Source organism: Neofelis nebulosa, chromosome 5 (assembly GCF_028018385.1).
Source record: "Neofelis nebulosa isolate mNeoNeb1 chromosome 5, mNeoNeb1.pri, whole genome shotgun sequence".
Classification (NCBI taxonomy): Eukaryota; Metazoa; Chordata; class Mammalia; order Carnivora; family Felidae; genus Neofelis; species Neofelis nebulosa.
Genome location: NC_080786.1, coordinates 76,446,646 through 76,982,886, shown reverse-complemented (window position 1 = coordinate 76,982,886; position 536,241 = coordinate 76,446,646). Strand labels below are relative to the sequence as shown.

The 536,241-nt window shown below is 41.1% G+C and overlaps 3 protein-coding genes and 4 long non-coding RNA genes across 15 annotated transcripts; 3 read left to right on the top strand and 4 right to left on the bottom strand.

Annotated features, from left to right (window-relative positions):
- Nucleotides 1–6,486: 6,486 nt before the first annotated feature.
- On the bottom strand, nucleotides 6,487–12,648 carry LOC131512278 (uncharacterized). 2 transcript variants are annotated; one of them, XR_009262065.1, is made up of 4 exons: nucleotides 12,368–12,635; nucleotides 10,880–11,058; nucleotides 7,749–7,886; nucleotides 6,487–6,795 (listed from the first exon to the last, which is right to left on the bottom strand). It is a non-coding gene; the product is annotated as an uncharacterized LOC131512278 (long non-coding RNA). The 2 variants fall into 2 exon arrangements; XR_009262064.1 differs by lacking the exons at nucleotides 6,487–6,795; nucleotides 7,749–7,886 and having other exon boundaries at nucleotides 9,823–11,058; nucleotides 12,368–12,648.
- A 20,545-nt stretch (nucleotides 12,649–33,193) lies between these two features.
- Nucleotides 33,194–126,867, top strand: C5H3orf70 (chromosome 5 C3orf70 homolog). Its single transcript, XM_058730718.1, has 2 exons — nucleotides 33,194–33,520; nucleotides 122,935–126,867. The coding sequence occupies exons 1-2, from the start codon at nucleotides 33,325–33,327 to the stop codon at nucleotides 123,489–123,491; spliced, it is 753 nt and encodes a 250-aa protein (XP_058586701.1). The 5' UTR covers nucleotides 33,194–33,324; the 3' UTR covers nucleotides 123,492–126,867.
- A 1,121-nt stretch (nucleotides 126,868–127,988) lies between these two features.
- On the bottom strand, nucleotides 127,989–129,996 carry LOC131512276 (uncharacterized). The gene is made up of 3 exons (XR_009262063.1): nucleotides 129,652–129,996; nucleotides 128,971–129,419; nucleotides 127,989–128,376 (listed from the first exon to the last, which is right to left on the bottom strand). It is a non-coding gene; the product is annotated as an uncharacterized LOC131512276 (long non-coding RNA).
- Nucleotides 129,997–144,028: 14,032 nt separating this feature from the next.
- Nucleotides 144,029–396,021, bottom strand: VPS8 (VPS8 subunit of CORVET complex). 8 transcript variants are annotated; one of them, XR_009262061.1, is made up of 49 exons: nucleotides 395,936–396,021; nucleotides 385,634–385,887; nucleotides 384,743–384,811; nucleotides 377,491–377,621; nucleotides 372,064–372,157; nucleotides 368,247–368,279; nucleotides 367,251–367,305; nucleotides 358,849–358,973; nucleotides 358,192–358,278; nucleotides 355,608–355,675; nucleotides 353,966–354,119; nucleotides 353,809–353,868; nucleotides 352,425–352,532; nucleotides 348,734–348,814; nucleotides 345,135–345,305; nucleotides 336,480–336,554; nucleotides 335,580–335,615; nucleotides 334,353–334,443; nucleotides 333,914–333,960; nucleotides 331,931–332,020; nucleotides 316,436–316,482; nucleotides 309,356–309,578; nucleotides 305,287–305,376; nucleotides 302,289–302,340; nucleotides 292,795–292,837; nucleotides 291,262–291,334; nucleotides 290,805–290,924; nucleotides 277,150–277,221; nucleotides 271,360–271,479; nucleotides 270,202–270,258; nucleotides 266,241–266,323; nucleotides 265,169–265,253; nucleotides 264,284–264,382; nucleotides 253,913–254,002; nucleotides 250,352–250,398; nucleotides 234,630–234,777; nucleotides 230,158–230,247; nucleotides 226,720–226,762; nucleotides 221,892–221,995; nucleotides 216,671–216,752; nucleotides 216,266–216,348; nucleotides 206,005–206,085; nucleotides 204,004–204,173; nucleotides 201,795–201,960; nucleotides 182,341–182,394; nucleotides 158,889–158,969; nucleotides 147,592–147,672; nucleotides 146,288–146,422; nucleotides 144,646–144,742 (listed from the first exon to the last, which is right to left on the bottom strand). XR_009262061.1 is itself a non-coding variant. In XM_058730711.1 (48 exons), exons 2-48 carry the CDS (start codon nucleotides 385,784–385,786, stop codon nucleotides 144,593–144,595), a joined length of 4,362 nt encoding a protein of 1,453 aa, XP_058586694.1. In that variant the 5' UTR covers nucleotides 385,787–385,887; nucleotides 395,936–396,021; the 3' UTR covers nucleotides 144,029–144,592. The 8 variants fall into 8 exon arrangements, 6 of the variants coding, with proteins under 6 accessions (XP_058586694.1, XP_058586695.1, XP_058586698.1 ...); XM_058730711.1 differs by lacking the exon at nucleotides 146,288–146,422 and having other exon boundaries at nucleotides 144,029–144,742; XM_058730712.1 differs by lacking the exons at nucleotides 146,288–146,422; nucleotides 158,889–158,969 and having other exon boundaries at nucleotides 144,029–144,742.
- A 51,465-nt stretch (nucleotides 396,022–447,486) lies between these two features.
- LOC131511389 (uncharacterized) lies at nucleotides 447,487–453,310 on the top strand. Its single transcript, XR_009261499.1, has 2 exons — nucleotides 447,487–447,814; nucleotides 451,824–453,310. It is a non-coding gene; the product is annotated as an uncharacterized LOC131511389 (long non-coding RNA).
- Nucleotides 453,311–454,343: 1,033 nt separating this feature from the next.
- Nucleotides 454,344–477,447, bottom strand: LOC131511387 (uncharacterized). Its single transcript, XR_009261498.1, has 5 exons — nucleotides 477,396–477,447; nucleotides 457,242–457,693; nucleotides 455,625–455,743; nucleotides 454,666–454,783; nucleotides 454,344–454,584 (listed from the first exon to the last, which is right to left on the bottom strand). It is a non-coding gene; the product is annotated as an uncharacterized LOC131511387 (long non-coding RNA).
- A 3,450-nt stretch (nucleotides 477,448–480,897) lies between these two features.
- Nucleotides 480,898–482,612, top strand: MAGEF1 (MAGE family member F1). The gene has a single exon (XM_058730710.1). The coding sequence runs from the start codon at nucleotides 481,167–481,169 to the stop codon at nucleotides 482,112–482,114; it is 948 nt and encodes a 315-aa protein (XP_058586693.1). The 5' UTR covers nucleotides 480,898–481,166; the 3' UTR covers nucleotides 482,115–482,612.
- Nucleotides 482,613–536,241: the final 53,629 nt, after the last annotated feature.

Here is a 536,241-nt window from a genome sequence, read left to right as displayed (position 1 = left end):
AACCTGTCCAGGATATTCTATTTCATCCTTGAAAATGCACTTGCTTAAAAGGCTTATTTTGTTGTTGTTGTTGTTGTTGTTAACTTTAAAACTGCCTATCTTAAAAAAAAAAAAAAAACAGCTTCTGAATGACATTTTAAAAATGTGTCCTAATGGCAATTGACTCTGAAAAGAACTATATATTAGAAGCACCCTTGAAGCTTTGCCATAATACTCCAGCTTTAAAGATGAGACTAATGATGTTCCTTAAATCAGTAAAGCCACTGTGCAGCTGCAGTTGCTATCTACTTATTCATTTCTAGCAAGAACAGGTGTGTGTGAGAGATAAGGTGTGGAATCCTAAACTCCCTTGATTAATGATGTTTCGGAAGTGTGTATGCAAATCATACTCCACAGCACGGTAGGAACCTGAAATTCCTAGGGTCTAACATTTGTCTTTCAAATAGACACCTAGTTGGGGCACCTGGGTGGCTCAGTCGGTTAAGCATCTGACTTTGGCTCAGGTCGTGATCTCACGGTTGCAGAGTTCAAACTCCACGTTGGGCTCTGTGCTGACAGCTCAGAGCTTGGAGCCTGCTTCGGATTCTGTGTCTCCTTCTCTCTCTGCCCCTCCCCCACTCATGCTCTCTCTCCCTCTCTCTCAAAAATAAATAAACATTAATATTTAAAAATAAAAATAAAGGGGCGCCTGAGTGGCTCAGTCGGTTGAGCGTCTGACTTCAGCTCAGGTCATGATCTTGCGTCCGTGAGTTCGAGCCCCGCGTCGGGCTCTGTGCTGACAGCTCAGAGCCTGGAGCCTGTTTCAGGTTCTGTGTCTCCCTCTCTTTGACCCTCCCCCGTTCATGCTCTGTCTCTCTCTGTCTCAAAAATAAATAAAAAACGTTGAAAAAAAAATTAAAAAAAAAATTCACATGATGTGCTTCCTTTGCTCATTTCTTTTTTGTCCCCTCTTCCATTTTGCTGCCTGGAACACAGGTTTGACAGCTGGAGTCCAACCACTATGCTAGGCCAGGAGGACAAAGGTCATGCCTTAGGGATAGCAGAATGGAGGGCTGTGAAGAGGTTGGTCCCCAAAGACCTCATGGAGCAGAGCTGCTACTTCGCCTTCCAACAGTCATTTATGTAAGAGAGAAATCAATTCCTATCATGTGTAAATAAGCCAGTGTTATTGCAGGTCTTTCGTTATCACTGGTAGGGCCAAGAATCAGTGGGTCTTTGTTTTTGTTTGTTTGTTTGTTCTTGTTTTTCGCAGTGCCATAGGTAATTCGGATGCACAGGCAGGATTGAGAATCCAGTCTCATTAAACCGGATGTCTTGTTTTAAGGAAAAAAAAAATTTCCCAGTGTGATATGATTTTCAACCTGATATTGAATTGTTCATAAATGTTTATGTTATGTTTCACTTAGAATTGTTGTAGGCAGTTCATGGAGATGCCCAATAAGAAACTGAGAATAGGGTTTTAAATCAACATTTAGTAGGAAACAGCCTCACAAGCCTACTTGAACTTCAAATGGACTCTACTTAGAGACAAAAACACTCAAAGAAAGTTTGCATTATCAGAAAGAAAGGAGATCAACAATGGCACAAAGGAAAAGAAGAGTAAGTTAAGAAGCAGTATCTCTGTGCACTGACCACAAGGGAGGTGCTAAAACTGGAGAACACAAACCTTCTGCTCAGTAGGTCAGAGACCTCCAAATGGAGTGCCCCTACCCAAGGAAGTGTAACAGATGACTCGTAGAGGTACAGGCAGAAAGTACTAGAAATAGGATTGTCTAAAAACAAATTAATCGTTATTAATATTTCATGCACATGTAGACACCGTCAGCCTGCCCAGGTTGCATCTCAGACAGCCCTATGTCAGGAGTGAAGTATCCTGCAGGGAGAGGGTGAGTTCTAACACATATAAAAGGTTCACAGTGGCTTCCTCCTCTTTCATTCGCTGCCAGCATATTAAGAAATACTGCAGAATATGTATGCTGGGGTAAGTGGATATTTAGACTTAATTATTTAATCTAACTACACGAAGCCTCACAAAGGATTCCTTGAAAGAAAGCACAATTAAAGATAATGCAACTAATGCAAACAAAGGTAAACAAGAAAACTCCAGAGCTGTTAGGTCTGATACCAGCTTTTTGTCAGGTACATTACAAGGTAGAATTATTTAGTCAGATCTGGCAAGACGTTGATCAAAGAGCTTTGAAACGATCAAAATAATTATTAGGAATGTTGATTTATAACCTACTATTCATGATGAAGCTTGGCCTAAGTGTGTGTTGTGTCCTATGGTATTAGTTAATAATAGTATGAAACCATCACCTATTAAAACAGGTTTTAACATTATTTCATCATTATCTTATCACTTATAAATTTCTATCTTATCATGTTTTATAATGTGTGTACACATCAATATAGTAACAAAAATATCCAATTTACAAACATCCTACATATTAGAGATGTATGCTAAGATGTAAGTGATCCTTTACTCAGATCCTCCTTTAGAATGAAAGATTTATTGGGGCGCCTGGGTGGCTCAGTCAGTTAAGCGTCTGACTTCGGCTCAGGTCACGATCTCACGGTCTGTGAGTTCGAGCCCCGCGTCGGGCTCTATGCTGACAGCTCAGAGCCTGGAGCCTGTTTCAGATTCTGTGTCTCCCTCTCTCTGACCTTCCCCCGTTCATGCTTTGTCTCTCTCTGTCTCAAAAATAAATAAACATTAAATTAAAAAAAAATTTTTTTTAAAAGAATGAGAGATTTATTTTCGTAGCTGCCAGCAGTGCAGCCAGAAAATGGCCTTCTTTGGGGATTGCCTTGCTCAAAGTCACATCTTCTTCCAAAGGGGTCTTGCATCCAATGAGTGCTCAGTGCAGGAGTATAAGTGCCGGGTCCTCTTGTCCTAATTCTGAAGGTCTGACAGCTCTAGAGCTCCCAGTGGCATTGGTCTGAGGCCTTCATCCATACGGCATTGAAGCTCAAGTTCTCCCTCTCCTCATTCCTGCTTCCTCCTCTCTCCTTCACAGGTATGAATCCCAAGAACACTCCCTAAACATTCTGCACACTAATCTCCATGACAGAGTCAGCTTCCCAGGGAATCTAAACTACGACAATGAAGGGGTGTGATCCAAAATGTTTGGAAACCATTGATCCACATGCTACTTGGTACTCATTTAATAGGTTTCTTTTGATCTCACATGTCATCATTTTTTATAAATATTCTGGGTGTGCTAGAAAAGAATGTGCATTCTTTGATAAATACGGGATTCTATTGTAAGCTCAAGGTTGTTAATTAAATTATGTTTGTCAGATTTTCTATTTAACCTTGATGATGTTTTATCTGCAGTGTGCCCCCTCCTGTGATCAGGGTCAATTACCCATGCCACAGTGGTGACTCCTTTACTTGGCACAAAGAACCAACAGTGACTGAGTGCACATACAGTGTAAAAAGGCTCTTACTCTGTCCCTGGTGGAAGCATTTCCTCTCTAGGAACCAGGACTTCTAGATCTCAGTGTTAGTTGCTGATACAGTAAGCAAAATTCTCCAAGTGGGTCACTGGCAGTGACGGTAGATGGGGCCATATCGGTTTCCACTCTTTGTTTCCTATAACCTTGTATTCTACCTATTAGGAACATAGCACCACATTAATGGTTATTGATTTAGGGTGTGAACTGCATCCGGAGGACCATACCCCATCCTCACAGATTATCGTCTCTGAGCTGCTACCTCAACAGTAACTTCAAAGAGATGTTATTCTATTAGGAAGGCTAATAGCTTCTGGGTGTTGTGGTATGTAACCAAAGTAGGGAACCCATGGTCAAATCGCCACTTCCATATCACCTTTGTTTTAAAGTGTGTCCTTTGATGCAATATTATGTGGGCTCTTGTGTCACTGGTTCAGACCCTCTCTAAGTCCTCGGAAAATGAAGCCCTGTAATCAGGAAAGGAAAACACACACGTGGGTGTGTCAGTTTCAGTCAAGATAAATCACTGATCTGCTGACTGAAGAGTTCCAATGTAATCGGGTTAGCACCAAGTGGTTGGTTGGTCTCAAAGGACAGTAGAATGTCTGGTGCTAGTTGTACGTTCAGCAGCTAGATTAGCGTTGGTGAGTGGGAGCCCATTCTGATGGGCTCACGAATACCTTCCATCCTGATGGCCAAGCCCACTCTGTTTACAGGCTATTTCTGCCTGAAATAAGGTGGGCAAGGACTGGATCATTAATGACAGCAGGCCTGGCCACTCTACCTACTTGTTTGTTTGATTACTTTTTTGTGGTAGAAGTTTTCTGAATGATATTAACACACAGCTCTTCACGCCTTGTACCCATTCCCAGAGGTCCATCCCTCAGTTCCCCAGTTTTTGCTGTCTCTTATATTCCAATATTTTTCCTTCTAGGCCCTGACCAACCATCTGACCATTTGGCAATTTGCCATTGCCCATACATATTTTTACCTGAAGCCACTTCTCTTGAGTCTTTTGATTCCTTCTTCTTCCACCATCTGCCATGACGGTTCTGGGATTTCTACTTCGCTGAGTATGTGCCATCACGTTCTCCAAGCCTCCAAGAGCCTACTTAGCAGTCTATTAGTAATGTGTCCCAGAGCCTTTGCCTAGGCATTAAATTCTCTATCACGGAGAATGCTTCCATATTGATAAGCTCTCTTTACCAACGCTTATGTCTGCCTTCACCTTGATCCGGCACACTCAGGGCCCACTCCCAAACATACTCTCCTGGTTTCTGCTGATACATGTTGGCTAGTCCTATAGATCCTTGGGGTTATAAAACCTTCCCTTAGTCTCAGCACTGCCCTGAATGGGTTATTTTGTGACTTAACTCTAATTATTTTTCTGGTGGCCAGGAAGGAAGATATTTCCTGAGCTGGGCTTGTGTCTGGCAGAACACAAGCCTCTGAATTGTCTTGGAGCAAAGTGTGGGGGTTGCGGAATCACAAGTCTTTAGAAAGGATGGCAGCTCTCTTCCACAGAATTTTATGTTTTCAAATTCATTGATCCAGATGTCCCCATTCCAAGTCACAGGGTCCCTTTTCTTCCCAATGAAGCCCTAACTTTGGCAAAGCAGAATTGCCATGAGAATCCAGCCCTCTCTGGAACTCCATTTCCATTGTAATGTAGTCCTCGGCTAGATCCTGTTTTTCCTGCACTGCGACTACAGGAGGTGAGTCTCTTACATGCTGCCAGGGGAGGCCTCTGACACTCACTGTTCATCTTACATTGGTAATTAATGACCTTCACACCTTTTATTGTATTTCTCTAGAGCAGCAGTAGCCCCCAGCAACAGCCATCTGACTCCATGTAATTACAACTTCCTATAAACCTCTCAAATGCCTGAGGTATTGCTCTCATTACCTTCTGTGGATATCCCACCTCAACTTCTCCACTGATGAAAATTTTAACTTTTGCATGGCTACAGCATGCTAGAAGCTTTTGATATTCTACTTACCACCAGTGATGACGTTTTCATTGTCAGTTGCCTGGTTTGTAACGCAGCTCCAAAATCCCATTTTAGAGTTTGCTTCCTGGGACCAGTTCTGTTAGCATCTGTCATAGGCCATGATCCCCAGGAAAGAGACTCTGGTGATGAGATTTCCATGCAGAAGGTCTGCTGCTGAGTGCTCTGGGTAACAACATATGTAAAGGAATGAAGAAAGCAAGACTCAGCTGAAGGAGGAGTTGAACTGCAAGGCAGGTATAGCAAAGCTTCAGCGGGCCTCCTGAATTTGTATGCCTTTACTTGCTTTCAAATGTGGGTTGTCCCCAGTGAGGCATGGCCTTGAACAAGGTATCTATCTACCTTCAGGTCCTCGGCCTCTCCCAGCAGCCAACACCCCTGGGGGCTAAAGGAGTAAGTGCCTTGGTACTAAAAGGAGGGATGTGGGCAGTGTACCACAGCATTCAATACACAGCTTTGCCGTGTATGCATATTACTCTCATTGTACCTTATCCCTGTTTTGGTCATTTACTGCAGAAAGCCCAAACCCCCAGCCACCTCTCACTTCATCCCTGAACTCTCGGCCCTACGCAGCTCTGTGTATCTCTCTATCTGATGCCTTGTCTTCCTCAACTTTCCAAATCCTTCCCTTGAATCCTCAAGGAACTCAATTCCCAATCAGCAGAATCTTCTCTAGTCTCAAAATATTTTCTGAATATCCCGACATCTCCTTGGCCTAAATTCTTAGGGTCTTCAAGGGGGTCTCCAATGAATGGCTTCACCAGCAAGCTTCCGAATAAATTAAGGAATAAATCAGAAAGTAACTATGGGGGCCTAATATCACCTTTATTAGTGGTACAGTCCAGGTGGAAGGATGTGGGTTTCGGTATGTTAACTCTGCAGATTGGATAGCACTGTACTTGAGAATTAGATCTCCCCAAACAGTGGCTGCAGTACTGGACCACACGTATAGCTTTTTTTTTTTTTTCTGAAGCCCTCAGTTACATAGTTTTAAATAATTCTCTATGGCATGTGAGTTGTCTCAGACCCTTTTGCAAACAGGTGAGGAATAATTGGGAAAAAAAAAAAAAGAGATAGGACTCTCAAAATCAGATAAACAGTAATAGAATGAAATGTGTCATGGGGAAATGAATAATGTAGAACATTAGTATTGGAATTCAGAGAAGGAGGTGGTCACTAAAAAATTAATGCCACTAACCTCAAGGAAGCTATCCTATTACATTTCCTCATCCATTCATTTCCCCAGTCCTCTGGCTGACTGTTCATACCTCCTATTCTGAATTCCATCACTGCCTTCTCCATCCTCCTTCTCAGTTGATGTCTTTGTTTCCTTCCCAGAGAAAATAGAAGCAATCAGAAGAGAACTTCCACAGGCAGCCATCAACACATATACCCACCTCCCTGCATCTGTGCTCATGTATCCTGTCTTCCCTCCTATTTCTGTGTGAACGAACTATTTGTCAAAACCCAACTCCTCCACTCGGCTCTGGATCCCATCCCCTTTCACCTACTCAGATCCGTTCTCCCAGCAACCCTTCCCTCTTTCTTCTGCCCCAACTTCCCTTTCTCTGTGGCTTCTTACCAATCAGTCTACAAACAAGCTGTAATATTTTCCATTAAAAAATATTTTAAAAAACCTTCTTCCTGTCTTAAAAAATCTTGATCCTGTCTCCCCTTCTAGCTCCCAACACTTTTCTTTCATTCATAGTAAAACTTCCATACTGATTATTCTCCTTGCTTCCCATTGCCTTCCTCTTATTCTCTCTTGAACCTATTCTAATCAGCCTTATATCCCCACCACTCTTCCAATACTGCCTGGTCAAGGTCACCAATGCTCTTCTATTGCTGAGTCCAATGGTCAATCATAGTTTTTATCCTACTTGACTCATCGATCATTCCCTCTTCCTTACAAAGCTTGCTTCACCCCGTTCCAGGATCTGACCCCTCTCTTAATTTCCTCCACCTCACTAGCCTCCTTCTTGGTTTCCACTGCTGGTTCTTTATTTCTCTCACCTCCAAATGTTGGAAGGCCTTGGGGCCCAATCTTTAAAGCTCTTCTTTTGTTTATGTACATCTACTCTTTTGATGATCTCAGCTGCATGACTTTAAATATCATCAACACACTGAAAACTCCTAATTTCACACCTTCAGCCTGGACAACTCCCATTTGTCTTGTCTACTTGAAATATACATTTGGATGTTTAACAGATATCTAAAACTTAGAATTTTCAAAACTGAGCTCTTTGATATCTGTCAGCCCCCACTCCCCCATACAGGCTTTACCTAAAGCTTGTCTCATTCTCAGTAAGTAGCAGTCCCATCCGGCCATTTACTCAGATTATAAACCTTAGTGTCATCTTTGACTCTTCTCTCTATCTCACTCTCCATATCAAATCCACCAGCAAATCTTAGTGGCTGTACCTGCAAATATATTCAGAATATAAGTATTTACCACTGGTTCCTCTGTGGTCACCTGGATCCAAGCTATAATTCCTCACCTAGGGTAAGCGCATCCTCACTGGACTCCTTCCTTCAGCCTTTGTTTTACTATGCCCTTACTGGCACAACAGCCAGAGCAACTCTTCTATTCAAAATCCTCCAGTGGTTTCCCATCTCCTTTAGAATAAAAATGAGATTATCTGCAATGCCTCAAGGCCCCATAACTTCCTCGTCTCCTTGGTGTTCTCAGAATATGTCAAGCAAACTCCCACCCCAGGGCCTTTGCACTTCCTATTCTGTCTACCGGAAACTCACTCCCCTCAGCTATCTGCATAGGTTGCTCTCTCTCTCTTCTTTTGCTGTTTCAATGTCACCTTGTGAGATCTTTCTCTGCCTATACCACATACAATAACAACAATTCCCTTCCCCTATTCTTCCTATTTCTTCAATATTGCATTTTTTCCATAGCACAATTACCATCTGAAATATTATATATTTCTTTGCTTATTTTCTCTGCTCCCTCACCAAATGTAAGCTCCTAGAAGGCAGGCATTTTGGATAGAAACATTGATGATCAATTGTCTGTTTAAATTTTTTTTTTTTTTCAACGTTTTTTATTTATTTTTGGGACAGAGAGAGACAGACCATGAACGGGGGAGGGGCAGAGAGAGAGGGAGACACAGAATCGGAAACAGGCTCCAGGCTCCGAGCCATCAGCCCAGAGCCTGACGCGGGGCTCGAACTCACGGCCCGCGAGATCGTGACCTGGCTGAAGTCGGACGCTTAACCGACTGCGCCACCCAGGCGCCCCTCAATTGTCTGTTTAAAAAGTGTCTAGCACGGCTTAACATAATGTTGTGTAAAAACTAAATTTCCATTGGGCACCTAACTTTTGCCTTGTTTACCCACCCCTGACTTTAGAACACATGATCCAATAAAATGTTTCCTAATTTGTGACTTAAATTTAAGAATGCTCACAAAGAGGGGCACCTGGGTGGCTCAGTTGGTTAAGCGTCCGACATCGGCTCAGGTCATGATCTCACGGTTGGTGAGTTCAAGCCCCACGTTGGGCTTTCTGCTGACAGCTCAGAGCCTGGAGCCTGCCACAGATTCTGTGTGTCCCTCTCTCTCTGCCCTTCCCCCATTCACACCCTGTGTCTCTCAAAAATGAATAAATATTAAAAAAATTTTAAGAATGCTTACAAAGAACTAAAAACCAAATTACATTTTGTGGTGTAACTAACAAATTCTCTTTATTTAAGACCATAACATTACATAAAAAGAAATACAAAATTCAAGAATATTTATTAGAATATATGGAAATTTGAAATCTGAAGTGTTGGAGAAAATCTAAGTTTTGCTATACTACTATTTTTTCTATTACCCAAGTAGTCCTTAAGACTATCTCATAATTTAGGCTCTGTGTCAGAAAATGGAACAAGCTTCATTAAGTAAAATTTAAATCATTCCAAGAACTGGCTGTATTCAGACTGGGTTTTTTTCTGCACTCCCCACTAGATGGCGCTGCTAAGAAGTTTTCTAAGAAATTTCAATTTAGGGGTTCTGTTTTAACTAAGCAATAGTATATAATTCATATGTTTAAGGATGGTTCTCTAATAACATTTGTTTTTATAACTTTAGACAAAGTATTCTGTGGGCTCCTAGGGCTTGTGTGTGGACGTGATGAGGGTCAGTTTCATAAATAATAGACAATCTGAGTAGGTGGAAATTGGAGATAGAATTTCAGCTGCAACAGCATTTGAAATTATTAAATTCTCAGCGGTCAGCATGTGCTTGGCTTCCAATAACCTTTCCCAGAAGTTTTAGCAGGACTCCTGAATCATAGATTTTGTTAAGTCTATAAGAGTGAGCATTATAATATCATGTCAATTTAAAAACATGGTTACTTATTCTTACATGGTTCATGAAAAGCCAGCTTTATTAACTGTTTAAAATAGGGCAAGAATTTTTAAAATAGAAATTGAACAGTTGGACCTATGTTTTTTTATATGAAGATATTTTGTCTATTAGGCAGAAGATTCAGGATTTTTTTCAGTGTATAATACACCAATGTAACAGTATGAGGTCCTGATAAAATACAGAAATTAGTCCCCTTGACCATTTCCTAAGAATCACTAATTTCAGTGGGAAAACGCAATGGGTATAGGGAGCCAGATTCTATAATTTGCTACAGATGTGAGGCTTTCATGGAAACTTAAGGATCAAAGACCTCCTTTATTTTATCCTCTGTGGAAATAAATTTTTGCTGTGAAATAGCCATTATGTTTTATTTTCTAGATTAAAATTAGAGCTTCTTTGCCGTTTACACATTGATTCTAGTTCCCATCTTTCAATCCTTTTTTTTTTTCCAGCTTTATTGAGGTAATAACTGACATATAACATCATATAAGCTTACAACACGATAATCTGATATATGCATATATTACAAATTATTGCCACAATAATGTTAGTTAACATCCATCGCTTCACCTAATTACCTTTGGTTCACGTGTGGTGAGAACATCTAAGATCCACTCTCTTAGCAACTTTCAAATATACAGTACAGTATTGTTAACTATAGTCACCTTGCGGTACATTAGATCCCCAGAAGCTATTCAGCTTATAACTGGAAGTTTGTAACCTTGATCACCTTTGCCCTCCAGCCCCTGACAACCACCAATCAATCTACTCTCTGTTTCTGTGCGTTTGGTTTTTTAAAAAAATTTCACATGTGTAAGTGAAATCATGCAGTATTCGTCTTTCTGTGTCTGACTTATTTCATTTAGCATAATGCCCTCAGGGTTTATCCATGTTTGTCTCGAATGTCAGGACTTAATCACTATTGTTCCTTTCTCCCAGTGTTACCAGAATTGGGATGGAGAAAAGGAAAGGCGTCATTTGCATAATCATTTGCCTAGTCATCTACATGTATTTGCATAAGTTATAAATCTATCTGGAGTAAATGAGAGGCAGACCCAATGAGAGAGAGGAGCCTGGAGTGGGGGTTGGGACTTAGCAAGGGTCTTCAGGGATTTTCCTTCAGTAGGAAGGGAATCTGGATGATAGCATCTGGGAAGTGAAGAAAGCCAGACCAGCTGACCTCTTGGCTTGAGGGCGTTGAGGCTTCAGGAGGATACAGACTGTGAAATTGTCCCTGGAAAGAGCAAAAGAGGAAAGAAAAGTCAACAGCATCAGCAAAACTCAATGTACTTCTTTCTCTTTTTCTCTAAAGCTGATGTTGCCACTTCCCGGTGCCTCAGCCTGGAGATGAGGCAAGAGGGATCTCAGGGCAGGGGATCAGCAGCTGTTCTGCCAGGCTGCTGGCAGGGGAGGGGCCCCCGGCACACAGACCCCTTTCTTCTTCCAGGAGGGAGTGGGAAGCTGCAGTAAGTGAAGCCTTGTTATTTGGTCTCTCCACCCCCAGTTTTCAGAGGGAAGCTCTCTGTAGCAGTCTGTTTCCCATTCCTGGGCAGGAGAACAACACAAAGAGAAATAATTCCAGCCTATCAGTGCCTCTTTTAACTCTTGTGTAGTTAGGCAGTTTGGCAGTGCTAGCCCAGATCCCAAAGCTAGAATCTGGCTTAAGCAGGAGGAGGCACCTTGGGGGGGGGGGGGCGGGGGGGGGAGCGTGTCTTGATCTGCTGCCCCAGATTCATTTGTTTCTCTGCTTCTACAATAGTTAGTTGAATTGTTAGAGCTGTAATTGCCAAACTTTTAAGATCACACCTTTTTTGGTTGAGAGAGACAGAATGTATCCTTAATATATGCATAATAATCATTGTTTTAATTACAGAAAAAAAAAACTTCCACAGCACTTACTCTATTGCAGGACACTATTCTTAATATCCTGCATGCGTTAACTCAGTTTTCACAACTCTATGCAGTAGGTATTATTATCTCCATTTTATAGGTGAGGACACTGAAGCACAGAAAATATTCTTTTCCAAGGACATACAAACGCACACCCAACATTTTAACCCAGACAGTTTGACCCCAGAGTCTGTGCTCTTAACTTTTATGTCATGCAATATGCACTTATTTATAATTACAAACGTGTATATACCTTATGAAACATAAACATACATGGATATTTTTAAAGGTAAGGGTAAGAATAAACATAGATAGAATTTCTGATATAGTCTTCCTTTACCCTAACAGACTGTTTTGTGATGTCTCATTTTAGAGACCACTATTTGAGAAGAGTCCCTCCAAACCTTTCCAGCACCAGGATCCCTTTTAAAATAAAAAAGTTCTGCAAGTGCTCATGTAAGAGTTGTACTTTTCATATCTCTTGATTGAGAAAGGAGACTGCGATTTAGGCTATTAAGTAACACTTGTGCTTTTAAATGATTTCTAACTACAACAGCATCTATATAATGTAGAAAACATTCCATATATATATGCAAGCCACCTTAATTTTTCAACCTGCATACAATACTTGGTATGCTTATAGATTTGCCTACCTCTTATGATGATCCCAGGCCCCAGGGCATACACCACCTCTGTAGATATTGAGATCTGCTGGTGTGACGGAGTCTGGGTCCAGAAACCAGCCAGAACTAGATCAAATTCGAGTTCCACATATGTGACTTCCACATATGTGACTTCCACATAAGGAACAAACACTTTTGAACCAGGGGTTCCTCCTTTGTAAGATTAGGATAACCCATCCTTGCTTGTTTGTTGTAAAGAGAGCCATAAATGAAAAGTCTCTGGTACAGACTGACACAGTAAATCATAGCTACTAGTCTCAGAAGCAGGTCTGCTCTGAACCTGCTGAAGCTTAAAATTCAGGTTGCGGCACTTGCGCTGACCCTTCCCCAAACTTTGGGAGGGCCCTAGCAATTTTGTGACTTGTAAATTTGTATTCTTTTTCTTAAAAAGGTCCCTAAAATTATATATATTTCAGGCTCACATTGGACCCTCCTCATTACTACCATACAACCCTTCTGCTCCAGAGGGAAGGCCCCAAGGGATGACGTACCGTAATGCCAAATGAAGGGCCGCATCCCCCTCATTAGGAGTAAAGGCAAACCTGTGAATGAGTGAGGCAGCATTCAAAGCCAGCTCCAGGAGACAGGGCTTAAACAGCTAGCCTTCAAGAACATGTGAAAGTGATAACTATAAGCATTCAGCCTCACGGCGGGGGGGGGGGGGGGGGTGTTAAGAGGGGGAGGCCCTGACTGGGAGCTGAGATGCTTCCTGACTTTCCTAATCCCTGCATAGCAACCCTATCAGCAGGGTGCCCTTCCCCATCTGCCCAGTCAGACTCAGAATTGCGATCATCTCTTAGTTTGGCCCTGAAGCTCTGAATTATGTCCTAAATTGATGGCTCTCAATCCTGGCAGCATGGGCAAATCCATCTGGGGAACTTTGAAAAAGTATGGATACTTGGGCCCACCCCCAGAGATTCTGATTTAATTGGCTTTGGGTGGGAACCTGGCCCTGGTATTTTTATAAGCTCTCCAGGAGATTCCCATGTGCATCAGGGCTAAGAACTACTGTCTAAATCGTATGAGCAGCTTCAGTAGGACAAACAGTGATGTCAGACTAGTGGCCAGCAGTGAAATAGACAGCAGCAGATGGCACAAAACCTTCCCCAGGACGAGCGTGGGCCTGCACCGTGCTAGGAACAAGGACGGCCAAGAGCTATGACTGTCTCTGGCCCACAAGAAATTTGCAACCTAGTCAGGGAGAAATGCACAGGTGGGTTGCTATGATGCTTGGAAGAGGGCTTTTGGTTCAGCTAGGATGTGTCAAGGAAGCCTGCCTGGAGGAGTTACCTGAGTCATAAAGATAAAGTAACTATCCAGATGAAGAAGAGAAAGGGAATAGTCCTAGACAAAGGCTTTGAGGTATGAACTGTGCAGCGAGTCTGTGACGGCTAATTTTTTTGTGTGAACTTGACTGGACCACCTGGGGTGCCCAGAGATTTGGTTGAGTATTATTTCTGGGTATGTCTGGGAGGGTGTTTTTTGGATAAGATTAGCATTTGAATTGATACACTTAGTAAAGCAGAATGCCCTTCCCACTGTGGGTGGGCTTCCCCCATGAAGGCCCAAATAGAAGAAAAAAGCAAGTGCACAGAGAATTCTCCCTCTGCCTTATGTCTCAGAACTGGGCTATCGGTCTTCTGCATTCAGGCTTTCCTTGCTTTGAAACTGCACCATTGGTTCTCTTGGGTCTGGGCTCCTCAGCCTTCATAATTGTGTGAGCCAATTCCTTACAAAAAATCTCAGGGCACCTGAGTGGCTCAGTCAGTTGAATGTCTGACTCTTGATTTCGGCTCAGGTCATGACCTCATGGTTCATGCGTTCGCATTGGGCTCTGGGCTGATAGCATGGGGCCTGCTTGAGATTCTCTGTCTCCCTCTCTCTCTCTGCCCCTCTGCCGCTCGCTCAATCACTCTCTCAAAATAAATAAACATTTTAAGAAAAATCTCTTCATGTATTGAAGAACCCTGAGTAATACAGAAGGTGTATTGGTCAGGGTGGGGATGTGGGAATGACATACAATTTGGGATTACTAGAACAAAAAAAAAAAAAAAAAAGGTGAGGCAATGACATTAATTAGGTGGGTGGAGGGGTAAACAGGACACGGATGGGACCATTGAGCAGGCTGGAGGAGGCTGGCAGAGGCAGCTGGACTGTCTGGAGCTGGGCCAGATGAGCAGCCTCTGTGGAGAGAGAGAGGGGCTCAGCTGGCAGTGCGAACTGGGAGAACCAGGAACCTGTCCTGCCCACACGAAGCCCCTCTGGACCGCAAGCTGGAGGAGAAGGGACCACAGGGCTCTGGATAAACCTAGCCGAAGGAGGTGTTAGAACAGGGAGGGGGCCACCTTTGCTGGGTTTGAGTTCCTTTGGGTTCATGTAAAGAAAGCCCTGGGCACACCCCTCCCCTAGGATAGGGCTTTTTGACAAACAGAGACTTCAGACCATCCTCAAATTTAGTCCAGCACCAACCCCCACACTCCCACCTACCCCCACTACCCTCCCCCCATTACCTTGGCTGGCAACACTCTTTCCAAAGCCACCTCACTTAGGAGCTCAATAATATGTATTTATTCTCAATAATACATTCTGTTTGAAAGTTGTTTTTTTTTAAGTTTTTGTTTGTCTGTCTTGTCTCTGATAATGTTCTTCATGCTTCTATGATCAGAAATTTGTTTCTTCTCCACCACTGGGATAAATGTTTTCCTGTTTACATTTCTGGATCATTTAGCCAGTTTGTTCTAGTTTGTATTTAACGCTCTGATTCAGGATAATATTACTCACTATGTTCCTGGCACTGTGCTAAGTGCTTTACATACATTATTAAGTTACTCCTCAAAACTATCTTCAAACATAGGTGTTATAAGTCCTACCATACCAAGAGTAAAAGGAGTCTTAGGAATTTTAAAGACTTGCCATAGTCTGGCAAATGAACGGATTCCAATTTGGTTCTTAAGTACTGCATAAGTAAATGATTTTTATACCAATTTCTGGTTGTCTCAGTAGCATTTATTACTGATTCCTTTCCTCACTGTATTACTTTTGATTTGTCATACTCAAACTCTTTGAATGAATCTATTACATCTGTTTTTTCTGATTTAATTATGTTTTCAATGTCGTGCCCTATTGCCTTCATGATTATCACTTTATGTTTTAAAATGTATTAACACAAAATATAAAGTAGGATAAGTCTATAATCATTATATTTCTTAAAATAACCCTTCTTTGGATTTTTTCTTGTTATTATACCAGAGGAATTGTACTCTTTGTTTGTTAGGTAAGTTAACCTGCTGAGGCTTTGATAAATCTACAGACTAACCTTGAAAATACTATTATATTTACTTTCCTAATTAGGAGCAGGCATAGCACTCAATATGTTACGCTCTCTATAATTTCTCTGAATAACCCTTGCCACAAATTAAGTCAATCCCCATGCATTTAATCTGTTTTTGTTGTAATAGCAACAATAGAAATCCATTTTTATTGTATTCCCTGGTTTTATATCAGCATATATATTGACGTGAACATATAATTCAATGCAACCTATACATAAATATTATATATACATATATACAAAATTTTTAGTGTCAGTTCTATAGCTAAACTCATTACTTTCAGTAATTTTTGGTTGATTTCCTTAGATTTCTAGGTCTGCAATCATGCCATCTGTAAAATAGACACTCTTGTTTCTTCCTTTCCAACATTTATACATAATATTTTCTTCTTGATAGTTACTGACAGCATTTCTAGAACAACAAATCCTGACTGAGAAAACCAATGTGTGTTTCTTTAAGAATAAAATAGACTCTTTCTTTTCCGTGCATACTCCATCATGTTTAGACTCGCAATCCAACATTGCTAACATTGCCTTCATTTCCTGTTTGGAATGGCTGAAGATAAAAATAGTTTGGAGGCAGCTGAAAGAAAAATAAGCAAAAAGGAAAAAAAGTATATCATTAGGGCATTTGGAAGCAATTGTTCCTATTCCCTTTTCCTGGGCATTGCTAAGTTATTTCCTCCATGTGAGCCTCTTGAATTCATCTCTCCTTGGATCCTGGATCCCTAGTGCCACAGTCTGTAAATATGAGAGTCCCTGCCCTGAGGTGCTAATATTTTTCTTGTTACCAGTCCTCCTTCCTGCACATGCTTTCTCCAGAGTAAAGGATATATTCTCATATAAGAGAAATGGTTTTAAACAATGCTGACCAGAAATCCACCTTTCTGATGAATTACTAAACTAAATTCCATATGACAAAAAAGCAATCTCTAAATTATTAACACTTGATTTTAAAATTTTTCATCAGGAAGAGATGAGAATTATAGCCAACAGCTTATTAAAATCTCTTTGGATAAAACTTATATATCCAACATCATGTGCTATATTGTTTTTACTTCTTTGTACAAGTTTTGCATTTCTGGAATTAAGCATAGTGACTAGCACATGTAAAATATTTTTCTCTCCTTTTGTTAACATACGATCTTAATGTTTTTGTTTATTAATGAGATTTACCTATAATTTGATTTCAGTTTCCTATTCAAATTTTGAAATCAATCATTTTCACTTTATAAAATAAGTTGGTTAAGCTACAACATACACATGCAAACACTCACACATTTAAAGTTTATGTGACATAGGAATTTTTTTGTTCTTTGAAAGTTTGGAAAATTTTCATGTCCACCAGGATCAGGCATCTTTGTGGGCTAACCGCTTATGTTTCTTTTTGATGCTTTATATTTTTGTAAGCAAGCACACAATCAGAAATATAGTTTGTTCTTATTTCTAATCTTATTAATTCATATTTATCCCCTTGTTTTGATTGAGATAATAATCATTCACACACACACACACACACACACACACACAAACCACTTTTTACTATTTTTTTGTTTGCTATTTAAATTTATGTATTTATGTATTTATTTATTTATTTATTTTAAATTTACATCCAAGTTAGTTAGCAGATAGTGCAATAATGATTTCAGGAGTAGATTCTAGTGATTCATCCTCTACATATAACACCCAGGGCTCATCCCAACAAGTGTCTTCCTTAATGCCACTATCCACTTAGCCCATCCCTGTACCCACAGCCCCTCCAGCAACCCTCAGTTTGTTCTCTGTATTTAAGAGTCTCTTATGTTTTGTCCCCCTCCCTGTTTTTATATTATTTTTGCTTCCCTTCCCTTATGTTCATCTGTTTTGTATCTTAAATTCCACATATGAGTGAAGTCAGATGATACTTGTCTTTTTCTGACTTATTTTGCTTAGCGTAACACTCTCTAGTTCTATCCATGTTGTTGCAAATGGAAATATTTCATTCTTTTTGATTGCCAAGTAATACTCCATTGTGTATGTATACTACATCTTCTTTATCCATTCATCCATCAATGGATATTTGGGTTCTTCCCATACTTTGGCTATTGTCAATAGTGCTGCTATAAACATTTGTGTGCACATGCCCCATTGAAACAGCACACCTGTATCCCTTGGATAAATACCTAGTAGTGCAATTGCTGGGTCATAGAGTAGTTCTATTTTTCACTTTTTGAGGAACCTCCATACTGTTTTCCAGAGTGGCTGTACCAGTTTGCATTCCCACCAATAGTGCAAAAGAGATCCTCTTTCTCTGCATTCTTGCCAACATTGGTTGTTGCCTAAGTTGTTAATTTTAGCCATTCTGACTGGTGTGAGGTGGTAGTATACTAATTTGTTTTTGTTTTTTTATTTTATTTATATATATTCTTGTTTAATTAAAAAATTTTTTTGAATGTTTTACTTTATTTTTGAGAGAGAGAGAGACTGAGCACAAGCAGGGGAGGGGCAGAGAGAGAGGGAGACACAGAATCAGAGAAGCAGGCTCCAGGCCCTGAGCCGTCAGCACAGAGTCCTACGTGGGGCTAGAACTTGTGAACTATGAGATCATGACCTGAGCCTAAGTCAGATGCTTAACCGACTGAGCCACCCAGGGACCCCTTGTTTCATTTTTTTTCCTACTCCTGACTTGCTACTTTTTCCCCTCACTAAATACTTTATGTAGGGTTTTAGTTTATTGTGTTCATCTTTACTATTAATAAAGGTCTTCTTTATTAATGATCTTTCCTCCTGATAACTGGGTTGTATGAAGTTTCCCTATATCATAATGCAATAGTTAAGAGCATGGACTCCGGAGTTAGACTGCCTGTGTTCAAACCTCAGCTTTAGGCCTTATCAGCTGGGCTGCTTTGGGCAAGTTACTGAACATCTCTGTGCTTCCAGCATTCTCATCTGTAAAGGTGGGGTGGTTCCCAGCACCTAGCTCAGAGATTATTTTTGTAAAGATTATTTGAAGATACTGTGGTCATTTAAAATAGTATGTGGCACATAGTAAGCTCTTGATCAATGTTAGTATGATAGTTATTGTTTTTAATTTAAAAATATGAATTACCTAGTCCCTTCTGTAGGAGTACTCAGAGGAAAGAGGCATTTCTTGTGAGGGGTAGGATGAAGGGGAAGACTGGCCTCCAGGGTTGGTCTCTGGGTGAGAGGTAGAGGAGGATCTATGGTCCCCAAGCCAATACTGTGGGTTTACAGCTGGAAAACCATGTAAAATGTTTTCCAGAACTGGGCCGTGGTGAAATGTAACACAGCAATTTCCAGGTAACTATAGCTTCCACTCCTTCTGCTTTTCCTTTCTCCTCTGCCTTATCCTTACCAGCTTCTCAATCCATTGCTTTTCCCCTTTTCCCCCAGTTCAAACCCAAATGAACTTCCATTAAGGTATACATGATTAATAAGATAGAACTTCTATTGTATTTGAATTTAACACTTGGTACAATATCAAGATAAATTAACTTTCCCATGGATTTCTCAGACAGTATGGTATAGTGTTAGGTTTTATTTTGTTTTGTTTGGAGGAGGGTTGACGGGGCAAGGGTCCTTCTTGAATATCCACATATCCTCTTACCTATCAACCCAGTGCTATGCATAAGTCAAAACTGGACAGTTTGTTTGAATTTGTTTTCTGGCCAAGGTAAGGGAGTTATGAAGAGATTGAAATAGGAGTCTCTAAATTAATATCTGTAGGAATACGGTGGTGTTTCTGTGAGAAATAAAATTCTAAGCCCTCTTCCCATCTGGGCTTATCTCAGATCACCCTTCTTCCAACTCCCCACTCAGTAAGGAAGAAGTTTTGTTTTTGTTTTTAAGGTTTTATTTTTAAGTAATCTCTACATCCAACGTGGGGCTCAAACTTACAACGCCGAGATCGAGCTGCATGCTCCACTGACTGAGCCAGCCAGATGCTCCAGTAAGGAAGTTTCTAATTTGAATGGTCAGAGCCCAAGACATTGATTGGACCATGTGGCAGATTGTATTTTCCTAAAATGTCTCCTCTCTCATGGTCTTCATACAATGTAACATTAACATGCTTCATCATGAGGCAGAGTCTGTGGAGAACAGGGGGAGCCCTCTGGGTGTAGGCAGAACTCCGTAACTGCCACAACTACACCAATGTCACAGAAATGATGTTGCATGACTTTTGAGGCTGCATCGTAACCGTTAATATGACTTCCTGGTAGCTCTCTCTCAGGACACTTAGCATGTTTGGGGGAAGACGCATAGGCCACATGTGAGTGTCCTGACAGACAGCTAACTACCAGACACGTGGGTAGGCAAATGTTTCTCAGATAGGTCCAGTCCTCAGTCTTTGAGTCTTCCAGTGGAGACTCCAGAAATTGTGCAGCAGAGAAAAGTCGTCCTTGCAATGCCTCGTCTGAATTCCCAGCCCACAGAAGTTGTCGGAGATAATAATGATCATTACTGTAAGTCACCAAGTTTTGATTTGTTACACAGCGTCAGGTTACTAACATGGGCTGTATTCACTCAACGGTGTGAACTCCTGTGTTCCTCTCTTGTGTTTCCTGTATCACTTCTAGATGGATCAGGCTTAGCCAGTTTCTTCTCATCTCCTACTTTTCTCCTAATGTGCATTTGGGTGAGCAAATAAGCCAAAGCCTGTTGTGCAAACCTGGCCATACAGTTCCCCTATTTCTTAGGCTTCCTCCTCTTTGCGTATGGTCAGAGGGCAGTGATATCCCAAAAAGAAGAAAGCCGCACTTAATATTTTACCAGAGAGCTATACATTGGAGTATGTGTGCCTGGGCCATGTTAATAAAGAGGTATTTTGCTTCACAATCTATGATTATTTATTGTGCTTAGCTTCCTTGGAGCCTGGTGGGAAGAGGAGAGGGAAGTAGGAGGCAAGGCAGGGTTGGGGCATTGCTGGGTCCTTGCCTATAATAACACAGAATCAAAACATCACTCTAATAACGAATAGTGGGTGGAGAACAAACAGGAGTCATCAAAATTTAAATTTTTTTGTGTTTTTATTTTCTTTTTGAGAGAGAGAGAGACAGAGTGCGAGTAGGGGAGAGGCAGATAGAGAGGGAGACACAGAATCTGAAGAAGGCTTCAGACTCTGAGCTGTCAGCACACAGCCCGACACGGGGCTCGAACCCACAAACCGCAAGATCATGAACTGAGCTGAAGTCGGACGCTTAACCGACTGAACCACCCAGGCACCCCAGGAGTAATCAAAATGTAAAATGCGTGAAAGCAGAAACCAGTTCCTCTTCAAACCTCTAAGGTAGAAGGAAGAGCAGTAGCCTTGGAAACATGAAATACGGTTTCTATTTCTTCTCCACCAGGAATAAATTGCAGAATGAGGAGTTTTATGACCTTGGGCAAGTCACCTCATCACTTTTCTGTGCCTCCACTTCCTGAGTAATAAAAGGGGTGTTTTACTAAACTAATTCTGTCAATCTATGAATCTACACGTTTCTCCTTTCAGTCACTTTCAAAGCTACTCACACCTTCAGCTTCCAAACAGGAACATGTGCGTTTGGATGGACACCCATGGGAGATGCAGGGAGGGCAGGGAAGCCCCAGTTCTGTGCTTTCTGGAAATCACAACAGCTGCCACTGGGGCTTGGCCCTCTCTGTGGGAAGTAGAGGATGAAAATCCTGGGGGACAACAGCTGCCTGGGGAAAGCCAGCTGCCATGAGGACAAAGACTTGCTCCTACCCTTATTTCACCCTAGATGAGCTCTGCTGAGGACTGGAGTGACAGTAATGTCCCAGATTCCACACCCAGCCAAGTAGGAATGAGGAGCAGAGAAAGAAAACAAGTCTTATCCTTGCCCTTGACGTTGGAGCAGAGCAGAGGTTCATTTTCCAAATGTCTATATAAAGAACCTAAATGCAGCCACCACAGACATTACACTTGGAGCCAACTGCATTGGTAATTCTTTGCACCTGATGCATTGGCCAAGGGCAAAAAAGCAGGGCTCCTGGAAGAAGCTAACAGTGCTGTCATATTGCATGTCACCTTCTTGTAACTAATTTCCTACTGACTATTTTTGAGATATAATTGACATATAACATTATATTAGTTCCAGATGTATAACCGAATGATTTGTTATTTGTATAAATTGTGAAATGATCACAGTAAGCCTAGTTTACACCTATCACCACACGTAGTTACCAATTTTTTTTTTACGATGAGAATTTTTAAGATTTTCTATCTTAGCAGCTTTCAAATATACAATACCATATTATTTACTGTAGTCACCATGTTGTACCTTACATCTCCAGGACTTATCCCATACCTGGAAGTTTGTACCTTCGACCACCTTCACCCATTTCCCCTACCCCCCACCCCTTCCTGCCTTTGGCAACCACCACTATGTTCTCTCTGTGAGTTCAGGAGTTTTTGTTTGTTTGTTTTAGATGCCATGTATAAGTAAGATCATATAGTATTTGTCTTTCTCTGTTTGGTTTATTTCACTTAGCACAATGCTGTCAAGGTCCATCCATGTTGTTGCAAATGGCAGGATTTCCCTTATTTTTATGGCTGAATAATATTTTCATACTGACTTCTAAAATTAGAGTATCCTCCATATGGTTTCACTCTTATGTGGATCCTGAGATACTTAACAGAAACCCATGGGGGAGGGGAAGGAAAAAAAAAAGAGGTTAGAGTGGAAGAGAGCCAAAGCATAAGAGACTCTTAAAAACTGAGAACAAACTGAGGGTTGATGGGGGGTGGGAGGGAGGGCAGGGTGGGTGATGGGTATTGAGGAGGGCACCTTTTGGGATGAGCACTGGGTGTTGCATGGAAACCAATTTGACAATAAACTTCATATATTGAAAAATAAATAAAATAAAATTAGAGTATCCTATTTTTTATCTGCCCTGTCATCCAGCCTCCTGGCCTGTGCTAGACACATGCTCACATATGCATTATAGTAGGGATGTCAGTCATGGTGCCTCCATGCCCACAGTCCCTTCTACAGGAAACTGTCCACTCACAGCTCTTGCTAAAGCTTAGGTGGCTTAAAAAAAATTTTTTTTTCTTTTTACCATTTATTCATTTTTGAGAGAGAGATAGAGTACAAGCAGGGCAGGGACAGAGAGAGAGGGAGACACAAGATCTGAAGCACTCCAGGCTCTGAGCTGTCAGCACAGAGCCCAAAGTGGGGCTTGAACCACAAGCTATGAGATCATGACCTGAGCCCAAGTTGGCTGCTTAACCGACTGAGCCACCCAGGCGCCCCTAGGTGGCTTTTATATCACATGACTTCCCCTTCTCTTTCTTCAGCTGTAGATGACTGTGGTTGAAAAAGATTCTTGTGGGGCGCCTGGGTGGCTCAGTCGGTTGAGTGTCCGACTTCGGCCCGGGTCACGATCTCGCGGTCCGTGAGTTCGAGCCCCGCGTCAGGCTCTGGGCTGATGGCTCAGAGCCTGGAGCCTGCTTTGATTCTGTGTCTCCCTCTCTCTCTGCCCCTCCCCCGTTCATGCTCTGTCTCTCTCTGTCTCAAAAATAAATAAACATTAAAAAAAAGGTTCTGGTTCTCAAACTGCAAGGGAAGAGGAAAAGGTAGGTCTATCAAGAACTGAATTAGAAAGGATTTACAATGGAAATGAATAGGTGGGGCTGGGACTATATAGGTCAAAGTTAGGAGGAAACAGACACTATGAGGGAAGAGAAACTATAAGGTGGAACAAACAAAAAGTAGAAAAAATAAATGTGCCGGCAATGTGAGCACCAGCACATGGAGAATAGCAAAGTCCTATTTCCAGAGCACAAGTATGAAGCTCTGTCAACCCCTGTTGCTGTCAGTCCCAGGGCTGCTTTGGTTGCAACCCCAGTTCCTGGGGGCCTGGATGTACCATGGCTTCTGTTTTCGGTTTCTATTATTGTACCATGTACCTCCTGACCTTGAACTTTCCATTACTTAAAGTACTTGCAACACACACACACACTCACTCACACTCCCTTTCCGTCTCCGTCTCCGTCTCCCTCTCTTTCTTTCTCTCTCTCTCTCTCACTCACCATTCTGGACACACTGAGTACTAAGAGTTCTAGCGTGGGTGCTCTGTGGTGACTCTTGTGCTCTCTGAACAGCATGGTGGGGACATTCAATATGTTGGAGTGTCCTTCAGTGAGAGAGAATGGCTACTAATATATCACAATCATAATGGCAGCTACCACTTCTGAAGTACCTATTTTGTGCCAGGAACTGTCCTTAGCATTCAAAATCATTATCTCACTTAATCACAACAATTCCATTAAAATTGGTATTCCTCACCCTGTATATAGCTAAGGAAACGCTGGCTCGGAGAGTATAAGCGACCTGCCCAGTGACACCAATTAGTGAGTGGTAGAGGCAAGATTTGAACTTAGTGCTGCCTGACTCATGCCAAAGCTCGTGCCCTTTTCACTCTGTTGTGATATCTTCATCAGGAATTCTGTTAAAACCAGCTTCTCTTGAAGCTGAATTCAGCCTCCCAGAGAGCAGTGGTTCAAGCGTGTTTGGCTTTGATACCTTTAAAAAAGGCAGGCACCTTGCAGTTCAACACAGTCTCCACTGTTCCCTATTACTTTATACCCAGAAGTCTTTCCTCCTTTATGTTATTTTCTTAACCCGCAAGGGCACTGGAGTTTGCAGCCTCTGTGAGTAAGTACAATTTCTTACGTAGAGTACCCGATTTCAGACTTCTTTGTACCATGCCTCCAAGTAACTATTAGTGTTCCCCATAAGGATGACTCTCAGCCACTTTGATCTCCACACATGCCAAAATTAAACTTTTTTTCTTTCTCTATAAACATGTTCCTCCTCCTTCATTCCTTAGCTAATGACTGGCATTGTCCCTGAAACTCCTTTACTCCCCAGAACCAATTGTCAAGTTTTATTAATTTTACCTCTTCAGTATTTATACCACTTCTCCTTTCCACTGCCACTACTCAGGCCCTCTTCATCTTCTTCCTTGGCTAGCAAATGCTTCATCTTGGTCTTGTCCCAATAAATTTCTCCTGCAGGCTCATTCCTGAGTTCACATTTAAAATTCACATTTGATCTTATCACTCTGTGCTCAGAATTCTGCAGTGGTGTCTGTATTAGTTATCTCTTGCTGCATAACAAGTGGCCCCAAAATTTAGAGACTTAAACAGCAAAGCATTTATTATCTCATAATTTCTTTGTGTCAGGAATCTGAATGTAGCTTAGCTGGCTTGAGGTCTCTTACAAGTCTCCAATCAAGGTGTTGGCTAGAACTGTGGTTTCATCTCAGGATTCAACTGGGAGGATTTCCTTCCAACATCACTCCTGTGATAGTTGGCAGTCTTCGTGTCCTTATTGGCTATTGGCCAGAGATGTCAGTTCCTTCCCATGTGGGCTTTTCCATAGGACCACTCACAATATGACAGTTGGCTCCCTCAGAATGAGATCTCTGAGAGAGACGGGGAGAGAGATGAAAGCAGCATAAGTCACAGTCTTTGCAACCTTCTCTCAGAAGTGACTTCGTGACTACTTCTGGAGTTGCTAGATCCAGCCCATACTGGAGGGAAGGAATTATGCAGGGTGTGAATACCAGGAGGTGGTGACCATTGGGAGCCATGGTAGAGGCTGCCTACCACAACCTCCCCCTCTTGAAGCAATGGTTTGGCTTTGGTGTTGTGGAGGTTACAAACACATAGGTTTCCTCACCAACATATATCATGCCTCAACAGGAGCAGCTGGGCTTCCCAAATCTGTTTTTTTATGCTTTCCGATAAGTGTTTCCAATGAACAAAGTGCCTCTAGCTTAGAGCTGTTCAAAAACTACTGGTTTAGAGGACTAAATCGAAACTTTGTTGGGCTTCACATGATTTGACCCCTATCTACCAATTCTGCCTCTTATCTGACCGCTCCTTTAGCCCACATTACTTCCAAGCAAGACAGACTTCCAGAACAGCCCTTTGCCTTTCTTGCTAGCATGCATGCTGTTCCCTCTCCCATAATACATCACTCCCAGCTTGTCTGCATTGCCGGTGTTACTAAGTCACCCTTTTCATGAAGTACTTTTTGATGGCTCCAGGCAGACTTAGCTGTTTCTTTCTTATTCTTCTAGTTTGCTTTGTTTAAACCCCTTAATCAAAGCAATTACCTTTTATACTCTTTTATGATCGGTTTATGTCTCCCCTTTAAGTTATCTCCAGCATCCAACCCAGAGCCTGGCATGTAGGAGACACTCAATAGCTATCTGTGGAGATCAATGAGCCCAGCATTGCCCAAGTGCTTGGGGCCCTGGGTGTGGATGGAGTGCTGACCATAGCCTGGCATCTTCATGGGATGCATGCGGTATCTCAGCTGCCTCATTTATAAACCATGAGCCAGTCATTGTATTCCAGATTGCTCTTCACTGTCATTTTAGCCTTTAGCTACTGACTGAAGTGAGCTAATTAAAGCTGAACTATTTTAATTGCTAATCATCAAGAAATCAGATTTTTTTTTTAATGGAAATGGCAGAATGTGTGTGTTTTCCTACCATTAAAACAAGCCGGAGTGTTCTTGTTTCAAAATTATGATAGGTCCATTGCATCCAGAAGTAAGTGTGAACTGTCAGAGCGTAAGGAATGGGTTGTGTTGTGTGGAGCACAAAATTGACCCAGTTCCTACTTCTATTAGTGTCACATCACATCACTCAGGAAAAGTCCAGTGGTTATTGGGCTTGAACACGGAGGATGTTTACTGATGCCCACGGGAGGCTGATTGCTTGGCACGTTAAGGACTGGCCTTTTGCCCTCCCTCTTTATATTCAAAACCTACTCTGGAAGTTTATTTTTTCACTAAGATGTTTTTTATCTATAAAAAGATTTCTCTAGTTGATAAAAAAAAAAGTGGCACAAAAGTGGTGTGTCCCTTTCAAATGAAAGTTGAAGAATAAAATGGTGAATTTTGAAAATCATATTAAGACAATCCACATATAATAACCACTCCCACCACTATAAAAACAAGAGAAATGTTACTTTGGACCAGTTTGGGGTCCATCTGTTTTTCTATTTTGCCTCTGATGGTGGCACAATGGGATACTTTGGGGGAAACCTGCCCTTCATGGTTCCATATCAGAATGTTACAGAGGGACCATGAATATTTCTCAATTATGTGTCTGTCATTATTGCGATGTCTAAAATACTTCTTTGGGTCTACAGTTGTTACAGCCTGGGTCACCTATAGAAGTGAGACATTCAATAAGATTATAAGCAAGTTTATTTAAGTTAGGCTTCTTTTTAATTTCAAAGGTTTCAAAGGAATCTCTTAGTTTGGGGGCTTAAGCTTTGAAAACATGTTTTGCTTTTCTACACTATGAATTTTTAGTCATAAATCTTTTAATGAATCCATTCAAAAATATTTGTTGAGAATCTCCTAGTACCCAAAACAATGACAGGCACTGGAAATACACAGTACCTGCTTTACTATTTGAGGTACCAAGTGGTAGGCACAGCATGTCGTTGAGTATGGAAAAAGGAGTGAACTAAGAAAGGGATTCAAGCAGCATTTGAGCTAGAACTTGAAGGAAGGGTAGGAATTGCATGCATAAAAAAGATTAGGCACTTCAAGACAAAGGAAAGGATGACGGAAGAATGAGGGACGACACAGGCAAGCAGGAGGGGATATTACATGTGTAGAAACAAAACAACAATCCCGTGAGGGTACAGATTTGGCGGCATGGGGAAGAGCCATCAGGAGGGCTGTGTATGGCCTACAAAGAAGTATGAATTCTTTTTCACTAGGCAGTGAGAAGTGTTAAGGGTGTTTAAGGCCAGATATGATATCAGATTTTAGAGAGTTCTCTTCTCAGCATTCTGAAGGAAGGATTGGAGCATGGAGAGTCTGTTGACGGGGAAGGTATTTGGAATGCTTGGAAGTGGGAAACTAATACTTATTGAGGATCTGCAATCTGCCAGATCCAATGCTAGGCTCTTCACATATGTTATCATATTTAGTGTTCACTGCAAGTGTATGAGGTATGAATTCTAATTCTCATTTAAGAAATGAGGCTACGTAACTTGCCCAAGATCACCCAGCTAGAGGTGGTGGTGGAGCTGAGCTTTGATTGATTCCACCTGCCTGATTCCAAAGCCGCCCTTCTTTCCTTTATGCTGAAGGGGATGGTGAGGGTCTGAATTATGCCAGCGGCAATGCTAGAGAGGTGTCCTCCCTCCCCACAGAAGACTCCTCATTTAATTGTACCTCATTTGGAAGCTTCTCCAACTACTTCATCATTCGAATTGCTTTAATATGACAAATTGACCAATTACTAGCAGGTTATTTATAACCATAGTGAAATTAGTTACTTGGTTCAATCAAGCAACCAAAAAGTAACTGATTTGTAATGACTTGATTTATCAAAGTGTTCAGAACGGTTGGTGTAAATAGATGTAACTTACATTAGCATTAGACAAATATGTGCAATAGAATAGGAAGGCAATATCTGATTATTCACAAATGACATCTGAACCAAAAGGATTTTAACCCTAGCTCGATCTGTAACCAACTGGACAAGTCATAGCTTTGAGTGCAAAAAGATGTTCTGGGAAACCTTCTGTTTTATTTTGCTGATAAAGAAACGGAAGCCCAGAAAGCATAAGGGATTTGCCAAGGTCTCCCAGCCAGAAAACAACAGAGCTGAGAGCTGAAAATACAGACTTGGACCATCTGTATTTTTCTGATGCCAGGTCCTGGAGAACTTTTCCCACTATGCCTGCTGCACTGTGACAATGACCAGTCACTTAGCCTCTTGAATCCTCAATTTTCCCACAACAAGAGAGAGTTGGTTGGTGGGTGTATCAGTTAGCTTTTACTATGTAAGAGACAGCCCAAAACAACAGGTTTTACAACACCTGTTTTATGTAGCTCCTGATTCTATAATGTGTCCTGGTGGCTGTTCAGGTCAGGACTGGCTCGGCCGATTTCTACTGGACTTGCTCATGCTTCTGTCGTTAACTAGTGGGTCTTGGATGATCTAGTATAGCCTCACTGATAGGGGTTGGTAGACCATTGGCTAGAGATCAGCTGTTCATCAAGTGGGGCACCTTCATTTTCCTCCACAAAGCATTTCATCCTCCAGCAGACTTGATCAAGTTTGTATACCTGGTGCCCTCAGGGTTCTAAGCACAAAAAGAGAGAAACCCCACTGAGCATGCTCTTTGGAAATCTTTGTGATGCCAAGTTTGGTATTCTCTCATTGGCTAAAGTCAGTCACATGATGTGGCAGGCAGCTTGTGAAGTGGTTCCCAATAATTCCTACCTCCTGATATTCATGTCCTTGTGTAATCTCCTCCTGTGTGAGGACTGGACCTCAAGATTGGCTTCTAATGAATAGATTCATTAGACCTCAAGTCAATAGACTGGACCTCAAGATTGGCTTCTGTGAAAGTGATGGGGTATAGCTTCTAAGATTAGGTTAGTGACACTCTCTTTGACTCTTTCTATGTGCTTGCTCTGGTAAAGCAAGCTGCCATGTGTGTACTGCCTTATGGAGTGGTCCATGTGGCAAGGAACAGAGAGAGCCCTCTAGCCAATAACCGGTGACGAACTGAGACCCTCAGTCAAACAGTTCCTTGAAGAACTGAATCCTGTCAACAACCGGTGAGTGAGTGAACTTGGAAGCGGACCCAACCCCCATTGAACTCTAGATGACACCACAGCCCTGCCCCATAGCTTCATTGCAGTCTTGTGAGAAACTTTCAAACAGAAGACCTAGCTAAGTTATGCCTGACTCACAGAAACTGAGTTGTTTTAACCTTGTAGTGATTGGTTATATAGCAATAGGTAACTAATACACATAGCTAAGTTCAGAGTCAGTAGGGAGGGTGAGTATCCAACAGTGTGGTTATAGGAAGAGTAATTATATAAACTATTCACACATATTTGCAAACAATTTACTACAGTTTTCCAGCCTTTGGGAGTCTGAGGTGGAATGATTTTCACTACTTCAACATTTATTCTCTGTGCAAAGAACTGGGAACAAGATGGTGAACAAGACAGATTTCCTGCCCTTAAGGAGCTTACAGTTTGTGGCAGGGGAGGGGAAGAATGGGGAAAGACATTAGTTCAATAATTCCTTCTTTAATTATTTGTTTAAAGTGATATTAAGGGAGAATGTGTATAACAGTCTAGGTTGGTCAGAGTAAAGCTTCTTTGAGAAAGTGGCACATAAGCTGAAGAGGCAGGCAGAAGAGAAAGAGAGGGAAAGAGGAAAATTCCAGGTAGAACGGTGACATTCTTAAAGAGGAGGCAGAGAGGTGGTCAGCAGATATGGGACAAGTTCCTATTTATGATCAAATTGTATCTTATTATGTAATAATGATGTTATGGGTTATGGTTTTAGAGATAAATGCAAAAATATTTATGGATGAAATTATTTGATGTCTGGGATTTGCTTCAAAACAATCCAGTGGCAGGATAGGGGTCAGGAGTGGGTGGAGCTATAAATGAAACAAGAATGAGTTAATACATTTTTGTGTATTTTTCGTTTTCCATAATAATACTTTAAAAACTTGTATCTGGGGGTGCCTGCGTGGCTCAGTCGGTTGAGCATCCAACTCTTGATTTTGGCTAGGTCATGATCTCATGTTTTGTGGGATCGAGCTCCGTTTTGGGTTTTGTGCTGACAGTGTGGAGCCTGCTTGGGATTCTCTCTCTGTCTCTCCCTGTCCCTCTCCCCCTTTCAAAATAAATAAATATAAAAAAAAAAACTTGTATCGTGACAACACATCCTGAATGCTGTACGTATATATGTTTGAGAGGTCACAGGACACTTATTTCCTCCTGCTCCACTGCAGAGTAGAGGTTAATAGCATCTTTAGGACAAGGGGATGGAATGAGTTTTGTGTTACAGAAAATGTAAAGGCTTCTCAGCTTCAAATCTTGTGGCTAAACATAAAGAAGGATATTTGGGTAATTTACCTTGCCTCCTGGTTATAAGGTGCTCTATTGCATTATTTCTCATCCTCATTTGTCACTAAGATGGTATGGTTTCATATGTAATAGAATCTTATAACGTGGTTTTTACCCTAGAGTAAAAGGCAGCGGGAGGATGCTGTTTAAATATTAGTAAAATGCTGAAAAGATTCTGTTATAAGGCCTTATATAATCTAGGAAGTATTAAAGAGCTTATGGGTGGGGAAGGAGAAAAATAGGGTAGAAGAGATGGAAATCCCCCTTTGTTAAAAAAAATTCTGGGTTGGCTTGCTACAGCAATACTGGATTAAGGATTTATTTGATTAAGTTTCCTTTTACTCATGTTATTCTGAGGTGGGTCAGACTGAAATTAATAGCCAGCATAGATAGATTTTATGAGTCAGGGATGTATTTCATTAGGATTTTTTTCAGGACAGGGGCACCTGGGGCTGAAGCTGAAGAGCTGATGCTTCATATTTATAACTGTTTCAATGTTATTGGGGGAACCGTATTTCGTGATTTTGATTTATATCTTTCTTGAAAATTCCTTTGCCACCAAATTGAGTCTCTCCCTAACCCCTAATAAATGAAGACTTCACTAGAGTCAGATATATGCAAATTACATTTCCCTTCTCAAGCTAAGGTTAAATAAAAGGGAAAATTATCAAAGATTGCTTATGGCAGCAAGGATTTTCAGTGCTTGAAGATGAATTTCGTTATTTCAAAACCATGATGAGTCTCCTCAGTCAGTGCAAAGCAGGAAAGGAATAAAGTAACGGAGAAAGCGGACCTGGGCATAAACATGTTCCCACACAACATTTGTGCTGAAAGGCTTTGTTGGTGTTCCCTGAACCTTGGCAATTACAGGCATTTTCCTTTGCTCGCAAAAACGTCTGGCAAATACCAAGAGTAGGTTCCCTCCTATTCTGTGTTCAAGGCTAGGTTCTGGCCTTGTTGCAGGGAAACACTAATTCCTAACCATGCTATGCTCCCTGGGAGCAAATGGTTTGTTTTCTCTTCACTGAATCCAGCCTGGGGTGGGTTCTCAGCAGCTGAGCCTGGCATGGAAAATCTATTTGGAGCAACTTGTCCCCAGGAGGGAAGAAGGCAAGCTGATTGTGCGGAGGAGTCGCAGCCACCATCCGGGTCAGCCACACTCGCTGGCCAGTGCAGGCATCAACACACAGAGGCACACACGAGAGTCCACAGCAAACAGGAGTCCTGTTTGTGTGCCCACACCCGCATGTATCACGCATACCCAGCCCTACCCATATATGCACTGTGCACCCACACTTGACATACCAGTCACATGTACCACAATGACACACAGACACCATACACACATACACAGCACGTATATAACCACATCCACCCGCACATCGTGTACAAATACACACACATACACAGCTGCACATACTACACAGACCACATATACTCCACTCCACACACACACCACCCACAATCCACCCTGGTCATATACATCCATACCACATACTCCTGTATACACACACCTCATCACACACCATGTAATGTCACATGCATCACGCACACCACATACATTCCGTACATACCATGTACACACTTGAACACATCCAACTACACACACATACCCACCACACATACTCCGCATAGCAACCATACACACCTACATACCACACACACACACACACACACGCAACACATTCCACACACCAGTCCTGTGCACCACAAATGCATCTCTGTGTCTGAGACACCCACACACCCACCCCGGTTACTTTCCCGCTCAGCAAGGGGGGGCTGCAGTCCCCTGCGGGACTGGGCGGGCGGGCGCGCTCAGGGTCGGCGGGCCTTGGTTACCGCGGGCGGCGAGGCGGCAGGGCTGGGGTCTCGGGGCCGGTGGCTAGAGCTCCGGAGGCGTGGCTGAGCGGCCACACCTGGAGCTGGTGGCTTGCCCTGGGGTAGTGCGCGCGAGCGTGAACGTGCGCGCGCCTCTGAGGGGCCTCTGTGCCCCCTCCGGGAGGTGTGTACTGGGGGAAACGTGAGCCGCTCGAGGGGAGACGCTGTGTGTGCGAGAAAACCACGCTGGCGGATGCGCAGGGACCGGCCCCCCGAGCGGTTAGGATGGGCGTGTCCTCGGTGCGCCCGGCCCTCGGTGGAGTTCTCCAGACGACCCAGCTCGGCTGGAAGTGTGTGTGGGAAGCGCGCGCGCAAGCCGCTGTGCGTGTGAACACCAAGCCGCCAAGGCGTGTGTGTGTTCATAATGGCCGTCCGTCGGTTGGGGTCGGTCTCGGAGGAATGAATGAGTGTGTGTCAGAGACTCGCTGTGACAGGAGGGGACGCCGCTAGTGTGTGCGAAGAGGCCAGGCTAGCTGAGGGACGCCTGGCATCGGCCGGCGCCGGTCGGCGCGCGCGTGTGTGCGCGTGCGTGTGCACGTGGGGACGCGGCGCGCGCCGCGGCGGAGGGAGGAGGGCGGCGGCAGGCCCAGCCCCCGGTCGCAGCGCCCGGGGCGGCTCCTCTGCGAGCCTGGGACCGCCTTGCTCCCGCCGCCACCACCACCACCGCCGCCGCCGCCACGCGCTGGCGTGACTCCCGGCCCGCGCCCTCCCACGTCTGCAGCCTGCTCGGCTTTTTGCCCGCCCAGACGCCGCTTCTCCCGGCTCCCGGCCTCGGCTCCGCGGAGGGAGCGGAAATGAGTGCGGCGTCGGCGTCGGCGTCCGAGCGGGGTTGGAAGAGCGAGAAAGTGGACGAGGCTCAGGCCCTGGCGCGGAGTTGCGCTGCCCGAAGACCCGACTTCCAGCCGTGCGACGGGCTCTCCATCTGTGCCACGCACAGCCATGGCAAGTGCTTCAAGCTGCACTGGTGCTGTCACCTAGGATGGTGTCACTGTAAGTCGAGTCGCGTCTCCCCTCCTTCCGCCGCCGTCCCAGGGCGCTCGGTGTCCCGGGTCGCGGTTGCCACTCTGCGGTCGCGGGTCTCGGCTCGGCGGGGGCTATCCAGCTGCTAGCTGGAGCCACCCTGGGCTCCCGGCGGGCCAGGCGGGAGCTGCCCGAGGCGCCGGACGCCTCGGTTGGCGCTGCCTTGGCAACGAGATGAAATCCCGTGGGGAGCTTAGCTTTAGCCACTTCTACAAAAGGGGATCTCCCCGTCCCAGGAAAACTGGAGTTTTTTTTCCCCCTTGCTTTTTTATCTGAAATGACCAGGCGCTGTGTTGAGAAATGGTAGAGCGCCGTCAGAGTTGACAGCCAGAGGGGAAGCCTTTTTTCAGGGCTAGTGGAAATGCTCCCCTTTCTCACTTTTGTTTTTTCAGGCTGCTCGTTAAAAGAAAGAGCCCTTGGAAATCGAATTGTGGCCCATTTATTGTATCCAAATTGAGAAAACACTGAAGTGTAAGAGAAAGCTTTCGAGAAGTTAATATTAACAGTTTGGAAGGGTGAACTCCTTCAATACTCAGTTGTAGCATATAGAGCCAATATATTTGACTGTTTTAAAATTACGAAATAAAATAAAGGAAAGTAAGCTTTAATAATCTCAAACCAATTTACAAAAGCCAGAGCTAACTGGTCTAGACCTTTTCTCTATGTTTATCCTGCCTGTGATTTTTAAAACGTATTAAACTTAAGTAGCCATTTAATCAGAATTCCACAATTTGATTAGTTCACGATATTAGGCCTGCTGTATCCAATAAATCATCATTTAAAGAAATATGTTATAAACTTAAGTTTCAGCATACTCTAATAATAGAGGTTTTTGGAGTGTTTATTCAGGACACACATTCTGGAAGTGATCTTAAGTTAAAATTGTTTCTTCCTTGTTGGCTAGGAAAAAATGGCTCCCAACAAGAGATGCAGTACATTGACAAGTCCTTGTTTACGTTAATTGAACACAGGGGGATATTTTAAATTGAATTTATGATTTGAAGAATAGGAGAATTCCTGCCTTTTGTTTACATTGAACAGTATTGATTTTTTTGTGTTGTCTGCTGAAGGGTCAGGTTCTTCCTATATTTCATTATTCCTATTGCTCTCAGATCCATTCCTCATTATAAAGCATCATTTCAGTGGGGGACAGGATACAAAGTTGGAAGTAGCAACTGTAAGAAACCTGTGATGCTGAAGTGCACAAGTACGATGAATCTGGTGAGAGTCCATTTTCTAGGGACGTATAGAATCATAGTACAGAATATGAGGAACATTAAAGACGGTCAGGTCAGTGCCTGTCTCATTTCAGCAGTCTCTCCACTAAGTACCAACATTCCTGATAGGAACCTTGCAGTCTTCTCAGGTAGCTTTGATTCTTAAAAATAGTCTCATATGGAGCTAAAATCAGCTACTTTCTAACTTCTTTCCACGGGTCTTATTTCTACCTTATGAAATCATGTAGAACAGTCTAATCCTTTTTTAGATCATGTTTGTTTTTTTTTTCCAGCCCTTCAGATATACATATGAATATTCCACGGACATAGACTGTCTTCTCTCTGTATTCCCAGCCATTGTCACAATGTCTGGCCTGAAATAGATTTGAAATTCATGTTCATTGAGTGACTGAATGAAAGTAGCCATCGTTTTCCTCTGGGGCGTTGTTTTGTCCTGTTTTTAAAAACAGTCTCTAGTCCCTTCTGCCTCTCCTTGTGTGGAAGTGCTTTCCAGAGCATCCTGGTTGTTCTTTTCTGAATTTGTGCCAGTATGGTTATGATCCTTTGAAGACTGTGACCCTTAGAAGGGTACGTAATATCCCAATTGTGGTTTGAGTCGAGCAGGACTGCTGTCTCCCATGTGTGAGATACTGCTACTGCTGCATCTAGCAGCACATTAGCTTTTCTCATATCCTCATCATATTGAGCTTGCTGCTGTCAGATTGAACTAAGATTGCTGTCGACTAAAGACATTAAGCCCCTTTTTTTGTTTGTTTTACGTACATGGCAGTTAAGTCATGATGCTTGCCCATTGCACAGTTATATATGGATTTCTTTGGACTCTGATACCTTAGATGTTTTTCCCCATTAAATTTCATCTTCATTAGAATTATCCATTTATCTGGCTTATCGTTGTTTTTTCAGATCCCAGCTCTTTCTTAGTCCATATTTGAGCCCCCTAGTTTCGTGTGAGTCCTATATGGGATGCCAACAGTAGTGTGGTAACCTTTTGCATTTTCATTCAATTTATCGATAAAATTGTTGACTAGGAGAAGGCCACATATAAGAATCCTGAAGCTCACAGGTAGGACTGACCTTTAAGTTGATGGCAGTTCATTAAGAAGCACTCATTGTTATGGTCATTCAAATAATTAGCTAGCCACTTAGTATTGTATTTATCTTATCCATGTGGTATAATGAGAGCCTGGTCATATACCTTGTTGAAATCGTACCTTGTTGATATCTGACACTATTTATATTGCTTCTTTTTAATACATGATCTATCTATAAACACACTCTCCAAAGAAGAAAGGAAATTTGATTAGTCTGGTTATTTAGTTTGGCTCCACAAATGCTTACCATTTTCTTTTCTTAGGGATTAGAAGCTATTTTTTAAATAAAATATCTGAATTAGGAAAGGATTGATGTCGAGTCTACTGGACTATCGTCAGTTCTTTTCTTTAAAAATCAGATCTACATTTATTTGCTTGTTTCCAGTCTTTGGCAACCCTCCGGGTATCCATGCTTCCTCCACTGGCAGCAATTCAGTGATCACATTCACAAGAAGCTTCATTTCATTGAGAGCAGCAGCAAGGTGCTTTGTTACAGTCTTCTGTCCTATACTGGGAATCAATTCTTTCTATCCCTTTTTTAGTCCAAATATCATTTTTCTTGAAAAGATGCAGAGCTCACACATTTGAGAAGTTCTACTTTCTTTTTGGCACTCACAAACATTACAGCATCAGTCCTAAGCCGAATTTTTAAATTCTGTTTAATGTATATTGAGCACTTTTTTCTTTGTGAGACATTATTATGGAAGTTAGGGATATAAATATGAATACAGCTGGACCGTGCCATTTAAGCAGAGTATAAGGACATGATTAATACTATATTTATTTTTGTATTCCTTTAAAATCACAAATGAGGGACATCTGGGTGGCTCAGTCGGTTAAGTGTCCGACTTCAGCTCAGGTTATGATCTCATGGTTCATGGGTTCGGGCCTGCGTCAGGCTCTGAGCTGACAGCTCAGGATTCTGTGTCTCCCTCTCTCTCTGCCCCTTCCGTGCTTGCACTCTGTGTCTCAAAAATAAATAAACATAAAAAAATTTTTTAAATAAAATCATAAATGGTAAGGGTGAGAAAACTATCAACTTGTTCACCAAATCAGAAAATGGTAAAATGAGAGGACCACTTTGATATTTCAGAGAGGAATTTCAGAACAAATGAAGAAAGTTCAGTTATATATGGTTCGTGTTAAACTTGTGAAATTCATAACCTTAGGAAATAGAAAAGACTGAAAATATATACATGTTCATAAAAGACATATAAAACATGTATATATTCATAGATGTGGTACTTGATGTATTATTAAAGGAAATAGTGTTTGGATAATGGCAGAGTTTGAGAATCATGTCTGGGAGGAAAACTATGATACATACTGTAGGTGTCACTATCAAAAATAGGTTATTTAGTTGAAGAAACTATGGCCCTGAATGTGTAACTTTTTTTCTTCCCTCAGTAAAGAGCGATATTGGATGGAATTACTGAGTGAAGGATTCCAAGAGGAGTTTTGAGAGGAAAAAAAAGACATAGCTTGGCTAGGGAAGAGGATTGGGAAAGAATAAATCACACGCAGAGACAAAGTAGATTTTGTGGCGAGAATAGGTAGAACATGTACAAGGCATAACAAATTAGATTGTTGAAATGAACAGGGAAGGTGGGAAGTCTGAGGTTTCAGTTGATAGAGACCTTAACATGATAGCAGTGATATGGGCAGTAGAGGAATGAAACTACCAAGGGAGATTATTTTGTTATTAGTGTAAAATAGAAATTCATTCAATAATATCCATAAATGGAAATTGGAATAGATTATTAATTTGGAGATAGAGGAAGAGAAAAGTTACAAAGGATAACTTCTAGACTTCCGCCTCATGCATATAGGATGGATGGTAGTGCCATTCATTCACTAACAAAAAGAAAATATTAAAGAAGAGCTAGGGTTTGGCTGAGCATGGATTGTGAATCCAGTTTTGAATCGTGAATCCTGGGAGACCAGGAATTCAGTTTTGGATCTATTGAGTTTAAGCTGCCTTGTCATCACATAGTAATAATGTGAGTAGGCAATTGGATGCAGGGATCTAGAACTTAGAGGAGAGGTCTTCACTAGAGATAAAATAGAAGCCATTTACTTATTTTTAGATTACAGTTGTGGCCATGGTGAAGCCAGAAGATCACCAAGGGAGGGACTATGGTATGAGAAATGAAAATCTTTAGGCTTTCCCTTTAGAATGCTAATATTTAGAACACTAATATCTGGGTACAGGAGGATCAGCTTGCAGCAGAGTCCGGGAGGGAAGAAAAATATGGAAAGTTATTTTTTTGCATATTTTATTGCAGAAGCAGAGGGAAATGAGTGTTTTAAGAAACAGTATGAAAATTAGGGGTGCCTGGCTGGCTTAGTTGGAGTGTGTGGCTCTTGATCTCGGGGTGGTGAGTTTGAGCCCCATATTGGGTATAGAGATTACTTAAAAATAAAATCTTTAAAAAAAGAAGTATGAAGATTAAATCAGTTTTCGGCAGCTTATTTCTTAGAAATTGGCAAAATATACAAATAGTGATTTTCTTTATTGCTGAAAAAGAGGGTAAAAGGTTTAGTCTCACAACAGTAACTTCAAAAATATATTTAATTGCAGGGGCACCTGGGTGGCTCAGTTAGGCATCTGACTTCAGCTCAGGTCATGATCTCACAGCTCCTGGGTTCGAGCCCTGTGTCAGGCTTCTGTGCTGACATGACAGCTCAGAGCCTGGAGCCTGCTTTGGATTCTGTGTCTCCCTCTCTCTCTGCCCCTTCCCTGCTCACACTCTGTCTCTCTCTCCTTCAAAAATAAATAAACATTGAAAAAAAAAAAGAATATTTTTAATTGCAGTATTAGTCAAAGCTATTTGAGACAGTAAATTCTTCAAACTAGAGAGAAAAGAATAGAATGACAGGAGCTGAGAATTAGGACACAGAAATTACAGTTAATATTTATTGAGTGATTACTGTGTACCAGAGTATGCTTATTATGCTAAGCACTAAATAGACAATTATGTCATTATGTCCATTCTACAATTGAGGAAGGAGGCTTAGGGAAGTTAAGCTAGTAAAAGTAGAGCCTGGATTTGGGTCCAGGCCTGTCTGATTCTAGGACCGAGACTCTTAACCACCATAGGTTCTACAGAGTAATTTAAAATTAATGCACAAAATCAACAGTTTTTGGCTCCACCAAAGCCAGTGATGGGAAAAATTGTTAAGAAATGAGTGGAAAATTGTAACACTTGCAAAAATGAAATACAGAAGAATGAGAACTGTAAAGAGGTCATGAGATGTGATGGGGAATGACATCTAAGTTAAGAGTTAAGGAAGAAAAAGTGATTAGAAGGTGACAGGGGTGGGTGGGTAGTGTACGTGGTATGATGTTGGTGCCACCAGCAGAACTCAGAGTTGGCTTAATAAAATCACATAATAGATTAGTTCAGTTTTTTGCAGAAGACATCTTAAAAGATGTCTGTCTTTTTCAGATTGAAAGCAGGAAGAGTGGGACTTGATGTAGTCTAATAGATGGTATTAACATATCTAAAGAAAGACTGTCGCAGCAGAAGGTGGATGGGCAGCATGGAAATATAGAAAAATGGGTATTGGAGAGGCAGAATTTGGAAGTGTTTTTTTCAGAACTGTTCAGAGAAGGTGATAGCACTGCCTAGAACTTAAATATCTGGTCTGTATGATTGGACTGTCCTACAAATATTTGGCTATAAGTTGGTTTCCTATTTATAGATTTTCTATAGAGAGAGGAGCTGATTAGAGAATTTAACTCTTAGGACCTTTTAGCAAATATACTTGTCTCCACTAGGTAGTGTATTAGCATTGTGGTTTTTGTGTCATTGTATTTGTTTTGGTTTCCTGCTTCTACACAACTTAGGGTAAATCCACAAAATCAAGTTCTGACTTAGCCAGGGTAATGCCTGCTGGTTTTCCTAAGGGGCATCTCAATCATATCAATAGCAGTTGCTACAGAAAAAGATATTTAAGAAGTTTGATGGTGAAAACTATCAAAAAAAAATGGAGTGGTAGTTTTATTGGATGAAGGAGTCAACGGAAGCTTTTTTTTCCCCCTAAGAATGAGGCTTCTTATCATGTCTAGTGGCTGAAGGAAGAGGATATGGATGTTAAGAAGACAAGTGTGGCGTGAAGTTCTGAGTGAGATTCCTCAAAGCCTTTCAAAGAAAGAGAAAACTGATGGGTGTTTTTCCATCCACATGGTGCTTCAATCATAACACACATCAACTTCAACAATAACAATAACGGTGCTTATTGCAGGCATCTCTTTTTGCATGCAATCTTTATATATGCAGGCATCATCTTTTTGCATGTGTCACCTCACTTAAACCTTAGAGCAACCCTGTGAGGTAGGTATTGCTACTACCCTCATTTTTAGATTAGGAAACTTGCTGAAGGGTTACCAGTAGTCGCTTTGGCTGTCTATGGCAAATGTACATCAGAATCTTACAAACCAAGTGCCAACCAGGGCTCTGGGGCACTTGGTTCCACTCAGGGTACAGTGAGGATGACCTTCAGCTGTTTTAAATTCTTTCTGGAAAAAGCAGGAATTCAGTAAATAAAGTAAAATAAGAACGGTTTCTGATTTTAAAAGAAGGGCAATTGTATGCAGTATGAGCATTTTCAGAGTGGTTGCAAACACTATAAAAACTGTGCTTTTAAAAACTACTTAACAGGGGCGCCTGGGTGGCGCAGTCGGTTAAGCGTCCGACTTCAGCCAGGTCACGATCTCACGGTCCGTGAGTTCGAGCCCCGCGTCAGGCTCTGGGCTGATGGCTCGGAGCCTGGAGCCTGTTTCCGTTCTGTGTCTCCCTCTCTCTCTGTCCCTCCCCCCTTCATGCTCTGTCTCTCTCTGTCCCAAAAATAAAAAAAAAAAAAAAAAAAAAAAAAAAAAAAAAAAAAAAAAACTACTTAACAGTGTATTGTATAATATGAATCTTCAGTCACCTCATATCCTCAGCTGATCCCTAACTGGTGCAAACCCTTTTGGTTGTTGTTAGATTTGCATGCATACCATTAATTATTGCTGGCTTCCAAGACTGTTGCATTTAGGGATTTGAACTGGATAGCTTTTGAGGATGTTTCTGTGGTAATTTCCTACATTCCAAGACCCCCATTTTGTTTAGGTTTATTCTCTCATACTGTAGAATTTCATTTATTAAAAGAATATTAAAGAGAAATGTTATTAATTCCAAACAATAATAGTAACACATGTTTAACAATCAAAAGTTGTCTAGTAGAAGATTTGCTTTCTTGAAAAATAAAGAATGGTTTATACATAAAACGAGGAAGGCACAGTGTAATCCTAGAAGGGACAAGGGCCATGGAGTCTGATACACCTTAATTGGAATCATGGTTCCTCCATTTATTGGCAGTGTGACCTTGGACAGGTTAGTCAGCCTCTCTCAGTCAGTCTTAATGTTCCCTCTGGAAAACAGGAATAGAGGTTCCTATTTCACAGGGTGGTTGTGAGGATTAAGTGACACACGCAAAGTACTTAGTGCAAGTATTTAGTAAAAGTGGCTTGAGCCCCACCTCAAGAAAACCAAACAAACAATATATAGAAATACCAGCTAGTATAATCATCCTGAGGGCAGGCTCTGGCTTGGACTTGGTGTTTGAATGCTGGATCTGCCCACTTGACCAGTTATATGGTTTGAGGGAAGTTAACCTCTTTCAGTTTCCTCACTTTTAATACAGAGATAATAATAGCACCAGTTTCATGGTGTAATGACTGCCAGTCTCCAGCTCCTTCTCCCTTCCACAAATGTTTAATGTTTAATCTGAAATTCACTTTGTGACCATACTCATTTGTTCAGTTAAACACTCAAAACAGCAAAGGTAGTATATACATTGTGAAAAATATATTTAGAAATTAATCAGTTTTTTGTTATCCTCCATTGGAAGGTCTGTTTGGTAATAGTTACTATGTGATGATTATCTACTTCTTGTCATGAAATCTGACAATGTCCTCCAACTCCCATGCCCCTCCTGCATCCTGTTTTCCACCATTGTTAGGCAATGGATAGTTCTGGTTTATTAGATATACCAGTTAATAGCTTTCATATATAGCAAATAAGGGTCAGAAGGTTTCAAAGGATCAGAGTATAAAAGTTACATTGTATTAAAGTGAAATGAACATGTTTAATTTTAATGATTTAGAAGCTTTGTTAGGATCCTGTGGTCATACTTGGCCATCATTTGGAATGCTGATTTTATATGGAAAAATGGCAAAAGTACTAGTTGATACAGTAGTCCTGGCTGCTAGAATGTTGGACAAAGGACACTTAATTGTAGTCTTTGCAAATTACTTTACTTAGGTTGACAGAATTTTCATTCTGTGTTTCTCCTGTTATAATTGTTGGTTCTTCAATTTTCTGATAGTTAACAATATTCTGTCAGCACACTGCCAAAAACGTTCAGTACCGGAGTGCCAACAATATATAATAAATCCCTCCAGCTGTGTCTGCACAATGCCCTAAAACAGTCCTTTCAGGACAAATTCTTTAAACTTGCCTAGTGCTTATAAAACTAGATTATTTTGGTGTGATACAGATGTGTATTTCTTCCTCTGTATCTCATTACAACAGACTTTAGTGAAATAAAAACACTAAGAGTGTAATGATTTGGTATTTTCAGCATGCCTTTCTTAAGAATGAGGACATTTTCCTATATAATTACAATACTAGTCACATCTAAGATAATTAACACGAACTCAGCAGTGCTATCTGATATACAGTTTCCTTAATTGTCAAAAAATGACTTTTATAGCTGACTTTTTAAAAAATTCAGGGTCCAATCAAGATTCATACATCGGATTTCATTATTATATCGTTTTAGTTTCTTTTAATCATTCTAGAATAATCACACTTCTGGGGGGATGACATTGAAATTTTTGAACAATCCAAGTTAACTGCCTGTAGCATTTCCCATATTTTAAGTTTGCCTAATTGTTTAATCATGATTAGATTTAGGTTAACATTTTCATTGAGTTATTACAGAGGTGATATTGTATCCTATCACGTGAGGAGACATAGACTGTTGAGGTGTTCCACTACTGCTAATGCTAAGGTGGTAACTGACAAGTCTTTTATAAAGATACATTTCCCCTTTATTGTTTTTCTTTTTAGAAACCTTTTTTATTCCTTTTGTTTTTAACATACTATCTGTGGGATACTTTGACAATGAATATTCTGTTCTCTAACAGACTTTATCCTAGTCATTTTAGTATTGACTGAGGAGTCTTAAGTGGATCACTTATTACATTGGTGGTTGCATGACAGTGATTTTCTAATTCTGCCATTCTTTCTACCATTGATGGAATTGTTTTATAAAAAAGAGGTTGGGGGGGGCACCTGGGTGGCTCAGTTGGTTAAGTGTCCGACTCTTAATTTTTCGCTCGGGTCATGATCTCACAGTTTGTGATATCAAGCCCTCATGTGGTACTCTGCCCTGACAGCACTGAGCCTGCTTGAGATTCTCCATTCATTCATTCATTCATTCATTCCCTCTCCCTCCCCCTCTCCCCTCTTTGTGCGCATGCCCTGTTCTGTCTCTCAAAATACATAAATACACTTTTTTTTTTAAAAAGAGGGTTTTCTTTTCTACCTGCATACCATCTTTTTTAAGTATTACTATAGATTACTTGGTTCTTTTTTATTCGTTATAAGTAAACATCATAACTCTTTTTGATGCTCAAACTGTCTTAAATTTGGTCAGTGAGAGCCCCTTCAAGCTGGCTTCTGTGTCCTTTTGACAAGTTCCTGTCAGTTTTTTGAGTACTTCCCTATTTTCTGGAACAAATTGTTCCAGGCTTACCTAGTAATTTCTGTGCCTCAGACCAGAAATGCATTGTTTTTCTAAGGATCCCAGATTCCGTTTAGTGATGAATGGCATGGAAACCATTATCTGGGCTTTTGGTGTGCTTATTTCTCCTGAGATGTTACTGCATTTAGGCCCTTTCAGTGGATAGGGTGTGTGTGTGTGTGTCCGTCCGTCCGTGTGTGTCCGCCCGTGTGTGTCCGCCCATGCCCATTCCCATCACCTTTCCCCAATACATATTTGTACCTTGCTTCTCTCTGGGTAAAAATCCTGGTTTCCAATACATCATAATATTTACTCATTTCCTTTATTCTCAGCTACACACAGGATAGTTTAGGGATTAGTACATTAGTACCACTACCAACAACAAACTGATGAATAAAGTTCAAGAATCTTTGCATGTTTTGGTCTTTAGGCTATATCCTAGGTACAATGTATAGTCAGAGCACTCTGTTCAAAAGTTTCTTGAGTTAATTTTTTTTCTGTGTTATCAAGTTCATAGATTTCTGATTCTAATCAATTTCATGTTCACATTTTAATTTTTTTTAATTGAACTTTTTATTTAGAAATAATTTAGCTTTACATGCAGTTGTGAGAAATAATACAGAGATCTGGTATATCCTTATCCAGTTTCCCAGTGGTAGCATCTTGCAAAACTGTACTATGGTGTCACAACCAGGAAATTGACATTGATACAGCCAAAATATTATTTCCATCATTGCAAGGCACCTCGTGCTGCCCTTTAATTAGTGTTTATTTTCAAGAGAGAGAGAGACAGAGGGTGATCAGGGGAGGGTTAGAGAGAGGGGGAGACACAAAATCTGAAGCAGGCTCCAGGCTTCGAGCTGTCAGCACAGAGCCCGATGATGCAGGGCTCAAACTCACAAACTATGAGATCATGGCCTGCGCCGAAGTCGGATGCTTAATTGACTGAGCCACCCAGGCGCCCCTGGTGTTGCCCTTTTATAGACATACTTTCCCTCTTGCTCCAGCCCCTCATTAATCTCTGGCAATCACTAATCTGTTCTCCGTTTCTATAATTTTGTCATTTCCAGAAGGTTTTATAAATGAAATCATACAGTATGTAACCTTTTGGGATTGGCTTTTCTTCACTCAGCATTATCTCTGAAGATTCATCCACGCTATTGAGTGTATCAATAATTTGTTCCTTTGTACTGCTGAGTAGTATTCCATGGTGTACATGTACCATAGTTTAATCATTCACACATTGAAAGGCATTTTGTGTTGCTAGTTTGTAGTTATAAATAAACCTGACATAAACAAATGTGTACAATTTTCTGTTTGAGGAGAAGTCTTCATTTCTCTGGGATAAATGCCCAGGAGTGCAACTGCTAGGTTGTATGGTAGTTGCATGTTTAGTTTTTTAAGAAGCTGCTACACCATTTTCCATAGAGATTGCCCCATTTTATATTCCCATCCACAATGTATGAGTGATCCAGTTTCTTCGCCACATTCTTGTCAGCATTTGGTGTTGTTGCTCTTTTTATTTCACTTTTATTTCAGCCATTCTGATAGGTGTGTACTGATAGTTCATTTTGATTTTAATCTGTATTTACCTATTAACATTCATGTGCTTATTTGCCTTTTGTGTATCCTCTTTGGTGAAATACATTTTATCTTTTTTTTTTTTTTTTTTTTAGGACTTTACTTTCTTAGAGCAGTTTTAGGTTTACAGAAAAATTGAGATGGAGGTACAGAGATTGCTCACATATTTTGCTGCCACACATGTGCAGCCTCCCCTACTCTACTATCAATATCATTCATCAGAGCAGTACATTTTTTACCAAAAGTGAACCTCCGTTGACACATCATAATCACCTTGACTATAGTTTACCTTATGGCTCAATCTTGGTATTGTACATCCTATTTGGACAAATGTATAAAGACCTATATCCATCATAATATCACTGCCCTAAAAATCCCTTCTGCTCTGCCTCTTTATTTCTTCCCACATGTCCCTGGCAATCACTGATCTTTTTATTATCTCCATAGTTTTGCCTTTACCATAATGTCATATAGTTGGAATCCTATAGTAGCCTTTTTAGATTGGTCTTTTTCACTTAGTCATATGCATTTTAAGGTTCCTTCATGTCTTTTCATGGCTTGATAGCTCGTTTTTTTTTTTTTTTTTTTTTTAGTGCTGAATAATATTCCATTGTATGGATGTATTCCATTTTATTTATTCACCTACTGAAGGATATCTTGGTTCCTTCTAAGTTTTGGCAGTTACAAATAAATCTGTTGAAAATACTCATATGTGGGTTTTTGTGTGGATGTTTTTTCACCTCCTTTGGGTAAATACCAAGGAGGGAGCACTATTGCCAGATTCTATGGTAAGAGTATGTTTAGTTTTCTAAGAAACTGACAAGCTGTCTTCCCACCAGCAATGTATGAGATTTCTTATTGCTCTGCATCTTTGCCAGCATTTTACGTTGTCAGGGTTCCATATTTTGGTCATTCTAATGAATGTGTAGTGGCATCTCACATTGTTTTAATTTGTGTTTCTATGATGACATATGATGTGGGTGGACATATGATGTGGGATACTCTATGTGGAGTATCTTTGACATGCTTATTTGCCATCTGCATATCATCTTTGGTGAGTTGTCTGTTAAGATCTTTGGCCCACTTTTAAATCAGAGTTTTAAGAGTTCTTTGTGTATTTTGGGGGCACCTGGGTGGCTTAGTCAGTTGGGTGTCTGACTTCGGCTTAGGTCATGATCTCACAGTCCGTGAGTTCAAGCCCCGCGTCGGGCTCTGTGCTGACAGCTCAGAGCCTGGAGCCTGCTTTGGATTCTGTGTCTCCCTCTTTCTCTGCGCCTCTCCTGCTTGCTCTCTGTGTCTCTCACTCTCAAAAATTAATAAACATAAATTTTTTAAAAATTTAAAAAAGTTCTTTGTACATTTTGGATAATAATCCTTTATCAGATATGTGTAATTCTTTTTATTATGTATTACTGAATTTTATTTGCTAATAGCTTTGTAAGGATTTTTATGTCTATATTTATGATGGGTGTTGGTCTGTAGTTTTCTTTTTTGTATTCTCTTTGGTTTTGGTATCAGGGCAATAAAGGTTCATACAATGAATTGAAAAGTTTTCCTCTCTTTTTTCTGAAATAAAGTGTTTAGAAATGATGTGAATTTTTCTTTTAACATTTGGTGAATTCTCTAGTGCAACCATCTAGGTCTAGAGATTTTCTTCTTGGGAGTTTTAAATTACTAATTCAATTTCCTTAATAGTTAAGAGGTTCTTCAAATTATTACTAATGAGTAAATTGGGGTAGTTCATTTTTTAAAGGAATTGGTTCATTTCATTCTAAGTTGTCAAATTTATATGTGTAGAGTTTTTGTAGTATTTCCTAATTATACTCTTGATGTTTGCATGGTCTGTAGCGATACCCCTTACTTCATTCCTAACATTGCTAATTTGTATCTTGTTTATTCTTTGTCAGTCTGCTAAAGGTCTGTCAATTGTATTGATCTTTTCAAAGAAACAGTTCTTTGTTTCCTTAATTTTTTCTGTTGTTTTTGTTTTCAATGTCTGATTTCTGCTGTTGTGTTTATTATGTCCTTCTGCTTGCTTTGGGTTTGTTTTATGCTGCTTGTTTTAGCTTCTTGAGGATGAGAATTTAAAATTGTTGGTTTGAGATTTTTCCTCTTTTCTAATATATGCATTAAATTTTTTTTTAATGTTTATTTATTATATAGAGAGATTGACAGAGTGTGAGCAGGGGAGGGGCAGAGAGAGAGGGAGACATAGAATCCAAAGCAGGCTCCAGGCTCTGAGCTGTCAGCACAGAGCCTGACATGGGGCTCGAATTCACAAACCACGACATGATGACCTGAGCGGAAGTTGGTAGCCAACAATTTGAGCCACCGAGGCGCCCCTAATATATGTATTTGTTGCTGTAAAATCCCTCCCACAGCACTGCATTAGCTGTGTACCACAGATTTTGAGATGTTTTATTTCCATTTTCATTCAGTTCAGTGTATATTTTGATTTCTTTTGAGACATCTTTCCGACTCATGGATTCCTTAGTGTTGGGAGACTTTTCTGTTATTTTTATGTCAATTGATTTATAGCTTGATTCTATGTGGTCAGAGAATATACTGTGTACGATTTTAATTCTTTTAAACTTGTTGAATTTTGTTTTATGGCCCAGTATATGGCCCAGGTGTCATGGGCAATTGAAAAGAATGGGAATTCTGCTTTTGTTGGGTGAAACTCTCTCTATAAATGTCTGTTAGATCCTGTTGGTTATTATGTTGTTGCTTATTTTATGTCTATGTATTATGTCAGTTGTCAAAAGAAGAGTGTTGATGACTCCAACAAAATTATGAATTTGTGTATTCTCCTTTCAACTCTGTCAGTGTTTGCTTCAGCTCTGTTGTTTGGTGCATATACATTTAGAATTGTCATTATCAAATGTTCCTCTCTGCTCTGGTAATGTTCTTTGCTCTTAATTCTACTTTATCTGATATAGGTATAACATAACTGCTTTCCTTTGACGTATGCCTCCATAATATATCTTTCCCCCACCTGTTGCAATACCACTGACTAGATTTCTTTTTTTTTTTTTTTAATTTTTTTTAAACGTTTATTTATTTTTGAGACAGAGAGAGACAGAGCATGAATGGGGGAGGGTCAGAGAGAGAGGGAGACACAGAATCGGAAGCAGGCTCCAGGCTCTGAGCCATCAGCACAGAGCCCGACGCGGGGCTTGAACTCACGGACTGTGAGATCGCGACCTGAGCCGAAGTCGGCCGCTTAACCGACTGAGCCACCCAGGCGCCCCACCACTGACTAGATTTCTTACGCTGTACCTCTTATTCTCATGACTTACTCATTCTGTAACTGGAAGCCTGTACTTGCCACTCCCCTTTGCCCATCTAGCCTATTCTCCCACTGGCAGCCATCAATTCTCTAGGTTTCTAAGTCTAATTTTTAATTTCTAGGTGTGATTCTGCTTTTTGTATATTTACATGGTTTGTGTTTTAGATTCCACATGTAAGTTAAATCATAAAGTATTTGTCTTTCTGTGACTGACTTATTACCTTAGCATAATACTCTCATGTTCCACCCCACATGGCAAGATCTCATCCTTTTTTTATGGCTGAGTAATATGCTATTGTACATATATACCACTTTTTCTTTATCCATTCATCTATTGATGGACATTTGGGCTGCTTCCATAATTTTGCTGCTGTAAATAATACTTCAGTAAACATAGGGATGTGTATGTCTTTTTGAATTAGTGTTTTTATTTTCTTTGGTTAATACTGAGTGATAGAATTATTGGGTCATACGGTATTTCTGTTTTTAATATTTTGAGACCTCCATACTGTTTTCCACAGTGGCTGTACCAATTTACATTCCCAGCAGTGCACAAGGGTTCCTTTTCTTCCACATCCTTGTCAGCACTTATTATTGTCTTTTTGATTCTAGACATTCTACCAGGTGTGAGGTAATATCTCAATGTGGTTTTGATTTGCATTTCTCTGATGATTAGAGCATCGTTCCATGTGACTGTTTGATATCTGTATGTCTTTTCTGGAAAAATGTCTATTTAGGTCCTCTGACCATTTTTTAATCAGATGCTGATGCTGATGGTTTGGTGTTGACTTGTATAAGTTCTTTATATATTCTGGATATTAACTCCTTATTGGGTATGTCATTTGCAAATATCTTCTTCCATTCAGTAGGTTGCCTTGCCATTTTGTTGATGGTTTCCTTTGCTCTGCAGAATCTTTTTATTTTAATGTAGTCCCAATAATTTATTTTTGATTTTGTTTCCCTTGCCTTAGGAGACATATTTAGAAAAATATTGCTACCGCCAATGTCAAAGAAATTACTGCCTGTGTTTTCCTCTAGGAGTTTTATAGTTTTAGGCCTCACATTTAGGCCTTTAATCCATTTTGAGTTTATTTTCGTTTATAAGAAAGTGGTCCATTTTAATTCTTTTGTGTATAGAATCCAGCACCATTTGTTGGAGAGGCTGTCTTTTCTCCATTGTGTATTCTTACCTACCTAGTCATAGATTAGTTGATCATTTGTGTCACACTCACACATTTGAGTGTGAGTTTATTTCTGGGCTTTTTATATTCTGTTCTATTGATCTTTGTGTCTGTTTTTGTGCCAGTACCATACTGTTTTGATTACTGCAGCTTTGTATCGTAGTATATCTTGAAATCTGAGATTGTGGTACTTCCAGTTTTATTCTTATTTTTCAAGGTTGCTTTGTCTCTTTGTGGGTCTTTTGTGGTTCCATACAAATAATAGGATTGTTTGTTCTGGTTCTGTGAAAAATGCTGTTGATATTTTGATAGAGATTGCACTGAATCTGTAGATTGCTTTGGGCAGTATGAACATTTTAACAATATTTTTCCAGTCTGTGAGCATGGGATATCTTTCTATTTATTTGTGTCATCTTCAGTTTCTTTCATCAGTGTTTCATAGTTTTCAGAGTATAGGTCTTTAACCTCCCTTGGTTAAGTTTTTTTGGCATTTTATTCTTTTTGGTGCAACTATAAATGGATTTGTTTTCTTAATTTCTCCGTCTGCTACTTCATTATTAATGTATAGAAATGCAACCAATTTCTTGGTATTAATTTTGTATCCTGCAGCTTTACTGAATTGATTTATTACTTCCAGTAGTTTTTTGGTGGAGTTTTTAGGGTTTTATGTAATAGTATTATGTCATCTGCAGATAGTGATGGTTTAACTTCTTTCTTTCTAATATGAATGCCTTTTATTTTTTTCTTGTCTGACTGCCATGGGTAAGACTTCTGTACTGTGCTGAGTAAAAGTGGTGAAGTGGACATCCTTGTCTTGTTCCTCGTCTTAGAGGAAAAGCTGTCAGTTTTCCACCATCAAATATGATGTGAACTGCTGTTTTTTCTTATATGGCCTTTATGTTGAGGCACGTTTCCTCTAAACTCATTTTGCTGAGAGTTTTTATCATCAGTGGATATTTAATTTTGTCAAAGGCTTTTTTGTATCTATTGAGATGATCATACGATTTTTATTCTTTGTCAATGTAGTGTATCACGTTTGTGAATGTTAAATCATCTTTGTGTCCTTGGATTTAATCCCACTTGATTGTGGTGAATTATCCTTTTAATGTATTGTTGAATGCAACTTGCTAATATTTTGTTGAGGATTTTTGCATCTATGTTCATCTGTGATATCGGCCTGTAGAGTGTGTGTGTGTGTGTGTGTGTGTGTGTGTGTGTGTGTGTGTGTGGTGTCTTTGTCTGGTTTTGGTATCAATGTAATGCTGGTCTTGTAAAATGTGTTTGGAAGCCTTTGTTCCTTTTCTACTTCTTGGAATATTTTGAGGAGAATAGGTATTAGCTCTTCTTTAAATGGTAGAATTCACCTGTGAATCCATCTGGTCCTGTACTTTTATTTTTTTGGTAGTTTTTTGATTACCAGTTCAATTTTATTACCAGTGGTTGATCTGTTTAGATTTTCTGTTTCTTCCTGATTCACTTTTGGAAGACTGTATATTTCTGGGAATTTACTTATTTCTTCTAGGTTGTCTAATTTCCTGGCATAATTTTTTTTTTTTTTTTGTGGTAGTCTCTTATAATTCACTGTATTTCTGTGGTGTCTCTTGTTACTTCTCTTTTGTTTTTGATTTTCTTTATTTGGGTTCTTTCTCTTTTTTTCTTCATGAATCTGGCTAAAAGTTTATCAGTTTTTTTTTCTTTTCAAAGAACCAGCTCTTGGTTTAATTAATCTTTTTTTGTTTGTTTAGTTTCTATGTCATTTATTTCTGCTTTGGTCTTTATTATTGTTTCACTTCTCACCTTATGCATTATTCTTTTTCTGGTTTGTTTAGGTGTAAGGTTAGATTGTTTATCTGAGCTTTTATTTGTTCTCAAGTTAGGCCTGTGTCACTCTGTATTTCCTTCTTAGAACTGCTTTTGCCATATCCTAAAGAATTTAGATCATAGTGTTTTCATTTAAATTAATTTTTTTAACATTTATTTATTTTTGAGAGAGAGAGAAACAGAACATGAAAGGGGGAAGAGAAGAGAGAGAGGTAGACACAGAATCTGAAGAGGCTTCAGGCTATGAGCTGTCAGCACAGAGCCCAATGCAGGGCTCAAACCCACAACCTGTGAGATCATGACCTGAGCTGAAGTTAGACACTTAATTGACTGAGTCACCCAGGTGCTGCTCATTTAAATTTAAAGTGGCTGTCTTATATATAGCATATATTATGTCTTTTTTAATAATTAAATTTTTTTTCTTAATGTTTATGTATTTTTGAAAGATAGAGACAGAGACAGGACATAAGAGGGAGAGAGGCAGAGAGAAAGGGAGATACAGAATCCAAAGCATGGTCCAGGCCCTGAGCTGTCAGCACAGAGCCTAACTTGGAGCTCAAAGCCATGAACTGTGAGATCATGACCTGAGCCAAAGGTGGATGCTCAATCCACTGAGCCACACATATGCCCCATATTAGTCATGTTTTCTAAGCCACTCTGCCAGTCTTTCTATTTTAATTGCTGTGTTTAGACCATTTATATTTAATGTAATTATTGGTAAGTTAGGGATTAGGTCTGCCACTTAATTTTTTGCTTTATTTGGTCTTCCTGTTTTTTGTTTCTCGTTATTTTCCCTGTTTTGCCATGAGCTACTTGGCCATTTATTTAGAATTTCATCTTGATTTATCTGTAATATTTCTGAATATTCTCTTTATGTAGCTTTTTAAGGTTTGCTGTAGTTACTACATTATATATCTGTAGATTATCGTAGTGTATTAGTGTCCATTTTGAGTGAAGTATAAAAACCTTCCCTTTTTGTCATTGTTTCCTACACTCATTTATAATATAACTATTGTAATATAACTATATCTCTATATACTTAGAACCATGTCACACAGGGTTATAATTTGTGTATTAATTGTCAAATATAATTTAGAAAATTCGGGGTAGAGCAGGAAAGTATTTTTCTACATTTCGCTTATTGTTTTTTATTTTTTCCTTTCAAAAGTTTCTTCTTTTATTTTTCCCTTTCTGTTTATAGAACTTCCTTTAGCCATTCTTTTACAATAAGCCTGTTGGTGACAAATTCTCTTAGTTTTTTTTCACATGAGAATGTCTTGATTTCTCCTTCATTTTTGAAGGATATTATTATTATTATTGGGTATAGGATTCAGGATTGATGTTCTTTCCTTTTTGGCACTTGAAAAAATTGTGCTACTTCCTTCTGGCCTCCATGATTTCTTCTTCGTTTTTTTTTTTTTTTCAATGTTTATTTTTGAGAGACAGAGACACAGGGTAAGCAGGGAAGGTTCAGAGAGAGACACACACACAGAATCTGAAGCAGGCTCTAGGCTCTGAGCTGTCAGCACGGAGCCCAACATGGGACTCAAACTCACAAACCATGGGATCATGACCTGAACTGAAGTTGGCCACCCAGACACCCCATGGCCTCTATGATTTCTGATGAGAAATCCACAGACATTTGTATTTTTTCACCTTATAGGTAAGGAATTTTTTTCCCCTGGCTGCTTTTAAGATTTTTTTTCTTTTTCTTTAGTTTTCAGAAGTTTGAATATGATGTGTCCTGGCCTGGATTTGTGGGGGCTTACCCTGTTTGTGGTTTGCTCAGCTTCTTGAGTTGGTATAATATGTCTCTAGCCAAATCTGGAAGGTTTTCAGCCATTATTTCTTCAAATAGTTTCTCAGCTCTGCTTTTTTTTTTTCTTCTGGCAGCTTCATTAATGCAAAACATTAGACTTTGTTGTTATAATCTCATGGCTTCTGAGGCTTTATCCCTTTTTTAAGTCTATATTCTCACTGTTGTTCAAATTGGGTAATTTCTATTGTATCTTCTAGTCCATTGAAACTTTCCTTTTCCATTCTTCTGTTGAGCCCATCCACTGAGCTTTTTGTTTTAGTTGTGTTTTTCAGTTTTCATATTGGTTTGGTTCTTATTTTTCTATTTTTTTGCTGAGACTGTTTCTTTTCTGGGGCTTGCTTTATTTGCCACCGCTTCAAGCATATTTATAATGGCTCACTGAAGTGTTTTTTTGAAATAATGGCTGCTATAAATTCCTTGTCAGATAATTCTAACATCTCTGCCATCTCAGTGTTGGCATCTATTGTCATTTTTCATTCAGTTTGCATTCTCCCTGGGTTTTTGGTGCAACAAGTGATTTTTAGTTGAAACCTGGACTTTTATAAGACTCTTGATTCTTTTTTTAAAGTTTTTTTATTTTGAGAGAGAGCACACGCACAGGAGGGGCAGAGAGAGAGAGAGAGAGAGAGGGAGAGGGGAACTCAAGCGTCTCCACACTGTCAGCATTGGAGTCCAGTGTGGAAATTGAACTCATGAAACATGAGATCATGACCTGAACCAGTCAAGAGTCAGTCACTTAACTGACTGAGCCACCCAGGTGCCCTGTAAGACTCTTGATCTTAAACCCTCAGTTTTTACTGGATATATATATATTTTTTTTTTTTTTTGACAGTGCACTATGAAGGGAAAGGGACACTGCCTCATTACTGATGGGAAGAGGTAGAAGTCCAGGCACCACGTTCAGCCTTTACTGACACCTAGTGAAGAGGAGTGTTCCTTGTCTCCTTGTTTCTGGTGGATGGGAGTGGGTTCTGGCTCTCCATGTGGTCTCCACTGGCACCACAGTAGAGATGACCTCATTACCAGACTTTCCACTGGGTCTCTGACACCACCAGGCTGGAGTGTTGAGAAACCTTTATTAGAGCCTCTCCAGATTAGAAGTGCAGATTCTTTCTCTCCTCTTGGTCTTTGCTGTCATGGATTGGGTGGAGTACACAGTTTTTTCCCCTGATGTTTGGTTGGAATAGAGTGATAATTGTCTTAAAGTTTTCTGCTCCTTGTCCTTTGGCCAGAGAGAGCAGACATTTGTTGGGGTATCTTTTGTCTGGTTCCATTGGCTTTTTGTGGTTGACATTTTCTCCAACCCTGGCATATAAACCCACACAAAGAAACTGGGAACTAACTGTCATGTTAGTCCCTGAGGACGCTTGGGCCCTGAGGTCACTAACTGGTCAGCCTTCTTTTCTCCCTTGTTAGAGTCATATTCTTTTATATTTAATGTCTAGGGTTTTTAGTTGTACTTATTAGGAAGAATAGGAAAAAGTATGTTTACTTAATTTTGCTGGAAGTATTTGTTTCTGTTTTCTTGATTTGATTTTAATTTTTGGATACATATTCAAAAATCAAAACTATATAAAAGAATACTGAGAAAAATCTCATTTGTATTTCTGTGCCTTCAACCCTATTCCAATTCACCTCCTCCTATTCATTTTTTATTAATTTTCTGTTGTATTCTGTGTTTCTTTTTGCAGAAGTATGTGTATTATATGAGTGCACACATACATTTGTGTATTTATGTATGCATACATATTCTTATTTTTCCTTCTTAAACAAAGGCTTATCATACTGTATTACTTGTGTATTTATATACACATATATATTTTTTTCTCCTTCTTAAAAGCCTATATATACTCTTATTATTTACTGCATTGTGCTTTTTAATTTTGCTATTTATTCCTAAAAACCATTTCATAGCCAGATCCTTCTCATTTCTTTATGCCTGTATAGTGCTCTGTTGTGTCTATATGTGCAATAGGTTTTAACTTATTTTTTATTGCTGGATATTTTTTTGTCATATTTTGTTACAAATAATGTTGCAGTGCATAACTGGCACATATACTGTTATATTTTTGTGGTGGTGTTTCTTTAAAGTTTTAGAAGTGACGTTGCTGGACCAATTATAAACGCATGCATATATTTATTTATTTTGGTATTGCCAGATTTTGCTCCATGTGGGTTGTACCATTTGCCTTCTTGCTAGCAGCATATAAGCATACTTATTTTGGGGGCACCTGAATGGTTCAGTTTTTTTGAGCATCCACTCTTGATTTCAGCTCAGGTCATGATCCCAGGGTTGTGGGATTGAGCCCTGCCTTGGGCTCTGAGCTGAATATGGATCCTGCTTGAGATCCTGCTTGCCTGTTCTCTCACAGCCTTTCCAGTAGAGTGTATTGTCAAGCTTTTGAGTTTTGGCTGGTGTGATTGGTTAGAAATGGTATTTCATTTTAATAGCTTTAGCTTTCATTTCTTATGTTATGAGTGAGGTTGAGAATATTTGTTTTCACCCCCATTTTTCAAAGATATTTCCATTGAGTAGAGACTTCCAGTGTATTGAATATATCATTCCACTTTCTTCTCATATCATTGGTACTGTGGAGAAGTCAGCTGTCAGTTTGTTCACTTGAAAGTTATTTCTTCACTCTTAAGGTAGTCTCTTTGTCTTTGGTGTTCTATATTTCTTTGTGTGTCTATATGTGGAATTCTTTTTCTTTATTCTGTTTGGGATTTGTTTAGAGTCTTCAGTCTGTAGATTGATGTCTTTCATCAGTTTCAGAAAATGCTTGAGCACTCTTCAAATTTTATGATTTCCCTATTCTCACTATTTTCTTCTGAAACTCTAATTATTGAATTTTATATTTTCACTTTATCCATGTCTTTTAACTTTGGTTTCATGTTGTGAATCTGTTTGTCACTCTCTCTTGCATTCTCAATGATTTCTTTTTTTTTTTTTTAATTTTTTTTAACATTTATTTATTTTTGCGACAGAGAGAGACAGAGCATGAACGGGGGAGGGTCAGAGAGAGGGAGACACAGAATCTGAAACAGGCTCCAGGCTCTGAGCTGTCAGCACAGAGCCCGACGCGGGGCTCGAACCCATGGACCGTGAGATCATGACCTGAGCCGAAGTCGGCCGCTTAACCAACTGAGCCACCCAGGCGCCCCTTCAATGATTTCTTTAGATATGCCTCTGACTAGCTCTTCAAGTGGGTTTAAGCTGTTACTAGTTTAATCCATTGAGTTTTTTACTTGATTATGTTATAGACATTCTATTTGATAGTTTATGGAATAATCATTTTGAAAAGACTTGCTCATTTAATAGTTAACTTGTTTTTACTCATCTTTTCAGTTCCTTTTATTTCTATAAATATAACAAGTATACTTACTTTATATTGTTTCTGATTGGTCCAGTAGTTGAAACTTTATAGATCTGATTCTACTGGATTTCCTAAGAGTCTTGTTCATTTGTATATTTTGTGATTTTTTTTTTTTAACTGTGAGTGCCTCCTTCTTGGGATGTTACCCATAGGAATCCCTCCAGACAGGATTTGTGTTTATTTTTGCCTGATGTCATATGGGTACTATTAGTACAGGATTGCTTTAAACTAAACAAATAGCTTGATGTATTTGGACGACTTAGGAGGATGAAGTTTGGTTAAACCTGTTGAAGGACAGCTTTTGCTTATGAGATATTATTTTGCTTCCTTCTCTCCTCATATGTCTTAAGTTTCAGATTTGTAAAACCCCTGCAGGAATATGTTTATTTCTAATTTTTGTTACTACACTGATACCAACTTTATGGGGAGTTTTTTCTTAGACTATTTATGGCAAGAATTAAGCTTTGTCTCTTGGACCCTGAGCTCCCAAAAGGTCATAAACCAAAGCTCAAGTTCACCTGTTTCTGCAAATGTCTGCAAAGTAAAAATCATGTTCATTCATACACTTATTTTTCTGAATTTCTACTTTTAATTAGATTTTGGCTTGATAATTCCATACTTTTTTAAGTTCATCAGCGTAGTGGGAATATTAAAATTTTTTTTGGCTTTTAAAAATTGTTTTTGTCAGGATTAGTTTGGTTGCCTAGTAAACCATACAGTCAGAAACAAGTCTATTTTTAAAATTCCTAACATATGGTATGTCTTTTTAAAAGCTGCTTCAAAGCTTTTTTGGAACAGCATAGAATATAAATACATTCACATATGAATTCATTATAGTAAAAGGTAGTAAGTATAATAATGATCTGGTTAACAGACATTAGACTGTAGGCAAGCTCTAACTATAACAAAATATCATCACTTGGTTTTTTGTGGAGTAGTAAGTGCTTCCATTCAAACATTGAAGAAATTATCACCTGATCATAGACTTAACTGTGGTTAATTTTTGGGTCAAATGATCACTTCTGTAAAATTATTTTGATTTGGGTAAGGCAATAGTCATTTGATTGCTTATAATTTTAGGCCAGCAGGTCATTTAAGAATTACTTTTTAAAGCCACAGTGCGATACCACTTCACACCCACTATGAGGCAATAACAAAAGGGAAGATAATAACAAATGTTGGCAAGGATGTAGAGAGGTTAGAACCTTCGTGCACTTTACATTGGGAATGTAAAGTGGTATCCATTTTGGAAAACAGCTTGGCCATTACCAAAAATGCTAAACATGGAGTTATCATATGACTTAACAGTTTCACTCCTAGATATATACCCAAGAGAAGTGAAACATGTCCACACAAAAACTTGTCCAAAAATGTTATAGAAGCATTATCCATCATGTCCAAAAAGTAGAAACAACCTAAATGTCCGTTAGTTGATGAATGAATAAACAATATGTGGTATATCCACACATGGACTGTTATTTGGCAGCAAAAATGAATGCATTACTACTGGTACATGACTACAATATGGATGAACCTTGAAAACATTATGCTAAGTACAATAAGCAAGCCACAAAATCCACATATGGTATGAGTCTTTTTATATGAACTACCCAGAATAGGGAAATCCATAGAGACGGAGAATAGATTAGTGATTGACACTAGCTGGAGGAGGGAAGAGTTGAGAATGTTTTAGTGTTCTCCAGAGAAGCAATCTGTAAAAGATGTGCATGCACACACACACACAACACAACACAACACACAACACACACACACACACACACACACACACAAAAGATTTATGATGGTGAATTGGCTCATGTGATTGTGGAGGCTAAGTCCTACAGTCTGCCATCTGCAAGCTAGAGACCCAGGAAAGCTAGTAGTGTAATTCATTTTGAGTCTGAAGGTTTGAGAACCAGGGTAGCTGATGGTTTGAATCCCAGTCTGAAGTTTGGAGAAGATGAGGTGTCCTGACTTAAGCAGGCAGGCAGGAAGTAAAAAGGAAAGAGTTCTTTTTTCCTTTTCTTTTGTTCATTTTAGGCCCTAAAGAATTGGATGATGCTTACCCACATGGGTGCAGGGGGCAGATCTTCTTTACTAATTCCATCTAGTCAAATGCTAACCTTATCTGGAAACACTTCTACAGACACACCCTGAAATACTGTTTAACTTAGGCACAATGTGATAAGTCAGGTTGACATAAAATTCATCACAGAGAGTGACTGCTAAGGGGTATGGGGTTTCTTTTCAGGCTGATGAACATGTTATGGAATTAGATAATGGTGATGTTTGCACAACTTTGTGAATATACTAAAAACTGCTGGCTGATACACTTTAAAAGAATGAATTTTATAGTGTGTGAATTATATGAATAAAAATTGTATGAAAAAATTTTAATTTTATGTCTTATATTGAGAAACAGATTTCCTTCATTATATTTATTTTTAGCCCAAACCTCAGGAAAATATTTTTACAGGGTTATTTTGTTGTATAATTTATATAACATGAAATGACTTCATAAGAAGAAATCAGCAGGAAGAATGTGTTTTGTGTATGTGGGTGTGTTTTGTTTCTTGTGGTTGTTTTTTTAAGTAGTGTCAATTTACCTTAGTTAAAAGATTATGTGTGTGTGTGTGTATATACATATATATATATATATATATATATATTTTTTTTTTTTTTTTTTTTTTTTGAGAGAGAGAGAGAGTGAGTGCACATGGGGAAGGAGCAGAGAGAGAGAGAAAATCCCAAGCAGGCTCTGTGCTGTCAGTATGGAGCCTGCTGTGGGGCTCCAACTCAAACCATGAGATCATGGCCTGAGTCAAAGTCAAGAGTCATACGCTTAACCTACTGAGCCACTCAGTTGCCCCACTTAAAAGGTTATATTTTAAGAGGTGCATGGAAGGATAAGCCAGCTCTTATTTTAGTTGCTCACTTTGAGAATGTCTGTAAACCAAATTATCAGTGGATATTTAGCTTTCATTGTATAACTAAGGTAGAAATATTACTTTTGTTTTAATCTGTTTATTCTTAATATAGACTTTACTTTTTGGGTGTCATATCTTTTATTACTCTTAAGGCTTCTCTTAACTCAGAATATGAACAAGTGTGTTATAATTTTTTGTTTGGATATTTATATATTTTGGTAATAGAAAAGGTCTAAAATTGCCTTCTTAATAGTAAGAAGATTAATATTATCAGATTTGTTGTTAAAATAACTGCCTTTTTTATATTTACCTTTAATAAGTTTATACATTCATTATATTTCCACCTCACCTTTTTGCCCTGGTAAATTGTTAACCTTGCTCTTGTTATTAATTTTGTTGGATGGCACAGTGTTTGTCTTGTTAGCCATGTTGCTCTGCCTATGTTATATAGTGGCTATTTTTTTTAAGTTTATTTATTTATTTTGAGAGAGAGAGAGAGGGAGGAAGGGCAGGAGGGAATATGAGTGGGGGAGGGGCAGAGAGAGAGGAAGAGAAAGAGAATCCCAGGCAGGCTTCAGTGCAGAGCCCAATGCAGGGGTTGAACTCAAAAAAAGCAAGATCATGACCTGAGCTGAAGTTTGATGCTTAACCGACCGAGCCACTCAAGTTCCCCTATACTGGCTGTTTTTATAAAATAATTTTATTTTATTAAAAAAAAATTTTTTTTTAACATTTTATTTATTTTTGAGACAGAGAAAGACAGAGCATGAACGGGGGAGGGGCAGAGAGAGAGGGGGAGACACAGAATCGGAAGCAGGCTCCAGGCTCTGAGCCATCAGCCCAGAGCCCGATGCGGGGCTCGAACTCACGGACCGCGAGATTGTGACCTGAGCTGAAGTCGGACGTTTAACCGACTGAGCCACCCAGGTGCCCCTAAAATAATTTTAGATTTATAGTCATAATTCTGTTAATTCATCATTTAGTATATAACATATGAGAGCCCTAATTATTTATGAATAATATTGACAAGAATGTAAAATTGGAGAAACTTTGAGTTTAACTTGTTACTTTGAATATTTTCTATAATCCTTTTTCAAAATGGTCATCAGCCTCTACAGAGGCTTAGGATGCTATGGATTCTATCTTTGGCAGTATAATTATTAGCAAGATGTTTCTTAAATTGAGAAGTCCTACTTCTTAGTCCACCTCTGATTTCTGCTCTTTGTCCTACCTGTCCCTACTATCCATCCACTATTTACTTAGCACCACCTGTGTGTAAAGCCCTGAGCTAAGTGCTGGGAATATTGCCTTGAATAAGATACCCATGATTACTACGTCGTGGTGCTTGCATTCTAGCAGGAGAGGCAGGCATTAAACAACTTATTACACAATTAAGTGTTTAATTACAAGTGCCATTTTTATTATGAAGGAAAGAGAGCTTAGAGTGTGATACCAATGGGTGGGGTGACAAGGGGAAAGGCTTGTTTGAGAAAGTGATGCTTGAGTTGAGAGCTGAAGTACAGGTAGGAACTATATAAAGGACTCTGGGGGAGTGGAAGGAAAAGAGAGAGCCATCATAAAGGGGTGGTAGGGAGGGAAATTCATGGAGATCCCTTGGGAGGAAAGGAGCTTGGTTTCAAGGAGTCAAAAAAAGGCCAATATCAGTCTTCATTGTTGTCATTTATTTGCTTGTTGGACATGGAAGTGATCTAATCAAGATTTGTATTTTATTTACTTTTATTTAACTCTTCATTTTGAATAATTTTAGACTGAGGAAAATACTATAAAATCAGTATACATTCTTTACCCAGATTTCCCCAAATATTAATATTAATCTTATATATCTATGGTATAACTATCAAAATCAGGCCTACCGCATGTTTTGTAAGACCTGTAAGTTAAGATTGATTGTACATTTTTAAAGAGTTATTAAAAAAGAAAAGGACTGTGTGATGGAGACCTTATGTGGCCTACACATCCTAAGATATTTATTATCTGGCCCTTTACACAAAGGTTTGCTGATGCCTGATCTAATCCATAGACTATTCAAATTTCACCAGTTGTCCTACCAACATCCTTTTTCTGCTCCAGGATCAAATCCACGATGCCATGTTGCCTTTAGTTGGTATGTCTCTTTTACTATGGAACAACTCCTCAGTCTTTCATGACCTTGATACTTGAATGACTACTGGCCAGTTATTTTATTGGATATCCCTCAGCTTGGGTTTGTCTTGTATTTCCTCATGATTAATTTCAGGGAATATACAATTTGGTAAACTAGCTTTTTAAAAAAATGAACATTTTATATAGATTGCAATCACATTGTTACAGAATTATATCTCTAGGTTTTCAATATGAGAGCAATACAGTCATACCTCATTTTATCATTCTGTTATACTTCACTTTACAGTAGTACTTTGCAGATACTGCATTTTTTACAAATTGAAGGTTGGTGGCTACTGTGGAGCAAGTTTATTGGTGCCATTTTCCAACAATTTTGCTCACTTCGTATTTCTGTGTCACATTTTGGTATTTCATTACATATTTCAAACTTTATCTTTCTAATGGTGATCTGTGCTCAGTGATCTTTGATGTTACTATTGTAATTGTTTTGGGGTGCCACAGACTGCCCATATAAGATGGCAAACTTAATAAATGTTGTGTGTTCTGGCTGCTCTACCCATTGGCCTTTCCCCCCATCTCTTTCCCTCTCCTCAGGCCTCCCTATTCCCTGATATACAACAATATTGAAGTTAAGCCAACTAATAACCCTCCAGTAGTCTGTAAGTGTCAAATTAAAGGAATAGTCAATTGATATGGCAAACTTCATTGTTTTCTTATTTTAAGAAATTGTTGGAACTCCTGGGTGGCTCAGTTGGTTGGGCATCTGACTTCGGCTCAGGTCATGATATCACGGTCTGTGCGTTTGAGCCCCGCGTTGGGCTCTGTGCTAACAGCTCAGAGCCTGGAGCCTGCTTCGGATTCTGTGTCTCCCTGTGTCTCTGACCCTCCCCCGTTCATTCTCTGTCTTTCTCTGTCTCAAAAATAAATAAACATTAACAAAAAAAATGTTTTTAAAAGAAATTGTCACAGCCACCACTTTGGTCAGCAGCCATCAACATTGAGGCAGGACCCTCCACCAGCAAAAAGATAATGACTTGCTGAAAGCTCAGATGATGGGTAGTATTTTTAGTAACATATTAAAAAAATTTGTTTAATGTTTATTTTTGAGAGACAGAGAGTGCAAGCGGGGGAGAAGCATAGAGAGGGAGAGACAAAATCGAAGAAGGCTTCCGGCTCTGAGCTGTCAGCACAGAGCCTGATGTGGGGCTCGAACTCGTGAATCACAAGATCATGATCTGAGCTGAAGTCTGACGTTTAACCAACTGAGCCACCCAGGTGCCCTAATAAAATATTAAAAAAATTTTTTTTGTTTTAATATTTGTTTATTTTTGAGAGAGACAGAGCGTGAGTGGGGGAGGGGCAGAGAGAGAGAGGGAGACACAGAATCTGAAGCAGGCTCCAGGCTCTGAGCTGTGAGCACAGACAAGGGGCTCGAGCTCACGAGCTGTGAGATCATGACCTGAGCCGAAGTCAGATGCTTAACTGACTGAGCCACCCAGTCACCCCTCCAATAAAATATTTTTAAGTTAAGATGTGTACATTGCTTTTTTTTTAGACATAATGCTATTTCACACTTAATATAGTATCATATAAACATAACTCTTTTATATGCACCAGGATACCCCAGAATTAATTTGATTTGCTTTATTGTGATACTTTATTGCAGTGTTCTGGAATGTAATCTGTGATATCTCTAAGGTATGATTGTACAAACCATAGATGACTTCTCTTCTGTCCCAGTGTTAGAATGATTATTTTTCTATAGATTCTGAATGGTGCTAGTCTTTTGTTTTGTTTTCACAATAACAGGAGATAGTCTCTGATGTTATTTATAATGGCTTTTTGTTCAAGAACTACTGAGTACATTAGCACTGTTACCAAAAATGAAGTTTTGTTTTAGTTTTGTTGGTTGCTTTTTGAGATAATATTATTATATTTAGATTAAAGAGCTAATAAGGGTTTTATTATAATTTGGTTTAATTTGATATTGACTGATGCTACCTGTAAAGTGCTTTTATTATTTTATCATTTAGCAATATCAAGCCTCATTTAAATAACAAAGACTTATTAACAGTTTCTAGCAGCTTGAGAAGCTGTTTTAGAATTGATATGCATTTCATATCATGCATGTGAATTTAAGTTGTGCAAATTTGCTAAAGTGGTGATACTAATATTTTATATTCAGGCTATGATCAGTGTTAATTTCTGTATTTAAATTTGGATTTACTTTAAACAGAATTATGGATTCATAGGAACCTCCATGAAAAGTACAACTGTTTTATGTACAACTATCTACTTTATGTACAACTATCATTTTGGTAGACCTTTATTTTGAGAAGTGTGTAAAAATGGTAACTTAATCACTAATCTCAATCATTACATTTCTCGAAAATGTAATAATTTAAAAATCAAGCTTATATACTTAGAAACTTTCTGTTTAGGAAAAACAGGTAATTGAATTTAAAAATGTAATCAATGTGGAAGACCCTCAGTGAATATTTGTGGAATGATTTAACACAGATAACATTATTTTAAATTACTTGATTAAATACCATGCATTCATAGTGTGATAGAACTTATCTCTTAAATTCTGTAGAATGTAGAAAAGAAAGTACCAGAGATCATATGTTTCAGAGTTTTTCAAATTATGCTACAAAGTAGGGTCACCCTTCCAACATGTGAAAGTAACCTATTTATTTATTTATTTTAAAAATATTTATTTTTGAGAGAGAAAGAGAGGAGCACAAGTGAGGGAGGGGCAGAGAGACAGGAGACACAGAATCCAAAGCAGGCTCCAGGCTCTGAGCTGTCAGCACAGAGCCCCGTGTGGGGCTCGAACCCATGAACAGTGAGGTCATGACCTAAGCCAAAGTTGGACGCTTAACTGACTGAGCCACCCAGGCGCCCCAATTTATTTATTTTTTAAATATTTATTTGTTTTTGAGAGAGAGAAAGTGAGAGCTCGTGTGCTTGTGCACAAAAGTGGGGTGGAGCAGAGAAAGGAGACACAGAATCTGAAGCACATTTCAGGCTCTGCGCTGTTAGTGCAGAGCCTGATGTGGAGCTCGAACTCACGAACCACGAGATCATGACCTGCACCAAAGTTGGATGCTTAACTGACTGAGCCACCCAGATGCCCTGAAAGTAAACTTTTTATATCAAGTTCTAAGCATACTGGCTTCTTATTTTAGAAACAAAGTACAATAATAATAGCATCACCACTAACATTTCTTTTACATCTTTTTTTTTTTTTTTTCTGTTCCTCTCTCTTCTTCTTTTTAACTTGTAACCAGGAATACTGTTTGATTTTTTAAAAAAGCTGGTTATTTTGGGCTTTTTTTTTTTTTTTTTTTTTTTTTTTTTTACTACTGGGCTCTTTTGAAAGGAATTTCTACCAAAAGTTTGCTACCAGATTTGAGTACAGTGATTGCTGAAGTAATTGACTTTACTGCCTCTTGGATTTTTGTTTCCCTTACCATACTCAGTATTCTAAAATGTACAACCATTATTGTTTCTTACAAAGTCCCTTTATTTGTTAGTTAACTCTTCAAAGACGTTTTAACTTACATGTTTAATGCCTTTTGGCTCTAAGAGCTCTTTTTTTAAATTAAGTTTTATTTAATTCCAGTGTAGTCAACATACATTGTTTTATTAGTTTCAGGTGTACCATATAGTGATTCAACACTTCCATACATCACCCAGTGTTTATCATGACAGGTGCCTTCCTTATTCCCCATCACCAATCTCACCTATTCCTCCACCGCTCTCCCCTCTGATAACCATCAGTTTGTTCTCTGTGGTTAAGAGTCTGTTTCTTGGTTTCTCTCTCTTTCTTTCTTTTTTCCTTATCTCATTTGTTTTGTTTCTTTTTTCTTTTATTTATTTATTTTGAGAGTAAGCGTGAATGTGGAGGGACAGAGAGAGAAAGGGAGAGAGAGAATCCCAAGCAGGCTCTACACTCATAGTGATGAGGGCTTCAATCCCATGAACAGAACCATGAGATCATGCCCTGAGCTGAAATCAAGGCAGACACTTAACTGACTAAGCCACCCAGGTGTTCCTCATTTGTTTCTTAAATTTCACATATAAATGAAATCATATGGTTATTTGTTTTTCTCTGATTTATTTCACTTGGCATTGTACTCTGTAGCTCCATCCACATCATTGCAAATGGCAAGATTTTATTCTTTTTTATAGCTGAATAATATTCCATTATAAATATATATGTATATATTATACAGATATATGTATATATATGTATATATATATATATTTAATTTTTTTACGTTTATTTATTTTTGATAGAGAAAGAGCACAAGTGGGGGAGGGGCAGAGAGAGGAGGAGACACAGAATCCAAAGCAGGCTCCAGGCTCTGAGCTGTCAGCACAGAGCCCGATGCGGGGCTCGAACTTACAAACTGCAAGATCATGACCTGAGCTGAAGTCGGATGCTTAACTGACTGAGCCACCCAGGTGTCCCTATGTATATATTATACACATATATACCACATCTTTTTTATCCATTCATCTATCAGTGGACACTTGGACTGCTTCTATAATTTGAGTATTGTAAATAATGCTGCTATAGACATAGGGGTACATGTACTCTTCTGAATTGGTGTTTTTGTATTTTGGGGGTACCCAGTAGTGTGATTACTTGATTGTAGGGTGGTTCTATTCTTAACTTTTTGAGGAATCTCCATCCTGTTTTCCACAGTGGCTGCACCAGTTTGCATTCCCACTAACATGCAAGAGTGTTCCTCTTTTTCCATGTCCTCGCCAACACCTGTTGTTTCTTGTATTGTTGAGTTTAGCCATTGTGACAGGTGTGAGGTGATACCTCATTTTAGTTTTGCTTTGCATTTCTCTGATGATGAGTGATGTTGAACGTCTTTTCATGTGTCTGTTGGCCATCTGAATGTCTTAGGAGAAGTGTCTGTTCATGTCTTTTGCACATTTTAAAATTGAATTATTTTGCAGTGTTGAGTTTTACAAGTTCTTTATATATTGTGGGTACTAACCCTTTATCAGGTATATAATTTGCAAATATCTCCTCCCACTCAGTAGGTTGTCTTTTAGTTTTGTTGATTGTTTCCTTTGCTGTGCAGAAGCTTTTTATTTTGGTGTAGTCCTAATAGTTTATGCTTGCTTTTATTTCCCTTGCCTCAGGAGACATATCTAGAAAATTGTTGCTATGGCCTATATCAGAGAAATTACTGCCTGTGCTCTCTTCTAGGATTTTTACAGTTTCAAGTTCTTAAATTTAGGTCTTTAATCCCTTTTGAATTTATTTTTGTGTATGGTGTAAGAAAGTGGTCCAGTTTCATTCTTTTGCATGTAGCTGTCCAGTTTTTTCAAGAGCATTTATTGAAAAGACTTTTTTCCCACTGGATATTCTTTCCTACTTTGTTGAAGATTAATTGATCATCTAATTGTGGGTTTATTTCTGGGCTTTCTATTCTGTCTTATTGATATGTGTGTCTATTTTGGTATCAGTACTGTACTGTTTTGATTATTACAGCTTTGTAATATAACTTGAAGTCTGGAATTGCGATGCCTCCAGCTTTGCTTTTCTTTTTCAAAATTGCTTTGGCTGTTTGGGGTCTTTTGTAGTCCCATACAAATTTTAGGATTGTTTGTTCTAGTTCTGTGAAAAATGTTGTTAGTATTTTAATAGGGATTGTATTAAATCTGTAGATTGCTTTGGATAGTATGGACATTTTAACAATATTTGTTCTTCCAATCCATGAGCATGGAATACCTTTCCATTTATTTGTGTCATCTTCAATTTCTTTCATCAGTGTTTTCATTTTAGAGTATAGGTCTCTCACCTTTTGGGTTAAGTTTTTTCCTAGGTACTTTATTATTTTTGATGTAATTGAAATGGGATTGTTTTATTTATTTCCTTTTCTGCTGCTTTATTAGTATATAGAAATGGAATCAGATTTCTGTACATTTATTTTGTACCCTGAGACTTTACTGAATTCATTTATCAGTCCTAATAGCTTTTGGTGGAGTCTTTTGGATTTTTCTATGTGTAGCATCATGTCATCTGCAAATACTGAAAGTTTTATTTCTTCCTTACCAATTTGGATGCCTTTTATTTCTTTTTTTTCTTTTTTTTTTTTTTATTTATTTTTGAGACAGGGAGAGACAGAGCATGAACAGGGGAGGGTCAGAGAGAGGGAGACACGGAATCTGAAACAGGCTCCAGGCTCTGAGCTGTCAGCACAGAGCCCGACGTGGGGCTCGAACTCACAGACTGCAAGATCATGACCCGAGCTGAAGTCGGCCGCCCAACTGACTGAGCCACCCAGGTGCCCCTGATGCCTTTTATTTCTTTTTGTTGTCTGATTGCTGTGGTTGGGACTCCCAGTACTATGTTGAATAAAAGTGGCAAGAGCGGACATCCTTGTCTTGTTCCTGACCTTAGGGGAAAGGCTCTCAATTTTTCCTCTTTGAGTATGTTTGCTGTGGGTTTTTCATATAAGGCCTTTAATATGTTGAGGTATTTTCCCTCTAAACTTACTTTGTTGAGGGTTTTTATCATGAATGGATGTTGTACTTTGTCAAATGCTTTTTCTGCATATATTCAAATGATCATATGGTTGGGTTTTTTTTTATTATTATTTTAGACAAAGAGTGCAAGCAGGGGAGAGGGGTAGGAAGCAGAGGAAGAGAAAGAATCCCAAGCAGGCCCCATGTCCAGTGCATAGCTAGAAGCAAGGCTCAATCCCACAACCCTGGGATCATCTGAGCTGAAATCAAAAGTCAGATGCTCAACTGATTGAGCCACCCAGGCATCCCAATCATATGTTTTTTAGCCTTTCTCTTATTGATGTGTCACATTTGATTTGCTAATATTAAGCCACACTTGCATCCCAGGAATAAATCCCACTTGATCATGGTGAATGATTCTTTTAATGTATTATTGGATTTGGTTTGCTGTTGAGGGTTTTTGTATCTGTGTTCATCAGAGATATTGGCCTGTAGTTCTCTTTTTTTGGTGGTGTCTATCTGGTTTGGGTATCAGGGTAATGCTGGCCTCATAAAATGAGTTTAGAAGTTTTCTGTCCTCTTCTATTTTTTGGGAAAAGTTTGGGAAGAATAGATATTAACTCTTCTTTGAACATTTGGTAGGATTTGCCTGAGGATCCATCTGGTCCTGGACTTTGTCTGTTGGGAGTCTTATGATAACTGATTCAGTTTCTTTGCTAGTAATTGATCTGTTCAAATTTTCTATTTTTTCCTGCTTCAGTTTTGATAAATTATATGTTTCTAGGAATTTTTCCCTTTCTTCTAAGTTGTCCAATTTGTTAGCATATAATTTTTCATAATATAGGCATATTTTTTATTGTATTCTCTTTTAATTGTTTGTATTTCTGTGGTATTGGTTATTTCCCCTCTCTCATTTGTGATTTTGTTTGAACCCTTTCTCCTCCTCCTTTTGCTTTTTTAAAATTAATTTATTTTTTTTTTTTTTTTTTTTTTTTTTTTGGGACAGAGAGAGACAGAGCATGAACGGGGGAGGGGCAGAGAGAGAGGGAGACACAGAATCGGAAACAGGCTCCAGGCTCTGAGCCATCAGCCCAGAGCCTGACGCGGGGCTCGAACTCACGGACCGCGAGATCGTGACCTGGCTGAAGTCGGACGCTTAACCGACTGCGCCACCCAGGCGCCCCAAAATTAATTTATTTTTTGAGAGAGAGAGAGAGGGAGGGAAGGAGGGAGGGAGAGGCAGAGAGAGAGAGAAAATCCCAAGCAGGCTCCTCACTATAAGTGTAGAGCCCGATGCAGGGCTTGAACTCCTGAACCGTGAGATCATGACTTGAGCCAAAGTCAGATGCTTATCTGACTGAACCACCCAAGTGCCCCCTTTCTCGTTTTTTCTTGATTAGTCTAGCTAGAGGTTTATCAATTTTGTTGATTTTTTTTTTCAGAGAACCATCTCCTAGTTCCACTGATCTATTCTTTATTAAGTTTCTATATCATTCATTTCTGGTCTAATTTTTATTATTTCCTTTCTTCTGCTGATTTTGGGTTTTGTTTGTTCATTTTCTAGCTCCTGTAGGTGTAAGCTTGGTTGTTTATTTGAGATTTTTCTTGCTTTTTTTTTTAAGTTTATTTATTTTTGAGAGAGAGAGAAAGAGAGGAGCTTGCATAAGTGGGGTGGGGAGAGAGAGAGAGGGAGAGAGAGAATCCCAAGCAGGTTCTTCACTGTCCATGCAGAGCCTGATGTGGGGCTCAAATCCACAAAACCATGAGATCATGACCTGAGCCAAAACCAGGAGTTGGACCCTTAACTGACTGAGCCACCCAGGTACCCTGAGATTTTTCTTCCTTCTTGAGGTAGGCATGTATTGCTATAAACTTCCCTCTTAGTACCACTTTTGCTGCATCCCAAAGGTTTTGGACCATTGTATTTTATTTTCATTTGTTTTCATGTAATTTTTGATTTCTTCTTTCATTTCTTTTTTTTTTGGGACAGAGAGAGACAGAGCATGAACGGGGGAGGGGCAGAGAGAGAGGGAGACACAGAATCGGAAACAGGCTCCAGGCTCCGAGCCATCAGCCCAGAGCCTGACGCGGGGCTCGAACTCACGGACCGCGAGATCGTGACCTGGCTGAAGTCGGACGCTTAACCGACTGTGCCACCCAGGCGCCCCTCTTCTTTCATTTCTTAATTGACTCATCTATTGCTCAGTAGCATGTTATTTAACCTCCATGTATTTGTGGTCTTTCCAGGTTTTTTCTTGTGATTTCTAGCTTCATAGTGTCAGGAAAAAATGCGTGGCATGGCTTCAACCTTTTTGAATTTGTTGACTTGCCTAATGTGTAATCAGTTCTAGAGAATGTTCCATGTGTGCTGGAAAAGAATATGTATTCTGCTCTTTTAGGATGGAATGTTCTGAATATGTGTTAAATCCATTTGGTCCAGTGTGTCATTCAATGCCACTGTTTCCTTGTTGATTTTCTGTTTAGATGGTCTGTCCATTGATGTAAGCTGGGTGTTAAAGTCCCCTATTATTATTGTATTACTGTCTATCAGTACCTTCATATTTTTTATTGACTTTTATATACTTGGGTGCTTCTATACTTGGGTGCATAAGTATTTACATTTTTTATATCTTCGTATTGAATTGTTTCCTTTATTATTATATAGTATTTTTTTGTCTCTTGTTACCATCTTTGTTTTAAAGTCAATCTTGTCTTATATAAATATTGATACCCTGGATTTTCTCAGAGTTCTTTTGGAGAGTCTCTGCTCTATGACAGTGAACACATGGGCTGTGTCCCTTATGATCTTCCTTGAACTTTAATGTCATATTTGTACAACCTCTCAACAAGGCAGACAATATGTATTTGCAGTATTTTATTAATTTTAATACAAAGCTAAAGTATTTTTTTTCTATTTCAGTTTTCCTAAAATATGAACTATGGAGATATTGTAAAGTTTATATTACTTACCTTTGTGAATTTGTTCTTTCTTTAATTACTTCAAGAACTATTCTTTGATTTGTTGATTCTTGTGTATATTCCACTTTTAGTAGCATTCTGACTTGGAAAAGACTTACAGAATGTGTGTTGTAGAAGGCATGGTGCTTTTTATTATTAAAAAAAAAAGACATTTTTGTTATTCAACAGATTGCTCTTGAATACCTAATGGTGCCAAGTACTGTTCTAGAAGTTGAGGCTTTAGCAGTGAACAAAACACAAAAATGCCTATTATTCTAGACTTTCTAGTGGTCATTAACAATGAGGTATACTTTTGATTATGAGATTATGAGATCATAGTCATTTAGAAAATACTCGTCTTTGGGTATTATCTTAGGTACTAGGAAGATAATTTTTGTGTGTGTACATTTTCTTTTTTTTAGTTAATGTTTGGATAACATGATCACAGAGATACTATACAAAGCACAGAGTTTGGGAAAATCATAGTCTTTATTGTCAGATACACCTGACTTTGAATTCTAGCTTTACCACTTATATTCATTTGGCTGGGCAGTGTTGGATAAATAACTTACATGAGCTTTAGTTTACTAATTTGTCAACTGGAGATAATAGTTATATTGTAGAGTTATTGTGAGAATTAGAAATAATGTAATATTTTGTAGCATCAGCAGCTACCATTTTCTTGTCATTATATTCTTTATAATCCAGGTTCATAGCCAACAATGACAGCAACAATAGGAAGGCAAGGGCCTAGGCCCCAAGATTCAAAGGCTTCTGGATATCCATCTAAGTATTCAATTCATTGGGATTGGGACTAGGTACTGACAATAAAGGGACATTGGGGGAGGCTGGTCAGGCCTTTTAGATTCAGAAAGATTGGTCAGGTTAATGTCAACAGCATTGTCTTAGAAACATTGTTCTAACTTGCATTTAGGGTCCTAAAAAGCTATTACATTTTACTCAACACTTAAAAATTTTTTGAATGTTGATTTTATTGTGCTAATACTGGATACCTAAACTTGGGGTTCTTTGGGCAAGAAGAACAGATAACCAGGCACTGTAGAGCAATAGCTATGTATTTGCTCCTGAAAGAATCTCTTTATATAAGCCTGAACCAAGGACATGGGTGCCTTGACAAGGCTTTTACTTCAGCAATTTTCTAAACTGATACTGTTTATTTTGTTCAACATTTATTTATGGGGAGTGAAGAGAACTAAAAAGTTGTATATCTGTGTTCATAAGTAGAGTTTATTGTAGATTACTAAATGGAATATAACATTTTATTCTCACCTGCAAGTTGGAAAATACAGTAAAACCTAGGTTCGTGAGCATAATTCGTTTCGGAAACATGCTTGTAATCCAAAGCACTTGTATATCAAAGCAAATTTCTCCATAAGAAATAATGGAAATTCAAATTATTTGTTCCACAACCCAAAAATATTCATATAAAAATGATTACAACGGGAACCCTCTTGCACTGTTGGTGGGAATGCAAATTGGTGCAGCCGCTCTGGAAAGCAGTGTGGAGGTTCCTCAGAAAATTAAAAATAGACCTACCCTATGACCCAGCAATAGCACTGCTAGGAATTTACCCAAGGGATACAGGAGTACTGATGCATAGGGGCACTTGTACCCCAACGTTTATAGCAGCACTCTCAACAATAGCCAAATTATGGAAAGAGCCTAAATGTCCATCAACTGATGAATGGATAAATTGTGGTTTATATACACAATGGAATACTACGTGGCAATGAGAAAGAATGAAATATGGCCTTTTGTAGCAACGTGGATGGAACTGGAGAGTGTGATGCTAAGTGAAATAAGCCATACAGAGAAAGACAGATACCATATGGTTTCACTCTTATGTGGATCCTGAGAAACTTAACAGAAACCCATGGGGGAGGGGAAGGGAAAAAAGAGGTTAGAGTGGGAGAGAGCCAAAGCATAAGAGACTGTTAAAAACTGAGAACAAACTGAGGGTTGATGGGGGGTGGGAGGGAGGGGAGGGTGGGTGATGGGTATTGAGGAGGGCACCTTTTGGGATGAGCACTGGGTGTTGTATGGAAACCAATTTGACAATAAATTTCATATATTGGAAAAATAAATAAATAAAATGCAAAAAAAAAATAAAAATGATTACAGTACTGTAATATAGTACAAAACAATAAAGAAAATACAAAATATGAAGAAAAATAAGTTAATCTGCACTTTACCTTTGAAAACCTTCATGGCTGGTGTGAGGGAGACAAGAGAGGAGAGGGTTATTGTGTAGGACAGCTTTCACTATCACTAACAGAATCACTGCTGTATATTGGCTCAATGGAATCTTTTTCTGCACGGGGTCATTGTATACATTTGCAAGGTTGTTGACTATAGTATTGATAAACTCTTGTCATATTTTGTATTTAATGTAACTGGCGATAAGGCAGCAGAAGAAAGGGTCTATTATCTGCAGGCAGTCTGACCCAGAATGAAGCAAAGCATTCCTAAGCTTACTCTTGTATGGAAAGCAAAGGACTGTCTGTAGGCGCTTTGAAGTGACAAAAAATACACTAGGGCCAGTTGTGGGCACCTTCCAATGTTCTGAAAAATCACTGGTTTCTGCCAGACACTGGCCTGACACTGAGCATCTGAGCATGGGAGACAATCACCCACAATCCCACAGAGAGAGAGACAGAGACAGAGAGAGAGGAACCATTGGCTCAGTTGTGATCATGTGACATTTGGCGTCATGTACTATTCTTATTGCAAGACATCGCAGGTTTATCAAGTTAAAATTTATTAGAAATGTTTGCTTGTCTTGCAGAACACTCACGGAGCAAGTTACTCGCAATCCAAGGTTTTACTGTAACAGAAATAGGTGACCTCAGCACTTTCCATATAAAAAGCTGGGGTACCTGGGTGGCTTAGTTAGGCATCTGACTCTGGGTTTTGCTCATGTCATGATCTCATGATCTCATGAATTGGAGCTCTGCACTGACAACACAGAGCCTGCTTGGGATTCTCTTTCTCTCTCTTCCTCCTCTTCCCTCCCTCCCTCTCCCTTTCCCTCTCTCTCTCTCTCTCTGCCCTTCCCCACCTTGTGCGCTCTCTCTCTCTCTCTCTCAAAATAAATAAATAAACTTTTAAAAAAAAGCTATCTACTTAGTATAACACATTCTAGCCCCATCCATGTCATTGCAAATGGCAAGATTTCATTCTATGTTAAGTGAAATAAGTCAGAGAAAGACAAATACCATATGATTTCACTCATGTGGAATTTAGGAAACAAAATAGGTGAACATGTGGGAAGCAGAGAGGTGGGAAGAGAAGAGAGGGAAATAAACCATAAGAAACTCTTAATGATAGAGACAAATAGGATTAATGGAGGGAGGTGGGTAGGAGATGGTCTATATAGGTAATGGGTGTTAAGGAGGGCGCTTGTGATGAGCACTGGATGTTGTATATAAGTGATGAGTCACTGAATTCTACTCCTGAAGCCAATATTGCACCTTATATTAACTAATTAAAATTTTTAAAAAGCTATCTCTTCAGCCACAACAGTTCTGGTTTGTACTTCTGTTTTTACTATATCTTCATAGGAAAAGAACCTTGTTAGGCCAGTAGTACCTTAAATTAGAAATAAAAGAGCATTGTTTCTATGCCCATGTGGAAGATGGGCTCTATGAGCCCTATGGACATGGGCTCCTATGTCTCTGGAAGAGACAGACCATTCTGCTATCCATTTATATGGACAGTTTGTCCCTATGTGTCAAGTGCATGCACACTAGACTTACTTTTTGAGCACCTTTTATCTACCAAGCTCAGTATTAGATTTGTTAGAAAATAAAAATATGAGTAAGAAACAGCTGCTTCTCTTAGGAATTTAGAGTCTCTTAGAGATGGAAGAAAACTAACATTTAATGAGCACCTACAGTGAAAAGCTATTTCACCTACAGTGAAAGCTGTTTACATGCATTGTCATATGCATTGTCTTATGTGAGTCTCTGTAAATGGGTAGATAGTATAGGGGTTCAGAATATGGAATCCACAGTCAGACTACTTGGGTTCAAATTTAGACTCCCAACACTACTTTTTCCAGCCTATCTTCTATCTTCTCTGGACTTCAATTTCCTCATCTGTAAGATGTAATAATACAACTAACCTCATAAAGCTATTGGGAGGATTGAATAAATTAATATGAACAAAGAGGTTAGAAAATTATGTGGTATGGGGCGCCTGGGTGGCGCAGTCGGTTAAGCGTCCGACTTCAGCCAGGTCACCATCTCGCGGTCCGTGAGTTCGAGCCCTGCGTCGGGCTCTGGGCTGATGGCTCAGAGCCTGGAGCCTGTTTCCGATTCTGTGTCTCCCTCTCTCTCTGCCCCTCTCCCGTTCATGCTCTGTCTCTCTCTGTCCCAAAAATAAATAAAAAACGTTGAAAAAAAATTAAAAAAAAAAAAAGAAAATTATGTGGTATGTAATAAGCACTAAGTAATTATTTATTTAAAAGTTAAATAGCTATTCATCAATTGATGGAACTGGAATTCAACTATCTCTTTCCCTTTCCCTTTTAGTGGACATTGATATAAGACAATGGGACAATTTACTTCTTTTGTTAGAAGAAATAAAAAAAAGTTAATAGCAATTCAGAGGAGAGAGTACTTGGTTCTGCACTGGGGATTAGAAGGAGTCCTTAATCTGGGTCTAGATGGATGAGGGAAATTCCATTTGGGAAAGGGATATTCTAGAAGGCAAATTCCTATAAAGCAGATACTATGTTTTTTTTGATTGTTTATTTTTTAATTTTTTTTTAACGTTTATTTATTTTTGACACAGAGAGAGACAGAGCATGAACGGGGGAGGGGCAGAGAGAGAGGGAGACACAGAATTGGAAGCAGGCTCCAGGCTCTGAGCCATCAGCCCAGAGCCCGATGCGGGGCTCGAACTCACGGACCGCGAGATTGTGACCTGAGCCGAAGTCGGCCGCTTAACCGACTGAGCCACCCAGGCGCCCGATACTATCTTTTTATAATCTTGTAGCTCTCATACCCCAAGTAGGAAGATAGTAGGCACTCAATAGCTAGTTATCAAACTGAATTGAACTTAATAAGTGGAGAATGGAGAATGTATTGAAGGAGAATAGCTGAATGGGTCAAGCTGTGAGCGTGCTAGATCCTTGGTTACCTCCTTCTCTGTCTGTCCTGGAGTTTTACTTTTTGTTTTCATTTATCACAATCAGGAATGACCTCAATTATCCATATCCTATATCAATGTAAGTAAAAATCAGTGTAGGAAAAATTTCACAGTACTTTGTTATTCTGGTTTGACAGAGACTTGAAGAGAAGATCTGATAAAAAACAGTTGCTTCCCTTTCTTTGAAAATGTGTAAACATTATTTACTACTCTGGCCCATCAATGAAGTGAATCAGCAGATTTCTCTGGCTGGATACTTTGTATCTGGGTCTGAAATGATATAATTTGTTACTCCTAAAAATGGGAAGTGGAATAAATTAATTTAGAGAGACTAGCAGGGTGGAGGAAGTTACCTAGTGTCTAGATATATTTTGAGCCATTTTTATTGTTTTGATGTCATGGCATAGGATTTTTTTCTATTCTCACATTTTATATCCTAATTTCAAAGATGTGACAGGTTACATGTTATTTCTGCTTGCTTGTTTTAAAGTTATTGAACATGGGGATTTATTTGCAAGTTGTTTATTTGTTTTAAAGCATTTTTAGGATACGGTAGGGATAAATTATTAAATAATTTCTGAGATTAAAGACCTTTCTTTCCACATGGATGTAGACTATTGTTTCATGACCTTATTTTAAAAATGTAAAATGTAATGTTTTTAGAAGTATTGTTTCTACAACTACAGTTGTTGCTTAGTATCTGAGAAATGAAGGGTGTAAGTGTTGTGAATAACTTATTCACAACAGAATATAATTTAAAACTAACTTCTGATTAGGTTTTAAAAATAAGAATTTGAGGGGGAGGGGCCAACATGGTGGAGAAGTAGGGGGAATCCATATTTCCCACGTCTCTCAAACAAAGAAGTGTAGAAGCCAAAGGACTTTGAACACCAGAGCCTGGGAGGAAAAGAGACTGAATCTACTAGGAAGAAAATGGGAAAGCGGAGATAAAAAAGGCCACGTGGGCATGGAGGGGAGGGACCCCCTTCTGTGGAGAGACAAAAGGAAGAGAAAGAGTGGCTAGGGAAGTGTAGGACCGTATCTGGACAGGAGAAAGACCTGGGACTGAGACTGAGAGGGATCCAATCTCTAACTGGGGGGCCTTCTTCGGACTGGAGCTGCTCCCTGTTTGTGCACCTGGGGAGGAGGGCTTGGGTACAGTGGTAGGTCAGGGGCTCAGTCCACAGCTGGAAAAAGTGATTCCCTCCCTGGAAGGCTGCGTGATAGTACAGAACCTGCCTGCGTCCACCACTCCCCGGCACAGTGGCTGGATTGAGGACGCAGTCTGCAGGAGGAAAAGGAGGCCATCTCCCTGTAGTGCTGTGGGAAAAGACAAAGCCTGCCTGCGTCCGCCATCCCAGGGGCTCGTGGCGAGGGCAGCGGCTCAGTCCACAGTAGGAGAAGGCTGTCCTCCCTGAAGTGCGGCGACACAGACAAAGCCAGCCCGGACCACATATTGTCGCTCAGAGGCGCTTCCCTGGTGCCAGAGCACATGAAGCGGGACTTTGAATCCTAGCCAAGCGCAGGGTTAGGGGAGCTGGTGGAGAGAGAAAGACCACCCCGTCTGCGCCCACAGCACAGTGAGGACGACTCAAACAGTCCACTGGGTCCGGATCCATGGAGAAGAGACTGGGGAACCACCGTTTCTAACCCCCTGCCCCCATTACCACCACCAAGGTGGGGCCTCAGGGATCACTCCCAGGGCCAATAGTAGAGATGGGTTCGGATTACGCCAAGCCACGCCCCTTTGCACTGGGTAACTGCGTTTCCATTGGAGCGGCACAGACCCTCCGGACAGCTACTACCTACAAGCGATGCAGCATTTCCTGGATTAACTCTAGGTCAATTCTGGATATATAGATATATGCTACCTTACCCTGCCATTTCTCCTCCTCCTATCTTCCCTCCCCTAGGCTGGTTACTCTGGTTATTGGTCTGTCTAAACAGGCATATTTAATCCATTGTCTTGATATATGTTCTATACCTCCTTCTTTACACTCCTTTCTCTCTCTCTCAAATAATCAAGCTATATAGTTTGGGTAACTTTATCTTCATTTCATTTTCCTTGCCTCCTTTATTTTCCTTTCTCTCTCTATTAAGCCTTTTAGTCTCTCTGCCTAATCAGTGTTTATTCCCCCTGCCCCCGTTCCTATCATTTCTCTCTTTGTATGTGCTTTTCCATCAGCACCGCCTCCACCCTCTTCTTTACTTGTAGTCAGTGTCTTTGGGTTTTTGTTTTTAGTCTTTAGTTTTTCGTTTTTGTTTGTTTATTTGTTTGTGTGTTTGCATGTTTTTGTCTCCTGTTTGTTTTCCTTTACAGGGCTACTCCAAGGAACAAATCAAAGCACACCTAGTGGAGGGTCCAAAATATCACTACGAGTAGGGTAATAAAATAACCAGTCACGACAACGAGAGCAAGTAATAGTCTTGGAAAAGACACCTCCTGAAGAGCCGGGCCCTGGACAGTGTATGACCCTCCTTTAATACAGTGGTGCTCGCAGGTGCAGAGCACACAACAAGCTTTTAAAATGCATAAAGGACAGAAAACTAGCCAAAATGACAAAATGGAAGAATTCTCCTCAAAAGAAATACCGGAAGTAGCGACAGCTAATGGATTGATCAAAACCGATTTAAGCAATATAATGGAACAAGAATTTAGAATAATAGTCATAAAATTAATTGCTAGGCTTGAAAAAAGCATAGAGGACAGCAGAGAATCTATTGCTACAGAGATCAAGGGACTAAAAAATAGTCATGATGAATTAAAAAATGCTATAAGTGAGGTGCAAAATAAAATGGAGGTGGCCACAGTGCGGATTGAAGAGGCAGAGGGGAGAATAGGTGAATTAGAAGATAAAATTATGGAAAAAGAGGAAGCTGAGAAAAAGAAAAATCCAGGAGTATGAGGGGAGAATTAGAGAACTAAGTGATGTAATCAAATGGAACAATATCCATATCATAGGAATTCCAGAAGAAGAGAGTGAGAAAGGGGCTGAAGGTGTACTTGAACAAATCATAGCTGAGAACTTCCCTGATCTGGGGAAAGAAACTGGCATTGAAATCCAAGAGGCACAGAGAACTCCCTTTAGATGTAACTTGAATCGATCTTCTGCACAACATATCATAGGTGAAACTGGCAAAATACAAGGATAAACAGAGAATTCTGAAAGCAGCTAGGGATAAACAGGCCCTGACTTACAAAGGTGGACACATAAGGGTAGTAGCAGACCTATCTACCGAAACTTGGCAGGCCAGAAAGGAATGGCAGGAAATCTTCAATGTTATGAACAGAAAAAAATATGCAGCCAAGAATCCTTTACCCAGCAAGTCTGTCATTCAGAATAGAAGGAGAGATAAAGGTTTTCCCAAACAAACAAAAACTGAAGGAATTCATTACCACTAAACCAGCCTTATAAGAGATCCTAAGGGGGACTCTGTGAGTGAAATGTTGCAAGGACCACAAAGTACCAGAGATCACACTACAAGCATGAAACCTACAGATATTACAATGACTCTAAACACATATCTTTCAATAAGACTGAATGTAAATGGACTAAATGGCTCCAACCAAAAGACATAGGGTATCAGAATGGATAAAAAAAACCCACAAGACCCATCTATTTGCTGTCTATAAGAGACTCATTTTAGACCTGAGGACACCTTCGGATTGAAAGTGAGGGGATGGAGAACTATCTATCATGCTACTGGAAGTCAAAAGAAAGCTGGAGTAGCCATTAGTAGCCAGTAGTAGACAAACTAGACTTTAAAGGTTGTAACAAGAGACGAAGAAGGGCATTATATAATAATTACAGGGTCTATCCATCAGGAAGAGCTAACAATTATAAATGTCTATGCACCAAATACAGAAGCCCCCAAATATATAAAACAATCACAAACATAAGCAACCTTATTGATAAGAAAGTGGTAATTGCAGGGGACTTTAATACTCCACTTACAACAATGGATAGATCATCTAGACACAGAATCAATAAAGAAACAAGGGCCCTGAATGATACATTGGATCAGATGGACTTGACATATATTTAGAACTCTGCATCCCAAAGCAACAGAATATACTTTCTTCTCGAGTACACATGGAACATTCTCCAAGATAGATCACATACTGGGTCACAAAACAGCCCTTCATAAGTATGAAAGAATTGAGATCATACCATGCACACTTTCAGACCACAATGCTATGAAGCTTGAAATCAACCACAGGAAAAAGTCTGAAAAACCTCCAAAAGCATAGAGGCTAAAGAACACCCTACGAAAGAATGAATGGGTCAACCAGGCAATTAGAAAAGAAATTAAAAAATATATGGAAACAGATGAAAATGAAAATACACCAATCCAAATGCTTTGGGATGCAGCACAGGCGGTCCTGAGAGGAAAATACATTGCAATCCAGGCCTATCTCAAGAAACAAGAAGAATCCCAAATACAAAATCTAACAGCATACCTAAAGGAAATAGAAACAGAACAGCAAAGACACCCCAAACCCAGCAGAAGAAGAGAAATAATGAAGATCAGAGCAGAAATAAACAATATAGAATCTAAAAAAACAGTAGAGCTGATCAGTGAAACCAAGAGTTGGTTTTTTGAAAAAAAAATTGATAAACCTCTAGCGAGGCTTCTCAAAAAGAAAAGGGAGAGGACTCAGATAAAATCGTGAATGAAAATGGAATTATTACAACTAGTCCCTCAGAAATACAAGCAATTATGTATGCTTTATGAATTATGAATACTATGAAAAATTATATGCCCACAAACTGGACAACCTGGAAGAAATGGACAAATTCCTAAGCACCTACACACTTCCAAAACTCAAACAGGAAGAAATAGAAAATTTGAACAGACCCATAACCAGTGAAGAAATTGAATCAGTTACCAAAAATCTCCCAACAAATAAGAGTCCAGGACGAGATGGCTTCCTTGGGGAATTCTACCAGACATTTAAAGCAAAGATAATACCTGTCCTTCTCAAGCTGTTCCAAAACATAGAAAGGGAAGAAAACTTCCAGACTCATTCTATGAAGCCAGCATTACTTTGATTCCCAAACCAGACAGAAACCCAGAAAAAAAAAACCAAAAAAAACAAAACAAAACAAAACAAAAAAAACTACAGGCCAATATCCCTGATGAATATGGATGCAGAAATTCCCAACAAGATACTAGCAAGTTGAATTCAACAGCATATGAAAAGAATTATTCACCATGACCAAGTGGGATTCATTCCTGGGATGCAGGGCTGGTTCAATATTCGCAAATCAATCAATGTGATACGTCACATTAATAAAAGATAACCATATGATCCTGTCAATCGATGCAGGAAAAGCATTTGACAAAATTCAGCATCCTTTCTTAATAAAAACCCTCAAGAAAGTTGGGATAGAAGGAACATAAACATCATAAAAGCCATTTATGAAAAGCCCACAGCTAATATCATCCTCAGTGGGGAAAAACTGAGCTTCCCCCCTGAGATCAGGAACACGACAGGGATGTCCACTCTCACTGTTGTTGTTTAACATAGTATTGGAAGTTCTAGCATCAGCAATCAGACAGCAAAATGAAATCAAAAGCATCAAAATTGGCAAATATGAAGTCAAGTTTTCACTTTTTGCAGATGACATGGCACTATACATGGAAAACCCGATAGACTCCACCAGAAGTCTGCTAGAACTGATACATGAATTCAGCAAAGTTGCAGGGTACAAAATCAATGTACAGAAATCAGTTGCATTTTTATACACTAATAAGCAACAGAAAGACAAACTGTTCCCATTCACAATTGCACCAAGAATCCTAAAATAACTAGGGATAAACCTAACCAAAGATGTAAAAGATCTGTATGCTGAAAACTATAGAAAGCTTATGAAGGAAATTGAAGAAGATACAAGGAAATGGAAAAATATTCCGCACTCATGGATTGGAAGAATAAATATTGTTAAAATGTCAATACTACCCAAAGCAATCTATACATTCAGTGCAATCCTAATCAAAATTGCACCAGCATTCTTCTTGAAGCTAGAACAAGAAACCCTAAAATTTGTATGGAACCACAAAAGACCCTGAATAGCCAAAGTAAAATTGAAGAAGAAGACCAAAGCAGGAGACATCACAATCCCAGACTTTAGCCTCTACTACAAAGCTGTAATCATTAAGACACCATGGTATTGGCACAAAAACAGACACATAGGCCAATGAAATAGAATAGAGACTCCAGAATTGGACCCACAAACGTATGGCCAACTAATCTTTGACAAAGCAGGAAAGAATATCCAATGGAAAAAAGACAGTCTCTTTAACAAATGGTGCTGGGAGAACTGGACAGCAACATGCAGAAGGATGAAACTAGACCACTTTCTTACACCATGCACAAAAATAAAGTGGATGAAGGACCTGAATGTGAGACAGGAAACCATCAAAACCCTAGAGGAGAAAGCAGGTCAAAAACCTTTCTGACCTCAGCCGCAGCTATTTCTTGCTTGACACATCTCCAAAGGCAAGGGAATTAAAAGCAAAAATGAACTACTGGGACCTCATCAAGATAAAAATCTTCTTCCTGCAAAGGAAACAATCAACAAAACTAAAAGGCAACCTATGGAATGGGAAAAGATATTTGCAAATGACATACTGGATAAGGGCTAGTATCCAAAATCTATAAAGAACTCACCGAACTCCACACCCAAAAAACAAATAATCCAGTGAAGAAATGGGCAGAAGACATGAATAGACACTTTTCTAAAGAAGATATCCAGATGGCCAACAGGCACATGAAAAGATGCTCAACATCACTCCTCATCAGGGTAATACAAATCAAAACCACACTGAGATACCACCTCACACCAGTCAGAGTGGCTAAAATGAACAAATCAGGAGACTATAGATGCTGGAGAGGATGTGGAGAAACAGAAACCCTCTTGCACTGTTGGTGGAAATGCAAACTCTGGAAAACAGTGTGGAGGTTCCTCAAAAAATTAAAAATAGATCTACCCTATGTCCCAGCAATAGCACTGCTAGGAATTTACCCAAGGGATACAGGAGTACTGATGCATAGGGGCACTTGTACCTCAATGTTTATAGCAGCACTTTCAACAATAGCCAAATTATGGAAAGAGTCTAAATGTCCATCAACTGATGAATGGGTAAAGAAGGTGTAGTTTGTATATACAATGGAATACTTCTTGGCAATGAGAAAGAATGAAATCTGGCCATTTGTAGCAACATGGGTGGAACTGGAGTGTGTTATGCTAAGTGAAATAAGTCAGAGAAAGACAGATACCATATATTTTCAGTCATATGTGGATCTTGAGAAACTCAGTAGAAGACCAGGGGGGAGGGGAAGGGGGAAAAAAAAGTTACAGAAAGGGAAGGAGGCAAACCATAAGAGACTCTTAAATACTGAGAACAAACAGGGTTGATGGAGGGTGGGAGGGAGGAGAAAGTGGGTGATGGGCATTGAGGAGGGCACCTGTTGGGATGAGCACTGGGTGTTGTATGGAAAACAATGTGACAATAAATTTCATATAAAAAAAGAAACCAATTTGACAATAAATTACATTAAAAAAATAAAATGCTAAAATAAATAAATTAAAACAAAAATGAATTTTACATTCTTAACTGTATTTCATAGATTTGTTGATCATAAAGGTATAACATCTGGTTTGATGAAAAATTTCACTTTTTAGAGCTGACACACTCAAAGAACATGTGCTGTGGCAGGAGTACCATGGTCAGGTTTTAAGCAGTAATTAACTGTCTAAAACTCAGTATTATTTGTCACATTAAGTTAATTTAATTAGTTATACGATTATTGGTTTTGTTGCTTATATATTTCATTTGGAAATTAGTTTCTGCTTTGAAGTTGTATAAGAGCTATAAGCATAAGAGGTTTATATTTAATTTTGTGTTTCGGTGTTAGCATACTAATAAAATAATTGAAGCTTGAGCAGAAAATCTGGGCAAATTATCATGTGACTTAACTCATTAAAATCTCAGTCTCTCAGTTTTTTGCTTGTGTTGATCTGCTCTCCTTGTTTGCCACGTGTCGGTTATATGGATTTTCTGAGGGGGTTCAGTTTACTTGTACATTAAAACAAGTGTTTTTATAAGGAATAATTTGTAGATCTTCTTAGATCCTTTCTGTAAGTTAATCTTACATATCTTTTCAAGGAGTTGGAGGTTAATTAGAGTTTTTCTTAAAAATTGAGATAAAAATGATAAAAACCTTACAGTTCTACCATACTTTTAGCTTTTCAGTAGTACTTTCATGTTTATTATATCATTTTTAGATCCACTGTTTAAACTGATTAATTTCTTTCCAGAAGAGTTAGCTTGTTTTAGGCTTAAGGACAGAATGCATTGGTGTTTTACGTTTATTATCACATCCTGTGGTTCTGGATAGACAGCCCCTAATGCTTTTCAGGCATAGAAAGGGACATCATATAGGCAGTGATGGAAAGATGTTTTCTGTTTTTCCTGGGTATGAGATAAAAGAGATGGGGAATTTCAATAGAAAAGATAAAAGATACCTGGAGAACTTTTCTGACACAGTAAAATGAATTTTTAAAAAGCTGTGGAATCTCCTCTGGAGATTTGAATGTGAAGATTTAAAATAATATTTTAATGGTATAGTTATCAGTGCAGTAAGGGAATGGACAAGAGATCTCTTGCATGTTTGTGAATTTGTGCACTGTACCTTCTCCCTGCAGCTGGTTTTGTGGCCATGTGACAGGGCAGTTGGACAGGCCCTACTCTTAGAAGGGCTTTGTGCTCAGTTTAATTATTTGCTGTTATCATCTTGAAATTCTGAAAGTTTGAGGAAGTCTGGATTTTCATTTTGCATTAGGAACTGTAAATGATGTAGCCTGTTTCCCAGCATTGTTTGAAGATGAGTTAAACATGTGAAAGTCCATTCTGAGCCTCCCCCAGTGCACTGTGAGTTCTCTTTCCTATATTATTTCCTGGGTCTCTCTTGTCAGCTGCATGTACCTTGAGGCACCCAGAGAAGTTATTTGGGACTCCTTGCTCTAACAGTAGTGACTCTTTTCTATAGCTATTTTGTCACTTATCCCTGAATTTCACTTATCTGAAAATACAGTTCCTTTAATGTGGGACTCAACGTATCCTTTCTATCATCTTGCAACAAGTTCTCTAAGCTGTCTTACCTACAAAAACAACCCAGAGCTTTCAGCTGTCAGATTTTGTTAGCTATGTTAAGACACTGGCAGCCTGAACTCAGACTACTATATTATGTAATTTGGTATTTTTTAAAATCAAGAAATTAATTAAGTTAAAGATGGTGTTACAATGATAAAAATATATAAGAAACTGCTTAGTGAAGTTGAGCATTATAGAATTGTAAGATACTTCTCATTTTTACCTTTATTTTTTCAATGGTGCCCTTTTTGTACTTTCATGAGCTTTGTTTTCTTTTTTTTAGAAAGTAAGGCTTGTTGACACATCTCACATACAGTAAAATTCATACATTTTAAGGTGTACAGTTCTGTGCATTTTCTACAGACATATGCTGTTGTAAAACCACCCCCACATCAAGGTGTAGACTATTTCTGTCACCCCAAAAGATTCCCTCAGGCCCCTTTGTGGGCAGTCCCCCATTCCTGGTCCCAACCCTAGCAACCTTTAATCTGTTTTTGTTCCCTGTAGTTTTGTCTTTTCCAAAATGTTTTATAAATGGAATCATACAATATGCAACCTTTTTAGTGTGCTTTTTATAATATTCTAGACTGTTATATAAATGGAATTATATAATATGTAGCTTCTTCCACTTGACATAATGCTCTTGATATTCCCATGCTGTTTACTAATGCAGTAGTTTGTTCCCATATATTGCAGTTTAGTATTCCATTGCATTAATATACTACAGTTTCTTTATCCATTCATTAATTAGTTGTTGGACATTTAGGTTGTTTATAGTTTTTGCTGATTAATAACAAAGCAGATATAGACATTTGCATGCATGTTTTTATGGGGACATAAATCTTCATTTCTGTCGAGTACATATCTAGGAATGGGATTGCTGGATTGTATATGTTTAGTTTTTTCCAGAACTGCTAAGTGTCTTCCAAAGTGGCTGCACTATTTTGCCTTCCCACCAGTAATGAATGGGTGTGCCTTTTGCTCTGCATCCTTGTCAGCACTTGGTGTTGTCAATTTAAAAAAATTATCCATTTAAATATGGGAGTACTATTATCTCATGGTGGTTTTAATATGATTTCTCTAATGAATAATGATATCGAGCGTCTTTTCATGCATTTATTTGCCATCTGTTATAATCTTTGGTGAAATGGTTAAATTATTTGCTTAATGATTTGTTTGAATAATTTATTTTTTACTGTTGAGTTATGAGAGTTCTTTATGTATGTCAGTTATCAGTCCTTTGTCAGATATTTGTTTGCAAATGTTTTCTCCCAGTCTGTGGATTGTCTTTTCATTTTCTTGCATTGTCTAGAAAGGGGTTTTAAAATTTCATGACACCCATTTTAACAATATTTTCTTTTATGATATGCTTTTTTTTTAATGTTTATTTTTGTGTGAGAGACTGTGAGCGGGGGAGGTGCAGAGAGAGGGAGACAGAGGATCCGAAGCAGGCTCTGCACTGACAGCTGAGAGCCTGATGCAGGGTTCAAAATCACAAACCCTGAGATCATGACCTGAGCCAAAGTTGGATGCTTAATTGACTGAGCCACCCAGGTGCCCCTCTTTTATAGTTTATGCTTTTTGTGTTCTCTTTTATAGTTCTTTGCCTACTCTAAAGTCACAAAGACTTCTTCCCATGTGTTCTTCTAGAAGTTTTATAGTAGAAATTTCATATTTAGTTAATGTGATTCTTCCATTTCAAGTTAGTTTGTACCTTGTGTATGGTGCTAGATATTGGTTGAGGTTTTTTTTTTAAACACATGGATATTCAATTGTATCAGCACCCTTGTTGAAGATTCCTTTCTCCATTGAATTGCCTTAGTCTCTTTGCTGAAAATCTATTGGCCATAAATGTGCTGGAGCCATCTATTCTGTTCCACCAATATCAAAGTGTCTTAATTACTGTGGTTTTGTTATAGGCCTGAAAGCAGGCAGTGTGAGTCCTCCAGCTTTACTGTTCTTTTTCAAAATTGTTTGGGCTATTGTAGTTCCTTTTTCTTTCCATATATGTTTTGGAATCAGCGATTTTAAAACAAATCTCCTGGGATTTGAATTGGATTTGCATTGAATTTGCAGATCAATTTGGAGAGATTTGATTTCCCTTCATGTATTTTGAAGCTCTGTTGTCAGGTCTATACATATTTAGGATTGTTATGTCTTTTTGGTCAGTTGGTCCTTTTATGTAAGGGACTTTATGTAGCATCCCTCTTTATCCTTGGTAATTTAACCCTTGTTCTGAAGTCTGCTTTGATATTAATATAGTCATTGCAGCTTTCTTTTGATTAATGTTTGTATGGCATATTTTTTTATCCTTTTACTTTTAATAAGTTTATATCTTTAAAAAAATTTTTAATGTTTATTTATTTTTGAGAGAGACAGAGACAGAGTGTGAGCCGGGGAGGGGCAGAGCTAGAGGGAGACACAGAATCCAAAGCAGACTCCAAAGAGCTGTCAGCACAGAGCCTGTTATGGGGCTTGAACCTGTGAACTGCTGGAACATGGCCTGAACTGAAGTCAGATGCTTAACCAACTGAGCCACCCAGGTGCCCCTTAACCAGTTTATATCTTAATCTTTAAAGTGGGTCTCTTGTAAATAGCATATTGTTGGGCCTTGCATTTTTTATGCAGTTTGGCATCACGACTTTCTTTGGTTGTCCTGCATGATCTGGCTTTGTCGTTTCTCCAGTCTCACCTATCTCATTGCACTGTCTCTCCTCACTGCTGTCTATCAGACTATCATTAATTTAGTTTCTGGAACTCCTAACATGCTTTCTTGCTATAAACCATTGTTCTTGCTGTTGTCTCTGCCCTGAATATTCTTATCCTACCACTCTTTTGCCCTGCAGCCCCCGCCCCATGCCATGCTGTAAACTTCTAGTAAATACCCTTCTTGTCCTTTAAGTCTCTTCTTCATAGACACCTTTTCTGATTTTCCTATCTAGAGCAGGCCCTTTATATCTGTAACAGAGTCATGCTTATTTCCTTCTAGCTATACTCCTAATAGTGCATGTCAGTTTGTTTACCGTACGGGAGATACGTGGGAGATACTGTAAGTTTAGTTCCAGACCACCGCAGTAAAGTGAATATTGCAGTAGAGCAAGTCAAATGATTTTTTTTTGGTTTTCTAGTACATAAAAAGTTATGTTTACACTGTACTGCACTCTGTTAAATGTGTAATAGCATTATGTCTAAAAAAAGTACATACCTTAATTAAAAATACTTGTAGCTAAACAAATGGTAGCCATCAGCTGAGCTCTCAGTAAATTATAATCTTTTTGCTGGTGGAGGGTCTTGCCTGGATGTTGATGGCTGCTGACTGCTCATAGTGGTGGTGGTTGAAGGCTGGGGTGGCTGTGGCAATTTCGCAAAATAAGACAATAATGAAGTTTGCTGCATTGATTTACTCTCCCTTTCATAAACAATTTCTCTGTAGCATGTGAGGCTGTTTGAAAGCATTTTACCAACAGAACTTCTTTCAAAATTGGAGTCCGACTTCTAAAACCCTGCTGCTGTTTTGTCAACCAAGTTGATGTAATATTCTAAATTCTTTGTTGTCATTTCAACAGTCTTCACAGCCTGTTAATCAGAAATAGATTTCATTTCAATACACCACTTTCTTTTCTCATCCATGAGAAGCAACTCCTCATCCATTAAAGTTTTATCATGAGACTACAGCGATTTGGGCTCAACTTCTACTTCTCTTGCTGTTTCTACCACATCTGCAGTTACTTCCTCCATGGAAGTCTTGAGCCCCTCAGAGTCATTCATGAGGGTTGGAATCCACTTCTTCCAAACTCCTGTTAATGTTGATATTTTGACTTCTTTCCATAAATCACAAGTTTTCTTAATGGCATCTAGAATGGTGAATGGTGAATCCTTTCCAGAAGGTTTTCAATTTACTTTGCACAGACCCATAAGAGGAATCACTGTCTATGGCAGCCATAGTATTATGAAATGTATTTCTTAAATAATAAGACTTAAAACTAAAAAATTATTCCTTGATCTATGGGCTGCAGAATGAATGTCGTATTATCAAGAATGAAAACAACATTCATCTCATTGTTTGCCTCCATCAGAGTTCTTGAGTAACCAGGTGCATTGTCAGTGAACAACACCACTTTGAAAATCATCTTTTTTTTCCTGAACAGTAGGTCTCAATAGCAGGCTTAAAATACTCAGTAAACCATGTGTAGACAGTTGTGCTCTCATCCAGGCTTTGTTGTTTCACTTCTAGAGCACAGACAGAATAGGTTTAGCATAAGTTTTGGGTCCTAGGATTTTGGGGATGGTAAATGGACAGTGGCTTCAACTTCAAGTCACCAACTACATTAGCCCCTTACAAGAGAGTCAGCCTGTCCTTTGAAGCTTTGAAGCCAGGTATTGATTTTTCCTCTCTAGCTATGAAAGTCCTAGATGGAATCTTCTTCCAATAGAAGGCTGTTTCACTGAAAATCTGAAAATCTGTTGTTTGGTATAGCTACCTTCATTAATTATCTTAGCTAGATCTTCTGGGTAACTTGCTTGCAGCTTCTATATTAGCACTTGCTGCTTCACCTCATACTTTTATGTTACAGAGATGGCTTATTCTCCCCTAAACCTCATGAACCAACCTGAGCTAGCTTCAGACTTTCCTTCTGCAGCTTTCTCACTGCTCTCAGTCTTCATAGAATTGAATGGAGTTAGAGCCTTGCTCTGGATTAAGCTTTGGCTTAAGGGAATGTTGTGGCTGGCTTGATCTTCTATCGAGAACATTCAGACTTTCTCTATATCAGCAATAAAGCTGTTTTTGCTTTCTTATCATTCATGTGTTCACTGGAGTAGCACTTTTCATTTCTTTTAGGAACTTTTTCTTTGCATTCACCATTTTGATCGCTGTTTGGTGCAAGAGGCCCAGCTTTTGACCAGTCTCAGCTTTTGACGTGCATTCCTCACTAAGCTTAATCATCTCTAGTGTTTTGTTTAGAGAGAGAGCTGATTAGGAGAGATGGGCAGAGGGAGAGAGAATCTCAAGCAGGCTCCACGCTCAGCACAGAGCCCGATGTGGGGCTTGATGCCATGACCTTGGGATCATGACTTGAGCTGAAATCAAGAGTCAGGTGTTCAACCAACTCAGCCACCCAGGTGCCCCAGTCATCTCTAGTTTTTTATTTAAAGTGAAAGACCTACAACTCTTCCTTTCACTTGAACACTTAGAGGCCATTGTAGGGTTATTAATTGGCCTAATTTCAATAGTTTTGTGTCTCAGGGAATAAGGAGTCCTAAAGAGAGGGAGAGAGCAGGGAAACGGCTGGTCAGTGGAGCAGTCAGAACACACACAATATTTATTGATTAAGTTTGCTACCTTACATGGATGTGGTTTGTGGCATCCCAAAGCAATTATAATAATAATATCAAAGATCACTGATCATAGATCAGTATAATAAATATAATAAATAAAAGGTCTGTTGCCACAGACCTTCAATTTGTACAAAATGCGATATCAGTGAATTTCAATAAATCCAAATGCAATAAAATAAGGTATGCCTGTATTGTCTACCATCTCCAATTGGAATGCCAATATTATGAAGGTAAAGGGATCTTAATCTGTTCTCCATTGAATGGTTGGCATTCACTAATAAAATGTCTAGCATATAGTATATACTTAATGAACAAATTTCTAAAATATGGCTCTTTCTAGCAGTTATATAATATATGTATATTTGTATGTGTATGATATATGTGCATATATATGGTGTATGTTTATATGTGTATACATTCATATATATGGTGTGTGTGTATGTGTGTGTGGTTCATTGTATATATCCTCCATTAGGCAGAACTGTGTTTATACTTGCTAAATTACTCTTTGCATATTAGCTGTCCCACATCTCAAGTAATCTGTAGTGGTGCTATTATATGACCAAGTATAGGATCTTTGTAAGACACTTTATAAAACTTAGCTTCATTTTTCTAAAAGTACCTGAAATTCTAAAAACTGCAGATATAACCAAGAGACACAAAACTAAAGATAGAGAAGTGATATACTTTTATGACAAATTCAGAATTAGATTAATTGAAAACCTAACTCAAAACTTCATAATCAGACATGCTTTTCAGTTCATTTTCCCATTTGAATATGTAATGAGATGTGGTACAGTGTTTAAATTTGACATTTGATAACTAACATAAAGTGGTAGTAAACTAGTAGTAAGATGTTAGAGCTAATTTATCGTTAGTCCATTAGGATCAACAAACATTGGTGGTGGGAAGAGGGACAAAGTCTGCTTAGAAAGTAATTAGTACTTCTAGGGGCGCCTGGGTGGCGCAGTCGGTTAAGCGTCCGACTTCAGCCAGGTCACGATCTCACGGTCCGTGAGTTTGAGCCCCGCGTCAGGCTCTGGGCTGATGGCTCAGAGCCTGGAGCCTGTTTCCAATTCTGTGTCTCCCTCTCTCTCTGTCCCTCCCCCGTTCATGCTCTGTCTCTCTCTGTCCCCAAAAATAAAATAAACGTTGAAAAAAAAAATTAAAAAAAAAAAAAAAAAAAAGAAAGTAATTAGTACTTCTATTTTTAAGGGACATTAATGAAGACTTTAATGTTATGGGTGACATATTAAAGAGCAACTGATGGTAGTAAGGAATTTTCTGGTGAGATAATGGAATTTAAAGATAAAGGAATGTCCTTTTCCTGCTGCAAACCCAGATACATTTTGGATTAAATATAGCAACAACAAAAAAATCTTTTCACGTATAGCCACGTTTGAAGTCTGGGGAGGCAAATATCCTTGTGCCAGAGGGAACTCAGAGATTGGAAGTTAAAGTCTAGAGGCCTATGAGACAGTAATTGGACTGGAGATTGGCCTCTGGGGTTTTAACCCAGGCTGGGGATAAGAGTGGAGGTTATGGGCTGCATATATAAGTAGAAACTAGACAAAGACAGCTTATTAAAGATTTTTTTTAATGTTAGAGTGCATGTATGAGTTGGGGAGAGGGGCAGAGGGAAAGAGAATGAGAGTGAGAGTGCGAGAGAGGCGGGGGGGGGGGAGACAGACAGACAGAGAGAGAGAGAGAGAGAGAGAGAGAGAGAGAGAATTTAAGCAGTCTCCACGCTCAGCATAGAGCCAAATGCAGGGCTCCATCCCCTGACCCTGGGATCATGACCTGAGCTGAAATCAAGAGTCAGACTCTCAACTGACTGAGCCATCCAGGGGCCCCTAAAGAGTATTTTTATCTCATGAATCAAATCAGATACAAGAAAGAAACTCAAAAAATTTTAGATTCGTGTAATCCATTTGTTGCTCTTGTTCAGTAAAATAGAGTGATTGGGCAATGGATTATCTATTCAAATTTGAATGAAACTCAGTTTTTTGCCATTATTCTTCTTTTAGGTCTTATCTCTGCCTTCATTGAGTTTTCATTTTATTGTATTTTGATTAAGTTGTAAGGTACAGAAAAGGGTAGTGTTTTGGCCATTAGCCTTTTATTTATTTCTTGAAAGCGTCACATGTTCTTGGTTAAGGAGAAACTAGCTCATAAGCATGGCAAATGTGTAGTCATTTATGAGCTGTGACAGAAGCAGCCAAATAATATAAACTTCTATCCTTGTATTGTTTTAAAGATTGTCTATTAAGGAATCATTGGTGGGACACCTGGATGGCCCAGTTGGTTAAGCGTTCAGCTTCGACTCAGGCTCAGGCATGATCTCATGGCTCATGGCTCTGTGCTGACAGCTCGGAGCCTGGAACCTGCTACCAATTCTGTGTCTCCATCTCTCTCTGCCTCTCCCCTGCTCGTGCTCTGTTTCTCTCTCTTTTAAAAATAAATAAACAGGGGCGCCTGGGTGGCGCAGTCGGTTAAGCGTCCGACTTCAGCCAGGTCACGATCTCGCGGTCCGTGAGTTCGAGCCCCGCGTCAGGCTCTGGGCTGACCGCTCAGAGCCTGGAGCCTGTTTCCTATTCTGCGTCTCTCTCTCTCTCTGCCCCTCCCCCGTTCATGCTCTGTCTCTCTCTGTCCCAAAAATAAAAAAAATAAAAAAAAAAAAAAATAAATAAATAAATAAACATAAAAAAAAAAGAATCACTGGCAAAACATTTAATGTTTCAAAAGTCTGGAGGGATAGAAAATGTGTTAAGAAAAATGAAGTTGCATTAGCAACCAACTCTTCTCTCAACATAAGGATGTAGGAGAAATTTACAGATATCATTATGTTGCCCATAAAGGGTTAACATCATTTAGAGTGGAATCCTTAAAGTATCCTTTCAATAATGGAATAACATGGTAGAGTGCTTCTTGAGATATCAGTATTTTAAAATGAATCAGCTTGTACTGAGTGCAACCTTCAACTTTCTTATTTTCCTAGAACTGATTTATTATTTAAATTATTTTTAAATTTTTATTTAGTGTTCTGTTTCTGCTTTTAAGGTTTTTTTTATTTTTTAGTTTTTTTAATATTTAATTTTGAGAGAGAGAGGGGGAGGGAAGGGGTAGAGAGAGAAGGAGACACAGAATCTGAAGCAGGCTCCAGGCTCTGAGCTGTCAGCACAGAGCCCAGTGCAGGGCTTGAATCCACAAACTGTGAGGTCATGACCTGAGCCGAAGTTGGAAACTCAACCTGCTGAGCCACCCAGGCGCCCCAAAGTTTTGTTATTCTTAAAGCACACCAAGGAGAATATTGGTAAAAATGTTTTAAAGGCAATTTTGTAAGGTCACAGCCCTTTCTGGATAAGCTTTAATGTAATTTAAATGTTGGGGTTTTATTTCAGGCTTTATTTTTATCTTTGTAGTGTTTTCACTCAGTAGGAGTTTCTGCAGACAGGTGTGGACCTGTGTAATAAAATGCAGCATATGTACCTCTGTACTCATTCAAACATTAACTGAATGCCCCCTCTGTGTTAGGCACTGTGCTACCTGAAGAGCATATACAGATGACTGACACAGTGGGAGAGACAGGGAGAGATAAGTACAAAGAAAACTACAGTCAAGTGTGTATGCTGTATAAAAATATATTCGGGATGCTGTGAGAACACAGATGTGGAGTATCTAACTTGGCCTTAGAGATCAGGTTAGTTTTCCAGAGTAAATGATGCCGAGCTGCATTTTAAAGGAAAACAAGAACTGGCCAGATAAAGAAAGAAGAGAAAGTTGTTCCAGATAGAAAATAGCACCCTGAAAAGACTTGTAGATATAAAAGAACACTCATTTACTTACTTGACAAATCTTCATTGAGCATCTACTGTATGCCCAGCTTATGTGAAACCTGCACTGGGGACATATTGGAGAGTAGAAAATACTTCCTGCCCTGTTGGAGTGTACAGTCTGTAGGAAAAAGAGATAAGTAATCACACAAATAATTTATAGAAACTATAGTTATGATAAATTCAATGAAGGAGAAGTCCAAGGTGTTGTGAAAACATGTAATAGAGTTGGAGTTGGGGCAGTGTTCCTTGAAAAAGTAACACTAGACCAGACAGCTAAAGGATAGGTTTGTAAACGAGCATTACACGCGGTTGTGTTGATCTCATTTTTCCTGTGGTTATTAAACATAGGTTCTTGGGTATCTGTAAAGATCTTCAAGGAGTACAGAATGGTTGGAATTTAGGGTACATATGGGAGAAGGAAAGGAGATGAGGCTGGAGAGGTGCACAGGAGCAAGATCATGGAAAGCCTTGCATACCAGTCTGGGAAGTTCAGTTTTTATCTTCAAGATGATGGATTGAAGGAACCATTGAAGGACTAAAAGCAAGGCTGGGAGAAACATAATCAGATTTGTGTTTTAGAAGGATCTTTTTGAGAAAGGTTACTGTGGAGGATAGGTTAGAGAAGGCAAAACTACATTAATACCCACTTCATTCTTTGTCAAGTAATACATCATATTTTTTATTAATATTTTAGTTCCTTTATTTCTGTCACATTAGTGGCTATTCTTCTGTCTTTATTTGTGATATACACACATATGGTGAGAACGATGGTTTTTACCTTTAGTAGTAGGCATGGCTTTTAAAGATTTCTCACAGGTCTTATAAGAGCAAGATTTGGAGAAAATGCATTTCATATATTTAAAAGTGATATGGCACAGCTCTAGAAATAATACTAATATTTTTAGGAGGAAAAACAAGTAGGGAATACCTAGTTATGCTTCTGTTTGCATTTTTATTGACATGGTTGCTGATTTTAAACGTAAGAGGTTCTGCTTCAATGAATGACTTACAATAATTATTAATATTTCCTTAACTGTAATTTCTCTTCTATAAAGTGCTGGACTAGTTGAGCTGTAAAGACCTTTCTGGCCATTGTAATCTGTGATTCCGTGTTTGGTTTTTCAACAGGTAGTCACACTTTTGCTTTCCTGTACTGACACACCAAATTGAGGCAGTGATTCCAAACAGTGGGTGATTCTCGTACCTAGGGGACATTTGGCATGTCTGGAGACATTTTTGGGTGTTAGAACTAGGGGAATTGCTACTCCTATCTAATGATGTAGTAAGGGCCCTGGATGCAACTAAACTTAGTAGAATGTAGAGAACAGCCCTCCCCAACAAGCATTAGCCCATTCTTTCGGAGGTGGTGGATATAGTTATGGAATACATTATGGTGATGGTTTCCGTGGGTATATTCTTCTCTCTGAACTCATCAAGTTGTGTACATCAAACATGAACAGCTTTTTGTATGTCAGTCATACTTCAACAAAGTGGTTTTGGGGGAAAAAAAAGAAACTGTTCAGCTCAAAATGACATAATGACAAGGTTGAGAAACCCTAAATTAAGGCAAGATTGTTAAGACTACCTTTGGTTAAAATATAGTCTTTGAATAGATCTCTTCTGTTGTCTTAGTCACCTTGGGCTGCTGTAACAAATAGACCATAGTGGTTTAAACAATAAATCCTTATTTCTCATAGTTCTGGAAGCTAGAAGTTCAGGATCAGGGTGCCAGCACAGTTGTGTTCCTGGTTTATAGATGGCCACTTTCTTGATGTAACCTCAGTTGGTAGAGAGACCTTTTCTTCTGGGTCTTTTCTTATAAGGGCACCAGTCCCATTTATTAGGGCTTCACCCTCATTACCTAATTACTTCCCAAAGGCCCCACCTCCTATTACCATCACAGATGGGGTTAGGATTTCAATGTGAATTTTGGGAGGACACATTCAGTTTGTAAAACGATATTTATTCACTCACTCTGAACATTGTCAAATGATAAGCACATTATCTTTGTATTCCTGTGGAATTGTCAAATACAGAGTAGGCCTTGTTGAGGTATCTGGGAGGACCCAATAAAACAGCATTGCTCTTCATTTACTGAATTCTAAAACAGTTGCGAAGTAGAAGAAGAGTAAATATTTGGGAACCAAAATATTATCCTCTTTCTAATAAAATGTGAATTAGAGGATGCAGCTTATATTTGTTGCCAGGTGGGCTTCTAAATTCTGAAACTCAGAAGCCTTATCAACATAGTCATAGCAGCACTGGACTGGGAGGAGTAACGGAGACTGTCCTTAGAGAACGAGGTCAGAATTTGTGTTCTCTGTGCTTGGCTCATTCCCAGGAGGCACAAGGAAGGAGCTGAGCCAAGCATATACAGTTTATTCCTCCAAATTTGCCAACTAATAAACCATTCTGTCTCCTTGGATAGAGGGAGGAAAGACATAGAGAGGGCCAAGACTTTGATACTAATTGAGCTCCCTCCATAAAGAAAGGTACACTAGGGAAGAGGAAGGTTTCTTCATCACAGGACTCAAGTGGTATAGAATCTACACATACCATGAATTTCTGCAGAGTCTAAAAGGGACTTTTTTCTGGATTTGTGTGCATATATGGTGTCTACCCATTAGTTAACCTACAACCAAAACAAGGAAAAAGAAATTTAAATTTTATATGATAAAAGGGACCTTCAAATATTAGTCAGTGGGCCTTAGTCTTGGTTGTACATTAGAATCACTTGGAAACTTTAAAAAATACTGATGCCAGCGGACAATCCCAGAACATTTAAAATAGAATCTGTGTGGGATAGGACCTGGGTGTTGCTGTTTTTAAAAGACCACTCAAGAGGATTCTGCTGTATAGGCAAGATTGAGTGTCACTAATCCAGTCTAACCTTCTCATTTTATAGATAAAAACTGAATCCCAGAGTTTTGGTGACTTAACTAAGGCTATGGTTAGTGAGAGCTGGAGTAAGAATCTGGTCTTTTTCTACCTCAGAGTCTATGGCTTGTTATTGAAAACAAAGCTTTTGGTGGGTCCTTTTTTTTTTTTTTTTTTTCCCTCCCCAAATTTTAGCTCAGCAAAAGAATTTACAAAAGCACTAGTCTTATGTTGGGAGACTTGGGCTTTAATCCTGGCTCTGGCACTAGTTGGCTGAAACATTTGGCCTCAGTTTCTTTATCTTTTAAAATTAAGGGGTTAGACAAGATCATTTCCAAAGGTTTTTTAGTCAGTGAAACTCTGTGCTTCTTCTGTAGTTTCACAGACTTATTGCTTCTTAGATGGTGTTAATTGCTATTGTGGTTTCAACTTTTACTAAGAATCCATTGTCTCAGGGAAGGAAAAATAACATAAAATAGAGAGGAAGACAAACCATAAGAGACTCTTAAATACAGAGAACAAACAGGGTTGCTAGAGGAAGGTGGGTGGGGGAATGGACTAAATGGGTGAGGGGCATTAAGAAGGACACTTGTTGAGATGAGCCCTGGGTGTTATATGTAAATTATGCATCACTAAATTCTACTCCTGAAACCATTGTTACACTCCGTTTTAGCTAACTTGGATTAAATTTAAAAAAAGAATCCAGTGTCTAGCAAGTGTGATGCTAGCTGCTTTCATATACATGAACTCATCGTAATTGAAATATTTTAGGATAGGGCTAATGGGGAATCTTCAAAATAATTATTAAAATCTAGATATTACAACCAGTTAAAATTACGTGTTGAAAATCTGAGCTGCTTTAATTTGTTTCATTAGTTTACTGTAGAGGTAGCCTCTAGGGATATGTTAACGTGGTAAAGAATATCAGGAAAAATGCTTCTAATTTTTCTTGGTATTTCCAAGTCTGGGTATATTCAAATATCTGAATAATTATTTCAGTCATTTTAATGTAATCCTAATATTTCTCAATATATAAGTAAAACCTGAAACAAAATTATTTAATCCAGTTATGTTCTTTTAGTTATTTTTGTGTTCATTTCATCATTTTATATATAAGTAATCAACTTAGTATTGTTAGAAATTTAAATTGTTAATTGTTTCAGCTTGTATTTCTAAGGGCAGGGCCTGTTCTATTCCAGGGATTAAGTTATGTACCTTTCCCTTCTGTACCCTACATAGCTCTGTCCCTGCCACTTAAGAAGTGGTTGGCTTAATTACTGTTTTATACTCTGGTATTAACAGTCCACTGTGTCTTGTTTTTCCATATATATCACAAACTGGAATTTCCTTTTGGCACTATTTGATAATGAATTGTAATAGAAGGTCACTATGACTAATGAATAGAATTATTTCATTAAATGTTTCTACTAGTGTTATTTATAGTCACTTATATGCTTATCCATTATTTTATGACTTGATAAGGTTTTCCTAACTTCTTTCTACATAAATCTCAGGTGAGTCAGGAATGAAGATCTTACTGTTTTCAGCCATGTTTGAGAAAAAGGAATACTCTCTTTAGGTGATCATATTTCTTTCAACTCCTATTCCTATAATTCTATCAAAAAAAAGTATTGCACAGTTCATTCTTTAGGAGTCTCATTTGTCTTTCATTTTAACTTTCTACATATTGTGTACCTTTTTTTCTAGTCTAGATAAAAGCTTCCATGGGAAGCCAAATATTAGATATGCTACTTTACTTTTGCTACAGTTCTCTATAGGACTTGTGTGCATGTCAAATGGCAATTATCAGTTTGGAGTAAAAATATTAAAAATTTAACTCCTGTTCAGTGACTCGGGTTTTGAAACAATGCCATAGGAGTTTTTTCCTGAATTTGCAGATTCTGGAATTTTTCTTAAGTACCATGATCATTATTAAGTATTATTTATTACATAGTGTTGGTTTATTACATAGAGTTGGTTGTATGTACTATACAAAAGGTAAAATATTTTAATTACTGTAGACATATGGGGTCTAGAGATACAATGAAAAATATATTAGATAAAAATTTAAGCAAGGGGTACCTCTTGCAGTGATGGAGTTGGGAGAGGGCGGAATGAAATTGAGAATGAATAAACAGAGACGACTTCAACTATATTGCTAGTTTTATCTTTTAAACTGGATGGTGGGTACATGGGAGTCCTTTATATTTTTCTTTATACTTTTGTGCAAGACAAATATTTTCCAATGATTATTTTTAAAATGCTCAAAGTAAACTGGATGAAAATAGGTTGAATATGCAAACACCATAAGTGTAAATTTTTTTAGCCTATTGGGGATACTAATATGAATTATATATTGAAAAACTTTACAGAAATAAGTTTTCTAGTGAAATTTGAAAATACTGGAATTAGTTGGCAGTATAAGCAGAGTGTTTCCAGTCTAACAGGCAGGATGAAAGAAAGCAAGAATAGAGAAAAGGGATGCTTGCTGGGAAGTAAGGGAATGAGAGCCAGGTGGCAAATGACCATTGACTCAACCAGTTTCTTTTGTGAGTCCGAATATTGTCACAAAATGAGCCATAAGGGACGACTGTGTGCTTGACACAAAAGTTATCAGTGACACCTGCTGAAGTCTTGGGACTGGGAGGAATTTGAGAGTAAGGGAAACCAAAGACCTAACTTTTCTAAAGGAAGACCTACATAAATTTCACTTACGTCTTTGAATTTTTTGTTAATAAAAGCTTAACTTCTACTTGAGCATGTTGCTTTCCATAAAGGCTTAAATCAATACTTTTCACTACATGTGAAATTACACATCTTTTTGGAGTAAGACTGAGTCAGAATCCAAGCTGTAAATTTCAGGCTGTCTGTGCTGGCAAATGAAGACTACCAGGCTCTTGAGAAGTCATCCAGACTATCTCTTGGCCGGGTTCCAGGGATATCCCAATTAAAACATCTCTTGGGAACTGAATTCCCTTTTGAGAAATTTGAGTTTAAAATACTTAACCATTTCACAAATCACAGAAAGCAAATATGCTTGTAAATTGCATAATGAAATATTTTTGTACGGTTTCTAGATATCTCAAGTTTGATCTTTGACAAAGTTGTGAAGCCTTTTTCTTTCTTTCTTTCTTTCTTTCTTTCTTTCTTTCTTTCTTTCTTTCTTTCTTTCTTTCTTTCTTTCTTTCTTCTCTCTCTCTCTCTCTCTCTCTCTCTCTCTCTCTTTCTTTCTTTCTTTCTTTCTTTCTTCCTTTCTTTCTTTCTTTCTTTCTTCCTGTTTATTTTTGAGAGAAACAGAACATGAGCAGGGGAGGGGCAGAGAGAGAGGGAGACACAGAATCGGAAGCAAGCTCCAGGCTCCAAGGTGTCAGCACAGAGCCCGATGCAGGGCTCGAACCCATGAACCACTAGATGAGGACCTGGGAAAGTCAGACGCTTATCTGACTGAGCCACCTAGGTACCCCAAGCCTTTTTAAGCTGTCTTCTCGGTCTGTAGCCTCTCCTTGTTTCCCTTCTTCCTTTCAGTGTTTACCACTGTCTCTACTTTTATTGTCCAGTTACACTTTGTTTTTTCACTCCTTCTCTGTCACAGAGAAAGTATCTGATATTACTTACTGCTAATTGATTGATTATTCTTTAGTCTCTAAAAAGTTGAATGGTAGCTCCCAAAAGATACTGTCCAAATCCTAACCCCTGGAACCTTGAATATGACCTTATTTGGAAAAAGAGTCTTTGAAGGTGTAATGGATTTAAGGTGGTGAGATCATCCTGGATTATCTAGATGGGCCCTAAATCCAATGACGGATGTCTTATAAGAGACATAAGAGGAGAAGACATCAAAAGAAGGCCTTGTGAAGACAGAGGCAGAGATTAGAATTATGTAGCCATGGGCAGGGAAGCCTGGAGCCATCAGAAACTGTAAGAAGCAAGGAAAGATTCTTCCCTAGAGCTTCTGGAGGGAGGATGGCCCTGTTGACCCCTTGATTTTAGACTTCTGGCCTCCAGAGCTGTGAGAGAATAAATTTCCATTGTTTTAAGTCACGAGATTTGTGGTCATTTGTTATGGCAGCTACAGGAAGCTAATACAGATTTCATGAGATTTCTTGTTGGTGTCAAGAAAAGTGGGTATTGATCTACTTTTCTGGACCCTGACTTTTTAATCTGTAAGTTAAGATAGATTATATCTAAGGCCTTTTATTTCTATGAATGCTTTAGAAACAAATAATCTCAAACCAATTAAATGCTACAAATTCAAATTAGGGAGAGGGAGTGCCAGAGAAGCTGGCATTAGCCAGAAGAGGCAGTTTTTTAATAAAATTACATGATTGTTTCTTCATCAGTGTAAGCGAAGAATACAGTTCTTCGTGTATTTGTCAAAACAAAATAAACTCTTCAAATGAAAAGAAAGTTTTAAAACCACCATACTAGAAAACAAAACAAAAATTTAAATATTTATTTATTTGGGAGGGCAGAGTGAGGTAATTCTACTATATGGTAATTCTGTTTTTAAACTTTTAAGGAACATATTCTCTTCCACAGTGGCCATAAGAATTTGCATTCCCACCAACATTCCACAAGGATTCTTTTTCTCCATATCCTCTCCAACACTTGTTGTTTCTTCTGTTTTTGATTTTAGCCATTTCAGCAGATGTGAGGTGACACCTCATTGTGGTTTTGGTTTGCATTTCCCTGATGATGAGTGATGTTGAGCATCTTGTCATGTGACTATTGGCCATCTGTAGGTCTTTGAACAAATGTCCATCCATGTTTTCTGCCCATTTTTAATCAGATTATTTGTTTTTTGAGTGTTGAGTTGTGTAAATTCTATCCAAATATCCAAAATATATTTTAGATATTAACCCTTAATTGGATATGTCATTTGCAGATATCTTCCCCCACTCACTAAGTTACCTTTTAGTTCTGTTGATTCTTTCTTTTGCTGTACAGAAGCTTTTTATTTTGATGTAGTCCCAATAGCTTGTTTTTGGTCTTCCTTCCCTTGCCTCAAGAGACATATCTAAGAAAATGTTGCTGTGGCTGATATCAGAGAAATTACTGCCTGTGCTGTCTTCTAGGGTATTTATGGTTTCAGGTCTCACATTTAGGTCCCTGATCCATTTTGAGTTTATTTTTGTGTATGGTGTAAGAAAGTGGTCCAGTTTCATACTTTTGCATGTAGCTGCCCAGTTTTGCCAACACCATTTGTTGAAGAGACTCTTTTCCCATTGCATATTCTTGCCTCCTTTGTTGAGGATTAATTGACCATATAATCGTAGATTTATTTCTGGGTTTCTTACTCTGTTCTATTGATCTGTATGTTATCTGATCTGGTACCATACTGTTTTGGTTACTACAGCTTTGAAGTATATCTTGAAATCTGGAATTATGATACTTACAGTTTTGTTCCTCTTTTTAAAGATTGCTTTTGCTATGCAGGGTCTTCTGAGATTCCATACAAATTTTAGGGTTGTTTATTCTAGTTCTGTGAAAAATGCCATTGGTATTTTGATAGGGATTGCATTAAATCTGTAGATCATTTTGGATAGTATGGACATTTTAACAGTTCTTCCAATCCATGAGCACAGAATATCTTTCCATTTATTTGTGTCATCATTAGTTTCTTTCATCAGTGTTTTATAGTTTTCAGAGTCCATGTCTTTCACCTCCATGGCTAAATTTATTCCTAGGTATTTTTTTTTGTGCAATTGTAAATGAGATTATTTTCTTAATATCTCATTCTGCTTCATTACTATTATATAGAAATGCAACAGATTTTTTATATTGATTTTTTAATATTGATTTTGTATCCTGAGACTCCACTGACACTGAGCATCTTTTCATGTGTTGGCCATCTGTATGTCGTCTTTGGAAAAATGTCTATTCATGTCTTGTGCCCATTTTTTAATTGGATTATTCATCTTTTGGGATGTTGAGTTTTCTACATTCTTTATATATTTTGGATACTAATCCTTTATCATATATGTCATTTGCAAATATCTTCTCCCATTCACTAGGTTGTCTTTTAGCTTTGCTGATTGTGCTTTGCTGTGCAAAGCTTTTTATTTTTGTATAGTCCTAGTAGTTTATTTTTGCTTTTGTTTCCCTTGCCTCAGGAGACATATCTAGAAAGAAGTTTCTATGGTCGATGTAAGAGAGGTTTCTGCCTGTGTTCTCTTCTAGGATTTTTATGGTTTCAGGTCTCACATTTGGGTCTTTAGCCCATTTTGAATTTATTTCTGTGTATGGTATAAGAAAGTGGTCTGGTTTCATTCTTTTGTATGTAGCTGTTCAGTTTTCCCAGCACCATTTGCATTTCTGTAAATATTCTTGAGCTTAGTTCTGGAAGCTAAGTCAGTTAATTAGAAATAATTTTATCCTATCAGCAATAGCCAAACTATGGAGAGAGCCCAAATGTCCATCAGCTGATGAATGGATAAAGATGTGGTATATATACATACTTGGGGTGCCTGGGTGGCTCAGTTGGTTAAGCATCCAACTTTGGCTCAGGTCATGATCTCACAGTTTGTGGGTTTGATCCCCACATCGACCTCTTTGCTGACAGCTTGGAGCCTGGAGCCTGCTTCAGATTCTGTGCCTCCCTCTCTCTCTGCCCCTCCTCTGCTCACACTCTTTCTCAAAAATAAATAAATGTTTAAAAAAACTTAAGATGTAGTGTGTGTGTATACACACACACACACACACACACACACACACACACACACACACACACACAAAATGGAATATTACTCAGCCATCAAAAAGAATGAAATTTTGCCATTTGCAACGACGTGAATGGAGCTAGAATGTATTATGCTAAGTGAAATAAGTCAATCAGAGAAAGATAAATACCATATGATTTTGCTCATATGTGGAATTTAAGAAACAAAACAGATGAACATGTTGGAGGAGAAGAAGAGAAGAGAGGGAAACAAACCACAAGAGACTCTTAACTATAAAGAAAAAACTGAGAGTTGATGGAGGGAGGTAGATGGGAGATGGACTAGATGAGTGATAGATATTAAGGAGGGCACTTGCTGTGATGAACACTGGGTGTTGTATGTAAGTGATGAATCACTGAATTCTCCTGAAATCAATATTACACTGTATGTTAACTAAAATTAAAAAAAAATAGTTTTATCCTTTCTGGTTTTGCTTTTATGATTTGTTTAGTAGGTTATAAGCAGTGCTCACTCAGGGCTAATTTTTCTCTAGTACGAGGCAAGACCTTCCTTAATACTGTCCTCAATACCCTGAAAATTATGAATTTTTCTAATCTACCTGGTGGGGCCAGCTCTTTACAAGTGAGTAGTAGACCCTGTTCCCTCTGATCCTTTTCAGTCTTTTTTTGGCTGTGGTAGTTTCCTCATCTGTATGCTATTGAATACTCAAGGGGACCCTCTACAGGTCTCTGGGCTTATCTCTCTATGTAGCTCTCTCCTCCATGGTAGTCTAGCTTTCTTAGTTTACCGAGACTTTTAAGCTTTGTTTTTTTTTACATTAATGAGAAATATTTTGAGGTTTTTACTATTTTCTCCTTCCCTGTGCTGTGGCCAGGAAATTATCTCAGGGCAGTAAGTTTGGGGACTTGTAAGGCTTACCTTTTTTTTTTTTTTTTTGTCTCTTGGCATAATTGTCTTTTGTTCTCTGATGTTCATTGTCTTGAAAATAATTGTTTCATGTATTTTGTCTGTTGGGTTTTTTTGTTATCTTGTTGTGAAAACTAATAACGTGGGACTCACCTTTGTCTCTTCATTTTCCCTTCCTTTACACATCAAATTAGCATGTCTCACAGAATTTATCCCTTTCTAACCTACTCCTTTGCCATTGCCTTAATTCAGTCTCTTTCTTTCTCTCCTGCAACCTAAGTTGTCTTCCTGACCCTTTAGTCTGTCTTCATACTGTTGACAGAATGGTCTGTCTAAAACATAAATATTATCTGGCCCCATTCTTCTTTATTTAGAATCCTTCAGTGATTCCACATTATCTTCTGGATAAAATCTCTATACCCAGTCTCTATAGCATGCTCTAACACAGACTTTTGTGATCAGGGCGTTGCTCATCTATTTGGACTCTTTTCCTTCTTAACACCTACGACTTTAAAGTGGTACTAAAGTGCTTTAATTCTTTGAAAACCTTTGCTTTTGTGCATCTTTGTGCTTTTACACACCACACTGTCTGCTTGGAATGTCTGACCTTTCCTAGCCCCACTAAGCCTCCAACCACCATACTCTGCTCAGACATCACCCCTTACGAGTGTTTCCTGAACCACCTGCCCTCCTGTGGTTGATTCCTCTCCTCTTTCTTTGTTCTTCCTCTGTGCTCTATATATCATCCTATTAAAACACTTGCCACATTGTAGTGCAGTTGATATTTCTGGACTGTTATCCAAGATAGAAATGACAGCCATTTAATAATAATCCTGAGTTATATAGGCATTTTGTAACTAGAAAAAGGATAAAGTATGCAAAATTTGAACTAGAATCCTATGAACAGTATCAAAACTCAAAATTCTTTAACATAATAATTGAAAATAAGTAAAATAACTGAAAGTATTTTAGGTACTTTTAACATACTTTTAATTTGATTTTACAGCGTTGGATTGGAACATAATACTCAGAATGCAGTTTGTCCTTATTCACTGTCACACCAGAATGAAAATGCATAAAAAATAATGTCAGGAAAAAAATTGGTATTTAAAAATACTTAAGAATCTACACTGTTGGTAGCCAAAGTAAGTGGGGAAAAATCATGCTGACAAGCAATATTAGAACACGTGATGGAAAAATCTGAAAATAACCCATCAGTGTATATGAATTCTGTCATTTTGTTATATGTGAATGAGACTAGATCTAGGTATATAATTTAATCTATTTAAAAATATGTTACACATGTATGTATGCCCTTAAAAGAGGGAAATTGGGACTTCTCAGTGCTACTTCTCACCAGCTGGAAGAGAGACAATGATGAGGTAGAAGATCCCCTTTCGGGGTGGTATCAAGAAACAAGGGCACTGGAATAAGGAGTTGGGTATGTATTTTTCCTTATTAGTGGAAATTCACGTTGAACATATTTGATTATATTGCCATGCCAGTATCTTACAATCTCTTATTATCATTGCAGGTAAGTTGAGTCCTACTACATTAGAGGTTTCTCTAGAGAACAGAGCAAATAGGATATGTGTGTATATAGAAAGGTTTATTATAAGGAATTGGCTCATACCATTATGGAGTCTGGTGAGTCTAAAATCTGTAGTGTGAGTTGGCCGGCTGCAGTCTCAGGAGGGCCAATGGTGCGGATGAAGTCCAAAGACAGTCTACTAGAGAAATCCCTTTTGTTCAGGAAAGCTGGTCTTTTTGTTTTAATCAGGACTTCAACTGATTGGATGAGGCCTACACCCACATTATGAAGGACAGTAAGCTTTACCCAGAGTTCACTGATTTAAATGTTAATCTCATACAAAAATACCCTCCAAATTGACACATGAAATTAGCCATCGCACCCACTGAGTGGCAAAATGAGTAGTTTTGTAATCAGTTTCCTCGGGCATTATATTAATGCATCTTTTTTTTTTCTTTGCGGGTTCATAAAAATGTTTACTGTAAAGGAAAATTCTATTTGCTTTTATCACATCATTTTGTAATCATTTGACATTTTGTGGGAAAACTATAGATCTTCTGAATTATCATTAATGAACTCTTGGGATATTTGTTTTGGTTAGAATGTGGCCTGCTTGTATTCTAGACAGAAGCAGTAATAGCCTCATTATTCTGTTTGACACCATCAGGAAGATCCCACCTAACATTTTAGGTTCATGGTCTGCAAAGGATTCACAGAAATAATATTTGGTTCTTCATTAGCAACATATTTTTTTAAATCCATAATTAGTATGCCTCTATCAAGAACATTTGGGGATCTCTGAGCCAGCCAAATGCACAGTTAGATAATTCCCAGGATGGTTTTATCTGCTTAGATTATCCTAGGCACGTCAGAACCACTGCATCTGGACATGCTTCATCCTTGCTGTGGGGCTGGTGACCCTGGAAGTGTTTTTAACCACAGCCTGTCTGTGAAAAGCCTGTGGCTTTGTTTTTCTGCAGGAGACCTATTTGTATTAGTGATATCTTTGTTCCCTTATATTTTCAAGTGATAATTTAAAAAGTTCATCAAACCCATAGAAATCTTATTTGCCCTTGAAAATCTGCATTATCATATTATCAGATCTCATAGATGTATCACTAGGCTAAAATCATACAGACATGTGCTGTGGTCATAAGTTACCATACACACAATGTGGGCAAACAGCTCCCACAGTGCCCATCATGGTGCTGAATGTCTTAGGCTTCTTTTGTATGCTGCTCCAGTTTGTCTGTTACTTTACCTGTAATCAGAATTTCTTTTCTTAAGTGGTTGATTCTGCCTTACTTTACAGGTATGGGTGATTCCTCCTTGTCCGTCTCCATTGTTCTCTTCCTAGGCAGTTGTATCCCAGGCTGTAGGGAAAAGAGCTGTATTACTATACTTTGCCAGCCACAGTGATGATCTGTTCTCATTCATAAAACTACTGAAAACCTACCCATTGATTTTTTTCAGTCTGGAATTAAGATTAACATATGTTGGTCTATTATGAAGCCTGGTTCAGAATATTCTTTCCTGTTATTTTTTTCAGGGAAAGCACTTTTACTTCATAAGTTTTATATGTCATTCCTATGGAGGAGCATACTCAAGGATATTCAATAAGCTCTCTTTGTTTTATTGTTTTTTGACATTATTGATATAGAAATATTAAGCAAATATAGCAAAAACAGTGCTTCTTTAAAAAAATAGGTTTTAGAATGCATTCTTCCAAAATCCCCTTCTGTTATATTAAAGTTAATTGTTTATCAGTTTTCTAATTTTCAACATCTAAAGAATTATTAGTATATTAATACATAACAGTACCTATTAATAGTCTAGGTTCCAAATCTATACACAACTTAATTTCTTAATATCGTGCTTATATTTTCTCAGTAGACAAATCAGGAAAGTGCCACCTACCAGAAATCCCACACCTTAACCTTGATCACTGAATCAGTTTGAGTCCAATCAGGAAAATGGAAACCACACAATAGATTACTCGGGAAGTTTAATATAAAGAATTATTAAACTCTAAGAAATAAGTTAGTATAAGATGTAAGGAAAGTCTGTGTGGTTCCCATGGGCTGAAGGAAAATACCCACGAAGGATAAAGGTAGAAGGCAGTACCCTCCCCAAGGTTGGGGTTCAGCCCTCTGTTGGAAAAAATGTCATTCTCCCACAGGACAGCAGAGAAGCTTGCTGCTTTACCAGGCTTTACTGGTATGCAGTTACTTGGCAAGCAGGAAGCAACCCTCTGGAGTGCAGGGAAGGCACAGGCAATCAGCAGTTAAGGGTGTGGGTGTGTTGAGGGAGTAGAGGCTTGGGTGGGCAGGAGGGCTTTGGAATGCTGGTTTCAATGTGGAGAGAGCCATGGGAAGCCTATCACCAGGCCAGGCCAAGACTGCAAATTTGCTAAGGCACTGCATGTTCTGAGTGCCTGGCTGGGGCAGAGCTCCAACAGATTTCTTCATGTCTGACCCCTCACATGTGCGGCAAACAGTAGAAGAGCCCCTTACTTCTGCAGTGTCCCTCCAGTACCCTCTCCTGAGGAAATTTACCATCATGCCGACTGTAGTGGAAAATGCATTAAAAGCCGTGGGGGTGCCTGGGTGGCTCAGTTGGTTAAGCATCCAGTTCTTTATCTTGGCTCAACTCATGGTTCCTGGGATTGAGCCCCAGATCAGATTCTACGTGGACAGTGCAGAGCCTGCTTGGGATTCTCTCTCTTGAGCTTTCCTCTGTCTCTGCCCTTCTCCTGCTCATGAGCGCAGGTATTCTCTGTCTCTCAGAATAAACTTTTAAAACAATTCTGTGCATTATAGCAGAGTGTATATTGAAGGGAATGTTTGGAATCGAGAGGCAGTTAATTGATATGTAGCACATTACTTAAAATATTTTTGAGAGAGAGGGAGACAGAGTATGAGCAGGAGAGGGGCAGAGAGAGAGGGAGACACAGAATCTGAGGCAGGCTCCAGGCTCCGAGCCATCAGCACAGAGCTGGAAATGGAGCTTGAACTCATGAACCACGAGATCATGACCTGAGCTGAAGTCACACACTCAACCAACTGAGCCACACAGGTGCCCCGACATGGTAGCATATTTATAATCTCATTGTAATCTGGACCCCTTTTTCCCTCTTTACTATTAGTGTGAAGTGGGGAGTGACTCCCTCCATATATTTACAACCCAACTATTGTCATGAAGAAGTAGTCCACAACACAGCTCCAAGTTGGGTTTTGGTGCCATCATCTGAGCCCCCTTGTCCCCATTCAGGAGGACAGGCATATCTCTATTTTGCTTCCCTTATTGTACTGTTTTACAAATTGAAAGTTTGTGGCAACCCTGTGTCCAGCAAGTCCATCAGTGCCATTTTTCCAACAGCATTTGTTCATTTTGTGTGTCTATGTCACATTTTGGTAAGTCTAACAGTATTTCAAAGTTTTTTTATTATTGTATTTGTTCTGCTGATCTGTGATTAGTGATTACAGCTCACTGAAAGTTCAGATGATGGTTAGCATTTTTTAACAATAAAGTATTTTTAATTAAGGTATGTACATTAGCATAATGTACATAGACATAAAGCTACTACATATTTGATAGAGCACAGAATAGTGTAAACATAATTTTTATATATGCTGGGGAACCAAAAAATTCTTTTGAGTCACTTTCTTTCTTTTTTAAGTTTATTTTGAGAGAGATAACACAAGCAGGATCTGTGCTGTCTGCACCTGACCCAGAGTCAATCGCATGAACCACCGTGAGATCATGACCTGAGCTGAAATCAAGAGTCGGACACTTAGGGGCGCCTGGGTGGCTCAGTGGGTTGAGCGGCCGACTTCGGCTCAGGTCATGATCTCGCGGTCAGTGAGTTCGAGCCCCGCGTCGGGCTCTGTGCTGACAGCTCAGAGCCTGGAGCCTGTTTCAGATTCTGTGTCTCCCTCTCTCTGACCCTCCCCCGTTCATGCTCTGTCTCTCTCTGTCTCAAAAATAAATAAAAACGTTAAAAAAAAATTAAAAAAAGAGTCGGACACTTAAATGCTTAATTGACTGACTCACCCAGGTGCCCCGTCTCACTTTATTTCAGTATTCACGTTATTGCAGTAGTCTGGAACCGAACTCACAATATCTCCACGATATGCCTGTAGTTAAGTGGATAGTTAAGTAGAGACCTATTTAGTTGTGAATACCAAATTTGTTACTTCTTACTCCTTAACTCTTTGGATTCCGTGATTGGCACTGATTTTAAAATTGGCTGGCTTAGAGGCACCTGGGTGGCTCAGTTGGTTGAGTGTCCGACTGTTAATTTCAGCTCAGGTCATGATCCCAGGGTCAGATCCCGTGTCGCACTCTTCAGGAGCATGGAGCCTACTTGGGATTTGCTATCTCCCTCTGTCCCTCTTCCCTGTTCATGTGCGTGCTCGCTCTCTCTCAAATTAAAAAGAAAATAATAGTAAAATTACCTGGCCTAACCACAGGTCCAAGAGAAATGAAAGGTAATTATTACAACTGATTAAAGAAAAAACATACTTTTATATATCAAGAAATATAAATTCTTGTATATAATTAGTAATAATTTGATTTGAAATTACATCTCATTGATAATTTAGAATATTTCATTGTGATTAATAAGAAAGTTCTAGAATGCCATATTGGTTTGTATAAATTTGAAAATTAAGTTTTTGAGTATGTACATACATGTTCCCTACAAAAATAACCTACAACAAAGATACATTTTCAAAAATTCAGTAAAAATCTGCTGAATCCCTGCTGAGGCCCTGTGCTAAGCAGATACTTCAGATGTTTCAAGATGTTATTTTTCTTAAATCAGGTTAACTGGTTAGCATCCTTTTCTTGTGAATTTCTGAACTTTTCATCCCCAGATCAATAGATAAATGTGACAGATGTCTTATTCCATTTCCCTTAGCATTAGTCTGTCAAGAATATCTGTCCAAGGGCGCCTGGGTGGCTCAGTCGGTTAAGCGTCCGACTTCGGCTCAGGTCATGATCTCGTGGTCCGCGTGTTCCAGCCCCGCGTCAGGCTCTGGGCTGATGGCTCAGAGCCTGGAGCCTGCTTCCGATTCTGTGTTTCCCTCTCTCTCTGCCCCTCCCCCGTTCATGCTGTGTTTCTCTCTGTCTGAAAAATAAATAAACGTTAAAAAAAAATTAAAAAAAAAAAAATATCTGTCCGTTGAATTAATGGCTGCTAATAACTTATTTGGGACCTGTAGAACTATATAGCTGTATGCTAGTAGAATGGTAGAAGCCCCACCAGGGTCATCATGTTCTAGCTCTCCAGTTTTGCTGCCTTCCTTAGGGAATTTCTTCTCAAATTTTTCTAACTGCAGTTTTAGAAATCTGTTGCCTAGTTTATGGACTGGGTAACTCAGCCCATATACTAGTGGTTTTTGCAGAAAAAGGTAGGAGGCTGAGATGGTCACATAAAATGCCCATAAGGTCAAGGCTTGTTATAAAGAAATCAAAGGTAATGACTATTATTATTATTATGATCATGCATCTTTAGATTAAAAAGGGTAGCACTCATAAAGCTTTTCTTACCTTGTAATGATCCGTAATTAGCCATTTTCTCATTAATTCCTCTTTCTCTCCATCAGGCTTATTAGTGTTTTCGTGCACTGTGATGTACAGACCCTTAATACATACTGGTTGAGTCTCTGTGTGCCCTGTCAGCTGCCATCTTTTTCTTTTTGAACATACTGTTTTCATCATGTCACTGTCAGTGGCTGACCCATCCTTGGGAGAAGACTCCCTCAGCTGTCCCTTTTTCTAAACAATTTACTATGTTTACAAACGCTCTACAGAGCAGCTCTAGTGAATAAGTAGGACTTACAAATTAAGTGAAAAGAGGTAGACCTTATACGCTCCTACATGTGAAATAATGTTTGGCCACCTAAAAGGAAGTGGTCCCTTGTTTGTGGCCTTATTTGGTCACCTAAGAGGAAATGGAAGCCTGAGAGTTCTCCTTCTCTGCCCGTTTTGTTTTGTTTAACTGTGGATTGTTTTAGCCAGACTTATCTGTTAGGATGTTTCTGAACTCTGGCCTTAGAAGAGGCTCTTTCCCAACTGGAATCATCTGTGTCTACAAGTCCAGGGAATTCCATTGTGCCAGCTTACTTAGCAGAGTATCTCCTATTGTATATAGTCTTCTAAGGCAAGGGAAGGGTGTTGCTCTCTTTCCAGATTATCTCAGTGGTGAGACTGGTCTTGGTCATAGGAGAGCCTTGTGTTCCAGTCAGGCTGGTCACCCCACCATCCCTCCAATATCCCATACTTTTTCCACCCCTGGATTTTTGGAATGCCACTTTCTTTGGTCCAAGTCCCAGCTTCTCTTCAGTTTACATTCCATATTTTCTCTCTCTTTTTTAAAAAATGTTATTTTGAGAGAGAGAGAGAACACGCACATGCGCACACAAGTGGGGGAGGGGCAGAGAGGGAGAGAAAGGATCCCAAGCAGGCTCTGTGTTGTCAGCACAGAGCCCAGTACCAGGCTCCATCTCACGAACCGTGAGCTATTGGCCTGAGCTGAAATCCAGAGTTGGATGCCTAACCAGCTGAGCCACCCAGGTGCCCCCAGTCCATATTTTCTAAGCCCTTCCAGCCCTCACTTTTCTCTGCGGTCCTACACTGTGTATAGTACATGCCTTCACAACTTAATACTTACCTTTCCTCTTGTGCTGTTTTGGATGTTTTGTATGACCCAACTAGATTGTAAGAGGGATGAATTTTATACTTCTCCTCTTTCCCCCTTGTTGTTTACTGGCAGGTATTTGTAGAGTTTTTATTTCTTTTTCTTTTTTTTTTTTGTTTTGGTATTTCTTAAAATACACAAGAGAGTGTGTTGTATGGAAACCAATTTGACAATAAATTTCATATATTAAAAAAATAAATAAAATAAAATAAAATACACAAGAGTGTGTTACTTTTATCTGTCCTTAACTGTCCCTTAAACCAGAAGAATTGGCTTCAGGTAGAACCAAACATGGTTTAAAAAAGTATAGAGCCTTCACTATACCTCTGTTCAGACTGGTTGCTTTATAAAATGATAAATGTGGCAAACAGCTTCTCTTTCTGTTGTTGGTTTATGGCACTTTCAGAAATGATATTTTTAGGGAAGGTCTCACTATAACACCTGCCCATACCTCAAGGTGTCAGAAGTGTGGCTCAGAGCACTGTGGATTGTAGAAGTCTGTTGGTAAAGGGCCCTGCGCAGTACCAGCTGCTAAGTGGTATTTCTTCTACCTCCTCCAGTTCTTCTCCCACTTATTTGACTGAAGTCCAGATCTGAGTGTGAAACTGGGAGAGAAGATGGTAGCTTAATTGTTAAGTCTGTTGAGTGCTTTGGATTAGCTTTGTGCCAAACTGTGAGAGGAGCAGATAGAAATGGAAGTGAGTAGAAAGGCAAAGCTGGTCACATTACTCTCTCCTTAAAGCTGTGCGGTGTCTTTCTAGCGTGCAGGATAAAATCCCCAATCTTTAACATGGTCTCTAGGGCCTTACATGGTCTGGCCCCCTCTTATTCATCATGCTTCAGCCACTCTGGCTCTTCTCCTTCTTTGCCTGGTAACCCCCACTCAGTCCTGAGGGGGCATTACTATGTATGGTCATCTCAAGGATGGCTTGCCTGACACCACCCTCCCCTCCTCCCTCCCCTGGTCCAAATCATGCATCCCACATGTAATTGCTAATCACTAATTTTGCTTTTTCTATCGCTTTTGTCTATCACTTTCTATGGTTTGTAATTGTATGTTCAAATATACATATTCCTTCCATAAGGGCAGGGATGTGGTCCCTCTTCTTGCTATTTTAACCCCCTGACCCCTAATTTAAGGCCTGGCACACAAGTGAGGCTCAATAAATACTAGTTTGAGGGAGAAGTGAAAGCATATGTAAAAGTGGATTGTAGGGTTTGTAGGGTAGGTGATGAAGGTAGGGTGGCAGACAGCTGTGGTCAGAGAGAAGTTTACAGGCTAAACTGAATCAGGAAACTGGGTGCATTCAGAGAGTTGTAGAAACTGAGGACTAGGGGTGGTTATGGGCTTTGCAGGGCTTGGCCACATAGCAATCTGAAAAGCCAGTAGAGTGGCTTAGAGACTGGTAGGCAGCCCCTGCCTTCTGTAAGTAACACCAGTAATAGAATGTTTACAGTGTGCCAGACACTGAGTTAAAGCTTTTAAAAGGTAGACTCTGTGAACCTCCAGTGCCAACTGATCCTTCCAGCTCTGCAACTGGTCTGGAGCAGTTCTATGTGCTACTCCACAGGTCCGTATCTTTTACTAGCCGTATAAATTCCTTCAGTGAAGCCTGCAATCCTATTCTGGTGCTCGGTGAATGCCCTTGTATATTCTTACAGTTTTACTCAGTTACTGATTTCATTTTACTTTTTATCTTCTACCCTAGTTTGGAAACTTCTTGAAGCATCACTACATGTTGTATTTCTTTTTATTTCCCTGTAGCACCTGATTTAGCGGTATGAACTTGGTAGATATTCAATAAATGTTTGTTAAATGAATAAATAATTCATGCCTCTGGTATTCCGTCTCACTAGGGTTTTGTTTCACATTAATAAGTTCCATTGCACTAAAGGTTATGTAGTTTGAAGAATGAAGAAACTGCGATCTTGCATAAAGTTCTCATTGGGGACTTTAACATATTGGGCAGTATATGAACTTCAGTGTTCTCCTCGATTGAAGTACAAATACATGGTAGGGGCACCTGGTGGCTCACTTGGTTAAACGTCTGACTTTTTTTAAAATTTTTTTGATGTTTATTTTTGAGAGAGAGACAGTGCGTGAGGGGACAGGGTCAGAGAGAGAGGGAGACACAAAATTGGAAGCAGGCTCCAGGCTCTGAGCTATTAGTGCAGAGCCTGACGTGGGGCTTGAACTGATGAACCACAAGATCATGACCTGAGCTGAAGTCAGACACTTAACTGACTGAGCCACCCAGGTGCCCCTTGACTCCTTTTTTTTTTTTTTTTTTAAAGTTTATTTATTTGGTAGGGGAGGGTCAGAGAGGAAGAGAGAGAATCCCAAGCAGGCTCTGCACTGTCAGTGCAGAGTCCGACACAGGGCTCAAATTCACAAACTGTGAGATCATGACCTGAGCTGAAATCAAGAGTCGGACACTTAACAGATTGAGCCACCCAACACCTTAAGCATCTGATTCTCGATCTTAGCTCAGGTCTTGATCTCAGGCTTGAGTGTAAGCCCTGCAGTAGGCTCTGTGCTGGGCGTGATGCCTACTTAAGAAAAATAAAGTAAAACAAAAATATGATACATTGACTGCCAATGGAGCAAGGTACAAGGTAAGGCCACAAAAAATGTTGGTTATAATAAATATGTTCCTTTGTTTTTAGTTTGTGATATGCTGCTCAACTTAGTAAATGTATATTGCAGAAATAGCTGAATAAGGATATTTAACATTACTTTCAGTGTAATGAATGCCCTTGGGAATAAAATAAACATAATTGTGATTCACTATATAAAATCAAAGAACTGAACTGTGGATGCAATTTCCCTTAGGCCACTCAATTTTTTTTTCACTAGATTTACCTTTCTAATTATGTTTTGCTTAGGCTAATTTTAAAATTACTTTGCATTCCCTGAGAGCAGTGTACTTCATGTGTCAAGGGGACACACATTTAATAGTCATAAAACTATCTGTAAAAGCAAAAAGCTCATTTCCCTCCCAAAGGATCTTTTTTAAGAATCAAAATGCACAACTGTTCTTTAAAACATAGTTTAACAAAGTGCATACAGTAGCTTAACAGGGCATATAAATTATTTTTTACATTTACTGGGGTTTTATTTTTCTCTTCCCTTTGCGCTCTAGAACCAAATGAAAGAAACTCCTTCAAGGAAATAGATCTGCTGTTTATTTATTTTTAAAAATTTTTTTAATGTTTATTTTTGAGATAGAGACAGAGCGTGAGCAAGGCAGTGGCAGAGAGAGAGGGAGACACAGAATCTGAAGCAGGCTCCAGACTCTGAGCTGTCAGCACAGAGCCTGATGTGGGGCTCGAACTCACAGACTTGAGATCATGACCTGAGCCAAAGTCGGACACTTAACCGACTGAACCACCCAGGCGCCCCAATCTGCTGTTACAAATTGGAATATTAGCTGTTGTTAATGGTAGAAAACAACAGTATAAGCTAATAAGAGCATTATCTAAACCTTATTAATGAAGTAATGAGTGCCCTCATAAAGAACACAGATGTCACAAGGCTTGGGTCTTAGAACTGACTTCTGTTGTGTTACGTGATGTTGAAAAAGTAATTAAGTCTTCCGTTTCTTCTTCCATTTTTTTTTTTAAACCGAAGAACTAGGATGAGAACATAAATCTTTTTTAGTGTCTCATCGAGGCATTGTTTAAAAAGTATGTATTGGGGCGCCTGGGTGGCTCAGTTGGTTGGGCGTCCGACTTTGGCTCAGGTCATGATCTCATGGTCCGTGAGTTTGAGCCCCGCGTCGGGCTCTGTGCTGACAGCTTAGAGCCTGGAGCCTGTTTCAGATTCTGTGTCTCCCTCTCTCTCTGACCTTCCCCCATTCATGCTCTGTCTCTCTCTGTCTCAAAAATGAATAAACATTAAAAAAATTTTTTTTAAGTATGTACTATATATTATTGCTAAACACCAAAGGGGAAGAATGATAAGGAAAGTTATGAACTCAGACTCCTAAAGAATACTAGAAGTTACTTATGTAGTGGTTTTGATCAGTCCTTGGTTGAGAAATAGCTGAAGGTGTTGGGCCAGGTTCCCAAAAAGAAACGAGATGTATGAAATTTATTTTTCACTTACAGATCACAACTGTTTTTTTTTTTTTAATCTTGCTGTTGTATAGTCTATTTCATTATTAAGAAAGTGATTTCAGCTCCCTTGAAAAATATTCCAGATAAATTAATGGGTTTGTGACATTAATTTTTTATATTATTTTTAATGGGAATTAAGTACTGTAATGAGATTTAGTATTCACTTTCCTCTGGATGAGTTTAGTGAGTGATGGAATTAGTCATTAGCAAGCAAAGACTCTGCTTCATGGGAATATTTTGAGAACAAACTTAAGAATGTGTTTAAGTTCGTAAGTGAAGGACTAGGGCTCCTTGGAGAAATGACTGATTCCTGGACTGGGTCAGGGGAGTACCAGATAAGCCAGTAACATCTATGGTGCCAGAAAGCATGGAAGTCTTCAAAAAAGGATGATGGGGGCACGTTGAAAGGACTCAGGTGCTAACTTGAAGGAGCTGCCAGCAGTTAAATATGGGACAATTTGAGGAGCAAAGTAAATATGATAGTAATCGATTACAATCCATAGAACAAAATAAATAGCTGTGAATCATATTTAATTTAAATAATTGAAAAAATAAAGGGGAATTGCTTACATGGAATTCTATTAATAAATATAGGAGTAATGATGGAAATAGGAAATAACTGTTGGGAAAAATACTAACTCTTCAGTGGAGAAACCTGGACAGATACCACATTAAACAAGTGTTCAAAGTTAATATGAGATGGAGCCACAGCATGTTACCTCCTGATAAATAATGCACCAGAAAGGGTACAACATCACTTCTATAGTGATTTTTCCCTGTTGTTTTGAATTATATTTTTTAGTTTGAAAAAATTGAGATTCAGATGTAGTTTTACAAATAATACAGAGATTCCATGTATCCTTTACCTACTTTCCCCTAGTGACAACTGTAGTTGCAAAACAGTAGTTCATTGTCCTAACCAAGATACTGATAGTGATGTAGTCAAATTACAGAGCATTTCCATCACGACAAGGATTCCTGGTGTTGCTCTTGCATAGCTTCACTGCTTTTTAAAATTGGGCTGCTCGGGGCGCCTGGGTGGCGCAGTCGGTTAAGCGTCCGACTTCAGCCAGGTCACGATCTCGCGGTCCGTGAGTTCGAGCCCCGCGTCAGGCTCTGGGCTGATGGCTCGGAGCCTGGAGCCTGTTTCCGATTCTGTGTCTCCCTCTCTCTCTGCCCCTCCCCCGTTCATGCTCTGTCTCTGTCTGTCCCAAAAATAAATTAAAAACGTTGAAAAAAGAAAATTAAAAAATAAATAAATAAATAAAATAAAATTGGGCTGCTTGTTTTTTGTTACTGAGTTGTAAGAATTCTTTACATATTCTGGATCATATGGAGTTTCCCCTCCATATAATGAATTATACTAATTATACTATTAAAAATTATGTTAAAATATACATAAAATATACCATCATAACTGTTTTAAAGTGTTCAGGTCCGTGGTATCAACTACATTCATATTGTTGTACAACCATCACCACTATCCATCTCCAGAACTCTCTTCATCCTGCAAAACTGAAACTCTGTACCCATTAAACAGCTTCCTGTTTCTTTTATCTACTGGCCCGTGACAATCACTACTCTGTGTTCTGCCTATATGATTTGATTAAATTAGGTGGCTTATATAAGTGATACCATACAGTATTTGTCTTTTTGTGACTGGCTTATTTCACTTAGCGTAATAGCTTCAAGGTTCATCCATGTTGTACCCTGGATTTCCTTACTCTCTAAGGCTGGATAGTATTCCGTTGTATGTATATCCCACATCTTGTTTTTCCGTTCATTGATCTGTCAATAGACAGTTGGGTTGCTTTCTCCTTTTGGCTACTGTAAATAATGCTGCTATGAACATGGTTATGCAACTGCTGTCTCTTTGAGACCTTGCTTTCATTTGAGTATATGCGCAGAAGTAGGATTGCTGGATTATATTATATCTAGATTTTTCTTTTATTCTCCCTCTACTTTCTACTTCAAGCCCTGTCTATCTCTGAGTATCTTTTCCTTTTAGAGATTTAACTTTTAAAAGTTCTCATCTACTTCTTTCTTTTTTTGTTTTTAAAAGTTTATTTATTTTTGAGAGAGAGGGAGAGATAGAGTGTGAGCAGGGGAGGGGCAGAGAGAGAGGGAGACACAGAATCTGAAGCAGGTTCCAGGCTCTGAGCTGTCAGCACAGAGCCTGATGTGGGGACTGGACTTACGAGCCATGAGATCATGACCTGAGCTAAAGTTGGACATTTAACCAACTGAGCCATCAAGGTACCTGCCACTACTTATTTCTTTAAATAACATAGTAAACTCTTAATTAAAAGGACTGTTCAGAGAATAAAGTATAGTGGTTGTGGAGTTTTGGCCAGGACCCCCCCCCCCCTTTGTCCATGGTATTGTAGTGTGTTAGTTCATTTTATTCCCTTAGTAAGTACAGTGTAGCAGACATAATTGAATTTCTCTGATAATTCAGGATCTTGTGATGCTTTGGGGCTATCATTACAAACATAGATTCACAGTATAGTAAGCCACAGGGCAGAAGTTACTGGGGAATGGTGCAAAGTACAAACCCCTCTGGACTCTTTACAAAACTAAATCCTTGATTTCTCCTGTTAGTTATGTATTTATAGGAAAATTAAACAATATAGTTTTATATAATTAATTGATGTTTGAAAGATGTTTACTAAACTTAGTTTCTCATCTGGCTGCCTCTGCTATTTTTCTTCTCTGCCTTCCTCTTTGCATCTGTGTCCCCATATCACCAGATAAATGGGCTGTCACCTAACTCAGAGTAAGCATATTTAACAAGTACAACTTATAGAAGCAAATGAAGTGTAGAATACAGTATTCTGCATACTTTGTCTCCCAGCTGCATTTCCCTTTCTTTTACTACACTTCAAGGAAGAAAAACAGTTTTCGAGAAGACAGGGTTAGAGAAAGGAAGAGGTGGAAGAACTGAGATGAAGAGAAAGAGCAAAGAAATTATGAAGAAGCAGAAAGGAGAAGAGAAAGGAGGGTGGGTTGAGGGCAAATGAGAGTAGGACAGGGTGGTTACAAAAGTTCCACAGTCAGTCTTCATGGAGTTCCTCCTTCTTTGAACTAAATAAAACCCTGATCCCTGTGAGTCTGAGAAAGAATTTTCAGGAACTTCTACAGTTGTGACAAGTGGATAACTAAACCAGAGGTCACTTGGGCCAGAAACTTAATCAGCATTTTGCAAAAGGCATTTCTTGAGTGCCTGTCATCCATAGCCTCCTGAACTCAGTAACCACCAGTCCACTAACTAAGAATAGAAAAGACCAATGTCCATTCCAGATGATTAATTCACCACTGTGAATATAAGGGACTGGAAGATTAGAGGGGAGGTTTGAAGTTCTGCCTTCTTTGCCCCTTCAGCTGATAACACCAGTGATGCTTGGATGCAGAGGTCCTACTATACCAAACTCTAGTGATTTGAACTTTTCTTGAAAGAAATAATACTGTACTTCCTTACAGATAACTGAGAAATAAAGATACTGGCATATTTGAAACCTACTCCCCCAGGCAGGTGTGACGGATTCCTCTCACCTCTGTTTTTATCAGACCATTTAGGGTTTACATGATACATGTCCATGCTTTGAAGCAGACCTAGGAACCCAAAGGACTAACAGTTTTAAATGTACCTTTTCCATGTGTTACTCCAGAATGAAACTGAATATATTTTTGAGTAATTTAGTTACAATGAAATTATAGCATCTAAGCCTACACTTTTGTACAAGAGTCAGGAACCAGAAATAAAAAAATATAGGCAAGTTGATTGATCTTAATAGATTGCTGATGTTGTACTATTTATGGCCTAGTTTGCTTTTCTGATCTTAAATTGCTTTTCTTCCATGGCCTAAATAAATTGTTAAAAAATCTAAGGTAATTTTCCATACAAATGTGATTTCTGTCCTAGAATTTCCAGTCTGACCGAGAAATAAACAGGAGCCAGGTGCATGCACAATGAGTGAATTGCTTGCAAAGAGATGCTCATGACGGGATCATAAATCAGTAGTTCTCAGCCGGGGTGATTCTGACCCTTAGGGGTCTATGATAATGTCTGGGAACAGTTTTGTCATACCTGTGGAGGAGGTGCTCCTGGCTTCTAGTGGGTAGAGGCCACAGATGCTGCTAAACATCATACGGTGCATAGGACAGCCCCCTACAACAAAGAATCGTCTGGTCCAAAATGGCAATAGTGCCATTAGGTTAAAAAGCCCTGTCATAATTATGTGCTGAAGATACAGTATGGACTGGTTGATACTCAACTACATTAGGAGAAACCCAAGATGGTGCCTACAGTTGTGGCCACTGTTTCTGAGTTTTTCAGGATTTTTTTTTTTTTACTTCCAGATTTCTATATTGAAATCATTTTAGATTTACAGACTGGATAATTTCCATCTCTATCTCTGTTTCCTTAGCACTTGGTACACAGGATCCTGGCTTTGCAAATGTTGAGTGAAGTGAAAGAACAAAGAAAGACACACATTAGGACAAGATCTGTTTAGGTTGCACTTCTAGGTGTGCTGTGTGAAGCCCTGCTCAGAGCAGAGGGGAAGGTGTGGAGATAAGCTTCTTGGTTTCCTAGAAACACTTGGTAGGTTACCCTCTACACCACCTGTGCCTTTGTTTCTGCTTGGCCTGGGCTGCTTAGTACCAGGGGAGCTGGTGTCAGGGAAAACATCTCCTAATTAGGCCATTGATGCACTTGGGCCTTGAACGAGATCATTTCCCACCTTATACCTTACCCCAGCCCTTGCCAGTGGCTGGGACAGTCCTGTAGGCCATTACCTGTTAAATACGCATGTGTATATGTATTCCGATTAAAACAGAAACCTAAAATGTGAAAGTCTTCTGTAATCCTGATAATAAATTGGTATATATTTCTCCAGTTTTTAAATGTATGTATTAGTATATATATTAGCATATAACTATTAAAAATAAAATGGAATTATAATTTTATAGTATGCTATTTTACAGTGTGTTTTTACCATACATACTTACAATACATATATTGTGGGCTTTCTTTATTCTAGTGTAAGGGATAAATCATTTAAGACTGTTGTTAAAATAAGAATTTTAGTATATACCCACTTCAGAAGTACTAGAAAGACATCAATATAAATTAAAATGTGTAGTGTGTGAGTTTTCTTAGATGGAAATACCATGATGTTATTATGTATCATGCTGTATTTTTCATTGATTATAACAATGTAGAATGATTCTATTACTGGTTTCTTTTGATGGTGAAATATTTTTAAAAACATTCTGAATCCTCAGAAGGAAACCATTATAACTGTGTTAATGTACTTTGTGTAATACTCTTAGATTTCAACCACTTTTTTTTGTGTTCCTCACAGGCAAGTATGTGTATCAGCCTATGACCCCTGTGGAGCAGCTTCCAAGCACTGAGATTCCTGCAAAGCCTCGGGAACCCACAAACACCATTCAGATCTCAGTCTCACTCACTGAACACTTTTTGAAATTTGCATCTGTCTTCCAACCACCCCTCCCCCCTGATTCACCAAGGTACTGTATGATCTCAGACCTCTTTATCGACAACTATCAGGTTAAATGTATTAATGGGAAGATGTGTTACGTGCAGAAGCAGCCGGCACCACATTCCCACAAGATGAGCCCTGAGGAGGTCTCTGCACATGATGCCTTAATTTCAAGAGAGAGCAGTACACCAAAAATAGATCACTGCTCTTCTCCCTCAAGTTCTGAGGACTCTGGGATCAATGCCATTGGGGCTCACTATGTGGAATCATGTGATGAGGACACAGAAGAAGGAGCAGAACTGAGTTCAGAGGAAGATTACAGTCCGGAGAGCAGCTGGGAACCGGATGAGTGCACCCTTCTCTCCCCTTCACAGTCAGATCTGGAAGTGATTGAAACAATAGAAACCACCGTGTGAGAGTCCAAGCAGGAAGCCACGGCCTCTGATCCATGCTGAGCTTTTGTACTTTGGTCTGATGGATCCTTTTTCCACTGCAGTTGGTATTTTCTACCCCTCTCTGACAACCATAGTGGTTCAGTGGTCTGCTGATTAGCTTCACTCTTAAATTAGTCTTAGAACTAAGACCTTCTTTTTCTTATAAATGGTTTTCTTTTGTATCTTGACTTATTTTCTATGTAGCATCTGGTGTCATGAATTGTGACCCAGCCTTAATTTCACTGGGAACTCTGAAAGCAGTGAAGTGATGATTATCATGGATCAGGTTGAGGAGCTACCCATAGCGAAGGAGACAGTATTTTCTACATAGCCAGTTCTTGACACACACACACACACACACACACACACACCCCTCTTGGCATTCCTTTTGGTGTGCCCACAGGCACCCCTACCCTGCTAGTCTCCTATGGGAATCAGCTCAGGAGCGGGGAACAGAGTGTGCACTGTAGATGCCATTCTGTCTCTTTTCTCTTCTCACCACCTGCATCGGTCTGGGCCCCTGTTGCCTCAGTTTATTTCTGGGAGGTTACTGGAGGTTAGCTCGGCCCCTAGTTATGGCTAGTGTCTGCATACCCTGCATGATCTGGGGCAGAGCCAGACCTTCATTTAAGAAGAGATGACGCCTTCAGTTTCATGTTCAATCCACCTTTAGCTGCGTGCCTACGCTCTGCAGGGTGCACAGTGGGATGCAGACTGAGTAACACCTGACTCCTACAGGAAGGGGCCCACAGTCCAGCAGAGGGCTGTGCTAACACATGCGGGTAATGGTACCCAGAATGCTCTGGAAACCCAGGGGAAGGAGAATACTAGGCATGCAGCTGGAGAACATGTTGCCACGTTTGAGCTGGCCTCTTGGGTGGATTCCTCAACATTTCCCCATTTTTCTTAATTGTTCTTCACATCTGGGGAAAACTTTTAGGAAGTTATATAGGTATTATATTTAGGAGGCAGCCACATCTGACGTCTTAAGAAAAAAATCAATAGTTTTAGTTAGCATGGAAATGCTAAACACAGCAGTCCTTTAGGGATTAGGAATGAATCTAATAGGTTTGATTAATTCTGCTTCATTTGGTTGTATGAAGCATTAGAATGGCTTAGGTGAGAAATGGATTAGAATTCAGTATGATGCATGGATTTTTTATGCAAATGCAAAAGCAGTTGAAATAGTTTGCTGCTAAGTCAGAAGATATTTTGTGTAATATTCATTCACTTTACTACAGTAATATTCATTGTCTGTTGTACATGTTCTCTTTTCTCACACACACAAAATAGAGAATAATTCTCTTACTTAGCTCTCTTCTGAATTCTCCTAATTTCCATTTATACAAGGTGTTATTGTGTAAGTTGCTTATCTGCCATTTCTCCACGTCTCCTCTCTGTGAGGCGTAGTTAAGAGTTCAGGAAGTTTAAAATACAGCCTGATACACCTGCCAAAGTTTGGAGGTTGAGAAATACTTCTTATGCCCTCACTTTCTGTAAGCGTGCTCTCGTGGCACTATCTCGTGCTCTGCCCGGATTTTGGCACATCTCTTCTGTGTCACATTAGTTTGTATTTTAAGAAATAAGACGAGGCCTGTTGTGTTCCACCCTGAAGCCTCCATTTGGCATCCTTCACAAATCACTCTAGGCAGAGTCTGCTGTCTTGGTTGTACATGTAGTTCAAGTGATTGGCTAGAACACTTTGTTAGGTCTAGGTGCCCAAAACAGCGCTAGGGTTTAGAAAACAGAGTACACATATTCCTTTGAAAGCAGTGGCAGTTAAAGCTTCCTGTGCTAGATGAGAATGCAGGATAAAGTTCCCACTGACTGAAATGTAAAGACTCAACAAGTCAGACCTGTAAGGTGGTGAGAGGAGCTCCAGGAACAGCAGGCTCCAGGAAAGGGCAGGTGGAGGAGGGGTGCAAAGAGGGCCTTCCCCGGCCTGATGGCTTAGGGACAGACATCTGATGAGCCTGTCTGAGGTTCTCAGTGCCTCCCATGATTTACTAGCCAGCTGAAGGCAGGCATGGAAGCCCAAATCCCGTGAGCCGAGCAGTGTAGCCAGCCACTGTGTACTCAGGATCCAAGCAGCGACCCCAGGGTCCTGTCTGCACCTACCCTGTGGTTGAAGCCCCTGGGTGGGCATATGGAGGGTCTCCTTTCTCTGCACCATTTTATCAGTTCTGTACTCTGGGCTCACATTCCTGTTCATTAAACTGATCAGAGTCAACCACCAGGTCTCCAAAGCTGTGGAAATACGTGGTCACAGGGCCATGTTTCTGAAGCTGGCTGTGTCAGGGTTGGGGCCTTCATCTGTAATATCTATGACTTTTGCCTAGGTTCCTGTTTTTTAAACTCCTGAACTGCCATTCAGGTTACCCATGATTTTAATGAAATTTTTGGATTTAATAATGGTTGATAATCACTTTAAATATTTGCACAATCTCTTTATAATTAAAAATTCACTAAGCTTCACTTACTACTCTTTTATAGAATTGAAGATGTTCCATTGGATTCTAAATATCAGATGCTCCTGGATCTCAAAATAGCCTTTTCTAAACAAGCACAAGCAAGGGTTTCTTTGTCATAGCACTGTTAATAATTCTCTGAAAATCATACATGATTGAACCAGAATTGTTTCTTAATGCTTGCATTCCAAAAACAACTGATAAGGATATGAAAATGGGTATTTACAACTTAAATTCTAGGCCTATCTGTTATATATTATATAAAAGAATTTCTCTGTAAATCTGATATTATATTGCTCATTTGTATAAGCATATTTATAGGCACTTTAGAAAATGTTTAGACTGCAATGTGTATTATAGACATCGAACACAGTCATGTTAAATAGTCTTTGGGTTAATACTTGTACGTTGACAGGTACTAAAACTTAAAAATTTGAACCTGGTAGTTCACTTGGAGTGAAGGGGTGGGCTGTGTGGATGGAGAAAGTGCTTTGGGGGCTTTTATGGAAGGCTGGCACCATTCCCACTTCCTGAAAGTTGATGTAAGAGCTGTTAGGGTGGAAGATGCAAAAGAAGTGCTGTATGGAATTCAGCTTTATTACCTAACCAAGACTTATTTTGGAATTTTCCAGTTTCAGATACTCTAACTCTTCTGAGAAATGACAAGGCAATTAAAATGCTTTTGTGGTTATAACGATTTGGTACATTAACAAATGAGGCTTTTACAATCAAACCTAGGTATTTTTTACCTTGTAATTTTTAAGATTTGAAGTAAGAATCTGAGGAAACCCATGAAGAAAAACGGTTGCTTTCCTGGGAAAGGAAGACTTGTATTTCAAGGTAATACAATACAAAATAAAACCAAATAAACCACCCAGACTAAAACAAAACGGTGAAGTCGTTGTCCTCAAGTACCTTTTGGATTTGATCTCAGATTCGATACTGTTGTGGGGCTGGTGCTTTTATTTTTTAACCTCTACTTCCTGGCCTATTTGAAGCAGTTCTTTTGAGACTAATCAGAACAAACTCATTTTATACAAATTTCTCTATTTGGGTATAGGACACAACCTATTTTAGAAAACTGCCAAAATACCCAGATAGGTTTTGGCGGTATAAATACTATTAGGCAGGGGGTCAGGGGAAAGCACAAGTTAAACTAATATTTATGTGTCAGCTCTTGATTATTCCATCTTGTTTGCAAAATTGTATTGACATGTTTTGGCCTTTCACATGAGGGAAACAACATTTTAACAGTTTTCTTTCCTATCCCCTCTCCACAGGAGGTGAGGGCCAGAATTGAGGAGGACAGTTGCATTTTAGGTTTGTCTGAATAGTCTGGGATTGTGTCTGTTCCCACAGGGGAGGAGAGGGGAAGGAGGTGGGAGTCCTCACTGTCTCAGTGCCGTGAACTCCAGGGATGTCGGTATTTCTCACATCCAAACATAATTACGAGGGCACGTCTCAAAATTAATTTTGGGATTACCTTTTAAAAATGTTACGTCACTGCTCCCTTTCATTACTCTAGAGACTGGAGAGTTGACTACTGTGAAAGGGCCATGCTTCTGTTACTGCTTTGAGTTCCTTCTTCTGTTAAGATTGAAGCAGTGCTCTCTTCATAGTATGAACAATTCTGAAAGCAGATCATCACTAGAGGCTTTAATATTGAGCTTCTGTATCGTTGTGTCCACATACACTTTTTAAGGCTGTTCATACCTTGCAGTATTCACTTACTGTGCTAATTTTTTCACCTATTTCAAAGTTTTAAGCACAATGTTGACCCCTCTGTAATTTCCTAAAATTATATTCTGTTTTCCTAAAGATAGCTCAAGTTTCCTCTATGTATAATACTTTAGGAAAATACTTACCTTGTAAAATAAATGTAATTTTTTCTTTTGTACCAGCACAAATCTGCTATTTTGGAGTCTGGAATATTCTCTCCCCCTCACTTTCTCCTTTGGAGAGGTTCTGTCTGATTCAGATAACATTGTGAACTAAAGAAAACAACCCGCATTTATAAAACATGAAACTTGTATACTGAGTGCTTAGTTTTTGCTAAGAAATAAGCAGTTTACATCATTATCACACTTAGACTTTATAAAAACTATGAAGTGCAGGTAAGTGTTATTATCCATAATAGGCACTCATGGTCAACTGCTCACAACGACTCCCAGAACACTTTGTAATAGGAACTTTGTTATCAGCCACATGAGGTTTATGCAAATAAAACTTACATTCCCCCATGGTCTTTATTTCACACACAGCTACAGGCTTGCATGTCGTTTATATGTGCCGTGTGAGACACTTCTACCCACAGGTCCCAGGCGGTGCACTTTGTCACCCAGGCTCAGGGTCCAGACCTCAGAGTGGCAAATCCAGAAGCTCAGTTCTTTAATTCACACCTGGAAAAGAGCAGCTTGTGGGCTGGATTTCATTAAGTAACTTCACTAGGGACCGCTAAGTAAATTCATTTATCAGTAATAGTAATAATGCCATTGTTAATATTATTAATAGTTATAGCCCAACCTTACTGCTTTCCACAAGTAATCCTTAAAGCAGCCCTCTGAGGGACATTTCAGTACTGCATTTCACAAATCAGGAACAGTGCTCAAGGAGGAAATATTTTTGTCCCAAATGGCGCAGCTTGTAGGTAGTAGGAGTCAGAATTGAACCCAGTTACTTTGGCTCCAGAGCTCACGTTCTTGGCCCTCTGCCTGAGTTGCTCACTCTTATAGCACCTCTTCCCACCCTCACGGTAGTTGGAGGCTGAGTCAGGAGGCTGCTAGTGAACCTGGGAGCAGAGTGGAGGGTGTTCCATCCCTGTCCCTAACCCAGTGAACACCTTCCCACGGGCTGGTGGCTCATTCCTCACCCAGTGTGGCTGCTCTCCAGGCGGTGTTGGAGAAACACCAACAAGATTCCTTCCTCCCTCCCCCTTTTCTGTGCTCCACACAGACCTCCTCCCAGCGCGCGTGTGTGTGCACACGCCAACTTACTGCAAATATCTCCATGCTTTGATGAGGCTATTGTTTCTTCCATGTTTAATCACATCTTGACGAGCATTCTAGCTCTTTCTGCCTTCCCAAAAGATGACTTGTCTCAAAATGACTTTTGCCGACAGCTAATCTCATCTGTGTGTGCATTTTACTCACTTAACTCTACATAATTGTATTGCCAAGTTCTAGAAGGCATCTCATTGTAGCCTCTTAAACAACTGCTGACTACATACACTTTTATTCTGCAATAAACTTTAATTTAGCATCTCGTCCTCATTACAATTCAGTCATTGAGAACTGCTAATGCCTTTAACCTGTGCTGTGCTGCCTCAGTTCTGCATTGAATGCAAGCAGTGAGGCAGGACCTAGGGACTCAGGCTTGTTGCAGTAGAGTTCAGGGAGGTGTAATCAGAGGTCAGATGGAATTCTGCAGGAATCAGATACAGGAACTGTTGGAAATAGAAGCAAAAACAAGGCAAAGCAAGTATGCCGGATGTTAGTGGTGTTTTTGTTTGCTTTTTTGAATTTCCCTGGTTCTCTAAAATGAGTTGATACTACTTTTATAATCAGAATCCCAGTAAATTATTTTGAGGACGATGAGTCCTAGGACAGTGAGTACAGGTGGAGCATTTGCTGGGTATGTGGGGTGGAAATGGAGAGCGTGCAGGTCTGAACAGTGACTCACCTACTCAGGCACCTGCTGGACAAGACTAAAGGCTGGACTGGGGAGTGTGTGTCCTTGAACTAACTGGCCTCCACGGGGAAGTGACCCCATTCCAGCCCTCCAACCATAGATGGAAAGTTCTCGCACTGGTGGGTTGGAGAAAGAGGAGAGGATTTGCTTCTCATTGTCTTTCTCAGTCCACAGCCTGAAGCTCTGCGTGTGAATTTGGAGATGGCAGATCAGAAGGCTTGGCTTTGGTGGGAAGCCTCAGCCCACTTTATCATCTAGTGTAAGACCCCAGATAATTTATCCCAAGAAAGAGATCTGGAGCGTCATTGTGAGATGATGACCGCACAGCACCATGAATCAGCAAAGCACTGCGACATCAGAATGGGATGTGACCAAGCATTTCCCGAGAGGTCAGCTTATCAGCCACACCCAGTAACTCTGTGTGGTCGGAGGGACAGGATAATTTTGTGAGTTTATGGCTGAAGCAACCAATAGTTAAGTCAGCTCTAAAGGTGGGTAAGTTAGTCATACGTGGCTGGTAAGTGGCAGGGCTAGAGCTCCAAATGTCTGCTGAGATTCCAAATCCAACTGGGGTGACTTCCTCATTTGTTGAGCCTGTGCAGTCAAACCCTCCTCAGGCCTACTCCATCTGCTCTCCCTCACCTGTCTGTCTCTTCCTCACTGCACGCCCAGGCCTACCACAGTCTGGACCAGCCCTGGCTCTAGGTGGAGGCATCAGCGAGCCACAGCTCAGCCCTCTGGGCATCGCCCGGTGTTGCCGTTGTTGCCAAGTCACTCTGGCTTGACCTGGGCCTGGGTCTGGCCTTGGACCCCAGATACTGACGTGTGCTCAGGGGTGGTCCTGGATCTAAGAGCTCTGTTGGGGATTGCCCTCAGATTGTAGCACTTTTTAATCAGCTGCTTCTGCCTTCTCCCCTTCCTAGCCCAGTTAGGGTGGGGCCTTTGATACCAACTGCTCTCTTAGATATTGCATGTCCTCAGTCATCACCTGTTTTGGATTTGCCTCTTGGGGCCAGTTTGCTTCAGAGGACTGTGTAGACACTGACTCCGATTCCCAGTGACGAGTATCTGATGTCTGCTTAAACAGGGCCCCGTGCAGTAGACAAAGTTTCTGCCTTCATGTTTAGAATCTGTATGAACTGTGATGCCAAAATTCACAGAGCAAATGTAGACACATCCACATATCTGTAGAAGGACCTGGAAATGCCATTGCAGTATGTCCACAATGCCTAAGAGGCCACACAGGCCAGGAGCTTTTGGGAAGACCCTGGGTGGGAAACTGCTCTGTGTCTGTAGGGAGTGCTCGCTGAGGCTAGGATGAGATTTTCACAGGGATCTACACAGCCTGTCCAACCTTAGAGCCTTGAATAATGAGAGGTGACCACAAAGATGCACAGAGTGTATGGAGAGGACACCAGGGATTTGGGTTTCCCAAGGAACCCAAGGCCCTAGGTAAATGTGGGAGCCACAGTGGGCATCTCTGGATAGGTCATTGAGAGGGCAGTGTAAGATCATTGGGTGCAACTAGAATTCACTGAACATCCTTTTAGATTACTGGGGGTCTCAAAGGTGTCAGTTCTACCCCAAAGGATTTATTCTCACCCCATAATCAACATATCCAAGAGTCAGGCTATGAATTCCTGGAGCTGTAGTATGTTCCTGGAGTCAAACAGGAAATAACGTGGGCCCGATGTTATGTCTGATAAAGCCATTCAGAAAGGCTGTATGGGGTTACAGAGAGGTCAGCAAAGGGGAGGGTGAAGGGAGAAATCACCTTCTCAGGTGGAGGTGAGGGTGAGTGTGGGAGTGTTGAAGGGTGATGGCCTAACAATGTCCTTCTAGAGAGAAGAGGCTGGGTTCGCAAACCATGAGGTACTGGGGCATGGCACGCCCCCCAGACCATTAGGAACAAATCCTGATCTTTGAGATGGATGTGGTACAGAGTTCTGAGGGAACAGATGTCAAGCAGGAATGGGGGCTACCGGGCTATTCAGTTAGGGAGAAGTGCCCCAGTGTGAAGCCGAGGCCCAGCCCTACCAGCAGCTTAACAAGCGGATCCTGCCAGGCTCCTGAGCCAACTACCTACCCCCTGGTTGGGGCAGGAGGCAGATGTCAGGGCCTGTGCACCAAAAGCCAAACTTAGGAAAGGACTGTGCAAGGGTGGTGTGCACATCTCCTGTCTTACTATCCCATGGTCCCCCAAAGCTGTAGACATTCGTTAGTTCACGCAGGCAGGCTATACCCTTTGACCCTGAAAACTCATTCCTAAACTTATACCCAACAGAAATGTGTACATATATTCAGCAAAAGACAGGAAGAAGAATGGTAATATCTGGAAATAATCCTAATGCCCACGAACAACAGAATGGATAAATTATGGTAGATTCATATAATAGACTACTATACAGCAATGAGAATGAATAACAATTCTCACAAACATAATTGGAGTGAAAGAAGTCATTTCCAGAAGAGTACATAATGTATTTTTATAAAGTTCAAAATAAGCAAAACTATTTATGCCAATGGAAGTCAGGATAGTGGTTAACTTGGGGGACATAAACAGAGAATTCAGGGGACATCTGTGGTGCTGGTCATTTCTTTTTGCTTGATCTGGGTGCTGGTTATACAGGTGTGTTCACTGAATTAATCCAGCTGTACACATAGGGTTTCTGAACGTTTTTGGACCATAAAAAAGTGACTTGAAAGAAAATGTGACATATTACATTTTAAGCACTGTGCTGTGGAAGACATGGGAGTGTACAGAACACAGTTCTGCTCTCAGGAGTGATGGAGACAGGCAGGAAGCCACCCAGGTGTGGACAAAAGGTAAGTCAAACTGCCATTTTCCTCACGGAGTTGTGGAAGGCTTCATAGAGTATCAACGTGTGAAGGAGGCTCGTGGCAGAAAGAGGGACCCCTGGGATGTAACCTGATGAGCCAGGGCTGCCCTTTGGGAGCTCAGGGGTGCTCAGACTCCCCAGGGCCTGGAGTTGGCTGTGGGCTGCCCAGAGGACAACACACACAGGCCTGCCCTGCATCTTTGGGTACATCACAGGCTTGTGATTCTGGAGATGCACCTTTGGAAAAACATTTTCAGTGGGCAGAGCTAAGTGGAAACATACTGTTTCTAAAAGGATCCCCAAAGCTCTGAATTATTTATTCACTAAAGCATTCATCATTGATGAGGCCCCTGTTGGCTCTCCTCTTCCACAAATGCCTTCCCTCCTCCTCACCACAGAAGGTTCTAGTTGGCAATGTTATCCTTGTAAAGCATCTTCCCACCCATCACTTGGACCTTTGCTATAGATGGAGCAGATTGCTTTTATTTTTATTTTTCAGAAGAGCAAACAGCCTTCCTCAGCTGACAAGTGCGCCCATGGTGGGGCTGTGCCTGCAACCCCAGGCTCCTGATTGGCAGCCCAGGGCTCTTTCTAGTAGTCCATTCTGGCTCTTGTGGAGAACTGAGTGAGACCCTGTCCCCCTGATGGCAAGAGCGAGGGGCAAGTATGGTGGGAAGGGGAGCATTCAGTGGAAGCTGGGAGTTGAAAGTAACCGTTTTCAGGAGGGCCAGAGTAATATTCAAATACTTACCATTTACCAGGTACAAGGAAGAAAGAAAACTGTGATGGACACTGCTGTATTATTGGCCAACGAGAATCCACTAACCTCTCCCATCAGGGCCTTAATGTCCTTTCAGAGGATCATCTCTCCCTCCCCCACAGGGAGCAGCATGAGAAGAGACTGTTTAGACCAGGTACCTGCCCTCCCCAAATGGTAGCTGAAGGGTTTATGGAACCTTCTCTCCTAGATCCTTCCTTTACCGCCTGTCACAGCCAAGGGGTGAGCATGGGACCTAGCAAAGCAGCTGGGGCTCGGCACTAGGGCTGGAGTGGGGGTACTTAGAGCTGTCTGCTCTTCGTCTGCTCCTTGATCTTGTGAGTTCCTCCATTCCTCTCTGTGAGCTCCATGGAGATGTCAGCAGAACCACTGCTGTTGTTGACTGGAGTCTAGAAAGATTTCCAGACAGATCTTTGCCCCCGAGGAACTGCTATGAAGCAGGACCTGACATCACTGCAAGGTAGAACATCTGCTCAGTGCCATGGGAGAGGTCAGGGACAGTGGCTTCCAGATGGCAGGGATTGGGGCTCAGCTCAGGCCTGCCACACCCCCAGTGCCCAGTGCTGCCCAGCACTCAGAGTCCGTTTCTCATCTACTCTGAGGTGAGACCAGAGGGCTCTTCAAATCCAATCCAGAGTATACTCTTAGGAAGGCATGACCTGAATATAAAGATGCTGTAATGTATCCATTGATGCTGTGACTTGAATGAGAAGGTGAAGAACTAAGGACTGATAGAACAGGACAGGGGCTAAAGAAGAGTGATTTGCTGTTTACTGGCCCTGATTTGAACAGAGGTTCTGATATTCCAACTGCTTTTGCTCTTTAGACTATATAATGAAGAAGGGCAATCACCAAATTTTGCTTTGAGAATATCAAGTGCCTTTGTCCTTAATTTTAGACTCATCAAGAAACCTTCTGATAGGTAATTTGGGCAGGGAGCATCACTAGCTCTGGAATCACAGTTGAGTTCAAATCCCTGATTTGTTCCTTGAAATATATACATATATGTTTCATGTGTGCAGCTTTATAATTCAACATCTGTATGCACTACAGAGTGATCACCGCACATCACCAAACAGCTGGCCCCTTCACACATTTTGCTCACCCTCCAACTCCCCTCCCCTCTGCTGGTAACCACGAGTCTTTTCTCTGTATCTATGAGTTTGTTTTGTTTTATCTTGTTTGTTCATTTGCTTTTTTTTTTTAGATTCCACAAAGGAGTGAAATCACACAGTATTTGTCTTTTGCTGTCTGACCTATCTCACTTAGCATAAGTGAATAAGAATATCAAGGTCCATCCATGTTGTTGTAAATGGCCAGGTCTCATTCTTTTTTATGGCTAATATTACATTAAAAAAATATTTAGTTTTGAGAGACAGAGAGCTAATGGGGGGAGGGCAGAGACAGAGAAAGAGAGAGAAAGGATCCAAAGCAGACTCTGTGCACTGACAGAGTGTGTCTGTTTTTGTACCAAAACCATACTATTTTGATTATTCTAGTTTTGTGGTATGACATCAGAGAGTACAGAATCTCTGGCTGTTATTTTTTTCTCAAGATTGCTGTGGCTTTTGGGGATCTTTTGTGGTTCCATGCACATTTTAGAATTATTTGTTCTAGTTCTGTGGAATATTCCATTGGTATTTTGAATCTGTAGATTCCTTTGGGTAGTATGGACATTTTAACTGTATTAATTCTTCCAATTCATGAGCATAGAATACCTTTCCATTAGTGTCTTCTTCAGTTTCTTTCATCAGTGTCTTACAGTTTTCAATGTACAGGTCTTTCACCTCCTCACTTTATTTCTGGGTGTTTTTAGATGCAATTATAACTGGGAATGTTTTCTTAATTTCTATGTTTTGTTGTAAGTGTGTAGAAATGCCACAGATTTCTGTGTGTTGATTTTGTATCCTGTAACTTCACTGAATTAATTCATTTATCAGTTCTAGCAGTTTTTTGGTTTTTGTTTTTTTTGGTGTTTTTTTTTTGTAGAGTCCTTAGGGTATTCCACATAGAGCATCATGTCATCTGCAAATACTGGCAGTTTTACCTCTTCCTTTCTGTTTGGATGCTTGTTTTTTCTTCTTTTTGCCTAACTGCCTTGGCTTAACTGCTTTTGGCCTAACTTCTTTTTGCCTAACTGCTTCCAAGGTACTTTGGATTGGACTTGAAGTATTTGACTTCCAATACTATGTTGAATAAAAATGGTAAGAGTGGGCACACTTATCTTGTTCCTGTTCTTAAAGGAAAGCTTTCAGCTTTTCACCATTGAGTGTGATGTTAGGTTGTAAGATTGTCATATGTGACTTATTATGTTGAGGTACCCACTTGGGTACTTGATACCCACTTTGTTGACAGATTTTAAAAAAATGTTTTATTATTTATTTTTGAGAGAGAGTGTGTGTGAGCGAGGCAGGGTCAGAGAGAGGGAGACACAGGAACCAAAGAAGGCTCAGTGCTGAGTGCAGAGCCTGACGCAGGACTCCTACTCATGAACCATGAGATCATGACCTGAGCTGAAGTCAGACACTTAACAAACTGAGACACCCAGGCGCCCCTATTGAGAGATTTTTTTTAAACCATAATTGGATGTTGCATTTTGTCGAGTGTTTTTTCTGTATCTATTGAGATGAACGTATGATTTTTATCTTTCATTTTGTTAACGTGGCATATGTTGATTGATTTGCAGACACTGAACCATCCTTGGATGGTATACCAGGAATAAATCTTACTTGACCGTGGTGTATGATCCTTTTGATATACTGTTGGATTTTATCTGCTAATATTTTGTTAGGAATTTTTGCATCTATGTTCATCAAAGATACTGGCCTGCAATTTTCTTTTTTTGTGGTGTCCTTATTTGGTTTTGGTATCAGGGTAATGCTGGCCTCATAAAATGTGTTTGGAATCTTTCATTCCTCTTCAGTTTTTTGAAATAGTTGGAGAAGAATAGGTAGTAAATCTTTGAGTGTTTGGTAGAATTTGCCAGTGAAACCATCCAATCCCTGACTTTTATTTTTATTGCGAGGTCTCTGATTACTCTTTCATTCTGCTTACTAGTAGTTGGACTATTCACATTTTCTGTTTCTTCATAATTCAGTCTTAGAAGAATGTATGTTTCTAGGAATTTATCCATTTCCTCTATGTTGTCAAGTTTGTTGGCATATAATTATTCATAGTAGTCTCTTATGATCCTTTGTATTTCTGTGGTATCAATTACAACTTCTCTCTCAGTCGATTTTTAAAGTTTATTCATTTATTTTGAGAGAGTGAGAGCAGGTGTGAGCTGGGGGGGGGGCAGAGAGAGAAGAATGAGAGGGAGAGAGAGAGAATCCCAGGCAGGCTCCACACTAGCAACATGGAGCCTGAAGCAGGCCTTAAACCCACAAACCATGACATCATGACCTAAGCTGAAGCCAAGAGTCGGACACTTAACCGACTGAGCCACCCAGGAGCCTACTTCTTCTTCATTGTTGATTTTATTTATTTGAGTCCTTTTTTTCTTGTGCTGTCTGGCTAAGGGTTTGTGGATTTTATCTTTTCAAAGAACCAGCTCTTAATTTCATTGATGTTTTCTATTGTCCTTTTAGTCTTTATTTCATTTATTTCCATTCTGATCTTTATTATTACCTTTCTTTCACTCCTTAGGTGTGAAGTTAAATTGAGATTTTTCTTGTTTCCATAGCAATATAGGCTATGAACTCCCCTCTTAGAACTGCTTTTGCTGCATGCGATAAATTTTGGTATGTTCTGTTTCAGTTTCCATTTGTCTCTAGGTAATTTTTTATTTCTCCTTTGGTTTCTTTGATGACCCATTGGATGGTTAGTAGCATGTTATTTCCACTTTTTTGTGGTTTTCCCCATTTTCTTCTTGTAATTTCTAATTTCATACCATTATGATCAGAAAAGGTACTTGATGTGATTTAAATTTTCTTGAATTCAGCGAGACTTGTTTTGTGGCCCAACCCACGACTGTCCTGGAGAATGTTCCATGTATATTACATCTGTTTTTGGATGGAATGTTCTGTATATATCTACTAAATCCATCTGGCCTAATGTGTTTTTTAAGGCCAATGTTTTCTAATTGGTTTTTTGTTTGGATGATCTATCCATTGATGAAAGTAGGGTATTAAAGTCTCTTACTATTATTGTATTGCTTTCAATTTATCTCTTTAGATCTGTTAATATTTGCTGTATATACTTTTATGCTCCTATGTTGTGTGTATATACATTTACAAATGTTACATTGTCTTGCTGGATTGACCCCTTTATCATTATGTAATGCCTTTTTGTTCTATTAGTCTTTGTTTTAAAGTCCATTTTATCTGATGAGTATAGTTACTCCAGCTTTCCTTTCATTTCCATTTTCATGGAATATCTTTTTCTATTGCTCCACTTTCAGTCTGTGCATGTCTTTAGATCTGAAGAGAGACTTTTGTAGACACCGTATAGATAGTTCTTGCTTTTAAAAAAATCTATTCACGGGGCACCTGAGTGACTCAGTTGGTTAAGCCTCTGTCTCTTGGTTTGGGTTCAGGTCATGATCTTGCAGTTCGTGGATTTGAGCTCTGTGTCGGGCTCTGTGCTGAGAGCTCAGAGCCTGGAGCCTGCTTTGGGTTCTGTCTCCCTCTCTTTCTATCCCTCTCCCTTCTCAAAAATAAATAAACATTAAAAAAATCTATTCAGCCACCCTATATTTTTTGACTGGTGAACATAGTCCACTGACATTGAATGTAATTATTGGTAAGTATAAATGTATTGCCATTTTATTGTTTTCTGGCTGTTTGGGTAGATTCTCCCTGTTCCTTCTTTTCTTGGTCTCTTCCTTGCAGTTTGATGTCTTCCTTCCTCCCTTCCCTTCCCTTTCTCCCTTCTCTTTTTTGTGTATCTATTGCAGATTTTTGTTGTAGTTACCATGGGGTTCATATATATTGACACAAAGAAACACAGAGCAGTCTATTTTAAACTGATAGTTGCTTAAATCTGAACACATTCTAAAAGCACTACACTTTTACTGCCCTTCCCCAGTTTTTTAAAAAATTTATTTGGTGGGGGAGGCGCAGAGATGGAGAGAGAGAGAGAAATCCATGCTGAGCATGAAGCCCGATGTGGGACTCGAATTCACGAACTGTGAGATCATGACCTGAGCTGAAGTTGGATGCTTAACTGACTAAGCCACTCAGGCACCCCCAGTTTTGTTTCCTATGTCCTATCTTACATCTTTTATTTTGTGTATCTACTTATCATAGGTGCAGTTGATTTTATTATTTTTGTCATTTGACCTTCATACTAACTTTGTAAGTGACTGATCCACTGCCTTTATCATGTGTTTGCCTTTACCAGTGATAATTTTTCTTATGTTTTATTTCTGGTTATAGCTTTTTCTTTTCCAATTAAAAAAATTCTTTAACGTTTATTTTTTTATTTATTTATTTTTTTAAATTTTTTTTTTCAACGTTTTTTATTTATTTTTGGGACAGAGAGAGACAGAGCATGAACGGGGGAGGGGCAGAGAGAGAGGGAGACACAGAATCGGAAACAGGCTCCAGGCTCCGAGCCATCGGCCCAGAGCCCGACGCGGGGCTCGAACTCACGGACCGCGAGATCGTGACCTGGCTGAAGTCGGACGCTTAACCGACTGCGCCACCCAGGCGCCCCTTTTAACGTTTATTTTTGAGACAGAGAGAGACAGAGCATGAACGGGGGGTGGGGGGTGGCGGGGGGAGGGTCAGAGAGAGAGAGAGGGAGACACAGCATCTGAAATAGGCTCCAGGCTCTGAGCTGTCAGCCCAGAGCCCGATGCGGGGCTCGAACTCACAGGCCGCGAGATCATGACCTCAGCTGAAGTCAGATGCTTAACCAACTGAGCCACCCAGGTGCCCCTCCACTTAAAGAAGACCCTTTAACATTTCTTGGAAGGTTGTTTAAGTGATTAACTCCTTTAGGTTTTTTGCTTGTATGGGAACCTTCTATTCTAAATGATAATCTTGCTGAGTATCCTTGGTTGGAATACTCCCAGTGCTTTAAATACATCCTTTCAGTCCCTTTGGGCCTGCAAAATTTCTGAAAAATCAGCTGATAGTCTTATGGGATTTCCTTTGTATGTGACTTTTTTTTCTTCCTTGCTTTTAAGGTTCTCTCTTTAACTTTTGCAATTTTAATTATGTCTTCATGTGGCTCTCTTTGGGTTCATCTTATTTGGAATTTTCTGCTTCCTGTACCTGAATGTCCATTTCTTTTGCCATGTTAGTGAAGTTTTAGTTATTATTTCTTCAAGTTTTCTGCCCCCCCCCCCCCCTTCTCTCTCTTTTCTCTTTCTGGGACCTCTATAATGTGAATTTAGTATACTTGATATTTTCCTAGAGGTTCCTTAAATACTGTTTTTACAAAATTCTTTTTTCTTTTTCCTGTTCTGGTGATTTCCACTATTCTATCTTCAAGATTGCTGATCCATTCTTCTGCATCATCTTATCTGCTGCTGATTCCATGTAGTGTATTTTTCATTTTAATTATTCTTCAGCTCTGGTTATGTCTTACATTTTCTTTGTTGAAGTTTTCATTGTGTTCCTCTATTCTCCCAATTTCAGTGAGCATTTTTATGACTATTACTTTGAGCTCTTTATCAGATAAATTACCTCCATTTCTTTAGGGTTTTTTTTCCCTGGGATATTTATCTTGTTTGGAACATACTTCACTGTCTCCTTATTTTAGTTTTATTTTCTTTGTTTTTATAAATTAGGTGGAATAGCTACCTGTCCTGGTCTTGAAGGAGTGGCCCTGTACAGGACCATATCCTGTGTAGACTGGGACTGGAAGCTTTGGCAGGCTGGTTGGACCTAAGCAAGTGGGCTGGGTTTGGGGTGGGTGCGGTGTCCCAGGGCACTCACTTGGTATGGTGGTTGAAGCTGGAGTGGGCATAGGCCAGGGAGTCCTGGATGCACTGTGCTAGGGCCACCTTGATACCAGAGTGGCATGGACTGGGGGATCTAGGGTGTGCCTTGTCAAGGCCATCTTGTGGGTAGTCCCTGGGTACCCTGCCTAGAGCTGCCCTGGCAGGATGGCTGGAGCTGGAGCAAGCTGGCGGTTCTGGGGTGAATCACGCCAGGGCCACCCTGGTGAGATGGGCACAGGCCAGAGGCATCCTGGGGCACACCATGTCAAAGCTGCCCTTGCAAGACAGCAGGCATGGGCTGAGGGGAATCCTCAGATGCACTGAACTGGGGCTGTATGGCTGGTGGGATGACTGGGTTCGGTGTGTGCTGGGGGTGGAGGGAGGAGTCCCAGAGTGCACTGTGCCAGAGCTATCTTGGGGGGATGGCTGGAGCTGGTGTGGGCCAGGGGTTCAGGGTCCACTGGGGCAGCCCTAACAGGCTGGCTTAAGCACCTGGTCCCTGCTCTTGCTTGTGCTGTCAAGGTGGAGGAAGAGTGTAAAAAATGGCATTCACCGTGCCTCTTATCCTGGAGAGTTCCAGCAGTCCCTGCCAGTTTGGTGGATGCCCTAAGGTTAGTAAACGGATTTCCTTTGCTCATAGTTTAATTAACCTGTTTTTCACTGTGCCTCAGGGTAGATGAATCTGGACTGGGCCCCTCAAGTGACATCTCTCCCTATTGCAGGTTGCTGCTTTGATGGTGGGGTTCTCATGGTATCGTGTCTCCTGTTCTCTGTGTGGTCCCTCTATTGTTTGTTGGGCAGAGACTGTTCAATCAGCTCTCACTTCTTCCTTAGGAGGAACTGCTCTATTATATGTGTGTCAGTGGGAAGAGATGAGTTTAGGGTCTTTCTATGCTGCCATCTTGGGCCACCTCCCTTAATTTTACTACTTTGGTCTTTTAACCTTCATGCTGGCTTTATAAGTGATTGATTCACTGGCTTTGTTATTTTTCCAGTGAGATTTTTACTTTCCTATACTTTATTGGTGCCATTTCTTCTCAGCTTAACGAAGTCCCTTTAAAACATTTATTGTAGGGCTGGTTTAGTGGTGATGAACTCCTTTAGCTTTTACTTATCTGGAAAGCTGTTAATCCCTCCAATTTGGAATAATCTTGCTGGGCAGAGGATTCTTGGTTGGAAGTTTTTTCCTTTCTGCACTTTGAATATGTCATGCCATTTCCTCCTGGTCTGTAAAGTTTCTGCTGAAAAATCTGATAGCTTTATGGAGTTTTCCTTATATGTAATAAGTTGTTTTTCTCCTGCTGCTCCTGATTTTGTCTTTATTCTTAATTTCTACCATTTTAATTATAATGTGTGTTGGTGTGGATCTCTTTGTGTTTATCATGGATGTCTGATTCCTTTCCCAGAGAAGTTTTCAGCCAGGATTTCTTCAAATTATTTTTCTGGGGGCGCCTGGGTGGCGCAGTCGGTTAAGCGTCCGACTTCAGCCAGGTCACGATCTCGCGGTCCGTGAGTTCGAGCCCCGCGTCAGGCTCTGGGCTGATGGCTCGGAGCCTGGAGCCTGTTTCCGATTCTGTGTCTCCCTCTCTCTCTGCCCCTCCCCCGTTCATGCTCTGTCTCTCTCTGTCCCAAAAAAAAAAAAAAAAAAAAAAAAAAAAAAAAAAAAAAGTTGAAGAAAAAAAAAAAAAAAAATTATTTTTCTGGCCCTTTCTGTCTTCCCCTGGGATCTATATAAATGTGATTGTTATTCTGCTTGATGTCTGTTAAGGTATCTTCATTTTTCTTAATGCTTTTTTCATTTTGCTGCTTTGTCTGGGTGAGTTCCATAGCTCCTCCTCCAGCTCACCTGATCTATTCTACTTCATCCAGTCTGCTTTGGAACCCCTCTAGTGTATTTTTTAGTTGTTATAACTTCTGTTTGGTACTGTCTTATATACTCTCCTTGTTGAAGTTCACACTGCGTTCATCTGTTCTTCTCCTGAGTTTGGTGAGCATCTTGATGACCATTCCTTGGAACTCTTTATGAAGTAGTTTATGTATCTCTGTTTCCCTTTTTTCCTGAGGTTTTGTCTTGTTCTTTTGTTTGGAGATATTCTTCTGTCCCCCTCATTTTGTCTGTGTTTCTATTTATAGGTAGGTCAGTGACCTCTCTCAGTCTTGAAGGAGTGGCCTTATGTAGGAGATGTCCTGTGGGGCCCAGAAGGGCAATCTCCTTTTGTCACCAGGCCAGGTGCCTAAGGGTGTCCTCTATGTGAGCTGTGTACTCCCTTCTATTGTGGTGGGCTGTGACTGTGGTGCATTGGTAGGCAGGGCTGGCCCATCTGTGGGGTGTATCTAGGACTACTGAGGTGTGTTGGGTGGGGCTGTCAGTGGAGTATACCCTTTCTGGGGCTAGCAGATTAGAGGGAGAATTCCAAGATGGCCCACGAGTACTGGTATTATTGAGGTAGACTGAGGTTGTAGAAGTGGCTCATACCAGTGTCTCCGTCCTCAGGGGGAGTTTCTGCTGTTTCCCGCTGCTGTGACGGATGCTTTAAGGTTAGTAAATGGATCTCCTTTACTTATGGTCTGCTTTTTAAAATGGTGTTTTTGCACTGGTCTCTGGGTACAATGAGTCTGCAACTCAGCCCTTTAAGAGTGGGTTTTCCATTCTCTACAGTTTTAGAGTTTTCCTGAACATAATCCTCATTGAGTTTTCAAAACCTGGTGTTTTGGGAGCTCATCTCTCCTGTGGAGGATCTAAGGTTTGGGGTGCCTGATGTAGAGCTCAAATCCATCACTCCTCAGGGAAAAGTTCCATACCTTTGAGATCCCTCCTAGTTGTGCTTCCCCATGGCTGATGTGTTTTCCCCCCTGGCAAGTCCCCATCTCTGTGTCTCCTCCTTCCCATCCTGATGTTACCCTTTCAGCCTTTGTCGTGGAGGCTTTGGTCATCCAATTTTCAGGTTCCTTTCAGAGGGCATTATTCCATATGTAGTTGTAGATTTGCTGGTCTGTGGAAGGAGGTGAATTCAGGGTCTTGTTACACTGCCATCTTGAGACCAACTCTGTTCTGCCATTTCTTGAGTGTGTTGCCTTGTAATAACAATTGTTTATCGTGTGGGTCTCAGCTTTTTTATCTGTAAAATAGGGTTGAGACTATGTCCTGTAACTGTAACCAGCATCCAATTGGTGATCACTTAATGCTCAACCATCTCCCCCAATTTGACCTCCTTTCACATCCCCATTACGAGGCAGCTAGCTGCCTGTGCAGCCAGGTCTTGGGAGGAGTTCCATAATGAAAGCTAAACTCACATTTTGGGGGCATCTGCCATGTGCCCACACAGTGCTAAATGTTAACATGGATTGTCTCATTCGGTCTTCACAATGGCTTTGTTAAAGTCGAAGCTTAGAGAAGTGATCTGCTCAGGATCACAGCACATGGCAGGATCGATTTTCTATTCAAAGTCAACATATTTGCTTCTAGTTTATGTATCTATTTCCTGTGGGCTTGGTTAGTGTAAGCCAGTGTTGATCCCTGAGTGAACAGATGAAAGGAGCACCTCGACCTGTGAGGTGGAAACCTGGTCTCTGCAGTTGTGACCTCCTGTGGCTGTTGGTTTAAGGATGTCCAGAGTCCCAGGGCCAAGGAATGGAAAAATACTGCTCTGGCTCACCTACTCGCTGCCATAGGAGCACTTGGGTGGCTGGGCCACTCTGAATGGAGCCTGTGATGGAGCTGATCATGTGAATAAAGGCAGGGTTGCCACAATCAGGGTCCCTGACTTTGGATTAATAAAACCAATTGTGGCAACAAGGGTTCTGAATGTCCTTCGTGACTTAGACTGAGAGCTAGACAGCCAGCCAGAAGGCCTGCAGAACTTAAACACAGAGGCATTTATTGTCAGGGCAAATCTTACACTCAAATTGGGTTTTGCCATATACGCATCAAAAGGGAGATGCCCCCACCTCCCCCCACAGTGCAGGTTCCAGTTATCCTGTGGCCTTGCAACCCCTGTTCTCTTTTCCCAACAGCAGCAGAAGTTGAAGTCCTTCCAGGTTACCCAGCAGCTAGAGGGGATGAGGCAGGACAGACTCCTGAATGCCATCTGCCTGAGTCCCACCTATTCTCTAAGCTTCAGGGAAACTGGAAAACGTCCCAACTGGCAAAACGTACTTTCTTAAAAAGCTGGACAAAAGTATGGGACATTCCTTTGCTTAAGAAAACAAAATCAACTGGTCTGGTGACCTGATGCTGCAGCAACATCTTGGAAGAGACAGGGAGTCTCCCTGGGGAATGAGGGGCAGGAAGAAAGGCCCAGGCATAGATGTCCCCCTCGGAACCTCTGCTCAGAAGGGGGCAGACGGAGGGGCCAAGCCAGTTAGAGAGGGGGTCCCTCCCTGGCTGCATTAGGATGGTCTCTGGTCTTCAGTGCCAGGCCTCAGTCCTCAGTCACAGGTGGGGGAATGAGCTGCAGCTGGAAGTTCTCATTCTGGAAGATGCTGTTGAAAGCAGGGCCACTCTGGGAGCCACTGAACGGCCTGTAGCTGTCGCTGCTGCGATTCTGGGAGAGTTCTGTAAGGAGGGCCAGCTGCAAAGGAGGGGACACACATCAACCAAGGTGAGTAGGGGAAGACAACGTGGGTGGGTTTGGCAGGGGGTGTGGAACAGAGTGGAGGGTCCTCAGTTCCCTGGCCTCGAATACACAAGGGACAGCACTGTGCTGCAGGGTATAGACCCCAGGGCTGCATCTCACAAACAAGTAATGTGACTTCGGGCAAGTTCATTTCACTTTCAGGGCCCAAATTTCCTCCTTTAGTAATGATGAGACTGCACTGGGGACGTCTCATTCCGAACTTCCCTTGCTCTGAGCACTCCTACCCTGGCTAGCACAGGACCCTGCCGCCCCCTCCGCACACACGCCCTGAGCTGAGGTTCTCAGCAGAGCTTGTTCCACACTCTGCCTCTGACCTCTCCTTTGCAACCTGTATAGCTCCAAGTGTCCAGCTGCCACTTTAAATTCAGGGACTCTACCTGTCCTCTTAGAGTCCTGCTTCCACCAATGACACCAGCAAAACCCTCTGTTAGTGGCTCTGTTCCGAAAGATTAGGTAAGGTTAATACCAACCCACTGGGAAGCCAGACTGTCACTCTGAGGGCCATCCCTTTTACCTCAAAGGCTTTCTGCAAAAGTAGGGAGCAGAGAGCCTGGCCCTCATGGTCACAGAAGAGACAAATTTTACACCCAAAGTCCTTCACCTGGACAGGGCAGCTGTGAGGAGTGAACCATCAAAGTCTGTCAGGCTCTGGACCCAAAGTCCACAGGTACTTCTGATAGTCCAAGGTAACTGTAATGAGTGCCTTCTAGGTGCCAGGCACTGTGCCAGGTCCTTTACATATGTACTATTTTTTAAAAACTTATATAAACATTAAAAAATATGGTATTTTGAGAGACAACGAGCATGTGCGTGAGTGGTGGAGGGGAAGAGAAAGACTCCCGAGCAGGCTCTGGACAGTCAGGGCAGAGCCCAACATGGGGCTCGATCCCACAAACCATGAGATCATGACCTGAGCAAGAATGAAGAATTAACCAACTGAGCCACCTAGGCACCCCCACATGTGTACTATTTCTAATCTTCCACAACCCTCTGGGTAAAAAACCCAGAGCCCCAAGAGTTAAATTCACTTGCCCCAAGTTACTCTGTGGTGAGTGGCAAATGGTAGTGTGGGATTCAAACTCAGGTCCATGTGGCAAGTTCTGCTCAGGTGAGCCACTGACAGTTGTGCCTTCCCTAGAGGTAACTCGTCTATCACCTGCTCCCTACTCACCTACCCTGCCAGGAACCCGGTCTTCTGGCTGACCCAGCAGCTGTTCTCTGATCCTGGCAAGGGGTTCTCTCTCCATCCAAGCACTAATGGCACAAGACTCGCCTGTCTCCTTTGTCACTTTTGTTGAAAACTTACTACCAGGATTATGGTAACTGGAGAGACACCCAAAGGACCTCTAAGTTCAAAGTGCCAATTCATCTAAAGCAATCCAGTGACACGTGTGGGGCCCAATTCACAGCACTGGCTCAGAAGCTCCAAGTCGCTCAGCTAAGGACACACAGGAGGTACACTTGCTCAAGTGTATGCACTGCTGGTCAGGCAGGTTGCAGAGAGATGTCCCTTGCTCTGCTCGAGCCCCATCTCGTGCCACTTCTTATCCTCTACAACCCTCTCAGCTGCCCATCGGCCTGTGAAATTCTCCGCAAGAACAATTCTGTACAGTGCTGGGAACAGAACAGGCGACAGATGTTACATAAACTCAAAGTTCTTTCACATTCAGACACTGTGAGGTAGAAAGATCAACCACAAAGATATTTTCTATTTCCTAAGAGAAGACATTTCTGTGTTCTACTTCTGTAACTTTGTGATCTGGAATCAAGGAGTCCTGAAAAATGGCTCAACAGTTTGAAGCCGTGGACCTTGCTGAGAAGGCCCAGAAAACCAACTCCTGGGGCAGAGCTTGGCTGAGGCTGAGAAGGGACACAGGTGATGCCAGTTCAATAAAGCTGCTGGACCACATTCAGGAGACCCCTGGAGAAGTCCCCTGGGATAAAAACCAACTCTCAAAGAAGGAACACAAGTTTTCCTCTGGGCTACCAAGCCACCCAGCAGGCATCTGCATAAGAACAGGGTGGGAGAAGGGAGTCCAGGCCTAAAAGACACACGGTCTGTGCAAGCTCAGGATAAGCTCAGAGAACAAATCTGGCCGAACAGGAATTTAGGTATGACTTGGGGAATGGAGAAGGTGGTAATCTGGACTCCACCTTCAGGTTACAGAGGTCCAGGAAAGTGTTTAAACAAGAGGGTAACAAGACATTGGGGTCTGGAGTGAGCACCCAGACAGAGGCATGGAGCAAGGACAGAAGGTCTGCAGCGGCCTCTGTGAGTGACAGTTTGGAGGGGAGGGGAAGGGAAGAAATACAGAGGAGGAAAAAAAAAGATGCCTACCCGATCTCTGGGGGAAAGGGCTGTTGTGGGGTTTCTGCTCTGGGTGACTGGACAGGCCACCTGGAGATAGGCAGTGGGCAAGGAAGGACAGGCTGAGAAAGTTACTGAGCACACCTGGGACGGGCCTGTGGGGCACCCAGACAGACGCTGGGGCATGACTGCTAGCAGCTCTTCCAGTCTGTTCTCTTCTACAGTTCTACACAGGTACTCAGAGTTTGAGCCCAGGGCCTTTGGAATGAAGACCAATCTTCCTAGTCTCCACTGCAGTTCCCACTGCCTCTGTATCCTCTGCTAAATCCAGAATGCTCCCTGGGGCTGGGGCTCCACATGGCCTTAACCAGGGTTCCAAACTGAAGAGGCAGCGGGAGGACCTGAGGACACTGCATTTCCCAAACAGTATCTATAAATAGGGAAATACAAATCTAAACCACTACATAAACATTACCCGGGAACTTCCTCGGTAGAGACGGCAAAGTTGATCAAACGCTTGGATTTGCTGTGGGTCCAGAACAGGTTCTGAGGCTGCCTGTAAATTAGAAAAGATAAGGTAAACAAAACCCATGGGCGGCCTCTGCACGTGGCCAATGCTGAAACAGAATACGGTCTTCCTCTGTGCTTTTCAGAGGAAACCCACGCCACCAGCAAACAGATTTTACTGAACATTGATTAGAATTGGGCGCATCTTTTCCTCCTCAATATTTTTACTATCTTTGGGGGGGAAACGTACTAAGAGCTCAGAGAGAATGGAAGCAAGAGTACCCTTGAAATCACTCATGCCGGCCTAGGGTGGAACTATGTTACTGCTTCAGCCCCTATCTGGGTGAAAAGGATCTCGTTTTCGGTCCAGAGAGCAGCTGTCAGTGAGGAGGCTCACACCTCATGCGCTTCTGGAATCCCACAGTTGTGGCCCCAAAGTAACACTTAGTTCTTGTGATGCTGTCAGTGGTGTGGGGATGGCTGAGGACAAGGTGGCTCAGTGGAAATCCTGGGAGGGGCGGTATGATCCAAAACAGCCTGAAAGAAAACAGTGGACCCATGGAGGCTCTGTTTTTCATTCTGTTCCATGTCTCTGAGTCTGCCAGACACATGGAGAGATCATTCTCTAATGAGAACGTTTAAACTTGCCTTGACACTTTTTATTTATTTTTAAAGGGGTACCTGGGTGGCTCAGTTGGTTAAGCAACCGACTTTGGTTCAGGTCATGATCTCATGGTTTGTGGGTTCGAGCCCCCACATAGGGCTCTGTGCTGACAGCTCAGAGCCTGTCTCCATCTCTCTCTGTGCTTTGCCTGCTTGTGCTCTTTCTCTCTCTCAAAAATAAACAGAAAAAAAAAAATGAGAGAGAGAAAGCGTACCTTCAAGTGGGGGAGAGGTAGAGAGAGAGGGAGAGAAACAATCCCAAGCAGGCTTAGCACCGAGCACAGAGCCTGACACAGAGCTCCATCTCATGACAGTCAGATTATGACCTGAGTTGATATCAATAGTCGGATGCTCTTGTAGGAAAAATATCGTATTTTTGGAGATAAAGTGTGTGGAGTGTTACACTTCTGACAAACACTAGGTAAAATACGCAGGGGAGATCCAAGCTAAAGACGATCTGTAAGTCTAAGAAAGACTATACACCTAGCTCCAACAAAGCAAAACAAGAAAAAAATATAATTATCTTTGAGACACTTAACAACGAAAAACATGGTTTTGCCACCTGGTTTCCTGAGTCCCTTTAGTATTACTGGCATAAACTGGGGAGCAGGGTGGGTTAAGGACAAGGGTGATACGTGCCTTTTATTAGCCATTCAAAACCTCAGCTGTGGGCTTGCCACTGCCACAGTCCATATGACAAGGGACCAGCCACCCCCATTTCACCTGTGCTTATTCCCTGGTTATTCTGTAATAAGGTTTAACTAGGAAGGCCCACCCAGAAACAAGTCAGCAGGAGACTGAGGAGGGTGTTGGGAGGTGGGGGTGATGGTGAGGGGCAAGGCAAGTTAATTAAAAAGAAGATTTAAATGTCAAGTTTGCATATGATCAAGCGGCAAGAGCCAGAAAAGGTCTCCCCTTATAGAAGTATTTTTATAAAACAGTCCTTTGCCTTGAAGGGATATTGTAAGAAAAAAATCTCATGAAATGTACTATTGTACTTGCTACAAAAGTGTGGATGGTACAGGCCACTTACAGCGATCCACTGAAAAAAGTCCCATCGGACTCTGCACTGAGAAGAGCTGTACTGGACCCAGACTTGCTAATAATTGTATTTTCTTTTCTGCTTTTATCACTAGGGAACGCAGGACTAAAGAGTCAGCTGCATAGACTAGCAACTGCTGAGGACTTGGTGGCACACATTTATGTATGCAATTACAACCCAGTTTTATATTATTCTTCAATCACATAGTTTTTGTTTTTTTTTTTTTTAATCTAATTTCCTCATTTATTTACTTCATTTATGGATGTATTTTGGAACCAACTCAAATCATTGAGGCCGGAAAGTGAAGGCCGGGTCAAGTCATAAGTAGAAAATGCCACTGCTAAAAACAGAATCATGCTTTCACCACCCCCGCTGCCCCCCAGGAAATACTATGTGGCAGAAGAGTCTATTCCAGGCACAGAATAAATGGCTCCAGCCTCTGGGAGTTTGCTCACCGAGGCAGAAAGTGCAAAAGTCAAAAATGATGGTCCAGCTCATGTGTTATGAGCCAGTACCTCTCAGATTTTAAGATGCATAATAATCACTGAGAGGTCTGGTTAGCAGGTTTGGGGTGGGGTCTGCGATTCTGGGTTTCTAGCATATCTCCTCCCCCCCACCCCACCCCCCGGAGTGCTGAGACTGCTAGCTAGTCTAGCTAGTGTCAGTCTGCACTTCTGGGCCCAGGTGCTAATCTGTACTCCAAAAACAGTTCAGGGCAGCCAGAGACATCCCGTCCTGAGTCCTGTGGTAACAGGAGGCTCTCGGGTTACGAGTATTTTGCCCCCCATTGATTCAACTGTACCAAATCAACCACTCAATTAGCATTTCTTTTTTTCTAATGCACTCAGACTAGGGATGTTGGTTTTCAACACTTACTAGGTTCACACACGCACTTTACCAACCCTTGGATATTATAAGAAAATTATTTAATAAGGATGTTCCTGCCACATGCTTTATTTTGAATCTTATGGAACTGCAAGCCCTACACCTATTTTACTAAATAAGTGCTCACGACTGTGTAAACTGAGGAAGAGAAGGCTAGGAGACTTGCCTAATATGAATAAAAATTTCAGAACCAATTAAGGGTCCATAAACAGGGCCTTTACCTTATTAACCCTAGTTCTCCCCTTGTCTGAGGAAATCCTCAGCATCCTAGAGCCTGGAAAGCAAGTGGTTTTTGGTGAATGTACTGACTTCTTCCCAGCCTGCTGTTGTGGACCTGAGCTGCGGCCTCCAGCCCTGCCATCCCTCCTGCACACTGGCTCCCCCCACAGCCATTTCTCTGTTCTCATGGAGTGTTTGCACAGCCTTTCGTCCATGGGAAATCTTGGGAAACCAAGGACCGGTTTTCCCTCTGACATCTGTGAATGCCTTAACCTCCTTTGATTCTACATTAAGTCCTAGTTCAGGTTCTTTTGAGAAAGGGTGGGGGGGAAGGGGCAGAGAATCCCGAGCGGGCACTGCTCTGGTAGGTTAGCTCAATGCAGAGGGTCACCTGAGCTGAAACCAAGAGTCCACATGCTTAACTGACTCAGCCACCCAGGCACCCCAGTCCTATTTTAGCCTTAGAACTCCAAATGGTGAAACACTTCAATAAAATAACCATGATTTTGAAAACAAAAACAAAAACAAAACTCTAGTTCTCCTTTGCTAGGAGAACACATAAACACTCAGAATTTCCAACAATATGACATGCCCAGATCAGTGTGCAGTGGTGGCTTGTCAGGGCCTTCTCCTCGAGGCCCTTAAACTCCTTGGAAATACCAAAAGAAGGAGTTTCCAACAATGGCATCTTTCAGAAACTGAAAAATGCAGTTGTTCCACGGGTGTGAAATAACTGAGGATTACAGGTTCTATCTTACAATGCAAGCCATCATCCTGGACAACCAGAGACTGAACTAAGGAGTGACTGCTGGGGCTTCCCCGGAACCCCCTGGAAGCAAAGTCACTGCAGGTTGGAGATGCCCTGTTCTCGCCTGGGCCATAACGCTGTCACTGCGGTAAAGTGAAGGCAAGTCATTTGAGGCAAAATGGGAGAACTGGTTGTAGACGTGCCCGGGACCTAGTAAGACGTTCACCTGATTTAAAGGCCTTCTTAGAATAAGACAGTATTTTTAAAAAGGAAGCATTCAGGAAATGACTAGTCAATCACTGAGGCAAGCATTTCTGTACTCTTTTTTCCTGGTGCAGGCTTGAAGAGTGGGATGGGGAGACGATGAGAAGAGGGACAGGGCCTCTGGGATGGCAGCTTGTGCGCTGAAGACCCGTTTAGCTGATTTGTGCCCTGGCTATGCAGGCTCCTGCCCTATCACCTCCAGGCCTCGTGAGCGGAAGACCCATTTCTACGGTTTAACAAGTATCTCTGGAGTCCCTGCTATTATCAGGCCTGAGGCACAAAGATGAACAAGAAGAGCCTAACGTCCCAGCATCTGTGGGGCATGAAAACCCCGCGAAAAGATTTCACCTTCTCCAGTGCCGATAAAATAATATATGGTTGTTATTGTGCCTCAGCAGCCTCTCAAGCTCTGCTTATTCGCCAGGGCAGGCCTCGTTTGCAACATGCTCTCACATCGTCTACATAAACCAACAGGACGTCCCTGCTATTGCAACATTTTTGGGCCCAGATTACACCCTTGCACATGAGACATGGAAGTGTCAGGTCGGCACGCTCTCCGGAACGCCTCCTCCATGCGCCCCAGTCGTGTCGACCGATCAGCTTCCGCGTGAACCCTGCAGAACCGGTATGTCACACTCACTGTGGTATGATTCTGTTAGACCGTGAGCTACGTGAACACCAGCGCGGTGTCTTGGTCACTCTTCTGTCCCCCATGCTCCATATCCAGCAAACGCTCAAGAAACCGCTGCTGAACAACCACATACCCTGGTCTATTTGGAACTGTCCAGTTTAGGCGTCTGAACCCACAGTCGCTTGGCTCTCCTGGTCCAGTGTGAAATCACTGACCCTCGTCTTCCTGTTTCAAGAACTCGGGACCTGTAAAGATTTTTTGTGATTTCTGGCATATCTGCCCTGTATCTCAGAGAAGACGTCAATTTCATTTTATTTAATTTGCTTTTGGAGCAAGGATTATTTTTAAAATATCAAAAATATAGGTATCAACCCTTTTAAGAGGTAGGAAAATTTACCAAGCAAGTGGGGACTTGTAGTTAAAATAAAAGCCTCTTTCTGTTGTTGCCTTAGTACTTCCGAGGGCAGACCTTCCACTTGGTGTGACTGTGGCCTGTGGAGGGGAGACCGGGCCTGCTCCCCATGTGTGGCTGGTGGTTAAGAGCCTACACACTGAAGCCATCTGCCTAAGCCCAAACCTGACATCGCCAGCCACCAGACTACACTCGTAGGCAGGTTACCTGTTCTGAACTGGTTGGTTTTTTCGTTTTTCTTTTGTAATGTGGGATAAGCTAATAGCTGTGCCACAGAAGGTGGCTGGGATTGGGAAGTGATGCATCCAGCACTTGGGAAATGCCCAGGGAGCTGTAAGTTCACATTTGGGGTTATTTATTGGACGAGGCACACAAGGGCCCTGCATGCACCACCACGCCCAGAGTCAGTCTAACACGGGAGTCTGGTCGTGCACACCTCCTCCTAATGTGGCCAATGAAAGGGAAAGAAAGCAGACATAGAGCGCAGTGCAGTCCAAAGTGGCAAAGGTGGCAAAGGAAGGGGTGTCAAAGAGAGGGAGTGGGGGGAAAGCTTTACAAAAAGGAGAGCTCCCCAAGGACGGGGCCTCTGTCTTCTCCTGCCTACCGGCACCCGCACTGGATTTGGCACAGAGCACGTGTGAAATAATTGCCTGCAGGTGAGATGCAGGAAGGGACAGGAAGGGCAAGCAAGCATTTCTCTCGGTCACGTGCTCACAGGAGCTTTCTCAAGCCCTCTGCAGTGCAGCAGGAACACAGGCACGGACTCTGGCAGACCTGGGCTCCATCAGGATTCTGCAACAACTAGCCGAGGGCCTCTGGCCAACTTATTTAGCTTTTCTCAGTCTCTGTCATTATCTGTAAACTCTACATTGCAGAACTGTTGTGAGGACCGGAGGTAACATGTGGGCCTGGTGCCTATTTGATGTTCAGTAAACGGCAGCGATTACTGCAACTGTGTCATCTATACGCCCAGGAGAAGAGCCTGGGGGAAAGAACAATGGGCTGGGACTCAGGACCCCTGAGCTCTAATTCTGTCACAGCCCCTTACATAACTTGGGCAGGTCATGGCACTCCCCCCGGGTCTATATTCTGATCAAGAGGCAAGGTCACCAGGGGCCACTCTCTACCACCAGGGAGAGATTACCATGAGATAATAAGCATTTAGGGCACAAAGGTTTCAAGTAAGTAAGTAAGTAAGTAAGTAAGTAAGTAACATTTACTGAAATTACTCATGGCAAAGGAGGAGTTAAGATGGTGGAGAAACACGGGGACCCTGGGCTTTCCTTGTCCTTCAAACAGAGCTGTTTTGAGGTCAGACCACTTGAACACCCAGGAAACTGATCTGCAGAGTGGCAGAAGGATCTCTACGGTTGGAGGGAGACAGGTGGCAGGTGCACGGTGTGTGGATACAAATGGGGGAGAAAAAACAGTGTTGCCGCAGAGCAGAGGGAACTCTTCCGTGGAGAGACAAAAGGGAAAGAAAAAAGAAAAGGGTTGAGAAAGTGCAGCATTGGATTCACACAGGAGGAAAACCTCTCTGAACCACAGACTGGGCAGCGAGAAGTACTGAGTGTCCCGGATCTTTTTTGCAAACAGCGTTTGGAGCTCAAAATCCAAGGTTTTGGAAGTGCGTGACTTTTTCCAGAATGGAGCCTTGGCATGTGCTCCTGGGCAGGAGGGAGCTGGCCTAGAGAGCATAGCATAGGGTGGTGTAGAGCTCTCTGGGGCACACTGGGAAAAAACATTCCCCTTCCTAGAGTACTTCTGGAAGAGGGTTTTTTGTCTCCCCTAGGATAAAAGACCCTGTAGGTGCCAGCCAAAGGCCTTTCATCAGTAGGGGGGAGAGCCTCTACTCTGGAGGATGGGGGAGGATCCATGTGGTGCCGGCTCCTTTAAGGCTGGGTTTTGAATCCCAGCCACACGTCAAAGAAAAAACACAGGAGATCTGTGGCACAGGGCAAGCTAAGTGCCCTTGCTACTCTGTGAGGGGGGCCTAACAGCAGGGGTTGAGATCCTCGGTCGGTCCAGGATGAGAGACTGGGGTGGTGCCATTTTCCCCCAATACCAACATGGTGGGACCTCAGAGAACACCATAGTGGCCCCAGTGAAGGTGGGACCTACTTACACCAAACACCCTCCCCCGAACCTGTGCCTGACAACTGTTCATTTACTGGGGCAAGAAGGACTCTGAGCCAGCACAGGGGACCTCTCCTCCAAAGACCAGCATGGGCAGCATTCCCTATACCCTAAGTGCACTGAAAATCGTGCCTCAAAATGACACTGACAGTTCTTTTTTTCTTTTGTTCTTCCTTCTTCTTTTCTTTTGGAATCAAGCTCAGAGTTTCTTGTTTGTTTTTTTCAATTCCTTTTCTTTTCTTTTCTTTTTTTTTTGATCAGGCTTTTTTTCCTTTTTCTTTTCTTTTTTTTCCTTGTCTTTGTCTTTGGAATCAGCCTTATGGTTTTTGATTCTGTTTTGTTTTTGTTCTCTTCCCTTTTCTCCTTTTTTGGGATCTGGCTCCCCTGCTTTTTTCCAGGATTGTTTTAACAAACAAATCAAAGCACACCTAGTAAAAGGTCCAAACACTCCTCATGGCAAGCAAGGAGGAGGTCTGCAGAGGACTGAGCAGTGGGAAAGGGCAGCCAAAACCCAACAGCAGAGTGCACACAGCATACACCAGAAACACTTCCTGAAGTGCCAGGCAGGCCCCGGACAGTGTACGACCCCTTTTTGATACAGCAGTACGCTCAGGTGCAGGAAACAGGCAAGCTTTTAAAACACACACAAGATAGAAACTTAGTCAAAATGACAAGACGGAGGAATTCTCCCCCAAAAGAAAGGTCAAGAAGAAATCACAGCCAGGGACGCACTCAAAACAGATGTAAACAATATATCTGAACAAGGATTTAGAACAACAGTCGTGAGACAAGTGGCTAGGTTTGAAAACAGCATAAAAGACACCAGAGAGACCCTTGCTGCAAGAGACGAAAGGCCTAAGAACTAGTCAGGATGAAACAAAAAATGCTATAACTGAGATGCAAAATAAACTGGATACAGTGAGAATGAGGAGGAAGCAGAGGAGAGAATAGGTGAAACAGAAGATAAAATTATGGAAAATAAGAAAGCTGAAAAAAAGAGCGAAGAGAAATAACTAGAGCACGAGGAGAGACTTAGAGCAACTAAGTGATTCCATGAAATGAAACCGTATCTGTTATCAAAGGAGTCCTGAAGACGAGCAAGTAAAAGGGGCAGAAGTTTTATTTGAACAAATCATAGCTGAGAACTTCCCTAATCTGGAGAAAGAAACTGGGCACAGAGACCCCCCCTCAAAATCAACAAAAACAGGCCAGCACCATGACATATCATAGCAAAACACAAAGATAAGGAGAGAATTCTGAAAGCAGCTAGGGACAGAAGGTCCTGAACCTACACGGGTAGACACGTAAGGTCAGCAGCACACCTGTCCACTGAAACTTGGCAGGCCAGGAAGAGTGGCAGGAAATATTCAATGTGCTGAATGGGGAAAACTATGCAGCCAAGAATTCTTATCCAGCAAGGCTGTCATTCGGAACAGGAGAGATAAAGAGTTTCCCAGACAAAACGAAAGGAGTTCGTGACAACTAAACCAGACCTGCAAGTAATTTTAAGGGGGACTCTGAGTGGAGGAAAAAAAAAAAAAAAGAAGAAGACCAAAGCAGCAAAGACTATAAGGGACCAGAGGACATCACCAGAAACACCAACTCCAACACGATGGCACTAAATTCATATCTTTCAATCATGGAAATGGACTAAATGCTTCAATCAAAAGACATAGGGTATCAGAATAAAACAAAAACAAAAAACCCCAAGATCCATCTAGATGCTGCCGACAAGAGACTCATTTTAGACCTAAAAACACCTGCAGATTCAAAGTGAAGGGATGGAGAGCCATCTATCATGCCAAGGGACAGCAAAAGAGAGCCGGAGTAACTATACTTATATCAGACAACCAGATTTGAAAATAAAGACTGTAACAAGAGATGAAGAAGGGCGTTACATCATAATTAAGGGGTCTATCCATCAAGAAGATCTAACAATTGTAAATATCTATGCCAACTTAGGAGCACCCAAATATATAAATCAATTAGTAACAAACATAAAGAAACTTACTGATAATAATACAATAACAGGAGACTTTAATACCCCACTTATAGCAATGGACAGATCATCTAAGCAGAAAACCAACAAGGAATCTAGGCTTTGAATGACACACTGGACCAGATGGACTTAACAGATACATTCAGAATATTTCATTCTAAAGCAGCAGAATACACATTCTTCTTGAAATTACTCGTGGCTTTTACTGCACAATTATATACAAACTAGGGAAACCAACTACAGGCATTAGAGACACTGTCACAAAGACCCAAGATAGCCTTGAAGAGGAATAACAGATTTAGTCTAAGATGCTGTACAGAGAATGTGATTTGCCAAATCACTGTCATGCACAAAGTGGGAGCAAGCAGATTTGAATTCGATCCCAGTATGGCAAATCTATAAACACAAAGCACCCTTCCCAGTGTTCCCAGACCATCTAACCCCCCAGCAGAGGACTGATTATGAGTGGTTTTCCAATTGGAAGAGAAAGAAAAACACATTTGATGCTATCTGCCAGAGCACATTTCTTTCTTCCCATGTAATATAGTGACAAAAGCTGAAAATTAAACTGCAGCTAAACATGAGAGGGATAAACGGCGACAGCCCTGGAAATGACCTTGTAACACTCAGTGTTAAAGTACATCTGGTGGAAAATGAGGTCCCGATGATGGAGGAAAGCCCTGGGCAGAAGGACACTGGGCTAAGATAGTGTGCCAGCACACGTCAGAGGCTCAGTGACTCACATGGGGTAGAAATGAGAGCTGTTAATTACCTCAGCTGGAAGGAAGGAAAACAACCCAAGACTTTCAGGAATCCACAGACTTAACTAGAGCATCAAGCTTCACTATAGGAAAGCCGCCATGATCCACTGTCGCCCTGAAGGCTGGATTCCTAGGAATGGGGATAACATAATACTAGGGATCCTGGATACAAAGGCTTTCAAATCACACATGAAGCCAGGGCAGTCACAGAATCTCTACAATAATTAAGGTCATGAAATCAAAACCCCAACATTTCTTCTCCTAAGCATCTTCCCACACTAGCACACAAGCAGGCCAAACCTAGTTTACCAGAGATGTGGGATGCTGGATATGATTCTGGAACAAATTATTTGTCTTTCCTGCATTCCAGGAAACTTCTGGCATTTTTGTAACGTGCTGGTAGGGGTGGAGCTGGAGGTGGAGTAGGACGAGTGGAATGAGAATCGTATTTTCTCACTTCTCCCCCTCCGTGCCTGCTATTGGCCTCGCTTTTAAATCTTTCTATCTGTTACAGGCTTCAGTCAGACTTTTGCTACAACCTAAGCTGTTTCAAACTAGAGGTCCTTAATATTTTGCCTGCAATGAAACCCTGGCCTCAGAGATACATATGAGTGAAGCCACATTTCCTTTCTCCCTGCAAACAGGAAAGGAAACACCCGTAAAATTCCCATCCCCAGCACAGTTTGTTCCAGACAGAACCCTCACCTCTCACTCATCTTCATTTCCTAATGTCACAACACTCTCAATAGGTCACAATTAATAATGAACTAGGTAACGAAATAATAAAATAAGCACGTGTGTTGCTGAGCTGAATGGAGAGAGGAGGGAAACACCTGGCAGAATCTCTCTTAAGGAGATTTCACATAGAGTAGTAACCATACCTTGCTCTAGAATGAGCAGCTCTCGGGCAGAGAGTGCGTCAGGTGGGAGATGGAAATTATGAATATCTGACTAGAAAATACCCATAAAAACCCAAAACCTTTAATACTACAGTTAAAGAGAAACAACACAGGGGCGCCTGGGTGGCTCATTTGGTTGAGTACCCAACTCTTGATTTTGGCTCAAGTCACAATCCCAAGGTCATGGATTAAGCCCTGTGTTTAGGCTCTGTGCTGAGCATGGAGGCTGCTTAGGATTCTCGCTCTCACACCCTCTGCCCCTCTCCTGGTGGTATGCTGGATCTCAGCATGACAATAAAAAAAAATAATAATAAAACAATAAAAAAAAGAAACAACATAGTGACTTCTCAGCAGTACGAAAAAATGCTGGATTAAGTCAGCTAGGATATGAAAGGAGGAACAATAACCACTACTACAGCAGCTAAGTTATGGAGCAATCACTACTGTCTGCCACTGTTCCAAATACTGTGCATGTATTATCTCACTTAATCACCACAAAAACCCTATGAGGCCAGTACTTTATCCTTATTTTACAGGTAAAGCAAGTAAGGTCCTGGGGTGCAGCGCTGTGCCTGAGGTCACTGTGGTTGGTGGTGGAACTCACACCTGAATTTGGGCAGTCCAATTCCAGAAGTTTCTTTCATTTGCCTTGCTCTTGGCATCAGTCTGGAAGAGGTGGGACAGTCCCTTTCAAGGGACACAAAAGGTGATGTCAGGAGCCGAGTAGGACCAACTGGGGATCAATATGCCAATGCCATGCTCTTAAAACACTGATGGCCTCTGACCTCTTTCTGGGATTTTTCATGATTCTGCTTTCTAGTTAAGGAAACTGGGCCTACAAAGTCTTAATAAAAGAACCAGGATGGAGAGCAGCTGATGAAATGAGCTACAATGATTAGCGTCACGCTTAAAAATACATTTTGGAGAAGTAAGCTGCAGAAGACCAGTGAAAGCTGACAATATTAAGAACTAAGCTAAGTTTTTAGAACAAATTATCCTAAAATTTGTATGGAACCAGAAAAGATCCCCCACCCCCAGAGCAATCTTTAAAAAGGAGAACAAAACTGGAGGCATCACAATCCCAGATTTTTTGTAGTATATCTACAAAGCTGTAGTAATCAAAACAATATGGTATTGGCACAAAAACAGATACAGGGATCAGTAAAACAGAATAGAGAGCCAAGAAATAAACCCATGATTATATGGTCTGTTAATCTCTGACAAAGGAGGCAGGGATATGCAGTGGGAAAAATACACTCTCTTCAAGAAATTGTGTTTACAAAACTGGACAGCAACATGCAAAAGAATGAAACTGGACCACTTTCTTACACCATACACGACAACAAAATCAAAATGGATGAAAGACCTAAATGTGAGCCTGAAACCATAAAATTCCTAGAAGAAAGGACAGACAGTAATTTCTCTGATATTGGCCATAGCAATGTTTTTCTAGATAGGTCTTCTCAGGGAAGGGAAACCAACAAACAAACAAAAAGCTATTGGGACTACATCAAATAATTTCCTTCTGCACAGCAAAGGAAATAATCAACAAAACTAAAACACAACTTACAGAGTGGGAGAAGACTCTGCAAATGACATATCTGATAAAGGGTTAGTATCCAAAATACATAAAGAATTTATACAACTCAACACAAAACCTCAAATAATTAAAAAATGGACAGAAGACACGAACAAACATTTTTCCAAAGAAGACATCCAGAGAGCCAACAGACATGAAAAGATGCTTAACACTCCTCATCAGGGAAATGCAAATCAAAACCACAATGAGAGATCACCTCACACCTATTAGAATCACTGAAGTAAACAACTCATGAAACAAATATTGGTGAGGATGTGAAAAAAAGGGAACCCTTGAGCACTGCTGGTGGGAATGCAAACTGGTGCAGCCACTGTGGAAAAAAGTATGGAGGTTCCTCAAAATATTAAAAATAGAATTACCATATGATCCACTGCTGGGTATTTACCCAAAGAATATAAAAACACTAACTGAAAAAGATACATGCACCCCTATGTTTACCACAGTATTATTTACAATAGCCAAATTATGGAAGCAACCCAAGTGCCCACTGATAGATGAATGGATAAAGATATGGTGTGTATATATAACAGAATAATATCCAGTCATAAAAAAAGAATGAAATCTTGCCATTTGCAACACTGATGGATCTAGTGGGTACAGTGCTAAGTGAAGTAAGTCAGAGAAAGACAAATAACATCTGATTTCACTCATATATGAAATTTAAGAAACAAAACAAATGGACAAAGAAAAAGAGAGACAAACCAAAAAACAGACTCTTAACTATAGAGAGCAAACTGATGGTTACCAGAGGGGAAGTGATTGGGGAGCAGGGGGTGAAATAGGTGAGGGGATTAAGAGTACACTTATCACGATGAATGCTATGTATAGAACTGTTCACTTGAAACTAATACAACACTGTATGTTAATTATAGTGGAATTTAAAAAAACAATCTAAATTCTTCAGTGACAGATCTCACACACAACACACAATGAGAAGGCAGTTTTGTACACACACTAGGTGCTCATGAACATTTTCTGCAATTACAGAAGAAATTCTGAACTTGGCTCTGACACTAACTAGTTGTGTTGATATCCCTGATGTTAGAATGTCTTGTTTATAAAACAGAGAAAATATCTGCATAGCCTACCTCATGAGGCTCTTGTAGGGATCAAAGTGGGGAGGGGGAAATGGAGAAAATACATTTTCTGTCATCTCTTTAGTCTCTGGCCTTACTCTAGCTGCTTTCATGTTTAATGCACACATTAGCCCAATGAGGTAGACCTTACTGTCTCTAATTTACATGTGAGGAAACTGAGGTTCAGACATGTCAAAAATTACAGCTTGTAAGGCACATGTTAAATTACCTCCTGAGGACCTATAACCCACTATACACATGTTGGTGACAAATGTAAGGTGCTATGTATGTATGAGGTGTTATGGACTTCCCATGGACCATCTCAGCTGCTCGGTGTGCTGGGAGTGCATTTACCTGAATACCCATCAGGATCCTTGGTGGAATGACTCATAACACAAGCACCATGTCATGCTGCGTCATTAAATAAAGGAACGTGATAAGTTTTGTTTGGCTTGTCTATCCTTTTTGCTTCCTCACAAAAATTATTGTCCCCACTTGGCTTTAAAGTCTCCGATACCTGAACATTCTACCTGTTCATGCTTGCCTACTCCTTGCCTAACGTGCTTTAAAAGGCAACAACCTGGGGAAATCTGCCGTGGCGAAAACTGAAAATCTCATTATACGTAAAAAAAAATGGACTTTTAAAAAGTTTTAGACAACTGCAGAATGTAGTTTTAAACTTTAAATAACTAGTATCACTCCTGGGTCAAATTCATTAAAATCTGTCAATTATCTTGACAGGGATTATTATAATTATTACAATTATTACAAAAGTTTGGTCATTTTAGTTTAAATGCCTCACGGGCATGGGAAACTCAAATTCCCAAACACATTAAAGAAGAACTGCTTGGGTGTTGCTGCCCCCGGTGTGAGGCAGCATTATAAGCAGAAATAAAAAAAGGCAATACTGGGAAATAAAATGGTTGACAACTGGGCTAGGACCCCCACCTCCTTCCTTCCTGAGAGAACTGTCCTGTGCAAACTCAGGTTCTTGCTTCATGGTGTACTGTGGTCTTTCCCTTTTGTCAGCAGAGGAAGATCTAAAAAAAGTCCAGTAAGGGCTTTATTGTTGCTTAATTTCATTTCACCATTGGCTTCAAATATACTGAAGGTGGTGTCAGGATTCTCTTGTCTGGAGAGCTTAGTATCTGAATATTGGCAAGTTTTCAGACATCTCTCAGAAGCTGAGTCCCCAGCTTTCTGAAATGCAGAAGATTTCTCTCTGTTTCATTGCCTGTCAAATGTTTTTGGCTTATCCTTCCTGTGTTTATTCTTTAAAAAAATTTGCATATACATGCATATTTTTATTTCCTCTTTCTTACAGAAAAGGTAGCATAGTATACTACTCTTTTGCGTTTTGCTTTTTTTTACTTAACAATAAACCTTGAAAATAATTTTATGTTACAGAGATGTTATTTCCTTTTTTTTTTTTTTTAAGTTGTATATAGTACTTCATTGTGTATATGGGCCATGATTTATTTATTTGATCTCCTATATTTGGATATTTACCTAGTTTCCAGTATGTGGCAATAAAAAATTGATAAATTTTTTAATGATAAATAAAAAATTAAAAAAAATTAAAAAAATTAAAAAATAAAGTCTAGTAAGATTTGTTTTTATGGTAAGTAGAGTTAAAAGAAAGATTCTTAGTGGAGTGGGATTTTTCTTTTCCTTTTTTTTTTTAATATGAAATTTATTGTCAAATTGGTTTCCATACAACACCCAGTGCTCATCCCAACAGGTGCCCTCCTCAATACCCATCACCCACCCTCCCCTCCCTCCCATCCCCCATCAACCCTCAGTTTGTTCTCAGTTTTTAAGAGTCTCTTATGGTTTGCCTCCCTCCCTCTCTTTTTTTTTTCTTCCCCTCCCCCATGGTCTTCTGTTAAGTTTCTCAGGATCCACATAAGAGTGAAAACACTTTCTCTATATGACTTATTTCACTTAGCATAACGCTCTCCAGTTCCATCCACATTGCTACAAAAGGTCATATTTCATTTGGAGTGGCATTTTTCTAATGCTAATCAGAAATCCTCCTTTGTCTTATCATTGACCTTTTTTTAAAAAAAAAAAAGAGAAACAGGGAAATCATTCACTTCATATATGTAATTAAAGCCTGCTACCCTTTGATTATCTAACTGTTGCCTACTTAAGAAGAAAGGTGAACAATTATCTTGATGGATGTCACTGTGGGATAGCAATTATGACAAAGAGCTCTTCTGAGGGCAGGGTCCTTAATGATTTTCTATCAGAGCCATGATTGCTGGAACATTTTCAGTTCTAGTATTCCTGCCCATCTTAACTAGATAGACCTAAAAAATGATTACCTAACAAGAGGAATATAGAATCATATGGAAAAGCACATTTAACCCTGAAATTAGCAAAACCCAATAAAAGTTCACAATGTAATTGCAAATCAAAAAAAAAAAAAAAAAAAAAAGAGCACTGATGCACTGTGGTTGTACTCTACCTAGTTTAGATGTCAATTCACTGGTGAAAAGAGAGAAAAGCTTTTGGACCATTTCTCTCTGTAGAACTTGGTTGTTGGGAGGAAAAGGGCAGGAAGTGGAGTGATAATATGGAAACTGAGTGAAATTAATAAATTAAGTTATTGTTTACTGTACCTTAAAAATCTCCCCCCAAACTGCAGAGATTTCCAAATCTTGCCATTATAAAGTAACGGTACTGAACTAGCCTAGCTCTCCCATAATAATATAAAACCAGCCAAAATACATATACCTGTTGTTTTCGAACTTTGGACAAAAGGCGGAAAAGGACTATAATCATTGACAGAAGAGAAACATTCAAAGTGAGTCCCATGATTTCCCTGGAATTCTATCTGGAGACACTTTCTGGATTGTGGCACAGGGAGGGAGAACCTAAGGAGACCATGGAAGTCTTGCTGAGCTGAGGAAATAGGAGTTTGGGGATAGGAATTAGGTAAATTTGAAGAGGAGGAAGCTGAGTTGAAATTGAGCTGAGCTAAAAATCTATATAGGAGTCCTCTAAAGTTTATGGCCTGATACTCAACTGCACATATATGGGCAAGACTCCAGAAGCCTTGCAGAGAATAGGTGCTAGAGAGCTATGAGTTAAATGGAGATTCTAGAGGTTGCAAAGTCCTAGAAGATACGGGAATACTAACCAGGCAGAGTGCAAGGACCTTGAAAAACACTCTGGGTATCCAATGAGACCATCAAGATGCAGGGGTATTCTAGACCTGCCTGAACACAACTCAGAAGTCTCTGAAGGAAGACAACAAAATCCAGATGCTCAACAACACTGCATTCACAATGCCAACCACACAATCAAAAGTTTCTAGATACGTGTAGTAGGAAAACATGATTTATAGCCAGGAAAGCAATTGATAAAAACAGACTCAGAGAGGACAGAGGTACTGAATTAGCAAACAAGGAATTTAAAATATCTGTTTTATAGGGGTGCCTGGGTGGCTCAGTTGGTTAAGTGTCTGACTTTTGATTTTGGCTCAGGTCATGTTGTCACAGAGACTGAGCCCTGCATTGGGCTCCACGTTAGGCATGAAGCCTGCTTGAGATTCTCTCTCTTTTCCTCTCCCTCTGCCCCTCCCCTGTTCATACTCTCTCTTGCTTTCTCTCTCTCTCTCAAAAAATAAAAAAAAAAAAAAGCAAGACCCAATTATATACTGTTTTCAAGAGATGCACTTTAATCCAAAACAAAAATAAACAGCTAAAGGATGGAAAAAGATATATAATCAAAACATGAATCACATGAAAGCTTGAATGGCTTATGTATAGAGAATAGATTTTGATACAAGGAGTACTACTAGAGGTAAGGAAGAACTAAAGACAGACAAATCAATAGTCATAGTTGGAGATTTTTAACATTCTCAGTCAGTAGTTAATAAGATAACTAGATAAAAAAAAAAACAATAAGCATACAGAAGATCTGAGTAATACTAACAACTGCCTTCACTTAACATTTACAGGAATTATACCCAACAGCTGCATATTACAGTTTGTTTCAAGTGCACAAATAATGTTCAGTTAGGTAGAATGTATGCTTGCCCATAAAAAAGTCTCAGTGACTTTCCAAAGAATTATATCATACAGGGCACGCTCTCTGACCGCAACAGAATTAAAGTAGAAATTCTTAACAAGATATCCAAAGATGCCTCAAATATTAGAAATTAAGTAACCAATAAGTGAGAGAAATAAATCACAAAGTAAATTAGAAAATACTTCAAGGTGAGTTCTAATGAAAATACAACATTAGCAAAATTTGTTGGATGGAGCTAAAGTAGTGCTTACACAGAAATTTATAGCTTAAAAATTTCATATTGGGTAACAAGAAAGGCTTAATATTAATGACCTAAGTCTCCACCTTAGGAGGCTAGAAAAAAAAAGTAAGTTAAACCATAAGTGAAGGAAGACAAAATAATAAAATGGAAATTGTAGAAAGACAAGTGTAATATGTAATATGAAAAACTGAGCGGATGATCTAGACAGCAGATTTGATAATGCAGAAGAGAAGATCTGTGAATTTGAAGACAACAGAAACTATTCAATTTAAGCAGACAAAAAATAAGGTAAAAATAATGAAAAAAGTGTCAGTGACCTGTGGAACATTACACTAACATACATGTAATTACAGGTTGAGAAAAAGAGATCTTGGGGCAGAAAATATATTCAAAGAAATAGCAGCCAACTGTTTTCCAAATCTGATGAAAATCATAAACATACAGATCCAATATATTTAATGAACACCAAGAAAGAACACAAAACCACACCTAGTCATACCACTGATGAAAACAAAAGATAAAGCAAAAAATACAAAAGATACAAAAGATGGGGAAAAAGATGCATTATAAACACACAAGGTGTTATTGGTTGGCTTCCCTGGAAAAAAGACTCTGAAGTGGAGATCTGTGTGCCAGAACTTACTGGTGGGTAAGTTCTTACTTACTTGGAATGGAAACCTACGGAGAAGTAAAGGAAGCAGAACTAGGCATACGGAGAAGTTCTATTGCGATGCGATTACCACAGAGGCCCTCAGGTGATCCCAAGGAGAGCCCTGGAGCTAAGATGGCCTTGAAGAACTATCCTGCATTAATTAATTAAGGGGGTTCTGCCCTTTTTAAGTCTTCAGTGACTAGTCATCAGATGCTGGCTGCTCTCAGGCAGAGAGGCTGTCATTGTTGGCAAGGTAGATCTCTTTAGCTGAGGACAATTCCTAGAGAAGGAAGAGCTGATAGCTATCAGTTGCTAAAACTCCCAGCAGCGAAGGGAAGGAGAACTTCTCATTCTCCTGAAAGATGGGAAAAGAAGGTGTCATTGCAACCAAAAGAAGATAACAGTAAGAATTACCGCCAATGACTTAATAGAAACAATGCAAATCATGAGACAGTGGAACAGCATTTTAACATGAGCTGAAAGAAAAAAATATACAATGTGATCATCATGGACATTTTTCAAGTAACAATCAATAAAAACTTCTCGAGGAGGAAAGTCCTTACAGATCCCTTTGTGGGATGAACTTGCACTTTGGCTCAGGAGATTCTTGGGTCTTATAGTGCCTGTCCAGGACTCCTAGCGGCCTGTGAGTAAACTGTGCCAGACATTTACTCCCAGCACACAGGCCTCTGCACATGCTCTTCTCAGTAAGTTTCATGGCAACCACTGTAGTCCTTACCAAATATTTCTGACACGACAGTGTAAATTGTAAGGAATCACTATCCTGAGTACATATAAAACATTTTCCCTGGGAATCAAGGTGAATGTGAGGGGCAAAAATTGAGGCAATGCAAATGTGGGTTTCACTGTAATGTTACAGGAATGCTGTGAAGATTTTCCAATTTCAATAAAATGTGTTTTAGGTATTGGATATTTCACAAAGTTTCATTCAAGATTCCTCCTCCCCAAATACATTAAGCTATTACTGAATTCTACTCAGATATATTTTCATTATTTTTTTGACACCTTCAACTGTTCATTTTTGTCCTTTTCTGCTGTGTGCATATTGAAAGCTGCCTAAAGCAGCAGAGGAGCCAGGTGAGGTATAACATTTACGAAAAACAACAAATCACAAGTTAGAAACTTAGTCCAGACACCAAACCTGTAATAGAAGAAAGTGCACGCCAAGTGCCAAATGAAGAACGGGCAATGACTGCTGCAAGAATTCAGAGTAGGAGGGGATCGGTTCAAAGCCATTTAATTCACGACTCTGAAATGCAAGTGGCCTGAGACTTCCCTAGTTTACGCACTCCACCACTATGCCAGGTGCTTAGTTCATATCTTGACCTCTCTCTTCAAACCTCCAACATTTCTCACCCCCCCTCTACATTCTCAATTATTTCCACAGATTTCTATTCTCTCAGTGAACTAGAAAACAAGGATGAAGAGAACCTCCAAGAGTGTTCACCACCACCCCACCAGGCTGCGTGCCCATGCACAGTGGCCCATTATTCCTGGGACACACCAGGAATTCTCCTGCTTCAAGACCTCTGCATTTGCTGTTCCTTCTGCTTGGAATGCTCTTTCCTCTCATGTTCACATCGACTGTAACTTCACAGTTTTTAGACAGAAAATATGACCTATCAACATTCCATGACCACTCTGTATAAAACAGCAATATCCTTTTCATCTCCCTCATCATGCTTTTCTTCCATAGCCTTATCAAAATCTGAGATACCTTCATATCTTCATATCATATCATATCATATCATATCATATCATATCATATCATATCTTCATTTGTTTAATATCTACCCCCTGCCACCAGAATGGGAGCTCTGTGAAGGCAGAGACTGGTCTTGTTTCCTACAGGATCCCTGGCACTTAGACCCATGCTTGCTACATAGTAAGTGCCCGATACATATTTTTTGGTTTTTTGTTTTGCTTTTTTAGAGAGAGAGGGAGAGAGCTGGAGCATGAGCAGGAGCAGGGGAGAGGGGCAGAGGGGGAGAGAGAAAGAATCTTAAGCAGGCTCCATGCTCAGCAAAGAGCCCAACACAGGGCTCGAACCCACAACCCTGGGATCATGACCTAAGTTGAAATGAAGAGTCGGGTGCTCAACTGATTGGGCACCCCCAATACATATTTTTTGAATGAATGAAGCAGAACTTGAACTGGAGGCTAAAAACAAAGTATTACCTAAGAGGGGAGAGAAGGAAGGACATACCAGATTATGAAAAGGCAAGGAAGAGTAGATATATGGACATGGTACTGGTTATGTTTAGGAAACCATGAGAAATTTCCTTTGATTAAAGAAGAAAGAAAAGAAGATTAAGATATGTGGGCTGGTGTTGCATCAAAAGCTGACGCTGTCAATCTAAACCAATTTAGACTTAACTTTGTTAGCGATGGGGCACCACTGAAGTTTTCCAAGCATTAAAAGAGGCGGAGAATGAACTGGAGCCCCAGAAGACAGAGACTGTGGGGTCGATGAAGACTTTTGGAACAGTGGAGGTACACACTGACTGGGGATGAAGACACTGTGGAGGTAACTGGGAAGCACAGAAAGCCTCTGGGAGCTCAGTGAATGCAGATAGAGGGCACTGTAACTGGAGAATTTCTTCCTTCCAAGGAATGCAAAGACATTTCTGTATAATTTTATTTTATATTGCTATGAAGTTGCCAGAGACAGACATGGACTGTCCCATTTAGTGCCATATAAACTGAGTCAATATATGAAAAAGTGATGTGACTTAAGCATATAGAGAGGAGACTCTCCTTTTAAAAATATGCTGTATCTGAAATAATATCTACCATTAGTAGATATTTCACTACAAAACAGGGAGCTACGGCTTATTTATGGCACAGGGGAAGAGCCAATGTAAATTGCAACTAGAATGCCCCTAGAATAAATGCAGAAAACAACAAAACACAAAAGACCCAGGGCAGTGGCTTTTGATAGAACAGACTGTAGTAAGGACCAGCTTACATTTCATCTGCATCTTTTCCTTTCCTTCTACTTTAACCAACGATTTCTCACTGTTTCTTGAACATACTCAACCCGTGTTCTGATATTACATGAAAGGAGTATAAGCTCTCAGGGATGGCACATTCATTGATTCGGAACAGCAGTCCAGACAGAAAGCTATATTCTATGGTAACAGTCTATCGGACACTCAAGAGCAACACATACATCAGAGCAGCTCAAACTCTGCAAAGCTCTGCTGTCTGGATTCTATGACCTTTACAAATGGATGATCATTCAGCACAGTGCAATTAAGAATGGCCTACTGAGTTGTTTTAATGCAAGATAATAGGCTGTTAGTTGCTCTGTCAAATATACTGAAGAGAAAAAAAGACACCTGCCACGTATTGTAGGAAATTCCTAAAAGCTTCCTCTGGAAACACCGTTGGAAGAGAAAGGCCCATTTGTAACTCGATCAATACTCTTAACTTCAGTAGGGTCCAAAATTCCAAGGAGATGGTGGACATGATGACATTATTTCTTTTGATAAGGGAGTTCACTTCCATACACTGAGAGGGTACAAAGATGGAGTAAAGAACCACAACTGGACCTGACACAGTCTCAAATACAATCCCATTGGGAGAAAAGAAACTCTTATGATCTGACTCCATTCAGTGAAAACAATCTTGTCAACTGTTCATGATGGAGTGTCATATTAGAAGCAGAAAAATCACACCCATTAACTCTTAATTAACATAGCATGGTGACTAATAAATAATACTATCTAGGTCTCTACCCTTGGCTTTGTTTTATACAAATATTTTATCAGTGACATGGAATGAAAACACGTGATCCCCAAAGGGATAAACTGAAACAATAAGAGTCTTGCACTTGGCTCTACAAACCAACAGGAGTTACATAGGATGGGATCAGTACCATGTGTGAACAGATTCAGGAGTTTGCGATCAATATAATGGCTGCTAAAAAAGCTAATATGCTTCCAGGGGCGCCTGGGTGGCGCAGTCGGTTAAGCGTCCGACTTCAGCCAGGTCACGATCTCGCGGTCTGTGAGTTCGAGCCCCGCGTCAGGCTCTGGGCTGATGGCTCGGAGCCTGGAGCCTGTTTCAGATTCTGTGTCTCCCTCTCTCTCTGCCCCTCCCCCGTTCATGCTCTGTCTCTCTCTGTCCCAAAAATAAATAGAAAACATTGAAAAAAAAAAATTTAAAAGAAAAAAAAAAAAAAGCTAATATGCTTCTGGTTTCATTCATAGAGCCTAGAATGAGGAAAGTGATGATCTCATTCTGCTCTAAATTGACCTCCTGAAGCACCTTGGTGATGGCTGGAGATGAGGTATGACAGGGTAGAGGTGAGTAAGGAACAGAACTATGAATGTTGTGCCTTGACAGGAGAAGACTAGGGGCTGGGGAGTCATGATTTCAATTACATAAAGCACTGGGATGGTTGCTATCTAAAAAAGGACTTAGACATCTTTTTGATGGCTTCTAGAGGCAGGGCCAGGATCAAAGGGTAGCAAGGTGTCACCCAGAATAAGGAAGAACTTTCAAAGATGGAACGTCCTGCCTTAGGACGTGGTTTTCTTTTCTTCTTTTTTTTTTCAAGTTTGTTTGTTTGTTTATTTAGAGCAGAGGAGGAGCAGAGAGAGAGAGGGAGAGAGAGAACCCAAGCAGGCTCCATTCTGGCAGAGCCAGACATGGGGCTCATTCTTATAAACGGCGTGATCATGACCTGAGCTGCAATCAAGAGTCTAATGCTTAACTGACTGAGCCACCCAGGTGGCCCAGGAGGTGGTTTTCAATCAGATGCAGGACACTGCTTGTTAGAAATGGATGAAGAAAGAGATCAACTCCTACTAGCATGGCAGTATGAGATACTCTGATGACCTTTTCAGCACTGACGCTAGCTAGCTAGCTACTGTCTGCCTGTCTGTCTGTCTGTCTATCTATCTATGTATCTATCCATCCACCCATCCGTCCATCCATCCCAAATCAACCATTTATAGACCTTGGAAATTGTCCTAAGGGCAAATAGCAAATGAAGAAATAACTCCTTCAAAAAAAAAATCTATGTAAATTCAGTAAGAAAGTGGAGTGTGTGGTTTCTGAAACAAGACCTCTCCCTCCTCCCACCTCAGCTTAATGAGGTAGAGACTCTACTGCAGAGTGTTGCAGTCAAGAACACAGGCTCCTTCTCTCCCAAGCTCCTAGCTGGATGGCTTTGGACTCTAGCACTTCTCATCCTGCCTTTAGCTACATGCTGCTGAGGCCAATTAGGCAAGCATAGTCAAGGAGTGTTGGGGCTCCATTTTCCCACCCACACTCCACTCACAGAATACAGGCTTTATCCTGGGTGCTGTCCACTGAAAATACTGGCTCTCTGATCAGCCCTGCTCCAGTCTGTGAGGCAGTGGTTCCATGACAGGAAAGGCAAGCCAAGCAGACCTCAGGCTTTTCCCCCTTGCAACAAGAATATAAATCCCACAGTGGGCATGCCATTCAGAGAGAATCTTGCCATTGTACCTACTTCCAGAAACAGAGTCCTGGTTCACAGATTATTCCTTGGGGAAGAAGCACACAGTACAACAGGTCCTAAACTCTTCTCAAAGGAACTGACTTGGTTTTCAACTGTGTGGAGAAGTTCAAACCTAAGTGTATCATAAGAACAGTGGAGGGTGTGGTGAAAGGCAACTGGGAGGAGATTCATGGATTTAATGTAGACACAACCTAGATTAGACGAGTTACTCTGTAGAAGAGAATTGACAGAAATGATAGCTGGGAGGAGCCCTAACAAGGTCAAAACAAGTATCAAAAACAGACCTCAGAAACTATTCCTTTTCTTTTTTTAAAAATTTTTTTTCAACGTTTTTTATTTATTTTTGGGACAGAGAGAGACAGAGCATGAACAGGGGAGGTGCAGAGAGAGGGAGACACAGAATCGGAAACAGGCTCCAGGCTCCGAGCCATCAGCCCAGAGCCTGACGCGGGGCTCAAACTCACGGACCGCGAGATCGTGACCTGGCTGAAGTCGGACGCTTAACCGACTGCGCCACCCAGGCGCCCCAGAAACTATTCCTTTTCAAAGGAGTCACAATTTCACTGGATGACTGTGTAGAGCAATTTTTGCAGCCAGGACATTGTTGAAAACAACACAGCAATCAGTGGAATTTAATGGCTGGGTGTGGTCAAGGAAAAAGAGAATGAGAGCCCTACCAATACCACTGCCATTCCCCCCAGCAACTTTGGGTAAACCCAAGGCCATACCTCCTAAGGAGCAATATGAGAGGCTTAACACTTGGGGATGAGTAGAGGCACAGACTTCACTAAAATAACCTAGCCAGTCACTAAAAGTAATAGTTTGGGCTGCAGCAGTCTGGAGTGGAGTGGAGCAAATAAGAATAATTCCATGAGTGGGGGAATCAATGCAGAGTTTCTAAAATTTTTTTTTCAACGTTTTTTATTTATTTTTGGGACAGAGAGAGACACAGCATGAACGGGGGAGGGGCAGAGAGAGAGGGAGACACAGAATCGGAAACAGGCTCCAGGCTCCGAGCCATCAGCCCAGAGCCTGACGCGGGGCTGGAACTCACGGACCGCGAGATCGTGACCTGGCTGAAGTCGGACGCTTAACCGACTGCGCCACCCAGGCGTCCCTCAATGCAGAGTTTCTAACCAGATATTACAGTTTCTAACCAGAAATTACAACGCATGTAAAGAAATAGGAAAGTACGATCACATACTAGGGGAAAAAAGGCAAACAAACACAACCTGCCTGAGAGAGTAGCCGGATGTTACATTTAACAGAAAGACTTCAAACCAACCATTATAAATATACTTGCAGAACCAAAGGAAAGCATGATTTTAAACGTAAAGTATGATGCCAATGTTGCACCAAATACTGAGTGCCAATAAAGTAACAAACTACAAAAAAGGATCAAATGAAACTTCTGGAGCTGAAAAATAACTAAAATAAATTCAGGAGAGGGGCTCAACAGTAGATCTGAACTGGCAGAAGAAATAATTAATGAACTTGAAGATAAATCAATAGAGTGTATGCAAGGGGCACCTGGGTGGCTCAGTTGGTTAAGTGTCCGACTCTTGATTTTGGCTCAGATCTCATACTTTGTGAGTTCAAGCCCCATATCGGGCTCTGAGATAATGGTGCAGAGCCTGCTTGGGATTCTCTCTCTCTCTCTCTCTCTCTCTCTCTCTCTCTCTCTCTCCCAGTTCCTCCCCCGCTTGTGCTCTCTCTCTCAAAATAAATAAATAAACTTCAAAAAAAAACCCACAAAAAAACAGAGTATGCAAGCTAAAGAACACAATGAAACAATGAAACTGGACGGAGAAATTCAGGACACCATCAGTACAACAACAAATATGTAATGGAAGAACAAAATGAGAGGACAGAAAAGGGAGAAGAAAAAATATTTGAAGAAACTGTGGTTGAAGAGTCCCAAATTTGCTGAAAAACAGTAACCTACCCACCCAGGAAGCTTAACAAACTCCAAGCAGGATAAGGGCAAAGAGATCCATAAATACCTCACAGTAAAAATGCCACGAGTCCAAGTCCTGGAAAAAAGCTTGAAGAGAAAAAAGACTAGTCGTTTACAAGGGAACCCCAGTAAGATTAATAGCTGAATTCTCAGCAGAAACAATAGAGGCCAGAAGACAATGGGATAACACAAAGTGCTGTGAAAAGAAAAAACCTGTCTATCAATAATCCTATATCCAGTAAAGCTATCTTTCAAATATGAAGATGAAATAAACACTTAACCAAGTGAACAAAAACTGAGAGAATTTGTTGCTAACAGACTCACCTTATAAAATATACTAATGTAAATTCACCAGTCACTGTTCACAGGGTCACTAGTGGAAAGCAACTCAAATCCACATGAGAAAATACAAAAGAGAACTGGTGAATGTAATTATGTAATTGTAATATACAGTACAAATAAGTGTATTTCTTCCTTCTCAAAACTGATTTTATATGGCAATTATATAATAATACAATTGCATACATTGTACAATGTAATGTTGGCCTATAACATGCAGAAATGCAATACATGTGACGCATAATATATTTGCACAAAGGAGATGAGTAGGGGCAAATGCTTTACTGGGTTAAGAAAATGGCTACAGACTATAAAGCAGTAATTATCACAATGTGTTATTTGGTTTGTAACATTAATACATGTATTACGTATAAAAAATATCACAGAATGCAGGAAAAGGCAATAGAGCTAAATAGGAGTAACAATTCTCTCTATATAACTGGAATTAAGCTAGTTTAGACCAGAAGCTGAATCAGAAGAGTTAAGCTGTATAGGGTAAACCCTAGAGCACCACTATAACAAATAAGCAAAAACCAGAAAAAAAAACCCCTCAAAAACATTTAAAGATCTCACCAAAGAAGATATAGAGATGGCAAATAAGTGTATGAAAAAATACTCAACATCATATGTCATTAGGTAAATGCAGATTCAAACGAGACACTGCTTCACACCAATAGGAATGGCTAAAATCCAAAACACTGACAACACCAAACACTCGCAAGGATGTAGGGTAATAGAAACTCACATTCACTGTGTGGGAATGCAAAAATAGTGCAGCCACTTTGGAAGATGGTTTGGCAGCTTCTCAGAAAACTGAACATTCTTAACCATACAATCTAGCAGTTGCTCCTTGGTATCTACCCAAATGGGCTGAAAACTTATGTGCACACAAACCCCTGTACACATGGATGTTTATAGTAGCTTTTTGACAACTGCTAAAACCTGGAAGCAACCAAGATGTCCTTGAGGAGGTGAATGGATGAATGACAAACTGTGGTATATCCAGACGATGGAATATTATTCAATGCTAAAAAGAAATGAGACATCAAGACACAAGAAGACATGGAGGAACCTTAAATGGGTATCACTGAAGTAAGAGAACCAATGTGAAAAGGCTACATACTATGCAACTATATGGCACTCTGGAAAAGGCAATACTAGGGAGACAGTATAAAAAAGATTAGCAGGGGCGCCTGGGTGGCGCAGTCGGTTAAGCGTCCGACTTCAGCCAGGTCACGATCTCGCGGCCCGTGAGTTCGAGCCCCGCGTCAGGCTCTGGGCTGATGGCTCGGAGCCTGGAGCCTGTTTCCGATTCTGTGTCTCCCTCTCTCTCTGACCCTCCCCGGTTCATGCTCTGTCTCTCTCTGTCCCAAAAATAAATAAAAAACGTTGAAAAAGATTAGCAGTTGCTGGGAAGTCTGGGTGGTGGGAGGGAAGGATGAATAAGTGGAGCACGGGATTTCTGGGGTAGTCTATCCTGCAAGATGCTGTAATGGTGGCTACGTTTCATTCTACAGTTGTCAGAACCCACAGAATGTACAACACAAGGGGTGAACTCTAATACAGACCATGGACTTTCATTAATAATAATGTAGCTATGTTAGCTCATCAATTATAATAAATGTACCAGGGGAATGCAAGATGTTAATGACAGGGTAAAGTGGAGGGGAAATTTATGGGAACTCTGTTCTCTTCTCAATTTTTCTATAAATCTAAAATTGCTCTGAAAAATAGCCCATTAATTTAGGAAATCGTTAAAGAAATCCAAATGCTACATTAGAAAATATTCACCTAATACAAAAGAAATGGGTGAGGCATTGATTTGCATACTGGGTAAGATCTCTGAGATCCTTTGAAACCCTCAGCTAGTCTTACTTTTTAGGCCAGAAGATGTGCATAATTATCAGCAAGACAGTACCAGAAACAAATCGTCCCCAGTGTCCCTCTCTGTAACTATTTACAGCTGACATTCTCTCCCTCTATAGGAGGACTCGTGAGCAGGTTTCAGAAAGGCCCAGGCCATGGACGTGCAGATCATAACCATGGAGAAGAACAAGAAAAGAACATGGCAGCAGCAGGAAGGCCCAGGACTGTGTTAAACTTCACGTGAGCCCACAGTTCCTGGAAAACAGCTACAGTTAAGGAAATCATCATACCCTGTTCTGGGAAAGAGCTTACTGCAAAGAGCCCTCCTTTGCCCTAAGTCTGAGACAAAATCCACCATGCTACCAAGTTCATCTATGACAAAGCCAGACACAGACCCACCAAATTTCCATTCTTTACCTCCTAAAAGACTAATGGAACTGTTTGTCCCGATGCAGGGAACAAAATGTTAACTGATGACCAAGCTTTAGTTAAGCTTCTTTCCTTCCCCAAGCCTTTGACACACCCTCAACCCGAGCCAGCCTACAACCCCTCAATGGTTCCTTCTGAGAATAGGCTGACCGTAAGGAAACATTTCTAGTTAACTATCTGATTCTACCACCGACTCCCTCATATCTGATTCTTTCTAGCCCTGTTTACTAGCCCCTGTAAATAAATTCCTTTCTGCCTTTCTTTCTTTCTTTTTTTTCTTTAAGTAATCTCTATGCCCAACGTGGGGTGGGGCTCAAACTCACGACCTCAAGATCAAGAGTCACATGCTCTACCAAATGAGCCAGCCAGGCACCCCTGCCTGATTTTTTGACACGCTTGTAATCTTAAGGTCGGACTAGTCTCCTAATGGCAAAAGCCCCTCCTTTTACTGCAATGATTCTTTTGAATAAAGTCTCCCCTGACTAAAGTCGACATTTTTGTTTTTGTTATTTTTTTTATAGACAATATACTCTATTAGCTCAGGCTAGATGTTAGGGTCCAGCTGAAATCACCCAGCACATCAATGAAAATGTCACTTGAGTTTTACGCAACTGTAGGCTCAGAAAAACAGCCCAACTTCTCACCCATGGCAGGAAAAGCTCTGCAGGAGTTCTGAGTGGCAGACATCCTGCCAAGGATCAAACACCTCCACTAACAGATAACGAATGTGCCATCTCAGAAGGTAACTTCGTCCCCTATTAGAAAATTCTCATAATTAAGCTGACATTTCCATCTCCGTGGCTGTGACCCACAGGCACCAGTTCTGTCCTCTGAACTACACAACATTCCTATGTTTCCTTTTAAATCTTTCCGCTGTCTGAAGGCAGCTGCACCTCATCTACTTCACATCGGCATAACAAGGCACCTGGCCCGTAGAGACCGTCCACCCTGTCTACGCCAAAAAAAAAAAAAAAAAAAAAAAAAAAAAAAAAGACCAAATCTTGTCCTCAGTTTGCTTATTTTAAAGAAATTTTTAAAATGTTTTTTAAAGCTTATGTATTTATTTTGAGTGAGTGAGAGAGAGAGAGAGGCAGAGAGAAAAGGAGAGAGACAATCCCACGTAGGCTCTGCGCTGTCAGTGTTGACCCTGACGTGGTGCTCGAACCCATGAACCATGAGATCGTGACCTGAGCCCAAATCAAGATTTGGATGGTCAACCAACTGAGCCACCCAGGCACCCCCTTTTAAAAATCAGCAGAGGCATGGAAGTCACATTTGGATATTAAGTTCTACTAAGAAAAATTAGGAAAGAGGCAGCACACATCCAGCAAGGGCTATCTATCACTATTTGTTCAGGAGGGTCCAGTCAGCTGAGACATTGCAGCCAGCTTTTCCTGTTGTTATGGAAACAGTGGCTCTGTGAGAGGCTTTTTCCCTTAAAAATAATCTCTCAGTCTCCCCCCTCCAATGATTCAATAAAAATCATGAGTGAGTATAGTCGTCCACATTCCTGACATGAGTGGCAAGACTGGGAACAGACTATAAAAATTTTAACCCACCAGAACACTTGGACAAAACAAACAAAACAAAACAAAAAAAACTGCTCCAAATCCTTATAATACACTTGAATACTTGAGATACTGCTAATCAATTTCTAGGAGGCTTGGCTATTAAATCCAACAGTTTAGCACTATTAACTTGTAAATGTGTTGACAGAAAGAACTACATTTCACTGACTTTTGTCCTTCCAAGACCAGGCATCTTGAGGCATGTTGAATACTGACTAAATTTACCCAGGCCTATCAGAAAGGCCTTCCACTCTGCCACTCCCAGTACCTTGTTCCTAACTGGAGTAAGTCACTCTGGAGACACCATCAACTGTGGACTCTTCCAGTGGGTTCCACCAGCCTGAGGATACTCTTTAGCCAGAGCTCCTGGTCCCTCAGACTTCTGCAAACACACCAGCAGAGACAGCTCATCTCAAACAGGAGATGGCTCAGGGAATATAACCATGCTTTTGTGATTGAGATGTAAGACAAAATTGCTTTCTCTGGTTATTGCGCATGTAATAATCCCAACCTTGCTACACAAATTCCTAGTTGGTGTTTCTTTAATACTCAAGAAAAGATCCATCAAAGCTGAGCGGTTTTTGATGCTGTCTTCAACTAACTCTCTAAACTCATTTATCACCTCAAACATTCTCAACACCTCCAATTTTAATCTCTTCTAGTGAGTTAATTGCAAGGGACTTTTACAGTAATTTTTATCTTAGGAAAATGCTGCCTGGTCTTTAAATTTCTGGCCATCCATGATCAAACACTGAAAAAGTCCTAGGGAAGCATGTGTATCCAACTTCATTGAGGTTATCAGACCTTCTTAGGAAGAAATTTTATATACATAAGATAGATATTACACACAAATCTTATATGCCATATACATATGCATTTCTAAAAAATATCTAAAATGCAAAACGCTCATGTTGCAAACAGATGTTATGTACATATATGCATGGAATTTGCAGATTCTGACATGTGGCAGCAGAGTGAAGAGCGACTCCTACATGAGACACCGACCTCAGGAAGTTCAGCAGAACCCTACAGAACATCCCTCTATTTCCTCAGCACTTGAATCCAGCTCTTGACAGAGCCAATATTGACAACACAGTCACAAACACTCTCTTCAGTTATTGGTCAACAGAGGCTCTTTGGCTCAAATCAAGAATATTATTGCTCCTTTGTGTTTCTTACACATGTCACTTTTGGCAGTCAACTGCTCAACAGACACTGCTGGTGCCTCCATCTGCCAATGCCACTTTGACAATGTAGCTCCAGGATGATAACCAGAATATACATGTAGGTGTACATATATATGCACACACAAACAAAAATACATACACAACTAGGGAAGTACCGATTAGATATTCAGTTGCACAGTGTGCTCACTCAAATGCTGCCGATACAGCTCAAACAGTAAGGGACTGACCATGCTGGGAATATAAGCCTGGCACAGCAGTGATGATTCATTTGTTCGTTCTCTATTTATTCAGGCCCAGAAACTTCTTTTCCCCTCACTTCCCGTATATGGAATCTCTTTCATGTACCTCTCATTCACTCAACAACTACTGATTGACGACTTCATTCTACACTAAGGGATTCAACAGCAAGCAAGACCGACGTAGTTCCTGCCCTCATGAGGCATACAGTCTCCAATGGGGGATACATATAGATAAGGAGGCAATTTCAACATAGCCAGGTAAACATGTTGGTAGGTGGGGACCAGTTCAGGCGCTATGAGAGAGAGCTCAATAAAGGAAAGACACCTAGCTCACACTTAAGGTGTCAGAAAGAGTTTTGGGGGGAAAAATACCTAAGACCTGAATCTATTTCGTCTCCTCATTCCATTAATACAGCACAGACTGAGGACCTTCTTTCTTGCCTGGACACGGTCTATTCTTCTGATCCATCTTTCTGCCTTTAATCTCACCTTTGACAGAAACCTTTATCTTCAAGATGAAAAGCGAGCTTCACACACTAGGGCTCTTTGTGATCTGGACTCCCACTTATTTCACCAGGCTTTTGCACGCTCCCATATTTAAGGCATACAGAACCGTTTCTGAAGTGTCCTGTACTCACCCATGTCTACCCGAAATATCTCTTCCCTTGTGTTTCAAGGCTGATCAAGCTTTATCTTCTTTGGGAAACCTTCCCTGACCACTTATTCTGAGAGAGGCAACTGTTCTGATATGTATTTTAGTATTAATTCAGACATCATAAACAGTGTGATATTAAGTATGTGCTATTTTGTTTAGGGTTCAACTTAGGGACACTCAGTGGCCCCAACCTAGAATCCGTACTTCAGAGATTGCTAGCTAACATGAATTCCCAAAAGCATCTATTAAAAGTCCTTTAGCTGTCCATGGCTGTTCACCAACACCTAAGACTTTGCTCATTACCTACAAACAAACAAACAAACAAACAAACAAACAAACAAAAAAACCCAGAAATTTTTCTGTTGGTGAGATTAATGTCTTAGTAATCAGAATGATAACTATGAGAGATAGACTCTCATTGCTAAAATAAAAGGTATTCATATATATTTTTATGCACTGAATAAAATGTTTTAGAAATAGTCCCAATTCTTGAATGGAGAGTGAGTCTGTACCTGATCACTTAGGAATGCCACCGGGGGCCACCTGTGTCCAGTCATTCTAGGCTTTGGAAGTTTCTGTTTGTCTGATGCTGATTACAAGAGGATGAGAATCCTACTTCTGTAACATTGCTACACCTCTGACAGTGGTTAGACAGATAGCTAGGACATTCCCAAGTTTAAAATATAGGTTACAGGAACCAATTTCTAAATGAATATTTAATAAACATCTTTAAGTATGGCAGAATTTGCTTTCATTATAATCTAGTAATAAAGCTCTAAGGGAGCAGCTAAGTATTTCTCAAACTTTTTCATTGGGATTTTTACATAAAGAGCATAAGAGCTGTAGTAAGTCCACCTAGTCATCCCCAACCAGCCTCTCCTCTCTGCTCTTTGTACCCTGCGCACCTTCCATGGCATGTGTCAAACCATATGGTAATGTCTACCTTCCCCACTAAATGCTGAGGTCCTTAAGAACAAAGGCTATTTTTCATCTCTGTTGCCCCTTGCTTATTTATTAGCTCAGCATCTACATAAAGAAACACCTGTTGGATGGACAATAATACAAAGTAGCATAACAGAGTGACAGGACATCTAACTAGGATTGGGGAATTTGTGTTTTAACACTAGTTTTAGCAATAGCTGAGTCCTTATGTCAATAATTTACCAGGTTAGGCACTTAAATAGTATCTCATTTAATCTTCAGGATCCTTCTGAGAGGTAGCACCATCATTTACAGCAAAAGAAGCAGAGAGATTGGCTAAGAAAGTTATTCAGATAAGTAAGAGGAAGAGTCAATATTTGAACCCAAATCATTTTTAACCTCTACTTTAGAAGTGTGTTCCATAGCTCACACTTGAAAACTTAGGTGAAAAAAATCTCCCTCTGGATTCCAATTTCCTCATCTGTTTACTGAATGACACCAAGCGTCTCCAGCCCTTTCCACTCCTCAGGTTACAGTGTGGCGGTTCCAGGCAGCAACAACCAAAGCCTCAATCTTGCCTGCCTTTGCTGTCCTGACAAAAATGGAAGAGATTTTCCTGTGCAGCATGTGACAGGGCTTTTCACCTAACATATCTTCTTTTCATTCTTTTTTTCTTTTAAAAACGTCTCAGGGGATTCTGCAGGCAGAGAAGAGGGATCCGTTTTTGGTACATTGCTTTGAAGCTAGAACCTGCTGTTAGTTAACAGAGCCAGCAAGTTGTTATTTTTGTTCTACAATTCTTCACTGACATGGATGCTGGCTGAAATTATAAAAAAGGGCAAGGAAAGAAAACCTACATCCAGGGACATTTCAATTGTCAGAAAAATAAAAGTGGTAAAAGAAAACAGTAAAAATGTCAGCTTGTTTACCACATTTCAACTGCACTCTTGCAGCTGTACACAGAAAAAGATTTTAAGTGGTTCTCTTGACATCATCTGAGAATTGCTCAACTGAAAGACTCACACCCTATCTGTGCTACAAATTTTATAGTCAGGGATTGAAGTGGCATACGTAAATACCACAAATATTTACTGAGCACCTTCTTATGTAGTACGTGCTGAAATGTTAACATCTCGGGCCAGTTTTCTATAGGCACAGCTATCTGGAGGGAAAGCACATCAGTAAGGAAAGAGTATCTTGAACCATCCTCCTTAGAATATCTTTCATATGCACCATTCAATGATCAGAATACTTGCCTGGTAAAGCAAATGGTAATTCTAGAACAATTAAAGTTCTTAGTTGCCAGGAGACTGATGCCAGGCCCAAATCCCCACTTGGCTTCTCTGGAAAAGCCAAGGAATTCTGGTGAAATGTCATTGAGGTATTTAATCAGAAAAAACTTTTGACAGCATTAAGATGATTAAAAATCAGTGTCATTTTGAGAAAACTGTTCAACAGAGAATAAACACACAGAAGGAGGAAGGTGGGTTTGTGCCTTTAAAACTCACTGTCTACAAATGAGCAAAGGAAAAAAAAAGACCAAGAAACAGACTCAACTATAGGGAACAAACTGATGGTTACCAGAGGGGAGGTGGGGGGGGTACGATGGGTGAAATGAGTGATGAGGGTTAAGGAGGGCACTTGTGATGAGCACTGGGTAAGGTATGGAATTGTTGAATCACTATATTGTACACCTGAAACTAATATAACACTGTATGTTAATTATACCGGAATCAAAATAAAAATTTAATAAATTAAAAAAAACCCTCACTTACCTTCTTAACAGCAGGATCCCCTTTGGATGGAGGACAAGGAGGAGACATTTTTACCTGGAAAAAAAAGGCAAACATTTTATTTTATTTAATGCTTATTTTTATTTTTGAGAGAGAGAGACAGAGAACGGGGGGTGGGATGGGGGCAGTGAGAGAAGGAGACACAGAATTCGAAGCAGGCTCCAGGCTCTGAGCTGTCAGCACAGAGCCTGATGTGGGGCTCGAACTCATGAACCATGAGATCGCGACCTGAGCCGAAGTTGGATGCTTAACTGACTGAGCCACCCAGGCGCCCCAAAGGCAAATATTTTAATATGCTTTTGGTTATAATCTAGTTTTATTTGACCCACACTCAAAACAACTCAACTAGAATTGGTATAACCGAGATAAAATAGAACTTTTCAGAGGAACAATGAAGAGATTTTTTTAAGCCCCTATGAAACTTTTCCAGAGATCAAAAGTCAGTAGTTAGCCAAGATTAAAATATGATTAGTGTAAGAAAAGTAGAACAGATGGTCCAGACTGGTTTTAACCAAATAGTGGGGAACCAAATAGACACAGATCTTTGTTGACAATGTTAACCAAGTGACACACTACGCAATAGTCAGCATTTCTTGCAGAGGCCAACTCAAAGTATTCTTTGTGATATAATAGCCCTTTTTAAGTAAAACAGGCACAAAAGAGTTTGATAAAATAGTGAAAGATTTAGAAGAAGTATCAGCCAAACCATAATAAAACAATGTTTAGCTCAAGGAAGAGAAGATTGATGGTATAGGGATATCTTGAAATATTTGAGGGTTGAAAGAGATTGTCAGATTAGAAAAATGAGCAAGACTCAACTATACGTTGCCTGCAAAACCCGTATTTTAAATATAAAGGCACAAATAGGTTACAAGCAAAGGGATTGCAAAGACAGCACTAGATTTCAGAGCAAAGACTATTACCATGGATAAAGAAGATCATTTCACGATAATAAAGGGGTCCAATTCATCAGGAAGACGTAACAATCCTAAATGTCCATGCATCTAATAGCTTAAAAATACATAAAATAAAAATTGATAGACTTGAAAGGAGAAAAAGATTTTATAGTTATAGATTTCCATACCCTTCTCTCTCAATATTATTAGAGAACAAATAGGCAGGTAATTAGCAAGGATTTAGAAGATTTACATGATACAATCAACTAACTCGATCAGTTGGACATCAACAGAATACTCCACCTAGCAAAAGCAGAATATACATTCTTTTCAAGTGCATGCGGACCACTTACAAGCCACATAGACTATTTTATACCAATAAAACAATTCTCAGCAAACGTAAACAGATCCAAGTGATACTAAAAAGTTTCTCTGATAACAATTTATCATGGAAATAATTTAGAAATCAGTAACAGAAAGATCTCTAATAAAAATTCCCAAATATTTAGGAACTATTAACCAAATAACCAATGGGTCAAAGAAGAAATCAAAAGGAAATTAGATCCTAGAAACACCCAACCTAGCAAGAATGAATCATGAAGAAACAGAAAATCTGAACAGCCAATAACGAGTAAGGACACTGAATCCATAATCAAAACCTCCCAACAAAGAAAAGCCCAGGTCCAGATAACTTCATTGATGAACTCTAACAAACATTCAAAGAATTAACACCAATCCTTCTAAAACTCTCCCAAAAAATTAAGGAGAAGGGAACACTTCCAACCTCATTTTAGGAGGTCAGCATTACCCTGATATTAAAGCCAGAAAAGGACACTACAAGAAAATTACAGGCCAATATCCCTGATAAACAAGGATGGAAAATCCTCAACAAAATACTAGCAAACTGAATTCAACAGTACATTAAAAGGACCATATACCACGATTAAGTGGGTTATATCCCTGAGCTGCAAAGATGTTTTAACATATACAAATTAATAAAGGTGATATGTCACATTAACAGAATGAAGGGGAAAAAAACTCTGATCATCTCAACTGATGCAGAAAAATTCTTTGCCTTTTCATGATAAAAACACTCAATAAACTAGGATTAGAAGGAAACTACCTTCTTACATAATACCTACCTTCTTACATAATAAAGGCCATGTATAAAAAAACCTCCACAACTAACATCACACTCAATGATGAAACATTAAAAGCTTTTCCTCTAAAATTACCAACAATGCCTGCTTTCACCACTTCTACTGAATATAGTATTGGAAATTCTTGCCAGAGCAATTGGGCAAGAAAAAGAAATAAAGGCCATTCACATTGGAAAGGGGAAAAGTAAAACTATTTCTATTTGCCGATGACATATTGTATATATAAAACTACAGAATCCACAAAAATATCAGTTAGAATAAACAAATAAAGGACACAAATCAGCATATAAAAATCAGTGTGTTTTTGATGAACAATCTGAAAATGAAATTAAGAAAACAATTTCACTTACCACAGCATCAAAAAGAATAAAATACTTAGGAATAAACTTAGCCAAGGAGGCAAAAGACTGGTACACTGAAAACTTTTTATAAACTGTTGCTGAAAAAAATTAAAGGAGACAAAGATAAAAAGAAAACATCCTGTATCCATGGGCTGGAAGACTGAATTGTTAAGATGCCCATACTACTGAAAGCAATCTATAAATTCAAGGCAATTCTTATCAAAATCTCAGTGACATTATTGTAGCAGGAATCTTGCACAGAGTCATGACACTGAAGCTTTTCTTCCCAGGAAGCAGCTTTATTCGTGCCGTCACTGCTCAGTTTGGTTCCTACCGAAGAACTGAGCCCCAAGCGCCACGTGGTGTAGTTTTTGTACACATTTTTTACTTCTTTGTCTCCCATATACGGTAACAGACAAACACGCAGTCTGATTAAGTGGTCTCATGTTACAAGGTCATGAGGGATGTTGTCACGTATGCTTATAGCCAGGTTGCCTTGAGGTTTTCTTTTCTTTTCTTTTTTTTTCTTAGTGAGGGGACCCTACCACATCATAACAGAAATAGAAAAATGCATCCTAAAATTCACATGGAATCTCATGGGACTCTAAATAGCCAAAACAATCTTGAAAAGAACCCAAAGTTGGAGGTCTCATATTTCCTAGTTTCTAAATTTCTATAAAACTATAGAAATCAGAACTGTGCTACTGGGCTAAAGACATACAGACCAATGGAATAATGAGACCAGAAATAAGTCTTCACAGATAAGGTCAAATGGTTTTTGACAAGGGTGCCAAGACCCACTCAAAAGGGGAAAACAACAGTCTTCTCAATAAATGGTACTGGAAAACCAGATATCCATATGCAAGAGAATCAAGTTAGACTTTTACCTTACACCACATATAAAAACTAACTCAAAGTGGATCAAAAAGACCTAAATACAAAAGCTAAAACTATAAAACTCTTATAAGAAAACACAGGGAAAATTTCATAACACTGGATTTAGCAATGATTTCTTAAAGATGACACCAAAGGTACAAACAACAATTAACAAAAAAGTAGACGACTGAACTGCATCAAAATTAAAAATTTTTGCATACCAAAGGACACTTATAGAGTAAAAAGGCAAGTCACTGAATGGAAGAAAATATTTGCAAATGCCACATGACAAATATCCAGAATAAGGGATTAATATCTTAAATGTACAGAGAATGCTTAAAATTCAATAACAAACCAAAATACCAGATCAAAAATGAGCAAAGCACTTGGACATTTCTCTAAAGACATACAGATAGCCAATAAGCACACGAAAAGATGCACAACATCATTAGTCATTCACAACATGCAAATTAAAAATACAATGAGATATCATCACACACATACCGGAGCAGCTGAAACTAAAAAGACTGACTACACCAAGGATGTGGAAGAACTGGAACCCTCACGTAATGCTGGTAGGAGAGTTAGATGGTACAACCACTTTGGAAAGCAGTTTGGTAGCTTCTTAAGATGATCAACACACATTTGCCATATGGGTCAGTCATTCCATTCCAAATGTATTTACCCAAGAGAAATGAAAGTATATGTCCACACAAAGACTTGTACACAAGTTTTCAAAACAGCTTCATCTGTAACAGCCAGAAACTGGACAAATGCAAATATCAACAGGCGAAATCATCAATAAGTAATGGTATATCCTTAGAACAAATCACTACTCAGCAGTAAGAAGAAATGAACTCTTATAAAAATATGGATGAATCTTAATTATGCTAATTGAAAAAAGACCAAAAAAGTATACTTCCTTGATGGTTCCACTGATCTAAAATTCTAGAAAATGCAAAATAATCTACTGTAACAAAGCCAGTCGGTGCCTTCTAGGGAAGAGAATGGAAGAACTGAGTAAGCTTTTAGTAGTGACAGGGTCACTCTCACTTTAGTAATGAGAGTAGTAACAGGTCTGCAAAATGACCTTGATTGTAGTGATGGATTCAAGGATATATATACATGCCATATTTGTACAATCTGTATGCGTGTATTTTATGTTAGTTATACTTTAATAAAGCATTTAAAGAAATTTATAGGATAAAGCTAAAACAGTGCTTAGAGGAAGAAATTTATAGCTTTTTATACTATCCTGGAGAATAAGAAAGGTTTAAAACGAAGGACCTATGCAAGCGAGAAAAAGAAAATCAAAGTAAAACCAAACTAAGTTGAGGGAAGGAAATAAGGAACAGAAATCAACGCAATTGAAATCAAACAAAATAACAGAGAAAATTAACAAAGCCAAAAGTTGGTTCTTTGAACGTATCAACAAGACTGATAAACTCTCAGATTGATCAAGAGAATATAAATCAACAATATCAGTAATGAAAGATATACTACTACATACTACAATACTTACACACATTTAAAAGAGGCTATTATGAAAAATTTTATGCCAATAAATTTGACAAATTAGAACGACACTTTCCTTGAAAAGCAGCTCAATAAAATGGACCCAAGATGAAACAGGAAATATGAATAACCCTATATTTATTAAAGAATTAAATGTTATCTAATCTTCTCATAAGGAAAACTCCCAAGTCCACATGCTTTTAGCAGTGAATTCTAGCAAATATGAAGTACACAGAGACTAATCTGTACTGATATAAAATTAGAACATCAACTCGTTAGTTTACAGGGAAAAATATAATCCTTATTGCAAGTAGTTCAACAGACAGTAGATACGATCTGTCTAGGGTGATGCCACAGAGGTAGAAGTATTAGACAAGCAACTGGATTCAAGTTCTCCAGCCCCTTCAATTCTGATGGTCTACTTCTAAGAGTATACATGCTAAAGATACTTCCTATCACTGTGCCATCAGGCTATTCAAATAGGACCATACTGCAGCCTTTTTTTTCCTTTTTCTTTTCTTTTCTTTCTTTCTTTTCTTTTTTCTTTTTTCTTTTTTTTTTTTGCCTTTCCCCTTTGACTTTCAGAATAAGTTTAGAAAACATAACCTCAGCTCAGGGGTCAAAACGGCTGGCTGTTCAGACTTTCCTTTCAGTCTGGTCGTTCAGCAGGTCTGCAAAAATTAGACTTGACAGTCTTTGCTTTAACATACCAGGACATTAATACTCTGGAATTCACTACAGATGTATGATATAGCTTGCTAAACGTTATCCAATTTTAACTACGGGTATGCTCTTTTTGAAAAGAGAGAAAATAGATTTTCAAAGCAAAGTAGGTATTTAAGCTTAAAAAAATGACCTCATGAAAGAATCTGCAGATTTTTAAAAACAAGCCAAGAACTAGATGTGATGCTGGACAATTTATCTGTGAAAGCTGTTCTCTGGAGATTAAGTTAGAGAGTGTTTGAAGTGGCAACAGAAATGGTTCAGCATTGCTCATGAAAGGTCTTATTTTTCATTTAACAGGATTCCTTCTGGAAATGCCTCAGGCAATGCAGCTTCAAAGAGACACTTTAAATCCAGGTGTGCAGACACCAGATCTGGGGATATGGACGATGTATTAAACTATGGCCTTAGTAATGCTGAACTGTGGGGCACCTGGGTGGCTTAGTCAGTTGGGCATCCAACTTTGGCTCAGGTCACGATCTCACAGCTCGTGAGTTTGAGCCCCGCGTCGGGCTCTAGGCTGACAGCTCAGAGCCCGGAGACTGCTTGGGATTCTGTGTCTCCCTCTCTCTGCCTCTCCCCTGCTAGCGCGCTCTCTCTCTCTCTCTCTCTCAAAAATAAATAAACATTTAAAAAAATTTTTTTAAATGAACTTTTTTGATTTTTGTTAAAATGATTTCTGACTTAGACAAGCAATCTGATCTGAAGTTTAATAGCAACATGAATACCTTCTTTATCACTTTGTTAAACAAGCCTTGGTTTTTCTGATTACTAAAGGAATACATGTTCACTAATAGAAGTTTAGAAAATAATAAAGAGCAAAACAAAGGAAATAAAAATCACAATCTAACCACATAGCAGCAACCACTATTAACATTTGGAATCACGCTGTTTTGTGATCTTTTCATGTTACATGTTGAAAGTGTCTATTTCACCATATCAGTATTCTTCTATGATTTTTCTATGAAGCAGTCCATTCACTGTATAGATATGCTGTGACTAACTTCACCGACTATTTGGAGGTTACTAGGACATGTGTTTTCAAAAATTTTTAATTAAGAAAATGTTGTCATAAACATCTTGACACATACTCCTGATGTGTTATTTCCATTGCATATATATTTACTAAGTCCCTGCTACAAAGGGCATAGATGTTCAAAAACACATACTGCCGGTTTTTCTCCTGACAAGGAAGATGGATCCACAAACCTGCTTCCTAGAATTCTGAAATCCAAAGACTCTGAAACAAAAAAGATTTTTTTTTTTAAACTTTTGGCACTGACAGCAAAATTCAACCAGAAGTGAAGTAAGGCTATTTATAGTCTTTATTTTTCCCACATAAGTGTTTGATTATGGGATGCTGTCCTAGACTCTACTGGGAATATTACATAATATACAATATATATACTGTATTACTTTTCTTTTAGCACTTCAAGGATGGCATTTTATTGTTTCTTTGTTTCTTGAGAAGTCAGCCATCAGAAACTTCTGCTTGCTCTCTAAACAACATTTTTTCCTATTTTGTTTAGAGCTAGGGCTGTTTGGCAGAAAGGCTGTTCAATATAGGTAACCCTTACCATTACTACAATTGGACCTTGTATTACATTTCTTTAAATACTCTTCCTGTATGATTCCTGCCTCTACTTTCTCCAGGACTTTAATTACAGGTGTTGTCTTTTGGTACCTGAAGTTGTTCCACAGTTCACTGCTGCTTTATTCATTTTTTCTCTTTGATTTGGGATATTTTCTGTTGCTATGTATTCAAGTTCACTAATCATTTCTTCTGCTATGTCCATTATGCTGTTAATCCCAATCAGTGTGCTCTGCAGCTCAGACACTGTAGTTTTAATCTCTAGATGTTCTATTGCCTCTTTATAATTTCCATAACTCTATTGAACAGGTCTAGTCTCTCCTCTAGCTTCCTGAACATATGGAATACAATTATAATAACTGTTTTAATGTTCTTATTTACCAATTCTATCATTTGTGCCATTTCTGGGTCTGTTTCAATGGACTGCCTTTTTTTTTTTTTTTTTTTTTTTTAATTTTAGAGAGAGCTCACTCGCATCAGGAGGGGGAGAAGGGCAGGTGGAGAGACAGATCATCTTAAGCACGCACCACACTCAGCATGGAGCCCGATGCAGGACTTGATCCCATGACGCTGGGATCATGACCTGAGCAAAAATCAAGAGTAGGACACTCAACCGACTAAGCCATCCACGCACCCTAAGGATTGCTTCCCCCCCCCCCCATATATGAAATTTATTGTCAAATTGGTTTCCATACAACACCCAGTGCTCATCCCAAAAGGTGCCCTCCTCAATACCCATCACCCACTCTCCCCTCCCTCTCACCCCCCATCAACCCTCAGTTTGTTCTCAGTTTTTAAGAGTCTCTTATGCTTTGGCTGTCTCCCACTCTAACCTCTTTTTTTTTTCCTTCCTCTCCCCCATGGGTTTCTGTTAAGTTTCTTAGGATCCACATAAGAGTGAACACATATGGTATCTGTCTTTCTCTGTATGGCTTATTTCACTTAGCATCACACTCTCCAGTTCCATCCACGTTGCTACAAAGGGCCATATTTCATTCTTTCTCATTGCCACGTAGTACTCCATTGTGTATATAAACCACAATTTCTTTATCCGTTCATCAGTTGATGGACATTTAGACTCTTTCCATAATTTGGCTATTGTTGAGAGTGCTGCTAGAAACATTGGGGTACAAGTGCCCCTATGCATCAGTACTCCCGTATCCCTTGGGTAAATTCCTAGCAGTGCTATTGCTGGGTCATAGGGTAGGTCTATTTTTAATTTTTTGAGGAACCTCCACACTGTTTTCCAGAGTGGCTGCACCAGTTTGCATTCCCACCAACAGTGCAAGAGGGTTCCCGTTTCTCCACATCCTCTCCAGCATCTATGTCTCCTGATGTGTTCATTTTGGCCACTCTGACTGGCGTGAGGTGATATCTGAGTGTGGTTTTGATTTGTATTTCCCTGATGAGGAGCGACGTTGAGCATCTTTTCATGTGCCTGTTGGCCATTTGGATGTCTTGTTTAGAGAAGTGTCTATTTGTGTTTTCTGCCCATTTCTTCACTGGGTTATTTGTTTTTCGGGTGTGGAGTTTGGTGAGCTCTTTATAGATTTTGGATACTAGCCCTTTGTCCAATATGTCATTTGCAAATATCTTTTCCCATTCCGTTGGTTGCCTTTTAGTTTTGTTGGTTGTTTCCTTTGCTGTGCAGAAGATTTTTATCTTCATAAGGTCCCAGTAATTCATTTTTGCTTTTAATTCCCTTGCTTTGGGGATGTGTCAAGTAAGAAATTGCTATGACTGAGGTCAGAGAGGTCTCTTCCTGCTTTCTCCTCCAGGGTTTTGATGGTTTCCTGTCTCACATTCAGGTCCTTTATCCATTTTGTGTTTATTTTTGTGAATGGTGTGAGAAAGTGGTCTAGTTTCATCCTTCTGCATGTTGCTGTCCAGTTCTCCCAGCACCATTTGTTAAAGAGACTGTCTTTTTTCCATTGGATGTTCTTTCCTGCTTTGTCAAAGATTAGTTGGCTATATGTTTGTGGGTCTAGTTCTGGGGTTTCTATTCTATTCCATTGGTCTATGTGTCTGTTTTTGTGCCAATACCATGCTGTCTTAATGATGACAGCTTTGTAGTAGAGGCTAAAGTCTGGGATTGTGATGCCTCCTGCTTTGGTCTTCTTCTTCAAAATCACTTTGGCTATTCGGGGCCTTTTGTGGTTCCATATGAATTTTAGGATTGCTTGTTCTAGCTTTGAGAAGAATGCTGGTGCAATTTTGATTGGGATTGCATTGAATGTGTAGACAGCTTTGGGTAGTATTGACATTAAGGATTGCTTTTTTTAAAGAAAAATTTTGAGCAGTTTCGGGTTTGCATCAAAATTGAGAGGAAGGTACAGAATAGCGGATACATCCCATGCTCCCACACCTGCACAGCCTTCCCCCTTATCAACATCCTCCACCACAGCAGTTCATCTGTTACAACTGATGACACATTACACTGACACATCATTATCACCCAGAGTGATATAAACCCAGTTTATATTAGGGTTCACATTTGGTGTTGTTGCCTTCTATGGGTTTAGACAAACGTGTAATGACATATGTCCACTACTGTAATATTACACAGAGTATCTTCACTGCCCTAAAGTCTTCTGTGTTCCATTTATTCATCCCCCCTCCCCACTGGCCCCTGGCAGCCACTGATGTTTTTACTGCCTCCACAGCTTTGCCTTCTTCAGAATGTCATACAGTTGATTTTTTCCCTCCTCTTTATGACTTGCATTTTTCCTGCTTTCTTGCATACCTGGTAACTTTTGATCAAATGTCAGACATTGTGAATTTTACCTTGTTGGGTGAAATATTTTTGTAATCCCTACCATACTCTTGAACTTTGTTCTGGGATGTGGTTAAAATACTTGGAAATAATTTGGGGCACCTGTCTAGCCCAGCCAGAAGAGGATGTGACTTCACCTCGGGGTCGTGAGTTCGAGTCCCATGTTGGGTATACAGATTACTAAAAAAAACAAACCTAAAAAAAAAATAAATAAATACTTGGAAATAATTTGATCTTTTTTAGGTTTTAAGTTTTGTGAGGTGGGATCAAAGCAGCCGTTAGTCTAGGGTTAACTTTTCCCTCAATATGATGGTCAAGACATGACTTAGTACTCAGTGCTGCCCTGTGAAGGATGCAGTGTTCCAGGCTGGCATTATTCCTGGCTGTATGTCAATCTGGGGGCACTGCTACCTCTAATCCTTTTGTGTGGTTCTTCTTCAGGCCTTGAGTGTTCTGCTTCCTCACACATGAGTGGACAATATTCAACTTAATACTGAAGGTTGTCTTATGCAGGTCTCTGGGGCTTTTTCCCTGTGCAGCTCTTTCCTGTTCATACTCTGTTCGGCAACCTCAAGCCACCTCGCCTTCTCTGGAATCCAGCTCTGCCTCCTCAACTCGGAGAGACCGGTGAGCTCTGCCTCAGTTTCCTCCTCCCTGTGCCATGGCTAACCTTTCTGCTAGCAGTATAGTAAGGATGATCCTAGGGCTTACGTTATTTGTTTCTCATCTCTCAGGGGCCACACTTCTTCACTGCTCAATGTCCAATGTCTTGAGAACCACTGTTTATAGATGTTGTCTATTTCCGCCCAAGAACTCCAAATGCATCCTGTCAGAAATTGAAGTCCCTATATTACCTTTTAAATAAAAAAACTTCTCAATTCTGAAACCTATCTTGTCAAAGGGATCTGGATAAGGGATTGTGCACTTGTACAAACATACCTTCCCACTACTAATGATTAAAAAGTGTCTGCCTCTTCACATCCTTAACAATATAAATGCATATCTATTTTGAAATGTGTGCCAGTTTATTGTGTATTTTTAAAAATTAGCCAGTTTAATAATTTAAAAAAACGGCATCATATTGTTGTTTTAATTTGTATTTCTTTGATCACTGGTAATGAAGTTGAACGTTTTTTCACATTTCATTGAACACTATTATTTTTAAATGTCACTTGCCCACATTCCCATCAAAGCTTTAGTTCTACATAAATACTGGAAACACTTTTTGGGTACTATTGTTATCCTCTGGTCTTTTGGACATAAGCCTTTTCTGGATCAAAGTGAAGTGTGCAAACTTTCAGGGCTTTAAGCATCTGTTAAACCACTCTGGCAGTGGTGACAAGGGAGGTGCTCACAGAGACGTGACTGTCTATCCATTTTCCACAATCACAGTCAATACATTACATGTGTCCTCTGTTTCAAACCCTTCAATGTTTCCTACTACTTTAAGAATAAAAAGTAAACTCTTCACCAGATCTTCCAGGCTATTCAGGACATGGCCCTGCCTACCTCTTCAACCTCATTCCTTGCCACACTCACTCTTTAGTTTCTATGTTTCACCCACTGATCTTTTCTCAGTTCCTTGAACAAGTCAACCCTCTCCTCAGTTCCTCTGTGCTTGCTCTTCTCTTGCTTGGAATATTCTTCACATGGATGGTACTTTCCTGTCCTTCAGATCTTAGCTTAAATATCACCTCTGCAGATGGATATTCCTGGACCACCCTCCAGAGTAGGTTTCCCTCATGCTATTCTTCCCATAACATTCTATTCTTTCCCGATAGCACTTACAACCTATCACAATTTGGAGTTACACATGCAATTACAGTTTGCTTACAATTTAATTATCGTCTAGCTCTCTTCCTATATGGTAAGCTACGTAATGGTAGGAAATACGTTTTCAGGTTTTTTATTGTTGTTGTTGTTCAGTAATGTATACTCAGTCCCGAAAATATAGCATTTGGCCCAAAGTAGGCATATGTTAAATACTGGCTGAAATAATGAATCACTTAATACTAGGGTATAATAACAAGATTACTGGAAAATGGGCAAAAGTCTCCTCAAAGAGATTCATTTAAATTAGAATCATTTATCACCTCTCTGCACATCTAAGATACATTAACCCTCATTTCGCTTGTAAATTTAAGTTACAGGATATTCTTTTGAGAAATGCTGCTATCACCAGATACTGAAATTTCATTGTTTAGCATTTAATTGGAATCTAATGTTTATAATAGGGAATTCACACTCTTTAAAAACGACAGATGAACACAGGGCATTAATACCAGTGTTCTGATTTCATTAAGCAGCTGGTAAAACAAATCTTCAATTTATAGTGGGAATCCAAATTAAATAAGAATTGGACAATGGTTAATAGAAAATTATGACCAGTGAGCCCAAATAAATGTCATGTACTGAGTAATTTCTTTGAAGTTGTAAATACTCTCCTCTGACATTATTTATAAATTTACCCCAAAAGACAAAACATTTTCTTAGACAACTCTCTAAAAATCAAAATATAAAACCAACCCCCAAGTACCAAGAAAAGTATCAGCTTATTTCATTTAATTCTTTTCTGTTCTGATGATTAAAGAATAAATAGGCAGTTATAGGTTTATTTTGAGTCTTCTTCTCATGTATTTACCTCTTATAAAAAAAAAATAAACAAAAAAACCCACCTCTGATATTTGACTAATGTACCTGCCTCTCTACCAGTAAGAGATGATTTATCCAACTCTGAAAAGTTATCAAGCAATACATTATAAAACTTTCTGATAAGTCTTTAAATGTTGCTGGCACATAAAATGTGTTAGCTTACTACCAGCTCTCAAGAATTCTAAGCATGCAATCTAGTAAATCTTCAATTATGTTTCTTTGAATTTGCAGCATGTTGTCTGTTGATCAACAATTATTTTAAAAATGAATACCAAGTTCATTTCTTCTATTGCTCATCAGTGCCAATGAAGATGGTTTTCTGCTACTATAAATTTGATAAAGGAATAGGAAAAGAAAATTTAATAACCCAAGAAAACTATTACATTATATTATATAGCAATACCATTTGTTGAGAAAATATAGTAGAATGATAAGTACTTCAGTTGAAACTAATTCTCCAATGTATGTCATCTGTGGGTAATACACACAGAAAACAAAACGGCGAATCAGAGAGACTTACAAGGTTTATTTGTGGACCTCAACACTTCAGACTAAGCTTTGTAAACCTGAGGCAATGATGGAGATAAGGAAGAAAAGACGGAGTCATTTTTCTGGCTTGTAAAGAGTAAAAGTAGTTATTCCATAGGAGAGCAGGCTTCCTGGGGGAATAACTCCCCTCATGTCTGTGCCAACCCGTTTGGAGGCAACCAATCTGTCAGAGTTATTGCTTATATATACTGACCAGTTGTGCAAAAAAGACATGAGGTAAGGAGCAGAAGAAGACAGGCCTTCTCCACCAAAAATACAGTTCTCGGGGTAACTGTTCCATCTTGTTGAGCCAGAGTTAGAAAATGACCATGGAAAAAATTATCCTAGGTCTTGGAAAAGAATGAAACAAAAAGGGATTTGACTGAAGGATCATAGAGGCAGTGAGAAGGTTCAAATGCATTCGGTATCTCCTGGGAGTAGAGAGCAACATGTGGAAACTGACTGGCAATCTCAACCTGATTTTGGAGTCACTGGGCCCTCACCTCTGTGATCCTCCCTGTACTGGCTAGGAACTTAATGACCAGGGTTGACATTTTTCAAAGGAAATTGAGAGCACAAACTACAACTTTCATAAAATACAATTTAATAAAAACCATCATAGACAGAATTAGTATTTTCATTTAAAATTTTCTTATAATTAAAAATGGAATGGCTCACACGTGGTAAGAAATCTTAATTAGCACAGCCAATATGGTATGGATGTATTTTAAAAATCAGCTTTACCAGGTTTCAATCAAGTCAGAATGCTAAAAATAGGAACAGGCTGGAGGTAGGAAAATTGGGGGTGATAATGGTCCTATAAAACCTTGAGTTCAAATATTGGCCTCCCTTCTCTGAGCTACATCCAGTTCCTATAAAATAGGGAATATATCACTCCCATAAAATTGTGGAAACTAGCATAAACACATCTTCAGCATATATTTGATAAATTTAATTTTCTCTTTCCTTCTTGTGTTACCAATCCACTAGATCTTTTTACAGTATCCTAGTAACACAGACAGCTAGAAGAAAATTTAAGAAATCCCAAATAGTTCTTACTCTAGAACTACTGCTTCATATGATTTGAGAATCATTGCTTCATTATTAGCAAGTATCAAAGATTTAAAAAAAATTTTTTTAAAGTTTATTTATTTTCAGAGAGACAGACAACGGGAGTTGGGGAGGAACAGAGAGAGAGAAAGAATCCCAAGTAGGCCCTGCACTGTCAGCAGAGCCTGATATGGGGCTCAAACTCACAAAACCATGAGATCATGACCTGAGCCAAAACCAAGAGTCAGATGCTTAACTAACTGAGCCACCCAGGAGCCCCAACGAAAGATTTTCAAGAGGATCTGACTAGTAATCTTACTGGAGTTTCCTGAACAATGAAAAAATTGAGTCATCTCTCTTCCCTTCCAGAATGGGATTGCCTCATACAGCCTCAGAAGTAAAGCTGCCTTTGACATGTAGGTACAACTTCAAGATAATTTACCTTTTCTAGATGTTGTGAGAGAAGGCAGGAGGAAAGTCAATGAAATAGATTACTATCTTTCTTCACTGTATGAGGTGTGGGGATGCTGGTACAAGGCAACCAATGTACTATAAATGGCTTCAGGATTCGACACCTATTTAGGAAAAATTTCTCAGCAAAACATGGAATAAAAAATAACTTCCTAAAACATGATATAAAGGTTACACACTAAATGTCTGTGGTTAACATTAAACTTAATGATGAAAAATTGAACACTTTCCCTCTAAGATCAGTAACAAGGCAAACAGGTCTATTCTTATCATTCCTATTCAACACTGTACTGGAGGCCAATGTAATAAGGAAAGGAAAAGAAATAAAAGGCATAAGATTGGAAACAAAGAAATAAAAGTCTTCATTTGCATATGATCTGATTATCTATGTAGGAAATACCAAAGAACCTATAAGAAAAATATTAGTACTAACAAGTAAGCTTTGTAAGGTCACTGGTCACTGGACACAAGATCAATATATGAAAAGAAGTTGTATTTCTGTATCCTAGCAATGAACAATTAGAAAATTGAAATATAAAACTGTAAAATATATATCAAAAGAAACTACATACTTAGAAATAAATCTTAGAAACAAAACATGCAAGATTTACATGCCAAAAACTATAAAGCATTGGTGAAATAAGTCAAAGAAGATTGAAATAAATTGATAGATATACCATGTTAATGGATTGGAAGACTCAATATTGTTAAGCTATCAACTCTCCCCAAATTGATTGATCAACAGATCCAACACAATCCCAATAAAATTCCAGCATGACTTTTTTTGTAGAAATTGACAAGCTGATTTTAAAATTTATATGGAAAAGCAAAGGGATTAGAACAGCCAAATGTTAGTAAGAACAAAAACTTGGAGGACTCACAATACCTGATAGATTTACTATAAAACTACCATATTGGAGAAAGGATAAATAGGTCAATGGAAGAATAGAAAGTCAAAAAACAGGCCTGCACATACATAGTCAATTGATTTTTGACTAAGATACCAAGGCAATTCAATGCAAAAGAATGAACTTCAATCCTATCTTGTACCCTAGTAAAAATTAACTCAAAGTGCATCAGTGGTTGCCAGGGATAGAGAGTAGGGGGAAATACTGACTACAAAGAGATATGGGGGACTTTTGAGAGTCAGTTATAACACTGCTCTATATCTTGATTGTAAAGGTGGCTGTCAACACTCTCAACAATAGCCAAATTGTGGAAAAAGCCTAAATGTCCATCAACTGATGAATGGATAAAGAAATTGTGGTTTATATACACAATGGAGTACTACGTGGCAATGGGAAAGAATGAAATATGGCCCATTGTAGCAACGTGGATGGAACTGGAGAGTGTGATGCTAAGTGAAATAAGCCATACAGAGAAAGACAGATACCATATGGTTTCACTCTTACGTGGATCCTGAGAAACTTAACAGAAACCCATGGGGGAGGGGAAGGAAAAAAAAAAAAAAAGAGGTTAGAGTGGGAGAGAGCTAAAGCATAAGAGACTCTTAAAAACTGAGAACAAACTGAGGGTTGATGTGGGGTGGGAAGGAGTAGGTGATGGGCATTGAAGAGGGCACCTTTGGGGTGAGCACTGGGTGTTGTATGGAAACCAATTTGACAATAAATTTCATATATTAAAAAAAATACAAAAAAATAGCTAAAGATAAAAAAAAGATGGCTGTCAAAACTCACAAAAGGTAAATTTACTGCTTGTAAATTATGCATTAAAATACGTAATAACATGCATAAAACATAACTATTTTTTAAAAAAGGAAAAAAAGGTCTATTTTAGCTGAGGACTATCTAGAAAGAAAAACATTAGTTGGTAATATCCAAGCAGTTATATGCATATAATCACAAGTTGGTTTATGAGCAGGATAAAACTGAAAGAGGAAAAAAACTGAAGTGCCCCAAGATGTGACTTAAGTATTTGCATAAAAAAGGTTCCCTCATCTGCATTTGGATGCAGCTTGGAAACAGGGTGGAAATCATAAGATCTGTCTTTCCTTCCCTAAATGCAAACAAGGAAGCATTTTAGATGACCAGTTAATGAAATTTTCAATCTGGAAACCATACTGAACATCTTTACTTGTAATGTCCTGCCAAAGTCTCTAAATTCAACAATGACTTCTCTTATTCCCAAGTATGTTCTTTGTTTATTGCTTTCTACCTCAGTAAATGGTACCATCATCCACCGGTTGTTCAAGTAAGAAATCTGGGTACTAATTTTGACTCCTCCCTCTGTCTTACCTGCCCCATCCGTTTTATTACCAACTCCTGATAATTCTATCCCTCAAATATAGCATCTCTGCTATAAACCAGAAAATAACATGGAACTGGAAGTTGAACGTGACTGGATGACAGGGTGAAAGAGAGTGGTCTGAGATGCAGCTGGTGAGGTAAGCAAGGACCATGTTAACTGTTCTGATGTCTCTGCGCATCTCAAACACATCTCAAATAGGTACTAGTTTCTCCATCCCAACTTCTATCATTCTAGTATAAGTTACCACTTCTTTCCTCCAAATTACTTCAGTGTTCTTGGGTCTCCCTACATCTGTTCTTATTTCCCTTTCATTTTCTACACTGCAGTTAGAGTGCTCTAAAAATATCGCTCTGAAAAAAAAATGCTATTCTGATCAGATATTATTCCTTCCTTAAAACCCCTTAATACACTTTCTTTAGCACAAACATCAAAGTAATTAATATGGTCCCTGTTTACTACAGCAGCCTCACCTCATACCACTCATTTTTTCATATTCTTGATCCAGTCATGCTCAATGTCTAGCTTCACAGCAGAGAGGTTATGTCTGTTCTATATATATGGTTCCCTCAGTCTACAGTATCCCTCTTTCTACCCACCATTGAACCTAAACTTGTCTAGCTTGTCTCTTTTCCTTCAGGGGAAGCTAACATGGCACTTCCAGGAAGCCTTCCATGATTTTTCATGTCTACTAAGTCCACTCACTGCCTGCTCTTACAGCATAGTTCATCTCCAAGTACTTGTGGCACAATAAAAAGATAAATATTTGGTCTTTGTCCCTGGTTTCTGGTACATAGCTCCTTAAACTCCTGGAATCTCCTGAGTGATAAGAGTGCCTTCTGTATACTAATGAGATGACTGGTAGCTGTGGATGCCTAGATTGCTTCAAGTTGGGGGCTCGTCATTACAAAGATCAGGTCATGCTTAGAGGCTCTACCCTCCCCTGCTTGCCCTTCATCCCCAACTTCTAGGGAGGGGAGAAGGGCTAGAGATGGAGTATAATCACCAATGGCCAATGATTTAATCAATCATGGTTACATAATGAGACTGCCACAGAAGCCCTGAAGCAGCCAGGTTCAAGGAGCTTCTGAGTTGGTGAACACACTGAGGTACTGGGAAGGTAGTGTGCTGGGAGAGGACAAGGAAGCACCCTTCTCCCTCCATACCTTGCCCTGCTCATTTTTTCCGATGTCTGTTCCTGAGTTGGATCCTCTTCTAAACAGGCAAATATAAAGTTCCAGGAGTTGCTCCTGGTGCATTGTCAAACTGCTGGGGGATTGGTCACGGGAACCTCTGACTCTGCCAAGTCAGACAGAAGGGTAGGTAACTGGACATTCCACTTGCAACTGATGTTTGAAGTAAGGGTAGGCTCATGTGAACGAGCCCTTGAACCTGTGGAATCTGACGCTAACTCCTGATAGTCAGTGTCAGAATTGAATTACTGGACACCCAGCTGGTGTCAGAGTACTGACAGAATTAGTGTCAGACCTGGTGTTGGAAAAGATACCACGCATTTGGCGCCAGAAAGAACTTGAGAATACTTATTCAAAGTCTGTTTGTAACTTCATTGGTTGTGTACTCCATGAGACAAATTCGTGTCTACTACTATACTCCCAGCATTTAGCACAGTGCCTGGCATGCTGTTTTGTACATACTTGACAAATATAAATGAACGTCTACCACCAGAGTATAAAAATTCTGAACCGTTATCTGGGAGAAACTAGGTCAAAGTTTTTTTCTGGGTCTACCTCTGACGCAGCACTGAAAGCTGACAGAACAAGGACAGAAGATCAACAGGTTCCACTTTTCACTAAGTGAAATGTTAAGGCCAACTACAAGGTGGGGGCACAGAGGAAGGAGCAAGAAATGGCAACCGTGACACCTCTTCTCACTCCGAAGAGGAAATAAATTGAGAATAGAATAATGATCAAGTGCTGGTCCTAGCAGCGGCTCCTCCTCCACACTGGGCCCCTCGTGTTGCCAAGTTCTGTTCTCCCAAAAGTTATTAAGCAACAGAGTTCAAATGCACCACTGCCTGCTTAAGAAGGAAAAAAGAAAGGCTGTCAAATGAACAACAGTTGTATCTAGTCCATGAGTCGAACTCCAAAGGCAATGACAAATTCTCAAATGAACACTACTGCATCAAGTTCTTTGAAGAAAGTTACCCAGCTGAGAGAGCCACGCACAGAGCACATGTGCACTTAGCTTGTCCACTGGTCCCACTGAAGAGGGACAGCTCTGCTCTCGAGCACACAGGTAGCCGTCAGTACTTGCTGACCTCTTACTTTGTCAAAGGCTTAAGGAGGCTCATGTATGTACATCCCCCCCCCCCCCCCCACACCCCACCTTCAAGTAGATCTTAAACTTTTTCAGAGAAGAAAATGTCTTCTGCCTTTAAAATGTCTTAAATCCCTATTTTCAGCGTAGGGCAAGGAGGAGAAGTTCTTCAAATACTAAATAGAACTGAACAGAAGGTGTCATGCACTAGATACCAACGAGGTAAAGTTGCTGAGGTCTACAAGAAAAACGAGGCCAGGCCCGAAAGACCCTGGTAAGAAAAGACTATCTCCATCTTGCCGTGAAAACAAGTCTTACCTGTGACGGGGCTGTCTTCCCCTTTTTAATTTCAGATGAATTTTCACTTAATTTCCCTGCTTTGTTACTTGAGCTGCATTTGTAGCATGTCCATCTTGTCTGCCCCTCAGTTTCTATGGTGCACTCTTTGTTTTGCAGACAGAATGAGTGATACAAATGGCCACAGCTGCAAAATAAAGGCAACCAATTTGCACTTTTCCTTAACATAAAATCTCCAAACATAAGCTATGCTAGAGTGTATTTATAAGTGGCAAAGACTTCCGGTAAGTTGTAATACACTGACTGTTGTATAGTTAAGAAGAAAGGAAATTTACTTGTTGCCGTCCTCTCTTTTTTAAAACCCAGACTCACGTATTTGCACACCTATGTTGGGAGCAGGAACAGAATCACAATTCTCTTGACTACAAACCACGTGGGAGATGACTTGAACTTCTGTTCGTTTCTCAAACTATGAAATGTTTTTAGCAAGTATGAAAAAAATGCAATTGGGGAAAGCCCTAATGATTTAAGTAGCTTGGTAACAACATGAGTGGTCTGCCTCATCAAATCCAAGGCAACAGTTGTGATTTGATTAATACAAAACTGTCAGGGCTGCAGTAATTCTTACACTATTCCTAAGAAGAAACTCCCTGCTGATTGCTAAGTGAGCCTCCCTAAAGTGAGTGTTGAATATAATTCTCTGTCATCTTTACTGATTGCTCCTCAACTCTCCAGCCTGAAATGTTGGACTACCTCAGAAGTCAATTCTTTTCTACAGTCTTTACAGTCTTTCTCTACTTTTTTTCTTCTAGAGCTACGCTTGCTCTTTCAGTGATTACTCCAGTTCCACAGCTTTAAAATGCCACCTATGTGTGGATGGGATATCTTACAGGCATCTCAACTCTAACATGTGTCAAACCAAATTCTTGACTTCACTCTGCTCTACCCCAACTGCATTGCTCTCATCCAACCTTTCCCACCTCAACAACTACATTCTTCCAGTTTCTCAGGCCAAAAAGTTTGGCATCATCCTTCACTATTCTCTTTCTTTCACACCTCACATGCAATCTATAAACAAATCTTACCAGCTCTACCTTTAAAATATGTCCAGAATCCTACCACTTCTTACTTCATTACTATCACCTTGGGCCATCTCTCACTTGGATTACTGCAATAACCTAAATGGTTTCCCTGCTTTCACCCTTGAACTTCTGTAGTCCATTCTCAACATAGCAAAGAGATCCTTAAGACACAGGCCAGACGTCAAACCTATCCTCAAAACCATCCAATGGCTTCTCATCTCAGAGTAAAAGTTTAACCCTTTATAATGACCCAGTTGCTATATAATTTGGCCTCTGTTCTTCTGAAGTCAACTGTTATCATCTTCCCTTTCCTTCACTCTGCTTCGCCAGCACAAGCCTACTCACTCATTACTCTCCAAGTATGTGACCAAGCTCTAGCCTCAAGGTGTCTGCCCTTGCTGATCCTCTGCCTGGGGCACCCCCCTGATACTGCACGGCCACTTCCCTTAGGTCTCTACTCAAATGTCACTAAACCAGTGAGACTTTCCCTAGTTACTCTTTAGAAATTAGTAGCTCCCAACATTCCTTTACACCATATTTTATTTTATTCATGGTAATTATTACATTTTTAAAATTTTTAAATTGTTATTAAGTCACCTTAACAGTGATGCCTTCCAAGACTACTCTGTATAAAATATCTCCCCCCACCAAACACTCTTTCGTGGGCTTTTTGTGTGATGAGAGCTTCTTCCCCTTCCAACTACCAAATCTGCTAATCTTCCTGTGTCTATACTAATAGAAGTTATAACACTTATATAGCTCTTGCTATGTCAACACGATTACAAGTATCTTATGTAATTTATCTCATTTAATATTCGCAATAAGCTAAGAAAAAGGTACCATTATTATCCCAATTTACAGATAAGGAAACTAAGATGTAAAGAGATTAAATAACATGTTCAAAGTCTCACAGCTAGCAAGTGGCAGAAACAGGATGGGAACTCAAAAAGTGTGGTATCTTTTATTGCCTTTACCCCATATATTCTCCCAAACCCTAAGCAGAATGTAAGGTCTATGAGGGCAGAACTTTGCCCTGTTTTGTTCACTGCTAGAAAGACTGACTAGAGCTGTGTATCCACATGTATACCTGCCTGGTAATACCATACATGTCGCACACTGTACGTGTAACATTTCCTTCCCTTGATTACCTAAAGACAATGATTTCATCCACCATTTCTTGGCGTCTCTTGTACTGCTGCAAACAAATAGAGCAGTAATCCTGCTTGGGATTCAGTCCTCTGGTGACTGAAGCTCTCAGGTTACACAATGACCAATGGAGATCTTGGTTTAGAAGGCTAGTAGTTGTTTCCAGCAGAGTCTAGGAAAGACCAAAACAGAAACCAAACACACAAAAATGGTTCTTTAAGTGAAAGAGATGGGAGGAGGTGAATGAGGAGAGACACTTGTTTGGTTTTTTACCACAAACAACTGAAATTAGAATATACTATCTGGGGCACCTGGGTGGCTCAGTCGGTTAAGCGGTCGACTTTGGCTCAGGTCATGATCTCGTGGTTTGTGAGTTCGAGCCCCGCGTCGGGCTCTGTGCTGACAGCTCAGAGCCTGGAGCCTGTTTCAGATTCTGTGTCCCCCTCTCTCTGACCCTCCCCCGTTCATGCTCTGTCTCTCTCTGTCTCAAAAATAAATAACTGTTTAAAAAAAAAAAGAATATACTATGAAGGCATAGCATTAATAAAAACAAACCCCAAATACTCCCAAATTTAAGTGGTTAACTTTAATGTGCAAGAAATGACAAGGGCATACATCGAGAGTCTCAAAATATTTATTAAAAGGCTATCATTAGTTTCTACTGAGAAATGTGTGCTCTGCCATTCTGTGGCTTAACTCAGCACTGATGGCTTTCGAATGACTAGATAAATACAAACCTATTTTTTAATTACATTTTTCTAATAAGTTCCCTCTGAATGGCTCAAAGTGTTACAACAAACAACCAAAAACTCCGATTTTTTTTTTTTTTTTATAGAAACTGCATCCATGGCAATATTTCAAATAACCTTTCACTGAAAAAGCTAATGGCTGTTCCTCAGTTTTCATCTCCCTTGGGCAGAAAGATCACATTTTCCTGATCAGCACTTACAAGTCATTTGAATCTACTTAAGACTGTGACATCTGTCAGTAAGTCACATAAAGACATTTTCATAGCTATCACATTAAGTCTTTTTAATACTTTGTGTGCTTATGTTGCTTACATACTCTAATTCTCAACATTCATATCTATCATTCAGATGTGCAGCTGGGCTCTTTTTTGTCAGTCCCAAAGGGGAAGACATACTGCCCATCCTCCTTGCTATAAGCCTAGTCCTTTAATTTTACCTGTAATGGAGAATTTTTAGGTCTAACAGTCTTACCACTGTAATTCTTTCCAATCAACCCTATCTTTTCCTGCTCTTCCAAAGTTTGCAAACATTTTCTGCCTTGTTCTCAGCCTCCCTTCTGCCAACACGGAGTGCATGCCTGCAGGGATATCTGTTTCACTGGGCTATGCTTGGCAAAACTGTAGTTCTTCATCACCCTAAGAAAAGCTCTGTCACCCCAATTTTTCTTTTTTTCTCTCAGATTATTAAGGAAGCAGATACTGTATCTACCATACCTAAATGGTGCTTTTCTTAGGTGGCTTCATGAGTCACTTTGAAGTATACTAAGAAAAAAATCTGTATACCATGTTGGCTCCTACTGAGAATCAATGCTATAGGCAGTTTTGAGTTAAACAAAGACTAATGACCACTTTTGGTTAGTGGCAATCATCTGCTTCAGAACGTTTGAAAGAAAATTCATTTAATTTTATTTTGCAATTTCTATACTCATGCTGACTCTTCCTTTTCATGGTTACATTCTTCCATTCAATTATTTTCCAGAATATTTCTCACACTTTTCACTTAGAAAAAAAGAACTGTTCCATTCCCAATGAATAAAATGAGTCCAAATTTGATACATTTCCACATTCTACAATATCTCTGTGTGTGTATACACATATTAATTAAGGCCAAGAGATTTATAAGCTTTTAAAAAACATACACTTCAATCTACCAAACTTCCATTAAATAGGAATTTTTAAAGAAAAAGTATGGGTGCAAAAAAAAAAGAAATAGCTTCTTTTTACCTTAGGACAGCCTCAGAAATAGAAAGCTTACTTGTTCATAGTTAAAGGTATCCAACATTCCCAGAATGAGTCCCTGGATTTCTCCAAGTTTTCCTTTTCCGTAAACTGGATCCTAATGAGAAAAAAGTTGCAAACGTGTAATTTTGTTCTTGATATTTTAAAATCACTTTAATATATAAGTTATCAGAAAGAGCCAAATACTCAAGTACTTTTCTACAGTCACAAAATATTTATTCTTTCATGAACCTTCCACTAGAAATGTGTATCAGTCTCCCTCTGTCCATCATAAATATTTTGAAAAAAAAGATAAAATAAAATTTAAGTGATATGAGCCCCTTACCTAATAATCTTTTTGCAAGTGTAATTAAAGTTCACCCTGGTTTTGTTTCTGCAAGAAGCTTCCTCTCCTTCTTTATATTAAACATCACCCATGCCTCTCTGAGCTCTTATTTATCTGCTACATTAAAACTATGTCCACCTGAATGCCAGAATCTGTCCAACAACCCCTTCTATGACCCACACCTGGCCCCCTCCTGGCTCCCACCAACTAAATCGTTTCAGTTTAGGAGATTAATTTTTGGATCCAAGGAGCAACTTTCAGTTTTTTAAAGCTTTTTTCAATAAAGTCACTACTGATCAACAACACATACTCAGACAACCAATCTCCCCTTCACTGCTTTTCCTATGGGGTATGCCAAGTAACCTGTTTAGTAGGTACAATCTGGAAAAAAACCTGAAATGTATAAAAACAATTCAAAAAATAGACACAAAAAACTGAAATCCAGCCACACAGAGATAAACACTGTTGATATTTTGATGCACATTTTTCCAGTCTTGTTTCTGGGAAAGGAGACAAAGGGCAAGAGGGAGAGATGTATTTCTTAGTGTACAAAATTTGAGCATTTTACATACTTTTATAACAGTATATTGTGAGAAGTTTGCCATATCAAATATTTCATAACAGCTACAGAATATGAATCATGTAAAAATATCACTTGTCATTCAACCCTTCTCTACTGCTGGACATGTAAGTTTGCCTCCCCCTTCCTAACTCCCACTCACAATTGTCAAATGCTGGTGGCTGTAAATTTTAGTCTAAATCTCTCATTCTTTCTTTAGAGATTTCTAGAAAGGGAATTACAGATTCAAAGAAGGTTTTTATGGGTATCGATATATACTGCCAAATTGCTCTACCGCTAAGTTGTATTATGCAACTTTTATCTCCATTGGCCTATTTGATCATTTTACCGCACCTTTGGCTAGGCCCAGAATTATAATTAAAACATTGCTAATAAATGATTATGTCAAATCTATTACTTTACTCTAATATGGGATTATGTCTGACATAAATGATTCTCCCATGCCAAACAGGGGAGCCCAACCATACAGTAATGACGAATATAGCTATTTATTTAAGTGGGTAGCACATGCCAAGCACGGTACTCCGTACTTCTTATATGTACCATATCATTACACTCCTTCCAGAACATTTATAAATGAAGAAATTCAAGCTCAGAAAGGTTAAGTAAAATTCTCTAAGATCACAAAACTATTACACAGATAAACTGGGATTTGAACCTAGGTACTTCAGAAACCATGTTTTTAATTAATATGTTATACTGGTCTCCCAAGTTAGATACATAGACTGATAAACTAAATAATAAGCTAATGTTTGCTGGAAAATGTAGGTAACCTTTCTGGCTACTTCTTAGAGAGTGGCAGTTATTAAAATCTTGGTGCATTAAAAAAAAAAAAAAAAAGAGGTTAGAGTGGGAGAGAGCCAAAGCATAAGAGACTGTTAAAAACTGAGAACAAACTGAGGGTTGATGGGGGGTGGGAGGGAGGGGAGGGTGGGGGATGGGTATTGAGGAGGGCACCTTTTGGGATGAGCACTGGGTGTTGTATGGAAACCAATGTGACAATAAATTTCATATATTAATAAAAAAAATAAAATAAAATTTGACTGTAATAAAAAAAAAGAGTAATTCGGAGTTTAGATGTTAAGAAAAGACTGTAAAACAGGAAAAACATTGGAGAGAGGTTCAGGAATGTGAGAAGAAACTGTTTTTCTGCTCTTATGCCACATAGTCTGAGTATTTGCTTCCTTTTCTCTTCTAGGCTCTGATGATGGCTCCTGAAGACTGGGTGGGCACAGTTTCTAACCGAGATTGTTTTTCAGTACTTTCAGTTGGGTGAGAGCAGCACAAGATACTAATCTTTTATTAGAAAAACAACTCAGGCCATATACTCACCAGATAATTTTTTGTTTTCTTTTTTTTGCATAAAAATAGATACATGTTAATGCTTCTAAGCTTATACTCAATTATGCTTTTGGTCAAGCTCTTAATAAGTACACCTATTTGTCAAAGTATCAAGAGACAGTGTAATACTTTATTACAAAAAATATGTATTACAGTATCTACCATACTATATACATCCGATACACTAATAAGCTCTAGCCCAGAAAAGCTCTGTCATTTGTTTATGACAAGGGTGGTTTGGAGAATAAAAAGGTCTTTAAAAGGTTAAATTCTGGGGAAAGGAAAAAATCTTTATAGGTCATGTCTATATTTGTATCAGTACATTTCACTTTAATATGCATAATTTAAAAGCAAAATCATGAAAATTACCTCATGCTGTGGCAACATATAAATTATAGAATGCAAAAGGGAGCTCAAGGCTTCTAGCACAGCATGTACACAATCCACTAGCTTTTCCAATTATTTCCCAAAGATGTCAGTTAGATTCTTTAGCAATGAATAACTACTGAGGTTTCTCTTCAACTCATTTTTTAAAAAGTTCTTTGGCAAAAGACGTGATGACCACTTTCCCCCATCTTGCTTTTTCTGGAACCTACTGTAGCATGTGTGAGGTTTGTTTTATAATTAAAATCGTTACTAATCAAGCATTACTTTAAAATATGAATAATGCCCTCAGCAGGTTAGCATATAAATCATTTGTTTGCTTTAATTTCCTCAGTAAGACAGTCATAAACAGCTTCCCAGAACACAAGAATTACTTTTTGCCATAGAGTAAAGATCAATAAAACCAAGGGGAAGACAAAATATATGTAACATATACATGTTCCCTTAAAAACACTAACTTACCATCTAATGTTCATGGAAGAAGCCTGCACAATTCAGGTGCCAGGCATCAGTTTGAATAAACATTTAGAGGTCAAGAAGATCTTTGAGAACCTCTTATCATGAGAACATCTCCTCTGGAAAAACTAATTATGTGAGCAACTGCTCGTCTAAATAACTGTCACTCCCTCTCTTCTCTCCAAGGGGCCTGATAAAGGGAGGTGGATCTGAAGTACACCAGGGCTGGTGTGGGCTGGTGTTAGGTATGGGAGGCCTAAAATTTGGAGTTCAGTTAATGTTCTAGCTATGCCCACCTAATAAGTGAGTAAACTAAGGAAAGTTAGTGTATACAGAGATCAAAGGAGATAAAGAACACAAAAGTGCTTTATAAACTGCTTAGAACTACCCCAAAACATGAGGTGATTGAGCCAACTAATATTTGTTGAGTATGGACTATGAACATAGGAAATGTTCTAGAAAATATTCTACTGGAGAAAACTTACAGTGCATTAAAAACTGGGGCAGACAAAAAAATGATAAGGGACAAGATTTCAAAAAAAAACAAAAAACGGGGATGCCTGGGTGGCTCAATCAGTTAAGTTTCCAACTTTGGCTAAGGTCATGATCTCAGGGTTCGTGAGTTCCAGCCCCGCATCGGTCTCTGTGCTGATAGCTCAGAGCGTGGAGCCTGCTTCAGATTCTGTGTCTCCCTCTCTCTTTGCCCCTTCCCTGTTCATGCTCTGTGTCTCTCAAAAATAAACAAACATTAGAAAAAAAAAATGCCCCAAATCCTAAGAACATAAAAATTCCGGTTAGAGTTCTTGATAACTTAAATGTAAAGGATCAGTACCTTGAAAGACACTATCTACCAAAACTCATACAAGGGGAAATAAACAAGGCCTGTGTCTCTTAACCAAACCGAATCCTTAATTAAGAACATTTCAAAACAGAAGGCACCAGGCCCACATGGTTTTTCATTGGTTTATTCTACCAAATATTTAAGAAGAAATTATATCAATATTCTACAATGTTTCAGAAAACAGAAGAAAAGAAAACATTTTCTACTTATTTGATGAGGCCAGCATTACCCAGACAAAACCAGACAATCTCTATCAAAATGCTAGCAAGTTATTTTAAGCATAGAGACAAAATTATTCTATAGTTTATATGGAAAGGCAAAAAACCCAAAATAGCTAACACAATACTGAAGAAGGACAAGATCAGAGGACTGACACTACCTGACTTTTGGATTTACTATGAAGCTACAATAATCAAGACAATGTCACAATGGCAAATGACTAAACAAATAGATCACTGGAAAAGAATAGAGGACTCTGAAATCATGCCCCATAAATACAGTCAACTGACCAAAGGCTATTCAGTGAAGAAATGGACAGTCCTTTCAACAAGTGGTGCTGGAAGAACTGGACATCCACATGGAGAAAAAGAACTCCAGACACTGACCTTCTATCTTTCACAAAAATTAACTCAAAATGGATCATAGACCTAAAATGTAAAATGCCAAACTTTATAACTTCTAGAACACGGAGAAACAAATCTAGGTGATCCTGGGTTTGAGGATGAGTTTTTAGATACAACACTAAAAGCACAATCCATTAGGGTGCCTGGGTTGCTCAGCTGGTTAGGCTTCCAACTCTTGATTTAGGCTCTAGTCACAATCTCATGGTTCGTTAGGTTGAACCCTGCATTGGGCTCTGTGCTGTGCGGAGCCGGTTTGGGATTCTCTCTCTGCCCCTTCCCTGCTCGTGTGCACACATGTGCATGCTCTCTCTCTCAAAATAAACATTAAAAAATAAATAAATAAAACACAATCCATGAAAAAAAAACCCTGAAAAGTTGGACCTCATTAAAATTAAAAAACTTCTGGGGCGCCTGGGTGGCTCAGTCGGTTGAGTGTCCAGCTTCGGCCCAGATCATGATCTCACAGTTCGTGAGTTCAAGCCCCACATCGGGCTCTGTGCTGACAGCTCGGAGCCTGGAGCCTGCTTCAGATTCTGTGTCTCCCTCTCTCTCTCTGCCCCTCCCCAGCTTGCGATCTGTCTCTGTCTCTCTCAAAAATAAATAAACATTAAAAAATTTATCAATCAATCAATCAATCAAATTAAAAAACTGCTTCATGAAAAGATCTGTTGAGAGCATGAAAAGACAAGCTACCAACTGGGAGAAACAAGGGCAAAACATATCTGACAAAACACTTGTATAAAAAATATACAAAGAACTCTTAAAACTCAACAATAAAAAGAACCTCCAAACCCAACTAAAAAGCGGGCCAAAGATCTGAACAGACACCTTACCAACGGGGACACAGATGGCAAATGAGCAACATGAAAAGGTGTTCAATGTCATGGTTCATTAGGGGACTGCACATTAAAACAACGAGAGACCACTACACATCTATTAGAATGATTAAAATCCAAAACACTGGATTTATGGACACTTGCTTTATAGCCCAGAGTATGGTCTTGGTAGATATTGCATGTACAGCTTGAGAAGAATGTGTTGTAATTGATATGTAAATGTCAACTAGGTCAAAGCAGTTAAAATTGTTCAGCAGAAAGGTGTTGTCATCTTTATGTTTGGTCCTCTGCCTTTTTTCTCTGGCTGCTTTTAAGCTTCTCTGTTAATCTCTGATTCTGAGCAATCATGATGCGCCTGGTAGTTTTCCTCATACTGCTCGGGTTTGGGGTTATGGATCTGTGTGCTAACAGTTCTCCATAAATCTGGAAAATATGCAGCCAGTATTTCTTCAAGTAGTTTTTCTGTTCTGACTCCCTGTTTTCAGGATTCCATTTTAATTTGGGCTGTTTGAAATTGTCCCACAGCTGATAACACTGGTTCATTTTTTTTTTCCAATTCATTCTACTTACTTTTATTTTGGATTGTCTATATTGTTATGTCTTCAAATTCACTTATCTTTTTTCTGTTTTGGTGTCCTTGTCTGCTAATTCTAACATCCAATGTCATATCTGGGTTTCATTTTCCAACTTTTTTGCACACCTTGTAATTTTTGATTCAGTGTCATATGCTATTGGGACCTAGATATTTTTTTATTCCTAAAAGCATTTTTAACCTTTGTTTTGGGATGCAATTAAATTACTCGGAAAGTTTGATCCTTTCAGGTCTTGCTTTTAAGATTTGCAAGGCATGGCTGGAGCTATGTGTAGTTTAGGGCTGTTTCCTATTACTGAGTACTTCCGAGTACTTTACCCAATGTTCGGTGAATTATGAGGTCTTCTTCCTTCTAGTCTTGTTGTTGGTCTTGTGTGAGTACAAGTATAATTCCCTCTGATCCTTTCATGTGTTTCTTTCCCTGGCCTCCCTAGTTTCCTGAGATTGTGTACGTTTTGAGGAGGGCCTTTGGTCTATCTCCAGAGTTCTTTTGCCTGGTACTTGCCTGAAAACTCTGGGCATCTTGGACTCCTGACTCTCAGCGCCATCTCCTCAAAGCAATGAATATACTGGAAACTGGCTGTGATACCCCTTCCTGCACTGTTGCCTAGAAAGTCTCTCAAGACATTAAGCTGGGGCAAACACAGGGCTTACTCTGTTTCCTGTCCCTCAGGTATCACCGACCTTCATTGCCTGATACTCAGTGTTTTTTAAAACTATTTCATATACTTTGTCCATTTTTTGGGTTGTTTCAGGCAAAGGAGATAAATCGGGCCTCTGTTACTCCATCTTGGCCAGAAGTGGAATTCTTCCATCCTTGACCTTTTATCCACTCTAAAAATATTAAGTACCTACTGTATGCCAGGTGCCTCTGAGCTAGGTGATGGTGACAGAGTACTAGCAAAGTATAGTCTTATTCCCAAGCCCTTCTGTTCTAATGGTAAATAAAAATCAGTAAATAGGGGCGCCTGACTGGCTTAGTCGGTTAGGATTCCAACTCTTGATATTGGCTCAGATCATGAATTCACTGTCATAAGAGTGAGCCCCCCCCCCCCCAATCAGGCTCTGTGCTGAGCGTGGAGCCTACTTGGGATTCTCGCTCTCCCTCTCTCTCTGCCCCTCCCCTGCTCTCTCTCTCTCTCTCTCTCTCTCTCTCAAAATAAATAAACAAACTTAAAAAAATCGGTAAATAGACCTGATTCTTAGATGTTCTGTAACTCCAATTTTGGCCTTCTGCTTTCTTTGCTAATTTACTTCCTCCTAAAGTTCACTTAGTTTCAAGTATTGAACTACTACTTCTGTGTTGATGACTTCCAAGTCTATGTCTCCACTTTTATCTTTTTCTATAAACTCCAGTCTTGTATTCTCCCATGGCTCATTGTTAGTCAATCACACTAACAAGTTCTTCTTAAATTTCCCTACCTCTAAACATCAAAAAGTCAAGTGGATTCTACTAATTTCCAAATTCATCTTCTCTTAGCCATTCTATGCAACTCAATTAACAAACTTTGAGTACCTAATACATTCTAGGTATTTCTATGCCTTCAGTCTTGATCCCTTTCAATTTATCCTATATAACATACAGGGTGAATGATCTTTCTAAAGAGAAACCTCATTCCATCATTCCTCTGCTTAAAATCCTTTGATGAGAATCTACAAATTTTAAAATTAAATCCAAAGTCCAACCTTATGGTTCACAAAGCAATTAAAGGCACAATCCCTGCAAGTCTCAAATTTCAGCTCCGTGACTCACCTTTATTCTTGTCTTATGTTCCAAGCATACTTAAACATTTGCAACTCCCCCAAATGTACCATGTTTTACCTCACATTCTTTGTATATATAGTTCACTCCGCTTAGAATAGTGCTATCTCCTTTTTTCCCCCTGATTCCTTTAGGCTATTTAAGATTCAGTTCAGACATCTCCTCCTCCAGGAAATCTTCTCAAATTACCCAATCTGTTTCAGAGATAAACTTTCTTTCTTTCTTTTTTTTTTTAAGTTTATTTATTTTGAGAGAGAGTGAGCATGGGAGGGGCAGAGAGAGAGGGAGGGAAGGAGGGAGGGAGGGAGAGAGAGAGAATCCCAAGCAGGCTCCACACTGGCAGCACAGAGCTCAATGTGGGACTCTAACTCATGAACTGTTGAGATCATGACCTGAGCTGAAACCAGGAGTTGGCTGCTCAACCGACTGAGTGACCCGGCGCCCCCAGAGATGTACTTTCATTGGTACTCCTCTGCTAAAGTTATGTAGAAACTCAACTCATTCTAATTTATTCAAAAAACAAAACTATTATGAAGATACTGGGCTCTTCTAGGGCAGGAGCTAAGTCTTTCATCTACATAGGAAATGACCAAACAGGGAAACATATAATAAACGAATAATTAATTAAACTCCTCAAAAGACCAGGCAGTGAAACAACTGAAAAGCTTATATGACATAATAGGAAAGAGAATAAATTAGGAGGTGAGAGACTTCGGTGGTAGCCTGGGTTTTGCCACTAACGGCAGGCCACGTACTAACTTTTCCATACTTCAGTTTCTTCCTTCATCAAGAAATTTCTGTAGTAGCCCTCTCTACCTCAAGAGGTTGTTGTGAGTTTCAAAGGAGATACTATTTGTGAAAACACCTTGAAAAAATAAAAATCTCCATACAAATATAAGGTAGAGTTACTATTACAGTAATCACAGCATGCAAATAAGGAGAACGAACTGAGGTTTGATGGGGGGTGGCCGGGAGGGGAGGGTGGGTGAGGGGTATTGAGGAGGGCACCTTTTGGGATGAGCACTAGGTATTGCATGGAAACCAATTTGACAATAAATTTCATATTTAAAAAAAAACTGCAACAAATTAAAAAAAAACCTGCAACAAATTTAAAAGGAAAAAAAAAAATAAAATAAAAAATAGCATACACTCCTTATTAATGGGAGTAGAAGGTGGCAGGTACTTTTTCTACTACTGATGGTAGAAACATGATAAGAACGCAGTTAAAATGAATGCCAAAAAAAAAACCAAAAACCCAAAATGACTGCCAATATAGCTCAAAATAAAGGGAAGGTTTTCTAATATCAAAAGCCTTCAAAGTCAGGAAGCTTGAAAAACAAAATTTTTAAAATCACCAAGAGAAAAATTGATTTTTATTTATTATAAATTCATGTATCATCAAGCGTGGTTACAGCTCGACATAAAGCAAAATGCATACACTGAGAGAGGAGCCGCTTTCGGCTTTAAGATTTCAGTTTTTCTGATTTACTTGGTAAAGTATTCCTGCCTTATGAAAATATTACTTTATATATGATGAAAAACATTATGACTAAGGTATTCCAAAATGGATATAAGAGAAGCAGTCTATATCAAAGACTTATCCAACACATGATAAGGACCGAATGAGATAATGCATGTAAAGATACATAAGCTGTGATGAGAGACCACGGACGCAGCAGTCTGTATCCGCAGAGGCCCAGACACTTAATACCAGATTGAAGTAGAGCTTGGCGAGCCTTAAAAGAGAGCTGACAGGGACATTCTTTATGGGAGAAAAATCATCTGAAAATTAGAAAGACCAATGGTATCACAGTGCTGTTGGATTTTTTCTTTCTCTTTTTCTTTTTCTTGGCGTGTCTCATGCTGCATAAGATGAAAGAAGACAAAATGGATTCCAAGGATAATTCCCACTGTTTCCCCAAAAATGTTCACAGGTTTTTCACAAAATATACCATAGGGTATTTTTAGTGTTCTTTTGATGATGTTGGGAGTGTTCAGGCCTTTTTGCTGAGGAAAACAGGGTAAAATAATGTTTCCTGCAAAGGCTTTGGACACAAAGTCGGCTAGAATCTAGAACAGGGGATGAAATCTTGAACATAACAACATTTTTTATGATGAGTTAGAAAATTTAAGTTACAACCAATAATTAGGAAATGCCGATATTAACTTCATTTGTAAGTTATCTTTTTTTTTTTAATCTAAAAAGCATATTTAGCTGGAAATAAATCGTGATTCTCTCCCAGTTAGCATATGAATAGGAAGCTTGTACATCTGAATCCCACGATAACAGTGAACATCTGAAGGCTGCACACCCTAACTGAAGCTCATGGGTGTGTGCCAGGCAAACCTAGCCTCCTGGAGCACCAGGAAAGGTTCAAGGACGTCTGTCCTAAGTTAGATATTTAGCAATGCCAAAAATCAACTGCATTACTCTAGAGACCCATGTAAGCATTAGCTTCATTTGCCTGTTATTTAAGCATAACTAAAATATTCATTGAAGTTGATCAACACTGAATCCCGACCCCCTTTTAACTCACCTGTAAGATTCTTTGCAAGATGGATGGAAGGGCAATAAAAGCTGCCATGCTGTTTAGAACTTGCATGGTCAGAGATCTCAGAGCTGTTACAATAACAAAATGTTGACATTAAGGTTAGTTTAAAATAAGAGGTTTTGGTTTTCCCTATAAGTTAGTGAAAAATAGTGCATTTACCTAGCTTCCTAGAAACTTAGCTAACTGGGGCCAGCTGGATATTTTAAAGTTACTGTTGATAACTAACAAAGCTACTATTATTCAAGACAAATGACAGAATTGGTGCCATAGAAAAAACTGAATATAAAAGGGGAGATTAACACTACACTATGATTTCATTAAGAAAAACAGTAATGATAATTTTTAGCAGATAATAATTGGCGATGGTGTAGGTGGACTCAATAAACCTACCTTCAGGGTGTAGATGAGGTGCAGCTGAACCAGACAGCTTCTGAGGGGCCATCATTGCCTCCAATAATGGAAACCAGAGTGCCTATAATGTCAGAGGAAACCACAGCGCTCTGTTATTTTTAAGATTAACATCAGCATAGTGTTTTACAGGTTGAAATGTGCCTCTGACATACATTTGTTTGCAAAAAAAAATTTTTTTTTAAAGAAAAGATGGAACACTTGACTGGGAAGAGAAAAGACAGTAAGAAACAATGACCATAGCTCAAACAGATGTCTTTACCATGCACCCTGGGAAAATAAAGAAACTGAAGTCAGTAAGTCTAGACATTGGAACTATAATGTCCTGTGTCTCGGGAGAAGGTAGGTTCAAAGCAGAACGGCAGAGCCTCCAGTCAGGTTCTTGTATACTATGCTATAAAACCATCACTGACCAAGTCTAAATAACCCTATATACTGCAGGAGAGAACAGAGAACAGCCCCCTCCACTACCTCATCCCCACCCCCTCCCCCATTTCTCTTTAGTGATGTCAAGCAAGATCAATGAATGAAGGTTATCCAAAATTTGTTCCCTCTCTCAAGCATTATTTTGTATTTCCTTAGTCATCACAGACCAAGAAGTAGAAGTTAACATTTCAATTAACATTTCCAACCACGTCAGTAGATAAACAGATCATCATTTATTCCTATTATGTTGGGTGCTCTATTAAATGATTTACACAAATTTTTTCATTTCAATCTTGTAACAGCCTTACACCATAAGCATGACCTTCACTTGAGATAAGAACTGAAATTTAGAAAAGTAATTTGCCAAAGATCACACCGTCAGTAAACTGGTGCTGTGACTCCAAAATCTGTGTTTCCCTAAGCCTTGGGAAAAATCTTTATCATCAAAAATCAAACTAATACATTTCAAAACTTCGACTACGGTTTCTTGTTGGGTAATCATTTACAAAAGCTTTATTTAACTCTATGTCTTCGGAGGAACCTATTCCTGCAAACATCTGGGAATCATGAAGAAAGGTCAGAGCAGAACAAGAGTGGTTCTAGGAAGCTCTGTAAATACAGAAGGGAAATGTGTCGCCCATTACCTGACACTGTACAAGTCCTATGGCAGTGGAGATACGGGAGCCCCTTAAGGCAAAGGAGACTTTCCCACTAGGTGACCTCCCAACTGAAGAGCTCTATTGAAGAGCTAAGATTTTATACTGATGACTTTTCATGCATTCCAGTTCATAAGATACTGGTTTTAACTTGGTTTTTATTTTATTGAAATTTTAATTTATTTTATCTAGTACTCATGAACTTTTAATCTTGTATTTTATTCTGAGATAGCTTTACTTAGCTTACCTTTTAGTTGCCTATTTTAGCTTGTTTTTATAACCACATCATTTATTTCTGTGTATTTTAATTGTGTAATTTAATTGTATATGGCAAAATTTTTACCTTGTTTTTTATATTTATTATGTTTATAAATTTGGTTTTTAAATTTTCTTATTTAATCCAGCCAATTTAGAAGAAATACCTTTGTAAAGATTAGTTGTTTAATGAGTATAAATGGCAGCCTGGGGGGAAGCATGGTTGTAAGAGGTAATAGCCATGAAATGTGTTCACACCCTACTTCCAGGAGTTATTCTTCTTTAACTAAATCTCCACATGAACCATCCCCTGAAAGCAACACAACTAAACTTGAATTCCTTTGTTATGTTATGTAATAAACAGCTTTCTTCTTAGGGAATTATATGCACAACAAAGCCAGATTCTTTATTATATGTGTATCAGGAAAGCCTTGTAAACAGATAAAGGTAGGACAGGTAGAGATTCAACTTGAGAAAGGACAAACAGCCCAACTTCCTGCAGTCTGACTTTTACGTAGATACTCGTAACATTAAATCTTGTGAAGACAACTTTTAGAAAAAGATACTACAAACAGTTCATCATTAAACTTTCGAGTACTTCAAATATCCTAGTTAGTTTAGTGTCTGTGGCAACAGCTTTTGCTCTTCCTCTCCAAAACAAAACAAAAACAAAGCAAAGAGAATCAAGGCAAACAACCATGAAAATCCCCCAAACTTAATGTTTTGGTATCACACAAAATCAGTCTAGCATTTTTCAGACAATAAAGAAATTAACATTCAAATATTTTTGTTGTTGTCATAAAACTTGTTCAGAAATGAAGCAGAAACCAGTTGTTGGAGAGTGGGGTCACAAAGAGAGTAGTGAGCATGTGTGTGTCCGCACGCGTGTGTGTGTGTGTCTAAGACAAGGATAGACAGACAGACTTTTCTTACAGGCAGCCAGTGAATGGTATAATAATAGTCTTACAGAATGAAAATTTCAAAGGATAGGAAGAAGTCTAACATCTAATACCTTTATTAAAACAAATTCCAACTCAGACCAAAAAAAAAAAAAAAGAATAAATTTTCCTTTGGCCACATCAAAGGAAGCATTGTTCCCATCTGATTAAGAGATATGGAGTTCAAATACAGTCAGAATAATCCCTAGAGTTCTGGAGGCATGGATTTTTATAACTAATTCTACCATTAATGCATGTGAATCTGGACATATTTTCAGCTTATGTGAACCTAAACAGCCTTTCTTAAAAGACATAATCATCGTTTTTTGCTTAAACTGTCCACGAGAAGTTGCGAGAGTCTCAAATAAGATACCGGAGAGGAGATGGGAGGGTTGAAAAGTGAAAAAAGACTTAGAATTAAGTATATATGAACACAGCTTTAAGAATTCTACCCTATTATGTTCTCTACCAAAATATAACCATGTCCAAATACAGCCAGCTAACCAAAAGATAAATGAAAATAAAAACTTTAGGAATGGAAAAATCATGGCAAAAAGGACTGGTGTAAAGCTTATCATCCATTTAAAAAAGGTTGAACAATTTGTGGGAATTTTGGATACAGAAAAGAATGTGTTACTAGCCTTAATGAGGTAAAATAACATAACCTATTAAAATTAAGAGGGATGGAGAAGAGAGGTTGGAGCAAGCATGAGTTCGTACAAATTTCCTTACTGGCTTCGCATCACAGATATTATAAAAACTGAAATGTAATTATAAACATAGTAATTCCAATCTATTGCAGTCATTCAGATTTTTTTTAAGCTGTAGTGATATTTATTAAGAGATAGTATGGTGCAGAAATATTGTTTGAAATTCAGAAAGTCCTCAGTTTTACCTAAGCTTCCTAATTGAGTTGGACACTATATTTATTTATAAAAGCAAGTATTACGTGATCCAGTTTTTGTACGATCATGTTAACCTAGGCAGATAAAAAATATCTAGACTGATGGTCACCAAATGATAATGATGGTTATTTCTGGGTGATAGGATTTTATAGGGTAATTTTTTGTCAAAGTTTATTTATTTTGAGAGAATGAGAGCAGGAACAAAGGAGGAGGAGCGGGAGGGGCAGAGACAGGGAGAGAAAGAGAATCCCAAGCACACTCAGCACTATCAGCACAGAGGCTGACACAGGGCTCGAACCCACGAACCGTGAGATCATGACCAGAGCCCAAACCAAGAGTCAGACACTGAACCAATGGAGCCACTGAGGTACCCTTATAGGGTAATTAAAAAAAAAAAAAAAAAAAAACATTCTTCTATGTAACTTTCTGGATTGCAGGATTTTTAAAAATGGTAACTACTGGGGCTCCTGGGTGGCTCAGTTGGTTGAGTGTCCAATTGCTGTTTTGGCTCAGGTCATGATCTCAGTTTGTGAGTTTGAGCTCCACATTGGGCTCTATGTTGACAGTGTGGAACCTGCTTGGAATTCTCTCTCTCCTCTCTCTCTGTCTCTCCCCTGCTTGCACACAAGCACTCTCTTGCTCTCTCTCAAAATAAATAAACCCTAAAAAAAATGATGAATATGTATCATATCACATAAAAAAATTTTTAATAAAGAAACAAAAATCACATCTATTATGTAAATGTGCTTGCTGTACACATTTATCTTCTAAAAGGTTTTCAAAATTTATGGCCTAATTAAAAAATCCTCGACAAAAATATAAAGCAGAAATTTACCCAACTGATAAGAACAGAAAACAAAAATAAGTTTATTACTTTCGTTGTAACATGTATGGCTAAACATACATAAAAAAATTTCTCCTACTTCCCATTTCGGAAAGCTAGTAAGAGAAAGGGGCTAGGTGGTGTCAAGACAGAGGCTGCAGCCTAGAGAGGCAGGCACAGAGGAGTCACGATGCCGTATCACACTGTAACTTAACTTCCTTTTTAAATTTATCTTTAATGTTTTTATTTATTTTTGAGACAGAGAGAGACAGAGCATGAGCAGGGGAGGGGCAGAGAGGGAGGGAGGCACAGAATCCGAAGCAGGCTCCAGGCTCTGAGCTGTCAGCCCAGGGCCCAAGGTGGGGCTCCAACTCCTGGACCGTGAGATCATGACCTGAGCTGAAGTCGGACGCTTAACCGACTGAGCCACCCAGGCGCCCCAACACTGTAACTTAACTTCTTAAAACTGAAGCAGAATTTGGCTGTCAAGTCACATCTCGCCCCCTTAGTTTCTGCTTCGCTGCTCTAACTCCCACCTGCACCAGGTGCTCAACTCTACCTCCTTCCATTTTGTGCTCTTCCTTGTGGCAGTCTGAATCTGTTACAGCAATGGTTCCAGTCTTGGCTATACAGTGCAATCATGTGGGAAGCTTTAAAACACACTGACAACAGGGTCCCAATCCAGAGACTTTAATTTACTTGATCTGGGGTGCAGCCTCAGTGCTGGGATTTTTCAAAGCTCCCCAAGTCACTGTAATGTGCAGCCAAGGCTGAGAAACCATATCGCAGCCTTCTCTGACCTTTTCCAGCTCTGTGTCCCTGGAGGGGTTCCCTCCAGTTCCTCATGCTCACTTTCCTCCACAGGGGATAGAAGAGATGATAAATGAGGACACGTCCAACAGTATCACTACACAGAATACACAAAATCTCAGTCCAAAGAGAACAAGGACATCTCGTATTCATGCACCTAAATTCTGCAGCACAGCCAGATCTAGGAATATAAAGCTTTTTGTGAGAACAAAGAGGACAGACACTCCTCATAATAACTTTAGGAGGCTTGTACTCCTGGGAGCACTAAACAGTGATTAAAATCCAGCTGAATTAAACTCAGGTGGCTCAGAGGGCAGGGAAAAGAGAATTAATTCCGGGTTTCAGACCAAAACAGACTTTTTAAATATGCCTAAGTAGTCATTCTCCTACCTCTCTTTGCTGCTGGTTCAAATTATGTGAATTCCTCTGGCAAAGGGCAATTGTCTCTACCATGGTATCTTCAACATCCTTCAATGAAAGGTCCTCTTTGGCCTCTAGATTCAGAAAAATTGTTAACAATACTTAAGGATACATTACTGATAATCTCAGAGCTTCTGGAAAAAATTAAACTATTTTTTCTTTGCAGAGCCCTAGTTTTCCATTATATAATTCTTATATAATACCATTCTTCCATAAGAATGATACCAAGGCTTAGATTAAAAAACAGACAATTTAGCATAAGAGGAGTTTTCCATGTAAATGTCTGACATTCACAGCACATATAAAGCACATCATACTTAACATTTTAATATGTTTTGGCTATGTTAAAGTCCCAATCCTCTGTTTGTGGGTTAGTGGAAAGGTTACTTTTCACCTTTCTTGCCCTACCATTTCTTTTTCCATTTGTTTGTTTGTTTGTTTGTTTATTTCTTCATTCTGAGAGAGAGAGCATGTGTGTGTGAGCGGGGAAGGGGTATTGGGTGAGGGAGAAAGAGAATCCCAAGCAGGCTCTGTGCTGGTGGCATGTGACATGCCAACGTGGGGCTCGAACGCACGAACCATGAGATCATGACCTGAGCAGAAGTCAAGAGTCTGACGCTTAACCGACTGAGCCAGTCAGGCGCCCCTTCCATTTCTTAAGTGTAGGTTTAATATCTTAGGCCCTTTCCTTTTCATTTTTCAATAATTCCTCCCCTCCTATGGTTTCAACTCTTAGGTCCTTGCTAATAAATAAGTTTATTTATTCATTTTGAGAGAGAGAGAGAGAGAGAGAGAGAGAGAGAGAGAGAGAGCGTGCATGCGCGCATGAGCAAAGGAGGGGCAAAGAGAGAGGGAAGAGAGAGGGGAGAGAGAGAATCCTAAGAGGCTCTGCACTGATGTGCAGAGCCCCAAACGGGGCTTGAACTCACAAACTTTGAGATCATGACTTGAGCCGAAATCCAGAGTCAAACGCTTAACTGACTGAGCCACCTAGATGCCCCACTAATAACTTTTGAACATACACCTCCAGCCCTTATTCTTTTCATAATCTGCAGGGTGAATTTTTGACAGACTCTGTCAGACTCTGCTTAATCGATGACTACAAGCACCTTGAACTTGTATGTGCAAAACCCAACCCATTTTTCCCACCTCAAATCTTCTCCTCCCCCTTCCCAAACTAAGTTAATGAAACCATCACCTCTAAGTCAGTTTATAAATCTCCGTCATCTTTGATGCCCCACTCCCCTTCACCCACATGTCCAACTAAATTGCCACTTTTGCTGATTTTACTTTTGTGCCCTCACATGCCATGACTTCTGCCTTGTGGCTCTCTTTACCTCACGTTCACAACTGCAACAGCTTCTTAATTAAACTTCTGACTTCCAAATCTTGCTTCCCTCATTCTCCTTTATACTGTCACAAACACATCAGTTCTATCCACAAAAATCATTAAAGACTTCCAAGTTTTAAAAACAGAACATAAATAAACCTCTGACCCTAACTAAACATAGTAACGGTCTGGCTCAGGTTCTCGCCCTCTGTGCTCTTAGGTCACTGCAACAGGTCTTACTCCTGAGGTTCCTGACCAGGCACTTTCATAATGATGTGCTCCTTAGCCCAGATGCTTTTTCCTTGCTTTTCCCTATCAAACTTCTATTCACTATTCCAGTCTTACTTGACAGGTCATGTCTTTCACAAACTATCTTTGATTCATCAGTTTCAAACCATTCCCTAAGTTTCCACAATCCTTTGCCACTCTCACTGTACCTCTTTTATAATACTTGATTCTTCTAGCATTTGATGTTTTCATTTACCTGTCTCCTTCACAAGATGCTAATTCTTTGGATGACGGCTATGTTAGCCATCTGTGTATAATCCACAGGAACTAGCACAATGTCTTGCAATTAGCAGAACCTCCCAAATTCTTAAGTATCTAGAAAAATATTAAATCTGAAAGTAAATAGTGGACATGAGACCATTACTGAGAAATTTATTTTCACTAAAATTCAAAGAACTAGCTTCTCTATACATATCACTTGCAAATCATTGCAGTGATTTTAGGGAAACATTCTTCTTACTTTTCCCTCAATCTTTTATGTAATGTCTGCAAAAATTATTAACAAGGAAAATATCATAAATGCAATAAATCTCACATAGTATGACTGAACAGAGACTGACAGTACAAAAATAATTATTAAATGTTTAGCTGAACTAAATATGGAAAAATCACTCAATTGTATGCTGAGGTTCCAAAAAGATTCAGTATAATAGCAAATGACCCCAGTACAACACAGACCCTAACACCTAGGATCTAACCAAAAAGAATATAGATAAATAAGTAATTTATAAAGAATTAGGGTAAACGTGTTTAAGGAAATGTGTGGGCCACGGGCTCCAAGAGAAGTGCTGATTGTTAAATACATAGGACGATCTAAAAATTGCCTATCAAATGAACTTTGGAAGAGTTATTTTGAAAATTTCAAGTGATGTGAAAACATATAATCCAATTCAAAAGTGGGCAAAGAACTTGAGTAAACATTTCTCTGAAGATACACAAATAACCAATATGCACATGAAAAGGTGAAAGGGTGGACCTATGCCGGCCTACTCCATCTTGCTCTGTGTCCTCCACCTTGAGTGACTATGTCCCCTATGTGCCCCCTTTCCGGGCAAATCGCAGAAACCTCAGGCCATGCCTCCTCCCTTTGAGTAACCTCCGCTCACCCGTTCAAACTTCCCAATCAAAACATGCCCGGTGACCTGCGTAACAGGACTCCGACCCTTCCCCAGCCAATCGGCCGAGGCCACGACCCTTCCCCAGCCAATCGGCTGAGGCCACAGCCATTACCTCACCAACTGCCCCTAGACTCCTATAAAACCTTTGTGCTTTTGAAACTCTCTCTCTCTCTCCCTGGTATCTCACCGCTGCCTCGGTGCAGGTAGGGGATTGAGCTCGAGCTAGCTCAAATAAAGGCTCTTTGCTTTTGCATCGGACTCGGCTCCCTGTTGGTCTTTGGGGATCACGAATTCTGGGCATAACAAAGGCACTCTACTACTCAACAGGGAAATACGAATGAAAACCACAATAAGCTACTACTTCACACACGAGGATAGCTACTATTAAAGAAAACAGAGGGGCGCCTGGGTGACTCAGTCGGTTAAGCATCCAACTCTTGATACAGGCTGAGGTCATGATCTCATGGTTTTGCAACTGAGCCCATATGTGGCTCTGTGCTGACAGCATGGAGCCTGTTTGGGATTCTCTCTCTGCCCCTCCCCCGCTTGCATTTTCTCTCAGAATAAACTTAAAAAAAAAAAAAAAAGAAAACAGCAAGTGTTGGTGGGGACTTAAATAAACTGGAACCCTGTGTATTGCTGATGGGAATGTAAAAATGATGCAGCCACTGTAGAAAAAAGCAACCCAACTGTTGCTCAAAAATTAGAATCACCATTTAATCCAGCAATTCCACTTCTGGGTGTATACCCGGAAGAAATGAAAGCAGTGTTTCAAAAAGATACTTGTACACCCATGTTCACCGAAGTATTATTCACAATGGCCAAAAGGTGGAAGCAACTGAAATGTCCACTGACAGACAAAAGGATACAAAATGCAGTTGGTATATACCTGAAACGAAATATCATTCAGCCTTAAAAAGGAATGAAATTCTGACACGTGCTACAACATGGGTAAATTGTGAAGACATTATGCTAGGCCAGTAAGCCAGACTTAGAAAAGGATAAATGTTGTATAATTCTACTTTTATAAGATACCTCATCAAACTCACAGAATGAGAAAGTAGAATGGTAGGTGCCAGAGACTGACTGGGGGGGGTGGGGGGTGCAGGGAACGGGAGTAATTGTCTAACGGATACAAAATTTCAGTTTGGGAAGTTGAAAAACTTCTGGAGATTGATGGTGAGGATGGCTGCACAACACTGTGAATGTACTTAATGCCACTGAACTGTACATTTACAAATGATGAAGATGGTAAATTTTGTGCTATGAATTTTACCACAATTAAAAAAAAATAAATCTAGTTTCTAAAATGTCTAGGAATATAGGGGCTCCCGGGTGGCTCAGTTGGCTAAGCATCGAACTTTTGATTTTGGCTCAGGTCATGATCTCACAGTTCGTTGAGTTCAAGCCCTGCATCAGACTCTGCTGAGGCTACTTGGGATTCTCTCCCTCCCTCCCTCTCTACCCCTCCCCCAATTGCACACTCTCGCTTTCTCTCTCAAAAGAAATAAACATTTTTTAAAAACCCACTCAAGTGTCTAGGAAAATGATGGGAATTTTGTATCTATCTGTGACAAGGCCATTTAACATTCCATACTGTCAAGTTTTACTGCTTTGTGCTAAAAATTACATAAATGCAGTGCAGAAAACACTGGCTATTCCTCATTAGAAGCTCTGATTTGCTATTGCTTAGCATATTACAGTAATATTTAGGTATATTAGTAATATTTAGTAATATTTGGGTATTACAGTAATATTTAGTTATGCACCTTATTTATATATAACTAAAAATTGGCAGAGAAATATAATCAAAAAAATAATACCAGTGAAAAGTGCCTACTTTTCTGTACCCTGAACTCCACTGATGGCACCACAAAGCCACAATGGTTTACATGATTTCCTATTAGGAGCTCTTGAAAACAAGCTAAAATTGGGATCAATGTTCAAGTATTTATGCGGATCGACGTAATTATTAGTCAATAAATGCAGTTTGTTAGACAAAATCTTTTAAAACATGGGGTCCATGGGAAGAAATAATTGTAAATTATACTCAGGAACTTACTTTCATCTTGATGTGTTATCTCCTGAAGTTTGCTTTGTAGTCTCTAGGAGGTAAAAACACAAAACAAAAACACAGGAGGTAAGAGGAACATTGTTACCTAATCCACAAATATTTGAACTACATATTTTACAAGAAAAAACCTAAAGAAACAACAAGGTTATAAAGAATGACCCTTACTGTCATTCAGAAGAGAATTCTTGTGTATATAGAAAGCAGAGCTAGCAGTACCGAAGGGGACCCAAAATATCAAGTGTCACTTAATCTGCCCCACTCTGCTTCTGTTGTACCACCATATAGTCATCAATGACATTCTCTAGCAGGGTAATTAGGAGTAGGATTTATCCAAGCTTTGTATAAGGGAATAAAATTCACACTGGGCTATGAGAAAAAGGGGTGAGAGGGAATAAGAAAGAACATACAAGACTGTCTCCACAGCAGAGGGCACAGCCTTGAGTGTGGCACCTCTAAATATGCAATTGCAGTGTCCACTGCTCTAACCGAATACTAGGATCCTTAGAAAGCATTAACTGATAGTCCAGCATTACTGATATTCCAGATATTACTATACGCTGAGAGTGGCCTTTAATATATCCCTTCTACTCCAAATTTGCTCTTTTTCTTGAGGTCCCTTATAGGCTAAAAATCATACAACTGTCATCAACCACTTCCTCTTACTTCCTCCATACTATACTCAAAGATCAAAAGTTCTCAAATCCAATCCTCTTCCCACTCCACCACCACCACTGCCTCCAGCTCAAGCCTCACAGATTCACACCCACACTACACAGCTTCGCAAGTGCTCTCTGCTTCCTCCCTAAGATGAACCTCCCCCTTTTCTACCTGCCCCTCAGTCTCCTACCTAACCAGAGCAGTCTTAATGAAAGAACATTGTATCAGTTCCTTCGCTTATAAACTTTTAGTTGATCTTGTGTGAACAACAGAGTCTGTCCTAATTCTTTAGGGTGTCCTACAAAATCTTCCCAGATCTGCAACCAGCCTTTGCTTCTGGCCTGCCAACACATGGATAGTGGAGCCCTAGTAAAATGCTGGCTGCTCTCCTAGTCTTTCGTATTTCTTTGTACTCCTATGCTTTTGTAAATGATGGTGTTATTCCCTTCAAGGATATACTGCCTCTCTTTCCCCCATCCGTGCCAGGAATACTTTTAACTATCCTTTAAAACTAGATTCACAATATCTTCAACAAATAGACGACAAGGAAAAAAGAGATGTAGGGATAACTTCTACATTAAAAGAGGTTGAGAGCTTACACAAAACCTCTGTGGAATATTCTTCCTGGCCTGTTTTATGATTACACAGCTAGAGAAAAACTAGAAGCCAATAAAGAAATTCTTTTTTTTTTTTTTCCTTGCTCTAAACATCTTTTTTAACTTAAATTCAAGTTAGTTAACATGTAGTGTAGTACTGGTTTTAGGACTAGAATTTAGTGATTCATCACTTCCATATAATCTGACCTGTCAGATGCCGTTTAGTTTTGTTGATTGCTTCCTTCACTGTGCAGAAGCTTTTTATCTTGATGGGGTCCCAATAGTTCATTTTTGCTTTTGTTTCCCTTGCCTCCTGAAATATGTCTAGTAAGAAGTATAGTCACATTTTTGCTGCAGCTAAGGTCAAAGAGGCTGCTGCCTGTATTCTTCTCTAGGATTTTGATGGTTTCCTGTCTCACATTTAGGTCTTTCACTCATTTTGAATTTGCTTTTGTGTATGGTGTAAGAAAGTGGTCCAGTTCCATTCCTCTGCATGTTGCTGCATGTGTGCTGGATACACATACATACATATATAGGAAGAGAGGATATCCCTAATCTATTCCTTAGCTAGATAACAGTATTTAAAAAACTGATACAATACTTCACACTTATTAGAATGGCTACCAACAAGAAAACAGAGAAAAGCAAGTGTTGGAGAAAATGTAAAGAAATTAAAAGCCTTTGTGCGTTTCTGATGAGAATGTAAAATGGTGTAGCCACTATGGAAAGCAGTATGGCAATTCTTTAAAGATTAAAAATAGTATTTTCATTTAATTCAGTAATTCCATTCTGGTTGTATGCCCAGAATAAATGAAAGCAGAGTCTTGAAAAGATGTTTGTACACCCATGTTCATGGCAGAATTATTCACAAAGTTTGAAAGGCAGAAGCAACCCAAGTGTCTACCAACAGATGAATGAATAAATAAAATTTGGTATACACATAAAATGGAGTACTATCTAGCCTTAAAACTGAATGAAATTCTGGCACATGCTACAACATGGGTAACTCTTTAAGACTTTATGATTAATGTATACAAAAAGGCAAATACTGTGTGATTCCATGTATGTGAGGTAGAGTAGTCAAATTCATGGAGTCATAAAGAATGGGGGCTGCCAGGGGATGTGGGGTGGGAGGAATGGGAGATTACCATTTAATGGGTATAGAGTTTCAGTTTGGGAAGTTGAAAAAGTTCTGGAGAGGGATAGTGGTGACGATTGCACAAAAATGTGACTATACTTAATACCACCAAAATGATAAGTTTTTATTGTAGGCATAACAATTTTAAAAATGGATAAAAATTTTTGTGAAAAACTGATAGAACATCAACTGTTGGTGGGAATTAGCAACCCAAACTCTTATACATTATTGGAGAGGATGTAAAATGGAATAACCACTTTGGAAAGAGGTCTGGTAACATCTTATAGACCTAAAACCTACACCTATCCTATGACCTAGGGATTCCAGTCCTTGGTACTGACATTTTCCTGTGAAAATGAAAATATTTGTGTACAAAAGTGATCGTAGTAGCTTTACTCTTAATAGCCAAAAACTAGAAATAGCCCAGGTGTCAATCATCAAGAGACTGAATGAATAGTAGTATATTTGTACAATACCATTCAGCAATAAAAGAAACGGACTACTGATACATTTCAAAAATATGGTGAAAGGAGAATTATACAAGACTACTAAGGGAGGAACCCATGAATGCATGAATGCATAAAATAGGTAAAACTAATTCACAGTGAAAAAAAAAAATCAGAAAAATGATGATCTGTGGGGGGACAAAAGTGGGAATGCATATGAAGAGGCATGAAGGAACTTTCTCTGATGAAGCTAATGTTCTCTATCTTGTTAGGGACTAGGGACATAGGTGTATGCATTTGTCACAACTCAGTACATGACACATTTAAGACTTGTGCACTTTATTGTATATAAATTTCACCTTAAAAGTATACCAGAAAGAAATGTTCTACCCAATGACTAAACTCTAGTCATGATAAAAATAGTGGTAAGATGCAATACTGTCTGCAACTTACTTTGACACACAAGAAATGAAGATGGACTGATGAAAACTTACACAATGCTACAGGTCAATTATATCTCAATAAAAAGACAGATTGATGAATGGAGGCGTGGACAGAAAATGACAAAGCAAATATAGTAAAATATTACCTTTAGCATTATTAAGAAGGCCCCATGAATATCTCCTTTTTTTTCTAATAGATAGGCAGTGACTTCATGAAGTTGATACTTCTGGGTAATCTAGGAAAGAAGAAATGATAAGGATTTTTGTTCACAAATCTTGATTGTGGAGAGGATCCTACTAAAGATGAAAACAATATGACAGTAAATAATGAATTCATACCTCAGTAGTACATTACTTTCCAGTGTAATATGAAATATTGGACTTTCTAGTGTTAGAAGTTGCCCATCTTGGCAGTTCTAACTAAACTATGTTCATTCACTTTTTTCTTCACTATTGTTTAATTTAAAGTTTTCATTTACCTGACTGAGTATATCCACTGGAAAAAAGGTAACACATATGTATAAGTGAGATCTTAATAAGAATCAATAAACTAAAAGTTTCTAATTAGTAAAAAAAAAATACCAAGTAAACTAAGAAGATAAATGAAAGATATTAAGTGCAGAAAATAATGCTATGGGAAAGAAACAACAAAGAAACAGTACAGAGTTTCAGCAAACCCCAAAATAGTCTTTGAAAAGACTAATAAAGTAGAATAAAACTTTCTTAGCAGCAAGAAAAAAGAGAGGCACAAATAACATTATTAGCATATAAATAGGTTCAAAGGAGAAAAGTGTGATCATCTCAATAAATGCAGGAAAAAGTATTTGATAAAATGCAGTACCCATTCTTAGCAAAAACAAAACACTCTTACCTAAACTGAGAATTGAACTCTTAATTTATTAAAAATTATCTATCAAAATCCTGAAATAAACACCATATTTAATGTAAAATGTTAGACCCATTCCCTTTAAAATCAGAAACAAGGTAAGATTGCATACAATCACTGTTTCTAAATAATATCCTGGAGCTCTTAGACATCTGGTAAGAGAGAAAACAGTGTAAATGTAAACAAAAAAAAAAAATTAAAAAAGAAAAGAAAGAAAAGCTAAAGACAAGAAAAACTACCATTATTCTTGAAAAATAGTATTGTCATTAAAAAATCTAGAAACTATTTAAATGAAGAAAGAATTCAGATTCTTTTTGATACAAAACAATGTATAAAAATTAGTAACCTACAGCAGCAGCAATCAACAAAGATGTCATTTCAAAAACTTTCCTTCCACATTGTTAACAAAAAGTGTAAGTATCTAGGAACAAATTTAAGATAACATTTGCAAGAACCTCGTATATCATATAAAAGTTGTTGAAACCTCACTAAAGAACATAAAAGGCTTTTAAAAAGACAACCATGTTCCTGAATGTGAAGACTCTACATTGTAAGACGTCAATCTCCCCTGAATTAACCTATAAATTCATTGTATATATTTCATCAAAATGCCAGAAGTTTGTTGGTTTTTAAATTTTTTTTTAATGTTTATTTATTTTTGAGAGACAGAGACAGAGCAAAAGTGGGGGAGGGGCAGAGAGAGAGGGAGACACAGAATCAGCAGCAGGCTCTAGGCTCTGAGCTGTCAGCACTGAGCCCAACATGGGGCTCAAACTCACGAAACGTGACATCATGACCTGAGCCCAAGTCAGCCGCTTAACCTACTGAGCTCTCCAGGTGCCCCTGTTTTTTGTTTTTTTTAAAGGAAGATGACAACATGATTCCTAATTTGATGTAGAATAGTAAGAGTCTAAGAGTACACATAAATTTTAAAGAAAAACAATGAGGAGGCAAGACTCTTCTTTCAAATAATAAGCCTTATTGTGAAGCTATATTATTTAAAATATGTGGTAACAGTAAAAGGAAAGACATGACCAAATGAACAGAAGAGATTCCACAAAAAGATGCATGTATATCTGAGAGTTCAGTATACAGCAGAATAGCATTATGAATCAGTGAGGAAAGGATGCCAGAAATACCACATACACCACCGGTTACACACAGGGGAAAAAAAAATACAGAAATCCCTCCCTTGATCTGTTTACAAAAATTAATTCCAGATAGATTAAAAGCCTAAATGTAAAAAGCTAAGCTATAAAACTCGTGTAAGAGGATATCTTTTATACCATCAAGGTAGAAAAGGAAGACTCACACACAAAAATTTAAACCTTAAAGGAAAAGAATGATAAATTAAAACAGAAGTCACTAGAAACCAAATTAAAAAAAAACGTGCCACAATACACTGGAAGAAGGCATCCCCAACATATAAAATCAGTGAAGGATTAGAGATGCAGAAATTAGAATTTCTACAAATCAGTAAGGGCAAAAACTCAGTAGAAAATTGGGCAAATGATATGAACAGATAATTCAGAGAAAAAAACCCTGAAAGTCATTAAACATATGGAAAGATGTTCAATGTCATGAATAATCAATGATACCCATCATGCTGGCAAAAATTAAAAGTCTAAAAGTGTAGGGCTCCTGGGTGGCTCAGTTGGTTAAGTGTCTGACTCTTGATTTCTGCTCAGATCATGATCTCACAGTTTATAAGTTTGAGCCCTGAGTCAGGCTCTGTGTTGAGGGTGTGGATCCTGCTTGGGGTTCTCATTCATTTTCCCTCTCTCTCTCTCTCTCTCACTCACACTCTCACTCTCATTTTCCCTCTCTCTGTGCCCCTCCCCAGCTCTCTCTCTCTTTCTCTCAAAAATAAATAAACTTTAAAAAAAAAAAAAGCCAAAAAATGTTAGGAATCAACTAGAATGTGGAAAAATAACAAATACCAAACATTGATGGTGAGAATAGAAACAAACAGGAGATCAACTTGGCAGTAACAATAGAATAAGCTAGTCTACTGTCTAAGAATTCCACTTCCAGGTAATTACTTAGAGAAAGCTCACATGGGCACATAAGAAGGTTCATACAAAGATGTATAAGGTAGCATTGTTTAGGATGTGAAGGACTGGAAACAATTTGAATGTCTATCCATAGGGAAATAAACTGTGGCATACTCATTCAATTAATATTATATGATCATTAAAATGAATGAGCTAATTCTACATGTATAAAAATTGATAAATTTAAAAAATTTAATAAAAAAGCAATTTGCAATAGGGTATGTTCTATATGATACCATTATTACAAATTCTATAAACATGGAAGACTGTGTCAGGCATTTTATTTATTTTTTTATTATTTTTTTAACATGAAATTTATTGTCAAATTGGTTTCCATATAACACCCAGTGCTCATCCCAACAGGTGCCCTCCTCAATGTCCATCACCCAACTTCCCCTCCCTCCCACCCCCCATCAACCCTCAGTTTGTTCTCAGTTTTTAAGAGTCTCTTATGCTTTGGCTCTCTTCCACTCTAACCTCATTTTTTTTTTCCTTCCCCTCCCCCATGGGTTTCTGTTAAGTTTCTCAGAATCCACATAAGAGTGAACACATATGGTATCTGTCTTTCTCTGTATGGCTTATTTCACTTAGCATCACACTCTCCAGTTCCATCCACGTTGCTACAAAAGGCCATATTTCATTCTTTCTCATTGCCACGTAGTATTCCATTGTGTATATAAACCACAATTTCTTTATCCATTCATCAGTTGATGGACATTTAGGCTCTTTCCATAATTTGGCTATTGTTGAGAGTGCTGCTATAAACATTGGGGTACAAGTGCCCCTATGCATCAGCACTCCTGTATCCCTTGAATAAATTCCTAGCAGTGCTATTGCTGTATCATGCATTTTATAGGAAAAATAAACACAGATGGGAAGAATATGCTTCCCATCTTCAGGTTGGTGGTAACCTCGGTGGGGGGGGAGGGGAAAGAGGATGATTTCTAAAACAAACAACAAAGATTTAAAGCCAGTATGTCAAACATGAACATCTATAAAACTGGGTTGGTGGGTACACTGATATTTGAAATTCTGTACAATTCTATATAAATATTTTACACTTAAAAAATTTTTAAAGTGTGTGAGTAGTTCAGAAGGTGGCACAGGGAATACAGATTACTGTTTCATAAGTATTGATAATAAAGGAAAGGATATATAACAGTAGTTTAAAAATAAATTTTAAATACTAGCCTCTTATTGATTAGAATATGTATGTGTGTATACGTACACGCATGCACACACACACATGCACATAGTCATGTTCATGTGGAAACAGGAGAAAACAAGGGAAGGGACCCAAGGCAATGAGCGTGTTGAGACTACTGACTGCCACTGAGTCTGTCTTATGCACAGCAAGCTATCTAACCATCAGAGCCTACAAACAAGAGCTTGGTTTCTCCTTTTAATATATTTATTGTATTCCTTTGTCTTGGCTTGTGTGTTGGCTAGAACGTCTGTGAAACTTGATTAGTAACAGCGATGGACATGCGCTGTTTCTGACTTTACTGGAATAAAGGGACAGCAGTTTACCACAGCAATGTAGAGCAGGCACTGTGGAGGCAGACTATTTGGGTTCGATCCCAGGGGCTATGTTATGTTAGTCTCCTTTCGCTCATGTTTAAACTGGTGAATGGTTAGGATGAGTTTACTCACATCCGCTCTGCATTCCAGGTCTTACCTGGATGGTTTCTTCCAGGCGGTAGCACTCAAGGACCTGCAGCGTCTCTATAACCTGGTTTGGGTCGAACTGACACAACAGCTCAATGAACTGCTCTGTAACAGAGGGAGGCATCTGCAGCGATTCCTGATTTACATGAATACCTTCCCTGAAAACATAAATAGAAAGAGAACGGCATTAATTCATCACATCTGTCATTAAGTATGTAATGGCATGTAAAAAGTATGTCAACCTTGAAAGCAAAACTCCCTTCTGGTGATACAAAATCGTGAATTGCAAGTCTCACTTTTACTTAGGGTGTTAGGGTGAGCTGTGTATTATATCAGACACAGTCTAAATCACAACAGTTCTCAGTTTATAGTGAATAATTAAGGAAATAATATTCAGTGAAAGCTCCTCTAAATAAATACCAAAGTTGTACTGTTGCTCTAGAAGAAACAAAAATTAACCAACGATCCACGAGTAACTATATATAGTAAACCATCTTCCACTTTTAACAACTGGCCCTACCATACTTCGTTGGTAGCACCAATCACACCATGTTGTAACTACTTCTTTAATTATCTTTCTTATCTAAAGACTATAAACTCTTTGAGGATAGGTACCACGTATCTTCTCACTAATGAATTCTTAAACCCTGCAACAGTACCCTGCATGTTGTAAGGGCTAGTTATTTACACGCTACTAAAACAAATTTATAAAGTGGATCAATAGTAGGACACACAATATTCATGTGTTCACTTATTTTGTATGTCAGCTAGTCACCAAAGCCCACTATTCAGAATACCTATAACAAAAGCTAGAGATACTGGGGTGCCGGGGTAGCTCAATCGGTAGAGCATGTGACTCGAGCTCAAAGTTATGAGTTCAACCCCTACGTTGGATGCAGAGCTTTCTTTAAAAAAAAAAAAAGAAAGAAAAAAAAAAAAAGCTAGAGAAACACAGAGTTAGTTTTATCACAGTGGACACTCAACTACTGGTGGCCAAAAGAAATTACTTAGAAAATCAACTCCTGCTCATTACAGACATACAAGCCATCTTTAAAAGAAGTCAGTTCCTTTTGACAGCCCTATCTTTTCTTCACCTCAACTAAAGCTCCTTATGTAAAGAACTGGAATAGGGTTAATAAGATACAAAACTGCTTGGGAAACTAGCTTTGTGAAGAAACGTTAAGGCAGATGGTTTAAAGCAACATCTCCCAGCTTTTCTCACATCACGCATACAGAGAAGGACAGCATTTGCATGGCCCATCAGAACAAAGTAAGACTGATCACAGGGGACTATGGGTACCCCAAGACCCACCCCAAGAGCTGAGGGGATCCGTCTCTAGGCACACCTGTGACCCATGTGCACCACACCAACAGTCATAGGCGGGAATCTCTGACTCCGCAGAGAACAATTTGAGGTTATAAAGGTCCTATAAATAATGGTAAATAGCCCTCCTATTTTTACCAGTAAGAGCCTTCAGCTACAGAAAGAGGAATTATATTTAGACATAGGAAATCTTTCCTAAACTAAGAGTTTTGTGACACTCAGTCCCTACCAGAGGTTGACTGATGAACTCATTAATTAAGCTCTGCTGCTTGGAGCTGTCAATACTTGCTGATGGGCTAATTCGGTATGTCCTCAAATTGGCTGTAAATCTCTAAGTTCGAGTTTCATTTCGTTAGTTCACAGCTGCCTTTAAAGCAGGATTTAGGTAAGTAACTGGTTATTCCTTAAGTACAGCATCACCTTAGTTCTTCCTATGTAACATGAAAATTATCTTTTTAAGTGTCTAGGTCCCAACTACACTATAAACTCGGAGAGCAAAGACTGCTGCATTCAATGTCTCCCAGCACTCACACAGTCTTGGCACATAATAAATAAGCACTCGGTAAATGTACACTGAATTGAACTGGACAGGCAATAATGTGCTGGATGGCCTTCAAAAAAGGGGAACCAAATACAGGATAGAGGGGTGCAAATGACAAGGACTAGGGCTATGAAACCAGATTCAGCTGTGAATGAATGCTGTCAGAAAGCTCTACACGGACCAAATAGAAAATGCACATGATAATCACAGGGGAACGATGGGTCTTCATGTAAGATCAACGTTTTGTCCCAACAGAATATGCCCACATAAAAGAAAAAGGGAATGCTAATCGATGATCGTTAACATTAAGGTGAGCTGGTGTACTTCTCAGATGTTTATGTCATATTGTAGGTAGTGTTAATATTTTATCTACGCCACACTTCTGTTACTATGTCTTATAAATGCAAGACTATGGAGCAAATTAAGACTAGACATAAGCATCTGCCAATAAATCCCAGTATTTAATTCTTTCCAGAACACTTATTGACAAAACTCTTTACAAGTACTAAGGATGTGAATATGTATCAAACCAAGCAAATCACTCAGATGAATAGATTCTGATGCATTCATCTGTGAGGGAAATAATATGTCTGCTGGGAAATGATCAGGCAACATCAACATAATGAAAACTTTAATAAACTAATACGTATGCACTTACACCCGTTTCAGACTGCTGCTTCACAGTCTTGCACATAAATACAAATTGTTATATTCCCTTCTCAAAGCTACTTCTGTTACTCTTCTATTAGCTATCTGCTTTGCCACTGTTAACTTTAGTGTATCAAAACTATGTTTTAAACCTAAACGTTATCTATTCTTTTGGGAATTTCTATTTTAATCATAGCAATGACATATAAGATATAAACACTTAAGTATATGTAAAAGGTAGATTTTTATAAGGCATACACTAGACTTTCTCTTGTCATTTTTTTAAATTTCAATTTTATTTATTTTTTTTTTTAATTTTTTTTTTCAACGTTTTTTATTTATTTTTGGGACAGAGAGAGACATAGCATGAACGGGGGAGGGGCAGAGAGAGAGGGAGACACAGAATCGGAAACAGGCTCCAGGCTCCGAGCCATCAGCCCAGAGCCCGACGCGGGGCTCGAACTCACGGACCGCGAGATCGTGACCTGGCTGAAGTCGGACGCTTAACCGACTGCGCCACCCAGGCGCCCCATTAAATTTCAATTTTATTTAAGTTCTAGTTAACATATATTGTAATATTGATTTCAGGAGTAGAATTAGGGATTCATCACTTACATATAACACTCAGTGCTTATCCCAACAAGAGGCCTACTTTATACCCATCACCCACTTAGCGCATCCCCTGCCATTTCCCTCCATCAACCTTCAGTTTGTTCTCTATAGTTAAGAGTCTCTTACGGCTTGCTTCCATCTCTCTCTTTTTCCCTCCCTTCCCTATGTTCATCTGTTCTGTTTCTTAAATTCCACATATGAGTGAAATCATACGGTATTTGTCTTTCTCTGACTTATTTTGCTTAGCATAATACACTCTAGCTCCATCTACATCATTGCAAATGGCAAGATTTCATTCTTTTTGATGGCTGAGTAATATTCCATTGTGTATATATACCATATCTTCTTTATCCATTCATCAATCAGTGGACATTTGGGCTCTTCCCATAGTTTGGCTATTGTTGATAATGCTGCTATAAATATCCGGGTGCATGTGGCTCTTCAAATCAGTATTTTTGTAGCCTATGAGTAAATACCTAGTAGTGTAATTGCTGGGTTATAGGGTAGTTCCATTTTTAACTTTTTGAGGAAACTCCATACTGTTCTGCACAGTGACTACACCAGTTTGTATTCCCACCAATAGTACAAGAGGATTCCCCTTTCTCCACATACTCACCAATACCTGTTGTTTCCTGTGTTGTTTTAAAGCAGAGTACTTATATGCCTTGTGAAATACATGCACACCAACCATACCCAAAAATTCAGGTTGGGGAAAACATTCACACTTACTCAGGTTGTGATAAATAATTTAAAATTATGATCTTGTACATTTGGCTGTTACTGGGAAGGATAAACTATGCTTCAGTTTTGAATAAATGATGTCATTAAAATGACTCTAAAATTCTGATAAAAATATTTGACAAAGAAAATAAATGTTGCAAGGAGATGAAAAAAAGTCTGGTCTGGTCTCTCCCCTTCACTCTAAATATTGCACAAAAATAGGTCAGTCTAGACTACTCTACATTTCTGAGGGAGAGAATTTCACAATCTCCCGGTAACTTGTGCTGACAACTTAGGGCCACCTCAGCTTAGCCTAAATCCTGACTGCTTGAATTCTCTGCTCATCCCCATATAACCAGTCCTTAGAGGTAATGGCGTACTGATGACTGCTTGGTACCTTTTAGACTGAAAACTCAAACACATCATTCACAACACACGAGAGTGAAGACAATTATTGTCCATGGAGTTATCATTCTAATCAAGTTGTTTTACAAGGTTGTTAACCTGAGCTTCCAGTTTTCCATTTTACATTCCATGTTAAAAATGCCACAATGTAATCCCATGTCCTTTGAACAAAACATAAGTGAATGTGCCAATCTGCCTGAAAAACACTTTAAGAGGCATTATTATAGGCAGCAAAGACAATAACCCACAAAATGCTCATGGAATTGTAACAACAGTAACGCCTCACAAACCAGACAGGAGACTGGTTTAGGTGGAAACCCATCCGTTGCAAGAAAGAACACAGTAGGTGTGGCTCTCCATTATGGCTCTCTAAGTCAGGCAGAGATGACAGTATCCCTCATACAGAACAGCCACACTTCCTTATCAACTTTTATGAGGCGCAGACCAAAGCAGACAAGGGCACCGTTCTGTCTAATGGCAAAGATTCTGCCACATCAAATCAATGTAACAGCAGATGTAATTCAGGTCTTCAGGGGACTTGTTCACTTTCCATTTCCCTAGTCTGATACTAGTGTCAAAGATGTCCTTCCCAAAACTTAATAGAATTTTTGTTCTCTTTCTGATATTCACAAAAGAGAAAGTGTATTGTTTTCAATGTTCTCCTGCATAAAGAGGAAAAATGGCTTTTATAAGCTAACAGAAATAAGAGCCTAATGATTTTCATAGAAAAATAATTTAGTTCCATAACCTCATCAGGTATAAAGAGTACCTGGGGATGCCTGGGTGGCTCAGTCAGTTGAGCGCCCAACTCTTGATTTTGGTTCTGGCCATGATCTCACAGATTGTGGGGTCGAGCTCCACGTCAGGCTCTGCACTGATTGTGTGGAGCCTGCTTGGCAGTCTTCGCCCTCTCTCTATGCCTCCCCCACTTACACACTCTCTTTCCCAAAATAAACATTAAAAAAAAAGTGTATCTGGATCATTCCAATGTTGTACAGATTTCAATTAAATCTCACAGGGTAAGCTAAAACAACTTTTCCAAAATACTACTATTAAAAATGGTAATAAGAAGAATGCTGAGGTTATTTGTAATGTGTACTTTCTTCCTACTGCAAAGCTCTCCCTAACACTGAAATATGCCAGTGATCCCACTAGCAAGAATTGTCTTAACGTGGCCTAATTCAAAGAAATACTGGGAAGGTGCAGGTCCTGCCACCTCGGCATAATACCTCAATTGGGGCATTTGTAGGTCTGGATGAGACGCCTGATGCCATTCTCTCCCCAAAGTGATAGATGGAACTAGAGAGACAAAAGAGATGCAGTTCCGTGACCCCACTGCAGAGACATTCTTTCAACAGTTTTCAGAAGTACGGTTTGAACTGATGCTGGGTCAGACTACATAAATCTGATATCCACGTATAATTCTGAACATATAGAGAACAAAGACATTTAGTTTCTGGTCTGGCATGTAAAGAGCTTGAAAGTTAACACCTCCATCCTCTCAGGAAAAGTGCTGAGCAAACGGAAAATCAACAACTCTTGTTCCATCTACCTGAGAGCTGAAGCGGTGGGGCCAGCTGCCACCCCTGAGTTAGAGAGCAACAGACAGGTGGGTATAAACGATCACAGCCTACTGGAGCAGAAAGCCACCACTGCTGGAGCTGGTACACTGGGGTAGGAAAACTTCAGCCGTCAATGACAAAATGCCAGAGATTCGGTGTGGACAGACTGCAGAATTAAATATCCTAGGGGGCCGAGTCTTGGGGGAGTTTCCCTACTTTCATGGATTTTATCTTGAGGAGCTACCAGGTTCTCATTGTGAAGACCGGAGAAAAATCCAGTCATGCTTCCAGTACCAGAGAGGAGAAAAGTGGCCATTTAAAAATATATCCAGAGCATTTTGTTCTTCTTAACAAGGCCTGCTATGGACTGAATTATGTCCCCTGCAAATTCATACGTTGAAGTCCCAACTCCCGATATCTCACAATGTGACCTTATTTGGAAACAGGACTTTGTAGATGTAATTAGTTAGGATGAGGTTATACTGGAGTAAGGTGGACTCATAATCCAACATAACCAGTGTCCTTAAAAGAAGAGAAAATTCTGACATAAACATACATACAGGGAGAATGCATGTGAAAATGAAGGTTGAAATCAGGGTGATGCTTTCACAAGCTAAGGAATGACAAAGATTGCCAGCAAAGCACCAGAAAGTAGAGGAGGAACATGGAACTCTTTCTCACAACCCTCCCAACATTTATCTTGGACCTCCAGTCTCCACAACTGAGACAATAAGTTTCTGTTGTTTAGCCACACAGTTGTGGTACTTTGTGAAGGCAGGCCTTGCAAAGTAATACAACTGCCCTCAAGGGAAACTATTTTAGCAGAGACTAACCAAGCTGAGGGAAGAGAAATAACCACATCCAGCCCTCTCTAGCCTTCCTGTCTCACTTAAAGGGGTACAAGGGGGTTACTGAGAAGTACTTGGGAGGGTCATTGCCAGAGACACAACTCACCAAGAGTGAACACTAATCACAGGACTAAAGAATGCTTCTCCTCCACCACACCTCACCACTACATCAATAGGGCATGCCTATATAATAACAGGGGAAAAGAACCGAAAGAACTACACAGCTCAGACTTTACGAAAAGTCTCTAGGGAAATCTAAAGACAACCAGGGAGAGAAAAACATGGACACCGAAGTAATTTTCAGGATCAGACAACTACCGCTACGGCAAACAGTAAGCAAAGCCTCACACTTAACCAGATAAACATAAAACTTCACACCAAAGGCCTATTTGCCATAGTTCCTTTCATGCAGTACATCATCTCCAGCTTTCAATAAAAAGTTACAAGACAACATAAAAAACAACAACAACAAATACAGTTTGAAGAGATTTAGCAAGCCTCAGAACCAAACTCAAATATGCCGGAGATGTTGGATTTATTACATGGGATCTTAAAACTTATGATCAATATGCTGAGGGCTCTTACTGGAAAAAGTGACAACATGTAAGTACAGATGGGTAAAGTAAGCAGAGAAATGGAAACTCTAAGGAAGGATCAAAAGAAAATGCTAGAAATGAAAAAAACACTAAATAAAATTAAGAATGCCTTTGATGGCCTCATCAACAGCCTGGATACCGCTGAGGAAAGAATCAGTGAGTTTAAAGGTGTGTCAATAACATGTCAATAGAAATTCCCAAACTGAAGCACAAAGAGAAAAGAAACTTGAGGGCAGAAAGACCCAGAACAGAATATCCAAAGACTGTGGCACAAATATAAAAGGTAACGCCATAAGAAGAAAGAGAAAATGGGAAAGAAATATTTGCACAGCAATAATGACTGAGAATTTCCCCAAATTAATGATAGATATCAAACTACTGATTCAGGAACCTCAGAGAACACCAAAGAGGACAAACAGCAAAAATCTATACCTAGGCATATTATATTCAAACTGCAGAAAATCAAAGGCAAAGAGAAAATCTTAAAAGAAGTCGGAGGGAAGGAAAACACTACCTACAGAGAAGCAAGGCTAAGAATTACACTACACTTCTCTCCATAAACCATGCAAGCAAAAGACAGCAGAATGAAATATTTAAAGTCTTGGAAGAAAAAACCCACCAACGTACAATTGTGTATCCAGGAAAATTATCTCTCAAAAGTGAAGGGGAAATACTTTCTGAGACAAACAAAAATTGTGAGAATATGTCATCAGTAGACTTGCCTTTCAAGAAATGGTAGTTCTTCAGAAGGAAGAAAAATGATATAGGTCATAAATCTGCATCTACATAAAGAGCATTAGAGAGGGAATAAATTAAGGTAAAATAAATGTTTTATTTTTCTTATTCTTAACTGATCTAACAGAAAACAATTTGTCCTGTGCTCGCTTCAGCAGCACATATACAGAAGAAAATTTGTCCAAAAGAATAATAGTTACAATGTATTCAGTGATTATGGTTTATGGTTAAGTGAATGACAGCAAATATTATAAGGGATAAGAGGGAGGAATTAGGAATCCTTTATCATAAGGTACTGATACTACGCATGAAGCACTATAGTGTTATCTGTTACTGGACTTGGATTAGTTATAAATGTGCACTGCCAACTGAAGGGCAACCACTGAAAGAAGTAAAAAAAGAAATATAATCGATATACTAAGAGAAGAGAAAAAATGGAATCATATAAAATGCTCAATTAAAACCAAAGGCAGAAAAGTAGAATACCAAAAAAAAAAAACCACAAAAAACAAACAAAAAAAAGAAACAAAAAAACAAGGTAATGAAAGCAACAAATAAAAAATAGCAACATAAATAGAAAAGAAAGGGTAGGATTACAAAAATCACGCAGAACCTTAAAATGTGTCCTTTTCACTGTAAATAGAAAACAAAAACAGTTGTTTGGAAAGACTTCTTTAAATACACATGAAGCAATTAAAAAAAAACTTTAATACGTGGCACTTATATCTTAGTTTTGTTTCAAAAAATTTAAAAGCAAAGAGCAGACCCTTCCAAACTACTTATAATTGCTCTCATATTTATTATTAACATAAGCAAATCTATGGGGGCAAAGAATATAGTGAACATTAAGCTACCAGTCTACAGATCGGTCTACATCTGTACATGTCCTCTTATCATTCAATCATATACACATACAGTACGTATGCAAACTATTTCTTGTTAACGTATTTTTCCAGTTTAGCATTATTTTTACATTCACATTGCCATGTTTGCCAATTTGGTATTCAATTTTGCTCATATACCTTAGTATTTACTTAGTCACCTCCCCATCCTCTTTTATAAATAGCTTTTTCACTATGTAAATGTGAATACAGTTAATTTAATATCAGCCACATTTTTTTCACAGTATTTCCTTAAAATACTTTCCAAAATTGAAACACTGGATCAAAGCACATATATAACTTTTAGAGCTCTTAATAGCTAATTATATATACATATATGTGTACACACACACACACACACACATATATATATATACACACATACATAAAGTGCATACATTAAATTGCTCTCAAGAAAACAAAGTGGACTAAGGGAGAAACACATATGCAAAGGAAGGAATGACAGCACATAGTGCCTCCTCTAATCAAACAGGTCAGTACTGGGGAGGAATAAAGGGGCAAAGAGAAATGGGAGAAAGGAAGCAAATGAAGCCAGACAGAAAGACCATGAGGAGTTTGTATTTGGCCTTGGATAATGGGAATGGAAAGAACTTTGAGAAGGAGAGCTTTGAAGGGTGGTTAGGAGGCCAGCAGGAGGGATCAGGAGAGAGATACTGTGTGCCTGAACCAGGGCAGTGGGCAACAGAACAGAGGAGGACTCCCGTATGTACGGAGCTATCCAAGAGTTTGATGTCATGACTGGTTCTGTGTGGTATGGCTAAGGTAGAATGGAGTAGGTAAAGCAAAGTGAAGAATCCATCATCACTCTCAAAATTTTATTGAAGACACTTAAACGTAATTGCCTGCTTGCTTGTCTATTTCCTACATCAGAATGTAAATTCTGTCAAGGCAGGGCATCTTATTCACTCTTTTACTTTCCATGCCTGTCAGTGTGCTTTAGCATGCTGTAGTTACTCAGTCAATTGTTAAGTGAAATAAATGGGTGGAGAATACCATTTGCTAGGAGAGAAAATAAAAAAGAAGAAACAGGTCTGGATTGAGAACATGTGAGTATAATTTTGAGCCATTTCAACCTCTAGCACAGTACTTAGCAGACAGCAATTTCATTACAAAGAAGTACTGATTATAGGAATAAAGAAATAAATGCAGGCAGGCTATTTTCTTTCTCTTCCTTCCTTCCTTCCTTCCTTCCTTCCTTCCTTCCTTCCTTCCTTCCTCCCTCCCTCCCTCCCTCCCTCCCTCCCTCCCTCCCTCCCTTCCTTCTCTGTTTCCTTCTCCTTTCTTTCCTCCCTACCTCCCTCTATATCTAGCTAGCTAGCTAGCTGAAAAGATTTGGAGATTAGGAAATGATATGTCAGGATTTAAAAGGTTTAATCTGAGCTTCTGGCAAAGTACTAACCAAAGACACTAAAGGGTTTGAAACAAGTCTCCTCAAAATGTGCCATTCTGGCATATGGACTGTTCTGAGCTGACGGCAATCAAGACCCTGTGAGTTCAAGAGAAACCTTTGCCCCTCCATTAACTGATGTGAAAATGTTGGGGTTTGGAGCAAACGGTCAAGAAAGAATTCTTGAGGTGTCTTCAGTGCAAAAAGGAGGGTTTTATTAAAGCATGGGACAGGACCTATGGGCAGAAAGAGCTGCAGTGGGTTGTGAGGGATGGCTGATTATATACTTTCAAATTGGGAGGGAGTCAGAGATAGCATAAATCTCCAAGGAACTTGGAAGCAAGGCTTCCAGGACCTTGAGGGGCTAGCTGTTGTTAGGAAAGGTCATTTACCAGTGTCTAGTAAAACCCTAGTCATGAGATCCTTAGAATGTATCTCAGTGGGCTATATGCTTGGAGGATGATTGCTGGCATCTCTCTGTGGGGGAGGAGGGACAGGTAGAGGTAAAGGAAGTTTCCAAAGGAATTTTTACCTGTTAAAGGTGACTTATAGGATCCTGGAGGTTGGGTTAATATTAAGATAAGGTTGTCTTTTGCCCTCAGCAAAATATGAACACTGAGGCACGTCTCAAGGACTGGTCAATGGGCTGTAAGTTGTAAGGAAATTTGATTTTTTTCTTTTGCCTTTATTGTCCACATCATAAACTATCTAAAAGAATCTAAATTTGGAGCTTTTCCCAGAATAAGAGTTATTATCAGAGATCAATTTTTTCTGAAGTGACCCATCTGTATGGCAGGGCAAATACCTAAATACCCAACATCTGCTCTTCTTCTTGCCCTGTAAAATGCCCTCCTCCCCGCTGAAGCCCCAGGCCCCTATCCCACTCCTTAGTTCAGGATGGCATACAGATCTCACTTTACCTTTCTGTCTTTGAACCTCTCATGTATGTAGGGGTTCTATACATATGAAATTAAATCTGACTTTCTCGTGTTCATCTGTCTCATCTCAATTTGATTCTGAATCCAGCCAGAAGAACCTTTGAAGGGTAGAGAAAAATTCACCTTAACAATATGATATCTGGTGGTATGCCCAGCCAAGCTGATAGGCACTCAATGAAATAGAAATGGATTTTCCTACGTCAAAATTCATGAACATAATGTTCTAATTTTTTATTCTCATTTTGAAATATCCTATTTCAACACTGAGGGTCAACATCTTTTTTTTTTTTTTTTTTAATGTTTGAGAGAGGGACAGAGCGTGAGCGGGGGAGGGAGGGAGAGGGAGGGAGAGAGAAGGAGGGGGGAGGGAGGGAGGGAGGGAGGGAGGGAGAGAACTAACGAATCTGAAGCAGGCTCTAGGCTCTGAGCTGTCAGCACAGAGCCCGGCGACACAGGGATCGAACTCATGAACCGTGAGATCATGACCTGAGCTGAACACTTAGCTGACTGAGCTACCCAGGCGCCAAGAGAGTCAACATCTTAAAATGTCCCCTCAAAATTATCCATAGAAACACTGACAGGTTCAACTTAAATCCAATGTATAACCATTTCCATAACCTATGTTTTGCTCCTTGGTAAAGCTACTCATTTTCTTAGCAATGCTCAATTTTTACTTTACTTTGATTAAATATTAGAAATACAATGTGACTTTTATGTGTTTTTTATTTCCTACAAGAAAGTCATACCACATATTTCAGAGGTCTCCAGGAGATAGTTAACAAAGGCTAAATTGACATTACCAAGAGAAGTGTACTGAGGAAAATATTGTGAATATAAATATACTTGCACATTTTCTTTACTCCTTATGTAAGCTCATAGCCCCACAAAAACCATCAGTGTCCTTTGTATTATCCTTCAAGCATTCCCACTGCACAAAAGGCCTACATCTGGATGTAAATATATCAGGAGAACTCCCATGAGAATTCTCGGCAAGCAGGAGTGCACACAGTGAGTGGGGGTGGGGTGGGCTTTATGTAGCAGCTGTCCCAAAGAAGGGAATTGGAAGAGAATGCAAATCCTTTCTCTCCCAAGCTGTTGGCCTCAATTCAGGCAAGTAATTTGTTTCAGTAGGATTAACTCCCCCACCAAAAATTATCTAATCTTTCTATGTACAGATGCCACCAATATCTTTATAGGTCAATTAATTCTACTGAGGACATTATTTACATAGTAAAGATAACATAAAGAAATTGAATAAAGACAATTTATAAAGAGAAATATACCTAAGAATTTAACTAGATGATTTGTCCCTTTAAAAATGTTACTGACGAAATAAAAATCTACCCCCTCCAGAACAATTCAATGAATACTCAAAAATGTTAAATCAAATATGCATAAACTATATATATATTTCTACACACACACACACACACACACACACACACATCAGTGAGGATTCTACTAACTCAGGTTTTGGGGGCAAAAGTAAAAACAAGCAATATTCTGACATGACACACACATATAGCGTCTCCATCTGAAAATGACTGTTTTCTTTCATTTTCCTTACTTGCCAGAATGCTGCTAAAAGAGCTTCCTGAGTGATGGAAGGAGAACCTGGTTGTTAAAAAAAAGTCTGTTGCTTAAGAACAAAAAGGGAAGAATCAAAGGCAAAAACAGTCTCCATTGTGGGCCAGTGAAAACTGCCAGTCAGGGCCAGTCTACTTATGTTTGATGCTCTTTTTCCTCTAAGTATCTTTTCCATACTCCCTTGTTTCCCAGAATGTGACAAGACCCTAATCCCCACCTTTTGTTTTTCAGGTTAGTCAACAAGCATATTTATTTAAAAAGGCTAATGGGGCGCCTGGGTGGCGCAGTCGGTTAAGCGTCCGACTTCAGCCAGGTCACGATCTCGCGGTCCGTGAGTTCGAGCCCCGCGTCAGGCTCTGGGCTGATGGCTCGGAGCCTGGAGCCTGTTTCCGGTTCTGTGTCTCCCTCTCTCTCTGCCCCTCCCCCGTTCATGCTATGTCTCTCTCTGTCCCAAAAATAAATAAAAAACGTTGAAAAAAAAAAATTAAAAAAAAAAAAAAAAAAAAGGCTAAAATGTGATGGACAATCATTCAGAGTAATGACTATATTGATATTCATATTACCTAATACTGGTATTTTTTTATTTAAAATAGTAAGATTTGGTAAATATCATCTTCTATATTTTATTACATGTGAGAAAAGGCCAAGCTCAAAGCTGAACTTCCTCTATCCTCCTAGCTTGAGTCTCCTCAGGTCGGATGGTCAGGGGAAAAAGGACTTGATCAAATAAATTGTCCTACGGGAAGAGGCTCCAGGTGCTAGGAGAACAGAACAGACACAAGAGAGGAACAGAAGGAACTGTGCCATGGGAAAAGGGATGCATAGACCCCAAAGAAAGGGCTGGGACTGGATGCCTCCTTCCTCAGCCTGCCCAGAACTCCCACCTCTCTCTCACATCTCTGTTCCCAGCTCCTCCCATCCTTTTTTCCACCAACCCCCAACTCTGATATAAGATGTTTTCATCAGTTAATTCCAGAAGTAGACTTGGGCCCATACTGGCTCTGAGGGAGAGCCAAATGATTAATATAAATTAAAAAAAAAAGGTATCTAGCCTCAGTGATATTCTGAGAACAGGGAATTAATACATAAGTAACTTGACGTCCATCGACTGATGAATGGATAAAGAAGACGTATATATGAAAAATGGAATATTACTAGGCAACCAAAAAGAATGAAATCTTGCCATTTGCAACAACATGGATGGAACTAGAGTGTATTTTGCTAAGTGAAGTAAGTCAGTCAGAGAAAGACAAATACCGTATGATTTCACTCATAAGTCTCATATGTGAAATTTAAGAAACAACAGATAAACATAGGGGAAGGGAAGGAAAAGTAAGATAAAAATAGGGAGGGGGGCAAACCATAAGAGACTCTTATTTTTTTTTAATTTTTTTAATGTTTATTTTTGACAGAGAGACAGAGCATGAGTGGGGGAGGGGCAGAGAGAGAGGGAGACATATCATCTGAAGCAGGCTCCAGGCTCTGATCTGTCAGCACAGAGCCTGACGCAGGGCTCGAACTCACACTGCGAGATCATGACCTGAGCCAAAGTCGGACGCTTAACCAACTGAGCCACCCAAGTGCCCAGGAGACTCTTAAATACAGAGAACAAACTGAGGGTTGCTGGAGGGGAGGTGAGTGGGGGGATGGGCTAGATGGGTGATGAGCATTAAGGAGGGCATTGTTGGGATGAACGCCGGGTGCTATACGGAAGTGACGAATCACTGGGTTCTACTGCTGAAACCAATACCACACTGTATGTTAACTAACTTGTATTTAAATTAAAAAACACCACCAAAACATAGATAATATGAAAATGTCTTGAACAGGGGTGCTGGGGTACACAGTCAGACTGATTTTCTAAACGTGCATATGCACATTTGGATGACTGAATTTAAATGCAGCATAGCGTGCTCTAGATTTAAATGACTGAGATTTCAAAAATTAGTACACAATCAACAAAACTACTGGCATTTTGGGTATGTAAAAATAGCACAGAATACTGGAATAACCCAAACTGACATGAAGACTAAAGCAAATGTCTGTTTTCAATGACTAGTGTACATTCTAATGCAACATAAAAGTTTGTATGTCTCGTGTGAAAACTATGTCATACTGGAATATTATACTTATGCCACTGAGGCTTAACTCTGGGTGTACATCAAAAATAGCCCCACCCACAATGATTCTGTGAGTTTGGGCCCAGATGTCTGTATTTTTACAAGTTTCTTAGGTGATTCTGACACATACTTCCATTTAAGACACAGTGACTGTCTTAGAGGATGTTAAATATTATTCCACTCAACTCCCAATGTACTCTGCTTAGTCACAGCAAAATGTTAAGATCTCACACATAAAGCTGCTCTGCTTACAAATCCATTACTAATCTCATCATCTCCCTGGGTTAGTTTTTATTTGATGAGTACCACAGCAGCACTTAAAAAAAAAAATTAAACTTTGCTTCTCATACCACCACATGAAGTTATTAAAAACTAACACTTGAAATAAGTATTTAAGAGGTAATAAATTCAGAGGTGAGCTGGGAACTAGGTGTTTACTTTCAAAGTAAAACTATCAATCCACAGCAGTATGGAATAAAGAACAGGAAGGAGTGAAGTCAGGAATAGAAAGGGGAAGCTAGATGGTCATCAGATTCCTCCTGAAACATGTTTTCATGATTTTTTTTTTACACTGATAACAACTCACCATGTATGCTCATGTTTGAACAGAAAAAAGTATTCCCTCAAGATATAATCGATATTCATCATATATTTTGTATAATCTATGAAACTGTTAATCAAAAACTAACACTAAGAATCAAAAGCTGATTATACTATTTGGATGCCATGGGCCAGTTTCTTCACCTCAATTTATTTCTTTTGATTTTTCATCTACATAAAAAAAAAAAAACAAATTTATGAACATACCTTGGGTCAAGAAGACTCCTCAAAAACTTGAAAAGCAAAACCTGGTTCTGAATAAAAAAAAAAAAATTAAAAATACGATTAAATATTAAAGAACATATTTTCAAACTATGCCATGGTAAGGAATGACTCTAAAAAATCTCTAAAGTGCACACAATTCCATTAAGTCTTCTGTACAGATCTAAGAAATTCTAAAGACTCATTTGGAGGTCATTTCCTCTCAGTAATTCAAATCATTGTCACACATTCCATTTTGAGTGCAGAAGAAACACAAATGTCTTGTTATTGCAAAAAAAAAAAAAAAAAAAAAAAAAAAGCCTTCTATTAAGGCATATATCCCCTCGCAGTTCTCAGTACAAGGACCCTGAGACCGGCAGATGCTCTGAACTACTCTGCAGATAGTGGGCTCTAGCTACACGGACGGGTTCAGATTGCTTCACCTGGGCCTCCTTGTGATAATGGCCTATTGCAAGGCAATTAATCTACGTAGGGTAGGAGCTTGAGGCCCAAATAACAACCACCACCAAAAAAAATCCAACTCCCCAGTGTAATCAACTACAGAAGAGATGGCACACTGCAACATTTTAGCAATTAATATGCCATAAAATCTGGGTGCTGTTTCTTCCACTTATTAGCTGTGTGACTTTGTGTAAGTCACTGACTCTCTCAGCAATTCAGTTTACATATGTGAAAAAAGAGAACGACAGTATCTTTTCTTTCCTCTGCACAGGGTGTAGAGAATTAAATGAGATACACCTTAAAATACACTATGGAGGCACCTGAGTGGCTCATTCATTTGAGCATCTGACTCTTGATTTCGGCTCAGGTCATGATCCCATGGTCGTGAGATCAAGTGGTCATGATCCCAGGATCATGGGATCGAGCCCCTTGTTGGGCTCTGTACTGAGCATAGAGCCTGCTTGAGATTCTCTCTTCCTCTCCCTCTTCCCCTCTTCCTTGCTCACATGCTCTCTCTCTCTCTCTCTAAAAGATAATAATAAAATAAAATAAAATAAAATAAAATAAAATAAAATAAAATAAAATAAAATAAAATAAATGAATTAATATAAATAATGTTTTAAGTTCTTAGGAAAGCTAAGCAAAATTATTATAACTTAGTTTTTCTTTTTGATACATTCAAACTTCACGTATATAAAGCAGGGGAGTCTCCAAACTAGAAAGGATCAATGTAATTTAGAATATGAGATTTTAAATACATTTATCAGTCTTTGATTTTCTATCTTTTCCCTAGTCTACAATTTTGTTTCATTTTATATGACTTTCCTTCTGGTTATAACCTAATATTCTGGTTTTTTTTTTTTTTCATCTCAAGAATTCTAAAAACGAGTGGTCAGAAGCATTATCTCTTGCCACCAAAAGCAAAGGTGCTTTATAAAATTTGTGTAGGATTCTCTCATATTCAGTAAAGCATTGCAATAAAATACCTCATTTCTTTAAAAGAAATGTGTGAAGACTCCACAAACAGTCCACAATCAAATAGCCACCCTTTTTAAAATCTATGACACTTCAGCTTTTATAGGTTTGCCTGATGAGTGACATTATATTTATTTACTTGGTCTCTCTGCCTCTAAGTATCGTTAGAGACTAAGAGAACTAGAAAATCCGGCACTGGATAACCTTACATTTTAAATGACAGTAACAACACTAAAGGTCAGGAAATACATTAGAAACTGCTGACTTTTAAAGGGGGGGTGGCTCTGTGATTTGAGAAGAGTTTTATCAGAAGTGTCCTCCTGTCCCCACCACTAGAATGGACAGGATGACTCTCTGTGTACTTCCTCAGTATCTTGGGCAATGCTCTATATCATTCAAGTCCAACTATTCTGCAACTGTCTTTTGGCTTCTCTTCTTCCTTCAGCATACGAATACATGTTTATGTTTTTTCCTCAGCACTTAACAGTGTTTTTGGTCCACAGCAGGTACATAATATTTATTGAATTCATGGACGTGTCTTTATCTTGAGTCAATGAACCTAATCATGCTGGGCAGCCAAGCCTGATGTCTGGGAGTCACCTTTAAACTCTCCCATCACTTTCAATTCATTTCTAAGTTCCACATGTTTTACTTCACAAACACATCCTGAACCCACCCACACCACTGTCACTGACTTAGTACCCCTCCTCACCATCTTTTGCCTGGAACTTTCACCTTCTAACTGGTCTACATGGTCTCTGTCCTCCATCCTCTCTTTGCTAGTCTGTTCCATACACCACAAAGTTAACTTTCTGTAAAATCAATCTAGCGATGGCCTTCTTTTGCTGAAAAACTTGAGTAATTCTCTAGGACACAGAAGACACAGTACCATTTCTTAGCACTACACATAAAATTGTTCAGTATCAGAGCCCAAACTCTATTTTCTGGCCTCAATACTTTTAACTCCTCCCTCCAACAGACCTTTTCTGGCTTAACCTAATGCTCTTCCAGGCATCATCTCCGGCATGTCATACTTCACAAAGACCTGGCCGTTATCTGGATATACATATTGCCTTGTGCCTTCAAGTCTTAACATACCCAAGGCCTTCTATCTAGAAAGTGCTTCTCAATTCTCTGCCTAGGAAACTGATGCCAATCACTCAAGACCCAGCCCAGGCATTTCTGGGAGCTCTTGTCTGACCTCACAGTTGGCGGTCTCTTCTTATTCCTCTTGTTCCTACAGTATTTTGCCCCTGTGTCTGGTGTAGCACTTATAACCTTGCATTTTGGTTATATAAGTGCTTCTTTCCTCCACAAGAAAAATTAAAAGACTGCATTTTTATTTGTCACCCAAGGCCTACCATACTGTGGTACATCGTGGGGCCATAAGTGTTTAAGTTAATAAATTCCATCTTTGTCTCTCATGCCAGCTGCCCCCACCTCACTGCTTTGGTTTTCATCTTGTATAGTTATCCCCTCCTACAATCACTGCCACTTGGGGACTCTGGGTCATGCTTTATGTTGCTGTCATTGTCCTATTGTCTACCTCTATCACTTGAGGCCATAATGACAATGTACAAAACTCACTACTAGCACTGCAATGATAGTGACAAGTGGAATAGTAAGTCCACTAAATAGTATTTCAAACTGAGCATCTCAATATTCGACATTAATATAACTGTATTGTAGTTAAGATTTTCCAAGAAGAATTCTAAATAGTCAGCATTAACCCACTTTGAGAATTACACATCTGAATGAATAATAAATAACATAAGCCTCAAAGAGAATACAGCTATAGTTCCTATAGCCAAAAAAAAAAAGGGGGGGGGGGAGGGGGATCTTCTGTGGATTACAAATTCTAGAATAAGTATAGGGTACAGTTCTGTTTCTGTGATGTTACTATTTAATATGCAGAAAGATGAACTCCCTTGTTTCTAGATGTAGAGATTATCACACAGATGTAGAGATTATCACACAACTGCTCCCAAATATACACATACACAGTGCAGAAACTGCTTAAATGGCAACTATCTATTGAAGAAATTACCACAATCAAAAGCTCATAGGTGGATATTCAATAATTGTCTCTCTACTACATGTTTCTTCCCCATATATTTTTGCAATATTTACCTGAAGTTTTTTAATGACTATTTCAATCTGTTCAGAAAAGTGAGTAGCAACCAGCTCTGCAGCTTTACAGGGCTTCAGGGACACAAGTTCCTAAAGTGAAAGAGAAAGAGAAAATGATCTTTAATGTTAAGTTTAAATAGAATTTCCATAGATGTGAAGCATGATTACGTACTTCAGCATTTTCAAGAGCTTCTACACTGCACTTCAGAAGACCTCACTATAAGGTCTCAATTTAAAGGCACATTGCAAATAAACAAAATTAGAAATATGCCATGTAAAAAATTAGATTTTGATATAAAAGGTAATTCAGAATGTTTAGTAAATGAAAGCACTAAAACTCTGGATTTAAGCCTTGATATCTACAGGATGAACAGAGGGAACAAAAGCTTTCCCAAATTTCCTGCCGGTGAATTTCACCCTGGAGCTTAAAGTAATAATTTGAAACAAGGAAAAGAAGAAGAGTATAGTTGCAAATTTTCTAGCTACGAATTTGAAAACTTTACTTCTGATGCCAGTGGATTTTGAAACAAGGAGTATCTTAAAACAATGTAAGATCACAAGTCTTAAATGAGACTAAGAGGTTGACCACTGTTTATTAACTGCTGTTAATAAGATCCATTTCTGTCAAATTTAAGACTTCCAATCTGCCCCCTCCTTGAACCTTCCTAGACATTACTGGCTACTTATGTTCCTGAAACTCTCTTCTAACTTGTTTTCTGTAACCTACTCATCTACCATTCCAATTGCATGTTCACATTGATAAAATGCAAACACCGACTAGAGATCAACATGGTAAATTGTCAAACAAAAATTAGACAAGTTATGGTGACTGCAGTAACAGTCAATTAACAGTTAGCAATGAGAAAAAAAACCTACATTGATTTTTTAGCTACTAAAGAAACTGAATGAATACTCAAAATTTTTCCATATGGAAAACTCCAGGCCCAAGCAGCTTCCCTGGTGAGTTCGAGCAACTATTTAAGGAAGAGACAATTTCCAACATTAATTAGCCTCTTACAGAGAACAGGAAAAACAACAACTTCAGCACATTTTATAACACTAGCAAAATTTTTGATACCTAAACCCAATAGGGCAATATAAGAAAGGAGAACTACAGATCAGTCTTAATCATGAACATTGATATAAGCATCCTAAAACAAAAACAAAATCCAATAATACTTAAAAGGATAAGATCAGGATCAAGTTGCATTTATCCACAGAACTCAAGTATGATTTAATATCAGTAAGATTTACCATAAATATAGAATAAGAAAGAAAAGGTGAAAAATTCCTTCATGAAAAAACTGTTAGCATACCAGAAAGAGAAGACTTCCATAAAATAAATAAAAGGATACAGAGTCTGACACAATATACTTAAAACCTGGGAGGGAAGGGACTAAAGAATGGGCTCAAACTTAAGTGACCATCAACCTAACATAGACTGCTATGTGCATAAGATGTTACATATGAGCCTAAGGTAACCACAAATCAAAAACCAGTAATAGGTATGCAAAAAATAAAGTACAAGGAATCCAAGTATATCACTAAACAGAGTCGACAAACCATGAAAGAAAAGAGCATTAGAACAAAGGAACAGAGAAAAACTACAAAAACAACCATAAGATGCATAACAAACAACAGTATGTAAATACCTATCAATAATTACTGTGAATGCAATGGGCTGGATGCTCCAATCAAAAGACACAGGGTGACAGAATGGATAAAAAACAAGATCCATTTATATGCTGCCTATAAGAGATTCATTTCAGACCTAAAGACACATGCAGATTGAAAGTGAAGGGATAGAAAGGAATTATGCAAATAAAAGTAAAAAGAAAGCTGAGGTAGCTTTCTTTAATTTATTTTGGACAAACTAGACTTTCAACAAAGAGTGTAAAAAGAAACCAAAAAAAAAAAAAAAAGACACTATATAATTATAAAGGGAACAATCCAATAAGATACAACAATTGTAAATATTTATGCAAGCAACATGAAAGCACCCAAATACATAAAGCAGTTAGTAACAAACAGAAAGTAACTGATAGTAACACAATAATAGGGAAATTTCACACCCCACTTACATTAGTGGACAAGATGGTCTAAACAGAAAATCAACAAGGAAATAGTGGTTTTGAATGACACATTGAACCAGATAGATTTAACAGATATATTCAGAACATTGTACCCTATAACAGCAGAATACACATTTTTTTCAAATGGCACATGAAACATTCTCCAGAGTAGATCATATGTTAGGCCGCAAGTCTAAACAAATTCAAAAAGATTGAAATGCATCTTTTCCAACCACGATGTTATGCAACTAGAAATTGACCAAAAGAAAGAGTGTGGAAAGACCACAAATACATGGAGTTAAATAACATGTTACTAAACAATGAATGGGTCGACCAAGAAACAAGAGTAAATAAAAAAACATGGAAAATGAAAATGAGAACACAAGGTCCAAAAGCTTTGAGATGCAGCAAAAGCTGTTGCATATAACAATACAAGCCAACCTCAAGAACCAAGAAAAATCTCAAATAAACAACGTAATCTTATATCTAAGGAGCTAGAAAAAGAACAACAAAGGAAACCCGAAACAGTAGAAGGAAGGAAATAAAGATCAGAGCAGAAATAAATGATATAGAAACTAAAATAAACAGAGCAGAACAATGAAACCAGGAGCTGGTTGTTTGACACAAATCAACAAATTGATAAACTTTAAGTCAAACTCATCCAAAAAACAAAACAGAAAAAAAAATGGAGAGGGCTGAAATAAATAAAATCAAAAATTAAAGAGGAGAAATAACAACAGACACCACAGAAAAACAAACTGTAAGAGAATATTATGAAAAATTATATGACAACAAATTGGACAACCTAGAAGAAATGGATAAATTCCTAGAAACATATAATCTCCAAAAACTGAATTAGGTAGGAACAGAAAATTTGGACAGATCAATAACCAGCAATGAAATTGAATCAGTAATCAAAAAACTCCCTACAAACAAAAGTCCAGGACCAGATGGCCTCACAGGTGAATTCTACCAAACATTTAAAGAAAAGTTAATACCTATTCTTCTCAAACTATTTCAAAAATCAGAAGGGAAAGGGGCACCCAGGTGTCTCAGTCGGTTGAGCATCCAACTTCAGGTCACGATCTCACGGTTTGTGAGTTCAGGCCCCACATCAGGCTCTATGCTGACAGCTAGGAGCCTGGAGTCTGCTTCGGATTCTGTGTCTCCCTCTCTCTCTGCCACTTCCCTGATCCTGCTGCGTCTCTCTCTCACTCTCTCAAAAATAAATAAACATTAAAAAAAAATTAGAAGGGCAAGGAAAGCTTCCAAATTCATTCCAGCATTCTCTGATACCAAAACCAGATAGAGACCCAATGAAAAACAGAACTACAGTTCAATATCTCTGACAAACACACATGCAAAAATTCTCAACAAAATATTGGCAAACTGAATCTACCAATATATTAAAAACATCATTCACCACGATCAAATGGGGTATATTATATTCCCAGTATGCAAGGGTGGTTCAACATTCACAAAACAATCAACATGATACATCACATCAACTAGAAAAAGGATAAAAACCATATGACCATTTCAATAACTATAGAAAAAGCACTTTAAAGTACATTCGTTCATAATAAAAACCCTCAACAAAGTACGTTTACAGGGAACGTATCTCATCATAATAAAGGCCATAGATGAAAAATCCACAGCTGACATCATACTCAATGGTGAAACGGGGAGCTTTTCCCCTAAAATCAAGAACAAGAGAAGGATGTCCACTCTCACCACTTTAATCAACATAGTACTACAAGTTCTAGCCACAACAATCAGACAAGGAAAAGAAATAAAAGGCATCCAAACTGGTAAGGATAAAGTAGAACTTTCACTATTTGCAGATGACATGATACTATATATTATAGAAAACGCTAATGACTCTACCAAAAAACTACTAGAATGGGTAAATGGATTCAGTAAGGTCACAGGATACAAAATCTATATATAGAAACTTATTGCCTTTCTATACACTAATAGTGAAGTAGCAGAAAGAGAAATTAAGAAAACATCTCATTTATAACTTCACCCAAGATAATTCGATACCTAGGAATAAACTTAACCAAGGAGGTAAAAGACCTATACTCTGAAAACTATAAAACACTGATGAGAGAAATTGAAGATGACAAAAACAACAAATGGATATTCCATGCTCATAGATTTGAAGAATAAATACTATTAAAATGTCCAAACTACTCAAAGCAATCTATAGATTTAGTGCAATCCCTACCAAAATACCAAAAGCATTTTTCACAGAACTAGAACAAACAATCCTTAAATTTGTATGAAAGCACAAAAGACTCCAAAGAAGAACAAAACTGGTGGTATCACAATCCCAGATTTCAAGATACACTACAAAACTGTAGTAGTCAAGACAGTATGGTACTGACACAAAAACAGACACATAAAAACAGACCAAAGAAACAGAATAGAGAACCTAGAAACAAACCCACCAATATATGGTCAATTAATCTTCGACAAAGGAGGCAAGAATACGCAATAGAAAAAAGACAGCTTGGGGCACCTGGGTGGCTCAGTCGGTTGAGCGGCCGACTTCGGCTCAGGTCACGATCTCGCAGTCCGTGAGTTCGAGCCCTGCGCCGGGCTCTGGGCTGATGGCTCAGAGCCTGGAGCCTGCTTCCGATTCTATGTCTCCCTCTCTCTCTGCCCCTCCCCCGTTCATGCTCTGTCTCTCTCTGTCTCAAAAATAAATAAAATGTTAAAAAAAAAATTAAAAAAAAAAAAAAGAAAAAGAAAAAAGACAGCTTCTTCAACAAATGGTGCTGGGAAAACTGGACAGCTACACACAAAAGAATGAAATGGGACCACTTTCTTACACCATACACAAAAATGAACTCAAAATAGATTAAGGACCTAAATGTCAGACCTGAAACCATAAAAATCCTACAAGAGAACCCAGGCAGTAATTTCTGTGACATTGGCCATAACAACATTTTCCTAGATATGTCTCCTGAGGCAAGAGAAAAACAAAAACAAAAATAAGCTATTGGGACTACATCAAAATAAAAAGCTTCTGCACAGCAAAGGAAATCATCAACAAAACAAAAAGACAACCTACTGAATGGGAGAAGATATTTACAAGTGACTTTTCTGATAAAGGGTTAGTACCCAAAATACATAAAGAAATTTGTATAACTCAACACCAAAAAAACAAATAATACAATTAAAAATGGCCACAAGACATCAACAGACATTTCTGCAAAGATGACATACAGATGGCAAACAGACATATGAAAAGATGCTCAACATCACTTATCATCAGGGAAATGCAAATCAAAACCACAATGAGGTATCCCCTCATACCTGTCAGAATGGCTAAAATCAAAAACACAAGACACAGCAAGCATTGGTGAGGATGTGAAGAAATAGGCACCCTAGTGCACTGTTGGTAGGAATGCACACTGATGTGGAAAAATAGTGTGGAAGTTCCTCAAAAAATTAAAAATAGCACTACTGTATGATACAGTAATTCCACTACTGGTTGTTTATCCAAAGAAGATGAAAACACTAATTTGAAAAGATATATGAACCCCTATATTTACTGCAGCCTCATTTACAATAGCCAAATGACGGAAAAGGTCCAAGTGTCTTTTGACAGATGAATGGATAAAGAAAAGATGGTATACACTGGAATATTATTCAGCCATAAAAAAGAATGTAATCTTGCCATTTGCAACAACATGGAGAGAGTATAATGCTAAGTGAAATAAATCAGTCAGAGAAGGACAAATACCATATAATTTCACTCGTATGGAATTTAAGAAACAAAACAAAGGAAAAAGGAGACAAACCAAAAAACCAAAAAAGCTATAGAGAACTGAAGGTTACCAGAACAGAGATGGGTGGGGGATGGGTGGAATAGATGGAGATTAAAGAGTACACTTACCACGATGAGCATGGAGTAACGTACAGAACTGATGAATCACTATATTGTACACATGATATAATATAGTGTGTTAACTATATTGGAATTAAAATTTAGAAATTAAGAAATAAAAGTATAAAAGGTCAAGAATAGCCAATACTCTTGGGGCACCTAGGTGGCTCAGGTGGTTAAATGTCCAACTCTTGATTTTGGCTCAGGTCATGATCTCACTGTTTGTGGGTTCAAGCCCCACATTCAGCTCAGCAGTGACAGAGCCTGCTTGGGATTCTCTTGTTCCCTGCCCCTCCCCCACTCACACGCATATGCTCACTTGCTCTTTTTCTCAAAATAAATAAATAAATTTTTAAAAATAGCCAACACTCCCTTAAAGATGTCAAGATTTATTATAAAGCAGTAATATTTAATAGTGCTGTACCAATGCAGAGACAAATAGAGCAGTGAAGCAGAATAGAGTGTTGGAAAACAAACATACACATCCTTGATATACTCCTGACAAAGTAACACTGTTGAACAATGGAGAAAGGTAACCTTTTAAAATAGCTAACTGTTGCTGGGAAAACTGGACATCCATATTTTAAAAACTAATTGGACACCCCTCTTACATCTGTACAAGAACTGCTTTCAAGTGCACCTAAGATTCAAAAACAAAACCAAAATAAACAAGAAAGCTCTTAGACAATAATATAGGAGAATTTCTCCTTCAGTCTAGAAGGAAAAAACTGATTTGATTACTTAAAAAAAACACTTTTCTTAAAAAGAACTACATAAAAAAGCCACAGAGTGAAAGATAACTATAACACGTATCACTGAAAAAAGACTAATATCCAGGATGCGTGAAATTCTCCTATAAGTACAAGAGACATTCTAATAGAAAAATGGGCCAAAGACTTGAACTGACACATCACAGAAAGAGAATTTAAATGGCTAATAAACAATGAAAGGCTATCAATCTCATTAGTAATTAAGGGTATGCAAGTTTTAAACATAATAAAATATCCTTATACATGCACTAGATTGGCAAAATCTTATTATTTTTTTTTTTTTAATTTTTTTTTCAACGTTTTTTTTTTATTTTTGGGACAGAGAGAGACAGAGCATGAACCGGGGAGGGGCAGAGAGAGAGGGAGACACAGAATCGGAAACAGGCTCCAGGCTCCGAGCCATCAGCCCAGAGCCTGACGCGGGGCTCGAACTCACGGGCCGCGAGATCGTGACCTGGCTGAAGTCGGACGCTTAACCGACTGCGCCACCCAGGCGCCCCTACAAAATCTTATTTTTAAAAAAATTTTTTAACTTATTTTGAGAGAGAGAGAGAGACAGACAGACAGACAGACAAAGAGACAGAGAGAGCAGGGGAGGGACAGGGGAAACGGAGAGACAGAATCCCAAGCAGGCTCTGCACTGTCAGCACAGAGCCCGATGCAGGGCTCAAACTCATGAACCAGGAGATCATGACCTGAGCCAAAATCAAGAGTTGGACACTTAACCAACTGAGCTACCCAGGCGCCCCTAGATTGGCAACATTTTAAAGTCTAACGAGGATAAAGAGCTAATGGAAAATCTCATACAATGCCAGCATCTGGTGAAGTTGAATATACTTATCCCAATTAACTGGCAATTATAGGCCCAAGAGGAGAGATTGTCAAATGTTATTAGCATGCATCAAAATCACCTGGAGGGCTTATTGAACCATAATGCTGGGCCCCAACTCCAGAGTTTCTGATTCACTAGGTGTGAGAAAAGACTGAAACTACCTTTCTATCAAGTTCTCAGCTGATGCTGTAATGCTAGGCTGCTCTCAAGAAATGCTGTGCTTAAGATGCATGTATAATGATCACAGAATGACTATTTTTATTTTATTTTTTTTAATTTTTTTAATATTTTTTATTTATTTTTGAGACAGGGAGAGACAGAGCATGAACAGGGGAGGGTCAGAGAAAGGGAGACACAGAATCTGAAATAGGCTCCAGGCTCTGAGCTGTCAGCACAGAGCCCGATGCGGGGCTTGAACTCACGGACCATGAGATCATGACCTGAGCCGAAGTCGGCCGCCCAACCGACTGAGCCACCCAGGTGCCCCCAGAATGGCTATTTTTAATAGAAACTAGAAAGAATAGAAATGTTCACTAACAGTAGAAATGAATAAATTGTAATATACTTGTAAAATGGAATACTACACAAGAATTAAAATGAACCACAGCTACCTACAACAGAATATACAAACTTCATAGAGTAGAACTTCATTTACTGAAGTTCAGAAAAAGGCAAAACAAACATATGTCTTTTTAGGGATGCAGGCGTGTACAGTAGCAATATATAGAAAGGCAGGAGATTATCAGAAAAACCTGGGATTATCAGGATCCTGGGCATATTAGGGGAAGCAAGAGACTCTGATCAGGAAAGGATACACAAAAAGGGTCTGGTGTATTGGAAGTAACTCAATTTCTTGACCTGGGCCTGGGACGTTTCCTTTTTAAATGTATTAAGTTGTACATTTGTTTTATGAACTTTTTGGGGATGCTTACATATTTTAAAATGAAAAATATTTTTAAAAATCTAACGAAACATGTTTTGTCCATATTGGAAAAAGCATCGAAACTAGCAATTCTTTACCTGGAATCCACAGGCCCAATCTAAGGATGCCTTTTAGGGAGTCTATGGACCCCTGCAATAATAAACAAAATTATGTATCTGTGCACATGCACAATATTATGTGCCACAGGTCCAAATCTTTCATTAGATTCTCACAAGAGGTCTATAACTCCAGAGTATTAAGAAATCTATACACTGTGTATACTGTCAGAAAATTTTATGATGAGGATGTTTCCCCTTACACATTGAATATTGACTTTATTCACATTACTGCAGCCACAGAAGTCCTTCAACAAAAAAATCTGTATGTTTGTAATTGTGGCCTTAAGAGATATTAAAAAGTTCAAGGTGAAAAAATGTGCAGATGTGGAGAAAACAGTCAGCAGAAATAATTGTTGTGCAACAAAAACCCTTCTAGTTTCTCCAATATGAGTTTTCTGCTGAGTAATTTGTTTGCTCATTGATTAATTCATCACGTTTCACATTATGCAGAGACATAGCTCCATTTTCCGATGTCTGGAGTCCATGTGCTCAAACCACTGCATAATGCAGATGAAGTGAAATGAAGAATGAGCCATAATGTAACTATGGGGACAAAGGGGATGATGAAAGGAAAAAGAATACAAAATGATTAAAGGAAAAAAGATACAACTGAAAATAGGGAAAGGTTTTCTTGAGTTCTTTCCACCAAGATATATTCATTCATCTTGTTAGCAGGAATATGGTAACATTAAATAACATCTATGTTCTCAATCCTACAGATAAAAAAGTGTGGCAATTACTTCAGACCACATATCTGGTGATTGACTGAGCCACCTTGCACACCACATGTTTCCCATAAGATGCTGTTCACATTTCTGATCTCTCTAAACTTTATAACCATTGGGAACTAGAACAAAGAATTCACATCACAAGCAATGTTTCAGAGCTCATCCTTTCTTATCATTTTCCATATGGATGACATTTTTTTTAAAAGATACTGAAAAATCATATCTTTCATTACATCTCTAAACCCATCACCAGAAGTTCCCCCATCAGCTGACCCTTGCTACAGGAAGAAAAACTTTGTAATCTCTTATCTCCAAAACTAGGATTATCTCAGCATCTTTTGTCATAGTTTTTTTTTTTTTTTTCAATTACCAGTAATCCATAAAACAGAATATATTCAAAAAACCTATAGATCTGTTGGTTTCTGAGGTGTTGTGTACATGATGAACCTAAGGAAATGAACGTGAGAACTGATTCCGGGACCTCTCTTCAGATTCATCGTGATCACATGTATTAGTCTCTCCACTTAAGCATCTATAAGCTTGTTTTTTAAAAAGAAGTTCTTGCTCTAAAGTCAACTCCTGTATTCTTGTAAAACAGCATGCATAAAGAAAATCAGAAACATTGTTCTGTTACATATGGAGAGGGAAATACATCAGAGAGAATAATGTACTGCAGTAATGTTTCTAAAAGTCCACTGGGTGACTGGGGGGAATGGCTCCCTATCACATATCAGGTGCAAAGACCAGTACTACTCTCAGAATCATTCTAAGAAGGCTGTAAGAACCCACTAATATTCCAGTTTGTCAACCAGCTGATTGAACTTAGGTTATTTTCAGAAGTTATGATATAATACATTGTATATGACATGGACTTTATGAATACGACGTAAAATAAATTATGTGAAAAAAGTTAATTTTCAATTAGATCAACTTAATAATATGACACCTGCTATTGCTTAGTTAGCATACACTTAATTTGGGAGATATCCATCCAAATGGGGAAGTTTAAGAAACTTTGTTGGCTCAGCACCTCAATATGATCCATTGCTTTCTGCCATACAGACTGCTTTTCCTCTGCACTGTGTCCAGGAATGGATAAGATGTTGTGAATGTAGTTAAAGACTTCTTCCTGAAAAACACAAGGCAATATATTCATTCATTCACTGAAGCAATATTGAGTCACTATCTACTATCTGTACCTGTCTTGGTAGGTATCTATTATTTGGAGATGGAAAACCACTTGTAGATAAACTGCTGGGAAACTGACACTAAAGACAATGAGTCATTGTTTAAAGTTTAGGATAGACTCCTGGCAGGAGCAAATCCATTCCAATTAATTTTGGTCCCCATTTCATTAAGCTAATGAAAGAATATCATACTTTTGTCTTTAGTGGTCTCTATCCACATTCCCAATTCAATCTCACACCATTCCTGCCCTTTTGTGTTACCCTTGTCCCTTTCTTGGAACACTTTTTCCACTGGCTCTTTGCTTGACTGGCTTCATCTCAAATTCCAAAACTCAGTCTGTGTGTCACCTCCTCCGAGATTCCGTCCCTGGCTGCTCTGTGTAAGTCAGTTCCCCCAACATCTTCTCAAGTTGCACCCATTTTCTCGTTCCTAGCACTCATCACAATCTGTGATTACATATATGGTTTCCTTATGGTCAGTCTCCATCACTAAACTCTGAGTTCTAAAATTATAGAAAATATATGTTTTAATGATCAGTGTATACTTGGCTAATAGTAGGCACTTGATAAAAAAAAATCTGTTGAATAAATGAAAAAAAAACCTTGAATCAGCAAACATGTCCCAATAGGTGTACTGAATAGTTATACCTACTTACTAGTTATTTCTACTCAATAAGGGGAGGGGAAGACTGAGCAAGACAAAAGGGTAAAGTAGTCTCATAACTCACCTCCCTCAGTGGATCACGTAAGTAACAATCAATAATTTTGTCGTACTGGTGTTCTCGTTCATACATAAACTCACAAATTTGATAGCTAGAACATAAAAGGAAAAAGTTCAGAGTACCAAACAGGCAGGTGGTTATTAGCTTATTGTTTCAAGAAGTTTGCTCATAGAAGTTGGTATTAAGAAAAATGAATATAGGGGCGCCTGGGTGGCGCAGTCGGTTAAGCGTCCGACTTCAGCCAGGTCACGATCTCGCGGTCTGTGAGTTCGAGCCCCGCGTCAGGCTCTGGGCTGATGGCTCGGAGCCTGGAGCCTGTTTCCGATTCTGTGTCTCCCTCTCTCTCTGCCCCTCCCCCGTTCATGCTCAGTCTCTCTCTGTCCAATAAATAAAAAACGTTGAAAAAAAAAAAAAAAAAAAAAAAAAGAAAAATGAATATAGATTTGATTTCTACTGTGAAATGAAGTTACAGTAGCTAAGGGAGAGTAGTATCTGCCATTCCTCTAAATACAGGTTTAAGATGCTGCTGAATGCTCAGTTTATAAGAAATTTCAAAGCTGGGTACAAAATAAATGTTAAAACAATAATGTGTCACATAAAAAATAGTTAAAATATTAGTTATCAATTAACTATATGAATTTTCTCTGTTGACAATTAAATATGTCAAATGAAATATTCAACAAATCAGATAAATAGTAGTGTTAACACATCATATCTCATTTCCTATGTTAAATTCTGCATTGTTTAGAATATGTATGAATAAGGCAACTCAAAAATCTATAAAATGATGGAAATTTTAAGTAAATAAAACTAAAATTATAAATCATAAGACTGTTGTTTCTTTTTCACACTAAAACAAATGTACAAACACTTCAAATTTACTCGTTAATTTTTGCAAATGTTACTTACTCATTTCTAGACTTGAAAGACAAAAACTTTGCACTTAGGTTTTTTGTTGTTATTTGCACAGCTTTTCTTAATTAAAAATTGGTAATTTATCAATAAACCAGGCTTCCAGTTACAGAAGTTTCACTTAGTAATTCTATGGGGACTAATGTATGCCTTAAAAACAACTTACAACTCTGCTTTTTCTGCCATACGGATGAGCCGACTCTCTTCAAACTGAACTATGCCTCCAGCTTGCAGCAATTCTAAAAGGACCTGAATATTTAAAATAAATGAGTAAAACACTTTGGAATCTACTTTTATTTACTAACTCTTTAAGGGTCCATTCAGCCACACAAAATGTAACTTTTCCTTTTTTTTTTTTTTTTTTGGTCTTATTAGTTGATGTTTTGACTTGGCTTTCCCATATACGAAGTACCAGGAGGTAGGTACCCTTATGTTGATCACATTGCAATGAAGTCTTACAAAAAGATAAATGGCTCTATTTTTCAAACATGGAAGAAATGCCACAGTGTTTGTAAATAAATCCTTATTAGAATATCTAATATTCTAATATCTGACCCTCCACTAAGCCAAAAACGTCCATATATATTCTTTCAAGAAGTGAATTTTTGTCTGGTGCTTTCATGTCTCACAGTTCTTTAAAATCTACTGTCCATAGGTAGTATCCATGCTTACATGTTTAATTTTTCTACTTAAACATTAGGGTTTTTCAAAATAGCATTATTCATAAGAGACAAAAGGTAGAAATAACCCAAATGTCCATTAATGGATGAATGGATGTACAAATTATGGTATATGCATATAATGGAATATTATTCAGCCTTAAAACAGAATGGAATTCTGTCACATGAAATAACATGGATGAACCTTAAAAACATTATGCTAAGTGAAACAAGCCAGTCACAAAAGGATAAATATTATATGATTCTATTTATATGAGGTACCCAAAGTAGTCAAATTCATAGAGACAGAAAGTAGAATGGTGGCTGGCAGGGGCTGGGGAAGGTGTTAATGGGGAGTTAATGCTTACTGCTTAATGGGGAGGCTCAGTTCAGGAATTCATGATAAAGTTCTAAAGATGGATGGTGATGATCACCGCACAACAATCATATATACTTAAAGCCACTGAAATGTACACTGAAAGTGGTTAAAATCAATTTTATGGCGCACACACACACACACACACACACAAATAAAACACTGGGGTTCATATAATTAAGCTCTAACCACACCAGGTAGCTGAATAAAAAAGTGAATAGGATGTTGAGGTTGATTCATCAATATTTTAAAATAAAACTCAAAATACAACAGAAACATTATACAGTCATAGAACAATATGAGAAAGCTCTCTCTTATATTTAAGTTTGAGATCCAGAGTAACATGACCCTTCCCAGAACTTCAGGAAACCATTTAACAAATATTTTTCTAACATGGAAAACTAATAATTTTTTTAAGATTTTTTTAATGCTTATTTTTGAGAGAGAGAGAGAGAGAGAGAGAGAGCGAGCAAGTGAGCAGGGGAGGGGAGGAGCAGAGAGAGACAGAGATACAGAATCCAAAGCAGGCTCCAGGCTCTGAGCTATCAGCCCAGAGCCTGACATGGGGCTCAAACCCACAAGCTGTGAGATCATGACCTGAGCCTAAGTTGGACACTTAACCGACTGAGCCACCCAGGCACTCCCAGGAAATCGATTACTTTCAAGTTAAGAAAAGACAAAAAAGCAGAAAAGAAATAAAACCTATCTAAAACTTACTGTTCAGAACCTTAACTGAGTCCATTTTGAGCATTATAATATACTGTAGTATAGAACTATGGAGGGGCGCCTGGGTGGCTCAGTCGGTTAAGCGTCCGACTTCGCTCAGGTCATGATCTCACGGTCCGTGGGTTCGAGCCCCGCGTCGGGCTCTGGGCTGACAGCTCAGAGCCTGGAGCCTGTTTCGGATTCTGTATCTCCCTCTTTCTCTGACCCTCCCCTATTCATGCTCTCTCTCTCTGTCTCAAAAATAAATAAATGTTAAAAAAAAAAAAATTTTTTTTTAAAAAGAACTATGGAGTGAACTCATCTACTGGGAGCCTCAATTTGGAATAATATAATAGAAATGCCATTGCTGGAGCCAGTCTTAACAATTCAGCAGAATTAAGTTTTCAGGAACTGTATAAGCCAGTTGTTAAACATAGTGATTGTTAAAAATTAAATTATACAAATTTACAATTAATTAAATTAAAAAAGGTAATTTATACAATTCACTACTTCCTAATTATTTTACTACATTTTACTGTGTATGCTCTTGAGGTTTGTTACTTCATCTATGTGGTGGAAATATTATACCAGGGTGTGGCACTGTGCATCTCTTCCCAATTCCATGTTCAGTGACATCATGTTGGTAGGCTGAAATCAGCCATGGTGGGAGTACTTACACTACGGAAATCGACACATGTTATAAAAATCAGGGGTTACTATATTTTACTTATTTTAAAGGGATATAAAATAAACAAAAAGACACATGTGTGACATGGAACCTATCTGTCCCACAAAGCCTAAAATATTTACTCTTTGGTCCTTTACAGAACAAAAACAAAAAAAGCAAAAACCTGCCAATCCCTGGCTAAGAGAGTAATGGAAACAAGGTTAATAAGGCCATCAAATTTAAAAGTGTGCTTGTCACAATCATCACATTGCACACAGCACAGAAAATTAAGGCCTTGCCTTATATGTTTCCAGTATTTAAGAACTGATTCAGCAAAGACATCACTGATGAATGTACGAAGTCCTGCCATGCTTTCACTCCTGTACTTTCATCTTACTCACTTAAATATTGAAAATATCAACTAACATTCATGTCAGAATTACACCTGGGGAACCAGCTGTTAAAATTTTATCAGCATACCACCAGAAAACAATAAAAAATACTGCATGCAAAAATTTTTACATATAGAGTACAAGAGTGCTGGACTGGAACGGAAGGAATTGAGTTCTAATCTTAGTTTTGAACTTGAGCAATTTACTTCATCAGTTTTCTGTATTTCTCAAATGAATCGAGAAAAAACCCTAATAGTCTCAAAGGAGACTCCCGATAATAGAACATTACTATACAAGGATTACTTTTCAAGGTTTGACTTGTACATTTAGATTTGGTTTTTATTTCTATTTCTATTTATTTTAGTTATTTATATTAAAATTCTTTATCATTGTACATAGCAACACCAAGATCCACTTTTCCTGCCAATAGAGAGACAGGGGCAAAGTGAGGGGTCCACATTATTATTTATATTCAATATAATTTGAGATAATCAAAATTCTAGCAGCTGTCTTATCTTCCTAAAATAGTCAGTCTGCAGCAGTCACTGGGCCACAGCTGTGAGGAGAAAAGGGTCACTGCTGCTATCCTAAGTTCTTTAGCCAAGTCTCAAGAGTCTCAACCTCCCAGCTGTGCACTATTACCATAAAAAAGACCAGCGTAGCTTTCACAGTACTTATATTTTGTAGCTTGCTTGTCTGACAAAGTCTAGCCATAACTTTTAAATAGGATGACTCTCTTAGTGCCCACACTTATAGTGGGTAAGCTTTGAAAGAATCCTACTCCTAGAAGAGACTCTCGAGAAAGTGGCCTAAGTAGAAAAAAGCGGTAATCCAACAGTTACTATCTCACAGTGATTAGTGGAAGGACAGATGGATTCTAGTCTCCAGAAATGTTTAGCCGTAATGCAGTGGGGCTATAGAGTACTCCCAAAGTTCAATGTCCCAATACTCAAGATCTGGCAGCCTTTCTGGTTCAGAACCATAGCAGCCACGAGTGGTTATCAGATAAATGGCCCTAGTGGAAAGCAGGATACAACAGGTGCCAAATGTTGCTACTTAATGGAGAAGGATGAAGTATTCCCTGTGAGTCATGCTGAATGCAAGACAGGTCCAGTCTTCCTAGGAATTTAGTTTGATATGAATTCTTTATAAATGTACTCCTAACAACCATCTGCACTATTTTCTAGTTGCCACTATCTAGCTTAGTATTAGGGTTTGGCACAATTTTTCCCCCTTATGTTTCATGAGGTCTAGCACAGAAGGGTTCTTTCCAGCTTATTCTGTCCTCTTTCCCATACTTGAGCAATAAGAGTCCCAGGGGTTCATACCTGCTGTCTTTCAGAGTGTCGGGAGTCATCATCAGGACTACAGAGGAATTCAAGGACCTGGTCAAAGGAAAGGTATTTTTTTTTATTGGAGACTAGCATGCATGCCGTAACATTGTATAATGAAAACAACAATAACTACCCCTTCTATATCATCAATTCATCCATACTCAGCCATAACAAATACCACAGATATATGGTGTCTTCCCAACTGACTGGCCTATTACATGGCACCACAGGCTCAAGTATGCTATCAATTTAATATGTATCTTATCTTTACTGTTCAGAAACATGGCTGGAAGGCAGCGCTACCAGCACACCTTAACCTTAAGATCCCTGATACCATGGACCAAGAAAAGCATGGACTTCAGAGTCAGGCCACTTGGATTTCAGTCTCAACTTTATTAACATGTAATAATAGTATTTATTGCTAAGAATCACACTTACTAAGTATGATCCTGGATGAGTGACATAACCTCTCCAGGCTTTAGTTTCCTCATCTGCAGAATGGGGGTGCTCGGGGAGCAGTGAGTTAACATACACATATAAAACTCTAGAAGAAAGCCTGGTGTTATAAAGTGCTCAATAAATGCTTGTCATTATTGGCAACTTTCTCTAGAGATAAAGTGGTTTTTTTTGTTGTGTTTGTTTTTTTTTTGTTTTGTTTTTTTGTTTTTTTTTTTTTTTTGCCACCCATGTGTTGATATGCAGGAGCTATTTAACTGGGATTAAGAGAGATCTTCAAAGTCAAAGTCATTTGTACGGACATTGAGACTTTCTAAAAGAAACCTCTCTTACAGATGATCAACATCAGAGACTTGCTACCGATGAGATGGGTGACTTCTAAAATTGAAAAATTCTTGAGCAAAGAATTCTAGGCAATTCAGAGAACACAATTAAAAGAACAAAATCTCTATAAACCAATCTCCACAAGCCACACCCCCCATGATACCAAGTTACTAAGAAAAGTCATACTACACAGGCACACCATTAAAAGAAACAACCAATTTAATCCAAATTAAAACCTCAACAGGTTTCTACCTGATAAGACATTTATCTAGTTTCTTATTTATATTAAGAAACTATATACTCCAGTGAACTTTTCTGTGAACAGCAAACAGCATAAAAACAATTCTAGCTCTCATCATTAAAGACACTCACCTGATCAAAAAGGGTTCTGTTTACAAACAAGGTATTGTCAGGCTTTGCAAGCTGCCGGGCAAGGAACGTAAAGAGACACCCTACTTGTGAAGGAGTAAAATCTGAATTCTCCACCATAACCTAATGAGCAAAAGAGACCATTTATTCAATACATCATCTGGTTTGACACAAAATTATACCATTAGAAGGGGAAGAGGGAGCCTCATTACTGGAGACTCATGAAAAGATTCTTTTATAGGCTGTGCAACAATTGAGTTCAATGTCATTTAGAGAAGGAGCAAAAACTATTCATATTCTGAAATGAAAAAAATTTTCATGATTTTTGGCATATTTCTAGGCACAATTTGGATAAGAACTGAATTGCAAGAGAGGTGATTTCAAAGAAATAATAATCATGTTTCCCTCTGGAATTCTTAAAAGAGAATCCTACTGAAGTTAAATTTAAATTAAAGTAAACCTACCAAAAAGCTGCCTACCAACACAGAGAGAGCAAAGTCATTCTGGGGTTTAAAACTAAGGTAACTTGAAGGCACAGGAAAAGATGTGCCATCACTCATCATCGGGAAAATACAAATCAAAACCACCATGAGGTATCACCTCACACCTGTCAGAATGGCACGTATCAAAAAGATAAATAATCCAAGTGTAAGCAAGGATGTGGAGAAAAGGGAAGACTCATGCAGTGTTGGTGGGAATGTAAATCAGTGCAGCCACTATAGAAAACAGTATGGAGGTCCCTCAAAAAACTGAAAATAGTATTGATCCAGAAATTCCACTTCTAAGTATTTATCTAAAGAAAACAAAAACACTAATTCAAAAAGATATATGCATCCCTGTTTACTGCAACATTACTTATAACAGCCAAGATATGGAAGCAACTTAAATTCCATCGAGAGATAAATGGATAAAGATGTGGTATTTACGGGGCACCTGAGTGGCTCAGTTGGTTAAGTATCCGACTCTGGCTCAGGTCACAATCTCACAGTTCGTGAGTTCAAACCCCACATCGGGCACTGTGCTGACAGGGTGAAGCTGCTAGGATCCTCTGTCTCGCTCCCTCTCTGCCCCTCCCTCGCTTGCCTGCACATGTGTGCGCTCTCTCTCAAAAATAAACATTAAAAATTTTTTTAAAAAAAGAAGATGTGGTATTTATATACAATAGAATATTACTCAGCCACAAAAAAGAATGAAATCTTAACCATGTGTTACAACATGGATGGACACTATGCTAAGTGAAATAAGTCAGAGAAAGACAAATACCATATGATTTCACTTATTATGTGAAATCTAAAGAACAAAACAAAACAGAAACAGATGCAGAACTAACTGAGGGTTGCTGGGGGGTGGAGTGGGGAAGGGGGTTGAATAAAACAGGTAAAGAGGATTAAGAGGTACAAACTTCCAGTTATAAAACAAGTAAGATACAGACAGGAAATGTACAGCATAGGGAATATAGTCAATACTACTGTAACAGCTTCGTATGGTAACAGATGGTAACTAGATTTACTGTGGTGACCATTTCATAATGTATGTAAATACTGAAATCACTATGTTATACATATGAAACTAGTACAGTATTGTATGTCAATTATTCTTAAATAAAAACACTTTTTAAAAAATTTTTTTTTAATGTTTATTTATTTTTGAGACAGAGAGAGACAGAGCATGAATGGGGGAGGGGCAGAGAGAGAGGGAGACACAGAATCGGAAGCAGGCTCCAGGCTCTGAGCCATCAGCCCAGAGCCCGACGCGGGGCTCGAACTCACGGACCGTGAGATCGTGACCCGGGCTGAAGTCGGACGCTTAACCGACTGAGCCACCCAGGCGTCCCTAAAAACACTTTTTTAAGTAAGATAACTAGAGAGTGAAGGCATCCCAAAAAAGACGTCAGCTAGCCCAGCAATCAGTGAAGTGAATGGCTTCTGCCCTGTCTATAAGCAGTTCCTTAAACAGATGGTTTCATATAACAGGCTGTTTATGATCACACACAGTTATCAAACCATAATCGTTCCTCTGCTTTAGGTGAGCTCTCATCTCCTGAGTACCTCCTATGAGTGAGATGGTATAGCAAATACCTTCAAGGAAATTATGAGCAAGAACGCAAGGTGAAACAGGTAACAAATCTTAAATAAAAGGTACAATGCAACTAACATTGTCATAAAGGAACAAATGGCTACAAAAGCACAGCAGGGAAAATGAGAGAAGGAATTTGAAAAGAAATGAGGAAAGTAGGGGAATGTGAGAAGAGAGAGTAACCCACGCCAGAGAGAAGACTGTGAGCAAAAGCATGGACACTGGAAAATACAAGTGCGTGCAAAGAAACTGGACTTCTTTAGAGTGCAGCCACATGCAAGAGGAGGAGGGAGATATCAGATTGAAAAGATGAGGCCTTGAATACATTCTAAGGAATCTAGAGTTTATTCCATAAGAAAACTGGGGCTCTATTGACCATGTTCAACCATGAGAGCTTATCATCATCAGGATTGGGCTTAGGAAAATTACCCAGTTGGAGAACAGAGTGAAATAACACAAGGAAGAATTAAAAGGCAGGGAGCCCAAGCAAGATGCATATGACTGCAATGGAGTCTCTCCTCCAATGGATAATTGGGGTCCGAACTAGGGCAGTGATGATGAAAACAGAAGCAGGAACAGGTGCAAAAGACGCCACCGGAAAGAGGCAACAGGACAAGGATTTATCTGTGTGGAAATGTGTGGTTTTTAAAGAGGAGGAATAAACAATGACAGACCTTGAGCCTGACAGGCAGGTAGGACGATGATGGCATTAGCAAAGAAAGAGAATACAGAAGACAGGGAAGGAAGATCAGGCATTGTTTTGAATTAGCTAAACAACAAACTGTCTCATCTATCGGAAGTCCTAAGTCCCCTCTCCCACTCTCATTCAAAGACAAAATGTAAGATTCCTCCTGTTACAAAACATTCCCTTGGGGTCCAGCTTTTGGCCTACCTCCTTTTACTTTGGTAGCAGTGTATCCCTTTCTTTAACTCTCCTTGCTTTAGTCCAGCAAACACAGCTTGTTCAAGTGCATAATTCAGCATTACCAGAGTATGAGAATATTTCAAGTTATAATCTGTGTATGTGTATATCTAAATTCTAATTGGTAATAGATAATTCAAAGAGCTTTCTCCAGCTTTAAAATACTCAATCATCACTCCCTTTCAGTGTACAGGTGCTTTCCTGGGACTCAACTCTTGGGCCCAGCCAGTGCTCCTCTCTGCTTATTTAGCCCTTTCTTCTGGTTTCTGGGTGTGAACTCCTTAATTATATGATCCTGGAAATAACTCCTGAGAAAAGAGTTCTAACTCTCAGCCAATTCCCTTGCCACCTCAGCAAGTGTCTAACCGGTTACCTTCCTCGAAATCCTGGCCCCTCTGTGTTTCCTTTCTTACCTATTCCAGGGGCCATGCTTACAAAAATTCTGAGTAATCTTATACAAAGTCACAAATTAACAGCTTTTTACTTCTAGGTCTGTAGTCATTCAGCACACATCATATCACCTTACATGCAATGTTCATCCAGTGTTCCCTGGTCACTGCCTACAGTCCTATTTTCACTGGCTCCATCAGTACTACAGTTGTCAGTGCAACTCTTTCATCAAAAACGAGAAAAAAACTCTCAAAAGTTCATTCTTCATTGACGCAAGATGAATACTACCAAAACAATACACAAGGATAGCAATTCACCAACTCTAATAGTTTAAGTACTTTATGGAGCTTCAGGCTCTTCATTTGGATCATTCCTCTAACTTAGTATAGTTTTAAGTTCAAATTCCAATTCAATAAACTTGCAAACACGCCTTGAACATCTACTAGCTTCCATTGCGCTGGACACGTTAAAACAAGGATACACATAAAAAAAAAATCTTCACAGTCTCTATCTATAGGAAACTCAGTCCCAGGCAGGAAAACATAGATGTAAACAATTACCATACAGTGTGCCGCGTATAGTATAAAGTGTTGTATGAACACAGAGAAGGGGCAACTAATCCAACTGGAAATATGGAAGAGGATTCTAGATTCTAAAAGAGTTTCTCATGGATGATATTTGAGTTATGCCTTGGACAATGGTTAGGAATCTGCCAGGCAGAGAAAGGGAAGGAAAGGCATGATGGGATAAAAGAAAACTACACAAAGAACTTAAGACATAAAGATGACACAGAAAGCTCATGAATTGCAATAACTTAATATAGTTGAGAAGTCTGTAATATAGAGAGTGTGTTGCAGGCGGTGTGGTGGAGATAGGAGAGAAAAGTTAGAGAAGTAGTCAAGGACCAGAAAAGATAGAAGGATCTTGGATGTCATGTTAAACAGCTTTAGATGAGTATGGCAGAAACTAGTACTTGTGCTCCAACATCTGTTCTTCCTTCCTAACTTAGAAACAGAACTCCTTATTTTAGGCTAAACACATGGTAACCCACAATACAGAGTACATTTCTCAGTCTCTCTTAGCAGCTGAGAAGCAATATATCTAAGTTCTGATCAACATGTTATAAGCAGAATTGTAGTACACAACTTCTAAAAAGTTTTCTTAAAGAGAGGGAACTCCTTTCTTCATCTCTTTCTGCATTCAGGCTGGTTAGAATGTAGAGGTGATGGCTGGAACCCAGGCAGGTATTTTGGACCAAAAGACAGAAACCATGTACTAAGAATAGTAACAGTGAAAGCAGAAGGCATCTGCATCCCTAATGAGTTTGTGAAGCCACTCGACCAGATCAGGTTGCCTACCTGCAGACTCCCACGGAGAAAAATAAATTCCCATCACAACTAAACTATCGTTATTTTGTATTTTCTCTCACAGCCGAACTCAATTCCAACTGATCCAACAGGGAGTCAGAGAAGAATAAAGGAAAGGCAAGATCACAAATTAAAGGAAGACAAGATTAGGTATTGAGAGACCATTTAGGAACTCCAGGTAAAAACTCTCCATACCACCTACCTGGATCAAACTGGCATTCTTTGGGGGCTTAGCAAGCTTATTCTCATATTCATCACTGCCTATCTTACAAGGTTAATAAATAGCTCAATTAAGATAATGTATATAAACGTGCTTTGAAAATTATAAAGAACTATTATAAATGTAATGCATTAATGTCATACACAATTAGAGAACATTTCATTTTGGTATCTTGTCCAAAATAATTGAAAACTCCCTAAGAGGAAGAAATCTCCATTCTACAGCCAAATGAACAGGATGAAAATTCTAAGCTTTCAACTACAAGAAACTGGCCTGGTTCAAACTGTGCAGATGGAAAGGAAAAGCATCTGTCTCTGCATTCATTCATTAGCAACAGCATGGATCTCAAAATAGCTTTGGACTGAATTTAGTTAGATTTAAACTGAGATGATCTTCTCTGTGCCTCTAATCATTCTGAAGTGTTACCACTACCTCAGTGCCACGGTCAAACTACAGCAACACAGCGATGCTGGTCTGAGACAGAAGATTCTTCACATTAATTGTTTTCTTAAAGCATTCTGAAGTCAGTCACCATTATTTCACAAAATCATATTAATATAGTAATTACCACAAAATGCATCTCTCAAGGGCAGTACCCTGTATCCTAGTAGCAAGTCTATAGCTGAGATACAGTAACATTTTTTTTTGAATTAATGATTAGTTTTTCACTCAGGTTTGGAAGACAAAGACATCACAACAAAACTTCTTTGCACATACTGCTTTATTAAATAAGATTATTAAATAAGATTATTTTTGCTATAAAACAATTCAACTTTCTTAAACATTAATACAAAGACATCTATTCTCTGAGTACTCACTTTCAACAAAATGTCCACAATTCGTTGTTGATATTCTACAGCTTGCTTGTCATTTTTAAAATCTTCAAAAGTCTAACAGGAAGAAATTTTTAAAAATAATTATTATTTGTAAAATTTGAAGGAAACAAGGTATTAATTTCTTACTAATAGGCAGGTAAAATCCCAAATAAGATAACCATTCCTCATCAGGTTTTTCCTTCTATACCTTTAAATAGTAAGTTGTTTTTAGTAAGTTAGCCAGAGAGCTATAGCATTTAATACTGCATGGTATTCTAGGACTTTAAAACCAGATAACAAGTATAAAAATATAGTAACTATCATACAACCAAAGAGTGACTTCAGAAAGGAAGACAAAGTTTACAGGCAATGAAAAAGAAGCAACACTAAGGGTAAGAAGCAAATTTATGAACAAGGGCTTGAGAAAATACGTGTTACATGCTCAGCCATCATTCCATTTATGTTATTTAGAAATAATAACTGAAGTACAGTTTATTAACTTTCATGAAAAATAACTCATGATTTTCATTAAAACTAAAAAAAAGATGTTCAATGACAGATTTTTTTTAAATTATGGTAAAACTGTCACAATGTTAAAATCCTCAAGCCTACATATAAGGACTAAGTATCCCATTTTCAAAACACGCCAAGTACAGCACTCTTATGTCCTTGCACAAGTAGAGCCAGATATATTTAGAACAAAACATGTACCAAAGTAAATGACAGCATCGGATTCTGAAAATACCTAGTGCCTATAAAATGCATATATGAAGGAATTAAAATTGTTTTCACTACCAAAAAAATTAAAACAAAAATATTTATTGAATAATAAAAGTGATGAAAGACTTGAAGATCTTTCCTGTGGTTTTCACTTAGCACATGTGGGTCTTAGAAATACAGCAGTAATTTAGTGGTTATTTTCCTGAAACAATAAAATAGACCACATAGTGTCCCAAGAGATTTAAAAAAAGGAATTTTAAAGCCATGAACTTTCACGACTACATTATGGTTACATTCAAACCAAAATACTGCTGTTCTTTAAGTAGGCCCTAAATTTCCCCAACTTCTGCAATAATACTTTGGATGAGTATGCCCTTCCTTCTCCTCTCTTGACACACACTAAGTGCTTTAAACAAATGATGCTCATCTGTCTACTTAATGACAGAAAAATAAAATCTTTTCTTTTTTTAAAGCTCTTTCTTCAACGAGACTGCTTTGCTGCCAGTTAGTTGAGAAAAGTTGAGATGAGTTACCAAGGAGACTGCAGGAACTCTCAGTCTGTAAACTCAAACAGAACATATTTTAATGTTTAAGTGGGTTAAATTTTACCCTGCCTGAAGACAGAAAGATGAACTACAAAGTCTCTCAGTTCTATCTTCAGGTTTATGAACACACTGATACACACTAATACAAACACATACCTCCACCCCCACCTCAGCCTGCCAAAATGAGATGTCACTCTGCAGGTACAAATAAAAGGTACTCTCTGCTACAAGTGCTATTTAACTAAAAATCACGGAGAAATTAACATATTAAAAACAACAGCAGTGACAGCTAGTAAGAAAAGAATTTCTTATCCATTTTCCTTTTGGCAGCATGTATTCACTGCTTTGAAACATATTGAAAGTTTACTTGTATAAACATAATTAAGTGGTGATATACTCTAGTATGAATATTATGATATATATAATGACATATTTTGGTTGTAGTTTACAGCTGCCACTAAAATGGCATGTCATTGTCATTATCACTCCATTGAAGATGCTTCCAATTATACAATGCTTGTTGGAGGAATAACATGTCCTAATGGAGAATGACAGTTTGTGAAGCACAAAGACCTACAAGCCACCCAAAAGCACAGACATGACCACAAGTAAAGTAAGAGAAATCGAATGCATATATGAAGAGAACTAATAAAATTTAAATAAAAAAGTAAAAGGGATCAGAGAAAAGATGACAAATAGAGAAGATAAAGAAAATACAATATACAAATAATTGTAGTTTAAGATGAAACAAAATAATGAAGTAGAAAAAGCATTTAAATCTGTAATTCAAGAAGACTTTCTTGAAATAAAAGGACTTGAATTCACACATTGAACAGGCCTATAGTATACATGGTATGACCCAGAAAAGTCAATTCTGAGTGATATCTTAGAGTAAAACTATCAGTCTTTAAAGACAAACTAGACTGGGAGAAAACATTTGCTAAGCTTATGTAATCTGACAAAGAACTTGTATTTCAAATTTGTAAAGAACTTTCAAACCTAGCAAGAAAATACACAATTTTTAAAAATATGAACAGATATTTCACCAAAGAGAATATATACAGATGACAAACATGTCTTCTCTGCTAATATATTTTAATGAAAAGATGCTTACTGACATTAGGTAAAAGGAAAATATAATTAAAACCATAATGAGATACCACTACAACCTTTTAGAATGGTCAATTTAAAAAAATAAACTATAGCAAGTGTTGGTGAGATGAAGGAACAGACTGATACCTATACTACTAGCAGGAATGTAAAATGGTAGAACCACTTTAGAAAACAGCCTGTCAGTTTCTTACAAAGTAAAATAAAACACTTAACAAATGACCCAGCAATTCTAGTCTTTGGTATTTACTCAAGAAATTTATGTCCACACAAAGACCCATATGTAAATGTTCATAATAGTGGTGTTCAAAACAAGAACCAAGAACCATCTACTGGTGAACAGATCAACAAACTGTACACACATAAAATGGAAAATTACACAGCCTTAAAAAGGAACAACCTGGTTCAGGAGAATATGACAGCAGAGTAGAAGGATCCTAGACTCACCTAGTCCCATAAATACAACTAGATACCTATCAAATCATCCTACATACCTCAGAAATTGACCTGAAGATTGACTGAACAAACTCCACTAAAGGGAGAAAAGAGGCCACACTGAAGATGGTGGAAAGTGTGGAGACATGGTTTAGAAGAGAAACAGCAGCTCCTTGGGAGGGGAGGGAGCCGTAGTCTTGGAGAAGAATGAGAGAGAAAGGAGCACACAGAGGAAAGCACAAGGAGAACGTTTCTCCAAAGCCATTAGCTTGGAAAACAAGAGGGGCTGAATTTCAAGAATTCTTGCAATCAGCAGGGCTTAAGGCCTGGAATTTTATTTTTATTTTATTTTTATTTATTTATTCTAATATGAAATTTATTGTCAAATTGGTTTCCATACAACACCCAGTGCTCATCCCAAAAGGTGCCCTCCTCAATACACATCACCCACCCTCCCCAGACTCTTAAAGACTGAAAACAAACTGAAGGTTGATAGGGGTGGGAAGCCTGGAATTTTAAAGGTCACAGGCTTAGCTGTGATAGAGCTGGAGGGCACTGAGGGGCTCCTGGAGAGAAGGTAAGCAAGCAACTTGGGGGCAGACAGTGTGGAAGCAGCAATCTCAAGAGTGGCTGAGGCACATGGCGGTGGGCGGGGGGGGGGGGGTGGGGGGGGGAGGGGATGTACATTATTTGCTCTTCTCAGAACTCTTCCTGGAGAGGCAGCAGTCATGGACACACCACACCTCTTTGGGAAACAAAGGAGCTAGCTAGTGCTATTTTCTTCTCTTGCCCCTCAGCAGAAACACAGAGCCACCTATGGGAAGCAGTGCAGTTCTGACACCAGGCTGCCTAACTTGCTTACAACAAGCCCCACCCCCTCTGTACTCTGGTGGAACTGCCCTTCTCGGTCACGCCTGCATCAGTTCCAGCACAGTGGGCCCCCCCTTAGAAAACCAACACAAACCCCCTGCCCATACCACATCTCCCGACCAGAAACTTTTGCAGGGCCTCAGTTCCAGTGGAGGTGGTGACAGGTCTCACTCCACAAGCAGATCAGAGCACACTTAGTTAAAACTCCCCACATGCAGGCCAGGACCAAACATTGTCTATGGCAGGCAAGGAGAGCTTCTAAGACCACTGGCATGAAGGACAGAGCAACCAGAAAACAACAGCAGAGCAAACAAGCACACACTAGAGACATTCCCTGAAGCACTAGGTAGGTCCTGGGCACTACATGACCTTAAGGGCATTACTTTCAGGAGCAGGACACATAACTAGCATTTCTAACACACATAAGGCAGAGATTTAGACAAAATGCAAAGACAGAGAAATTTATCCTAAGTAAAAGAATACGATAAGGCCGCAGCCAGAGATTGAAGTGAAAGTGACATAAGTAACATACCTTACAGAGAATTTAAAGCAACAATCACAAGGATACTCACTGGGTTTGAGAAAAGAAGACATCAGTGAGACCCTTACCACAAAGATAAGAGTTAAAGAAGAATCAATCAGAGACAAAGAGGGCAATAAACAAGATCAGAAACATTCTTGATGCAATGAAAAGCAGGCTAGAAAAGCAGAAGAATCAATTAATGACCCAGAGAAAAAGTAAAAGAAAGTAATGAAGCTGAACAAGAGAGAAAGAATTATGTTAAGACCAGACATAGGGAACTCAGGGACTCTATCAAATATAACAACATTCATGTTACAGGAGCCCTAGAGGAAGAGAGAGAAAAGAGGGCAGAAAATTTATTTAAAGAAATAATAGCTGAAAACTTTGCTAATCCAGGGAAGGAAACAGACATCTAGACCCAGGAGGCACACACAACACCCATCAAAATCAACAAAATCAGGCCAACACCAAGACATATTGTAATTAAACTTTTAAAATATAGCAATGAAGAAAAGAATCTTAAAAGCAACAAAAGAAGTCATTACCTTACAAGGGAAAACCCATAAGGCTATCTGGAGATTTTTCAACAAAACTTGGCAAGCCAGAAGGCAGTGGTTTGATATATTCAAAGTGCTGAATGGGAAAAATCTGCAGCCAAAAATACTCTATCCAGCAAGGCTACCATTTGGAATAGAAGGAGAGATAAAAGCTTCACAGACAAACAAAAACTAAAGGAGTTCATGACCACTATACCAGCCCTGCAAGAAATAGTAAAGAGGACTCTTTGAGCGGAAAGGAGAGGACAAAAGTGACAGTATAAAAGCACAAAACACAAAGCAGTAAAAATGAGTATTTCTGTAATATTCAGCCAAACAACTCACACAAGAAAAAGGATATAAAATATAATAACATATACCCAAAATGTGCACAAAAGGGAAGAGAATGGATACAAAGTTGAACAACCATCAACTTAATAAGAACTATTATTTGCAGAAGAGGTTATATACAAACCTAATAGTAACCATATATCAAAACCCACTAATAAACATGCAACAAACAAAGAGAAATCCAAATATATCACTAAAGAAAATCAGCAAAACTCAAGAGAAAGACAAGACAGGATCAGAGAAAATCTCCAAAAACAACCACAAAGTAAGTGATAAGATGGAAATAAATACATATCTATCAGGAATAACTTTGAATGTAAGGGGCTAAATACTTCAGTCAAAAGACATAGGATGTCAGAATGGATAAGGAAACAAGACCCATCTACATGTTGCCTACAAGAGACTCGTTTTAGATAAAAAGACACCTTCAGACTGAAAGTGAGGAGATGGGAGAAATATTTATCATGCAAATGGATGCCAAAAGAAAGAGTAGCAATACTTAACACTGGACAAACTGGACTTTAAAACAAAGACTGTAACAAGAGACAAAGAAGGGCATTATATATAATAATAAAGGGAACAATCCAGCAAGAAGATGACATAACAATTGTAAATATTTATGCAGCAAACAAGTAGCACCCAAATATATCAAACAATTAGTAACAAACAAAAAGGAACTACTTGATAATAATACAATTATAGTGGGGGACTTTACCACCCACTTAGATCAATGCACAGATCATCTAAACAGAAAAGCAACAAGGAAAGAATGGGTTTAAATGATATACTGGATTAGATAGACTTAAATATATATTCAGAACATTCCAACCTAAAACAGCAGAATGCACATTGTTTTCAAGTGCACATGGAACATTCTCTAGAATAGGTCACATATTAGGTCACACAACAGGCCTCAACAAATGCAAAAAGATTAAAATCATACCATGCACCTTTTCTGACCACAACACTATAAAACTAGAAGTCAACCATAAGAAAACATTTGGAAAGACCACAAATACAGGAGGGTTAAACAACATGCTACTAAACAATGAATGTTCAACCAGGAAATCAAAGAAGAAATGAAAAAAATACATGGACACAAATGAAAATGAAAACACAATGGTCCAAAACCTTTGGGATACAGCAAAAGGAGTCCAAAACTTTATAGCAATTCAGGCCTACCTCAGGAAGCAAGAAATATCTCAAATAAACAACCTAGCCTTACAACTAAAGGAGCTAGGAAAAGAACAAACAAAATCCAAAAACAGTAAAAGGAAGGAAATAATAAAGATAAGACCAGAAATAAATGAAACAGAAACTAAAAAATGGAACAGGGGCTGAATGAAACCAGGGGCTGGTTCTTTGAAAAAATTAATAAAATTGATAAACTCCTAGGCAGTCTTCTCAAAAAGGACCCAAATAAATAAATCACAATGAGAGTAGAGAAATAACAACCAACACCACAGAAATACAAACAATTATGAGAGATTACGAAAAACTATATGCCAACAAATTGGACAACCTAGAAGAAATGGATAAATTCCCAGAAACATATAAACTACCAAAACTGAAATGGGAAGCAGTAAACTTGAACAGATGAATAACTAGCAAAGAAATTGAAACAGTAATCAAAAAACTCCCAAACAAGAAAAGTCCGGGACCAGATGGCTTCACAGGGAAGTTCTACCAAACACTTAAATAAGAGTTAATATCTATTCTTCTCAAACTATTACAAAAAACAGAAAAGAGAGAAAAACTTCCAAATTTATTCTATGAGGCCAGCATTACCCTTATACCAAAACCAGATAAATACACCACTAAAAAAGATAACTAGAATGAATAAACTAAAAAAAAAAAAAAAGACAGGGTGCCTGGGTGGCTTAGATGGTGTCCTCTGACTGTGGCTCAGGTCATGATCTCGTGGTTTATGAGTTCAAGCCCCACATTGGGCTTCGCACTGACAGTACAGAGCCTGCATGAGAGTCTCTCTCCCTCTCTCTGGCCCTCCCCATCTGCTTGCTCTCTCTCTCTCTTTCAAAATAATAAATTAACTTAAAAAACATAAAGAGAGGGGCGCCTGGGTGGCTCAGTCGGTTAAGCGTCCGACTTCGGCTCAGGTCATGATCTCACGGTCCGTGAGTTCGAGCCCCGCGTCGGGCTCTGTGCTGACAGCTCAGAGCCTGGAGCCTGCTTCAGATTCCGTGCCTCCCTCTCCCTCTGCCCCTCCCCTGCTCACGCTCTGTCTCTCTCTGTCTCAAAAATAAATAAACGTTAAAAAAATAAAAAATAAAAAAAAAAAATAAAGAGAACTAGAGGCCAATATTCCTCAGGAACACAGATGCAAAAATTCTCAATGAAATATTAACAAACCAAATCCAACAATATATTAAAAAAAAAAAAAAAAGCATTCACCATAGTGAAGTGGGATTTATTCCTGGGTTGCAAGGGTAGTTCAATATTCCCAATCAACGTGATACATCACATTAACAAAAGAAAGGATAACAACCATATGATCCTTTCAATAGATGAAGAAAAAACATTTGACAAAGTATACCATTTTTCATGATAAAAACCCTCAACAAAGTAGGTCTAGAGGGAACACACCTCAACGTAACACAGGCCATATATGAAAAACCCATAGCTAAAATCCTCCTAAATGGGGAAAAACTAAGAGCTTTTCCTCTAGTGTAAGGAACAAGATAGGGATGTCCACTCTCACCACTTTTATTCAACATAGTAATGGAAATCCTAGCCACAGCAATCAAACAAAAAGAAATAAAAGGCATTGAAATCATCGAAGAAGAAAACTTTCACTATGTGCAGATGACGTGATGCTATATATAGAAAACCTTAAAGATTCAACCAAAAAACTGCTAGAACTGATAAACAAGTTCAGTAAAGTTGCAGGATATAAATCAACATACAGAAATCTAGTGCATTTCTATATACCAATAACGAAGCAGCAAAAAGAGAAATCAAGGAATCAACCCCACTTACAACTGCACCAAAAACAGTAAGATAGCTAGGAATAAATCTAAGCAAAGAGGTGAAAGAGCTGTACTCTAAAAACTATAAAGCACTGATGAAAAAAATGGAAGATGACACAAAGAAATGTAAAGACATTCCAAGGGCACCTGGGTGGCTGAGTCTGTTAAGTGTCCAAATTCACATCAGGTCATGATCTCACAGTTCCTGAGTTCTGGCCCTGCATAGGGCTCCATGCTGACAGTGCTGAGTCTGCTTAGGATTCTCTCTCTCCCTCACCCTCTGCCCCTCCCCTGCTCGTGCTTTCTCTTTGTCAAGATAAATAAACTTTAAAAAAAACAAAAAGAAAGAAAGACATTCCATGTCATGCACTAGAAGAACAAATACTGTAAAATATCTACACTACCCAAAGCAATCTATAGATTTAATGTAATCCTTATCAAAATACCAACAGCATGTTTCACAAAGCTACAACAAATGATCCTAAAATTTGTATGGAACCACAAAAGATTCCAAATAGTTAAAGCACTTTTTTTTTTTTTGATGTTTATTTTTGAGAGACAGAGTGACAGAGCAGAAGGGGACATAGAATCTAAAGTAGGCTCCAGGCTCTGAGCTGTCAGCAACATGGGGCTCGAACTCATGAGCCACGAGATCATGACCTGAGCTGAAGTCGGCCCCTTAACCAACTAAGTCACCCAGGCACCCCCAAAGCAATCTTGACAAAAGAAAAGCAAAGTTGGGAGCATCACAATTCTGGATTTCAAGTTTTATTACAAAGCTGTAATAATCAAAGCAGTATGGTACTGGCACAAAAACAGAAACAAAGATCAATACAACAGAATAGAAAACCCAGAAATGAACTCACAATTATATGGTCAATTAATCTTTGACAAAGCAGGCAAGAATATGCAATGGGAAAAAGACAGTGTCTTCAACAAATGCTGCTGGGAAAAATGAACAGCTACATGCGAAAGAATGAAACTGGACTATTTTCTTACATCAAACACAAAAATTCAAAATGGATTAGGAACCTAAATGTGAGAACTGAAACCCTAAAAATCTTAGAGGAGAACATAGGCAGTGACATAAGCCATAGCAACTTATTTCAAGATATATCTCCTGAGGCAAGGGCAACAAAAGCAAAAATAAACTACTAGAACTATATTAAAATAAAAACAGCAAAGGAAGCAATCAACAAAACTAAAAAGGTAACCTATGGAATGGGAGAAGATATTTACAAATGACATATTTGATAAAGGGTTATTATCCAAAATATATAAAGAACTTATAAGACTCAACAGCTTAAAAATGAATAATTCAATTAAAAAATGGACAGAAGACTTGAACATTCTTCCAAAAGATGACATACAGATGGCCAACAGACACATGGAAAAGATGCTCAACATCACTGATTATCAGGGAAATGCAAATCAAAACTACAATGAGATTTCACTTCACACCTGTCATAATGCCTAAAATCAACAATACAGAAACAACAGGCTTTGGTGATGATATGAAGAAAGAGGAACCTTCTTGCACTGTTGGTAGGAATGAAAGCTGATGTAGCCACTGTGGAAAACAATATAGAGGTTCCTCAAAAAGTTAAAAATAGAACTACCCCATGATTCATCAGTCATACTACTGGGTATTTACCCAAGGAATACAAAAATAAATTGATGAGATACACGAACTCTGATGTTTATAACCACATTATCTATAATTGCCAAATTATGGAAAAAGCTCAAGTGTCCACTGATTGATGAATGGATAAAGAAGATATGGTGGGGGTGCCTGGGTAGCTAGTTGGTTAAGCGTCTGGCTTTGGCTCACGTCATGATCTCAAGGTTTATGGGTTCGGGCCTCGCATCGGGCTCTGTGCTGACAGTTGAGAACCTAAAGACTGCTTTGGATTCTGTGTCTCCCTCTCTCTCTGCCCCTCTCCACTTATACCTTCTCCTCTCTCCATCTCTCAAAAATTAATAAACTTTAAAAAAATTAGAAAAAAAAGAAGATACGGCATGCACGCACGCACACGCACAATGGAATATTACTCAGCCATTAAAAAGAATGAAATCTTGCCATTTGCAGTGGCACAGATGGAGTTAGTACTATGGTAAGTGAACTAAGTCGGTCAGAGAAACACAAATACCATATGATTTCACTCATATGTGGAATTTAAGAAACAAAACAAATGAGCAAAGGGGAAAACAAAAGAGAGAGGCAAACGAAGAAACAGACTCTTAACTATAGAGAACAAACTGATGGTTACCAGAGGGGAGGTGGGGGGGATGGGTTAAATAGGTAATGGGGATTAAGGAGTACACATGTGATGAGCACTGAATATTGTATGGAAATGTTAAATCATGATACTGTACAACTGAAACTAATATTATATTGTATGTTAACTAACTGGAATTTAAATAAAAACTTATTTAAAAAAGGCCCAATCTATTAATACAAGCAACAGCACTGATAAATCTCAAAAGCATTATTTTAAGTGAAAGAAGCCCGAAAAAACTACAAAGCATATGATACTACTTATATGACATCCTGGCAAGGGCAGAATTTCAGTATTAGAAAGCAAATTGGCAATTGCCAGGGGCTGGCATTTAGGATGTGATGGAAATGTTCCATATTAGTTGTAAGAGTGGTCACAAGACCGTATGCATTTGTAAAACTCTTCTCTTGAAATGGATGAACCATACTATATTTTATATAAATTATACCTCAAGGAAGCTAAATTTAAAAACCTTACTTTAAAAAATATTCCAAAGTGAAAAAAAGTGGTAAAATGGGATTTAAAAATCTGTCACATAAATTACAAGCCCCTGAAAATGTTTTTTATTAAGATATATTAACTGAATTAGGAAAGTTGGATGATGAATCAATCGTGGCAAAATAGGTAGTGTGTCCAGGATTTCAGATCCTAGGTCTTGTCAATTTCTCCAGCTCTGGTACTTGGGCATGCAGCCAACACATGATACAAGCATGTAAGAAAACCTCCACATGCCTTTCAAGCATTTCAAATTCATTAAGTCCAAAAGAGAATTAATATCTATGTTTCCCCATCGCTCACCACAACCTCGTCCTACCCCTCATCTTCTGAGAAACCAGTTTCTCTTCTGATTCCCTAATGAATAAATAAACCACCATATATCCAATTAACCAAGTCAGAAATCTAGGAATCTTTGACACTTCCCATTTGTCTTATCCTTCACATCCAGTGGCACAATAAGCCCTATAGGCCAATTTGCTTCCTAAAATATCGTTCAAATCCCTTCACATCTTATTATCCCTGGTATCACAGCCTTAATTCAAGCCACCTCTATATATACTTAGATTACTACAAAAATTTGCTAACAGATCTTCTTGCCTCCAAAGTTGTCTTTTTACAACCCATTTTCATACAACAGTTAGGGGGAGTTTTTCTAAACTACAAATCATGATATTCCTCTACTTAAAAGGTTTCGGTGGCTACCTACTACTCTAGTGTAGAGGTCTAAACTTCTCACCATGGATTAAAAAACTCAGTCTCTTCCTACCTTTTCGATTTGTTTCTCACTATAGGCTTCCTTACACTTCAAGATGTGGTCATACTGATTTTTTTTTCCCCCAATTCCTTAGTATACATTGTTCTGTCTTGTTTCCAGGCCTTTTTATATATTCTGTCCTTCTACCTAGAATACTTTTCCCTAATCCTAACCTAATTTCTATCCATCCTTTGAGACTCAACATGAACATCATTTCATACAAGAAACCTTCCTTAACCTTCCATTAGGTTCCTCTCTTAGGTGTGTGTATGGCATCCTGCACTTCACCAATGGCACACACTACACTTTGCTATAATTACTTATCTAAAAGTCTAGAAGCTCTCCTCCACAAAGGCAGGGTTTATATCTTGTCAGCCAAGGGTACACTCCCAGTTAGTACAGTACATGTGACATACTAGGTGCTCATATTTGCTATGCAAATGAGATTGTACTGCAACCTTACTATCAATCAATCCTCAATTCAGATATCAGCACAATTCCAAATGCTACCAGAGCCCTTAAAAAAAAAAAAAAAGGAAAATTAGTTAAAATTCTTTGTTGCTCTCTACTACTTTTTCTGTACCCCCTGCCTCATCACTTTGTTTCTTTTTTCCTACATGCCAGAGACCAAGTATTCTTATGTTCTCTAAGGTTGTTTCTTTTTTAATTTTTTTTAATGTTTATTTATTCTCGAGACAGAGAGAGACACAGCATGAGCAAGGAAGGGGCAGAGAGAGAGGGAGACACAGAATGTGAAGCAAGCTCCAGGCTCTGAGCTGTCAGCACAGAGCCCGACGCGGGGCTTGGACCCACGAACTGTGAGATCATGACCTGAGCCGAAGTCGGACGCTCAACCGACTGAGCCACCCAGGCGCCCCAAGTTTTCTTAAACCAATCAGATCTGACTTCCAGTTCTAAGTTTCTTTTCCCTTCTTCCTATGCAATTAAAATTACTACTTCTGAAGCCAAATATTCAAATAAACTAATTAAAAGAATAATATAACTGGGAATCTTAACTTTCTCATAGGCTTTTTATTTAACAGTTTATTACATTATTCAATTCATAAATGTACTGTATGCTCATTAGAGAAATTTGCCCCATCTCACAATCACTAATAATATTTAAGTCTTATTTCCTTCTGGTCTTTTTTCTCTAAATATTGTGCACATGCAATATTTGTGTGTTTTATACATTTGTGGGTCTATTGTTTCACTAACCACTGTAATATAAGCACTATCCATATCATCAAAAGTTGTTTTAAAAAACTACAATACTATTTAATTGGAATGATATATTATGTGTTATATAATTATTCCCCTGGGGGCGTTTTCATAGACAACCTGGCTCACCCAAATCCATCTTTAATTAAACATGTATAGGGGCGCCTGGGTGGCTCAGTCGGTAAAGCGGCCGACTTCGGCTCAGGTCATGATCTCGCGGTCCGTGAGTTCGAGCCCCGCGTCGGGCTCTGTGCTGACAGCTCAGAGCCTGGAGCCTGCTTCGGATTCTGTGTCTACCTCTCTCTCTGACCCTCCCCCATTCATGCTCTGTCTCTCTCTGTCTCAAAAATAAATAAACATTAAAAAAAAAAAATTAAAAAAAAATAAAATAAAATAAACATGTATAAGGATTTTTTTTCAGTACGAAGCTCCCAGATTCCTTTTAAATTCCCGTTATTTCCACTATCATCACCACTACATGTCCTTCAACCTTCTTCCATATTCAGTATATGAAATAATATAATTTATGAAACCAAAAATGTACCACACATCTAATTCTGCTTTAGCTTTTTGATAAGGATGTGTTAGAAGGAGACAGAGAGACACAGGGGAGTGGGGGGAGAAGAAGGGACAAAAGGACGAGGGGGAAAGGAAGGGAGATAAAGAATTATAAAATATGGGTGGCACAACAAAATTAAACATTTTGAAATGTTTACTGCTCGCTGTCAGGGTATCAAAACTGTATCTGCATACACATCTTTCTTTCCATTAAAAAAAATTTATTACCCTGGTTCCTCTAAAAACATCTTAAAATCATATTATCTCTTACCAGTGCCAATACATTTAGAAATTCTCTTGTGTCAAAATGTAGCAAAGTCCGAACATAGGGGTAGATTTCTTCCTCAGGGGAGGCTTCTGCTGAATGCAGGCGAATCAGAAATTCAAAAACCTTCAAGTTAAAAAAAAAAAAAAAAGTTGACGATCTTCTCTCCTTACAAAGTATCTTGCTGAAGCAACAACTGCCAGTTGGACAAAATAAAGGCAGGTGGAATTTAGTTTAAATTGCCACCATGTTGTAACTTCTCTAACCTGATTCCGCTATCATTACTGGCTGTAGTGATGGTGGGTAGGTTCTCTCCTACCATAGCAGATAGCTCCTGACTCACGTGTAACCTTCAATTACAGTTCATCTATAGTACATATTAACAAGAGGTGTGGATCATAAAACAAGAGGTGTGGATCATAATATAGTACATATTAACAAGAGGTGTGGAAATAGCACCAACCTGGTTTTTAACCAAGGGAACAAGATCTTCAGGGATGTCACCAAGGGGATAGGCTCGGCCTGCTAGACAACAGCTAGAAGAAAAGGAGAACAGACTTGGTGACTTGTAATGGGCTAACTTCCAGGTAACACATTGTTTCTCAAACCCAAGATACTCATTTGGTGTTTAAGCACACTCAGCTTTTGTCACGTCAAGTTCAAACTTGATCAAGATGAGAGCCAGTTCAGAAAATGTGAGCAACAGGGATGGTGGTGAAATAAACACATCCTGTGACAGAGTAAGCACTTTCATTTCTTCTTATTTTTCCTAAAAGAAACCTACGCCACACTAAGTGGACAGGAAGGAATGAGAACAGACTATCTGAAAGTCTCATACTCAGCACCAGAAAAATACCTAATGGCACCATTACGCTCTGTTTTACCAGTGAAAAGCCTAATGTTCTCACAAACTTCAAACCAGTGGCTCTAAGAACAGTGATTAAAGACAGGGAACAAGCTAGTCTAACAAAGGTCTGGAAAATGTCTGCAACAGAACAAGTCTTCAGGGAGAGGAGAAACTGATGAGAAATTAACTATACAGTTCTACCTCCAAATCAGACCTTCCTTATGGCTAATGTTTTATGGTTTATGCCTTGCGGGTTCAACTATAAAGATGTCTTCTGAATATGTCCTCATTCTGGGGGGAAAGGCACAAATTTTAAACTTCTTTGAACTAGCCATCAATTTTGAATGTTGGATTAGAGACAGCATATTCTAAGAAATTTAAAGTACAGACAATAAAGTACTGGGGAGATGCTGCATATGTTCTTCTAAAGAATCGATGCAACAAGTGTGAAACAGGTCTCAAAGTTAACTCTGGCACTAGATAGGAGCTAAAATGATGCTTTGGCAGGTTCTGCCACCTTCCGCCCTGCCAGCCTGACAGCCAGCTATCTGTCCAAAAGTTCTATTGGGACATAATTCTGAGCCTCCATAGTTTGTGGAAAGAATTCTGTTTGAGGAGTAAGGAGAGGAGATAAACATTTCACAGCTTAACCTCTGTCACTAACTTTTTCATGACCTAAACACATCTCTTGCCCTTTTATAAAAAAGAGAGAGAACACATATTCCACAGAGTTTCCAGTGCTAAAAATAAAATACTCTATCACCAGGCTTTCTCAACCTCAGCCTTATTGACACTTTGACAGAGATAATTCTTCGTTGTATGGACTACCCTATGCACTCGGCAACATCGCTGGCCACCACCCATTAGATGCCAGCAGCATATCTCTCCCAGCCCCAAATGTGACAAGCAAAAATGTCTCTAGACATTGCCAAAGATCGGGGCGGGGGGGGGGGGGGGGTTGGGGGGGGGGGGGGGGGTGTACCAATGGGGGACAAAATCACCCATGGTTGAAAACCACTACTATACAAGCAATGAAACATGAAAAGCACTATACACATAGGACATGACAGTACCTCTAAGAATACGGGGCGGGGGGGGGGGGGATTATAGAAAAAGTACACGTAGATAAATTAAAAAAAAATCTCTTACCTAATATATACAAGCAGCTTGTTGCCCATAACAACTTGCTCATCTAAAACAGAAAAAGTATCTTCAGCAATTCTCTCAAAACCTTTTCAGAAATAAAATCTTTATGTGGAAACAAAAAATAAAACTTGGCATTTAAGTATCTTCCTAAAGAATACATAGAGAAAAAACCACCTTAATTCTTGTTTTTAGAATTTCCATTAGATTCTTTTCACAGACAAAAAAAACCAATGAGTCAATGAAGCATACAGAAGAAGGAATACATCTGAGGGTAGAGAACCATATATTGTTGGCTTAACCAATAGTTTGGGACCAGGGTAAAGTGTAGAGCAGGCAGTTAGTTGATGAGTTAAAGGTCATGACCAATTAAGTAATATTAAGGACTAATAATGTCTTCTCATCTGTAATATGGACTCTTACCACCCACTGTGCTCTAGGGTTGTGAAGGCCACTGTTCACAAATGTTTAAAATAAGAGACTTAGATTAAATGATCTTTAGGACCCTTTTTATTCTAAGTTACATCTAAAAAGTAAGATTCTGTCACATGATAATACAAGTCTATCTCTTGGTTAAAAGAAATCAGAAATATAATTATATCAGGTGTAGGCAAAGGGGTCAAGGGCAACAAGACAATAAAGTAAGAGCCTCAAGAGTGGGTGAAGTGACCAGTAATTCTTATGGTGTGCAGATTATAGGAATTTGCGATTGGTTATAATAAACTGAAATTTCTACTTTTGGTATATGAATAGTGAGCATAATGTAAGCAAGTGTACATCTCTTAATCAGTAATCCTTTCTAAATACAATAATGCCTTGCATTGTGAGTAACTTGTTCTGTGAGTGTTCCATGAGACAAGCAAACATTTCTAATAAATTGTAACTTGATAAACGAGTGATGTCTTGCAATATGAGTAGTACAAGATGCTGAATGTCACATGATCACAACTGACCCAGTGGTTCTTCTCTCTTTCACTTGCAGGATTGTGGGTGATCATCTCCCATTGCTCAGATGCTCGGTCTCAGGCCACGGTGTTTGGCAGTAATCTGTGATTTTTCAGAACGGTGGAAGGTGCCCACAACTGGCACTAGTGTATTTTTTGTCACTTCAAAGCACCTATGGACAGTTCCTTGTTTTTCCATACAATAGCTTAGCAATGCTTTGCTTTATTCTAGATTAGGCTGCCTCCAGATATAGACCCTTTCCTCTGCTGCCAGCTACATTAAATATAGTATATGCCAAGAGTTTATTAATACTGTACTGTAGCCAACATCCATGCGAGCATATACAATGGCCTGCATGCAGAAAAAGGCTGAAAAGAAAGGCAGTAAGAAGGAGATGATTACAATGGAAGTTAAGAAGGAAATCATCGAGCAAGTATGAATGAGGTATGCAAGTGGCCGATATTGCAAGATTTTATAAGAAGTCTGTGTCTGCATCTCACCTGCAGAGAAGGAGGAGAAAAAGGCAGAGAAATCCCTCACTTCAAATGAGATTAGGGAGATGTATAAAATGTGGGAAAAGTGCAAAATTTTGTAAAAAAGCACTACCCAAATAAGGCTGTAGCAGTGAGAGCAATGAATCTATTTAACAACAATGCAATGTCACATTTCCACAAAATTCTCAAAAGGAGGCAAAAGAAAGCGTCACTGGATAGGCTCCTTGTTAAAGTTGCACAAAACAAAAAAGATTCCATTGAGGCAATAAACAGCAGTGATTCCATCAGTGATAGTGAAAGTCGTCCTGCACAATAACCCTCCTCTCTCATCTCCCTCACAGCAGCCATGAAGGTTTTCAAAGGTAAGTGCAGTTTAAATTATTTTCCTTTCTATATTGTATTTTCTTTATTATTTTGTATTATATTACAGTATTATAATCATTTTTATATAAGCATTTTTGGGTTGTGGTACGAATCATCTGAGTTTCCATTATTTCTTCTGAGGAAATTCACTTTGGTATACAAGTATGTTTCCAGAACAAATTATGCTCGCAAACCAAGGTTTTACTGTACTCCAGATCTGTGTTGTCATAAGTGCAAATAAACTTGAATTGCTTGAAATTATGAGTAACTATAATATGCTTCAATTCCAATTTTTTTAATTAATAAATTTCATTTTTTAGAGACGTTTCACTAGGTTCACAGCAAAAATGAGAGAAAGGTATAGATATTCCCCATATATCCCCTATCCCCACACCACACAATCTCCCCCACTATCAACATCTGCTCCAGAGTAATATATTTTTTATAATCAATGAATCTACAGTGACACATCATCACATGAAGTCCATAGTTTACATTAGGGTTCACTCTTAATGTTGTGCATACTATGTTTGGGTTTTGGCAAATTTATGCTGACATATGAACACCATTACAGTATTGTCAGTTGTACAGAACAGTTTCACTTTTGTAAATCCTCTGTGCTCAGCCTATTCATCTCTCCCTTTTCATCAACCCCTATCTCACAGTTTGTGAGTTCAAACACCATGTCGGGCTCTGAGCCAACAGCACGGAGCCTGCTTGGTATTTTTCTCTCCCTCTCTCTCTGCCCCTCTGAGGCTTGCTATCTCTTTCAAATAAATAAATAAATAAATAGATAGATTAGATAGATAGATAGATAGATAAATAATAATAAGAAAAAGGGACATCACACTAATGAATGAATGGGTTAACCAGGGAATTGAAGAAGAAATAAAAAAAATACATGGAGGCAAATGAAAATGAAAACAAAACAGTCCAAAACTTTTGGGATGCAGCAAAGACAGTTCTAAGAGGGAAGTATACTGCAATTCAGACCTATCTCAAGAAGCAAGAAAGGACCCAAATACACAACCTAACCTTACACCTAAGGGAGCTAGAAAAGGAACAGCAAATAGAGTCCTAAAACCAGCAGAAGAAGGGAAATAATAAAGAGCAGAACAGAAATAAATGATAAAAAAAAAAAACCCATAGAATAGATCAATGAAACTAAGAGCTAGTTCTTTGAAAGAATTAACAAAATTGATAAACCCCTAGTCAGACTTATCAGAAAGAAAAAAGACCCAAATACATAAAATCACAAATGAAAAAGGAGTGATCACAACCAACACCACAGAAACACAAACAATTATAAAAGAATACTATGAAAAAAATTATATGCCAATGAACTGGGCAATCTGGAAGAAATGGACAAATTCCCAGAAACTCACATACCACAAAAACTGAAAGAGGAAGAAATAGAAAATTTGAACAGACCCATAACAGCAAACAAATTGTATGAATAATCAAAAATCTCCCAGGGCACCTGGGTGGCTCAGTTGGTTGAGCGTCCAACTTTGGCTCAGGTTATGATCTCATGGTTTGTGAGTTCAAGCCCTGCGTCAGGCTCTGTGCTGCCAGCTCAGGGCCTGGAGCCTGCTTCAAATTCTGTGTCTCCTTCTCTCTTTGCTCCTCCCCTGCTCGCACTCTGTGAGTGAATAAAGATTTAAAAAGAAAAAAAAAGTCTCCCAATAAACAAGAGTCCTGGGCCAGATGCCTTCCCAGGGGAATTCTACCAGACATTTAAAGAAGAGTTAATACTTATTCTTCTCAATCTGTTCCCAAAAATTGGAAATGGAAGGAAAACTTCCAAACTCATTCTATGAAGCCAGCATTACCTTGATTCTAAAACCAAAGACCCCACTAAAAAGGACAACCACAAGGCCAATATCCCTGATGAACATGAATGCAAAAATTCTCAATAAAATACTAGCAAATTGAACTCAACAGTACATTAGAAGAACTACCCACCATGATCAAGTGGGATTTATTCCTGGGCTGTGGGGCTGGTTCAATATTTGCAAATCAACGTGATACACCACATTAATAAAAGAAAGGATAAGAACCATATGATCTTGTCAATAGATGCAGAAAAGCATTTGACAAAATACAGCATCCTTTCTTGATAAAAACCCTCAACAAAGTAAGAAGAGATGGAATATACCTCACATCACAAAAGCCATATACCAAATACCCACGGCTAGTATCTTCCTCAATGGGGAAAAACTGAGAGCTTTCCGCCTGAGATCAGGAACATGACAGGGATGTCCACTCTCACTTCTGTTGTTTAACATAGTATTGGAAGTCTTAGCCTCAGCACTCAGACAACACAAAGGAATAAAGGCATCCAAATCAGCAAGGAGGAAGTCAAACTTTCACTCTTCGCAGATGACATGATACTCTACATGAAAAACCCAAAAGATTCCACCAAAAAACTTCTAGAACTGATCCATGAATTCAACAAAATTACAGGATATAAAATCAATGCACAGAAATCTGTTGCATTCCTATACACCAATAATGAAGCAACAGAAAGAGAAATCAAGGAATCGATCCCATTTGCAAGTGCACCAAAAACAATAAGATACTTAGCAATAAACCTACTAAAGAGGTAAAAGATCTATACTCTGAAAACTATAGAACACTTCTGAAAGAAATTGAAGAGGACACAAAGAAATGGAAAAGCATTCCATGCTTATGGATTGGAAGAACAAACATTGTTAAAAGCCTATACTACCCAAAGTAATCTATAAATGTAATGTAATCCCTATCAAAACACCACCAGCATTTTTCGCAGAGCTAGAATGAACAATCATTGAGTTTGTACGGAATCACAAAAGACCCCAAATAGCCAAAGCAATCCAGAAAAAGAAAAAACTGGAGGTACCACAATTCCAGATTTCAAGCTGTATTACAAAGCTGTAGTCATCAAGACAGTATAGTACTGGCACAAAAACAGACACATAGGTCACAGGAAAAGAATAGAGAACCCAGAAATGGATGCACAACTGTATGGTCAACTAAACTTTGACAAAGCAGGAAAGAATATCCAATGTAAAAAAGACAGTCTCTTCAACAAATGGTGCTGGGAAAACTGGACGGTGACATGCAGAAGAATGAAACTGGACCACTCTCTTACACCATACACAAAAATAAATTCAAAATGGATGAAAGATCTAAATATGAGACAGGAAACCATCAAAAACCTAGAGGAGAAAATAAGACAGCAACCCCTCTGACCTCAGCCAGAGCAATTTACTAGACACATCACCGAAGGCAAGAGAAACAAAAGTAAACATGAACCACTGGAACCTCATCAAGATAAAAAGCTTCTGCACTGCAAGGCAGCTTATGGAATGGGAGAAGATATCTGCAAATGATGTATCTGATAAAGGGTTAGCATCCAAAATATATACAGAACTTAGCAAACTCAACACCCAAAAAACAAATAACCCAGTGAAGAAATGGGCAAAAGACATGAACATACACTTTTCCGAAGAAGACATCCAGATGACCAACCAACACATGAAAAGATGAGATACCACCTCACACCTGCCAGAATGGCTAAAATTAATAACACAAGAAATAACAGGTGTTGGTAAGGATATGGACAAAGCAGAACCCTCTTGCACTGCTGATGGGAATGCAAACTGGTGCAGCCACTCTGGAGAAGAGTATGGAGGTTCCTGAAAAAACTAAAAATAGAACTACCCTACGGTTCAGCAATTGCCCTACTAGGTATTCACCCAAAGGATAAAAAAAATACAGATTCACAGGGGACAAGCACCCCGATTTTTATAGCAGCATTATCAACAACAGTCAAACTATGGAAAAGAGCCCCAGAGTCCATCAACTGATGAATGGATAAAGATGATATGGGGTGTGTGTGTGTGTGTGTGCATGTATTCATGCGTGTGTGATGGAATATTATTCAGCCATCAAAAAGAATGAAATCTTGCCATTTGCAATGACGCGGATGGAACCAGAATGTATTATGCTAAGTGAAATAAGTCAATAAGAGAAACAAATATGATTTCACTCACATCTGGAATTTAAGAAACAAAAACAGATGAACATATGGGAAGAGGGGGGAACAACATATGGGGGGAGAGGAAACAAAATGAGACAAGCCACAAGAGACTCTTAATGATAGAGAACAAACAGGGTTTATGGAGGGAGGTGGGTGGAAGATGGGCTAGATGGGTCATGGGTATTGAGGGCACCTGTGATGAGCACTGGGTATTGTATATAAGTGATGATTCACTGAATTCTACTCCTCAAACCAATATTGTACTGTATGTTAACTAAAATTTAACTTTAAAATAAAATGTATACACAGCTTTTAGTTGAGTCTTATTTTTTGATCCATTCTAATAATCCCTTTCTTTTAATTGGTGTATTTAGACTATCGACATTTTAAATGATTATTGGATCAATGCCTACCATATTTTACCGTTTTCTATTTCTTGTCCTTACTCTTTATTCCTGTTTTGTCTTCAACACTTTTTCTGCCTTTTGAAGTTTTAACTGAGCATTTTATATAATTCTGTTTTTTCATTTTCCTAGTATATCAATTATACATCCTTTTTTAAGTTGTTGCTCTCAAGTTTGCAACATAAATCTACTAATGATTTACAATCCAAATCTACTTCCAAGTAACACTATACCGCTTCACAGGTACTAGAAGTATCTTACACTAACAAAATACTCTTAATTCTTCTCTCCTGTTCCTGTGTCCTTGCTCCCATTCATTTCATTTATACATAAACATAAAACACACAAGCATCCGTACACACATAATCAAATATATTGTTATTATTATCTTGAACTATTACCTGACAGGTCAATTAAGAATAAGAAAAACAGAGTTCTTCTTGAGCCAAGCTGTTTGAGTCTTGTTGCTTGGTGGTGTGGCCTATATATGCTGTGTTTGGAAGGAAGCAGGGGAGTGGGTTCCTGACCTCAGCTGGCCTCGGGGTAGAGGACACCACTCCAATTACACCTCAGGACTACAGTCCAGGCCTCAACATTGCAACATCCCTAGACTCCATGACCAGAAGACGCCACTTGCAGAGGCTCATGGCAGAGCAGCTTGTAAAAGTCGGGGTACATCCTGAGAAAACTGGGCAGTATGTTTCTGGAAACTACTGTTGGAGCTAAGCTCTTGGTTCCTCTGCTGGACCACATATTTCTGGGGGGTACACTCAGTCCCCTAGATGTTGGTTGACATGCCACTGTCTTTGAAAAGACTGTGCATCACTGAGGCAGCCCCTTTTCCCAGTAAAAAGCCTGGAGTCCTCAGCAGTGGCTGGTTAGAGGGGAATCAGGTTGCACTTTCTCTCCTCCTCATAGTTTCCCTGCTTGTCAACTGAGTTTCCTTCTGAGGAAGATCATTTCCCTCACAAAGCCCAGGTCTCTGCAGACCAATTAGCAAGGGGCACTAACAGCCATGCATGTCTGTCCTGGCAAAGGCCAATGTTTTTTGAAGAGAGCTCAAACTCCCTCCCCAGCCCATGTCTAGTGAACACCAGAGCAGGGAAAGAATCAAGTCCATTCCCTGTCCTCTTCTCCTCTGTGAACTGAATTTCAGAAATTTTTTTCAACACGCAACACAAAGCGTCCAGATCGATAAAACAATAAGGAGGGGAAATGTGTTTTGTTTTGTTTTATTTTTTCCTGGAAATTGTGCTTCAAATTTTGCTGTACCATAGAGCCCAGAAAGACATGTGTTCTCATTTGCCTGCCTGACTCCATGGTGGCGTCGCTTTTATGTTCCATTCGTGGCATTCGAGTTGCTCTCCTTTACAGCCCTGTTTCTCAAGTTCTGTTCAAGTTAAACTCGTGTAAAACTCTCCATGGTGCTGGGAGCAGCATGTGTGTTGCTGCTGCATAAGAATCTGTACTTGGATGCCGATCTAGAGACCTGATGGAATTGACAGTTGTGTACCCGTAATCATTAGTGGCAATGATGGCATTCTGGAAAGCAATTCTTATACAGTAAGTTCTACAGTTCTTTGGAAAAAAGAATAAGAAAAATAAAAGTTTTTGTTTTACCTTCACTTATTCTGATGTTCTTTCTTGAATCTGAGTTTCTTATCTATATTATTTTCTTTCTCTCTAAAGATTTTCTATTAATATTTCTTGTAAGACAGGACTATTGGCAACAAATTCCCTCTATTTTTGTTTGTCTAAGAAAGTCTATTTCCCCTTCACTTTTGAAGGATAATTTTACAAAGGATACAAAATTCTATGTTGACAGGCTTTTCTCTCAACATTTTAAGTATTTGTTCCCAACACTTTAAGTATTTACTCCACTCTCTTCTTTCCTGCATGGTTTCTAAGAAGTTGGATGTCATTCTCATTTTTGCTCCTTGTAAGTAAGGTTCTTTTTCCCTGTGGCCTCTTTCAGAATCTCTAGATTTAATTTCTGCAATTTAAATATAATAGCCTAGGTTTGGGGTTTTTTGTTGTTTGTCCTGCTTGGTGTTCTCCTAGCTTCCTGGATCTGTGGTTTGATGTCTGACATACATTTGGGGAAATCCTCAGTAATTACTGCTTCAGATGCTGCTTCTGTTCCTTTCTTTCTTCTCCCTCTGACAGTCCCATTATGTGTAAGTTACACCTTTTGTACTTGTCCCACAGGCCTTAGATGTTCTCTTCTGCTTTTTTCAGTCTTTTTTCCCTTGGCTTTTCAGTTTTTTGTTTTTTTTTTTTAACTTTTCTGTTATGTCCCCAACCTCAGAGATTCTTTCCTCAGCTATGTCCAGTCTATTAACGAGCCCATCAAAGGCATTTTTCATTTCTGTGAGCTTTGTGGCATTTTAACTTTACCTAATCCCATCTCCCTTTCCCCAGCTTTACCAGAGCTCTGAAAACCAAAAGCCTTGTACAAATCAGCAACCTAATGGCCACTTGAGGGGACAAAATAGGTTGGGAGCTTGCCCACACAAAAACTTATTCATATCTAAGGGTGATGGGGGGAAAAGGCAATATAAGGGATACCTGTGGTTAATAAAACTGTATCTCTACTTTATCAGTGTGAATATCCAGTTTTGACATTGTGCTTTTGTTCTGCAAGGTGTTATCACTGGGGGAAATTGGGTAAAGAGAATACATGATCTCTTGTGTTATTTCTTTCAACTGCACGTGACTCTATAATTTCCTCATAAAAAAAGTTTAATTAGAAACAAAACTTGTTCACTAATGTAGCAGCATTACTTAGAACAGCTCCAAATTGGAAGCAACTCAAATGTCCATCATCTGGTGAATAAACAAATGACAGTATATCCAACCCATGAAATACTACTCAGAAGTATAAGTGAACAAAATACTAACACATGCAACAAGATGGATGTGTCTCTACAAACAAGTGAAGTAAAAGTGAAGAAATAAAGCTAAGTGAAAGAAATAAAACACCAAAGATCACCTACTGTATGACTCCACTTACAAGAAATGTAGTGACAGAAAGTACATCAGTGATTGCATGGAGGTCAGCCTGGAGGAAAAGCTTGAGTACCACGGGTAGGAGGAAACTTTTTAGTGTGAAGGAACTCTAGCTCCTTCTACCGTTTGATTATGGTGGTGATCATATGATTATATACGAGTATCAAAATTCATACTGCACACATAAACTTGAATTTTATGAAATTTAAATATCTTAAAATAGAAAAAGGAGAAAAAAATTAAGACTTAGAAAAGTAATACCTGTTAGTGTTCTTCCTGCATTCAGAGGAGGAGAAATGACTCTGAAAAGTTTCTGCATTAAAATTAAAAATAAAACAATCGCCATCATTTTTTTAAAAATTATATTTTCAAAAAACAATCAAGAATCTTATACTATTAATCACCTTTCTCTGAATAAATCAGTTATTTGCTATTGGGATTAAATACAAAAACTTTTAAGGTGGACACAAATTATTATTGAAGAATCACTAGGAAACAACTGTTATCATATTCCTCACTGAAAGAAACCATTTAGTAAATACCAGTTAGGTGAAGGTGTTTGTTGAGTTGTAATTTCTGATATAAATATCCTTAGGTTCCTCAAAATGATTAAAAAAAAAAAAAAAAAGTGAAGGGATTAATAGCCCACCAAAATGGCAATGAAGATTATTTTAAACTGAAAACATCTGAACAGCAGACACAAAAGGAAACATTATCTAAATTTAAACACAGCCTCTGAAAACACAGTGAGATTGATGATAAAACTACACTGGCCTTCCTCAGAGGGAGTTTTCTGTTTGGGAGAGGACAGGCCCTTAGAACTGGGAACTGCAAATCAAACTGTTCATTAGCCAAAAAAAAACAATCCTTATTTTCCTAGGAAGGCCCTAAATCCCTCCCTCCCCGCTAACCAACATTTTGTTAAACAGGTGTATAAACCTTTAGCTCCGGCCAGTCAGGAAAGTCCTCATTACTAAGTGCTCCCAGTACTTGTGTGACTAAACCTTTCCTTTTCTCCTGTTACTCTGTCTTTTGTCAGCTAATCTGCAGCCCTCCTCCCCCCCACTGAGACCTAAATTCCTAGAGGAAGTGCTTTCCCTCCCAACACAAGGCACTACTTTTACCTCAGAAGCAGCCACAGCTAGAACTAAGGAAAGATTTCAGAGACCCTGGTAGTCATCTCAAATATGATGACACTGTCACTCCAGAAAATCTAGAAATTCTCAAGAGGCAGGAGACCTTTTAATTTAGACCTCTTTAAGTACTAAAATAATTAAACTCTAAATAATGACAAGTGATTTCCTTGTGAGCAGAAAGTTACAAATACGGAATCACAGAACACACCTACCTAACCTCCCATTGCTAAACTCTCCAAATGACTCTTTAATAACAAATACCAAGCTCTTTCTGAAAACCATTAAACTTGAAAACTTCTCTTAACACAAAACAAGGCAACCTTAATAGCCCACAGCCCATCTGAGATGTGTAGATATAAATGCAAACCAGATTTTGAGGATTAAAACACACACATACAAAACTAAAATTTAAAAAGCAACAATAACAAAAACCCAGCAATCATTTTTATCACCATAGAATATATCAAATTAGAATCTGTTTCTAAGGATTATTTTGAGAGAAGGCAGAAATTGTAGAGGCCGCTTTTAGAGAACAGGGTTGGGCAATGGAAACCTGATCAAGGTAAAAGGGCCCAGGGCAACCAAGACCAAGGAGCTGAAAGCAAACAGGCAATTCAAATAGGTTCATTGAGCGACCCACCTCAAAATAGCCACAGTCCCTAACTGACCAATTATAACCACGCACAGTTCCTAAGATTACCGAAGAAGAGAAAATTCCATTTTTCCCATATTCCCTGACTTCACCCTGTAACTGTGGCCGCTCACCACTGCCTTTGCTGTCTCTCCTTTGCTGTCCTGCCTGCCTTCCACACCTTTGCGGTGTATTCAGTAAACTTTTATCTCTCTTTCTGCCTTGGGTGAATTCTTTTACCACATGTGATCAGAGCGCCCCACATTTGCAACTGGGATGTCCAACATTTGGTGGCCCAAATGAGACCCTCTGATGGCCTGGAGCTCTCCCCGGATTCTCTGGGAATTTCTCGGGGCTTTCCCTCCGCGGACCATCCAATTGGAGCATCCCACAGAAACTGCATTAATTCTTCCTAACTGTGGTTTAAGAGTGAGCCAAAATATTTTTTGCATGTAGGGAGGTCCTGGATCTCACTGAGGAGCCAGCTGACAGTTCTTTCCAGGGAAGTACTGGACTTTGAAGGAAAGCAGCTGAGAGATGTTCAAGTGTAAAAAATCCTTACTAGACACACAATCAGGGTCAAAACCAGGGGAAGAGGGCTGTGGCACATTTTGGAAACTGACCAAGAGAAGAGAGGGACAACCAAAACTGGAGGAGTTTTGAATTAGAGTAATATTCACCTACCTACGAAGCTAAGGGTGTTTTAAGAAAGCATGAAATATCACAAGACAACTGCTGAATTAGCAATACCGAAGACAGTTTTGGATAGCCATTAAATATGCAAAAAAAAAAAAAAAAAAAAGGTTGACTGGATGCCTTCCACAGATGCCTGGCTCTTCTAAGCCAGGTAATTAGTCATTGTAATAAAACAATGGGCTGGCAGGGTGCTACCTATATCCACAATCCATTATCTACAATTCTGTCCTCAATTTAAGGCAAATAACAAAGTGGATACGGCATTTGGTTCTTTTTAAAATAAGACCAAATGCTTTTTAGTGATTAGGAGAATAAATTATAATGCATGCTGTAAGTGCTAAACTGGAAAAAGCAACAAATTAGCAATTAACAAATAAAGATCTTCCACCATTATCAGGACCTTCCCCCAGCACAATATATCTACAAATAATATTTCTTAATAGTACATTTACTACACACAGTAAGTATATGAATATTTTATACCTTTTGGAAAACTTACTATAATATCAAAAATTCTTAAACAAACAAACCAACTTAGTCTAACAGGCAGGCATTACTTTTATCTATTGCTCCCTGGGATTTAAATACCTATTTATGCAGACAAAGAAGAAAGCAATGGCAGAAGGTATGAAATTCAAGGTCACCTAACGCCCCAAGCTAAAATGGGTGCAAGTCTAATAATATATCTACAAGAAATTAAACAATGATTGGATGAAAACAGAATCTATTCAAAGTAAATGAATAGGAAAAAAGCCATTCATAGGCAAATGTGTGTCCAAGTTAGGAAATATCTTACCTCCATTGGACTAATAAATTCATTCATGCCTCTGTTATAAACATAGATCATAGCATCATACAGACGATTTTCCCAACACATGAGAACTACCTGTAAAAAGAAGAGTTGTCTCACCAATTATTTTCCTTAAAGCTTTAACAATGGAGACGATCTTAAATACTCTTCCCTAATCTTTCTTAGTCCTTCTCTGAAAAAAACTGAAGTACAGTTGACCTTTGAACAATGTGGAGGTTAGGGGCGCTAACCCCTCCTCACCCCCACACAAAAACCCATATATAACTTTTGACTCCTCCACAACTCAACTACGAATAGCCTACAGTTGACCAGAAGCCTTATTGATAACATAGTCAAGTAACACCTATTTCATATGTTATGTGTGTTATATTCTGTATTCTTACAATAAAGATAGAGAAAATATGTTATTAATAAAATTATAAAGAGAAGGAGATACATTTACAGTACTGTGCTTGTATTTATTGAAAAAATTCCACATATAAATATACCTGTGTAGTTCAAAATCCTGTTGTTCAAAGATCAACAGTACTCAAACACAATGTCAGGGTAACAGCTGTTGTAGGTTCAATACTACTTTTAATTGTACAATGGCTACTTTCAAACATCTCCAATGTCTATTTTTCTCTCCATCCTCTCCCTTTCCATACTCATTTTGCCCTTGGTCAACAGCTCTACAAATTATTTACTGAACACTTATATTCATTCAGGCCCACTCCTAGGCATCAGAGATAAAGTGATAGATCAGACAAATCTCAACTTAGTCTCTACCCTTACATAACTACTGTTCATCTTGGACACTTAACAAAAGAAGGGAGGGGCAGAAAATGATATGTGAGTTACACCTGGGGAAGCTACTCAATTACACAAATAATTCATTTACAAATGTGATGTGTTACAAAGCAACCTGACGTGCTTTAGAGTATTCAGAAGGTCATCCCTGAGGAAGCAATATTTAATTTAGGACCTAAAGGATGCATATAATGAGAGGCAAAAGCAGAGATGAACTCTAGGGACTATGTGGGCTGAAGCAGTAACGATGAAGGTCTACGAAGAAAGAAGCTTGAAGTGTTTAAGGATGGAGAGAATTGATCTGTGAAAATATTCAGAAGAGGAACAGTGGTGACCTGCAGTGTCAGGTCTGTTATATTCTGTTCCTATGAGAGTTACACTCCCGACGGACAAGGGAAGAGGGCTGTTAGAAGAGCAGAGGTTGGCAAAGGAGAATGATAAGGACCAAACAGAGAATTAAGAGGAAAAACAGAGGTGAGGTGTCATGGGAGAGTCTTGAGACTGAGGCAAGTTCTGGGACCTCTTCTCTTCTCTCACTAACCACCCTATGAGCCAGTGCTGTGATCATACATCTCTGTACTGATGATTAACACATTTACAGCTTTAGCCCTACCTCCCCTCTGATCCATATATCCAACCACTTACTTGGTATCTTCACTTGAATATCTAATAGCAATCTCAAAATAAAAACAGAACTCCTGATTTTGTCTCTCAAACTTCGACCTATCCAGTCTTCCAATCTTCTTAGAGGCATCACTACCTGCATTTATCTCAAGCCAAAAAAACTAAGTGTCATCCTTAAATTCTCTCTTTCCCACACTTCCACACTCTTGCATCTGATTCATTAGCAAATCAATTCTACTGCCATAACATATCCAAAATCAGGCCATCTCTTTCCATCTCATTGCAACCATCTCTGGTCAAGACCACCTCCTGAACCAGTGTCTAATTAATCTTACTTCTTCTGATCTTGACTCCCACCTTCATTCTGTTATACCTAAGTAAACCAGAGTCATCTTGCTTAAAACCGTTTAATGACTTCCCAGAGCACTCAGAATAAAATGGAAAAATCTGGACCTTGCCCTGAAAGGACTACCTCTCTGTTTCAACCAAGCTCCAAGTCTATTTGCCTTTTATCTGTAACTTCAACATCAAGGCTTTTTTTTTTTTTTTTTTTTTTTTTTTTTTGCATTAGCTGTTGCTTTTGCCTGGAACAATCTTCTCCAAGATCTCTGCATTGCTGATTCCTTCTTGTCAGATTCCAGACTCAATGTTACTTCCTTAGGGAGATTTTCTACAGTTAACCAATCTATAAGGTAGCCTCACATCCTCTACCATATTGACTGACTTATTTTTTTATACTTCTGGTTTATCTGTTTGTTGTCAAACTTTTTGGCTAAAATGTAAGCCTCTGAGAGGATAAGCATTGTCCACTAGGGTCAATGAAGCATCCTTGGAGCCTTACACTCAATGCCCCTCAAATTAATAACAAATGAGTAAGTAAAATGTGAAAAATATGACTTGATATAGTGAACATGGAGGGCATAGCTGATCCACTAAAAGCAAGGATGAAGAGTTATTAGGATGTGGGAAAAATGGAAGTACAACCTAGATGATGCTTTCAAGACATTCGGCCATGACTAGGAAGAGTGACATGGGGCAGTAACCTATGGGGAAGAAGGAAAGAAGGCTTGATAATGAAGAGAAGGGAAACTGAAGAGATTTTTTTAAATTGTTATTTTAACATAAAAAACACTAGAGCATATTTATATTTACATAGTGCTGTGGAAAAGCTAAAAATATTGGGAAGACAAGAAATGAGAAATTTCTCTTACACTAGTATGGGTAAATCAAACTAGATTGATAACATGCTCTCAAATCACTTTAACTAATGTCTGACATGAAAACTCTGCCAAATTACCCACACAACAGAAAGGCATACATAAAAGAGTGTCTGGCTTTACTTAGCAAACTCACAGCCATTCATAAAGAGCTTCCAGGAAGAAAACAATAACTATTTCTCCAAGCCCTTCATTTCTGTGTGACTTTGCACCTTTTAAAAAAGTACTTTTGGTCAAAGATCTTTAAGTCATCATATTTTAGCTCAACAGGGCTTGCTTACTTATTAGGACCTTGTAGTACCTTTGCAGAAGTGGCATGCTCATTACTAGGGCTAATATGGAACTGAACAGTTAAGAGTGAAATGTCTAGGGGCGCCTGGGTGGCTCAGTCAGTTGAGCAGACGACTTCGGCTCAGGTCATGATCTCGTGGTTTGTGAGTTTGAGCCCCGTGTAGGGCTGGGTCCTCACAGCTCAGAGCCTGGAGCGTGCTTCCATTCTGTGTCTCCCTCTCTCTCTGCCCCTCCTCTGCTTGCACTCTGTCTCTCTCAAATATAAATAAACATTAAAAAAAAAATAGACTGGGGCGCCTGGGTGGCTCAATCGGTTAGGCGTCCGACTTCAGCTCAGGTCATGATCTCTCAGTTCGTGGGTTTGAGCCCCGCATCGGGCTCTGTGCTGACGGCTCAGAGCCTGGAGCCTGCTTCAGATTCTGTGTCTCCCTCTCTCTCTGACCCTCCCCTGCTCATGCTTTGTCTCTCTGTCTCAAAAAAAAAAAAAAAAAAAAAAAAATAGAGTGAAATGTCTAAGGCCAAAATATATAATGCTCCTCAATTTAGGACTGAAAACTTACTGTAGAGACCTCAGATACACTTGGAGGTAGATTATCAAACAATGGGCTGGCTGGTCAAGCTAAGACATCCTGTAATTTGCTTCTTATACTGTGTTCTGCATTTCAAACCTCAATGTATGAAAGTTATGAACACTGGACATATAAAGTACCTTTCTGAAAAATGGCATCATATTCTTAAAAGTAAAAATATTCTATTATTTGCGTGGAAGTACTCATAGTTGAAATTCACTTGTAGGATGAAAAATGTACTAGTGAATAAGCAAACAGATGAAGAAGGATTAGTCAATAAGCATTTATTGAGCAACTACCAAATGTAAACTTTATGCTCAGTGCTTTGATGGATTTCAAAGAAACAGAAGACTCTTGGCTTGCAGGAGTTCATAACCTAGCTTTCACTAAAGACCAGTCCTAAGAAATATTGACAAAGACAAGTTTAAGAGACATCTTACCAAAAGCGCTCCGTAAACAACTGGGGTTGATAGAAGGCACAGGGAGGCCCAATCAGTCAGGTAAGTATAATCAATAAAGGAGTGTTGTTTATTCCATATATTAGTAAATTTTGTATAAACTCACCTGCTGAATATCTAGGCTGGTGATATCCATATGTACAATGAGGGCTTCCACATTTTCCATTAACTTTTTATCTTGGAAATGAACAATCAAGTCTTTCATTACCTGGGGGGTCATCCCCACCAATTTATCACTTAAAATATATGGTTCAAGGCACTCCAAAAACACTCCTTTAGCCACTGAATTCTCACTTAATTTGTCATACATCTGGCTAAATAAAAGATCCCTGTAACAGAGAAAAAAAAAAAAAAACTTTCAGAAGTATTCTGAACATCCATTAAATTCAGTCTAATTATATGTCCTCGTTTTCCTATTTCAACAAAGCTTAACAAAACAAGCTTAACAAAAACAGTAACAACAAGAGTCTCAGTCAATTCTCCCAAAACTTTTACAACCAAGAAAAGCAGAATAAGTTAAATTATTTGCTATAAGTCACATAGCCAACATGTGATGGAGTCAGAATTCGAACTCAGCCTGCTGACCTAAATCCTGTGTTGAGTCTATTATGGCACACTGCTTCTTAAAGCAATGGTGATATGGCAGTGGGTAATAAAGTAAACATGATAGAGTAGAAAAAATATGAAAAAGGACTATTCCTAGGGGTGCCTGGCTGGCTCGGCAGAGCATGCAACACTTGATCCTGGGGTCATGAGTTTGAGACCCACGTTGGGTGCAGAAATTACTCAAAACAGGACTATTCCTAATTTATCCTTTCCCCTTTCCTGGTATCTAAATATTCCCAGCTCATATACAAAGCCAATATGTTTCTTGATCTAGCTCTTACCCCTTGATTCCCAAAGGGTTTAGGCAGGGATTACTGATAAGAAAGGAAGAAGAAAATATTCACTATTTTAAAAATATATCTGGAATTTATTTTATTGCAGAAACAAAATTTTTTCATTAATCTAAATGCCACCACACTCAATAATTATACTTTATCTATTTCATATTTCTTCTGCAAGTAGTCCATGAATAATTTTAGAGTTATACTCATTGTAGATATAATTCCAAATTCTTTCATGCAACATTATATAATACACATCATTCTATGATGCTACCTACCCTTAAATTTACCATTTTGTCTCACTCACAATGTTTCAACGTGCTAAAATATTAGAATTTACCTAAGTATTCCTGTACTTACTTCCAGTATTTTATTATCATGAATGATTACACAATGAACATCTACATATACACTCTTTCCCATCTGGGGGATTTAATTCCTTAGTCATTCTACTTTTAGAAATTTATCTTAAATCAAAAGATATGAAAAATCTTGTGGTGGGGCACCTGGGTGGCTCAGTTGGTTAAGCATCTGACTTCGGCTCATGTCACGATCTCACGGTTCGTGAGTTCGAGCCCACGGTGGGCTCTGGGCTGACAGCTCAGAGCCTGGAGCCTGCTTCCGATTCTGTGTCTCCCTCCCTCTCTGCTCCTCCCCCACTCACGTTCTGTCTCTCTCTCCTTCAAAAATAAATAAACACTTCAAAGAATTAAACAAGAAAAATCTTGTGGTATTTGAAATTACTAAATCATCTTCAAAAGTATCATAGCACCAATTTACATTGCCACCAGCAATGTAGAATTATACACTTTCACCAGACAATTGTGTTTGATTCTACTACCAGATAATTTAATAAGTGTAAATTAAATAATATTGCTGTCTTTAATTCTTTGACGACTGGCAAAATTAAATGTTTTCCATGTTCCCATTCATACATTGTATTGCTTTGTTTTCGTTCACCTGGTTCATTCATTTCCTTTTTTTGTTTAATACAACAACTGTGCTAGTTCTATTTATCTCTTAAGACTATTTTTTACTAAATGTGAAAATAAATGTTTTTATAAATGTTATTTCTTTACATGTGTGTCAATGTCGCTCGTGAAAAGTGGTAGCTGGTTCATCTACAAGTGTGGTCTTTCATGGCAGTTCCACAAAAAGGCCAAGGAAGATTCTGGAGGCAGTAGGATGGGGCCCTTGCCTCATCTGAAGTCTTGGAAGAGGGCAGATGAGAAGAGAACTGGCTACAAATGTACCAGAACGACATACCACTCTTCAGTAAACAGTTCCTGCAATGTCCTGGGAGGGAAATCCATATCCATTTATTGTTTTTTCTCATATCCACAAATGTAATTTTTATAACAGTTTTCCCCTTGCTGCATATTCTTCATGTTGGTTTCATTTTAATCAATAGTCCATCACATTTTTGTGATTACCAATTATTAACCAAGCAAAAGTCACGCAGATTAATAAAACTTTACTGCTACAAAGAGTTACCACGTAACTCTAATGAATATAAAGAAAATGCCATATTTGCTAGCCCTTCCACTCTGTAATGCGTTGTTAAAAACAACATGCTAGGGAAGACAATTATATATTTTAGTTCAACACCAAAAGCCCTGGAGAGGAAAATTAAACAGTGAAAAATTCAGTAAACAGAGCATAAAAGGTGACAAACAGCAGCATGAATTGCTGGTAAGATTAATGGCAAAACCATATATTTCTTTCTTAACCAGTCAGAGGCTATAAATAAAGAAGCAAGAAAAATAAAACTCAGCAACTCTTATTGCTATCTCTACATTTAAAATAAAAATAAAACAAAATACAAAGACATGTTCTCATCATTTTGGAAGAATATTTATTAGAGCATCAGGGAAGAAGAAAGAAAAGCACATACCAAAAAAAAAAAAAAAAAAAAGTGTTTAGCTCCTGTGTTTCTTTCTATATTTAGGAATGATACTCCAGCATGCTGACTCTGTTACCTGGAAGTCCTAACTTTAAAACTGTTTTTTATCACTTCAAACTTAGCCACCCTGTAGCCAGTAGAACACAAAATCCATTCTGAATAATAGAGGACCAAAGAGGTTGTCTTTCTATGTAGCTTCACTTTACGTTAATACTCATATTAAAGACATTATTGGGGGTTTACCATTCATAGCTTCAAACTGATTAAGAAAATGGCCAAATTCACTTCATGCATTATCAATTTTGCAATTTAAAAAATGAGAAGAACTCAGCTTTGATTATAAGTACAAACTCAGACTGTCAGAAACAGAGCAAGAACGTCAACGCTTAACACTTGCCAGTCTTTACTACACATCTAGCCAGAGCTAAATAAACAAATCCCCACTACATTTAAGTAGGACTTGAATCCAAAGTTGGTTTGGGCTGCTCTTTTTATTTATAAAAGTAATGACAAAGTTCAAATGAACTTTAAGAAATTATGTTCAAAATGTTCTATTTTCTGATATAAGGATCACGGTTTGTAAAGATTTCCTTTAAAAAGGCATGGCTTACTTCTGGTGATGGTTGTACAACTCTGTGAATATACTAAAACCTACTGAATTGTACACTTTAAAAAGGGCGAATTTTGTGGTATGAATTATATAGTTCAATGTAGCTGTTATAAAATAGAAAAGGTTTTTCCCCTAGCTTTGATGCTTAAAATATTAACATGCAGTTGTCAGGAAAACAGGATCTAAAACATCCAGTTCCTCAACTATGTTTGATAATTAAGAATTTTCTGTTTCTCGAACAATAATACTGATGTTGAACAAGACTAAACACACACCCTGGCTATCAAAAGACCACTTCAGATTCACTTTAGATTTAACAGAAATATTTTTGGTTCAGATTTATATATAATTCAAGTCATTTGAATAATGGCTTCTTTTTGGATATCGGTTTACAGTGACATAAGCTCAACGTGGTCAAGATCATGTACGTGCAGCACCTGTTTGGTTTTGTCTTACAATGGCTTTATTGAGATACAATTCACATAAGATAGAACCTATTTTTCTTATTTTTTTAATGTTTATTTATTTTGAGAGTCTGAGAGACAGAGAGAGAGAGAAGAGCAAGCGAGCATGAAGGGAGGAGGGACAGAGAGAGAGGGTGAGAGAAGGAATCCAAAGCAGGCTCCACGCTGTCAACACAGAGCCCAGGGAGGGGCTCAATATCGCGGTTCACGAGATCATGACCTGAGCTGAAATCAAGACTCAGACACTAAATTGATTGAGCCACCCAGGCACCCCCCCCCCATAGCACCTATTTTTAAACAATGTTCAAAATTATGATTATAGTTCAAGTAAACTCTGGACCTATTTTCAAAATAAATTGAAATTATGGCTACTATTGTATAAGCAAAATTACAAATCATTAAAGGTCCTACAAAAAGCCTTGAGATGTATCTTTTGTCTAATACTAAAAAGAAAATATACACTGCCAAACTGAAGTGAAATTGTGAAATAAATCAAATTATGGGGGTGCCTGGGGGGCTCAGTCAGTTAAGCGTTGGACTCTTTTTTTTTTTTTTTTAATTTTTTTTCAACGTTTTTTATTTTTATTTTTGGGACAGAGAGAGACAGAGCATGAACGGGGGAGGGGCAGAGAGAGAGGGAGACACAGAATCAGAAACAGGCTCCGGGCTCCGAGCCATCGGCCCAGAGCCTGACGCGGGGCTCGAACTCACGGACCGCGAGATCGTGACCTGGCTGAAGTCGGACGCTTAACCAACTGAGCCACCCAGGCGCCCCAAGCGTTGGACTCTTGATTTCGGCTCAAGTCGTGATCGCGCAGTTCAGAAGTTCAAGCCCACATCAAGCTCTGTACTGACAATGCAGAATCTACTTAGGATTCTCTCTCTCTCTCTCTCTCTCTCTCTCTCTCTCTCTCTCTCTCCTGTCTCTCTGCTCCTACCCTGCTTGCTCTCTCTCTCAAAATAAATAAAAGAAAAAAAAATTATTTTAATAAATAAAAAAGAAATCAAATTATGAAAATAAAAGCACGAGTCTTCAAAAACAGAATTTCCTGTCACTTCTGATTTTAAACAATTCACAAAAAGACTATAAAGCCAAATTTTAACCAAAAAAAAAGATGTCTATAACATATTGGTCGGTATGTCCTACAGAGAAAAAGAAGTGTAATTCCTGCCACAGTAAAAGGATTTTACACTATAAAAGAATTCTTAAGTATGAATGGGAATATACATACACACACACACACACACACACACACACACACACACACACACACACTAGTTCAATTAGTATTACTGCTGGGTATGGATAGGCTTCTATGAATTATGATACTGAAGTAACTAACAGTGATCATAGGGTATTGGTCATAGTACTCAGTTAAAATCAATTCAGAATATGTATTGTGTCTATAATTTGACTCACACAAGAAACAGCATGTGAAAAAGGACTAACTATAAAAACAATGTACTCTACCAGAGTATCGATATTAATATAAAAAGCCTCTGGGGGCCAGGCTGAATGTCTGAGTGATGACTCTAGAAGTAGAAGAAGTTACCTGAAATTAGCTGAGTACTACATTATGTTTTGTAAAATTGTATTTGTGTTATGCACAACCTAAGCATTCCTTAAAGCCATCTTAAGGTCACAGATACTTCAGAAATCTGGGAATATAAAGAGAAGACCCTACAGAGAAATGAAACCAAACATCAAAGAAGATGGCATAAAGAGACAATGCAGTTTAGGAAGAAAGATGTCATACTGGAATGAAGCTACATACATCTTACAATTACCGCTTCAATTTATCCTAGGGAATTGAGTACTTTTAGCCTGACTGTCTATGGCAACTCTAAGAAAAAATTGCAAAAACCCTACCATTTGAGAGTGATGACACTGAACTATTTTTATATCTAATCCACCTTTAATCACTGCATGTTTGGAATGGAAGGAGATTGAAAGATGACCTAGACACAAAGAATCAAAGTTGATCAACTGGCCTATTTGATCCCATACACAGGATCTTTCTGATGAAAAAGAAAGCCAGTATGGTGAGAAGTAAGCAAGCATAAAAGCATACCATCTAGAACACAAAAGGGCACATTTGACCCAATGCCTAGTATAACAGCCCCACACTTCCTTATACTTTTAGCTAATGGACAGCAAATTGTATAAATAATTTAAGTTTCCTAGAAAGCTAAGAGCCGTGATATACTATTCAGGAAATGTACACATATTTCTGGCACTCAGACCTGAGGGAAATTTTTCCCATAGGCCCTCATAGAAGAGAAAATGTGTAACATAAAGCCATGTTTCAACAATATCCCAATCATGAACACAACGTATTTCACTGGATAATTACATATAACACTGTATAGCTAAAACACTGGAATGAACTTAAGTAAACAGAAGCTATAGTTCTTCATGACTTAAAGGTCTGACCTAGCAAATAAATGCCCTCTTGATAACATTCACCGATACATACTTTCTAAAGCATGATGCAGGCTACCTGCATATCAATCCATGCATCAGCTCAGGTTGTACAAGGTTTTGCACTGGGTCCTCAGTTGTTCTCTACCACTCAGAAACAAACTAGTGGTTAAAAGCAAGGACTCAGAAGCCTGTCCTGGAATCCTATCTTCGCTCCTCAAAAGAAGTGTGAGTTAGCTTTGGCAAATTATTTAACGGCTTTCTGTCTCTGGAACCACCTATGTAAAGTGGGGCTGAAAATAATACCTACCTCGCTATTACCAAAATTAGACAAATTAATGTAAAGCGCTTAGAACAATACCTGGCATGGGGGAAGCTATTATTTTAAGTGTGAAAAACTGTGAACTAGCAAAGATGGGTAAATTTAAATGTACTGATTTCTCCTTAACAAAAGGCCCTAAAAACCAACACTCCAGAGTCACTCTGAATTTTGCCCTGTTTTGGGTGGTATGTAATACTGTGTTTTAATGCTAGTTCATGAAAGAGGATGGAGATATATATATAGATATATATATATGTGTGTGTGTGTGTCTGTGTGTGTGTGTGTATGAAGGACATGAATCATACACTTTTAAGATCTTTTAGTAGGACTACCTTGTTGTTAGCCATGTTTGCCTCCACTATCCAGCCACACAAACACACAGATGATACGCCCACACCACCTATTTTGGAAAAGTTAGTTTTACTGGTAAATGCCCTGAAAATTGTTAAAGAATCAAATTTCTGTAAATTAAACTAAAATATATCCAAATTCATAGAATTCACAACAGTAAATTACAATACAAGCAACAGGCACTGTGGGTTCAAAATAATTGAATCTGACAGGCAATGTATACTTACTTTCGCTCTAGCAGCAGGCAGTAATCAACTATGACAGGCACCATGTCCTGAAGAGAAACCATAAAGAAAGCATCACAGCCCTGTCCCCTTTGTCCCTTGGTTACATGTAACACATACTCAAAGTGGTCTGCTAAAGACCACTGGTAGAATGTTGGGAGAATATAACTTTATACCATGTTTTATACCATATCTTAAAAATGTGAAAACACTTTTACCCAGTAATTCTGTCTGGAAATTTATCCTGAATACATTTGAGAAAAAAAAATGTTTAATGCATTAAGGTGTTCACTGTGCAGCCCTATAACAGAAGCAACAGGAGAAGAGGGAGGACAGGAAGAAATTGCAATTAAATACACATACAACATGGGAAAACAGTTCAGTAAATCTGTCTTTTAAATAAAATATTAGGTAGATATTACAAATTTATAGTTTAGAATAACATAACAAATATTAGGTGACCCATATGTATTTATCTCCCAACCTTATAAAGAAAATTTGCAAAGGAAAAGAAAAAAGAGAATACATCAAATTGATAATAGAATATAGTTGGTCCTGTTGGTGGCTCAGTTGATTAAGGTTGTCCATATTTTGTCACAAGCCTCCAAACTAGCTATTTCAAGGTTGATTTAACTTCTCGGTTTCATAACATTTTGATTGCTTTAAATTCATCTTGTACAGACTTGTACAACTGAATGGCAACCCATAATTTTGGCCTTTTTCAAGAGAAACAGTCTGAGGGAGAAACAGAACCTTATTATTAGTGGAAACTGTCAAGTAACCAAGCATTAGATTTCAGTAGCACTCTTTCATTTTCTGCTGGCTGCAGGGAAATGGTTTCCTTTAAAAAGAAGGCCTAGATTCTAGGTAGAAAAAAATCCCACCAGGGAAGAAGGCACTATGTGAAGAAGAGAATACTATATGCTAACAGGTGTTTGACAAAACAAATAAAACCGAGGAACCCTTATCATTTGAGAGAGGTATCAGAAGGACTTAACAACCTTAAAAGGATTATGGGGCTATACCTGACCCATCCATTCTGCTTCCTTTTGTCACCAATATTCCTTATAATAAGATTTAAAATCTTATTTAGATTCTTGAAAAACATGAACTAAAATCACAGAGAAGTGTTAAATCATATTAAAATCATGTGAAAAGTGTTAATGCTACAGCAACTGTCAACCCTGCATGAGAGTACAGTGGGCCAAATAATTTGTAGGGAAAAAAAAAAATCTCCCTAGAAATTCTGGGGGAAAATTTTAATAAACATTCCTTACAATACACAGCTGAGTTCCTAAGAAAGTGAGGGCAATACTCAAGAGTCAAAAAGTGAAAAGGGAACTGAAAATCAAAGCCATAAGCCTGAAACTGTCACAGAGACTGTCTTATACATTTGTTGGTCTCATCAAAAGCTTGGATTTTAATGCTAGAAAGCTTTCTCTAAAAATTTTCAAAGAAAGATTACCAAAATTAAAGATTATATATAAAAACAATAAAAGTGATACATGTTGAATTGATAGCCTTACATCTATAAATTGTCATTTTTAAAACACTCCAACAGCATCAAAATATACAGTTTTCTCAAGTATATGGAACATTTACTAAGATAGATAATGTATTTTAGGCCATAAAACAAGTTTCAAATTTAAAAAGATTTAAGTCATACAAATTACGTTCTCTGACCACAATGGAATCAGAAATTGACAAAATAAAGACTGAAGAGATGACATCACTATCGATTCTCCAGATATAAAAAGGGTAATTAAAATGTCACGAGCAACTTTTACCCAATAAGTTTGACAACTCAGATGAAATGGCCAAATCTCTTTAAAGATAGAAAATACCAGAAACAGAAGAAATACATAACCTCCTAAAAATCTCCATTTGTAGTTAAAAACCTTCCTACAAAGAAAACTCTTTTTAAGTTTTTATTTAAATTCTAGTTAACATATAGTGTAATATTGGTTTCAGTAGAGTTGAGTGATTCATCACTTACATGTAACACCCAAGTTCATCCCAACAAGTGCCCTCCTTAATACCCATCATCCATTTAGCCTATCTCTGGCTCACCTCCCCTCCAGCAACCTTCAGTTTGTTCTCTATAGTTAAGAGTCTCTTATGGTTTGCCTCCTTCTTTTCTTTTCCCTTTCCCTATGAAATGTTTTGTTTCTTAAATTGCACATATGAGTGAAATCATATGGTATTTATTTTTCTCTGACTTATGTCACTTACCATACAGTCTAGCTCTATCCACAGTGTTGTAAATGGCAAGATTTCATTCTTTTTGATGCCTGAGTAAGATTCTATTACACACACACAGACATACACACACCACTTCCTTTTTATCCATTCATTAGCTGATGGACATTTGGGCTCCGTCCATAGTTTGACTATTGTTGATAATGCTGCTATAAATATGGGGTGCGTGTGCCCCTTCGAAATATTTTTGTATCCTTTGGGTAATACGTAAGAGTGAACATAAATGTCCTTATAAAAAAAGTCATGTGGTTATACATCATAACCACATGACTTTCTCCCAGGTATGCCAGGTTGGTTTCAAAAGCCAATCAATATTATTCACCATATTAACAAATAAAAAAAGAAAAACTATATGATCATCTCTACAAAGAAAAACAATTTGACAAAAGCCAACAACATTTATATTTCTTAGGATATTAAAAATAGAAATTCCTCAACCTGATAATGAGCATCTTTGAAAAACTACAGCTTTCATCATATTTATAAATCAAAGACTGATGCTTTCCCACTAACACCGGGAACAAGACAAAGATGTCAATTTTCAAAATTTCTATTCAACATTAATACTGGAGGTAATACTGGAGCCAGTGTAATAAGGCAAGAAAGAGAAATAAAAGACTGCCAGATTGGAAAGTAATAAATAATTCTGTCTTTATTTGTGGACAACGTGATTATCTCTGTAGAAAATCTGGTGGAATATAAAAAAAAAAAAAAATTAGAATAAACAAGTTTAGCAAGGTTGCAAGATGGAAGATCAATGTACTAAAATCGCTTGCATTTCTATATACTAGAAACAAGCTGAAACAGAAGTAAAAAAAAAAAAAAATACCATTAGCGTCAAAAAAAAAATATTATGCAACTACCAAGATGGAAAAAAAAGACATTCTTTGTGAACCAATATAAAAAGATTTCCAAGATATATTAAGTAGAAAAACAATACAAAATCACAAGGAAAAAATTTGTGTTAAAGAAGGAAAAAAATATGAATGTGTGGGTGGTTACAACTGTGTACATTTGCTTGTATTTATGTAAAGAAAATCTGGAAATCTACATAAAAATTAGTAACAATGCTGAGAGGCAGGTGGAATCTGGGCAGATGGCATCAAGGTGGCAGACTTTTCATTGTATACATTTTTATACTTTGCAATTTAAAAAACTTTTTTTAAATATTTATTTTGAGTCAGAAAAGAAAGAGTGAGTAGGGGAGGGGCAGAGAGGCGGGGGAGAGAGAGAGACCCAAGCAGGCTCCGCACTGTCAGTGCAGAGCCTGATGTGGGGTTCGATCTCATGAACTGTGGGATCATGACCTGAGGTGAGGTCAAGAGTCAGATGCTTAACTGACTGAGCCACCCGGGCTTTCTGATTTTTAAATTATACAAATATATAACTAATACAAAAAATTGAATGACACAGGTAATACACCTATGTATAGTCGACCTCAACACTACAGAAATAACTGGCTAGAACATTTAGAGGACACACACAAATATGTATAAGTCATATTTATGTAAACTGTATTTATATAAAGCATCTACTATAGACCAGGGCCATTGCTAGGTGTTAATGATACAGATTTAACCAAACAGACATATATTATAGTCTGGTACAAAGATTTTTAAAAAGTAACAACGAAGGATGATGAAAGTTATGAGAAGGGAAATATGAAATGCCAGGGGAATGTTAGTTAGGAAGGAGGCCTAACTAACCTAAGTCTGCCTTCCTTGGAATGGGATGTTTAAGTGAATACCTGACAGACAGCAGTGACCAAGCCAACTACGGGGATGAACACGCCACCCAGTGAGAGGGAATAGTAACTTGCAGGAGTCCAGACATAGGAGACAGCAGAGAAGCTTGAGGACTGAGAGAGACAGTACGACCAGAGCATGGAAAGAGAAGGCTGGCAGTAGATGCGAAGGGGCATGTGCAAGATTCTGGACTTTATTCTAACATAATGGAAAACCACTGAAGGGGTTTTAAGCAGAGAAGATTAAAAATTTAAGAACTGGGGCAGTTTTACAAGTGGTATAGAGTCTCAGAATACATGTGTAGACTTTAATTACTTCTTTGCAAGTCTCTACTATATGCCTCTCGCCAGCTTCCATTCCCTGCAGCACTTCTTAGTTCTCTTGGTCTAAACTCTCTCCAATTCCAAATTTCTGTTCACTCCCTTCTCTTTCTTCATCCAACGAACTTTGCAATGCCCTGAAAAGTGTACACATGGGAGACTCCCACTTCTGGGGAGGTGGACCAGACATATTTTTCCCTATCTCTCCTACTAATATACCTAAAATCCCTGGACAATATATACAACACAAACCTAAGCCTGAAAGGTGGAAGAAGATGGCGGACCTACCAGGGATCTCAGGACCTGAGGAACAACACAGTGGTGAGCTTCCCGGTTCCTTTATACCATGTATCCCAGACTTGGAAGTGAAGAAGACTGGCAAGGTGGAAATGCCCAGGCACACATATAGAAAAAGGCTCAACGAAAGCTACTCTCTCTAGCCAAAAAAACCAGAAAAGAAAGAATGTAGCGGGGAAAAAAAAACAAAAACAAAAAACCCTTGTAACAGTATCTGCTCTATTCTGGTCAAACACCACAGAAAAAAACTGTGCCCCCACACCCACTGTGATGCGTAATTTTATGTATCAAGTTGGCTGGACCACAAGTTGCCTAAATATTTGGTCAAACATTATTCTGCTGTGTCTGATGTGTCATGTTTTTAAATGAGATTAACATATGAGTCAGATTCAGTAAAGCAGATTGCCCTCCCTAATGCAGAAGGAAACATCTGTTCTTCTTGGGTCTCAAGCCTGCCAGCTTTCAAGCTGGAACTATATCACTGGCTCTCCTGGTTCTGAGGCCTTCAGAGTTGGACTGGAACTACACATTAGCTCTCCCAGGGCTCCGACTTGCCAAATAAAGATACTGGGACTTCTCAGCCTCCCAAATCCAGTGAGCTAGCTCCTTATAATCTCTTTATTTATATATTTATAGTTATGTTTTATGGTTGAAGCAAAAATTGTAATACTGTGTGATGTGGTTCTATATACACATAAAGAGAGAAAGAGAGAAAGAGAGAGGGAGGGGGGAGACATGTCTATACCCCCTAATGGTTCTGTCTCTCTGGAAAACCTTGACTAATACACTCACCCATGCCAGCCAAAGCTGTGTGGAAAACCTAGATTTCTACTCTCCACAGCACATAACAAGGTATCCCAGTCCTCCCTCTGCTGAGCAGGGTGTTATCAGAGAAGTCTATGAAAGTCGGGACTTTCAGTTCTAAGAGTGCAGTAACAAACCCCTACTCCTCCCACATGGAGAGTGCTAGTGGAATTCATGTAATGAGGCCCAATGGAGTGGTGTCAGAGGAGACTTACAAAATAATTAGTATTTTTAGCAATGCCCAATCCAACAGTAGTGAAGCTACTCTCACCATGTGTCGATGGAGGCCACATGGGGAGCAGTACTGAGACATTCCTATCCCTAACTAGTCGGTGAAGTACCAGAGAAGGCCTAGAAAGGGGCAGGAACCCCCATCTCTGTCCAGCAGTGAGGATGAGCACCCTCTATCAGGTATTAATGGAGGTTGAGAGGGGAACCTATACTTTTGCCCCCACCTAAAAGTAAGAAGGTAGGACCCCTTCCCTTATCAGAGCAGTACCAGAAGAAAGCAGCTACAACAGAAAGTTTAAATAAGATTTGGAGTCTCACAGTAAGATCTGGACATCCACAATGTCTAGATTTCAAAAGCAAATCATAAATCATACCAAGAACCAAAAAGATCTCAAACTGAATTAAAAAGCAGTAATCAATAGATGCCAACACTAAAATGACAGAGATGTCAGAATGATCTAACAATGATTTTTAAAACAGCCATGATAAAGTTGTCTCAATAAGTAACTGAAATCTTGAAACAAATGAAAATATACAAAGTTTCATCACAGAAATAGAAAAAGATATAAAGAATAACCAAATGAAAATTTTAGAACTGAAAAATACAGTAACTGAATGTTTAAAAAACTCTAAGGACTCAACAACAGAATAGATGGTTCAGAGGGGAAAAAAAAATGAATGAACAGGAAGAAAGGAACAAACAACAGAAATTTCCAATCTGAAGGAGAAAACAGGCTGAAAAAAAAATGGGACACTCAGGGACTTGTGGGGCTAGAACAAAAGACCTAATGTATCATAAGAGTCTCAGGAGAAAAGACAGAAGGTAGAACTCAAAAAGTCCTCAAAGACATAATGGCCAAAAATACCCCAAATTTGGCAGAAGACATAAACACACAGATTTATGCAAATATTACAAATGTAAAGGAATCCACACCAAATACATTTTCAAACTTCTGAAAACTAAAGACCAAAAAAACCCCAGAAATCTTCAAAGTGGCAGGAAAGAAATGACACGTTAGCTATAGGGAAAAACAATTTGAATGACTGGATTTCTCATCAGAAACCATGGAGGCCAAGGCAAGTGGCAGAGCCGTATTTTTCAAGTGCTGAAAGTAAGTAACTGTCAACCTAGAGTACTAAATTCATTGGAATATCCTTGAAGAATGAAGGGGCAATCAAGACATTCTATGATGAAAAGACTCTACTGCCAGCAAAACTACCCCCAAAGAATGGATAATGAAAGTTTTCTAATCAGAAAGGAAACAAAAGAATAGACACCCTGGAACATTGAAAGAAGATGATAAGCAAAAATAAAGGGTAAAAGTTAATAGGCTTTCCTTGTCTTAAGTTTTCTTAGGTTTTATGGTTGAAGTAAAATTACAGTACTGTGTGATGTGGTTCTAAATGAAGATTGGGAAGGGAATACAACTCAGAAATAAAAAGCAACAAACTACTGACAAATGCAACAACCTAGATGAATCATCAGGGAATTATGCTGAGTTTAAAAAAAAAAAAAAAAAAAAAAAGGCCGATCCCAAAAGCCTACATACTATATAACTCCATTAACATGACATTCCTGAAATGACAAAATCATAGAAATGGGAATAATTAATGGTTGGCAGGGCCTAAAGAGGGGATAAGGATGGGAGGAAAGAAGGTGTGGCTATAAAAGGGCAAAATGAGGGATCCTTGTGGTGATGGAAATGTTCTGTATCTTCACTGTATTGGTCAAAATCCTGGTTATACAGTTGTAATACAGTTTTACAAGATGTTCCCGCTGGAGAAAACTGAGTTGAAGGTACTTGGGATCTCTTTGTATTTCTTACAATTGAATGTAAATCTACAATTATCCCAAAACAAACAAAACTAATTAAAAGAAAAAAGAAAGAGGATACACATAGTTCTCATGCCTGCCCCTAGCTGTTCTCAACTCATTTAAATAGAGCTAAATCACTCAAGGTAATGCTTTCAATCTAGCTTCCTAAAGAAACCAGGTCCTTATCAATTTTGAACATTTGTAACTATAAACAAGATAAAATACTACTTAAAGCCAAATCTATTTCCATATATTAAACCTTCCTTTCCAGAATCTAATTATGGAGAGACAAGGCAGGTTGTCCAGTGTATTATCCCTGGTGGCAATCTCCTAGACACCTGAAAATAAGTTAGGTGGGACCAGTTAGATCTCTACCTCCCAACTGCAAGGACTAAGCACAGACTCAACTTTGCACAGGATCTGTAGGCAAAACTGGGCAGAGGACATTCCAGGACTAGTCTACAATCACCTTAAGCAGTTGCTGCCCAAGATGATCACCCCACTTAACCCATTTAGAAGGCTGCTCTCACAAGAGCCCTAAACGAAAGGAGAACGGAAAAGGACAGGTCCCTCTCTTGAAGCAAAACCTTCAGACCATCCAGCCAGACCTGGTCAGGAGAGACATATGCCTCTCCACAGGATATTGAGAGATCAAGGGCCTACATGCAAACTTCTGATCCTTCTGCCATTAAGTACAGCCTGTGCTATGCGCTGCTTATGGCTATGTGCCTGAAGTCTTTCAGTGCAAACACAGTGAGCCAATACCTGCTTTAAGAATATTCCTCTTAGTCTCAAAAACTTGCAGAATGCCTCTAAAAAAAAAGTCTGAATTTTTGGTCTCCAAAATTAAAATCAAAAAAAGAAAAAGCAATTATTTCTCTAATCTCTTCTTCAATGCACAGTCCTATCAACTGGCCTAGGTGAACTGCTTCTCTTGTTAGATATTTGTATATATTTAAAATTAAAGAAGGCAATATAGATATGTGAATAAAACACTGAACTGACAGAAAATCTAAATTTAAGCCTGTCAATTGTTTGAATGAGTGAATAGATCATTTTACTGCACTGTGACTATCTTACCATCTGCCAAATGAAGATATAATCTCTGGCTTTCCCTCTTTCATAAGGATGATGTGAGAAGAAATGAGCAGACACATTCCTTTGCTTTTTGGAACAACAGCATTAATTCTCATAATTTATATTCTAGAAGTCAATCAGGCAATGAAAACTGCATTATTTGAAAATGATTCAAAATTTTAACAAGCCCTACAATGAATACATACATATTCATATATATGTATACATATACGTATATGTGTATATATACGTATATGTATGCACACACATACACACACACACCAAAGTACATAAACATTCCTATACACAGATCAATAGATGTTTCTCTGTGGGCTATCAAAATTAGGCAGCTGTATTCCTGTATTAGTACACAGACACCATGAGTAGCTATGTAGATATGGGTATTTCTCTGTATGTGTATGTGTATATTTGTACTTTTCCTTTTTTTTCCTCACAGGTATGGCAAAAAAATAATCTAGGAAAGACCTGACTCCCCAGAACCAACATTCTAATCAAGCCTCAGGAATAAGGTGATGTACTAGACACCAATACTTATTATTCACATCATCTCAGGGAAACATGAATTAGACAAAGAAGGCACCTATTGCTTCATTCTGTGTTTAGCTTTTAGAGTCTGTCCACTATTTGGCATGAACTCCTAATACAAAAACATATGGCAACAGCTGCTATAACAATGGCCTTGAATGATCTGCAGCTCATGGAGGTGGAAATGAAGCAGAAAGGAGAGTGTGAGAACAATTAATGTAAGGCTTTACTTTTAAGAGCTTTTAAAATTGTATTATTTTTCAAATTATTTTAGCTTGATTTATATTATTAAAATTCCCCATGTTTATTTATACCTCTACCTATTACATAAACAAACAGGACTATAATAAGATAAAATATTCCAAAATACATGAAACTGCTTCCATAGTTAACTGACCAGCTTCTGAGTTTAGAACAGTTAGTAGAGAATTCTGATAGGAGAAAAGACAACAGGACAGTTTCAAGAAGTCATTAACTGTTGAATGCTATGAAGGACCAATAAGATGAAGAATAAAATGGTCCACAATCATTCAAATATGATTACCATGATCATACTAAAATGAATTATGTATTTTTTATACATTTCAATATCTTCCTAAAATTTATATATTACTTAGTCCTCTCTGCTTCAAAGTGAGCCAGTTAACAACATATTGGTCTGAGAGTATCAAAGAATGAAATGCGCATGAAACCTAAGCGGACTGTAGGCTCAAAGCTCCTTGTGCCAGACAGCCTGGGTGCCTACTTTGATTCTGTTTATTGGTTGTATGACATAAGGCAAGTTATTCAACCCTCTGTGTGTCTGTGTACACATGCAAACATTTGTAAAATGGAGATAAATAATAACTACTCAAGTATATTATGAAGATTAAATAAGATACTTGCCAGGCACACAGCACATAATAATATTTGTCATGATTATGAACATCTGTGTGATTGTACTAAGTTCTATTCTCAGTTCAAACCTTCCAGAGTTAGATTTAAACATATGCCCAAGGGGCACCTGGCTGGCTCAACTGGTTGAGTATGGGACACTTGACCTCAGGGTCATGAGTTCAAGCCCCATGATGGGCATGGAGACTACTTAAAAACAAACCAAAAAAACTACATATGCTCAAGACAAGCACTATATACAATACAAACACATATTTAAAAAAAAAAAAGTCTATCAAGAAATATTTCTCAAATTGAAGGGCACTAAACCAGATGCTGGGAAAACAGTGGTGGCTCTAATTCCTTTTAATCCAACTAGTTACTATACAAATATAGTTAAAAGTTCAAATCTTTTCTCAGATAAATAAAAGCCACAGCCTATCAAAAAGTTACTATGAGATCCAAAAGTTACTTTCTATAGTTAAGAAAGGACAAAATATTGATTGATCTTTGGAGAAAAGCAAAAATATTGAATGGTATTATATATCCTGACTCTAAGGAAAAGGTGAGGCTCTTCATCAAAGGTAAAAATTAAAATTGAGGCAGCAAGCATGAGTGCCACCTGCTGGTAAAATATAAATTCTCAGTATGTTGACTGAAATAGAAACCAGTTGTACTAGAAATTTCAACTCACTAGATTAGAGGTCATCTGTTTCCAACAATCATTTCTTCACACTGATACAGAATATCAGCTCTTCCTGCCTGGCAAAGAAAGTCTTTAGTCAGCTGGTCTTCCTCCATTTCAAGAAATTCAACAGTAGGAGGCACATAAATCCAAGAGCATTTTTACATTATCCCTGGGTAATTTTAGACTGAAATACACATCCTGATTTCCACCCACTTATACTAGCCCTCCTTTTGCTGCAATACAGTAAACCCCTATTTCACAGCCCGTCATCAACTGAAGGCAGACATGTTTCCACTTACTTACTCCTCAGATTAAACAACCCCACTATATTTTTTTCAGTCATTTTTAAATCTCCCACCATCCTGGTTGTGGATGTAGCTTAATCTGTCAGTAGTCCATAAATACCTCAGAGCTTTTATTTCCAACCAATAGCCCAATGGAACTATTCCTTACCTTTATCTTGGGCCTTAACACACTATTAACTCATGCTGTTTGTGGTCAACTGAAATCTTATCCAGCTAGATCTTCCCAAACCAGTATTCATGTACTTAAATTATCTGGATCTAATGCAGTCTTGATGTTCATCCTTGTTGAATTTTATCTCATGACAATTTGGTTCCATTTTGTCAAGATCATTTTGAACTCAGACTCCTGGTGCCACCCACCTATATTTGACAAGTCACTCACTAAATCGTCACCCCAAATCAATTATAAAAAATTGCACAAGGGGGCGCCTGGGTGGCTCGGTCGGTCAAGCGTCCGACTTCGGTTCAGTTCATGATCTCACAGTCTGTGAGTTCGAGCACTGCGTCGGGCTCTGTGCTGACAGCCCAGAGCCTGGAGCCTGTTTCAGATTCTGTGTCTCCCTCTCTCTCTGCCCCTCCCCTGTTCATGCTCTGTCTCTCTCTATCTCAAAAATAAATAAACGTTAAAAAAAAAAATTAAAAAAAAATTGCACAGGAAAGAGCCCTAACATGTAATTAATACCAAGCCACCAAAGAATACTCTTTGGGTAGGGATGTTTATCTAGCTACAAATCTACTTACTATTTACTTATCTATTTACTACTCATCAATCTATTTCAGCCATTAGGATAATGGAAAATTCAGACAAACGCTTTAATGAAATCAAGACATTATGTAATAGGCATTCCATGGACATGCTGTCCTCAAATTCCTTTCAAAACGGCAATTTATGAGTTTAACGTGGTCAATTTCAAGCAAGCTCACAGAAAACATTCATACACCACACTGGAACTATCAGTGGATAATTTCTTAAGTCCACTCTTCCTTTAAAAAAAACTCTAAGAGCCAACTTATTTAATTATTTCATGATTAACTAATTAAGATCAAACACTTAAAATGGCAGATTCATAGCCAACCATACATGGATTTCACTCATCCTAATGGACTGAAGATCATCTTTTTCAGAAGAAAATTGTCCTCCTGAGTGAAATAAATTGTGTCTCCTCTGCTGAGGCATCCATGCTTAATTGAATATGCTTTATTTAAAAAAAAACGATCCAAAGTTACATAAAAATTATGAATAGTGACACAGACTGTTCAAACAGTATCCTGGGTTATAATTCTACTGAGTTTTGAGTTTTAAACAATCATTATGCAACTAACTATATATCACATATGCTGGGCTTCAGCTTTTTAATATATTTTTAACTAGATTTTTCCACTTTAAAGACCATTCTCTTTGCTCATGAAAATGGGAGCAAAATAAGAAGTGCTCTTCTTCAGTACAGTATAGCAATCCAGATGTGGACCCTGAAGCCCAACTTCCTGAATTCTAATTCCAGTTCTATCATTTATGAACTGTGTAACCTGGAACAGGTTACTTAACCTCTCTGTGCCTCAGTCTCATCTATACATATGAATAATAACAGGACTCATCTTACACAGTTATGAAAGAATTAAATGAGTTAATATATGTAAAGCATTATTAACAGTGCCTGCCACACAGGAAGCATTAAATGGCTTAGATGTCTGCTGTCATTCTCATCCTTGATCATCTATTAACATCACCCCTTTCTCACCGATCTGTTCCTTGCACTTGTTCTGAAAATAACCATACAGAACACTAGTTAGGTAAGAGCTGGGCTTTGAAGTCAAAGGCCTGGATTGGAGTACAGACCCCAACACTTACCAGCAATGTTACCTTGGAAAATCACCTAATTTCTCCCAACCTAACTTTCCTCATCTATGCATTGGGATTAAAAACAGTATCTATCTCCATGGGGTTGTTGTGAGAATTAAATAAAAATTAAATACAAAAAACTTTACACAGTGCTTGGCATGTAGAATATACTCAGTGAATCTTGGTCACAATCCCTTATTTTGTAACCCTTAGCATGTTAGTAGGCACAATCCAGGTACTATTTTCCTTTCTGACAGTCTTACAGGTTCATGCTGCTTTTTACATAGATCTTTGATTATCTGCCTCTCTCCATCTTTTGTAGCTGTTCTGTGCTTTGTAGACAGACACTTCTCTCAACACTCGTCCCCATTTCCATTCTCTTTGAATTTTTGTGGTTATTATGTCAAAATTTAAGAATTTCCTGTTCTTTGTGAATCCATTTGTATTTTGAGGCCTATAACCATGAGACTGTGCCCATAGTTTTCTTCTGAAACATGTACTTTCTCACAGGATTCAAGCTGAGCTTATTTTGCAACATTATTACAATCTTTAAAATAAAGTGGTATTTTTTTCCCTTAGGAGTCTATCTACTCTATTCCCCCAATTACTGGTAAAAAGTAAATCCAGAATAATGGTTCACCATTGTTTCCTTCAGCTTCTGTCTCCTTAATGAGACTAAATCATTAATAAATCAAAAATTTGTAGGAGATATTCTTTTAGCAGAATGAAACTTCCAACATATATCTAGAAGTTGAACAACACATTACTACTACAGTTTGTTTCTCTGTAAATTTTATAAACTGCATTAGAAGCAATCATCTATAGGGGCGCCTGGGTGGCTCAGTGGTTTAAGCGTCCGCCTCTTGATTTCAGCTCAGGTCATGATCTCATGGTTTGTGAGATCAACCCCCGTGTTGGGCTCTGTGCAGAAAGCACAGAGCCTGCTTGGGATTCTCTCTCTCTGCCCCTCCCTCACTCATGCTCTTGAAATTAAAAAAAAAAAAAAAAAGAAAGAAACAATCATCTACAGTCCCTGTCATGCCAAGATTCTTTCATATTTCTCCACCAGAACATCACTTTTTTTCCTTTCTTTTATAGCTCTCTGCCATATCCTTCCCCAGCACTGTGGTTTCTGTATCACACATACACACACCCCTCATTAGCCCCTCCCAGTGTTCCCTATGGTTTTTTCTTTTTTTTTTTCAACAAGGTGTACCTTTCAATAGCCAGAGTTCTTTCATAAGTACCATCTCATCACTTCAAGGTAATAGACATCCCCTTGTTAAAATACTGTATTCTATTTACACTGCAATGGTATACAAAATTTATATACAAGATATTGCTGCCAAACAGTATTGTCCCCATGTGCTTTCTTTCTGCCGTACGCCTTCCTCTTATCTTTTTCCGTAATTTTATAGGGGCTCATTTCTCTATTTTATTGATAAATGTAATGAGCTTGCAGTCAAATAGTAATAAGAGTTACCCTGCCAGAAGCCCACTACTATGACATTAAAGAGTACAGCTCAGGAAACCAAATCCTTCTCTCATACCTTCCATCTCTAGCCTTGTCTTCCAAAGTTACTAGCATCAAGTAAATAGATATGTAAATAGATAAGCTGTGCCTGCTCTTTAGAACTTCAAAACCCTTAGATGTCTTTTAAATGTTTCCATTAATGTAAACAAGAAAAATAACCTTGACTGGAGTGCAAACTTTAAGACAGCGAGGACCATGTCTATTTTACACACTGTATGTCCAGTGCCTAGTACATGTAAGACCAGGAGGTGCACACTTTGGCCCATGGACCAAGTCCCGCCCACAGCCTGTTTCTGAATGGCTCATAGCTAAGAATGGTTTTTACATTTTTTAAGCGTTGTTTAAAAGAAAGAAGAAAGAAAGAAAACAAACAGGAACATATGACACAGACCATATGCTCCCCACAAAGCCTAAATTTGCCCATCATGGCCCTTCTTAGAAAATGTTCACTGACTCCTGTATTAGACCCTCCAATAATTGTTACAAGTGAAGGCAGGGAAGGGAGAGGCGAGGGAGCTCTAAAAAATGGAGAAGGACAAACAGAAATTTGCAATAAATATAACTGGTGATCACTACAAACAGTAAAACTCACATAACAAAAATTGTACATGTCTTTAAACCGTTCCTTGACTTCCATTTTCAATGAGTTCCAGCAGAAACTAAAGATCTTTCACCTGCATGTTTTAGAGATCTTTTTGTTTGTTTGTTTGTTTGTTTGTTTTTTTTTTTTTAGGTAACCAAGCTGTTGTTGAATCACAGGTGCTCCTAGGAGAACTAAATTTAAACCTTGGTGGTACACCTCTTCTCCAACTAGCCTAGTTAACATAAATGTTAGTCATCAGCCAGGTGTCAGCCACTGGGAGGTGTCAGTTCATAGGTATATACCTATAGGTATATATGAGGTATATACCCTCATGTACACATCCTTGCCATCCATACGGCACTAGACCTAAGCATCAACACTCCACATTTTACCATCTATCCCCATGTTACCTATTACTTCAAAATTTCATTATTTAGAATGCTCCAAAAGCCCTTCAATAAAGTTTTGAATGCTGCAAATGTTTAACCAAAGCATGAAAGCCCTATTCTCAAGTAATATAAAAGAGCAGTATTAGACCTATTCATAGCAATGTCTATTAGAAGCACATGCAAAGATGTACCTGAAAATGCTGCTCCATCACTTGGATTTTTCCCTGGTCTGGACACTTTTTCAGAGCTCGATCTGCATAGTGGAATAGGATTTCTACCATCTGTAAGGAAAACAGCCTTGTATAGAAAATCAAAATATATCTCTAAAATTTTTCAGTACTTAATATATGTAGGTCCTCCTAAATAATACAGAATTGAGTTTTATTAAAGATATAACTTTTTAAAAAAAATTTTTTTAATGTTTTTATTTATTTTTGAAATAGATAGAGACAGAGCACGAGCAGGGGAGGGGCAGAGAGAGAGGGAGACACAGAATCTGAAGCAGGCTCCAGGCTCTGAGCTGTCAGCACAGAGCCTGATGCAGGGCTCGAACTCACCGACTGTGAGATCATGACCTGAGCTGAAGTCGGACACCCAACCAACTGAACCACCCAGGCACCCCAAAGATATAACTTAAAATTAAAAAAAAAAAAAAAAAAAAAAAATATATATATATATACATATATATATATATATAAAATATATATGTATAAATGTATATTTACATGTTTTATACATATATATATAATTTAAAAAATTCAGTGGCAGTTTTTAAGAGCCTCTTATGCTTTGGCTCTCTCCCACTCTAACCTCTTTTTTTTTTTTTTTTTTTTTTCCCCTTCCCCTCCCCCATGGGTTTCTGTTAAGTTTCTTAGGATCCACATAAGAGTGAACACATATGGTATCTGTCTTTCTCTGTATGGCTTATTTCACTTAGCATCACACTCTCCAGTTCCATCCATGTTGCTACAAAGGGCCATATTTCATTCTTTCTCATTGCCATGTAGTACTCCATTGTGTATATAAACCACAATTTCTTTATCCATTCATCAGCTGATGGACATTTAGGCTCTTTCCATAATTTGGCTATTGTTGAGAGTGCTGCTATAAACATTGGGGTACAAGTGCCCCTATGCATCAGCACTCCCATATCCCTTGGGTAAATTCCTAGCAGTGCTATTGCTGGGTCATAGGGTAGGTCTATTTTTAATTTTTTGAGGAACCTCCACACTGTTTTCCAGAGTGGCTGCACCAATTTGCATTCATTTGACAATAAATTTCATATATTGAAAAAAAAAATTCAGTGGCTTTATTTCCCAATATTTTTAACCTCAGACTAATTTCTTGCAGCCTCAGGGCTAGTACTGATTTGCTAATCTCCAGGTTCTAGACTCAGTAGTACCTCTGTTGCTCAGGAAATGAAAAATCAAAGTTAAGGTCTTCAGAAAGCTCTGCTGTAGGTCTTTGCCTCGAGAACACAGACAGAACACAAATTCCTAAAGTATTTTAGCTAACACTGAGACAATTAATCATTCATGAGTCTGAAGAGTGACCAATTTCTATTCATGTTTTCTATATGCTTACACTTATTTTGGAATGTAATTTTTACCAATGCACTTGCACAATAAAAACAGAGAAGAATGACTATAATAAATGAATTTAAATTCAACCAGGTCTAGATTAGGAAAACAAAGTCAATATTAAATATTGGCATTAATCATATTAATGCTAATTAATAATAATAAAATCAGCCATCTCTGTTACCTCAGGCAACACAAACACTTGCATGTGTAGTATTTCTCATAATTACTTATCTGTTCATAAAAACTAACAATTGTCAACTTTCTATGGGCTATATATAATCACACTCATAAATAATCCAGATCCCTGAGTTTTTCCGTCCTCCTTTCTGCTGTCCTTTGGCTCTTTTTTTTTGTTTTGTTTTGTTTTACAATTTTATCATCGTCATAAGGGAGTGAGCAAGGGAAAAAAAGAAAGGTGGTAAGAAGAAGGTTTAAAAGAATTCAAGATGACACCAGGGAATTATACACTCGTTTTTTTACACACTCTCTCCTTGACTGTAGCCATTTACCTAATCATGCCCCAAAATTATTAGCTGATACCAAAGGCAAATCTGTACTGTACCCTAGTAAAGCCCCTATTAAAATACTCACCCGATCTGCAACAACAGCTTTTCGCTTACTGGCATCCCCTGATAATCCTGCAGAGAAGCAAAATTCAGCACAAAAACAAAATCCATAATGTGCTAACAAAAGGCATAATTATAACAATCCTTAGATATCAAAGTATTGGCTAATATGCCATAGTAAGAGCATCTCACATCTGTTGGATCAGATAACCTATCAACGTACTTTCTTTTTATTCCAACTATAAATTCTCCTTATGAAATTAAAGAACTTTAAAATCAACATTTAAAATTCTATGTCCTGTATTTGTCATTAACCTTTTTCACTGGAAGTCTGTAAGGTTTGATGATATTTTGTTTAGAAAATATTTGAACGCTATGCTAAAAAATGTCCTATGAGTGATTAGTATTCATTTTCTCTACTCCAGAAAAACAATGTCTACTACACTGGTATTCTGTCAACTTACCCACTACTGCTTTTGCTTTTCCTTCATGGAAAGACCATGCAAGAGCCAAGGCTTCTGTAAGACAATCTTGTTTCAGAAGATGATCCACTCTCTAAAATGAGTAAATGAGAGAAGCTAAACCCCTTTGTCTGACCAACTACTAGGTAGAATTCCTATTCTACCTAATACCTTTTCAGACGTTATTGCTTAACAGCTAAAATTATTCCAATAATCATGTGACTATCTTATTTCTATGAAAACAATTTCTTAAAGCACTACATAGTACAGTGATTGTATGGGCTAATACAGGTAGCCACAAGGCCTAAATATGAAAAGAGGAAATAGCTGGAATGTCACTCTAACAGAAAAGGTTAGTTGTTTACCACAACATCCATTCACACCCTCCTCCCTTGTTTTTAAAATTTTTTTAATGTTTTTATTTATTTTGGAAGGAGAAAGAGAGATAGAGCGTGAGTGGGAAGGGGCGGGGGTGGGGGGAGAGACAGAATCAGAAGTGAGCTCCAGGTTCTGAGCTGTCAGCACAGAGCCTGGCGTGGGGCTTGAACTCAGGAGTCATGAGATCATGACCTGAGCCGAAGTCAGACAGACACTCAACGGACTGAGTCACCCAGGTGCCTCCATTCCCTCCTCCTTAGTAACAAATCCCAAGTTTACCTGAGACAGCAATATACCAGCAAAAGGACACTTCTAAGACTCCCTTGTAGCCACTTGGGGCCATGTGACTAAGTTCTAGCCAATGATAAATAAGTGGAAAAGTTTGGCCTTTCTTGGGGATAACCTTAAAAGGCAGGCGCCAGCCCTTTTCTTCCCCTTCCTCCTTCCTGGAATGTGGACTTAACAGCTGGAGCTCCGGCAGCCACAATGGAACATTAAATGACTTTGAGACTAGAATCCACACACAAGAATGGTGGAATAGGACAGTATACTAAAGACCACTGAGCTGCCACACTAGCCACAGACTACCTACCTCCAGATTGTTTTTACATTAGACAGAAATCTTATTGAAGCCACTGTTATTTTAAATTTCCTGACTTTTGTAGCTAAATCTAATCCTAATTTATAGTCAGTATTAGCAAATCAAGTACCTAATAGTTATAAAGATTCTGATGTATACTTCTGAAATTAAAAAGCACAAATCCAAATAATCTTTTCCTGCAAAGTCAAAACAGAATGTTAAGATGCTAATCAATTCAACAGCTCTAGCATATAAAATTACTTTGAACTCACCTCTCTCCAGCTTCTCAGCATCATCACATAAACAGACTAGAAAATAAAGAAACAATAATTAAAATGATCATCTTTAACAGCTTAGTTTGGGAGACACATTTGTCCCAGTCCTGCATCTCATTTTACATCTCTTTAGGTAAAAATATTTCATAGTACAATTAGAAGTATTTACTAAAGGGTTTTCAAGGGCCCACATTAAAGAGTAAATCAAACAAATATTTAAAGTCTGCAGTCCAAGGAATTAATTCCACCGGCAAGAAACAAAGAATGCCCCAAATCCCTGTAATATTTTGAATTTTAATAATGAATATTTCTCTAAGTTAAAAAAAAAAAAGCAAGGAATAAATTGATATACAAGCAAGCTCCTATTCCGGTGATTCTATTTTAAGTCAAATACCTCAATGCATTTTAATATATCCTAAGCTGATCTAAGCTAAAGGATATGACAAATATACATGATAAGCTATCTTCCTCGTCTTGAAAACCATAAATGTAAAGATTATGAAAGTATATCCTTGAATCAAGAAAATAAGCATCCTAGAACCTAAATGAAAGTAAAAATGTCTGAAAGACAAAATAAATTAGCTAAAAATCACAACTATATACCCCTGAAAGGGGCACCTGGCTGGCTCAGTCATTAGAGCATGCAACTGTTGATCTCAGGGTTGTGAGTACAAGCCCCACACTGGGCACAGTGGTTACTTAAAAACTAAATCCCCTAAAAAAAAATAAAATACACACACACACACACACACACACACACACACACACACCCTAAAAGTGTTAGATTCCTGATGATCAATATGCACTCTGTAATGCACTGCTCTCTGTACCAGCAACCCCCTTCAGCCGCAACTATCCTGGCACAAACAGATGTCAAGTCAGAGTGGAAGAGCTTACTTTTGTCCCCAAGTAAAAGATCTGACCACCGTAACTACTGATGGACTGATAACAAGCCTTCTCTCCAACCAAAGCCTATAAAGAAAAAAGTAAAAATAACATGTATTAGAGAATTGACATTTTAAAGAATGTCAATTACACAGACATTTTAGATCAACAGTTTTATCCCACAAATTAGTGAGGGAAAAATGTCAGTCAAGCGCCAGTCAGTGAAGTGGCAGAAAAGACAAAGTGCAAAAAGTTAATTCTCTGCCTACCCACGGCCTTTTTATTTTTCAGAATAATACAAAAATGGGAAGAATAAGCCAACTTTCTAAATCTAAAGGGAAAATGCTGCAACCTGCCCATTACTGGAAGACAGGTATTCACTGCTTCTGACAAAGAATAGGGCTGTTTGAAAATGGCACCTCTATGTTCTTTGAAATAAACACCAATATAAAACACAAGAAGAAACTGGAAGACAAAGCAGAATAATACATGGAAGTCAGCATAGCCCAGCAAAAGAGAAATGAAACCTACCATGTGATAAATTTGGATTGCCAATTTTGGCTCGGTCACTTAAGGTATGACCCTAAACATGTTTCAAACTTCTGACATTCATTTTTCATCTTTGAAAAACCATGCAGTTTCCATGAAACTTAAATATATTAACATTTATAAATGTCCCAAAATATGCAAATGGCCAATAACTGATAACTAGGATAACTTTTAAACTTAAGCTATGAAATTTAAAAACATGTCCAAAAGTAGACAGAATACTCTTCATCCATTAATCAGCTTCATTAATTACCAGTATCATCACCAATCTTGTCTCACCTATATTCCCACTGACTCCCCTATACACAGTGTAATTTTGAGATGAATCTCAGACTTTGATTATTTCATTTATAAAAATTCAGTATATGCATAAATTAGTCCTTTTTAACATAACCACAACTTCATTAGCATATTTTAAAAAATTTAACAATCATTCCTTAGTATGAAATATCCAGTGTTTAGATTTCAAATGGTCTCATAAATGTCAAATGTTGTTGAGATTTTTGTTGTTTTGTTTTTGCTTTTTCTACATTTCATTTGACTAAATCTAAGATCCAATGAAAGGCCACATGTTGGAGCTGGCTGATAGGTGCCTTAATTTTCTTTTAATTTATAGGTGTGACTCCATCTCTCTCAAACCTTTATTTTCCTTGAAGTTAACTGTTGAAGAAACTGGAATGCTTAATTCCATAGTTTCCCACTATCTGGATTTTGCTAACTGCATCCACATGGAATCTTTTAACATGTTCCTCTGTCTTCCATATTTTCTCTAGAAGATGCTTGATCAGAATCAGCATCTCTGATTTTGGGGGGTTTTTTTGGCAATACTACTTTAAGTATGATGTTAGCTTTAAGATTTTGTAGATGCCCTTGATTATCAGGTTGAAAAAGTTCCCTTCTATTCCCAGTTTGCTGTGAATTTTCTCAGGAATGGCTATCGAACTTTGTCAAATACTTACTTCTGAGATGATATTATGGTTTTTCTTTTACAATCAACTAGTACGGTAAATTATATTGATTTTGAATGTTAAGCACCCTTGCATGCCTTGGATAAACACCATTTGCTCATTTTAGTACTCTTATTATACATTGCTTGTTTCCATTTGCTAATATTTTGAGTATTTTTGCTTCTATGCTTATGAGGATATTAATCTGTAGTGTTCTCTATTGTAGTATCTTTGTCTGATTTTATCATCAATCTAATCTCATAAAAAGAGTTACATGCTCCCTTTTCCTCCATTTTTTAAAGATTTTTGTGTACAGTTTTGTTTTTTTTTTTTCCTTAAATATGATAGACTTCACCAGTGAAGCTGTCTGGGCCTGGGGCTTCTCTGTAGAGAATCAATCATTTCTTTAACTGATGTACAGTGACTTAGACTTTCTATTGCTTTTGAGTCAGCTTTGGTAATCTGTGCATTCCAAAGAATTTTTCCATTTCACCTAAAGTTGTTGAATTCATTGGCATAAAATTATGCACATTATCTTTTTAATATCTATACTCTCTACAGTGATGACACCTCTTCCATTCCTGATACTGGTAACTGTGTCTTCCCTTTTCCTTAATTAGTCTCACTAGAGGCTTATCAATTTTATTTCTCTTTTAAAGAACCAGCTTTTGATTCCTTTGATTTTCTCTAAGGTCTGTCGATTTTCTATTTAACTGATTGGTGTTCACCTTTTTATTTCTTTCTTCAATCTAAGTTATATTTCTCTATTTCCTTAATTAAGGTAGAAGCTTAGGGCATTAATTTGAGATTTTTCTTCTTTCCTAATATACGTATTTAATGCTATAAGTTACTCTTAAAAACTGATTTAACTGTAGGCCCCAGATTTTGATATGTTGTAATTTCATTTTCATTCAGTTTAAAATATATTCCAATTTCGTCTGAGATTTCTTCTTTGACTCATGGGTTATTTACAAAAGTGTGGTTTAAATTCCAAATATTTGGGTTCTTCCCAGACTTACTCTGATGATTCCTTCAACAATTTATGAAAGTTTGTTTTATGGCTTATCATATAACCTATATTGGTGCATACTCCACGTGCTCTTGAAAAAAGTTTGTAACTTGCTTTTGTTTGGTGGAATATTCTGTAAATGTCACTTAGGTCAATTGGTCAATCAATAGTGTCTAAGTTTTCCACACCTTTAATGATTTTCTGTCTACTAATTCTATTAATGACTGAAAGGAGTTTTGTGTAATTGTGGTTTGTAAGTTTCTCCTTTCCATTCTGTCAGTGTTTGTTTCACACGTATTGGAGGTCTGACATTGGGTGCTTAAATCTTTAAGATGGTTTATCTTCTTGTAACCCCTTTTTACCAATTTGAAATTTCTCTTTATCTCAGACAATATTTCCTACTCTGAAATCTAGTGATTATGATTAGAGTTTGCAGGGTATGTCTTTTTCTATCATCTTTTAATTTATCTAGGTCTTCGTACTTAATGCGTTTTGTCCACAGCACAGATTTGGTTCTTAAATTTCTTTATCCAGTCTGACAATCTACCTTTTAATTGAAATCTTTAGACTATTTCCACTTGCTGTAATTGATATGGTTGGCTTTAGATTGATGATCATATTAACTGTTTTTTCTACTTGTATTGTCTGTTCCTATTTTTTAGGCTTCACTGAATTTAATATTTTTTAACATTCCATTTTGTCACTACTATTAACTTATTTAGTTACACATCTTTTTTTCAGCGATTCCTCTAGTGTTTACAACATGTAACTTTAAGTCATCTCTATCTACATTTAAGTAATATCATACTATTTGATGTATAATGTAAATCCTTATAATGATATACTTCTATGCCCCACTCCCTGCTATGCACTATTTTCATCATACACACTACTTCCACATTATCATAAACATTACATTATTTTTGTTTTAAATAGTCAATAGCTCTTGTTAAATAACAGTGCTGAGATATAATTTATATACCACATAATTCACTCATTAAATGTAAAATTCAATAATTTTAATACATTTACAGTTGCCCAACCATCACTAAAATCCAGTTTTAGAACATTTCTATCAATCCACAAAGACCCCTTGTATTCATTTCCAGTCAACCCTTATTCCCACTCCCACTCTCAAGTAACCACTACTCTACATCTATCTCCGTCAACTTGGCTTTTCTGGACATCTCACAGAATCAATCTTTCCATATGGCTTCTTTCACTTAACATAGTTTTTGAAAAGGTTCATCCATCCATGTTGTAGCACGTGTCAGTAATTCATCCTTTTTATTGTGGGACAGTATTCTATTACATGGCTATGTCACTTTTTATTCATCCACTTACCAAGTGGTGGACATTGGACTGTTTCCATTTTTTGGCTATTACGAATAATGCTGCCATGAACATTTGCGAACAAGTGTTTCTGTGGACATATTTTCACTTCTCCTAGGTATATACCTAGGAGAATTGCTCAAATGAATCCTTATGAATATGTTTAACATTTTGAGGAACTGCCACAATGTTTTCCACAGCAGCTGTACCATTTCCCACCAGCAGCATATAACAGTCCCATTTTTTCCTTATCTTCACCAATACTTATGACTGTCTATGTTTTTAGTTACAGCCAGCCTAGTGGGTATGAAGTGAATATCTCATTGCGTTTTGATATGCATTTCCTTAATGATTAACAACGCGGAACATCTTGGCTATGCTTATTGACCATCCATATATCTTTGGAGATTGCTCAAATTGTTTCTGATGAGGAATCTGCTTTCATACTTACTGTTGCTCTTCTGCATTTAATGTGCCTTTCTTCTCTAGCTGCTTTAATATTTTTCTCTTTAACTACTTATTTTGAACAATCTATATACGGTTTTATTTTACTTGTGCTTGGGTTGGCTGAGCTTCTTTTTTTTTAATTTTATTTTTTTAATTTACATCTAAGTTAGTTAGCATATAGTGCAACAATGATTTCAGGAGTAGATTCCTTAATGCCCCTTACCCATTTAGCCCAAACCCCACTCCCACAACCCCTCCAGCAACCCTCTGTTTGTTCTCCATATTTGAGAGTCTCTTACGTTTTGGTCCCCCTCCCAGTTTTTGTATTTTTGCTTCCCTTCCTTATGGTTCATCTGTTTTCGTATCTTAAAATCCTCATATGAGTGAAGTCATATATTTGTCTTTCTCTGACTAATTTCGCTTAGCATAATATCCCCCAGTTCCATCCACGTAGTTGCAAATGGCAAGATTTCATTCTTTTTGATTGCTGAGTAATACTCCATTGTATATATATACCACATCTTCTTTATCCATTCATCCATCGATGTACATTTGGGCTCTTTCCATACTTTGGCTATTGTTGACAGTGTTGCAATAAACATGGGGGGTGCATGTGTCCCTTTGAAACAGCACACCTGTATCCCGTGGATAAATGCCTAGTAGTGCAATTGCTGGGTCGTAGGGTTGTTCTAGTTTCAATTTTTTGAAGAACCTCCACAGTGCTTTCCAGAATGGCTGCACCAGTTTGCATTCCCACCAACAATGCAAAAGAGATCCTTTCTCCACATCCTCACCAACATCTGTCATTGCCTGAGTTGTTAATGTTAGCCATTCTGACAGGTGTAAGGTGGTATCTCATTGTGGTTTTGATTTGTATTTCCCTGATGATGAGTGATGTTGAGCATTTTTTCATGTGTCAGTTGGCCATCTGTATGTCTATTGATGTCTTTTGCCCATTTCTTCACTGGATTATTTGTTTTTTGGGTGTTGAGTTTGATAAGTTCTTTATAGATTTTGTATACTAACCCTTTATCTGATATGCTGTTTGCAAATATCTTCTCCCATTCCGTCGGTTGCCTTTTAGTTTTGCTGACTGTTTCCTTCACTGTGCAGAAGCTTTTTATTTTGATGAGGTCCCAATAGTTCATTTTTGCTTTTGTTTCCCTTGCCTCCGGAGAGGTGTTGAGTCAGAAGTTGCTGCAGCCAAGGTCAAAGAGGTTTTTGCCTGCTTTCTCCTCTAGGATTTTGATGGCTTCCTGTCTTACATTGAGGTCTTTCATCCATTTTGAGTTTATTTTTGTATGTGGTGTAAGAAAGTGGCCCAGGTTCATTCTTCTGCATGTCGCTATCCAGTTTTCCCAGCACCACTTGCTGAAGAGACATTGTCTTTATTCTATTGGATATTCTTTCCTGCTTTGTCAAAGATTAGTTGACCATACGTTTGTGGGTCCATTTCTGGGTTCTCTATTCTGTTCCATTGATCTGAGTGTCTGTTCTTGTGCCAGTACCATACTGTCTTGATGATTACAGCTTTGTAATACAGCTTGAAGTCCAGGGTTCGCTGAGCTTCTTGAAAATTTGTGTTTATAGTTTTGGAAAGTTTTTGATCATTCCTTCTTCCATTTTCTTCCTCTTTTTTTTTTTTTAAACATTTTTATTTATTTTTGAGAGACAGAGAGAGACAGAGTACAAGTGGGGGAGGGACAGAGACAGAAGGAGACACAGAATCTGAAGCAGGCTCCAGGCTCTGAGCTGTCAGCACAGAGCCCAACATGGGGCTCAAACCCACAAACCACAAGATCATGACCTGAGCTGAAATATGATGCTTAACCGACTGAGCTAATCAGGTGCCCCTCTTCTCCTTTTCTTCAGAGATTCCAACTGCTCATATGTTAGCCTACTCAATGTGTCTCACAGGTCACAAATATTTTTTTAAATTATTTTTTCTGTGTTTCATTTTGGATAAATTCTATTGCTCTATCTTCAAGTTCACTAATGTTCCTATAATGTCTACTCTCTAACATTAATCTCATCCAGGGCATTTTTCATTTCAAGCACTGTAATTTTTATCTCTAGAAGTTAGATTTGTACTTTTCTAAATATCCTTCATGTCACTACTTAACTTTTTGGATATATGGGCTATAGTTATAATAACTGTTATGTCCTTGTCTGCTAATTCTAACATCTGTTTCCGGTCTAAGTCAGTTTTGATTGATTTGTCTCCTCACTCTAAATTGTGTTTCTCTTCTTCTTTACATGCCTAGTAATCTCTGACTGAATGGCAGACACTGTGAATTTTATCTTGTTGGGTTCTGGACATTTCTGTTTTCCTATTGATATTCCTGTGCTTTTGGGGGGCACCTGGGTGTCTCAGTTGGTTGAGTGTCCTACTCTTGATTTTGGCTCAGATCATGATCTTTTGGCTTGTGAGATGGAGCCCAGTGTCAGTCTCTGCGCCAACCGAGCAGAGCCTACTTGGGATTCTCTCTGCCCCCTCCATGCTCACACTCACTCTCCCTCTCAAAATAAATAAATAAAACATTACAAAAAAAATATTCTTGTGCTTTGTTTTGTGAGGTAGTTAAGTTACGTGGAAACAGTTTGATTCTTTCTGGTCTTGCTTTTAAGATCTGTAGTAGGGACCAGAGCAGTGTTTATTCTGGTCCTAATTATTACCCACTACCGAACTAAGATATAACCTGAGTATTCTACCCAATGCCCTATAAATCATGAAGCTTTCCATTCTGGCTGGTATAAACAAGCCAGTGCGAGCACTGGATACAGTTCCTTCCAAACCTATCACATAGTTCTTGGAGTTCCCTCATATGTATCTGTTGATCAACTGTCTGCTGAATACCCAAAGGGAACCACAGGTATGGTGCTGTCTGTCCTCTCCAGTACACTATCCTACACTGTCCTGTAAACTCAACCCACCCTAGTCTTCCACAGTCTCAGTTTATAGAGTCCTTCGGACTCCAAGTGGGTCCCTCACCCCTGAGCTACAGCCTAGAAACTCTCTCTAGGCTAGAAGCTAGGATAATAACAGGGCTCATGCCATTTGTTTCCCATTTTGTCAGAGATTGCTGGCCTTCACTACCTGGTAGCCAGTATCTTGAAAAGTTTTTTTTCTTTCTTTCTTTCTTCTATATGGGAGAGTTAATCAGTGCCCACTAATCCATCTTGGCCAAAAGTACAAGTTGAAAGTCACACACCATTTTTAATAACCATTCTAACACAAGAAAATACGTGTGGGATAATAATTAGTCTTTAGTGAACTCTACTGCATTACCATTTCTTTTTTTTTTTTTTTTTTTTTCGTTTTTTATTTATTTTTGAGGCAGAGAGAGACAGAGCATGAACGGGGGAGGGGCAGAGAGAGAGAGAGACACAGAATCGGAAACAGGCTCCAGGCTCCGAGCCATCAGCCCAGAGCCTGACGCGGGGCTCGAACTCATGGACCGCGAGATCGTGACCTGGCTGAAGTCGGACGCTTAACCGACTGCGCCACCCAGGCGCCCCGTGCATTACCATTTCTTAGTCTGGATTTTCTTGGTTTCTAAATTCTGAGGATGGAAGACCCTTTCACATATTTTTTAAATGCTGAAGTCCTAATATCTCAGCGAGATGTGACCAATGGCTGCATATCACACAGTAGATGCTCATTAAATATGAACATCATTACTTTTTTCTTCCAAGAAATTAACCAGGAAAGCCTCTAAATTTCCTGCTTAGAAATTATTGCTTTTGGAAACAAGAGATCACAATTCAAAGAAATTTAACTGTAAACTGCATGTGTAAAACTGCCTTTAGCAAAAGGCTATCATTGTGGTTGCTTAAAATACAGTAAAATTAACACTAAGATCATACTTCTGTGTCTTCCTTCTCTCTCGACTCCTACATTTCATATACCTGTTTCTAAAGAACCTTCTTTCCTCCTCTCAGAGCCATCTTTACCTTTTAGTTCCCACAGCCACCACATCTGCTAAAGCCTTTACCAATCACCCAAATATTTCCAAAGCCTCACAGGCTATTTGTCTCCAGTCATTCATCCCTTAAATCTATCAGGCTTATTGCCACCATATTAAACTTCCTAAAATATTCTGCTTTTATAATTTCTTTCTCATAAATTTTCAATCTCATTTTATTATTTTAGTATAAAAGTTAAAATTCTTTGGTATTATATTAGTCACATTTTTTTAATAGAAGACAACAGGAATTACTGTTTTAGTTCACATCCCTGAAGACTCATAAACACACCCATATCCACTTCAATCTAGTAGCTTTTAAAGAAACACCTAACTAACTCCTCAGTTCCTATTTCTAAAACAAACAACAAAATACCAATTTTATCAAAGCAGTACTAAGATAATGGATTGCCCTTACCAGTGCCTGGCTAACATTTCCTCCGGTGGCTAGGGATTTGAAATGGCTGCTGTTATAGACCAACTGAACTTCTGAGATCTCCACTGTTTCCAATTCCTCTTGAGTCTGCCGGTCGATCACATGCAACTTCTCCACGCTGTCCAAGAGCACAACTGTACGTGAGTTTATCCACTGCAAATCAAGCACACCACAAAACAAACGTGAGGCCCATCCCACATCATTCAAGACAAAAAGGAAGCCTGGCCACTCAGGTTAAATTACGTTGAGGATTTTATCCATTCAGTAACTTGATAACAATCACAGCAAGAACTACTCTGGTGACAGTAGTGGCTACACTGTGGTGGGTGACAGTGCACAACACAGTATTGAGTCTGACAGTGTTAAAATGACTCCTAGTATTTAAAAAAGGTAACTAAGAGCTTTAACAGATATATTACAGGATATGTTAGTTTCAGTACAATTATAAGGTACACTGGCACAAATGACTTAAGGAAAATGACAAAATATGCATTTCTTGTGTTTCTGATGTTAATTTTTAAAAAGGGCAAACAAACCTCCTCAACCTAGGTGGTCAAATGATTGTTAGCGTTTATATATGTTTTAAAACAGAAGCTGTTTAAAACATGTATTTCCTTTAAAACCTCCCTACCAATTATGGGAGAGTCCTTTGCTTTTCTATTTCTCTATGTTCCAAATTTTCCTTAATAAGTACGATTATAATTTTAGAATAACTTAATAATATTAAAAATCTTCTGAAGGATGCCATTTTGATAAATTTCTTGGGTTTTATATAAGATTTCTTATTTTCAAAATGATTTTTTTTTTTAATTTCAATCCTTCCCCAGGAAATAAATGGAGTTTTAAAAGCTGCTCAATTAGAATTCTAAATAAGCCAGAATAGAGTGCTTCTCCTACACTCTCTCTGGCATTCATGTTGTTTTATTTATATGACCTATTCCATGTCATCAGAGATTATCTGCATAATGCCATATAAAAAAAACCAAGTCAAAGTGGATACATTTTAACATGCTGAAAATGCACTCTGTCACCGTATAGTGGCTACTGTAAGGGAAGGGTGTTTCTCTGTTTTGGTTTTCCCCCCAAAAATTATTGCTAACAGGGAGTTTGATACTCAAGACTTTACAAAGAGCACTTACAAGGTGCTCTCTTCATTATTTTAAAAAACAAAGTATCATTTAGGAAAGACACATTATTAGCCTTATACAACCTTAGTGCTAGTTTTTATTTTTTATTTTTTACAGGGAGAAAAATCTAACGGTCATACATTTTACACAGAGATCATCAGTTTTGAAAAATATTTATCATCCTATTTTTTTTAAGGAGGGTATACGTCTGTTCTTTATTTACCATTCCACTTATCAGTCAGAACCAGTGTTGCTATCTTCTTTGTTTGGATTTTTATAAAGATAGGCTCCTTTCACAAATACAAGCAAGATCACCATCTAGGTAATTCAAGTCAAAAATTACTTAGATATCTTCACAGAATACAGGAGAAAAAGAACACCTGAATCCAGATTACCACTTATCTGTAAAATATCTTATTTGAATTTTTACAGACAGGTTTGGAACTCTTTGCAGCATCAAATATGAAAACAAATCATAGTAATAATTAATAGATTTGGCTAAGTTTTAGCCATGTTCACAATTCTGTTTTTTAAAATAAACTTTTTATTTTTACTACAGTTTTAGATTTACAGAAAAATTGAGGACAGTGCAGAGATTTCTCTTACGGTCCCGCACACAGTTTCCCCTACTATTAATTTCTTGTATCAGTACAGTTGCCAAAATCAATATTGATACATAGTTTTAACTGAGATCCATACTTCATTTAGAGTCGCTTCATTTTTATCTAATGTCCCTTTTCTGTCTCAGGCTCTCATTCAGGGAACTGTGTTACATTTAGTTGTCACGTCTTCTTAGGCTCCTCTTGGCTATGACAGTTTTTTTTTTTTTTTATACTTCCCTTGTTTTCGATAACTTTAACAGTTTTGTTTTGTTTTGTTTTAGAGAAAGAGAGCACACAAACAGGGGAGAGGAGCAGAGGGAGAGAGAAACAATCTCAAGCAGGCTCCACACTCTGTGGAGCGGATGTGGGGCTCGATCCCACAACCCTGGGATCATAATCTGAGCCAAAATCAAGAGTTGGATGCTCAACCGAGCCACCCAGGTGCCCCAAGTTTAACAGTTTTAAAGAGCACTGGTCAGGTATTTTTTAGAATGTAATTCATTCAGGATTTGTCTAGTGCTTTTCTCATGAGTAGACTCGAGCTATATAGGTTTTCGGAAAGAAGACCATAGAAATAAAGTGTCATTTTAATCACATCATATTAGATGCTTTCACAGGTCACCTGGTTAAAACAGAGAGAATGACAAAGAGTGTCAGCAGGCTTAGCAATTATTTCGAAGATTAGACCCTCACGACTGCAACTGCTGACATTGTTGTAAACAAGCCTTTTAATGGTAACTTGTAAAGCAATGCAGTTAGTGTCGCATCATGGGTAAGCCACAGGACAAATGAAAACACCTACTGCCCTCCTATTCAGAGAATGGCTACTTGTGGTCAAGGGAAAATTTTCCAGGGACAGAATTACACGCAGATTTTAGAAGTGCCATATCTCAAATATCTTAAACAGAAGTAATGATGAAGAATTCTAGGAAACTGTTAGATAATTCAACAGGGGCTCTGGTGATGACAAAGACACTGATGTCTTACATTCATGAGAAGAACTTGAACAAAATTACTTTATGAAATGAGTATGGAAAAAAGTATTATTTCTAAATTTATAGTCTATATGTGAGATGAAAAGACAATGTGCAACTATACTAATAAACTGTATATTATAAAGAAAAGATCATTTCATCTATATCCTAAAAAGTTACATATCATCGAGTTAGGGGAGTAACTCTTTTTAGCCATTTTATTAGAAAAATGAGGCACTGTCTCTTATCTAAGGTTGCCTATATTCATGCATATACAGAATATTTCACTGGATATTGATATGCCAAAAGGATTAATGATAGAAACCTAGAAATATTATAATTACACTACTTACAAAATGGACACACCATTTGAAAAAGGAAAGATAAAATTTGATACAAAAAAGACATACTCTCTTTTTTTAAACCAACAAGTTGCTCAGGAAGGACTGAGAGGTATCGTATAGAGAAAATTCTGCTAAGCTTTTAGCCACGAAAAAAGAATTACATAAACTCCTGAACCAATTAGTACAAGCCCAAAAGTACAAAAGTGTGTTTACCAAGAAAGCCAGGCAATGATCTTTAAGAAATCCACCCAAATTCTTCTGAACACCCCTTTGAACTAATCAGGACATCAGAGAAAACTTTTCCTAATCCTGTCAGTGTTCAACAGGACATAAGGCTGAAAGGCAATTAAAAATATGATGGCATCACACCAAACTCAGGCTCCATTCAGTATAAACAGAACTTCACTTCTGTCCATATTTTACATAATCCTAAAGGTCATGGTTCATGACAGAAATCCTGGTAGCTCAAATACACCACGGACTCAAAACAATTACATGAAATGAATGGGGCACATCAATGTGAATAATACTCACAGTGAAGTTGATGAGGTCATAGTAGAGGTGAAGATGCTTTTGCTTAGTAACATGTATTGCTCCAGACTCATCTCTCTTCACCTGATGATGAAATAAAAACACCTAAACACCAGCTGCTTTTTGAGGGGCTTGTTTTTAGGTACTTAATTATACTCCACCTAGAAAATGATTTCCATTCACATTATGGATAAGCCCAGAAATACTGGCAACTACAGAAACTATTACGCAAATGAAAAAAAACATTCACACCATGATCTGTAGTGAAATCCAAGGCATATGTGACAGTGGTCTAGTTGTCAGTACTTCATGTATTTTCACTCTACTATAATTCAGAACAAACTAACTTCATCCCATCAGTGACTGTACTTAGCTAGAGTTAAGCATAAAATGGGATTGACAACATGGTGTGATAGTCAAACAGGTCATTAAAAAAAAAACAAAAAACAAGGAGGAGGCTGTGACAAAACTAGACTTTTCTGAAGTATGCTATTACAGCTGAAATAGACCCAAAATTTCCCAAGAGAAGCTCAAGTGTCAATATTTTATTTACGTATGTGTACATACAGCCTCTAATCTTTAATCATCCTTATAATTTGCTTTCTCTACTTCTACTCCAAGGTGACAGAGCACTGAAAAAGAGACACAGTAGTAATCCAACCCTCCTGAAATGCATGACATCCCATCCAACCTGGGTTCTCTTACACTCTCCCATATGTGTTGTAGATGTCTTCCTTTCCCTTTAAGCCCCAATGTCTCTTTGGTCCAATCACTTACAGTGTTGACCTCTCCAGACACCTTAACAACTGAGACCTCTTAATGCAGGCCCTTCATGTTCTCTCATCTTTGGTTCACTAAGTCACTTTCCCTGTAAGAAATGATACTCTAGCAGAAGGAGAATGTGTTTCAGCTCCACTATTATAGCTGTGTGACCAAGGGCCAATCACTTACTCTTTCTCAGTTTCCTCCTTTGAAAAATGAAAATAAGCACCAAATTGTTCCCTATTTGGCATATGCTGAAAGTGTTTCACAAACAAACAAACAAAAAATAATGCCAACGTTACCTATTCTCCTAAGATTCACTGGAGCCCTTGCTAAAGAAAATCCCTTCATTTCTATACACTCTAAATCCCACCCCCTCCATCACTGTTTAATATTACCCCTCCCTTGCTGGCATATTCATTCACACTCCCTTTAAAGGGCCCTTTTCCTTTTGCTATCCAACATGTTTCTGACTTTTCTATCTTCAAATTTAAAAAACAAAAGCAAAAAGCCTTTCCTTGATTTGTTTCCTACAGACATGTAATCATTGTCTTTCCTCTTTTGGCTAAATGCAATGATTATGTGAATTTGTTCTCCTACACACCCATTTCTTTAACAAGGCTCTACACTGTGGCTTCCACAGTGATATTGATATTCATCCCATTGATATTCAGTCCTCTGAAAAGTTTCTAATCAAGAACATTTGCATATCCAGTGGTCTTATCTTCAGTCTTCCCCCTTGATCTTTATTTAATAATGCTATTACCCTGAAACTGACATGGTCCAGAAACCTTTCCTGTCTCCTGTGTGACACCATACCATCTTACTTCCCCTTCTACCTCTGGGTGCCTTTATTGGTGCCTTTATTCTTTCTTGACTTTTGTTTTTTTTTCCTTTCCCTTGTGAGTGCCCACCAAGGTTATGTATGCTCTGGCTTTTGATCTTCACAGCTTCAACTACATCTCTATTCTGAAATTCTCACTTGCACTGCAGACCTGGATTGCCATCTGCCCGGAGGACATTCCCTGAGAGAACACTTAAGAATCACACCTTCACTTCTATCTCAATACATTCAAATCCTCTGTAACCCTAACCTTTCAAATAGTTCATGCTTCTAAAATGCAAAGTCAGAATCACAATGTTTCATTCATGTCCTTCAGTTTCCAGATGCAGTAAGATAAGAAGCTTCATCTTTCCTTTAAAATGTCATCCCTAACTCTCACTGCAACCAAGCATCCTTGTCTAAAAACTTCACACCTGCTTTGACACAAGAACAAAACGCTCCATTTCCCTGCTACCACCTATAATCTATTCTTTCTCCTACTTCTACATTGATCTTCCTAAAATACCACTTTAATCACATCTTTATCTCTTTAATTACCTAAGAACCTGTGACAACTCCTCATTACCAATCTAGGCCAATTATGTAAACTAGATCAGGGGGTCACCAAACTTTTTCTGTAAAAGGCCACGTAATAAATATTCTAGGTTCTGTGGACTATACAGTCCTGTAACAACTGCTCATTCCTGCCACTGTAGTGTGAAAGCTGCCACAAATAATACATAATCAAATGGGCATGACTGTGTTCCAATAAAACTTTATTTAAAAAACAAGCAGTTGGCCAGATTTGGTACACAGGCTTTTGTTTGCCACACCGAATAAAAATCTACACCATATATTCAACTTTATTTTCCACAGGTTTCTCACTCTCATTAAACATTTATTAAGCATCGACTACATATAGGCACTGTCCTCATTGCTGGAATCCTTAGACTTATGGAGCTTTCACTTTAATAATGAAGAAAAATATTAGACATGTAATTTTAAAAGTGCTGAATATTACCAAAGGAGAACACAGAAGGTCTTATGGGTGTATGTAGCAGGGAACAGTTCAGGAAGTCAGGGAAGACAATGTTAATCATTATTTAGGTAGGATAAAGCGGAAGAGAGCACAGAGCTTCCCTGGCAGAGGTGAGAGCATATGCAAAGACACCAAGGCTAGCACCTGGTTAGAAAGCTCTGCCAGAGCCACAGCTAAAAGAAATGCCAGTGGTTTAGGCTAGGGAAGCAGCCATGGGGGAGTAAAAAAAAAAAAAAAAAAGGGAATAAATTCAGGAGATGTTGGAGACAGAGTCAAAAGGAAGCAGTGAAGAAGCAGAAATGAAAGGATAAAGGGAAGTGAAAGGCAACCCCTGGGTTTCTAGCTGGAGAAACTAGGTGAACAGTTGTGTCCTTGCTTCACTGAGCTAGGAAACCCAAGAGATTATGCAGACATTCTTACCTCTATAACTTCAGATCATCTTATTTCTCCCAATATGCATATCCACCCCTCCTGTGATACTGGCCATATATCCTTCACAGAGTCTTACAGGGCCTACCCAGTCCATACAAATCTCTCCATACTCTGAACTTACATAAACTTTTAGTTCTCATCACATAGCTGAATCCTTAAACATAGCGGTCTCCCTAGTAGTAATGAGCATACTAGTTTTGTCTCTCCAACAATACTTGAAGTTATGTGAAAGAAGAAATGTTTGAGACTTCCTTCAACTGTGTCTATGTCCATCAGTGTAGAGAGCACAGAACGTGACCAATGATACCTGTTGTCTAATAAATACAGCATATGTAGATAGGTAAGCCTTTAATAGACACATGAACATTCATATATTTATACATACACATAAACCATTATTTGTTGGTCAAAGGAGTTGGAACTGAGGAATACACCATGAAGGGGCACGGAGCTGAGGTGATCAGTTGTTTTCCGTGTTAGTCACTAAAGCCCTAAATTAAAATAAATAATCACTCTCTCTCCAAAGAATTATAATAGCATATTTCTTTGACACAATCAATATTAAATCACTGGTAAATCAGGAAAAAATATTATGATAAAAGACTTTTTAACAAATCTAGTATCATATCAGGATTTACCAACAGAAAATGAACAACATCTCCTCTGCAGAAGGCAAGCATGGGATTCACGTAATTATGCACTGCCACAAAGTGCCAGGCCAGCAACGGAACACTGGAAGGATCCATCTAAGTGAAGAGAAGGCCAAAAAAAACAAAAAAACAACAAACCATCACAGTTAACAGACAGCAAGAAAAAGAGAAAATTAATTAAAAACAGCATCTGACTACTGTTCCTTGATAAAACATCTCCCAATTTCTCATTACAATTCCAGTGAAGCAGGAACTGACTGGGAGGTGTCATGAGGGTACTTTCTGGGTTGATGCTAATCTTGACAGAGGTTTGGGCTACAAAAGTATATACATTTGTTAAAGTTCAGCAAATGTATATTCAAGATGTATGCATTTCATTGCAAGTAAATTCTACACCAAAGGAGAAACAAATATTCAACTCTAGCTAAACATAATAATGCATGTTGCATATTTAGGCAAAAGAGTGTTTACTTCTGCAATTTAGTTGGAAATACATTTAAAATAAGTGATGGGTGGACAGAGTGATGGCTAAATATATAATAAAGTAAGCTATTAATAACAGAATTTAGATAGTAGGTATACAGGTGTTCAATGTAAAATTCTGTTTCTTTTTTTGAAAATGTTAACATTGGTAAAAACGATAAAAGACATATAGGAAGATGCAAACACATACCACCATGATAAACCTCACTTAGCCAGGGAAGCTTAGGTTTCTTAGGTTTAAGAAATGTTAACGACAATCTAAGCTAGCTGCACCATCTGAAAGAGCAGATCTGCTTCCCCAGGGACCCAGAGATACACAAGAGTACCAACAAACAAACAGAAGAGTGATCTCCCTCAGTATCGGCACTGCGTTTGCAATTAGTCTTGGCTCTGTACCATTGTTCTCCATCTCATCCTATCAATACCTCTCCTCACATATACACTGGAAGATCACAAATCTCTGAAAACAACCAAGCAGGAAAAGAAAAGGAAACTGGGGTATGCATAATCGATTCTGGGAAGTATCATCCCCCAAAGTAAAATACTAGGCAGAAGCCAAAGAAAGCACAAGTAGTAGCAATTTATGCTAGATCTTATGATGGGGTGTTCTCTATCTGTAGTTCAGTAGCAAAGCAGCAGCTGTTTATGAGAGAACAACTTAAAACAATAAAGGTAGAAAATTAAAAGTCTCATGATCCCAGAACACCGCTCTAGTCACCAGTTTATGCTGCTTTGGTCACATGAAGGTTAAGTCCAGACAAATGATCTTTGGAGCAGTGACTTCCATTCTACCTCATTTTCTAACAATCTCACAGAATTCACCACATACAAGTCATTTTCCCCCTCCTGGATTGGTCTTTTTGCTAATAAGATGGAGAAGTTTACTCACCCGTCCATAGGGAAAAGTCATCCACACTTTCAAAGATGGTTTCAATCCAATGACCAGTATCTTTAGAAGAAAAATGTATTTTTAATGTTTATAATTTTCTATTTTGGGTATTCAAAGCCTCTAAAAGTTATGAGTTTCACCTTCTAAATACACTGACCTTTGTTAAGGATGCCATGGCCAATAAGGAAAACTGTGTGATGGGATGATCTTTCAACTCGGGCTTAGAATGAAGAGGCTCAATACAGCAAACTTCACCCTTGGAACCACTGAACAGACACCTAGATTCACACGTTCTCACTCCCATCACTCTCCTGCAAATGTAACCAAAACATTCAGAATTGATTTAGTAATGAGATTCAAGACACTACCATCTCAAGCATGGACTGTTACAGTAGCCTCCTAACTCCTATTCTTGCCTCCAACAATCTAACTCCGTAAGACAGCAACACAATCTCTGTAATGTAGAAGTCAGATTTATCACTCTTCTCCTAAAAACAGCCCAATGCCTGGCCACTGTACATAAAATAAAATCCAAACTCTTTACAATTTTTAAAATTTTTTTTTTTTTATTTTTTAATGTTTTTTATTTATTTTTGGGACAGACAGAGAGCATGAACGGGGGAGGGGCAGAGAGAGAGGGAGACACAGAATCGGAAACAGGCTCCAGGCTCCGAGCCATCAGCCCAGAGCCCGACGCGGGGCTCGAACTCACGGACCGCGAGATCGTGACCTGGCTGAAGTCGGACGCTTAACCGACTGCGCCACCGAGGCGCCCCTCTTTACAATTTTTTAAAAGTTCCTGTATAATCTGGCTCCTACCTTCACTGCTCTCCCACTACTGCCAAAGTCACGCTCCAGCCACAACTGCCTTCTTCCCATTGTTCTAGCAAGCCAAATTTGTGCTTGCTTCAAGCCTTTGTGCTCGAACATCCCTCTGCCTAGAACACTTCTTTGCATTTGTTGACCAGATTATCATTCAGGTCTTTGCTCAAGTGTCACCTTCCTGAATTATCTTCAGGTGCACTCCAGCAAGCTGACTGGTCTTATTCTCTTCACAGCACTCATAACTATCTGAACTTACCTCATTTATGTGTTCATTTATTGTCTGTATCCCTACCCCAGCCCCAACTAGAAAGTAAGTTCTATCAGAGGAGCAACCTTGTCTGGTTCACAGCTGCAAGTCTGGTGCCTAGGACAATGTCCACCCATAGGAGATGCTCAACAAATATTAGCAGAATTAACAGTACTTTGTAAGCAATTACCTTGTGCTTAGCAGTGTTAGAAAGTGTAAGAAATATAAGAAACATAATCCTTACTCTGAAAACTTATGGAAACACAGTACACATTGAATTTTATGTTCTACTTCTTTTTTAAAACTCTGCCTTATAATTATTCTCCCATGTATTCAAACAGTCTGTACTCTTAAAGAGAAATAGGGCAATTCGAAGGTAATAAAAACCTTTCTACACTTGTCTGTTAGGGTTATAATCACCTAGACCTGAAGCCTAAACCAAAATTAGTGACATACTCCAGAATTATGGTTCCTAAGCCTGACAGCTCATAGGAATTCCTTGGGGAAGAGTTCAGCATCCCAACTCAGACCTACTGAGATAGAATTTTGGGACACCAGGCCTGGAGCTCCAAATGTTCTATATGCCTCCCAGGTCACGATAATATACAGACATAACCTATTTTCAATCACATGGGTTTTCCAGACCTCTTCATGCTTAACTTTAAGTCATTAAACCAGAGTTAGTCTCTTGATTTCATTTCTCAACAAATGTCCATTAGTCTCTTACTTAAATGTCAATTCAAAAACAGAGCCTCCGCTGTCATTGCAAATTGCAAGAGTTGGATCATCTGTAAACTAAACAGAGAAGAAATTAATTTCTTACAGATTTTTCAACAACCAGTCAAGTATCAAAAAGGTAAGGGAAAAAATTTTCACATTTTAAAAATCTAAAAACAAACATATTCAGTAGCATTTGAAATCACCTAAACTTGATTTAGCTCATCATCCTAAATATTCGGAATAAAAATGACTCACTATCTTCAAAAAACTGAGGCTTTAAAAAAGTAAAACCACCTTCGATCAGGATAAAAGAAAAATAAAAACTATGACTCATATAAGCCCTAAAGTTTTCCACTTGGTTTCTTAATGTTAACTTTTTCTAACATGCTATTAAACTGAATAGGATACACTGGATACATTTGCAGTTGTCTAGTTTCCAAGAACAAAGACACAGTGAAAGATATTTGCTATCTTTGGGAAATAAATTTGAATATGTCTTCTATATAACTGAAGAATTAACCCATTTAAAATAGTTGAACTTTTTATTTAACTCTACCAAAAATGTGCTTCCACCTGATCTTTGACAGGGTATACTTCAGTTATTATTACCTACTCTGGAAAACCCAAAATAACGAATAATGTTCACAATGACAGCCTTAAGGGCTTATGAGGTATGGTAAATATGAATGCTGTATGATACAAAAGTAAGTAACCTGAGTCATTTATAGTGACTAGTCTCCCTAACCCCATAGGTTGGTAAGCCATCCCAAAGTGCATGTCTTCATCCTCTTAGTCAGGGACAGTTGAGGTACCGGAGGCTACTGTAAAATTATTTTTCCTCAACCCCACACACAACCATAACAAAGAAGACCCACACCTGTGCTCTCAACTCTCCTAGCTGAGCAACTGCCAGAGTGGGAGGTATATACCTGGAATGTAGGAAAAGCAGTTGAACTTGCAGTTTTATTAGTCTTCTACTTATATGTATGTGTTTTGTAATGTACTTACATATTAGTACAGTAGTACATTCATAATATTTCTTAAAAAAAAAAAATATATATATATATAAAGGATGTAATCCCAAATTGTTATTGATGGTACACAGGGTTAAGTTTGGAGAACAATGAGTAAGAGTACTAAAGCACACATGGCCGTTGTCAATCCAAGACCCAGGAAGTATTCAACCATATACATCACTTGCTACTTCTTACTGCAATGTCCAATCTCAAGCAAAACAATGGCTACTACTTCTATGCTTTTAAGTTTATTTTGAGAGACGGGGGTGGGGAGAACACGTGTGCACCCACGTGTGTGAATGGGACAGGGAAAGAGAGGGAGAGAAAGAATCCCAAGCAGGCTCCATGTTGTCAGCACAGAGCCTGATGTGGGACTCAATCTTACAAATTGTGAGATCATGACCTGAGCTGAAATCAAGAGTTGGACGCTCAACCAACTGAGCCACCCAGGTACCCCTGACTTCTATGCTTTTCACCTCGGCTGTATTCCTCTCTTTCCTGTCGGCCTTTATCTCTTCTGTTTCCTATTGTTTCTCTCAAGGATTTTACTTTTTGCTGTAAATGGACTATCCTTTTACAAACACCACCAATTAGTTATTCCTTCAAGCAAACATTTATTGAGCAGCTACCATGCATAACACAAAAATAAATGAGAAACAGATTCTAGTTTCAAAAATCTTCATCTATTAAAGGATGTAAGACATAAAAACAAACAACTATAACATTTTAGAAGTTGGCACATACCATAGGAAAGGAGGTCAAGAAAAATTGCCATGATGTTCAGAAAGAGGAGAAATTCTACTTTTACTGGTCTGGTTGTTTTTGTTGTTACTAAATGCTTCAATGCTGCTCTGTCACAAAAGACTTTTATGTAACTACCCTAGATGCAGACACATAAACTCCAGATGCTTACAGACTTTAAAAAGCATATGTATGGATAAGAGAGGTCTGCTCAGCTAAGCAACCAAATGTGTACATGATTAAAATCTAGAAGATCTGATTTTAGACTTCCCTAGTTACAGTCCTTTACCTTTTATGCTTCTGAACATGGGCTTGACAGCATACAAAATCCAAAGTTCACATTGTATTTATAAATGAAATCTGTTACCTAGGTTGGTTTATTTTTTTCAGATTGTAAGGAGAAAGCCAAGATGCAAATCTTAATGCTTTTCCCTTAAAGGCCTGAAAGAAAATAAACCAACAGATGCATTTTTAAACATAACGCGAACCTTGGTTCTTTCACAGTTGGTGCCTTGAACCTCGGGTAATTCTCAACCAAGTGTCACAGAGCAACGCTGGTGGGTAAAAAGACCTTTTTAAATTCCCCATGAGTTTTCAGCAGGGTAATGCCTGTCTACTGACAACCTGTGGTCCAGGATCACATCAATGTTCTCTTTCTGCTACTCATCTATACAATAGGCTAGCCCATCTTCAGTTCTAATCTGGAAAACATCCCATTGGGCTAGTAAAAAAAAACTTCATTTTCAAGGATTCTGTTTATAAAGAAATGTGCTTAAAGATGCATTCAAAAGCATAATAACTAAAATGATCAGACAAAGTAAGCAAAGATATTACCTTAATATGCAATATTGCTGTTCCTGGAGGATGAGCATCTGTTATTGATCTTAGAAGTTTTCCACTGGCCAAATCCCACATTGTGATCTATAAGACAACTAAATGCTTCAAACACCAATTTATTGCTCTTTTTTGGACTTAAGTATCCTGCCTTCTGGCTGAAATAATCCATCCCTGGTCTATAAACATGCAGGCAAAGAACTATGAAGTTGAAACATAATTGAAGATTGCAGATCCATTAAAGCACAGGGCCTTTGTTCTGTCTTCATCTTCCCTTCATCCTGCCCAACCTACTTTTCCCTTCAGATTTCAAATATTACTCTTATACTGAGACAAGTAAAAAATTTCTTTAATGAGTCAATCTCTTTAGCAATGGTAAACATTATATGAAAGGCTTACTGCCAAACTAACTAGTGATGTAGAAGTCAGAAGATGAGAAAGGCCAAACCTTACTGCTAGTTTCATAAGTAGAAAGCAATACCCAAAGAGCTATCCAGTAACACAGCGATGAGAAGACAGAAAGCAGAATATAGTATATTTAAAAAGCAGCAACAACTATCTACACTACTCTAAGGAAGTAAATTTTGGTGTCACAGCCAGGTTGGTTTATAAAAGCTATTTACTTGTAAATATGGATAAAATAAAGTTCACGTTTACCTGTCCCTTAGCAAAGCCACAGAGAAGTCTTGAGCAGTCATTGTTGATACTGAGGGCAGAGATGGCTCCATACTGACCTCCAACACTAGTGTTCCCCAGACAGAGTCGCAAAGCTTGATTCTGATCTAAAAAACAACATATAAAATCAGGTGAAAGAAATGAAGAGTGAAAAAAGTATAGTATTAGCTTGTTTTTAAAGACTTGGGAGGTAGCAACAATCACAAGAACCATATGATGAAGCTACATTCATTTTAATGTATTTACTGAGTGTCTACTAGATGCTGGGCATTGAGTTAGACACTAAGAATGAAGAAAAGGGGAGCCTGGATGGCTCAGTCGGTTAAGCATCTGACTTCGGCTCAGGTCATGATCTCGCAGTTTGTGAGTTCGAGCCCCATGTTGGGCTCTGTGCTGACAGCTCAGAGCCTGGAGCCTGCTTCAGATTCTGTGTCTCTCCATCTCTTGGCCCCTCCCCTGTTCATGCTCTGTGCCTATTTGTCTCTCAATAATAAATAAACGTTAAAACAATTTAAAAAAGAAAAACCAGTTATCTACAAATAAGCATAATGTAGAACATGCTAACAATAAGTGAAAAAATCCATAAGTATCTGTAGGCCTTTGAACAAACCAACTCTTTCATCTGTCTCATTCTACAATTGTATTTCCTGCTGTTTTCAGGATGCGAGGTTACAGAGAATACCATCTTTTAAAGTAGCTCTAAAATTTAAAATATCAAAATTTATTAATTTGGAATTTGGCTGAAATTTACATTTATGTTATCCATGAAGAAAAGGTTTCCTAGGGAAATTAACAATGCAAAGAAAATTACAGGGTAAACATTTAAACTACTTATTTTTCAAGCACCAACATTTGATATGCTAAAAGCAAATAATTCAAATCTCTACTAGATTAAGTTACTTAAGGGCAAAGATCTTGCCTCAATCACCTCTGATTTTCTCCAGGAGGTACTTAAATTTATTATTTAATAATTAAAAGAAATTCCTCTAATGTTCTCATAGGCAATGCTTATTTTGTATAGAGTTCATTATTGTACCTACTTGAAAACAATGAAATAAAAAATTTACGAAGTCACACCTACAGGGGCGCCTGGGTGGCTCTGTTGGTTAAGCGTCCAACTCTTGATTTCGGCTCAAGTCTGATCCCAGGGTCATGGGATCGAGCCCCCTCTGGGCCTCCACACTGGCGTGGAACCTGCTTAAGATTCTCTCTCCTTCTTCCTCTGCCCCCTTCCCCACACGCACCTGTGGTCCCACATGCTCATTCTCTCAAAAAAAAAAAAAAAGGGATATCTACAAATTTTAACTGTTTGGGGGAAAAACTCACCATATTTGCACAATCTGGAGTTCTATGACCTCATTTGGCAATTGCTTGTGCCTCCCTTAACTACTTACATGCTACTCTCTGGAGGTAAGTATGTCTTACTTCCACTATTAGACTATGTTCTCTCTAAGGGCTAAGATCATGAGTGAATTAACATTCCCAGAATACCAAGCCTGGTGCCTTGCACTCAAGAGGCACCTGACAATCATCTGAATAGCTTCCACATTTGCAAATCTTCTGTCTGTAAGGGTAAAACTAATTACCAGAAAGACCCTAAAGATACTCATTCTCAGATCTAGGTGGTAATACCATGTAGACCTCTTGCTTGTCCAAAGTGAATACTATACAGTTTTCTGTGTTCATAAACTGCGCAAATAGCAATCCTCACCTACCAAAGGAGCTCTGACACAATTAATGGATGTATCATATCTGACACACAGAAAATATTCAGTGTTTTCTGAAACCATCTTATTTTTTTATGTTTTGAAAGTTTTTATTTAAGTAATCTCTACACCCAACATGGGGCTTGAACTCAGAACTGAAGAGCTGCATGCTCTTCCGACTGAGCCATCCAGGCACCCTTGAAATTATTTTAGATTTCAGCCTTCTAAGATGAATATTCAAAAAGGAATAAAATTCATAAATATACAAGGTCTTATGTATTTAAAAAGTCATTATCTTTACCCACATCTAGAATTATTATAATTACTGATTTTACCCTTACTTTTTCTTTACTTAAATTCTTTTCCTCCCTCTCCCAATTTGATGCAAATTATTAAAATGTCCTTTATTCAGTTTTCCCAACTCTGAACATGACACCTCATTTTATTTTACTTTACTGAAACTGCCTGCCTACAATAGTGTTTTCCATGATCTTATCTTGTCAGGGCTGCCTTTTACACTTAGTGGATTATCCATGTATCTTATTTTGCAAACTGTCCAGACAGGATGGTTGGGCAACAGTGTTCTATATATATATATATACATATATATATACACACACACACACACACACACACACACACACACACACACACACACTATTTGGGTCCTGCATGTAGGCAACAGACGGAATGAAAGGAAGACAAAGACAGACATTCCTTATCAGCCTCACAAAGAAGCCCCTTAAGTCTGGGCTACCTGCCTTCCAGGTACAGAAAAGTGATTGACTAGCATCCTGCTGGGATCCTTTGTGCTTTGAGATCCAAACTGTACACATTCTGATCCGCCAATACTTAAAGATACTACTGCTTTCAGATTTAGCAAAGTTCACACATTAGACTATTTTAAGTATTCTTATAACTCAAGGAGAGTAAGAATAAAATTAAAGAAAACGATAAAGAATTACCATACCATTAAGAGAGGAAATAAAAAGAGGGAAAGAAAAACTTCTAGATTAAAAAACCCAAACACGACTCTCCTTTCCTGACTATGGATCCTGCGTACTAAAAACCAGCTAAGAAAGGGGACCAAATTATCAATGTATGTATGTATGAAGTTTACATCCCACAGGACTGTGTTAATGAAAGCATTCTCAACTTTTTCCCTTGATTTTTACAATGCATTCATTATCTTCATAATGTTCCTTTATACGGTAAGCATGGCAGTGAGGAGATAGTGTATAAAATGTAACCTGGTTTTTAACTCCACAAAGATATTTATTAGTTCATATTGCTGTCTTTATACAGTCTATATTTGTGGTACCAAAGTAATAAACCTATCAAGCAATTTAGATGAAGTTCAGAAAAGGGAGAATTTCTGTGTAAAGAAGAAACCAGAATCTCATGGGAGAGGTTTCTTCTACTGAGGTAACTAAACATTCTTTATCCCAGATTATTCTGGACACTTCTGGGAAAAGGTATTTGGTAAAAATAAACATAAAACCTCTTCCAAACACTTGAATTCTAAAGTTATATGGAAAGAACAGAAGGATCTGGACAGAAGTAAGAGATGAAAATCAGAGCTCTCCATATTGCACTCCCCCAGGGGGGCTCTTGATCACCTTAATTTTTAAGGAAAAATTCTATTTTTCCCTATTCTCGAAGTCTGCTTTGCCTATTGTTGGGAGAAACCATTAAATTAGCAGTACATCTAATTTCATTTACAGAGCCAAATAAAATCACATTTGGTTGGCATTCTCAACTTAGTTTTCAAAAAAAACTTGAGTGGGTCCTTATAAAGCAAATAACTCCAGGCAAGAAATATGAAATGAGACTATCGGTTTTCCCATAAACTTCACAGAGTTGGCACAGAGTTTAAATAAGAAAATGCCTGTGAAAAATGTGAAAACTATCAAATGGTACAAATGCAAGAAATTATTGTGAATGATAATAGCTTGCCAATTAAGACAACATGAAGTCTAGTTATCACAAACACTGCAATGAATTATATCTGTTTATTAGTATATCTTTCAAAGTATACTTTGCTTAGGGCAGATCTCCTCAGCATATTCTGGGCTTAAGAGTAACGTGCTAAATAGCAAAGAAAAGCCACAAGTAATGTAAAAAGTCTGTAATAGCCATAAAATCTAAATCTGAACATACTTCAAGAGAATTTCTGCTCTTTCCATATACCAAAATTGACCCCATCCTCTATTTCTCCATCCCTAATTTGTTTTAACTAGTTCCCAAAGACCTTCAAAGAAGGAAATAACTAGATCCTAGAAGAAATCAAGTTTAATTGTGTGTATAGAGCTCTCTTATTGCCAGCATTCATCATTCTTTAATACTACTCTTTTCCTACCCTTTGTGCATATTAAAATATTCTCTAAGACCAAAAGAAAAGAGAAGAGGTATTAGAAAATATGTTTCATCAATGATCATAAAACAGGTGAAGCACTTTACCTGTCCTCCACCTAACCAACACACAGAATTGGGAGTGCTCATCCCCTCTGGAAAGCTCACTGAAAGAAAGAAGCCCAGGATACAGAGAAACCCCATGGCTAACTGGCTATCATCTAGAATGATGACGCTTACAAATAAGTTAGCAGTGTTCATTTATAAACCTGCTCATACCACCGTAATGTTACTGGATTTTAAAAACTTAATTAAACAATACGTTAACTGATGAAATACAGTGACCAAAAAAAAAGTTGTTTCCATGAAAAGTAAATTAATGCTCACAAAAAAACTTGGTAAAGGTGTTTCTTTGAAAATCTGTCCCGTAATAAGATGTGGACAACTGGAGAAGATTAAAGAGTTGTTTTGTAAAAATCTGTAATTTTGCACTCCTCAACTGATTCACAGGTGCCTAAGCTTTTACCATTTTTTCTTTTAAGTAAAAGTGCAAATTTTATATGACTCATTACTGATGCAGGTTATTCCAAAAAAGAGCCGAAGACTTCCAACTGGCAGATACAAACTCAAAGAAAAGTCTTTGGACTGTATCAAAGGATTAAGGAGAAAATGAATATTTGTATATTTTCAATTAAAATAAAACACTGAAGGTACACATATCTTTATAATTTTTAACAAATCCCTGCTTTAACCAGTTTGTTAGCTGGATTTTTTTTAGTAAGCAGTTCATAAAAGGGCACCAACTGTAACTGACAGCATTCTCTTTCAACACTAAAAAGGTCAAAAGAAAAACAGTAACTCATGCAAACCAAAATTACTATACCTTTTCCTTTGAATCCATGGAGAAAAGATCAAAAGAAAGAGAAAAGCAAGAAATCAGTCAAAAGTTCAGAGAAAAGACAGGTAAAATTTCAAAAGTATAAGTGACAACCTTTAGTTATTTCTGGGAATGATACTAAATGTGATTAACTGATTTACGATTACATTCAGATATTGGTTATGGCAAAGAGAAAATGCACAATATTCAAATTATAGTACAATAAGTAAATCCAAGTCCAGTAAGTTTGGTAGAAATAAAAACAACTTCAAAAAGATAATCTATGAAAGTATACTAACGATCCCCCAAAATAGGAAACTAAGAGCCCTGGAATAGAGACACATCTTTACAAAGATTTGAATTTTTGAGATCCTGTATAATAGATAAGAACCAAGATATAATAAATATCATATACCTACAGTCCGTAAGAATAGGCAACATACATCACCTCTAAGAAGCTTATAATTATCACTATTTTAATGACCCACCTCTAGTCCAAAAAGAAACTAATGTTACTTAAAACAAACATAATTCTTCTGCTACATTTTTCCTACAATCACCAAAGATATTTAAACAAGACCAGATTTAACCCGACCTCTAATCTAGACACTTCATAGTGACATTTGTTACTGCCATTAAAATGAGTTTCAATCCCTTTGTTAAAGCTCACTGTCCAAATAATTTGATTCTACAAAAAGTTAATAACTGCATGCTTAAAACCCCAAAGCATAACCAGAATATTATCATTCTTTCTCGAAATATTCACTTTGGCATACTTTCTCTTGCATGAGACTGTAGAGAAAGATTACTGTTTCATCATATCTACAAGAAAGCTGTTGAGGGGCGCCTGGGTGGCTCAGTCAGTTAAGTGTCCGACTTCAGCTCAGGTCATGATCTCATGGTTCCCGAGTTCCAGCCCCGTGTCAGGCTCTGTGCTGACAGCTCAGAGCCTGGAGCCTGCTTCGGATTCTGTGTCTCCCTTTCTCTCTGACCCTCCCCTGCTCGAGTTCTGACTCTCTCTCTCTCAAAAATAAATAAACATTAAAAATTTTTTTAAAAAAGAAAGAAAGCTGTTGAAACCTAAAAAAATTAAGAAGCAGGCCCAAGGAAATTAAGGAGACAGTAGCAAAAGACATCACATACTCTTCTGTTGGTTTTTAAAGTATTCATTTGTCGCAGTAGCTTTACATGGGTTTGCTTATAAACAGACACATATTCCTATAACTTTGTGGTAAAGAAGGGATGTCAAAGCAGACAGAGTTGAGGAAAAGTGAGCATTAGTAAGCAAGAACAAAAAAATCAACTTGCATTCTGCTGACAAACATACACATTATACTCAATCCTCATTCATCTTAGTTCTTCTATTCTTTTCTTCATATATCTTGGAATTCGCTCCCTTTTCTCTCAGGACAGACTTGCTGAGAATGGTGAAAATGCACTGATGTAGGATTCAGTGTTTCTTCTGAACTTGGCTCTGTGCAAATCTCTTAACCTCTCTGGTTCTCACCCACCTCATATGTAAAAGAGGACTGACCTAAAAAGTAAGATCCTTTCCCCAAATTCTTTTGATCTAACACCAATTCTGCTCCCAAAGGAAAATAAGCATTCTTACACCTGATAGGACAGCAGGTGGCTAAAACTTCCTAGAAGCAATCAGGTTATATCACAAGTGTTTAAAATGTTCATACCCTAATTCATTTATTCATTCATTCATTCATTAAATGAATAAAACCTGGAAAAAAAAAAAAAAGTTCTGACCTTAAGTAATTCTACTTTTAAGAATTTGTCCTAAAGAAGTAATCAGGTGGACATAAATGCAGTTACAAAGATGTTCATTGCTATACTGTTTGTTTAGAAACAACCTATAGTAGGAAATGGTTAAGTAAATTGTGGTGAATCCATTTAAAAGAATACTGTGTAGCCATTAGAGATGATGTTACAGATGAATATATAATTACATGGAAAGATGTTCATTATAACAAAAAGCAGGTTACAAATTCACATGATTCCATTTTAGATGTGTACATATACACACACGTACAAAATAAAAGATTAAAGAGCCATATAGAAATGTAAGGGATTATTCCCTGTAATTTTAACTATAAAACTACTTAACTTCTTTAAAACTACTTTAACTTCAAGTAATTTTAACTATAAAACTACTGACTGCTACTTTTCAAGTCTTCCTGTTTTTGTTTTTGTTTTTCTTACAAGAATATAAAGTTTACAATTAAACTGTTATTAAAAGATATAAAATTATTCCAGGATGCTGGAATCTGCTATTTTATATCTTTAATCTTTTGCTCATCTCAATTTTCTACTATAAACACGGATTATAAAATAAGAAAAAAATTATTGAAAGAATCAATTCTAAAGTACTCTCAAAAGAATTATATTTTTGTGTCCATTCTTCCTACCTCCAAACAATAAAGCTCTATTTAAATCAATCACCTTTGAAAAAATCGCATGATAATTTAGATTATTTGTAAACAGGAATTCAAATTGTTATGAATAGGAATTCAATATTTACAAGTAGGAATTCAAAAATTGCTCAAAAACAAGGAAAAATAACCAGTTTTTCATTCATACGGTAAATAATGATGTAAGCCCCACAGAGATCAAATTGCAGTACTGTTATTAAAGTATTCCCAGGTGATCCTTCTACAAATCCTGTAGATTCCTTAATAAAATAGTGTTATTGGGAATTCCATTTAGGAGAGATGCAAAAGACTTAAGATTCAGAAGAGAACAATTAAAACTGCCAGACAAATATTATCTAACAGTTTTTAAATTAAAAAAAAAAACAAAAAACAAAAAACAGAAGAAAATGTACTGCTCATTGTACTAAATTCAAAAGCAAAGAGTAATGAAACTAGGGTTATTTCATCTCAGGTAGAAAAAGAAAGAGAAAATACTTAAGACTATCATCTAACATAGAAACGAATGAATGTTATATTCTCAACCAACAAACACATGTGATTATGGGCTAGAAAATTTTCAATTTAGAGGAATTTACAATGTAAATGAAAAAGAACTTATTGTCAGTTTGAGTTACTAGGAAAGCCTGTGAATCTCTTTTCCTGAAGATCTGCTAGGATATGATTTAGAATCAAAAATCATCACCACCACAAACTGAGGCAGACAAGATGACAACCCAAGGTCCCTTTCAACTTTATATTCTTTCTGTCTAGGTCTGTAGAATCAAAAGATATGATATGATAACTTATAAATTCTTAAAGAAGAAAATCAACTTGCAGTGAGCAACAAAATGAACTTGGGTCAAGTAATTTTAACTATAAAACTACTGACTGCTACTTTTCAAGTCTTCCTGTTTTTGTTTTTGTTTTTCTTACAAGAATATAAAGTTTACAATTAAACTGTTATTAAAAGATATAAAATATAAAAGGATACTTAACATTCACAGTAAAGAAAGTGCTTAGAAAATTTACCAAATATTAAAGCCAATCCATGAGATGTACCCACTGCTATCAGACTGGACACTGCCTGAGAACAAAAGGGAAGATTACGTTTTGAGATATTACATCGAGGATCTTGAAACAATGCGAGTTGAATTTGTTGGTTTTCTTTCCTCTAGGCACCAGATGACATACCAACTATTATAAATAAGGAGAATTTCATCTAGGAGGCAAAAGGGGAAATGAAACTCAGGACCTTTTATTTCTGGGAATCCCTCTAAATTTACTCTAAGGGTAACAATATCAAAATATCATATGTTCAACATTATAGGCAAAAACACACCACTTCTATTCTAAAGCAATTTAAAAAAAAAAAAAACTCAGAGGTCCAGACAAAGTAGGAGGCACTTATGCTACCCAACCAAGAGGCAGCTATGAGGTGTGGGAAAGGGGTTGATAAAGCCCTTCAGTTTATTCACAGGAGCTAAAAGGCACCAGAAATATTCAAATTTCAGCCCACTTCCTCACCGATTAACTAACTAATAAGAAAGCTACAGGAGGCAGCTGGAAGTATTCAAGAAAAGAGGGCACTAGTGTGCTCTCAATATCCCCCGTTCTCTATAATCACACCACAGATTTACTATTTGGCAGGCCTGGCAATGGAGTTCAGAACTATTAAATGTACTATTTACCACAAAGTGATTTCACCAAATGCTGTGTTCCACATCCCTTGTAGCCAAAGGGAGGCCAAATCACAGAGGGAGCAAATTTACTTGGGCATGGGAGGACCACATATAAATAAACCTGGAAAAGGCTAACCATTATTCCATTATATGGAAGAATAACAATATACTAGAAAGAGAACATTCAATATGGAAAAATGTTAAACCTGATTACTGGCAGTAAATGACTTATGAATTTATTATCATAATAATTTATGCAATAACTCTGAACATTAGAAGAATAAATCTAAGAAAACCCAATGAAATAGAATGCTTACCTTTAAAGGATTATTTAAAGTGTACTTACAATTGCTGTAGGCAAGCCAGCATCGACTTTGTCCTAAGTGAAATTAAAAAAGTATTTGAAAACATACTCTCATTTTTAAACAGAAAATGATATAAGCCCCTCTCTTTACATAAACTTTAATCCAAATCAATTCAGATAAGAGATGGGATCCTCATTTTTGCCAACTAAGAGAAACCACAAAAGTTGTACAGACCAAGAAAATATAAAGAGCATGAAAGCGGATCATTTTATTTTACTAATGGTAACAAATGCTTTAGGAAAGGCATGATTATAAATGAAAACGTAAGAAGAGAGAGAGGAAAGAAGTCCTATTTTCAATAACATGTATACACTCTAAGTAGTATAGGTTACAATGACAGGAGTACATAAAGATTTTAGAAAAGGGAAACATGCTACAGATATTCTTTCCCTAAGCTTCCTATCCAGCAAATTATCTAATAATCCTTCAATAAAACCCAAGCTGGGTGTATTCAGTCAGTTCAAGCAAGCATCAGAAAATTAAAAATTAAGTGCTGGTCCCAGCTCCATACCAGTAACTCTATGACCTAGGGAAAGTCACCTAACCTTCTGGGTATTAGCCTCCTCATCTGTTAAAGGAAATAGCAAATAATGGCCTATGTACCTCAATAATTTGTCCTGAGGTACAAATTATATGTAAAGTATCATATAAATGTCCAGTTATCTATTTAATGCTTCTATAGCTTTAAATAGTAAGAGCTTACAATAATTAGCACCATAGTAGCAAAGAGCTTTCATGTACATGTATTACACTATTGACTCTCAATCTGCAAGAGATAGATAAAACATGTATTATTCTGATTTTCCAGACTAAGAAAACAGAAGTTTTAAAAAGTGTACCTGACTTGCCCAAGATTATTCAAGAAGTGATAGAAAACTATGTCTCAAACTCAGAGTTTCCAGTTCCCAGACCTGGCTCTTTATATCATTTCTATAGATCTTTTCTATGTCTGTCCCTGTCAATGTGGTCGATTAGTTATTATAATCTCTCAGAAGGCAGAATCAATTTTATCCAACTTTACAGAGTGTCCTGGGAACTAACTCAAGAAACTTACTCTAGTGCATGGGAGTATGAGGAAGAACAATCACAAGGCTGCTATGTTCAATGTTCTGGATGGAGGATATACCCCACTCTGTATGGACATGTGTATGTAAAGTACACCTAACATGCTTGACAATTAAGATGCATACAATAAATATCTAAATGATTGATTTGTGTCCTGGATAGGGAAAAAGAATGAAAGAGCAGCTAAAAAGCATACTATATTCAAAATGGAACCTGAATAATGAAATGAGAAGTCAGCTTCCTTTAAAAGCCAAAAAACCAGGGGTGCCTGCGTGGCTCAGTCAGTTAAGTGTCCGATTCTTGGTTTTGGCTCAGGTCATGATCTCACAGTTCTTGGGTTCGAGCCTTGCATCAAGTTCGTTCTGACGGTGTAGAGCCTGCTTGGTATATGTGCTGCCGAAGCAAGCACAAGCCTGCTTGAGATTCTCTGTCACTCCCCCACTAGCTCTGTCTCTCTCAAAATAAATTTAAAAAAAAATTTTTTTTAAGCCAAAGAAACAGACATATTCGAAGCACTAGAGATTACAGAGTTGTAGTACTGGTGTGGCAACATCTTAGGGTAATGATTCTCAAAAGCCAGGCTACCTTGAAATCACCTACGATACAGATTCCTGTTATACTGTTAAAACGCAGATTCCTATGCTATACTACTAAGATTCCAATTAAGCACGTTTGGGTGCTCAGGAATCTGCATTTCAATCAGTACCAGGAGATTCTTACACAACGGACGCATTTCGGAAAAAACACTGTGCTAAGGCATCTCTACTACCTTAGGCGATCATAAAAGTGATAAATACCCTTTGAAATTAGTCTAAACAAATTTAAAATACAGTCATCTGTCATATTACTTTCATTTGTGAATCAGAAGTTCACAATTCCAAAAATTCCATCTCTCCTAACTGTTCTCTATGCGTATGGACGACAAAGCCATTGTGAGCAAGGCCCCAGGCAGCCCTAATAACACCACTATCCACATGGCTGAAGGCATCATTGAACAACTATTCAGGAGAGATGCCCAAAAATAAAACTAGCTTTACATGTTAACACACCGAACATCACAGAAAAGCATACAATTTAAATTGAGCTGGTAATCCAAAATTAGGAAGGCAGAGTATGAAGACTGTCATAGGAAAAGCAGTTTTCATTTTAACAGACCAAAGGAGCTCAGCCATAGCAATGAAATAAGAACAGAATGCAAACACTCTGGGATTTATTAGAATTTTTCCCTCCTCTTCAAGAGGGAGAAGAAACCCTTTTAAATAACAGATTTATCTAATCAATGTTCAGCGTCTGAGTTTTAGTTCAGTCTCCATTATTCAAAATATTTTTAAAACTGCACAGGTGGGTCAAATGACTGTTCTGGTTCATCTTGATCTTGAAAGGAATGAATTTCATCACCTACATAAGGATTAAATTCAGAAAACGTCATGGAAATGTAATCCTCAACAGGTGGTTCCCATTCTAGCAAATATGAGTTACTCTCCACCTAAAAGAGGAAGGACAATTGCCCAGGTTTCCTCCATTGCTTGACTATCTATTTAAATTGACTTCATGATATACAAGCTAGGTCGGGGTATACCAACTGCCCACAGAGGACACTTTTTCTTATTTTTTCTTTTTTTGTTTGTTTGGTTTGGTTTTTATACGAGCTTTCTCTGATAAATATGACAATTGCAATGCAGTTATGATGTTGTGATGCTACTCTTGTATCAATCTCTTACCCTTTTGGGAAATCAAAATTTTGTCCAAACTGAATTTGCAAAATACCAATTAAACTCCATAAAAACATTAAAAAAGTCAAAGTTCCTGGGACATGAATATGTCACCGTGGTCGCCATCATCATCATCATCATCATTATACATAAGATCTATACAATGAATTCAGAAAACTAAAATTGAAAGACTACATAAAATTATAGGCTCTGAGGTCAAAGAAAAATTTGATAAAGCCTACCAGAATCATCATCTATTGTCTTGATGGTCTATTAAATATTTTTGCGTGAAATCAGTGCTCTAAAAAAAAAATGTTCAAAAAAGACCGCAGATACTCTGTTCTAACCATTATACTCTGGCCACATTCACCAATACCACCCCCATTTCACAACAAAGCAGCACTACAGTTGGAGCCAGAAACCCCAATTTTGAGTAATTATTCTGCTATCTCCAAACTCAATGATGTAAGACAAGTTAATATATCACCTTTCTGAGTCTCTCTTCTCATTTGTAAAACAGGATATGGCTTTCCTTACTTTCAAAGTTGTAAGAGTAAATAAAATAAGGTACATGAAAAGAGTTTTGTGAATTACAAAAAAAAAATCACTCAGTTGTAAAAGATTCTGATCAATCATTTCTCCATATGAAAAGACTAAAAAAAAAAAAAAAAAACAAAACGAGCACTCTAACTCAACCAAATACACAAGATGGCAACTAAACTGAAAAGGAATTTAAAGAAAAGGCAGATAGTATTCCTTTTAGGCTTGCTGCCATATTTCATTTAGGCACACCAGAGACTCTGAGCAGACCTTTATTTCATGGCTGCACTAATTTCTATGTCAAGATGTATAGCCATGTCTTATGAGTCAAAAACAATCACACAAAACCCATGAAACCCAGATTCTATTTTTTTTTTTTAAGCCTCGGGCCAAGAGAAGTGCTGTGCTTTGTTTTATGCTCATTCCTGCTTCATTATGCCATTGCAGGTTACAAAGCTGGGAAAGAGAACAAAATACTTACAGCTGCAGACACTATCTGGGCAGAAATTCCCTTCAAAAGTGAATGTCGCATAACTGACCCATGGAGTGAAAAAGAATCAGGTAATTTCTTCTTCCTAAAAGAAGGGGGGGAAGCATTTAAGAATATTAAAAAAAAAAAAAAAAGTCTTTTTTGAAAGACCAAAAAACACATAAAAATAAGGAAAGCAGAAAACAACACTGAATGTAATTTGTAGCTCTGTTTGCAAAGAGGTATTGAGAGCCTGACAGTCCTAAATTAAGATGTTGTACTAAACCCACCTTGAACCCCAGAGAAGCACAAGTAGGAAAGTGAATAAAGCCATCACTCTTTTTTCATTGATTCAAACTGTTCCTTCCCCACCTAAAATATGGCAAGAGGTTTTACTCCTCACCAGAAGGTTGCCTGGCCTGCCCTACTTGTCTACATTACCTCTCCCTTCCTTCCACCCTTGCCCACCTTTCTGGCCTTTCTATCTGTAACTGCCCTCTCCATTCTTCAACCAAGCACATCAAATTCCACACTCCTCTCTGCTGCTCCTACTAATAGTACCTTTCACTTACCCAACTCATCAGCATTCAAAAAATAATCTCATCCTTTACCAAACACTGAGCACCTCCATCATGTGACTAAAAGTATGCTTCAGGCATACAAAAATAAGAAAGGCAAGATTCCTACTCTCAAGGACCTCACGGCATAGCTAGAGGGACCAATAAGTAACTCACTCTTAAAAGATAAATGTTAGAGGGGTGCCTGGGTAGCTCAGTCGGTTGAGCGTCCAACTTCGGCTCAGGTCATGATCTCATGGGTCGTGAGTTCGAGCCCCGCGTTGGGCTCTGTGCTGACGGCTCAGAGCCTGGAGCCTGTTTAGGATTCTGTGTCTCCCTCTCTCTCTGCCCCTCCCCTGCTCATGCTCTGTCTCTCTCTGTCTCAAAATAAATAAAACATTTTTAAAAATTTTTTTTAAATGTTAGAAAATAACAATGGATAAAGCACTATAGAAATGAAATAAAGAAGAGTTTAATCCTATTTATTGGCGGGATATCAGGGACAACTATAGAAAAAAAGATGTCTGATCTAGCCTTGATAGACAACCAGGAGTCTGGCAGGCAACAAAAAAGCACAAACAGAAATATGAGGATGTCAATGTGTGCTGTGTGTGGAGGGAATGTAAGTACCCAAAAGGCACTGACCAGCAGGATGGGAGTGGGGGTGCTTAGAGATTAGGTCAAAATAGTGAGCAGGGTCCAGACTAATGCTACACAAAAGAGTTCTGACATTAAATGAGACCAAAAAATAAAGACTATATATATATATATATGTGTGTGTGTATATATATATATATATACACACACACACACACTTTTTTAGTATAGTTGACAATTTACATTAGTTTCAGATGTACAACTTAGTTATTTGACAATTTTATACATTGTTATGTTCACAAGTATAGCTAGCAGCTGTCCCATTCCATTGTTATTAGAGTATCACTGATTGCATTCCTTATCCTGTGCCTTTTATTCCTGTGACTTATTCATTTAAAAATATCATAGGGCCGCCTAGGTGGCACAGTTGGTTAAGCGTCTGACTCTTGATTTTGACTCAAGTCATGATCTCACAGTACAAGAGTTCAAGCCCCATGCTGGGCTCAGTGCTGACAGTGAAAAGCCTGATTGGGATTCTGTCTCCCTCTTTCTCTGCCCCTCCCCCACTCACAAGCACACATGCACGTGCACGCACGCACTCTCTCAAAATAAATAAACTTAAAAAAATCATTTAAATTATCATGGTTCCATATAAATACTAAGATTTTGTCCTATTTCTATGAAATGTGCCACTGGGATTTTGATAGGGATTGCACTGAATCTACAAATGGTCTGGAGAAATATGGACATCTTAACAATATTAATCCATGAACACAGGATATTTTTCCATTTATTTGTGTCTTTAATTTCTTTCACCGATGTCTTATATATAATTTTCAGTGTATAGCTCTTTCATGTCCTTGGTTAAACTTATTCTTAAGTATTTTCTTGTTTTCGATGATACTATAAATTGAATTATTTTATTCCTTTTTCAGATATCTCATTGTAAGTATTTAGAAACACAACTAACCCCAATTAGCCAAAGCAATCTTAAAAAGAAGAACAAAGATGGAGGCATCACACTTCCTGATTTCAAACTATATTACAAAGTCAAAACCAAAACAGTATGGTACTTGCATAAAAACTGACACAGAAACCAATGGAAAAGAACTGAGAGCCCAGACATAAACAGTTATATATACAGTCAACTAATATTTGACAAAGGAGCCAAAAACACTCAATGGGGAAAGAATACAGTCTCCAATAAATGGTGTTGGGAAAACTGGGTAATCACATGCAAAAGGAACTATACCCCTATTTTATATCACTCACAAATTTTATATGAATTAAGTGGATCAAAGACCCAAATATAAGACTTAAGCCATAAAACTCCTAGAAGAAAGCATAGGGGAAAAGCTCCTTGACCTTGGTCTTGAGGGCAATGGGTTTTCTGTATATGACACCAAAAAAGAAAAAAGAAAAAAAAAGGGGGGCAACAAAAGCAAACATAAATGAGACTGTATCAAACTAAAAACCTTTGGCACAGCAAAAGAAAATCAACAAAATTTTAAAAACCCATGGAATAGAAAATATTTGTAAACCAGGGCACCCTGGGTGGTTCAGTCTACTGAGCATCTGACTCTTGATTTTGGCTCAGGTCATGATCTCACAGTTAGTGGGATCCAGCCCCACATCAGACTCTGAGCTCACAGCACTTAAAAAAAAAAGTGCTTAAAGCTTAAAAAAAAAAAAAAAAAAGAAAGAAAGAAAGAAAGAATTTATAAACCATTTATCTGTAAAAGGTTAATATCCAAAATATACAGTAGTTCTCCTTTATCTGGTTTCAGTTACTTGTGGCCAACCACAGTCTAGAAGCAGATAATCCTTCTTCTGAGGTATTGTCAGGTGGTCAACAGTAGCCTAACCTGATGTCAGGCCTTCATCCTTTACCTCACTTCATCTCATCACAGAGGCATTTTATCATCTCAAGTCATTGTTAAGAAGAGGGAGTACAGTACAATAAAATATTTCAAGAGACCATGTTCACATAACTTTTATTACAGTATATTGTTATAATTGTTCTATTTTATTATTGATTGATTATATATAATCTCTTACTGTGCCTAATTTATAAATTAAACTTTATCATAGATATGTACAAAAAGAAACATAGTTTATATAGGATTCAGTGCTATCTGCAGTATATACAGGAAGAAACATAATTTATATAGGATTCAGTACTATCTGCAGTTTTAAGCATCCACTGGAAGTCTTGGAATGTATTCTCAGTGGAAAAGGAAGACTACTACATACGGAACTCTTACACCTCAACAGCAAAAAAAACCCAAACAACTGAAGTTAAACACAGGCAGAGGATCCGAACAGACATTTTTCTGAAGAAGACACACAGGTGGCCAAAAAGCATATGGAAAAATGTTCAGCATCACTAACCATCAGGGAAATACAAACCAAAACCACAATGAGATACTGCCTACGGGGATGGCTATTATCAAAAAGACAAGAGATCACAAGTATTAGTGAGGATTTGAGAAAAGAGAATCCTTGTGTACTGGTGGCAGCCACTATGGAAAACAATATAGGGGTTACCCCCAAAATTAAACATAAAATTACCATATGATCCAGAAATTCCACTTCTGAGGATATATCAAAAAAAAAAAAAAAAATCACTATCTCAAAAAGATATCTCCACTGTGTTCATTACACCATTATTCACACCATTATTCACAATAGCCAAGATATGGAAATAATCTAAGTGTCCACCTTCAAACAAATGGATAAAGAGGTGAGACAGACAGACAGACACACACACACACACACACACACACACACATTATTCAGCCATGATAAAAAAAAAGGAAATCCTACCATTTGCAACAACATGGATGGACTTCGAGGGCCTTATGCCACATGAAATAAGTCACACAGGGAAAGACAAATACTATATGATCTCACTTACATGTGGAATTTTATTTTATTTTATTTTTTTCAACTTTTTTTTTTTTTTTTTTTTTTTTTTGGGACAGAGAGAGACAGAGCATGAACGGGGGAGGGGCAGAGACAGAGGGAGACACAGAAGCGGAAACAGGCTCCAGGCTCTGAGCCATCAGCCCAGAGCCTGACGCGGGGCTCGAACTCACGGACCGCGAGATCGTGACCTGGCTGAAGTCGGACGCTTAACCGACTGCGCCACCCAGGCGCCCCCGGAATTTTAAAAAGCCTACCTCATAGAGGCAGAATAGAACAGTAGCTGTCAGGGGCTGGGGAGTGAAGGAAAAGTGTAGATGTTGGTTAAAGGGTACAACCTTGTACTTGTAAGATAAGTTCTGGGGATGTAATGTACAGCATGATGTAACAGCATTATCTAACAATAATGTATTATATACTTGAAAATTACTAAAAGAGTAGATCTTAAATGTTCTTACCACAACAGAAATGGTAATTATCTGAGGTAATAAAGGTGTTAACTAACCCTATTGTGGTAATCATTTCACAATACATAGTATATCAAAGAATCACATTGTATATGTTACATTTAACCAATGTTATACATCAGTTATATCTCAATAAAGCTGGAAAAAAAAAAAACATTTATCTATTTGTAGGAGATAGTGATGGACAGGTAAATATATCCAGCAATGGTCCCTATCCAACAAGAGTTGACAACCTAAAGAAGACAACACTAATACAGGCAACATTTAAGAAAGGAAAAATACACATGACTTTATCAACATTAAAGTTACACATGAATTCAATAAAGTATTTACATTATGCTTCCTCCACTTCTCTTTCCTTTTCATGTGCTCTCCAAGAATTTGGAAGGTGAAAAGCAGCCAAAATGAAGTTATTTAGGGTTAGAAATCTTTTTCCCAAATCTTGAATCATTTTGTGATTCTCCTCTGAACCCATTCCAAAGGAATGAAGGAATGCTGGAGCTGACCGGAGAGTGGGAGGAAGGGGGTGGGGAGTGCAGAGAGCACAGGGTGACGAAATGAACCTAGCTCCATGTTTCCACCACAGACACAGTGCCGAGTTTGACCAATGCTTCCTCCGAAGGCTCTACTGCTTCCGGAAGTCCCTGGCTGTTATTATGGCTTCCTGCTGGGGGTGCAGAGGACAGTGGTCATGGCATGCACCTTTTCATTATTCTCTCCCCTCAGTAGTGCCAAAATCTTTAGGGTCTACTAAGCATATTATTTCCACCCAAGTGGGCCTTCCATTCCCTATGCAAAGGCTTCAGCAGACCATACCACACCAAAGAGAGATTTACATTTTAAATGATCAAATATTTCAACCATATGCCAGTGTGATTTACATGAATACCTACCTTTTTAAGTTGGTCCTGTCACCACTATCTGAACTTGCCACAGACGAAGTATCATAGGAGTGGGAATCAATAGTATCAATGTTTAACAATGTAGGGTCCTCCAGAACAAAAGACTCCTCTTCATCATCAGTCTAAATTGGAAGAATATGGATCAATAAACTCACAATTCCAAATACCCTGTAAGTCAGACAAGCATAAATGTGTTCTCTAAAATGCTCACATGCTTATTTCTGCTTTTCATCTCTTTTCCAAGCATTGTTATTGACTAGAGAAGCATAGAAAATTAATTTCCAAATCTAGATAGATATCTGTCTCTACAAAGAGTTCGCTCCAAAAATTTCTTCCTTGTAGCAGGAAGCAGCAGAAGCAGTTATGCAAATTATTGTTAGCAGCTAAACACTTCTTAAAATTCAAACCCGTAAATAAGCTTTACTAGTTAACTAACAGCCAGTAGCTAATTAGAAGAAAACAAATACTACCTGACTACAAATAGTATACCATGAGAAATAGGACAAACAACAGAAAAGCATTCTGGGTTAGGAAAACCATAAGGGACTCTTAAAAACTGAGAATAAACTGAGGGTTGATGGAGGGGTGGGAGGGAGGGGAAAGTAAGTGATGGGCATTGAGGAGGGCACCTGTTGGGATGAGCACGGGGTGTTGTATGGAAACCAATCTGACAATAAATTTCATATTAAAAACAAAACAAAACAAAAAACAAAAAAATAAAATAAAATAAAAATAAAACAGTGTGGAAAAAAAAAAAGAAAGAGCATCTGCAAACACAGTGATTTCATAAGGTGAATTTTACTCCTAGAAAAGGAAGAAGTCCCAAATGACTGGAATATTATGAGGAGTTAGAGTGATCCTAGAAAGATAAGCTAGGACCAAATTATAAAAAGCTTTATATTCCATGAGCCAAGTGACAGCAGGGCCTATGTCCTCCTTGTCTACCACTATATCCCTACTGCCCAGTACAATGCCTGGCATATAATTACTACTCATTCATCTACTGAATTAGTGTACTGTATATAGTAGACAATAGGAAGGAAACCGAGATGTTTTAAGAAGTAGGCACACATGATGGGACCAACGTTTTATAAAGATAAATGGGGCAGCAGGAAGATGGATGAGTGTAGTCAGGGAAACTGAGACAAAGAAACTATTAAGAACCTGTAACAAGGTAGGGGCACCCGGGTGGCTCAGTTGGTTAAACATCTGACTTCAGCTGAGGTCATAATCTCGTGTCTTGTGGGTTCGAGCCCCACATCGGGCTCTGTGCTGACAGTTCAGTACCTGGAGCCTGCTTCAGATTCAGTATCTCCCTCTCTCTCTGCCCCTCCCCCACCCCCACGCACACGCACGCACTCTTTCTCTCTCAAAAATAAAAAATAATTTAAAAGGAACCAGTAACAAAGCTATTGCAGTGTCAAGGGAAAAGAAAGAGGAGGGCGCCTGGGTGGCTCAGTCCATTAAGCATCCAACTTCAGCTCAGGTCATGATCTCATGGCTGGTCAGTTCGAGCCCCACGTTGGGCTCTGGGCTGACAGCTCAGAGCCTGGAGCCTGTTTCAGATTCTGTGGCTCCCTCTCTCTCTGCCTCTGCCCCACTCGTACTCTGTTTATCTCTCAAAAATAAATAATAAACATTAAAAAAAATTTTTTTAAAGGCGGGGAGTGGAGCTTAAGAACTCATCAGAAGAGGTCAAGAGAAGGAATAATGAAAGAGACATTACTGAGAAAACCCAAAGTCCCTGGCTACCATTTTTTTTTTTTTTAACGTTTATTTTTGAGAGAGTACACAAGCAGAGGAGGGTCAGAGAGAGGGGGAGACGCAGAATCTGAAACAGGCTCCAGGCTCTGAGCTGTCAGCACAGAGCCCAATGCAGGGCTTGAACTCATGAACCGAGAGATCATGACCTGAGCCAAAGTTGGACGCTTAACGGACTGAGCCACCCAGGTGCCCCCCCCCCTCCCCACTACTATTTAATGGCAGGGGATGGGAGGTGGGGACGTCAGGGGGAAATCAAAGAGGATTCCAAGGTTTCTAGCTTGAACAACTAGGCAAAAGGTAATACTTCTGAGATAAAAAGCAGAATAGCAGATAAAGCAGAATGAGGAGTTCAGCTTTGAACAGGTTGATTCTGAACAACAGACATTAAAGAAAAATGTTCTGATCATACTCCTCTTTCAGCTGGACTACGTTCTGCCTTACCACTTCCATTAAAACTCATTATCTCCACTTTCTCCACCATTGCTAGCCACTACTACCTTTGCTGAAGTTACCAGCCAAATTCACAGGCCTATTTTCAGGTAACGTGCCCTTGTCCCCTTGGCATCATTTAACACTACAACCATTCCCTCCCTACTTCTTGGAACTTTCTCTTCCCTTGGCTTCCAGTGCATCCCTTTTCTGCTACTCCTCCCAACTTACGAGGTCTCTTCTACCCGTCATGTTCTCTATTTTCTGATCAGCCAAACCTTTAAATCATGCTATTCCCTGGGATTATATTCTTAGCTCTCTTCCTACTTCACACACTTTCTATATGAGCAAGCTAATCCCTACTTATAGCTTGAAGTACTATGTCATGCTAATGACTCCAAAATCTGCATCTTCAGTATCAACATTTCTCTTGAGGTTCAGGCCCATATTGCCAACTGCTTTTCATATATCTACACACATGCACACACACCTGCTAAAAACAAGATTAGAACCACAAGGAGAGATGGTCTCTTGAGAACCGGACAGAGGTGGGACAACTGCCTTAGGAAAGGAAAGGAAAGAACTCAAAAATTAGAACTGCAGCACCAAGAAGCAAGAGGGCTAATCAGAATCTTACCTGATTTTCTTAAGCACCCTGAGGATGTAATTAAAGAAAACAGATCCATTAAATGAAGCCAGGGTTGAGGACTTACAAAATACATGAAAGAAAAAATGAAAGAAGAGAACTGAGCTTATCAATAAGGCTGAATTTAAAACTACTAGCTACACAGCAGAGATATTAATTTTCCCACACTGATGCATAAAATCTACATAATCCTTTCAAATTTCATTGTGTGTCTGTGTGTCTGTATGTGTAAACTAATAAAGTGATTCTAAAATTTACATGATGCAGAAGACCAAGAATAAGCAAGGCAACCTTGAAGAACAACACCAAAGATTTGAAACTACTAGTTATCAAGACCTATCATAACAAACATTAGAATGTGGTATTAGGGCGAGTATAGAAAGACCAATGGAATCAGACCCACACAAAAATGATCACCTGATTTAAAACAAAAGTGACACCACAGAAAAGAATATTTTTTTTCAGTAAATGGTGCTGGCTCATACCTCACACCACCACACACAAAAAATTCCAGATGAATCACAGACCAAAGTTTAAAAGGCAGAACAATAAAGATATTAAAACAAGATAGTATCATCATGACCTCAGAATTTTCAAAATTTTCTCAAAACAAGACACACAAAAACACTAACCATAACAGAAAACCAAAATAAGCTGAACTACATTAAGAACTTCTGCTCATCAAAAGAAACCATTAAAAGAGTGAAAAAGTAACCCACAGAATGGAAGAAGATATTTGTAATACATATACCTAATAAAGGGCCTATATACATCACATGTAAAGAACTCCTACAGGGTGCCTGGGTGGCTCAGTCGTTTAAGCATCTGACTCTTGGTTTCAGCTCAGATCATGAGTTTACGGTTTCATGAGTTCGAGCCCCACATCAGGCTCTGCACTGGCAGGGTAGAGCCTGCTTGGGATTCTCTCTCTTTCCTTCGCTCTCTTCCCCTCCCCTGCTCATGCTGCCTCTGTCTCTCTCAACATAAACAAACTTAAAAAAAAAAATTTTTTTTTTTAACGTTTTATTTATTTTTGAGACAGGGAGAGACAGAGCATGAACAGGGGAGGGTCAGAGAGAGGGAGACACAGAATCTGAAACAGGCTCCAGGCTCTGAGCTGTCAGCACAGAGCCCGATGCGGGGCTTGAACTCACGGACTGTGAGATCATGACCTGAGCCGAAGTCGGCCACTTAACCGACTGAGCCACCCAGGCGCCCCTAAAAAAATTTTTAAAAAGAACTCCTGTAAGCTTAAAAAAAAAAAAAAAAAGTGAGCAAAAGACATGAAAAGGCAATTCACAAAAGAGATATCCAAAAGCCCAAAACCTATGTCAAAATACCCAATTTCATCAGTCTTCAAAGAGAGAAATTCAGATTAAAACAATGATGTGATACCACTGTACATGGATACAGTGAAAAAGAGAAAATTCAAAAGTTGATGAGGCTATGGTATTCAGCACTCTCATATACTGCTGCTGGAAGTATGTATTATTCCAACCACTCTAAAAAAACCTAAGGCGGGGCACTCAGCTCAGTGGGCTGAGTGTCCGAATTCGGCTCCGGTCATGACCTCACAGTTCATGAGTTAGAGGCCCACATTGGGCTCGCTGCTGTCAGCACAGAGGCCACTTCAGATCCTCTGTCTCTGTCTCTCTCTCTGCCCTTCCCCCACTTGCACTCTCTCTCTCTCTCTCTCAAAAAGAAATAAACATAAAAACAACACCTGCGGCAATATCTACTAAAGCTGAACATACCCGTATCTGATGACCTAGAAATTCTATTCCTAAGTATATAACCAACAGAAATGTGTGTGTATATATATATGTGTATAAACATACCTAAAGACATGAATAAGAATATTCACAGCAACTTTTCATAGTAGCCAGAAATTAGATATTATACAAATGCCCGTCAAAAGTAGAATGAACAATGGTATACACATAATATAAAGAGTTTTATGTATGGGAATGAATAATTACATACAAAAATATGAGTGAATCTAATAAAATATGGAGGAAAACAGATCAGACACACAAAAGCACATACTGTATAATTCCACTTATATGAAGTTCAAAGCAGGCAAGCTGATCAATGCTATAAGTTAGAACTGTGATTATCCTCGGCTTAGGTACTCAAGGGGCACAAGAAGAGGTTCTGGGGTGTTAGTGATGTTTTATTTCTTCATCTGGATTCTAGCTGCACAGGGCATTCAATTTGTGAAAATTCACCAAACTATACACTTACAATTTGTGCACTTTTTCTATATGTATGTTACACTTCAATAAAAAGTTCAAAATAAATTTCTGGCTGCACAGTAGTAATGAAGTGAAGCAGGAATTTCCCAGACTGGAAGACTAGGAAGGATGAAGAGACTTGGTCCTGATTAGGCCAAAGAATAGGTTTAATGGAAGAAAAAGGTGGGGAGGTGGGGAGGTGGGCAGGCGGCTATGGTGAAAGAATGGAATTTCACAACTAAAAACCTCAGAGGTAGCACAGTTTCAAATGATGACAAGGCCTAGGAACATTATTTCATACCCTAAATTCTGAGATTTAGGATATCTCAATAATCTCTAACTTTCCAAACTATAACATATCTTGGATGCCCATTTCTTCCCAGCTTCTCTTCAGGTTGACATTAATGAACATTACTGAATACGTACACCCACATATCACATATCCTGGAGCAAGTGCTTACTTACACTTTGCATTTTTGCCCTTTCCATTTTGTCCTTTTCTAAAATCATTTTAATACTTTCTCCCCCTGTAGTCTTCATAATGTTCTACAACTTAAATTTTTACTTTCACTTATCCACCTGCCTAGCTCCTTGGAGGTGTGAAGGCTAGCCAAGTTGCAGTCCTATGTCTCTCCCAAAGTCAGAGACAGTCATACGACATTTTATAATCCTGGCATCTAACACTATGACCCAAATACCTGAGGCACCCAAATTACTACTGAGGATGATAACAGTATTATCTTCTCAGTAAGCCACTAATGACTGCACTTACTGTTACTTAAGTAAATTGTGCAAAGATGGTTTTTCTTCATTATGAACCTGTTTCATTCATGAGCATTTTCTTCGCCATTTGTGCACAAATATGATTAAATATGGCTTTATACACAACGTTCTAAGATTACTTTTATTTCACACTTAGTGAAATGAGGATGTGATTAAGATGTTAACAAAAATGACTAAGATTACTCTCTTCATCTCTAAATGAAAGATTTCCTATTAGAAAGCAATAAATATCACTGTAATTGGTTAATCTTTCATTGACCAAAGCCTTGTCAAAATTTAAAATGTTTAAGTCTTAGCACAGATCATACATTTTTGAAGTTAAAATATATTCAAAGTAACAGCAATATCAAACTGATGCAAAAAATAGATATCAAAGTCATACAAGAAAAATAAAAGATACAATTCACAGAGAAAGTAGTCCACATCCTACAAAGTGTTGCCTATAACCCCAAAAGTATAGGTAAAAAAACAAAAACCAAGACTCAACTTATTCAAAGCTATGGGATCAGTAGGCATTTCTTTTGGGGAACCTATGCCTCGTTATCTGTTAGAAAACTATAGATCTGAAGTAGATTAACACACTTAAAAAATCTTTCTTGTATTAGAACCTAACACTTCCAAGAGGAGTCTCAAGCAAGTTTTTAAAAGATCAAGAAGACAGAGTTAAAGAACTGTCAGCAGACGCAAGGTACATAAAAACTCACATACTTCACCAACATGTTACTGCCACCAAGCTCCTTTATAAAGTCTTTATGATCCGCTAATTCAGAAAGTAACATCATTTCAAAACTGACAAACTTTTTAACAAAGATGGCACCCATAAGACAAACTGTGCAAGTTTTGTTTTCTTTACACAGAAGAGTGATGAGGTGCATTTCAAGGCTGCAGCTGCTCTCTACTATCAGAGGATGGGTTGAGTATCACTCATAGAGAGGACATTATCGAAACATTATACAAAGCTCCAGAGTGACACAAATTTAGTATTTTAGCTTGCTTCATAAAACATTTTTTCAAATCTACCAAGTATGAGGCATTGTACTTGGCACAGGCATGAAAAGACACGGCTTCTGCCCTTGAGAAGTTCATAATCTAGGTGAACACTGTCCAACAGAACTTTGTGCAACAATGGAAATATTCTGTATCTGTTCTGTCCACCTTAGTAGCCACTAGCCACATGGGGCAACTGAGCACCTAAAATACACCTTGCACAACTGAGAGATTGAATTTTTCATTTTTATTGAACTATAATTAATTTAAATCTAAATTGCTCCATGTGACTAGTGGCTCCCATACTGGACAGTGCAGATCTAGATACATACACTATAATTAATCCAAAAGCATTAAAATCAATTCCATAAAATGACAATGATCATTAATACATACTTACCTCATTGAGTATGCTTTCCAGTGTTGGAGGCGTATCAACTTGAGGAATATCAAATTCCTTGTCATCAATCTAAATAGAGAAAAGAAACTAATGCTCATATAATGCTGCTCTCCCTCTTAGAATCGTGGGAGTGCTTTAATTTATTAGAACCATTACAAATTAAAGAGATAAACATACCAACAAACTGATCACGCAGAGCACCAACCCAATAGCCCACGTTAATAAGGTCAAAAGACTACAGAATTGTTTCCTCTCCTATCCACATATTCAGTGGTTATTAAAAACAAATATGCAGTAACTGCAACATCCTGACAGCCCTTTCCAGAAAGCTTCTGTTCAAGGACTCAGGCATCTGCATTCTTAAATAGTATAAAACAGCATGTCTTATGACAAGCCCCAATTTTCTAAGTGTAAAAAGCAATATACAGAGCAATGTACAACATCATAAGCGATATACAAAGGTCTGACATTGCCTTTCTTAGTTATTTCATAAATTATGGTGAGAAATGATTAGGTCAAACAAATTGCCATTAAATATTCTCCTGGTCACAAAAACTTATTAATATCAAATCAATGGGAGAAAAGTCACTTCATAAGATTTCTAAACCTACCACTAGCTCTGTGACCTTGAGCATCTAGTTAACATAGTCAGCTGTACTTCAGTTTCTTCCTCTATGAAGTGGCTTATCAGAGTGTGTGAAGCTCGAATGAGAACATATGTTAAAACTGTTTCATAAATGGTAAATGTACACAAATGAAGACTGATATGACCTCATAAACCTGTTCATAGACTTCTACTAATTCATGTGAAAATGATAAAAAGTCTTTAGGTTCTAACTCTAACCAACGTTCTGGTTAAATAACATCATTTGACAAAAGTTGAATTTTTACCAGATCATTTTTGAACTCCAGTTCCTTGTCCAGATCTATGTAAGAAAATTTTGAAAGCGAAGCTTCAAGATTGAAAGACTTATTCAGTTCTTCTTCTGTAGTCTTGGCACAAAGGCTCTGTTCCACATTTTCATGGTCTGGTTCGTTTTCCATATTTACTTATAATAATTGTAGTTCAGTCAATCCAAGCAAGTTTTTGTTTGTTTTGTTTTGATTTTTGGCCTTAGATCATGATGACCTGAATGATCTGATCTCTTTTTAAAAAAGAAAAAATATACACCATTTAGATTTCATCAATTGGACATTTCAAAGACGTACTTGGTTAGACTTGTGTGAAAATGGATTCTTCATTCAATCACCTGACTGTGAAGCAAAGAGAAATCAATCCTAGGGTTTGAGGTATGATACTGGGGAAGAGCTTCTATGGAAGCACAGAGGAGACATATCTCACTATGGAGTCTGGGAAGGGGTCCACCACCCAAAGTCATTAAGTCTGGTGATAGTGATAGACTTGGGATAAGTTCAGCCACTAGACTTGGGACCAAACAGATTTATGTTTTAAGAGAATAAGGGTAAATTGGTGCCAAGAACTGCAATTAACCACCCCCCCCCACATTACACTCCTAAACCCCACAAATCTCCAGTTCCCCTGGAGAAAAGCATACACATCAGTTTTGTTGTTGGCATCCATCAACAGTTGGCTTAACCAACTGAGCCACCCAGGTACCCCAATAAATAAGCTTTTTAAAAAAATAAAATAGAGTTGAAAATTAGTTGCTGTTATTGTTTTTTTTAATGCCTAAAATTCACTGACAATTTTATCCAACTAGGCTCATTGTTTTTTAGTACTGATGATGAATTTCACTTTGTTCCAAGTTTCAATTTTTATCAGATTAAAAGAAACGAGTAACTACTATATGTAAGACATGTAGACTCATGAAGACAGATTTTTCAAGAGCTGAAACCAATTTTTCTTGCTAGTACATTTGGTATATTACCAAATACAGACTAATTTCTTTCACATGTTACAGAAGATAGACTAAAGCTCTGTTCTACAAACACATGATATCAAATACATTCCTAGAAGACATAAGTGAGGGCACTCTGTATCTGGCAACATTTGAAAGTAGCTTTCCAATCTCAGGTACTAAACATATTTCCCCCTTTGCAATGAGCCAAGGGCAGAAGCAATATTAACAATAATATGACTTTCTTCGAAGAGCACTGAATTGACTCATGACAAATTCCTTGTTAATAAAGTTCTCTCCTATTTGCTCCACTTAGGAAAAATGATTACAATTAGTCAAGGAATGTTCGCAAACATGCACAATCTAATACACATTCAGTGATTCCTGAGGACAGTTATTAAGTTTTATCCTTACACATTAAAAAAAAGAATGGAAAAGACAATAGCCCCCCCCCAAAACACTTTTATTTAAATGATTTAATAACCTAAAATATTTCACTCTTCACATTCGTCTTTCTAAAACAACTCATAAAGGAAAACAATTTTTTTTCTGGCTCTTTTTTTATATCTCCTATCTGGTATTAGTTAAGAGGTTCTCAGGGCAGCTCAGCATCTATGAACACCAATACCACATTCAAGAAGTTTCAAATGATCAAGCATCCCCTAAACAAAGAGTACCATCTTGCCATGCTACTCTACTCCACTTTCAACCTTCACTTCACCAAGTTCCTATTATTGTGATATGCTGGCAAAGTGGAAAGAACATAAGCCAAACAGTCCATTAAAATCAGGTTTGACTTTGGGCTTTACCAGCTCCAATCTGTGACCCTGGCTAATTTGTCTACCCTTTCTGAGCCACTCTATTTCTATATCTTGGAAGATGAAATATTGTGGCCATATATGTTTTTGCCCATAACAGCACCTCTTGTTGGAGGAAGGGCTCCTTCAAACCATGTGGTTCTTGTGGAGGCTGCCAATCAAAACTCCCCTAGTAACAGAGACTGCATAATGTAGCCAGAGTGCTTCAGGGGGATTCATTAAAATGGAACTGGTGAGGGGCGCCTGGGTGGCGCAGTCGGTTAAGCGTCCGACTTCAGCCAGGTCGCGATCTCGCGGTCCGTGAGTTCGAGCCCCGCGTCAGGCTCTGGGCTGATGGCTCGGAGCCTGGAGCCTGTTTCCGATTCTGTGTCTCCCTCTCTCTCTGCCCCTCCCCCGTTCATGCTCTGTCTCTCTCTGTCCCAAAAATAAATAAAAAACGTTGAAAAAAAAAAAAAATTTAAAATGGAACTGGTGAGGAAAAGCTGCTTCCACTGTGTTCTAAACAATGAATAGTAAGGCTGAGCAGCACCCCCACCCTACACCCCACCCTGTTCTGCAGAAAAAAAGGAGGTCATTTATTCAATACATATCAACTAAGCACATACTATAAATGCCACTGGAGATCCACCACTACGGACTCAATTTACATCCTAGAAACAGATTCTCTAACAATAATAAAATCAACCTACAAAAAGAACCAGAGAAGATGAGGAAGGGGTGTCCTGATACCACTCAGGCCCCCTTATTCCAGTCTTGTATGATGTTCGCTCTAGCCACAGTCTTCTGGTGGTTTGGCTGTATAAGCCAGCATACTCTCCCAACTCTTTTTTTTTTTTTCTTTTTAAACTTACAATGGAGAGTCCTGACTTTTAGGAATGCAGCTACCTATTCTGCAGAGCTACTGTGAGGAATATATTAGATTATGACTATAAAGCATTTAGAATAATGCCTGGACACAGAATAGGTTTTCAAGAAATACTAGCTATTATCATTTAAAATTTCCTCAAGATTTCCAAATTCTTCCAGAGCTAAACATCCTGAAACAATATCCAGTACTTCTGTAACAGTCTGGCCAGTGTTAAGCTTATCATAAGGATACCTTACTGGAAGAGTACACTTACTTCTGCTCTCAGAAGTTTCTTTATGAGCTAAATGTTAAGGGTTTTATCTAAGACTAGTACAGCCCCCAGTAAAGCATCAGAGACCCTTCAGGAAAAACGTTTAATTATTATAATAAGTGTCATATACTACTAATTCATTCTAAAATTGTGCTTTTAGGGGTGTCTAAGTGGCTCAGTTGGTTGAGGATCCGACTCATGATTTCAGCTCAGGTCATGATCTCAGAGTCCTAGGATTAAGCCCCACATCAGGCTCTGTGTAGAGTGTAGAGCCTGCTTAGGATTCTCTCTCTCCCTCTGCCCCTCTCCCCAGCTCACACTCGCTTGCAAGCACTCTCTCTCTCTCTCTCTCTCTCTCTCAAATAAATAAATAAATAAATAAATAAATAAATAAATAAATAAATAAATATAATTGTGCTTTTACATCAACTTCCTCTTTTATCAGTTACCAGCAATTACACTTTTATGTTAGAGAGCAAATTTATGCAACCCAAATAGACCTAGGAAACAAAAGGTCACCATGCTCGGATTTTCTTTAAAAAAGGAGTCCACTAGAGCAGTGTTTCCAATTTTTTTTAGAAATTGAGCTGTGCTTGAATCTACCTGCAGTAAGTAAAATACCCAGTGATGTCTGTCCTGATCTCCAGAACCTATGACTCTGTTACCTTAAATGTCCAAAGGAACTTCACAGAGGTGATAAAATGAAGATCTTGACTTGGAGAGATTATCCAGGATGAGCCATGTTGGCTCAATGAGGGTCTTAAAAAGTGGAAGAGGGAGGCAGAAGAGTGTGTCAGAGAAAGAGATAAGACAATAAAAGCAGGGTCACAGAGACGCTGTGTTGCAGGCTTTGAAGGAGTCAAAGAATTTAGGCAGTCTCTAGAAGCTGCAGAAGGCAGAAATGGATTCTCTCCCAGAGCCTCTAGAAGGACCCCAGCCCTGCACAGCTTGATCTTGGCCTAGTAAGAGCAGTGCTGCTCTCGTGAACTAAAGAACTGTAAAATGATAAATCTGTGTTTTAACCTACATTTGGGGTAATTTGTTACAGCAGGAATAAGAAATGAATACACTATCCGGGTGCCTAGGTGGCTCAGTTGGATACGCAGCTGACTTCGGTTCAGGTCATGATCTCACAGTTTATGGGTTCAAGCCCTGCATCGGGCTCTGTGCTGACAGTTCAGAGCCTGGAGCCTGCTTCCAATTCTGTATCTCCCTCTCTCTCTGCTCTTCCCCCACTCCTGCTCTGTCTCTCTCTCTCAAAATTAAATAAACATTTAAAAATTAAAAAAAAAGAGGGCGCCTGGGTGGCTCAGTCGGTTAAGCATCCCACTTTGGCTCAGGTCATGATCTCACAGTTGGTGGGTTCGAACCCCGCGTCGGGCTCTGTGCTGACAGCTCAGAGCCTGGAGCCTGTTTCAGATTCTGTGTCTCCCTCTCTCTCTGCCCCTCCCCTGTTCACGCTCTGTCTCTGTCTCAAGAATAAATAAACACTAAAAAAAAATTTTTTTTAATAAAAAGAAAAAAGAAAGAAAGAAATGAATATACTATCAAACTTCAACTAATTTGTTTCTGGTCACATTGCCAATATTCTGAAATACTAATCCCTCCCTCATGAGTTTGTGTGCCCAAATATTTATTGAGCAAGCTCTTCATTCCAATATGCAGACCAATGATGAAATGTTTAATATATGATGCTTCCTATTACACATGATGCAGACACTGCCTACAGATATCATTTAAGTGATATTCCAGTACTACTGATAATTTCCTTTTAAGACTAATTCTACAACTAGCTTTCCACCCAACCATCCTGCAATCTAGTGTTTCTATAGCTCTTAAGGAGATGCCAAGTCAGACAGTACCTGCAGACAACACAATAGGTAAAATCAATTGTTTCTTAGTCTCTCCCAGAATGAAGTCACATTACTCTGACAGGAAATATCATAAAATCATGATTACCCAGTATGCTGTCATCTTCTGAGTCCTGATAAACTAACATTTTAATAGTTCTGATTTAAGATTATCTGACATCTTGACAGTTCTCAAGGCTATTCCCTCTTAACTAATAAAGTTATTCCCTACCAAGTAATAATAGATTCAAGGATCATTTAAAAATAAATATATGTATCATATAAACAGCAATGACCCCATTTCAACCCTGGTTAACTGAACAAGAACTCTAGAATGTAACCTATATTAGGCAGGGTGACTATGAAACTCTTTGACCAATTTTTTTTGTTGTCACGGTTTTGTTTTCACCTCGGCAGACCTTCCCAACTGTTTTCAAATTCCAGGATCCTATTTAATTCACTGACATTCCTTTCCTCCTAAAAGTGTCATATGAGACACTTTTCACATTATGATGAAATCGAATCAAGTTCTATTTTCTTTTTATAACTTACTGTAGCCCCAGAAAGGTATCACGAAATCATGGTATGGAAACAATTTTACATTCCAACTTTGTTTCCAGCTTTCCCAATCTAAGTATTTCTCTTCTTCCATGGCTTTGTTTTGCTTTGTCTTCTTGTGGTTTGTGAAGAAAAATACAATAGAGGATTAACTTCTATTTGTTTTCTGTGCTCTTTCTCTAGTAAATAGACTCATTCTGAACAGCTCCCCAATGCCTACTGTATAAAATTCCAAAATCTAAGCCTAGGATTCCAGATATCACATGAGCTGACCCTACCTTCCTTTACAACAAAAGGTAACTTGTATTCAGAGTCCTTCAAGAAGAGCTTCCCCTTTCCCTCCATGTCTGCTCGTGCTAGTTCACCTGCCCTTTCCTTTTCCTCTCCATTTATCTAAGTTCCTTCTTTCCTCCCTTCCCTAAGCATCCTCTGAATCCAGAATCCATGTCTTCTTTACAACAGTGCCTTGGCGCTTTCCTCATATTGATTCATTAACTTATCATGTGAGTATGTCTTGTGTACCCAACAGAAATGAAGCGAGGCTTCTTTGTATACTCCACATCAGTAGGCTCGCTGAGTTACATAGCTATGTAGACATTCAATAAATATTTGCTGATTAACAAAAGAATTGGAAGACAGGACTAACACCTGTGTTGCAAATTAAATGTATCAGTTTTATTACCTATAATTGTTATTTGACTCACAGCCTATAGGAATCTGTGCCATAGTAAGCCAAGTTATAATTGAGCTCTACCTTTCTGTAATCAGGCTTGTCAACTACTGTTGATCATATTCATCCCTCAGATATCAGCTAAAACTTTGCTTCCTCAAAAAGACTTTTTTTGTCCTGCTCAACTAAACCAGGTTCCCTGGTAATATGCACCTATAACATTGTTCTCCTCTTTCACTAAACCTGTCACATTGCAATCATTGTTTCAGTGTCTGAACCATGATTCCCTTCCCTCAGGAAGGAAAGGAATGCAGGTTCCAGGAGAGCAAAGACCAGATCTACCTTGTTCACCAATGTATTCCCAATGCTAATCAACCCATCAATCCTTCCCTCCTCTCCTCAATCCCTACCTCCGCCTCCCCCCACCCCCCACCCCCCACCCCACCCCACCCCCCCCCCCCCCAATAAGCAGCCAAGCAACACTACATCACTGGCTTCTAGAGCCCCAAATAGCAGTTCTGGTCATTCAAAATAAGATATGGTTAGTCATTCTACCCCCAAAGCCTCCCACCTTACAAGTTCCATTCTTTGCATCTAGGTGAGATTTTTAAAAATCCGTAACAGTGCTTTTTATTTTTTTTTTAATTTTTTTTTTAAACATTTTTATTTATTTTTGAGACAGGGAGAGACAGAGCATGAACAGGGGAGGGTCAGAGAGAGGGAGACACAGAATCTGAAACAGGCTCCAGGCTCTGAGCCGTCAGCACAGAGCCCGACTCGGGCCTCAAACTCACGGACCGTGTGATCGTGACCTGAGCCAAAGTCGGCCGCTTAACCGACTGAGCCACCCAGGTGCCCCGTAACAGTGCTTTTTAAAAAATGATCATTTAGTTCATGTATAACATGACACAAACTCCACAACTTCATATGTTTTGTGTTCTTTTACATTAACTCAGACTACAAAACCAAGATGAAAACAATGGAGATGCATCCTATGTCCATTCTGTTTACAGGAATTCAACTATTATCTTCAACAAAGAGAAAGAAAAAAAAGAAATGATTCACAAATACATGGGGACTCTGCACACCATTCCACCCAATACTATACACTTCAGGGTGAGCACGCGACAGGAGATGGATATCTGCTGCCTTTTTGGTCTCAGTTCTTGAATGCCTTGTACATAAGTGATCCATTTCATCTGTGCCCAAAATAACAAATAGCATGCTGTTCCAACATGGAAGAAAAACTGGCTGCGTTGCACTTCCTGAGACAGGTCTCCAACCTGGGAGACTCCCTCCCAGGTATTTTTCAGGAGTACTCAAGTTTCACCTTACTCGTGGACTTCAGAAACAGACCCTCTGTTAGACACAATGCTACTATACACTCAGATGAGATGCATACTTGGCTCGAGTTTCTTTCCAAGAATAGGCACATTTAAGCCCACAATGCTCAGAGTGGCCACTATGAAAAAGCCCAAACCTGTTTCCCTTTCTCTTCTCTTGGTAAATGTCTAAATGAGAAGAGTAATTATTTGAAACTTAGGAAATACATATAGAACAACAAATGTTAAAAATAAAAGTGAGGGGGGCACCTGGGTGGCTCAGTCGGTTAAGCGTCCGACTTCAGCTCAGGTCATGATCTTACAGTTTGTGAGTTCGAGCCCCACATCAGGTTCTGTGCTAACAATTCGGAGCCTGGAGCCTGCTTCAGATTCTGTGTCTCCCTCTCTCTCTGCCCCTCCCCTGCTCACGCTCTGAGCATGGTGCTAAGTTACTGCCATGAACCATCAGGCACAACCTTCAAGGTGCCACATTCTAAAAAAGAAAAAACTGGGGCGCCTGGGTGGCTCAGTCGGTTAAGCATCTGACTTCTGCTCAGGTCATGATCTCACCGTCTGTGAGTTCGAGCCCCATGTCGGGCTCTGTGCTGACAGCTCAGAGCCTGGAGCCTGTTTCAGATTCTGTGTCTCCCTCTCTCTCTGACCCTCCCCTGTTCATGCTCTGTCTCTCTCTGTCTCAAAAATAAATAAACGTTAAAAAAAAAATGAAAAGCTTTAAAATAAATAAAAATAAATAAAAAAGAAAAAACTAATCCCTATAATATACAAAATAATGGTAAGATCCATGTCTACAAACATCTATATTATGCATAAACCCTAATATTATTCATCAATTTTATATCAATGTGTACAGAGGTAAGTGAAATGAGACAGGAAAAAAAATCACTTCTTTCCAGCTTCCAGTAGGTCCTTAGTATTATAAGAATTAGACCCACCCCACCCTTAGAGAACTTCTCCTAAGAAGTACATGGGCTTTGTGTAGACTGAAATATATTCCCCTTTCTTCTTTCCTAAATTGGTACGAGTGAATTCTTTTCAGTTAAATGCACAAGATAGGATTCCATTCAGTTGCAGGCTGAGTAGATAGTAGCCTTCCCACCCATCTTAATTAGCTCCCAATTGTCATCTCAATTTCTCTTGGTTAGGGGGTCGAGAAGGATGTGGAGTCACAAGAGATTTTTTTTTTTAAGAGCAAAAGGAAACTTCTTACTGAACCACAGAAGAAAAACAAATTTGATTATGGTTAAAACATCCCTTCAACATCTTTCCTTTGGAAAACTGCTCGTCCTACACTCCAACCTAGCCGGAAGAGTAGGACATGACATTCTGGTATCCGTTCAGCCAGTCACTATCCTTCCCTGGAATCTGTAAATACTGAAGGTAGGAGTTTTCTCTTTGTTCTGGGAAGATGTTAACACAGGGGCTGTTACACAGAAATGAAGATAATTCAAACATTAATTCAAGATTCAATTAAGACTCGAACAGTTCGAGTCTATATCTATATAGAGATTACACCTGACACTGTGAATCAAGACACTATCTAACCTCTGTGAAAAGTAGAAACAGATGGAAAGTTAAACATACTTCCTTAAGTTGAAAACGCCTTACTTTTAATTCACCTACATAACTGACATCTGGTATCACAATGGTTGACATCTCTATAAAAGAGTGACAAACGACTATAAAGTGCCAAGAAGCCTCAATATTCCGAAGACAAAAAACATCCATCTGCTGATGCTGGTTCAGGTGCAAAGAAAATATATAAAGGATAATCAACATACTATTATCTTAGCGCTCTAGAAAGAATTTTTTCACATGTCTCTTTAACATATGAAGCCCAGTAGTTCAACCAGAATCCCCCCCCACACTTATCTTTTATTATGCTTTCTATGGAACAGGCCACCTGTTGACAGAGGATTCAGTATCCATTTACTCTCTCCTTAAAGTTAACCATAAGCAAACCCATGTCTTCCACAAACATGTAGATTCTCCATCCCCATTTGTATTAGACTTCAAACACACACACACCTGACATGTAATTAACTACCTCTCAATCACAGACATCTGAAGGAGAGGTGGTCCCACAAGTCAACCTCCATGATTGTTTTGCTTGTGTTTTCTTTTAATGGGGGGGAAGAGTGTGGTAGACGGTGGGCATGCAGAGGACACAAGCCTTCCTGTCCATTTCTAGTATGAGTCTAATATTAGGAGGTTATGGAAGAGGCATGCCTAGTTGAAGAAGGTTCCCAGCTCTTCCTGACAACCCATGGCCATGGAACCTCCCTAGCTGACCCTACTTCATCACACCCTACCCTCCCTTTGAAGCACACCCAAACATTTGAGGCAGCTCTGTTTCCCTCTTTCCCCAGATACCACATTTGGGAGAACACAACAGGACACAGGAGTGGCCTCAAACTTTACAGACCCACCTGTCCTCCTGTAGCCCTCATTCTGGAGCACACTTGCAGGCAGAGACAAACAGGAACCAGCCTCACAGGGTGCACATCAATCCTAAGAGGTGGACACCTCATCTAAGCCTTGGCCCCACACTTGGGGAGCACACTTGTCCCGACCTTCAAGAGACAAAGTAGCCTACACCTGTACCAGGGGCCTGAAAGGCGGATTGCACATCTGTTTCATCCGGGGGAGGGTGATCACCCGCCGCCTAGTCTCACAATCAGGAGAAGCGGGTGCACCTGTCCCTCGGCCTCACATTTGTTAGGAAAAAGTGTAAACCGCCTAAGCCAATTCCATGCCAAACGCGGGACACGCCTCTCCGCCCCAGCGTCAACCCTGCCGAGCTCCTGGGCCCCAGTCCAGTTAGTCAGCCTGGGGCTGCTCAGTCAGTCACTCCAGGGCCGCGCCACCGCGCGGGGGAAAGGGCCGAGGCTCAGAAACCCGGCGCGTTCTCCTCCCGCCCGGGGGACAGCCCCTCACTACAGTCCCCACCCCGGTGGCCCGCTCCCAGGAGATTCTTTACCTGCGCTCGCGGCCATTCCAGCCCCAGACCCGCGGCCCACGTGACCCCGCCCCCTGGCTCCAGCCTCACGCATGCGCAGTCTACACCACTGATAGCCACGCTTCCGCTTTCTTCCCCGCACTCTTGTCACTCCTGGGCGGTCCGCCCCCCTACACCACGCCCCCATTTAAAGGGCCAGAGATTCAATGTCTCACACCAGGGACTTAATGGGTGATTAACATCTTGCGGAAGAGGAGAGTGGAAACGTCAGTGAAGCGCAGACCGGTACAAACAAGTCTTTGAAATGGGAAGACAAACGCCTCCAGCCCTATGTCAATGAATTCATCTGGCCTTTAAGAAAGAGACCCTACCTCAGCCAGGCAAGAAAGGTAGTTGATTTCCAGACTTTTGGAATTTGTAACCGGTAAATTTTTACTTAATCTTTTTAAAGACGCACAAAGAATTGCCAGCTTTTTATTTTGCCAAGTAAGGACATTAAATACACACTAAAAAACAACTATTATTTTCTGACTTATGGGCAACATTGATCCACAAAAAATACATCTTAACACCAAACGTATAGGAGAGACACTCTCAAATAAAGGAGATATCTTTTAAATGGATAAAAATGTATGTTTATTTCTCTTTTTCCTCCTGGAGAAAGATGAAAGCTTTCAGGACAGACTGGATTTTAGAGCCACCACTGTAGATAACCCTAGCCCCAAAGCACAGATCTTATGCTTACTGGGGCCTATAGTAAAGAAAATGGAAGGAGGAAGAACAGAAGATGCTCCTAGAAGGAGATTTCGAAAATATTCAGTTGGGAAGACATTATTGCACACCAACTAGGCACACTGCACTTCTGAGCCTCTGAAGGACTCAGAGGTGGGTAAGACGCAGCCCTGCCCCCAAGGCTAAGAACTCCATATAGGGACCTAGCTACAATGCTAGTGCATTGTAATGCAAGTCAGGCTCTTTTAACTGGTATAAGAAAGGTATGAGACCATCACTTTAGGACACAGATGAAGAAAAATGGTGGAACTATTTTCCTGAGGTGGGCCTCAGGAAGCTAAAAGGAGAAGTTGGAAGGGGGCACCAACTACTACTCAATGTCAATTACAGGAAGAATTGTCAATTACAGACCCCAACAGAAGAATATTCAACAGAGCGAATCATTGATTACAGGACCCAACAGGGAAAGATGTACATTGCATTTCCTCTGAGAAATCAACTACCCCTGGGACTCAGCCAATGAACAATCTGAATCCCTGCTTTCACCAATGGATTTTCCTTCAAAACAACCCCTCCCAACTTACTTCTCCGTTAAATAAGTTCCTTGGCTTTGGTGGACTTGCCTATAGTTCTGCCACAGCTTGCTTGTCTGGAATTGCAATTCTTGGTTATTCCCTAATAGACCCATTTTTGCTGGTAAAAACTTGTATTTTTCAGGTTAACACTATGCATTTATGCATGTATACACACACACACACACACACACACTGTGTGTAAATCCTAGACAGTAATCACCTTTAGCATGTGCAATACAACTTGACATTTTATATTTTAGTCTATTTTTTTTTAATGCTGGTTACTAAATTGATTTCATGACTCACTAATGCATAGCAACCCATAGCTTGAAAGTACAGCATGGAATATGTTAAAGGTACAACAGGATATAAGGCTGGAAAGACAAAGCCCAGATCCAAGGAGGACATTGAATGCCAAGCTGGGGGTGTCTGCTCTTCTGGTAAGAGGCCCTGGAGGTTCTTAAGCAGAGAGCTGCTTAAAATGGCATGACTATAGCTGTGCCTTAGAAGTCTGAAGACCTGCCTTCAGTTCTCAGTATCACATTTTTAGAGGAAAACTATTAAACAGGAGCCTGGCTAGAAGAGAGTCAGCAGGCTGGTGAGATCAGAAACTCTAACAGAGAACTGTTAAAAGTGTTGGGCAGAAAGGAAATTGGCAGAAGTGGGGGACTGGATTATGATACTGAGGGGTGGGGAAGGTTGTTCCCTGACCTTTTTGAATGATCTGTACAGCAATTTTAGATGTATTCTGTGTAACTCTAGGGAGTAAATCTAGGACCCTTGCTGGATGTTATAGGAAAATGATTCCAAATCACAATAAGAATTATTTTAGGGCAGTCTAAACTGACACAGGCTGTTTGCATTAATTAAATTAAAATATTGTAGGTCACGTGGGTGGCTCAGTCAGCTAAGCATCCACCTCTTGATTTCAGCTCAGATCATGATCTCTCAGTTCATGAGTTCATGAGATTGTCGGGCTTTGCGCTAACAGCAGGGAGCCTGCTTGGGATTCTCTCCCTCTCTCTCTTCTCCTCTGTTGATGCTCTCTCTCTCTTTCAAGATAAATAAACTTTAAAAAATTAAAATATTATATGCTTATTATATAAAGCTTGGAAAATTCAGGAAATATAAAAAGTAAAGCAGAAATTATCCACATCCCAGGAAACAGCACTTTTGGCTTATTTTCTTTGAGTCTTTTTCTTTGCACATTTACAGTTTTTTACATAATAGAACTATATAAATATATAGTCCTGTGTACCATTTTTTTTGTTTTTGTTTTTTTGCTCAGTGTTGTATCTTTTTTTTTTTTTAACGTTTATTTATTTTTGAGACAGAGAGAGACAGAGCATGAACAGGGGAGGGGCAGAGAGAGAGGGAGACACAGAATCTGAAACAGGCTCCAGGCTCTGAGCTGTCAGCACAGAGCCCGACGCGGGGCTTGAACTCACGGACCGTGAGATCATGACCTGAGCTGAAGTCGGACGCTTAACCGACCAAGCCACCCAGGCGCCCCTGCTCAGTGTTGTATCTTGAGCACCATCCACTGTTATTAAAATTTGTCACAAATATTCTTTGTAATGGCTGCATAATTGTTGATAATATAGTTTATTTCTTAATTTTTGGACATTTAGGGGGTTAACTATTTTTTCACTGTTAACAAGAACGTTGACATGAATATCCTTATACAGAAATCTTTGCCCACATGTAAAAATTATTTCCTTAAGATAGAAACCCTATAAGTGAACTTACAGACTCGACGACTTTGAAAGCTCTTCATTCTGTGAATACCTTCTGGCAAATTGCTTTCCAGAAAGGTCAGGCCAGTTTTCATTCTCACCAGAAGTACTCAAGGGTGCCCATCACACATACCCATCAGCATTTACTTTATCTTTTTAAAAAAGCTTTCCCAATTTGATAGAGGAAATGGCCTCGCATTTTAATTTGTATTGGATTACTAGCAAGATGGAATATGTTTATAAATTTATCAACCCTTTATAGTTATTCTGGGAATGCAATTTCACTGCCTATGTTTGGATTTGTGATTACCAAATAGTACTAAGTGAATTGTTGCAGACTTATGAGAAAAAAAAAAAGAGAGAAGAACTTTAAAAATAAATAATGTGGTCACACCAAGTTATAGCTGGATTATATTGTGGTATACCGTATAAACAAAGGTTAGTAGAACTGAGTCATCACGAGGTATGTGGTTAAATACGGCTGTGCTTTTATGATCGGTAAAATATTCATGTGGTGAGGGGCAATTTGGATTCAGCAAAATATCGTTCCTTATGTTAGATCAACATTATAAATTTTAATTTTCTCATTTGGTAGTTTTGGTTCTTCGTTTTTTTAAGTAAGTTCAACATGTAGCTCGAACTCACAACCCTGAGATCAAGAGTCTCATGTGCTACCGACTGAGCCAGCCAGGCGTCCCTCTTTGTATTTAATTTATAAATTTGTTTTGGTTCTATAGATACATAAAATCTACAAAAATAAGGAGACTTTTCCTTACTTTTGTGTTTCCATAGGTATACATATACATATGTAGGCGACATGATAAAAAATAATTTAAGCTGACTTTAGAGATCTGGGAGAATCTTTTTCCCTTACAAGGAATCTGAACATCATTTAAGTTTGAGAAACATTGATTTAGGAGGTTTCTTAAAGTTTCATTCGTAATGATCTAAACATAGGCCCTGGAATTTTTTTTTAAAGGGAACATTTTAGCACTGTATGTTCACTGCACTACAATTAAAATAAAATTTAAAAAAAGAAACCAGAAGAAAAAAATAAAAATAAAAAAATAAAATGGTAAAAATGGTGTCAGGTTTTATACCAGAATTTTTTATATGGAATATTGTGATAATTTTCTTGCCTTTGGAAAGAGCACCAAAAGTTAACTATGTTTAGCATTCAGAGAGTATGTTTTGGCTTAATACGTACCATTTGTCAAAGTTAACTTTGTGTAGGTAAGACATAGACAGAAGAATGTTTGAATTATTAAACTCGTCTTTTTAAGTAAGACAAAACAGTTGAGCAGTTGGTAATGAAAATGGAACTTCTGTGAACTGGTCTTAGAAGAAATTTAACTAATGAGACAAAAAACTCACATGTGATGTAAGAGCCTGGGAGCATGCAAGTCAGCAAAGGCTTGCTGCTCTGATGGCCAGGAGCTAGAAAGAGAGCAGCAGCCAAGGGCTCCTGCTGTTGGATGATGTCCCCGTACACAGTCCTAGTCCTCCAGCTCTCCCCACAACAGGAAGGATGAAGTGCATGGTCCAGGCACTGCTATTAACATTGCATCATGAGTAAGCCACATTTATCCTGAAGGTAAAAATGGCTGGTTCCTGGTAACAAGGGGCAGAGACTAGGAGATGGGTTGTGTCGTTTTTTTCTTTGCTCACAATCACAAGATAAATTGGGCTCTTCTCCTTTTTAAATAAGGAGCCTGATATACAGGGTTCTTAATGGAGTCAAAATATCCAAGAGAAGTGAAATTGGGTGTCTGTAAGTTACTCAAGCTCATCCAGATGTCATTCTCAGGTGCCCTCTGCCTGGAATGCTCTTCTCCTCCAAGATAACCACATGGCTCACTCCCTTGCCTTCTTTGGGGCTTTGCTCAAATGCCACTGCATTAGTCAGGGCAATAAATACAGGCAGATGGCAGAGGAGTATTCTCCATCCAGGTCTCAGGGACCCAGCTTCTTTCCATCGGGTGATGCTTTCAGCTGAACACATGGCCTCCAAGTTCTCCAAGGCAGGGGGATGGAAAAGGCCCATTAGTTCTCAACTGCGTTGGCCAGAAAGTGACATGTGCCCCTTCTGCTCATAGTCCATTGGCCAGCACCCGCCACCTGGCCTTGCTTTACTACAAGGGAGGCCAAGAAGTATCTGGAAGCCCTCAGAATATCTGCAGAGTGCATGCAGTCTCTTCCATGGTCATCTCCATAAGGTCTTCCCTGACTACCCCTACCTCCCCCAGCATTCCCTTACCACCATTTTAGACTTCATTTTTCTCTATAGTACTTATCACAGTCCAACATGCTATGTATTTTACTCATCCACTAAGTTTCTGTCTTCTCCACTGGTACATAGGCATTATGAAAATTATAATTTTTGTCTTCTTCATTTATGGTTTTCTCCCTAGCATCCAAAACAGTACTTGGTATATGGTAGGAGCTCCATAATTTTTTATTAAACGAATGAATGAATTCTGCAATGATAGTCTATATTTGTATGTGGAAAGGGTATCACATACACCCTACCTGAGGATGTTTCCTAAGGAATAAAGAACCCCCTTACAGCATACACAAGCATGTATTGAGTACCTACTATGTGCCAGACACCATGCCTGGTGCCAGGAACACAGACGTGAGAAATAGTCCTTGGTATCTGGCCAGAAAGAAACAATAAAAATGGAATACTTACTAAGATCCATAATAGAAATAAATTATGAGAGCTCAAAGGCCAAATGCTTCTGACCTTTAGCAAGAATCAGATTTTAGATCCAAACATTACTAGAATAGCAACAATCACAAAAGAAGCGGTGGGTGGGGGAAATGGGTAGGGGACTCAGGAGTAATAAATTGCTTCCCAAAGTCATAAAAGAAATAATAGCTGTATTTTCTGCCATTTTGTATTCTCGACAACAAGTTGCCTTCCATTTGCCATTCACCCATTCATTCTAGTGCCCTCCCATATCCCTCTTTCCTTCAGCTTTGGAGTATGTAGCAGCCCATGTGCATTCAGTTCAGAGACACTTGGAAGGTCTCACTATTTAAAAGCATTTCTCCTTCTTATAATTTCACAATTCCAGAAATGCCATCACTTGAAATCTGCTTGTTATGTCTTCCAGCCCCACCTATACTTTGCAAAAACCAAGCACAGCATATCAGTCTTTTGAACTGAGGACTGCCATCACAGGAGCCCTGCTGGAACTCATGAGCAAAAAATGGATGGAAAGGGAGATCCAGGACTGGAACCTGGTATAGAAAAGGGAACCCTGGGCAGGCCCTGAAGAGGACTGGGCATTAGACCAGGGAAAGGGCAAGGAGAGAATAAAGAAGATGCAGAAACAACAAAAGCATCAAAGGTAAATTTGACCTATTTCACCATCTTTCATGGGTATAGTCTTGTTTACATAGAAGGACACAAACTATCTCTTTAACACACACACAAAAAGGAAGAATTGGGCTCAGCTGAGAATGAGAGAAAATTCAAAATAATAGCAATGTTCCGCTATGTCAGGACCCAGATTCCTATCTCACTGTTCTACCATGGAAAGACTCAATTCCCAAGGCCATCTCATGGTCCAAGACATCAGCTCCAACCGTCACATTCACTTTCCAATTGTCAGGGAAGAGAAAAGGAAGGGAGAAGGTATGTAAATTATCTACTGCTTTGTAACTACTCTAAAAATTACAGGCTTGAACCAGCATGTATTACAATTTTTGTAGAACAGGAATCTAGGTGTGGCTTAGCTAAGTCCTTTGGCTTAGGGTCTCTCACAAGCTTACAATCAAGGTAGTGGCTCAAGCTACAGACATCTCAAGGCTCAAATTAGGAAGGAGCTACTTCCAAGGTCACGTGAGTATCAGCAGGATTTGCTTCCCTGTAGGCCATTGGACTGAGGGCCTCAGTTCCCACCGGTTTTTGGCCAGAGGTGCCCTCACTTCCTTGTCACTTGGGTTTTTCCACAAGGCAACTCACAACATGGTAACTTGTTTCATCCAAGTAGGCAAACAAGAAGAGCCATCAAGAATGTGAGCAAGATGGAAGTCACAATCTTTTGTAAGCTGATCTTGGAGGTAACTCCACATCATTTTTTGCTACATTCTATTTGTTAGAAGCACTAGCTCCAGCTCCAGCCCACACTCAAGGCGAGGGGATCATACAAGAATGTGACTTCCAGAAAGTGAGATCACTAGGAGCCAAATTTTAGAAGCTTCCACCAAAGAATATTGTGCCCATTCCCTTCAAAGATGGTTACCTGAAATTTCCTTTACCAGTCTTGTCCACATCTAGCTGCAAGGGAGGCTGGAAAATGCAGTCTTTATTCTGGGTGACTATCAGCCCAGCTGAAAATTAGGGATTCAATCCTGAAAAGGAGTTACAGAATTCTAGAGAGTAGAAGCCTTGGTTATTCCATGCAGCAGCCACAGGTATTGAGGAGGAGGATAAATATGGCTGGGTAGAATTATAGAATCAGAGTTCAAATCCTACCTCTGTCACACCCTATGCTCAGTGAATTACTTAACCACACCGAGTCTCATTTCTATGTTCAGACTAAATGAAATGACCTATGTGAAACATTTTGCACTAGGTAGGTTCTCAATAATTATCTCCTAAAAATCTGTTTCAGAGATAGCTTAATCTCCCAGAAACTGTTAAGCCAGGCTCTGACAGCGAACCAGCTTGCTGTGTGACTCCATGCCATTCATCTCGCTTCTTCTGGCACAAGCTCCCTGTCGGTAAAAGTCAGTACTAAACATCTGCCCTACCTATCTTAATAGGTTGCCGTAAAGATAATGTGTGCGAATGTTATCGATTTTTTTTTAATTGCACGCAAACTTAATGTGGCACTAGTGACCACCAGGTGGCAGTGGGAGGTAATGGGCTTAGGTTATGGCCCATGGCCACCAGATGGTGCTGGCATTCAGCAGATAACACCCTGGCTTTTCTGGGAGCCTATGCAGGAGCACCAAAGGGCCCCTGATGGCCAGTGCAAACCCCTCATCCTACAGAGTAGAGAATTGAGACTGGGGAAAGATTTGTCAGCAGGGGAGGGAAGTGTTCCATTGCAATAAGGGCTTGGGCCCAGGCTTCTTGATTCTCAGTTCAGGGTAGCTCTTATCCCTACACATTAATGATGGTCTTGTATTCTCTCTAGACTTGCACTGGAGACCAAAGATGCCTACTGTCTTCTTGTTCATGGATTCACCAAATTTTAAAAGCCTAAAAAATGTCCACGAACATCATCTATCCCTCTGGCTATGTAGCATAGTGGTTAAGAGTCAGACTTCCATTTATATCTGTATAGCAGCAGGCTCCTCACTGCAAAGTTGGGATAATAATTTCTACCTGATAGGGTTGATGTGAAATTAAGTTAAATGAGATAAAATATGTGAAAATAATAGGTAACATTAAGGAGTCCATACTTGTCTAAGCAGTTTACATATATAGTTTACATATACAGTAAAACCTTGGATTGTGAGTAACTTGTTTTGCAAGTATTCCGCAAGACAAGCAAACATTTCTAATAAATTTTAACTTGGTAAACAAGCAATGTCTTGCAAAATGAGTCGTACATGATGCCGAATGTCACATGATCACAACTGAGCCAGTGGTTTCTTCGCTCTCTCTCTCTCCCTCTCTCTCTCTCTCACTGCAGGATTGTGGGTGATCGTCTCCCATGCTCAGATGCTTAGTCTCCGGCCATGGTGTTTGGCAGAAATCAGTGATTTTTCAGAACATTGGAAGGTGCCCACAACTGGCACTAATGTATATTTTGTCACTTTAAAGCACCTATGGACAGTCCTTTGCTTTTCCATACAAGAGTAAGCTTAGGAATGCTTTGCTTCATTCTAGGTCAGGCTGCCTGCAGATATAGACCCTTTCTTCTGCTGCCTTATCGCCAGTTACATTAAATACAGTATATGACAAGAGTTTATTAATACTGTACTATAGTGAACATCCATACAAGTGTATACAGTGGCCCCCTTGCATAAAAAGATTCCATTGAGCCAATAGATAGCAGTGATTTCATTAGTGATAGTGAAAGTCATTCTATACAATGACCCTCCTCTCTCTTGTCTCCCTCACACCAGCCACAAAGGTTTTAAAAGGTAATTGCAGGTTAATGTGTTTATTTTTCTTTATATTTTGCACTATATTACAGTATTGTAATCATTTTTATATGAATATTTTGGGGTTGTGGAACAAATCATCTGAGTTTCCATTATTTCTCATGGGGAAATTCGCTTTGATATACAAGTGCTTTAGATTACAAACATGTTTCTGGAATGTATTATGCTCACAAACCAAGTTTCTACTGTATTTTATTCATTTAATACATAATATTTAATATTTAATTTAAGTGATTTAATCATTATGGGAACACTATGAATTAAATGAATCATTTAATTCATAATACATAACATTTAATTCTCCCCATAACCTTATGTGGTATCTACTATTATTAGGTCCATTTTACAGAGGAAGAAACTGAAGCACAGAGAGGTTGTAGCTTGCCCATTCTCATAGCTATCGGTTAAGGAGTTGGATTTAAACCTATCTTCAGAGCCCATGCCCTTAACTTTATTTATTGTTTGGCAGAGATTAAATACCCAATAAATGGCAGATACGGATCCAGAGTGGCCAAGCTGAGGACTCAGGCTTGAGGGACAAGGGTTTAGAAGAGAAAGATAACCCCAACGTGCCTACATTTCCAGAATGGTGGGAGTAACACACAGTTGGAAGAAAAATGCTAAGTACCCACGTTCATAAAACAAAGGTAACTTACAAAATTAAAAAAATAAAGATAACTCAAACACAGCAGGTGGGATTTAGACTTTAGACACAGAAAAAAAACAGAATTTGAATTCTGATCCTGCCTCTTGGTAGACCTCAGGCAAGTTGTTCAATATCTTGAAGCATCAGGTTCTGCATCTAAAAATTGAAGCTAGGGGTGCCTGGGTGGCTCAGTTGGTTGAGCATCCAACTTCAGCTCAGGTCATGATCTTACAGTTTGTGAGTTTGAACCCCACATCTGGCTTGCTGCTACCAGCGCAGAGCCTGCTTCAGATCTAATGTCCCCCCTCTCTGTGTGTCCCTCCCTGGCTCCTGCTTGTGCTTTCTCTCTCAAAAATAAATAAAACATTAAAAAAACTTTTTTAATTGAAGCTAATACTCTACTTTGCAGAATTACTGCATTAGAAGCCAATGTGATTAAAATGCACATTTAAAAAATGTATACAGTAGGGCAGACATTTGATTATTACAATTCTCATTACTCAACAAATATATATTGTGCTAGTTGAAAGGGATTTAAGATGCTAAGATATTGTCCCCTCCCTCAAAAAAGAGGAGAGGTGATGGATGTACATACCACTCAGTAGAAGGTGCCTTAGGGAGAGGTGAAACATGCAATGGTCATTAGAGGAGGCCAAGATGTTTTTCTAGCAGTGACAACTGGAGACATTTTCATGGATATGATACTGAAGAATAGCCTTGAAGGAAGCAAGGAAGGTGAGGAGAGCATTCCATAAACTTTATTAGCAAAAGTAAGGGGGCCAGAAAGAGCCTGTTTGTTTGGGGAGTAGTAAGCAGTTCAGACTGGAAGTATGAGTCAGGTTTAAGAGTGTAGCAGCAGTGGGGCGCCTGGGTGGCGCAGTCGGTTAAGCGTCCGACTTCAGCCAGGTCACGATCTCGCGTTCCGTGGGTTCGAGCCCCGCGTCAGGCTCTGGGCTGATGGCTCGGAGCCTGGAGCCTGTTTCCGATTCTGTGTCTCCCTCTCTCTGCCCCTCCCCCGTTCATGCTCTGTCTCTCTCTATCCCATAAATTAAAAAAAAAAAAAAAAAAAGTTGAAAAAAAAAAAAAGAGTGTAGCAGCAGAACGAGAAGGGAATTTCTGGTTAGACTTGGCACATTAAACGTATGCATTTGACTCCGTTCCTAAAGTGACAATAAAGGATAAAGTGTAAACCCACAAGGACTCTAGGAACAGAGAAGAGACAATGGCTGGTGGGAGATGTCAAAAACAAAAATTAGAAGATGAATGGTAGTTGGATGAGTATTGACTGACTTAATAAAGACAAGAAAGCTGCCTACAGGGCAGGGAGGGGGCTGAGAAGTTTTCAGCTGAGAAGTTTTCAAGAAGGAAGCCAACTTGATATGAAAAATAGAAATGTTATAGAAAATAGAGGTGCCAGGTAACCCTAAAGCTGATGGGATGGAGCTGGACTGAAAAAATCAGTATGAGTTGAAAGTCCAATTCCTTGACCCAGCCCTGTATCCACATGGCTTTCTCTACCCACCCAGCAAAATACAGGAGGTAAACTCTCTGGAGAGGTCAAGGAGAGAGGTCTGGACTTGGGGAAGACACTAAGCAAGGCAGATGGAAGACGTCAATCACCGTACTGAAAACAGGGGCATTATGTGAGAACTTCATCCCGAGCAGTGTGATCACCTACCTCTTCCCGTGTTGAGCTCCCAGAACACTGAAAACCTGGCTTACATTCTAGGGGAAAGTGATTAGGGAAGGGGCTGTGGGGTAAGCCAGCTGACCCTACAGAATGACCTACTGATAATGACATTTGGTTGGGGGTGGTGGACTGTGTCCAGTAAAAGGTCAGCTTCCTACCAGATAATCCTGAAGTGTAGTCCACCACTCGACTGGCCCTGTGCACACAAAAGAGATTTTAGTGTACTCAGGAGAAACAGACAATTTAAGGAGATTTTTTTTTTTTTAATTAACAGAAACATTAATATCCTTAGAGGGAAAGAAAACCATTGCACCCATGAAACAAGATTAGGGAGCTACAGAAAAAAGAAACTTTAGAGGCTTGGTTTTTTGTTTGTTTGTTTTTTAAGACTCTTGGAGATAAACATAGCTAAAAATTTTAAATTGTATAGGTTTGGAGGAAAAAATTAGAGGAAATCTCCCAAAAGTAAAACAATTATAGGTTTGTTTGTTTGTTTTTAAAAAAGAACTAATAAGAGAAAAAAGACAAGAACACTAAAGGATTATTCCAGAAGGCTCACTACTAAAACAGGGGTTCCAAAAAGAGGAAACTGAGAAAATTTTGGGAAATAATAACCAAAGAAATGACTTAACATTTTTTTCTAGGGCAGTTTAAAAAAATCATATTAAGGCCCATCATTGTGATATTTCAGAGATCAGAAATAAAGAGCAGATCTTCAAAGCTTCTAGATAGAAATATCAGGCCACATACAGAGGATTAGGGTTCAGAATGTATCAGACTTGTCAAAAGCAATGCTAAAAGGGCATGAGGAATCTTATTGGGGTGTTCTAGAAAATATGCATTTAGAAAATGTTCTGGGGCCCCTGGGTGGCTCAGTAAGGTAAGCATCTGCCTCTTGATTTCAGCTCAGGTCATGATCTCACAGTTTGTGAGATGGAGCCCCATGTTAGGCTAACGGCGCAGAGCCTGCTTGGGATTCTCTCTCCTCTCTCTCTGCCCCTATCCCTGCTCACACCCAATTTCTCTCTCTCAAAGTCAATTCAAAAAAAATTTTTTTAAGAAAATGTTCTAAAACTGGTTTGTGATGATGGTTGTACAACTTGGTAAATATAATAAAAATCATTAAAGTACACACTTGAAATGGGTAAATTTTCTTTTTTTTTTTTTTTTTAATTTTTTTAATTTTTTTTATTTATTTATTTTTTTTATTTATTTTTTGGGACAGAGAGAGACAGAGCATGAACAGGGGAGGGGCAGAGAGAGAGGGAGACACAGAATCAGAAACAGGCTCCAGGCTCCGAGCCATCAGCTCAGAGCCTGACGCGGGGCTCGAACTCACGGACCGCGAGATCGTGACCTGGCTGAAGTCGGACGCTCAACCGACTGCGCCACCCAGGCGCCCCTAAATGGGTAAATTTTCTAAGTCCAAAAATATAGCTCAATATTATCACAAAAAAGAATTCACAAAATAAAAAACTGTAGGTTGATATATAAGGCATTTCAAATATAAAAATGGATAAGCATATTATAAAATGGCTACTAAAACAATTCATGTATAAATATTAAACATATCATTCAAATAAATTACTATATAATGTTAAACAAAAACAAATAACAGCAATGCTGGATGGAAGCTGGAAGACAATTGAGCAATCTCTTCTAAATTTTTAAAGAAAGTTATTTTACATCTAGAATATTCTAGCCATTCAAGGTGTCAATAAAATGTGAAGTAAGTTCACATTTCATATCAGGTTTCAAAAACTTGGTCTCTGATGTATCCATTCTCATAAAGATATTAAAGGATGTAATGAGGTATAAACCAAGGAAGAAAACATAGGACACAAGAAAAAGAGAGAATCTAATACGGGAGAAAGACTGAAGAACTTTCCAGAAAGATGATGAGGGAAGTTCCAGGATGACACTCGTGCAGGAAACGAGGAAAGAAACCAATCCAGATTGAAGCAGGAAATTTTCAGGCTACAGGAGTGAAGTTTCCAAGAAAATAATGCAACATACGTATAGATAACCTGATTCATTTGACTAAAGACAGAGAGAGAGAGAGAGAGAGAGAGAGAGACAGTTCTAGCCTATAAGAAAGACTGGGGATGAATTAGTGATAAGTACATAGAAAAAAACTAAGCAAAGAAAAAAAAGAAGTATCAACCTTAGGGGGAAAATATTATTTCAAAAATAAATGTAATCACACATAGTTTAGTATGTCACTCAGCTGTGAGCAATGTTTACTTAGTCATAATAATGTAAATACTGAACCTTGATTCAACTAAAAATCATGCTTCAACAATACTGGGAGAGAGCAAGAGAGAGAGAGAGAGAGAGAGAGAGAGAGTTCAGGCAAAGGGCCTATAAGAGAGATAAATCCCCATCTTCCTATGGAAGTTGTCTTAGTTTGAATTTCCCCAGAGGCAGACCCTGAGACAATGATTTGCTGACAAGTAGTTTATTTGGGCAGTGCAGGGGACACTCAGAGAAGGTGACACAGGGAACGGAAAACAACAAATAAGGAGTGTGGTATTAGAGGGGACCTGGGTGGCTCAGTCGGTTAAGTGTCCTACTCTTGGTTTTGGCTCAGGTCATGATCTCAAGGTTTGTGGGTTGAAGCCTCACGTCAGGCAGCGCGAAGCCTGCTTGAGATTTGCTCTCTCTACCTCTCAGGCATCGAACTGACATTCTAGGAAATGAATATTCCATTTCCCCTACATTGCAGTCCTCAACTAATGACTCTCAGGGGTTGGTGTATAAATACATCTGCTCCCTCCCTCTCAGGGGGAATAATTCTGGGGGGTGTGTTTTGTCCCATTTCCCAGAGTCTTCCCAGCGGGACTAAGTTCTAATCACTCACAGTGGTGTCTGGCTTAATCCCACATGCATGTTTTTTAGGTTTATTTATTTATTTTGAGAGAGAGAGAGAGAGCATGCGCATGTGCACGCACATGTTTCCTAGAATGTCAGTCTGCCGCCTGTGAGGACAGAGCCCCCAAACCTTCAGGCACAGAGATACAGGCCCTGGCAGCTGGAGGTGAGGAAGTCTGCTTCACGGGAAGGTCTAAGGGGTACAAGTGGGGCACTGACAGCATCTGAAATAGAAGTCTATAGATAATGTCTAAACTGGAAACATCTAAAATTACAATGCAAGCCTTTACCTCCATCAGACAAATGAAGGTAAATACCTGAAGAAAAATAAATGTTGAAGCAACTACCTTTGAGAAGTCAGAATCAGAAGTGGGGAGAAATGAAGCAAGGAGCAATTTGTTTTGCATTATGTACATAGTAGGGCTATTTTTAACTTTTAAAGATAGAACCTTTTAAACACTGTAGCAGTTTAATGAAAATTCAAATGACATCAACCTAAAAATTACCAGACCAGTGCAAAGGAAAATGGAATCACGATCCCAGGGTGGGACAGGGTGGCAGGAGATCAGACACCAGCCTCAGCCTTGACTTCTGAACTCAGCTTCCCTCAGGGTTTCTGAGAGCATCTGGTGCTAGCAGGAGGATGGCTATCATGGAGCACTGGCCCATGGGTATTCTGCCCCGTGACTCTTGTCTGGTCTAGGTGACTGGGAAAATGGTGCTATAATGGTCATTTATAGGCACTGAAAGCAAGTTTGGGAGGAGAAGGTGGTGAGGTCACTTGGGGATATGTTGAGGTGGGGTAGTTAGGAGGATACCTGGGGGAGAGGTCCATCGGCCAGCTCAGGAGAGGAATGAGGGCCTCAGGAAGTTTCTGGGTAATTGTTCTGAGCCAGATAATAGCAGATGGTGTGGGGACCAGTGAAGACCATCCAAGCGACAGTCGAGTGTGGGAATTCAGGGACAGAATCATGACACATCCAAGGGTGAGACAGAGGAGATGGTGAGTAGATAAGAAGACGTGATGACAGACATGTGAAGAGAAGTATGAGGTCAGAGATCAAGTTTCAAGAGCCGTAGTCATGGGTGTTCAAGGCTGCTGTGCTGTCATCTGGGAGGATGAAACACAAACAAAAGCTCTTGTATTTAGCATGTGCTCTGAGGTGGTAGAAAAACCTCTGCCCATGCAGTCAGGGGACCTCACTTTTGGTCCTCTTTTCACCTCTAACCCTGGGCAAGTTACTTATCTCCCTGAATCTCAATTCCCACATCAGCACAACTGGACTGACAGTCACGGGCAGCACTGCAGGAGTTACACACGCTTGGGAGACACAAATGCTTCCAGACTGCTTGGTAAAAAGCCACTTCCCTGAGTCCTTCAGATGTGACCTGCTTTGCCTCCACATTTCCGGTCCCTATGCTGGGACCGTTCCCCTTCCTAGACCTTCCTCCACCAAGGGAGGACACTCTCGCAGCCTTATGACATGCACCCGTTCCAATCGGTTGGGCCCATACTACATTGTTTGCTAAATATTTTAACTATCACCCCTGCTAATAATACCTTCCCTGCCTACTTGATGGTGACCTGGGGAGGATCAAATGAAATAACAGATGTGAAAGGCCTTTGCACAGCCTCCGAGCACTGCCACATATTGGCTAAAATATTGTTTTAACATCAAAATGCAAAAGCAGTGCTGCGGAGAGATGCGGTCGCAGAGGGCATAGACACAGAGCTGTGATGAATTGCAGGGCTGGAGACGGTGAGGGGGAGGGGAAGGAGGGAGCTGCAGGGCAGAGAAGGGAGAGAGGAAGGGAGGGGCTGAAACCAGGCCGATCGTACCACCTCCATCCCTAAGTGATAGAGATGATGTATGCAGGACACAGGGGGTTTGAATCCCCCACCCTCAACCCCCATACCAAATCCAGCTCAGACCATTTGCTGGGTTTTTGCTCTTGCACCAAGCTTCGTGTGTGTGTGTGTGTGTGTGTGTGTGTGTGGAGGGTGGGGAAAGCAGAGGATGTAAGTTCTTATGCCTATGTTTTTGTTCATGCAGCTTGACGTGGCCTATCTTTGGTAAAAGCCCCCGGATGACAGAAATCCAGCTATCTGGGTGTTTGGGCCTCCTCTAGATGTCTGACATTCTTAGAGCCAAACCCCACATGTGGCGGCTTCCTGTAATATCAATAGAGTAGGCCTCCACTCTCCCTAGGACCTCTACCCTCTCTCTACAAACATGTTCAAACACATTTCGTCATTCGATGTTCACAGGCACCCTGCAAATGGGGTAATGTTATTCCTGGTTTACCGTTGAGGAAACTGAGGTTTAGAGAAGTTAGTTGACTTGCCAGAGATATCCAGGGAGCAAATGGCAGGGCCAAGACTTGGACCCAGGTTTGTGCTTGTTTTCTTCTCCTTTACTAAAGAGACAGGATTTACTGCAGGGAGGGGCGAGTATCAGTTTTGAAAGAAGGAGGCCTTTCTTTTTAAATTCAGGTCCTCTCACTCCAAGTCCAGAGCCCACAGCAATGACTCTCCTGGAACAACTGTTGCTTCAGCCAGAAGAGGAATTTTCCAGGAGGATCCACTGCTACCCTCATGCCTAATAATTTCAACATTGCCTCCATCTCTGTCCCATCTACCCTGTCTTCTGTAGTCCTCTTATCTTGTGCTCCTCTGCTTAATAACCTTCAAAGACGTCTGATTGATTGCCTTTAGAATAAAATTTACATCCTGACAGAGAACACTGGGCCCTTCAAAACTAAGTCTGATCGTCTAGCCCAATGGTTGCAAACTCAAAAGCCCATAGAAGCCAGGTAGCTTACTTAAATAAATGGATGAAGCAGGCCAAGGCCCAGGAATGCAAGAAAGTGATAAGGGTTACAGCAACCTAGGGCACGGCTGTCCATCTGAAGGAGGTAGCAGCTTTCCAGCTCCCAGCAAAGGTGGCCATATGTGAACACAAGGGTTACCTTGTGTTATCTTCTGCTTTTTCAAAAAGACCCAAAAGTCCAGAGTTTTATGCAAAATCACTCAATTTTTAAATGTTGGGACAATTAAAAGATACATCTTTATCTATCCATATACCTATCTCTATACCTATGTCTATATATCTACATCTATATCTATATATCTATATCTAATACAAGCCAAACAACTCATATTTTCAGGTTGAATTGGGGCGGGGGGGTGCTGCCATTTTGTGATCTCTATTTTGGGCAATCTGGTCCACTCATTATTCCCCAAACACACCATATATAGCTCAAGTCTCAGGATCTTTGCTCACACTGTTCCCTCCAGCTAGAACGTCATTTCCTCCCTTACCTCATCTTGTCCCTTTGACAAATCCCTACTTATCTTTCAAGACCCATGTCAGCTGTCACCTTCTTTCTGTGACTGTTCATGACCCCCTCTGCCTCCCACACTAACTCCAGGCAGAGTTAACTGCTCAGTCATCTGCATTCCCAGCACACTTCATACTAATGTCCAATAACACCCTTATCGCCTGGGTTCTTACCAGCACATGAGGGGACTCAATGTGCTCATTCCACGGTCTGACTCTGGGACAAACTGCTTAGTTTAAGTACTAGGTTAAGTACTTAACCTTTCAATGCCTCCATTTTCTCATTTAATGAATGGAAATAAAAACAGTGCCTACCTCAGAGGTTTATAAGGAGGAGTAAATGTGTGCGTGTAAATTGCCTTCTACAGTCTTTGCAAAATAAAAGTGCTTGCTCCTATGTTAGCCAAACCAAAAAAAAAAAAAATCCATAAACACTTCCTGAGCACCTACTGTGTGCCAGGTTTAGGGGGTGGGTACCTCATTTCCATGCTCCCTATGGGAGGTGAAGTGATTTATTTAAGAGCAAGTTTGAGAGAAAGACCTGAGCATGCCAAGTTCAACCCCTTACTCTCCATTTCTCTCTCTTGGAGCCAGTCTGTCTGCAGAACACCTACATTTGGATTGCCCCTTCAGGTGATGGTTCCAGAAGAGGCCTGCAGTGTCTAAGCTCCACCAGCTCAGCTCAGGGAGCCACATCAGAAAGTCCACTCTGTCCGTGCATTCAGCCTCATTTTCTATCCCAAGTTTACCAAAGATAAAGCTGATTTTTCTATTTGTGTGATTCTCAACAGGTCCCAAAACCAAGTTGAGAGGAGGAGTGTTGTTGGCTGGCTCCTCCAACAGAATCCCGTGCTGGGGACATCCAGGCGAATGAGAGAGACAGCCTTGGCTCCTGAGTAGCTCAGTCTGGCTCCTGCCTGGCCCCCGGTGGAGAAGAGATTCTCTGAGATCATGTAGTATGGGCTGAAGAGCACAGGTGTCAGAGTCACACAGATCCCTTTGAGTCCCAGTACTGTCCTAGTACCTATTAGCTGGGCAAGGTGTGGGCAAATTTTTCTGGCTCTCAGTTTTGTCCTTGGTAATTTGGGGTTGTGGCAAGGGTCAGGACCCATTCCAAGGGAGGGCCGTTTGCACATTCCCACCAGCACTCAAATGAAAAGTTTTGACATTTTGCCCCACCATGTTGCCTCCTACAGCCTTCTCTGTCTCAATACGTAGGGACTCTGTCCTTCCGCCGCTCAGGTCAGAAAGCTTGGAGTCATTCTTCTCCTCCCCACCCCCCATATCCAATCCACCAGCGAATTCTGTTGGCTTCAAGAAATACATCCAGAATCTGACCACTGCTCCTCACCTCGCCTGCTGCCCCCCTGGTCTAAGCTGCCATCTCTTCTCACCGTGGCCACTGCAGTAGCTTCCTCAACGGTCCCCTGCTTCTGCTCTTCCCTCCTGTACTGTACTCGCAGCCCAGCAGCCAGATGGAGCTCATTAAAAATAAGTCAAAGCATGTCCCTCCTCTGTTCAAAACCCTTCAAAGGCTTCCCATGTCACTCAGAGTGAAAGCCAAAGTCCTTACAATGGCCCTACTCGGCAATATCTGGCCCCCAGCTGCCTTCCTGATCCAGTCGCCCCGCTTTTCCCCTTGTTCTCCCTGCTCCAGCCAGGCTCCCAGCTCTCCGAGGCCCTCAGGCCTCTGTGCTGCTCCTTAGATATGCCAGGCAGGCTCCTATCGCAAGCCTTTGCATTTCCTGTTCCCCGAGAGCCTGAGAATGCTCTTCCCTCAAGGAGCCACATGGCTTGTTAATTCATCCCCTTCAAGTCTCTGTTCAAGTGTCATTTTCTCGTGGAGTCTTTCTAATTTTTTGAATTGCAACATCCCTTTCCCTTTACCATCTGTCTCCCTTAGTTGACATATTTCCATCATGCAATTGGCATTCTATCTAGGGTTGCCGGGTCAAGGTACGCAGGTTGGACACCTGGCTGAGGGAGCAAGGGTGGGCTCGGGCTCTGTACACTAAGCCGCGCACCCAGGCACAGAGTTGCCTCTCACACCCAGAGGAGTGACTCTCCCCTAACTTGCATGAAAATGCTGTATAAGCTTGTGGATACCCAAATACCATATATTTTATTTCTTTTCGTATCATTTGTCTTCCCATCCTCTCTTACCAGAAGGTAAGCTCCACAAGGCAGGGATTTTTGTCTGTTTTCTGTACTGCTATATCCCCAGCTCTTATAAAGGCACCTGGCACAAAGTAGGTGCTCAATAAATGCTAAACCAGTGAATAGGATGACCGTTTAACAGGTTTTCGTTGTATTGAATTAAACGTTGACCTAAAAAAGAAAAGAGAATCGTACCTTCATTGAAGTCTCTTTCCAAATCTCTCATGGATTCCCACTGTCTGGTAGAGTGAATATTCTGAGCATCCATTACCACCTTCATCCTGTCCTCTTTGATCACTTTCTGCAGTGTCTGACAGAGTCTGCGTTTGTTGCCATCCAATACTGACTTCATTTCTTCCGCATTAATCACGCTTAGCCTTGCCAGCCCCAGATCCCGCCGTCTAAAGTGTTCTGTCATTGTGTTCCTGAGGAAGAGCTGTCTGAAGGACGGGGGGCAGACGAGATAGAATGGTGGCCAAGGCCATCCAGATCCATGTGTCTAATTGCCTGCTGCCCTCTCCACACCTGGGTGTCCCTTGGCACCCCCAATGCATCATGTCCAAAATTGAACTCGTTGGCTCCCTACCTTCACCCTCCCACAAACCTGCTTTTTCTATCCCAACTGGTGGCCATAGCAGTTCCCAAGCCAGAGACCTAGGGCTCGTCCTCACCACCTCTCACTCCTTCCTTTCCCAACCCCACATCCAAACAACCACCGAGGCCTGTCGACTCAATGTTCTAAATGAATTTTCAAAAAGCTGTCCACTTTCACTGCCTTAATTTAGTGCCTCATCATCTTACTTGTTCACTGTGACAACAACCTCCCAACTGTTGCCCTCTCCTACCACCCAAATCATCCAGTGGCCAGAGTGGTATTTGTTAAGAGTATATCTGACCTTGTCACCATCCCCGAAGATCTCCTTTAAGGGTGCCTCATGACAAGGGGGTGAAGTTTAAGCTCTCAGACCCACATGGTCTGGCCCCTGCCTGCCTCTCCAGCCTCACTTTCCACTCCTTCCTGTGCTTACACTTCTTGCTCCTGCAGAAACCAAGCTGCATATGATTCCTAGGACATGCCATGGGACCTCAAGCTCCCCTGCTTTGTCTATGCTCTTCCTCCTGCCTGCAATGCTTTCCTATGCCTTCTCTCCCAGGCAAATTCCTTTTTCATTTACTATCTTAGGAAGTCAGCGGAATGTAAGGGCATCAAATCCTGCTTTCCCACCTACTAGCTATGTAAACTTGAGTTACTTTTCTAAACCCCCTGCGCCTCTGTTTCCTCCTCTGTCAAATGAGAATACTAACAGAACCTATCTCATCGGGTTTTTCTGATTGTTAAGGGAGTTAATTGATGGAAGACTCTAGCACTGTGTCTGGAACATGGTAAATACTTAACAAATGCTTGCTGGTTTTTAATTATGTGTCCCTTAAATAAACCCTTTCTTCCCTCTTCTATGCCATTTCTGTACCTTGTTCAAATGGCCGACATGCATGATGAGAGATGACAGAACACTCATCTGCCCCTCAGACAGGACTTACTAGACTGGGAGCTCCTTGAAGGCCAGTCTTTACATGTCGACTCAGTAAAAATTGACTCCATTTAATTGACCAAATGAAATAAAGACTAACCTTAAGCAAGACGTTCAGAAGGGTTGTGCCAAGAGGGAATGTTGCAAACTTTTTTCTTCCAGTTCATGGCTGTGTTGCACCGATTGTGCTCCATGGGGGCCTGGCAGCCTTCATGGCTAAGGGTGCCCGTCTCAGCATTCCACATTGCCACTGGCTGTCCTCAGCACTGTCTTGCGCCAGGGATTCTGGGCAGGAGGCTGCTCTTCTGTGCATACAGGCAGCATTCCAGGGCCTGGTGGTGACATCCGGGCTCACCATCTATGGCTAAGGACCACTAATAGGGAACGTCCGATGAACTTGCCTGGGAGTCTGGAAGCAGGACTGTGAGGGGTCCAGACCTGGAGCACACAGACAGCTACACCCTCCTCGTGCTCCGAGCAGCCCCCGCGTGGGCTGCAGCTAGATGTTTCCTTGTTTAGGGCTTGCCAGCCAGCCTCCCAAAAAGCATGTTGGGCTTCTTCCTTCACTCATTCCCTACTCTCTTGGTATACACCACTATTGAACATCAGGTACCTCTCACCTTAGTGGCAAAAATCAGTCTTTTCACCTTTCCGTGCCTTTGGGAAATGTGGGCTGCATTTCTGTCTCTCTCTGTCTCTCTCTGATTTCTTATATAATACAGCACAAATGAACAACTGCCCCCCCCCCACACACACACACCAATCTGGAATTTCTGCCGTCATTGCTGAATGTCCAGAAGAAACATGCTTCTAAACATTTGCTGACTGTTCTTCCTTTGCAAGAAAAGGCTCCCAGCGCTCTGCCCCAGCCCCTGCTATCCATGCCAGACCCTCCCTCAGAAAGAATTCCTGGTCGGAGCCCCTGTCACATCTCACAGGGTGTGCCAAACGAGCTGCCCAGGACACGAAAACCCCATTTTGAGACATAAAGAGCCCACCACTTTGTTAGCATTTTCAGACCCTGTTAGTTTCCATCTGTCTCGTATTTACAGTTAAACATCAAAACTGCCCTGCTCAGCCTGGCTATTGAAGTGAAGGAGAGGAGCATACCCAGAACATCACTGGGTAGGGACGGAAGGAAACAGCTCGAGTTTGCCAAGTACACTACAGACAGTAATGCAATGAACAAATCAGGAACTATTCATACGTGTGTGTCTGTGTCCGGCTCTATGCAGAAAGAAGCAGACTAAGGATAAGAACAGATGACGACTAAGTTAAATTACACTTTGCTTGGTTCCTCGGAACGGTTGGGCAGGAACGCTGCCTCCCACGCTGTTCCTGGTGTTTTGGTGACCTCTTCCCATGTCCCTCCTTTCTGTCTGCTTTTTCTTTCGGAGAGCCTCATTCTCTCTCCCACCCTGCTGTTCCCTGTCCCTCGCCTTCCACCTTGGTTTGCCTTTCTCCAGGGGCCATTTCTTTCCTTGGACTTAATTCTTCAGTCTGCCACTTCCTGGCCAGCTCTCCCCTCTCCTTCCCGAGCTCTGTCCCCCATCTCTCAGCCATACCTTAGTTTCCCCTCTTGCTCCTGTGGTTTCTTAGTGCTTTCCCACCGACTTTAAGTTCCAGACAATGGAACTATGAAGGAAGTGGACTCTCCCCAAGTAACTTCTACTCATAGAGGCTTGTGTCCTTTTGGGGGAGACTGCCTGAAGAAGGCAAGTCCACCATTGTTCAGGGCAATTAGCCACCATGGACTAGATTAATTGAAAGGTTGCCCATGAGTGAGGGGCTCTTGGGTACAAAAGCCCTATTCGCGATAGTACATTTTATAGACACCCAGAGGGCTATGAGAACCTCTACCCAGACACCCCACTCTGCAGGAGACAGCATCCCTGTCAGCTCTAAAGGAACAGATTTAATTCCCTCAGATTAACCATAAATTGGGAGTATCCCATATGCAAACGAGCTTTCTGAAGGCTCTCTATAGAACAGCCCTTCTTCTTCCACGAAGGCCAGAAGGGATAACCTTAGGAAAACTGTGTTTCAGCATCCTCCTGTGCCTAATTACCAAGCTCATTTCTTTCTAATCGTTTTTATTTTAATGTAAGAATATGGTAAATGTCAGAATGTCATGAGATGAATGTATGACATAATTTATTTTTGCAGGGGAAAAAAATGGGACCTGAAACACCTATTTAAGTCAGGTGTTCTGAAAATGATTAAATAAGAGGAATAAAAGTAGGACCTAAGTGTAAAATACAGCTCAAGAGGCCTAGTGCCACAGATTCAACCTGCTTATTACACTGTATGATGTGAATAATTTATCACATTTTACCCTGCACTAAGTACTGTTGAGGATTAATCTTCAGTTTATTTGCAGACCACATTAACCCCTACTTGCCTCCATGTGCCGCTTTCCTGGGGGAGGTTTGGGGAAAGTCTGTGGAATGCTCTTGTGCACACATTAGCAAGTGATGGACAGCAGTAATTACCCTAACTAATCAGCCCCTCCCGGGAAGTCATCTGGGACCATAAGGTACCCCTGTCTCTTGCTCCTGGCACTTTCCTCTTCATGATTTTTCAAACCCTCCCCCTCTTGGGCTGTCCTCTCCTATTGTCATTTTCTCTCCGCTTCACCTTTTTTTTTTATGCCCTTGGACTCAGAGCCAAAGCCTCCTTCAAGACCTCCCTGGCCAGTCCCACTGTCCAGTTTATCCTACATGTGACCAATGTGCCTACAATCTGACTTTCACTCCAGCTTTGCTGGGCTTGGAAACCTTCAGTGGAGGGCCCTGCTCGAGGACACGGACCTACCTCCTTCATCCAGCACTCAAGACTTCCCTGGGTCTGGCAACACCATCTGTTCAGCTTCATCTTCTACTTCTCCTTTCCAGATACCTTCCCTTTTGACAGACCAACCCCTAAACAGCCAGACTCCCACCACCATCCTTGCCCTCCTCCCTAGGGAAGTGTACCTCTGCCTTTTCTGCATCTTGCCTGCCTGACATCCCTATTGTGCCATGAACTCATCCCTGATGGCCACAGACGGCTCTGAGCTTCTTCTCGCCAGCCCTTTCTCCATCCGGTGCATTGTGGAGTGCCCCTTGGACTGACTTTGAAACAGCAGTCTGGTTGGTAGCAGGAACTGGGGACTTGTCTCAGAGCTGTGGTAGGCATTCGGGTGATTCTTTACAGATCAATAAAAATAGCAACTTTTCTAATGGGGCTTGTAGTCACATTTTACATAAGACTAAGAAGACATTGACTGCCTATGTCCAAAAAGCACTGTCCTTGGTTTTTTTTTTTGGGGGGGGGGTGGTGATTTGCAAACAGATACTTTGTATGTAAAACCATTAGATATAAAGTGCACCTAGTACCTGTCACAATTAGGTATAGCTATGACCCCAACTTTTGGAACCATTTATTGGCCTCATTTTCTGCCATCTTACTTGGTCTTCCAGATGTCTTAGAAGATCTGTTCCTGCTGCTTTCCAATGCAGCAGCTCTCTAGGCCTGGTATACTAGGAACATACAGCTTCATCTGCTTCTTCTGCTGCTCCTGAGGATCCCACACCAGGCCCTCCAGGGCCTCCACCTCTGTGTCCTCCCTACTCACCGAGCCTTACAGTGCCAACCTCCTGTTTACTTCCTTTACTCCCACTGGAGACAATCTCAGACATCATCTTATACTTTAGGATCTCAATGTCATTTTTCCTTTGTCCATTTTCCAGTCGGGGCCCCTTGCCTCAAATCCCTTTTAGAATGAGGTAGGAAATGAACGAACAAGAGAATGATGTGTCTCTCATGCCCTCACCTGTGTAATAATATCATTGTTGCCCTTTAGTGGCCTCTCACAGACATCACATCACATTAGCCCTGAGGCTATGCAGCCATGAGAGTATCACCCTTTCTGAGGGACTTTTAGGCCACCCTGGAGCACCCCGTGTTTCTGCCTGAGCCAGGCTCAAAACTGAGGTTTACAGGATCCCACAGCAAATGACCTTCACTCGTACTGACCTACATACTTGGCTGAAGGACAGAACAGGGACAGGTCTGTGAGCCCAAACAGGATGGGTGGTAGCTTTCAAGTGGTTCTTCTTTGTGGTGAGTAGCTCAGTTTCTATGCCTGGAATGTGCTGGAGAACTGCCTTCCGGTCCTCCCCTCATCAACTTCCTAGTGACACAGGTTACTTCCCCATTCACTTCCTGCCCAGACTCATTTCCAGCTGCAGTCTCAGCCCACAGGCCCAGCAGGCACCTGGGAAACAATGGCAGGTGACCCAGATGGCTTGAGGTCAAGGTCAGCCCAGTGCAGACTACAAGGAGCAACTTGTAGCAATTTGTATAGTCCCAGGAGTTCTCACCAGCTGGCCAGGGAGGCAGAGGCATGTGGCCAGCTGCCCTAGGGTCACCATCAGGTCTTATAAATGGTCAGCCCCAGGATTCCAAGGACCAGACGGACCCAGGGACACCCCATCTCCAGAGTGGTGATTCAATCTGCCCTTGGATGGGGCCACTGATTCACACAGGCCACCCTGACCCCACTGCTCAGCAACTTAATTCAGCATCTGAACAATCAGAATCACGCATAGACTAAGTAGATTTATTCACAGTCAAGGAAGCAAATTCAGAGGAATCTAGAAATCTTAATGAATTCTCTGCACTAGAAGAAAGGATTAGAATCTAAGCAAGGTAGAGGACTGCAAAGAGAAAAAACCCTCAAGTGTGACAAGAGAGGCTAGAATTAAAATAGCAAATTGCAATTTCGGGGTGGGGGGAGAGTGATAGGGGGAGGGTGGAAGGGGAGAGATGAGTATAAAAACCAAGGGACACCCAATGAAGCATCTGACAGAAATGATTCCCAGGGACGTTCTGGGGAGAAAAATCCATCTGGAAACAGAGAAAAGGAAATGAAACAAGAATTTGCTGCATTATTTAAAGCTTTCTGTGGTGGGGGTGGGGGGTGAGAGACATTCAGGAGAGAGGAGGTTAAGGGAGAAGAGAATGGAATCGCTCTACCAAAGGGGATTAAAGGAATCGTAAGGGCTTTTTAAAATGACTCAAGCAAAAAAAGGATGCAAATAATTGTAGGCTGTGAAATTAATGGTGACCAAGATTCTTAGTTCATTCTTTAAATCTGCTTAACAGGAAAAATGAAGGAGAGAGACATTTGTATGCCTGGGGAGTGATGGAGTCCTTGAAAATGCAGTTCCACAGAGCACTGACAAAACCAGATGCATGCCAGAGAATATGTGTCCTGGGATAGGGCAGAGCTGGCAGGGAAATTAGACTCCACGGCAGGGGCAATCTGCTTACATAAAAATACCTGGCACTCCCTCTCTTGAATGTTTGGCTTCCTGAATATTTGACTCTTTCGTGGAAGTCTCCACAGCATGTCCAGAAATTAGCAAAGTCCAAAGATGCTCTTGTAACAAACTACATGGGAATTAGAGGGTCTGGGTTTGAATCTTAGTACTGTCACTTACTGCTTTGTGACCTTGGGCCAGTTACTTAACCTCTCTGAGTTTCATTGCCTTATAGGTCTGTGGTAAGGATTAAATGAGACTAAATATGAGCAAGTGCCTATCACAGTGTTGGGTCCATAGTAGGCTGTCAGTGAAGGTTCACTGAATCTACATTTTTCATTCCCTGAATCTATATTTTTCATTCCCTGCCAGTTTCTTTGGTCCAAAGGACCTTCTTCATTGAGTCCTGCCTATGGAATATACCAGTTCCTAGGACTGCCATTTTATAGCTCACTAGAAAACACAATGGCCTAGAATCCTGGGGGAAGCACAAGTCACTGGGAGCCCCAGCAGGGGCTTAACATCCTCTCTCACCTAATGTTAACATGTGCCACTCTAACCTTGGTCAGCCCAGCTGCTGCACGCAGCCACTCAGTCAAGCCCACCACGGTATTTTACCACACGATGGTCTCTTCACCCCACTCTGGCCCTGCTCTTTCTCGTCAGCCTTTTCCAGCCCCTTCCCAGCATTACGTCCACACCTACGGCATGTTTGTACATCCTGGGGCTCAGACCACGCATGCTAAGGGACTCCAGCAGATGGGACCCAGGCAAAGGAGGGAGGCTGTGTGGAGGAGAGAGAGTAACAGTTGGGAAACAAACTGGATTTCCAAGCAGAGAGTGATGGGACTTGCCCTGGACCCAGGGCCAGCAGTGGGGTTATTGAACGTTCTAGGGAAGGAGTCAGCAAGACCCCTTGATGAACTAGCTCTGAAGCATGAGGATGAGAGGGGAGCCTAAATGGACCCCCAACCCCATCAGCCAGGAGTACAAGGTCTGTCTCCAGGGCCGATAGTGGTGGATGATTTCCCCCTACCGCCAGGGCTGTGCCCAACTGCTGTCGGCCATTTTACTCCACCTACTTTTAAATAGCTGAACTGAACTGTTCCTTCTTTACCAAGGAGTCCAGTGGGACCTGCAGGGTGTCATTGGCAGTGGAGGGGTGTAGAAGATGAGGATCCTCCTAGGGGTTTTGTGCCCTACCCCGAAGCCGGCCAACCTTACCACGGTTCTAGCAGGGTGTCTGTGCTCAGCTCGTGCTCCTGAGCTCTGATGCAACCACATGCGCAGCGGCAGGCAGTGAAGAGGAAACTAACCATCACTCTCGTGTCCATCACGTCTAGGTTTGTGAGGAACATGTGATGTATCCACCAGGCCCAGGACTCTTCAGTTTCATTAGCCCCCTGAGGCCCACCAGGCATCACTGTGCATCTCTTGGGAAAGAGAACCCTGTTCCCTGGAGGATGGGAGAGGGCTGCTTAGCTTACCAGTCTTTTTGTGGTCACCCCCCGCCTCAACCCCTGCCTGGTGTACCCACCTGTCTATAGGCTGTCTGGTCTAGTTGGAGTGCTTGCAAACTGTACTAATCAAATAAGAGTCAATTACAAGACTGTGACTTGGAGTAAATCATTTAGTGTCTCTGAGCCTCAGTGTCTTCATCTGTAAAATGGAGACAATTATATATATTTCATGAGACTATCAGTAGGATAAACTGGAAAATGCAACTGCCACTTTTTTTGTGAACCGTAAACTCCAGGACAAATGAATGTTAATAATCGATTGTTGATGCATAGCCTGGGAAGTCTGTCAGCCCACACCCCTTGACTGAATCTTTCCTAGGTTCCTTCGCCTGGAAGCTGGGATGTTACCTACTCACCCCCTTCTTTTTTAGCTTCTATTGTACTCTAAGCTTACCTCTATAATAGCATTAATCAACCTGCATTGAAGCTGTTGCTTTGCATATCAATCTCCTACAGTCTACTGGCCACTCCTTTCCCTGGCCCACAGCAGGGGGCTCATTGCCTGTTTGATGAATGTGTAGACTGAGACCCTGGGGAACTGGGGCTGAAGATGCCACACAAGGCCACCAGGGGGCAATCAAATCCTTCCTAAGCAGGTCAACTTGAGTCATTGCAGAGGCTCTTCTCAGAGGGAGAGCGAGCTCTGCAAGAATTGCTCTCTGGTGGGTGAAGGCCAGGGCCTAGGGCCTGCACCGAGAATTACCCTCTTTGTGACTGACATCAGCTCTGTGCAAAGACAGGACCATATTTACCAAGGTGTTCTGAGTCTTCATTTCTGCCTGGGGCCTGAGTTTCTGAGAGGAGAGGCCCAGGTTGTTCTGGGGGGTGGGTGGGTATCCACCCACCCAGATGAGCTCTGCTGACAAAGTCCGAGGGACAGTGTACATGTTGTGTGCACATATAGGTGTAAGTTCATGCATGGCATGGTTATAAGAGCTCTTGGCCCCTGCATGGAGATCTGGCCATTCACTTACCCTAATAAGCAACATGGCAGACTGCAGAAGGCCTGGGAAGTAGGTCTAGTCCACTTGCTGACCTACTGTGTGGCTTAAGCAGGTAGCTGCCCCTCCCTGGGCCCTGTCTCCTCATCTGTGAAATGAAAGCACTGAGTTAGGTAACTAAGGGCCCTTCTAGCTCTGACATTCATCCTTCGTATCTCTGAGGTGTGGGATGATTCAAGTTCAGGGACTCTGGGTAATCTTGGGGATACTCAGACTGGGTTAGAACCTGAATTCTCAGGATGGGCTTCTACCACCTCTGGCTTCCTATCAGGGCAAAGCCCAGATTCATTTGGGTGGTCACCTGCCCACTCAGGCGGGGCTCAGAGGGGAAGCCTTCTGAATACCTGTGGGGATGCTGTCACTTGCCTTTGTCTGTGGAGGTGTCCTAGGTGGGATAGCCCCAGCAGTTCTCCCCTTGCCCTGTGCTTCCCCTGTCCCCACTTCTCAAACCACCACGGCTCTCCTCTGCCATCGATGTTGCTATCTGCTGGGCAGGTGAGAATCGGTGACAGACCCACTGGTCTGGGACACTGACAACAAGCAGAGCCTACAGCCTCGGTCTCTGGGGGCCTCGAGGGGCCTGTTTTCTCTGGGACCCCACCCTATTCCCTCCTTTTACCTTTAGGCAGGACAGGCCAGACAGATGAAAATCTACCCAAGCACAAGCTGCTGTTGAAATAAAGGCAGAGATGTTTCTTTATAATTTTCCCCTTGAAATAAACCCAGACTTAAGAACAACAGAAACACGCAAAATGTGTTTTTAGTGGAACCCAGATGGAGGGCTGGAAGCCCAGCGGGCTGTCTCCATAGAGGGTTCTTGTCTCTGGAATTCGATCCTCTCCTCCCCAACCCCCTCACCCCCAACCCTTGGGCTTGGGCTTGGGCTTGCTGGCCTGGGGTTGGCTCCTTGGGGCCAACTCCTTGGGGTTGTTCCCAGGTGGGCAGAATGCTCCCCCCATCACCCTCCGGACATAAGGCTGAGTCTGGCATCTAGAAAGATCTGTGGTTTCAGAGGTTTGGGGGAGGGGAAAGGGGACCAGGACCAACTCAAATCCAAACACCTGGATCTGCCGAAACACAACAAAGAGAGTGAATTAAGACATCTGAAAAAAATACTCTGAGGAATTCTCCTCACCCACATGGCCCACTGCTTCTCATTAAATTGCTACAGTTCTCCACATTAACATATGCAAATCCAGCCCTGTGCTGATGACTTAGGAAAGAAAGGTAAGTCCTGACAACCTCCTTCCACCCCAAAATTGGTCAAAGCATTCCCTGTGGGATGAAGATATGTCACCATTCCCACTTTAATTCTGCTTGAGAGTCGTAGCCCTGGGATGGTCTGTGTCCTTGGGAAACAGATGTGAGGGTTTCAGGGGGAAAGGAGGGAAAGCAATCCTGCAGGGGCTGCCTCCTCTATGAAGTGGTACGGGTCATTTGTCAACAAATTTTCCTGGACACCCACCATGTGCCAGAGGCTATACTGTGAGCTAGGGCCACAGAGGTGACCAAGACATGGGGCCTAGCCCCAGATTGCTAGTGATCTGGTGGAGGAGGAGGAGGAAACCAGAGATTATAATGAAATAACTGATGGAAGATGATAAGTTCGGTCATGGATGGTTTGCCTCTGGGACCTCCAGGTAAAGTTACTTGGATAGAGGGGATCTGACACTCAAAAGCGAAGTTTTTGGTGAGAAATAGAGACTTGGGAGTTATCAGCATAGATGTGGTGGACAAGCCACTTGGAGAGAGGAGCGGAGGGCTGGGAGCCATTTTGCAGGAAGGGGGTGATGTGGGCTTCCAAATCATTCGTAGAGCCCGATTTTCTATTTCACTTCCTCCCGAGGTCATTCCTGACCACAACCCTTCCTCCTGGCCACCTCCTCTCTCTTACTTTCCCCCTTTTCCCTTTTTCCTCTTTGTTACTAACTGGTCTGCAAGGTGATCAGAACTGAATAGCAGGTAAGGATGCCCTGAGGACAGGGACAGTGCCCCTCTTGTTTCCCAGCTCCCAGCTCCCTGTCTAGCATATAGGGGGCCCTCAGTACAGAGGGGCTCGGTGTTTGTTGCCTGAATAAGACCAGGCTAGCATTCCCTTTTCTCCCTCCCTTCAGGCCTGTGCAGAGTGTCAGTGCTGCTCTGAAAAGGAAAAGGAACACCAGGGAAATGAACGGCAGGGGGTCCTGCCAAGGCCCAGGAACGGGGAGGAAAGCTTCCTCTCTGAATTTCACCTCCCATAGTCAGCCGCGACACTTGGACCGAGTGAAGCTGCGTGCTGTCCCTGGGGACCCTCACACATGAGCCCTGCTCCATATGCATCGAGGAGCCGGCCAAGAGTGGAAGGAAGTGCCCAGACAGAGGGAGACAGAGTATTAAAATTCCACCGACAATTCCATGGGAAGGAGTTTACAGTTCCTAACTGACCGTAAACCCTTTCTCCTGACAGGTCTTGGAATACATCACTTCGGGCTTTCCCAGAGCAGCTGACACATCGCAGTAACGCTTCTCCAGAAGTCAGGGTCTGCTGATTCCAGCGGGGACGGGAAGGTAAGCTGGGAGCAGCTGAAATGGCCCCTGTCTCCTCTGACTTCAGAGACCGAGGGCAGGCGGCCGGCTGAATGGAGTACAGGCTGTCCAAGTGCAGCCCTGAGATTCCCAGCCCGAGCCAGAGAAGGTGGTTTGTTAACCGTCTGCCTCTGGGCGGAATTCTGTTCACCTAGTGGGGGGAACTCGTTTTCTCTCAACAGAAAGCCCCGAGTGTCATGTCGCATATGTCTTTTATTAATAAAAACGAGAAAATGGAGTCATTATTACTGCATAATTGCAGTTCATTTGCTAGGCCAAATCTTTCAAAGCCCAGGTGCTGGGGGTGGGGCAGGGGGAGAAAATAAAAGGGACCTTGATATGAACCGCTTGGGAACCACCTGTGTAGGGGGCACCTCGGGAGAGACTCTCAAACAGCAAAGTGCCTGAAGAGAATCGGAGCTGGCGTGGGTAGGTAGCAACATGCACACTTCTGTCAGTGCATCCAGACTGCACCACAGCCCTGGTGTCGGCTCCAGGAATCAGGTGACCTTAAGCAGGACCCTACCCTCCTGGAGGCTCCTTTTCTTTTCTTTCTTTTTCTTTTCTTTTCTTTTCTTTTCTTTTTCCTTTACTTCCTTACCCGCCCCCCCCCCTCTTCCCCAGGAAATCAGAGCTCATATTCTTGCCCTCCTTGGCTCCCAGGGTTGTCCTGGGAATCAAGTGACATCCATCATGGATCCCTTCCTTCCTTCCCTCACTCACCCAACAGTCATCCACCCAGTCTATTTATGGGCCAGATGCTGTGCTGGGTAATGAGACACAAAAAAGAATAAAAAGTAAACCCTGCCTTCAAGGAGCCCACAGTCTAGTGGGAGCCACAAAGAGTATTAGATAAGAATAAGGATGCAGTGATGTCCACAGTGCTTTGGAAAGCCACAGCAAAGGCACCCCCACTCACCTTGTTTAGAGATGGCTTCAGGATGGTGATGTCTGAGGTGACTTGTGAAAGGTGAGCAAGAAAACTGAAGATATAGCACATCGTTTCCAAAATGTGGACATGATCACGGTGTATATGACCTTGGAGGCGGACCTCGATGCTCCAGTCTGAATATAACTATCGCTGTGCACGTTTTATGACCATGACTGCCCGGTGAGGCTATAAAAGAAGGAGGGGTGGCAGACAATGGGGGACTTTTGCCAGGCTGCTTTGCCCCACGTGGAGGACAGCAACTTGTCTCCTTAAGCCATTTACACTACCTCCAGTCTGCTATGGATAAAGCCTGCTCTTCGGACCAGAACCTCGATGTGAACAAGAAGCCCCAGGTGGGCTGTTAGAATGTCATGTTTCAGGCTTGTCAGAGAAGATATTAAGGTGGGAGATTGGCCATTTTTAACATGGCAGCCTCCACATGAACACAGCAGGGGTCCAGGCCAAGTGTATATAAATTGCTTCGGCCCTCTACTGCAAGAACAGAGTTAAGAACAAAGCTAAGGTAGAACAAGACACCCGTATTTTGGAAACATGCCCATCCTTATGCTGTCAACATTTTCCGGAATTCTTTTCTTTTTGGCCTCCTTTGATATTAAGTAAGGGTTTTCTTTTCTGAGATATAATTGACATAACATTACATTACTTTCAGATATACAACATGACTCAATATTGGGGGATATTGGGAAATGATCACAATAAGTCTAGTTAACATTCATCACCACATAGTTACAATTTTTTCCTTGTGATGAGACTTTTAAGATCTGCTCTCTTATCAACCTTTAAATATGCAATTCAGTATTGTAACTACAGTCATCACACTGTACATTATATCCCATGACTTCATTTCTTTTTAAATGAGAAGGTTGTATCTTTTGACCCCTTTACCCAATGTGGGTGGTTTTTTTTGTTTTGGGCAGGGGGGGGGGGGGGATTGGGAGGTTGTTTTCTAGATTGCACATAAAGTGAGATCACATGGTATTTGTCTTTCTCTAGCTTATTTCACTTAACGTAATGCCCTCAAAGTCCATCCATGTTATCACAGTGGTAAGGCTACCCTTTTTCTGAACTTTTATTTTATTTCATTTGAGAGAGAGAGAGAGCATGAGTGGGGGAGAGGGGCAGAGAGAGAAAGAAAATCTTGAGCAGGCTCCACGTTCAGTGCAGAGTCCAATGCAGGGCTCAATCTCATGACCCTGGGCTTATGATCTGAGCTGAAATCAGGAGTTGACTGTTCAACTGACTGAGCCACCCAGGCACCGCAAGATTACCTTCTTTTTTATGGCTGAATAATATTCCTGTGTGTGTGTGCAACATATATATTTTGTATATATAATTTCACATTTTATTTATTGATCCATTAGTAAACATAGGTTCCTTCCACGCCTTGGTTATTGTAAATAATGCTGCAATGAACAGAAGGGTGCAAATATCTTTTTGAGTTACTGTCTTCATTTCCTCCAGGTAAATACTCAGAAGAGAACTTGCTGCTAATTCTCTTTTTAATTTTTTGAGAAACCTCCATACTGTTTTAAAAGTAGCGTTATTTTTAAAGATGCCAGTCTCCGCCCCAGAGAACCTGAACTAGAACCTGAAAGGAGTGATCTTGCACTCTTGGGAGCCTGCACGGTGGTGACAACAAAAATCGGAGGCGAGAATTTCTTCTATTCTCAGAAAGATGAGCTCAAGAGATCCAAGTTCAGGCCACATTGTCAGCCACCCACCTCTCCCAGCTGGAGTCTCTCCTTCCAGCATTCTTCTGGGTCACACTTTGGAGCATGTCTGTATTTCTGTGTGTTTCTTTTCACAGAGAAGGCATTTCACTTAACATGCCTGTAAGAAAATAAGAACAAGACTAAACACTGAGAATTTCCCTTCTCCAACACAAGGGAGAGGTCCCAGGAAAATGGGCTGGGATGCGTTGTCGGGACCTTTATAACCTGTCACGCTGTGGATGCTAGATGCTATTTATTGTCTCTGCCAGCACCGCCTGGGGTTCCCACACCAGCCGGTGGTGCAGCCAGGGGTCCTGCCAGAGAGGTGGGTGGGCAGGCAGGAGAGTCACACAAGATAAGGTCTGTTTCCTGGCTGAACTAGGGGAGAAATGTTTATCCCTCACCTCTGGGCCTCTAATGAATTCCAATTCAAGCCACACAAGCCTAGGAATCCATAGTTTTAATCATTTCAAAAACTAGCCCCACTCTGGGTAAAATTACAATGCGCAAGAAGCTCAATGGAGCTTAAAGGCCACAACCTCATTATCATTTCATTAGACTCACATTTCAGCAAGATGGAAAGAAATGTTCTCACACACCACCCCCTCCCACGGCTCTCCTCTCCTCCCCCAGCCCTGTGGAATAACTCTGGAGGACAGAGATGGTTTACAACAGCTGTCAGCTACGAGAGCCACTGGCCCACTCCCATCATGCACTCTGCCCGAGGAGGAAGCTCGGTGCAGCCGCTGGAGACCTCAGCGCAAATCAGTACAAATGCTTCCCAAATCAAGTTTGCAATCCTGCGAAGTTTAGTAAAAACAACCCTGCTGTCAGTTTGGCTTCTCACAGCTGGAGGGGTCAAGCCATCAACACAGTATAAACCCAGGCCAGCAGAACCTTGTCCTGCCCAGGGCCCCAGATGCCCTCTGGGAAGCAAAGGGTTTGAAAATGTCTTAAACTTTCCCAGTTTGTTTATTTTCCAATGTTTAATGATATTGTCCATGCAAAGGAGCAGAACCCCAGCTCCTGCTAACAATTAAAGAGGTTTCCTAATTTAGGAGAAAATGTGATTTAAAAAGAGAAAGAACTTGCACAGGAAGTAAGGTACATAATTCACATTGAGAACGCATATGCAGAAGAGCCTTGAGTTGCGAGGGCCTAGACTGGATGGTGAGCACGTGGCGTGAAAGCCGTTTCAGGGGCACTGACCTGACTGGAGGCCATCTCAGAGCAGGCCGGCAAATGTCTGCTTCTCTGGCACACCCCTGTGGTACCTTATCACCCCACCCCCACTTCCAGTTTCGTGATTGTGCCTTGTATCTGCCACCCAGGTGTTTACAGACCTCACCAATCCCATAAGTCCAGCGGGCTCCCATCAGTGAAATTACCCCATTCCCCGGCCACTTGCCCGCACCTGCCACAGGCTCACTCTGTGATGTGCAGGACTCCTTGGAGGTGCCCCGCATGTGCTCGTGAATAGGATGCCATCAAGAGTGGATGCCAAATCCTGCCAAACATTCACCGTCTCCCCCCTCTTTGCTCTCTGATGCCATGTGGCCCACCGTCACTTGCTGCTGGCTTGGCCTGTAAGAATGCTGCTGCCCATGCCCAGTGCCTCGTCTCAAAGCTCCTCAAAAGGGTGGTGCTGCCCACCTGCTATCCTTGGCGCACTGGAGCCTCATGGTGTCCTGCACCCTTCCCGCTTCTGTCACACCCTGTCACCTGGACACCAAACACCACTGCCCTCCCTGAGTCTTACAGGAGCCTCTAGGAAGTAGCCCCATTGGCTTCTTCTGAGGCCTCTCTCTCCACAGGGCTGAGATGCTAGGGTAGGTAGAGGCAGGGGTGCAGTGAGGTGCACCCCCTTCCACTTCTCTTTCCTTCCCCTCACTGCTAATAAATGCCTGTGCCCCAGGCTTTCCCCCAGTCCAGCAGACACATCTGAATCCCACAGGTAGAAATGGTTTAGGCTGGAGCTGGGTTCCCTACTACATGTCCTCAGACCAGCAGTCCTCACCGTAGGCTGCATATTAGAATCACCTCGGGAGCTTTTCCCAAATCCTGTGGCCAAGCCTACACCCCACACCAGGAAATCAGAATCTCTGGGCACCAGTAATTTCCTTTAATGTTTATTTATTTATTTTGAGAGGGAGAGTGTGCATGTGAGTGGGGGAAGGGCAGAGAGAGAGGAAGAGAGAGAATCCCAAGCAAGCTCCTTGCTGACAGCAGAGAGCTCAACACAGGGCTCAAACCTACAAACCGTGAGCTCATGACCTGAGTTGAAACCAAGAGTTGGATGCTTAACCAACTGAGCCACCCAGGCACCCCTGGGCACCGGTAATTTTTAAGTCTCCCTAGGTGATTCCAAAGTGCAGCCAAGGTGGAGAACCACTGCCTTAGAGGAATGAAGGGAAGGGAATATGAAGGCACAGAAGGCAAGCCCAAAATTGGGAGTTCTTTCCCTGTGATGCAAGAGAACTGAAGCAAGCCAGACCTGGTGCCACACCCCGGGACACACACCAAGAAAACCCAATGATTCTTTTGCCAAACCTGCCAGTGACTCCTGCTGTTGTTGTCAGTGTCTCTTTCAGCTGAGTCAACCTATTGGGAGAGTCAAAGAAGACAAGCGCAGTTCAGATCTGGTGGCATCCCAGGCGCCTGGAGGGAGGAGGCCTTGTTGGTGGTTGAGGCGGAGACAGAATCCCAGGATTAACAGTGCACCGGGAGAGCTCTGATCTAACCCTGTGTAGATTTCCAAACTCTCCAGCATAGCTAGCCCTCTGCCATCCAAAACAAGGTGACCAGGGACAGGCCTGCATTAGATAGGTGCACAGAGTTCGTTCATTCATTCATTCTTCTGTTCCTTCCTTTGTCCATTTGTCTATTTGCTCACTCATATCTAAGCATGTCAGAGCTGTATGTAAGGACCTCAGATATCAAATGCAATCCAGTAGCTCCTAGGCTTTGTTTTCAACTGGGGAATGCTGGTTTAAGTGGCGCCATAGGGAAGCATAAACAAATACAAGGACAGTTGCTCTAGTGAAAATAGGACAGGAGGCCCTGGGGCTGGCCTGTTCACCTCCCTTCTCCTGCGGGGGCTTCACCAGATTCTCTTGTTCAAGGAGCAACAGGGTGTGGAAAGTTCTCATCTTATGAGGACACCGAGGCACAGAGCAGGATAGTGCCTTGTCCAGAGCCATACGGATTTCATGAAACGAATTTTACTATGCTAGGTATGGGGGAGTAAGACACAGTCCTTGCAAAATGGAGAAGCTTACAGACTGAATTAATACCTCTGAACAAAACGTCCTGTTTCATCAGTAAACCCACCTCTCTCTGTTTTCTGCAGAAAGCCCTTCCCGGGTTCTTCCTCAGTACATGGCACTCATGGGAAGCCTTGTCCTTCAGCACCCACCAGGTCTGATTCATGTCCACCCAGGATACCTACTGCCTGCACTCACTTAAACTGTCCAGGTTGTGTTACTGGTTGTTACATGTTTTGAATATCATACTTGGATTCCACCATCAAAGTTTCCAAAGAGTAAGAACCAGATAGTAACAGAAAACTTCAGTAACTAGATCAGCAAAACCTGCCTTCTCACTGCAATTATTTGACACCAGATCTACTCAAGATCTTTCATACAAAGGGGAGACCGTTTTCTTCATGAGGTGATTTCCATTGGGAACTTTCTGGGCATGGCCTTCCGAAGATGCATCTTGAGCACAGAGCAGCCAGGCTATCTTCTGAGATGAATTGAAAGCCACATGGTGCCTCAGGACCAAGACAGGCCCGAGGTCAGCCCCTAACCCTTCCACTGGCCGGCAGTGTTGTGTGCGTGCCGGACAGGCACCTCTCAGGGCTGGGGTTGTGTGTGTAGTGTGTGCGGTCCTCCCAGGAACTGCCCTCAGCTGAAAGGAGCTAGCTGTTTTGCCTAAGCTATGTCCAGAGGGTACAATGACCCAGCCCCATGGCCTCGATGGGGAAACCTCTTTGAAGGGCCACCCAAGCTTCAGTATGCCCCATGGGAGCAGCTGAGGCTTCCTGGCAACCCCAATGCCATTTAACCGCTCCCTCTGCCCAGTCTGGCTCCCATGACTCCCTTATAGGAGTTGTTCCATGAGCATTCCCCAACCAACCTTCTGTATTCAGGTCTTCCTCTGGAAGTCCATCTCCAAAGAACCTGACTCTCAAAACTACACATCTACAAAATGGGGGGCAATAATCCCTACCCCTCAGAGCTATTGTGAGGGTTAAATGAGCTCATTGTTCACATGACATTTCCTCTCTAACATAGTGCCTGGAATATAGTGAATGATCCATATACACTTACTCACTTCCTTCCTCTCTCTATTCTTTCTTCCTCCAAGTGTGTTTATAAGTTTTATAATGAGTGTTCTCTCTCTCCTCTGAGGGAGACATCTGGCTCTCTCTTCATTGGTAGGGCAGAAGTGATTGACATATTCCACACCCAGTAAATGCCCAATCCCTTCTTTGTGTTCAGGTGTTCTGCATAGGTGTGCTCACCCCTCATACCAAAACATACACACACATGCACACACACACAACATTGTGGAATTCTGCAATCTTTGGAGTTTTACAAACATCCAAAGCTTTACACCATCACCACAACACACACAATCCAAGAATTGCTTGTGTAGAGACATATATAAACAAGTCAGACATCCCAGGAAGGAAAGATCATTTCCTGGTGGTGGAATCAAGGAGGTCCTCATGAAGGAAGTTGCATTTGTCATAGATTTTGAAGGATGAATAAAAATCCAGCAGGCAAAGAGGGTGGGAGTAGATTTCTAGGCCAAAGGAATGATATGGCGGTCAACTGTGGAGTTGGGAAAACACAAAGCATGCCCAGACAAGTCCTACAATCTTGGGTCAAGACAGGATTTTGCAGAGGAGGACGAGGGGAGGGGCCAAGCCTGGGAAGACAGTTTGGGACCTGATTGGGTGGGGCCCTGAATGTCAAGCTGAGGCTGGAAGTAATGGGGTTCCACTGACTATTTATGAGAGGTGAGAAGAGCTTTAGGAAAATCAGTCATGGAGAGAATTGAATGAGAATGACACCAGAGGTCAAGAAATCAGTGCAGAGGCTGTGCTAATAGACAGGGCAAGAGAGGACACCCCTATCCGGCAGGGGCATTGCTGGGTCAGGAGAGCAGGAGTAAGAGGGTAAGAGTGCTGACTTCTTTTTCAGATCACCACTATTAAAACCTTCAGGGGCAACTGTGCAAATAACTCATCTCCTGATCTTGGGATAGGCAACAAGTGAGCTCGCTCCCCAACTATAGTTTGGGGAAATGAAAGAGGAAACCAGCCTCAACATAGTGTGCCTGACTCACTGTTTCTGAGTGACCTTGTACACAACTCTCTGAGCCTGCTGCCAGTCACCTCCTCTGTGCACACCTTACCTCATAGGAATGTAGACACCAAAAAGGAGTCCCATACATGAAACACCTAGAGAAACTTCTCAAAATAAGACAGACCCAGCCTTATCCCTCACTTGGCCTTGGGCAAATCACTTAACACCTTTCTGGGCCTCAGTTTCTTCATCTATAAAATGAATAGTAACTATCACCATCCATTTGTGGGACTTTTATGAGATAAAGTAGCCTAATAAACCTGAAGGTACTTAAAGCTCTTTGGAAGCAGGTGCTAAAGAAGGACAAGATGTAATTGTTGATGCTGTTATGTAATTGGTATTACAATTGCCACCACCCCTGTAGCCTTGTCTTTCTTTTCCCTGAAGAGCCCAAATACCGTTCATGGTGTTCTGTTCTTCATGAATAATTCTCAAATGCCTCCTCTTGTTTAGATGTGGACATATACCAGAAGGCTCCACAGATACTGCCTACCTGAAATGGACCTTGAGTCAGATCCTGCGAAAGCCAGGAGGAGGGCCTGGCTGAGAGTACCTTGGGGAGGTGGCAAAGGGAGATGAGTCACCACCGCTCAGCAGGGAGGCTGCTGGTGTGTTGGTCAGGGAAAGGCAGGTGACTCAAGGTGGGACTTTCTGGGCACAGAGGACCTATGATCACTCACCCCTCTAATTCTTCCATCTCCTTCCATCTACCTCGATCCAGAGGCCACCCCTAGCCCATGTGTGGTCCCACGGCCTAGAAATCTAACAGCGTAGTCAGTGTGACTCAGCAACCATGTGACCTAATTTTCCTCATCTGTAAAATGGGTCTGATCTTCTCTGAGCTATCTGCCTTACAGGGCTGATGTGAAGAGGGTCCCCTGGGCTGAGGATGCAAGAATGCTTGGTGACAATAACGTGTTGTACCAATGTAAAGGGCTATTTAAGTGGATTTTTCAAGGCTATGTTATAAGATTATCCGTTGCCGGGGGGTGGGGGTGATTTTGGCTAGAGGCCATGAGGAAAGCTGTGGGGATCCCAAGAGTATCAGTTCCCTCCAGACTCAAAGTTCCACACTTGATCTTAGCCAAAAGGCCAAGAAGCGATCAGACTCAAAGTTCCAAAGCTGGGTAGAAGGTGTCTCTTGAAGGTGGTGCCCAAGAGAATCTCTCTTGGTGTTCTGATATAAAGCAACCCCGCCCCCCCCCCCCCAAATCCCCAAAACCCAACCATAAGACCAGGACAGTATGGGAGTCATCACCTTCCATCAGCCCATGGCTTGGCTGTTCTCAAGTGTCTTTGAACTCTGTGCCCAGAGGCATAGAGCTGGCCGGGTACAGTGACATCCACCCACCCAGACCCACAAAGGAGCATGGCTGGGAGATGGCAGTCTCCATTTAACTAGGGAGAAGTCAGAGCTGAGCTACCAAGAGGCTTTAAGTCCCTTTTCTGTGTTGGGGGGCCTGCCCTGAATGGAGAAAGGAAGATGACCCCAGCAGCAAAGCACCCAGTCCTCCCAGGACAGCAAACATCCAGCAGGAACAAGGGCAAGGCCAAGGGCAGAGCCTGCTTGCTGTCTCTGGCTTGGATCCCCTCCTTACAGGTGGGCTGGGAAGGGAGAGGAAATAGGTTAGTGTTCTCTAGGAGAAGTAGCCTAGGAAGAACCCTTTGGGACCTCCTCATGGGGGTAGGACAGGGTTGATGGATTGGTGAACCCCCAAGTCCCTGAAACACAGACAAATTCTCCAATGCACAGAGAAGGTTTGGACTATAAAGACTCTGCCCCTGCCCCTGACTTCTAAGGATTCCCCAGTCTCAAATGATTCCCTAACCTATCAGACTGGGGTTTAAGTCTTTAATTTGATGGCTCCTATCCCTTAAACCAGATCTGATCATACTCCTAGACTGCTAGTCTGACCCTCCATGTTAAGGACCCTCCATAACCATGCTCTCCTTCCTTGGTGTAGTGGCCATGAGAATGGGCTTGGGAATCAGACTGTCTGGGTTCAAATCCCAGGTCTATCACTAACCAGCTATGGGAACTTAGGCAGCTTATTTAACCTTTCTGGGCCACCACTAACTCATCAATATTTGGGAATAATAGTGGGACGCACCTCAAAGCTTTGTTATAAGAATTAAATGTATTAAATGGCTCAGCATAGGGCTTGCCACCCAGTAAGCACTCTTGTCTTGGCTCTTTTGGAAAATCACCTTCCATTGCCTTTTCAAGATGGGGCTTCTGATCTATCTTTTACAGGCCATCTTTTCTCTCTGTCCAGCACCTTCCTCCACAGTGACACTGTCCCTTGTCATATTGGTTTTCTCCTGACTTCCTGGTCACATAGTAGCTTATGTAAGCTCATGGGACAAGCTAGCCACCATTCATCCTTCTTGGAAACCCTCAGTTCTTCACCTGCCTGGGCTTGAGATCCTTCTCTATGAATCTGTGTCCCTCTCATCTTTTATAAGCTCGAAATTCATGACTTTCATAAAACATGGCATAGTGTTTCAGAGAAGGATAACCTCTGGGCTGAGACAAACGAGCTTAACTTATTATCAGCTGTGTGACCTTGGGCAGGTTACCTAACCTTCCTTAGTCTCAGTTTCCTGATATGTTAGATGACATAGGTACCCCTCCCTCACAGGGTGAAGGAGAGAATAATGTAAAATAACACACCCCCACTCCGAGACCTGGGGCAGTGCCGGGGGCCTTCTCTCCTCTCCACCCTGCTCTGATAGCACCTTCTCTTTGTCCTACAGCCCTCAACAATCTTTCCAGCCAAAATTAGCTTACTCTGTGCATGTTCCTGGGGATTTATCATGTGGTGGTTACTCTTTCGTTCATTCAAAATTTATTGGGCATTTACTATTTGTCCTACACTGTGTAGGCTCTAGAGATGACTATGACCTAACTCCTGTCCTGGAGAACTCACGGAAAATTGAGAGGCTCAATATATGTGCAGCTAATCTTGTGGGAAGTGTTACATGGGAGCCTGTATACAAGGTACTCTAGATCACAGCCTATGGAGTGACTAACACTGATTTCAGCAGCCAAGGGCTTAAACCCAATTCGGCAAGCATTGACTAAGCCCATGCTGTGTGCCAGGCACAGTACTAGTCACCAGGGATTCAGGATGAAGAAGACAATGTCTCTATCCTCAGGGAATATAGGGTCCAGTGGGAAAGTCGGACAAGAAGATGTAAGGATTATATCATATGAAAAGTACCTGTGTGCCCAGGGTGCTATTATGTAAGAGGGGGACAACTAAGTTATGTAGCAAGGAAGACTTCCTGGATGAGGTGACATCAAGATTTGAAGGACAAGTAGGAATCTGCTAAACAAAGGAAAGATAGGAAGGTCTGCCCAGAGGGAGGGAAACAGCCTATACAAAGTCCAGGAGGAGTGAGGCCAGGTAAAGGGTTCAGAAACTTCGAAAGTGTTCTGTAATTCTGGATGCATATGCATGAGGCTCTGAGCTTCTGGCAAGCTCTTCTTTATCTTTCTCTCTCCAACATCCTATCTCTGGTCAAATCCTTAAACCCCAGCTCCAGCTCCACTGTTTCCCAGAGGCTTCAGCCCCTCTGGTGCCCTAGTTTGGAGTCATGCAATCCAGACTCCTAGGAAGCTGCCAAAGGAATAAGGGGGAGACCCATGGTGGGTGCTTAGGCTGAGCTGGAAAGGGAAAAACTTCCCACCCCCTGCTCCCTATGAAAGGACACTGACCAATGGCCAGGGTTAGCCTTGTGTTGTGGTCAGTCCATGGTAACAGCTGCTAGATAGCAGGAAAAAACCTGCTTCCTCAGTCGAAGCCTCCCCACCCCCAAGCCCTCGGCCTCCCTGCTCTATGTTTGGTCCCCTAGGGCTCCACTCCTGCCAAATCATTTCCTGCTAATTTGGTCAAGGTGAAGGTCCCCTCACCTTCCTGGAGTTTTACCATGCAGCCAGCAGGCTGCAGAGACTCCCAGCATACCCCACACCTGCTGTTGGGGCACAGTCACCGCATACACACGCTCACATATGTGCACACACTCCTCTCCCACATGCAGACTCACAGAACTCACAGTCACACACAGCCTCTCACCCCCCCTTAGCCATGCATCTGCTCATAGACACACACACACACACACACACACACACACACTCGAGCACTAGGAGGGCACAGCTTGCCTCTGTTCTGTGAGTCCCCCGTGGGGAGGATCAGCCCCTCAGAAGGTTTTGGGCCTCCAGCCGAGGGACGGACATCAAGCCCTGCTCCAGAAAGCCCCAGGATCTCTCACTGAAAAGGTACCAAAGGGTTAAGAAAGAACATTTCCAGGGAGTTTGCCTCTTAATCAACACAGTTAATTCTTTTCCTTTTACAAACATAAATTCTTGGCAGTCACTAACCAAGAAAGAAAGGGGTAAGAAAAAAAACCTTAACCCAACATTAGTCAAATCTTTGCCTCTTCCCATTTTTTTTTTTTTCAAGTTAAAACCCAGGGGAATTCAAAGCAATGAGAGAAATCCCAACCCAGATGGAATGTTTTTGCTAATATACGTCTGCAAGTTATTTAAATGTATGTTTAAGTGTGCATGCGTGGAGGTAGGGGGGAGGGTGTAGGGAATGTGAGAGCGAGCAAGTATGGCTGAGTGGGTGTGTGTGCATGCGCACGTGTGACTGGAGCAGACCCTGGTTGTCCTCCGGCCCCAGCTCTCCCGTCTAGACCTGAAGCGGGACAAGGCCATTGTCCAGGACTGTCCTTGTCCTGCCACCTAGGGTCTCCTGGGACCACAGCCCCTGTACCTGCCGCCCCCACCCCAGCCCCAGGATGGCCTGGGGGACATCTTCTGCCAACAGTAACCCAACCACCATACACTTTCTTGCCCTTCTTTCCTGCATAGTCAGAAGAGCTAGGGCGGGAAAGGGACATTTTAGAGGACCAAGCGCTCACCACAGAGCTGCCCCCACAGTGGCCCTGCTTGGACTGGAGGTCCGACTTGGGCTCTGTTCCTGACCTCTTGCTACCCCCTCTCAGAGCTCTCGTATGATCTTCAGACCCCTGTCATAGTCCTTGTCTACTTTTTCCCTCACCCCCTCGGAACCCCCCCAGATGACAGGCCTGACCCTCCCATACACCCCACCCCAGCAAGGGTCCCCACCTCCTCCCCAGAAGCCCCTCCCAGCTGGGCTGAGGGTGCAGGGGCTTCACAGACCACCCCCTCAGCCCCTACCTGCCCCAGGCGCCCTCTCTTCTACTCCCCCCCATGAGCCAACTTTAATTCTGTTAATCTTTTTTCTGAAATTGCTCCTCTGGCCCCCTAATCAGCTGTGTGGGTTCCAACTTCCTGATTTCCAGGGGAAGATTAAGCAGCTTTCTCCATCTAAAGGTTTTTTGGATGCCTGGGCCACCCCACAGGCTGGCTAGACCCCCTCGGTGAGAGGCCTGCCCTCACTCTTCTGAGCCTCGGCCCACCCTGAGTCCTGGGCCTTCCATGAGGAACTTCCCATGCCCCTACCCTGCCCTGGCCCCCCAGAGACTCCAGCCCTCCTGTCATTTCCCCTCCACACAAAGGCCTCTCAGCTCCTTCTGCCTGGGCCCAAGGCCTGGAGCCCACCACCTACTCTCACCAGCTCTTGGGAAAGGAGTACAGCAGCAGGGGTGGGGGGCAGTGCTCAGGGGCTGGAATTTCCATAGACTCCTCACTCAGTAGCTCCCCTCTTCCACCCAGTTTCTCCTCTGGCTTCTCTGCTCTTCCCACCCACTCTTGCCCTCGGAGGCCCTTTTTCTGAGAACGTGGCCATCCATGGTCTCCTATGGCTGAGGAGGGGACAAGATGTACCAGCTCTCAGCTCTGCACATGAGTCACCTACACTGCTCATCTCCTTGAGCCATGTCAGGATCTGGTGCTCATCTGAGTCCTGGCAAAACGGAGTCGGGATCACAGACTGAGTGAGGAAGGGCCATTGGGAGGGGAGATGGAGAGAGAGGCAGAGTCCAAGGGAAAGTAGCAATGAGTTTTGGACTATGTGTCATCGGAGCTTGTCTGACATGTAGCTAGGGGATAGTGTAGCTTACATCTGACTTTTGACATGGAAGAAATAGTTGCCTGGAGAGGAATCTCTGAGACAGAAAGAGGAAAAGAAGACATTTGTAGAAAGTGTCCAAGAATGCCCCCTTATCAGGGCTACAGCTTCCTTCTGAAATGGGTGGGGTCTTAGGACCTCCACCCCTGGAACTGGCTTCCTAAGGCCTGAAGATGTCAGGACTCTTCAGCCAGTCTTCAGAGAGTCCATGAATCCCCTGACACCATGCAACATCTTTGTGAATATGGGCATTATTATAAGAACCTCCATGACCTTAACCATGTTCTCAAAAGGATTCCTCACTCCATGAGGCTAACAACCCATGAACTAGAGATTAACATGAAGGTGACACTTGAAGCTGGCCAGGGTGACCCAAAGAACTGGACCAGAGTGGCTGAACCAAGTGGACTGGATCAAGCTCAGGCGGTAATGTGAGTCTGAGGAGCTGACCTTTGCTTCTAGGTGAGTGCCTGGGGACAGGGGTCAGGGGGTCCCCAGAGATGAGCTGGGTTCGTGGAGACCGCATAGAAAAGCTGATCTCTGCCAGGTGAAATCCTGGGGTGCACGTGACGCGCTTTCCCTGGGCTGAGCTAGTTTTTGGCTTTGTCTGCTGCAGCCCTAACAAGTATTGCTCGTACTAAAGCAAGCCCTTAGGTCTTCCTGGGGCTTCAGTGAAAAGTGCACAGGAGGGTCTGCGCACAGAACTTTCACAACATGTACAAAGTTCATCTGTCTCAGAATAAAAGCAGCATCCACTCAGGGTGCCTGGGTGACTCAGTCGGTTAAGCGTCCGACTATTGATTTTGGCTCAGGTCATGACCTCACCGTTGGTGAGTCTGAGGCCCGTGTCAGGCTCTGTGCTGACAGTGCAGAGCCTGCTTGGGATTCTCTCTCTCTCTCTCTCTCTCTCTCTCAAAATAAATAAAATAAACTTAAAACAAATAGTGTCCTGTCTTCCAAGAGCTGTGAGCACACGTGTTCAGCACTGATGTGGGTGAGTCAGAGCCATTACAGAAAAAGAGAGGGGAAGGTCATCAATACCAAGGGACTGTTTGGAGGAAATGATAGCTGCTTGGCAAAAGGCCCCTTGCCTACCTCTGCGCTGACCAAGCTGTAGGACCTTTCTGGGTCACAGCTCCCTCTCCCGGAAATGACGATGTGGGGCGGTTGGGTCTTTGAGCACACCTTCAGCGCTGCCATCTTGGAAATTTAAGTACCCTCTCCTGTCCCCTTACTGGAGCTCTTGTGTGGGGCAAGTGGAGATTATCTAAGAGCCACAGGGCGCCTTCCCAGCCTTCTCCCATGTGCCTCAAGACCACCCACCCAGGGTCTACACACAGCCCTCTTCTCTTACAAAGTCAATTTCCCTACAAAACGGGCTGTGGGAACAAGGTTTTCCTCTTTCTTTTTTGACCTGGCCACTCTTTTGCTTGCTTTCATGCTCAGATTGAGCACATTCAAACAAAGGACAGAGCTGCGGAGCCAGGCTCAGACAGGTGCAGAAGGAGCATTCTGGCACCAGGGGTACTGGCCACCACAGAGGACAGCTGGGAGGTGGGGGGCGTGAACTTTCCCCTGGCCCTCTGATGAAGCGATAACCTTCCTCTGTTCTAGGACTGCGTGCTGCTGTCCTAGATAACCTCCCAATCTGGCTTCTGGAGCCTGATGGATCCAGAATGCACGCTAGCCCATGCGTGCCTGTGTGGTTTAGATCCGTATGTGTCTATAGCTATGTGTATAAATATAGATAGATGGGTACAAACCAAGGGTTTACGAGGTGGCAGCGATGCTTTCTGCCAGGCTGCTGCCAGTGCCTCTAAGAGGGGAGCTCCGGTGTCTCTCCCTGCAGGTCTTTCCTGTCACTTCCGCCCGTGACTCCTTTCCCCATTTCCCCACCTCAAGCTGTCACACCACCATCTCCTCCCTCGCTTTTCCTCCCCGAAGCCAGGCTCCTGCTATATCTTCACTTTTTCCTCCACAGCAACTCCGAAATCTGTTCCTTTCTTGGTCTCCGCCCCCACCCCCCATTGGCATCCCCCTCCTTGTCTCTCCTGTCTCCCCTGCCTCCCCATCTCTCCTCTCTTGTCTCTGCTTCTCCTTGGTTGTCACCCTCCCTGATTCTGTGCCACCTCTGTCTGCTCTTTGTCCATCTGTCTGTCCCTCTCTGTGCCTGTTTTACACGCAGCTCTGTCTCCCAGCCCCTCCGAGTCCCTGTCTGCCTCTCTCTGTTTTGTGCGTCTCTCCATCTCTCAACAAGGAACTCAGCCAGGAACTCCTCTGGGAAGCAGTGTTTCTAGCCTCCTCCTTCTAACCTCGCCGTCAAGCTGACTTTTCATCTGGCCTGGGCTGGGAGCAGAGCAGAGGCTGCCCAGAGTGGGATAGACCTCTTTGGCCTGTGAGAACCAGTGGGCCATGGGAAGAACAGCTGGGCTGGGGACCAGTGATGCAGGTCTGCCTGGTTACTAAAACGAGTGGCAGCTCTGGCTCATTTGCATGTCAGGACTCTTTTACATAAATCTGCATGTCAAGCTAGAGGCCCTGGAGCCAGGTAATGCAAAATGATGCAAAATAAATTAATCAGTGTGCCCTGCTGCAGGTGTAAGCCAGCCCTGTCTTCCAACTGCCAGCGCAAATCCCTTTGGGCTGATTTCCTTACAGGGTAGGGGGTGGAGAGTGGGGCATGGGCAGGGTGCTGGCCCACAGTGGGCAGGCAGTGTTTCCCCAGGCTGTGGAAGGCCCCAGGGGCCGCCTGTTGTCCAGCCTGGCTCCAGAATGGCCCTGAGAGAGGATGGACCCTGACGGCTGTGAAGCCAGCCAGCCTGGACCACGGCCTCATCCAGGCCCTGGATACTCAGACTCCAGAGCTGGGGAAAAGGTGGGTGCAGGCTATACCTCATCCAGGGGGAAAATTGAGGTGCAGGGAGTGGAGGAGGGATTATTCCAAGGCTGCCCGGCTCCTCGTGGTGGGTCTGGCTCAGAAGCCTGCACTTCAAGCCCTCAGTAAGCAGCCTCCCTGCTCCTCACCACTGGCCAGAAGTGGGTGACTTTTACCGCTCCATTTGAGGGCTCAGAGGTGACAGTCTGACCTTCTTCTCCAGCCCAGCCTTTGGGAGCACTGCCCTGTTCTAACCACCTCGGGAGACCCCTCAGGCCTCCCTGACCCAGACATGGAGTCCTGCTCCTCCTTTAGGAAGAGGCAGCACGTGAAAGAGATGGTGGCCATTCTCCCTCTGTGTTCTCCAGCCTCTGGGAAGCGTGACTTCTTGGCTCCCCTCTGGACTGGGAAATGACACAGAAGCCCCAAGGCTTCTGAGAGGAGACCCCTTCGTATGAAAGGGGGATGAAGGGCAGGGTCACTAGCACCAGAGCCTGACCCATCCTCAGCTCCGTTTCTCCTCCAAAGGCCAAGGTGAACTAGCCTTGGGAGCCCCAACACTCCCAGAGACCTCGCACCCTCTCCAGACACAACCTGCAGGTTGGTCAAAGGAGAGCCACGGCAAATCATATTTGTACCAACTATGGCTGCTCTCCTTCTCCTCTGCTGCAGGAATCTGGCCAATAGGGCTCCATCCCGCCATTGGAGAGTGCAGACCAACTGCGCCATGATGGCCACCTCAGGGGGCAGGGCATCCAGTGGTTAAAAGCAGGATCTTTGGAATGAGCCACATCTCTGTCTGTGTTCTGCTGCTACGATTACCAGCTGTGTGACACAGGGCAAGGCACCTGGCCTTTCTGAGCCTAGTTTTCTCATCTGTAAAATACGGGTGGTTTTACTTCCTACCTCATTGGGTTATTAGGAGGCTTAAAGGAGACAAAGTGTGCACTGCACCTGGGGCAGAGTAAGCATCTATCTATAAATGCTGGCCATTACTACCACAGGCAAATACAAGCAGTCCAGTCTAGGGCAGAGGAAAGGGGAGGGGAAGCAGAAGAAAGTCCACCTGGAGCCCTTTGTCTGCCTTGGCTTTCCCTGTGCTCTCCCTTCAATTTATTCTCCACATTTGCACCAGAGGCAACATTCTGAGACACAAATGCTGTCATGCCACTTCCTGGCGTTAGACCTTTTCTGACTCCCTATTGCTTTTTGGATAGAGCCCAAGTTCCCTGACTTGGTTTTACAAGGCTTCTGCTTATCTCTGAGTCTCACATCTCACCTTCTTGTAACCTAAAGTCAGGCCTGTGGTTACTCAGACACACACATCTGTGCTCACCTTCAGGCCTCTGCACGGCTGGTCCTGACTCCAGCTACTCACCTCTTCTCTTAGCTTAGAAGTTGCCTTCTCCAGAACACTCCCACCCTCTGGCTAAGGTTGGAAAGAGGAATATAAGGGGCTCCTCGCCCCTGGGGGATTTCCCCTGAGAGGTCTAAGCAGTAAGGTTGTCCAAGATCATCTAGTGACTTCGCCTTTGGCAGAGGAGAAACCTGGGTTCCCAGAGGGAAGGGGCTTCCCACCCACCCCTCTGCATACTTGGGCAAATCAGTGACCCTCCAATCAGTGACTCCTCCTCTGACACCAAGGGCCTCTCATTCTAATTCATCTGCATTTAATCATTTAATCACTTCTACAAAGGGAGAATGAATAAACAGAAAAGACTTGGGGACCCAAGGGAATGAATTCCAAGCCCCAGTAGAGACCATGAGGGATTACGTATTCGGGGGCAACGGCTATTTTATAGCACCCCTCGAGTATCCCCATGGGGGCGTTCATCTCCTTTTACCTTTTCGTAGAATTCTGGTCTGCGTCATCTGCCCAGTGAGCAGGGCCTGTGACCAGATGAGACCCAGTCAAGGCCACCATGGGAGCATGAAAAGCACCCAGGATCAGGAATCAGAAGACTTGAGTTCAAGTTCCACCTGCTAGCTGTGCAAATGGGCAAATCACTTAACCTCTGCACCCCAGTCTCCTCAACTGTAAAAAGTGTTAGTAACAGGTCTCACCAGGCTGTGGTGAGGCTCATGTGAGGTGATGGATGTGAAAGTGCCTTCTAAACAGTTCGACATTCAACATGCTTTTTTAATGAGACGGGACAAGCCCAGGAAGGTTCTGATCAGAAACCAGGCTTTAATGTCCACAGTCGATTGCTAACCCACCCTGTGCTCCTGTTCACATTCTGTGCCTAATCTGTTAGGGACTGAAAGGTGCTGGGCTTATAAATATTTGTTCCTTATGGCCAGACTTTCCTGGGTTTTATCAGCCTGGCTGATAAGATAATCCTGCCCTGTGGGGTGAGCTCTGGCACCTGGCGTTCTGCATTGCAGGTGACCTCTCAGACCTAACTTTTTAATACCTAGCAAGGCAGTACATCGGCTCTCAAATTACAGGCTGGAGGTGGAGGGGCTGTCTAAGGGGGCCTCTGAAATTAATTCTCTTTGTTTCTGAATCTGATGTCTAGAGCTGACCAGAGACTCCAAATTAACACCTTTCATGCCAGATGGTGACTGGGTCTCCACTGGCTCCACTAAGCTCAGAACCAAAATGGTTTTGAAAAGACTTGAAGTGAGCACCCTTCTCCTTTAATTAAGTGCGAAATCTCCGTATCTGTTTCAGCCTTTGAAAAGTGAAACCCAGGAAGGCAGCTTCCCCAGGCAGAGAGGAGAGGTGTGCAGAATTAATATTCCATCTCGATTTTTCCTGTGTAATTTAATAAGTTGACTAAGCTTATCAGGGGGACCCGGGCTGCATTTAGCCACTGGGTGAGCCAGACTCCTGCCGCCTCACTTTCCCAGTCAACAAAGCTCACATTAGAGCGGTTGACTGGTCAGGCGAGGTGAGTCAGGGTTAAGGTGAAGAGCTGGGACCAGGCTCACCTTGCTCAGTCGCATGTTACCATTTGGCAACCCGTCCCTCCTCCCTCAAACATGCTAGCCGGATCCTTGATCCTCACGGAATCCTGGGTGCAGCCTGAACCACACCTGTCCTCCCAGGCGTTGTCCCTCCGGTCCCAGATGGGCCCACTGCCTTCCGCCACCCCAGCCTCAGGTGAGACTGATCGGAGCAAGGTATGGGCTTGCTACGTATTAAAAAACAAACAAAAAAAGAACTACTTGGGGACTGCCCCAGCCCTGTACCTCCAGGAAGAAAGACAATTGCCTGGCCTAGCTGAGACTTGACCTCCAGCGGGCCCTGCTCCCCACCCTCCCTCCCACCCCCTTTCTCTCCCTCTTCTGCAGGGCTGGAGGGCAACCCCAGGGCTGCTTCTGTCTGGAGTTTCTCTCTCCTTCAAGGAATCTGATTCACAAAAGTAAAATTCTCACAGAAAACTCCAGAATCCCTAGAAAGAAATCCTTGGAACCCAGTGTGGGAAATATTACTCCCTCTGGGTATTTGTCTCTTTTTGAACACCTTCTGAGCGTCTGCTCATCTCCACAAGAAGTACATGGAGGTGGGAAGGGGGGAGATACCAATATAGCATGTTCTCCCCGTAATACTAGAACTCTAGAGCTAGAAGAGATTTCAGAGATCAACTAATGCAACCCCTCTTTTTTACAGGATAGTCTGAGGTTCACGGAGGAAAACTGGTCTGTCCAGTGAGTTCTAATAACTAAGGCAGGGCCGGGGGGTATTTAGTTCTGGATGCCCCAGTAGGGTAGTCTATCACGTTCCAGGGGTTTAAAGCAGGGGCTCTGGACTTGGATGGACCTGAGTTCAAAGTCTGGCTCAGCTTGAGATTTGGCAAGTATTTAAAGCTTCTGTTGGCCTCAGTTTCATCATTTGTAGAATGGGGATAATAGTGATCACCTCACAGAATCAATACATGAGATAATGTGTGTCAGTGTCTGACACGCATTACATTAGCACATAAGCTCCCTGAAGGCAAGGGCTTAGTTTCACCTACTGCTGTAACCTCAGAGCCTAGAACATGCCCTGCCCAGAGCAGCAGTCAATAAATACCTATTGAGTGGATGAATGCAGCATATGGTTCTTACATTATTGCCCAGAGTATTTTCTTATGCAGCTTCAATCCCCGTTTCTTCTCTTCTCCTGGACACCTTTCTCTGCCTACTCCTTGTAGCAGTGTGGATTGTACATGAACATTCCTGCACACACACCCACACCTGCACGTCCCTGTGCCGCTCTGCTGCTGTCTGTCCTGTGTCTCTTCTCACCTGTAGGGGGAGAAGGGAACCATGAGGCTGAATCCAATCCTTACTTTCCTACCCAACACCCCCCGCCCCACCCCCACCACTGCCATCCCATTGGGTGATCACATTCTTGCCCCTATGTACCTGAAATCCTGCCCCCCCCCCCCATAATAACCTTGGTGTCGCCTAGCAAGCCAGGGGTGGTTTAAAAAAAAAATCACCACCAGTTTTTGCTTTCCAAGGAGGGCTGCCCACTTATTTTTGTTTTGTCTGATTCAAAACTGACTGACCCAATTACCCTCTGCTCTGACAAATAGGGACCCTCACCAAAGAAGGAAACAGAGCCAGAGTGAGAAGAGAGCAGGTTGGAGGCTTTCTGGAGACTTCTACGGTTCCCATTAGAGCACAGACAGCTGGACAGTTCTCTCCTGGGTTCAGGCCTGGAGTTTCAGGAAAACACAAAGACTCAGAGACGTGCCTTCATTTGAGTCATTTGGGTGGAGTTGCTGTTTTTATCTGTGTTATCTTCCCCATTTCCCTCTGCTTCCGAGCTGGAAGCAGTGAGCAGAGAGTGGGAATACCTATCTGCTTTCTCCTGCCTTTGGAGTCTAGGACACTGAGGCAAGATACAGAGAAAATGCTACAGTTCCTCTCAAATCCTGCTTTGTCCCCTTTCCACCCCCTGCCCCTGCCCCCTGCATTTAGGGATTTCATTCATTTTGAATTAGTGATCATCTTGAGGAGGAAAATGCAGGAAACTGATAGATTATAATACAGTGTAAATAACTCAACCCTGCAAATTAACATAGGCCCACAAGCCTGGACCTGAAAGAAGCAGACCACAAGCATGGAAGAATGTGTCTAATAGTAGCAAATAACCATAACAACAAATAAGGTCTATGGTCTGCCAGGGACTGGATTGGTGTGACCAAAAGACAAATGGTAAAGTCTGTAGGGGTTGGGTGTTTGTGCGCTCCCTTGATGTGTATGACCAAAGAACAGATTCCGTTTGCTTTCACCTTCTTTTTAATAACTGAACAAGGGTCTCTGTTTATTAAATTAATGGAAATGTTGGCTCTGTGCAGGTAAGTAGTTTCCATCCTTTTGAGGTTGGCCTCCCCCTGCTTGAACTTAGATCTTACTAGGCACAGTGCCTGATGCCAGTAAGTGTCCCGTACCCCTGCCACTGCCCACCAGCCAAGCAGAGAGGCCAGGCAGGGTGGTCCACCCAGTGGGGCTCCAGTGGGCTAAAGCAGGGGGCAAGGAACAACTCTTACCACAATTATGGGCGCTGGATGTACCTACCCCATTGAGAATGCGCCATGCACATCAAGTTCAACAAACTGATGCAGAGGTCTATTATGAACTAAATTCCATGCCCTGCCCACCCCTAATTTGTAGGTTGAAATCCAATCCCTAATATGATGGTATCAGGAGGTGGGGCATTTGGAAGGTGAATGGGTCATGAGGATGGAGCCCTCATGAATGGGATTAGTGCCCTCAGAAAAAAGACCTTGGAGAGCTCTCTCACCCCTCTGCCACATGAAGACACAGGGAGAAGACAGCCATCTTCAAAACAGGAAATGGGACCTCACCAGACACTGAATCAGCTAGTCCTTTGGTTTTGGATTTCCCAGCCTCCAGAACTGTGAGAAGTAACGGTTGCTTAAGCTACCTAGTCTATGGTGGTGTTGTTAGAGCAGCTCCAATGGACTAAGACAGAGTCTCAGAGCATTACAGGAGCGAGAAAGAGTCTGAGGTGGTCGTGAGGGCTGGAGTGCATAGCAGGGAGTCACAGAGCTGGGGAGGTTCTCACCTAGCCTGGGACTTAACCCCAAGAAGCTTGCTTCTGCTTGGGCCACAGGAGCCACATAAAAACCCTGCTTGCTCATTAGTTCAGTGTCTACAGCTCGGTTCTGCCCCAGACATTGGTTCCCACTTGGTCCTGTTAGATATGAGCCCATCAGCCCACTCAAATGAGGGACGCGGAAACTCAGCACAGTGAAGCGAGGCTTTAATCAATGTCTTGCAAGAGCAGGTGTCTGATGGACAAGCACACTCAGGACAGTTATAGCAGATAATTTATCTCCTACCATGAAAGTCCCTCCCCTGGTTCCTCATTGGCTGAGAACTACAGAGGTTACAGCCGTACCTGGAAGCCGTCTATGCCCATATAAGGCAAAAAGTAGTTTGATTGGAACAAGTGTACATTCCCTGAGGTGACCCAGGGATTTTCAGTCCCTCCTCCCTTTGTTCTTTTGCATACGCTCATTGCAAATCCTGCAAAAATAAGCCCACGAAATGGAGAGGGTAAGAAGAACCAGGAAGTGAAGTGTCTAAAGGTTGGGGGCTCCATTTTGGTTGGGGGGGGGAGTTGTACATTCTTCCAATAGGTTGTAAACCTACTGTTAACTAGACAGCACGGCTTCTATTTGGTATTTCTGAAAATGAATCATCTCCCTTACTTCTCACAGTCCCAGGCTGTCTCTCAGTTCAGCTTTCCAGGCTTGCCGTACCTGGGACTTGGCAGCCTGGTTCCATTTCTGCTTCATGACTGTCTTGGAAATCCCATAACCTCAGTCACCAACAATTACCCTCTAAGCACCAAAATCTACCTCAGACCCTACATCCAACTCAAGTGTCTGGGATGCCACAACATGCCAGACTCCTAGTGGGGGTAGGGAGGGGGCTTGTGGGGAAGGAGTGGATCAAGATGGGCAAGGAGGAGAATGGTTTGGGTGAATATTAGGAAGAGAGTTAAAAATACACTCCTGTGCCATGTGGCATGAGTGGGTTGGGTTCTTTAAAGGGCTACTGGAGTGAGATTGAAACATTAAATTGATTTCCAACACCCTTTGGCATAAGCAGAGAGTCCCTGCTGTGAACCCCAATGATGTGGCCTCCATCTGATTCTTTTGGCTTTTAGGTGTGACCTCCAAGGAATGACAGAAGGGAATGATTTTTGAGCTGAGAAGAATGTATTCAAACTCCATGCAGTGTTGCGAAAGGTCTTTTTTTGTTAGCTCTGTTTTTGCTCTGAGAAGGTTTTTTTTTTTTTTTTCTTTTTACTTCTGGAGGTCTTGATGCTTACAGCAATCACCTGGCTTTTTCTGGTCTGGAAGTCGTATCTGTCTCCTCACCAAGGGCCTTGCTTCCACTTCATAACATCCTCCATTTCAACTCTCCATACTTGTCAGCAGAGGATACACACGTAGGAAACAATCAGATCTATGAACCAAGCTATCAATATTTGCCTTCCTGCCCCGTCATGGGTCATAGGCTCTGACGCAGAAGTGATGCTGTAAGAGTCTGCCTGGTTACCCCACTCACCTCCCCAGAAAGTGCACGCTGGTCACTCATGTTGATCCAAACAGAAAACAGCCCTTTGACGTCACCCCAGCTTTGCCTCCTCTTTCTCCACAAGCCCAACCTTGGAAAATTTCCTATTTGGCTTTAAAAAAAAATGAATGATAACCTGAATGGAAACAGAGATAGCCTATTTATCAGAATTTCATACGATACAAAATGGAATCACTAAAAATAGGGTAAAGGAGTAAGGTTCCAAGTCAACCTTGACAGGAATCGACTTTAACAAGATGACATTTACTAGTGGTCAATGAAAAGTGCCCCCAAAATAGCACAGCTATATAATTTCAGAGTTTGAAAGATAGAACTAACAGAGCTACACATTGACCTGCAAGCTCAGTAGGAGTCAAGGGCACAACGTGACTCTCAAAAAACCTAAAGCAAGTTTAGGCTGCATCATCAGAAATGTCAAGAATAAGAGAAGGAGGTGATGATCCCGTTCTTCTCGGCTCTGCTGGGCCACACCTGACATGTTGTGTTTCCCTTCTGACACTACTCCAGGATGAACACTGACAAAAACTATCTTGTATTAGAGGAGTGGAAACAGGAAGACAAAGAATCTGGAAACTATAACAAGCAAGAACCATGAAAGAACGAAGGAAGTTTAATGCCAGAGAGGAAAAAGATTTAAGGGGGCCTGAAAGCTGTTTTTCAAGTATGTTAACGACTAACCTGTACACAAGAGATAAAGCTTCCCTGTCCCCAACTCTAAGGACAAAGTAGGTCCTCTGAATTGGGGAGCTAAATTTCAGTCTGGCCTGAAGAAGAATTTTCATTCCCAACTGTGAGAATTGTCCAAAGCTAGGATGGTCTGCCGGATGAGGTAATGATTCCCCATTACTTGAGGTATTCAGGCAAAAGCTGGAGGTTCACATATGAGGGATGCTAAAGAGAGAATTGTCGTATTCGTCCGAGGAGTAGTTCTGATCCTTTCAATTCACAGCCACTTTGACTCTAGGGATTGTTATTATAATTTATTATACTGTCCCCTACATGAAAGTATCATATTCCCTTTGTTAATGCAATAGGGCTGATGAATTTCGGAAAGGTTTCCCAGTTCTTTTCAGACTCAGTTTTAAAATTTCAGACAAAGAGGGCGCCTGGGTGACTCAGTGGGTTAAGTGTCCAACTTTCGCTTGGGTCATGATCTCACGGTTCATGGGTTCGAGCCCAGCCATTGGTCTCTGTGCTGACAGCTCAGAGCCTGGACCCTGCTTTGGATTCTGTGTCTCCCTCTCTCTCTGTCCCTCCCCCACTCACACTCTGTCTCTCTCCCTCTCTCTCTCTCTCTCTCAAAAATAAGTAAACATTAAAACATTTTTTAATAAAAAAATTAAAAAAATAAAATTTCAGATAAAGAGCACAGACTCTGGAGACGACTGCCTGGGTTCAAATCTGGCTCTGTTACTTATTAGCTGTGTGACCTTGGACAAGTCACTTAACTTCTCTGGGCCTCAATTTCATCATCTATGAAATAGGGATAATAATAGTACCTGCCCCAGAGGGACATGACGGGGATTAAATAAAGTAGTATTTGAAAAGCACTCAGAACACTGCCGGCATATAGTAAGGACTGTGTTTGTTTAAAAAAATAATGTAAAATGGCTGAAAACAAAGAACAGGAATGGTCTCAAATTTAACAAACGGTTCGCGGATGTCTTCCTCCTTTACCGACCATCACTAGCAGCTCTAGCTGTAAAATAGCCCAGAGCCCAGAGGTGGCAAAAAAAAAAAAAAAAAAAAGAATAGAAAAATCAGTCTCCCTAAGCTCTCAGGGGGGAAGCAAAAGCTTCCTGCTATTGGCTTACGGTAACCTCTGAAAAGGCCTGTGTGTTTAATGACGCCAGCTTATCCCTACCTCCCCCACCCCTCCTCTCCCTTGGAGTTGCTAGGAGGCCAGGGGTGTGCTGCATTGTAATAAAGCAGTGCCTGGGGACGGCGGGGGCCAGAGCATGTTAGATATACAGGGTCTGTCCGCAGGAGCTTAATATCCTCTTACTGGAATAACTATTGTCCCAGCTTCTCGACAAATACCAACCATCATTAATAAAAGGACTAATAAAAGCATTTATTGCGCGCAGGCAATGGCCTTGCTTTTTCTAGCTCCAGGGCCTTGGCAGAGGCAGCTGTTGAGGATGAGGGCTGGAAAAGCGAGACTCCCACTGCAGCCAGGGGATCAGCCCCCGCTCCCAGCCCCGACCCAGCACCCTTCCCAAGGGGTGGGCAGCCAGAACAGTGAGAGACTGGAACATGAAGATAATGCCTCATGAAGGCATCAGACTCCTGGGTCCTTTTTGGTGGCAAATATGGGGTGGTGATGCCTAAAGAAAAAATTCTTATTATGACATACTTTCAAGACGCTTAAAGCACACCATCTTGCAAGATTATTAACCCCATCTTACTGAGAGGAAAACGAGGTACAGAGGGATTTAGGGGCTCACACAGCCTCACGGTGTATGGCATCCTTGCCAGAACTAAAGCTGGGCTGCAATATTCTTGACTCCCAAATCCAGGACCGTTCTGAAATTGAAAGAGGGCGAGGCCATATCTATCTGTGTCCACCTCCGAAGGGGGATCAGTGAATGCTGGGCACATCATCACTGCTTCTCTAAATTATTATTGTTGTTATTATAATAACTAGTGGGTAGAGTTGAGTGGGTGGTGGATACCAGATAATTACCAAGACCCCAAAATTAAAGTGTGGAGTCTTTACTTTTCCACGGCTGCTCAAAGATGAAAATGAAAGCTGGCCTCCAGGGATCCCTGGGAAGAGCCCTAATCTTGAGATAGAGTGAGTCCAGAAGAGGCAGGCAATGGAGAAAGGCCAGGCCCAAAGGCTTAGGAAGCCAGCCGTGGAGACCCTGGGATTATTGAGTGTGGGGGGCACAGTTGCACGGGAGGCCGAGGAGGCACAGTCAACAACCTGGGTTCAAATTCTGACCCTGCCACTCTTTTGCTGCTCGACCATGGGAGCTCTGTGACCTTCAGGTACCTCATCCTTAAAATGGAATAATAATCATCCCTCACCCTAGGGATGTTGTAAATAAGGATTAGAGGATAGACTCTAGAACTACAAAAAGGAAGGGGAAGGTTCTTTCCCCTTCTGGGCCTAGAGCTTTGCCGGTGTCTTTTTCTCAGGTCTACCCTGGAGAATAACTCTGGCTTCAGTTTCCCCCTATTGGAGACAGGGCAATAAAACCCCTGCCCTCAGCTCCTCCCTGCCCCCCAGGGTTGTCAGATGGATGGAGGAGATACCACCCTGGGAGCAAAGGTGGGAGTTAATAATAGCACCCTGGATCTCTGTTATTATTGTCATTATTCGGGCTCTGTCCAGTAAGCAGCGGGGACCCAGGTGACTCACTGTCTGCATGCTGCAGCCCTCGTCAGCCTGTTGGGACTTGCCTGCCTGCCAGGATGCCTTCACCCAAGAGGCCTCCACCTCTTTCCCAACTCCTGTTGGCAGTTCATGGTCTTCCATCGCTGGATGGGAAGGGAGCATGGGGGGTGACCTTTGGGAATCGAGTACCCAGCTCCCGTCCCATTAGCTGCAGCGCTGCCTGACATCAACAGCCACAAGATGAGCCTAGGGTAGGGTGGGGTGGTAGGAGCAGGAGCGTCTAAACGTTGCAAGGTTCAAACCATCAACTCCTGGAGAGATCTCCTGATTCCTGTGCAGTAGCCCTGAGGAGGGCAGGGACCAGGGAGAGAGGGGTTCAAGAGAGAGGGCGCCCAGGCCTCAGTCTGACCCTGTGACGGCCCTCCCAGGTGGGGTGGGGTGGAGACATGATATGAGGGGCAAGTCCCTGCCCACCTCCAGGGGACGTGCTCTGTGTGGCAAAGTTCTGGCATAAGGAGCTGCCTAGAAACTACGGGTCCATCAAGGATGGTTCTTAAATGCTGTAACCCAAATACCAGGGTTCTAAACTCTCAACAACTGCTGGAGTAGAGAAAGAGAACTGGGGTGCTTCTGACAGCTACACAACAACCCCCCACTTGCAAGCACTCTATAAATGTGAACTGAACATCTGTGACTCGCCCGCACACACCCCTGCAGTTTCGTGGCGAGGACACAGCTAATCATAGCTGGTGTTTGGGGGAGAAAGAGGGATTTTGCCACAAGCTCCATGACAGACTGTCTCCCTCCCTCTCCAGAATGTTAAAGAAAGTATGACTGGCTGGGAGGTGGATGAGAGGGAGTTTCTGTCTCCCTGAGGATTGGCGTTGCCTGGGAGAAGAGCACACCTCCCAGAAGGCCATGAAGGTCAGGGCTGATCCCCTGGTTCCTGCTGGGCAATCACAGCAGGAAGACCAGAGCTGGAATCCCTATGCTCTATCAGTGATATGTGCTTTGGTTTCGTTTAGGTTTCTTTTAAAGCTGGAAGGGACCCAATTATAGGACATCTAGTTATATCCCTCACTCTTTACATGAGAAAACTGAAGTCTGGAAAGGCTGAAATGACTTGTCCGAAGTCGTTTGGGGTCTTAGACACACAGCTGTAGCCCTGACTCCACAGCCAGTATGCTTTCTATGGACTCCTCTAAATCCATTTTGAGTCCCTGGAAAACCACAGCAACAGCCACCCGTCAGTGAACGTCTAATATGTGCCAGCTACTAGATTAGCTGGTTTTGTGTATATAGTTCGAGACAGAAAGTAGAGGGGTGAAGGGGAGGATGGAAAATGATGCTACACAGGTAATTCGAGGCCCACCTGAGGAAGGTCTTACTGCCAGGCTAAGGAGGGCACCGCTCGAGAGTTTTAGCTTTGGATGTCTGCTTTGGAAGGACTTTGTGATTCTCATTCCTAGCTTATTGATACATATTCTACCTCTGATTTGGCCTGACTCCCCCACCCTCCCCCCAACTCTCCACATTGGCCTGGGCACCTGTGAATGTGTTTGTCCACCTGCAGTTCTAATTAGGCCCTCCGGGGAGTCTCACACCAACCACCAGCTGTGGTCACAACCTCCAGCTCTTCACCTCTGCACAGGAACTTTCTCGGCACTCCTCTGGTGTTCCCCTCGTTACTGGATGTTAATGGAGTCTTTACCCCTTGGCATTCGGCTTGGTCAGGCTTGGTCAGATGGCCCCTTCGGTGGGGCGTGTGTGGAATCCCCCGCTGGGCCGTGGAACCGCAACAACCCCTTTCCTGTCCCTGTTCCGGTCCCAGCTCTTGGCCCACCTCAGGCCAAGCTCTGCCCCCATCAAAACTAAAACTACCCAGCCCCAACTCCCACCCTAGGACGTTTTCAATCTTCCTTTTAGAGCAACATGCCTTCTCTGCTTTCTTCCTGGTTGGCTTTTCAGTTCACCCTACTCTGGGGGTGCCTGAAATACAGTGGCATGCTTAGTTCTTCCAAAGTTGAGAGGAGATCCTTGCCCCCATGTATATTTTCATTTTCAACTCAGATAATCATCCCCAAGGAAGCTTCCTGAAAGAAAAGACAGATGATTCATTTTGGAGCCTGACAGTTTTGAACACTGGCTGTGTGACCTTTGGCAAATTGTTTCCCTTCTCTGAGCTCCTGTTTCCTCATCTGTAAAATGGGGACACCAGCCCTCACTGCACAGGGATTAAAAGAGGTAACACGCAAGACGCCAATCAAGGAATGGCTTAGTTCAGCTGAGAGCCTCAAGCAGGAAGGGACACATTCCTGTGCTTCCTCTTAGAACCGGTACCTTTAGCTTCTAGGACCTAGGGGGAAAAAACATAAACAAAATAGAATGCATTCGACCAGGGCTTTGAGCTGTTGCAAATGACTCAGTAGTGAAATGGGACAGAGCCCACCCTTTGAAAGGTTCCCCAGGCCTCTGCCACCCAGAGGAAGATGTGTCCTTCCTGCTCCAAAGGGAATGAAGAACTCCAGCCAAAAGCCAAAGCCATCCTCCACAGCCAGGCAGACAGGTGGCTCTCGGGCTGACCTTTGCCAGGCCCGGTAAGCAACATAGTTTCATTGTTCCACCCGCTGCAGAGCTGGTTGGTGGAGTTGGCTTAGAGAAGGATATTTTGTATTTGGCTTTTGGAATGACTAATGAATGAGCTGTCTCCACTGTGGGAGAATTATGCCACTTAAGCAAAACCCAGCCCGGCTGGTCGGCTCAGAGATATAGGAAATGCCTGTCAGAACACTGACGCTTCAAAGCCAAATATATTCTCACTGTGTTCTCTGTTTGCTAAGTTTACTTTATGCAAAATATAACTCAGCTGAAAATATGTCGATGGCAGAAAGCTTGCTCCTTCCCTCGGTAAGAAATTGTGACGACAAAGAGGAGAGCGGCTCCTTGTTAACCCTACTGGTCCTGTCAGGCTGAAGAATAGTCAGACTGTTGGCGTGGCCAAAGAGCACATACCTCCACTCGACAGAAAGTCTGCACCAGTAATGGGCCCATAGCAATGAGAGTCCTCAAAATAGCGGCAAGTGTCCTCCCACGAGGCTTCCAGACAATGAGAACAGAGGGAGTGTGGGCAACATGAGCACAAACCGCCATTTTGTCAAGCTGCAAGGGCCAAAAAGGACCCACAGGGCACATTTGAATTTTTGCCCTTAAGTGGTCTTACCTGCCAATGCCCACTCCCCAGAGGTGAGGTGCAAAGTCCTCCAACCAAGAAGCAACCGAGGAAAATCAACAAACTCCAGAACCCCAAACTGGGTGGCAGTGCTTTGGGAACGGAGTTGATGCTGAAGCAACCAATCTGTGGGAAGAGGATGGGATGGGGAGTCAAGGCGTTTCTACTTCTTCTCCCTATGTGACCTTGCAGGACACACTTCCTTTCTTCTGGCCTTGGCTTCACCATCTATACATGGAGAGACTGGACCAGCTCAGCAATTCCTAGGGTCACACTGACTTCACACTGTCTATGGTACAGGATAGAAGAGAGGCAGGAGGGGTGCCTGGGTGGCTCAGTTGGTTAAGCATTCAACTTCAGCTCAGGTCATGATCTCACGATTCGTGGGTTCAAGCCCCGCATCGGACTCTGTGCTGAGAGCTCAGAGCCTGGAGCCTGCTTCAGATTCTGTGTCCCCCTGTCTCTCTGACCCTCCGCCTCTCACACTCTGTCTCTCTCTGTCTCTCAAAAATGAATAAATAGTAAAACAAACAAACACACAAAAAGATGAGAGGCAGGAGTGAGGTAACAGGACCCACTTCTCCATGCTCCAACCCTCTCCCTCTCTCAAGGATTGCCATGGGTTGCCATGAGGAATCGCATATAAAGACAGGATCATCCTTATAGTTAGAGATAGCTAGGATTTCTCAACACCTGAAGTGGGAAAGATTCTTTGAAGCCACGACCAGAGACATTAGTATATGGAGAGGCCTTGCTGAGGAGGAGCAAAGACATAGGGGCTCCTACAGCCTCTGACCTGGAAACACCCTACTCCTAGAGGGCCACAGCCACCAAGCCACTCGGTGGCAGCTCGGTTTCCCTTCCCAAACATCCTCCCCAGATAAGAGGTCTGGCCCTGCCTCATGAAAGGCGTTGTATTTACTCCTTTGGGATCAAAGTGAGAACGGAGCCTAAGGAAATTTGGGCTTCCCAGAAGGACCTGGAGAAAGCGTAGCATGGAGCACCTATAGCGTGCCAGGCAGTGGGGATGCGGATAGGAGTCAGACACAGCTTTGCCTTCAAACAGCTCGGTTTCGGGGCAAGACGAGTCCCCATTTGGGGAAACAAAGAATGCTGTGGGGTCAGTCACATGACTCAGACATCAAGCACATTAGAGGCTCAGAGAGGCAAAGCCCTTGGGCAAGCTGCTGAAAGTCTCTCTGCCTTGGTCCTCATCTGTAAAATGGGGACAATGGTGACCTACCTTAGAGGACCAGAGGCAATATAAATGCCTACCCTACCACCGGCCACATTTTAAACGCTCGATAAAAAGGAGTTACTATTTTTATTGCCACGGCTTAGAGGTGAGCTTCTCAACAGAATGGGTTCCAGGTGAGCAGGGACTCATCCATCCCTGTAGCCGCTGGAGCCAAGCCTGAGGTGTCTGGACTTCCCAGCTAGCTTTTCCTGGGCTGCCAGCCATTCCTCCATGTACCCCAATTTGCCATACAAACAGTGTCCTTTTCTTTGTGTGCAAAGAACCCTGGAAAGCCCTGCCTCATATCCTCAGAGAAAGCTCCAGAGCATATGAGGCCTTTGGTGAGGTGGGGAGAGGGGAGGGGGGTCTGCTGTAGTGGAATCCAGTAGAACAGCAAAAAACCTGGCACAAAGGGTACGTGGCAGTGAGTCTGGGAGCAAGAGGCAGCTGGAGGTCTCAGTGCCCCATACAATGTCTTGCATATGGGCCGCCGGCACAAATTATTAGTTGAGTGATTGATTCTGCTCTAAGTGGAGCAGAGTCCAAGTTGGAAGATGTTGAGAAAAAAAGGCTGGACAATGTCCCATCAAGGGCGGCAGGAGAAGTGACTGGACAGGGGTCATGAGGCAGGACCCAGGCCTGTGGGGACACGCTGAGGCTTTGGGGCATGTGCTCCTTGGGGACAGAGGGAGACAGGGGGCAGGAGTCAATGCACACAGACTCAGGCAGGCATCAAATGGCAGACAGGGCAGAATCAGCATTGAGCAGGTCAGCAGGGAGCTGGGACCCAGCAAGGAGCGTAAGCCAATGCCAAGAAAGCCCTGAGCCAGGCTTGGCCAAGAATAGGGACTGGCCTGAGAATTTGGGGGTCCCAGGGCCACAGGGAAAGGTTGTCACTGGTGGATAGAAGCAGGGCAGCTATATGATGCCCAGGAAGCCAAGCAGAAGAGTTTGGACTCACTCGAGCCACCTTAGAAAGCCATGAAGTGCACAAGCAGGTTATCGTAGCCCATCAAGCTTGTGGGGAGATGGTGGGTGGTGAGAATCACACAGGGACCTCCACACACACAGGTGAGGGCAGAGTTAGACCAAAGCGACTGACATGACTTCCAGGTTGGCCAGCAGCACCAAGCACCGTGCCCAGAGGGGCAAGCGGACGTAGCTCACTTGGAGTTGAGCTGGTATGATGGTCCATTAGGCAGGTGGGGTAGACAGCATGAGTCCAGAGGCTGAAAGGCAGGGGCAAGCTGGTTTGGGGGCAGCTGGACCTCAGTGAGGAGAGGGAAGCAGTGTCAGCCAGCTCGTGCAAGAGCAGTGAAGCACATGCGCTCTGGGCTCAGACAACCCTGCTTTGCATCCCAGCTCCCTCACCTGAGTGGACATATGATCGGAGGCAGTATCCACATCTCTCAGGGTCCTTGTCTGCCCTTCACAGGCGTGAAGATCAAATAAGGTCATTTGTGGGGCTTCTGGCACATGTAGATGCTCACAAACTTGTACCTGTTCTAACTATGATTATTAGCCCCTGAGGTTGTCAGCTTCCCAGGAAATGAAGAGGGATTTAGAGTTTTGATGGGTAGAATGTGGCATCAGCCCAGCCCCTGGGAGGAAGGGCATCGAAGGGAAAATCACAAAGCCTCCAATCTCGGATGAACCCTGTTCAGATCCTCCCTCCCCCCAACCATCTGTGAATCCTGTAGCAAATGATGTAATCTCTTCAAGCCTCAGTTTCCTCAAGTGTAACACAGATGTACTAATATCTGTCTTTTGAAGTTTTTATGACAATTAAATGTGATAATGTACGTGAAGCGCCTGACCCAGTGGGTGCTTAATAAATGGCTACCCTATCGACGAGGCTGATATGTGAGGGAGGTAAGAAAGGATGGGACCCGGGGGCATATTGGGGCCCAGGACTCACCCCCTGCACCCTGGGGCTTGGATCTGTCACAGCAGAAAGATTTTTTTTCCTTGCAGATGCAGAAGCATCCAGAACTAGAGGGGAGCTCCACAGGAATGGACCCTGCCAATGCACTCTGATGCTCTGACAGGATTCCACCTGCCTGGACAGGATTGGCTCAGGAACCTGGGAAGCCATGTCTGACGGCGGAGGGTAGCGGTGGCTCCAGCTGGGAAGGACCCAAAAAAGAGAGAATAAGGGAGGGACTGGTAGAGGAAAGAGGTATTTTCTATTAGCATTCTGGGTCTTCAGTTCCCTTCTCTGTAAGATGAGAATAATTGTACCTGCCCCGCAGGGTCTGTGGTGACTCTTAAATTAGGTGACTGACACACAGAAATCCTGGCTGTCAGTAAATGTTCAATAAATGGGGCTGTTGTTAATAAGAACATTAATAACAAGGTGAATCTGGGAAATACTTTGCAGGAATAAATGACAAGACTTGGCGTCAGGGCGTGGGAAATAGCTTAGCTCACACGTGAACAAGTGTAATGTGATCGAGTATCTTCAGGGGTCAGAATTGGAATTCCCTGCTGGGAAAGAAAGCTTGGACTGGAGTGGGATGGGGCGTCCAGTCCCAGCAAAGGAGAATGCTGAAGTCATCTCAAGCCAGGATATACAGTGCCGTTTAGGAAAAAAGCACTTGAGTTCGTTCAGTCTCTGGGTTAAATGTTTCCACCTTTATTTTCTCCTAGATTCCCTCAGACAGCAGTTGGAAGGAATCCCCCAGTACCCCAGAGCCAGAGCCAGCATTGGATGGACCCTAGGTAGTCCTTGGTCCCACACTCTGGGAGAAAGATCCTGGACCCAAAGAGTAGAACACAGCAAAATGGTTGCTCAGTGAACATCTTCCCTTTCCTATACTGAACAAAACCCTCAGTAGACACCTTACCTTTTCCCCTTTTAAGTGGCAGCCCCATTGTAAGCAAGGGGCTGACAGGACACGACCCCAGATAGGAACAAAGGAAACCCTCCCACCAGCTCTCTTGCCAGGAATGAGCTGAAATTCTTGGAGAAGTCTCTGAGCCAAAATTCTCAGGGAGAAGACCCAGAAGACTGCCCATCAGGTGAGAAAACGTAGGCAAACTGTAATGTGCAAAATCACGAACCAGAAAATCATCCAGCAAGCCCGCATCCAGCTATGTCTTAATGAGGCAAACTCCAAAGAAGTTTTTCCTTTAATCTGGCATTTGAAACGAAATGTTGCTAAGAAGCCCCCACCTCACTCGCCCCACCCTTATATGTTGCCATGACTACCCAAGTTCTTAGAACATGAAAGAACTACCTCAGCATTTCCCTCCAAAACAAAAGAAAATTATTCCAGGTTTCTGGGCAGAGAACTCCAAGGAATGGGACCTGTTACTGGATAGCAGGTTCTTCAGAGTTGCCAGTGATGAAATATGAGCCTCCGGGGACTGGGCCTTCAGAAAAGCTGGGGAAGGAAACTGGGGATGACGGGACCCCAGCGTTCGCCCCTGCTTGCAAAGCTGTACTCTGCCGTCATTGCTGGCTCCCTCCCCTCAGCTGGGCCTCATTTGCCCCTGCAATGAAGCGCATTAAAAGAAAACACATCCTCTCTCCAGATGGGAAGGGCAGGAGTTTGGAGGGGAGCAGGTCCTGGCTCAGTAGACCCCAGGGTTGCAGCAAAAAATGCTCTCTATGCCAGTTTGTTCCTGGAACAGGTGAAGTGAGGCCAACCTGTGGCATGATGAGGAAGCCCCTGTAAATCCCCCTTGAAAGCCCGAGGTCCTGCTAGTGAGGGCCAATCGAAGCCTTCCCGTGGATCCAGAAAGCCAAGCCAAGGAGGAGACAGCTGGACAGCCAAACTGCCCCCTCCCATGCCTGAGCTTCAGGTGAAAACCCAGGGCATTGTCCTGACACCTCCCTCTTTCTCAACCACGACATCCGATTCTTCATCACATTTTGAGTCTACTGCCTAAAAGTTTCTAAAATCCATCCACTTCTTTTTCTCCCCAGTGCCCCTGACTTGGTTCAGGCCTCACTGTCTCTAGTCCAAAGAGATGCCTTCAAATCATCTGCACACCAGAGTCAGAGTGGCCATTTAAAAACGCAATTGTAATCACATCACCTCCCGCCCAAATTCTTCAGGGATCCCTTGCCTTTGGGTTAAATTTCCAAACTCCTCAGAAGGGCACGGAAGGCCATTCGTAATGGCCCCCTTACTCCCTGCCCTAGCTTTAAAGAGTGTATTTTCCCAACTGGCGGTCTGCCCCCCTCCGGGACTTCACAAACAGTTCTCTACTTGGCGATGCCTTCCCTAACTCAGTACGGCCCCGTGTCTTCTGTTTGCTTCTCAGATGCACTCTCTGCCCCGCTCGGTGCCCCCAGAGACTGCCCTACAGGATCACATCAACAAACCCCAGTGCCCTCTGGCTTCTGGTTGGGTTTGGCCAATAGGGAGCACCAGCAGAGATTCAAGGTTAGAAAAGAGTGAGGATAGGGCATTTAATGCCTCCCTGTAAGGTCGTATTAGGCTGGCTGGTCCCAGATGGAAGGTCACTCCTTCTTCCAAGGTGGCCTATACTACACTGCATCTTCCCAGAGTACAGTAGGCCCCCTCCCCCACTTCTTCTGGACTAAAGGTGGTGATAACTCTGCTGCTGCTCCCCCTGGGTTTCTGTGCTACCTGTGACGTTCCCCATCCCCTACCTACACCCTTGCAAATAACCCCTTTGTACACAAACCTTTCTCAAATTATCCCAACTAAGTGTGTTGGGATCCTAATATGGTCATCCTTTGTCTTTGCTAAATCATAACCTTTCCTCAGGACTAAACACAGTCAACACCTCCTCTAGGAAGGCTTCCCTCTTCTCCCCAGTCTGGGTCAGACCTGGGTTCCCAGAGCCTCTGTATAGTCCTTTGTCACAACTCTGTCTACACTTTATTGCAAAAGTCAGTCCTCTGTCCTAAATCTGAGGCTCTGGAGGGTGAGGACCATGTGTTGTTTGTTCATTCCTGCACCCCAGTAGCTGGCACAAAGCAAGAGCTCAGAAAATATTTGCTGAATGAAGAAATAAAGAAGCACAGAGTGAGACCCTGCCAAAGATCCATAAGAAACACAGAGCAGGGGCGCCTGGGTGGCTCAGTCGGTTAAGCAACCGACTTGCTCAGGTCAAGATCTCATGGTCCCTGAGTTTGAGCCCTGCATCAGGCTCCATGCTGACAGTGTAGAGCCTGCTTGGGATTCTCTCTCTCCCTCTCCCTCTGCCCCTCCCCCACTTGTGTGCACGTTCCTTCTCTCTCTCTCTCTCAAAATAAATAAATAAATAAACTTTAAAAAAAATGAAAAGAAACAGCATCCCTTTGCGGGTTGCCCATGCTGTAGGAGCTGGCATCCCTGAGCCAGAGTCAGATCACAGACCAAAGGGCCCAAAGAAAGGCTGTTATTTAAAAACACCCACTTCCAGGGCCTGGAGCCCATGTCAATGACTACGGGGAAAGAGTGGAAAGATGCGCTGGTTCCTATTTCAACAGCTGTGTTTCCTGGGCCGGGGGTGGGGGGGCGGTGGGGGAGAGTGACCAGCCTTCCTCAGCCCTGGGGAGACAGTGGAAGTGTCCATCCTTGAGCTGTCTGTCCTTGAGTGCCAACCCCTGGATAACTCATATCAACTTACTGAAATAAGTTATTAAAAGTCCAGGGGCTGTTCCAAAGGACCCCGCATCACTCTCCCCAAAATACCACCAAATCACTCACTCATTCATTCCCTCAACAAAGTTCATTAGCGGTCTGCTCTATGCAAAACACCCTTTGATTTACTCTGTAGAGATTCTACCAAAAAGGGAAAAGACATTTTTTCTTCCAGTCTGTGTCCCAAGCCCTGTAAGAGGCTTGGCAGGGTCAAAGGATGGACTTCCAGGTAGAAAGGCCTCAGTCACCTGGACAAATCAAGGCGAACGGGGCAGACACAGTGGGTGGAAGGCAGAATAGTGAACTGGAATAGTGAGAGGGCTCTAGAATATGTGTAACCTTGGACAAGTTACCTCACGTCTCTGTGCCTCAGTTTCCTCCCGTGCAACATGGTGGTCATAACACGAACAAACTCATAGAACTATTGTGAAAGTTAGATAAAACAAAATACCCTCCAGGAGGCTGCCTAGAGCAGAGGGGCCCAATCGTAGCTGACCTGATGCTCCCTTTTATAGCAAATATTTTATAGCAAATAAGACCATCTTTACTATGTTGAAATGAAATTTAGAGATAATATAACCCACCTACACACATAATTTTTAAAAGAATAAATATACTGCTATAACTATAGGATAAAGAATGAAAAGGAAATAATTCAGAATAAGATAATATGCATTTTAATCTGTAAATGTTTGAGTATAACTACACTAGAAGATATAAGACGATTATACCCACTTGTAATGAATAAGTTTGAACTTAAGTAAAAAACATTGACTGTAACATTATGGGTACTTCTTTGTAATTGATGTTCTGAAACAAAACTAAATAAGTGCTATATATTCATGCAGATATGTATGAATACAGATATGTTATTTTGGCAACTCAAATACCATGAGCATTTTGCTACTGGTATTGTGGTTTCCTGACCTGGTGAACAACTCCTGGGCAGCATAAAACACAGCATTCTCTGGATTTATATGATGTTAGCATTTATGAAAAATTCAGTGTATATTAAAACTACAAAAAGTACTTTGTGTTTACATACAAAATGGAATGACATTCTAAGCTCAGACCAATGTAGAGATTTTCTACCTATATGAATATCTGGCGGAGCATTCAAAAGTCATATGAAGGGCAGGACAATCTTCATTGTACAAAACTGCCCCACCTAAGGCAAGAAGTCTGCTTCCCTCTGCCTTCCCCAAGACGTGCATGGTCAGCAAATGTTAACAAACATAAACACACCACACAAGTATAAAGTGCCTCTAGGCGGCAGCACTGACTCCACTGAGGATCACTGGGCCAGAGTTTATGGGGTTATCCAAAGGATAAGGACCAAAGAATGATAGCCACACAACTTCCAGGAACACAAATGAGACAGACAGCGTTAGGTAGCCTATCAGAACATCACACTCTGACCCCAGTGTTTTGTTGTATCCCGCTACATTTGTGTTTCGTCGGGGCGGTAGGCTAACGCCATTCCCCAATGGGGGGTGAGGTCTCTCTTGAGTGTGAAGAAGAAATCAACACCAAAATAGGCAGAGCTCTGTCACCCATAAATACCAGGTAGACTGGTAGACTACCCGATAGAGAAAAAGTCTCAGCAAACTGCTAAGACACTTGTATTTTTCTCCCCCTACACAACTGTTGGAATCTCTTTGAAAAGTGTATCATCAGCACTCTATAAATAACCATTGGCGTGCTCACCTATGTCTCTATCGTGAATCAACACCACAGAGTATTTCACAATGTTGTGACATTATGCCTCTCGACTGAATGTATCTTAAGAAAGAAAAAAACAACAACAACATTGTCTTTGGTGGCTATAAACCACCCTCCTAGCAGTCAAGGCAGTTAGGTGAGTTGGTGTGTGCCCACTCCATTCCTTCCCGAGTGCAGCCTTGATGATCAGTAAAACCTTACTTAAATCCAAGGTCCCATTTCCCACAAAAAGAGGCAATCATGTCAATTCTCCCAGGAAGAGGCAGCTCCTCAGACAGGAAACTAAATTCAGACAGTGGCACCCGGCAGAAGGGGAACTCTCATCTCCTTCTTGGCTTCATTCTTTTAGTGGATCCATCTGAACATTCAAGAGGGCAGCTGTCCAGGCTTCTGCCCCACAACCAGGGCTGCTGTGATGGTACTGACCACACAGGGGCATCCCTCTCACTAGGAGAAGGCAGGCCCTGAGCCCTCATGATCAAGTCCTGTCTTGTAAATGAGATTATATGAAGTCATGTTACTCTGTTTCTCTTTTGTTATCCCCAACTTGCAATAAAGGCTGGTCTGAAGGATCCAGTCTATGGATCCTATGTGTGTGTGTATGTGTATTGGAGGGTGGGGACACTGACTAGTGTCCATGATGAGTGAGAAACCCCAGGGGAAAATTCCAGTCACCTCTCTCCACAGAGATTCTCCCTTCACGGCTAAGCTTGGAGGAGTTGGTTTTAATTCATTAGGAAAGGTGGTGACTGGGCCCACCCTTGGGCCTGGTGGAAGCAGGTGAGAGATCTAGAAGGGGACTCAAGCCCATAGGCTAAGCCCACAGTCAGGTTATCAAAACTGGAGAATGAGATGAAGACTGATCTTGTAGCAAAAAGACATGATGTTAGGATGTCCTGTGGGCTGTATTAAGCACACTTGTATCTATTTCACCAGGTAGCAAAGTAGGTCCACCAATAGTTGGTGGGGGTGAGTCTGCCTTTGGGAGAAAGTGGATTCATCCATGGATAGAATGGATCCACTGAGGGATGCCTGGGTGGCTTAGCCAGTTGAGCGTCTGACTCTTGATTTCAGCTCAGGTCATGGTCCCAGGGTCTTGGGATCAAGCCCTGAATTGGGCTCTGCACTGTGCATGGAGCCTGCTGAAGATTCTCTCTCTTCCCCTCTGCCATGCCCCCTGCTCACTCTTTCTCTCTCTCTCTGTCTCTAAAAAGAAAGAAAGAAGAAAGAAAGAAAGAAAGAAAGAAAGAAAGAAAGAAAGAAAGAAAGAAAGAAAGAAAGAAAAAGAAATAACAGAAAAGAGAATGGATCCACTGAAGCTGGGAACCAAGCAGGCTTGACATGTATCACCTACATGTGTTTTGGACCGAGAAGGGCTCAAGAGGAAAAGAGAACACATAAGCAAATAAACAAAATAGAAATAAATCTACAGGTATTTTCTCAAAGTTTGTTTCTTATCACCTCCACTCTCCTCAGGAGTCAAAACCAGTGTGGTCCCAGGAAGCCCCTCGAAGCAGGAGGCATGAGGGAAGGGACTGGGATAGCTCTATTTTTTTTTTTTTTTTTTGAAGAAAAATTGCCAACACCATTTCCAAACGTCCCAGAGGAATGTGACTTTCAGGGCTACAGAGACCTGAGAATTGGAGCTGCTCTGCTCAGCCAGCAACAGCCTCTGGAACATCCTTGACATCTCCGCCATCTAGCCTTCTGCTCTATAGTGACCCCCAACCCCCAACTTTATGCACATTTTGGGGAAGAGCCAGAATGGAAGACCACTGAGTGTGAATACAGATCTCACAAAGCCAGTGCACTCAGCCAATGGTTCTCAGTCCTGCTCACAAGTTAGAATCACCTGCAGAGTTTCGTTTTTTTTTTTTAAACACACCCAAGCCGGGGCCCCACCACCAGAGATGCTGATTTAATTGGTCTGGGGTAGAACCCAGGCGTGGATATGGTTTAAAAACTCTCCAGGTGATTCTAATGTGCAAGCAGACTTGTGAACCACTACATTATACAACAGGAGAGGCCCTCAGGCCCTCACTCAGATCCCAGTTACTCTTAATTTATATACACTTCTAATAATCCAGTTGTCTGGTTTCCTAGCTGGTATAAGATTAAAAGCAGCGTATTTAGAAGGGGAGAGAAAGGCTGTTAATGAAAAAACACTAAAAGCAGCAAGACATAACAAATGAGAGTCTGATCACAAGTGTAAAGATAGAAAACCTATAAAAAGCACACACAGCACTTAACCCCTCCCCTCTCCAGCATATCCTATTTACAGTAAGGGCTGCGGGAGATCATGAGACGGTTGCAGCGTGAAGGGCAAATGATGTATGTTGACCATGATATGTAAGGCATATGTCGACTGTTGCTACAAACGTTACTTCATCTAATTCTCATCACGGCCCTGTAAGATAAGTGTTATTACCCCATTTTACAGATGAAGAAACCAAGACTCAAGGAGGAGTAATAGCTTGCTCAAAGTTGCACAAGCATGGAGATGTGATGCTGGGATTTGAATGTCAAATGTTGGTTAGTTTGACTCAAAAGCCCACATATGTTGGTAAGTGCCATATCTGTCTGTTTAGTATGATAACTGATATTTCCAATGATGACCCAAAATCTAGAGCTGGACTACCCTCAGTATCCAGCTGTTCAAGATGTTCATTTTAGGAATAGTTACACACACACACACACACACACACACACACACATATATGCCTTTTAACAGTGATGAAAGGACAGGGTATCCATTTGGGAAATAAATAAATAAAGAATACAAGTTATTTCCCAGCTCACACCATTTATCAAAATTAATACCAGATGGGTAAAGATGGAAATGAAACCATAAAGGTACTAGAAGAAAATAATAAGTGAATATTTTATAATCTTAGGATGGGGAAGAACTTTCTAAATATGTCAACAAAAGCAGAAACCATAGAGGAAAAGATTGATAGATTTGACTACATAAAAAATTAAAAACTTCTGTACATCAAAAACTGCCATAAATTGAAAAAATATTCAACCTCACTAGCATTCAAAGAAAGCAAATTAAAACAGCAATGAGAGCCCTTTTTTTCCCTTTTTTGCTGATCAGATTGGCAATGATTAAAAAGAATGATAATACTGAGAGTTGGCATGGGTGAGGGGAAATCAACACTTGTACATCGTTGGAGGGAGTGTAAATTGGTACAATCTTTCTAGAAGGCATTTTGGCAACATGTATGAAAGAAGTCTAAGAAGGCACATACCTTTTGGCCAGTAATTCCATGTATAAAATTTATCCAAGGGAAAGGATTGATCCACTAAACACAAATGCACAAATTAAAACATTATTTTTTTAAATTACTAGAAAAACAATAGAACCCCTTTATAATCTTAGAGTAGTGAAGACCTTTTTAATTGATTAAAAATCCAGAAATCATGAAATAAAATACCGATTAATATAGCAATATAAAAATCTTAAAACTCCTGTATGATAAAAGCACCATAGTTAAAAAAAAAAAAAAAAAAGTAAATGACTAACTGGAGGGAAAAAAATCACAACTCGTTCCACAAAGGGTCAATCACTATAATACATACTTTATTTCGTAAATCAAGGAGAGACCAACAACCCAACAGAAAAAATATGTCTCCAGAAAAAAAAAAAACAAAAAACCAGATGGCTTTTAAGCACATGAAAGAACATTCAACTTCATTAATAATAAGAAGAGTGCAAATTATAGTTGCAATGATATACCCATTTTTCATGTAGCATATCTGTTCATATCCAAAATACACTTGATTGGAGGAAGTTGTAGGAAAATAGGCCTTCTCGTACAATGTTGGTAGGAATACAAAATGGTATACCCCTATGTAGGCCAATTTGGCATTTTCTATTAATATTATTAATATATTTACCCCTTGACTCATCAATCTCACTTTGAGAATTTTTCCTGCAAATATATTAGCACACATACAGAAATTACTTTTGCATGTATTATAGCATTCTTCATGATACTGAAAATTTGGGGATAGCCAAAATGCCCAATTATACGAAATTGCTTAGATATTATGGTCCATCTACACCATGATATACCAGGAAACTCTCTACGTACTGATAAGGAAAAGTCTATGTTACACACTATTAAGTTCTGTTTTAAGTAAGGAGTGTGCAACTTCTGTATAAGAAAGGGCATGGCATACATAATTACATTTGCTTGTATTTTCAAAAGGGAACATTGTAACTATTAAAAGCAATGACCTATGGGAGGGGAAATCAGAAAAACAGATGAAATAGGGGATCGGGATTAAGGAGTGCACTTGTCGTGATGAACACCGGGTGATGTATGGAATTGTTGAATCACTATATTGTACACCTGAAACTAATAAAACCCTGTGTTTTTTTTTTTTTAAAGAAAGAAAGAAAACCAGGTGAAGTAAGACATGCATGGAAGCAAGAATTCTCAATGTTGTTTTTATTTTTTTTTAGTTTATTATTTATTTTGAGAGAGAGAAAGAGAGCAGGGGAGGGTGAGAGAGAGAGAGAGAGAGAGAGAGAGAATTTCTGCTGACAGCACAGAGCCAGACTCTGGGCTCTAGCTCATGAACTGTGAGATCATGACCTGAGCCAAAACTGGATGCTTAATCAACTGAGCCACCCAGGCACCCTATATTACTTTGATTTTTGAACTATGTGAAGGTATTGTCTATTTTATTTTCTTATTTATAAAAGGTTTTTTTCTTTTTGTTAAGTAGTCTCTATGCCCAAGGTGGGCCTCGAACTCAGCACCCTGAGATCAAGAGTCACATGCTTCTACTGACTGATATATATATATATATATATATATATATATGGAAACAGGAAAATCTAGAAAGATAGATTATAAGATATTAGCAGTGGTTACCTTCAGTTGGGGGATTTAGGATTATTTAGTTTTAATTTTTTTCTTTTTATCTACATTTTTAAATTTTTGTACAATGACCATGTTTTATTTCCATAATCACAAAATAAAAGGAAAAAGACTTGCCTTAGACAAGCCTCAAGGAAAAATAATAACCCAGGAAAAATTTGTAAAATGCCAAAAATTTTAATATCCTTAATATTTAAAGAATTCTCTCAAAAATATAATAAAAAAGAATACTCCAGAAAAAAATTCAAATAAAAAACAAAAGAACAAATACACACATATATATAATTATACAATGCATTATTGGAAAGCAATAAAATAATATTGAACACTGTTAAGTGGCAAGGATAATCATTATATGTTAAGAAGGAAAAGCAGGCTGGCAAATAGTGTTATTTTAATAAAAATATATTTATACCAGACTTACAGACTTTACTGGGTGCATATATTTGGGTACACATATAAATATATGCATAGAATAAAATCTGTAAGGACAGGCTCTGAAAGATAAATAGGTATGATGTCTGAATGGTAGGAATACAGGTGCTTACTTTTTTTCTTGTCTCAACTTCCATTTTTCTGCAATGAAATGGTTATTTGTATAATATAAAATAAAATACAATGTGTGGTTTTTTATGTTTATTTTTGAGAGAGAGAGAGAGAGAAAGAGGGAGGAGCAGAGGGGGAGGGAGGAGCAGAGAGAGGGAGACAGGGATCTGAAGCAGGCTCCACACCATCAGCACAGAGCCCCATGCAGGTCTCGAACTCACAAATGGTGAGATCACGATCTGAGTCAAAGTCAGACACTTAATTGACTGAGCCACCCAGGCGCCCCAGTAAATACTATTTGTAATATTGCCTTGTGAAAAGATTTAGCCACAAGTAAGTTCATCGCATTGTATTTAATAAACAAAAACTGAAAACAACCTAAGTATGTAACAATAGGCTTTAAAGGCAACAGGGAGTCTGTGGACTCCACAAATAATTGTTCTAGAAAAATATTTATTAGTGTGAAAGATGCACAGTTTGTAAAGAAGTATGTATTATATGTACATATAGCAGTATATGCTATAACTCCATTAAAAAATGTATATGCTTAGAAAAATTGGGAGAGGATACACACCAAGGTATTTGTTAACTGTGGTTACCCCTGGGTGGCGGAATTATAAGTGTTTTTTGTTTTATTCTTTTGGATGTTCAGGGGTTTTTCAATGCTCTACAATAAACAAACACTTCTAAAATGAGAAAAAAATAAAGCACCAAGAAATGTTTGAATGCTTTAAAAAAAGAATTCTTTAAGAGACAAATTCTAGGGGCGCCTGGGTGGCTCAGTCGGTTAGGTGCCAGACTTCCGCTCAGGTCATGATCTCATGGTTTGTGGGTTCGAGCCCCGCGTCAGGCTCTGTGCTGACAGCTTGGAGCCTGGAGCCTGTTTCAGATTCTGTGTCCCATTCTCTCTCTGCCCCTCCCCCACTTGTGCTCTGTCTCTCTCTGTCTCTGAAAAATAAATTTAAAAAATAATAAAGAAAGAGACAAATTCTAAACTATCTAAAAAATGTCACCCCTCCAAAAGGAGAGACTGGCTAACTAAGGTGTGGGCTACCTCTAGCTACTGATGACAGAGAGAAGTAAAGCTTGGCCTTGGTCCTAAACCGAGATGCCATATTCTCTCCATCCTCCCTTTGAGTCTCTCTGGACCACTGGGTGTTGGCCACCACATTGGCACAAAGGCCCTGCCACCAGTAGAGGAGGCAGGACCTACCTGCCCCCACCCCTACCAGAAAATCATTGGTCCAACCACTTGCCTTCCGGCAGTTAAGCGGTAAACCTGCTGGGCTGGAAGGTAATTGGCAGGCAGTGTGCCAGTGAAGTGACCAGGGCACAAAAGTCCTCTGTGCAGAATCATTCCTGGCCCAGGCCCTCCTTTGGCTGCTTCTGCTACCACCTCCCTGGCCATCCTAGAGTAATCACTCAAGAGGAAAGAGCGGCTTGTGGGGAGGTGTGTTGTAGGGGGTGGGCATTCCCCTCAGACGGTCCCCTCCAGAAAGGCCAACGCAAAGAGGTGGGCTCTGAGGCCCAGGTAGCCCCCTAGGCCCTTCATGCCTTCTCAGAGTTCATTACAACATTCTCTTCACTGGACTCCTGCCCTCAGTCCCTGCCCTGTCCCATCCATCTTCCAAGCCCCTGTCGCCCTTCTTAAAATACAGCTAATCATTTTATTGCTCGGATCAAAACATTTCATCCAAAGGCAGTACTTCTCAAACTCCCCTCCCCGCCCCCCTGCCCCCCCCCCAAGTGCACCAAGAGCAGACAAAAGAAATGCCTTCAGGTCCCCCAGGGGACCACGTTGCCTGAAGTTCCTGCCAGCACACCCAAGCGCTCTTTGAAGGCTTCTGTTTTCTCTTAAAAATTCATGAGAATTTTACATTCTATTCCATGATATATCTGAATTTCTCTTATTATGAAGATGTTTAAATTTATTCACCTCAAGGAAAACCGATGCTCCTGAAAGAAATACTGTGTGTACCTGGAGGCTCAAGTATCCTCCCTGGAGAAGTACCTACAACCTAAAATCCAAATTCCCGAAGGGCGAGGCTCTTTACAATTTGGCCCTCACAAACCTCTCAGCCTCCTTCCCACTGCTCCTCCGCACACCCCCCAGTCACTGGGCCACCTGGACTGCTGTCATTTCCTCATATGCCATGTTCCCCGCCCCCCCCGCCGCCTCTGTGTTCCTGCTCAGACTCCTTCTTCTGGAGTGCACCCCACTCTACCTGCTGACAACCCACTCTCCTCAAAGGCCTCAAGGGGAATCAAACACCACCTTCCCCATGAAACTCCTCTGATGGCTCTTGACAGATGCAGCATGAGAGATCGCATGATGCCGCCGGTGAGAACAGCCTGGGTTTGGGAATCACAAGACCGGGGTTCAAATCTTGCCTCCAACTCTCGACACCAGGCAAACTGCCTGATCGCCTCTTAGATCCCGTTTGTACAATGGGGGATAATCACGCTTCTCTCGCAGGGCCGTTACAGGGATTGAAGCACATTCAAACAACAACGTAGTGCCCAGCACATGCTCCCTTCCCCTCCCGCCAACTCCTATAGCATGTTATTTACGCTACTCATGTGAAGAACGTAAGTTTACACATTCTTTTTTTTTTTTTTATAATGGCTTCTTTCCCCCAAACAGATCAGTGGCTCCCTATGACCCAAAGAAGCTTCTTGCATTACCCCCACGATCCCATGGCTTGAAAGATTTTGGTTATTAAATCAAACACATTTATGGAATAGCAGCCTGCTTTTCGAAGTTCTCTATCCTATTAAGCTTTTTTGAAGACTGAGAGCGGTCCCAGCCTTTCCTCTCCTGCCTAACTTCAGGGACTGGGACTTGGGAGCCACCCATGGAGACCATAAACACCTTGAGACCACAGCTCCGTCTTCACACTTCTCACGGCACCTTGCTCCGAGCCTCGCACTTAGAACACACCTAGTAACTGCTTGTGGCATAAACAAGAAGTTTCACACAGATGACAGGGGGGAAAAGCCCTCTCGAAATTAGCCAGTTGGTGAGCAGAAAGGGGTCATTGTTATGGGAGGCAGAGCTGGAGGCAAGCCCTTCTCCCCCCACCCACCCGCAGCAGCACCCCCAATTATACCAGCTGGCCTCCAACTTCAGCGTGTGAGCCGATTAAAAAGCGCCCTCTCTTCAGTGTCTGGAAACTCCTGCAAGGAAAGTTTGCTGCCCAAAGTTGGCTTTTGACTAGAGTCTTAATAAGAGGCCTCAGCAGGCTACGGCTAGAGAGACAATGTCACTTAGAGGAGCAGCTTGAAGCGGCAGTTAGGAGAAGAATTATTTTAATGAATACATTTCCTTTCAATTGTATGGGAATATCAAGATCCCATTAGAATAGGGAAGCAATTAGAACTAATAAAGACGAATGCACAGTGCTCCGTGCGTGCGGAATAACAAGCAGCCAACAAAGGGACTCCGGAGAGCCTGCTCTAATCCAAATGAACTGGCGGCCAGCGGAGGGGAAACGGCTCCGTTCAGCTGCTCAAAGCCCGTGGGTCCCGCGCATTCTGATCACGGCCAGCGAATGGCGCGAGTTGGACCTCGGAGGTGGGGGTTGAGGGCCCCCGCCTTGGTCCTGGCCTGGCCTCTCGGGGATAGAGATGGGCCGTTGGCAGCCCCTTGGCGACGGCCATTCAGACTGGGGCCCTGGCTCGCAGCCAGCCTCACGCCTGCCCCTCGCACTGGGCCTCATTGTGTCCAGGTGGCAAATGCCTTCTCGCCAACTCTCCTTCGAAGTTTAGAGAGGGGGTGGGACAGCGGAGGAGGGAGAAGGGGGCCCTGTGCCCCCCTCTCCTGCATGTCTCCCCTCCCCGGCTGGCCCGGGTCTGCTCCTCCTCTGGGGTGGGTGTTATGTTACAGATACTGGTGGGTCACAGGCAGCCTAACACAGAAGCACTGTTGCTTACACAATTGCTCTTCAAACAGTAACAAACAATTTTCATTACCCAAGTCAGATCGAATCATCCGCCTAGCCATCCTGCCTCAATCCCAGCCGCTCACACAGGACCCATGGCTCTGCCCATTCTGCTGGGACAAAACTGGGCTCCTTTCTCCCCCTGGCCCGGGGACAGAGGACAAAGCTCTTCCTCTGATCCCGTCTTTGAGCCGGATCAGCGGGACGGCTGTCAAAACTGTCAGGAGAAATAGTGAAGACACAAGCACCTGTGCAGACTGGGACTCACTCAAATCTGGGGTGACATGTTACTCAGCATCTCTGTGAAGAAGGCACTCAAGAGTTTGGAGGACTCTATTGCCAAGTTTAGAAGGAATCCAGAGAGATAACCCTGGCTGTCCACCAAAGCATTCACTGGCCTTAGAAGGAGTGTCAGGACTTGACATTTCTTTACTTAATCTTTTTTGGCCAGACAGTTTTTTCAACCAGGAATGTGTAAACTCGTTCCAAAATGTCTGCATGAGAGACGAGTCACACTCATTACAGAGATTTTTCTACCACTTCTCTTACAAAGAAAAAAAAAAAATTCTACAGACTTTTTTAATGATAGAGCACTTTAAAAGTATGTTTACATTTATAATCTTACCCTCAAAATAACTCTGCGGACAGGCAAAGCATGGGTTGTCGGGCCTAAAGATGAGGAAACAGTAGCCCAGAGAGGTTAAGTGTCCTGTGCGATGTCACAGAATGAGTGACAAGGGACACCAGAACTCAGGTCTTCTGATCTAGTTCAGCGCTTGGTTCTGGGACACACCTTTCCTACACCCACAGAGTGTTAGACATTTCCAGGGTAATTCATCCTGCAATTCTGCTTTTCCAGTGTAACTCCCTTATCCCTTTCCACATACTAAACAGTAGCCTAGACTACTCGAGGTTACAAAAGATCATCCCTCATGAAGGTTTCAAGGTAGTAGTCACCAAAGTATTTGTTTTGCTGTCCACCCCCCAACCAAATATGTATACATTTCCTCCCTTTTAATAGCTTAGGTAAGGATTGCTTTAAAAGTCTGCCTGTCCAATATAAGATAGGCACAATCAAAACTGTAAAAATGACTGCCTAGGTCCCTTCCAGTAGAACATTGTAGCATCCAGGGATTGGCAAATGATTAAACAAAGCCATTCACTTTTTATACCGCTCCCCCCCCCCCACCTCTTATACCCAAAGGCCTATTTGTTTGGTATTTTAAAAATATTTTTAAAAATAATTTTGGGGTATAATTTATTTTTTGTGAGATGCAAAGAAATTAAGGGTACAGTTTGGTAAGTTTTGACAAATACACCCAAATCAAGACAGAACATTTCCATCACTCCCAGAAAGTTCCTGCATACCACTTTCCAGCCAACCCCACTCCAGACCTCCACTGTTCCAATTTCTATTGCCATAGATTAGGTTAACCTGTCTTGAACATCCAATTAACTGGAATCATATTGCATGTAATCTTTTGTCTCTTTCTTCTTTCACTCAACATAATGTCTGCCAGACTCATCCATGTTGCTTCAGTGGTTCCTCCTTTTTTTGATGGGTAGCATTATATTAATCACTCAGTTTTTAAAACCCAGTCATATTACTGCTAATTTGTCCCGCAAAATTCTTTCCATTCAGTGTAATTCCTGTATGCTCCTTTCCATGCATACATCTCCTGCCTATCTCCTTGGCAATTCTTGAATTGAAAGAAATATGGAAATGGCCTCTTGGATCTCTAGCACTGTCCTTCCAGGTGGGAGTGGTTCTCTCTACCTTCAGGAGAAACAGATAACCAGGCAGTCTAGCTTGAGTACATGAAAACAGTCAGGAGTACAGTCTTCAGAATAGAGAGATCTAGGTGGTTGTGGCTGGTCCAGCTCTTCACAGACAGTTGGTTAGCACTATTTTCCCATTTGTAAAATGAGGATAATAATATCTTCTTAGTGGGATTTGTGAGGACTAAATTATATTGTACACAAAACGTTTGGCACAATGGAAACTCATAAGAAACAGCCTCAAGCTAGGCTGTAATAAACATCCTTCTCTTCATTCACACACTTTCCATTTTTATCATATAGTATTAGTGGATATATATTTTCAGAAGTCTTTAAAACGAAGAGCTCATGATTATATCTAGAAAAACCAAACAGATATTTACTTAAAGTAAATGTTATTTCCTATGGAAACAAGTAAAGCCTTCTGTCACTTATTCAGTGACAATTACGTAGTGAATGCCGATTCTGAGGGGTTCTTCAAGGGTTAAAGACATAGCCCTAGCTTTTAGGATGTTTGGTTTTAAAGGGTAACAAGGTAAACACAAAAATAATAATAATACAAAGCACAGTATGGTCAACAATAATTAACATCGATTCATATGGTGGCTAAGAGCGTGGTCTTTAGAGTCATACTCCATGGTTCAGATCTCAGTCATGGGATGTTGGGGAGTTACTTAACATCTTTGTGTGCTACTTCGTTCATAAAATGGGAATGATAATACCATTTCTGTGGCAGGGCTGTCATGACTAGATGAGTTAATACATGTGAATACTTAGCACAGTATCACACACTAAAATATGCAATAAGTAATAGCTAATAGTTCCACTTATGGAACACTCAATACGTGTAGAGCACTGCATTAAATATATGCATCACTTCACATCATCTCCATAATACCGTTACGGCTATTATATCCATTTTACTGGTAAGGTAACTGAGGGGCAGGGTGTTTAGGTAACTTGCCCAACATTACATAGGTAGTAAATAGCAAATGCCAGAGGAGAGACAGATCTATAAAATGGGGATGATGATAACAATAGTACTTACCTTAATAAGAATTAAACTAATATTTTAAAACTGGTTAGAATAGAGCCTAGTACATAATAAGGTCTATGTAAGTGGATGTTAAATAAATGTAAATTGCTATGGTGATTGAGAGATGGCAGTAAATAACTTCCACACATGGAGATTAAGGAAGGCTTTGGAAAGGTGACATTTAAGCTGAGCCCTGAAATAGAAAGAAGGAAGGAAGGAAGGAAGGAATGAACGAAGAAACGAAAGAAGGAAGGAAGGAAGGAAAAGTGAGAGAGAGAGAGAGAGGAGAAAGAACTGGGGGTATGTCAGGGCACCTGGGTGGCTCAGTTGGTTGAATGTGGGACTCTTGATTTCAGCTCAGGTCATGACCTCAAGATTGTGGGGTCAGACTCCATGCTGAGTGTGGAACCTGCTTGGGATTCTCTCTCTCCCTCTCCAGCTCTGCACCACCCCCCCACCCTCCCATGCGTGCTCTTTCTGTTTCTCAAATAAAATTTGAAAAAGGAAAAAACTGGGGATAAAAAGGGAACAAGTAATGGGACTAGCTAAATTTGATGAGGTCAAAGAATCTCCCCATTCCTCCAGTCAGTGGCTAATTCTGCCAGCTGTACTTCATTATATCTCTTATCATTTTTCTTTCATCCCTGTATAATATGCTATCCTCACTCCGTCATTATCCATTTTACAATATTTATGGAGAGCCTCTAGGTGCCGGGCACTGTTCTGGGCACTGGTAATACACCAATGAACAAGACAGGCCAAGTCTCAGTTCCTATTCTGCACTATAATAATACTCCAAACTGGATTCTCAGCTTTCGGTGTCCCTACTCCAATCCATCCTGCAAACTGCCACCGGGCAAACTGCAAAGATATAGATCTGGCCCCAACACTCCCTTGCTTAAACTCCCTGTAGTGTTTCCCATCGTGTTTAGAATACATTTCAATATCCCTAGTGTCCTCTTCAAAGTTCTTCACTAATTGGCCCCCACAGCCTCATCTCCCAGCCTTCACCTCCCTGCACTATGCACTTGAACCAGTAAAATCGCTGAAAATCCTTTATACACACACTTATAAATAAGCACTTGCTGGAAAGACGTGGTTAGTACTCCATCCCTTTTTCAACCTTGTCCATGGAAACATTTCCCATTCTGCGTGCTTTGGACGAAAAAGCCCTAGTTAGCCCCTCCGGCTCTGGAGCCTAAAAGACAGCGCAGAATGCACACTTCCCACCTCCCTTGCACGCAAATCCAAACCCAGAGGGAGCCGGAAGGGGAGGGGCTTCGCGCGGCCCCGCGGCCTCCATCTTGGCTGAGCTGGCCGGAAGTGGCCGGGCGAACGGGAGCGCGGGCGCGCATTGAGCCTGCGCCGGGGCCGCGCCGTAGGTGTTCTGTGCCGCGGCGTTGCGGCGACCGTCCCGAGTCCTCTGCTGTGCCGCCCAGCAGCCCGAAAGCCCCCTCTGACCTTTCTCCTAGTCCTCCTCCCGCCGCCTCAGCCATTGTCCCACCCCTCCGCCGGGGTTTGCGCAGCGGCTTGCACACCCCTCGGCCCGTGTACGCGCTCTGCACCTGCACTCCCGAAAACATGTTGCAGAAACCCGAGAGCGGGGCTCTCCCCATCCCTCAGGCCGAGGGGAAGGATGGCGGCCGTGACGGTGAGACCCAGGCCCTGACCGCCTCTCAGGAGGAGAGTCCCCTCCTGCAGGAGAGCTCCAAGGAGGATCTTGGCGCCGGGAGGGAGGAGGGGGCTGCGGAGCCCGCCCTCACCCCAAAAGGCGCGAGGACCTTGGCAGCCAAAGCTTTGGCCCGGCGCAGGGCCTACCGCCGTCTGGATCGGACGGTGGCCGAGCTGGTGCAGTTTCTGCTGGTGAAGGACAAGAAGAAGAGTCCCATCACTCGCTCCGAGATGGTGAAATACGTTATCGGAGACTTGAAGGATCTGTTCCCTGAGATCATCGCAAGGGCCGCAGAACATCTGCGGTATGTCTTTGGTTTCGAGCTAAAACAGCTTGGCCGCAAGCACCACACTTACATCCTGATCAACAAACTAAAACCTCTGGAGGAGGAGGAGGAGGAGGATCTGGGAGGAGATGGCCCCAGATTGGGTCTCTTAATAATGATCTTGGGCCTTATCTACATGAAAGGTAATAGTGCCAGGGAGACACAGGTCTGGGAGATGCTGCGTCGGTTGGGGATGCGTCCGTCAAAGTATCACTTCCTCTTTGGGTACCCGAAGAGGCTTATTCTGGAAGATTTCGTGCAGCAGCGATACCTCAATTACAGGCAGGTGCCTCACACCAATCCGCCGGAATGTGAATTCTCTTGGGGTCCCCGGAGCAACCTGGAAATCAGCAAGATGAAAGTCCTGGGGTTCGTGGCCAAACTCCATAAGAAAGAACCCCACCACTGGCCAGTGCAGTACCGTGAGGCCCTGGCAGACGAAGCCGACAGGGCCAGGGCCAAGGCCAGAGCTGAGGCCAGTATGAGGGCTAGGGCTAGAGCCAATCAAAGGGCCGGTATCCACCCTTGGTGAGGGCTGGTGGATAGGTGGCCAGCAGGGTCCTCCTGGTTATGAAAGCTACTGTCTGAGTCATAAGTAGTATCGTAGGGTGTAGGCCGTTAATTAGAAGTTGAATTTGTGCAACTAGGTTTTGTATCTTGCTATGTTTTGTTACATTTTACATACCGTTACACTGATGTTTATAAATGAGATTGTTCTACTTTTTCCTGTAGGATTTTGTTGTAGAGTTTTGCTGGTTTTGTAAAATGGATTGAAAACTTTACATCTTATTGTGTGATCTTGGACAAATTACACAGCATTGTAATGCTGTACGTTAATGATTTGAAGGAACTCAGCAGTATAGCTGATTGGTATCTAGCTTCCCGATGCTTTTTGTCTATATTGTATAAAGAAAAAAGACTAGCATGTACCTCTATTTGCTTAGCTATTATAGTACCTAGAGAAAAATGAAAATGCAGTAAATTAGAAGTCTATCCTGATACACTTAATAAATTAAACATTTGCTGAGCATCTGCTTCTGTGTGGTGTTTGGGGCATTTGGGGATAGCATGCTAAACAAGATAAAGGTCCTCCTTTTCAGAACTGGAAAGGAAGTAAATAAACCAGAAGTTACAGTGCAGTGAGTTGAAGGCTACAGAGGGACCCCTAACCCAGCTGGGTGATTGGGCTTGCCTGAAATTACCTGTAGTCAGACTTTAGGGGTACAGGGGAAAGATAGGGCATGTGGAGGGGAGGGAAAGGAAAAGAGGAAGAAGTTGGGAGTGGGAAATGGGACTGCCGAAAAGAACTGAAAGTCACAGATATTCCTCAATAATATGGGAAGAAAACTTGATACGTAGCAGAGCTGAAGAACACCCTACCTTCCACAGTGCTCTTGTTCCAGGGCAACTCATTACAGTGCACAAACAGTGATGGTGACTATTAGCATTTTGGTCCTCTCCATCTCCCTTCTCTCAACCTCTACAAGGTCCCCACTTCTACCAAAGCTGTCAGAGATCAAATACTGTAACAATTCTAGAATAATATGTCACGGTGGGTGGAGGGTTCATGTGATATCCCCTACTACCCCAAGAAGTTCCACTTCAAGATTTCTCCCCTGGCACTAGGAAGCCTAGGGCCCTCATCCCTGTTTCCACCTGCTGCTTTCCACCTGCCACCTCCCATTTGGAGGAGACTTGTAAAGCATTGCTCACATTCTTTTTTTTTTTTTTTTAATGTTTATTTTTGAGAGAGATAGAGCTCGAGTGCAAATGGGGGAGGAGGGAGCACAGAGAGAGGGAGACACCAGAATTGGAAGCAGGCTCCAGGCTCTGAGCTGTCAGCCCAGAGCCCTATAGGGTTCAAACTCATGAACCATGAGATCATGACCTGAGCCGAAATCAGAAGCTTAACTGCTTAACCGACTGAGCACCCAGGCACCCCAGCATTGCTCACATTGTTAACTAGCCATGAAGGGTCATCTACATAAGCAGCTGGGGGCCTCTGCAATGCCTGCCACCTTCATTCTGGGGGTAAGTCCTGTAGAAAAGATACATAGAGTAATAGGGAGAGTAGAAACCAAACCAGAGATGGGTGTAGAGGGGACTGTGAAACCAGCCCCCCTGCAGCTGCCATAGAAGAGCTGCTTTTCTTCTCGTTACTGCCCGTTTTCCCTGCTTTCAGCTGTGTTCAGATAACATTTCTGAGTATGTTAAGGTCGGTGTGGAATACAAATAACTTTGGGACACAAGCCCAGAGATCCAGCAAACCAGATGGAGACCAAAAGCTCTAAGTTTATGGACAAAAAAGTGTACTAGTGAATAAAAAGATGACTTCTGGACAGTTCATAATTCATTAAACAGAACTATTGAGTGCCCACTGTATGCTGAGGACTTTGCCGGGTTACAAGATTCATTTGGGAAGACTGGCTTGGCCCTCAAGGAACAGTGACAGTGATAATTTCTCACATTTGCATTTTCTCACCAGCAATGTGTGCACCTGAGGGTCAGATCACTTGCTGATTTGCCTCAGGTCTCTAGGTCAGCCAAAGGCAGCACCAAGACTAAAACCCCAAGCCCTCGGTCCCCCAATCTAGTGTGTTTCACTTTAGCACATTGTTCTCCATTCCTGGCTTCCAGTATGTTGTGCATGGTTTTAGTTATCACAATTCCAAAACACAAGCGGGGCCTGTATAATTATCTCCAGTCGCCATGGTAGTCTTTATGGCAGTGACCTAGCATAGGGACACTCCCCCATTTTACCTGTAGCAGATGTGACTGCCGAAACTCAGACATGTAACACCTAGCAAAGACAGTACTAATAACAGTACCATTTATTAAACATCTAATATAGGCTAAAGGCATTTCCCCCCTGCTTTTCACAACCATACTGCAAAGTAGGTATTACTAAATACCTCCATTTTATAGACGGTTAAGATGGTAATTCTTGCCATTTATCCTTGCCATTATTTACCTAAGAGAAGCCTGCTTTTTAATGCTTTTAACAATTAATGGCAACTTTACAGGGTAGATACCTGTTCCATTTTGCACGAAGCAAAGAGAGAGAAGCTAGAAAGTTCTCACAGTGTCTGACAAGGATTGCCACTGAAGTCCGAGTCAAAAGCTTGCACTGTTCACTATTTTACATTTCCTTCTTTTTTGGGAGTCTTTCCAGGCTTGGGTCATCTGTCTCTGGACTCATGTTCTTTAAACACTGCTGTCTCTCTGGAGATACAAACAAGGATTATGTAGCCAGGCTAATTATGACAAGACACTGGCCTGCAGGAGGGTAGAAAGGAAGCTAAAATAAAGTTGAGGGATTACCTGTTAACACTGATTGTAGCTCTGCTCACTCTCTCCCCGGTGTGCTGAACATCGACTACGTGTAGAACGTGTCTCTGTGCTCAAACTCAGCATGTTTTGCCCTTTATAGGCCATGTTACCTCAGTCTTGTTTAGTCTGTTCTCTCCACTACACTTCAAATTAAGACATTCATGCCATGGAACAAGCAAGTAACCTTTGTGGACCTGCAAATATGATTCCCAGCATTGCTCCCACATGGTACAAAGGGCTGCCAGAACTCGTACCCTTGCCTCAGCGTGAAAGATCTCCCATGTCACAAATGTCATCATCAGCTTTTCAGAAGTACTGAAAGTATGGCCTCTGGGCGCATGTGTAGAGCAGACATTGGCCATAGTGAGGGCAAGAGACAACGTCTCTTGTTGCTTACGGTCATTCACATGAAGGGGAAAAATGGTCTGGATCCCCCTCTCCCCCTTCAGGCACAAGCAGAACTAATGTTTGCTGGGCGAAACGGTGGCTGAAGAAGCAGGGCATTGCTGTGGGGGGAGTGGTGGCCATTGGATTATTCCAAACCATACGTATCACGCTGCAACTCGGAAGCAAAGCCAGTGAAGGAAATTTCCTTGAAAACTGTGAATCATGTCTTGAACAATGGGAAGCTCTCAGTTCAACCATGGCCTCTGCAGAGATCCTAGCACTCGCCAGAGTGGGGACTTTTGACCCACTGGAAGTTGGAGAATGGGTGTTTGGAAACAGGCTCAGGTTGATTATAGCCCCAACATGTAGGAGGCACATAGTGCCCCAGAGGTGGCAGGCAGCTCATCTAGAGCCCCTGTAAATCAGGCCTCAATTCACAGGCTCAATCACAGTTTCCACTTGAGATAATTATGCTCCTTGCCTTGGTCATGGTGGCAATTGATGCTTGTACAAATTATTCCTCAAATTGTGCAGCCCAGCAGAGATGGTAACAATCATCTCCCAGCAGAAACAGAATGTACTAAGGTTAGGTATTCTGAAAAGTGTCCTAATCAAGGCCTTTTAAAAATCATGACTATGTGCCTTTGAACAAGGAATTCCAAACTCAGAAGACTGAAACTCTAGGAAAAAGTTTAGTGGGCGATGGGAGTAGTGGTCAGCTACAATCGACACCCCACACCACATTCTACCAACTGAATGCAGACCCTGCCCAGTTCCCAAGCCAGTCGTGATCGACAATGATAACGGCCAGCATTTATTAAGCCTTATGGATCAGGCATGGTGCTAAGGATGAAAACTGCTTTGTCTCACGCATCTGCACAACAGCCTCAATATTACAATGCTATAAGGGAAACCACAAGGGAGGAATAATTCCTTCTATTCTGTCAATGCACAAGTTAAATGACTTGCCCAAGCTCATGACATCGCTAGTGAGCAGCAGATCTAGAACTTGAACTTAAACGTTCTGGGTTCTTGTGGGCATTCTACCCTTCTGGTCTTCGGAAGGCTCTTGGGGAGCAACGAACCCCCCTTTGGGAAAATGGAAAGAAAAGCTCTCATCCTGCTCAGTTATACCATAACCTAGAGCACGCAGGCTAGGGAGTAAAGTGATGAGGGAGAGGGGCAAGGGGACTTCTCTGGTTGTAGGGTTATGGGCCTTTGGTCACAAGAAGAGAGAGGAATTCTTGAAGAATGACCCCCCCTAAGCACCATTTCTGTGCTTCCCAGAGTGGGGGAGTTAGTGCAAGGGAAGCAGCAGCCTCAGCCTGAAAGTATTCAGGAGCCCTCCTGGGTGTCGAGCACAGCGAGCGGTGGCCGCATCCCCGGGACCCATGGGGACAGAGGTGACCTGAGATGGAAAGCTCCCGGCCCCTGAAGCAGACGGACCTGCATTCCAGTCCCACTCTCTGCCACCTGAACTATCTAACCTCTCTGAGTTTTGGCTTCCTACCTCAAAATCTCTGAAAACTGAATGAGGGAATTACCAAGCACCTGCCACAGTATCTGGCACATGGTAACAACTGTTAACATGAAAGGTATTGACTCATTCAACAAATATTTTGTGAGCATCTTCTCTACACGTTAGGCACGTTAGACACAGATGCTAAGGAGTGAGATTACAGCAAAGAACAAAAGGGACAAAAATCCTTGTGTTCACAGAGCTTACATACTAGTATTAGGAGACAGATAATAAGGTAAAGAAGTATAGCACACAGCATGTCAGATAGAGATCTATGTCCTAGGGAGAAATGAAATAGGACCAGGGAATAGGTACTGGAAGGGTGTGCAATTTCAAATTGCCTGGTTAGGGGCTCCTGGATGGCTCGGTCAATTAAGCAGCCCACTCGATTTCTACTCAGGTCATGATCTCACAGTTCATGGGATCAAGCCCCACATCGGGCTCTGCACTGACAGTGCAAAGCCTGCTTGGGACTCTCTCTCTCTCCCTCTCTCGCTCCCTCTGCCCATCCCCTGCTTGCGCTCTCTTTCTCTCTCTCAAAATAAATGAACTTTTTAAAAGATAAAAGAATAATTACAATAAAATAGCCTGATTAGGGAAAGCCTCTCTGGGAAATGATATCTGAGTCAAAACTGTAGGTGATAAGCAGGAAGCCCACAAGCTCTCTGGGGGGGACTGTGGAATGGAGGTGCTGGCAGATGGCATAGCAAGTGTGAGGGCTCAGGTGGGAGCAGGCCAGGCAGGTTCAGAGAAACAGCTCCCAAAGCAGAGTGAGCCGAGAGGGAGGGGTCAAGTAGAAGGTCATGCGGGTTCCTTTGGCACAAGTGCCTGAAACAGTGAATGAAGATGGATCTGTACCCAAGCGTCACCATAGAAGTTCACCAGGGGAAGAGACCACCGTGACCTTAGGCTGTGCCGAGGTGTCCTTTGGGCCCAGAAGGAGAAGGAAAGAGAAAATATTCTCCCTCCATAGCTTTTGTTTCTCTAATTACAAATGCTTATAGTTGAAAACTTGGAAAGTTCCATAAGAATATAAAGAAGAAAACACATTCTCAGGAAGACTGGCACCCAGGGGGCACCTGTGGTTAATGGGGTGGCATGGTTTTATGTCCATCACCACGGTATTTGGTTTTCACCTGCCAAGGGTATAAATGATTTGTTGCTATTTTAACAATGAGTTACAATGACAGCACGCCTTACTCTTTGCAACATTTCCTTCAGATATTTTCGGGAGCTCCCAGTGTCTTCTCTGATGATGTCACGAATCATCTGTCCACAGCAGTCACCATGCCGGGCTCATGGAGGCCCATGAAAGGACCCTCTGCTGGAGATGCTCCTTCTGGTGTCCCCCCCGCATCAATGGCTGCTGCCTCCTGTGATGCCCCCAGGATTCTGGAGAGCTGCTGCGTCTAGACAGAGGTGGACAGAGCATCTTTCTCCCCCACTCTTAGCTAAGGTGTGTCACCCAGGTCCCAAAGCAACAGTGCCAGGCCCTCTCCAACCTCCTCTGGAAGCCTGCTTGTCTCTGCCTGTGATCTCTTGCAAGTAACTCTCTAAACTTGAGCTGAAAATAGCCAAGTCACCTACACAGGGACCAGTCTAGGCTTCCCCCTCCTCCACAATTCCTCCCCTCAAACCTTAGGAGAAAAAGGAATGTAAAGGCGCTCCCTCTCTCCCTAGGGATGGCTATTTACATTGCTGAACCAGAACATTCAGGCTGATAATGACCACATGGTTTCAGGTTCACGCTGCTTTTCCCCAAAGAAAAGGCTACCCCAAAGGTGAACTAAATTCTCTACCTCTAGCAAACTGCTAACAACTCTAGCTCCCTCCTCCCCTCTTCTCCCACCTGCTCAGCATGTTTTCAAAACCAGGAGTGTTATATGGTGTGAGAGATGGCTAGGGTTTAGGTAAAACTTTGGGATGGGGAAAAGGATTCCAGGCACGGGAAACCATCCCAGCAAAGGTACGGTTGCAGGAGTGTGCACAGCGTCCTGGGAACTGAGAGGGGACCGGAAGGTTGGGGCAGAGTCTGTGGAAGAGAGGAGAGGGAGCTGTGGCTGAAGGGAGCAACAAAGAGGGGTGGGGGGTGCCTGAGGGGGGCAATGAGCACATGGCAGTACTCTAGGAAGGTGAACTGGCTGGTCAGGAGGGGGTAGCTGGAGGCAGAGAGGACAAAGGGGAGACCCTGGCAATAGTCCAAATAGGAGCTGATAACAGCCTGATTGGCTGGGGGACTAACTTGAAATGATTTGATAACTGATTAGCTGTGGGAAATGAAACAGAGGGACATGCGAGGCACGACTCAGCAATTTCAAGCTGGCATGATTGGAAGAAACCGGAGTTGTTCACCAGAACAGCTGGATGCCCAGAGGGAGCTGGCCAGGGGTCAGGAGACAGATGTGGCTTCAGGTACATTGAGTCTCGATTGCTCAGCTGGATATCCAATGGACACTTAACAATGGAGCAGAGGAGGGACACTGAGGCTGCAGGTAGGCGCTCTGAGTCAGCCTCTCAGAGCACATAGCCCAAACCAGACTTTCTGCGTGGGGAAGTGTCTAACCCAGAAACCTGACCCACCTCTCCCCCGGTCATGGGCGAGAAAGCGAGGATCTTGGAAGCCCCAACAGATCACACAGAAATGCAGTCCTGCCCCCACAGATGGTTTTGGGGCCTGCTTCTGGATCCATCTTCTAGATTCACTTCTACAAATGATCTGCGGGCTCAGATGAAGGTCTCCGCGTGGCCAGGAAGTCATGAAGCTGGGGAAAGAGAAGCTGCAGTTTGTTGTAGCTGGGTGTCAACGAAGGGGCGGCCACAATGCTTTGTGGACACTAGAAACAACTTCAAACAACAGAGTCACAGTGCAGCTGGAAAGACTCATGACAGACCCAAGCCAAGGCTTAAACAGCCAAAGCATTGGGACTCCAGACTTAGTGGCCTTTCTCTCCCTGCCTTATAGCAGGCCTTCTTGCTTAGAAAGGAACTTTCCAGGCAACACCATCACCTTTAATCAGACCTGAGACATCTCCACAGCACAAGATATACTCTGAGGGACAGGGGTTCTCACTCAAGGAGAACCCACATGTTCAGACCTCACCCAGACACAAACATGAACTTGGCACACACATGTAAATATATCTCCTCCGACTCCATAGAAGAAATGAAGAAAAAATACCATTTGGCATCCGTCATATACCATGTACTTTGCCTAGAGCCCTCCAAGTATTCTTGCATTAAGTCTCACAATTATGAGACAGAGATTGTTTTCCCATTTTATAGAAAACTGAGGGTCAGAAAAATTAAGTATTTTGCCCAGGATCACATACTTGGAAAATGGCAGATGGGGGCGTCCGAGTGGCTCAGTCAGTTAAGCGGTTAAGCGTCCGACTTCGGCTCAGGTCATGATCTCACAGTCTGTGAGTTTGAGCCCCGCATCGGGCTCTGCACTGACAGCTCAGAGCCTGGAGCCTGCTTTGGATTCTCTGTCTCCCTCTCTCTCTGCCCCTGCCTGTTTGTGCTCTCTCTTTCTCTCAAAAATAAACGTTTTTTTTTAATTGAAAAAAGAAGATGGCAGATGGTTCCTGACCCACGTCTGCCTGTCCACTCATGTGTTATTCTTCTTCCTTCTTCAGAGAAGTAGACACAGCAGGATCATACACACAAACACACCCACCCCCTCTACACTACAAAATCCCCATAGAATGTAAGCCCCTTGGAGGCAGGATCTTCATTCTGCTCACTGATATATCCCAGGCATCTGGGACCGTGTCTGGCACATAGTACACACTCAGGAAATATTTTGTGGCTGTTGTCAAATGAATTACATGAATATATGCATATATAACACTCACCTATGCACATCTACACACACACACACACACACACACACACACACCTTCACATACACTTATAGACACATTAAATTCACCACCTGAAAGGAGATCCCAAGTAAGCGGGACCCAGCGCTCAGAGCTGCCTGGCAGGCCTGCTCCTGGAGGGGTGACCTCAGCCTCACGAGCCCACAGCTCATCTCCCCAGTCTCCTCCCCGGAGCAGGCAACTGGTGTTAGCACGGCCCACGTCCTTCTCTCCCTAGCTCAGTCAAAACAAAGAATTTTCCTAAAAGATCTCTACTAAGAGAGAAAGCAGAGAACAATAAATCAAGAAACTGCAAGGTCCTGAGTGGAGGAGTCGACAGAGCCAGATTCTTATCCTCAGCCATGCCCTCCAGTCTGGCCTCAGCCTGGCTCGGCTGCTAAGGCAGTCGGCTCGCAGAGCCTGGGCCCTGCTCGGATGCCAACGACTCAGATGCCCGGCCCGGGGGAGGAGGGAGTTGGCACAGATGCTCGATCTGGGGGATTCTCTCTTCCTCCAGATACTGCTTCTTCTGCTGTCGGGGCACAGACCCTTCTGCCACGCTGGCCCTGGGCGAACTGCAATTTTACACCCTCCTTGCCATCTGCTGTGCCCTGGGTTTGTAAACCAGGCTGGTCCAACCCAAGTTACTCGGTAGGCCTGTGTAAATCCCTTGATTAAAACCCGAACAACCTTAATTCCTTAGAGTCTCAGGGCTCTGCCTGGGAAGGCTCCTGACTACCTCTTGGCCTCATCCCACTCCACCCCTTCATCTGGTCTCCAGCAACATTTACAAAGCTGTTCTGATTGATGTACCAGAGCCCAAGATTCCAAGGATCGATTTATCCAGATACCTCAAATGACTCCAGATCAGACCTCAGACTAGTGCATCAGCATCACCAGGCCTCTGAATTAAAATGTAAATTCTGAGCCTGCCCAACACCAGCTGAATCAGAATCTCTGCAGGTGAGGCCCAGAATCCAGCACTTTGAACAAGCTCCCCAGGCAATTCTCACACTCCAGAGTCTAAGAAGCAGCACTTCAAATCTCCTACATTCCGTACCTATCCTCACGTATATGTAATAATAGCTAAAACATTTATTGAGCACCTACTATACGCCAGGAAGCATTTTCACATATCAACTCAGTTAACCTTCACAACAGTGCTGTGAGGGAAGTGCGTCACCCTTCCCACTAACCTGCGCAAGGGTGCACAGCCATGGGTGGGAAAGCCAAGAATCGAGCCCCGGCCCCGTGACCTGGGTGCCTGCGCGTAACCGACACACTCTCTCCAGTACACGCGAGTTTACTCCCACACACCCACCGACTCCCACACCGACCACACACAGGACCCTCACCCCTCAGAGCCGGCGGCGAGAGGAGACCGGGGCCAGGGTATTTTCAAAGGCTCCCGGTCTCTTTCCCACCCCAAGTCTGGCGTACACAGACCTGAGCCGAGACGGCCAGCAGCCACAGCCAGCGGGGCCAGGGCGTTGGCGAACCAGCGGCTCCAGGGCTCTGGCAGCACCCACAGGCCCTGAGGCTCAGCCCCGCCTGCTGCAATGCGTGTGCCTACTACAGGCCTCAACTGCCGGGGCCCCGCACCCTGCGCGCCAGCCTCCGCTGCCCAGAGTGTCCTGGCTCCCCGAGACCTGAGCCCCTGACAGGGCCCTCCTGGAATGCTGCAGCTAGAGAGCAGATGTGCTCACAGCTCTCTCCAAAAACTAGTCTTCTTAGGAATCCTGCCACGGGGGAAAGGCAGGGGGGTGGGGGAGGGATTGGAAAAACAACCGAAATACCATAACACAGAAAAGCGATCCAAATAAAAAGCAGCAACTGTGTATCTGGAAGGAATAAACTGAGGAGGAGAGGCGCAGAGTTGAGCAGCGTGGCCACGAGGCTGCCAACCTTGGAGGCTGGGCGGTGGGGGGGGGGGGGCGGTTGCTGGGGCTGGGCGGCAGCCACCGACTGGCCACAGGGCTGCTCTGGCCGGGGACTGGGGTGCGGGAAGAACAGAGTCTGGGCTGACTCATGGGCATGAAGAGTGGATCTCAACCAGCATCCTCCTTCCCAGAGCTCCAGGCACTGTGTTCTTTAGTTCCCAAAGCCCCAGCATTCAAGACATATCTAGAGTGTTCTTCTCACTGTTCTCTGCTTAGGCCCACAGAAAGAGCCAGACCAGCCTCACTGGTATTCTGTGCAGGGGGAGAGAGGACTTTCTCAGAAGACGGCTGGGATGCTCTGACAGTGAAGGAAGCAAGGTGGGAGAGATTTAGTTTGAGGCCACAGAACACAGAACTAAAACACATCCCCACCCACTTGTCTCCCGATGAGTAGTGCAAACTTGGGCAACTCACTTATGTGCATGGAGCCCAAACTTCCTCACCGTAAAATGGGCTAATACAAGCTCTCTCTGCACAGCTCAGGATCAAACAAGACTGATGGGATGGACAGGGTATCAAGGCTTGTTTCGAGCACAGAAAGCAAGATGGTGGTTGGTCACCACATATGGAGTCAGAGAATCACCTACTTACTAGCCAGGAGACCTTGGAGTAGACAGCTAAACCATCTGTGCTTAAGAGAACCAAAGCCTAGGTGAAAAGCTATTGAAAAGCTTTTTTTTTTTTTTTTTTTTTTTTTTAATTTGAGAGAGAGAGAAAGCATGTGAAAGTCAGGGAGAGGGGGTGAGAGAGACAGAATCTTAAGCAGGCTCCATGCTCAGCATGGGCTCAATCCCATGACCCTGGGATCATGACGGGAGCTGAAATCAAGAGTCAGATGCTCAATTGAGTGAGCCACCCAGGAGCCTAAAATGCTTTTATAAGCAGTAACTGCTACCAACTCTCACTCCTAAGCCATGTATCAGGTATAGAAATGAGCATTTTCACATACCTGTCCATATATTTCTGTGAGGTGTTATTCCCATTTTACCAATGGGAAAACAAGGCTCAGGAAAGTTAAGGAACTTCTGAAAGCTGGCAGATGCAGGACTTGAACCATATCTGTCTGTGGAACCCATGCCCTCTCTCCTACTGCAACTTAGTGGGCAGGGATGGGCAGTGTCACAGTTGGGAAGCTGAGAGAGGAGACTGAGTCCTGGCAGAAGAGACCACTGGGGACATCTGGCAGTCCAGCGGGCTGGGGCTCTGGGTTTGACCACTGCAGGAGGCTTGGTGGAGGGAGGTACCCAGACCTGGAGGAACTAAAGCCCCCAGTGTCCCCATGACAACCTGAGGCCAGGCGCCCAAGGTTTCAAAACTGATATAAGCCACCATGAGGGAGATAGCCAGACAGGGCCTGGGGAACAAAGCGGGGAGCATGAGAGCTGCTAAGTAGGTCAGCAGAGCATCAAACTGTTGAGCGAGACAGGTGAGAATCTGGGAACAAGCTGGATTATTAACAGATAAAAGGAGGCCCACATAGGTCACCAGGATGGTGCAGAAATAAACTCCATAGCCACTGGAGAGGCCTCCACTTACATCGCTTGCTCTGTGAGACTATGAGGGCTTTCAGATGGACACTTTATTAAGGCCTAGCCTCCAGCACAGAAAGCAAGATGGCGGTGTGTCACAGGATATGAAGCCAAAGAATCAGGTTTGAGACCTACTTACTACCTACTTACTACCCTGTAGTAGCCCCTTAACCTCTCTGTGCTTGAGAGAGCCAAAGACTAGAGAGAAGCAGAGCAAAGAGTTTCCCTCCGTGTCTGCTCTCCAGGCCCTCGTCCAAGCCCCTGCCCCTCACCCCCTCTGTAAAGCCTGCCATTCTGACAGTGATGAGCCACTCCCTTCCTGGTGCCTCGTAGCCCCTGCTCATGCCTCAGATGTGCCCACGGTTTTGACCATTCAACTCTAACGACTAGCGACCAGCATGTGTATCTGTCACCCACCAGGACAGATGGGCACCCACCCTTCTCAAGGGCAGCCCATCGTGTGTCTGAGAGAGGGGCTGGTTAAGTGTTTGAGAAATGAAGGAGGGACTAAGTGAACAAAAATTCACCAAGGGAGTTTCCTAAAGCAGGTAGCGGTCGATCTGGGTCTTAAAGAGAGTTGCTATATTTGGATAGTAACTTTTCTTCAAAGAAATCAAAGCCAAGCTCTTCTTGGCTCTTTGTACCTGAGTTAGTCAGCCATACCAGTCCCCGAGTGCTAGAAGAACTCTTTTAACAATGATTATTTATTTGGTCCATAAGCACTTAATGAGCATATACTACATGGAAGATTGCAAAGCAAAAGCTAAAAATATATGGGCCTTGTCCTCAGAAGTGTAACTGTGAAGTGACTGGGAATGGGGTATAGATAAACACATGGATAATTATAATCTGTGACCACCTAGAGGATTCCATGGCAGCATATTAAAGAGATAACCAATCCATGTAGGAGGGGGCAAGGAAACATAGGACTGTCATGTGTGGCTGTTCAGGTTGTGCACTGCACTGTACAAGCCAGAGTGCTCCCTGGAGTTGAGCAATGCAGGGGCTCCGTCCTTCTAGGCCAGCAGCATCTGAAGCCCTGCTGCCACCTTCAATCCCCAAATGCTAGTTCATCAGTTTGGCCCCATTGGGTCTTTCTTCTCCTCCTCTGACTCCCCTCCTCTCTGAGAATTCCTTTCTCCAGTCTTCCAGAGAGGGTTTATTCAGGGAAACTCCCCCCAGGAGCCCCTGCTATCCCTTTTCTCCTATTAGCTGTATAAAGCAAGCTGACTCCTTTCAGAGAATTACATTTTTGGGAAGTGTGATTCATGGGGAAAGAACTCTTTCCACGGCTTTCTAACCTTTGATGTGACCCCAAAAAAACCTGTGGCTAATACAGAGCGATCTAAATCTCACAAAGCTCATAAACACAAGAGCTGCGCTGCATTGGGCCGTGAAAAAAGGCCTCTGGCTAGCCAGCTCCTGCCACCAGCTGGAGGAATTTTCCCCATTCTCACCCTTCACCAACAGCCCTCCCTACAAATCCTCCACTCTCCTGTCAGCTCCTGCAGGGGCAGTGTCCCAGGACCCCAGTGGCTGGGAGAGGGGCTTGCCAAGGCCCGCATGGTCCACCGGTCTGTAGCTGGACCCAGAACTTCCACCCCCCAGTTCTGATAGGATAGGCCTCAGTTGTTGAGCAAGGGGAAAAAAAGAGGCCAGGGAAACATGTAATATACAGCCTCTTTGATGCGAAGAACAGGTGGGGCCAGAAGGGTGCCTGTGAATTGTAGATGACATATCTGTAGAGGTCGTACCCATTGTGGACACCAGCAGCCTGGCTGAGACTGAGGTTTCTGGAAGTTTCCTGAAAAGCGAAACAATATAAAGGAAGTCTATTTTTCCCATGAAAATAGGGACTAATAGATATAAAGACTAATCCACCAGCAACAAATTTAATGAACTAGAAACCGTATACCTGTTCCGTATATCGCATACCTCTTTTAAAGCAGGGTATCGCACAAACAGGACAAGGAGGTAACTAATGAGATAATATAAATGAAACGCCTCGTGGAGCGTCTGGCTTATGGTAGGTGATCAATAAACGGCAACTGTTATTATAATGCCTTATTTTATTATTGGAGAGGCACGAAGCAGAGCAGGGAGAGGGGCCATAAAGTTTCCAGGAACTAGTGAGAGGCCCTGCCTGCCTGCCGGCCCGGGAAGGGGCCCGGACCTCCGGGCTAGGGTTTCACATCGGGAAGCTGGCCGACTGCAGAGGACATTTGGGCTCCTGCTGCTCATGCTGAAAATAGTAGCACCACACAGCCGGCCACAAAGGCAGAGGACCGGGCAGTGGCCAAAGTGAAGTGACTGCTGGCCTCAGGACACTTCTCCCAGGTCTTCCTTTCCTCCCCGACACCCCCCACCCCCACCCCGCCAGTAGCACACAGCAATGACGAAGTCCAGGGCTCTTAAGGCAAGTGTTCGTCACTGGGTTTGGGCCTCACAGGTGGTGGGATCCTAGGCCACCACTGTCTCTGTCTCTCTCTCTCTCTCTCTCTCTCTCTCTCTCTCTCTCTCTCTCTCTCTCTCCGCAGGCGGGGAATGGGGCCTGGTGAGCTGCCAGCAACCATCTCCCAGGCCTTAGCGAGTCTGCCCCCATCCCTCACCTTCTAGCTGGTCGGTGACATGGGCGCTGACCCAGGCGCAGGACAACTGGAAGAAGGGGATCATTTCCTACCCCTCTGAGCACTGTGGGGGTCTTGCCCTCTGGGAGGGCTTTCCAGGGATTCTCCTCCCCCATGGCCAGGGGTGTACCAGAAAGGAGACTTTTGTTCTCTTCCAAGGATGTGGCTGCATTGTAGGAAGGACTTGGTCATGCGTGTCCCGGTGGGGCCACCTCAGGTGTGGGGCCAGCTAACCACCCCCCTTGAAACACCACCCATGGCAGGGAGGCATCTACCTTCTCAGCTTGTTAATTTCACACCCAACACCTGGGAAAAATTACCTCCCCTCCCCCTCTGTTTTCCCCACCTCCACTTAAAACGGATTCACACTTTCTCTACTGAAGGGAGAACAGAAGGGATCTCCTTTCTGTGTGTGCAGGGAGTCAAAACAAAAGGAGAAACCCCAGGGACTTGTCACTGAACACTGCCCCCACCCCACCTCCAACCTCCATTTACCCTGTTTACTGTCCAGGATTTTTGGTCAGGAGACATCACTTTATCACTTGTGTATTCTCACTGTTTACTCCTTTTGAGCCTCAGGGACTCATTGGTGAAATGAAGATAACAATAGCACCCCAAGAGGTTGTTCGAGAGGAGTAAGAGGAGGTATGAGAAAGTGCTTTGCAAACTGGAGTGCCACACGACAAATTGTTGTGATTAATATTACAGAACTGCAGGTACTATAAAAACAGCCACTGTCCCCCCCCCCCCACAAAGCAGTACCCCCAAAGCCTGTGTATGTTTCTAGACTGGAGTGTCTGTGCCTTGCTGCCCAATCCCACAGTAGGGGGTGGCCAGGGTGAGCATGGGGGTGGTCAGGACGGGGCAGGGTGAGGACAGCCCTGCCACCATCATCATGCAACCTCCGGCAAGAGGACCGTGATTGTAACGCCCTAAAACTGAGTGAGGTTCTCTCCCCAGGGACTGCCTCACTCCTCCAGAGCCAAGTAGACATAAAGAAAGGGAGAAGCGGGGACTCAGGAACCAGCCTTAAGTCATGCAACTTCCCCAAAGCCAGCCCCAAAGGCAGGGCCCTAAGAGCAAACCATCAAAAGGGGCTGATCCCTAAAATCAAATCCAAGGTGCTCCCCAAACCCCAAGAGCTCAGCTTGGGAGGGGCCAAGGTGACAGAAACCCCAACAACAGCTGTTGTTTGTTAAGCCTGTGCTAAGTGCCTGGTGTCCATTTTCTCTCATTTGACCCTAATCATAGCCCCACCAGACAGGGTGCCATTCTTCAGATGAGGCTCTGATCACATGTAATTTGCCTGAGATTGCTCATTTAGTTAGTGGCGAAACTGGTCAAGGTTTGAACAAGGTCTAATTGGGTACAAAGCTCAGAATCACTGTACTCACTGCCTGCTTGCCTGTGGGCTGGCCCCAAATGGCAGGGTGGGCTGGGCTAGCTTCCGGGCGGGGTCCCCGGGCACACCAGGGAGGGTGGGAGCCTAAGTGGAAAGGAAGGTTGTTCACTCTCAGTAACTGCACTTCTGGACACCGACCCACCCTGCACGCACCGGGCTCAGACCACGGGGTGGCCCTGCCCTTGTGCCTGACTGGCTTAAGTGTCAAGGGTGGCCTGCTCCAGCACTTGACTCCAAACGTAGGGGAGGCACTGGTGGGTTCCAGAAGGAGGTCTTCCCACTTCCCTTCCTGCAGAACAACAGGAATTAGATTATGGAGGCCAAAGGACCCTGCTCTCCGAGAGGAGGACACAGCCCTTCAGACTTGGACTCCCAGACAGGCTGTGGAAAAAAGTGCCCCAAGCCCTCATCCCAGGGAAGGTGCTGGCCAGCTCTCCAGGGTGCCCTGTTGAGTTCCCCCCAGCTCTGTTCTTGTCATCTCCCAGGAAGGGGTAGGGATGAGGTGGCCTGGGCTGAGCCAGAAGATGAAGGAATGCAGATCAAATCTTATGGTTTCTGTTGGGATGCGTCATCCCAAAGGAATTTTTCTTTCCATCTATTATAAAAGTCGTTTGGACATATTACAGAAAATTTGGCACATACAAGAACTATCTGTAATTTCACCACCACAACACAACCACTGGTAACATTTTCATGTGAGTCCTTCCCTGATCTCCCACTTCTTTTAAGACTTTTAATAATTGTAATTATGTCATTTCCAGAATGTGCATCTGGATTTTCCCACCACTTGTCACGATATTACAGTCTTCTTTCCACGTCACCATGCAGGAGGCCTGCCCTCCTGTGCACGGCTGCCCGTGAGTCCATCGTGTGAGTGAAGACAAAGGCTTTCACCATCTGATTTAAGAGTGTTTGTATTTGCAGTCATACAAAAGTAGAGAACTTGAATCACATTTAGCCAAGCCTTTCAGAAACCACCTATTTGGAAAAGAATAAAATTATATGGACTCAGAGGTGGTCCAGAAAATCCAGGCAGCCCTTGATTGTGGCAGATTGGAGAGGGGTCCTTCTAGTAGGGGAGGCACAGCTGGGGTGGGGTTGGGCCACCTGCCAGCAACCCAGGAAGCACAAAAACCAGGCATCTGGGACTGCTGTCTTTTCCAGAGCCTTCCTGCACTCTTTCAGGGCCTGCCTGGGGTAGGTAGTCCTGAATGCTGTGGCCCACTGCTTGGAGCAGAGCACAGACCCCAGTCATCTCCAGGTGGGTCCCAGTCCACCAGTTTGCTCAGGGACACTCTCAAGCAGGCACTTTGAGGGTTATTCAGTATTTATCAAGGGGTACTGAACGAATCATGAGTCCTGTTGCAAACAGGAAGAAACCATCCCTGCACCCAGAAGCTTATATTCTAGTTACTGAAGAATTTAAAATGAAATCAGGGTACACAGGTGGCCAATGGCTCACAATCTGGAGTCAGACTTAGCTGGGTTGAGTGCATCCCCGTGGTTCCCCTCCACTTACTGAACAAGTAAGTTGCTTCCACCTTTCTAAGCCCCAGCTTCCTCATCTGCAGAATGGGGTTAATCTAATTTACCTCGAAGAGTTGTGGTAAGGATTAGAGACAATATATGTAAAGGGCCAGACATTTGGTGGGCTCCCGGAAATGTTGCTTATACTTAAAGTAGCACAAAACACATATAAGACGCTAAAAAGATGCCTCATAGACCAAGGGGGTCAGAGCATTGAAGGGTGATGAAGTGAAGAGTTCATCCAGGGCAGGGATCTTAACCCTGGCTACACATAACAATCACCTGGGGGAGCTTTGAAATTATATAGATGCCCAGCCAGGCCCCACTCAGACCAATAAAGCCTGAAATGAGGCCCAGGGCTGGGTATACTTTTTAAAAGCTGGTCAGGTGGATCTGTGTGCATCCGGAGTTGAGAACCACTGCTCCAGGGAGTGTTTGAAATGGGATTTGGAAAGGAAAGATAAGGTAACCGACATGCACGGAGTTAACTTGTATAAGCTAGGTGCTTGCACAGTTTGGCTAATTTAGGTTCTCCCAAGAATCATCTAAAGCAGGTACCTTTTTTTTAAAGTTTATTTATCTCTTTTTGAGAGACAGAGCACACATGCACACAAATGGGGGAGGGAGGGAGGGAGAGAGAGAGAGAGAGAGAGAGAGAGAGAGAGAGAGAGAATCCAAAGCAGGCTCCAGGCTCTGAGCTGTCAACACAGAGCCCAACACGGGGCTTGAACTCACAAACTGTCAGATCATGACCTGAGCCGAAGTCAGACGCTTAACCGACTGAGCCACCCAGGTGCCCCTGAAGCAGGTACTTTTAATCCCATTTGAAACAAAGGGAAGCAGAGGTTTAGAAAGGTCACCGAAATCTGCCCACTACCCAGCACACTTTTTATGCATAGTAGCCACATTTTTTAAAAAAATTAAAAAGAAACAGGAGAAATTTTAATGATTTTTTTTTACTTAATTCAGTATATCCAAAATATTACTTCAACATGTAACCAAAATAAAAATTATTAAGGAGATATTTTACATTACTTTTTTTAGACTGAGTCTTCACAACCTGGTGTATATTTTATACTTCTAGCACATCTCAATCTGGATTAGCCACAAGTGTTCAACTTACCACATGTGGCTAGTGGCTACAGTATTGGACTGGTTAAAGGGACAGTTGACCTGGAATCCCCCTGGCCAGATAGTAAGAGGCAGTGGGAAAGACCTATGGGTGGGGGCTGAGGACTTTCGGGATTAGCCAAGAGGTTCTTAAGCAAGAGTGTGTCCTGGGACCTGGTGACTGAGATGACACTTGATGGCTGGGGAGTTTGGAGACGACCCACAAGCCAGAACAAGAAGTCCCACCGGACAGCCACATGCAAAATAATAAAATGGGACCTTTATGTTACATCATACACAAAAATCAATTCAGAATGGATTAAAGACTTAACCATAAGACCTGAATCTATAAAATTCCAGGAAGAAAACCTAAAGGAAAAGCTCCTTGACATTGGTCTTGGCAATTAGTTTTTGGATCGGACACCAACCTTGCAGGCAACAAAAGCAAAAACAAACAAATGAGATGACATCAAACTAAAAAGTTTCTGTACAGCAAAGGAAACAATGAATAAAATGAAAAGGCAACCTACAGAATAGGACAAAATATTTGAAAGTCCTACATCCAGAAAGGATCATATATATGCATACACATACACACACACAAACACACACACACACACACACACACACACACACACACACACACATTTGTCTCACAAATCAATAGCAAAAAAAAAAAAGAGTAACCCAATTAAAAATTGGGCAAAGGAGAGGCTCCTGGTGGCTCAGTCAGTTGAGCATCTGACTTCAGCTCAGGTCATGATCTCACAGTTCATGAGTTCCAGCCCTGCATTAGGCTCTGTGCTGACAGCTCAGAGCCTGGATCCTGCTTCAGATTCTGTCTCCCTCTCTCTGCCCCTCCCTCCCTCCCTCTCTCTCTCTCTCAAAAATAAATAAATATTAGAAAAAAATTTTAATTGGGCAAAGGACTTGGATATTTTTCCAAAGACATACAAATAACCAACAGTTATATGAAAATGTATTCAACCTCACTAAACATCCAAGAGACGTAAATCAAAACTGCAATGTGATACCATCTCACAACCGTTAGGGTTGTCTATTGTCCAAGACAAGAGATAACAGGTGTTGTCAGGATGTGGCGAAAAGGGAATCCTTGTAGACTGTTGGTGGGAATGCACAACCCACATTGGTACAACCATCATGGAAAACAGTATGGATGTTCCCCCCAAAATTAAAAACAGAACTACCATTTGATCCAGCAATCCCACTTCTGGGTATTATCTAAAGGCAATGAAATTACTACATCAAAGAGATCTCCACTTCCATGTTCACTGCCACATCATTCACAGTAGCCAAGGTATGGAAACAACCAAAGTGTCCATTGACAGATGAATGGATAAAGAACATGTGACACACACATATATATACACACATACACAATGGAATATTATTCAGCCATTAAAAAAAGAAGGAAATTATTTGCAACAACATGAATGAAAGTATAAGGCATTATACTAGGAGGAATAAGTCAAAGACAAATACTGAATGGTATCACTTATAGGTGGACTCTAAAAACAAAGTCAACCTCCTAGAAATAGTAGAATGATGGTTGCCAGGAGCTAGAAGGTAGAAGAAATAGGGAAGTGTTGATCAAAGGGTACAAACGTTTAGTTACGAGTACATCCTGGGGATCTAACGTCCCAGAAATTTGCTAAGAAAGTAAATCTTAGCCCTTCTTACCCCACAAAAGGTGGGGAACTATGTGAGGTGATGGTTGTATTGTTGATTAACTTGATTGTAGTAATCATTTCACAACGTATACAGATATCAGATCCTCATATTGTACATTTTAAATACACACAATTTTATTTGTGAATCACACCTCAATAAAGCTGTGCTGCGGGAAAAGTCCAAAGAAGAAGGAAACCCCAGCAGGCGGCTAGCCCCATAAATAGGACTGGGAACCTTGGCCCCTGCCCTCAAGGGCCTGGAGGAGACCCCAGGCAGGAGCTGCAAGTGTGAATTTACCGCTGTTTTACAGTTCTTTTGGTTTGGTTCCCCACTCACGGAAGCAGACTTACACCAGATCCTCCCCTCCTCCCCCGCAGCCCTGCAGCCCATAAAGGGTAATGGAGCTGAAGTTAAAATAGTTACATGAAACCCACCTCATTTGAAAGGGCACCTGCTTTAAAGGCCAAATTTCCTGAGCCCAGGTTTATACATTAAGCTACAGAAAGACCTAATTAATTCAGACCCCACTGACTCTGAATTTGGGATAAAGTCGGCCTCAGGCCGGTCTGAAGACTTTCGTCTTGCACTATCTATGAAGAAATGGTTTGCTAAGCAAATAAATAGTGCAGGCAGATTACAGAGACAAGTCTGGTTTACTTAAAAGTGTTTTTAAGGACTGTAAGAATTGCTTTAGCAGCCTCATTCACAGAACGTTAATGAGATCATTACAGCTGGTCCTCATCTATTTATTTCAACATTTCAGTTTTCCAAGCACCTTCATACACATTATTTGACGTGACCCCTTGGGTGGAAATCCTGTTACTTTTCAGTCTCCAGGAACTGACTTAAGGGTTGGCACACAGTAGGCGCTTAATGGTTGCTAGGTGAATGGAGGCAAATAATAGCAGTCCCATATTACAGGTGAGAAAAATGAGGCTCCATTTTTTTTATAATGTGTCTTGGGGTGTAAGTTACATTGTAGCACGGTTAGTAAATAAAACGGCGGTTTAAGCCATTCCTTGCTTTCTGGATCTTTCCACTCTATTATACAGTAGTCTGCAGAGGTTCCACTTCGAGACCCCCATGGATGTCTGAAACTGCAGATAGAACCAAAGCCTATAGATACTGTGTTTTTCCTGTATGTACATATTTATGATAAAGTTTAACTTCTAAATCAAGCACAACATTAATTTAGAGACATTAACAGCATTAGCTAATAATGAAACAGAACAATTATACTGTAAAAGTTATGTGAATGTGGTCTCTCTCTCTAAATATCTTAGTAGGCTGTACTCACCCTTCTTCCTGTGATGGTATGAGATGATAAAATGCCTACACGGTGAGATTAAGCAAGATGAACGGGCATTTAGGCATTGTAGGCATTGTGACATAGTGTCAGGCTACGACTCACTTTCCGATGACAGTCAGGAGGGTCATCTGCTCTCAGACCAGGCACGCTGACCTCAGGCAACCGAAACTGCAGAGAGCAAAACCGTGAATAAGGGGTAGTCCCTGTACTGTCATCAGGATTATAACTTGACAGCGAAGTTTGAGGAGGAGTCTGTTTTTAGGAACAACAACAAAAAGCCCAATTTTTCTTGTATAAATAGACTTTTCTCCAGGTAAGGGCAACAGTGAGTTCTGGAACAAGTGGCTCTCCACTACCCACCCCCAGTCCCCTTCTGTCTCGAGCATGGGAGGCCTTTCAGAGCAGGCCTGACTGGAACACAGGTCATCTACCAAGAGTGGCTGTTGGGATGTCAGGACCAGGGTAGGTGAGTTTCCTCCCTGTGGGGGGAAGAGCTGGAAGAAATGGGAACTGCTCCAAACGGATCCAGATCCGGGCCAGGCCGCTCCAGGCATCACTTCCCAAGGCTCCAACCTCCCCGGAAAGGATGGTCTCTGTCCTCTGGGTCTCCCTTGCCCCAGAGCCAGGAAACAGCCTCTGTCCACTGGGTCTCCCCTGCCTCCGGACTGGGGGAAGGAGGTTGGTGAAGCGGGGAAGATGGTTGCTGTCTCTCCCTGCCCTTTGTGCTGGAGGCTCTGCTGGCTTGGAACACTGCACAGAGAAAATTCCCTGACCGTGAGATCTACAGGCTGCAGGGTCCCGGGGGAAGGCTGGGCCTGGGGCTCTTTCTTGCTGCAGCTGGAAAGAGGGGTTGGGTTTCAGTGAGCCGGGCTGGGGGAAGGCAGCCTGCCTTCCAGGCGGTGAGGGAGCTGGCCCTGCGAGTCAGTGGTGCCGACAGCTTCCTGTTGAGAGCTGGGGGTCCACGTGACTGCTCCCCACTCTGTGGATTAGGGGGTGAAAGGCCCAAGGGGAGGGAGAACAGGAGGGGCACCCAGGCGCTCTCCGGCCTGGCTGGAGGAGTAAGGTAAAGCCTCAAATCCTTTTTCCCCTAAATGAATTCTGCTGCCTCCTTGTCACATGGTCCAGCCAGCCACCTCTGTCTGGGGAGGGGGGAGGGGTGCAGTGAGCCTTGGCACTGATTGGAGCCGTGGGCTTCCCCCCAACACCTGGCCACACACATCCACACCGTGCTCAACAGGGAGGGAATGTAGTAGCATCAGACCTACTCGGTGAGGAGGAGACAGGCTTTGACTGTGACAGGGGACAGACGGGTGACTGGGCTGAGGGCAGTGCACAGGGCTCCGACCTCCCTGGCCTCTCAGCCAACTGCTCCCTCCAGGCCAAGGACCCATGAATCAGGCCTGGTCTAGAGATGCCCTTGTTCTGTTCAACAAGCATTTACTGAGCACCTACTGTGTATGGCAGTGAGCACAGAGACAAGTCAAATACAGACTTGCCTTAAGGAGAAAGACTTGAGATGATAAGGTGTGAGTGTGACAGGGTGCAGTGGGGCACAGAAGAGGGCACCCAGCTGGGCCTTGGGGCTCAGAGTGAGCTTCTGGAATAGATGGTGACTCTGAGGAGGGAGAGAGAGGCTATCGGAGAGGAGGACAGTTCAGAAGGAGCCCCTGAGGACCCAGCTTGGTGGTGGATTTCCAGGGGCAGCATCAGACCCACCTGTGTGCAATCACCTTTCCCTCTCCATCCCTGTTCTGGCCACTGCCACTGCTCAAGAGATGGCCTAGAACCAGGGATCCGGGCAGCACCTGACAGCTTCCCCACTGGCCCGGGGTTGGCCAGGGTTTCTGGGTCAACTAAGTTCACTTCTCCTCCCCTGCCCACATCTTTGTGAAGGATGCATTGGAGGGCAGGGCGAGAGAAGGGGCCGCCACTCGGGCCACCAGGCCTCCACCACCCTTCCTCCGCACGCCCGGGGCAAAAGCCCACACCACCGGGCACCTCACCAACGTCTGAGTGTGTGTGCTGGTAAATGCCACTGCGGAACCTTGGAGCCTCTGCCGCCTCTGCTTTGGGATTTCTGGTGTCGCTCTGTCTGCCCTGTGGGTAATTTTCGCTCCAAGTTCCAGGTGTGTTGTTCACACAGCTCAGCCTTCCATGGAGTTAGGACAACAGGCTTTCCTTCCCACCAAAGGCGCTATGAAAAACATCCGGTCTGAGGGGAGAGGCGGGTGGTTGGAAAGGCCACGTGTGCTGTCGGGCACCTCATTCTGACGGTGCAGAATACCTGTCTGTGATACCTTCCTCAGAGCTGGCTCAGCTCCAGTGCTGGGATTTCCATTTCCTGGAAGTGGCCTGGGACTCTGAGGGAGCCCATGTTCTGGAACCTTTACTGGGGGTTCTGGCTCTAAGAATGAAGTATCCCTGCATGGGGTCCTACAGTCCTAGGATCCACCAAAAGGGGAGGTGATGGGAATGTATCCCCCTCCAACCCAGCTATCAGCTGCCACCTTCCTGAGGACCCTGGGGAGGACGAAGCAAGCTGATGCTGGATGTCCCACAGGCAGGATGTTGGCAGATTATGGGTAGGGGATGGAGTGGGTGGAGAAGAGGAGAAAGGCCATCTGCTCACTTTGAGGAGGGTCTGGAAACTTCTCCCTCAGGGGAAAAGCATGTTCTGCCTCTGGGTATTCTCTTCAGCACCTTTATTTCCCTCTCTACTGGAAAGATCTGGCTTCCCTCTTGCTTTATGTAAGAACTATCTAGATGCAGGGAGCAGAGGTCTGGATGCTTGAGGACTCTGGCAGTTATTCCTCAGGGTCTCATCCTGATGTCCCCGGAGAACCTGGCTCAATGCTCTCCACCCTCCAACGAATCTCCCTGCTGCTTTTTTTTTTTCCTGCTTTCTCCTAGCCTTCTGCCCTCCAGCCCCTATCCCTCCAACACACTCTCCCTCTGGGTCTGAGTCTTCTCCACTCACTCTGCATGTTGCTTGTCCCTGGCCATCAGCCAACAAACACTAGAGCAAATCCTCTCCCCTCCCTGAGCCTCTGTTTCCTTGTCTATCAGGGAAGAGCAGGTAAGGGTGGGGAGTTACACTGTCCCGAGAATCCCTTAGAGGCCCTTCCCCTCTAAGATCTAAAGCACCTACCTACTGACATCCTGGTGCCTGGGAAAGATTATGAAAAGAAAAAAAAGACTTCTCAGTATGTGCACCAGGCCACCTGACTCCTCCAGCCCTGGCCAGTTCAGGGCTGGGGAGCAACAGGTCGGACGACAGGCAGGGACAGAGATGACCCCGCACCAGTGGGGAAAGGGGGGCAGCAGGGAAAGGAGATGAGCCTTCTGTTCTGCCCTCTCCCTTGATGAGTTCAAATACTCTTGAGCTCTGACAAATTCCCAAATGTTTCTGAGCCAAGAACCCCCCAAACGAGTGGCTCAGTGTCTGGGGTTATAAGGACTTTGTTACTCCAGCAAAGCATACTACAAGCCATTTACTGGTTTAATTTAATTATTTACGATAACACTTCAGAGTAAAAACTACACTTGTCAAAATAAAGGGGACTTTGTGCTGCAATGACCCAAATTTTATTGTTGCATTACTTAATGCAGCGAAACCTGGTAATCGGCACCAGATCTCCCCGCAACTCAGGCAAATCAGCAACTTGGGCAAATCAGCACCGCATGAGGAGGACTGAAATGGATTACTGCTTCCTGGGGGAATTATTTTAAGCTATTTTAACAAAAAAGGCATTTGGAGCCCATTCTCCCACCCTAGTCACATCTTCTTTCCCCCAAATAAACTGGTTTCCAGACCCATTTGACTATTTGCCATTTCCTGTGTGCCCTTGGGTTGCCTGCCTTCCTTTGCACGTGCAGTCCCCTCTAGGATTCCTTCCCCACCAACCACTAGCCTGTCTGCACAACAGAACGCCCTGATGAATATTTAAAAGAATTCAGATTCCCAGGACCCACCCTGAAGAACTCCCACGGAGGGTAAAGGGCCCCTTCACCATGGCTCCATCCCTAACGTCCCCACCCTGTCAGGCATTTCCTCCTCCATGGTTCAGTAGCATTTTGCTCTTTTCCTATCCGTCTCCACTGCTTGGCTGTCAGTTCCTTGGGGCCAGGGACTGTATCTTTTACCTCTTACCCTCAGCAGAGCAGAGTGTCTGCCCAAGGGGGAGATCGCTAAGGGGGGCTGGCTGAGCGTAGAGCAGTACTTTGAGGAACTAAGAGATTGTGGGTTACACAGACCCAATGCAGGACTCCAACTCTTATCCTCAGCCCACACTGGGCCCCTCTCTTTTCCATCTCATGCCTGTAGGACCACACTCTTCCTTTGGCAGAAATGGCTTTTTTGGCCAAATGACCTTTGAGGGAAACTCCTGGCTGTGCTGTGTCATGGGCTTTGGATGTTGTGGATTCACAGCAAAGTATAACGGGCATGTAATCTGGCTTTGCCATTCACAGCAAGTCTGTTAAGACTAGCTTTGGATACTTACTCCTTATTAACAGCCCTCTCCCTCGTCCCAAGGCTAACAGTTTCCCCTCAGTCTCTGCCCCTCCATTATTCACAGCAGTGACGGCGGAGATGGCAGTCCAAGTGACCCACAGTCAAGTCTACTGATAAGTGCCCCAAACAAGGATGGCTCCGCCCATTTGTCCCATCTATCCATTCGTCCATCTATCTGTCAGTCATTTAGTGCCAAGTCAGGAGGAGGATATCAAAACAACAAACCAAACCAGGAGACCTGACCCTTGCATTTAAGGGGCTTACAAGGTGGGAAGGCAGGGAGTGGTTATAATTCCAGGGCTCCAGTTTTGCTCTTTGTCCTCAACTATTTCCATCTGTAATGAGAATAACCTCCCAACTTGCTGATGCTTTACATATACGAACCACTTTCTGTGGGGCCTGGGCTTGCTCACACAGAGAAGAGGATTCCTCCAGCTTGCCATCTCTAAAACCAATTTGGACCAGTTCTGAGGTCCCTTTCTACTCCAGTCCAGTGCGGGTTTGTTCAGGAGGAACTCCTGGTGCAGGGACATCTGGGGGCTCACGTTCTGCAAATTAATGGCTTCCTGGAGGTGGTTGCTAAGGAACCAGGAATTTTCAAGGAAAGCCTAATAAGCCATAGAGTCAGACCTTGGGAACCACCCAAAGCAATGGCTTGGAACCCTAGCTGCATATTACAATCATTAGAGGACGTTGGGGGCGGGGGGGATGGAGATTTCTGAAACCCCCTTGAAGCAGATCTCTGGGAGTGGGGCCTGGGTATAGTTCTTAAGAGCTCCTCAGGTGACCCCAATGTGCAGCCAGGGTTGAGAACCATTGATCTCACAAACTGGCCTATTCTGTGTTTGAGGGACTTGAGGCCAAAGGAGGTATAACAAAGCAGAGACACATGTAGAGAGCAGAAGAGAACACACACCAAGCTCCCAAAACCCCTGCTTTCCAACGATGCCCGCCTGCTTACCCACTTCTCTGTGTAGGGTTAGTTCTCTCTGGACTCACCTCCGAAGATGTGCTATCCTTAGAGATCCAGCTCTGTGCCCATCTGAGGACAATGCCCAGAGCTGCCAGCCTGGATGTGTCTTTTCCCACTCCGGGGCGGGTGGTGGTGGCAGGGGGGGGCGGTTGCAGAGAGCAGAAGGGCCGGTGGTCACAGCAGGTGAGGCTGGGGCTCCCACCAAGGGTTTTCTCCAGAATCAATTCGGATTGTTTGTCTTAAACAAACAGGGTTTGTTCCAGGAAGACATTTGTCTGCATGGGGCAGCAGTGCCATTCATCATGGTGGCTCTGGGGCTGGGGGCAAGATGTCAGCTTTCCAAGGCCCAGGCCCACAGAGAGCAGCCCGGGGGGCTGCTCCCCTAGGAACAGCCCGGAGAAGATGTCAGGAAAGCTAATGAGCAACTGGACAGCTGCAGCTTGTTAAAGAGTGCCCGGGGCCCATTGTAACTGAGACCTTTAAATATACATCATAGTCAAATAAACATCATCCTCCCAATGGCCAGTCCCTCCAGTGCCAGGCCAGTCCGGCCCAGCCCACCCAGTGCCTCCCCTTCCTCCGTACCTTCCTCCTTCCTTGACTGGAAATGAAAGGATTACAACTGGGAGAGATGGATACAGCCACGTTCTCTGACGAACCCCCTCCTGCCTCCCTCTAAATAGAAACAGCTGTACCCCATTGCAGCCCTATCACCCTGTTGAGGTCCCTGTGGGTTTCAGCAAATCAAAACGGCACTGGAGGTCCCTGGACAACCTCTGTAGGTTCACCCCCCTCACTGGTCAGAACCTTCCAGAACTGCCGAGCACTGACCTGGAATGCTTGGGCCCTGGTTCTCTATTCCTATTCCCCCTTCAAAAACCACCCCAGAGGTCACCACCTCTGGGAAGCCTTATCAGACTTTCCTCGGCAGAGCTAGTTGCCTGTTTTCTGATCTGAAGATGTGGTTCAAGCCTCTGGGAGCACTTGAAGTCCAGGTGAATCTAGGAGGTCCGTGTCCCCTGCCCCACTGAGCTCCTGGTATGGAGACGAGTTTTGATTCAGGTCTGAATCCCCAGAGATTAGCACAGTGGTGACACCTGGGAGGATTCAGTAAGTGTGCGCAGAATTGACCCCCATGTACTCATTAATGGTCTCATCCATCTGCCAGATGTGTTAGGTATCAGGGTGACACATGGTAAGTGGGCTCTGAACAGAGCAAACTATCTCCCTGCAGCAAGGCAGGGAGGAGAATGGGCAGGAGGTCACCGGGCTGTTCTTAGGGTAGTGTCTGTTGGGCAGCAGTACTTACAGGTTCATTAGGGAAGGGAGCCTGTCCAGAAGAAGTCTAAGAGCAGAAGAGTAGACATGGGAAGACAAATAGGACTGAGAAGTGGAGGGCCACACTTCCCTACCAGAGCATTTCTCCTCCCCACAGCAGGCCTCAGTTTACCACTATACCCATATCATCTCAGTGACCAGCAGCTTCCCACAGTGCATGCTACCGCATCACAAGGTCCCTCACCTCCCCCACTGTCCCTACCTACCACATCATAGGGTCCCTCACCCCCCACCAGTGTACCCCACCTCATCACAGGGTCTCTCACCTCCCCCACTGTCCCTACCTCATCACAGCATCCCTCCCCTCCCCCAGTGTACCATCTCATCACAGGGACCTTCACCTCCCTACAGCACTCTCCACCTTTCTACAGTGTAGCAGTAGGCATTCTACATCATACGTCACCACGAATACCATAGAAGTGCAAGGTATGGTGTTAAAGTCTGAAAGGCTCCTCCATGGTCAGCAGAGGCAACCTTATCTCCAAGCTCATTGGAGCTCAAGCTCCAAGCTCGCTGGGGGAGGACCCAGAGGGAGAAAAGTGACCCAAGACAAATCAAACAGAATGGGTCTCTGTATGCCCACAGGAGGAAGCTTGAGCCAGCCCACCCACCTTGACCTTTCTGATGTAGACATTCCAAAAAGAGAGAGAGAGAGTGTGTGTGTGTGTGTGTGTGTGCGTGCTTATGCCCATGCATACACATGTGTAGGAAATGACATCTACTGAACATTTACTAATTTTTACAGTCCTTGTGCTAGGTGCTTGATACACACACACACACACACACACACACACACATCATACATATACACACACATTCAATCTTCATAAACCCCGGAGCATGGTATAATTGAATTTATTTTACAGATAATGAAACTTGACCCTTATCCAGGGTTATATACTTTGTAAATTATAGAGCTAAAAGCTGGGATTTGAACCCTGGTCTCCCCAACCCCTAAAATCTGTTACCTCAGGACACGTATAGGCTGAAGATCATTATCTTGTGTTGATAGTGAAAAAAGCAGAACATACCAGATGCAGTGGGCAGGTCAGACAACCTCTAATTAAAATTGGTTGTAGGCATCCTGCCCTAGGGATGATCCAGAAGCTGCTGCTGACCATGTATCTCTGTGTACCAAGCTTAGTACAGAGAAGCATCACTGCCTAAGGGTGCCCAGTCTTACCAGCCAGTTCCTCCAGGCGATAAGCAAACTGAGCGCCTCGTGCAAACTCGCTCTCCTCAGGATCCTTGCTCTCCAGTCAAGCCAGGCTGCCTCCCAAGTCTGGACCTCAGGTCAGCTACCTCAGTGTGGTCCTTTCCATGTCCCTGTCTCTTCAACCTGCACTGGGTCTGCAATGCCGGTGCCCAGCACCAATCACTCCTGTCACCTTTCACATCCCTGCTTCCTGGGCTTAAGGGCCTGCAGAAACAAAGTGCATGGAGTTCAATGTTGTGCTGTCTAACTGATTGCCTCTCCTCTCTTCTTGTGTTCCCTCAACCCTCACAATATTGGATATTTCAGAGCATGGGCTGGGACTTCCATAGCTCAGAAAACTCGATAGGGTCCAGCACAGTACCTGATACATAAGCCAATGGTATATTTGGGGAAGCCATTTACAATATAAAGACATTCACCCCAGTGGCCAGGTAGGGGTTGAAATCCCAATTCCCTCAGAGATAGTCTACTTCCTAAGCCCTACACCCTTGAGGCTGTATCTGCCAGGGAAGGAGGTGGAGTGCTTTTTCTCTAATTCACACAAAGGGGCTGTGTATATGCTGAGGGTCCTGCTGGTGCGAGAGGCACACTCTTATGGAACAAATGAATGAATGAATAATGCTAACCTGCTCTGTAAATCTTAGCCACAGCAGATGGGGACAGATTTTCCTTCTGGGTACCTGTCCCCATCCCCGACTCCATCACACCTCTGTTTCTCTGTCCACTCTTCCCACTTGCTCTGCTCTGAATACGAAATGTCCTTCACACTTTTCCAAAAGCATCCCCATTAGGACACCAGGCCCCCAGTTCTGCCTACGTGGAGTCCTTGCAATCCCCTTCTCCCCTACTTTCTTTCCTCCTCCTCTTCCTTTCATAATTCTTCTCCTTTACTTATTTTTAACTTTGAAAGATTGTAGTAAAATATATATCACATACAATTTACCACTTCAACCCCTTTTCTGTGTACAGTTTTGTGGCACGAAGGACATTCACACTGGTTTGCACCCATCACCACTACCCATCCCCAGAACTTTTTTCATGAAAACTGAAACTCTGAGCTCATTAAACAACAACAGCTCATTCCTCCCTCCCCCCAGGCCCTGGCCACCACCACCCTACTCTCTGTCTCTTTGAGTTTGACTACTCCAAGAACGTCATAGAAGTGGAATCATTCGCTACGTGTCCTTTGTGCCCAGCTTATCTCACTTAGCATAATATCTTCAAGGTTCATCTATGTTTCAGAATTTCCATCCTCTTTAAGGCTGAATAATATTCCATCGTCTGTATATACCATACTTAATCTATTCACCTGTCAGCGGACACATCGGCTGCATCCAGCTTTTGTGTATTGTAAGTGATGCTGCTATAAACATGGGTATCCCCCACTTCTTAGCATCCTCTTTATCTTCACCTTTATTTGTTTCCTTCCTTTCCAGTTGGAAACCCAAACCCACACAATATTCAGCAGCCACTAAGCCTGCATTCCAGGACAATCCTAGTTTCATATCATTTTTGTCTGTTGTCCCCACAAGCCACAAAAATGTCCCAGAAATTCCAATACACTTTCTCCCTCTGTCTCTTATATCCAGAAGAAACACAAAAGTCCTTTATAAGATCTTGATTTTTTTTTTTTACTCAAGAAATTTCATTACCTTTAAAAGTCCCTCTCACATTAAATAAAGAGCAAACATCTTTGCTTGGCCCTGCTGCCTCCAGGTATCATCCCCGTCCTTCTATTGACTGCCAAACCTCTCTGAGCGTTCCACGCATGCTTCTTCCGCTTCCTCACCCCCTGCCACTTTCTTAATGCCTTGCAATCTGGCTTGGCGGCACAACTCTACTGAAGCTGTTCTTGCCAAGGTCACCAGTGACTTCTTTTCCAAACAAGTTTCAATTGTTCTAGTTCTTGGTTATCATATAAATACTTCATTGTAGAAAAAATGGCAAGTACAGAGTAGGGCAGAGGAATAGAAAAAGGATTACCCTTCCATGATCGCACTACCACGAGCAAAGGACTATGAGCACCTTGGCATACTTCCTTCTAGTCTTTTTTTCTTTATTCCAATCGTTTTCTTACTTCTTACCATCCTCATCTTTCCTGATCCCTGCGGCGCTTAATGTTTTTGAATCTTTACTTCTTGAAACTCCCTCCTCTGGCCTGCTTCTCTGGTTTCTGCTCCAGTCTTACCACCTTTGTGAGCTGCTTTCTTCCTGAGTTTCACCAGGATTTAAATGGTGGCTAAGTTGAGGTCTCTGTAAGCGTGACAAGGTATGTCCAGCCAAGTAGTGACCCAGGGCACATCACTATTGGAATTCAGGAGTACAATTGAAGTGATGAAATCAGGTCACCAAACCCCAAAGTGGGGTACCTCCACCCCCTCATCTGCCTGACCAACTCCCATCATCCTTCAAATCCTTATTCAGAGGTCAGCTCTTCTGTAAGGTCTTCCTTGACTCCCCCAGGCAGGGCTGGTCACTCTCCCCTCTGTTCTTGCCTCTTTCCCCTCAATGTGCTATCCATCCTTCCACCAAAGAAGTAACCACCTTACTTACAACAGATCTACTTACCTAACTATATTCCTCTCTAGACTGGGAGCTCCTTGAAGGCAGGGACCCTCTGTTATTGACCCTTGAATTTCCTGGATCTAGTGGAAATCTCACTGGCCAGTTCTGAGGCCCAGAGAGGGCAGCTGAGTTGTCCGAGGTCACATAGGGATCTATGACCGAGACCACCAAACCCCAGGCCTGTGGAACTCCCGATCCTGAGTTCTTTTTACAGCACCATGATGGAACCACGATTATGTAGCATTAAGAGGGAGGGTATGGTGTGCCTGCCAGGAAACCTCAGACATCCAAATGCAAAGGAGCAACACAGGACTGGTAAGGAACGTGAAGGAAAGCAGAGACATGATCAGAGCTGTATTTGCACCTGCTGCTGTGAGAGGTGGTCCTCGCTGCCCTATCACCCACCTCACCAAGACTAACTCAAGCTCCCAGATTGGAACTCTATATTCCAGGAAGCCCTTCCTCAAACATAAGTCCCCCAACCATTTGGGCCAGGTAAATAGAGGAGGCTCAGTGTCCTACCCACTACACAAAAGCCAGAGAGAGTTCAGAGAGGGAATACACAACTAGGGTTAGGAGATCAAGGAAGAGTCATAGGAGAAGAGCCCTTGGAGCTCATCCTAAAGGATAGGTAGGATTTGACATATAAACACACACACACACACACACACACACACACACAACACACAATGTTTTAAATGTTTTATTTATTTTTGAGAAAGAGTGTGTGAGCGGGGGAGGGACAGACAGAAGGGGACCGAGGATCCAAAGCTGACTCTGACAGCAGCGAGCCCAATGCGGGGGGCTCAAACTCATGAACCGTGAGATCATAACCTGAGCCGAAGTTGGATGCTTAACTGACTGAGCCATCCAGGCACCCCTAAACACAAAACATTTTTAAAGCAGGAAGGAAACAGCACGAGCCAAAGCATGGGAATGAGCTAGTGTCGGGTGCTAGAAAACAGCTAATCAGCCAGCAGCTTCTGGGATAACCCTCCTTGGCTTTAAGAATGCTCCCAAGGGGCGCCTGGGTGGCGCAGTCGGTTAAGCGTCCGACTTCAGCCAGGTCACGATCTCGCGGTCCGTGAGTTCGAGCCCCGCGTCAGGCTCTGGGCTGATGGCTCGGAGCCTGGAGCCTGTTTCCGATTCTGTGTCTCCCTCTCTCTCTGCCCCTCCCCCGTTCATGCTCTGTCTCTCTCTGTCCCAAAAATAAATTAAAAATGTTGAAAAAAAAAAATTTAAAAAAAAAAAAAAAAAGAATGCTCCCAAGATGCTCCTGAGTCATGGCCCAAACTTTCTTTCCACGGATACAGCAGTTCCAGCCATATGACATTTGTGTCATGTGGAGCATGGGACGATGGAAGGATTGCGGGCTTTGAAGACCAAACAATCAAAGCTGAAATCTTGGTTCTGCTGAAATCTTGGTTACTGATTCTAGGACGATGAACAAGTCAGGTAATGTTTAGAGCCTCAGTTTCCTCATCTGCAAAACAAGGATTATAATACCTACCTTGGGCATCGTTGTAAGGATTACATGCAGTAATCTTGAGCATGTAGTAGCTGTTCAATAAGTGGTACGTTACAGCAACCTCCTCGTAATTACTGTTTTAAGGACTCCGATTTTCACACGTAAACAATGCTGAGGAACAACCCAGTCATTGGAGGGAGTTAGTCAGAGTTCTCTATCCTCACCCTTTGCCATGTCTGTTTTTGCTGAGATGAGAGGGAATCAGAAGAGCTTAAAAAAAGAGAGAGAGAGAGAAAAAAGAAATCAAGAAACAGACTCTTAACTATAGAGAACAAACTGATACTTTACCAAAGGGGAGGTGGGTGGAATCGGGGAAGGGAATTAAAGAATACATTTATAATAAAAAAAGAGAGAGAGAGAGTACACTTACCGTGATGAGCACTGAGTCATGTATAGAATTATTGAATCACTATAGCATACACCTGAAACTAATATAACACTATATGTTTACTAACTGGAATTTAAAAAAAGACTTAACAAAAAAAGAAAAAGAAGAAGGAGAAGGAGGAGAAGGAGAAGGAGAAGGAGACCTGGATCCTTGTTCCACTTGGCTACGTGGCCTTGAGCAAAGCATTTCAAAATCAGTGTCTCCACCTGTAAAATGGGACTGGTAACCACTATCCCAAAGGCTTGTTGGGAAGATTCATGATGCCTGTGTGTTACAGCCGCTGCCAACATACTCCAAGTCCTCAGTCAAGGTTTTGGAAATCTTTGCCCTCCCTGTCACCCTCCCAGAGCCCAGTGTGCAACCCAGGGCTAGGCTGCGGGTCAGAGTGGCTGGGTGGTGGGTGGGGTGGGGTAGAGGCAGGGCCCAGAGCTGAATGCATAAATAACCAGCCTTCCCAGTCTTGCTTCAAAAGTCCTGGTCTCCAACCCTTTAATCATGGAGCTGCTCTTCCCTGGCTACCCTCCAGGTCCTGCCCGCCCACTTCCCAGGCAGAGGAGTGCCTGTGAAGGGAGCCCTGGATCTTTGCAGCCTGCCTGTTTTGTATGGCATGCTCATGAATAGATCCCAGGAACCCAGGAGGCCGTCTCTCAGCTGACTCACCCTGTACCCAACGTCCCCCACCCCACCTCATAGGCTAGGCTCTGGGCACCCCACGTCACCCCCTCTCTGACCAGGCCTATCCTTCAGCCCTGCCGGGCTGGAAAATGGGTTTGAGAGGACAGTGTCCTCCATGGTGACCACATTTTACAAACCAAAGCATCAATCCCCAACGCCTGATAGTCCCAAGTGTTCTCATGGGACAATGGAAACCTAATATTAGAAAGTGAGCCAGTCTCAGAAAATCCAGGACATGTGTTTGCCATGTTGATTACCAGCCCCCCTCACTGTAGGCAAACCTCTCTTTAGGCAAGGCGGAGTATTCCTTTGGGATCAGGAGTGAGAAGTATGTTGGGGCTGGGGGTGGGGAGAGGGGATTGCATATGAAATCACATTTGGCAACTTGAGTCGTATTTTTAATGCACTAATGGAGTTGGCTTCTTGAAGAAAAGAACCAGTGATTCTTTTTCATATGGGAATGAATTCATATGGGAAAGAGTTCCAATATAAGGAGCTATTTTTAGATCTGGGTATACTAGATTTGCTTAGACTGAGGCTCACGAGTATTCAGTTTGCAACCCTTTCATTTGAGGTTTCCTTCTCTGAGTATCCACGGTGTTGAAATTCAACTGCCAGCCCTGTCATTTGCACTCCTCCCCAATGGAGAGGGGATGCAGGGCAACATGGTGGAGTGCACGGTACCTGGGCATTGGCACCAGCGGGGCCTGGGTTTGAATCTCCTTCCACCACCTCCCAGCCAGATAACACACCTTACAGTCGGATGGAGCTGAGAGGGGGGTGGGGCGCAATATCTTTTCCTGATAGATCGAGTGGGAGAATCAAATCAGGTCATGTTCATAAGTCACTGAGCATTTGCTGGGGCACAGAAGAGATGAGACCACAAGATTCCCTCCCCCCAGGACTCTGCCTTCAGAAGTTCTTAAAAAATAACATCTGCCAGCCTAGGGAGCACATCTGTCTGTTCCCCGACACACCATTAGGCCCTGCTAACCTGAGCACATCCTGCTTTTGCAAATCATTTTCAACCAGGGCTCCCCTTCTCCCAGATGAGCCCCTCCTCCCGAGTCTGAGCTCTGGCAGACAATGAGGCTGCAAGATTAGAGCCGATCAACGCACCTTGGCGAGAACGCCCGCTGATCACTGCTTCCCTGCGCCCAGGCGTGGCTAGCCCACGGCACTCTCACAAGTCACAGAATCCTAGAATCCTATGGCTGGGGATGTCCTTGGAGGCCTATGCTTTCTGCTCCCTGTGGTACAAACAGGGAAACTGAGGCCGGGGGGAGGCAGCCCGTATTCAACGTCACACAGCTGGTTAGTGGCAGAAATGAGAGTGGGACTCTTAGGGGACACAGAATGTCCTCTCTCTCCTGTTTCCCCCTGGAGGGCTGCAGGTCTGGCCTCCCTGGGAGCCTGCATTCCATCCGGGCAAGAACTGTGTCCCTCATTAGTCCACACCCAGAGCTCTGAGTAAGTGGTGTTGGCTGATGGCTGACAGAATTCTTCGCAAAGGAAGATTTAAAAAGAGCTTTGGAAGCCTCCTGGTTTTCCATCCTTGTCTTTGGGAGGCAGTGTGGTGCCGAGAAAGAATGTGGATCTGGAGCCAAGACACTTGGGTTCTGTAAAATGCAACAAGCTCACATATACAAAGTGACCGGCACAGTGCTGGGCTCGAGGAACGTGCTAGACAGTGGGGGGCCATCATCTGGTATAATAGTCCTGATTCTGCCACCGAGTGACCTCGGGCAAGTCAACAAACCTCTTAGAGTCTCCGTTTTCCGGAGAATAGGAACAATAACATCCCCAGCTTACCTCCTGGGGGAAATCAGTTCTCCCAGGGATTTTGCGGGGCTTCACAGAGGAGGTGACACTTGAGAGAAGAGATGAGCTTACTACAAGTTCAAGGGTGAGACAGGAATCTCAGGTTGAAGGAGCCACAAGACGACGGTGATTCAGGGAGAAAAGTATGGGATGGATAAAGAGGATCCTTTCCGGTGGCCACTAAACAAACACAAAACCCAGAAGCTTCTATGTACACACAGTCTTCACTCCCCCATTGTCACCCAAGGACTGGGGGCCTGAGGAGAACCAACGTGTACGGAGTCCCCCCGGGCTTGCCCTGCATGTAGCATACCTTGTTTAATCCTCCCCACTGCCCTGCTGGGCTTGACACTATTCTACAGACAAAGGTTAATTGCCTCAGGTCAAGCAGGTTGAGAATGGAGGCGCTGGGATGAAACCCCAACACGCCCAGGGCCCGGGACATCTCTCTGTGAGCCACAGGCCTGAACATCATTCCTTCAGGTCCTCCTCACATCCGGAGAGCTGTCCTCACCCCTAGCCTCAGTGCCTTGAACCCCACTCCCTGGAAGGACCTCCAAGTCAGTGTCCTTGCCAAGACTCAGGAGCAGGACTTAAACTGGTTCCTCTGACACGGACATGGGTTACAGGCGTTTGTGTCTGTGAAACCTGTGAAATCGGGTGCAAGCCCATATGTGTGAGTGTGTGTGTGTGTGTGTGTGTGTACACGCATGTGCACATGCATGCACAAATGTGCGCTTTTCTAAGGAGCAGCCTCCAGCTCTCACCAGCTGTTCAAGGAGGGCCACAACCTCAGCATGGTTAGGAACCTCCAGGCTCCACAACCTTCCGCAGCTGCGACACCAGAGAGACCCTTGAACTCCAAGTGAGAAATGTGGCCCACCTGAGCACCTACCAGCTCCAGGCTAGAAGTCCTTCAGGCTTCAGGGAACTCGCGTCACATCTTGACAGACTCAGTGCCCTCACGTGGGTTGTTTCTGTTGCATCCTCCATGGAGGCAGAGCAAGAGGCTGGTGAGCTCTTGTGGGTGTTATAGGGGAAATGGAAATGAAGGGGCAGACTGGGATTTGGGCTTCTGGAAGTATCCAGGGTGGGGTGTGTTGTGAGATGAGCAGCTGGCCCTGGGCCGTGGGTGCTGACAGAGCAGAGAGGATCTGCCCTTCCCCCTCAGGTTGGGGCAGATGAGGAGTGAGTGACAGCAGCAGGTCCAAGCCAAGTGGCCTGAAGGGGCTCTCAGGGGCTCTTCAGCCACCACAGAGGCCCCGGAAATACCAGGGCTGGGAGGGGCGATGGGGGGGTGGGCCACCTCTCCCAGGCACCCTTTGCTGCCATCAGACCCATTGCGTTTCCCCAGCCAGGCCCCGAGCTTCCTTTCCTATCAGGCTCCAACACCACACTCAGAAAGACCTTGTATGTTTTTCAAATTAATGCAATTAAGAGCATTAAAGTTTGCAAACGATAGAGTTTTTCATTTTCCTTTTATTTGATTAGAGAAATTCCCACCGCACGGTTCTTCCAAATGAAACCCAGACCCGAGGCCCATTGTTCCGGGGGCTTCCATGAGAATGTGTTACCTTTCAATCTCACACACTAATGTGTTTAGCGTTACGGTCCCCCCCGGGCGGCTGCAGGAAGGATCTGGAGCCTTGATTAAAGCGGTCTTTGCTGGGCAGGAATGTGGGCTCCTCCACCGGGGAGTCACGGAGGGGCTGGGTGTTTGCTCGGCAGGCCTCTGCTCACAGGGCCGGTGGGCTCAGGGGCAGTTGTGCCTCCCTGCCATTAGGCATTTCCCCGTCTCTACTGCCTTTCCTCCCAGACCTCCTGTACCACCAGCTCCAGCCCCAACATACATGCGACGATACAGTCCCCACCCATACATACCCTCTCCTCTCCTCTTTATCACCCTTCTTGACGCTCCTCTCCTCTTGCCTATTTTCTGTCCCCCCCCCCCCCCCAGCCCCGGCTGATGCTGGGCTTCCCGGCAGCCTCTCTCCATGGTCAGCTCTGTTCAGAGGCAGCGTTCAAGACATCACACTGATCACTCTGTTCCTCCCTCAGTTGGGCCCAAAGCTCCAAGGTGAAGAGCAGAATTAGAGCCAAAAGTGAAAAATTGATTAGAGGAATATGTAAGGATAGGCCTGGGAAAGGGAGGAGGGCGGGTCGTAACCCCTGTTAAAAATGCGACAGAGTGCCAAATTTAAACAGGATGTTAAGTCTACACCCCTCCCACCCCAAATCACCAAAGGCTCAGTGCTGGGAGGCCCAGGTTCCTTCCTCCTCCAACTGGAGCGGCTGGTCCTGGCCCCAGGGTGGCTGCGTAGGCTGTATTCTGCCAATGCCCAGGGACGGGAAGCTGGCGGGACTTCTCTGCCCTGACAGCTCGTGTCCTGCAGACCTTCAACGGCCCAAACCAGGGTCCTAGGAGACACCATCAAGACCTGGCCCAAATTAGGCAAAACTGAAAAACAATTGGGCTGGTGAGCTAGAATCCAAACTAAAAATAAGCCGGTCAACTCTCAGAGGCCCTGCCACTCCTGGGTCCCAAGGAGTTGGAAACATGATCTACCTTCACCCCCTGCCAAAGCTGCCCAGACCCTGCTGCATTCCAGATGCCCCGGAGTCATTCCACAAGCATCTTTGTGGGACCATGTCCCATGGAGCAAAGTGGGCACTGGAGGGGTTCAGAAAGGAGCATTGTCCTCCCCCAGGGTGGTCAAAGAAGCACGGGGCCTAGGTGTTGTCCTGGTGGTAACATTCTCTGAGGGAGAAGAGTCTCCCGAAGCAGGACCAGCAGGGACCAACCCGCACTTGCAAACAGAAAGTCCCCTGGCCCCACTAGACTAAGAAAGGGGCCTAACCCAGACTGAGCCATCCCTTACCATCTCCCTTCCAGGCCTCTGCAGAACTCCATACCTGGTTGTACCTTGGAAGTCCCAAGCCATTCGCATGCTCAGATTTGCTTTTGAAGAAGGCTTCTCTATGGAGAGTGGAGGCAGGGAGGCTGGTCCCTTGGGGCAAGGGAAGATGGAGCTGAACAAAAGCTATGGTAGAGGGTGGGGAGAAGGGGGAAGACCAGAGGGATGACTCAGCCAGTTCAGAACCAGGTCCCCCACCTCCCACCTGAGCTGCTGCCTCATTTATTCTCTACTCAGTCCTAGGCGAGAAAAATACCCCCACATGGGCTGGGAAAGTTGGGGACTGATTTGCAAGGCTAAGTGAGAGGAGTTCACTGTCCTTTTGTGCTCGCAGACACTCACTCAGGCAATACTTGGCCGATGAGATAAATCCACCTACACCTTTAAGCTGTACCTCCCCACGCAGGGCCCAGAAGGTCTAACCCTTGGATCAGTCCCAGGGTTCTGCCACAAACATCTGCCAGGGCCAACAGCCCCCAGGTAGCAGATGCATAATGTGAACTGCATTTGGATGAAGAAGGAGTTGGAGAAGGCAGTGTGAGGGAATCTGGATTGCAGGGGAAACTGCTCAGGAATTTGGCTTCATGTCCAAGTTGATTCTTCCTAGACAATCACCTTAATGTGGGTATCTCTTGGTTACCCACGCTTCAGGGAAGGATGGGGAGGGGGTGGATGATACCAAAGGTGAATAATCCAAAGACTATTTCTGATTATTCCTGTTGGACTTTGCCAGTTGGCTTTTTTTCCCCCTGCTGGGAAACTTGCTTTCCTAAGCAGGATTTTCTTTGACTATTTTTCAAAATTTACTCATGATTTCCAACCACGAACAATGCTTCCCCAAGATGACCAGGCTTGGCTTTATCCTGAGCTCCATTTAAACCACAAAGACAGAAAGCAGGGGGTGGGGATGGCGATTAACTGAGATGGTGCTGGGGGCCAGGCACCCTTACTGAGGGGTGAGAATTGGTTGTGGACAAGTCCCAGGGTGAGGAAACTGCCATGGGAAATTCTAGTTGCTGGGATCAGTGCCTGCCCACTCTGTCCCTGTCCATTCTCCACGGGAAGGCCCTGAAAGGACGTGGCCACAAGGCATGCAAAGGCCTAAGTGGTGGCTAGGTCAGAAGCAGAAAAGCAAGCTTGAATTATATGGGGTTGGGGCGAGGGATAGTGGCCCAGGTAATAGGCTGGTTCCCACAGAAGATGGGGAACAGGAGGCTGAATACAATTTCCAAAGGGTTATGGAAACATTCTAATCTAAGCCAGCACCTATATTCCTGTACAGCCGCCAGCACAGAGGCTCAGAACAATACAAGGGCCACTTAGGAACCAGTGCCCATGCACCGGGGGCCTCTGTAGTGCCCACAGAAGATGGCGAAAGGCACGGTTCTCTATCCTGTCCACATCACTCCACCCCCCTTAGCTCACAGTCCAAGAGGCACTGCAACAAGGATTCTTCCCTGAGTTTCAATTTTCATGGAAATGAACCATTTTATCTCAGAACACAGGGTGGGGTGGGGGGAGGAATGAATTCCCTTTCCTTAATGCAGATGGACTAAATCCCTTCGCTTCTTACTTTAAAAAAAGAAATCCAAAAGCTGCTGCCATTTGCTCTGTTGGATGCCAGCTGATAACTCAAAGCCAGGAGAATAAATTCAGAGGATAGGTGGCTTGTAGCTCCTCTGCCTGGGCCCCCAGTGGAGCTGCCTCCGCGACCCCTCCTGGTGGCCAAGGGGCTCAGGAAGGACAGAGCAGGGCTGGGGGTGGGGGACAACCTGACTTTGAGGAAAGTGACCAGACTTGAGCAGGAGGACTGGAACTCTTTGAGCCAAAAGACCAGTGCCTTCAGGAAGGGTTTCACAAAATACTGACTAGTTTGCCATAGCTTCGGCCCAGGCCTGATTCAGTCAACATCAGCCCACACATGGTACAAATCCTCAAGCCTGTATTCAGCAACAACCTAGCATTAATTGACCGAGCTCTGACTCTATGTCAGGCATTTACATGCACTCCCTCACTAACAATCCTGAGAGTAGACATTAGCATTAGCCCCACTTTGCAGATTGCGGAAACAAAGCCCAAAGGATTAGGTAACCTCCTTTAGGTCATGCAAAAAATAAGTAGCAGAATCAGGATTCAAACTCGCGTATCTGATTTCTTTTTTTCTTTTTTTTTTTTTTAATTTCTTTTTTTAAAGGTTTATTTATTTTTGAGACAGAGAGAGACAAAGCATGAACGGGGGAGGGAGAGAGAGGGAGACACAGAATCTGAAACAGGCTCCAGGCTCTGAGCTGTCAGCACAGAGCCTGACGCGGGGCTCGAACTCACGGACTGTGAGATCATGACCTGAGCCGAAGTCGGACGCTTAACCGACCAAGCCACCCAGGCGCCCCATCGCGTATCTGATTTCTGAAACTGTGCTCTTCACTGCTAAGTTAGGTCCATCTTACCAGGCTTCTCCACTTTGTTCCTCATATGGACATTCCAGTTCAGCCCCAGAAGTGCACCATCTGCTAGACTCTCCTCTACCTGGAAGGCCCTTCACCCTGGCCTCCATCTATGACCTTCCACACTGACTCATTGTGCCAAAGGCCTGTTTCCTCTTCTGGGCCCCCTTGGCATTTGTTCACCTTAGTGGTCCTCCAAGAATATCTCCAGACCAACAGCAGCAGCAGCAGACCCCACCTCATACCTGCTGAATCAGAAACTCTGGGCATGGGTCCCAGCAATCTGTTTTAACAAGCCCGTCAGGAGATTCTGATGCACACTCAGCTGGAGAACTAGTAGGCGACCTCTTGCTTCTCCAGACCCCATCAGTCCTGGTAACATTTAAGGATAAGGTTAGCTCTTGCTGTAATCTATGACACCTGAACCCACATCATCAGGTATACTATAAAGAAATTCTGAGCAGCTAATAATGAAATCAGTGAGGATTGTTTTGGCTTCTGCTGCTGCTTTCTGCTCCACTGCTTGGCATCCTGTTCTGGAACACAGTGACCATCGCCACATGGGCATTATTACTACTATCTTTCAGAACGAGCTTCAATACCTTCAACCACTCCCTCCCCACCTCAACTGGGGCCTGAGCTATAGGGTCTCCATAAAAATCACCTGGAACCATTAGTATTCCATCCTCAAAGAACCTCTCCAGGCTTTGTTGCTGAACTGCTGCTTAACTCCCTTCCTTGAAGTTCCTCACCACAACCCACAGCCAGGCCCTGGCCTAGAGGATGACCTTCCAAACCCATTTGTCCCAGATGTGCAATCAGACAACTCCACCCTTACTGATGAAATCTCCATCTCTGATTATGGTATTTTCTATGTCTCCCTTTAATTCTGTCAATGTTTGCTTCATGTGTTTGAAGTGCTGTTATTAGTTGCATACATACTTATGTTTTTACTTTCTGATGAATTGGCCCTTCTACCACTGTAAAATATCCCTCTTTATCTCTGGTAATATCCTTTGGCTTGAAATCTATTCTATCTGATATTTATACAGTTTCTCCAGTTTTTGAATGTATATCATTTTTCATCCATTTATTTTCAACATATCTGTGTCTTTATATTTAAAGTATCTCTTGTAGAGGGGCACCTGGGTGGCTCAGTCAGTTAAGCATCCGACTTCAGCTCAGGTCATGATCTCACAGTCCATGGGTTCAAGCCCCGCATTGGGCTCTGTGCTGACACCTCAGAGCCTGGAGCCTGCTTCAGATTCTGTGTCTCCTCTCTCTCTGCCCCTCCCCTGCTCATGCTCTGTCTCAAAATAAATAAAAACATTAAAAACATTGTTTTTAATAATAAATAAAAAAATATAAAGTATCTCTTGTAGATTACAAAGGGTTTTTTTTCCTTTATCTATTCTGACAATCTCTGCCTTTTAATTGAAATGTTTAGTCCATTAACATTTAATGTAATTATTGATATGGTTACATTTAGTTTTATTTGCCTCCTCTGTTTTCTATTTCTCTGTTCCTTCTTCTCTGCCTTCTCTTAGATTTTTAGAATTCCGTTTAAATTTATCTATTGGATTTGTAGCTATACCTCTTTGCATTAATTTTTTTATTACTGCCTCAGGGATTATAATATATATCCTTAACTTCTCACAGTCCACTTAGGGTTACTATTTCAAGTAAAATGTAGAAACCTTGCAACCACAGAGGTCCATTACTCTCCACCCCCATCCTTTCTGCTATAGTTATCATGTGTATTTCATCTACATATATTATAAAACCCACAAGACAATGTTATAATTTTTGTTTCAAATAGTCATGTGGACTTCAGAGCAATTAAGAGGGATTATTGCCAAAGGGAATCTCAAAATTAGAAGAAGCTTTCTTAGAAAGCTAATTCAGCTCATTCTTAGCAAAAAGGAAGCTGGAGTTTTTAATGTTCCTTCGCTCCGTTCTAGCTGATGTGGTCCTAGGTCCACAGGGCAGAACTACAGTTGATTTACCCTTTATCTTGTCTTTAAGAGTCTTTACCCAGTCCCCTGAGACCTGATTATCAGACTCAAAGTTTTTTTCAAAGTTTTTTAGGAGTTCTTGGCATTCAGACATGATAACCCAGAATTCCCAGATTATGCAGATTAGGCCTCACCAACACCTTGTCTCTCAAAAGAGGTATTTTCTACCATGTTATTACTCCTATGTATTATTATTCTTCCATGTTATAGTGTGTGTGTTTTTTTTCTTACCTCTCCTCTTAGATTATAAATCCTGAAGGTAAAGAATACGGTCTTATGCATAGTAGGTACTTAGACAAATTTGCTGAATGAGCAAATGAACCCCAAATACATTTTCTGGCACCTCTGAGGACAGATGGGCACAGAAGGGAAAGTGTGCTGGGAAGAGAGGGAGGTCCGTGTGTCTGCATCTGGAGTGGTGGGAAATCATTTCCAGGGACAGGGGGTATATAGCCAAAAACATCACTGTGGATTGATGGGGGGGATCACAGAAAGCCTGGGGTTGACTCCGATGAAATGTAAATGTGGGAGTGGAGAATGTGAAGGCTGCAAAGTGGAAGAGGGGGAGGCTACCCGGCCAGGATGTGTGGGTGGGACCAGGATTTCCAGCATGCTCACATGTACCTGGAGGAAGTATGTGCTGGGCCACCCAGAGCTGCTGACACTGCAGCCTGGAGGGCTGAAGCTTTTTAGAGAAACCATTAGTCTAGTGACAGGGAGAAGAATGAAAAAGCCGCCAGGGCCAGGGTAAGCACAGGGCTGTTCCACAGGGCTCTGGGCCACACCATAAGGGAGGCAAATGGAGGTAATTCATCTGGGTACTTCTAGGAGACACCAGGGAGTGAGGGTTCAAGGGAGTGTAACTGAAGCTGGTCAGAAAGGCCCTTTGCCCTGGAACCAGGGGACCTGAGCGTGTAGTTTAACCCAAGCCTCCGGGAAGAAGGGTGTCCTGACAAGACAGGGTCTTCCCGGGGTCAGGACAAAGGAGGAGGCCATGACTGAAAAGATGTGAAACTGGGAGCGCCTCTGAGTCATGCCCGCAGCCTGTGCTGAGCTAATTGAATAACATAAGACCTGCAATACCTAATTTCATATGAAATGTGATAATCGAGTAATGGGGCAGAGTTCTGCATGTGGCTGGGAGAAAAGCTGAGAGCGAGGAGAGGCGGGGCAGGAACTAGCCGCAGCACGTTTCGGCCTGTGTGAGCCAGCGAGCCAGTCTGCTGGGCGCTGCCAGCTGAGGTGAATGAAATGCCTGTTGTTTCAAGGCAGGGGGAAAATGAGTGACCGTTATTTAGAGTAAGGAATTTGTACCCAACGCGGTGTGAGGCTAAACAAATCTGCCAGTAAGACTTGACCTGTTACAATAACCATAAATGTTTGGGGCTCACATGAGGAGGGTGAGGGGAGGGCACGTGTGCTTATGAGAACCTACTATGTGCACATCCCCGTGGCAAACTGGCCACCAGTGGAGGGCAACACTAGGACTCATCGGGTTCTAGAACGGCACTGGGAGATTTTTAGATTGCAGGAATTTTCCTATTTTACAACAAAGAATGGCTGCCTCCTTTATGCATTACACTTTCTTCTAATACCATGTGGTAAGCACGATTACAAAAAGACAGTGCAAGCCTTCCATTAGGGTTCCGGGGATTCAAGCTAAGAAGAGTGTGAACCCCAACCCCAGCCCCCTTCCACAACAGGCAATGTCTGAATATTTGAAAACACACTTCTCCTTCCAGTCCAATCCAGCTAGATCGCCAACATCCAAGCTGACTGTCGTTTCTAGTTGATTAAAGGCCTGGACAAACTGGATCTTGAAAGAATTCAAAGCAGATTTGAATAACTCCTAAAGGCCTTCTCCAGCATGGGAATCAGAGGCCATTTCCCCAAGCCTTCCTCTCCCATGATGGTCTCTTGGCTCGTCAGCAAAAGTGCTGAGCTCTTTCTTGTCTGGGTAACTATCCAATTCTATAAGGTGATCCTGCTTCCCTGCCCAGTGCAAGAGATGGCAGGGCTTATCCCAACTTTTATAAATTGGGTTGCTCACCCAATTTATAAATTGGGGAATTCTGCACTCAGCAAGGTCCCTGGTCAGGATCAGTTGATCAGAATATCCCATTTTGGACTCTACAGCATGAATGGTTCTACCTGGACACAGGTTTAGGCAGGTCTGTTCTGGTTGAACTTCTTCTTCTTCTTCTTCTTCTTCTTCTTCTTCTTCTTCTTCTTCTTTTTAAACATTTGTATTTATTTATTTAAAGTAAGCCCTACACCCAACGTGGGACTTGAACTCATGACCCAAGGTCAAGCGTCACATCCATTACTGACTGAGCCAGTCAGGTACCCCAGTCCTGATGGAAGTTCTTAAGTGAGGACTTCAAAACAAAGGAATTACTGAATTCCTGGTGAATAGCCAAATCACAGAAAGAGTCAGCTACAACTTTCTTAAACAACTAAAGTAAGCATTTTGCCTAATTACAGGGGTAAGGCATGGCTGTCTTTCTGGTTCTAGCGGCCCATCCCTGCTCCTCGGGTCAAGGGTAGGTGAGCCTCATGCTGCCCCTAAACCTCAGTCATCTCCATGGTGTCAGTTTCTGTCCTCTGCATCTGCCATGTTGCCAGGCGCCTGGAGACCCTATTTCTATTTTCTTAATACCTGGTGATTATATTGCAATACTTGGCGGCGGGATTGGCACAAAGCTCAGGAGAGCTCTTCTGCTGCCAATTTTCAGCATGCTTCTCACCCCCCCACCTCTCATCACATCACCCTCTGCTGGCTCACACTTCTGCTCTCCCCAGTCCTCTGCTGGCCTTACTCCCCTGGTTCCTGCACCAGCATCGCAACGCCCACTCGTAAGGCTCTGGCAGGACTCAGCAGCCCTCGGGCCCAGGCTGCCTTACTGCCTTGACTGTGCAGGCTCCAGAGGCTGGGCTGCAAGGCCTCCTTGTGACAGCACCCTTCAGCCACGCTTGGTGATCAGGGCTGACAGTTGGCATTTGGACGTCCACATACTTTTTTGTTGTCATTACATATCAGCCCTGTGATCCCAGTTACATACCTTGATTGCTTTCTGATTGGTCTTTTGGCCAAAAAAAGTTCCCTCAGCCTAGCGTTGTTGTGATGACCATAATCATGCTGGGCCACTAGTTCATAAGCCCCATCATTATTAGTACCCTAATGGCTAATCAAATATTAATACATATTTTGTTTAATAATTAGAATGATTAATGATGATTCATTATTAAAATATCATCATCAGTCCGGGCCTCCGCTCAACTCCCTGAGGGCTTTGGCCAGCTTTTGCAAGTGGTACCTGTGACCACTGGTTACATGTGGAACTCTGACCCCTGGGGTAGCTGAGGCCTTTTGTTTTTTGTTCGGTGATGAATGTTCATATTGTGCCTCGGCGCCCACTGCTTCCTGTGCCTCCTCCCCTTGGCTCTCCTAATGTCACATGACTGTCACAAGCTCCCACACATGCATATCACACAGGTGTAGGTCAATGGGTAACCCCTGAAAAACAAAGGGGAAAAAAGGAGAAATGCTCTATGTTTCTGAAGGCTGTTAGTGGGAAAGCTCCATGGTCATATTATGTTTTCAGTGTATGAGGGTGAGCCTCCTAGGTGGGTTCACACATTAGCATGGCACCTATGGCTTCTAGAGTGTCGGGTGTGGAGAAAAGGAGGAGGGCCTAGAACAGGCCTTCGGAGAGTCCAAAGCACTGGCCTTCATACTCATAGCCTTCCCTCCAGGTACTTGGGGTGGATACGGTTGGTCCCCCACTGCCGGAGAAGAAACTGAGGCCCAGTGAGATTACATGACTTGCCTCAAGCCACACAGCCGATAAAAACAGGAGGAAAATCTGGGTCTCCTGCCTCTTCAGCCAGGGGTTTTCTGTTCTGTTTTCTGAAACAGAGGTAAAATTCTCTCTTTCTCTTACCCTCTCTCTCTTTTTTCTCTGGTGTTTCTGGGGAGATGTATGGCTGGTTCCCAACTGCTTCGAGGAAAGCGGCAAAAATCACTCCAGCTAAGTGGGTTTGGGGCATTGACAAAGGAACTCTTGGCTTTCCAGAGGCTACTAATGGGAGCGGGGGCGGGGCTTAGCTGGGGACGGATAGAATCACTTGCAAAACCCTAATAAATCTGCAGGCCCAGCTGTTCCTCATCTGATGATCCTGAAGGGAAAGTGTGAAATAGTAGAGATGCTGATGGGCCTGGGGGGCCCCTTCAAAGGCAACCCGGTTTTCCCAAGGACCCCGGAGCGGGGGTGGGAAGTGTCCGGAAATGTCTGAAAGGCGTTTGTTACAGTTGGGAGGCCTAAGGCCCCCAGAGGCCATACGCACACGTGGAGTGTGCCTGGGAACGCCCCAGGCCTAGAAGTGCTGGAGGGGTGGTCAAGCCATCCTCTCCCAGAGCAAGAGAGCAGGGGCTGGGAGTCAGCAGCCCCGAGTTTGAATCCCAGCTCCCCCGTTCACGGTCTGTGTGGGCCTGAGTGAGATGTTTAACCTCTCTGAACTTCATTTTTGTCACTTGTAAAATGCGGATAATAATCCTCCCTTCGGGATTGCTGTGAGGATTAAACGTGCTAATGTATGTAAAGCTTCTGGCACAGGATAGGCGAGCAATCGAAGTTCTTTCCCTTTCCTTCTTTTTCCTCTTTCCCCTGCCCCAGGGAATCAAGTGAGGCCAAGCCTGGGAAGGAGGAGCAGCCCCCTACCCCACCCCCCCACCCCACCCACCTACTCTGCTGGGTGTGGATGGGGGTGGAGTCTTGCAGAACAGTGTTCACACCTCCGTTGCCTCTCCAGCTCCCCTCCAGCCCCTGCAGGGGCAGGCCGGAGGCGGCGGGTGGGATTGCAGAGTAGTGTCCCTCCTGACCTGACCTTGATCATTCTAGGCCTACAGGAGCTGGGGGCAGAGGGGGGTGCTCAGTCCTGCTGGAACTAGAGGCTTCCAGAGAATGAGCCGTGGACCCCAAGGCAAAGGGCACCCTCTCTGTGGCTGAGGACTCTGGCAGGAGTTGAAAAGCCTTTAATTGGGTTCTGACTCCTCCATTCCCTAGGTGATAGTCACCCATCATTCCCAGCAAATGGGCCAGCCACAAGCCTAGCCTCTGAGAACAATTCCAGGGAGATCTAACCACAAGGACACCAGGCCCTTGGGACATCCCCAGCTACTCGAGCTCACACGGCCTAAGCCAGGATGTGAGAGCCCTGCATTCTCTGGGCTTGAGAATAGGTTCAAGACTTTCACCCACTGGGGAACCCCAGGCAAGCCGGGGAACCCCACTGATTGGAGGTTGCACACCTTCAAAACGCTAACACTCGTCTAAGAGTTATGAAGTTTGCCCAGATCATCCTCCTGTATTAAGCCCTGGTTTGGTGACTTGGCCCAAGTGACACTAATTGGGGCCTGTGGTTTTCTTTTCAACACTGTAAACAGAAAAGTATCTATCAGGTTAGAAAGATTAAGGCCAGATCAGAGTAAGGAGTTGGGCCTTTTCTGGGTTGACAATGAAAAGTAATGATATGTTAGGAGAACGATACACTCAGAATACACAATAGAGAATTTTAGTTAGCCATACATAGATGCTCAGGTCTGGCTCCTGGAAGAACCTTATACCCAAGCCTGAAAGGCCCCAGCTCTGAGCCTCCTTGTAGGGTCTGCATAAGCTTCTACCCTCATTTGGAGATCAGATGTCCAAAGAATGGGGCAATGGTGCATGATTTTAGAAACCGTGGATGCGCTTGGATGTATGGGTATGCTCGTATTCAGTGCATGTGCACAAGGCCCATCTCATTATGGAGTCGGGGAAAAAGATGCCAGCTTGATTTATAAATCTTGGGCCTTTAGACATATGGCATGTAAACCTCTGTTAGTACTCTCGTGCTGAATCCTGCAAATGTTAGTGGCAAGACTAACATAAGAATGGCCCCTAGTAGATGCTCAGTAAACTTTTGGGGAATGAATACTTGACCCAACGCGCACAATAACTCAAAAGGAGGAGAATTGGCAGAGAATGGACCAAACTGGCCAGAATTTCCCAGAGACCAACTCTTCTGCTGTATTTCCAATTCTGTTGAGACAAACAGCATAAATTCAGTGAGGGCTCTCTGCACATAATTCCCCTTCCTGCATTTCTTTTCCACTGTTTCCTGTCTTGGATTTTTCTCTTTCCTTGTCCCTTTGACCTTTTTCCAGCTCTGATTCCCTCCCCAGCACTTTCTTCAGTTGCTCAGGCAGGTTGTTCTCTCCTTCCCACAAGTCAGCGGCAGAGGTGAGGAGCCATGGGCCCTGCACTCACAGGCCTGGCTGGCACTGGGTTCACCTGGGCTTGCAGCCTCAGAGCAGATCCTGGTACTGACCTGGGCTCCTCTCTCCTTCTGGAAACTTCTATCTGGTTCAAAAACGGGTGAGGTCAGGAGACAGCAGGGTGAGATGGGGAGCAGAGGTGGTAGCCCTCTTGAAACAAAGATGGGTGGAGCTGCGGTAAGTAAATGTGACGAGAGCCCTTAAGCCGCAGAGTAATCCGGGATGGCAGCCCAGCTGCTCCCCTCCACATCACTTGCTGCCACTGGCTGCCTTGTGTCCCAGCCCCAGAAGGAAGTCCTTCCTCACATCTAACCGATACCCTTCCTGCTGTGATTCCTGCCTACTTCCTTCTGGTCCATGTGGATGATGCTATCCTCCTCACCTGTCCACTGGCACCTCCTCAACAGGCCTCTCCTCCAATCCCTTCGGCTCACAGGCTCCGGGGAGTGAAAGCAAACTTTAAGAGGATGTTTAAAGTTTGGCTTCTCATCACCACATCTCAGCTGAGTCCATAAAACCGCCTTATAAAGCCCACTGGCCAGCCAGCTGCCCTCAGCCTCAGGGGCCTCCCTGTTTTACGACCGGCCCCAATTCAGACACCAGCTGGATGTAGGAACTCGCTGGCTTTTATGAAGAGATGTTAACGAGAAGCATCTCTTCCCTTCTGTCCTGTTCCGAGTCTCTACTCCTTCTCTCATTCATGTGCTTCTTCAGTCAACAACCGTTTACCAAGCACCTCCTCGAGACAGGCTCTGGGTCAGGCCCTGGGGTGGGGGAGATCACAGGTCAGAGCTGGGGTGAGGGGTGGTTCTACCTTGGAAGGGCTGACCCTGCAGGAACTAGAACCTGGGTGGAACCTCAACAGTAGCTGTAGCAGCTAGATCACACTGCACTGTCAGTGTTTGTAAATTACACAGTAATTGTGAAACAGTGTTGGAAAAACAAACAATTACAGAGCGCCTGATAAGAGCTGCCACAAGATGTGCTCAGAGAGCTGGGAAGCCTTGCAGAGGAGACTCCAACTGTGCTGAGGATCAGGGAAGTCTTCCCAGAGGAGGTGCCCTTTGAGCTGTTACCTAAAGGATACTTAAGAGTTTGCAAAGCGGGCAAGGTGGGGCAGGTGGAGGAAATGATAGCAAAGGTCAGGCCTTCTTTTGCTAAGGACTGGGAGTGAGGGCTGGGTAATTAGTGCTGGGCTCCTAGCAAAAAGCCGGGGAGCAACAGGGGGTCAAGTCTTTCCATCTGTGAAATGGATAGTGTTGGTTAGTTAAAAGAAAAACCAGAAGTACTAATAGCTGGCACGTGACTATAGCCTTTCATCATTTCTAGCCACTTTTCATATGCATTGCCTCTCTCTGTGCTTACAATGCTATTTTAATCCCCATTTTGCAGATGAAGAAACAGTCTTAAAGAAGTGCAATGACTTGTGGCTGGAGACCCAGCTGGCGAGTAGCAAGTGTGGAGCTTGTATTCCAAAGCCAGGGCTCTTTCTCTGGGTCAGTTTGGAGGTGCTTAGGGGAGTGCTGAGGGATGAAGGTGAGCAGTGGGGAGGGAGGAGCCAGGGCAAAGAAAGCATTCCCTCTTAGGAGCCTCTGTTTTGGTGTCTGTATCCCACTCCTCTCTGTGCACCACCTAATACTGGGATGAGCGCTGGGGTGTGGCAGGTGAGAGAATATAGGCAGGTAAAATCTGAGATTCCTCGATTTCTCTGGGAGCAGGGGAAGGAAAAAGAGGACCCCCCCAAAAAGTAGACTCACCTGGAGAAGAGTCCTTGGCAGCATCACATTTATAGGGGTCCCTAGACAAAAGGAAGGATTTAGGGAAAAGACACCGGGATCAGCCATGAGCCCCCAGGGCAGCCACTGTCTCTGGGTGGGTGTATTCAGGGACTGAATACCCCCTTCTGGCTTGCCCTTGTGCCCTCCCACCTGCAAGGGGCCAGTCCAAGCCTCAGATTTGTATGTAAAACCCCAGGGACTAGGGAGAAAATCTGAACCCACAGACATACCTCCATAGTCAGCTGCTCAGAATGGAAGGGGTGCAGGGAATAGGGACTCAGGCACGCAGCATCACACTGTCCCAAACACGTGGAGGCAGTCGTAGACAAACAACAGCCTGCACTCATACCTGCTCACCTGGACTAGAACACACACAGCCCCTCTACTCCCACCCTAAACGCAGCTACACACCCCGTCCCCCACAACCTTCTTCTATACACGCAATCGAATCCCTATCCCACCCGCACGGGCCCACTCATCCTCACACACAAGTATGAGCACCACATGGGGCGACTAGCATTTACAGACTGCTCATACACACGAAAGCACCACTCCCCAGGTCCACAACAGCATCCAGGGCCACTTGCCCTCTCAGGTATATGACTATGTATGGAAATAATGTTCACACACGGCCCTGTGGGCCAGAGATAAGGGACCCAGAGAGCACTGGGGTTTAAGCTGAGGTGCCCAGCAAGTGTCCCCAGCCTGGCTTCCCTCAATCTTGTCATTCTCTTCTCACCCCTTCACTCACTCTCAGCTCTGGCAGATAAGAGTTGACCTGACCGGGACCAGGTCTCCATCCCTATCTCCAACCCCGTAAGTGCCTGTCAGGACAGCAGGGACACATGTAACATTACCCTCCCCCTAGCTCTACCACCATGCCCAGTACCTGGGGCCAGAGAAGTGTGGGGTTAAGAATGGCTGCCTGGTCCCAGGGTCCCTTCTGGTGGGGGACTGGGTGCCACCGGAAGCCAGAAACATTCCCCCCAGGGCCTCCCTCCTCAGGCTTCTGTAGGGTGGGCTGGGAGGGTCGGAAGGGGTGATGCCGAACCTCCAGTGGGCAAAAGGGGCGGCATCTTCTGGCCAGCAGTGTCTAAGTCTCTCTCTCTCTCACACACACACACATACACACACGCACACACTTACACACTCACACTTTCATACATTCTCACACTCACACACACTTACACATACTCTCACACACTTACACACACATGCACACCTCCCCCACTGTAATTAAAACAGTTGCTCCAGCACCAGGGGAACGGCCGTGATTTATGAATGGGAGTTGGTGTAGAGAGATTCCAGCACCATCTGCTTGGAAGCAAACAGGAAGCACTTCAACGTGCTGCAGACCTGGGGGAGGGAGCCAGTTGGTGGAACAGGCTCATAAAAGCCCGTCCTAACGGCCACAGGTGCTCCTCCCTGCCCCCACCCCCAGCTCCCCTTGGTGGCACACGCTCCCCTAACTAAGGCCATGCTGCCCAGAGGTGACGTGGTGGAGGGAAGAGCCTAGACCTTCTAGCAGACCTGCGTGCAAATAGGGAGAACTACTTACAGCTGGGCTCCAGTGTATTCTCTGTAAGATGGAGGAAACAGCAACAGACAGCTATAATGTACTTAACATTTACCACGTGCCTGACCAGGTAAACTGTCTTAGCCCCATTTTACAGATAAAGACACTGAGGCTGTGGAGGTTAAGAGACAGCTCCAAGTTAATGCTCGTGAACCACAGGGCCACAGCTTGAACCTGGGTCAGCAGAGGTCTCTGCTCTGAACCCTTTTTTTCCCACAATGCTCCCCAATATAGAAGTATTGGGGATTAAAAGAGTTAAGTATTTTTAGTGCCTGGCCTATGACAGGTGCTTGGTATGCGTTAATTTTCTTCTTTCCAGGGATCTAGTTCTGGAAGCCAAAAGATTGAAAGACCAAGTAGGGAAGA

Bases quoted from the DNA above. Each gene is read 5' to 3' on its own strand.
- MAGEF1 (XM_058730710.1), top strand. From the start codon at position 481,167: ATGTTGCAGAAACCCGAGAGCGGGGCTCTCCCCATCCCTCAGGCCGAG.
- VPS8 (XM_058730711.1), bottom strand. From the start codon at position 385,786: ATGGAAAACGAACCAGACCATGAAAATGTGGAACAGAGCCTTTGTGCC. The intron at 355,676-358,191 runs GTAATATCTTTG...TTCTCTGTTTAG, and splicing joins CAGCAATATTGCATATTAAG to TTTACAGATGATCCAACTCT. The intron at 182,395-201,794 runs GTAAGACTTGTT...TTTTTTTTCCAG, and splicing joins GGAAGACAGCCCCGTCACAG to GTAAAAATGTCTCCTCCTTG.
- C5H3orf70 (XM_058730718.1), top strand. From the start codon at position 33,325: ATGAGTGCGGCGTCGGCGTCGGCGTCCGAGCGGGGTTGGAAGAGCGAG. The intron at 33,521-122,934 runs GTAAGTCGAGTC...TGTTCCTCACAG, and splicing joins TCACCTAGGATGGTGTCACT to GCAAGTATGTGTATCAGCCT.